General features: G+C 44.9%; 2 protein-coding genes across 2 annotated transcripts; one reads left to right on the top strand and one right to left on the bottom strand.

The window, feature by feature from the left end:
* Nucleotides 1-100,003: 100,003 nt before the first annotated feature.
* CFAP299 (cilia and flagella associated protein 299) lies at nucleotides 100,004-546,037 on the bottom strand. Its single transcript, XM_066574916.1, has 6 exons — nucleotides 545,904-546,037; nucleotides 503,584-503,714; nucleotides 426,601-426,691; nucleotides 202,000-202,142; nucleotides 112,070-112,199; nucleotides 100,004-100,148 (listed from the first exon to the last, which is right to left on the bottom strand). The coding sequence occupies exons 1-6, from the start codon at nucleotides 546,015-546,017 to the stop codon at nucleotides 100,053-100,055; spliced, it is 705 nt and encodes a 234-aa protein (XP_066431013.1). The 5' UTR covers nucleotides 546,018-546,037; the 3' UTR covers nucleotides 100,004-100,052.
* Nucleotides 226,485-227,804, top strand: LOC136573257 (F-box only protein 24-like). The gene has a single exon (XM_066574555.1). The coding sequence runs from the start codon at nucleotides 226,485-226,487 to the stop codon at nucleotides 227,802-227,804; it is 1,320 nt and encodes a 439-aa protein (XP_066430652.1).
* Nucleotides 546,038-555,559: the final 9,522 nt, after the last annotated feature.

Here is a 555,559-nt window from a genome sequence, read left to right as displayed (position 1 = left end):
TATTTGCAGTTGGTGTCTTCTAAGCGGATGGAAACTTATGTCATTGTTTATAAGGCTAATTGCTAATGGGCTAGTGCGACGTCAGGCCGTGAAACTCAACTAGATATCGCGCTCGCCAACGTGTGATGTCCCTGCGGATGCGAGGCGTTAAAAAAATCTCGCATCACTTTAAGGAAGTAGCGATCCTCCGGCGCAGATTGGCAAGTGTTTCCCATTGAAAAGATAGAACATGCAGCAATTTTTGTGATGCGATGCGGGTAATACATAAATGAAAAATCAGTCCTGTATATGACCCCATTCAAAAGAATAGGGTTCATATTCGTGCGTCTCGCAACACACAAATCTCGCACAATTTTTTCAGGCCGCGTGAAAGCTGTCTCACACGGGCAATCCATATTCTGCATGCCGCAGCCTGCAGCGGAATCAGGCTCTGACTCCTGACCTTGCATGACCGTGGATGCTCGCCATCCGTTATGCGCATTACAGATTTTAAAAAAATATATATTTTCCTGCGTCGTCACTAGGCAATAACACGGGTACCCGTGGCCTATCCGCAGTGCCAATTGCGGATGGGCTGTGGGTCAGACGGCTTCCATTGAAGACAATTTCAGGATTCCACACAAAAATCGAACATGTTGCAAATTAAAATCTGCTCGCGGAAAATGCTATCCGCTTATTTAGTTTATATTTCCCGTGCCGTCGCTTAGCGATGATGCAGGTACCTGCAACGTCTGTGGGTATATCTGCGACCACAGAGAATAATGGGCTCTATGCCGTGGATTCGTGTAAAATAGAACCTGCTGCGTTCTATTTTCCTGAGAGCGGATTGCGCAATTCCAACCGGCTAATGTGAGCGGAACTGCGTAATCCAATGCATTTGTTTGATCTGCGTATTCAATCGTGAGATCTATCGCTCATGGAATTCGCAATTACTATCCACTGGTGTGAGACCAGCCTAACAGGGTTTGCCAATCAGTAGCTATATTGTGGCAGCAGGGGGCATGAAATACATTTAAGGGCTTATTCATGCATTAGTATTTTTTGAGCCAAAACCAGGAGTGGCTCCAAAATACAGAAGAAATGCAAATCTTTCCAGTATACTTTTACTCTGTATGTTACATTTACATAAACTCTGTTTGCTGTCTCTGCATCGGTCACATTGTTCTTTAGCCACATGATCGCTGCAGCCAATAGGAGGTCCCAACACTGGATGTTATCGGTACTGAAAGGCTCGCTGGCGCCTCATTAAGGGTATTGATTGAATACAGTTTTGTGCAAGGGGGCTCAAAGCTTTAAAGGGGCATGAATAATGTTTTTATGCTTTAACAGCCATTGTTCCCTGGTCTGCCTAATGGACACGGGGAACCCACGGTTTAATGGCTGCTAAAACATAAAAACTAATACTTACCTTGTCTTCAGTAGTTGTTGTCATCGGGGGGGGGTCATCTCCCAGCAGGCGCTGCTCTTCCTCTTCTTTCTCGACGAGCCGCCCCGCTCCGGGATTGTGCGCATGCGCAGTGGTGAGGTGCCCTCTGACAGGAGTTAGGACAGGCCGCGTCTCCACTGCGCACGCGCAGAATCTCGGAGTTCAGCCAGGACGGACGGGCTGCCCACAGCAAGCATTGCTTGTGACGTGCTTGCTGTGAGCGGCCCGTCCGTTCACCTCGGAAGTGGCTGACGGACGGAGCAGAACAGGAAGCGGTCATTTTGACCGTTCCTGCTCTGCTTCTACAAGCCACAGAAAAAGATGCCAGCTGGAGGGGACATGCCTGGCGATCGGACCTGGCCAGGCAAGGAGAGTAAATTTTTTTTTTTTAATGTCAGGACCCCTTTAACCCGATAAGGACTGGGCGCCGTAAATTTATAGTACTTGGTCCTCGACTTTAATACTGTAGTAAAAATATGGCATAAGATTAAAGCTTCTATGACGTAGCAGGTCGAGTCCTCAGCTATTAGTCACTACTGAGGACCCAGAGGAGAAGGCACATCTGCCTTCTCTCTTGCAGGCTACGTAGCGCTCAATGAGTGTTGTGTAGTGAATAAAAAAAGCATAAAAGCTGCTTCCGCTATTTAACCCCTTAGTGACCAAGCCTGTTTGTGCCTTAATGACCAGGCCAAATTTTGCAAATCTGACATGTGTCACTTTAACATGGAAAAACACCAGAAAGGTTTTGTATATCCAAGCGATTTGACATTGTTTTTTTCGCCACATGTTGTACTTCATTTAGGCGGAAAAAATAGACCGATAGAATTTGTGTTTATTTATTAAAGGCGCCAAAATTGGGAAAATTTTGAAAAAATCGTCATTTTTTTCACATTTCCAACTGCAATATCTTAAATATATGCAAACATAATATAGAAATTTTTGCTAAGATTTATATTTCCACCTGTTTACTTTATTTTGGGCGCACATTGGAAAAACTTTCGTTTTTTTTTTAACCATTTAGGAGACGTACAAATTTAACATTACTTTTTAGCATTTTGAGGAACACTTTGTTTTCCTACAAAAAGGCAAGATTGGAAAGGCTCATGAGTGTCAGAATAATAGATACCCCCACAAATGACCCCACTTTAAAAACTACACCCCTTAATGTATTCACTGAGGGGTGTCATGAGTATTTTCACCCCACAGTTTTTTTTCAAGAATTAATTCAATTTAGAGGAGAAAAAGTAAAATTTCCTATTTTTGCAAATCTATCATTTTAAAGACATATTTTTTTCCTATAGTTTACATGAAAATGAGGATTTACACCCCAAAATAGATACCCCTGTTTCTCCCGTGTTCAGAAATATACCCATTGTGGCCCTAATGTTATATCTGAGTCCACAACGGGGCCCAAAATGAAAGGAGTAGTCAGTGTCTTTCAGAACAGAAATTTTGCTTGAAGTCCTTTTAGACCCCATAGCACACATGTAGAGTTCTTGAGCGCCCAAAACCATAGAAAACCCCCACAAATTACCCCATTTTGAAAACTAGACCCCCTAACAAATTCATCTAGGGGTGTACTGCGTATTTTGACCCCACAGTATTTGAATGAATCTAAGCAAAGCAGAAGGAAAAAGTTACGATTTTCAATTTTTTTGGCAATTTTTAAAATTTAAAAACAGTTTTTTTTGTACAGCGTACATAGGAATGAAGACATTCACCCCAAAATGGATCCCCCCGTTTGTCCCGTGTTCAGAGACATACCCATTGTGGCCCTAATTTACTTACAAGGCCCATGGCAAAGCCTATAAAGGAGGGGACACCCGTTGGATTTCAACTGAATAAATTCCAGGCCCCATTGCTTATTTGTACGGAATAAAAATTGACTCCCTAAAAATCCCCCCCCCCCCCCCGCCCACACACACTGCGCCCTTTTTGGCGTTCGCAAATCTTAGATAAAAGTAATAATGTGAAGTGTGTGGTATTTCCGAAGACAGGGGTAATTACAGAGGCTGGTTGGAATGGGCATATGGGGCAATAAAACCAGTATTCCCCCTCCTCTCATGCTTTTTGGGGGTCATTTCTTGACCTCAGTGGCGGGTATGGGGTGTAAAAAGTGGCGTTCTATGAGTCTCCGTAAGCTTGATGAGGTGCTGCGGTCTCACATAGAAGGCGCTCAACAAGCTGCTCCTGGAACTGCATGAAGGCGAGCGTTCCCGGGGCTTCTTGTAAAATACGTATCACAGGTAGCGGTCTGAATAACGCCGGGCTTACGCAGCCGTAGGTGGAATCCGCTTGCGGAGGCCCACAGCGGATCCCATCTGTGAGCCCGGCTGTGACCCTGCGTACGGCCGCGTAATGTACTGCGCATAACTGCGTACTCACACAGGCGGTCATGCGCAGTACCTTTTTTTTGTTTGTATTTCCCGCACCGTCGCTAAGCGATGACACGAGTACCCGCAGCCCGTATACAACGGGCTGCGGGTATATCTGCGACCACGGAGCACAATGGGCTCTATGCTGCGGATATTCGCGGTAAAATAGAACCGGCTGCGTTCTCTTTTCTGCGAGTGGATTACATAATTCCAACCCACTAATGTGAGCGGAATTGTGTAATCCAATGCGATTGATCTGCGTATTACCGCGGATCAGACGCATGCGGAATCCGTAATTCCTATCCGGTCATGTGAGACCGGCCTAAGGTAGATCTCTACCTTTTTATCACGTGATCAAGGACCACTCAACGAGGCCACCCGTCACTGCTCCAGGCTCTGGGCGACCGTTGGTCGCTGGAAGCAAGGAGATTTTAATTTTCCTGGGCTCCCCGACTCCTGCGCATGTGTCCGGTGTTTTGCCGGCGGTTGCATGTGCAGAATCCGGGTAAGTTCACGGATGAGGATCGCGTTGGGGGGCAAATATGGAGGCCTCCGGTAAAAAGTTTCATCTCCTCTCACCGATCGCATTGGTGAGGGGAGATGAACCTTCAATTTTTTTTTACTTTTACGTGATCGCCATTATCCATTGTATAACGGCGAACATGTGATCAGGAACCGCTCACCGCGGCCCCCCATGAAATCTCCAGGCTCTCGGCTCAGTTTTGTAGCCAGGAGCAGGGAGATTTTCAATTATCCTGGCAATCCACAGCTTTTGCGCATGCGTCCGCCATTTTGGTGACGGGTGTGTGTGCAGAAGCTGGGGTAAGGTCCGCGGATAAATCTGGGGGCCTTATGTGCGTACTTTCATCCTCCCTCATGGATATGATCCATGAGGGGAGATGAAACGTACGCTTTTTAAACTTTTTAAAAACTTTTTCAAACTTTTTTTAACTTTTTTTTTTTTAACTTTTTCACACTTTTTTTTACTTTACATGATCACTGTCATCCATTGGATGACAGTGATCATGTCCCTGGTGACATCCCTCTGCTCCGGGCTACACATGGCTGCCAGGAGCAGAGGGATTTTGAATTTCCCAGGGATCGAGCCCCTCTGTGCTATGATCCATGAGGGGAGGTGAAACTAGCACTTTTTTTTTTACTTTATAAACTTTTTCGCAATTGCCGCTATCCAATGGATAGTGGCGATCGCGGTCCCGGGGACTGCTCACCACGGTCCCCGGTAACCCCTCCTGGTTCCCGACTACCTTCAGGAGCCGGGAGCCAGGAGGTTTTGAATTTGCCGGGGGCTCCCAGGCTTCTGCGCATGCGCGTGACGTAATCGTCTGGCGCTTTTGCAGAAGGCCGCTGGCGGATCTTCAGCCGGCAGCGTGGAGAAGGCGGGTGAGTATTTTCAGCTGCCCTGATGGATCCGATCCATCAGGGCAGCTGAATATCTACCTTTTTTCACAGGTTTGTTTACTTTTTTGCGATCGGTGCTATCCATTGGATAGCGCCGATCGCAATGCCAGGGGGGGGGGGGGGGGGGTCCCCGCAGCCCGGGATGACAGCTTCATGCTGTCAGCTACATGCGGGCACCGACAGCATGGACCTGTCACGTCCAGAGCCCACATTATTCTCTGCAGGAGACGTGTTTTTACGTCCTCAGAGAATAAAGCCCACTTGGGCAGGATGTAAAAACACTATGGCCTGGTCGTTAAGGGGTTAATCCGGCAATCACGTGATCACCGGGTGCCCACTGCTATGGCAAAGCTGCAGGATCTTAGCAGACCCACATCAGCTCTGCCATTGGCAACTATCATTACAGGGGGATGTTTTCCCCTAAAACTAGGGCTTCTATGAATGCTGCTCATATGGCTGCCCCAGCCATAGTGGAAATAAAAAAAAGACAATGTGAACGACCCCCAGAGATCTTATATCACATCATGGGGGACATAGATGTTAAAAAAAGACAATTATGGAATAAAATAAAAATATATAGAAAGGAAAACAACCCACCACCGCCGCCAACTAAAACAGTCGCCATACGTGCCCAGTATACAAATTATATCTGAAAATGTCCAAAACAAAATGCGGAACCCATTCCTGTACTTTATTTAGCGTAAGTATACAAATTTTAAAAATAATTATACTTTTTTTTTTTTTAAATCCTTTTTTTTAGATTTTCCCCCCAATAAAACAAAAAAATGGGAAAAAAATGGTGTGAAAAAAAAAAATAGTCCTTTATGTCCCCACCAACACCCAGCTAAACCATTGCCATATGCGCCCTGTAATCCGAGGTTACACAATTTATATATCAGAATATCCGAAGCAAAATGAGGAACCCATTCCCGTACTTTATTTTAGTATATATGTACTAATTTTAAAAATAAACAACTAGAAATAAAAATATATATATTTTGTTTGTTTTTTACCTTAAAGGGGTTGTCCCGCGCCGAAACGGGTTTTTTTTTTTTTTCAATAGCCCCCCCGTTCGGCGCGAGACAAACCCGATGCAGGGGTTAAAAAAAAAAAAACGGACAGTGCTTACCTGAATCCCCGCGCTCCGGTGACTTCTTACTTACCTGGTGAAGATGGCCGCCGGGATCTTCTCCCTCAGTGGACCGCAGGTCTTCTGTGCGGTCCATTGCCGATTCCAGCCTCCTGATTGGCTGGAATCGGCACGTGACGGGGCGGAGCTACGAGGAGCCGCTCTCCGGCACGAGCGGCCCCATTCAGAAAAGAAGAAGACCGGACTGCGCAAGCGCGTCTAATCGGGCGATTAGACGCTGAAAATTAGACGGCACCATGGAGACGGGGACGCCAGCAACGGAACAGGTAAGTGAATAACTTCTGTATGGCTCATAATTAATGCACGATGTACATTACAAAGTGCATTAATATGGCCATACAGAAGTGTATAACCCCACTTGCTGCCGCGAGACAACCCCTTTAATAAAACTAAAAAAGAAATCTGTGAAGAAAATAGCGTTATATGTCACAAAAGAAAAGTTTACAGCAGAACCATCTTATGTAACGGGGCACTATTCTGCTCACTCTTTCTGCTGTCACCAGGCGCAGAGTAACGTGCTGCCATTAGTGACATTACTGAACATGTGATTTTCCCGTAGATGCATCAAAAACGCCTGGAATCACTTCAGGGAAGTAGCGATCCTCAGTCACAGCGTTCAGCTCCGCCGGAGGATCGGCAAGCGTTTCCCACTGTTTTCAAGGGGAAACCTCGCATCATGTGCAACTCCTACACCATGCAATGTTTTTGCTGGCCCCATTGAAAACAATGGGGGATTCATTCCGAGGGAACGCCCAAACATTCCTTTTTTTTTTACGCAATGCAATGCAAAGGGGGGAAAAAAGTTGCTTATGTATATGATCCTATTCGAAAGAATGGGGTTCATATTCATGCTTGACTTGTGTGTCTCAGAAGTCTCGCATGATCTTCTCAGCTGTGTAAAAGTGGTCTTAGTAATAGATATTCTGGATCTTTTTGGTGATCTGGATCATTTGGCTTGGCTCAATAAAAAGAGTTGGCTCTTTTGGCTCCCAAACAGCTCTTCTGGCTACTAATTTAATATTAATGCTGTCCTGCGCCCCCTCTCATCTCAGCTGCACGCACCCCTCTGCTGATGGCCGAAATGCACCATCCAGCCTGGAATCCTCCCCCTTGTCATGTACACGCTATCATCACTGCATACTGTGCCGAGAGATATTCACAGGACCTGTATCTGTACAGCTCTGCATGCTTCAGCTGGAGCCGTAGATCGAGATGCCACCAATAAGAACACATCATTCTGCATCTGGTGACAACAGAGAGAGCAAGCAGAATAATGCCAGGTTACATAGAATGGTTCTGAGGTGAACTAGATTTTGTATTCAATTAAGATGCTCAACCAAAAATAGAGTTGTCCAACTTTTTTTTAGGTTTTGAGCACCAAAATTCTATTCTGACTGCCGGGACCCAAATAATCGCCCTCATGGCAACTGTCCTATCCCAAATAACTACATGACACATTATGTCTCTATGTGTGGTGAGAGCTGGCCACAGCTTTATTGTAAAGGGGTAAGTAGGGACATATACAAATATCTCCTTATCTGTGTATTCTGCAACGTCATACTGGGACATGAACACTGCAGAGTCTTACCGGCCCGTAAACTGCAGAACTGCAAACTGGACACAAACTCCCGGACATGACTGAGAAACAGACAGAAACGTTATGTCAATCACACTCACAAACTGGCGAATCTAGACCGAACACTAGCCCTGCAAAACGGACTTTATACTTGTAGACAGACACAAACCAATGGCTGATAAATGCTCGAAACACGCACCAAGCATACCCGCATGTACAAACAGATGGAATAGATACAATCCGAGGTACTAGTTTGTATTTTGGCCAAGATACTTAAGCCCACAAGCCCACTTCATGGGTCCTTGTTGTCTCACGCGTCTCTACCCTAATGAGACAACTAACTCCAGGAAACCTGCCTACAATGGGGGGCAATTGTCCTGGTAGGGACAACCCCGTGCTGGAACCTAGGGACCTAACTTGTTCTAGATGATAAAGGACCCACAGCAAGACGCAGTTCACACTACATGTACCAATGGCTGCAGACATATACAAGTATGACACTGTTCACACTGAACACCCTGAACACTGCACAGACACCTCATGTCCAGCCACATGCACAGACACGTAGGAGCATGACACTATTCACACTGAACACATGGAGCAAGCAAAGTAAAGGCTTGCAGCCTCTAGCAGAGGCGCTAGTATGTATGAGCAACAGACCTTGGGGATTGGCTGGATGGAGCATCATAGTAGCAGTTGCCTTTTGACATAGAAGCCTAGCATATGGTGAAAGTCTGGGTGCACCAGCAATAATCTAAAAGCAGACTTATTGTTTGACTCACCAGCAACAGCTTGTCTCCTGAACCAACACTACCACCCTGATCGAGGGCACTGAGGAGCCCTTCTCTGCAATCCCATCATTGACAAATCACTTTTTGGGGTAGGACAGGTGATGAATCAAGCCAAACTTGCCAGGCTCTTTTTTAAATATGACCCCAAGGAGAGATACATGCAGGTTGGGAAATGGAGGTGAAGCAAAAAGGCCAACCATCCTGCCCAACTCATCACCCTTCTGAATATTCGCTCATAAAACCCTTGGATGCTCTATAGGTGACTCAATTTTCGCCACAAAATAGGATTCTTGGCTGAAATGAGAAGGGATGAAGAAACCACAGCAGAGCTGGTCAGCAGCTTCCTTGTTGGGGTAACTGTCTAGCAATGGCCCCATCACGGCTATGCTTATCGGGGTCCTTTTGTTCGGCTTGAGTGATAGGCTTGGATTGCAGCTTTGAAGGAGCTCAGGAGCATCTGGATGCTGAATAGGAGGCCAACAGATGTGGAACACTCCTGTTTATACTGCCAGGTCCCGAAAAAATGACAGTGTCCCTCATTGAATAGCCAGCACGTCCCACACCGTCCAATGGCCACTAGTTCCTGAAGCAGAGGACTGAAAGGGTGACTTTTGAGATGCCATTAAACGTAAGCAGTCATCCATATCCTTCAGCCCCTGACCCATCTCAGGGTGGATGGCCAAACATCTCTGGAATTCCTCCATCAAACTTCCACCAACCTGATCTACAATGGAGTTTATATGAGTTGTAGATCAAATCCATATACAGTAACAACTCTGAACATCTTTCCGGGATCGGAAATGCGTGATTTTTTTTTTGCAACGTCGCATGAGTGAGAACATTGCAAATGGTAAGGAAACCATTAAAAAGCATGGGTTTCATAATTCTGCATTTTCACTCACTCTCACATTGCATGAAAATCGCGTGATTTTATTGCCCACGTGAAACCGGCCTTATTCACACAAACGCATTTATGCTGCATATTACACTGCAAAATCTGCGCGCGCAATACGCTATTGCTTTAACCCCTTCCCGCTCCAGGACGTACCGGTACGTCCTGGGAGCCTGGTACTTCCCGCAACAGGACGTACCGGTACGTCCTGGGGATAGCGCGGGATCACATATGATCCCGCGATATCCCGCAGCGGGAGCCGGCTGTCAGTCACAGCCGGCGTCCCGCTGTTAACCCCTTCCCTGCCGCGATCTAAGTAGATTGCGGCAGGGAAAGAGTTCACAGAGGGATCGCGCTCCCTCAGTGTCTCCGGCCGGCTATCGCGATGTCATCGCGAGAGCCCGGCCTGTCACCATGGCAAAAGGATGCCAGACACTGGCGTCCTGTATTGCCTGTGCCTATAATCGCTGTACAAGCGATAAGGCATGGCAGAGCAGTAGCTCTGCCATGCCTTATGACAGCGATCATAGGCATAGTGCTGCAAGTCCCTCAGAGGGACTCGAATAGTGTAAAAAAAAGAAAAGAAAAACGTAAAAAAAAAGAAAAATGTAAAAAAAAATATAAAAACAACCCTTTTTTATGCTTTTTCTAATATTAGCATAAAAAAAAGGAAAAAAAATGAAAACCCCACATATTGGGTATTGACGCGTCCGTAACAACGTGTACAAAAAGTTGAACATGCTTTTTATTTTGTACGACAAAAAGCGTTAAAAAAAACGCTAAAAAACAGAGGCAAAATGCTAATTTTTAGCATTTTGCCTCACAAAAAATGCAATAAAAGTGATCAAAAAAGCCGTACATTCCCCAAAATAGTACCAATAAAAACTACAGCTCGTCTCACAAAAAATAAGCCCTTAAAGAGCTCCGTACATAGAAAAATAAAAAAGTTACAGGACTTTGAATGCAGCTATAGAGAAAAAAAAAAGATTTCCAAAAAAGGGGGGTTTTATTGCAAGAAATTGTAAAAACCTAAAAAAATTATAACAATTTTGGTATCGTTGTTACCGTACCGACCCGCAGAAAAAATTTAGTGTGTCATTTATGCTGCATGAATAACGCTGTAAAAAAAAAGAAAAAGAAATCTATGGCAGAATTGATGCGTTTTCTCTCCCTGTTATCATAAAAAAAAAAATAAAATTTTTTACGATATTGTCTATGTACCCAAAAGTGGCACCGATAAAAACTACAGATCGCCACGCAAAAAACAAGCCCTTATATGGCCACGTCCACGGAAAAATAAAAAAGTTATGGCTTTTGAAAAATGGAGATGGAAAAATACCAAAAAATCGCTTGGTCCTCAACGCCAAAATAGGCCGTGTCATTAAGGGGTTAAATAGGTTCCTTCAAATGTGTGCTTTTTGCATGTGCATTTTGCTAATGCAAAAGAAAGAATGAGCATGTTCTATTTTTGTGCATATTACTCATGAAAATAGCACATATTAAACTAATTAGTCTTAATTGCCCATTGATATCAATGGGAGGGTGTCTGCATGGTTTTTGTATGTGTGCTAGTATACAGGGCATACTCAAACAACAACAACAGTAAAATACGCACAAATCATGCAAAAACGCAAATGCACGAATAAGTAAACTTACACCCATGTGAAATGGACCTTAGGCTTCTTTCCCACGAGCGTATATCAGTCGGCCATTTTCACATGGCCGTATTCCTGAGACGTGGTTAGCCTTAGTCCATGTTTACAGGGCAAGTTTGCAGCAGATTTTCCGCATATAGCCTCTGCATGGGAAATCTGCAGCATTTACAATAGCAGCAAAGTGGATGAGATTTACAAAATGTTGTTCACACGGTGCATAAAAGATCCACACATAATCCATGCGGAAACAGACCTGCAGAGCGGATTTTAGATCCGCAGCATGTGAATTTTAGGAGTGATCTGTGATTTCCAGCCAGAGGTTTAGACGTAGATGTGAAACCGGTCTTACACCAGCATGGTCAATATAACTGCATATACTTCTCCCTGTATATAGTGATATGGAGCATGGTGATATTACCCAGGTATCTCCTGTATATAATTATATATGTACAGCTGGTATACGTTATATAGCTCCTGTATATAGTGATACTAGTAATTATTAAGAAATCATAGTAGCAGTGTTTCTGGGGGCGCAATGTGCCATACAGCTCTGCTGCATTCACATCACACACAAACAGCTCTGCTACATGCATGTCATACACACACAGCTCTGCTACACGTATATCACACACACATAGTTCTGATACAAGCACATCACACACAAACAGCTCTGCTACATGTACATCACACACACACAGCTCTGCTATATGCACATCACACACTTACAGCTCTGCTACATCGGTGTCATACACACACAGCTCTGCTACATGCACGTCACACACACAGCTCTACTACATGCACATCATACACAAAAGCTCTTCTACATGCATGTCGCGCACACAAACAGCTCTGCTACATGCACGTCACACACAAAGAGCTCTACTATATGCACACCATACACACACAGCTCTGCTACATGCACATCACACACTTACAGCTCTGCTACATGCATGTCATACACACACAGCTCTACTATATGCACATCACACACTTACAGCTCTGCTACATGTGTGTCATACACACACAGCTCTGCTACATGCACATCACACACACAGCTCTACTACATGCACATCATACACACACAGCTCTTCTACATACATGTCGTGCACACAAACAGCTCTGCTACATGCATATCACACACACAGCTCTGCTACATGCACACCATACACACACAGCTCTGCTACATGTACATCATACTCTTACAGCTCTGCTACATGCAAGTCATACACACACAGCTCTGCTATATGCACATCACACACTTACAGCTCTGCTACATGCGTGTCATACACACACAGCTTTGCTACATGCACATCACACACACAGCTCTGCTACATGCACGTCACACACACAGCTCTACTACATGCACATCATACACACACAGCTCTTCTACATACATGTCGTGCACACAAACAGCTCTGCTACATGCACATCACACACACAGATCTGCTACATGCACACCATACACACACAGCTCTGCTACATGTACATCACACACTTACAGCTCTGCTACATGCATGTCATACACACACAGCTCTGCTATATGCACATCACACACTTACAGCTCTGCTACATGCGTGTCATACACACACAGCTCTGCTACATGCACGTCACACACACAGCTCTGCTACATGCATGTCACACACACAGCTCTACTACATGCACATCATACACACACAGCTCTTCTACATGCATATCGCGCACACAAACAGCTCTGCTACATGCATGTCATACACACACAGCTCTGCTACATGCACGTCACACACATAGCTCTACTACATGCACATCATACACACACAGCTCTTCTACAAGCATGTCACGCACACAAACAGCTCTGCCACATGCAAGTCACACACACAGCTCTGCTACATGCACATCATACACACACACAGCTCTTCTACATCTACATCACATACAGCTCAGCCACATACATTCTTCATCCCATTCAACAGGGATCACAAGCAGTACAACACCCGGGATGAAGGACGTGTGATGCTGTCACCGTCATGCTTCAGCCCTGATCACATGACAGTGATGTCACCACAGATCCTTCATCCCTGTGCAGATTATGGGCAGACTACATCCCCTACAATTCCCAGCGGCCTCAGTTGCTATGTAATACTAATCAACATATAGCTGGACAGCAGCCGTGTGCTTACAGGACCTGTGATGACATCACTGTCTTGCGATCAGGGGCGGAACACATAACTCACTCACTTGGGATGAAGGACCTGTGATGATGTCACCATCATGTGATCGGGGCAGAGCATGTATCTCACTCACTCAGGGACGGGCTGGTGGTCGTTAGTATTTTAAATAGTAATTAGTAGGACATTATAGTAGCAGTGTTTCTGGTGGCACATCACACTCACAGTAGCTTGATTACCACACAAGACAAACACAGCTTGGATCCTCCCACAGCAGTGACATCACCACAGATCCTTCAGCCCACCGAATCTCTGTGGTGATGGTAGGTCAGTGTATTTTGCCAAGACTGCTGAGTTGTGTAGGAGATTATAGTTCCAGTGTTTCTGGTGATGCAATGTGCCACACAGCTCTGCTACATGATACATGCACACACACAGCTCTACTACACCCCACACATCACACACACAGCAGCTTGATTCCCACACATTACACATCACATGATAAAACCAATGATTTTCAATGGTTTCATTCTCATTAGCGATGTGTTCACTCAAGCCTCACAACGCTAAGAAAAATTTGCGATATTGCCATTTGTTTTCAACGAGGCCAGCGACAGCAGCACTGCTTCTTTAATGGGGCATCCCTCTCACTTGGGTAGAAAGCGATCACTATGATAACCCCTCTAGCCCCACCCCCTCTCAAGCCCCACCCCTGCTCCCAGGGAAAACCACTAGCCCCGCCCCCTATATCTCCAAATATGGGGAGATATGTCAGAGATCCCCTGTAGCTCCGCCCCCTTCTTCTCTCTATGGGGGATTCCTAGGCTGCTTTGCTATCTTCTCCTGTTGATTTCAATAGGACCAGCACTGCTGCTTCCAGCCCCATTGAGAACAATGGGTGATATTGCAGATTTTTCTCGGCGAGGCTAGAGCGAAGACATCGCTAATGAGAATTAAGCCATTGAAAACCATTGGTTTCATTATCATGCGTTTTCACTCACTCGCATTGCAGGGAAGTCTTATCGCCAGTGGGTGAGAGCCCTAATGTATGCAAATACAGGAAGGTAATTAGTACATCTGCATATTGCAAATGCAGCAAGGCTGAGTTTGTCATCTACGCAGTCGCCATGTAAATGGACAGAGTTATGGAAGGGGTTCTCTAACGGAGGCAACCTATTTCTAAAATGAAGCCATGGGCATGTCGTTGTCCGCAGTGGTAGCCGCTGGGTAAGCGTACTTTACTCCTGACATATAGAGGGCAGTCTAGAATGGGACTCGCTCTGTGACATCCATATGCCCTAACAGGGAACATGAATAAGGATTGTGAATAAGGCCGGCTTCACATAGGTGAAAAAATTGCGCTGCACGAATATGAACCCTATTCTTTTGAATGCGGTCATACACATAAGTGATGCTTTCCTGCATAGAACCACGATGCTGCAAACATATCGGGGCATGCTCTATCTATGTGCATGCTCTCATTGCAACCCAATGGGTCCAACGGCAGCTTTGCGCCACAGGCTAGGTGCACGCTGTGCGATGCAAGGTTTTCCTATTGAAAACAATGGGAGGAACTCTGTGATCCTCCGCTGCAGCTGACAGTAGAGGATCGCTGCTTCTCCGAAGTGATACAAGGCAGCTGTGTTACAAAAACACCCCGCATCCGCAGCAGGTTCGCGAGCGTGATATCAGGTCGTGATCAACAGCCCAATATCACGCTTGCCTGTGTGACGTTAGCCTCAAGGTTGTCATCTGGAGACAACCTAATTGGGGTCTGTCACCCGAATATTGGCAGCATACTCTGAGGGCAGGTCCACTCTACTGCTTGTGCGACTGTCACAAAATTGTGCTGTTTGGCTCAGGCCGCTTTTACAAAATCGCCCGGGTTTCTGGCAATGCGACAGCACTACAAAATGCGTGTTTGTGAAAGCCATGCTTTTTTTTTTTCGTAGCCCATGTTTCCCCATAAAGCCTCCTTGCTTATTCCATCAGTTTTCCTGTTCCGTTATAGGAGTAGGAAAAGGGAATTCCCTGGCTGAACACATGTCTTATGGCGGAACCAAGCAACACCGAACTGACCCCATTGACTGTAATGGCGTCCGTTTGGTTTCTGCTCAACCGCCTGGCATTCTACTGGAAGAAAAAGCGCTGCATGCTGGAACTGTGATGGAACCTCCGAACAGAGGTTCCAGTGCAGATGTTAACCCAGCCTAATATAGTGGGCTTGTCGTTATGTATCTGCTGTGTTCCTTTTCAATTACATACATGACAGCTTTGAAGCTGCACACCAAGCTGCATCCCAACTGCAGACTATTTCTTCATTCCCAGGTATTGGAAAGATGGTTGGCATGGGTTCCCCCTGTAACTTGCATCAGTAATCCTTCAATAGGTGGACCACTCAGTGAGTAACCCAGGGGTGGGGGGTATATTCTTTCATTCAGTCAGTGGCTGCTGCAAAGGGGATTTTATAATATACCGCAATACCACATGTCTTGAATAAATGCCATAATACATAACCTGAGCAGCTCCAGCACCCACTCAAAGCGCCAATCATGTAATAAATTCAGGATCAGTGTACACCAGGCGCAACCTATGGTCTGTGAGCCGTATGCAGCCTGGGATGCCACGTTGTGTGGCCCCCAACAATCTGGTCACATACTTGTCTGTTTCTGGTAGCTGCTTACATGTATTTTCCATCATGGGAGCAAGGATGGGTGAGTACTAATGGTCCGCTATGTGGCCATCCCTGTGTCTCCCAGTTTGGCAGACTGGGGGTCTTCTGAAATCCATGTGGCACACCAGAAAGCAGTTTGGTTAAAAAAATGTCTGGAAATCAGCATTCACTTCTCTACATTAAGAACATAGTAATTATTAGGAAATTATAGTACCAGTGTTTCTGGTGGCACAATGCACCACACAGCTGTGCTACATGGTACATCCATTATGATCCCCACACATCACACACACATCTCTACTACATTCATTCTGATTCATACACATCACACACACAGCTCTACTACATGGTATATTCATACTGATTTCCAGACATCACCAGCTCAGCAGACTCCTGGATACAGTGATTAACCCCTGGTCTTGTGATCCTTTACTCCACCCACACATGTGATCACATGACGGTGACATCGTCATAGGTCTTGGTGGCTGCTGTCGGCTTATGCAGTCTACAGTACTTCCTACCAAACTGCACAATGGCTCCTCCCACAGCAGTAACATAATCGCAGGTCCTGCAGCCCACAATATCTCTGTGGTGGCGGTAGGTTGGTGTATTCTGTCAGGACTGCTGAGTTATGTCAGAGATAATAACGGCTTAATTGTATTCTCATTCAGTTATTTTTGTCCTCCCCTTCCAAGAGCCCTAACTGTGTTGTTCTTCTGGCGGTCACGCTGTGTGTTTTATATATGTTGTAGGACATGCAATGATGTCACCACCAGGGGTGGAGTGATGGAATCACCAGGGGCGGAGCATGAGAAACACCCACACACAAACATACATACTCTCGGTCAAGTGGTCGTCGTTAGTAGTTTGATTGAAATATAGTCTTCTGATTATTAAAAACAGATTTGGATTGAAGTATTGGCATTTAGGCAAAACAAGAAAAATGAGGGATACACTGACTGTTGGGTAGTATAGCCCAACAAACTATATACTAAGTGGGGGGGAAGGGAACCATAATTGGCAGAACTGAGTTTCAAATAAGAGCTACATTAGTTTTATCTGCAGCTAGTTAAAGGTTAAATATCTGGAGAGTTGGTGTTGGCCAAGAGAAATAAGAAGACCTTAGGATTGATTGTGAAATCTAAATGTCTTCCTAATATTGGGAAATAAGGACGCACACTACCTCAAAGGCTCTGCGTACATCAACTCATCTTTTTTATTGCTCGGATGCTACAAAAAATTAAAAATGAAACAATATAGCAAAGCGTTGTAATTAAAAGTAGCAGATCACAACCAAACTCTTTCTATTCCCTTCCATCTGTCCACTGCTTACTAACAACCGTGTGCTGGTATAACAAGATGGGGACTGAAGCAGGAGACTGACTGCGTGATCAGACTACAAAGGGTATGTTTGTAGTCTGTAACCATGGAAACATGCTGCAACTTTTGGCTCCTCTTTTCTCCTTGCTTGACACCCTTTTCTAAAGCAGTCTATGAAGCAGTCAGTGTCATAGTGAGTTTGGTGCAGGTCATGTACTCCTTTGTTGTGCAATCTGTGATGGCATTTGTCACGGTTTACTTACCAAATCTCTTCATTTGTGATTTAATTCTTGATTATTGTAAGATCTCTGCTGTCGGTGAATGAAACATTCTTGTATATATTAACAATCCTCAACTCAACTCATAAAACTTTTACAAGCATAAGCATAAAAAGCCGCCACCTACCTAAAAAAGTGCGCACCCCTCCAATCCCGTCTACTGTATTTCTGTACATGGATGATATCATCCACAGAGAGAAACTGGGGCTAAAACTAAGGGAGGAAATATACAAACGAATTATCGCTCGCGGTTCAGTTGCTGCCGGCATTTACACCGAGCGATTATCGTTCAGATACTCACAAAACAGCAAAAATCTAGTAACTCCAAAATGGACCTAAGGCCAAATTCACAAGAGCGCATGTGTATCAGCGCAAGCATGAGCTTAAAGTTTTTGGCATAATGAACTATGCTTTTTTTATGTGCACATCGGTGTATTTTACTATACTTTTTGCATCCGCAAGACATGTTCAATCGAGTGTTGTAAACAAAGGCGCGCTGATTTGCTGCGCAAATATGCAGAAAAGTAGAGCATGCTGCATTTCATGCATTGTCACTGGTGATATGTGATAAATAGAGATGAGCGAGCGTACTCGGAAAAGCACTACTCGCTCGAGTAATTTGCTTTATCCGAGTATCGCTGTGCTCGTCCCTGAAGATTCGGGTGCCGGCACGGAGCGGGGAGTTGCAGGGGAGAGCGGGGAGGAACGGAGGTAAGATCTTTCTCTCCTTCTCTCCCGCCCGCTCTCCCCTGCTCCCCGCTGCGACTCACCTGTCAGCCGCAGCGGCACCCGAATCTTCAGGGATGAGCACAGCGATACTCGGATAAAGCAAATTACTCGAGCGAGTAGTGCTTTTCCGAGTACGCTCGCTCATCTCTAGTGATAAAGTTTCAAAAAATTGAATATTATCGGCAGTTAATTAGCGGCCATACTTACCACTATACTGATACAAAATACAAGGGCGGGTGTACACACCACACAGATAGTCAAATTGCTATATGAAGAAGCATTACACAGGTGCAATGTACTAATGAGCAACCACTCACACACCTACCACATAGGAGGGGAATGGCTGCTTAGGGCTTAGTCACATGGGCGCATCAGCGCCTGTTCATGGGCGCCCGTGTGACTGAGCCCTTACTGCAGGAAGAAGACGGCCGTACTTCAGGTTGGACGACTCCCCGCAGCGCCGAAGAAAGAACACGTGACCAACAATGAAGCCGGTCACATGTTCTTTCTTCCAGCGCTGCAGAGAGACGTCCATCCTGAAGTGCGGCTGTCTTCTTCCTGCAGTAACACGGGCGCCGATGCGACTTAAGCCTTTAGTGTTATAGTTGCACGAACATAAGGCATACAAAGAGTGGCAGGCCAACTGATGTGTGTGGTGCACCATACAGGCTTACAACCAGAGGCGTAACTTGAAGCTTCTGGGCCCTAATGCAAAATTTGAAACAGGGCCCCCAACTAAAATGCTTTATTTGACATACTGGGCTCAGTATATGGAGAAGAGAGGCCTTATAGGCCCCCTAAAGCTCCAGGGCTCGGGTGCAACCGCATCCCCTGCATCCCCTGTAGTTACGCCCCTGCTTACAACCTATTAATGACACCTGCACTTGAAAAGTGAACCCCACTGGTATTGATCCCTCCGGCTCCCCTAGCACTTAAAGCTGTACTGCTTGCTGCAAAAATAATCATAAACTATGATAAATATGAGGTATTGGTTAATATTTTGGCCAAACATTTGGGCTTCACACGAGCCTCTCTGCACATGCAAAATTTACTGGCTCAATACACAGAGAAGAGAATCCATTCATTTCAATGGGTTCATTCACATTTACTTTTTTTGTGAGTGCATTTTGCACATGAAAAATAATGCAGCATGCTCTACTTTTGTGCACCGAAGGTCTTCATAGACAGGGGTGCACAAGGGCAACACGCAAGAAGTACAATGCACTGCGCAATTCCACAGAAAAAGGAACACAAACTGGAGCAAGTTCAGAGGAGAGCTACCAGTACAGCGTCCGAGGAGCGGGCCCACGGCCAAGGAGATAGCCGGGTAGAGAAAGAACTTGTTACGGGGCTCTACTATCTCCTCCTTTGGAGGTAGCTCGGGATCCGATCAAGTTACTGCTGGGAGGGGGTCACAAGGGAAGTAAGCAGGGGTTACCTTCAGTCCATTTGTCACACGTGACGCCATGTGACACCGTCCTCTGCAGTGAAACTTGACAATAAAATAAAGTAGTCCACACACAGGGAAAACTTTCTGAACAAAACCGGGAACGTTCGGTAATGTCCGTTTACTGTAACTTGAAGTCCAAACCACATCACCTGTTCTGTCAACAACTCAAAGTGGTGTACCAGGGAGGATTATCGGGGTATCTCAGATGATCCACAGTCCAAGTTATCTTTGTGATACCGCTCCTGGCGACTTTCTCTCTCTCACTTACACTCATGTTAGTTGTGTCCTCCTCGCTCTAAAGCGCCTTGTCTCACTCTCAGCATTCAGCAGCACCAAGGTTCCCTGGGCAGGATGAGCAACAGACCATCACTCAGCCTCCTCCATGTTCCACACATGGATGCACCAGTGTCGGTGTGGCTCACTCACTTGCTTCTCCAACTACTACTACAACCTCCACTCCTACTTCCTCAACTCTCCTCTTTCCTTTTCTTACTTTCTCTCCCATGCATTCTTGCAAATACATACTTATATAAAACATAGTCACATGATTCACAAACGATACATTTTCCAGTCATAACCCAGACACTAACCCATTCAGTACTGCAGAAGTGCAATGCACATAAATCTAATGCGTACTACACATAAGACACTGACATGAGACAGACACAAAACATTATGGAGGGACCGCACTAACTCTGTGCCTCTGCACCAGGATGGTGAGCGGTCTGCAAATCATGTCCTATGAGGAATAGTTAAAGGATCTGGGAATGTGAAGCTTGCAAAGATGAATTCTGAGAGGAGACTTAAAGGGGTTGTCCCGCGCCGAAACAGTTTTTTTTTTTTTTTCAACCCCCCCCCCCGTTCGGCGCGAGACAACCCCGATGCAGGGGTTAAAAAAGAACACCGGAGAGTGCTTACCTGAATCCCCGCGCTCCGGTGACTTCTTACTTACCTGCTGAAGATGGCCGCCGGGATCTTCTCTCTCCGTGGACCGCAGGGCTTCTGTGCGGTCCATTGCCGATTCCAGCCTCCTGATTGGCTGGAATCGGCACGTGACGGGGCGGAGCTACACGGAGCTACACGGAGCCCCATTGAGAACAGAAGAAGACCCGGACTGCGCAAGCGCGGCTAATTTGGCCATTAGACGGCGAAAATTAGTCGGCTCCATGGGAACGAGGACGCTAGCAACGGAACAGGTAAGTGAAAAACTTCTTATAACTTCTGTATGGCTCATAATTAATGCACAATGTACATTACAAAGTGCATTAATATGGCCATACAGAAGTGTATAGACCCACTTGCTGCCGCGGGACAACCCCTTTAATAGCTGTCTACAAATATCTGAAGGGCTGTCACAGTGCAGAGGAATCAGCCCCATTCTCATCTGCACAAGGAAAGACCAGAAGCAATGGGATGAAACTGAAAGGGAGGAGACACAGATTAGATATTAGACAGTGAGGGGGATCAATGAGTGGAACAGGTTACCACAGGAGGTGGGGAGTTCTCCTTCAATGGAAGTCTTCAAACAGAGGCTGGACAGACATCTGTCTGGGATGATTTAGTGATCCTGCACTGAGCAGGGGGTTGGACCCGATGACCCTGGAGGTCCTTCCAACTCTACCATTCTATGACATCTGGAACTCATTAGGCTAAATATCTATTTAAATCATGGCATGGTTGTGTCCCATTTGCGAAAACCATGCCCTGCGGGTGCATAGAGTGCAGTTGGATACGCCAATATGTGCACAAAAAACTTGTTCATAGCGCAGATACGATACACTGAATCGCATGCAAATGCACATGCGCTCGTGTGAAGGAGCCTTAGACATGAGCGAATCCTTGACAGTCAATAGCCTGGTATACACGTTCAGCTCTCAATCTATTACCTATTCACGCTTGATCATTCTTTTTTCTTATTTGGAAGGCACATGTATGTTATCGCTTAGCAGCGGTCACTAGATGTTGTTATGACACCTACCGTGTGCCAGACTGTTACACCACACGAATGGCGCTATGTCATTTCTTTACATGCCACATTGGAGTGAACTGCAGCTTGACTCCTAATTCACTTTTCACGTTCTGAGTTTACATCATTCAGAATTTTATAAAGTTTTATATACAGCGCGCCACTTATTAAACTTCAGATACTCCAGTCCTCTACGCAAATGCTTTTCTTACAGTATTTCTTTTACCCACAGAGACTTATGATTTCAAAAGGAATGAAGTCCAAAGCGCAGCGTGGTGTGTGTGGTAATCAGAAACAGGTGGGCACCCTTGGGGCATGCAGTAAATTAAAGGAAAAGCTGGCACAGTCATCGCTGTTTCAAGGCTGAGCTTGGTGATAGATAAAATTAGGTTACATCCAGAAACGATTGCAAATTAATGATTCATTTATTTCGTGTCGTTTACTCTCTGTAATTAAACACCTGCTTTTTATGGCAGCGAAATTACAGGTTTGTTACGCCTCACTTCATAACAAGAATTGCATAACATTAGAATGCAGAGATTTATGCCTGTAAGGGTGGTTTCACACCTGCGCTCATGGCTTACGCTTCGCTTTCCCTCTCCGTTCAGGGAGCAAGAAAGGGGAATCCTCTAGCTGAATGGGTCTGTTGTAGATGGGACAGAACAGCGCTGAATGGACCCCGTTGACTATAATGGGGGTCCGTTTGGTTTCCATTCAGCATGCAGCGCTTTACTTCTGGTATTTTCTGCAAGGTCTGCGGCGGAGGTTCAACGCAAAAGTGAAACAACCCTAAGGCTGGGTTCACACAGGGCGGTTTTGCCGCTGCATATCCGCACTGCGGCAAAACCTCTGCATTTGCAGTGCAATGCAGCACAAATGAGATTTGCCAAAAAGCTGTTCTCACAGGACGGATTTTTTCCGCACAGCCGCAGTGCAGAAATGCAACTGCGGAGCGGTTTTAAGGCTGGGTTCACACAGGGCAGATTTGCTGCGGTTTTGCCGCGGTTTCTCAGTTGCGGTTTTGCCGCTGAAGAACTGCTTCTGCGCAAAACCGCTTCAAATGTTAATTTTGGCTTGCAGATTTTGCTGCAGATTTTCGTGCGAAAAAATCCGCAAGCTGTTTTTTCCGCAGCGCTTTTTACTTTTTGCCGTGCATTTGTCGCGGTTTTGGTGCGGTTTTGGCTGCGTCCATAGAGGTCTATGGACAAAAAAGCGCTGCGGAAAAGACCAAAGAATGAACATGCTGCATTTTTTAAAAGCGCGCCGCAGTTGCATTTCCGCACTGCGGCTGTGCGGAAAAAATCCGTCCTATGGGAACAGCTCTTTGGCAAATCTCATTTGTGCTGCATTGCACTGCAAACGCAGCGGTTTTGCCGCAGTGCGGATATGCAACGGCCCTGTGTGAACCCAGCCTAAAAGATGCAGCATGTTCATTCTTTGGTCTTTTCCGCAGCGCTTTTTTGTCCATAGACCTCTATGGTTGCAGCCAAAACCGCGACAAATACGCGGCAAAAAGTAAAAAGCGCTGTGAAAAAACAGCTTGCGGATTTTTCCGCACGAAAATCCGCAGCAAAATACGCAAGCCAGAATTAACCTTTGAAGCGGTTTTGCCGCAGAAGCAGTTCTTCTGCGGCAAAACTGCAACTGAAAAACCGCGGCAAATCCACCCTGTGTGAACCCAGCCTAAGTTTCATATTCCTGCAAATAATCCGGATAGCCGGACGACCCCACCTCCAGCTCTCTTAGCGTGCCGTAAAATGCATAATGAAACGGCAAATGACTGGGGACTGGTAGGAAGATAGGAGGTAGAGGGTTAACAGTGAGAGCAGATTTGGGGGGTGGAGTTAAGACAGGAAGTGAAGCAGGGAGGAAGTAGGGAAAGAAGCAGGCAGAAGAGAGAGACCGCACACGTGTGGACGGACGGAGCGGGACAAGACGCCAGTAGGACCAGAGGAAAGAAGAAAGCGAATTTAAGAGAAAAATAAAGAAGAGACAGAAAGGAGAAGTCCAAGAATGAAGCGGAACAAGCAGCGGTAAAGCTGCAGTGAGCCGTGGTGAAGAGGAGATCGGGAAGATGGACGCACTGTGGGAGAAAAGGAAGCGGCTACCCCCAGCCGGGGGTCCGGAAGAACGAGGAGGACGCCCGGCAGCCCCTGGGGGCTGCAGTACAGCAGAGCGGCGCGCGAGCGGGCGCAGGACCTCACCTCATGGCAGCAGGGAGAACCGGCACCACGAGCAGGAGGTACGGGGAAACTCGTGGGCGAGCTGCTTGATTACAAAAGATGGCGGCTGCTCGCTGCCACAAGATGGCAGCTGCGCATGCCTGCGAGGCACAGCAGCAGGCAGCACAGAAGGAAGGAGGGGGGAGAGAGAACAGCGAGAGGTGATTAGCAGGGCAGCTAGAAGGAGCGGGGCCTCAGATAGAGGAGAGCAACACAGCACGGAGCATAGCAGGGCCAGCAGTATCAGCAGTAGGGCAGATAGCATAGCGGGTAGCCCAATAGAAAGGCAGAGCAGAATAGAGGAATCAGATAGTTCGCAAGGGGAAGCTAGTTAGGGTGGCAGGCCAGTGGTAGAAGGTCAAAAAGTCAGTTATAGAGCCGCAACCGAGAGGCCCTGCCGGGGCTCCATCTCACCCCTGCATTCTGCCCTTTTTTCCACTACGGGAGTGGCTGGAACACAGAGTTTTGCAGGTAGCACCTCCCCACGCCACCGAACCCATGCGGGATCGAGCTCGCAGCGTACCTGCTTTATTAACCCCCGTCACCTCGGAGTCCCAGCAGGGCCCGAGCGCTCTCACCCCCAAACATCTGCTTTCCGTGGCTCCAGCAAGCGACAAGGTCAGGGTGCCAGGCGCAGGCAGCGGGAGAGAGCCAGGCGCGAACAGTGCGGGAGCAAGCAGTTTGCAGGTCTACAGCAACAGCAGGCAGGGTACAGCAGCAGCAGTAGTATCAGGGAGCGCGTGTCAGTTAGAGATAGCAGGAGCAGTAGTCCGGAGGAGTTACAACGGTCGGTCAGCCACCAAGTAAGGTCGGCTCCGCAACTATCCCGCCATGACAGAGAGATAATACGCCGTAGGAGGCAAATTTATTCGCAGGAGAGGTCAGATCGGGACCACCCTGGAATGTCACAAGCAGGATGGGCGCAGGAGGCTCCGCGCGAGGTTGGACGGCAGCCCTCACCCAGACAAGATTGGCGACGACGCAAGGGAATAACAGCTAGGACCACACCCTTGGCAACGCCGGAGGTCGGTCGAGCTGGTGAGTCGGTTTTTATAGATGCTTGGAAAAATGTAATGGATCCCGCCAAAGCAGTTGATACGGGAGATTTGGTCAGTCTTGAAATCGCTGTTGAACAAAGTTGACCCCAAAGAAGGGCTTTTAGTGTCCTGCTTGCCAGGGGGATCCGGTGATCCGGCGGAAGGCTTAAAATATTCTGACTCGCTTTTCTGTGGTGTTGCCCCCTTAGGGGTAGGGTTGTCAGAGGATATGGTGGATAAACTTAAAAAAGGCATTTATGTGGATATTTGGTCCCTGCTGTCTGTGGACCACGTAATGGTTGATAAGGAACGCGTCTCTGAACGCGGACCTGATAAAAAAGCTAAGATTGCCAAGACATTTGGCAGTTGGTTACAAGCGTATTTGGTTTTGTCTCACGTTGTGTGTCAACATCAGCCCGCTAAGGGACCGTGATGGTATATTTAACCACCATTTTCAGTGCGTACAGGCTGCACGGAGGGTCAGCCTGGTGGAGATATGATGAAGACTTCAGGCGTCGGGTGTCGGGAATGGAGCACATAAGCTGAGCTTCTAAGGCCACAGATGTGTGGATCCAGCTGATATTAGCACAGCGCCCAGAAAGGCAGTCCTTTCCAGGGGGCGCCGCAGGCGGCAGCCAGCAGCCGCCGCCGGCCTCCCAGCGACTGAACGGATCTTGTTGGCTCTACAGTGAAGGGCATTGTAGATTCTACGCCACCTGCAAATTCAGGCACGAGTGCTCGATTTGCGGAAGGCAGCATGCAGCGATACGCTGCTTCCGAAAACAAAAATCGTCTGCCGCGGTGGGTGGTGCCAGTGGAGCAACAAACCCCAGTGAGAAGTCATTACCTTGATCGGTGGCTCGCAATGTACCACAAGAAACAGGAAGCAAAAATTCTTAGTGGTGGTTTTTCCGAAGGCTTTCTAATTCCGTTTGCGTATCAGCCTGCATCCATGTTTTGCCCTAATTTAAAATCAGCGACTGATAACATTGAATTGATGTGGGAAAAGCTACTCAAAGAAGTCGAGCTGGGCCGCATGGCAGGCCCATTAGAGGAGCCCCCCCTTTTCGAATTTACGGGTTTCCCCACTGGGGCTTGTACCCAAGAAAGAACCCGGCAAGTTCCATTTGATTCACCACCTATCTATCCCGTAGGGCGCGTCGGTTAATGATGGAATATCAAAGGAGTAAGCAACGGTAGCCTATACTTCATTTGACTGGGTGGTCCGGTTAGTTAGAAAGGCGGGCAGATACGCGCAGTTGGCGAAGGCGGACATTGAGTCGGCTTTTCGGCTACTGCCAGTTCATCCAGACTGTTTCCACTTGCTGGGATGCAGAGTGGATGACCGTTTTTTTGTCGACATGTGTCTACCAATGGGATGTTCCGTATCCTGCTATTTCTTCGGGCTATTCAGCTCGTTTCTGGAATGGATGCTCAAATTCGAGATGGGCATCCTATCGGTCATACACTATTTGGATGACTTTTTGTTTATCGGTTCACAAGAGTCGGGAGATTGCGTTTTGTTATTGAACACTTTTCGTAAGCTCATGCATCGCGCAGGGATACCGCTATCAGAGGAAAAAACTATGGGCCTGGTCACCTGCCTCGGCATAGAAATAGATTCAGCTGCAATGGTTTTTCGGCTTCCGGAAGAAAAAGTTGACAGGTTGCGCCGGGCGGTAGATGATGTGTCAGATTGCAAGAAGGCCACGTTGCATCAGTTTCAAGTTTTATCGGGTTTATTGAATTTCGCTTGTAAAGTTATTCCAATGGGACGAGCCTTTTCCAGATGGCTATCACTGGCAATGGTGGGGGTACGGGAACCCCATCACTTCGTTCGTGTAACGAGAGGCATTAAAGCAGATTTACATATATGGAAAATATTCTTGCAATCTTTCAACGGGCAGGTGATGTGCCTGAAGGAGGAGTTTGCAGGCTCGGACATTAGTGTATTCGCGGATGCGGCGGGCTCTGGCGGTTTCCGGGTCATTTTTAATAATCACTGGTGCAGAGAGCAATGGCCAATGGAGTGGCATAAAAATCGGTGGACAAAGAACATTACGTTATTGGAGTTTTTCCCAGTAGTGGTGGCTTTGGAGCTATGGAGTTCCGAAATGCAAGATTGCAAGTTATGTTTCTAGTCGGATAACGTGGCGGTGGTGCAAACGATTAATAAGCAGTCTTCGGGTTCTCTGCCGGTATTGGCTCTGTTGAGACATGTAGTGCTTAGTTGTCTGCAGAAGAATATTCACTTGAAAGCTAGACATGTCCCAGGTCATTGCAATGGCGCGGCTGACGCACTCTCTCGTTTACAGATGGAGTTGTTCAGGGAGCGGCACCCGAAAGCGGACCCTGAAGGGGTACGCTGCCCGCCTTTCTTATGGAGGCTCATAGAAGAGAGTTGCTGAAGCTGGTGCAATCATCAGTGGCGGTCGCTACTTGGAAATGCTACAATGCGATCTGGTCGACGTGGTTAACTTTTTCGGGAAATCGGGTGATAGGAGGCGAGGGAGCATGGTCAGCTACGCTGGATATGCTAGCGGTCCTACACTCTAAGCGGTCATCAGATGGGGTAGCAAAAAAGCACCTGTCAGAGTAGCATTTTTATTGAAGCTACACGGCATGATGGACATTACTAAAGAGTTTCTTTTGGCAGATCATCCGCGGATGGAAGATGGATAAAGCGAGAGTAGATACAAGGCGTCCCATTACTTTTGCGCTATTGATCAAGTTATTTGAAGAGTTAGCATTTATATGTACAGATAGTGCGGAAACATTACTGTTCCAAACCTCATTTGCGCTGGCGTTTTTCGCAGCATTGCGCATTGGCGAACTAGTCTCAGCCAGCAGGACAAAACCTGGTGGGTTACTAGCCAATGACGTGGTTTTCACTGGTGACGGTTTGCGAGTGCGCGTTAGACAATCCAAAACCAATATTTACGGTCGAGAAGAATGGATCGCTATCAGCAAGCTGGGCACGAGATGGTGCCCAGTGGACATTGTGCGTCAATATGTTGAGACCCGGGCCCCCTTGGGCCAGTTTCTGTCCCATGTGTCGGGACTCCCATTAACACATTTTCAATTTACAACGGTTTTGCGGTCGGTTTTGCGTAAAGTAGGCTTGGACCCAGTCGAATTCGGCACGCATTCTTTTAAAATAGGAGCAACGACCATGGCAGAAGCACATGGCATTAATGAAAACGAGTTAAAACGTTTAGGCAGATGGAGGTCGCAAGCATACAAATCTTATGTTAGACCTTATTTAATAACAGTTTAGGCTACAAGGACAAATTATCGTTTTTTTTTAGTTTGGTTATATGTCAGGAGGTGACAGGCAGAGTTCTCGTTATTTGTCTCATTACAGCCTTTGAGCCTTGGACAGTATGGATTATTGGCCACTCGTTCGTGTATTGGGCAGAAAAAAGAGCAGCTGTATGGCCTATGGGAAAGAATCTAGGTTTGGCCGGAACAGAAGTGAATTGGCTCAGAATACGAGGGCTGCAATGGCCCAGGATGCTACAAATAGTACTGCAAGTCAGCAGGTGGACCCCCCGAATGGTTATTTTGGTCATACATGCCGGGGGGAACGACTTAGGTAACATAAAAATGGGCGACTTGCTCGTACTGATGAAACAGGACATGTTAAGATTCCGGGACTGTTTTCAGGACGCCATATTGGTATGGTCGGACATTGTTACGAGACGCTGTTGGAGAGGGGCAAGAGACCCAGAAGCGATCGAAAGAGTTTGGAAGATGGTGAACCTCAAGATGTCCAAGTTTGTGAGGGCAATGGGGGGCATCGCCGTTCGTCATTGGGGGTTAGAAGATAGAAGAATAGGTGCGTTGACGGAAGATGGTGTCCATCTCAATGATGTTGGAATGGATACGTTTCTTTCAGGGCTGCAGGACGGGGTAGAAGCGGCGTTAGTGAAGGTTGGTGGGTTAGGGGTGTAAGGCGCCATAGACAGTATGGCACCTACCGCGTGGCCTGGAGCTTCCCATGCTGGCTACGGAAAAGGAAGGTTTGCAAGCCTAAAGATATTTGGGCTTACGAATTTCCTTGGGATTGTCACAGTTGAGGAACATCGGATTAAGGCATGGGAAGAAAGGTTGTTGTTGGTTAAATAAAGCTATTCAAATATCATATGTTAAAGTTTAATAAAGCTGTGGCCTACCCCACGTTTACAGCAAGAAGTTGTGGTGGGTTGTTATTTTAGTATAAGTGAGCACTCGGTTCAGGTATGTCCACAGTCTGCTTTGTCTTACTGCTGCCATAATAATTCTGCTTTATTACGGGTGGGCACTTATATAAAGGAATTGTTATGTAAGGGTCATGTTACGCTACGGTTACATTGTGACTTTTTTTTTTTTAATAGTGCTAGAAGAAGAATGGCTGAGTTGAGGTCTGCATCAGTTTGAGGGCTTATTTACACGAGAGTATATTGGCCGCCGTTTTCACAGCCGGCCGTTATACGCTACTATCTGAGCTGTCTTCCCCTTTACCTCTCCCTAGCCGGCTCTCTGCCACTCTCCTCACCTCCAGCTGCTTGCAATGGGAGGAGTGGAACTGGGATGGAGCTAAGCTCCACCCCCTCCCATTGCTGGTTGCAGGGAGGGTGCAAGAGCTTAGCTCCGCCCCATCACTTGCCCTCCCATTGCAAACAGAGAGGAGAGAGTCAGCAAGGCGGAGGGTGAAGACGGCTCAGATGGTATTGTATATTGGCCAGAGAGAGACTCTGGGCGGGTCAAATACAAAAATGCTCGGGTCTCCCATTGACTTTAATGTGGTTCGTTACTTGAATAGAGCTTTCGAATACTACGAAAAGCTCGACTCGAATAACGAGCACCCGAGCATTTTGTAACAACTATTTCAATTCTTGCCCTTTGAATACAACCTAAAAATGTCAGCACCCCCTATGAGAGCGGCGTTTTTTTACATTATTTACTTTCCTTTTCATGTTGAAAACTCCTTAGGAGTTTATTGGATTCCTCTATGGCTCTCTTGTTTTGGATGCCTTTGGTGGCATAGGAGGACTGGTTATTCGTAAAGCTAGGACTACAGGTGCGGAGGTCTGGTCCCTACCAATTGAGGTGCGAGCCAGGTAAGTCCCTTTTTTTTTTTTTTTTAATTCAGCTATATACTTTTGATTATTGGTTTTTTTGTCTCTGTGGCGCTACCCCATTTTCACAACATACATTGTAGAAGTTGTATTACGTAAAAGTTAAAGGGGTTGTCCAGTTGAAAACTATTGAGAGATCAGATTTAGGATAGGTCATTAAGATACAAGAGGTCTACCTGGAATCTCTGCTGATCAGCTGTTCGTGTGCCCAAGCACAAAACTGATTTCAGCAGAAAGCAGACAGTTCTGTTCTTACTGCAGTGGTCAGACTTGGTATTACAAGCAAAGTTCCCATTCACTTCAATGGAAACTTTGTCTAAAATACCAAACCTGGCCAATGCAGTGAGAACGGAGCTGTTTGCTTTCTGCAAAAATAAGCGCAGTTTACAAGCACAATGACCCAGCAAAGAGCGGATTGGTGGAGGTTTCAGGTCAGTAGATACCTGCTGATCTTAGAGGTTTTTCCCTAAGATCGTGGCATGCCTTATATTGCCCAATTTGTAATTTTTTTCCTTTTTTTTTGGAGACCATGTTCTCCAATTTTGTCTTTGTTTTTGTTACATCGCAACGCATAAAATCGCATTTTTCGTGCGATGTGATGTGACTTTACCATTAGAAAATAAGCCCTAGCTGCACCCCCCCCCCTAAAGAAAAAAAAGGAATACTTACCTAAAAGGCGACCGGTACTCACTAGGGGCTGGAGAATATTACCAGAACAGTTAATTTACTGAGAAACATCATAACTTTTCATATTTACAATACATTACATTAAACCTGATCCAACACTGATCAGTGCAGCAGTAATGGAGTACCCAACTCTGGGGTACTGCATGAAGGTACTGCGTATCTCCTTCTGTGTTGCAGTAGTCATTTCTTTTTTCTTTTGTCAATCTAGCTGTACAACACTTTTATTTGGTTTAACGAGTTCTAGTTTTTTAAAGGAACACATTTTGGGTACATATAATGTATTGAAAAACTTGTAATTTTTATTTTTTTTGCTGGGGGCATTGGGTATGGTATTTCACCAGTTTTTTGCAATTTATTTTTATGGCATTCACGGTATGATATAAATATTATGCCACCTTTATTCTACGAGTCATTATAATTATGACCAATTTATAGAGGTTTTATTATGTTTTACCACTTTTGCACAATATAAACACTGCTTTTTAAAAAAATTTTTTTTACAAAAATACTTTTAGTGTGGCGCCACATTCCAGGATCGACCAGAACATTTTTATTTTTCAGTGGACAGAGCTGTATCAGGTCTGTTTTATTTATGGGACAACTTCAAGTTTTTATAGGCACCATTTTGAGGTGTATTCAGTTTTGTAAATTACATTTTATTCCTGTTTAGGGAAAGGGAGATCATCAGAAAACTAGTATTTTGGATTTTTTAAATGGAATTTTCTTTGCTTGATAAATTACATACTATTTCATAGTACAGGTTGTTATACTTGTCGTGATACCAATTATGTGCAGGTTTTTTTTGTAATTTTTATTTTTTCAATATTTAAAGCCTTGTGTAAGGGGGGAAAAAGTTAACTTTTTTTTCTGTAAAAATCTAAAGATCCCATGGTGAGCAATGAGTGCAACATCTGCAGGATTAAACAGTAAAGAGGAGTGAATATATGAGCAAGTCATTTCACTCCTTTTCTGGGAAAACCCCCATATGTGACAATCAGATAGCAAATAAGCTCTCTGATGGGTAGGTGATAACATGAACAAAAATTCATGTCACTCTTCACCTGAAACCGGGAGATTTACCAAGTAATCATTCATCTTCTGCTTTGCTGATGGTATACCCTCTCTCTCTTCTCTGCTGTCTACATGGATCAGTCTGAGGAGCTATTTGATCGTTCTGTGTCAAGGATGTCAACGGAGCAGTCCAAACAACTGAAGGAAGAAGACCAAGACCAAGAGGTCATGTGTAAGATCTGCGGTAAGCATTTAAAACACATCAAGAATGTAAAAAAATCTCAACGCAACATGTTTATGAACAGTCACATGAACTCCCACCACCCACTACCTTGGAGAGCCCACCTGGACCAGAAGGCAAAGAGTCAGCCTCATCCTGCTCCCCCTTCTGCTGCTGTAGCTGCCTCTTCCTCCATCTTCCTCCCTTTTCACACAGTAGCATCTGAGCGGAGAGGCAGTTTTGTGTAGGGGCAGTAGCATGCCAACTTCAAGCTTCTCCGCAATTGATGCTCAGGCTTCAGAGCCAGGAGTGGGAAATAGAGAGCAAAAGTAGAACCGCCACCATTAACACCACCTTTACCGACATTGAGATACCAACTACTGAGATTTGTCGTTTTATTTCAGGGCCTGGTCTCCATTGGGATATGTATGCATTTTTTCATTCCTTTTAGCCTCCTAGAGGGACTCGGATATGTGATCTGTCAATCGCTTCTACTGTACTGTATCATCTTGCTCCCTGGGTGTCACTTCAGGTAGTGTCTGCCACAGGTAGGGTGCAACAGAAGTAATAGAATGGCAGGGCTGGGTTCTTCACTGGGTCTCCAACTGCCATGACATTTGAATAGCACCCTGCGGTGGGTGGGGGTAATTGGGAGGTTGAGGACACACCCACCACATATAGAGCAGATTCGGCTCACAAGCTCAGCCTACACAAATGCTGTGCAAAACTTCCCTGTACACTTTATAAAAAGTATGTAGCAAACGGAATAACGGAAGAAAATGGGGCTTACTTTGAGAGAAAAAAAACGGTGCTCTTTTGGGCCGAGAGTGTTCAACTATTTTATGCATTCATTTGCAGACCATCTTTATGATGCACATATATGTGTAAAAGAATGTGGAGGAAATTGTGTACTGAATGTCATCTCTGAAACTACTTCTACATACCAGAGCATGAGGAGTTAATGGAACAGTAGTAAGAACCAGCCCACTCCTTAGAGCTGTCAATGGGTAGCACCTAAAGACTCTTTTAAGGAGAAGGACACTAAGATTAATTACTTAGTTCCTACCCTGTTTCCCTAAAAATAAGACATACCCCGAAAATAAGACCTAGCTTGATTTTTCAAGATTTTTGAGGATGCAGAGGTAGGATGCAGACAGTCCTAAATGGAGTCTCTCTTTTAACACTAATTGCCACACAATGAGAAAGGAACAGAGAGAGCAGACACAATATTTGAAAAACCTGAAGGGCCACGCCGATTACACAAAGTTGCTGCCAAATGAATGATTATCAAAAGTTATTAAAGTTTGCAATGTGGTTCTTCTTTGAATTTTGCATCTGTAGCTCTATAAACCATCACCGACACTTCCGATGTGTTTATTCACAAGTTGGCTTGGATTTAACCTATAATAACAATCTTTATTTATGTAGCGCCAACATTAGGGGGGCCCTTAGCTATAGTTCATTTTCCAAAAGTTAAGCTTTTGCTGCTCCCACGCCGTAATCCTGTTCCAATAAAAAAAACGGGCCGTGCAAAATTTTAGCTCAATTGGACAACTGCTAGCCGACCCTCAAACGCCTTAAAGTTGGTACATAGTATACGCATTACACAACGATTAATTCCATTCAAAAGCGCTATACTCTTCCCTATCTCAACCATTTTCTTTTTCTTATGTGGACACATCTGGGCGACCCAGCAATTGTTTACAAACATATTGTATCAAATTTCCCAAAGGGTAATTCCAAAAAGTTCCTGAATAGAGATGAGCGAGCACCAAAACGCTCGGGTGCTCGTTACTCGAGTCAAACTTTTCGTAATGCTCGAGAGCTCGTTTTGAGTAACAAACCCCATTGAAGTCAATGGGAGACTAGAGCATTTTTCAAGGTGACCCATGCTCTGCATAGGGGAGGTTGTGTGAATCACCTGAAAACATCAGAAAGTGATGGAAACACCACAGAAACGGATAGGGAAGGGCAGGGGCAGCATGCATGGCTGCATCTGAGGCTCCCAGGTCGCACTATTAAGCCAAATTGTGGGCAGGAGCCTGGTGGTTACCCCCTCAACAATTTAGCTGGGACAGACCATAATCAGCAAGGCACACTCGCTGGCACTTCTTAGCTAAGCACCACACTAGGTGCAACCAAGGCTAATCACCACCTGCGGGTGACACCACTGCCTCTTCTCCTGTGTTACATGCTGGCATTGCAGTCCAATCCTCCTCACGAGCCTGCGTCCACAGCGTACTGAAAATTGTTCCCAGCATAGCGTCCAGATGTCCCCATCCCACACGGGGTAAGGCATACTCCTTCGCCGACGGGAACTCCGTGACACCGTAGGCCGGTCCTTCCGGCTCCTGACATCCGATGGACCAACAACACCCCCTCGTGGAGTGGCACTCGAAAGAGAAGCGGCCCACTCCTCTCGCCCCGGGGGTTCGGGTCAATACGCCTTTGTCCGGGAGTCCTGGACGGGGAGCTAGCGGTCTTTGACCTATTTTCTCAAAGCGCTGAGAAGGAGTGGGGACACGCACACTGGAGTCAACGCACCGCAGCCGCCCCTCTGCCGCCTCACTTTGGGACAGAGCCACGGAGTCCCTGAGTGCCCACTTTGCCTGTCCGCCCGCAGTAGCTGGCTGGTGGTTGTCCGACCCGGACACCCCCTCTGAGCGGCTGGGCACACAACGACACCTCTTCTGGCTGAGAAAGCGTGCAAAGAGAAAAGAAAAAAAAATCTCTCCCCTAGGGGCCTGCTAACCGTTTCCGTGCGCTGTGTAATCCTTTTAAAATTGTGCTTCATAACTGACAAATCGCAAATGTATGATTGTAAGTGCCATCCCATGCCACCTCTGTCGCAGCATTTCATTAGCCACAAATGCCAGCATAGGGGGGACTCATAGACTAACCCCTGAAACATTTGTGTACCAAGAGTATAGGCGAACCCCTGTAACATTTGTGTACCAAGAGTATAGGCAAACACCTGAAAGTCTTTTTTTTTTTTTTTTTTAACATAGAGCTCATACTGGATTCACCGACAGACAAGATACCGCCTGTCCCAGTCCCTGCCTCTCCTCAGGGGGCTTATTAACCAGTGTCCCAGGGAAAGACAGCATGTACTATGAAGAAATTTGAGTGGCCAAACCAGGCACAGTTTCACCCCGCCCAGGAACTCGGCCTCTGCCCACACCCTCATTCGGGTGCCCACGTCCATGTCCTTGTCCTCGACCCTTACCCCTAGTCTTCATCATGTTGTATAATGCACTGCGTCAAAATGCTATCACTCTCCCTGATTAGCTGCAGCTCTGTCCCTCAACTAATCTATCCTGCCTGTGAGGCGAGTATCAGGTGACCTGAGTTTTTATGCTCGTAGGTCACCTGATCCAGCCAGCCAGTCACTGCTATAGACATGCACAGGGTTGCATGTCACAGCAGGAGCTGCCAAAGCCTTCCCTGCATGTTTATTGGCTAAAAATGGCACTAAACATGTGGAGAGGAGAGGATGACATTTTCTCCAGCACCGCATGGTGCTTGATTAACGAGCACCTTCGAGTATGCTACTGCTCGAACGTGCATCGATGAAAAATTTTAAAAATATTAGGGTTTTTTTAATAACGCACACAACAATAATTTCTAGAGTCAAATCATAATGTGAAGGAACATTTTCTCTTAACCCCTTAACGACCAGCCCATAGCCTTTTTACGTCCTGCCCAAGTGGGCTTTATTCTCTGAGGACCTAAAAACATGTCCTGCAGAGAATAAAGCCCCATGGGCTCTGGACGTGGCAGCTCCATGCTGTCGGTGCCTGCAGGTAGCCAACAGCATGGAGCTGTCATCCCGGGCTGCGGGCAGTGTGTCCCCCCCCCCCCGGCATTGCGATCGGTGCTGATCGCAATAAAGTGAAAAAAAGTTAAAGTTAAAGATTCAGCTGCCCTGATGGATTGGATCCATCAGGGCAGCTGAAAGTGCTAACCCGGCTTCCTCGACGTCTGCCGCAGTGAAAAGGTCCTCCGGGACCCGGCGCGGCTCTTCTGCGCATGCGCGCCAGACAAATGACGTCACGCGCATGCGCAGAAGAAGACTGGGAACCCCGGTGAGCTTAAAATCTCCTGGTTCCCAGCTCCTGAAGGTAGCCGGGAACCAGGAGATGCCCCGGGGACCGCGGCGAGCGTTCCCCAGGCCCGCGATCGACGCTATCCAGTGGTACCCTGGATTCCTCTATTCAGTTGTACCCTGAAATCCAATGGGTGTTCCTTTCATTATAGGCCTAGCCATGTGTCCTGTAAGTAGATTAGTGCCACAATGGGTAGGTTTCTGAACTCGGGACAAACGGGGGTTTCCATTTTGGGGTGAACGTCTTCATTCCTATATACGCTGTACTAAAAAACTGTTTTTAAATTGAAAAAATTCTCAAAAGAATTGAAAATCGTAATTTTTTTCCTTCTGCTTTGATAAGATTCAGTCAAATACTGTTGGGTCAAAATACACAGTACACCCCTAGATGAATTTGTTAAGGGGTCTAGTTTTCAAAATGGGGTCATTTGAGGGGGTTCCTTATCGTTTTGGCTGCCCAATTACTCTATAAGTGGGCGATGGGACCTGGAATTTATTCAGTTGTATCCTGAAATCCAACGTGTGTTCCTTTCATTATAGGCCTAACACATGCGCAGGAGACGGGGGGGCCCAGGAAACTTAAAATCTCCTGGCTCTCGGCGACCAATGGTCGCCGAGAGCCTGAAGCAGTGACGGGTGGCCTCGTTGAGCGGTCCCCGGTCACGTGATAGAAAGGTAGCGATCTACCTTTGGCCGGACTCACATGACCGGATAGGAATTACGGATTCCGCATGCGTCTGATCCGCGGTATTACGCAGATCAATCGCATTGGATTACACAATTCCGTTCACATTAGTGGGTTGGAATTGTGTAATCCACTCGCAGAAAAGAGAACGCAGCAGGTTCTATTTTACCGCGGCTATCCGCAGCATAGAGCCCATTGTGTTCCATTGTCGTGGATATACCCGCTGCCCATATGCAATGACGTTGTGTATGGGCTGCGGGTACCCACGTCATTGCTAAGCGACGGTGCGGGAAATACAAACAAAAAAAAAATTGTATTGCGAATGACCACCTGTGTGAGTAGGCAGTTATGCGCAGTACATTACGCGGCTGTACGCAGGGTCATAGCCGGGCTCACAGATGGGATCTGCGTGAGCCTGGCGTTATTCAGACCGCTCCCTGTAATATGTATTTTACAAGAAGCCCCGGGAACGCTTGCCTTCCTGCAGTTCCAGGAACAGCTTGTTGAGCGTCTTCTGTGTGAGACCGCCGCACCTCCGCAAGCTTACGAAGACTCACGAAGCGCTACTTTTTACACCCCATAGCCGCCACTGAGGTCAAGAAATGACCCCCAAAAAGCATGAGAGGAGGGGGGATACACGGTTTTATTGCCCCATGTGCCCATTTCAACCAGCCTCCGTAATTACCCGTCTTTGGAAATACCACACAGTTCACATTATTACTTTTATCTAAGATTTGGGGAACGATAAAAAGGGCACGGAGGGGGGGGGGGGGATATTTTTAGGGAGTCAATTTTTATTCCGTACAAATGAGCAATGGGGCCTGGAATTTATTCCGTTGTACCCTGAAATCCAACTGGTGTTCCCTCCATTATAGGCCTTGCCATGGGCCCTGTAAGTAGGTTAGGGCCACAATGGGTATGTTTCTGAACTCGGGACAAACGGGGGTATCCATTTGGGGTGTACGCTGTACAAAAAAAACTGTTTTTAAATTTAAAAAATTGCCAAAAAAATCGCAATTTTTTTCCTTCTGCTTTACTTAGATTCATTTAAATACTGAGTTGTCAAAATACACAGTACACCCCTAGATGAATTCGTTAAGGGGTTTAGTTTTCAAAATTGGGTCATTTGAGAGGGTTCCTTATCGTTTTAGCCGCTCAAGGGCTCTATAAGTGGACGCTGGGATCTGGAATTTATTCAGTTGTACCCTGAAATCCAACGTGTGTTCCTTTCATTATAGGCCTAGCCATGTGTCCTGTAAGTAGATTAGGGCCACAATGGGTATGTTTCTAAACACGGGACAAACAGGGGTATCCATTTTGGGGTGAAAGTCTTCATTTATATGTGTGTTGTGCAAAAAAACCCTGTTTTTAAATTGACACAATTGCCCAAAAAATGAAAATCGTAATTTTTTCCTACTGCTTTGCTTAGATCTATTCAAAAATTGTACGATTAAAATACACAGTACACCCCTAGATGAACGCGTTAAGGGGTGTAGTTTTCAAAATGAGGTCATTTGTGGGGGTTCTCTATTGTTTTGGGCACTCAAGAACTCTACAAGTGTGCTATAGGGCATAAAAGGCCTTCAAGCAAAATTTATGTTCTAAAAGCCACCGATAACTCCTTTCATTTTGGGCCCCATTGTGCATCCAGACAAGATTAGGAACACAATGGGTATATTTCTGAAAACAGCACAAACAGGGGTATCCATTTTGGGGTGCAAGTGTTCATTCACATGTGTGCTGTACAAAAAAAGCTGTTTTTAAAGTGACAGAATTGCCAAAAAAATGAAAATCACAATTTTTTCCTTTTGCTTTGCTTGAATTCATTCAAAAACTGTGGGGTCAAAATATGCAGTACACCCCTAGATAAATTCGTTAAGGGGTCTAGTTTTTAAAATGGGGTCATTTGTGGGGGTTTTCTATGGTTTTGGGTGCTCAGGAACTCTACATGTGTGCTATGGGGCCTAAAAGGACTTCAAGCAAAATCTATGTTCTGAAAGCCACCGATTACTCCTATCATTTTGGGCCCCGTTGCGCATCCAGACAAAAGATTAGGGCCACAATGGGTATGTCTCTGAACACGGGACACACAGGGGGATCCATTTTGGGGTGCAAGTCTTCATTTATCTGTGTGCTGTACAAAAGAAGCTGTTTTTAAAATGACAGAATTGCCAAAAAAAAACGAAAATCACAATTTTTTTTCTTTTGCTTTGCTTAAATTCATTTAAGAAAAAGTGGGGTCAAAATACGCAGTACACACCTAGATAAATTTGTTAAGGGGTCTAGTTTTCAAAATGGGGTCATTTGTGGTAGTTTTCTATGGTTTTGGGCACTTAAATGGGTTGTCCCGCGCCGAAATGTTTTTTTTTTTTTTTCCAACCCCCCCCCCCCGTTCGGCGCGAGACAACCCCGATGCAGGGGTTAAAAAAGAACACCGGACAGCGCTTACCTTAATCCCCACGCTCCAGTGACTTCTTACTTACCCGGTGAAGATGGCCGCCGGGATCTTCTACCTCCGTGGACCGCAGCTCTTCTGTGCGGTCCATTGCCGATTCCAGCCTCCTGATTGGCTGGAATCGGCACGTGACGGGGCGGAGCTACACGGAGCTACACCGAGCCCCATTGAGAAGAGAAGAAGACCCGGACTGCGCAAGAGCGGCTAATTTGGCCATTAGACGGCGAAAATTAGTCGGCTCCATGGGAACGAGGACGCTAGCAACAGATCAGGTAAGTGAAAAACTTCTTATAACTTCTGTATGGCTCATAATTAATGCACAATGTACATTACAAAGTGCATTAATATGGCCATACAGAAGTGTATAGACCCACTTGCTGCCGCGGGACAACCCCTTTAAGAACTCTACATGTGTGTTATGGGGCCTAAAACGCCTTCAAGCAAAATTTCTGTTCTGAAAGACACTGACTACTCCTTTCATTTTGGGCCCCGTTGTGCACTCAGATATAACATTAGGGCCACAATGGGTATATTTCTGAACACGGGAGAAACAGGGGTATCCATTTTGGGGTGTAAATCCTCATTTTCATGTAAACTATAGAAAAAAAAATATGTCTTTAAAATGACATATTTGCAAAAATAAATTTTGTATTTTTCTCCTCTAAATTGAATTAATTCCTGAAAAAAAACTGTGGGGTTAAAATCCTCCTGACCCCCTCAGTGGATACATTATGGAGTGTTGCTTTTAAAATAGGGTCATTTGTGGGGGTATCTATTATTCTGACACCTATGAGCCTTTGCTATCTTGGCTTGGTGCAGGAAAATAAAGTGTTCCTCAAAAAGCTGAAAAGTAATGTTAAATTTGTACGTCTCCTAAATGGTTAAAAAACATAAAAGTTTTTCAAATGTGCATCCAGAATAAAGTAAATAGATGGAAATATATATCTTAGCAAAAGTTTGTACATTATGTTTGCACATATTTGAGATATTACAATTGAAAATGTGAAAAAACTATATTGTTTTCAAAATGTTCCCAATATTGGCACTTTTAATAAATATACACAAATTATATTGGACTATTTTCACCACCTAAATGAAGTACAACATGTGGAGAAAAAAACAATGTCAGAATCACTTGGATATGCAAAACCTTTACGGAGTTATTCTATGTTAAAATACACATGTCAGATTTCCAAAATTTGGCCTGGCCATAAGGCGCAAACAGGCTTGGTCACTAAGGGGTTAAGAGAGGATTTAGTAGCAGATGTGTATTTTTTCTTGTCTCCGGCAACAATCTGTAAAACAAATTGTTTCTCAGCTTCATCTACTGTGAGAATGTTCTTGTGATCCTGAATGGGTTTGCCGCCTTTTTCTGTGCCATCATTCACAACAATCATCTTCTCAAGTTTTTCAATTCCACTTTTGTAACCAGGATCATCCTTCCATTAAGTGCAGTGATGAAGCCTGATAACATTCCCTATGTATACTGCAGACCAAAGGTGCACAGCGTTGTACATAGGGGACCATGTAAATAGTGCCGCCACCGTTAATAGCGCCGTAACTTCTAACGCAGGAGCAGTGCTGCATGCAGCATTATTGTGCAAGTCACATAACATAACTGTATGTTAAATCAATTGTAACGCCGGCTTAATATAGCAATAGCAATGCTAATTAAATTAATGAAAACTCACATTAATTCCCATGACCAGGGCTTGTAAGTGATTATAAATAAAAGAACTAACTAAATTTTAGCTGAAAAACTGAATTTCTGGGTGAAAATTTCAAAACCTTTATGGTCGATTAGAGTCAACTCGCAGTTGTCTGATTAAGCTAAAATTTTGCACAGATCGTTTTTTATGGACTGGAACGAGATGGGGGAGCGGGGGGGGGGGGGACTTTTAGGAAAATAAGGGCCACCCTACCCAACATATTCCGCAGCACTTACAGAACAGGGAGAACAGATACAAAAACCCCAGCATGTAGTAATCAAATTGATTAAATTGATTGAGACAGTAGGGGTGCGGGTCCTGCTCCAACGAGCTTACATACTACAAGTAATGGGGTGATACAGAAGGTAAAGGGGCTGGAGATGTGCACGGTATGGCGAGGTGGAGGCCATATACATAGACAATGGTCAGGCTGTGTGGTGGTTGAATCGGTATGACTGCAGGAGGCGGCTGATTCCGGCTAGCAGGGATTTCAGTCAGTAGGACAGGGAGCATGTTATCAGGTGGAGTAAGGAGAGGTTTGGTCCCAGCATGCTCTATTTTGCTGCGGAATCCATTCGGATGCCCTCCATTGTTGTCAATGGAGGCTGTCCGATCTGCAGCTCATACTTTATTACCATTGCGAATAGCCTGCAGGTACTCGTGTCATCGCTAAGCAATGGCGGGGGATATACAAATAAACAAAAAAAAAACTGTACTGCGCATAACCGCCTTAGCCAATCACAGCCAGTAATAGCAGGTACGCAGGGTCACCGGCTGAACTCACAGCCGAATTCCGCTGTGGGCCTCCCGCATGCAGAATCCAGTCTGCCCGTGTGAGCCCGGCCTTACTGAAATGGACTGTAACAGTATTGCAATTAGGGCTTGCAGGGTCAGCATGATCTGCAAGAAACTCCTCAATGATAGTAAAATCTGGACAGGTACAAACAGACCTACTATAGGTACGAGCATCGGTAGACTCGTCCCATTTTTTATTCTACACATTTTTGAATGGGTAACTCTTAAACCGCCCATACACCTATAAAACATGTATAAGGAAAGTATCTATTCGTTATCTAATACCTCCTTCTATGTATGCAATAACTTGGTATGTCAGTTGCTCTTGCCTAGAAGCCAGTTGCCATTTCTGACAGCCTTAGTCACGGGTGATTTATGAGGGACAAATGATAAAAGAGCCTTAAGTAGGTATTTGGAGAGTGGCATGCACAATCCTGTTGGAAACCTATCCTCCTGTCCACAAGGTGTATTTAAGGACAGCAGGAGTGCAGCCTTCTCATGTGATCGACCTCTTGAGGTGTAAATAGCCTCTTGACCTCTTGTTATAGTTCACAGACACTTGGAAATTTAATAAGATGCCAGCATTGTCTTAGTCAAGCATGAAAACCCTTGGAAGAACAAGCCATCAACAAAAGGGAAAATGTCCAGAGGCTTCTCCATGGAGAGCAATGCTGCTTGTTGCACTTTGAGCTCGTAGTAAGGGAATGATAAGAAGTAAATCAGAGGGAAGAAAATCGGACCCATAATGTTTCCATGCGTGAAGCCTTTTGGATTCCCACGTTGGATACTTGTTAACCTAGTTGAAGGGATGAATTGCAGATGAGATCGATCCTGTTTATATTGAAATATCATATAGTTACATAAACACATAGCCGGTTCGTAGACCTACTTGTCTTGAGTGCGTATTGGAATTGAAAAAGTTATTAAAAAAACTCAATTTTGGGGGGATTTTTTTTTTTTTTAAGTGTGTGGGGGGGGGGGGGGGGGGAGGATAGAATAAACAACCAAATGTGCCATTGTTTTTAAAACCTCCTGCTTTGTGTCGCCATATTCTGAGATCCAATAACATTTTTATTTTTCCATTTGTTTTGTGGGGGCGACTTGTAGTTTTTATTGGTACCATTTTGGGGTGCATATAATGTTAGATTACTCCTTATTCACTTTGTTTTAGGAGACAGGCCATCCGAATAAACTATTATGGCATTATGTGTCTTTTGATTACAACATAAGGCCTTAGTCAGACGGGCGTTTTTAGCCGCGATTTGCGCATGCGCATGCGTCCGGCGATTTTATAAAACCATTGCTTTGCAATGGTATTGGACACATGAGCGCTTTTTATGCGCTCGTCCGATAAATTATAGAACAGAAATCGCAGATCGCACTTATCTGCGATCTGCGATTCCTGTTCTCTTCTCTATATGCGCTCAATGGGGCCGGCGGCAGCAGCGCCGACCCCATTGAGAACATATAGAATACAAATCATTCTTCTCTACCACAGCTGTAACAGCTATGGCAGAGAAGAACAATGTTTGCCCATTGAATTCAATGGAGCCGGCAATACAGCATGTTCCACTGAAAACAATGGGCTGGCGGCGTGCGCGGGGTGAATTGTCGGGAAGGGCTTAAATATATAAACCCTTCCCTGCAATTCATCCTAAAATGTGTAAAAATAAAAAAAATATATATACTCACCTTTCTGCTGCAGCCGGAGTCCAGCCGCGGCCGCTGTCAGTTCTCCTGAACTGCTTCTCGGCACTATTTAGCCGGCGGGGCTTCAAAATCCCCGCCTGCTGAATGATCTGCCTCTGATTGGTCACAGCCCTGACCAATCAGAGGCAGGTTTCACTCACACACCCATTCATGAATTCATGAATGGGTGAGTGACTGCTGCCTTTCAGCCCTGAGCCAATCAGGGGCAGGTCTGACTCACATCCATTCATGAATGGGTGTGAGTGAGACATGCCTCTGATTGGCTCAGCGCTGAGCCAATCAGGGGGCAGGTCTGACTCACACCCCCTTCACACCCACTGCAGGACGGCCGCGCGGAGCTCCGGCTGCCGGGAGAAGGTGAGTATATATATATCTTTTATTTTTACACATTTTAGGATGAATTGCAGGGAAGGGCTTATATATTTAAGCCCTTCCCGACAATTCATCCCGGGCTCGCCCGCAGCGCATTGCTTTAAATGGAGCCGGCTCTATTGCCGTCTCCATTGAATGCAATGCGCTGGACAGCTCCGGCCCGTTTCTAATGAAACGCGGCTAGGAGCAGATTTTCGGGCGATTTGCGGATGCGCATCCATCATGCGATCCGCAAATCGCGCGAAAAAATGCCCGTCTGACTAAGGCTTTAGAGGAAAAATAATTCTATATTAATAGTTCAGCCTTTTACAGACACGGCAATACCAATTATGTTTATTTTTTTTTATATAACAAATGGAAATTTCTTTTTTGAATTTTTTTAAAATATTTTTAAAATATTATTTAACTTACGATTTACATTTTTTTTTTAGTATTCGTAGAGGACTTGAACTTGCAATAGTTTGATTGCTTCTACAATATACTGCAATACTGAAGTATTGCAGTAAATTGTTTTTCTAATGATAACTTATTAAGCTATGCCACAGACAGAGCTTGGTACAAGGCAGCCATAGGAGCCTTCATTATGCTCTGGGGGGTTACTATATAAGTAAAATCTAATATGAAACAGCCAGTGGAGTGCAGGGTTGTCCTCAGCTTCTTCAGCTGGCTGTTAGATGTGCTGTCAACTTTGGCAGTGGCAACTATACAATTAACTGCAGCTATCAGAGCTAGATCCAATCACTGCCATCGCTGACACCATGTAGGGGGCAGACTCGTTTCCCAAGCCAACTCCATATATTATCTGTATCTGCCTATTGTTTATTTACTACCTCCATTCTACAGCCATGGGAGGAGCACCATACTTATTGCAATTATATCTGTAGATGAACTCTAGAACTGTCCCCAGTGGTAACCTTCCTATACCGTTAATATGTAAGTTTGTCTGTTTTAATAGATACATTCCATATATAATATCACTTCTGGTGCATCTTTTCTTAGAACTCAGTGCTCTTACTGCTACAAATGTAGGAATAAATTAGTAACTAGTTGTTTACATTACCTTTGGGACATGTCCCTATATACCCGTGTTTCCCCGAAAATAAAATCCTGTCTTTTTTTTAATTAATTTTTGTCCCAAAAGAAGCACTAGGTCTTATTTTCCGGGGAGGTCTTATTATACTTTCCTAGCAAGGTCTGTCTAGGTCCCTCCAGGTGCTCTCCACAGCTCTGATGTGCTTCCCGCAGTCCTCGGCCACTCCTACAACATCACTTCCTGGTTACGGGGTTCATAAATCCTGCCTCTAGGAAGCACTGCATTGATTGGCTAAGCAGCAGACAAAAAAAAACGATCAATGCAGCGCTGGATGAACCAATGCATTGGCTGTGATTGGTTTATCTAGCGCTGTATTGATTGGCTGAGCAGCGGTTGAAGAACCGATCACAGCCATCATTTCCTGGAGACGGGATTTATAACCAGGAAGTGATGTTGTACAGGTGGCTGAGGACTGCGCCGAACCCCAAGACAGCAGTGGGAGGGACCCTGATGGCGCCTGCTAGGTAATGTATCTTTTTTTAATATAGTGTAACTAGGGCGTATATTTGGGCTAGGGCTTATATTCTAAGCCTCCCCAAAAATTAGGCTAGGGCTTATTTTGGGGGAAACAGGGTATTTAATACTGTCAAATCAGAGTTGACATTGCAACACTGTGTATGGACACAAAATACTGACAATGGTGTTTCTTAAAGGGGTAAAATCAGCTTAGACAGTCTGATAGATGTGAGTCCCTGGACTTAGCTCCAGAATGGGGAACTTTAACCCCTATCCCATCTGGAAGTGAATGGAGAGAATAGTGCACATGTGCAGCGAACTCTATTAGTCTTCTGCCCAGATGTGGAGGCCGGTGGCCACTTCTCCACACTAGATGGAAGTTGTGGGACCTCTGTTCTGGAGACCGCTGCGAGTCCCAGAGGTGAGACCCACATGTGTATCTGGTGGATATGCCATAACTGTCTAGAGCGAGAATACCCATTCATAGAAATATCTTCATAGAGTGAACCTGTCAGGTATTTAATGTGGCCCACATTCCATAACTGCATAGTGCTTATTAATTTTCTATAGAAATTACAAGAACATAGTCAAGATATTCTAATCTTACTGATAAACTTGTTCTGATTTATATATCTACAATCTGATTGCACAACATACTTGATTGGGGTTAATCAATATGGTTTTGGGGAACCGCCAAGTGGTATCGGTCTGCAGGAGCTGCACACCCTTTTTCATCATTGTAACTTTAGGTTATCTCATTTCTACCGATGATAATAAAACCACTGAGATAGTCCTGGGTAAGCTGAGGTTACAAAAGCTGTATTAGCACAGAGGCTTGACTTTGTCTTATTACTCTCATTAAAATGCATTAATGCCTTCAGTAGAGTTGACAGAGAAATCCCTCAATCGGCAGAAATCCTCGGAATGACTATTAATGCTTAAATCGAGCCAGCTGTCTTCTTTTCCCAGCATTGGATGTAACTAATCCCCCTCCCCCTCCCTTTTTTTCAACTCCCATAGGAGTCTATGGGAGCTTCCAGTGTATCTTAGCCAAAGATAGGGCAAGACCTATCTTTGGATGGAGCGTATAAAATCAATGACCAAAAAGTCACAGTTGCCGATGTGCTATTTCTGCTGACGTGTTTTTTTTTTTTACACGCAGCTAGAAATCGCTCATCTGAATGAATACATTGGAATCTAATGCTTCAGATAGTCATGATTTTTGCCCAATTTTTGGACACAGCTAAATAGGTGTGTATGTACGGTCATGTGAATAACGCTTAAGGGTGGTATCACATCTGCATTGGAACCTCCAGCTGGAGGTTGTTGCAGATCCAGCTGGAAATACCAGAAGAGCAAGCGCTGCATATAGCACTATCTCTTCCGTCCAGAAGCCGGGCAGCTGGACAGAAAGCAGGCAGACCCCATTTTTTCAATGTAGTCCACCCGGCGCTGTTCAGTTCCATCCACAGACAGAGCCATTCGGCCCAGGGATTCCCCTTTCCTGCTCCACGAGTGGCCTTGTGTGGTGCAGAGTGTTAAGGCAGCAGAAATGCAGTCCTAAGCTCTTGCTCACGACCTTAAGGCTTCTTTCCCACAAGCTGTTTCCATGGTCGGCCGATATAGACTACCATCTGTGGTGCTAAAGCTCCTGAACTGGCAATCTAATATTTGTGCTCCTGTTCACAAGGCATGGGCCTCGACACCCCTTTCCCCTCCCTCCCCCATGCAGGCTCACCTGTTCTCCTCCCTGCTCGCTCTTTGCAATGGGATGGGGCAAAATGGGGGCGGAGCTAAGCACCGCCCCATCCTGCCTCCTCTCATTGCTAGCTGTCGACAAGGGGCAGGTTGGAGCCTAGCTCCGCCCCCATTCCACCCCTTATCCACAGCCAGCAATGGGAGGAGACAGGACGGGGCAGCACTTAGCTCCACCCCCATCCCGCCTTACCTATTGCAAAGAGCAAGCAAGAAGGAGAGGAGAGGGAGGGAGTTTAGCAGCCATCCTGCTAAACTCCCTCACACCCCCGGCTGCTGTCATAAGCTCCCATAGGAGCTCATGCAGCAGCCGACGTATTCTGGGCCAAAAGATAGTTCCAGGACTATCTTTTGGGCTGACGTAAAAAAACGCCCGCAACTATATTGGCCGGCCGAGCTCTTTTACATGACGTGAATACGACCATGTAATCTGAGGCCTTGGAATCCAATGCATCAGATCACAGCGTATATCGGTTGGCCATGAAAACGGCGGGCCGATATACACTTAGGAAGCCTAAGGTTGTGAGTTTAATCCCTCTGTTCAGGTAGCCGTCTCAAGGTTGACTCAACCTTTCATTCCTCCGGGTTCGGTAAAATTAGTACCCAGCTTGCTGGGGGTAATAAATAAATTACCTGAAAACTCTGCAGAATAAGTTGGTGCTATACAAATAACAAGATGTATCCATTTATTTAATATCCAGCACAAGTGTGAAAGCACCTTGAGGGCTTAGTCACATGGGTTCATCGGCGCCCGTGTGACTGCAGGAAGAGGACGGCCGCACTTCAGGATGGACGTCTCTCTGCAGCGCTGGGAGAAAGAACATGTGACCGGCTTCATTCCCGGTCATGTGTTCTTTCTTCAGCGCTGCGGGAAGTTGTCCGTCTTGAAGTACAGCTGTCTTCTTCCTGCAGTCACACTAAGCCCTGAGGATTGGATATTACAGCACTAATAACTGCGATACATGGACTTTACCAATAGATAAGACTCCAACTGCCGTGTTCCATGTAGCTAGGAGGCATACAGGCGCACCCAAAATCCAACTGTGTTCATACCACACAACCCAATAATGCGAATATTCATACGTATTCCGGGTTTGCAGGTTCGGGGACTTTATATTAGCTATGGTTCATCTATTTAACTTGTGAGCATTCTTTTCCATAAATGGGTCTCCAAATTTTAGTTCCTTTTTACTCTACAGCACAATATGATGGAAACTCTTTCACTTTCTCAAGGTCATAATATTAATCATTAACCATCTTAACTATTTTAATGGAAATTTCCATCCCTTGCAAGTCCCAGTAACCTCTGCTGAATTTTATCATGCATGTCAAATTTTCCAATAAGGCCTATTTATTATGTTTTGAAAAATGTATATTTTCTATTTAGGCAGCTTAACATAGTGTTTTTTTTCTTCTTGAACCTATGCTAACGACCTTTTACTGAATTACTTTATCCTCCGTCTGAATGTCATTTTTATATGTTATTACACAAATAAGGCCATAATTTCACAGGTTACACTAAATATGTAAAAAAAAGTTAATATACTCACCTTTAAAATTCTGCACTAGTCCCCTACTACTCCCTGTCCACCATGAACATTTTCCCCCCATCAGCTTAAAGGGGTTGTCTCGAGGCAAAACATCAAAATTTTAAATTTGCCAATTCCCCCTGTCACCCCCCTGGCATAAAATAGCACTTTAAAGCGGTTTTTAAACCGCTTGCTACTCACCGATGTGATGAAATATGAACTTATAAAAATCTTCTCCCTAAGATGGCCACTGGTCCTTTCCCAGGGATGCACCGCGGTTTTCTCCCATGGTGCACCGCGGGTCTTCTCCCATGGTGCACCATGGGCTCTGTGCGGTCCATTACTGATTCCAGCCTCCTGATTGGCTGGAATCGGCACACGTGATGGGGCGGAGCTACGCGATGACGTGTAGAAGGGGGCGGAGCCAGAACGCTGCTCGTGCCTGGACCGACCAGAAGGGAGAAGACCCTTCTGCGCAAGCGCGTCTAATCGAGCGATTAGACACTGAAATTAGACGGAGCCATGGAGACGGGGACGCTAGCAACGGAACAGGTAAGTGAATAACTTCTGTATGGCTCATAATTAATGCACAATGTACATTACAAAGTGCATTAACATGGCCATACAGAAGTGTATAGACCCACTTGCTGCCGCGAGACAACCCCTTTAAGTTACAAGACACCAGTGTTAAAATATCAAAATATGTGAGAAAATGAAGAGCTGACATGAGAATAATGCCCCATTTATAAGTATAGTATTTTTCTTAACATTTTGAGTTTTATGGGTCATTAATAGAGATGAGCGAGCCTACTCGGCCACGCCCCTTTTTCGCCTGAGTACCGCGATTTTCGAGTACTTCCGTACTCGGGCGAAAAGATTCGGGGGGCACCGTGGGTGAGTGGGGGGTTGCAGCGGGGAGTGGGGGGGAAGAGGGAGAGAGGGCTCCCCCCTGTTCCCCGCTGCTACCCCCCACTCTGCCACACCTCCCCCCGCCCCCCGAATCTTTTCACCAGAGTACGGAAGTACTCGAAAATCGCGGTGCTTGATCGAGTAATTACTCGAAACGAGTACGTTCGCTCATCTCTGGTCAATAAACTTCTTTAATATGTTGTTCCCGGAGCAAAGTAGGTGGCTTCACAGACCCAAAGCAAAAATTTACTATTGACATCTTGACCCTACAAGCCAATGAAAGCATATGAATTTTGGCCACAATGTTCTTTTCATGGGCATAGCCTAAGTCAGTGTAGTCAAACCTGGGCTTGGGTGTCTAAAGACCCCTCTACCATATAAAAGACCAGTAGTATGATGGCACTTGCTGAGATGGTAGGCCTGTTATAGATTTTGCAGTTCAGGTACTTTGAGTTACAATTCTAGTTCCTCCCATCCTGCAGACGGCTGTAGAAGCTCTCCAATGGGAGTAACTTTAAGACAAGGGCTACATAGTGATTTTCACCTTGATGGGGGTTGCATGACCAAACATTGCTCTATAGCACTGCAACATCGCAGTACCATTGAACTCAAAGAAGTCACACTGCAAGACACAGATCGCTGCACCTGGAATGATGGTTGCCGAAATTGTCTTGTAGCTCTGGTCTTAAGAGTGGGAAAGAATGGGGTAGGGATATTGAGGCTAAATGTTTAGTTCAAACTGAATGTGCCCCATTATAGTCATTGGGTTCCGTTCGGCGCGGTTCTGTTCTGTCATAATACAAACCTGTTCAACCAGGGGATTCCCCTTTCCTGCTCCCCCAAAATGCAAGAAAATGGAACCCCCAATGCAGATGTGAAAGCAGCCTAAGCTGCTCAGTTTTCTCATATTTTTCCAGTATACTATATCTGCAATGACAGACGCTTGTTACTGATGAGTCTTTTATGCTATCTACAATTACTCCAATATCTTCCAGATTGGATATAGATAGCTACGTCCTCTAATTATCATACCCCACACCCAACTATGTCAATCACCCCAAGTCCAATTAGGCAACACTGCAGTTCTTGTACTGTGAAAAGATGTTCACCCAGGCAATAGAGCTCTTTCAAGACACAATGGCAATGAGAGAAGGACCATCCCACCAGACAAAAGGTTACCCAAGCTGGCCATAAATGGTACAATTTGGTTGCAATTTGATTGATGTGCTGATATTTCTCGCCATTATACACTGGCTATTAGTAAGATTTTCCTGAACTGTAATGTAGATAGGCTATCCTTATGGTAGATTATCAATACCTGATTGATTGGGTTTATCTCACCTCGAATGATCGGACCCGTTCATTGTTTGCCCATGTATACTGCCCATGTATACTGCATTTAGTTCCTTATTCACTTAAAGAGGACATGTCATGCCATCATGTCAGCAGAGCCGCTGCGTAGGTACACTTTCACTGGACCAGGGACTAAATTTAAGAAGAGCCTCTACTGGGGAATGAGAGATTTTAAACAAAAGAGGACCTGTTTGAGTTAGGGCAGCCATGCCTATAAAGCTATGAGCTATAGTACCAGGCAGAGCCACAGGAACTGGTGTAGATCATGATAAAATCTACTCTGGCTCCCAGCAGGGAGCAGGAAAGAGAAATCCATTGACCAAATTGGTTCGTCTTTTGACGGAACTGAACAGTGCTGAATGGACCCATTGACTATAATAGGGTCCGTTCAGTTTCCGCTCAGCTGCCCGGTATTTTAAAGAAAGAAAAAGCACTGGATGCAGCGCCATTTCTTCTGGTATTTTGTGCCGTATCTGCGACAGAACCTCCAGACAGAGGTCCCAGCGCAAATGTGAAACCGGACTGAATATGCCTTATAGTTCCCACAGCTCTAAAAAAAACCCTTTAACCACTTAACGCTGCTGGGCATACATTTATGTCCTGAAGCATTGGGGTATGTATGAAGAGAGACGGCGGGTGATCTCTCTTCATACAACACAGGTACAGGCTCTTTCTTACAGCTGCCAGGTGGTGGCAATAGCTCCTTCTGAAAGGCCCCAGGGCTGTCTTGGTAGAATGTCTATCAAGCCATGCCCGTTGGATGGCTTGATAGACTGCCTGCCCGATCACAGTATGATGTAATGTTGTGGTATTACATCCTACTGCAGGAGCGATCAAAGCATGGTTTGATGTTGTCCCCTGTGGGGACTAAAAAAAAAAAGTTAAGGAAAGTAAAGGTTAAAAAAAAACAAAAAAACCTGTTGCCATATTTATAATAAAATCTAAATAATGAAACAAAAATACATGTTTGGTATTGCTGCATCCGTAAAATTCCAATCTATCAAAGTAATGCATTGTTTACTCCGCATTATGAACGTCGTCAGAAAAAAATGAACGCAAGAAATGCGCTTTTTTTGGTCACCCCATCTCAAGGCAAAAATACAATAAAAAGGAATCAAACTGTCGTATGTATTCCGAAATGGTACCAAAGTAAACTACAGGATGGTTCACAAAAATGAGCCCTCGCACAACTATGTCAGTGGAAAAATTAAAAAAGCTATTGTGCGAAGAAGATGGCGGCTTAAAATACATTAAAAGAATTAAACATCTTTGAAAAAAAAATACAAATAGTACAGCAAAACAACCTATATAGGTTTGGCATCGTAGTAATCGGGCTGACCCGTAGAATAAAGTTATCATGTCATTTTTTGTTATAATTTGTGCGCCGGAGAAACAAGACGCAGCGAAAGATGGCAAATTTCAGGGTTTTTTCATTTTACTCCACTTAGAATTTTTTTTTCGTTTTTCAGTACATTATATGGTACATTAAATAGCACCATTAAAAATACAACTTGTCCCACAAAAAACAAGCCCTCATACAGCGACGTCGATGGATAAATAAAGGAGATACGATTTTTTAGAAAAAGGGGGAAAAAGAGGCCATAACTAGAGATGAGCGAGTATACTTGCTAAGGCACTTTACTCGAGCGAGTAGTGCCTTAGCCGATTATCTCCCCGCTCGTCCCTAAAGATTCAGGGGCCGGCGCCGGTGACAGGTGAGTTGCGGCGGGGAGCGGGGGGGGGGGGGGGGTAGAGAGGGGGAGAGAGAGATCTCCCCTCCGTTCCTCCTCGCTCTCCCCTCCGTTCCTCCTCGCTCTCCCCTGCTGCTCCCCGCCAGCCCCCGAAGCTTTAGAGACGAGCGGGGAGATTCTCAGCTAAGGCACTACTCGCTCGGGTAAAGTGCCTTAGCGAGTATATTCGCTCATCTCTAACCGTAACCTTAAAGGGGTTGTCCCGCGAAAGCAAGTGGGGTTATACACTTCTGTATGGCCATATTAATGCACTTTGTAATATACATTGTGCATTAATTATGAGCCATACAGAAGTTATTCACTTACCTGCTCCGTTGCTAGCATCCCCTTCGCAATGGATCCGTCTAAATTCGCTGTCTTCTGGCGTTTTTAGACGCGCTTGCGTAGTCCGGTCTTCTGCCTGGTGAATGGGGCCGCTCCTGCCGGTGAGCTGGTCCCGCGTCGTCATCATAGCTCCGCCCCGTCACGTGTGCCGATTCCAGCCAATCAGGAGGCTGGAATCGGCAATGGACCGCACAGAGCCCACGGTGCACCATGGGAGAAGACCCGCGGTGCATCGTGGGTGAAGATCCTGGCGGCCATCTTGGAGAAGGAAGAAAGAAGTCGTCGCAGAGCGGGGATTCGGGTAAGTAATATTTTTTTTTTTTTTTTTTAACCCATCCCTTGGGTTTGTCACCAAACGGGGGGACCTATTGAAAAAAAAAAAACCCGTTTCGGCGCGAGACAACCCCTTTAAAGGGTTAAAGAGGGTAATTTCTCATGTGAAAAATCATACTCCTGTATTATGATTTAAAGTAGCAGTTCAAAAGCTGTGAAAAAAGTGTTTATTTAGTATTTCATTAAAAACTCAATCAATTTCAACAATCACAAATCTGAGAACTTCTTAGGATGTTCTAAAGTTAGGAAAGCCCTCTGTATGGTGGTGAAATATCCTTTCCTTTAGAAGTAATGGATGCCCCCTCGTTATAAGCACAAGCCAGGGGCGTAACTACAGTGGGTGCAGGGGATGCGGTTGCACCCGGGCCCAGGAGCCTTAGGGGGCCCATAAGGCCTCTCTTCTCCATATAGGGAGCCCAGTACTATGAATAAAGCATTATAGTTGGGGGCCCTGTTACAGGTTTTGCATTGGGGCCCAGAAGCTTCAAGTTATGCCTCTGTCCAGCATGGTTTAGGTATGGGTACGGGTACAGATACAGATAGAGGGGGTCCCCAGCTGACCTTTTGCATCAGGGACCCTGAGCCTTTAGTTACGCCCCTGGCACAAGCCTTACATGACTCTGGATTGACCAATGATCTATTGGTATGAAGCGATTAGACTGCCCCGATTCCCTATATCACCTTGGTTTCCTGCCCCAGCACCCATTCCAACGGCATGCTGTATGTTCAATCTGAGCTCCGTACCGGAACTAAATACTAATTTCCATATACACATAGGCCTATATACAATGTTTTCATCTTGATCCCAAATTATATTTAACTTGTCCTAAACGTAGGCCTTCCTTGCAGTTTCCTATAAGTGGGATTAGCTGTAATGACTAGAATGTGGTTATTCCTTTTTTTGCTCCCACAAGTACGGCTTTTGTGACAACACTCTCTGGACGGAGATCTAAAAGTATTTGTTAAAATTCCTGTTTGCATTTCTAGAATAGAACTATGGGACCACCATGTCAAGCGATCCTAAAGATTCCGAGCCAAAGAGGAGTCAACGAGCGGGGGCAACAGCTTTTGCAAGCTGGAGTTATTCATGTCGCTGACTTTAAAGACGAGTGGAAAACAGAGCTTGAAGATGTGTTCTCCTTTTTGTAAACACTCTAGATGGTGTATTCTGCACCTGCAGCACTTCAATAAATTCTGCACCTGCGCCTTTGTTTTGCTTTCAGTGAGCGGAGTTCCCTGGTCTGCATCACTTCTCCCCACCTCCCTCATTCAGACACCCTGCAGACAGATGCAACAATGACTTCCATTCATCCCTCTGCTCTTCTGTACTCCTAAGGGGCGAGATTTTCTTCCTGATATACTTTGCCTCACTATAAACCTGTCAAACAAAGGCGCATCAGTAGGACTTCAGGGCACACAGACTCGGGCAAAAGGGTCAGCTTTTCCTCTAATACCCAAGAGGCATTCCCAGAGTTAGCAGTGAAGACATGGGCAATAAAAGTGAATTAGGGATTGACATCACATTTGCTGTGTGGCTCCTATGTGAAGTATCTCCGATGGATCTTGGCATAACTAGGTGTATTATTTTTGCGCAATCATTTCATTTATTGCTACTTGCTATTCAGTGACTTCGTGCATGTAGCAAACTGCATGAATTGAGTACAATGTTGCAACCTACATTAAAGGGGTTGTCCCGAGAAAGCAAGTGGGGTTCAGCACTTCTGTATGGCCATATTAATGCACTTTGTAATATACATCGTGCATTAAATATGAGCCATACAGAAGTTATTCACTTACCTGCTCCGTTGCTGGCGTCCCCGTTTCCATGGTACCGTCTAATTTCAGCGTCTAATCTCCCGATTAGACGCGCTTGCGCAGAAGGGTCTTCTCCCTTCTCTTGGGTCTCGGCACGAGCGGCGTTCTGGCTCCGCCCCCTTCTACGCATCATCACGTAGCTCTGCCCCGTCACGTGTGCCGATTCCAGCCAATCAGGAGGCTGGAATCGGCAATGGACCGCACAGAGCCCACGGTGCACCATGGGAGAAGACCCGCGGTGCATCGTGGGTGAAGATCCCGGCGGCCATCTTGGTAAAGTAAGTAAGAAGTCGCCGCAGAGCGGGGATTCGGGTAAGTACTAAACTTTTTTTTTTTTTTAACCCATCCCTTGTGTTTGTCTCGCGCCGAACGGGGGGCCTATTGAAAAAAAAAAAAGCCGTTTCGGCGCGGGACAACCCCTTTAAGTATCCATTCTTCAACATTCATTCGATTGTGATCCCGTTGTGTTCAGTTCTTGCGTCACCGTTTTTGAAATTTCTAGTTTATCCCAATGACTGCATTTGAGTTCCTGACATTGCTATATCCATTAACCCTTTCTAATTCACTGTCTGACCTCTGAAGACATTATGATTTAAGGCTGTACAGCTCCGATGTCCATTGGGGTTCTCTTACTGTATATTACCAGCCTCTCTGCTGTCAGAGCCTATCCAGCATGTCACCTCATGCAGTACTGGCTTTAGCCAGCAAATAGCGCCATTGTATAACGGCAGAAAAAGAATAAGCCCCCCCTAGGAAAACCAGGACACAAATTGGATTGGAAAGGGTTAATAGAACTTGTAAATTCTTAGGCTACCTTGAAACGAGTCTAAACTCTGGAAATTCTCTGCAGGATTTCTGCAGCTTTTCTGCAGATGGTCAGAGTTAAAGGGGTTGTCCCGCGCCGAAATGTTTTTTTTTTTTTTTCAACAGCCCCCCCCCCGTTCGGCGCGAGACAAACCCGATGCAGGGGTTAAACAAGAACACCGGACAGCGCTTACCTGAATCCCCGCGCTCCGGTGACTTCTTACTTACCTGCTGAAGATGGCCGCCGGGATCTTCTCCCTCGGTGGACCGCAGGGCTTCTGTGCGGTCCATTGCCGATTCCAGCCTCCTGATTGGCTGCAATCGGCACGTGATGGGGCGGAGCTACACGGAGCTACACGGAGCCCCATTGAGAAAAGAAGAAGACCCGGACTGCGCAAGCGCGTCTAATCTGGCGATTAGACGCTGAAAATTAGACGGCTCCATGGAGACGAGGACGCTAGCAACAGAACAGGTAAGTGAAAAATTTCTTATAACTTCTGTATGGCTCATAATTAATGCACAATGTACATTACAAAGTGCATTAATATGGCCATACAGAAGTGTATAGACCCACTTTGTTTCGCGGGACAACCCCTTTAACGAGCGTTCTGGAATTTGCTGCGGTTTTTGTTGTGGATTTTGTATATGTATTTGCGGTTTTATGTCTGGACTTTCTGCTGCGCAATGTGTTGTGTTTTCTGGGATCTGGTAGTTCCTGCACTGAGCTCACACTGGCAAACTCTATTTACAAGCAGACTAGAGGCGTTTCCACGCTTCAAAATCCACAACACAAGCATATTTGCAGCTTTTGGTTTTCATGTTCTCCATTGATCTCTATGGTGAAAATCCGCTGCATTTGTGCGCAGTTTCCTCAACATAGAGAGTTGCTGCGGATTCATAATCTGCAGCGGTTTTCACATTTCTGGTATTTTCACAGCAGAAAAATTCTGCCACGTGTGAAGGAGATTTGTAAAATCTAATTGACTTGCCTTATACTGTAAGCACGGCGGGATGTCCACAGCAACTTCACAAGAGGAAACTCTGCAGCGGATCCTGCACGTGTGAAGGCAGCCTATTGGTTTAACTGTGCATTCAGATGACCGTATATCGGCTCGGTTTTCACGCCCAGCCGATATACGGCGTCTCTCTCTGCAGGGGGAGGAGGCTGGAAGAGCTGGGAGCAGTGCTCTGAGCTCCCGCCCCCTCTCCGCCCCCTCTTCGCCCCTCTGCACTATTTGCAATGAGAGGACGTGGAACGGGGGTGGGGCTAAGTTCCGGTAATTAGCTCCGCCCCATCCCACCTCCTCTTCTTGCGACTAGTGCAAAGGGGTGGAGAGGAGGCAGAGAGGGGGCGGGAGCTCAGAGCACTGCTCCTGGCTCTTCCAGCCTCCTCCCCCTGCAGAGAGAGATGCCGTATATCAGCCGGGCGTGAGAACCCTGCCAATATACGGTCGTCTGAATGGACCCTAAGGGTGAAGTCACACGAACGTATATCGGCTCGGTTTTCACGCCGAGCCGATATACGTTGTCCTCGGGTGCAGGGGGGGGATAGAAGAGCCAGGGCCAGGAACTGAGGCTCCCGCCCCCTCTCCGCTATTTGCAATGAGAGGAGGCGGGACAGGGGCGGGGCTAAAGTCCGTGAATTAGCCCCGCCCCGTCCCGCCTCTCTCCATTGCAAATAGTGCAGAGGGGGCGAGAGCCTCAGCTCCTGGCCCTGGCTCTTCTATCCTCCCCCTGCACCCGAGGACAACGTATATCGGCTCGGCGTGAAAACCGAGCCGATATACGTTCGTGTGAACGCACCCTAAGGGTGCGGGCAGACGAGCGTAGGCGTATTTACGTTCGCACGAGCGCAACGTATAATCGCCCGAGTGATCGTTTTTCACCGATTACGACCAGAGCTAGAAAGCGTATTTTCGTTTGTTCCTACTTTGCAAACGGTCTTTTCGGCGATCGAATATGCGTTGGCGCGTATTTCGGTCGCATATGTTCCGTTTTTTTTCGAATTGCCGTTTTTACGCGCCGTAAAATCGCCCATGTGAACAAATACATTCGAAACCATTGCCTCAGATGGTCACGTATATACGTTTGGTCGCAAAAACGCGCCGTTTATGCGCTCGTCTGCCCGCACCCTAAGGGTAGCAAAGCTTGCTTTGAAAGCCATTATAAGGCTCTGTTCATTTATATTGCAAATGCAAAGTGATAATACACTGCAGTACAGAAGTACTGTGTTTTATCAACTAATCCAGTTCAGGCCCCAACAGTAAATGGAAAAAAATAAATAAATAAAATTGGGTACATATATTTTTAAAAGTGGTGTTATATTTTTTAAATTTTTTTTGGTCCTACTAGGAGACTTTAGAATGTGATTCTTCTGTATTGCAGTGTATTTTGCCTTTCAGTGATTAGGGTGGTTTCACACCTGCGTCCAGTGTTCCGCTTTCCTGCTCTGTCTGACTATATAATGGGGTCCACTTTGTGCTCAGCTGCACTTTTTCTTCCAGTATCTTGTGCCGGATCTACGACAGAACCTCGACGGAGGTTCCAACTCAGGTGTGAAACCAACCTTATTGTAATAAGGCTTGCCTTCAGTAGTTCCTAATAGATGTACTAAGACAGGGTCTTGGGGGCCTTTATTAGGTCAATGGATACCATAATAGCCTAGTATCACCCCATGGTCACAACAAGGTGGGGGTTAATGGTATGAAAGTGGGAGTCCTTCCTGTCTAATTGCTGAGATGCCACGTTGGCTCTTGACTATGACATCTAAGACGTTAAAAGCTGACCTCCCACTGCATATATAGAGGGCTCACCTCCTAAGCCTTCACCATACACTGTCCTGCAACATCTGCCATAAATATATGGCACAGGTTGGGAAGGGGTTAAGGATTTGCTTGTGACAAAATAGAAGTGCTATTCCCAAGACATAGAAATAGTTAGTCTAAGCCTTACAACTAATTCTGGCAAAATTTGCTAGCAGATACAAATGGCTGCTGAATATACAAAACACCTTATTTAAGATAAACCATCTTTAAGAAACGTGCGATGGGACAAACTATTTCCCAGCAACATCGCTTTGATCCCTGAACAAATGAGCGCATAATAATATTTGCATATAATATTTCTTATTTCTAAATCTGTAACTAAAGAGATACTTGTAACGATGGGATGAAAACGGGCCTGCAGTTCCTCAAACTGAGCTGTTTACTGACGAGCATTGCAGAACGAATGCCCTTTTCTCACTCTTTCTAGAAGAACACCAATAGCAACCCTCATGCCATTTAGCTGTTTCTTAGCCTTTGGAGTGGCTCAAAATGTTTTTTAACCTCTTCTCCAATAGTGTTGGTAGGGATAAACTGCTAAGACATTAACACTTGGGGCAGAGGCGTAACTTGAAGCTTCTGGGCCCCCATGCAAAACCTGTAACAGGGCCCTCAAATGTAATGCTTTATTCATAGTACTGGGCCCAATATGGAGAAGAGAAGCCTTATGGGCCCCCTAAGGCTCCTGGGCCCGGGTGCAACCGCACCCCCTGCATCCCCTATAGTTATGCCCTTGACTTGGGGCATATTTTTAACAATCTCACTTTCACACATGGAGGATCTAGACTTGGAATAACTCAAGTCCATATCAAGCGTGATTAATTCTTATTTAAAATCTCAGAACTGAGCAACAGAGTTAGCGACCCTGGGGTATAGCAGTCTACCCTGGGGTATAGCAGTCTACACTGGGGTATAGCAGTCTACACTGGGGTATAGCAGTCTACACTGGAGTATAGCAGTCTACACTGGGGTGTAGCAGTCTACACTGGGGTATAGCAGTCTACACTGGGGTGTAGCAGTCTACCCTGGGGTATAGCAGTCTATACTGGGGTGTAGCAGTCTACCCTGGGGTATAGCAGTCTACACTGGGGTATAGCAGTCTACACTGGGGTGTAGCAGTCTACACTGGGGTATAGCAGTCTATACTGGGGTATAGCAGTCTACACTGGGGTATAGCAGTCTACACTGGGGTATAGCAGTCTACACTGGGGTGTAGCCGTCTACACTGGGGTATAGCAGGCTACACTGGGGTATAGCAGTCTACACTGGGGTATAGCAGTCTACACTGGGGTGTAGCCGTCTACACTGGGGTATAGCAGTCTACACTGGGATGTAGCAGTCTACCCTGGGCTATAGCAGTCTACCCTGGGGTGTAGCAGTCTACACTGGGGTGTAGCAGTCTACACTGGGGTGTAGCAGTCTACACTGGGGTGTAGCAGTCCACACTGGGGTATAGCAGTCTACACTGGGGTGTAGCCGTCTACACTGGGGTATAGCAGTCTACACTGGGGTGTAGCAGTCTACACTGGGGTGTAGCAGTCTACCCTGGGGTGTAGCAGTCTACACTGGGGTGTAGCAGTCTACACTGGGGTGTAGCAGTCTACCCTGGGGTGTAGCAGTCTACACTGAGGTGTAGCAGTCTACACTGGGGTGTAGCAGTCTACACTGGGGTGTAGCAGTCTACACTGGGGTATAGCAGTCTACACTGGGGTGTAGCAGTCTACACTAGGGTGTAGCAGTCTACACTGGGTTATAGCAGTCTACACTGGGGTATAGCAGTCTACACGATCTACCATTACAGCAACACACACATAAAAATAGTCAGATCTTTAAAATTGGTTTCTTTGTCACTAATATCCCAAATATTTCAGTCATCCTTATTGACATCTTTACTGCCTTTTTTCATAGGAAAAGGCAATCATCTATATACCTCCAACAAATAATTAGCTCCTTCAGCCTCATCTTATAAATGTATATTTATTTCCACAGTCATAAAAATATTTGTAAAAGGAAAAGTTTGGTCCGGTGTTAGCCAGTAGAGCAAAATGTGATTGTTCTCAGTAAGAGAAACCAAGTAATCTTGTAGATATGATACCTTTTACTGGGTAACAAAAATACATGGTGTTATAGCGAGCTTCCAGACCTCACAGGGTCCTTCAACAAGGCATAATGAAATGGATCCGAAGAGGCATGCATATGTATACACACATATGACAAGGCACAGACATGGATGTGATTGATTTGCACTTAAAAGAATACCACAACAGAAACACAAACATTTTTAAATAGACATTGATAAAGGAGTGAAAGTTTTATGGTCCCTGAATAACTGTTGAGGGGAGGATGGGGGGTGGGAGGGTATAGGGGGTCACCAGGCCAGCAGTGTTATCTGTGCTATAGATTTCTCAGACCTCCCACTCGCGCATAAATCCTCATAAAGAATTTAACCGCTATTGAAAGTTATTATAAATTTATATTCCCAAATTCTTTTATGGCTTTGTGACTTAAAACTTCCCTTCAGTATCATAACTTTCATATCTTCTACCAAACTGCACAATGGCTCCTCCAATGGCAGTGACATCACTGCAGGTCCTTCAGCCCACCGGATCTCTGTGGTGCAGGTAGATCGGTGTCTTCAGTCAGGGCTGCTAAGTTGTGTCGGGCATAATAACTGCTTAGTTGTATTCTCATTGTGTTGTTTTTGTCCTCCCCTTCCAAGAGCCCTAACTGTGTTGTTCTTTTATCAGTCAGGCTCTGTGTTTTATATATGTTGTAGGACCTTCGATGATGTCACCAGGGGTGGCACTGACAGATTTTGGAAGAAAATTAGTCCTCCAGCTTGCAATGTAGATGATTACTCTGCAAGCACAATAGCAAAATGTTGCAACATTTTTAATTACACCCAATTCCAGAAATTATTTTTTTAAGGATAATACATTGATTTAAAAAGTGCACGGAGGTCTGTAGTCTTTTAGTTCTCTTAGGCTCCAGGTCGGAGCTTAACAGAATAAAGCCTTTAGGGACATGCTAGTAAAAAACCATCGCAGTATATTCCATCAGTTTACATTTATTTTTGTGCTTATGGGTCCAATGTGGGCATCATATCCATGTACCGTATATACTTTTGAACCCCGAAAAATCTGCTCTGAAGTCGGCAGTCGTCTTATACGCCGGTAATCCAAAAAAAAGAAAGTGTCAAAAAAAAAAATCATTACTCACCTCCCCCGGCGTTCTGCGGCGCTGCTGCAGGCTTTCGCTCCCTCCTGGTCCCTGGCAGAGCATTGCTTTCTGGACGCAGGGCTTGAAATCCCCGCCTCCAGAAAGCTAATACTGTGATTACCTAACACACGCCGTCAGCCAATCACAGCCATTCAATGACATAATTGAATGGCTGTGATTGGCTGAAGGCACGTGTGTTTTCTGGAGGCGGGGATTTCAAGCCCTGCGTCCAGAAAGCAATGCTCTGCCGGGGACCAGGAGGGAGCGACATCCTGCAGCAGTGCCGCAGAACTCCAGGGGAGGTGAGCAATGATTTTTTTTTTGCTCCGCTGTATTCCCGGCGTATAAGGTGACAGTCGGGGGGCCGTCTTATACGCCCCGTCGCCTTATACGCCGGTATATACGGTAGTTATGTTTCCATTTGTGACTTGATAACCAATACATATTCATTCACTGATTTGAAAGTTAAGTTGTGCCTAATTACAAAAAAAGCAGACAACATCCAGTGATATTTAAAATAAAGGGGCAAATGGTGGCGATGAGATGTGACCAGCAGTCATCAGGTAGTATCATGTGTGTAAATGTGCATATACACACTAAAACATAGGCCTGGATGGCCAAGTTCCAAAATCCAATGTGGAAATTACTAAAACTATTCCTAGGGCAATATATTCCTGATTGCTTAATTATAAATCCATATATTTTATCAATGGCCACTTATTCATGTGGGTTAATTTATATAGGACTGCCTACTCATACTGAAGACTGGGAGTAAGGCACGACCCTTTAATGGAGATGCACATGCACAAGTGTTATCATTAGAGTATTTCCAGTTGTATTGATAATCCCACTAAAAATACACTGTGAAGAAACTAAGTGCTTCTTCTTTGTATTGCTGTGGACACACGCTATCAGTAGTGAGGTTGGATGTTGGTGTCTTAACCCTTTCCCATCCACTGTCTGACGTCTGAAGACATTATGATTTAAGGCTGTACAGTTCCGATGTTGGAAGACGTCCGTCGGGGTTCTCTTCCTGTATATTGCCAGCCTCACTGCTGTCTGAGCCTATCTAACGTGTCACCTCATGCAGTACTGGCTTTAGCCAGCAGATAGCGCTGTTGTATAACGGCAGAAAAAGAGTAAGCCCCCTAGGAAAACCAGGGTACAAATTGGATTGGAAAGGGTTAAGACATGCATATCTATTAAAGGGTCGTGCCTTACGTCAAGCCTTTTGGTTAAGACCATTTTGTATATTCATGTTTACCTACCTCTCCATACACATACCTTTCTTGTCATTTCAACACTAAGATACCCAAATAGGACAAAGAACAACTCATCCTCACTGCACCTGGCCTCCACTGAGATAGCTCCACTCCTCTTTTTGCACCATATTCTGTACCTGTACTGAAAGTAAGAATACAGGAACATGCCAAAGACATTAGGACAGCCAAAATAAAATATATGAGAAGGTGGCAGGAACTGAGGAAGGAAATGAAAAATCAAGCCTACGCTTGAATATCAAGAAAACTAAGATCATGACAACAGCCGGTAACGGTACATGAAAAATCAAAACCAACACTTAATTGTTGTAGTTCAAGACTTCATCTGTCTCGGATCAAAAATCGATCGCAATGAAGGATCAGGACGCAAATTAAAAATGATGAACCATGCAAGGTCGCAGCACAATGTTAAGTATGGATAAGATCTTGAAGAAGAAAGACATAAGCCTTACAACAAAATATAGGATAGTCAACACAATCATCTTCCTAATCACAACTTATGGCAGCAAAAGTTGGACAGTAAAGAAAACCGACCGGAGGAACATTGATGCCTTCAAGCTTTGGTGCTGGTGGAAACTCCTTCAAATTCCTTTGACCGCCAAGATCATGAACAAAACAGTCCTGGACCGGATCAAACCAAAGTTTTCATTGGAGGGCAAAATTGTGAGACAGGGACTCTGATACTTCGGCCACAGAATATAAGCCAATTCATTAGAAGCATTGATAATGCTTGGAGTGGTCAGCAGTTAAAGAAGATCCGGACGCCAAAGAACGCGCTGCTTGATACTATCACAGCCGACACCAACATGCAAATGATCGAATTGAAAGAACATGTGCAAAACAGAACTGCATAGAGGGCCGATCCATAAAGTGTCTGAGAGTCGGCCCGACTAAACGGATAAAGATGGTGGGTTTAGGGGTCATAATATGCACATTACGGTATTGTATCTTCCTTATCACTCATTAGTGTAGTGAGTGGTCTTGTAATCTGTTTAACATTTTTTTAACAGTTTTATCATACATTTTGTGACAACTCGGGGATTACTCGCCTCTGGATCGCTGTCCACATGGTCAGGAAGTGGAGCACCTTGCACAAAAATATGCTCCAGCAACAGAAGATTTCTTTAAACTCTGGCTCCTGCCAGCCTTTATTCACAGCATATAACACAAATCATACACAGTCCAGTATAGCTTGGGGTTTCCAACCCCCAGGGTCCTGTCACTAAGCCCTCGTGGGGTGTCTTCCTCCGTCAGACAGGGTGACAGACCCAATTGATTCACATGGCACCTCAGACTACAAGTCCCTGATGCGGTTCCCTTAACCGCCTCTCTCAGCCAGTGTCTCTCTGGCTCTCTCAGGCAGTGTCTCTCCTACTCAGGTGTGAGTCCAGGGTTGTCGTCCCTGTTGGACTCGGGCCTTTGCTGGTCCTCACTGGACCCCAGTTTGCAGCCTGTCCTGCACTGCCAAGCTGTAACTTTCCCCTGGTTCTGGCAGGAACTGGCTCTTTTGTAGCCATTTCCTGCTACACCCATCAGGTGTTAACCCTTACTTCTCCTTTTGAAAGTGTTAGAATGCCTATCTAGCACCCTCTGCAGGCTAGTCTGACACTGCCCTGCTACAAATTATACATGTAGTTGAAATAGTATAATGTTAACATAGGCCCATGCTATTTGGGTTTATTTTCAGTTATTTCTTCGTGTGCATTGCTAACCATGGAGCACCTTATTTATTGCTTTCTGGAAAATCAGAAAGCCAACCCTTCAGTAATTGTAAGATAGGGATGGACGTGTGCATTAATCGTGACCGGACAGTAGGGAGCACTGTTATTTTCAGTTAGCAATGGGTCTCATTACCTTGGGGGCCCCAGTACAGCTGCACAGCTTGCACATATAGTACTGTATGTTGGCCACTGGCATACAATATGTAACTAACACATCCTTCCAGTGGAGACTATTTGACATCTAGCACTAATTTACTCCAATTGCAAATGAATAGGATTTGCATTGGCAAGGCTCATACATCATGATTGCAGGATCAAGAATACAGATCCATTTACAAAACAAAGGGGAAATAAACAGTTGGCTGGTTCCCTTCCATTCCATGGAATACGCCCACACATCATATAAACTAAAGGGATGGAGTAGAAATGAAGTCATGTAAGATGAAGTATGAGCGATCTCAGGACTTGTTCACTGGCTGTATGGATGCCAAGACGTCATTTAGATTAATAGAATTAAAATGTATTTTGCAATCACATTACATAAGGCATCGGATTCAGTTATGACAACGAGAACACGGACACTTTAATTGTATCCCATAAATCTGGGACTGTGGAAGTAACAAAAGGTCTTGTGAATTAGTAATCTAATTTTATTGGAAATAATAGATAAAAACCAAAGATCTTCTTGTAGCTCATTTTTGGAATTATTCATGAAATTACAGCAAATTGTATTTGATAGACCTGCACTGGGAATTCTATAGAACATTAGCGCTTTCCTAATTTATGGAAGTGTATATTAGGGAAGGTCACACTTGGTTGCAGCTAATAATATAAAATAACTACTTTTAGCCCCATGAGCTAAACTTATGGGATGAAAGTAGGTGACCCGTTGATAAGCATTAGGCTTATCCCCCATGTTGTTCCCCCACTGTGAGTGCTGAAAGCCGCCTCTCAGTGCATTGAGCGGCGCCAAAGGCGTAACTATAGAGGGTACAGGGGATGTGGTTGCCCCCGGGCCCAGGATCCTTAGGGGGCCTACAAGGCCTCTCTTCTCCATATAGGGAGCCCAGTACTATGAATAAAGCATCATAGTTGGGGGCCCTGTTACAGGTTTTGCATTAGGGCCCAGAAGCTTCAAGTTATGCCTCTGAGCGGCCGCTAAGTAGTCCGCCCATTCTAATTTTATAATGGACGGACTACTTAGCAGCGCTGCGCAATGTGGTGAGTGGCGGCTTCCAGCACTGGCTTTGGGTGAACGACGGGGAAGGTAAGTATAACACTTACATTCCGGACTCAACGGGCCACCTACTTTCAGCCCATAAGCTTAGCTCAGAGGGCTAGATGTAGGTGACTGAGTCTCTATAAGGAAGCTATCATGCTTCAGTGTTTATATTAACCTCTTCCCGCTGCAGGGCGTAAGTTTACGTCCTGGCAGCCTGGTACTTCCCGCAACAGGGTGTAAACTTACGTCCTGGAGATAGCGCGGGATCACATATGATCTAGCGCTATCCCGCAGCGGGAGCCGGCTGTCAGTCACAGCCGGCGTCTCGCTGCAACAGCGGGGGGACATCGGAGATGCGCCCGCCACTGTTAACCCCTTCCCTGCCGCGATCTAAGTAGATTGCGGCAGGGAAAGAGTTCACAGAGGGAGCGCGGCTCCCTCTGTGTCTCCGGCCGGAACTCGCGATGTCATCGCGAGAGCCCGCCCTGTCACCATGGCAACAGGACGCCAGACACTGGCGTCCTGTATTGCCTATGCCTGAGATTGCTGTATGAGCGATAAAGCATGGGAGAGCAGTAGCTCTGCCATGCCTTATGACAGCGATCATCAGGGCAGTGGTTAAAGTCCCTCAGAGGGACACAAACAGTGTAAAAAAAAGAAAGATTTAAAAAATGAATTAAAAAAATGTAAAAAAAAAGAGTAAAAAAACAATTTTTTATGCTTTTTCTCAGATTAGCATAAAAAAAGGTAAAAAAAACCGAAAACACCACATATTTGGTATTGTCGCGTCCATAACAATGCGTACAATAAGTTGCACATGCTTTTGACTGTGCACGGAAAAAAACGCTAAAAAAAAGCTAAAAAACTGAGGCAAAATGCTCATTTTTAGCATTTTGCCTCACTAAAAACGCAATAAAAGTGATAAAAAAAGCCGTATGTACACCAAAATGGTACCAATAAAAACAACAGCTCGTCTCGCAAAAAAATAAGCCCTCATAGAGCTCTGTACATCAAAAAATAAAAAAGTTACAGGACTTTGAATGCAGCAATTTAGAATAGAAAAAAGATTTCCAAAAAAAAGGGTTTTTATTGCAGCCTGTCCTGCACTGCCAAGCTGTAAGTGGGAAAACCTAAAAAAAATGTTAGAATTTTGGTATCGTTGTAACCGTACTGGTCTGCAGAAAAAATGGAAAGTCTCATTTATGCTGCATGATTAACGGTGTAAAAAAAAAAATAAATAAATAAAAATCTATGGCAGAATTGATGCGTTCTCTCTCTGCTATCATTAAAAAAAAAATAAAAAAATTTTACAATATAGTCTATGTACCCAAAATTGGCATCAATAAAAACTACAGTTCGCCATGCAAAAAACAAGCCCTCATACGGCCGCGTCGACGGAAAAATAAAAAAGTTATGGCTTTTGATAAACGCAGAAGAAAATCCGCCAAAAATTGTTGCGTCCTTAAGCCCAAAATAGGCCGTGTCATGAAGGGGTTAATATGTATTCTACAGACTCATCTGATTGACAAGGATAAATGAGAAAGGTAGAGCAATAACTTCTTTTGTCAAGACTTTGTCGTCTCTAATAACAGCAGTATTGGTGGGACGGACATTGTTTGCCCCACAGCAGTACAAAGGTTACAGGTCAATACTGCAGCCACTTGACCCCCACTATGTAAATATGGTACCTAGGGATAGATTACCACCAGGGAAGGTGATCCTTGTGCAATCTGACACCACACTCAGGGGCGTAATATTGTAATAATGTATCTACAACCGTTTTACTGAAGTCAAAGGTAAGTCAAGTCATCTTAGAAATGTGTGTGCTGCTGAATTCCTGTCTACCGGCCATGCATATGGGGGCTCAAAATTTGTAACTTCATCATACCTCATATAATAACTGTTGTTCTTCTGCTTCTCCTATTTCCCCCGGCGTGTTTTATTACGCTCTGGAATCCCATTCCACAGTTCAGTCACAAAATAGCAAAACTGTTATTGAGATGGAATCCCAAAACAGAGCCATTACCTTGCATTAGTCAAGCGGAAACCACTTTGGTGGTTTTTCTTTTTTACAAGGATTCTACTCTCTTCTGTTATAACATAGTCAATAGAGATGAGCGAACGTACTCGGTTCGGGTGTTTTTGGACCCGAGCACCGCTTTTTCCGACTAACTGACTACTCAGACGAAATGATTCGGGGGGCGCCGGGGGGCAGGGGGCGGCGTGGTAGAGCGGGGGTAGCCGAGGGGAACAGGGGGGAGCTCTCTCCCCCCCCCCACTCCCCTCTGCAACCCCCCGCGCACCCCCAGCGCCCCCCGCGGTGCTCGGGTCCAAAAACACCCGAACCGAGTACGCTCGCTCATCTCTAATAGTCAACTATTCTGTACTCCAAGCAACAGAAACAAGAGTCATCCTTGTCCAACAACCACCAAAGTTGTGTCCTTTTGACTATTACAAGCGAATGGTTTCAATCGGGTAAATTATCTCAATGCCATTTTCGGGATTTGGTGATAGAACTCCAAGAAAGAATCCCGCAGTTTATTGAAAACGCTGGGGAATGATCCCTTATTGAGATATGTAATATTTTACTCTTTTTTTTATTCTGCACGCCCAAGAAGACATGTTTACAAAAATTTGGAAAATCCAATCATTGGAACTGCATACAACACAAAAAAACAACTAACCAACCAACATTCCAAGCTAAATACTCTTAGTTATTGCATGGGTTAAAAAGAAGCCATGAAATGGAAAACATTAATCTCGCCCCTTTCATGTATTCTAGTAGATAGTTAAAGCATTATTAGTAATATTCTTTTAAAAGTAGCAGTGGGCCTCTTACGATCTATTAAATGCACATCATAAAGACTGTGTGAGCGCCCCCTATAGACAGGACATTATAGGAAAAATACTGTAAATGTAAATAGAGGAGGAGCATTACAGATACGACCTATATAAAGCAATCATAAGTGAGTGTCTGAGTATGACTGTGCTTGCTCATTCTAAATGGGCTGTTTCTTAAGTGTTCGTTCAGCTAATCAGAGCTGGTGCTCGATGAACCAGTCACAGCCATTCAATGAGATGGCTGTGATAGGTTCATCGAGCGCTGGCTTTGATTGGCTGAGGCGGCGCTGGTGATCCAGTCAGAGCAATCACTTGCTGAAGGCGGTGTATGCAAGTCCCGTTACCAGCAAGAGATGCTCCGTCCACATGGAGGATTGCACGGAAGCCTGCTGAAGGGATCCAGACGGGGCCTGCTAGGTGAGTATAAGACACCCCCTGAAAATAAGACCCTGTGCCTCTTTTGGGGCAAAAAATAATATAACTGTTTTCAGGGAAACATGGTACTATGTAACCGTAGGTTGAGAGCCTGGATTCTAGAGTATCTTATACCTTCTTAAAGGGGTTTACCCACTACTTTAAATTACTTCACAGCCACTCTGTACTTCCTGGTTGCTTCTGACCAGGACATGTGACCATTTCAGCCAATCACTGGTTACAGAAGCTCACTGCTGTGGCCAATAATTGGCGGTAGCAGTCACATGATCTGGTCAGAATCAACCAGGAAGTACAACATGGCTGTGAAGCAATTTTAGGTAGTGGGAAAACCCCTTTAATTGAATGCTAAGCAACAGGATCAGCTTTTAAGGAGACGCTAGAAATGATGATCTAATCAGTTTCCTCGGCTCTTTTCATATTGTACATTAAATAAGTTACTATATCTAGTATTCAAGGGCAGGAAGTCGTGGATTACCTAGGGATATATTTTGTGATATCTGCCGTATATACATACATCACTTTTTCCTTGTGTTTCTATATTTTTTTGTCTTTTTCTAACATTTTACCAAGGAAAGTACAATAAGGCCGCCTGCACACAGGCAGGTTGGACTTCGCAGTGGAGTTTGACCCAATGCCCAGTCGGTGACCCCAGTGTACCTCTCCGCAGTCTTCTCCTCTGCTGCAAATGTGTTGGCCGGCGCACATGCACAGTACAGAGGATGCTGCACCGTCGCTATGGCGATGACGCGGCTCCCATGACCATTCTGCAATGATGATTGCAGAATGGCCACGGGATGGACGGCTTCCAGTGACTTCAATGGAAGCCGGCCTTGCGTAGCTCGCACAAAATCGCCTCATGCTGCGATTTCTCCCCCGCGAGAGGAAAATTGTGATCAATTTCTGCTCATGGGCAGGAAATCGCGTATTCTCATAGCATGCCATGGGCTGGATTTGCTGCAGAATCCAGAGGCGGAATTCCACTCCGGATTCTGCAATGTATATCCGCCCGTGTGCAGCAGGCCTAAGTGTTTGAACGCTGGGTTTGTAAATGACATCAAGCTCTTAACTACTAGCGTAGTTAATTAGTTTGATTTGTGGACCTTTTGGTCGGGAAAAAAAAATCGCAGCATGCTCAATTTTACTGCGGATTCTGCATGGGCGGCTTCTATTGAATTCAATGAAAGCCGTCTGAACCGCGGCCCGTGTGGATGGGCTGTGGATACCGCGGGAAAGCAAGGGTTTAAAAAAATACCCCTTCAGAGTAAGGGCTCAGTCACACGAGTGATGATCCGCCCGTGTTTCTGCCCAATTCTGCCTGAACGGACGATTCTCCACACCACCGGCAGAAAGAACACATGGCCGGCTATGGAGCGGGTCATGCAGAGAGCCGTCCACACGCAGTGCGGCCGTCTTATCGGGCAGAAACACTGGCGGATCATCGCCCGTGTGACTGAGCCCTAACAGTACTGCAAGGACCTAACTTTGCTTACATCAATCAGTGTGCTGGGCGAGGTACTTGAATTGCCCATCTCTTGGTCTCAGGGCCAGTCATTGAGTCATGATGATGTTTTGTTGAGTGCAAAAACTAGTGGTTTACGACACTAATTGAGGTGTAAGACGCAATCCTCAAAAAGTGCACAAACTGCATGGCCGTATTGCCTAACTTCTCTTAACTTTTAACTAGCATATGTAGTCGCACTTTGAGACTAAATTAGCTCTTCCTCAGTATTTGCTGGAAGCTGATAGTCCGGGCTGATGTTAAGGGTTTGGATATATGTCCAGAAAAGCAGAGAAATCAGGCTGTACGCACCCTTAGTAGTGGTAAGAAGAGCAATGAGCGGTACGTTCAGGACATCCTGCAGCAACAAGTGTTGTCTTCCAGCAGAATAATGTATGTCCACACACACGGGGACGATGCATCTTGTACCCAAGCTAGGGGTGGAACAACAGGGTACTAGAGCCTCCATGCCCGCCAGTATCACATCTTGTACCCAAGCTAGGGGTGGAACAACAGGGTACTAGAGCCTCCATGCCCGCCCGTATCACATCTTGTATCTAAGCTAGAGGCATACAACAGGGTACTAGAGCCTCCATGCCCGCCAGTATCACATCTTATATCCAAGCTAGAGGCGGTACAGCACGGTACTAGAGCCTCCATGCCCATCCGTATCACATCTTGTACCCAAGCTACAGGTGGTACAACAGGATACTAGAGCCTCCATGCCGACCCGTATCACATTTTGTACCCAAGCTACAGGCAGTACAACAGGGTACTAGAGCCTTCATGCCCACCCATATCACATCTTGTATCCAAGCTAGAGCGGTACAACAGGGTAATGGAGCCTCAGTGCCCGCCCGTATCACATCCTGTATCCAAGCTACAGGCGGTAGAACAGGGTAATGGAGCCTCAGTGCCCGCCCGTATCACATCTTGTATCCAAGCTAGAGGCGCTACAACAGGGTACTAGAGCCTTCATGCCCACCTGTATAACATCTTGTATCCAAGCTAGAGGTGGTACAGCAGGGTACTAGAGCCTCCATGCTTCCCGTATCACATCTTGTATCCAAGCTAGAGGCGGTACAACAGGGTACTAGAGCCTCCATGCCTACGCATATCACATCTTGTATCCAAGCTAGAGGCGGTACAACAGGGTACTAGAGCCTCCATGCTTCCTGTATCACATCTTGTATCCAAGCTAGAGGCGGTACAACAGGGCACTAGAGCCTCCCTTGAAGGGGTCAGTTTTCCCTAATAAATGCTCCTTTTCGTTCTGATATTCTAATCACTTACTTACATCAACGTTACGATCACACAGAGAAAGTCTCCTTCCATTCCCACAACTCCTTCTAGGGAATATTTTTTTTTTACAATGAGTGTTTTTTATTCAGCCCCCACAGCCACTCGGTTCACTGTTCGATTGGTTTTCTAATGGTTACTAGAGTTTCCCCTTCATAAGAAATGTATATGAAAATGGGAAAATGCTCTTCCTGCAGCTCATATGAGACTTTGTTATAGTTTACTTTTGCTACGCACCTCTTATGAATTGCTCACGATTGTTCTTGTATTTCTTTGCCCCCGTGTGGGAATTTTAGCAAGTGAAGTATTCATTTTGCAATATTTTGAATTATGTTCCCACTAAGTTCATCCAAGTCCTACTTCAGTAGCATACTGTACTGTATGTGGCCAGAATATCCCCATCGTTGAAAAGTGTAAATGACGGTGCCCTGTAATGTTATAGTTTGAATGGGCTTTTTTCAGTTCATCCCTTTTCTACGCATCCTTATTGGTCCGCGCCAAGTCGTCAAGAACACCAGTAACTTCATTGTTTTCCTTAACTAATAAAAAGTGCTCTCAAGTAAAACTCAAGTGCAAATAAAAAGTCACAGCCAGGACAGAAGAACGATGAAACGCTGCAAAGAAAGGAAACTATAAAACACCTCTCACTGAAGGAACCAACTGGCCAGCATTCCTATAGCATTTATGAGTGCGTTTTGATTATGGTGTCAGCTTCTTTGTATGTGTTAAGTCCAACCTGCTATGACAAAATATTCTGCCTGTTTACACTACTGGGAACATTGAGAAACAGAAAAAGTACAAACATTAAACACTGGAGACGAGCAATTCTTGAACAATGTCTTCCTCATTGATTCTCCGGAGATAGTCTCCTGTGACGTGGTAGATCAATTTTTTTTTTAAATTTTATACAACTGACCAAATGCTTCAAAATTCTCTTCTCATTTCCAGGACTGGAACATATGGCCCTCATAAGAAGTTTCATTCATGATATACTTTATGACTGTATGTTCAGACTTGTTACCATACTTCATATCCTTCTTAATTCCATCAGAGTATCTGAGGCACACATTGGTCAGATCATCTCTAAGCACCTAGGCTATGAAGTCATCCATAAAAAAATCCAAATATGTGATAGGATGTCTGAAGTTCAAGGGGACTTTCTAACTGATACTGTTATTGTTTGAGAACTTGCACACACTGGATGATTTTCTGGGGGAGCAGTACAACCTTGTCTCCAATGGTGGCCCAGTAGTTAGCACTGTTGTCTTGCAACACAGGGGTTCTGGGTTTAAATCTGACTAAGGCCTCGGTCACACAGGCGCTTTTTTTCCGCGATTTGCGGATCGCATAACGGATGCGCATCCACAAATCGCGTGACCGGGGCCGACGATTCGCTGAAAAAGCTGCACCTAGCAGCGTTTTCAGTGAAACTGCCCCACACTGCCCGCTATCCTCTGCCACAGCTGTGGCAGAGGAGAACGATGTTCGCCTATTGTATTCAATGGAGCCGGCAATACAGCTGTCATTCAATAGCTGAGAGCTGCCTCTGATTGGTCCCTGCGCTCAGCCAATCAGAGGCAGCACTCACTCACCCATTCATGAATGGGTGAGTGAGAGCTGCCTCTGATTGGTGAGGGCTGTGACCAATCAGAGGCAGCTCATTCAGCAGGCGGGGATTTTAAATCCCCGGCTGCTGAATACTACACAGAGCAGTTCAGGAGAACTGCCCGCCGGACGCGGCTGAACTCTGGCTGCTGGGAAAAGGTGAGTATACATTTTTTTTTATTTTTACACATTTTAGGATAATTTTCAGGGAAGGGCTTATATTTTTAAGCCCTTCCCGAAAATGCATCCCGTGCTCGCCGGCAGCCAATTGCTTTCAATGGAGCCGGCTGTATTGCCGGCTCAATTGAATTCAATGGGCAAAGATCGTTCTTCTCTGCCACAGCTGTTACAGCTGTGCAGAGGAGAATGATTTGTCTACTATATGTTCTTAATGGGGTCGGCGCTGCTGCCGCCGGCCCCATTGAGCGCATATATAGAACACTGCGATGCGCAGAACGCAGATAGGCGCGTTCTGTGAATCGTTGTGACCTATAATTGATCGCACATCCGCATAAAAAGCGGACATGTGACCGATCCCATTGGGATGCATTTGGTCTATAGATCTGCAGATCACAAAACGGTCATGTGACCGAGGCCTAAGATAACCTCTGCATGGAGTTTGTATGTTCTCCCCATGTTTGTATGGGTTTCCTCTGGGATCTCCAGTTTCCTCCAGACTCCAAAAACATCCTGATGTGAAGGTGAATTTAAAAATTGTGAGCCCCAATAGAGACCGAAGCCAATATTAAGTGCTGTGGAATATATATGCACTATATCAGTAAAGGTGACTATTGTTATAAATAAGGTATTGTATAGAACAATACTCACCACAATAACTACTACATTGTTTTATACACTTTTCCTTTCATACTTTTAATTAATATAATTGTATTAAATGCCATTGCTTTGAGTTTATTTTCCTTAGAATCTACAGAACTATGGATTGTGTTTGTACAATTTTGGTCCTTTCCTTGTCTATCTCCTTAAAAGGTAGAGGAGCTGTTAACCTTCTCGTAGGGCTTCTCTCTGAAGGGGTTCCAAGAGACTTGAAGGCAAACTTTAAGCAAAACTCTTTGAGCTGTGAAGCATCAACAGTGTTAGCACAAATATTTGCTAGTTGGTATGTTTTCAGGTGGCCAAATTTACTAGAGTTGATGCTCGAGGAATCTTACAAATCACACAGCATTCAATGTGATAGGGGGAGTCTGAATTATTAGTTAATCTGCAGAGGTATTTATACAAAGACATTTGAAATGAGGCAAGAAAACACCTCAATTGTAAAAATATTATACCTTATTAGAATTCATTTATTACCATTGGTTATTAAAAACTCAACAAGTGCAGTGACGTCTCTCTAAAGAGAAGACTTTTCTCAGGCCGATAGAAGCTGTTTCTCATGAGAGGAACATGACCTTGGTTTACTTTGATAGAATTAATCATAATATCTAAATATGTGCTAAGAAAAGACAGAGAAATAGAGTAGGTTACAAGACAAGATGGAGGATAGAAAGTATTATGGCTTCTCTCACAATAGCTCCTTTAAAATTCCAGGTCTTCTCTTCAAGACAATATACCTTCCAGTCAACTAGATTAGAGTTTCTTGTGAACCTTCTTATGATCCAGGATTTGCTTAATGTCAAAATCTAATGAGTCACAGAAGGGGAAATATAAAAACAATCACAGAAAATGGCCATATACTTGCTGACTCAGGAGGGCAGATAGCTGCATCCCCTCAACATGCAGGTAGCAAACTACCAAATGAGGGAGCTAATTACACCTCTGAAGGACACCAATGAAACAGCCACTCACACCGCCTCTTAATATAGAGGGGGGTAGCTGCTTGGTGTATATTCCTGCACAGAGTAGATACAAAGTAGCAGACCTTCTGATACATGTAGTGCAACATGCAGACCAGCAACCTATTAATGACGCCATAATAATCCGGCGGGTTGCCCTGCACCTCAAAAAGTGAACCACATTGATACTACCACCCTGGGCTCCCTCTGGCGTTTTAAAGCCGCACTGCATGTGAATAATAGATAAGAAATGCAAGAGAGAGAGCGGAGCTATGGGGGGTTTCCACATAGCAGGGAGAGACAGAGTGGGGCTATGGGTTAATCTCCCATTGCCCCACTCTTTCTCTCTGCTATGGGGAAATTCCCCATAGCTCCGCTCTCTCTCCCTGCTATGGGGAACCCCGAAGGATATCCCCATAGCACAGAGAGAGTGGCTGGGGCAAGAGATTCTCCATAGCAAACCATGGAGGGGTGGGCTAGAGGTAGATCCCTCTAGCCCCTGTACGTTCTCGGGGGAAGCCCTGTAATCCCACCCACCTCTCTCCCGCTATAGAGAAATCCCTTGGAGGAAGTTCCCTACTGCCCCCTCTGCTGGGGAATTGCCCAGTAGGGGGGCAGGAGGAATAACCCGCAGTTTATAGCAGGGCATTTAAAAGGTGCTGCCCAAAAGCACATTTTAAATGTCCCATTATAAATTCCTGTTAGTCCCTGCGGGGATTAAGGGAACCCTCGTGGAGTCTCCTCATTCCCACAGGGACTAACAGGAGTTTATAGCGGGACATTTTAAATGTGCTTTGGGGCAGCAGGTGTAAAAGTGTCCTGCTGTAAGCTGCCGGGAATCTATTCTGAGCGCAGGAATTTCCATAAACTCCTGCTCCCATAGGCGTCAATGAAAACTCCTGCACAGTGCGCACCGAAGATAGCCGATGTTCTAGCTTTGTTATCTGCGCTCCGTGAGCGCTTCCATAGGAACCCATTGGTTCTTTTCTAAGCCCTCCTTTTGCACACCCAAAAACTATGCTCGTCTAACCGAGCCCTTAAATGGTATTCTATTATAAAAAACTCAGCTTTTACATGGTACAAAGCAATGATCCTCAATATATAATATTTTTTTGCACTCTCCCACATGTTTCACCATTAACTGGCTCAAAATGTGATGTCTATAGATTGTCTCCAGTGCTTATCAGCCCTTAGTTCAACTTCAGCTTGCTAATCAAGCATGCCAAGTTCTGACACAAGTAGTTATAGGAAGGAGGGTAAGCTATATGTCTATGAAAAAGCAGGGAACTAATGTGAGAGTCTGAGCACCGCATGAGGAACACATGTGAAATGTAGAAAAGGGTGAAGACTTGCTCTTCAGCTTCGAGGAAAATACAGGGGAAGGGCAACAGCCTGAAATAGGTGTCAGCAATGTAAAATGGGATCTGTCTGTAGTCTGTCACCTACTTTTGCTGTGCCAAGGAAGAGCGAAAAGGGAGCAATGGTGTGATAGAAGAGGTAATTAGAACGGTTTATGATGTGGTATTAGTTTTGTATTGTTGCACTTTGTTTAATGACCCTGCAACCTTCAAGTATCTTATCAGAATGTCACATTCCTTTCTCCTCCTCCTGCCTTGTCTTCCTGGTACCTGTAATTCTTTTCCTGAATCCTGACCTTGGCCTGCACCTGACTACATTTCAGGTTATCCTAGTCATATTTGTCTGATCTCCGGTTTAATAATCATAAAGCACCACTACTGCAGATCTGTGACTGTTCTGAGGGTTACAACCTGGGAATCCTTGTGCAGCAAAGTCCTCATCTCCTTAGGGTGGTTAAGGGTGAAGATCATGGAATTTCTCTGACTCTGCACCTTACTATCAAAGGTCCACATTCCAGTACGTGATTGTTACAGTTTGATTCTCTTTGGGAAAAGCCAAACTTCATCACTAGGAATAATTTTGGGACCCAAGAGCGAGAACATAGCAACATGCCTTTTCAACTTAACAGCCGCAGTGGACCTTCATCAGGTGTCTTAAAGATTATGGCAAACTGCAACAACATTGAGGTCTCTGAGGCTGTGGCATAAACACAAGAGGAGTATTTGGGCTTCGACCATAGACCATCTCAAGTGAAGGTTTACTGGATGACTCAGAGACGAGGTTGTTGTGGGCAAATTTAAGGTAGAAGCTCAGATTAATCCTTTTTTTTTTTTTTAATCAAGATTTATTGGTATTTTCAAAAATTTTTTTACATACATGACTTAAAAGCCAAAGATCAAATTTTTCCTGGTCCAGACGGGACCCAGCTCAGACTAATTCATCCATTACGCCTAGCTGTTACTCTGAGGATGGTTACTAGAAGGGAGATTTTTAAGGTTTTACACAGTACGATTCAAAGTTTAGAAACCAACTGCATTGCCTGATCAGAGAAAATGAGAGCAGGAAGACCATGGAGGCAAAATATTTTCTTGAAAAATATCTGAGCCAGCTGAGGAGCTGTGTGCTAAAAAAAACTGTGGCAAAAAATGGCTATTTTAGGGAGGTGAACTACTGCTGACCAAAGATGAGCGATTAGTGGAATACTTGGTTTGTGTCTGTAATGGGTCAATTTCACGAAGATCACTCTGAATCAAAATAGTTAATTCCAACTCCCATTAAAGTCAATGAGAGTAAAAATCGGGCTCACTAATTTGCTCTCCATAAGGTCCCTAGTACAGCCAAAGCTCCCAAATTGCATGGGAATAAAAATTCCCTTCTGGGGAATAATGCGCTCTTCCCAAAAATGTTAACTAATCAGTGGAAACAGCCATGGACATGGTGCATAAGTCAGGTGAAATCCATGCCGGGTTCATTTTTTTTAAATGTTAGATGGTCCATATCGTCTGTAGACAGGCAAATATGTCTGTTAGTTATGACCCCCCCCCCCCCCCCCCCGCTGTGCTGAACACCCTTTCTTATAGAGCACTGGCAGCGGGGTGGGCAAGCATCTATGAACATGTTGTGCAAGTTCCGGACACTTGTCCGGCTTATACACCCAGGTGTCAAAAGGGCCAACTCCATGTGGTGCCTGTGATGGTCATTCCTACCCTGTGCTTTTGTTGTAGACTGCGACGGACTGCAAAAACTATGCCACATCTATGTTAGACTTCCCCTGCAATCGGTGGTGGTGCTGCGGCGGTGGCTCCATGCTAGTCCGCCATGAGAGAAGAGCTGCAATCCTTTGCTGATGCATATCCTTGGCCATAGGGAAATGCTCTGCTCAAGCTGCTTAACAGTCTGTCCAGATAGTGCTTCATTTTGAAGTCTCTCTCTCCACTGCCAGAATAAGATTTGTTATTTTAGCCTTGTAGCGGGGATCAAGAAGGGTGGCCACCCAGTAATGATTTAAAGTTTTGATGTGGCCTATGTCTTTCTGCAAGCACTGCAGCATAAAAGCACTCATTTGTCTCATTTTTTGAAGGTGATGGCCTACATTGCTTGGGGTCAGGCCTTAGAGTGTCCACCAGCTGGTCCCATCATCCAAGTAGAAAAGCTGTGGTTAGCGATAGATGGAAAAAATGTTGTGTAGCCCCCTCTCCTGCTTCTGGTCCTATATTATCCCTCTTCTTTTCTTCTTGCTTTATACTTCTCCCATGGTTGAAGAAATGTGTTGGAGAAGATGTCCCCCTTTCTTTCCAAAGCGGTGCTGAGTAATGTTGGACTGGCCAGACAGTTTGGAGATTGGTATCCCTTTCTCCTGCTCCTACTCCTGTGACAATAACACATCACTGTCCCTGAGACCCTGTAGCATCTGTTCTGGCAGGTAGACAACAGGAAGGATCATATTGATATGTGTCTGACATCGCGACAGACCATTTTCGTTGCTTCCACAAAGCAGGCTAAAACGGCACACACATCTTTGATCTGCAGCCACGCTACACGTGTCAAGTGACCAACCTACATACAGCATCTGATACTCCATGATCTCTCTTTGCTGCTGGCTTACCCTCTGCAACATATGTAACGTGAAATTCCACCAAATAGGCATGTCACAAATGAGACAGTTGGGTGGTAGCCCAAACTGCTGCTTTACCTCTGCCAGATGAGAGATGGTTGGGTGTGAATGCCAAAGGTGTGAGCACAGTTTCCTGTTCTTTTCCAGCACTGAGTGCAAAGCTGGATAGTTGTTTAGAAAGTGCTGCACTACCAGGTTCATTACATGGGCTAGACAAGGTACGTGTGTGAGATTGCCAAGCTGAAGGGCTGCCAGCAGGTTGGTCCCATTGTCACATATGAACTTGCCTGGCTTCAGTTTGTGCTGGGTCAGCCACATGTCAGCCTGGGAGTGCAGAGCCATCAACAGTTCTCCGGCTGTGTGGCTGTGTGCTTATAGACATGAGTTTTAGGACAGCATTTTGGCGTTTGCGATGTGCATCGCTGTATGAAGGTCATATTTGGTCACATGCAGATATCTGGGTCAATGTGGAGGGTGTTGAAAGGTAGTAGGAAGAGAAGCAGTAGGAACGGGGATAGACAAGGATGAATGTCCCACAACTCTTGGGGTTACCATGAAACGTAGATCACCACTTTCAGCCTCATGCACCACTTGCAGGACATTGACCTAGTGTGCTGTAAGGGTGTAATGTCCTTAGTCATGCTTGCTGGACCATGTGTCCGTGGTCAGGTGCTCCCTGCCATTGATAGCATTCTTCAATGCCAAGGACACGTTATCACTCACATGAGGGTGCAGGACAGGGATGGCTTTTTGGGCAAAGAAATGGTTGCTGGGCATCTGGTACTGTGGGTTAGCATGGACCATCATGTTGTGGAAGGTGTCTGTGTCCACTGGACTGAGAGGCAACACTTCCATTGCATGCAGCTGTGCAATGTTTGCTTTCAGGCACTGTGCTCGTGCATGGTTTGGGTGGTATTCTTTTTTACTTTCCCATATCTGGGGTATGGACAGATTCAGCTGACCTGGCTCATACGGGCTCTCCAAGGCAGCGGATGGTGGGAATTCATGTGACTGTTCATACACGTTGTGTTGAGGTTGATTGCAGTCTTGCCATGTTTAAAATTCTTGCTGCAGATTTTACAGAAAAATGCACAAGTCCTGTGTGCAGATCTAGCTGTGGGCCTGATGTTGCTGCTGTGAATAGTAGTACCTGAAGGTGGTGGAACCAATTCTAAGAAATGGCAGTAGGTTTGGCTCACCTGCAAAATGTGGAGCTGTTGCTTCAGTGGAAGCCACTTGAAGTGCCATCTTAGCCCATCCTCTACCACCACCAGCAGCACATCTTCTACCCCTTGCTTTTTTCATGTTTTCTTTTGTTTTGTTTTTTTTTCTTTAATTTTGTGTAGTTTTATGCAACTTATCAGCTAACATTCTGGTTTGTAGAAAACCACTGCTAGCGGTGTATGGCCTGCAAATAATTCATAGTTGCTTGACTGACAACTTTGAACGACTTCTGAGGCTGCTGACATGCACTCTGTGTATTTGTTGTTTCCCTCTTTGATTTTCTTTTTGTTTTATATTAACAAAAAAAGAACCACCAACACAATAAGCTCCAAGATTTCATCTTCCTTCGATTCAAAATTGCAACGGGCAATCTGGACCTGAGATCAATAGTCGGATTGCACTTGGTAGGAATGCAATGGAAGGAATGGAAAAGATCTGGAAAACAAAGGACATTACTATTGCAACAAAAAACAGACTGGTCAATGCAATCGTCTTTCCCATAACTATGTATGGCTGCGAAAGTTGGACGCTCAGGAAAACAGACAGAAGGAGAATGGATGTGCTTGAACTCTGGAGCTGGAGGAGAATGCTGCAAATACCTTGGACCGCCATGACTACAAATAAGGTAGTGTTAGATCGCGTCAAACCGAAAATATCACTAGAGAGCAAAATCACCAAACAGCGGCTCACTTTTTTTGGCTTGTGATGCGCGAACTCACTGGTAACAATGCTGATGCTTGGCATGGTCAATGGAAAGAGAAGATCAGGACGACAAAGAACAAGATGGCTAGAGACAATCAAGGCCTCCACAAACATGTCAATCGCCGAACTGAAAGAAGCCGTGAAAGACAGGAATGTGTGGAGAATAGAGATGAGCGAACACCAAAATGTTCGGGTGTTCGTTATTCGAAACGAACTTCACGCGATGTTCGAGGGTTCGTTTCGAATAACGAACCCTATTGAAGTCAATGGGCGACCAGAGCATTTTTGTATTTCGCCGATGCTCGCTAAGGTTTTCATGTGTGAAAATCTGGGCAATTCAACAAAGTGATGGGAACGACACAGCAACGGATAGGGCAGGCGAGGGGCTACGTGTTGGGCTGCATCTCAAGTTCACAGGTCCCACTATTAAGCCACAATAGCGGCAAGAGTGGGCCCCCCCCCTCCCAAAAACTTTTACTTCTGAAAAGCCCTCATTAGCATGGCATACCTTTGCTAAGCACCACACTAGCTACAACAAAGCACAATCACTGCCTGGATGACACTCCGCTGCCACTTCTCCTGGGTTACATGCTGACCAACCCCCCCCCTCCCCCCACAGCGCACACCAAAGTGTCCCTGCGCAGCCTTCAGCTGCCCTCATGCCACGCCACGCTCATGTCTATTTAGAAGTGCGTCTGCCATGAGGAGGAACCGCAGGCACACACTGCAGAGGGTTGGCACGGCTAGGCAGCGACCCTCTTTAAAAGGGGCGGGGCGATAGCCCACAATGCTGTACAGAAGCAATGAGAAATAGAATCCTGTGCCACCGCCATCAGGAGCTGCACACGTGGGCATAGCAATGGGGAACCTATGTGCCACACACTATTCATTCTGTCAAGGTGTCTGCATGCCCCAGTCAGACTGGTAATATGTACCTTAACAGTAACCGCGTTGGTGGTAATGTGGTGGTGACTGCGGACCTAGTAGCGCGGTTTTATTTTGTTGGTTTTCGGAATGTGGCCAGGATTAAGTGGGCCGTGGCGGGGGGATGGTGGGGGGGTTCTCTTGTAGTGTCGGTAAAGGTGAAATTCTTGGACTGCCACCAGACGAACCAATGCAAAGGCATTTGCCAAGAATGTTTTCCCTGTTGGAGGAGGAGGGGGATGTTTTTGAGGCACTACGTGTCCTCTCCACGTGTCCGTGGTTATATGCACCTTAACAGTAACCGCGTTGGTGGTAATGTGGTGGTGACTGCGGACCTAGTAGCGCGGTTTTATTTTGTTGGTTTTCGGAATGTGGCCAGGATTAAGTGGGCCGTTGCGGGGGGATGGTGGGGGGGCTCTCTTGTAGTGTCGGTAAAGGTGAAATTCTTGGACTGCCACCAGACGAACCAATGCAAAGGCATTTGCCAAGAATGTTTTCCCTGTTGGAGGAGGAGGGGGATGTTTTTGAGGCACTACGTGTCCTCTCCACGCGTCCGTGGTTATATGCACCTTAACAGTAACCACGTTGGTGGGAAATGGCCTCGCCGCCATCATGTCTTTGGGAAGCCTCTGTTTCCACACCCCAGAGACATACCATTAACAGCGGTATAGGCAGAGCCCAGAATTCGTAACATTTCAGCCGTAGCATTAGGACAGGCCCCACTAACATATCACTAGCAGCATTATAGGAGGAGCGCAGTCTTCGTTCCATGTCAGCAATAGTAGCACTCAAGACAGGCCCCAGTAACAATTCCGAAGCAGCAGTATAGCGGGAGCGCAGTCTTCGTTCCATGTCAGCAATAGTAGCACTCAAGACAGGCCCCAGTAACAATTCCGAAGCAGCAGTATAGCGGGAGCGCAGTCTTCGTTCCATATCAGCAATAGTAGCACTCAAGACCGGCCCCAGTAACAATTCCGAAGCAGCAGTATAGCGGGAGCATAGTCTTCGTTCCATGTCAGCAATAGTAGCACTCAAGACAGGCCCATTAATCGCTTTGGTTAATGTGGCTTAAGTGGTAACTAGGCCTGGAGGCAGCCCAGTGTAACGAAAAATTGGTTCAAGTTAAAGTTTCATCGCTTTTAAGAGCATTGAAACATATAAAAATTGTTTAGAAAAATTAGATGAGTGAGCCTTGTGGCCCTAAGAAAAATTGCCCGTTCAGCGTGATTACGTGAGGTTTCAGGAGGAGGAGCAGGAGGAGGAGGAGGAATATTAGACACAGATTGATGAAGCAGAAATGTCCCCGTTTTGGATGGTGAGAGAGAACGTAGCTTCCATCCGCGGGTGCAGCCTACGTATTGCTTACGTATCGCTGCTGTCCGCTGGTGGAGAAGAGAAGTCTGGGGAAATCCAGGCTTTGTTCATCTTGATGAGTGTTAGCCTGTCGGCACTGTCGGTTGACAGGCGGGTACGCTTATCTGTGATGATTCCCCCAGCCGCGCTAAACACCCTTTTTGACAAGACGCTAGCCGCAGGACAAGCAAGCACCTCCAGGGCATACAGCGCTAGTTCAGGCCACGTGTCCAGCTTCGACACCCAGTAGTTGTAGGGGGCAGAGGCGTCACGGAGGACGGTCGTGCGATCCGCTACGTACTCCCTCACCATCCTTTTACAGTGCTCCCGCCGACTCAGCCTTGACTGGGGAGCGGTGACACAGTCTTGGTGGGGAGCCATAAAGCTGTCCAGGCCCTTAAAGACTGTTGCACTGCCTGGGATGTACATGCTGCTCGATCTCCGCACCTCCCCTGCTACCTTGCCCTCGGTACTGCGCCTTCTGCCACTAGCGCTGTCGGATGGGAATTTTACCATCAGCTTGTCCGCAAGGGTCCTGTGGTATAGCAACACTCTCGAACCCCTTTCCTCTTCGGGAATGAGAGTGGGCAGGTTCTCCTTATAGCGTGGGTCGAGCAGTGTGTACACCCAGTAATCCGTTGTGGCCAGAATGCGTGCAACGCGAGGGTCACGAGAAAGGCATCCTAACATGAAGTCAGCCATGTGTGCCAGGGTACCTGTACGCAACACATGGCTGTCTTCACTAGGAAGATCACTTTCAGGATCCTCCTCCTCCTCCTCCTCCTCAGGCCATACACGCTGAAAGGATGACAGGCAATCAGCCGGTGTACCGTCAGCAGTGGGCCAAGCTGTCTCTTCCCCCCCCCCTCCTCATCCTCCTCATGCTCCTCCTCCTGTACGCGCTGAGAAATAGACAGGAGGGTGCCCTGACTATCCAGCGGCATACTGTCTTCCACCGCCCCCGTTTCAGAGCGCAAAGCAGCTGCCTTTATGCTTTGCAGGGAATTTCTCAAGATGCATAGCAGAGGAATGGTGACACTAATGATTGTAGCATCGCCGCTAACCACCTGGGTAGACTCCTCAAAATTACCAAGGACATGGCAGATGTCTGCCAACCAGGCCCACTCTTCTGAAAGGAATTGAGGAGGCTGACTCCCACTGCGCCGCCCATGTTGGAGTTGGTATTCGACTATAGCTCTACGCTGTTCATAGAGCCTGGCCAACATGTGGAGCGTAGAGTTCCACCGTGTGGGCACGTCGCACAGCAGTCGGTGCACTGGCAGCTTAAAGTGATGTTGCAGGGTGCGCAGGGTGGCAGCGTCCGTGTGGGACTTGCGGAAATGTGCGCAGAGCCGGCGCGCCTTTACGGGCAGGTCTGACAAGCGTGGGTAGCTTTTCAGAAAGCGCTGAACCACCAAATTAAAGACGTGGGCCAGGCATGGCACGTGCGTGAGGCTGCCGAGCTGCAGAGCCGCCACCAGGTTACGGCCGTTGTCACACACGACCATGCCCGGTTGGAGGCTCAGCGGCGCAAGCCAGCGGTCGGTCTGCTGTGTCAGACCCTGCAGCAGTTCGTGGGCCGTGTGCCTCTTATCGCCTAAGCTGAGTAGTTTCAGCACGGCCTGCTGACGCTTGCCCACCGCTGTGCTGCCACACCGCGCGACACCGACTGCTGGCGACATGCTGCTGCTAACACATCTTGATTGCGAGACAGAGAAGGAGGAGGAGGGTGCTTTAGTGGAGGAAGCATACACCTCCGCAGATACCACCACCGAGCTGGGGCCCGCAATTCTGGGGGTGGGTAGGACGTGAGCGGTCCCAGGCTCTGACTCTGTCCCAGCCTCCACTAAATTCACCCAATGTGCCGTCAGGGAGATGTAGTGGCCCTGCCCGCCTGTGCTTGTCCACGTGTCCGTTGTTAAGTGGACCGTGGCAGTAACCGCGTTGGTGAGGGCGCGTACAATGTTGCGGGAGACGTGGTCGTGCAGGGCTTGGACGGCACATCGGGAAAAGTAGTGTCGACTGGGAACTGAGTAGCGCGGGTCGCCGCCTCCCTGATACTTTTGAAGGACTCAGTTTCCACAACCCTATACGGCAGCATATCAAGGCTGATGAATTTTGCTATGCGGACGGTTAACGTTTGAGCGTGCGGGTGCGTGGCGGCGTACTTGCGCTCCAACAGTTGCGCAAGCGACGGCTAGACGGTGCGCTGAACTACACTGCTGGATGGGGCCGAGGACAGCGGAGATGAGGGTGTGGGTGCAGGCCATGAGGCGGTAGTGCCTGTGTCCTGAGAGGGGGGTTGCATCTCAGTGGCAGGTTGGGGCACAGGGGGAGAGGCAGGGGTGCAAACCGGAGGCGCTGAACGGCCTTCGTCCCACCTTGTGGGGTGCTTGGCCTTCATATGTCTGCGCATGGTGGTGGTGGCGAGGCTGTTGGTGTTGGCTCCCCGGCTGAGCTTTGCGCGACAAAGGTTGCACACCACTGTTCGTCGGTCGTCAGGCGTCTCTGTGAAAAACTGCCAGACCTTAGAGCACCTTGGCCTCTGCAGGGTGGCATGGCGCGAGGGGGCGCTTTGGGAAACAGTTGGTGGATTATTCGGTCTGGCCCTGCCTCTACCCCTGGCCACCGCACTGCCTCTTGCCACCTGCCCTGCTGCTGCCCGTGCCTCCCCCTCTGAAGACCTGTCCTGTGTAGGCGTTGCACACCAGGTGGGGTCAGTCACCTCATCGTCCTGCTGCTCTTCCTCCGAATCCTCTGTGCGCTGCTCCCTCGGACTTACTGCCCTTACTACTACCTCACTGCAAGACAACTGTGTCTCATCGTCATCGTCCTCCTCACCCACAGAAAGTTGTTGAGACAGTTGGCGGAAGTCCCCAGCCTCTTCCCCCGGACCCCGGGAACTTTCGAATGGTTGGGCATCAGTGACGATAAACTCCTCTGGTGGGAGAGGAACCGCTGCTGCCCAATCTAAGCAGGGGCCCGAGAACAGTTCCTGGGAGTGTTCCCGCTCCTGAGCAGGTGTCATTGTAGTGGAGTGAGGAGGCTGGGAGGAAGGAGGAGCAGCAGACAGAGGATTCGGATTTGCAGCAGTGGACGGCGCAGAACTGCGTGTTGACGATAGGTTGCTCGAAGCACTTTCTGCCATCCAGGACAGGACCTGCTCACACTGCTCATTTTCTAATAACCGTCTCCCGCGTGGACCCATTAATTGGGCGATGAATGTGGGGACGCCAGAAACGTGCCTCTCTCCTAATCGCGCAGCAGTCGGCTGCGACACAACTGGATCAGGAGCTCGGCCTGTGCCCACACCCTGACTTGGCCCTCCGCGTCCTCGGCCGCGTCCACGTCCTCTAGGCCTACCCCTACCCCTCAGCATGCTGTATTACCAGTGATTTGATTTCACAGGCAGGAAATAAATTGGCGCAAGACTGCAGGCCAAATATAATTTTTTACCTTTTTTGAAAACGAAAGGCCCCACTGCCTCTAGTGAATGAATAATCTAAGTTTAATAACTGTGCTGTGGCCCTGCTAATGTGTCACAGAACGTGAGGGTAGCAGAGTTATTATAACTCTGGCAGAGCAGGTATTTTTTTTCCAAATTAAGGAAAGCAAATGGCGAAGCCAGGAGTAAAACGTAGCTGGGTGCGTCTGATTTTTAAACGTTGCACACGCAGCCGACACGTGTCCACCGCCCTTAGGACGGACAGAGGCAGGACAAATAGAATTTTTTTCAGTTTTTTTCCACCAAAAGGCAGCACTGCGTATATTCAATGAACATGAGAAGTTTAATAACTGTGCTGTGGCCCTGCTAATGTGGCACAGAACTTGAGGGTAGCAGAGTTATTAACTCTGGCAGAGCAGGTATTTTTTTTCCCAATTAAGGAAAGCAAATGGCGAAGCCAGCAGTAAACCGTAGCTGGGTGCGTCTGATTTTTAAACGTTGCACACGCAGCCGACACGTGTCCACCGCCCTTAGGACGGACAGAGGCAGGTCAAATAGAATTTTTTTCACTTGTTTTACAAGCAAAAGGCCGCACTGCGTATATTCAATGAATAATAACTGTGTTGTGGCCCTGCCTACACAATTCTTTCCCTGTAGTATCAATGGAGGGTGCAATGCTCTGCAGAGGCGATTTTGAGAAGAAAAAAAATATGCAGCACAGCTAACAGCAGCCAGCACAGTACTGCACACGGTTAAATATGGCCCTAGAAAGGACCGTTGAGGTTCTTGAAGGCTACACTCACTCCTAACACTCTCCCTGCCCATGCAGCACTTCTGTCCCTAATGCCGGGTGCAACGCTCTGCAGAGGCGATTTTGAGAAGAAAAAAAAATTGCCACTGCTAACAGCAGCCAACACACAGCTATCAGTGGCCCTAATAAGGACCTTTGGGGGTCTTGAAGCCTACACTAACTACCAATTCTTTCCCTACAGCAGCTCCGGTACAAACAGCACTGTCCCTCATCTAACTCACACCGCATCTGAGGCGAACCGCGGGAGGGGCCGACTTTTATGTTCGGGTGACACCTGATCTCCCCAGCCACTCACAGCAGGGGGGTGGTATAGGGCTTGAACGTCACAGGGGGAAGTTGTAATGCCTTCCCTGTCTTTCAATTGGCCAGAAAAGCGCGCTAACGTCTCAGGGAAGGAAGTGAAAGTAACCCGAACACCGCATGGTGTTCGTTACGAATAACGAACATCCCGAACACTCTAATATCCGCACGGATATCAAGCTCGGACGAACACGTTCGCTCATCTCTAGTGGAGAACATTGATCCATAGAGTAACCGAAGGTCGGATGTGACTGAACGGATCATCATCATCATCAACATTAGGTAAATGCAGATGAACTACAACACATGACAAATTACACCGTGTCATTATTTATTAAACAAAAACCAAAACCAAAATGGAGAATAAGTGCGTGAAAAACTAGATACACCCCATGAATCTATAGCTTGGAGAACCACCTTCAGCAGCAATAATTCGAATTAACAGTTTTCTGTTTCCTCAGTCTCTGGAGGAATTTCGGCCGACTCTTCTTTTCTTTTTTTGAACATTATGTTTTTATTACATTTTTGAGAGCTGATACAATATATTTGATAGCAGAATGTCCACAAGTACAGGCAAAGATACAATGTATAAATGGCACAAAGAAATGACTCTCCATTCAGATGTATGAATTCTCTTTAAAAGGATTTAGAAAAAAATGTAAAAACAATAAAATAAGATAAAAACAAAATACAATAAGAATTTAAAAAATAACCACATGAGTGACAAAAAGGTTGAGACGGCGAATTTAGAAAATAACTTTATTTCAAGTGGAAATGAACCATATATTGCACATTTTGTAGAATTTAGAAACTTATTAAAGCTAGAAGTTATAGTTTTCTTCTGATAAGCAACTATCATTAATACTGCTTATACTTTCTGCAAGAGAGGAAGGACCAGGACTAGAGATGAGCGAACCTACTTGACCACGCCCCTTTTTCGCCCGAGTACCGCGACTTTCGAGTACTTCCGTACTCGGGCGAAAAGATTCGGGGGGCGCAGTGGGTGAGTGGGGGGGAGAGGGAGAGAGAGAGGGATGCCCCCTGTTCCCCGCTGCTACCCCCCCCCCCCCCGTACTGCCACGCCTCCCCCCGCCCCCTGGTGCCCCCCGAATCTTTTCACCCGAGTACTGAAGTACTCAAAAATCACGGTGCTCGATCGAGTAATTACTCGAAACGAGTACGTTCGCTCATCTCTAACCAGGACCTTTCCAATATTTAGCTATTTTACACCTGGTAGCAGTAATTGCATGTATAATTAGTTTTATGCTCATAAGAGAATATTTCCAGATCTATTGATAATAAACATTAGGAACGAGTAAGAACAATTTCATAGCCACACAATTTGGATAAATACATTTCAAATGGGTTGAAATCATTTTGCTGTTCCACCAGATATGCTTCATATCTGCATTTATAACATTACATTGCCAACATGTAGATAGTACGCTTGGGTACATTTTTGTAATTCCATGGGGGTGAAATAGCATCTATAGAGAATGTTACCTCTAAATGATTTACAGATTTAGATAATTTGGGGATTAGGGAAAAATATTCTAACCATGGGGTAGAAAACATTGATTTTCTCCAAATTATTTTCCCATTTCTGAAGGAACAAAAGTAAATCTCCTATATGTATCGGTCCTAAAACCAACCAGGAATTAAATCTTAATTCAGAAATGCATAATTCCAAAGTTTCCATGGGGAAATGGGATAGAGAGAAATTCAACGCAGGTTTTTAATAGACTTCATTTTTAACCCCTTCCCGCTGCAGGGCGTAAGTTTACGTCCTGGCAGCCTGGTACTTCCCGCAACAGGACGTAAACGTACGTCCTGGAGATAGCGCGGGATCACATAAGATCCCGCGCTATCCCGCAGCGGGAGGCGGCTGTCAGTCACAGCCGGCATCCCGCTGCAACAGCGGGGGGGGGGGGGGGGGGCATCGGAGATGCCCCCCCCCCCCCGCTGTTAACCCCTTCCCTGCCACGATCTAAGTAGATCGCGGCAGGGAAAGAGTTCACAGAGGGAGCGGACTCCCTCTGTGTCTCCGGCCGGAACTCGCGATATCATCGCGAGAGCCCGGTCTGTCACCATGGCAACAGGATGCCAGACACTGGCGTCCTGTATTGCCTATGCCTATGATCGCTGTATAAGCGATAAGGCATGGCAGAGCAGTAGCTCTGCCATGCCTTATGACAGCGATCATCAGGGCAGTGGTTAAAGTCCCTCAGAGGGACACAAACAGTGTAAAGAAAACAAAGATTAAAAAATGAATTAAAAAAATGTAAAAAAAAGAGTAAAAAAACATTTTTTATGCTTTTTCTCAGATTAGCATAAAAAAAAAATTAAACCCCACATATTTGGTATTGTTGCGTCCGTAACGACGCTTACAATAAGTTGCACATGCTTTTGACTGTGCACAGAAAAAAACGCTTAAAAAAACGCTAAAAAACTGAGGCAAAATGCTAATTTTTAGCATTTTGCCTCACTAAAAACGCAATAAAAGTGATCAAAAAAGCCGTATGTACCCCAAAATGGTACCAATAAAAACTACAGCTCGTCTAGCAAAAAATAAGCCCTCATAGAGCGCCGTACATCGAAAAATAAAAAAGTTACAGGACTTCGAATGCAGCAATTTAGAATAGAAAAAAGATTTCCAAAAAAAAGGGTTTTTATTGCAGAAAAGTGGGAAAACCTAAAAAAAATGTAAGAATTTTGGTATCGTTGTAACTGTACTGGTCTGCAGAAAAAATGGAATGTCTCATTTATGCTGCATGATTAAAGGGGTTGTCCCGAGGCAGCAAGTGGGTCTATACACTTCTGTATGGCCATAATAATGCACTTTGTAATGTACATTGTGCATTAATTATGAGCCATACAGAAGTTATAAAAAGTTTTATACTTACCTGCTCCATTGCTGGCGTCCTCGTCTCCATGGTGCCGACTAATTTTTGCCCTCCGATGGCCAAATTAGCCGCGCTTGCGCAGTCCGGGTCTTCTTCTTTTCTGAATGGGGCTCCGTGTAGCTCCGTGTAGCTCCGCCCCGTCACGTGCCGATTCCAGCCAATCAGGAGGCTGGAATCGGCAATGGACCGCACAGAAGCCCTGCGGTCCATGAAGACAGAGGATCCCGGCGGCCATCTTCAGCAGGTGAGTATGAAGACGCCGGACCGCCGGGATTCAGGTAAGCGCTGTGCGGGTGGTTTTTTTAACCCCTGCATCGGGGTTGTCTCGCGCCGAACGGGGGGGGGGTTTAAAAAAAAACAAAACCCGTTTCGGCGCGGGACAACCCCTTTAACGCTGTAAAAAAAAAATAAAAAATCTATGGCAGAATTGATGCGTTTTATATATCGCGAGAGCCCGGCAACTTCACAGAGGGAGCGCGCTCGCTCTGTGAACCCTTACCATGCCGCGATCTATATAGATCGCGGCAGGGAAGTGGTTAACAGTAGGGGGGGGGGGGGCGCATCTCCGATGCACCCCTGCTGTTGCAGCGGGAGGCCGGCTATCACTGACAGCCAGTTCCCGCAGCGGGATAGCGCAAGATCAGTGATGATCTAGCGCTATTCCTATGACGTAAGGTTACGTAATTTTGCGGGAAGTACCACCCTGCCATGACGTACCCTTACGTCATGGGGAGGGAAGGGGTTAATAGGAGATATTAAATCAAAAAGGTCCTTTATGAATGAATATTGATGCACATTATAAGCATAGAGTCACACTATTGTGTAGGTAATATGGTTAATGAGGCAAATAAATACCACATATCTGCCCTCGTTATCTTTTCTAGAGTCACGTAGTTGGAAGTCCAACAATTTTTTAATTGCTGTAAAAAACACTTTTTTTCCCCCCTAACAACTGCAAAAGCTAAGATATAGGGGAAAGTTTGGGTTTTTAGTCGAAAGACATCTTCTTGGCTCAAACGTGTCTCCTGTACACAGCAAATAAGGAAGATGGAACAATAAATCTAATCTTCTTAAAGGGCTGTTTAAGCCCTTGGCGTTAATGGTAGGAATAGTGAAAACCATTTTTAGTGTAGATATGTATAGTATATTGTCCTATAGGTAGTTCCCCTTTAGAAAGCACCAGTACGAGAAATGGTTATTGTTCAAGACTACATCACAGAGTACATGGTATAACATTAAACTTAAATAAACAGAATGCAACACTGTATTTAAAGGGGTTGTCCCGCGCCGAAATGTTTTTTTTTTTTTTCAATAGCCCCCCCCCCGTTCGGCGCGAGACAAACCCGATGCAGGCATAAAAAAAACAAACTGTCCAGTACTTACCCGAATCCCCGCGCTCCGGCGACTTCTGACTTACCCTGTGAAGATGGCCGCCGGGATCTTCACCCACGGTGGACCGCAGCTCTTCTGTGCTGTCCATTGCCAATTCCAGCCTCCTGATTGGCTGGAATCGGCACAAGTGACGGGGCGGAGCTACAAGGAGCCGCTCTCTGGCACGAGTGGCCCCATTCAGAAGACAGAAGACAGGACTGCGCAAGCGCGTCTAATCGGGCGATTAGACGCTGAAGATTAGACGGCACCATGGAGACGGGGACGCTAGCAACGGAACAGGTAAGTGAATAACTTCTGTATGGCTCATAATTAATGCACAATGTACATTACAAAGTGCATTAATATGGCCATACAGAAGTGTATACCCCCACTTGCTTTCGCGGGACAACCCCTTTAAAGGGAAACACACAAGGTAGATAAAGTCCAATTCTAAGTGAACCTACTGGATGCCGCAAGTTATCCAAGTGTACCGAGGAGGAGGTTAAGAGCGAAATTCGTCAGTCACTAAATATGGCCTTTTGAAAAGAATGGGCATCAGTGTCTCTCTGGAGATTTCTTCACTATGGATTTTTGGGAGAACCCACCAAAGACCCCTCCTTATACAAGAAGGCTGGTTTCCATTTTAAAGAAGATCTTATATCTTCACCCAGTGGGCCTAGTGACCATTTTTGGAGTAGATCAATGGCATCTTTAGGGGAAAGCAGGATATGGTTTATACCATTTTTAGTAATAATTAGCTTGACCGATTAGCCCCATAATTTGTATGGAATATTTTGCTCTCTAAGATTTTTGTAGCAGGAGTGAACGTCATGTGTCTGTTGAGGGTAGTCACAGATAAATGAGTGAAGACTATGATATTACGTACATTTTTTGGAAATTTTTAGCTGTAGCTACAGATTTAGCTATCATTTTTTTCAAATGATAAAAATGAAGCTTCACTATAACATCTAAGACACTTGGTGGTTTAGGTATACGATGTGCTCAATCTATGAGAAGGTCTCTTTGGGCAGAGTTTGGTAGAAGGGACACAAATAAGTCAAAACTGTTTTAAGTCTCCTGAGTCAATACTTTCAGGAATTCCTCTGAATCTAAGATTGTTACACCTAGAATGGTCCTCAAGTCTGCAACTTTTAATCTTAGAGCAGTTATGTCATCTTCAGCCTCGTTGTGAGCATCTACTAGTTCCTCCAATTTGTGTAATTTCCTTTTGTAAAACATTTAGAGCACTCGAAATGTACTTCTGTATAGAATGCATTATGGCTAGAGATGAGCGAGCATACTCGCTAAGGACAATAACTCGAGCGAGCATTACCCTTAGCGAGTACCTGCCCGCTCGGAAGAAAAGATTCGGCTGCCGGCGGCAGGCATGGAGCAGCGGGGGAGAGCAGGGAGGAACGGAGGGGAGATCTCTCTCTCCCTCTCTCTCCCTCTCTCCCCCCTGCTGACTCCCGCAACTCACCGCTCCCCCGCGCCGGCAGCCTAATCTTTTCTTCCCAGCGGGCAGGTACTCGCTAAGGGCAATGCTCGCTCGAGTAATTGCCCTTAGCGAGTATGCTCGCTCATCTCTAATTATGGCCCATTTACACGCAATGATTGTTGTTTGAATGAATGAACAAGTCTCTTGCTTTCCAACAATGAGTTTTTACATGTAAAGACAATCAGTTAAAATTCTTGCCATTTTGCTTGCTGGGTGGTTGGTAGTGGATGATTGTTTGCTCAGGTGGGTGTATGCGAAGAAAAAAAACTTTTGGTTTTGTGCAACTATGTGGCTTGGCTTTTAAAAGAATCTCTGCTTAGATGGGCGTGCAAAACTAATGGGAAGAAAAAGCTTAACAAAAGTTTAGAGAGTATACCTGGCCTTCAGTAGATGCCTCCCTACTGTGATCCTCTCATGGGATCACCTATATGGAGCTGTTCAGAGAGCTGGGCAGGGTTATCGGCTGGCAGATAAGGAGATCTTAATGTTTTCCCAGACTGTTTGGCTTTCTGTTCTGGAGTAGAAGGTGAGGAGGCCAGTGAAATGTCGCCATCTTGATAGTTCCCTGCGGCAGGGAGAAAGGCTTTCAGCTTGTTTGGAGCTGCTTTTCTCCATCTTGATTGCCCCATTCTGGACTGCCAAGGTGACAGCTCGATCAGGAGGAGATATATGGCATTCTGGAAGTAGTGCCCGCTGAGAGCTGCTTTTGAAAAATGGCCCGTGTGAGAGTTAGCAGTCCATGCCTCTGCGCATCTTGGCATCTAGCCACAGCCTCTGGCCCACTCTTCTTTACAGTGTTGCTTCAGTTCATATAGCTTTGTGGACATTCATTTATGCACAGCTCTGTTAAAGACCTTAGAATATTTCCACAATATGCACCTAAAGACACAAAAAATTCTGCACCTAAATCTGCATCCTTGGGTTATGGAGTGGAAAACTGCAGCTGCGGATTAATTTGCATATTTTGGTAAATGTAGCAGAAATCTTCCAACCGTGTGAAAGATCTTTTCAACTGGGTTGGGGTCTGGACTTTGACTGAGCTATTAGAACAACTTGATTCTATTCTTTTTCACCCATTCTAATGCAGATTTGCTGGTGTGCTTGTGATCATTGTCCTGTTGTATGACCCAGTTTTGGCCAAACTTTAGCTTTTGGATAGATTGCCTCATATTTAACTCTACAATACTTTGGTATACAGAGGTATTTATGGTTTATTTCCTGTGACTAGAAAACAAGCCCAAATCACCTACCCATCACCATTGAGCTTGATGTTTGGTATGAGGTGCTTGTGCCAATATGTTGTGTTTGGTTTTCACCAAGCATGGTGCTGGCCATTATGGTCAAACATCACCGCCTTGGCTCAACTGTCCAAAAGACATGGTTTCAGAAGTCTTGTGGTTGGCTGAGATGCAACTTCGCAAACTTTATCCATACTGCCATGTTCTTTTTAGAACGAAGAGACTTTCTCCTGGCAACTCTTCCAAACAAGCCTACTTTTTTAGTCTTTTTCTTATTGTATGGTCATTAACTTTAACAATTAACATGATAACTGAGGCCTTTAGAGTCTGAGATATAGCTCCTGGGGAGTTTGTAATTTCTTCGGGGATTGCAAGGTCTGACCCAAGGGTGAATTTGCCGGGACGTCCACTCCTGGGAAGATTGTCAACTGTCTTGAATTTTTTTCAAACCAAAAAAACTGCCCGAACATCTGCTTTTTAAATTCAGGACAGTTTTATTAAACTAAACAAGCAAAATATAGCAATAAACACACCAAGTCACTGTAAGGGCTTAAAGGGGTTGTCTCGCGGCAAGCATCAAAATTTTAAATTACCCCATTCCCCCTGTCACCCCCCTGGCATGAAAAAGCAAATTAAAGCGGTTTTTAAACCGCTTGCTACTCACCGATCCGACGAAATAAGGAGTTTAAAAAATCTTCTCCCTAAGATGGCCGCCGGTCCTTTCCCAGGGATGCACTGCGGTCTTCTCCCATGGTACACCGTGGGCTCTGTGCGTTCCATTGCCGATTCCAGCCTCCTGATTGGCTGGAATCGGCACACATGACGGGGCGGAGCTACGATGACGACACGGTGACCATCTCTCTGGCAGGAGCGGCCCCATTCACCAGGCAGAAGACCGCACAGCGCAAGCGCGTCTAAAAAAGCAAGAAGCCAGCGAAATTAGACGGAGCCATGGAGACGGGGACGCCAGCAACGGAGTAGGTAAGTGAATAACTTCTGTATGGCTCATATTTAATGCACGATGTATATTACAAAGTGCATTAATATGGCCATACAGAAGTGTATAACCCCACTTGGTTTCGCGAGACAACCCCTTTAATCACACGGGCATTTTTTTTGCACGATTTTTTGTGCACAAAAATGATGCGCACAAAAAAAATCACGTGACCGAAGCCAGCGTCACGGCTGAAAAAAATGCTGCTAGCAGTGGGCTGCTGGCAATCTCTGTATTAATTTTTGGGGAAGGGCTTCAAATATAAGCCCTTCCCTGAAAACCATCCATAAAAAGTGTAAAAATATATATATATATATATATATATTACACTCACCTTTTTGCAGCTGCCAGGGCTCAGCTGCGTCCAGCCGACTCTTCTCCTAAACTGCTTTCAGTAGTATTCAGCAAGCGGGGATTTAAAATCCCCGCCTGCTGAATGGGCTGCCTCTAATTGGCTGAGCATTGTGACCAATTAGAGGCAGCTCTCACCTATTGACTGACAGCTGAGAGCTGCCTCTGATTGGTTCCAGCACTCAGCCAATCAGAGGCAGCACTCACTTACCCATTCATGAATTCGGGAAAGGACCGGCGGCCATCTTAGGGAGTTGATAAACCCCAGGAGTCGTCAATGTCTTCAGGCAGCATAATGAAAATACATCTGGCCTTGAAGAGTTATTAAATGTATCAGCATTATGAGAGGAAAGGAATATCCCCATTAAATGTATATGTATGTTTACTGTGAGATACGGAACTCTGTGTCTCTGTTGGGCCCCTTACTAGCCACAACACGCAAGGCCCCCTATACTTTAGGACCACTCACCCCACTCTTCTGCAGGCACAGATGCAGTCTCTGTGCCACAGTTGGCAATGTCCAGATGGTAGCTGTGACTGGCACTGCCCGTCTGTAACTGCTGGTCTGGCGAAGCAGGTCACAGTGCTGGGGCTTATATCCAGGTAGCAGGGCAGTGGAAGATGAGGGCTCGGTTGAGGAGCCATAGGTGGAGAGGGTCAAAGAGTGTTAGTGAGCAGCAGAGACTGCACAGTGGCCATAGATGAGTGGCTGGGTACATGGGCCAAGGAGAGGACTCATCTGAGGCAGCAGGTGGCAGATGTAGGACAAACTACAAGCCTCCAATTCAGCTCTGCAGTACAGGTGGCTGGAAAGATCTGCACAAGTTACTTGGCCCCCAGCACCCAGGGTGGACAGGGAAACCAGGAAGACCATAGGCCTCACTGGTAAGAAGTCTGCAATAGGCTAATGCATCGGGGCCCGGCAATAAGGTGGTCCCCTTCGTTTGTGAAGGGCAAGGTAGCAGGTAGAAAACCCCTAGCTGCAGTCTAATAGAAAGATTACACCAGGATTTGAGGTTTTCCAAAGGAGCTTCCCAGCCATGCATCTGTCCAGAACAGAGGTCCGTTGGATAACAGCGATCACATGACCGGGGACCGCTCACCGCGGCCTTCGGTCACTGCTCCAGGCTCTTGGCTACCTTTAGTAGCGAAGATCAAGGAAATTTTAAATTTCCCGAACCCTTCCCAGCTTCTGCGCTTGCGTCCGCCATTTGGCCGACGTGTGCATGCGCCAAAGTTGGGTAAAAGGTCAATTGATAAAGATCCCATCTGAGGAAATTGCCGGAGGCCTTAGGACTCCAGCACACGGGTGGGTTGGACCCCACATGCGGGATTACCATAGCAGAGTTCGACCCAGAGCCCCCAGAGTACCTGTCTAGTGTCTTATGCACATGCTGTGGATATTCTAGCCATGGGGGAAAAGGTGACACGTATCCCGCGATACCGCCGCAGTGCTCACTGCGGTAGTGCTGTAGGATGGACGGCTTACATAGACTTTAATGGAAGCCAGCTGTGCGTATCCCGCACAAAATCGCAGTAGACAGCAATTTTGCAGCTCATAGAGAATAAATTGCAATCGATTTCTGGTCATGGAGATGGAATGGCGTTTGGCCATCGAATACTATAGCCTGGATTTGTTGCGGAGCCTGGAGGTGGACGACCACTGCACACTGCGCAATGCAAAAATGCAGGCTGTCTTAGGCAAGTAATTTCACCTCCCCTCATGGTAGCCGGGAGCAGAGGGATTTTTAAATTTTCTAAGGCGCGAGCCCTTCTGTGCATGCGCAGAAGGCGACGTGAGGTCCTAGAAGGACTATATCGCCAGGGGACATTGTGAAGGATGGGGGTAAGTATTTCCCATCCATGAGGGGAGGTGAAACTTTAACTTTTTAAAGTTTAATGGCAATCATGGGCCTGAGGACCAGTCACCACGGTCCCCGGTGACATCTCCTGTCTCCCGGCTATCTACAGGAAGTTTTAAACCTTCTGGGTGATCTGGGCTTCTGCGCATGAGCCACAATTTTCCCTTGGTGCACATGCACAGAAGATGGCAAAGGGCCCGTTCCAGCACAGAACATCGCCAGGCATCATGGAGGACCTGGGTGAGAAGTTTCAGCCCTCCCCTTGTGGATGCGATCCGTGAGGGGAGCTGAAACTCTATCTTTTTTGCAATCTTTATTTACTTTAATGCGATCGGTGCTATCCACTGGATAGCGCCAATTGCATTGCGGGGTGGCAGGGGTAGCATGGAGCTGTCACATCCAGAGCCTGCAGGGCTTTAATCCTCAGGGGATGCATATTTTTACATCCTCTAGGATTAAAGCCCATTTAGGCAGGATGTAAAAAGGCAATGGGGTCGTCACTAAGGGGTTAAGATATGGTTCTATGGTGAATAAATCACATGTGTTCGAAACCACCTGCAATGGCCAATAGCTGGAAGATTTTGCTGGTAAAAAGGCAAGATTATTGGCAAAATCTAAGAGCTTTGGCCATGGCAGGTTGGTGGCGAGTCGGCTGTATGTGGTTTATACAGAGTTGGACTCTACTCTCTTGCATATTGTGAGTCTCGTCTTAGATTTCTTCTACACTGTGAGGGTTAAGTGTATAACTATGTAAGATATAGAAGGCTCCCACTTGCTGTAGAGTTGGCATTTGGAATAAATCTGCCTCATTGCCCGGAGTAAGATAATGTTCTCCCCTTCATATATCCAGATCAGTACTCTTCTCTACAATGTCAGAGAGTCCGAGAGATTCATATTCCATAATCTGTGTTCACTAGAACAGTGTTCCCCAACTCCAGTCCTCAGGCACCACTAACAGGTCATGTTTTCAGGATTTCCTGAGTATAGAACAGGTGATGTAATTATTGTCAGTCCTCAGACATTGCTACAGGTGTTCTTACCATAGGATATCCTGAAAACATGACCTGTTGGTGGTCCCCGAGGACTGGAGTTGGGGACCCCTGCACTAGAGAAGAAAACCCTGTGTGGGAAGATATGGCTAATATATGAGACAGTGTATTAAAATGTATGTTTAGAGCAGATCCCCCCTTTACATTACATACAATGAAGCAAGAACACTCCTTAGGTGAATGCATTTATTTCATAGGTAATGGCGGTTTGTTTCTTCAGTTTAGGTTTTCCGTCGGGTGATGTGATCATAGATAACAGCCTGGGTGTAGACATCAGTCTGGATAGGATTACGAGTTGAGTTATCTCCTGGGGAGGCCTAAAATATAGAATTAAATGTATTCAATGACCACTGTATTTGTATCATTAGGCTGTATTCTGATAGTTGTGTTCGTGGACTAATACAGTCTGAATGCAGTTTTACAGAAACTATGGCAAATGTTTTCTCTTTACTGCCAACATATAGTCAAATGAATAAGGCCGGCTGCACACGGGCGGGTTAGCATTGCGGGATCCGGAGCGGGCGTCCACCTCTGGATTCCACAGCAAATACCGGCCAAAGACATGCTATGTCCACGAGCAGAAATCAATCCTATTCCAACTTGGATTCCACATGGACGTCTTCCATTGAAATCAATGGAAGTCGTCCAATCCGTGGCCCTTCCACAATTACATTGTGGAAGTGTTGCCTATTCTGCATCATCGCATTGTGACGACATGTCATTTTCTGTACTGCGCATGTGCGATGGCGCACCAGCCAGCACATCTGCAATACAGAAAAGACAACTGCGAGCAGGTACAAAGCGTCACCAGCTGGGCACAGGGTCGGACGGATTCTGCTGCGGAATCCCGCATGCAATATTCAGCCCGGCCATGCGCATTCGGCCTAACAAATACAAATATACAAATTAAGTACAAAAATTTCTTCAAGAGTCTAAATCTGGCAATCAGAATGAATCCCTGCACCAATACCCCATCTTCAGTACTCTCGTGATTATAACTTGTAATATTGTTACACTGAAGTAAAGCATCCAGGACCCCTTTGAATTGTTTTCATAATTGCACTGCTCTTACAGTAAAGAACCCATCTATGTTGGTGTAGCAACCATCTAGACATTGAGGATGCCCCTTTGTAATGGATATTTCCAGGTATAGATTGATCATAAAAGAGATCTGTATATTGACGTCTGATATAAGAAGCAATGTTACTGTGTTGGGGCACAAAGAGGGCACTATGACTGTGTGGAGGAACAAAGGATGGTACTATTACTCCGTGGAGACCTCAGATGAGCAATATTACTGTGTGTGGCCTAAAGAGGGCACTATCACTGTTTGTAGGGCACTATTACTTTGTGGGGCACAAAAGGGAGAATCATTACTGTGTTAGACACCAAGATAAAGATTATAAATGTCTGGGGCTCTATTACATCTGTAGCACCATGGAAGTGCTATAGCAAGTTTTTGGTGGGATTGGAAGCGGTGCAGTTTTGCTGGAAAAGTAAGAAAACAGAAATGTCTGTGCATTATATTGTGCACAGATGAGATATGGCTAAAAGAAGTCTTCATGATGGCATGGGCTGGATTGAGAAGAAAAGTCAAGGTGAAAGACTCTTTGACTATGCTGGGGTCCATGGGACTACATTGAGGCTTACAGGACTCTAGTTATGCCCCTGGAGACCACATGTTTGCTGATCTTGGGGTTTATAGCAAGTATGCCTTTTTGTATCATTTTCTTCTGGAGACATAGTAACATAGTAACATAGTTCGTAAGGCTGAATGAAGACAATGTCCATCTAGTCCAGCCTGTCTAGCCTCCTGTGTTGATCCAGAGGAAGGCAAAAAAAACCAAGAGCAGAAGCCAATTAGCCCTTTTTGGGGAAAAAAATCCTTTCCAACTCCCTAATGGCAATCAGACTGTTCCCTGGATCAACCCCTAATAATTCCTACCTGCCTGTATACCCGGATTAACAATTAACCTAAGATTTATATCCTGTAATATCCTTCCCCTCCAGAAAGACATGAAGTCCCCTTTTAAACTCCTCTATGGATTTTGCCATCACCACTTCCTCAGGCAGAGAGTTCCACAGTCTAACTGCTCTTACAGTAAAGAACCCCTTTCTATGTTGGTGATGAAACCTGCTTTCTTCTAGACGTAGCGGATGCCTTCTTGTTACCGTCACAGTCCTGGATATAAACAGATCATGGGAGAGATCCCTGTATTATCCCCTCATGTATTTATACATAGTTATTTGATCACCCCATAGCCATCTTTTTTCTAGAGTAAATAATACCAATTTTGATGCCTCTCTGGGTATTCCAGTCCCATCATTCCATGTATTAGTTTAGTTGCCCTTCTTTGAACCCCCTCCAGCACTGTAACATCTTTCCTGAGCACCGGTGACCAGAACTGTACGCAGTATTCCATATGAGGCCTGACAAGTGCCTTATATAATGGGAGGATAATGTTCTCGTCCCTCGCCCCTACACCTCTTTTAATGCACCCCAAGACTTTATTAGCTTTTGTAGCAGCTGACTGGCATTGGTTGCTCCAGTTAAATCTACAATCCACTAGTACCCCCAGGTCTTTTTCCATATCACTTTTCCCTAGCAGTACCCCATTTAGTGTATATTGGTGACATCCGTTTCTCCTGCCCATGTGTGTAACCTTACATTTATCAACATTGAACTTCATTTGCCATTTTTCTGCCCAAGCCCCCAGCTTATCTCGGTCCGTTTGTAGCCGCACATTGTCCTCCGTTGTATTAATTACCTTGTGTAATTTTGTGTCATCTGCAAATATTGATATTTTGCTGTGCAGCCCCTCTATCAGGTCATTGATAAATATATTGAACAGAATGGGGCCCAATACTGAACCTTGTGGCACTGGGCTAGCGACTATGGTCCAATCAGAGTACGAACCATTTATTACCACCCTCTGCTTTCTATCTCTGAGCCAGTTCTTTACCCAATTACACACGTTTTCACCCAATCCGAGCTGTCTCATTTTGTATATTAGCCTATTATGAGGCACGGTGGAATCTAAAATGTGGTTGACCAATTTCTAATTCCCACTAATGTAACCTATAGCTGAAAAGTCCTTTTAGTGATGATTGTGATTGGTGGTGATTGTACAGAGGTAGGAAGTGTTAATTTGACATTTGATGCACTATGATAACGTAACTCCAATGTCAATGATTGCTACATCTGCAGACACTACACATTTGAAAGTCAATTATGGAAATAATACTGTCCTAACTAGCTAACCCCCCAAAATAGTGAAACCCAGAGAAAACCAAGGATCCTTCCAGCCTGCCCGCCTCCATTCACAGTAAGAGGCCGTCATTCATAAGTGATAGCTGCCTGTTTACACGGACCAATACATTGCATCGTTTTCTGCATGCAACAAGAAGTGAAAGACTTCCGTCGGTGCGTGCCATTACACAGAACAATCACTTGGATTCTCGCTGGATCATGGGAATCTGAACGATATCGTTCCGTGTAGAAGCCCTTCAGAATGTAATGAACGTCACATTAGATGTCCTTCAATGAAATGATTGGAAGTATTAAATCATTCAGCTGCACTAATGATGTCCCTCATACACTTACAGCCTGTGTGTAAACTATCTGTATATACAAAGACTATTAGAGACTCTCAGCTGGAAAGTGAAGCAAAGCCCAGATGTGACGGACAGAATTAATGGCACTTGCTTTGTTAACATATCTGCCTCCATTATTTTCATTTGCCCATGTTTGCAGCTGGGAAATCGGAATAAACAGATCTGGGAGTATAGATCCTCGGTCATGAAGGCAATGCTGGTTGCGCCCTGTCACATAGTAGCTAAATGTACAGCAAGGAAACTGTTACAATTACTGAAGAATAAGAGAATATTGTATCGGATTTCTGGGTTTAATATGAAAACAAGTAAGATCTTGTAACAATTTTAATATCCAGTGTTTGCACTAGTACAAAGCTTCCTCATATAAATATTGACACTGGGATAGTAAATAAGACATCTGAATGTATCCTTGTAGAACGATGCAATCCAGCTCAGCACAGGAAGCAGCTGCAGTTTAGTAAACATGATTAATAATATTAATAATGTCTGCACATCTAAACCCACCAGGATATATGTACGTAATAACTGCTTATTATATCCTAATAGCGTACAGCTCCTCTCCCTCTTCACACTAATATACAATGCTTAACATGTACCCATACTTCGAGGTGACTTTTCACAACAAGTGGCCATAAGGAAATAAGGAAGATGGTACTATACCTCTTCAGCGCCACCCATTGGATGGCAGCATTCCTGCAAATCAATGTTGGACATCTTCCCTAGGCTTCTTTCACAAGAGTGCATATTGACCGTCCGTTTTTACGGCCGGACGAAATACGCTACGTTGTTAGTGAAAATTTTGGTAAACGGGTGCACAAATTAAACGTTTGTGCGCCCCTTCATATGGCCTGGTTAGGCCATCGCCCACTTCCCCTCCCTCCCCATCGCAGCCTCACCTCTCTTCCTCCCCAGCTCGTTCTGTGCAATTGGAGGGGTTGCCAGTCTGCCTCACTTCCTCCGATTGATGGCTTTAGAAAAGGAACGGGGAGAGGCCAGACGCTTAGCTCCGCCCGACCCTTGTCCATAGAATCAATAGGAGGAGGCGAGGCAGACCGACACTTAGCTCCGCCCCTGCCCTGCCCCCTCCCATTGCACAGAACGAGTGGGGAGGAAGAGAGGTGAGGCTGCACAGGGGTGGTGATGGGGGGGGGGGTAGGGGGAGAACAGAGGGAGGGAGTTTAGCAGCCAGCTGCTAAACTCCCTCCCACCTACGGCTGCTGCCATGGGCTGTGTGTTCCAGGACTATGTTTTGTGCTCGACGTAAAAACGCCTGGTGCTATATTGGCTTGGCCGGGCGTTTTTACGTCTTACAAATATGCCCATGTGATCTGATGCATTGGAATCCAATGCATTAGATTGCAGTGCATATCGTCCGGCCATGAAAACGGCCGGCCGATATACGCTCATGTGAAAGAAGCCTTATTTGCATATATTTCCCAGAGGAGCATGCATGGCCTTATAAGTCTCCTCACTCACCTCCTAGGTGTCTCCTAAAACACCTTCTATATGCTCTCCTTAAGGAGAGATGATACGCCTCCCGACCTCTGTACATAAGGAATTGCACTATTTCTGGCCATTATGTGGCATGCTCTTGTATTTTTCATCAGTTTTCCCCTCTGCAGGCTCTATCTCTAATCTTCATTCTTCCCTGAACTGGTCGACGGAGACTGCTGCCATAAAGTCGGAGAAAACAGCAGATTTTGCTCCCTAACTCTCAGGAGCACAGACAGAGGAATAATATTATTGGAGAGGACAGTATACAGCAGTACCGCTCAGTGTAGATGTGATTTCAGTAGCTGTAACACAGTGAATCACTTTCTATTCACTGCAGCACATCTGTGTGAATCTCTCTCATTTCTCATTTCTCTCTCTCATCCTTCCACTTCTTCTCTCTGTAGATTTCTATGGGCAGCCTAAGTCCCCACCCTCCTTCACGTTCTGTGTTCCATCTTGTTATCTCTGTTACTAGAGATGAACGCCACATGTCAAAAGGCAGTAAACAGCAAATTTGAAAGAAGGGAGACGCCTTGTAGCTAGCACTTCAGATGGATTATTCAGCAAACAAATGCCATTTTAGACAAATAGTGATTTGCACTTTGGCCAGTTATCCCATTAATTATACTAACCCCTTAGTGATGGCCAATACACCTTTTTACTTACCTTACTAATGGACTTTAAACCTTTTTAAGTTGGTGACTGGGCGGACTACTGACAGCCAGGTTCCTGCTCTAAGGGTGACTTCAGACGAACACGTGTCTATTACAAGCAATGCATGGTGTGTTCACATGTCCATGTTTTACAGGTGCGTGCCTGCAAAGATAGGACATGCGTGCACAATAGGGAATGCACGCATTGTCTTCAATGGAGCCATGGCTGCTGCCGGCGGCTCCATTGAAGACAATGGTCTGCCGGCACCCGGTAATTGTTTTTCAGTGAAGGGATTTAAATATAAGCCCTTCCCTGAAAAACAAGAATTTTAGTGTAAAAAAAATAAATAAAAACTTACCTGTCCGCCGCTGCCGTGTCCCCGTGGGGATGAAGAACACACCTGCCGCATGCGGCAGATGTTTTCTTCACCCCTACGGGGAATAAAGAATTCCCTGCTGCAACTGTCACATCTGTGACAGATGCAGCAAAGGAATTCTTCATCCCTGCAGGGAATAAAGAATTCCCTACCACAGCTGTCACAGATGTCACAGAAAAAATGGTGACAAAAATAAAAAAAATCTATACTCTCCTTTCTTCAATCCAGCCAATCAGAGGCAGCCCATTCAGCAGGCGGGGATTTTAAATCCCCGTCTGCTAAATACTCCTCACAGCAGTGCAGGAGAAGAGTCGGCTGGACGTGGCTGAGCCCCCATAGCTGAAGAAAGGTGAGTATAGATTTTTATTTTTTTTTTATCACGATTTTTTTCTTGTTTTTCAGGGACGGGCTTATATTTAAAGCCCTTCCCTGAAAAACAATTACTGGCAGCTGGATCCAGTACCGCAGCTGTCATCTGTGACAGCTATGGTAGGGAATTCTTTATTCCCCGCAGGGATAAATTCCTCTGCTGCATCTGTCACAGATGTGGCAGGTGCAGCAGCAGGGAATTCTTTTTCCATGCGGGGATGAAAGAAACATCTGCCGCATGTGGCAGATGTGTTCTTCATCCCCATGGGGACACGGCAGCGGTGGACAGGTACGTTTTTTTTTTTTTACACTAAAATTGTTGTCTTTCAGGGAAGGGCTTATAAGTAAAGCTCTTCCCTGAAAAACAATTCAGGGGTGCCGGCAGAGCATTGTCTTCAATGGCACCACTGGCAGCAGCTGCAGCTCCATTGAAAACAATGCACAGACCTGCATTCACGCGTGTTTTTGCATCTACATGGGTGCGCACTTATGTATGCACAAAAACGCAATCGTGTGAAGCTACTCTAACAGCCAGGAATGAAAAAAAATCCTGGCAGTTTAACCCCTTACATGGCACAATGCATAGCAACTGCAACATTTAAGCAGATGACAAGGAGAGGGGGATCTTTCTGTCACCCATCAGTACACTGCAGTGCAATTATAAGATACCAATGGTTACTATGGCAGCTGAAAACCTGACAAAGGCCTCCATGTCTACCATGTAACTCAGCCTATTAGGCCCCGCCTCCCACAGAGTCTAATATACTGCTGTCATAGGAATAGTAGACTGCACTATATGAGTAGTGCAGTGTATTATCCTAAAAATCTCAGTCAGATACTAAAAAATAGCATAATTAAAAGTTCAATAAAGTTTAATTCAAATATAAAAAACCAACACATAATAGGTATTACCGCGTTCATAACGACCCAATCAACAAGATGATTTCATTATTTATCTCACATAGTGAATGCTATAAAAATGTTTTAAAAAATGGCAAAATTGCTATTTTTCTTTTGTTTGCCTCCCAAATTTTTAGTTATAAGTTATATAACACATTATTTATATACCTCAGAGTGGTGCCATTAAAATATACAACTCATCCGAAAGAAGACAAGCCTTCATTTGGCTATGTCAATAAGTTATGGCTCTTGCAATGTGACAATGAAAATTGTTTTAGTCCTTAAGGCCGGGGTCAGACAAGCATGGTTTACACGCTGCTAAGCAATGTGTAAACCACGCTGCTGTCATCCTGAAAAACATTGCCTGACTGAGCTGTCTCTAGCTCCATTGAGCAGTCCAGTCACACATCCATGGTGCCGACTGCATGCTTACATGGCTTCCATAGGAGCCTATGGAAAGCACCCTACACCGCTGAGCATCACGGAGCTGACAGGCAAGTCGGCACTCTCTGTCCGCTCTTTTTAGAAGCGCAGATCCTGCACTTCTAAAAATGGTCTGTGTGAGCACTTCCATAACAACCTATTGGTTGTGATATCATGGTGCTTGGTCCTGGGCTTAAATCCTGGCCAATGGTAAAAATATGGCGTGGGATTAAAATTTTGCAATCAAATTTGGATTCAAGGTTTTCTAGAGGGCTTTCTCTTTCTGCCATTATACAGTGGTGCCATCTGCTGGCTAGAGCCAGTACTGCGGTATGGGGCCTGCTGGAGAGGCCCCTGACAGCAGAGCAGCCAGTAATATACAGTAAGAATACCCTGCCGGACAGAAGCTGTACAGCCTTCAATCAGAATGTCTTCAGACATCAGACAGTGGATTGGAAAGGGTTAAAGCTCACAGACAAGGACACAGATGAGAAGGCAGAAGCTGTTTTTAACCACTTCTCCCTTCTTTCTTGCAGGCTACATACTGCTCAATGAGCTATGTAGTGATTAGAGAAAGCGGAAATGTCCCTTCTGCTATTAGACCTGGTGATCATGTGACCACTGGGTGCCCCCCTGCCGTGACAAAGCTGCAGGGTCCTAGCAGGCACAGATCAGCTACTACTGTCACTACGGATGCCTCAGTATGGAAAAGTATGAAATAAAACAAAGACAATGTGGGGGACACAGATATTAGAAAAATAGTTATAAAAATTAATAAAAAAAACTGAATAAAATAAAATAATGAATGAAAAATATTTATATATGTATCTATGTAAGAAAATGACCCTCCGCCGACGCCAACCTAAACCGTCCCTGCTGAGAACGGATGCTCCATAACAAGAAGAAGAGAATCTGTCCGTCTGGAGGTGAGGTGACCCAGGGGAGTGGAGAAGATGCGGTAAGAAGGCTGCCTGGGGAGGAATAGGTAAGTAGTAGGGATGAGAGAGTATACTCGCTAAGGCACTACTCGCTCGAGTAATGTGCCTTAGCCGAGTATCTCCCCGCTCGTCCCTAAAGATTCGGGGGCCGGCGCGGGGCGGGGAGCTGCGGGGGAGAGCGGGGGGGGAACGGAGGTAAGATCTCTCTCTGCCTCTCTCCCGCCCGCTCTCCCCTGCTCCCCACCGCAACTCACCTGTCAGCTGCGGCGGTCCCCGAATCTTCAGGGACGAGCAGGGAGATACTCGGCTAAGGCACATTACTCGAGCGAGTAGTGCCTTAGCGAGTATACTCGCTCATCCCTAGTGAGTAGTGATTTTTTTTTTATGACTAAACCCCATTTAAGGAGTTCATTTATCAGTATCATTAGACAAAAGAACATCAGGCAGCCCATAACGAGGTCAGACCCCCTGCATATGTTAGAAGAGACATGTTATTCATGCTGTGACTTTTGAATGCATTCACTAAACTAGAGCGACTGCACCAAATCTATATATATTGCCCTGCCAATTGTTTGGCCAGCGGTAGACCCCTCGTAGACCTCCACTGGTTGGATGTCAAGTTGGGCTCTGCTACATCTGCATGATTACAGTGTATCTGCAGAACGTCCAGATACCCGCTGTAAACTCATTTTGCTTCCATGTATGACCTTGGCTTAATAAGAAGTGGCATCCCCTCCACTATCTTATTAAGTTTTCATATCCTTTGATGTAGCGAGACGCTTTTATTAGGTAACTGTTGAACAAACTTTGCTACAATTTAATAAAGAATGGAATTCATTATATGAACATTTATCAACCCGCCAGTCAGAAGAATAAATAAACAGAAGATTAATCATCCTTCCAGGAGGAAGAAAACAAGTGAATGGGTTTACCTACAGATAGTTCATGGATGGAGCCTCCAGGAGATCCTCTGTTCTTCCATCTGACATTGGAGAAAACTGCTAAGCCAGCGGTGCCTGCCCCCCCGCACTGCGCTCTGAGGCAACAGTCTCCGTGTTTGTGCGACAGATGGCGTATATACTTATCGTTAGTAAGGGCGCCTTCACACCAGTGTAAGCACGTTTGTGCGCACCTCAGTGTTGGGAATGAACAATGCTTTTTTTACGTACCAGCGTACCTTACTGCACTTTTTCAGGCGGCGGCAAACAAGGGGCAACTGCACCACATGGGCAAAAGTATGTGGACTTCCCAAAACCATGGATGTTAATATGGAGTTGGTTCCCTTTTTGTAATTATAAAGGGGGTCTCACTCACACAAACGGATTTTAATTGCGGATTCCGTGATCGCTGCGTAGAAGGCATGGATTTTCGAATTTTTCATCACACTTGCGGGTAATAATTGCGCATTCCATGAGCAGAAGAAAAATCGTAGCATGCTCTATTTTAATGAGGATTCAGCGCGGACAGCCTCAATAGACGTCTATGGATGGGAGCCATCCGCAGCCCATGCACAATTAACATTGCGTATTAGCAGCGGAAAAGCCAGCAACTTCATAGGAAATTAGATAGAAAAGCCGGAATGCCGGCTGGAGGGGAGAGAGATCATTCTTCTGCAAGGACCGTATGATGTGCGTATGTGACCTTCCACAATCATTCGCAATCATTTTTCACGGATCATCGCATTCAGAATCCGGCCCATCCGGACTAACAACTTCCACTCTTCTGGAAAGGCTTTACACAAGACTTTGAATTGTGTTTATCCGAATTTGTGCCCATTTAGCCAATGGGGCATTTGTGAGCTAAGGCATTAATACTGGAAGAAAACGACTGACTCTCAATCAGCGTCCCAGTACATCTGCAAGGCGTTCGATGGGATTGACATCTGGCAGGCACAAGCCTCTTCTCGTCATTCTGGGTAAATCCATAAGGGCTCATATTTTGGACCCTCTGCTGTCCATGGAATTTAAGACTAGTCTGCAAGTCCTATTCCAGTCTGTCTTCATGAGCCAGAATAGGAGATGCAATGTGCAGTGTCCATGGATATAGAACATAGACAAGTGTGTAGTGGGATCCGATGCCAGCTGTACCCAGGTTTCTGGGGTGTGATACGCATACGGCTATGTGAATCCAATTTTAGTCTACAGAAGAGGTTTGAAATTTTAAAAAAAGTCTGACTTTTTAATTTTCGTAAACCGCGTCCTTCTTGTCCGTTGTCTGGTATTGACAATCACTAGCTGCAATGCTAGATAGCGCCCATAGTCAAGAATGGCGCTTTCTATTGATAATCATCATCTTTTGTGCCGTGCCCAAATGAAACAATGTTGCGATGGTCAGAGCGGAAGTCACGGCGCCGACCCCCGTGTAGTGGCTGGCGCATTGAAATCAACGCGAGCCGTGCCTGCAGGTACAAGCGCCAGACACCTACACAGAGGTTGGTACAGAGGCTTCTGCTCCAACCTGTTTTTACGGAGCTGACAACATGCGTGCAACACATTAGTGCCATGAATGATGCGCTTTGGCGCATATTACTGTACTTTTTGTGCTCGCAGATGTAGTTCACATGGGTGAAGAATTTTAAAGGCTATTTAGCGCACTAAGTGCCAGATATGTTCTTTTACCTGCAAAATTGCGTGGTGTATTGCGCATTTGTGTGCGTATTGAGTGCACATTTGCACCCCTCCCATAGACTTCTACGGGAAATGCACACAATAATGGATCACACTGCTTTTTTTTTGGCACACGCAGAAAAAAGTAATTAGAGTGAACCCATTGAAATCAATGGGTTCTGTTTTCTGCATAGTGCGTGCACAAATACGCTCGTGCGAAGGGGACCTTGGAGTATAATAATTCAGACTACTGCAGCTGTAATATAAGATGAGTGACAAAATGGGAACGGGTCACATATGCCTGGCAGAATGGGGGATTTGGGAAAAAGTCTGGAAAAAGTTTGTAGAAAAGTTCGGTCTTGTTTTAACATGCAGTCCGATAGACACATCATTAGGAAGGTTTAAAGGAACCCAAACTATTTTATTTGGGATAATGTCTTCAGTGGAAGGAAGGAGAAGGGACAGATCTAAGTTCCTTAAGGACATTTATCACTAGAACTATTGTATAGTGTTAGAAAAAGTCTGCACCTGCCATTTATTTGCTTTTATAGCGAACCACTTGATACTTCTGTCCATTTAAAGGGAACACAAAAGGGAAATCCTATGATGGATTCTCCTTAACGCAACCTAAGATACCAGCGGATGCCGATTATATGTGACTGCGCCATGAAGAGTGAAGACCCACAGATCCTTAAATGTATAAACACACAAAGGAGGGACAATATTAGTCCTCTCTTTCCTAAGTGATACCACTTGTGAAGCCATGAAACACAGGCAGTAAAAACAGTCCGGGATCCGTAAAACATATGGTAATGCGAGGAGAGAAGTGAAAATTGCCGCTTTGCTCGGTGTAAAATATTTACCTTAGGATCCACGTTCAGGATTTTCCTGTCCCGCTTATTTTTAAATAGTAATCCAGATGAATTTTCTGCAATCACTTGGTAATTTGGACTCGCATTTGAAGTTGAAACATGGGTCTCCCAGTTGTAGAAACTACAAAAATGACAAAAAACAGAAAGGTAAAGTGAGACCCTGTAGAAGTGTGACTGGGTACTCATTTTACTGACCTTGGAAGTATGGAACGCTGAGTCAACATTGAGCCGGCTACCTGAACCATGAGGGGATTGAATTCGCAACCTTCAGGTCGTGAGCGAGAGCTTAGGACTGCATTTCTGCTGCTTTACCATTCTGTGCCACATGAGGCTTCGTTAGCATAGATACCAATATGATTTATTACCAGTTACATTTTGGATTCCCCTTTCTGGCACCCTCTAATGCACTTTAGGGCCTCTTTCACATGGGCAACTCAATATCGCCATGGAAAATCACAGCCATTCAATGAATGGCTATGATTGGTTCATCGAGCGCTGGCTCTGATTGGCTGAGTCGCAGCACTGAAGAACCAATCAGAGGTAGTGCTTCCTGGAGGGGGTGATTTTCAAATCCCTGACTAAGAGATGCCTGAAGATTACTGCCGGGGACCTGCCGAGAAGATGCGGCGGAGCTGACAGTGCTTCTTAGGTGATGTATTTCTTTTTTTCTGCAGCTAGGGCTTTTTTTATGGCTTTTACAGTAGGATTTCCCACTGTAAAAGTTGCATCACACGAAAACCGCATTTTTTGCGCTGACCAATCACAGTTCAGGGTAAACACTGCCAACAATGGCATGATGAGCGATCATTTATTCTCTCATTGTTCCCTTTATGAGGGCATAAAAGTCTGCCAATATAATGGGTCCATACCAGTTCAATCTTAATGGAAGCAGGTGGCCAGAATATCTCCGCACGCTCCACCTCCATTCACCGAGTGATCGTCGCTCCTGTGTGAATGCACAGGAATAATAGTCCTTTGAATGACCGTCGGGCGCTTAAGCACTGGCCAGTCATATGTAAAGGCATCCTGAGCCTAATAATAGGCGACACTTCCTGTTCTGTAGAGGAAACTTTTCATCAGACTCCTCATCATCATCACAGGAAGGACCACAATGAACGATGACACCCATATATAGATAAGACAGGATCCACCATTCACAATAGGTGATGATCAGAGATTCTCTCCTTCCATCTGTGCACAATGACCTCGGCACAGGTCACAGAATGTATATGAAACATCCTCTCATATAAGTCAATGGTTCCCCTTCTGTCCATTAGGGGTCATTCCCTGCCAAATCATGACAAAAAAATGAACTTTTACAACCCAACCGTCTAAGATTTTCCTAAAATTTGGGAGGACGGTAGAGGGCCTGAATTGACTTGCAGATGTGAAATTTTAGCTCTCAGTGATACACGGTATTCATACAGCAGAATTTCAAACACAGGGGAAAAAATGGGAAATTTATGCTTACCGGGTCAACAAAAAAAATTATAACTCTGCTTCTAATTACAGTAGGGCTTTCATCTTGGGCTTGTTTTAAAGCTTATGGAGCACACTTTTCATAAAAATGTTTTGTAATAAAATGTTATATTCTTCATGATATAAACTTTGACACTGAATATCTAAAAAAGTGTGTGTTCATTTTTTGGGTGGAATCAAGTATGTAATACGGGTAAACACAAACTCTCCTTGGTGTAAGTTTCATTTTGGGAAGGCTTTGGGAATAAGAGTTTAAAAAATATTAAAGTGGTTGTCCTAACACTTAAAATTGCTTCACAACTTCTGTGTCCTTCCCAATTCTTGCTGACCAGGACATGTGACTGCTGCAGCCAATCACTGGATGTAGAGGGTCACTGCCATGGCCAGTCATTCTGATTTTAGTCATTCACTGGCATAATGCCCAAGCCATAATTCATCAATTTGCCATTTACTATAGAGATAAACTCAAGGAAAGCGTCATGTACAAACCTTGTAATTATTTTAGGATGTTGCACCCAATCCAATGCCTGTATATACAAAAGCATTCCATTTCTAAAATAAATGCTTAAACATGTATGTAAGATCTATTATTTCTCAGATAGGTGTGCAGATCAATACAAAAGCAGGGAAAAAAATTCAAACTTAGAACTCCACAAAGCTGACTTTGGGATTCCAGCTGAGTAGCACTTCTTTGCCACATCCCATGGTGAGAATTCATGTGGTGGACTTGGTGGAACTGCGAAGAGTCGAGCAACTAGGGTTTAAATTGTATTTATACTTAACTAATTATGACTCCAGAAGAAATAATTGAAAATGAGAATTTGTTAAACCAACAGCATGAAGAAGCCAGACAAGTACTTGGATCTCAACCATTTCACGCTTTCATACCTGGAACAAGGAATGGCTTCATAATGAAGAGGTTTTCTATGAGACAACCAGTGAAGTGCAGCAAACAAGTATTCCATATGAAGCATTATCTTTGGAAGTTATAAAAAGTTTTGACTTGCGTGTATGATGATGCTTGACGGTTAGGTTATGTCATGAATGTGATCTGTTTTCTACATCCCAATGGTCCATCCGTATCATATGTGACCCTTATTAGCAAGACATATCAAACATTCGAAGAGAACAAGTTGATCTAAGGTTGATCCATGTACTACAGATGGGGTAAGGTATTACAGATTGGGTAAGGGATGTACTACAGATGGGGTAAGGGATCAAAGGTTGTTCCCTCACTAAGGTTGGTCCATGTACTACAGATGTACTACAGATGGGGTAAGGTATTACAGATGGGGTAAGGGATCTAAGGTTGATCATTCACGAAGGTTGGTCAATGTACTACAGATGGGGTAAGGTATCAAAGGTTGATCCCTCACTAAGGTTGGTCAATGTACTACAGATGGGGTAAGGTATTCCAAATGGGGTAAGGGATCTAAGGTTGATCCCTCACTAGAGTTGATCCATGTACTACAGATGGGGTAAAGTATTACAGATGGGGTAAGGGATCTAAGGTTGATCCCTCACTAAGGTTGGTCCATGTACTACAGATGGGGCAAGGAATCTAAGGTTGATCCCTCACTAATGTTGGTCCATGTAGTACAGATGGAGTAAGGGATCAAAGGTTGATCCCTCACTAAGGTCGGTCAATGTACTACAGATCGGGTAAGGTATTACAGATGGGGTAAGGGATCTAAGGTTGATCCCTCACTAAGGTTGATCCATGTACTACAGATGGGGTAAGGTATTACAGATGGGGTAAGGGATCTAAGGTTGATCTATGTACTACAGATGGGGTAAGGGATCTAAGGTTGATCCCTCACTAAGGTTGATCCATGTACTACAGATGGGGTAAAGTACTACAGATGGGGTAAGGGATCTAAGGTTGATCCCTCACTAAGGTTGATCCATGTACTACAGATGGGGTAAAGTATTACAGATGAGGTAAGGGATCTAAGGTTGATCCCTCACTAATGTTGGTCCATGTAGTACAGATGGAGTAAGGGATCAAAGGTTGATCCCTCACTAAGGTCGGTCAATGTACTACAGATCGGGTAAGGTATTACATATGGGGTAAGGGATCTAAGGTTGATCCCTCACTAAGGTTGATCCATGTACTACAGATGGGGTAAAGTATTACAGATGGGGTAAGGGATCTAAGGTTGATCTATGTACTACAGATGGGGTAAGGGATCTAAGGTTGATCCCTCACTAAGGTTGATCCATGTACTACAGATGGGGTAACAGATGTACTAGAGATGGGGTAAGGGATCTAAGGTTGATCCCTCACTAAGGTTGATCCATGTACTACAGATGGGGTAAGGTATTACAGATGGGGTAAGGGATCTAAGGTTGATCTATGTACTACAGATGGGGTAAGGGATCTAAGGTTGATCCCTCACTAAGGTTGATCCATGTACTACAGATCGGGTAAGGTATTTCATTCAATGTGACATACTTTAAGGTATTTTTACTCCTGTTCCCAAAGCCATCCCAAAATCCAAACTTATACCAAGGAGAGATAGCATTTACCTATATTACATACTTTGTTCTGAAAAAATTGCACTTACACTTTTCTAAGGCCCATCTACACGCAACGATTGTAATTTGAACAAACAAACGACTCAACGACTTTTTTTACTTACAAACGATGAGAGTTTACCAGTAAAGACAATCGCATGCAATCCTCGCCATTCCCTTCGTTAGCTGGGTCGTTTGGTAGTGTTTATATGTGAAGATCAGTGGATGATTGTTTGCTCAGGTGGATGCGTGTATATGTGAAGAATCTCTGGGCTGGAGGTTTTTAATTAGTGCAAAGTAAAAGCCATTGTCTACTGCGGCAGTATGTGGATGGGCTCTTCAATAAATCATTGTGTTTAGCTGGGCAAACAATCACCTCTCCCCTCGAGTTGTTTGAACACCTGCTGTTTAAACCTCAGGACAAGCGAACGAACTAGCGACTATTTTTATGCAGGCTGAACCTCAGCGACCAACAACAAGTGACAGAATAGTGCACAATGGCTTTGCGTTTACACGCAACAATTAAAGTGGGAAACACAATTTTCGTTGACTTTACACTTGTTTTTTTTACTAATTTTTGGCTTCTGAATCCAAAAATGTTTTTCTCTATCGTATCAACTTTTTTAAGATTCAGGACATCCTCCATTTTTCAATAGTCGGCCATCATATGTGCATCCCATCTACCCTGATACCGTCCCTCCATGACCGTCAGATATTGGTGGAATCGTTCACCTTGCTCATCACTGACCGCACCAAGGTTTTCTTGGAAGCTATCAAGATGGCAGAAAATGCACCTTGATGCTCATGTTGCAACCAAGCATTTTGTGGCTCTCCAAGAGTTTTTTGCACAATTTCGGTGTATTTCCAAGAAAGTCCCTGACAATGTCTTGGAATGATAACCATGAACCATGAAATGTTCATTTTTGATGTTGGACACTACAGCTGTCAATCAGAGCTGTGGAGCAACTCAATGGACAGAGCAGAGAGCACTTAAGTGAGAGGGCCACTTTCAGAGCACTTGTGGCAGCATGCAGAGGGTTAAAACGTTAGTTTTCTTGGTCTAACAGATATTACCATTCTGGACACAGATATTTATAATCCACTCATCCCTGCCCATACAGTACCGTGTTTCCCTGAAAATAAGACACTGTCTCATATTTTTTGCCCCAAAAAGGGCACAGTGTCTTATTTTCAGGGGGGGCTTTTACTTACCTGGTCCGCGGCGTCCCGATCCCTCCCAATGGTGTCCGGCAGCAGCGTGGCGTCCTCCTCGTCTTACAGATGCCTTCTGCTGGCAACGGGGCATTGAATATCCTGCATCCAGCAAAGCGAGCGCTGTGATTGGCTAATCAAGCGCTGGTAGCCAATTACAGCCTGCTCTCGATGAGCGAATCACAGCCATTCAGTGTTGTCATTCACTGAATGGCTGTGATTGGCTCATCGGGCGCCGGCTGTGATTGGCTGCCTGCACTCGATCAGCCAATTACAGCGCTCGCTTTGCTGGAGGTGGGGTATTCAAAGCCTGGTCACCAGCAGAAGACAGCTGTGAGATAAAGGAGGACACCGACGCCGCGGTCCATGTGAGGTTTTTTTTTTTAGTGTGGCATCTGAGATAGGTCCTATTTTCAGGGGAGGCCTTATATTTCAAGCGTTTCCCGAAAATGCAATAGGTCTTACTATAGGGGTAGGACCTATTTTAGGGGAAACACGGCAATGCAAAACTGCTGTCAGACTCCCTTTAAGGAAAAAATATATTTTTCTTAACTTCAAAACATCACAAAAAATGCAGGGAAAAAAATATTGAAAAAAACATTGTTTAATAAATTAGTTGCTGCATTATGAAACGGCAAACTAAAAGCCATCCAGTCTGGGTCTAGGCAGGATGTGTGCATATGCTGGAAGTAGAGCCTGTTCATTGCTTCATGGGAATTTCTACAGTCTGCAATGTCGTTCGCTGTGTAGTAATTACCATACTTTATAACATCTCTGCTTGCAGTCATTGAACAGGAACCGTCATTGTTTATGTGTTCTGGTCACGTTATGAAATATATGCATGAAACAGTACTGTTAGGCTAGTTCCACACGGGCGAGAAAATCGTGTCTTTGTTAACGTGATTTCTGAGCATTAGCGATGCTTTTTTTAAAGAATGATCTCGCGTCCCATCGCTGCTGTTTGCAATAAAAACGTGTGATTTTTTAAAAAGTCAATAGGACTTTCTAAGTTTAAAAACGTATCGCAAAAAACAAGTTTGTTCATTACGATGCGATAAAAAGGAGGCTCCACAGGGAAACATGGGGGGTAAAAAATGTTTAAAAAAATATCGCACACCGCTGAAAGATAGAGCAAAACGCGATTTTTTTGATTTCACATCGCATCAGTGAAAACATAGCTAATGGGAAGGATAGCATTGAAAATCATTGGTTTCATAATGTGCTCTTTTACTCAATCGCGCAATTTTATCGCAATTTTGAAACCCCCCTCGGAGCCCTCTTACACAAGCATATGCTACCATTCAGAGATTCCGCCGCAGATTCGGCACAAAATTCCGGAAGAAATAGCGCTGCGTGCAGCACTGCCTCTTCAGGTAAAAATGCCGGGCAGCTGAGCAGAAACTGAACGGCCCCCATTATAGACAATGAGGTCCATTTGGGGCTGTTTGGTTTTGTCTTAAAGGGGTTGTCCCGCGCCGAAACGTTTTTTTTTTTTTTTTCAATAGCCCCCCCGTTCGGCGCGAGACAAACCCGATGCAGGGGTTTAAACAAAAAACCGGATAGTGCTTACCCGAATCCCCGCGCTCCGGTGACTTCTTACTTACCTTGCGAAGATGGCCGCCGGGATCTTCACCCTCGGTGGACCGCAGGTCTTCTGTGCGGTCCATTGCCGATTCCAGCCTCCTGATTGGCTGGAATCGGCACACGTGACGGGGCGGAGCTACGAGGAGCCGCTCTCCGGCACGAGTGGCCCCATTCACCAGGGAGAAGACCGGACTGCGCAAGCGCGTCTAATCGGGCGATTAGACGCTGAAATTAGACGGCACCATGGAGACGAGGACGCCAGCAACGGAACAGGTAAGTGAATAACTTCTGTATGGCTCATAATTAATGCACGATGTACATTACAAAGTGCATTAATATGGCCATACAGAAGTGTATACCCCCACTTGCTTTCGCGGGACAACCCCTTTAGGATGGACCTGTTGAGCCAGGGGATTCCCCTTTCCTGCTCCCTAATTGGTGCAGGAAAACGGAACCCCCGATGCAGATGTGAAAGCAGCATGATCATATCCTTCTCTTGCAACAACTTGTATACCAGATCATCACATGACCAGGACAGATGGTCTCTGGATTTAAACAATAAAGGCTCCAATTCAGAGACTACTAGTAGAGATCTTGTAAACTATGAGGAATTGCTACACACAGCATGTTACAAAGTTCCACAAGTTTTCATCATACCAGGCTTTATGCATTGAAAATAGAATCCCTTTAAATATAATACTTAGACTTCCTTGAGAAGTAGGATCGGTATTAATAGCTTATATTATGTCATAAGGCAAGAATGAGTTACAACTATTCGCAGGCAGGGTCCATAGTCTTCCACTATAATCCTGTCTGTGACTGAGCTGTAAATGTCATTAATTTGGATTGTAGTAATAATATGCAGCGCTGTACAAGTAATACAGTAATCAGCATTACACATCATTACCTAATGAGGTCCGGATTCACATAACACTCTTAAATGACTCATGATTGGTTTTGTGGTCTGGCAAATGATGACTGACTTTTGTAGCCTCCATGGGAATGAACTACGCATCGGTGGACTTCATCCAAGGTCACTTTACAATCACTATCCAACCTTCGCTATGTCAATACCACATGAGGATACACAGGGGAAGTCAATGTGTGAGATACATGCTTGATCCATAGCCTGTGTAGGTGCCGCTGATTGGACGAAGGAAGGCCATTTATCAGAATAAGAGATAAGTTGAGGGGGACTAGAAGTCTTTTTGAGAATGCACATCATCCCAAGGAAGACATCAAATAAGGAACAAAGCAACGACTGCATATCTTCCCTGGAGATTTACACATGATTGCTTGTATAAAGCTGAACAAACATCTTCTGAGATCGCTAATGCCTCTGACATTACAATAATGTTAACCAGAAACATGATAGACTGTAAATGTTCATCTAGTGGGAGGCATGTAACAATGGCTGCCAAGTGCACTTGTCTCATGAAGCTGAGAGCTGTGCTATACGGATAACAAATGCTTGACCCTTAATGCTTTTAGTCAACGCAAGTCACATTTTCATCAGGGTTTCCCGGGACCTCAAGAGAGACTCGAAAGCAGGACTGTTTAAGATACAATAATGCTGTGTATGGTATGTATAATAGAAAACTCAGTCATTGACTAGCATTACTTGTATATAGGGGCGTAACTAAAGGCTCAGGGGCCCTGATGCAAAATGTGAGCTGGGCCCCCCCTCTATCTGTATCTGTACCCGTACCCATACCTAAACCATGCTGCACAGAGACATAACTTGAAGCTCCTGGGCCCAAATGCAAAACCTGTAACAGGGCCCCCAAATATAATGCTTTATTCATAGTACTGGGCTACCTATATGGAGAAGAGAGGCCTTATGGGCCCCCTAAGGCTCCTGGGTCCAGGTGCAACCGTATCCCCTGCATCCCCTATAGTTACGCCCCTGCTTGTATATGATACGTGTATAGCAAGGACAGGGAAGCATCTGAAGACGCTGATCCTGAAGCTAAAAAAACCAAGTGAGAAGATGGGACTTTTGAACATCAAGAAGACAAAGATCATGAGCGCTGCCAACAAGGAAGTCCACAAAAAGGTCAACAATGAGGTAATTGAAGTAGTTAATAGTTTTGTACTCCTTGGGTCCATGTTGATCATAGTGGCAGGTCGCCAGATGAGATAAAGCGTCAATTAGCACTGGGGCGTACGGCCATGGTGAGCATGGACCCAATATGGAAGTATAAGGATGTCTCAGTCACCATCAAATGAAGGTTAATCACAGCCCTCGTCTTTCCAGTTGCACCAGACGGCTGTGAGATGTTGACATTGATGATAGCAGGCAAAAGAAAAATTGATGCTTTTGAGCTGTGGTGCTGGAAAAAACTTCTACGAATCCCCTGGACAGCTAGGGTCACCAAAAGAAAAAAGTGAGAAGATGGGACTTCATCTGAACATCAAGAGGAGAAGGATCATGAGCGCTGCCAACAAGGAAGTCCACATAAAGGTCAACAACGAGGACATCGAAGTGGTTAATAGTTTTGTACTCCCTGCATCGATCATAGTGGCAGCTCGACAGGTTAATTAAAGTGTCGATTAGCACTGGAGCGTACGGCCATGGTGAGCATGGACCCAATATGGAAGTGCAAGTATGTCTCAGTCACCATCAAGCGAAGGTTAATCACAGCCATTGTCTTCCTGATTACAACATATAGCTGTGAGATGTGGACATTGACGATAGCAAACAGAAGAAAAATTGAGGCTTTCTACCTGTGGGGTTGGAGAAAACTTCTGTAAATCCCCTGGAAAGCGAGGGTCATCAAGAAAATTATCCTGGACCGTATCAACCCAGAGGTGTAAGGCAAGATCACGAGACCGAGGCTGACTGACTGTGGACACGTAATGAGGGCGAATTCGCTGGAAGAAGAGATGCCATTTGGAATGCTCAGTGGTAAAAGGCAAAGGGGGAAGACAAAGGACAGGTTGGATGGACACCCTCAAGAAGGACATGAGAGTGGGCATCAGGCAAATGAAAGCAGCCGTAGTGAATAAAGAAGCATGGAGCGGACCGGCCAACAGAGTATTCAAGAGTCCGACAAGACTGAACGGATAGATTTGGAAATTGGAATTGGAATATCGTCATTACTCTTTAATATTCCACATTCAGTATCTTTCAGTTCACTATGGGAAATGTAGAAATCAAAAATCCTACCTGAATGGAGTCAACAAGCAGAATACCTGATGATGATGGACACTGATATTAGTTGTACTGCTGCACTATACAGTAAATGGTCTATAACAACCTAATACCCCAGACAACTCAACTTACAGATGTGTCTTCCTCTAACTCGGCTTTTAATTCAGTGTGCCGCAAGATGGGTGATGGGTGATGGATAATGAAAAAAAAAGTTCAGTTTAAGGGTAACTACCCACTACAGTTTTTTTTTAACTGCGAAATTCGCAGCGTTTCTTCTTCTGTAGGGTCTATGGGACTTGTAATGTTAAAATCGCGATCGCGCCAAATTGGCATCTCAAAAGGCTAATTAGCCTTTTAAATCAGGTGATGCCCCACCCGTGTGAACGAGCGGTGTCTGCACAAATGGCACGGGTGCAAAAAACACTCCACTGTGCAAATCAGTTGCACAGGACTGAGCGTTTTTGCGCTTACGCTCTTTTGCCACTGCCCTTAATATAAGTATTTGACTTCCTCAGCGCGCCAGCAAGGGGTAAATTAAGAATAGGGCTTCTTCACACAAGCGTGTTAAGGCCTCATGTCCACGGGGAAAATCAGGCCCGCTACGGATTCTCCATGTAGAATCCGTAGCGGGTCCCTCCTGCCCCGCGGACATGAGGGCTGAAAATAAGAATAAATCAAAATAAACTCACCTCCCATCCGCTCCGTTTCTTCTCTTCGCTGCGGCGTCATCTTCTCTCGTCGCGGCCGGATCTTCTTTCTTCGGCTCGGCGGATGTGCATGATGACGTCGGTGACGTGCCCCGCGCATGCGCCGTCCCGAAGAAAAAAGATCCGGCCGCGACGGATAGAAGATGGCGCCGCCGCGAAGAGAAGAAACGGAGCGTGTGAGTAAATTCCGAATTTTGTCTCCCGCGGATCCGGACGGCTTCCATAGGCTTCAATAGAAGCCCGCGGGAGCCGTCCCCGCGGGAGACCCGCATGAAAATGGAGCATGGTCCAGATTTTTTCATGCTCCATTTTTTTTAAAATCACTTTTATTGACGATCCGCGGGTATTTATCTACCCGCGGGTGGTCAATGCATCCCTGTTGGGTGCGGATCCGCGGGCGGGAGATGAGTTAAAATCCGCTGCGGATTTTAATTCTTATTTTCCCCGTGGACATGAGGCCTAAGAAACAGAATGTGCAGAGAATAGGCGCCATTGTTTTCAATGGGTTCATTCTCACTTTCGGTTTGGCACGTGCAATAAGAGAATGCCACATGCTCTATATTGGTGGCACGTCCTCCTGTGGGGGAGGCACTGGTAGGGTATATGTAAATGGGTTTTAGAAGCTCGTCAAACCTTTTAATAATGGCAACATCTGGAAGAATAATGACTCCTCCAATACACAACGCACACGATAAGACCACAGCGAGGGGTAAGACAAGACGGCATGTGACCTTGAGGTCTGGTCATGTCCTAGAGTCGTATGAAAGTAGAAGGGCTGAAAGTAAACTGTGTTTGACTGAGCCAAGCAGTGTGCAGCGCGGCCGGGCCCTGTTAGGTGTGGTTCCATACTCTGATACTGAAACATAAATTAGAGTAAATTCAGACCTGCTCTGGAAGGAATGATACAAAGGAAACAGAAGGTTATGGGAAATGCCTCTGGATAGAAGATCGATGAACTGGTTGGGAAAAAGAAGCAGCCAACTTAAACACGGGCCGTTTAAATCACCGCGTCTGAATGAAGCACTTCCAAGGTTATTTCCACAGAACATTTGATAAAGATGTTATTAACAAAAAAATGTGCTTTCATAACATAATCTTTCATTTCTAATATATCCAAAGAATAATTGCTGCAGACGAAAACAGACGTTTCAGGCCCAGTGCGAGCCGTGCGGCCGCGTCTTCATCCTACTACAAGAAGATGATTTTAGGTTCATTTGAGTCATGTAGGTCAGCTTCACGTAAGCGGATTCTTGCTGCGGAATCCGCAGGGAGGATCCGCAGCAAATAGCTCTGAGGGGTAGGTGAAATCCCTTTTCCCTTTACACTCACGGAAACGAAATGCGTATTCCGCTAGCGCAGGAAAAATTGCAGCATGCTCTATTTTGCTACGGACTCCACACAGGTGGCCACTAGAGATGAGCGAGTATACTCGCTAAGGCAAACTACTCGAGCAAGTAGTGCCTTATTCGAGTACCTGCCCGCTCGTCTCTAAAGATTTGGGTGCCGGCGGGGAGCGGCAGGGGAGAGCGGGGAGGAACGGAGGGGAGATCTCTATCTCACTCCCCCCCCCCCACTACCCCCCGCTCACTGCCGCAACTCACCGGTCTCCCCCGCCGGCACCCGAATCTTTAGAGACGAGCGGGCAGGTACTCGCATAAGGCACTACTCGCTCGAGTAGTTTGCCTTAGCGAGTACGCTCGCTCATCTCTGGTGGCCACCATTGAAGTCAATGGAAGCTGTCCAACATGCAGCCCACCCGCAATTCACATTGTGGATAGGCTGTGGATACTCACGTCATCGCCTAGCAACAGTGCGGGAGTAACAGATAATTTTTTAAAATCTGTACTACGCATGACCAACGGCGAGCGTCTGCCGTTATCTGCAGGACAGAAAAAGCAGGTACGTGGGGTGGCCGCCGGGGTCATAGCCAGATTCCACGGTGGGAACCAGCAAGCAAAATGTGCAGCCGGCCTCATACAAACTGAGACGAGTTCTTCGTGTATATTAGGTCTAAAAATGGCAACAAAAGGTAACATTTACAGGTTTTATTTTGCATTTTGGTGCCCTGAGGTTCACTCTTTGCACAACCAATGAGTGAATGGCTTTTCTAAAACCTTATCCAGCTCTTTTGCTGGGACTTTTGGGAGAGCTTGAAATATAAGATCTACCTTGAAAATGAGCCCTGGTTGCATTTTAAAAAAATGGTGCACGTCTGCTTCTGAAGTCCCGGGACACTTGTCTGTAGTTTTCAGCCAGTGCTTTCTGGTTTGGAGGTTCAAAATCCCCACCTCTAGGAAGTGCTGGCTCTGATTGGTTCTCAAGCACCGCGGCTCAGCCAATTACTGCAGCACTCGATGAACCAATGACAGGCATTCAGTGAAATGGCTCTGATTGGTTCATCAAGCGCTGCAGTGATTGGCTGAGCCCCGGTGCTCAAGAACCTATTCTATTGGCTTCTACGCCGCCTCGGTACACAATGCTTATATGCAGAACTCGTGTGGGTCAGATTTCTTTCTTGAAAAGTCTGTTGTATATATAGTAAAGATGCATCTAGTTTCTCTCTGAAATGACATACTCAGGGATCCTTCACACTGGCGATCGCGAGAAAATAGTGGCAAAAAAAAAATCACCTTTTTGTACATGCGACTTTTGAGCGTCAGCGAGGCTTTTTCCTGAGAATAGTCTCACATCGCTGCCGCACGCAAACTTCTTGCATGAAAGACAAGGAGTTTCTAATGTTAAAAACTCATTGCATGAACATCACAAGTTGGTGTGTTGCGATAAATTGGAGGCTCCATAGGGAAACATGGGTTCGAAAAGAAAAAACGAAAAAAATTCACAAAATGCAGGAAGATGGGACATGCCGCAATTTTTTTTTCACTGCACATTGCATGAGTGAAAACATTGCAAATGGGAATGAAACCATTGAAAATCATTGGTTTCATAATTCTTCGTTTTCATTCGCTTTTGTTTCGCTCAAAAATCTTGTGATTTTCTCTGAAGTGTGAATGCACCCTCATAGTAGGAAAACCATATATAGTCTCGGTTGATGTAAGGCTGGGTTTAGAGATGAACGAGCGTACTCACTAAGGCAAACTACTCGAGCGAGTAGTGCCTTATGCGAGTACCTGCCTGCTCGTCTCTAAAGATTCGACTGCCGGCGGGGGGCGGGGAGCGGCGGGGGAGAGCCGGGGGGGGGGATCTCTCTCTCACTCTCTCCCCCCTGCCCACTCCCGCAACTCACCGATCTCCCCCTCCGGCACCCTAATGTTTTGAGACGAGCGGGCAGGTACTCACATAAGGCACTACTCGCTTAAAGGGGTTGTCCCGCGAAAGCAAGTGGGGTTATACACTTCTGTATGGCCATATTAATGCACTTTGTAATGTACATTGTGCATTAATTATGAGCCAAACAGAAGTTATTCACTTACCTGTTCCGTTGCTGGCGTCCTCGTCTCCATGGTGCCGTCTAATTGCGCAGTCCGGTCTTCTTCTTTTCTGAATGGGGCCGCTCGTGCCGGAGAGCGGCTCCTTGTAGCTCCGTCCCGTCACGTGCCGATTCCAGCCAATCAGGAGGCTGGAATCGGCAATGGACCGCACAGAAGACCTGCGGTCCACCGAGGGAGAAGATCCCGGCGGCCATCTTCACCAGGTAAGTAAGAAGTCACCGGAGCGCGGGGATTCAGGTAAGCACTGTCCGTTTTCTTTTTTAACCCCTGCATCGGGTTTGTCTCGCGCCGAACTGGGGGGCTATTGAAAAAAAAAACCCCGTTTCGGCGCGGGACAACCCTTTTAAGTAGTTTGCCTTAGCGAGTACGCTCACTCATTTCTAGCCAAGTTCACATCTGTTTAGAGGCTCTGTTGGAGATTCGGCACAAAACACTGGAAGAAAAAAAGCATGCAGCGGTTTTTCTCCTGGAAAATACCGGGCAGCTGAGCGGAAACTCAACAGACGCCATTATAGTCAGTGGGGGTCCGTTTGGTGCTATTCAGTTCCATCATTCCCCTTTCCTGCATCTTCTGTTATGATGATGCTGGCCTCTCACTAGTGCAGCCAGAAACTTACTGCACACTGATGAGAGGTAAACACCCTGAAACAGCTGTCTGTGTATGGATTGTAACTTGGCTTTCAATTCCCAGTGATTGTTACGAGGCTTGTATAAAGAGTCTAACAATGATTTGCAGGAATGCTGCTTTCCAATAGGTGGTGCTGCAGAGGTATTGTTCCATCTTCCTTATTTGCATATTACCCAGAGGAGCATGAACTGCCTTATAAGTCTTCTCCTGCTCTCCCTAAGGAGAAAAGATAGCATTTCTGATCAACCATGTATAAAGGCTACTGCTGAGAAATAATGAGATAGATTTGGTTGCCAGGGAAAAGCTACTGCCGTATGAATAGGAGCAATTACAAACTAGTCATAAGAAGTACTATACCCACTTTGCAACTGAAAAGTTATGAGTTTGTTAGTAGTTAGTAAAATGAATTTTAACGTTAGATTACACTTTTGCATAGCGTGCTGTATTATGTCTGATCATACAGTATGAACTCACGTTATTTTAACCCTTTCCAATCCAATGTGTATTCATATTTTCCTAGGGGGCTTACTCTTTTTCTGCTGTTATACAGGGGCGCTATCTGCTGGCTAAAGCCAGTACTGCATGAGAAGACACATTGGATAGGCTCCAACAGCAGAGAGGCTGGCAATATACAGTAAGAGAACTCAGACGGACATTTTGCAACATCGAAGCTGTACAGCCCTAAATCATAATGTCTTCAGAGGTCAGACAGTGGACTGGAAAGGGTTAATCTTTTCAGTCCAGTTTGACTTTATGGTCTGAGAAGCCAAGTAAAGTATAGCCCTTGTCGTGCGCTGATAGAAGCATATAGTCATGGAACCGAACGAGAGTCACCAAAGTGTCAATGACAAGAAGTTCAGAAGTTTATAAACTGTCCAGTAAAATGTTTACAAACAACAAGAGGAATGGAGAAGTAATATATAGCAGTGCTCTGCTGTACACGCGGCTATACTAGCGATTTGTTCTGTACTTAACCCCTTCGGGACCACTGACCCTCTGTGCAGCAGCGAGTCAATTTATGTCAGCCACTCCACCAGTGATTGCCCCCCCCCCCCCAAGAAAGTTGGTATAGTAGAAACTTTCCCATCATGTCAGCGCTGCATCAGCATCTCTCCCCTTCTCTCTCCTCCACTCTCCTGTCTGTGAGTGTCTATAAGAGGAGAGAGTAAAGGATCATACTGTGTACAAACACCAGACATTAACCCCTTACACACAGTAGTTAGTAGAGGTATAGTGTAGAGTCATGTTTTAATAATCTTTCTAGTAGTAAATGACATTTCTAAGGGTACAGTCACATGTAGTGGATTGTGTGGATCTGCACCAAAAACTGCATCAGGATCCACCAGATTTTGACACGGATCCACAGTTGGTTTCACCCTTTCAAATATTGGGGTGAAGTCTGTTGTGGACCCACATAAAAATCTGCATAAAAATACACACAGGGGGGTAATGTCGAATTTCCACACCAATTCCGATTCATACGACGGAAACCCTTATAATAATTTATAACATCAGTGAAATATTACAGCAATTCATTTGACAAACGACTATTGAAAAATGAAAAAAACAATAACAAATTAAAGCATTTTTTGTTAATTTTGTCGGCTTTAATAAATCGACACAATTATATCGGTCTACTATTACCACCTAAATAAGGTGCCATATGTAACGGAAAACTACAGAGTTACTCTCTGCTGAAGTCACACATACCAGATTTCTAAAATTTGTCTTGATCATTAAAGGGGTTGTCCCGCGGCAGCAAGTGGGGTTATACACTTCTGTATGGCCATATTAATGCACTTTGTAATGTACATCGTGCATTAATTATGAGCCATACAGAAGGTATTCACTTACCTGTTCCGTTGCTGGCGTCCCCGTCGCCATGGTGCCGTCTAATTTCAGCGTCTAATCTCCCGATTAGACGCGCTTGCGCAGTCCGGTCTTCTCCCTTCTGAATGGGGCCGCTCGTGCCGGAGAGCTGCTCCTTGTAGCTCCGCCCTGTCACGTGTGCCGATTCCAGCCAATCAGGAGGCTGGAATCGGCAATGGAGCGCACAGAGCCCACGGTGCACCATGGAAGAAGACCCGCGGTGCATCGTGGGTGAAGATCCCGGCGGCCATCTTCGCAAGGTAAGTAAGAAGTCACCGGAGCGCGGGGATTCGGGTAAGCACTATCCGTTTTTTTTTTTTCAACACATGCATCGGGTTTGTCTCGCGCCGAACGGGGGGCCTATTGGAAAAAAAAAAAAAACCCGTTTCGGCGCGGGACAACCCCTTTAAGGCCCAAACAGGCTCGGTCTTGACGGGGTTAAAATATTAGTTCCTCATCCTACCAACTGACTTCATTGCTCACGGGCATCTAGATTGATCTTTCCAATATTGTTTACTTGATTGTTTTCATTTCCTCCAGGAGAACAAAGAGGAAAATTTACTAAACTCGGCGTTGGAAATGCCCCCCAGCACACAGGGCACTTAATACATGAAGAGGTGCATCACTGGCAACTCCGTACGCCTTGGCAGAAATGTGCATGTGGTCCCGACCAGGCGTTCATTTCTGGCATATTTTATGCCAGTTTCTGGTGTAAATTTTACAGATGTTGACAAGCACCGCCCACTTTTCCCAAAAGTGGTGAGTCTGGTGCAGAAGGCTGAAAAGTCGCAACATTTTTACCTAAGTGGCCATTGTGCCAAGCTGGTTATCAATGAATTTGCTATTACCATTAGAGATGAGCGAACGTATTCGTCCGAGCTTGATATTCGTGCGAATATTAGGGTGTTCGGGATGCTCGTTACTCGTAACGAGTACCACGCGGTGTTCTGGTTACTTTCAGTTTCCTCTCTGAGACGTTAGCGCGCTTTTCTGGCCAATTGAAAGACAGGGAAGGCATTACAACTTCCCCCTGTGACGTTCAAGCCCTATACCACCCCCCTGCTGTGAGTGGCTGGGAAGATCAGATGTCACCCGAATATAAAAGTCGGCCCCTCCCGCGGCTCGCCTCAGATGCCTTGTGAGTTAGATGAGGGACAGTGCTGCTGGTACCGGAACTGCTGTAGGGAGAGAAATAGCAGTTAGTGTAGGCTTCAAGAACCCCAAAGGTCCTTATTAGGGCCAGTAATACCTGTGTGTTGGCTGCTGTTAGCAGTGCCTTTTTTTTTTTTTCTCAAAATCGCCTCTGCAGAGCGATGCACCCGGCATTAGGGACAGAAGTGTTGGATAGGCAGGGAGAGTGTTAGGAGTGAGTGTAGCCTTCAAGAACCTCAACGGTCCTTTCTAGGGCCATATTTAACCGTGTGCAGTACTGTGCTGGCTGCTGTTAGCTGTGCTGCATATTTTTTTTTTTCTCAAAATCGCCTCTGCAGAGCATTGCACCCTCCATTGATACTACAGGGAAAGAATTGTGTAGGCAGGGCCACAACACAGTTATTATTCATTGAATATACGCAGTGGGTCCTTTTGGTGTAAAAAAAGGGAAAAGAAATCTATTTGTCCTGCCTCTGTCCGTCCTAAGGGCTGTGGACACGTGTGAGCTGCGTGTACAACGTTAAAAAATCAGACGCACAGAGCTACGGTTTACTGCTGGCTTCGCCATTTGCTTTCCTTAAAGGGGTTGTCCCGCGCCGAAACGGGTTTTTTTTTTTTTTAACCCCCCCCCGTTCGGCGCGAGACAACCCCGATGCAGGGGTTAAAAAAACAAACCGCTCAGCGCTTACCTGAATCCCGGCGGTCCGGCGTCTTCATACTTACCTGCTGAAGATGGCCGCCGGGGTCTGCTTCCTCCGTGGACCGCAGCTCTTCTGTGCGGTCCATTGCCGATTCCAGCCTCCTGATTGGCTGGAATCGGCACGTGACGGGGCGGAGCTACACGGAGCCGGCATTCTGCACGAGCGGCTCCATTGACTACAGCAGAAGACCCGGACTGCGCAAGCGCGGCTAATTTGGCCATCGGAGGGCGAAAATTAGTCGGCTCCATGGGAACGAGGACGCTAGCAACGGAGCAGGTAAGTAAAAAACTTTTTATAACTTCTGTATGGCTCATAATTAATGCACAATGTACATTACAAAGTGCATTAATATGGCCATACAGAAGTGTATAGACCCACTTGCTGCCGCGGGACAACCCCTTTAATTGGGAAAAAAATACCTGCTCTGCCAGAGTTAATAACTCTGCTACCCTCAAGTTCTGTGACACATTAGCAGGGACACAGCACAGTTATTAAACTTCTCATGTTCATTGAATATACGCAGTGGGTCCTTTTGGTGTAAAAAAAGGGAAACGAAATCTATTTGTCCTGCCTCTGTCCGTCCTAAGGGCTGTGGACACGTGTGAGCTGCGTGTACAACGTTAAAAAATCAGACGCACCCAGCTACGGTTTACTGCTGGCTTCGCCATTTGCTTTCCTTAATTGGGAAAAAAATACCTGCTCTGCCAGAGTTAATAACTCTGCTACCCTCAAGTTCTGTGACACATTAGCAGGGACACAGCACAGTTACTAAACTTAGATTATTCATTCACTAGAGGCAGTGGGGCCTTTCGTTTTCAAAAAAGGGAAAAAATTATATTTGGCCTGCAGTCTTGCGCCAATTTATTTCCTGCCTGTGAAATCAAATCACTGGTAATACAGCATGCTGAGGGGTAGGGGTAGGCCTAGAGGACGTGGACGCGGCCGAGGACGCGGAGGGCCAAGTCAGGGTGTGGGCACAGGCCGAGCTCCTGATCCAGGTGTGTCGCAGCCGACTGCTGCGCGATTAGGAGAGAGGCACGTTTCTGGCGTCCCCACATTCATCGCCCAATTAATGGGTCCACGCGGGAGACGGTTATTAGAAAATGAGCAGTGTGAGCAGGTCCTGTCCTGGATGGCAGAAAGTGCTTCGAGCAACCTATCGTCCACCCGCAGTTCTGCGCTGTCCACTGCTGCAAATCAGAATCCTCTGTCTGCTGCTCCTCCTTCCTCCCAGCCTCCTCACTCCACTCCAATGACACCTGCTCAGCTGCGTGAAGACTCCCAGGAACTGTTCTCTGGCCCCTGCTCAGATTGGGCAGCAGTGGTTCCTCTCCCACCAGAGGAGTTTATCGTCACTGATGCCCAACCATTGCAAAGTTCCCGGGGTCCGGGGGATGAGGCTGGGGAATTCCGCAAACTGTCACAAGAACTTTCTGTGGGTGAGGAGGACGATGACGATGAGACACAGTTGTCTTGCAGTCAGGTAGTAGTGAGGGCAGTAAGTGCGAGGGAGGAGCGCACAGAGGATTCTGAGGAAGAGCAGCAGGACGATGAGGTGACTAACCCCACCTGGTTTGCAACGCCTACTCAGGACAGTTCTTCAGAGGGGGAGGCAGGGGCAGCAGCAGGGCAGGTTGCAAGAGGCAGTGCGGTGTCCAGGGGTAGAGGCAGGGCCAGACCGAATAATCCACCAACTGTTTCCCAAAGCGCACCCTCGCGCCATGCCACCCTGCAGAGGCCGAGGTGCTCTAAGGTCTGGCAGTTTTTCACCGAGACGCCTGACGACCGACGAACAGTGGTGTGCAACCTTTGTCGCGCAAAGCTCAGCCGGGGAGCCAACACCAACAGCCTCACCACCACCAGCATGCGCAGACATATGATGGCCAAGCACCCCACAAGGTGGGACGAAGGCCGTTCACCGCCTCCGGTTTGCACCCCTGCCTCTCCCCCTGTGCCCCAACCTGCCACTGAGATGCAACCCCCCTCTCAGGACACGGGCACTACCGCCTCATGGCCTGCACCCACACCCTCACCTCCGCTGTCCTCGGCCCCATCCACCAGTGTAGTTCAGCGCACCGTCCAGCCGTCGCTTGCGCAACTGTTGGAGCGCAAGCGCAAGTACGCCGCCACGCACCCGCACGCTCAAACGTTAACCGTCCACATAGCAAAATTCATCAGCCTTGAGATGCTGCCGTATAGGGTTGTGGAAACGGAGTCCTTCAAAAGTATCATGGAGGCGGCGGCCCCGCGCTACTCAGTTCCCAGTCGCCACTACTTTTCCCGATGTGCCGTCCTAGCCCTGCACGACCACGTCTCCCGCAACATTGTACGCGCCCTCACCAACGCGGTTACTGCCACGGTCCACTTAACAACGGACACGTGGACAAGCACAGGCGGGCAGGGCCACTACATCTCCCTGACGGCACATTGGGTGAATTTAGTGGAGGCTGGGACAGAGTCAGAGCCTGGGACCGCTCACGTCCTACCCACCCCCAGAATTGCGGGCCCCAGCTCGGTAGTGGTATCTGCGGAGGTGTATGCTTCCTCCACTAAAGCACCCTCCTCCTCCTCCTCCTCCGCAACCTCTGTCTCGCAATCAAGATGTGTTAGCAGCAGCATGTCGCCAGCAGTCGGTGTCGCGCGGTGTGGCAGCACAGCGGTGGGCAAGCGTCAGCAGGCCGTGCTGAAACTACTCAGCTTAGGAGATAAGAGGCACACGGCCCACGAACTGCTGCAGGGTCTGACACAGCAGACTGACCGCTGGCTTGCGCCGCTGAGCCTCCAACCGGGCATGGTCGTGTGTGACAACGGCCGTAACCTGGTGGCGGCTCTGCAGCTCGGCAGCCTCACGCACGTGCCATGCCTGGCCCACGTCTTTAATTTGGTGGTTCAGCGCTTTCTGAAAAGCTACCCACGCTTGTCAGACCTGCTCGTAAAGGCGCGCCGGCTCTGCGCACATTTCCGCAAGTCCCACACGGACGCTGCCACCCTGCGCACCCTGCAACATCGCTTTAAGCTGCCAGTGCACCGACTGCTGTGCGACGTGCCCACACGGTGGAACTCTACGCTCCACATGTTGGCCAGGCTCTATGAACAGCGTAGAGCTATAGTCGAATTCCAACTCCAACATGGGCGGCGCAGTGGGAGTCAGCCTCCTCAATTCTTTTCAGAAGAGTGGGCCTGGTTGGCAGACATCTGCCATGTCCTTGGTAATTTTGAGGAGTCTACCCAGGTGGTGAGCGGCGATGCTGCAATCATTAGCGTCACCATTCCTCTGCTATGCATCTTGAGAAATTCCCTGCAAAGCATAAAGGCAGCTGCTTTGCGCTCGAAAACGGGGGCGGTGGAAGACAGTATGCCGCTGGATAGTCAGGGCACCCTCATGTCTATATCTCAGCGCGTACAGGAGGAGGAGGAGGAGCATGAGGAGGATGAGGAGGAGGGGGAAGAGACAGCTTGGCCCGCTGCTGACGGTACACCGGCTGATTGCCTGTCATCCTTTCAGCGTGTATGGCCTGAGGAGGAGGAGGAGGAGGAGGAGGAGGATCCTGAAAGTGATCTTCCTAGTGAAGACAGCCATGTGTTGCGTACAGGTACCCTGGCACACATGGCTGACTTCATGTTAGGATGCCTTTCTCGTGACCCTCGCGTTGCACGCATTCTGGCCACAACGGATTACTGGGTGTACACACTGCTCGACCCACGCTATAAGGAGAACCTGCCCACTCTCATTCCCGAAGAGGAAAGGGGTTCGAGAGTGTTGCTATACCACAGGACCCTTGCGGACAAGCTGATGGTAAAATTCCCAGCCGACAGCGCTAGTGGCAGAAGGCGCAGTACCGAGGGCAAGGTAGCAGGGGAGGTGCGGAGATCGAGCAGCATGTACATCCCAGGCAGTGCAACAGTCTTTAAGGGCCTGGACAGCTTTATGGCTCCCCACCAAGACTGTGTCACCGCTCCCCAGTCAAGGCTGAGTCGGCGGGAGCACTGTAAAAGGATGGTGAGGGAGTACGTAGCCGATCGCACGACCGTCCTCCGTGACGCCTCTGCCACCTACAACTACTGGGTGTCGAAGCTGGACACGTGGCCTGAACTAGCGCTGTATGCACTGGAGGTGCTTGCTTGTCCTGCGGCTAGCGTCTTGTCGGAGAGGGTGTTTAGTGCGGCTGGGGGAATCATCACAGATAAGCGTACCCGCTTGTCAACCGACAGTGCCGACAGGCTAACACTCATCAAGATGAACAAAGGCTGGATTTCCCCAGACTTCTTTTCTCCACCAGCGGACAGCAAGGATACGTAAGCAATACGTAGGCTGCACCCGCGGATGGAAGCATCGTTCTCTATCACCATCCAAAACGGGGACATTTCTGCTTCATCAATCTGTGTCTAATATTCCTCCTCCTCCTCCTCCTGCTCCTCCTCCTGAAACCTCACGTAATCACGCTGAACGGGCAATTTTTCTTAGGGCCACAAGGCTCACTCAAATAATTTTTCTGAACAATTTTTAAAAGTTTCAATGCGCTTAAAAGCGTTGGAACTTTAACTTGAACCAATTTTTCGTTAAACTGGGCTGCCTCCAGGCCTAGTTACCACTTAAGCCACATTAACCAAAGCGATTAATGGGTTTCACCTGCCCTCTTGGCTGGCCATGGCCAATTTTTTGGATGTACATTAGTACTGTTGATACAGCAATTTTTGTGGGCCCTCGCCTACAGTGTAATCAAATGAATTTTTAGCCCACCTGCATTACAGCTGACGTTACATCCGCTGTGTTGGGCAATGCAATGGGATATTTCTATGTACCGCCGGTGGCTTCCTGGCACCCACCCATGCTGTGGGTCCACAGGGAATTATAAATGCATCTGTTTCCACTTGTAAAGAACCCCAGTCTGACAGGGGCATGCAGTGTGGGCCGAAGCCCACCTGCATTAAGCACGACATTACTACCTCAGCTGTGTTGGGCAATGCAATGGGATATTTTTGTGTACCGCCGGTGGGTTCCAGGGAGCCACCCATGCTGTAGGTGCACACGGAGTGTAACCTACATGTGTCCACTTGTAAAGAACCCCAGTCTGACTGGGGCATGCAGTGTGGGCCGAAGCCCACCTGCATTACACATGACATTACTACCTCAGCTGTGTTGGGCAATGCAATGGGATATTTTTATGTACCGCCGGTGGGTTCCAGGGAGCCACCCATGCTGTGGGTCCACAGGGACTTCACAATAGGGAGTTGTACCTGCCTGTGTCTATGAATTAAAAACCGCGGTCTGACTGGGGCATGCAGACACCTTGACAGAATGAATAGTGTGTGGCACATAGGTTCCCCATTGCTATGCCCACGTGTGCAGCTCCTGATGGCGGTGGCACAGGATTCTATTTCTCATTGCTTCTGTACAGCATTGTGGGCTATCGCCCCGCCCCTTTTAAAGAGGGTCGCTGCCTAGCCGTGCCAACCTCTGCAGTGTGTGCCTGCGGTCCCTCGTCATGGCAGACGCACTTCTAAATAGACATGAGGGTGGTGTGGCATGAGGGCAGCTGAAGGCTGCGCAGGGACACTTTGGTGTGCGCTGTGGGGGGGAGGGGGGGGCGGTTGGTCAGCATGTAACCCAGGAGAAGTGGCAGCGGAGTGTCATGCAGACAGTGATTGTGCTTTGTTGGAGGTAGTGTGGTGCTTAGCTAAGGTATGCCATGCTAATGAGGGCTTTTCAGAAGTAAAAGTTGTTGGGAGGGGGGGGGGGCACTCTTGCCGGTATTGTGGCTTAATAGTGGGACCTGTGAACTTGAGATGCAGCCCAACATGTAGCCCCTCGCCTGCCCTATCCGTTGCTGGGTCGTTCCCATCACTTTCTTGAATTGCCCAGATTTTCACACATGAAAACCTTAGCGAGCATCGGCGAAATACAAAAATGCTCCGGTCGCCCATTGACTTCAATGGGGTTCGTTATTCGAAACGAACCCTCGAACATCGCGGGAAGTTCGTTTCGAATAACGAACACCCGAGCATTTTGGTGTTCGCTCATCTCTAATTACCATCTCTATCACTCCAATGCCTTAGGACTCCTGCAGGCGAGCGTAGGCGTAGATACGCTTACGGTAGCCTGACATAATTGCACTTTGTAGGGAGCGCCATTGCGCACATATCGTCCACATTGGCGCGGGACACACCCGCACTGCGATTTAACAGGCTGTGCAGCCTCATTAGTCCCCAGTGTTATCGGTTATCCTGTGAAATCAAGTAGTTCAGTGCGCAATTTTCATGCAGATCGGACTCCTATGGGGCCTGAGGGGCGGAGAGAGTCTGGCCATAACAGCAATGATGTCAGGAGGGATTTGCTTACAATTTGCTTCCAACTTCATGCAGATATTCCCTGATCGCGAGATCCGATGGCTGCAAGGCAACAGTATGAGCCCCCAAGCTGCCACACTTGGGGCCCTTGTACACGGGGCGATAAGTCGGTCAGATTCTCGCATCCAGTAGGAATCTGAATGATTATCGCTCGGTGTAAATGCCCCGACTGAACGACCGAGAATCTTTCGCTTTTCACCCGTTGTTCAGTTTCTGCATGCCGACACTGAGCGCCGGATCGGCCGTGTAAACAGCAGTCTTATCCTTTATGAAGCCTGCTTACTGCGAATGAGGTGAGTGGGCTGGAACGATCCCCGACCCGCTCCGCTTCCATTCAGTAGCAACATTCATTCCTGACAGATCTTTTGTGTTAAAGGGCCCTTACCAAATATCTTGGAGTACCGAAGAGTCGAAAAAGAAGGGTCTTGAAGGACATGAGAACTATGAAGTGGTTAACTGTGACACGGCTAAGGGCATCTTCTTTTTCCTTCTTCTCCGAGGGAAAACCCTGCGGTCAATATAATGTCAGGAGTAAACCATTATCACAAATGACTACGTTATGTATACTTCGTTATTAGAGATCAGCGAACCTACTCGGCCACGCCCCTTTTTCGATCGAGCACTGCGATTTTCGAGTACTTCCGTACTCGGGCGAAAAGATTCGCGGAGCGCCGTGGGTGAGTGGGGGGGGGGGGGGAGAGGGAAAGAGGGCTCCCCCCTGTTCCCCGCTGCTACCCCTGCTCCGCCACGCCTCCCCCCGCCCCCCCGCCGCCCCCCGAATCTTTTCACCTGAGTACGGAAGTACTCAAAAATCGCGGTGCTCGAGTATATTCGCTCATCTCTATTCATTATGAATCATGAAGGCCAAGAGCACACACGTCAAACACAAGGCCGCTGCCTCATTTTATGTGGCCCGCCAGCGGAATTCTATTCACCCCGCTGACATACCCAGTCTATCAACGGCAGCTGCTGCAGAATCTGTGACCATCGTTGACCTCTCACCTCGGTGCATACAGTGAATACATAGGTTTCCCGTGTATTCACTCTGCATTTGTGCCCGCCCATACTCTTCAATGACCTATTGACCTACAAGCACCAAAATAGGGCATGCCACGTATTTTTCTCGTGACTGCAGCTACGCTCATGCGAACGAGAATTACTATACAATTACGATCGGCCCTTGGAAGGCAACCATAAGGCTGATGTGGCCCTTAGTGAAAATTAAATTGACACCCCTGGCCTAGAGGAACGGGCACAATGGAAAATTATCCCTAAATGTGCCAAAACACCTTGTCATTCTAACGCAGAATGTTGTGTTTTGGGGCTCTGCAGACTACATGGCCGTTCTTTGGGATATACATTCTACTAGTTACAGATACTCTGCCAAGATAGAACAATGAAGCGGAGCTCTGCTGGCACAAGTAACCGCCAGCTTGGGTTCTCTATATCCTTTTATATTCAAATCTTGTTAATAGATCAGACTGAAAAGTCATTTAAATTTTTTATTTACCAAAGTGTAACTTTAGAAAGTGAAGAAAACTCTTTGCAAAGCAAGAGAATGTGGAGGTAGCTCGGTAATAACATTATATGAAAAACAGTTTAAAGACGTTTGATGCATTATATGGCTTGTAGGAAGGAACCAATCCACAGTATAGTCCTATTATATATCTGCTACATGAATGGCACTAAGCATGCAGTACCATTCCAGGCCACTGCACTAACTATGGAGCTGTACCAATTCCAGCGCACAGCATTCTCAGTAGTTGCACAGTGGTTCCAGCAAACAGCTGGTCAACGGGGAGCCAAGCGTTGGATCCTCCCCAATCTGATATTGATGACCTATTCGGAGGATAACTTCATAAATATTATAATCATCCCCCAAAAACTCTTTATTGCTTTACCTGAGCTTCAACACCAACAGACATTATTGAATCTTGTATTTTTTATACTGAGGCTCAGTATGGAGGAAATCCCGAGAATTCTCATAATAAATATGTCTATTATCATTTATATATACAGTGCAGTAAGGCTGCTCTCACATCTGGGGCCGGGTTCCAATGGGGGAGAAGGAAAGGGGAATGTCCTGGCTGAACGGATGTGTCTTATGATGGAACACAAACAGCGCCAAACTGACCCCACTGACTACAATAGGGTTTGGCTCCCTTTCCGCTCATCCTGTTCTGAGGCCATATATAAGCCGCAGTAATCATGTAAGCTTGTCTACATAAAAAGGGGCACTAAAACTGACTGGGGCTATAAGGGGCATTATTACTGACTGAAAGCAAAAAGGGGCATTACTTTTGAATGGGGCAAAAGGTGATAGTATTACTGAGTGGGGCAAAAGGGGATATTATTACTGAGTATGGGCATAAAGAAGGCATTATTACTGAATGGGTAAGGGAGAGCAATTTTACTATATGGGGATCATTATAAGTGGAACTGTCTGGGGCCTACCATGGGCACAAAAAGAGGGATACCATTAATGTTTGGAGTACCAGGTGTGGCATTGTTACTATCTGGAGCACTATAGATGGGAAGAATATGTAGAGTTTGGAGAAGGGTAAGGATTGTGCTGTAAAAGTGAGAAGCCAAAGATGAGTGGTAGTCGGGAGAGTAGTCAGGGAAATCCGGGAGTTGGTATCCATAGGTCTTGGTTCGCAGTACATTGGAGAAGGTGGGTCACGTTTGTTAGGTCAGCTACCCATGTCTGCCACCTTCCAGTCAAAAATACGAGCGTCTGTATGTATGGACTCTTTGCTTCTACTTTCTATTGGCACTACAGGAGTTAACCCTCCCTAGTGCTCTCAACCTAGCTGCAGGCTAAATGGCTATTATCTGCCTATTTAACTGAGATGGGGTTCCCTCCCTCTTTGCCCGAGTATTGTTGTGTGTTTTTCTCAGACACCCAGCATACATAGGTCTCCTGTCTCTGACTTTATTGTCTGATTTATCCTGCATGTTTACTGCCTTCCTGACTTTGCATAAGATCCTGTTTGTGTGTTTGTCTCTGTTATCCAGCATAGCTTTCCTATCTCTGACTTCACTGTCTGCTCTTTATCCTGTACTTGTATTTGTATACTTTCTGTCACCCAGAATAGCTTTCCCATCTTTAACTTTGCAGTATGCTCTTTATCCTGATTGCAGTCCGGCCTGTTTCATGGTGCCTTGCACCAGTGCTTCTGACTCTCGGGGGTCAGCTGTCAACCACACCGGGACTATTCCAAGAGGTAGTGGTCTGCTCGGTTTTCTGCAGCGAAAGCCCAGATTCCTGTACAGGGGTTAAAGGGTGAAGACCTGGGAACTGGCAGGATAACGCCCTTAGGTTTAGCCCAAAGTCAAACTGGTTGGTTGCCACATTGGGTCCACAATCGCTCTCTGTAACTGCGTTGTCAGGAAGGGAAGCCAGAGGTTATGTTGGAAGATGTCAAGTCATGGTACAAAGGAAGAGGCGGGTGTTGTTGTGTGGAGGAAAGCCAGAGGTCATTATCAGAAGATCTCATGCAGCACAATAATTACTCGCTGGAGGTAAGACCAGGCCAGGTTTGTATAATGCCTCTAATTAGGAACAAGGCGTAGCCAAGACAAGGAAACAGATCAGGAACCACAGGAACATTGCTAGTTGTCTGGCAGGGGAACTGTCCAAGTCCTGGATGACTCAGCAGAGAGGGCTGCCGACTGGCGTGCAGGAGGTCCTGGGTTCGATCCTTTACACTCTTCGTCAAATTCTACAAAGACAAATTATGACCAGGAGAAGTCACCATGGTGGTCTGGGCCAGATGGATAAGAAAAAGTAAAGCCAACAATTCCATTGACTACAAGAGTTAACTGCAATGTAATTACTTATACGGTCTACAGAATGCCAGTTTTTTTTTTTAGTAACAGTATGATGGTGTTATTCTGTTATAATATGGTTGTTATATGTAGTCATGGTGCAGCGTTATTATTTAACCTTTATATAGTGTTAGTATTGATAATGTTGGTTCTGGTATAGTGGAAAAGTGATAAGAATGGTCATAATATTTGCACCATATATACACAGTATGCAACACTATCTTGCAGTCTGTTGTGGGATAACATGGGTTAGCTTTTTTTTTTACAATACCTTTAAGCCTGTAAGGGTAGGGGCACACTTTTTTTGCCTTATTTTTAAATAGCGACTTGGTAATAAGGTTTTCTGAAAAAAAATGTAAGCAGTAATATGTGTGCTAAATGCAAAGTAACCCAGACCTGCAATCCTCAGTTGGAAAATTAGCTAGAAAAAAAACATTATGAAAACATCTTGGGTGCAATGTGTCAACTGCAGGGGTCCATATGAGATATGCCTGATAAAGATCATCATAGTTTAAATGCAGCATAATGAAGGAATAAAGGGAAGATTTTTTTTACAGTACTCTAAAATGCTATCTCAGGCCTCAGTCACACGGGCAATTTTTCGCACGATTTGTGGATCGCATAACGGATGCGCTCCAAAAAATCGCGTGACCGAGGCCAGCGTCACGGCTGAAAAAAACGCTGGTAGCAGCGTTTATCAGCCGAAAGGGCTCGGTCACACAAGCGCTGCCCGCTATCCTCTGCCACAGCTGTGCCACAGCTGTGGCAGAGAAGAACAATGTTCGCCCATTGAATTCAATGGAGCTGGCAATACAGCCGGCTCCATTGAAAGCCATGGGCTGCCGGCAAGCGCTGTATTAACTTTTGGGGAAGGGCTTAAAATATAAGCCCTTCCCTGAAAACCATGCAAAAAAGTGTAAAAAATAAAAAAAAGTATATACTCACCTTTTTGCAGCTGCCGGAGTTCAGCCACGTCCAGCCGGCAGTTCTCCTGAACTGCTTTCTGTAGTATTCAGCAGGCAGGGATTTAAAATCCCGGCCTGCTGAATGGGCTGCCTCTGATTGGTCACAGCCCTCAGCCAATCAGAGGCACGTCTCACTCACCCATTCATGAATTCATGAATGGGTGAGGGAGTGCTGCCTCTGATTGGCTGAGCACTGTGACCAATCAGAGGCAGCTCTCAGCTGTCATTCAATAGCTGAGAGCTGCCTCTGATTGGTCACAGTGCTCAGCCAATCAGAGGCAGCACTCACTCACCTGTTCTATCCTTATGCGTGCTCCCGCATCACATCTCCCATTGTTCTCAACGGAGCTAGCGGCAGCATCTCACCGCCTGCTAGGTGCTTACAGCGCAATGCGATGCAAGGTCTCCCCCATTGAAAACAGTGAATAACGGTGTAAATTGGACAGCGACTTGTAATTACAACGATAATGTATGGTGAATAGAAGGAAAGGGGAACTCACCTGGTGCCAGTGGGGGTTCTGACTTAAGAAGTCCCTGCTGGCACCTGAGATCCTGGCAGGTCCAGAAGAAAGTTCTTTACTCCTATAGGAGTCATAGGGAGATTACTCCCCAAATATGGGGAAAGTAGATCAAAATTATATATATAAACTATATGGACAAAAGTATGTGGACGCTGCATGTTTTTCAGAAAAAGTGCTTTATTATTCTATTTAGCAATGAGTAGGCCCTCCTTTTGCTTGTATTACGTACTTTCCGCAAGTTCTCTGTAAGTCTGGGCAGGAGTAGCTCGCTATTCTTTGTGTGAGGCGAAATTATTGTGAAGATGGGCGTGGGTGGCGGTGTCGTACCCGTCGCTCCTGTTCGTCCCACAAGCGCTCGATCGGATGAATAAATAGTTATTACAAAATGAGCAGCTTTTTATTTTACCCATGCCCTTCCCAGCATGCCGTGCAGCAAACTGTGTATTTGCATACCATTCTGCAGTGTCCAAATACATTTGTCCATAGAGGAGTGTATGTATGTGTATATATATATATATATATATATATATATATATAGGCATTATATTTTTAGGTGTGGTGGACACGGCACATTCTGTATACAGAGGCCCTTTCCAGCCCTATCTGGATTGTTTCACTAACTCCCATTCACTGTAAAGTTAGTAACGCAGCTGGTGAGTCTAGAAGCCAGTGTATGTCTGGACAATAAACAGCGGAAGTGGCAGAGCGAGAGGAACACCAGGAGCCTTTACTGACTGTCGCTGATGGTGTGTGTGCTCATCAACATACGTGTTTCTGCTGCTCTTTGGGTGGTGTGAGTGGGACACAGGACATACAGGGCCTTGATGGGAAAAAAAGGGGGTGGAGGGACAGCGTGTAAAAGAGGAATTTCGCACAATAATCGTCCTGTGTAAATGTCGCTTAACGCTTGAGCCAACATTCACAACCGCTGATGGTCACAGCTCCTCCCTCTTTGCACAATGACCTCTGCACAGGTCACAGAGCAAGTCTAGAACAGTCTGCCATAGAAGTCAATGAGTCAGTCTGCTCATTGTGTGAATGCCTGTGAGATTCATATAACGCCCTGATCTCACATCATTCAGTCTGTCTGGGATTACATAAAGAGACAGAAGGATTTGAGCGAGCCGACATCCACAGAAAATCTGTAGCTAGTCCTCCAATATGTCTGGAACAACCTCCCTGCCGAGTTCTTTCAAAAACTGCATGCAAGTGTACCAAGAAAAAGTGATGCTGTTTTGAAGGTAAAGGGCCGCCACAGCAAATATTGATATGATTTACATTTCTTTTTTCTTCATTTACTTTGCACTTTGTTAATTGCCAAAAATAACACCCCCCCCCCCCCCCGCCCCCACACACACCTCCCGTTGGTGTTTTTCCTGTTTGGCTGCATGGATTTTAATTGCCATTTTATGTAATAGATCTGACAAAATAGTTTAAATAGTTACATTGGAATGAGAAAAAACGTGTTGAACTAAACGAAGGAATGTGAAGTTGTGTGTATGTATTCACCCCCTTTGCAATGAGACCCTTAAATAAGATCTGGTCCACTAAAGTAAGCGCAGAAGTTTTTATTAGTTGAACAAGGCCCCCATGTGCTCCATTAAAGTGTCACATGACATGAGTAAAACTACAGCTGTTCTGAAAGACCCCTGAGACTGTGACACCACTAACCGAAGAACATGACCATACAGGTCAGAGACAAAGTTATATAAGAATATCCCAAACTTTGGACATCCCTCAGAGCACCATTAAATCCATTATAGCAATATAGTATGAATATGGGACAACTACAAACCTGACAAAAGAAGGCCACCACCAAAACCTCCAAAGAACGACAGGAGAAATGTAGTCATCTGTCCATAGGACTACTGTAAGCAAAGAGTGGGACTTCATGGAAGAGCAGCCCGAAAGAAGCCAATGTTTAATGAAAGGCATAAGAAAACATGTTTGGACTTTGCCAAGCAGCATGTGGCAGATACATGGAAGAAGCTTCTCTGGTCAGATAAGAGAAAGGGGGAAGGGACTTGTTATTTGTATAGCACCAACTTATTTCGCAGCGCTTTTAAGTAATTTATTTATTATCCCCCACGAAGCTGGATACTCATTTACCGACCTCAGAAGGATGGAAGGCCGAGTCAACCTTGAGCCGGCTACCTGAACCAGCGGGGATTGAACTTGCAACCTTCAGCTCGTGAGCGAGAGCTTACGATTGCATACTGCCTCACATGACAAGAATAAAACTGAATTTTTGGGTCATCATAAGAAATGTTATGTGTGGTTCAAACCCAACTCTTACCATCACCCCAAGAACACTGTTCCTACAGGAAAACACGGTGATGGTAGCATAATGCTGTGGAGAAGCTTTTCATTTGCAGGGACTGGAAAACTGGTTATGATTGAAGGAAAGATGGATGACAGTAAGTTTAGGGATATCTTTTAGGAAAACCTGTATCAGTCTGCCAGAGAGTTAAGACTGGGACGGAGGTTCACCTCCAGCAGGAAAATGACCCTAAATATATTGCTAAGGCTACACTAGAGGGGCCTAAGTGATCAAAGTTTTGAAATGGCCTAGTCAAAGTCCAGACCTCAATCCAATTGAGACCTGAAGACTGCTGTACACCAACACAGCCCATCTAACTTGAAGGAGTTGGAGCAGTCTTGTCTGGAAGAATAAGCAAAAATCTCAGTGTCCAGATATGCTAAGCGATTAGAGACATATCCCAAGAGACTTGTGTCTGTAATTGCACCAAAGCTAGTTCCACAAGGCACTGACTATCATGGGGTGAATACATATGGACATTCTTCTTGAATCTTCTTTCCAATCCACTGTCTAACGTCTTCCTACATTCTGATTGAAGCTCGTACAGCTTCAATGTCAGAAGATGTCAAACAGGGTATTCTTACCATCTGTTGCCAGCCACTCCACTGTCGGAGGCTCTCTGGCGCACACACTGCCTATAGCCAGCAGATAGCACCATGGTACAACAGCAAAAAGAGAAAGCCTTTTAGGCACAGAGGTCATCATTACCACCATATAATGGCAGATACCAGCTCTACACAGATGCTCTGTAGACAGCGTAGTGATTACAGTCCCATTATAACTTGTGATCACAGGTGATGTCTACTCTGCCTGAGCTTGTTCATTTTCTCATCTTTTCCTTCCGGCCCAGATCGATATGATGACTTCTTCCACTCTTGACTTGTCTCAATAAAGTTTGCAACACACACATCTTTGACTCCTCACTTTTTCAGCACCCCATCAACAATATCCCAACTCTACATCCTGTTGCTACCCCCAATTCTGTGCCTGTTGCTGCCCCATCTGCCCTAATTACTGAATCTATTTGTGGCACAGGGGCCCTCCATTAGTGTACTTCAGAATTAATTTTGTCATATTTATGATTAACCACTTCCCAAAAAAATTGTGTCACACAGAAAGCACCTTGAAAATAATAATGCGCCTCTTGTGTCCTCCTAAAAAGTAATAATGATCTATGTGTGCACCCTAGAAAGTTATAGTCCCCTCAATTTATAGTCTAGACAGTATTAATGCCCCTTGAAAGTGTCCCTTTAATGATAATAATGCCATCTCTGTGCCCCCTGAGTGTAATAATGCTTTCCTATTGCCCCGCTCAGCAATGGTGACCCTTTAGTTCTCTCAATTCAGTAATGGCACCCATTAGTGCCTCCAGTTAATTACAGTACTCCCACACTTATTATCTGTTCCCCAGTTATTGCTCTTACTTAGTAACAGTACCCCTTAGTGCCATTATCTAGTAAGGGTGTGTTAACATGTCACGGATTTGCTGCAGATTTTGGTGCAATTGTGTAGCAAATTTAACCCTTTCAATTAAATTCAAATCAAAAGGATGAAACCTGCTGCAAGTCGCACCAAAATCTGCTACAAAATCCAAAGCAAATCAACCACGTGTGACTGCACCCTAATAGTGTCTCCCAATCGAAATTGATGCCTCTTAGTGCTTTTATTAATAACGCCCTTAGTAATAGTGCCCCTTAGGGCGCCTCCACTCATTATAGTGCTCCCACTAAGTAGAGATGTCCCTTTATTAATAATGCCCCTTAGTGCTTCCCACTCAGTCTAGTGCACCTTAGTGCCCCCCACTAAGTATAGATGCCCCCTTAGCAATAGTGCCAAATCACTCAGTATAGTGCCTCACTAAGTACACATGCCCCCCCTAGTAACAGTGGTCCCTAATCTACATAGTGCCCCTTAGTAACAGTGCTCCCCAATTGGTATAGCACCCTTTAGCAGTAGTACCTATATAAAAATAAATATACTACTGACCTAGTCCCACTCCCACGCTGAAAGAAGCTCAGCCTCTGCAGTACTGTAGCCTGTGAGAACACCGGATGGAGATCTCTGCTCTGGCCAATGATTGGCTGCAGTAGTCACATGACCTGGTCAGAGGCAGCCAGGAAGTTCAGAGTGGCTGTGAAGCAATTTTAAGTAGTGGGAAAGCCCCTTTAAATAATCTCAAGGGGATAGCATTGATTGTTAAATCTGAGGAGCTGCTTTTTATATTCCACGGGTCCCCTGTTCAAGCGCTGCTCTCCCAAGAAGTCTGCGCATGCACACCGCGTGACTCTTCGAAAGGCCATGTGCATAGGCTCCCATAGAGATGAATGGAAGAGCGCAAGCAGATTCTGAAAAGAGTCATGCATCATACATGCGTTGATTTCTCGGAGAGACAGACCGTTCTTCTCAGGATTGGTGGAGGTCAGAGCAACATCGACCATAAAGTGACAGCATGCTCTACTTATATGCCAGCTTTATAAAAGATAGTGATACCATTTATGGGGTCTCTTGTGAAAATAGATTTCCATTAAAGCAACTTTCTTGGCCTGGAGTAACAAATATGGCCACACCAGCTTCTCTAACTGCCTGATGGGCACAAGACTCTACACCTGCTTTGATTGACTGGTCTACCCATGTCAGCAGCGCTGACCAGTCAGAGCAGCATGTAGTGTCTTAGACATATTGTGCATCAGGTAGTCAGAGAAACGGTTCGGCCATCTTTGTTGATCCAGATCTAGAAGCTTGCTTTAATGGATATAGAATGCTGATGTTGCCAAAACTGAAAAGTTAGCAATTAGGTTTGTGATGCCAACTAAATAAATGTCATAAGGTGCTTGTAGAGTTCTCTGCTTGGCTAGAACTGTATGGAGTGGCTGCACAATTGGTAGTCTAGTTGCTGTGCCATCCATAACATGTTATGTTTACTCTTGCAGTCATAGAGCTAGAGATCTCCAATGTGGGCATGAAGCATTCCTTGTCAAATAAAATCCCACCCCTAGAAGTCGTCATTTAATGCAAGACTCAGCATGTAGTTACATCTCAGGCAGATATGCAAATAATTAGAGTTGTGGTGGGATTAGATGAACCGTCTTATCACCTAAAGCCCTAAAAGCTCTCAGAGGCTACTTGTGTGTAGTGGACCTGTTTTTTCCTCTTGTGTAGAGCTTGTTGACCACTATGCATGCATCTATGATGCAATCAAAGATATGTTGCTCTCATAACAGAGTTTGAGAGTAAGCACAGAGTCTAAGAGGGGCGCATTATTGGAATGTGAGAATGTGAGAAGCTGGATGGTCGTATCGACGAATTGCCTGCCACTTGGGCAATTTTGACTAGTTAACACTGGAGATGTTGGCACCACTGGATGCTTGAGGGCACACAAGGCATCAAGACTCAGAACCCCCTTGAAACCACCAGTAGAGAGGATTGTCTGATCATCTAACAAGCATGAGCAGCTCCAACAGGTTCTATGTCCCCCATCCAGAAAGAGGTGTTTGTCGGAACCATTCCCAGGTGCTCGGCTGAAAAACATTTGGTCTCACAGCACCCATTACATGTACTGCCTTTGACACCTGTTTGCAGTAGGTTCATGAATAACAAAACTAGACTGCTATAGAGTGGAACCGGGTTGTCTTCAGAAACAAGCCCAGGTTTAGTTTGGGCACGGATGACGGTCATGTTTGTGTCTGAAGATCTCGAGATAAATGCCTCAATCCTGCCTTTGCTATGGAGAGGCACACTGCCCCTCTTCTGGGAGACCATTGCATATGACATTGGTCACTCCAAGTAGTGCTACAAGAGACAATGACAGCTCAGCGATATGTTCAGGACATCCTGCAGCCACATGTGTTCATCTCATGGCGGCTTCCAAGAGGCATTTACCAGCAGGATAATGCTCGGCCGCACACACAAGAGGGTCACAGGAATGTCTCCACAACATTTCTACACTACTTTGGCCTGCCAGGCAGCTAGATTTATTGCCAATGTAACATGGATGGGACCATCTGGGCCTCTAACCTCGATAGCCTACAAGTTTGTATGATCTAGAAGCTCAGTTCAAGCAAATGTGGAGCAATATACAGCAGGATACCATACGGAACCTGTATGCCCAGTATCACATCTTGCATTCAAACAAGCAGTGGCCCAATTGGGTATTAGAGCCTGCATGCCTGCCATATCACATCTTGTATCCAAGCTAGAGGCAGTACAACAGGGTACTAGAGCCTCCATGTTCTTCATATAACATCTTGTATCCAAGCTAGAGGCGGTGCAACAGGGTACTAGAGCCTCCATGCCCCCCGTATCACATCTTGTATCCAAGCTAGAGGCAGTACAACAGGGTACTAAAGCCTCCATGCCGCCTGTATCACATCTTATATCCAAGCTAGAGGCAGTACAACAGGGTACTAGAGCCTCCATGTCCTCCATATAACATCTTGTATCCAAGCTAGAGGCGGTACAACAGGATACTAGAGCCTCCATGCCCCCCGTATCACATCTTGTATCCAAGCTAGAGGGAGTACAACAGGGTACTAGAGCCTGCATGCCTGCCATATCACATCTTGTATCCAAGCTAGAGGCAGTACAACAGGGTACTAGAGCCTCCATGTCCTCCATATAACATCTTGTATCCAAGCTAGAGGCGGTACAACAGGGTACTAGAGCCTCCATGTCCTCCATATAACATCTTATATCCAAGCTAGAGGCGGTACAACAGGGTACTAGAGCCTCCATGCCCACTTGTATCATATCTTGTATCCAAGCTAGAGGTGGTACAACAGAGTACGACAGTCTCCCTTCAAGGTAATCCTTGAAGGTAATCCACAAATAATCCTTTTGCTCTGATACTGTAATCACTTTACAATCACACAGAAGAAGTTTCAATTCCTGCAACTCCTTCTAGGGGAGGGATTTTTTTGACCACGAGTATACCTAGAAATAGTCTTTTGCGTTTGTTATATATTATAACATGTCAAAACATAGCAAAGCAGCCAATCCTTACCTTTCTTGGCTCCTTGCAAGTCCCCCGTGCTGTTCTGTTTATAGGCTGCAGCATCCCATGTATGAGATGTCCCAGACTGCTGCAGCCAATCAGAGAGCTCAGTTATCAAGCACTTGGGTCTGTGATTGGTCGCAGAAGCCTGCGTCATTCAATGCACAGACTGCTGTAGCCTAAAGACTATATGTCACAAGGGAAACTGGCAGCCGTTGCATAGGAGACACAAGGAACCCGGAGAGGTGAGTATTAGCTGTTGTATTATGTTTGGATATGGGGAACATAATTTTTTTTTTTTAATGAACCTTAACACCCCTCTAACTGTTCTGCACCTTTAAAGGCCCCCACTCAGAATTTCGACCTGGCCAGTATCATGCAAGTTCTTAACCCAAAAGTGTACTCTGTTCACAGTACCAGTTTTAGATGAATGTCAGTGCTTCTAGTATTTTTGATGGCAAGAATAGTGTGTTGTGGATATTCAAGTCTTTCCATATACCAAAATATCCAACATTAGAAGTCAAACTTTCCGTTGTGATTGAAAGCAGATCAGACATAACTGTCATGGCTCTGAGATGAACAAAAGCCATGACACTGGTGTGAACAGAGCCTTGTTGGGCAGATGTATCCCGTCTCCTTATCAGGAGTTTGGGAGAGCTGAGTGACTACTTCACACGAGCTGCAATGAGGTCCATATTGTTTTTTCACAGCTCAGCTTTCTTAATAACAGATCTAGAGTTGTTGCTGCTCATCACACTGAAAAAGGTTAGAAAATCATCTCTAAAGAGTTTGGACTTCACCAATCCACAGTCAGACAGATTGTATACAAATGAACGAAATTCAAGACCATTATTACCCCCCCCCCCCCCCCCCAGGAGTGGTTGACCAACAAAGATCATGCCATGAACAAGGTGTATGATAGTCTGTAACGTCATAAAGGAACCCAAGGTAACCTCCAAGCAACTAAAGGCTTTTCTAAAAAATTTGCTAATGTTAATGTGCGCCAGACCATCATCAGGAGGCACTGAACAACAATGGTGCGCATAGGAGTGCAAGAAGAATACCGCTGCTCTCCAAAAAGAACATATATATACACACACATACACTTTTAGGACTTGTGTGAATCTGAGGTAGTTTTAGGATGAATCTAAGCAAAAACATGACAAATTCTGAAGGGTTCACAAATTTTCAAGCACTACTGTATGTGTGAAACAGCCTTAGCATGGCTTCACAGACAGGTGTCTTTTGGGGAAAAAAAGCAAATTTTCTGGCTGATTTTTGTGCATAAGTGAATTCAAGAGGGGTGAGAAAGATAAAGCAAAAAATTTGACTTCTCCTTCCTGCTGGATGTATTTACGACTTCGGTTCCAACAACTGCATAAAAACTACAGCAGCGTTTTTCCAAAAAACACTGTATACAGAACAACCCAAACCTTTTAAATCGCCCTCCATTCCAGAGAAGATGGTTTTCTGGTTCCCTGCCAGCCTCTGTTCACAGTCCTGTACCAATGATACTTTGTCCTCACATATGATCATGACAGCCAATTACCAGTATAGCGGTGATGTGCCAAACTTACTGTTTCTGCTATAGTCAGTAATTGGCTGCCGCTGTCATGTGTTGGGATGACACAATTTAGGTTCTCTATTGTAAATATAGCCTGGGCGGTATGACGGAAGTGGGGTGAGGATTAAAAAGGTGAGTACATTTTGGGATTTTTTTTCTATTTCATCTCATATCCAGTAATTTGGAAATCTCCTACTTAGTGGTGGGTTATCAGTAGCGGGGTTGTGCACAAATAGTTTGAAATGAGAGTGTGTTCATATCATTCATCTTATGCTTGGACCTCAAAGTCACTTGTTTTCATTGAGTAGGGTTAGAGTTGGCTAGAGCTAACTTACCTCTTTCTGCTGCCAAAAATGTTCACGATCCACAGAGCAGCTCAACAGTTTTTTCTTCCTAAGTCTACTTGATGAGACTTGTGAGTGATGATGAAATGAGGTGAAGGTAAAGTCCTCATGACTAACCCCTAGGGTGATATCACATCATAGACTGTTTTTCTGGGGTGGTGTGCCATTGCCTTTCCCAGTCATCTTTTACCCCCACCAAGCTGGGTACTCATTCTACCGACCTCGGAAGGCTGAGTCGACCTTGAGCCAGCTACCTGAACCAAGCAGGGATTGAACCTGCAACCTTAAGGTCATGAGCCAGCGCTTGGGACTGCATTTCAGCTGTTTTAATACTCTGGGCCACACAGGCAGTGAAGTAGCTACTTATTTTCCCTGTAGAGTAATGGCAAAATCGCTTGCTCATTCGGACTTTGATGACTGTAGAAAAAGTTGGTACCGCACAAAGGTCTACCTATGCGTAGCTTCAGCCTGAAAATATAACGTGGCATCGGTTGACCTGGCTAGATTGATTTTTTAAGAGATTTCAAGCAACTTTTTATTCCTTTGGCCAATTATTTCTGTGGCTTTGTCGTAGGCTCGTGTGACATCACCGCATCCTGTATTAGCTGGAGCACCTATATTCTCACAAATCTGCTTTTATGAATCGATGATGGATTTCTTCCCATAATAAGAACCAACAAACCACGTCAGATATTCATTGCATTGTGTCATTTAGAAAACCTAAAAGTTTCCCCCGTTAACTTACTCTCCACACATCGTTCTCCGGAGACAAGTAACACCTCCATCTGCATTGTATCAAACACGACAGACCAAAAATCTGTGTGTTCCCAGATTATAAATTGCAATGTTAATTGACATTTGTTAAAAATTACACATCGTTTTCTTCTAAGATTTAGCCCTTAGATTTCTGATTGCAATTATTTCACTATGGCTTCTGCCAGGTAAAACAAGGACGAACTTAACGCCTTAATTAGTGTGGGAAAGAAGTCCGGAATGTCACTTCACTATTCGTAGTTTAAGCTAAGATTAAGTAGTCATTTGGTTCAAAATGGCTTTTAATTAGGTATATTTAGTAAAGGATACAGTAAATGGTTTACATATTAACTTTATATAATACTCTATGCTGGAACTAAAAGTCAAATAAGGCAAATAGACTAATAATCAATACATTATTCATGCCTGTGTCATGGGAAAAACTAGGAAGAAAATTGCCAAAATTGCCCATTGCTTCTGTATTACAAGAACAGGGGCACAAATCCTAAGACATACTCTATGCCACCTCCCACCCCCACAAAACAAACATATATATACACTGGAAATAGTTATCAAATAATACCGCCATACCAGTGATGACGTATTAGCTCCATCATGTCATTGTACAAAACACGCAATATAAAGATCAGCATTATCAATGCTGATCATTATCAACAGATGATGACCTCTCCAACTGAAGTTGTTCAGTTTCCCTTTTCTTCTTCATCCAACCCAGACCACCATAATGACTTCTCCAAACTACAACTTGTCTCTGGAGAAATTGACACACAGATATCTTTGGTTCATCGGTTTTCCATCAACCTCCTTATGTTATCCAAACCTCTTCACAATCTCTCCATACATACAGATAGTAATAGTGTCCTCTGTAGGCCCCACACAGTAAGTGCTGTTTTTAGTGCCTTACCACACAGTGTATTTGCCCCTTTTATGCCTGCACGCAGTAATAATGCCCTGACTTAGTAATATGGCCCCCTTTATGCCACCATTAAGTAGTAATGACATGTTATGGCACCATTGAGTAATCATGCCCCCTTTAGGCTTTCACAGAGAAATAGTGAACCGTGCATAGTCCCACTGAATTATAATGTCCTCTGTATGGCCCCACTGAGTAATAATGCTCCCTGGACGGCCCACTCACTTTTAATGCCATTTATTATTTTGCAAGATAAAAAACAGACTATATTCACCTCTCACCAGACACTTTTCACTCTCTCCATGTGAATGCTGTCCTTCTAGACTGTTCATGAAAACCTTGGTCACAGTAACCGCAATATAATGTATTTTACCTAAACTGTAAAAAACTAACACAAGCTGGGCATACATATAATTTTAAAATGCCAATCTACTTTGGGTAATTACACGGCAAAATTTATCCCTATAAGTAACAAGTATAAACTGCTAAAATGAAACCCCACATTGGTTCTACCTTCTGTTAAAAGGGCAGTAAAAGACAAAAAAAAGCATTGCAAAATCTGTATCTGATAGGTCAGCTTTAGCCTTGGACAATTACAAAGAGTGTAACGAAATCCCTAAAAAGGGAATAAACGAGGAAGTAATTGGCCGGTGGCCACATAAAGCATCAGACATCCCCAAAAATATTTAAGTATAACAATGCAAAAAGAAAAAAAAAGCAGTCGGAGCAAATAATGGTAATCAGGGGTTCATCACTGGGGATCAAGAGAAGGCACAGCAAGTAAAAGGAGTTGTTTTGCGGTTTATACAAAAGATAAGGTAACTGAAGTAGGTGGTGCCAGCGCTGCCAATGCATCAACTAATACAGAGTACTAAATAACTGGCTGAATGTAGATGTGACCCAAACTAAGTTAAATAAAGCAAATGCGAATAAGGCTCCGGGTCTAGATGGATTACACCCAATAGTTCTTAAATCACTCAGCTTAGTTATTGCTGTACCCGGGCTCATAAAATGTAGAGACTCTCTAGTAATTGGTATAGTGCCCATGAACTGGCACAATGCAAATATGGTGTCCATTTTCAAAAAGATCTAGATCTTCTCCAGATAATTATACTGTAAGCTTAACATCTATTGTGGGAAAAATGTTTGAGGGGGCTCTTAATGGGAATGGGTCATCTCCAATGAGCCCCATAAACTAAACTTAGGAGCTCATAGGGGAGGGGGCACTGAGTCCGGAGGTGTGATTTTTTTTCATACTCACCTGCCTTCCTATTCCTTCACTATCCATCTGTAAAGCCTCTTGGTATAGGTAGCAATATTTTTTAATGTGCCCACATACTGTCTTACAACATCAAGCTGAAGAGACTCCACTACACATACCATACTTTACAAAAGTGCTTGACAACGACCAATATAGACACATAGTTGGTACATTAATATCTATTGCTTAGGAATGAGCGTGCGTGCTTAGAGATGAGCGTGCGTACTCGTCCGAGCTTGATACTCGTTCGAGTATTAGGGTGGTCGAGATGCTCGTTACTCGAGACGAGTACCACGCGATGTTCGAGTTACTTTCACTTTCATCTCTGAGACATTAGCGTGCTTTTCTGGCCAATAGAAAGACAGGGAAGGCATTACAACTTCCTCCTGTGACGTTCCAGCCCTATACCACCCCCCCGCAGTGAGTGGCTGGGGAGATCAGGTGACACCCGAGTATTAAAATCTGCCCAGCCCGCGGCTCGCCACAGATGCATTCTGACAGAGATCAGGGACAGTGCTGCTGGTGCTGCTGCTATAAGGAGAGCGTTAGGAGTTATATTAGGCTTCAAGAACCCCAACGGTCCTTCTTAGGGCCACATCTGACCGTGTGCAGTACTGTTGAGGCTGCTTTAAAGGGGTTGTCCCGAGGCAGCAAGTGGGTCTATACACTTCTGTATGGCCATAATAATGCACTTTGTAATGTACATTGTGCATTAATTATGAGCCATACAGAAGTTATAAAAAGTTTTATACTTACCTGCTCCGTTGCTGGCGTCCTCGTCTCCATGGTGCCGACTAATTTTCGCCCTCCGATGGCCAAATTAGCCGCGCTTGCGCAGTCCGGGTCTTCTTCTTTTCTGAATGGGGCTCCGTGTAGCTCCGTGTAGCTCCGCCCCGTCACGTGCCGATTCCAGCCAATCAGGAGGCTGGAATCGGCAATGGACCGCACAGAAGCCCTGCGGTCCATGAAGACAGAGGATCCCGGCGGCCATCTTCAGCAGGTGAGTATGAAGACGCCGGACCGCCGGGATTCAGGTAAGCGCTGTGCGGGTGGTTTTTTTAACCCCTGCATCGGGGTTGTCTCGTGCCGAACGGGGGGGGGGGGGTTTAAAAAAAAAAAAAACCCGTTTCGGCGCGGGACATCTCCTTTAAGCAGTGTTGCACATTTTTTTTTTTTTTTTTTGTATATCGGCCGTGCAGAGCATTGCCTCCTCAGTCTGCAGTCATTGTACATAGTATAGGGCCAGTACTGGGGAGGCAGGGACAGTGGGAAAGGTGAAAGAGATATACTGTCTATATAGGCAGTGGGCTTTTTCAAACAAATTTGGAAAAAATACTATCTTTGGGCTGCCTGTGACCGTCTTGAGTGTACTGCGTGTCTGCTGGGGGTAGTAGTCCTAATTAATACGCAGCTAAGTGTTACAGCAGGCTTTTTTGTATATCGGGCATGCAGACCATAGCGTCCTCAGTCTGCAGTCATTTTTCAGAGTATAGGGGCAGTACTGGTGAGGCAGGGAAAGAATGAAAGGTGAAAGAGAAATACTGTCTATATAGGCAGTGGGCTTTTTCAAAAAAATTGGGGAAAAATACTATATTTGGGCTGCCTGTGACAGTCTTCAGTGTTCTGTGTGTCTGCTGGGGATAGTAGTCCTAATAAATACGCAGCTAAGCGTTACAGCAGGCTTGCGCAAAATTGTTTCCTGGCTCTGCTGTGCCCGTTACATCACCGCCGTGATAGCGCCAGAGGGAAACAGTAAATATAATATACGCTGCATACAGTATCTGTCTGCTGTTTCAGCTCACCATTTAAAAAAAGGGAAGCCAAATACTTAAGGCGTACCACTGCCCTTTGGCGACTTGACTGCTTCTGCGCTGTGAATTCCACTAGCTCAGTCCTACGCACCTACGTCTCACTACAGGCGTGCGTAAAATTCTTTCCTGGCTCTGCTGTGCGTTCCATAAGCAAAGTCAGCCTCCAACCACAGGCCAATAAGCGGCACATTTAATTACAGCGTTCTGTTTCTGCTCTACTCGTAATACACCATGCTGAGGGGTAGGGGTAGGCCTAGAGGACGTGGACGCGGGCGAGGACGCGGAGGCCCAAGTCAGGGTGTGGGCACAGGCCGAGCTCCTGATCCAGGTGTAATACAGCCGACTGCTGCGGGATTAGGAGAGAGGCAAGTTTCAGGGGTCCCCAGATTCATCTCACAATTAATGGGTCCACGCGGTAGACCTTTATTAGAAAATGAGCAGTGTGAGCAGGTCCTGTCGTGGATGGCAGAAAGTGCATCCAGCAATCTATCGACCACCCAGACTTCTACACCGTCCACTGCTGCAACTCTGAATCCTCTGGCTGTTGCTCCTCCTTCCTCCCAGCCTCCTCACTCCATTACAATGACACATTCTGAGGAGCAGGCAGACTCCCAGGAACTGTTCCCGGGCCCCTGCCCAGAATGGGCAGCAATGGTTCCTCTCCCACCGGAGGAGTTTGTCGTGACCGATGCCCAACCTTTGGAAAGTTCCCGGGGTCCAGGGGATGAGGCTGGGGACTTCCGGCAACTATCTCAAGAGCTTTCAGTGGGTGAGGAGGACGATGACGATGAGACACAGTTGTCTATCACTCAGGTAGTAGTAAGGGCAGTAAGTCCGAGGGAGGAGCGCACAGAGGATTCGGAGGAAGAGCAGCTGGACGATGAGGTGACTGACCCCACCTGGTTTGCTAAGCCTACTGAGGACAGGTCTTCAGAGGAGGAGGCAAGTGCAGCAGCAGGGCAGGTTGGAAGAGGCATTGCGGTGTCCAGGGGTAGAGGCAGGGCCAGACCGAATAATCCACCAACTGTTTCCCAAAGCGCCCCCTCGCGCCATGCCACCCTGCAGAGGCTGAGGTGCTCAAAGGTCTGGCAGTTTTTCACTGAGAGTGCAGATGACCGACGAACAGTGGTGTGCAAGGTTTGTCGCGCCAAGATCAGCCGGGGAGCCACCACCACCAGCATACGCAGGCATATGATGGCCAAGCACCCCACAAGGTGGGATGAAGACCGTTCATCACCTCCAGTTTGCACCACTGCCTCTCCCCCTGTGCCCCAACCTGCCACTGAGATCCAACCCCCCTTTCAGGACACAGGCACGACCGTCTCCTGGCCTGCACCCACACCCTCACCTCCGCTGTCCTCGGCCCCATCCAGCAATGTCTCTCAGTGCAGCGTCCAGCCGTCGCTAGCGCAACTGTTTGAGCGCAAGCGCAAGTACGCCGCCACGCACCCGCACGCTCAAGCGTTAAACGTGCACATAGCCAAATTGATCAGCCTGGAGATGCTGCCGTATAGGCTTGTGGAAACGGAGGCTTTCAAAAACATGATGGCGGCGGCGGCCCCGCGCTACTCGGTTCCCAGTCGCCACTACTTTTTCCGATGTACCGCCCCAGCCCTGCACGACCACGTCTCCCGCAACATTGTACGCGCCCTCACCAACGCGGTTACTGCCAAGGTCCACTTATCAACGGACACGTGGACAAGCACAGGCGGGCAGGGCCACTATATCTCCCTGACGGCACATTGGGTGAATTTAGTGGAGGCTGGGACCGAGTCAGAGGCTGGGACCACTCACGTCCTACCCACCCCCAGAGTTGCGGGCCCCAGGTCCGTGCTGGTATCTGCGGCGGTGTATGCTTCCTCCACTAAACCACCCTCTTCCTCCTCCTCCTACGCAACCTCTGTATCGCAATCAAGATGTGTCAGCAGCAGCACGTCGCCACCAGTCGGTGTCGCGCGGGGTGGCAGCACAGCGGTGGACAAGCGTCAGCAGGCCGTGCTGAAGCAACTCAGCTTAGGAGAGAAGAGGCACATGGCCCACGAACTGCTGCAGGGTCTGACAGAGCAGACCGACCGCTGGCTTTCGCCGCTCAGCCTCCAACCGGGCATGGTCGTAACCTGGTGGCGGCTCTGCAGCTCGGCAGCCTCACGCACGTGCCATGCCTGGCCCACGTCTTTAATTTGGTGGTTCAGCACTTTCTGTAAAGCTACCTACGCTTGTCAGACCTGCTCGGAAAGGTGCGCCGGCTCAGCGCACATTTCCGCAAGTCCAAGACGGACGCTGCCACCCTGCGGACCCTGCAACATCGGTTTAATCTGCCAGTGCACCGACTGCTGTGCGACGTGCCCACACGGTGGAACTCTAAGCTCCACATGTTGGCCAGGCTCTATGAGCAGCGTAGAGCTATAGTGCAATAGCAACTCCAACATGGGTGGCGTAGTAGGAGTCTGCCTCCTCAATTCTTTACAGAAGAGTGGGCCTGGTTGGCAGACATCTGCCAGGTCCTTGGAAACTTTGAGGATTCTACCCAGATGGTGAGCGGCGATGCTGCAATCATTAGCATCACCATTCCTCTGCTATGCCTCTTGAAAAGTTCCCTGCAAAGCATAAAGGCAGACGCTTTGCGCTCGGAAACGGAGGCAGGGGAAGACAGTATGTCGCTGGATAGTCAGAGCACCCTCATGTCTACATCTCAGCGCGTTGAGCAGGAGGAGGAGGAGGAGGGGGAGGAGCATGAGGAGGAGGGGGAAGAGACAGCTTGGCCCACTGCTGAACGTACCCATGCTGCTTGCCTGTCATCTTTTCAGCGTGTATGGCCTGAGGAGGAGGATCCTGAAAGTGATCTTCCTAGTGAGGACAGCCATGTGTTGCGTACAGGTACCCTGGCACACATGGCGGACTTCATGTTAGGATGCCTTTCTCGTGACCCTCGCGTTACACGCATTCTGGCCACTACGGATTACTGGGTGTACACACTGCTCGACCCACGGTATAAGGAGAACCTTTCCACTCTCATACCCGAAGAGGAAAGGGGTTCGAGGGTGATGCTATACCACGGGACCCTGGCGGACAAACTGATGGTAAAATTCCCATCCGACAGCGCTAGTGGCAGAAGGCGCAGTTCCGAGGGCCAGGTAGCAGGGGAGGCGCGGAGATCAGGCAGCATATAGAGCGCAGGCAGGGGAACACTCTCCAAGGCCTTTGCCAGCTTTATGGCTCCCCAGCAAGACTGTGTCACCGCTCCCCAGTCAAGGCTGAGTAGGCGGGAGCACTGTAAAAGGATAGTGATGGAGTACGTAGCCGATCGCACGACCGTCCTCCGTGACGCCTCTGCCCCCTACAACTACTGGGTGTCGAAGCTGGACACGTGGCCTGAACTTGCGCTGTATGCCCTGGAGGTGCTTGCTTGTCCTGCGGCTAGCGTCTTGTCAGAGAGGGTGTTTAGTGCGGCTGGGGGAATCATCACAGATAAGCGTACCCGCCTGTCAACCGACAGTGCCGACAGGCTTACACTCATCAAGATGAACAAAGCCTGGATTTCCCCAGACTTCTCTTCTCCACCAGCGGACAGCAGCGGTACCTAAACAATACGTAGGCTGCACCCGCGGATGGAAGCATCGTTCTCTATCACCATCAAAAGCGGGGACCTTTTAGCTTCATCAATCTGTGTATTATATGCATCTTCCTCCTGAAACCTCACGTAATCACGCCGAACGGGCAATTTTTCTTAGGCCCACAAGGCTCACTCATATTACTTTAGTAAACAATGTTTATACGTTTCAATTCTCATTAAACCGTTGAAACTTGCACCTGAACCAATTTTTATTTTAACTGGGCTGCCTACAGGCCTAGTTACAAATTAAGCCACATTAACCAAAGTGATTAATGGGTTTCACCTGCCCTCTTGGTTGGGCATGGGCAGTTTTTCTGAGGTACATTAGTACTGTTGGTACACCAATTTTTTGGGGCCCTCGCCTACAGTGTAATCCTAGTAATTTTTATGGGCTTCGCCTGCACTCATGCTACAGCAAGGTGTGTGGGGTTGGCCCACACTTTTGCTACATAAATGTAACTGGGGCCTTGTCTATACTGCAACTACTGAAATGTGAAAGAGACTGCTATCTCCCTAAACTGCTGCAACAGGAATGTTACTGTGGCCTGTCTTGACTGCTACTACTATTGAAATGGAACTAATACTGTGCTCTCCCTATACTGCTGCTTCAGAATTGTTACTGGGGCCTGTCTGGACAGCTACTACTACTGACATGGAACTAATACTGTGCTCCCCCTATAATGCTGCTAGTGATATGTTACTGGGGCCTGTCCCTAATGCTACCGCTGAAATGTTACTAATTCTGGGCTCTGCCTATACCGCTGCTAATGCTATGTCACTGGGGTGTGGAAACGGAGGCTTCCCAAAGACATGATGGTGGCGAGGCCATTTCCCACCAACGTGGTTACTGTTAAGGTGTATATAACCACGGACACGTGGAGAGGACACGTAGTGCCTCAAAAACATCCCCCTCCTCCTCCAACAATGAAAACATTCTTGGCAAATACCTTTGCATTGGTCCGTCTGGTGGCAGTCCAAGAATTTCACCTTTACCGACACAACAAGAGAGCCCCCCCACCATCAACCCGCCACGGTCCACTTAATCCTGGCCACATTCAGAAAACCAACTAAATAAAACCGCGCTACTAGGTCCGCAGTCGCCACCACATTCCCACCAACGCGGTTACTGTTAAAGTACATATTACCACTCTGACTGGGGCATGCACTGTGGGCTGAAGCACACCAATATTGTATGTGACGTTAGCTCTGCTGAGCAGGGCACTGCAATGGGATACATTTATGTACTGCCGATGGGTTCCAGGGAGCCACCCATGCTGTGGGTCCACAGGGACTTCACATTAGGGATTTGTACCTGCCAGTGTCTATGTATTAAAAACCCTGGTCAGGTTGGGGCATGCAGTGTGGGCCGAAGACTACCTGCATTTAATCGGACGTTACCTCAGCTGTGATGGGCAATGCAATGGGATATATTTATGTACCGCCGCTGGCTTCCTGGGACCCACCCATGCTGTTGGTCCACACGGAGTTGTAACTGCATGTGTCTACTTATAAAGAACCCCAGTCTGACTGGGGCATGCAGTGTGGGCCGAAGCCCACCTGCATTAAACCTGATGTTACCTCAGCTGTGATGGGCAATGCAATGGGATTTATTTATGTACCGCCGGTGGGTTCCAGGGAGCCACCCATGCTGTGGGTCCACAGGGACTTCACAACAGGGAGTTGTACCTGCCTGTGTCTACTTATAAAAAACCCCAGTGTGACTGGGGCATGCAGTGTGGGCCGAAGCCCACCTGCATTTAATCTGACGTTAGCTCTGCTGTCCAGGGCACTGCAATGGGATACATTTATGTACAGCCAGTGGGTTCCAGGGAGCCACCCATGCTGTGGGTGCACACAGAATTCCCATTGCGGAGTTGTACCTGCCTGTGACTATTTATAAAAAACCCCGGTCTGACTGGGGCATGCAGACACCTTGACAGAATGAATAGTGTGTGGCACATGGGTTTCCCATTGCTATGCCCACGTGTGCAGCTCCTGATGGAGGTGGCACAGGATTGGATTTCTCATTGCTTCTGTACAGCATTGTGGGCTATCGCCCCGCCCCTTTTAAAGAGGGTCGCTGCCTTGCCGTGCCAACCCTCTGCAGTGTGTGCCTGCGGTTCCTCCTCATGGCAGACGCACTTATAAATAGACATGAGGGTGGTGTGGCTATGAGGCCAGCTGAAGGCTGCGCAGGGACACTTTGGTGTGTGCTGTGGACACTGGGTGGTGCGGGGGGGTTGGGCAGCATGTTACCCAGGAGAAGTGGCAGCGGAATGTCATGCAGGCAGTGATTGTGCTTTGTTGGAGGTAGTGTGGTGCTTAGTTAAGGTATGCCTTGCTAATGAGGGCTTTTCAGAAGCAAAAGTTGTTGGGAGGGGGGGCACTCTTGCCGCTATTGTGGCTTAATAGTGGGACCTGGGAACTTGAGATGCAGCCCAACATGTAGCCCCTCGCCTGCCCTATCCGTTTCTGTGTCGTTCCCATCACTTTCTTGAATTGCCCAGATTTTCACAAATAAAAACCTTAGCGATCATCGGCGATATACAAAAATGCTCGAGTCACCCATTGACTTCAATGAGGTTCGTTACTCGAAACGAACCCTCGAGCATCACGAAAAGTTCGACTCGAGTAACGAGCACCCGAGCATTTTGGTGCTCGCTCATCTCTACTTAGGAAGTATATGGCTCAAAGGCCATATCCAGAGAGTTGTGGTCAATCATTCCTACTCTGAATAGTCCCCGGTTAGAAGTGGTTCACCCCAAGGTTTAGTGCTAAGTCCACTATTATTTAACTTATTTATTAATGTAGACAAAGAAAATGCTTGATAAAGGCTCCAGCAAGGGGCTGAAATATCTTTCACCGCTCCTTTATTCCAGTTTTGAATACTGGGTCTTCTTTCCTCATCAACAATAAATTTGGATTTCTAACCCCAGCGGACGTTGGATTTTTATCCTACCAGACGATCCAGGAATATGAGGGTGGAGTTTTCTCCTAGCATAACATATACTGGGTGCCTTTCCCCCTTCTGAGTGAGTACCTTCACTTTTTCTGGACTTTCTAAGTCTGAGCGCATTGTGCTACGTTCTAACTTACTTTTTAATGGTATAGAAAATGGGGGTAAATAGTAATATTTATACTTTTGCAGATGACAACAAGCTGTGTAGCACTGTCCAATTTATGAAAGAAGTTCATAAATTACAAACTGAATTGGATCCACTGAGTGTTTTGACATCTGTGGTAAATGAGGTCCATGGTGGATAAATGTAAGGTCATGTGTCTTCCTATTTTGTGTCCTCTGCAGGCCCCACACAGTAAGTGCTGTTTTCAGTGCCTTACCACACAGTGTATTTGCCCCTTTTATGCCTGCACGCAGTAATAATGCCCTGACTTAGAAATATGGCCCCCTTTATGCCACCATTAAGTAGTAATGACATTTTATGGCACCAATGAGTAATCATGCCCCCTTTATGCTTTCACAGAGAAATAGTGAACCGTGCATAGTCCCACTGAATTATAATGTCCTCTGCATGGCCCCACTGAGTAATAATGCTCCCTGGACGGCCCACTCACTTTTAACCCTTTCTAATCTACTGTCTGACGTCTAAAGACATTCTGATTGAAGGCTGTACAGCTCCAATGTTAGAAGACGTCCAGCAGGGTATTCTTGCTGTATATTACTGGCCGCTCTGTTGTCGGGGGCCTCTCCAGCATGTCCAATACCGCAGTACTGGCTCTAGCCAGCAGATGGCGCTATTGTATAATGGCAGAAAGAGAAAGCCCCCTAGGAAACTCTGAATCCAAAATTGGATTGTAAAGGGTTAACACCAGGAAAGGGACATAATGTCACCACTTTATAAAGCATTGGTCTACTCATCTGGAATGTACAGTTCAGTTCTGGGGACCAGTTGATAGAACGGATACCCTGGTGTTAGAAAGGGTACAAGAAAGAGCAACAGAACTGATAAGGGGCCAGAGAGCTCCTAGTTATCATTTCATGTGCATCTAAGGACATTTCCTATCACTATTGGGTAGCGCATCGCACACCACTATTCGACATTCGTTGGGCTAATCTATTAGCCAAAGCATATAGCAATCTACAAAGAGTATAATTTGCTCTAGATGACCAAGCATATACATGTACAGTACAGTTAGTCCCCGACTTGCGAACAGGTTCCGTTCCGGGAGCCCGTTCGCAAGTCCGTTTTGTTCGCAAGTCGAACAAATGGTTGTATGGAGGGGATCGCGGGTGGATCCCACTCCATACAACGTCGGGTGCAGGCTGTTCTTACAGCGGGCACCCGGCGGCAGCAGTTCCGACGAGCCGTGGCGCTTGTCGGAACTGTTAACACTTTAAATACCGCTCTGACAGCGGTATTTAAAGTGTTAACAGTTCTGACGAGCTGCGGAACTGCTGCCGCCGGGTGCCCGCTGTAAGAAACAGCCGGCACCTGACGTTCAGGGGGCCCGTACAGCGTCCCATGATGAGATCGCGGGACGCTGTGTGGTTGCTAGGCAGCCGGGGACCTCCTGAAAGGCCCCAGGGCTGCCTATGCAGAGTGCCCATCAAGCGCACGGCTTGATAGGCGCTCTGCATAGACAGCCCTAGGGCCTTTCAGAAGGCCCCCGGCTGCCCAGCAACCACGATCTGACCGGACAGGCTTCTATCAGGCTTGATAGAAGCCTGCCCGGTCCCTGCACAGTATGATGTAATGCCATAGCATTACACCATATTGTGCAGGACAGATAGTTCGTATCTAGCGAAATTCATAAGTCGAATGTTCGCAAGTCGGGGACTATCTGTATTAGAGAGGTGGGCCATTGATTTCAATCTTCTCTGTGGTGGTCAGTAGGAGCCTGAACTTCATGTGTAGCTGAGGACTCTTCCTATCAATTTTGGGCAGCACATCCCGCACTACTGTTCTTGGTTTCTACTTCCAGTGGACTCTGATCTCTTAGCCAGAGCATATAACAAATGACTGAGATGGGCCATTGATTTCTATCTCCCCTTTGGTTGCCCTGCAGAAGAAGTGAACACTTCCTCCTGGGTTCCAACACAGATTATAGTGAGTCCCAAAAACAGGACACTCTGCATTCAGCTTATCATCTATTATGCTTCTATGAAAAAGGGACTGCCCAAAGAGGTAAATTCATTTCACTTGTCATCCAATTAGGATTGGTGTTCCAGCCTTGGTTACCCTTGGGTGTACCAGCCGTGGTTACCCATGCAGAAGTTCTTTGCCTGCTATTTCCCCCCCCTTTCTTGACTCAGTTTCAGTACTTATGTTGTATTATAGTAATATAATTAATATTATACTAATCCTACATATCCTTTACTCCTTGACACTTCTCCTCCATAAACTGTTATTGTCTCTACTAGTTCATCTTGTGCATTTTTGATATTCTTTATCTAAGGGCTTCTTCACAGGGGCATATTTGTTAAACACAGAGAATAGAACCCATTGATTTCAATATCAGGAGCCCATTTTGCATGCATGGTACAAAGTAGGACTGCTCTATCTTTCTGCATTTTGCACAGCAAAAGTCCCATAGAAATCTATAGAAGGTGCGCAAATACATGAGGGGACAGGTATGACGCCAAAATCGGGGGAAAGAACACATCTGGACCTCAATAGACATTAAATCTACGGAAAGTTTGGGTCATGTGCATATGTGAACTATCCCTGCACGCTGAAAAAGGCCAGTAACATGGGCAGACATGCACGCAAATCTACCTCAACAGCCTCGTCCATGCGCATAGACTCGTTCTTGCGTATGGGCGAGTGTTTTTGAGCATAGGCTTGTGTGAAGCCTCACAGAATTGCTTCTTTCACAGGAAAGATTGCCCTGATAATAATGGAGTTTTCCAATATTAAAATCATTGATAGCAGAAAGAAGACAATATATATATATATATATATATATATATATATATATATATATATATATATATATATATATATATATATATATATCTATATATATATATATATATATATGCCGCGTTTCCCCGAAAATAAGACAGTGTCTTATATTAATTTTTGTTCAAAAAGGTTTAACTTGTTTACATGTGTAGCTGCCTGGACACTATTTAAATTGACTTTTTTAATTAAGTGTTAGCAGGGCTTAATTTTGGTATTTCAAGCATCCTCAAAAAGCCTGAAAAATCAATTTGCATCCTTAAAAATTCTGGAAAATCATGCTATGTCTTATTTTCATGGAACCAGGTTATATATATATATATATATATATATATATATATATATATATATATATATATATACATACATACACACACACATACACAGCAATATTCACCTCTCCAGGGCCGCACTGCTTCCTTGCTGCCTCTCTAGTCTACTGTTACCTTCAACTGCAGTGGTCACATGATTCTTTACCCACATTACTGCAGCAGCCAATAGGAGGCCCAACAGAGACATCATCAGTGATGTCCCCTAAACCTGCTGGCGGCTTCCACATTAAAAGCCCACGCAACATGTTTATGGGACGTCAGTAGGCCAGCAGACCTAGTGATGTTACCTGTCTGATGTCAAGGCAGTAGAGGCTAAAATATCCCCCCGGCGCCACAGTGAGTATATTGCTGTTATATCATTTTGGGTAAAGGGATAAACTATATAAAATAATTAAGTTGGACAACTCACATTTCATGCTTTTTCTATTTTTATACATATCTATTTGACGGAGGTCTGTATTCTGCCCATGGGGTAACAAAAGTGCAGGCTGTCATAAAACAGCACCTGCCCCCATGATGGATCCCTGCTACATAATAGGATTGCATCCTGTAAAGTGACCTTGGCCATTTCTGTAAACCAGTAAATCTATAAACACCACTGTCTTATCTACTCCGAATACTGGGTCTCTGCATATATCAATGCCTGATTTTCTTACGTTTTTTTTAATTAACCCTTTCCAATCCAATTTGTATCCTGGTTTTCCTAGGGGGCTTACTCTTTTTCTGCTGTTATACAATGGCGCTATCTGCTGGCTAAAGCCAGTACTGCATGAGGTGACACGTTGGATAGGCTCCGACAGCAGAGAGGCTGGCAATATACAGTAAGAGAACCCCGCCGGATGTCTTCCAACATCGGAGCTGTACAGCCTTAAATCATAATGTCTTCACAGTGGATTGGAAAGGGTTAAATAGTCATGTTTAAGCCATCGATCAAGTAGTGTACGTGAGTCTGGGACTTCAAGAAGGGGCTACACAAGAGTACGCAATACAAATCACAAGTTTGTGAACACTTTCTTACCTTCCTTGCCGGAATGTTTACCAAGAACCGTCCAAATGTTTAACAATGATATTTGTAAAAAAGTTGCATTGTTTACCTATTGATTAAGAAGTTATTTGAGGTCATTTTGAAAGCTTGTAGCCACACTTCAACCTGTCAACAGTACAAATACCACAGCGAGAAACAAACCCAAAGAGCGGACGAGTGGAAATGGATACATATGGTATAAAACACTTCAGAGGATGAAACAATGCAGTCATAGGATGCCAACTGCTTTGGCAGATCTACCTGTAACTCTGCACTAACATCCATTGATAGGGCACCTGAGCAACCTGTTACCTGCACCTCTCAGGCTTTCCACTGTAGTCATCTTGTTTTCCTTCATAGATTGAAATTTGCATTGAAAAAAAAAAAAATGAAATTGAAAGAAGTAATATTTACAGTGTATAACACAAGCCAGATGTGGAAGTAAAGTCCTCCAAGCTAAACATTTACTGAGTTGGCAGGAGCGCACTTCTTTCCTACTCCATCCAAATATGTTAAGTTGAAATGGACTGTAATTTCTTCTTCTTCCCTTAACCTCCCTGGCAGAGTCCTGTTGCCTTGTTTACTGAGTAGTGGCTTTTAGTTACTGTTACCTATCCCTCTCCGGCACAGCTGCGTTTCAGCTTTGCATAACAACTCATTTTCGATCTCGAACTATATTTCATGGTTAAGCTGAGCACATTAGTAACATTTAGGAGCTGTCATCAGGGTGTCAGGCCACATTTCTCTTAATTCGGGACGATTAATTGTCAGAATATATGACCGATCAAATATTCTCTTCGAATGTTAAACACAGATAGGTAGATATTAGTGATGAGCGAGTATACTCGCTAAGACACATTACTCGAGTGAGTAGTGCCTTAGCCGAGTATCTACCCGCTCGTCTCTAAAGATTCGGGGGCCGGCTGGGAGAGCGGGGAGGAACGGAGGGGAGATCTCTCTCTCTCCCTCCCTCCGCTCCCCACCGAAACTCACCTGTCACCGGCGCCAGCCCCCGAATCTTTAGAGACGAGCGGGGAGATACTCGGCTAAGGCACTACTCGCTCATCTCTGGTAGATATGATATGGATCACCGTGTCATCTATTTAAAGGGGTTGTCCCGCGAAACAAAGTTGGGGTAAGCACTTCTGTATGGCCATATTAATGCACTTTGTAATGTACATTGTGCATTAATTATGAGCCAAACAGAAGTTATTCACTTACCTGCTCCGTTGCTAGCGCCCCCGTCGCCATGGTGCCGTCTAATTTTCAGCGTCTAATCGCCGGATTAGACGCGCTTGCGCAGTCCGGTCTTCTTCTTTTCTGAATGGGGCCGCTCGTGCCGGAGAGCGGCTCCTTGTAGCTCCGCCCCGTCACGTGCCGATTCCAGCCAATCAGGAGGCTGGAATCGGCAATGGACCGCACAGAAGCCCTGCGGTCCACCGAGGGAGAAGATCCCGGCGGCCATCTTCACCAGGTAAGTAAGAAGTCACCGGAGCGCGGGGATTCAGGTAAGCACTGTGAGGTTTTCTTTTTTAACCCCTGCATCGGGTTTGTCTCGCGCCGAACGGGGGGGCTATTGAAAAAAAAAAAAAAAAAACGTTTTGGCGCGGGACAACCCCTTTAAGAGCAATTACAGTTAAAAGGGATCTGTCAGCTACTTTTAGACCTTTGAGCTAAGCTTATAGGCTGAGAGTAAGTGACCTGCTGAGTCCAGGGATGGAAGTTTTATACTTACCTTTCCGCCAATGGACTGAGAGACGTGCTATGTAGACCCCCCATTCAACGGATAGAATGGAAGGACTACTTAGTGCACCACACAATGCATTCAGTGGCGTTTTTAAGTTGTGACACCAGAGAAATAAATAATAAATAAATCTTGTTATTTGTATAGCGCCAACGTATTCCGCAGCGCTTTTAGGTAATTTATTTATTACCCCTCCACCAAGCTGGGTACTCATTTTACCGATCTCAGAAGACTGAGTCAACCTTGAGTCGGCTACCTGAACCATGAGGAGATTGAACTCGCAACCTTCAGGTCGTGAGCAAGAGTTTAGCTTATAGGGTTCAAAGTAGCTGACAGATTCCCTTTGACTATATTATTACCACAGACTGGGAGATTCACGGGGCTGCAGTGCTGGATCACTGCAGCTATGGACAAGTATGTTGTATTGTTTGAACTCATTTGGATCCAGTTTTGAAATTTTAATTTGCAGTCCGACAGCTATTTTGAAAAACCCTTTACCATTGCTAACATATATCCTTAGGCCCTCTTCACATGGGCGTATTTGCGAGTGCTATATGCATAGAATAGACCCCTTGATTTCAATGGGTCAGTTAACAAGCGCATATTTTGCCTGTGCATTTGTGCACCCCAAGTCCCCATAGAAGTCAATTGGGATGCGCAAATGCTAGGAAATGCATGCAACACTGCGAAATTGTGCAGCAAAAAGAACACATCTGAAACTCATTAGACTAATTGGTTATTTCAATCAGTGCTTCTTTGTTTGCTGCGTACAAATCAAAAAGCCTTGTGGGTGTTAAGAGTACAGTAAAATATGCTGATATGCACGCAAAAAAGAATAGTTTATTCCGTAAATACGTAGCACTCAGGCGCGTGTAAATATAAATACGCCCGTGTGAAGAAGGCATTAGGAGTATCAATACTTTTCAAAAAAAATGTTGGCGAGTTCCTTAGGTTAAAGGGGTTGTCCCGCGCCGAAACGGGTTTTTTTTTTATTCAATAGCCCCCCGTTCGGCGCGAGACAAACCCAATGCATGTGTTAAAAAAAAAAACGTTTAGCACTTACCCGAATCCCCGCGCTGCGGCGACTTCTTCCTTACCTTACCAAGATGGCCGCCGGGATCTTCACCCACGATGCACCGCGGGTCTTCTCCCATGGTGCACCGTGGGCTCTGTGCGGTCCATTGCCGATTCCAGCCTCCTGATTGTCTGGAATCGGCACACGTGACGGGGCGGAGCTACGAGGAGCCGCTCTCCAGCACGAGCGGCCCCATTCACCAGGGAGAAGACTGGACTGCGCAAGCGCGTCTAATCGGGCGATTAGACGCTGAAATTAGACGGCACCATGGCGACGGGGACACTAGCAACGGAGCAGGTAAGTGAATAACTTCTGTATGGCTCATAATTAATGCACGATGTACATTACAAAGTGCATTAATATGGCCATACAGAAGTGTATAACCCCACTTGCTTTCGCGGGACAACCCCTTTAAAGAAACCCAGAAATATATGTCTTAAGGGGCAAATTTTAGTACAGGGCTGTGGAGAAAGAATGTTGAAGATTTATGGAACAGAGCCATGGTTCAGACAAAGTGGAAGGTGGGTGTGAGGGTCCACAAAACAATCCGAATGTTCCTACCAGGATGTTTAAGACTTGTCTGTAAAAGAAACAAAGGATTGATTGACAGAAACAGGAAAATCTGTTAACTGTACAATTCTTTCCCATGCACTTGGAAGTGCGCACGGGTCCAGGAGAAGTCAGGAGCTCGTCATAGCTATCTGCTTATTAGCATTCAGCTCAGCAAATTAGAGCAGGAGTGTAATTCCCATACTCTGATTGGTTAAGTATGTTCTATATATTAATTAGAAGGAACATGGAATTATCATGTCTATCAAAATAAGGTTTCTTTCAGAGGAGCGCATATTGGCCGGCCATTTTCACAGCCGGCCAATATATGCTATGTTGGGAGTGAAAAATCTGGTGAACGGGTGCACAAATCAAACATTTGTGTGCCCGTTCATATGCCTAATGAGGCCGGCGCAAATGCAGCGAGCTCACCAGTCCATCGCACATTTCCCCTCCCTCCCCATCACAGGCTCACCTCTTGTTCCTTCCCGCTCGTTCTGTGCAATGGGAGGGATGGGGGGTGGAGCTAAGCACCAGTCAGCCCCGCCCCACCTCTTCTCATTAATGGCTATGGACAAGGGGAGGGGGCGGGCACTTAGCTCCGTCCACGCCCCACCTCTTGTCCATAGCCATCAATTGGAGGAGGCAGGGTGGTCTGGTGCTTAGCTCCCCCTCCATTGCCCAGAACGAGCGGGGAAGAATGAGAGGTGAGCCTGCACCAGGTAGGGGGGGGAGGAGAACAGACGGAGGGAGTTTAGCAACACGCTGCTAAACTCCCTCCCACCTACGGCCGCTGCCATGGGCTCCCATAAGAGTCCATACAGCAGCTGACGTATTCCGGCCCAAAAGATAGTTCCAGGACTATCTTTTGGGCCCAACATAAAAATGCCTGGCGCTATATTGGTCGGCCGGGCGTTTTTACGTCTCAGAAATACGTCCATGTGATCTGATGCATTGGAATCCAATGCATCAGATCACAGCGCATATCGGACGGCCAGTTTCATGTCCGGCTGATATTCGCTCGTGGGAAAGAAGCTTAAGTTCTGTAGTGTAATAAAATTAATTCAAGATGATTACGCGGCAGATGATGACCTAGATGCTCGAGCTTCGAGTTATAATTAGCCAACGGTGTGTAGAAGTTTTTGGATTTGCAGTCAATGACTGGCCACAGCAGTGACCTTCTATTGCCAGTGATTGGCTGCAGCAGTCACATGTCCTGGTCGGCAGCAACCAGGAAGTACAGAGTGGCTGTGAAGAAATGTTATGTAATGGGAAAACCCCGTTAAGTGAAGCTGAATAGTAGGAGATCTTCATCTAGTAAAAAAAAGTTGATGGTTGTACACTGACTAGAATTTATAGCCTCCACATTTACCCCCTACCAGTCACATTAAAATAGGAAAAATTTCCTGGAAAATGCAGCATATTTCATTGCAGATACTTAATTTATTTCTCAAGTAAATATAATTGGCGCACAAGTCACCCGCCTGGATGCATTTTTACCCCTTTGTGAGTCATTTATATAATGTAGCTGTATGAGACCTTCTACTTTCTGGGACGAGTTTTAGTTTTTATACAATTCATTTTAGGGTACATACCATGTACTGAATAACTCTTATTAATTTTTTTTGCGGGGAGGGGAGATGCAAAAACATCCAGCAATTTTATGACATTCATGTTTTTGGGAAACAAGATGAACAGAAAATTGTTATTCTGAAGATTTACTGTTTATCGCATAATTTTCATGGATGCAGAGATATGGTGTCTCACCAAAAATTGGACCTACCCCTAAAATAAACCCTACCTTGGTTTTCGGGGTGGGGTAGGCTTGAAATATGCCCTACCCTGCAAACAAGCTAGCCAATCACTGCAGCACTTGAACGAATCACAGACATTGCATTGAATGGCTGTGATTGGTTCATCGAACACCGCGGCTCTGTTGACACTGAAAACTGCAAGGCAACCTGTCAAAACTGTGGAGACCAGTGGGAGGGACCTGGACAGTACCTGCTAGGTAAGTATGATAAGACATCCCCAAAAAATAAGACCCTGTGCTTCTCTAGGGCCAAAAATTAATGTAAAACATGGTCTTATTTTCGGAGAAAAAAATGTAAAAATTGTATAGTCCTTTAATTTTTTTCACTAATAAAGCATTGTGTAATAGAATTTTTTTTTCATATAACCACTTGAGTTCCACAGTCAGAATTACCTGCAGCAGCTGAGGGGTTAAACAACTAGGTTGTAGAATAAAAAAAATAACAAGGTCCCCGCAGGGATGATGGAATCCCCTGCCATATCTGTCACAGAAGTCCACAATGTACTCCCTATGGGCTGGCCCCATTGAAAACAATGAGTGATAAGGCAGATTTTTCTTATTGCTGTGAGGCTTGAGTAAAAAATCGCAAATGAGTATGAAACAATTGAAAATCATTGGTTTTATAATCAGGCGTTTTCACTTGCTCTCGCATCGCAAGAAAACATATCGCTAGTGGGTTGGCGACTTTACAGGGTGGAGAGAATACTGACAGCTCCTTCTTCTCTCCATGCCCCCCCCTCCCCTCTGCCCTGCATAGGCAGAAAAGACAGCTGTAAATTCAGTAGATGCAGTCCCCACTTCAATCTGCTCTGTCTCCAACTAGAACAGGGATAACACTGCCATTTTAGACTTATTTTAAAGCCAAAACCCTTGGCTTATAAATGTGATCAAAACTGTAGCAAGAGAAGCTAGAATCGCACTTCACCTGCTTAAACTGTGCTTGCTCTAAACTGTAAGGTCCTCTTCTACTAGCCCGAGCACTGTTGGGGCAAAACTGGGTTCAAGGTGAATAGAGTCAATGTAGTTCTAAGTTTGTAAAAGGATTGTACATGAACACTCTGACAGAACTTTACTGGTACTCTAGAACCCACAAACTACTAAGGCTAAGCTCACAATGCTAATAATCTATGCTTCATCAGGCTTGCTTTTCATTTTGATTAGGCTCTGTTTCACTGAAGATTTCATGCTTTGAATTGCAAAGCTGAAAACCTCAAATTTGCAGCAGAAAAATCTGGTACTTCTTAAATGAGTTTTGTAAAATCCATTTCACTAGCACAGTACTGTCTATTTGTTGCAGACATTCATGTAGAAGCTGCACTGAAAATCTGCAACAAATGGACCACATTCTTGAATGTACTCTAGTCAAAGTACTAACAAATACTTGTCCGTTAGTGAGTGAGTGAGTTACATGCTCCACTCCTGATCACATAACGGTGTTGTCATCACAAGTCCTTCATCGAGTGAGTGAATTACATGCTCCGCCCCTGATTGCTCGATGGTGATGTCATGATAGGTCCTTCAATATTTTGACCAACTCCAACTGTCATCACAGGTCCTTCAGTGAGTTACATATGATGATGTCACTTACTATATTATATTATAAGTCACGCTTTGTGCCACCAGAAACTCTGGTACTATAATGAATAGTACTAATAACTAGTCATACAGAACCATTAGGTTGAAACAACATACAGCTTAGTAAACTGTAGAGGAATATCTTGAAGGTAATCCACATCTTTGGAAGGGTATAAATCTCTGTGCTTATGTTATCATTAGTTTCTGGTTCTCACTTAAAGGAGATGTCTCGAGGAAGCAGTGATTTTTTTTTTTTGCCCAGTCCCCCTAATTAAACATACATTACTAATTACCCCTGTAAATTACTTTCCTAGCTGGTTTCTACTTACCGTTCCAGCGTTTCAGCAACTTATAAAAGTTTCCCCAAGATGGCCGCCGGCTCTTTCCCCGTCGCTCGCTGCAGCCCGACGTGCGCGCTCCCGAGACGCTGCCAGCTGTGTCTCCATGGCAACCGGACGCCAAGCAGCCGCCGACCGGACGCCCCGCAGCCGCCGACCAGTCACCCACCGCCAGGCAGAAGGTAACCGGCGCAGCCCCCCCCCCCAGCGACAGCCCCCCCGGCCTAGCGCTAGTTCCCCCATCACAGCGGCAGCCCCCCCGGCGCAGCGACAGCCCCCCCCATCACAGCGGCAGCCCCCCCGGCGCAGCGACAGCCCCCCCGGCCTAGCGCTAGTTCCCCCATCACATCGGCAGCCCCCCCGGCGCAGCGACAGCCCCCCCCAGCCTAGCGCTAGTTCCCCCATCACAGCGGCAGCCCCCCCGGCGCAGCGACAGCCCCCCCCCCCAGGCGCAGCGACAGCCCCCCCCCGACCCATCACTTACCTAGGACGCTTCTCGGGGCTGCTGGGCTGGGCTGGGCTTCTCCGCTGGGCAGCTCCAGTTTCTGCACCTTCCTCTAACAGAGGAAGGTACAGAATGGCCGCTCCAGCGCGCTCCCGAGCAGTGACAGCTCGTCTGCGCATGCGCAGAAGAGCTGTAGCGGGGAGCACACTGAAGCGGCTCGTGCTGAATGGAGAAGACCGGACTGCGCAAGCGCGTCTAAAAAAGCAAGCTGCCAGCGAATTTAGACGGAACCATGGAGACGAGGACGCTAGCAACGGAGCAGGTAAGTGAATAACTTCTGTATGGCTCATATTTAATGCACGATGTATATTACAAAGTGCATTAATATGGCCATACAGAAGTGTATACCCCCACTTGGTTTCGCGAGACCACCCCTTTAACACATGTTCGGTAAATATTTATGTGTAATATTCTTTTTGTGATGACAGAAGAGTGATGAGACGGTGCCGTACGGTACTGAGCAGAACTTTATGTGCTTTCTTTATCAAATCTGGAATAGTGATAAGGCGAGGAAGATAAATTGGCGCTTGGGTTTTATATTATTGAGATATAAAGTGCAACTGTGTTATCCAAAAATTTGGTGTGTCAAAGTTTTGATCGGTGGGGTCCAGGCGCTGAACCCCCACTGCTCGCTAGCTGAACACGGGCTCAACAGAAAAGGCGGCTTTAGACGGACGGAACGACAAACGCTAATTGTTCGCCTTTCGTTCGTCTTCATTTTATACTGGAATTATCTCTTTTTTTTCTTGCCCCACCTAGTGGGGGAAACGCGTAGGGATGAATTAATGGCTCAGGTTTTCTCTTTTGGTCATCCAAATCTATCAGGATGACACCTGTGCCGTAACCTCTGAAATATTCAGGACATTTGTCATTTCAAGACTAATGAAACAAGTCGGATAAACTGGCTTGTCTAAATGGATCCAAAGTCTATTGGCCCACCTGAGAGGCGTAACTTGAAGCTTCTGGGCCCCAATGCAAAACTTGTAACAGGGCCTCCAACTATAATGCTTTATTCATAGTACTGGGCCCCTATATGGAGAGGAGAGGGCTTATGGGCCCCCTAAGGCTTCTGGCGACCGCATCCCCTGCATCCTCTATAGTTACACCAGTGGCCCACCTTTATCTAGCGAGCAGTGAGGGTTTTCAGATGAGTGCTTCAGCTGCTTTGTCCCAGCGATCGATCAGGGTCTCAGCAGGGTCTATCAAAACTTTTGACATGTCCCTATGAAATGTCAAACGTTTTTGGAAAACAGATACATTTTAATGTCTAGAAATCTGAAACTGTGCAAAAACTAGATGCACCAAATATTTCAATGAAGTAAGAGTTAGGCCGCTTTCACACGAGCGCCCAAATCGCGTTTCTTTCTCGCGTTGCGACAGTGCTACAAATCTCATGTATGTGAAGCCCGTGCTTTCCGATGGGTTCCTTCACATTAGCGATGTTTTGTAGGCTGCTGCATTGCGAGTAAAAAAAAATCATGCCATGCTGAATGTGTCTGCGATTTGCGATGTTTTGTAGCCCGCGTTTCCCTATGAAGCCTTCCTTTGTGTTGCATCGCCTCACATGGAATCGCATTTTTTGTGCGGTGCGATGCAACTTTTCCTGTAGGAAGTCCTACTGTTTGTCCCAAAAATAGGTGCTAGCAACATAATAAAAAAAAATACATCACCTAACAGGCGCAGTTCGCTCCGCCGCACACTTCTTTGTAGTCTTCAGCCACTGCTTCCTGGTCAGTGGGCTCAAAAATTCTGTCGCCAGTAAATGCTGGCTCTGATTTGTTCATCAAGCGCTGCAGTGATTGGCTGAGCCGTGGCATTCCAGAACCAATCACAGCCATTCAATGCGAACTGCCGACGGAGAAGTGTAGCAGAGCAGACAGCGCCTGTTAGGTAATGTATTGTTGTTTTTTAATGCAGCCAGGGCTTATAGTTCAAGCCCCCACCCCAAAAATCCTGGCAAAAGAGCGCCACAAAATCGCGATATCGCTACAAGAAAACACAGCGACATCACACAGAACACAGCTCCTCCAAGATAATCTCTAATATACAGTTAGTTGTTGGGTCTCTTTTACAAAAAGGGTGAGGCATGATAAATGTAAGCATAGCACGAGGCCCTTCGCATGGTGGGACCTCCATGGAGCAAATGTTTTTGCTAGAACAATCTACAGATGCTAAATCAGGATGAGCTTTGAGGAATTTGAAGGCCACGCCATCACATTACATCGTTGGTCATGTTCTTCCAACCATTACTGAACGATGTGTGCAGTACGGCAGGGTGGATTATCATTCTGAAATGATCACTGCGATTAGTGAATACCACTGCCAGGAAGGGGTGTGCTCGGTCTGCAATAACAGATAGGTGGTAGATGTGAAAGTAACTTTCACATGAATGTCAGGACCCAAGATTTCCCGGCAGAACAATGCCCAGAGCAACCCACTATCTCTGCTGGCTTGCCTTCTTACCGTGATGAATCTTCATGCCACCTCTCCTCCAGAAACGGTGCACATCTTATCAAAGAAAATCTTATTCCCCGCTCTGTTGGGCTCCATTACTTAAATATTCTGGTTATGTCCCTTCTTGGCCGTGTTTTTGCCCCAGGTTTCCTAGCAGCTCTCTAGATTTCGTCTACCTAACTCAAAGATTGTCCTAGAACTTGAACTTCTGTTACTTGGTATCAAAAAGGTCCTGATCAGCCACTGAGTGATAGTTTTGCCATTATAGAGTTTGTATGTGGCTTCATCAATGCCAACTATGAACGCATGATCGTGGCTCAGAGGGAAGGTGGGGCTAAGCCAATTTAGGAAAAAATTGGGACCCATTGCTTAGGCTCTTCTCTTACCTTCAATCAGGAAATTAGCACCCCATTCCCTCACAACAGCACCATACATATACACACTACAGATTACCAACAATTGTCTCAATCAATTAACAGGTGCTTCCGTGGATTAATGGGATGGGGGGTGGACTGGACAGGGGTGGTTGCATACAGTGTCCTATGGCATACTTTGATATCCTATAGTATCCTGCGGCATTCCTTCATTTTATCTCAGACCTTAATACTAGTTGGTGTTTTTTTTTCTTTTTACTCCGATCACAGAGGGGACCTGTTCCCTTTCCCTTCCCATTTCACTTTACCTCCCACCTCCCCTCCCCTTTCCCACCTTGCCTATTTCTGATAGGTGTTCCTCCTGTTGGGGTGCACTAATTGCTGTTATACTTTTATTTGAATCATGTTTTTATACTCAGCTTTCACTGTCTTGTGGCTAAAGAAAAATCAATGAAAACTCAATGTTTAAAAAAAAAAAAGAGAAAAATCTGATTTATCAAAACAGGCCTCCATCCTTCATTGCTACATGGTCCATTTCTAGTGGTCACATGCCACTGTAGGTCATTTTGGTGGTGTACAGCATGGAGATTTTCATTAGTATCTGCCTATGCAACCCCATCCGGAGTAAGCCGTAATGCACTGCATGTTCTGAAGTTTTCTATCATTGCCAGCCGTCACATTTTCCAAAATTTCTGGTACAGTAACCAGTCATTAAGTCTGCAGGTCAGTGTTTTTTAGGTTTTGGCTGATGTTTTTTCGGAAGATTACAACAAATAGGTCATTAGACAAACCACCTGCACATGTTTATCTGTGTGAAATGCTGTAGTTGGTCTAATTTCCCTAAGTATTTCAAAACAAAAAATGATCTAACCATATACATTGTATCAGAGGGCTATTATGGACTTATCATAGAGTGTATGGCCAATTTAAGACAGGGGAGTACGAATACATATTCTTTAAAATGAGTTCAGTGTAATATACTGCTACTTCTCCTTCTCAACGCCAACATTTTAGAAGGCAATCTGTTGATTTCCACTTTTATTTGCTATTACTGTAAGTAGCAACTTTTTAGCAGATAGTAAAACTAGAAACACATCCAGTTCAAAGACCCGGGACAAAATGTCTCTGGGATGGAAAGAATCATATTTAAATATATATATATATATAGTACCACCTTTCAAATTTGTCATTACCCCATTTGAAGGAGTGACTCACAGATTTCAGTAGCTCAAGTCAGAACAAATCTCTACAGAAGTCCAGTCAAAAGATTTTTCTTAAATATGGAAATGTGTACTTCCTGGTGACTCACAGAGTTTCCTTCTTTATAAATTCCCTCTTTTGGTGACAAGTTGATTGGAAATGTTGTAAGCTTTACAGTATCCACTTAAATGGATTTCAAAAGGGATATTCATTTTCAATATAAAAAACGGTAAAAGTTAGAAGGATGATGTGGAATAATGATACATACTTATACATACGGTCAGCATGAGTTATTACTCTATATTCTGTACCAAGTATACCTTTTATTTAAGGATATGTCCAATTTTACAACCATTTGCTATTGCTTTAATGCAATTCTTATAGAAAAATTCAAATAGTCTTAAAGCGACCGTCTGGTTTAAGGACAACATTCTGTCCCGGGATTGGAGGGGAGGGGCGTATATTACCTGCAGTTGTTCTTCTCTGTCTTCCTTCTGATCCACTAGCTCTGTGTCATGTGTCCAAGATAGCTGATACAATCTTCAGACTATCTAATCCCCCACAGTGGATTGGTAGTGTTAGACCACTAATACACTATACTTGCTCTATGAGTGGCCAGAGTTGCTCATGTGATTAGCACTGGTAAATCAGAGAACAGTGCCTAGTGTGCAATAGGTAGTTAGACATAGTCTGCAGCCATCTTGGAGGGCTGAAAGCGGCGTAAAAATAGTGGATCAGAGGGGCATCAGAAAAGAACAACTGCAGGTAACATAGCCCGCTTCAACTCTGGGGCTGGGGCAGAATTTTGTCCCCAAAATGTAGGGTCACTTTTAGAGATGAGCGAGCATACTCGCTAAGGGTAATTATTCGATCAAGCATTGCCCTTAGGGAGTACCTGCCCGCTCGGAAGAAAAGTTTCGGCTGCTGGCGGCGGGTGGGGGCGGCGGGGGAGAGCGGAGAGGAACGGAGGGGAGATCTCTCTCTCCCCCCCGCTCTCCCCTGCTCACTGCCGCAACTCACCGCTCGCCCGCGCCAGCAGCCGAACCTTTTCTTCCGAGCGGGTAGGTACTCGCTAAGGACAATGCTCGATCGAGTAATTGTCCTTAGCGAGTATGCTCACTCATCTCTAGTCACTTTAACTTGAAATATCGAACAGGTTATGGTCTCCAGCTCTTGTACAGAATTATGTGTCCCAATTAGAGATGAGCGAGCGTACTCACTAAGGCAAACTACTCGAGCGAGTAGTGCCTTATGCGAGTACCTACCCACTCATCTCAAAAGATTCTGGTGCGGGCGGGGGAGAGCGGTGAGCTGCGGGAGTGAGCAGGGTGGAGCGAGGGGGGGGGGGGAGAGAGTAAGAGAGAGATCTCCCCCCCTCATTCCTCCCCGCTCTCCCCCGCCAGCACCCATATCTTTTGAGACGAGCGGGCAAGTACTCGCATAAGGCACTACTCGCTCGAGTAATTTGCCTTAGCGAGTATACTCGCTCATCTCTAGTCCCAATAGGTACAACTACATGCAAAGCCTATACATTCTGATCCAGCCAACATACTCTCTTCAAATCTGTCTCTCACTTAGCATTTGACTGTATGTTATACTGAACTATGGGGAAGATGGAAGATCTGTAAAGGAGGTGTAGATACAAAACAGGAAAAATTCAATTAACATTATATGAAAAGTTGTTGCAATTTTTAATTTTATTTTAGACTAGCTGATATACCCGGCTTTGCCCGAGTTAATTTGGTACTGGTATTTATCTGGTGTTCACACGGAAAATCTTATAAAGTTGTGGTTACTTTCCCGTTTCTATGACACCGGAAAGTGAAAAAATTACATTCCGTACGTAAAATTTGGACGCTAATTCTTTTGCGCATAGAATTGAATAATCGAGTTGGGACCCATTAGCTTTTCCTATTTATGACATAATCAATGCTCGTGCCAAATTTCCCGTTTCTATGACACCGGAAAGTGAAAAATTACATTCTGCACGTAAAATTTCGACGCCAATTCTTTTGCGCTAGAATTGAATAATCGAGTTGGGAACTATTAACTTTTCCTATTTATGACATAATCAATGCCCGTGCCAAATTTCATGTTTCTATCACATTGGGAAGTGAGAGATTTAGATTATGTACGTAAAATTTGGACGCTAATTCTTTTGCGCATGGAATTGAATAATGGAGTTGGGACCCATTAGCTTTTCCTATTTATGACATAATCAATGCTCGGGGCAAATTTCACGTTTCTATGACACCGGAAAGTGAGAAAATTAGATTCCGTACGTAAAATTTGGACGTTGATTCTTTTGCGCATAGAATTGAACAATGGAGTTGGGACCCATTAGCTTTTAATATGTATGACATAATCAATGCTCATGCCAAATTTCCCGTTTCTATGACACCGGAAAGTGAAGAAATTACATTCCGCACGTAAAATTTCGACGCTAATTCTTTTGCGCATAGAATTAAATAATCGAGTTGGGACCTATTTACTTTTCCTATTTATGACATAATCAATGCTCGTGCCAAATTTCCTGTTTCTATGACACCGGAAAGTGAAAAAATTACATTCCGCACGTACAATTTCTACGCCAATTCTTTTGTGCTAGTATTGAATAATCGAGTTGGGACCGATTATCTTTTCCTATTTATGACATAATCAATGCTCGTGCCAAATTTCACGTTTCTATGACACCGGAAAGTGAGAAAATTAGATTCCGCACGTAAAATATCGACGCCAATTGTTTTGCGCTAGAATTGAATAATCGAGTTGGGACCTACAAACTTTTCCTACTTATGACATAATCAATGCTTGTGCCAAATTTCACGTTTCTATGACACCGGAAAGTGAGAAAATTAGATTCCGTATGTAAAATTTGGACGCTAATTCTTTTGCGCATAGAATTGAATAATCGAGTTGGGACCTATGAACTTTTCCTATTTATGACATAATCAATGCTCCTGCCAAATTTCGAATTTCTATAACACCGGGAAGTGAGAGAATTAGATTCCGTACGTAAAATTTGGACGCTAATTCTTTTGCGTATAGAATTGAATAATCGTGTTGGGACCCATTAACTTTTCCCATTTATGACATAATCAATGCTCGGACCAAATTTTAAGTTTCTATGACATTGGAAAGTGACAGATTTAGATTACGTACGTAAAATTTCGACGCCAATTCTCTTGCGCTAGAATTGAATAATCGAGTTGGGACCCAATTAATTTTCCTATTTTGGAGATAATCTATGCGTGTGCCAAATTTCATGTTTCTACGACATCGGGAAATTGGAGAACTTTTGGCGAGTCAGTCAGACAGAGTGAGTGAGTGAGTGAGTGAGTGAGTGAGTGAGTCACTGAGGGCTTTCGTCTTTATATATATAGATCATTGGAGAAATAACCAAGAATTGGCTGCCAATTCTTTTAAAGTTATGGAGAAGGAAAGGACAACATTCAGAAGTCACCAGATGACTTTTACAGGTCTAAAATGAGACAACATATGTTTGTTACATCCTCTAAACCAGTGGTGCACCTCCATTAGACATAAGTCTAGAACAGGTAAAAGGGTTGGACTAGGAAAGTAGGACTGCCAGCACAGCAGTATACTTGGCACTGCTGCCAGGGACCCATCCTCAGCATGAAATCGAGGCCTTACTGCCACTAGGCATATATCAATTTATGGTAGCTGGGGTCCCTGGAGTTTCAGAGAGCCAAGTCCACAATGCTAGTAAAAACTTATGTACATAAACTTTGGTTATAGGATACCAAGATGTGCAAGGGTGGCTTCGTTGGAACGACACCGTATGTAGTGTTTATTCTCAACATCAAAATCAGACTTGAGGTAGAGAGAGTAGAAAGGGACACCATAATGGCTCTACAAGATCTACAGTGCAGTGGAGGCTGTGTAACACTTATCATACAGTCATGCACTGGCTCCGTGAGCAGCTGATGTGTAATTTAGCTGCCCAAACACTATAAAGGATATCTGAGATACTACATAGTAGAATCTGCATAGGAGTACATGAAAAGTTACAAGGTGACATAGGAGGACGCTTTTACACAATTATTCTTGAGCAGGTCCTATGAACCCTTTTGTGTATTAACTGCATTGTTCCAGGATTGGTTGCTGTCCCATCAGATGACCTGCCTCTGCTTATATAGTGATGAGATATCCTAGTGATATTCAATCATTCATTGTGTGGGGGTCACAAGGACTATGTGGTAAGATGTGGACCCACTGGATTGCTAGCAGATTTAACACACGCTAGGCAGAATCTAAAGGATTGTTCTTCAATAGAGATGAGCGGGCATACTCGTCCGAGCTTGATGCCGTTCGAGTATTAGGGTGCTTGAGATGCTCGTTTCTCGAGACGAGCACCACGCGGTACTCGTCTCGATTAAACGAGCACTGACCATTGAATTCAATGGAGCCGGCAATACAGCCGGCTCCATTGAAAGCAATGGGCTGCCGGAGATCTCAGGATGAATTTTTCGGGAAGGGCTCAAAAATATAAGCCCTTACCTGAAAATCATCCTAAAATGTGTAAAAATAAAAAATATGTCAGCATAAAGATCGTTCTCCTCTGCCACAGCTGTAACAGCTGTGGCAGAGAAGAACGATGTTAGCCCATTGAATTCAATGGAGCCGGCAATACAGCCGGCTCCATTGAAAGCAATGGGCTGCCGGCGAGCGCGGGATGAATTTTCGGGAAGGGGTTACATATATAAGCCCTTCCCTGCAATTCATCCAGAAATGTGTAAAAATAAAAAATATATATACTCACATGGTCCCGGCAGACTGCTCTGAACAGCTGTGAGTAGTATTCAGCAGCCGGGGATTTAAAATCCCCGCCTGCTGAATGAGCTGCCTCTAATTGGTCACAGCCTGACCAATCAGAGGCAGATCTCACTCACCCACCCATTCATGAATTCATGAATGGGTGAGTGCTGCCTCTGATTGGCTCAGTGCAGGGACCAATCAGGGGCAGCTCTCAGCTGTCAATCAGAGGCAGCACTCACTCACCCATTCATGAATTCATGAATGGGTGTGAGTGAGAGCTGCCTCTGATTGGTGAGGCTGTGACCAATCAGAGGCAGCTCATTCAGCAGGCGGGGATTTTAAATCCCCGGCTGCTGAATACTACTCAGAGCAGTTCAGGAGAACTGCCGGCCAGACGCGGCTGAACTCCGGCTTCAGCAGAAAGGTGAGTATATATATATATTTTTATTTTTACACATTTTAGGATGATTTTCAGGTAAGGGCTTATATATTTAAGCCCTTCCCGAAAATTCATCCCGCGCTCGCCGGCAGCCCATTGCTTTCAATAGAGCCGGCTGTATTGCCGGCTCCATTGAATTCAATGGGCTAACATCGTCCTTCTCTGCAACAGCTGTTACAGCTGTGGCAGAGGAGAACGATCTTTATGCTGACAGTGCGGGGGGGGGGGGCACTCTTGCCGCTATTGTGGCTTTGTAGCTTAATAGGGGGGCCCTGGGAACTTGAGATGCAGCCCAACATGTAGCCCCTCGCCTGCCCTATCCGTTTCTGTGTCGTTCCCATCACTTTCTTGAATTTCCCAGATTTTCACAAATGAAAACCTTAGCGAGCATCGGCGATATACAAAAATGCTTGAGTCGCCCATTGACTTTAATAGGGTTCATTACTCGAAACGAACCCTCGAGCATCACGGGAAGTTCGACTCAAGTAACGAGCACTTGAGCATTTTGGTGCTCGCTCATCTCTATTCTTCAACCTTACCCCCTCAAGAAGGTTTGGACTTTCTCACTGGGAATCTCCAGGCTGTTGTTCCCAGAGCAGTCTCAGCTAGCAATGCCTGGTATGTAGATGATGCCCTGTTTAACATTCATATCCTTTGGAATATGGGTTTGCAATAGAAAGATCCTGAATCCCTCTCGAATTAAAAGCTTACATTTGTAATCTCCTCCCCTGAGGGATTTGGTTACCATCTCAACAGCTTGAAATCAAAAAGAATCACAGTTGCCATTAGGGCATTTCTAAAAATTGCTGAAACACTGCAGATATATTTGATACATTATGATTGCTAATAGAGATGAGCGAGCATACTCGTCTGAGCTTGATGCTCGTTCGAGTATTAGGGTGCTCGAGATGCTCGTTACACTGACCATTGAATTCAATGGAGCCCGCAATACAGCCGGCTCCATTGAAAGCAGCTGAATGACAGCTGAGCTGAGCCAATCAGTGGCAGCACTCACTCACCCATTCATGAATTCATGAATGGGTGTGAGTGAGAGCTGCCTCTGATTGGTCAGGCTGTGACCAATCAGAGGCAGCTCATTCAGCAGGCGGGGATTTTAAATCCCCGGCTGCTGAATACTACAGAGAGCAGTTCAGGAGAAATGCCAGCTGGCCGCAGCTGAACTCCGTCTGCCGGGACCAGGTGAGTATATATATTTTTTTTATTTTTACACATTTCTGGATGAATTGCAGGGAAGGGCTTATATATTTAAGCCCTTCCCAAAAATTCATTGTGCGATCGCCGGCAGCTCATTGCTTTCAATGGAGCCCGCTGTATTGCCGGCTCCATTGACTTCAATGGGCTAACATCGTTCTGCCGGGACAAGGTGAGTATATATTTTTTTTACTTTTTACACATTTTAGGATGATTTTCAGGTAAGGGCTTATATTTTGAGCCCTTCCCGAAAATTCATCCCGCGCTCGCCGGCAGCCCATTGCTTTCAATGGAGCCCATTGCTTTCAAGTATTGCCGGCTCCATTGAATTCAATGGGCTAACATCGTTCTTCTCTGCCACAGCTCTTACAGCTGTGGCAGAGGAGAATGATCGTTATGCTGACAGTGCGGGGGGAGGGGGGTCTCCATTGAAGAGAATGCCTGCATTTTTATTCTTTTTTACACTAAAATCTTTCTTTTTCAGGTAAGGGCTTATATTTTTAAGCCCTTCCCGAAAATTCATCCCGCGCTTGCCGGCAGCCCATTGCTTTCAATGGAGCTGGCTGTATTGCCGGCTCCATTGAATTCAATGGGCTAACATCATTCTTCTCTGCCACAGCTGTTACTGGATGTGATACAAATGGTGATTGGAAACCAGAAAGGAGGAATTCAAAGCTTCGGCAGTGGAATCAGATTACTTCTGGAGTTGATAGAAGTGAACCAGATATGACAAATCTTCAAACATAATGTAAGTAAGGTTGATTAGCGTTTTTTCACTATGTCCCACATTAAAGTTACTCTCACCGTGAAAATCATCATGAAAAATTGAAATGTCATTTTGATCTTTTTCAGTTCTGTCCACAAGTTCTGGATACATTTCAAGAGCTTGTGGAAGAAGATCTTGTAGCTTTAAAAGAACTTAATAGCAGCAGTCCATTTTGTTCTAATTTATCTAAAGCAGAATTTTCTGCAAAGGAGCGATTGAGGAAAAATGGCGATCTATTAAATGTGCTTTGTGGATAAAGGAGGATGAGTTATTGTGATGACTGCAGGTGTTAGAGCCACTGTTTAGACTAACTCCTCTTTCCCTGGTTCTGGCAGACACGGGAGCTGTCCTGCTTTCCCTGTAACCTGAGCTTATTCTTACCTGCTTGCAGCACTTCCATGGTTAATTGCTTCGGGGCTTCTCTGCTCAGCTGTAGGCTCTCTTTATTAAGGTCTTTCCTATATAGCTGAGCTGGGACTTCCCCTCAGTGCTGCTGAGTTGTTGTTTTGAATTCTGCTCTCTGGCTCCCAGCTTAGCTTCTGCGTGCACATTTATCCAGTTTTCACTCTGTGTCCTGCGCTTTGTTGTTCTGTCCATTCTGGCATTCCTCGGTTTATAGTCTTCACCTGTTCCTCTGTGTTTCTGTACAAACTTGTCTCTCCCCCTGCCTCTTTATTTCTCCCAGTCCCGTTCTGTCTTTTGTTGTATTGGTGTTCTGTCCTGTCAGGGTCAGCTAGTGCCTAGAGGAAGACTGCTGGGTTGTCCTCATCAGGATGTCAGCCCTGTTTATAGGCAGTGTCTTCCTTCCACTTCATATCAGCTCAGGGCTCGATACCTTCCTTAGTTCTCACCCCCAGACTGGATTACAGCCATCTGGGATTTAACCCCTGCACACTAGAGGATCAGCCATCGGCTTTGCTGGATTGCGTCGTTCCATATCCAGTAGGTTGACGCAGTGGATCCACGTCCACGTCTCTAACAACAGGTCTTTAGTAGAGATGAGCGAACACCAAAATGTTCGGGTGTTCGTTATTCGGAACGAACTTCCCGTGATGTTCGAGGGTTCGTTTCGAACAACGAACCCCATTGAAGTCAATGGGCGACCAGAGCATTTTTGTATTTCGCCGATGCTCGCTAAGGTTTTCATGTGTGAAAATCTATGCAATTCAAGAAAGTGATGGGAATGACACAGAAACGGATAGGGCAGGCGAGGGGCTACATGTTGGGCTGCATCTCAAGTTCACAGGTCCCACTATTAAGCCACAATACCGGCAAGAGTGGGCCCCCCCCCCCCCTCCCAACAACTTTTACTTCTGAAAAGCCCTCATTAGCATGGCATACCTTTGCTAAGCACCACACTAGCTACAACAAAGCACAATCACTGCCTGGATGAAACTCCGCTGCCACTTCTCCTGGGTTACATGCTGACCAACCGCCCCCCCTCCCCCCCACAGCACACACCAAAGTGTCCCTGCGCAGCCTTCAGCTGCCCTCATGCCACGCCACACTCATGTCTATTTAGAAGTGCGTCTGCCATGAGGAGGAACCGCAGGCACACACTGCAGAGGGTTGGCATGGCTAGGCAGCGACCCTCTTTAAAAGGGGCGGGGCGATAGCCCACAATGCTGTACAGAAGCAATGAGAAATAGAATCCTGTGCCACCGCCATCAGGAGCTGCACACGTAGGCATAGCAATGGGGAACCTATGTGCCACACACTATTCATTCTGTCAAGGTGTCTGCATGCCCCAGTCAGACTGGTAATATGCACCTTAACAGTAACCGCGTTGGTGGTAATGTGGTGGTGACTGCGGACCTAGTAGCACGGTTGTATTTTGTTGGTTTTCGGAATGCGGCCAGGATTAAGTGGGCCGTGGCGGGGGGATGGTGTGGGGGCTCTCTTGTTGTGTCGGTAATGGTGAAATTCTTGGACTGCCACCAGACGAACCAATGCAAAGGCATTTGCCAAGAATGTTTTCCCTGTTGGAGGAGGAGGGGGATGTTTTTGAGGCACTACGTGTCCTCTCCACGTGTCCGTGGTTATATGTACCTTTACAGTAACCGCGTTGGTGGGAAATGGCCTCGCCGCCATCATGTCTTTGGGAAGCCTCTGTTTCCACACCCCAGAGACATACCATTAGCAGCGGTATAGGCAGAGCCCAGAATTCGTAACATTTCAGCCGTAGCATTAGGACAGGCCCCACTAACATATCACTAGCAGCATTATAGGAGGAGCGCACTCTTCGTTCCATGTCAGCAATAGTAGCACTCAAGACAGGCCCCAGTAACAATTCCGAAGCAGCAGTATAGCGGGAGCGCAGTCTTCGTTCCATGTCAGCAATAGTAGCACTCAAGACAGACCCCAGTAACAATTCCGAAGCAGCAGTATAGCGGGAGCGCAGTCTTCGTTCCATGTCAGCAATAGTAGCACTCAAGACAGGCCCCAGTAACAATTCCGAAGCAGCAGTATAGCGGGAGCGCAGTCTTAGTTCCATTTCAGTAGCCTTAGTATAGCCAAGGCCCAAGTTACATTTATGTAGCTAAAGTGTACGCCAACCCCACACACCTTTCTGTACCATGAGTGCAGGCGAAGAACATACAAATTGCTATGATTACACTGTAGGTGAGGGCCCCAAAAATTTGGTGTACCAACAGTACTAATGTACCTCAGTAAAAATTGGCCATGCCCAACCAAGATGGCAGGTGAATCGCTTTGGTTAATGTGGCTTAAGTGGTAACTAGGCCTGGAGGCAGCCCAGTGTAACGAAAAATTGGTTCAAGTTAAAGTTCCAACGCTTTTAAGCGCATTGAAACTTATAAAAATTGTTCAGAAAAATTATTTGAGTGAGCCTTGTGGCCCTAAGAAAAATTGCCCGTTCAGCGTGATTACGTGAGGTTTCAGGAGGAGGAGCAGGAGGAGTAGGAGGAATATTAGACACAGATTGATGAAGCAGAAATGTCCCCGTTTTGGATGGTGAGAGAGAACGTAGCTTCCATCCGCGGGTGCAGCCTACGTATTGCTTACGTATCGCTGCTGTCCGCTGGTGGAGAACAGAAGTCTGGGGAAATCCAGCCTTTGTTCATCTTGATGAGTGTTAGCCTGTCGGCACTGTCGGTTGACAAGCGGCTACGCTTATCTGTGATGATTCCCCCAGCCGCACTAAACACCCTCTCCGACAAGACGCTAGCCGCAGGACAAGCAAGCACCTCCAGGGCATACAGCGCTAGTTCAGGCCACGTGTCCAGCTTCGACACCCAGTAGTTGTAGGGGGCAGAGGCATCACCAAGGATGGTCGTGCGATCCGCTACGTACTCCCTCACCATCCTTTTACAGTCCTCCCGCCGACTCAGCCGTGACTGGGGAGCGGTGACACAGTCTTGGTGGGGAGCCATAAAGCTGGCCAGGCCCTTAAAGACTGTTGCACTGCCTGGGATGTACATGCTGCTCGATCTCCGCACCTCCCCTGCTACCTTGCCCTCGGTACTGCGCCTTCTGCCACTAGCGCTGTCGGCTGGGAATTTTACCATCAGCTTGTCCGCAAGGGTCCTGTGGTATATCAACACTCTCGAACCCCTTTCCTCTTCGGGAATGAGAGTGGGCAGGTTCTCCTTATACCGTGGATCGAGCAGTGTGTACACCCAGTAATCCGTCGTGGCCAGAATGCGTGCAACGCGAGGGTCACGAGAAAGGCATCCTAACATGAAGTCAGCCATGTGTGCCAGGGTACCTGTACGCAACACATGGCTGTCTTCACTAGGAAGATCACTTTCAGGATCCTCCTCCTCCTCCTCCTCCTCCTCCTCCTCCTCAGGCCATACACGCTGAAAGGATGACAGGCAATCAGCCGGTGTACCGTCAGCAGCGGGCCAAGCTGTCTCTTCCCCCTCCTCCTCATCCTCCTCATGCTCCTCCTCCTCCTCCTGTACGCGCTGAGAAATAGACAGGAGGGTGCCCTGACTATCCAGCGGCATACTGTCTTCCCCCGCCCCCGTTTCCGAGCGCAAAGCAGCTGCCTTTATGGTTTGCAGGGAATTTCTCAAGATGCATAGCAGAGGAATGGTGACGCTAATGATTGTAGCATCGCCGCTCACCACCTGGGTAGACTCCTCAAAATTACCAAGGACATGGCAGATGTCTGCCAACCAGGCCCACTCTTCTGAAAGGAATTGAGGAGGCTGACTCCCACTGCGCCGCCCATGTTGGAGTTGGTATTCGACTATAGCTATACGCTGTTCATAGAGCCTGGCCAACATGTGGAGCGTAGAGTTCCACCGTGTGGGCACGTCGCACAGCAGTCGGTGCACTGGCAGCTTAAAGTGATGTTGCAGGGTGGCAGCGTCCGTGTGGGACTTGCGAAAATGTGCGCAGAGCCGGCGCGCCTTTACGAGCAGGTCTGACAAGCGTGGGTAGCTTTTCAGAAAGCGCTGAACCACCAAATTAAAGACGTGGGCCAGGCATGGCACGTGCGTGAGGCTGCCGAGCTGCAGAGCCGCCACCAGGTTACGGCCGTTGTCACACACGACCATGCCCGGTTGGAGGCTCAGCGGCGCAAGCCAGCGGTCGGTCTGCTCTGTCAGACCCTGCAGCAGTTCGTGGGCCGTGTGCCTCTTATCGCCTAAGCTGAGTAGTTTCAGCACGGCCTGCTGACGCTTGCCCACCGCTGTGCTGCCACACCGCGCGACACCGACTGCTGGCGACATGCTGCTGCTAACACATCTTGATTGCGAGACAGAGGAGGAGGAGGAGGAGGAGGAGGGTGCTTTAGTGGAGGAAGCATACACCTCCGCAGATACCACCACCGAGCTGGGGCCCGCAATTCTGGGGGTGGGTAGGACGTGAGCGGTCCCGGGCTCTGACTCTGTCCCAGCCTCCACTAAATTCACCCAATGTGCCGTCAGGGAGATGTAGTGGCCCTGCCCGCCTGTGCTTGTCCACGTGTCCGAAGTTAAGTGGACCGTGGCAGTAACCGCGTTGGTGAGGGCGCGTACAATGTTGCGGGAGACGTGGTCGTGCAGGGCTGGGACGGCACATCGGGAAAAGTAGTGGCGACTGGGAACTGAGTAGCGCGGGGCCGCCGCCTCCATGATACTTTTGAAGGACTCCGTTTCCACAACCCTATACGGCAGCATCTCAAGGCTGATGAATTTTGCTATGCGGACGGTTAACGTTTGAGCGTGCGGGTGCGTGGCGGCGTACTTGCGCTTGCGCTCCAACAGTTGCGCAAGCGACGGCTGGACGGTGCGCTGAACTACACTGCTGGATGGGGCCGAGGACAGCGGAGGTGAGGGTGTGGGTGCAGGCCAGGAGACGGTAGTGCCTGTGTCCTGAGAGGGGGGTTGCATCTCAGTGGCAGGTTGGGGCACAGGGGGAGAGGCAGGGGTGCAAACCGGAGGCGCTGAACGGCCTTCGTTCCACCTTGTGGGGTGCTTGGCCATCATATGTCTGCGCATGGTGGTGGTGGTGAGGCTGTTGGTGTTGGCTCCCCGGCTGAGCTTTGCGCGACAAAGGTTGCACACCACTGTTCGTCGGTCGTCAGGCGTCTCTGTGAAAAACTGCCAGACCTTAGAGCACCTCGGCCTCTGCAGGGTGGCATGGCGCGAGGGGGCGCTTTGGGAAACAGTTGGTGGATTATTCGGTCTGGCCCTGCCTCTACCCCTGGCCACCGCACTGCCTCTTGCAACCTGCCCTGCTGATGCCCTTGACTCCCCCTCTGAAGACCTGTCCTCCTGAGTAAGCGTTGCACACCAGGTGGGGTCAGTCACCTCATCGTCCTGCTGCTCTTCCTCCGAATCCTCTGTGCGCTGCTCCCTCGGACTTACTGCCCTTACTACTACCTCACTGCAAGACAACTGTGTCTGATCGTCATCGTCCTCCTCACCCACAGAAAGTTGTTGAGACAGTTGGCGGAAGTCCCCAGCCTCTTCCCCCGGACCCCGGGAACTTTCGAATGGTTGGGCATCAGTGACGATAAACTCCTCTGGTGGGAGAGGAACCGCTGCTGCCCAATCTAAGCAGGGGCCCGAGAACAGTTCCTGGGAGTGTTCCCGCTCCTGAGCAGGTGTCATTGTAGTGGAGTGAGGAGGCTGGGAGGAAGGAGGAGCAGCAGACAGAGGATTCGGATTTGCAGCAGTGGACGGCGCAGAACTGCGGGTTGACGATAGGTTGCTCGAAGCACTTTCTGCCATCCAGGACAGGACCTGCTCACACTGCTCATTTTCTAATAACCGTCTCCCGCGTGGACCCATTAATTGGGCGATGAATGTGGGGACGCCAGAAACGTGCCTCTCTCCTAATCGCGCAGCAGTCGGCTGCGACACACCTGGATCAGGAGCTCGGCCTGTGCCCACACCCTGACTTGGCCCTCCGCGTCCTCGGCCGCGTCCACGTCCTCTAGGCCTACCCCTACCCCTCAGCATGCTGTATTACCAGTGATTTGATTTCACAGGCAGGAAATAAATTGGCGCAAGACTGCAGGCCAAATATAATTTTTTCCCTTTTTTGAAAACGAAAGGCCCCACTGCCTCTAGTGAATGTATAATCTAAGTTTTATAACTGTGCTGTTTTCCTGCTAATGTGTCACAGAACGTGAGGGTAGCAGAGTTATTAACTGTGGCAGAGCAGGTATTTTTTTTCCCAATTAAGGAAAGCAAATGGCGAAGCCAGGAGTAAAACGTAGCTGGGTGCGTCTGATTTTTAAAGGTTGCACACGCAGCCAACATGTGTCCACCGCCCTTAGGACGGACAGAGGCAGGACAAATAGAATTATTTTCCGCTTTTTTGCACCAAAAGGCAGCACTGCGTATATTCTATGAACATGAGAAGTTTAATAACTGTGCTGTTTTCCTGCTAATGTGTCACAGAACGTGAGGGTAGCAGAGTTATTAACTGTGGCAGAGCAGGTATTTTTTTTCCCAATTAAGGAAAGCAAATGGCGAAGCCAGGAGTAAAACGTAGCTGGGTGCGTCTGATTTTTAAAGGTGTCACACGCAGCCGACACGTGTCCACCGCCCTTAGGACGGACAGAGGCAGGACAAATAGAATTATTTTCCGTTTTTTTGCACCAAAAGGCAGCACTGCGTATATTCAATGAATAATAACTGTGTTGTGGCCCTGCCTATACAATTCTTTCCCTGCAGTATCAATGGAGGGTGCAATGCTCTGCAGAGGCGATTTTGAGAAGTAAAAAAAAATGCAGCACAGCTAACAGCAGCCAGCACAGTACTGCACACGGTTAAATATGGCCCTAGAAAGGACCGTTGAAGTTCTTGAAGGCTACACTCACTCCTGACACTCTCCCTGCCTATGCAGCACTTCTGTCCCTAATGCCGGGTGCAACGCTCTGCAGAGGCGATTTTGAGAAAAAAAAAATTGCCACTGCTAACAGCAGCCAACACACAGCTATCAGTGGCCCTAATAAGGACCTTTGGGGGGTCTTGAAGCCTACACTAACTACCAATTCTTTCCCTACAGCAGCTCCGGTACAAACAGCACTGTCCCTCATCTAACTCACCAGGCATCTGAGGCGAGCCGCGGGAGGGGCCGACTTTTATATTAGGCGGACACCTGATCTTCCCAGCCACTCACTGCAGGGGGGTGGTATAGGGCTTGAACGTCACAGGGGGAAGTTGTAATGCCTTCCCTGTCTTTCAATTGGCCAGAAAAGCGCGCTAACGTCTCAGGGAAGGAAGTGAAAGTAACCAGAACAGCGCATGGTGTTCGTTACGAATAACGAACATCCCGAACACCCTAATATTCGCACGAATATCAAGCTCGGAAGAACACGTTCGCTCATCTCTAGTCTTTAGTAAAGACTCTTTACAATAAATTAAATTCAGAGATAATCATCCTTCCAGTTTCTATTATGCTATTTAGATACTTACACTAACTACACATTGGGTGTTAAAGCATTTTTAATGGAGTCTGTTTTTCTCCAAGTTCAAGGAGCGCCTATGGATGCTGATTTCTCTCGATCACTCACAAATATTTTTATGTCTAGGTGGGAAGAACTTTTTTTATATCGTGCAGATTCTCCCTTTTTTCCCTAGATCAGGTGGTATGGTTGTTATATAGATGACATTCCTCTGATATGGGGGGCCCTTTTTGACACTATCCAATCATTTCTACAGTATATTAATAATAACAATATCAATTTAAAATTCAGAGCTGTATATAATAAATTTAATTTAAATATTTTGGATGTGTCTTTGTGGGCCAGTGGACAGAAAAAAAAATCACGATTTCCCCTTTCGCTAAAACTATGACTACAAATTCCATTTTGTTAGCTTCATCATGCCATCCAAGTCAGGTTATAAAAAACATCCAAACATCCAGTTAGAGAGTTCATAAGAATAAAGATAAATTGTACACAGAATGCGGTTTATTCACAGGAAATTAAAAAAGCACATAATAATATTATATATATGGAGTTCTACTAAATGGATGTTAGATAAAGCAGAAATTATTGTAGCTTAGAAAAATAGAGCTGAGATGCTTCTGGATAAAAAGCTCCTTATACGTCACAATAATACCTAGTCTTTGGTTGTACCAATGAGAATATGGCTCATCCCGCTGCACTGTGACAGCCCTTCAGGTATTTGTAGACAGCTATTAAGTCTCCTCTCAGCCTTCTTTTTTGCAAGCTAAACATTCCCAGATCCTTTAACCGTTTCTCATAGGACAAGGTTTGTAGATGGCTCACCATCATGGTAGCTCTTCTCTAAACTTGCTCCAGTTTGTCAAACTTTTTAAAATTGGGGTGCCCAGAACTGGACACAGTATTCCAGATGAGGTCTGACCAAGGAAGAGTAGAGGGGGATAACTACTTCATGTGATTTAGATTCTATGCATTTCTTAATACATCCCAGAATTGTGTTTGCCTTTTTCCTGCTGCATCACACTGTTGACTCATGTTCAGTCTGTGATCTATTAGTATACCGAACCTTTAACATCACATGTGCTGCTTAACCCAATTCCTCTGAATGAGTATAGGATTTTTTCATTTCCCCATCCTTTCCCCAGATATAGGACTTCACTAATTTTTTTGTTTTGTTAAATACCATTCTGCTAGTTGCTCCCACTGTTCAAGCTTGTATACATCTTTTTGAATCCATCTATCTCTTCTCTAGTGTTATCAGTCCTTCCCACCTTTGGGTTGTTGGCAAATTTATTCAGCTTCCTCTCAATTCCCTCATCTACAGTTAGGGCCAGAAATATTTGGACAGTAACACAATTTTCGCGAGTTGGGCTCTGCATGCCACCGCATTGGATTTGAAATGAAGCCTCTACAACAGAATTCAAGTGCAGATTGTAACGTTTAATTTAAAGGGTTGAACAAAAATATCTGATGTAGGAATTGTACACATTTCTTTACAAACACTCCACATTTTAGGAGCTCAAAAGTAATTGGACAAATAAACATAACCCAAACAAAATATTTTTTTTTCAATATTTTGTTGCGAATCCTTTGGAGGCAATCACTGCCTTAAGTCTGGAACCCATGGACATCACCAAACGCTGGGTTTCCTCCTTCTTAATGCTTTGCCAGGCCTTTACAGCCGCAGCCTTCAGGTCTTGCTTGTTTGTGGGTCTTTCCGTCTGAAGTCTGGATTTCAGCAAGTGAAATGCATGCTCAATTGGGTTAAGATCTGGTGATTGACTTGGCCATTGCAGAATGTTCCACTTTTTTGCACTCATGAGCTCCTGGGTAGCTTTGGCTGTATGCTTGGGGTCATTGTCCATCTGTACTGTGAAGCGCCGTCCGATCAACTTTGCAGCATTTGGCTGAATCTGGGCTGAAAGTATATCCCGGTACACTTCAGAATTCATCCGGCTACTCTTGTCTGCTGTTATGTCATCAATAAACACAAGTGACCCAGTGCCATTGAAAGCTATGCATGCCCATGCCATCACATTGCTTCCACCATGTTTTACAGAGGATGTGGTGTGCCTTGGATCATGTGCCGTTCCCTTTCTTCTCCAAACTTTTTTCTTCCCATCATTCTGGTACAGGTTGATCTTTGTCTCATCTGTCCATAGAATACTTTTCCAGAACTGGGCTGGCTTCTTGAGGTGTTTTTTGGCAAATTTAACTCTGGCCTGTCTATTTTTGGAATTGATGAATGGTTTGCATCTAGATGTGAACCCTTTGTATTTACTTTCATGGAGTCTTCTCTTTACTGTTGACTTAGAGACAGATACACCTACTTCCCTGAGAGTGTTCTGGACTTCAGTTGATGTTGTGAACGGGTTCTTCTTCACCAAAGAAAGTATGCGGCGATCATCCACCACCGTTGTCTTCCGTGGACGCCCAGGCCTTTTTGAGTTCCCAAGCTCACCAGTGAATTCCTTTTTTCTCAGAATGTACCCGACTGTTGATTTTGCTACTCCAAGCATGTCTGCTATCTCTCTGATGGATTTTTTCTTTTTTTTCAGCCTCAGGATGTTCTGCTTCACCTCAATTGAGAGTTCCTTTGACCGCATGTTGTCTGGTTACAGCAACAGCTTCCAAATCCAAAACCACACACCTGGAATCAACCCCAGACCTTTTAACTACTTAATTGATTACAGGTTAACGAGGGAGACGCCTTCTGAGTTAATTGCAGTCCTTAGAGTCCATTGTCCAATTACTTTTGGTCCCTTGAAAAAGAGGAGGCTATGCATTACAGAGCTATGATTCCTAAACCCTTTCTCCGATTTGGATGTGGAAACTCTCATATTGCAGCTGGGAGTGTGCACTTTCAGCCCATATTATATATATAATTGTATTTCTGAACATGTTTTTGTAAACAGCTAAAATAACAAAACTTGTGTCACTGTCCAAATATTTCTGGCCCTAACTGTAAATCATTTATAAAAGTGTTGAAGAACACTAGGCCTAGGACAGAGCCATGTAGTAACCCACGTAAAATATTCTTCCAATCAGATGTGTAACCATTTGTGATCACTTTTTGAGTATGATCACTTAAACGGTTGTGAATTCAACTAACAGTTGCCTTGTCGTTTCCATATTTTGTCATTTTTTCAACAAGGATGGTATGAGGTACTTTGTCAAATGCTTTACTAAAGTCAGGATATACTATATCTACTGCATTTTCCTGATCAACCCAGTCCATGATTATGTCATAGAAGGAAATTAGATCAGTCTGGCATGATTTGTTTGTTACAAACCCATGCTTGCTCTGGTTAATTACTAGAGATGAGCGAACGTACTCGTTTCGAGTAATTATTCGATCGAGCACCGCGATTTTCGAGTACTTCAGTACTTGGGTGAAAAGATTCGGGGGGTGCCGGGGGGCGGGGGGAGGCGTGGCGGCACGGGGGGTAGCAGAGGGGAACAGGGGGGAGCCGTCTCTCTCTCCCTCTCCCCCTCACTCCCCGCTGCAACCCCCCACTCACCAACGGCGCCCCCCGAATCTTTTCGGCCGAGTACGGAAGTACTCGAAAATCGCGGTATTCGGGCGAAAAAGGGGCGGGCCGAGTACGTTCGCTCATCTCTGTTAATTACTCAATTTTCATCCAAGTACTTGGATACATGCTGCTTAATAATTTGTTCAAAGATCTTTCCCAGTATAAAAGTCAAGCTCACAGGCCTGTAGTTTCCTGGGTCCACTTTCTTCCCTTTTTTTTAAAGATAGGGAAATTTCCCTTTTTCTATCTTCCGGGACTTAGTGGTTTAGCAATTATCTTTGCTACTTTCTTCAATATACTAGGATGCAATTTATCTGGACCTGGAGTTGAAGTAATTTAAGTTAGCTAAGAGTTCCCTCACAATCTTTCTGCTTATAGATAGCCTGCATTCTTTTATTTCTTCAATAGCACAGAGAAGATCAGTTGGTTTTACATCTACTTTCTGAGAGAAAACAAATATAAAATAGAAATTGAAAGGTTGGTCTTCTCAACATTTTTAACCAATTCACCATTTTCATCCTGTAAACAACCTGTAGCATCTTTGACTTTTATTTGGCTTTTGACATACCCCACATACCAGTTTCTGCAAACTGCATTACATTCTTCATTCAAATCTGCTATTCTGAAATCCAACCTTGAAGTCCGAGTCCTCTCAAGTCTTCATCTCCTTGTTATCCAAAATTTAAGGATAGCATGATCACTGCCTCCTAACGTCCCAGCCACCCTTATGTCCTCAATCATTTCCTCACTATTGGTTGGAATTAGGTCCAAGTGAGCAGATCTCCTTGTTTTCTTTTCTACTTTTTGGAAGATAAAGTTGTCGGCAAGAGCAAATTAGAATTTGTTGGACCCATTGCTTTTACCTGAGAGAGATTCCCAACAAATGTCTGGATAGGTAAAATCTCCCATGATCACTATGTTGTGCTTTTTTGAGAACTTGGCCATCTGATGTGAAAAGAGTTCCTCCATATCTTCTACTCGTCCAGGGGGTCGATAGCAAATGCCTACAATGATGTTATTTCTGTTGTTCTCTTCTTGTATTCTTACCCAAACAGTTTCCACAGAACTCCCATGATCTGAAGCTTGAATCTCTGTGGAGATTTATGTTTTCCTAACCTACAACGCAACATCTCCTCCCTTTAGGTCTGTTGCTGAAAAATAAGTTGCATCCTCTAAGCCTTGTATTCCAATCATGTTTATCAGGCCACCAGGTTTCTGCAATGCCTATGACATCATATTTCTCTTGCTGTGCTAGCAGCCCTAATTCTCTTTCATTGTTTCCCAAGCGCTGTGTAAGTAACCGCTGTGATTGGATCAAGCGCCAGCCAATCACAGACGGCGCTCGATAAACCAATTACAGCCATTCAGTGATGTCAACCACTGAATGGCTGTGAATGATCGAGCGCAGGCTGTGATTGGCTGGCGATCAATCCAATCACAGCGCTTACCTACACACCACTGACGGCAGGGGAAATTCAAAGCTGAGCAGGGAGATGACAGTGGTGAGAATTTTCAAGCAGTTTGCCACACCGCTGGGGAGACCATTGTGCCAGGGACACAGACACCCACTGGGAGGTGAGTATTGCAGGTTTTTTGTTGTTGTTGTTGTTTTTTTTAACCTCACTTGAGTATATACGGTACTCGGGGGGCTTTTTTCAGCATAAAAAAATGTGCAGAAAAACTAGGCTTATACTCGAGTATATACGGTATTTTGTGCCTGCTTACGTTATACATGCTAAACATGTTAATTGCTTTGGATGGCATATCTGAACATGCAGCAAACCGTGGTCCACGTGCTGCCGTTTTAGTACTCATACCTTATTTCTTTAAAACATAATACATCTGGAATGCGATCTAAATCTAGTTAAAATCTCTTGTCCGTAATAAAACAGCTCAAGATAGCTGAAAATACTGTGGGTTGCATAGCTGAGGTTCAGCAAGCGCAGCCAATACTGTATTTAAATCCTTTAAAACCACAACCACAATTAAAGACCACCTTAACTTTGGCTAAAGCCTCTGGTCACTGCATATCTTGGCAATGCAAATAAGTAAGGGTTTCAATAACTACAAAGGATTTCATTTGCTGCAATATAGATTCATCTAAGTTAACATTGCAGAGACATAACATCTGCGATGGCTACAGTTACATATAGCTAAAAGAAAGAAGAATTAGTAGAATAATAAGGAACGGCTGACCATAAAAAGGAAAATATTCATACGGGACAATAAAGTCCAACTATTGTTAGAGGGATTTTTCCCAAATACGTACAGCGCGATAATAACAAAAGGAATTCTAAAGATCTGTTATAAGGCGAATGTACTGCAGAATTGGTTTTGTGGATTATGATAGTGGGGGATACATATTTGCTTGCGGAGGACGAGATGTAAATAACCCCCCCCCCCCCCTCCCAACCCCTTAAATGCAAGCTAATGACGGAATGACGAACGAGAATTGTTCGCTTTTCGTTGATCATTCATTTCGTGCAGGCATAAAAACTATCGTTGACTCACGCTCATTCAGTCCATCTCATTCGCTTATGCAGGGACTAAACGATTCTGAATGATTGTTGTTTGAACGAGCCAACAATGTATCTGCCTAAAAACAGGCGGCACGAGATCGGATGAGTTAGCAGTGACGTCACTCACTCAAACAAGAATCGGATCGTCTAAAAGGACCCTAAGGCTGGGTTCTCACAGGGTGGATTCTCGGTTTGGCCGTAGCGGAAAACCGTGGGATTTCCACCCGGAGAAACATCGCTGCAAAGCCCACAGCGGCTTTGAAGCAGCCCGGCCGCTCGCTCTTCTGCTGCAGCCGGCGCTCCCATAGAGGAGAGCCTGGCCGCAGTGGAAAAAAAAATAAATGAACATGCTGCGGCTGGCAAATCCGCGCCGCAGCAGCGGCTTCTGCCGGCTTAGCCGCAGCGGATTTGCCATCCTGTGTGAACGAGACATGGCTGGTTAATCCCTGGATTAGCGGCCGCATGCGGATTTGCCGCGGTGAAATTCTGCACGGAATTTCCGCGGCAAATCCGCCCCATGTGAACCCAGCCTTAAACTGACCATGAACAACAGATTTGATGACAAAAGGAGGTCTCGACTGAGGGTGCCAAGAACCCGACCAATGTAGAGAGGCTGTTAGTTCATAAAAAGTTCTGGCTTCCTCTCACTACTCGGTAACATTCTGTCAAAAGTAAATAATATTACAAAATGTCCTTATTTAATGATTATTCAAAGTCATTGCTATTTGATGATAAGCACCACGGAAGAAAAGCCGCATTCATAACCCCTCTTCATTGGGTCCGCCATTTCTGCTGTTTAGAATAATCACACAAATTCATCTCAATAATGTACAGTATATATAAGGTTTAAAAGAAGAAGAGTGTTTTTACCCAGCTGGCCAACAGCTGCAGTGTATCCGCCCAATGCCCATGAGGCCTCATTCACGCGGGTGTGGTTCTAGCGCAGAATAGGTGCGTGAAAAAATTGCGTCCAATAGAACCAATGGCTTCTTATAGAAACGTTCAGATGAAGGAATTTTAGACGGGCAAAAAACTCACACCTTCGAAAGATAGGACATGGATGGCTACAATGCCGCATCTAAGGTCCGTGCTGCGAGAAAAGCTAGGACCTGACCTATCTTTGGAGCGTGATGCGCAGGAGTCTCCACTGGCAGCAGCAGTTTAGCTGTGTCCGACGCTTGGAAAAGAAGATTAGAAGTCATTAGGAGGATTTCTGCCAAGCAGCAGCGACGCCACTACACCCAGAAGCATATTTTAAATGTCCTGTTGTAAACTCATGTTAGTCCCCGTGGGCATATAGGGAAGCCCTAAGGGTTCAGTTCATCTCCCTGGGGGTTACCTTAATTTCCCAGCCTTGGGGGGCAGTAGGAGATTCCCTCCACCTTTCTCCCCACTATTGGGTTCCCTAAGGGAGAGGGGCAGGGTTAGAGGGCCTCCCCAAGAGCAGGAGCGTGGCTAGAGGGATCCTATGCTATGGGGGGAATCCCTGCGAGAAACTCTCAAGCACCACCCTCTCTTTAGCCCCTCCTTCCTCTATGCACTATGGGGATATCCCTCAGGGATCCCTTGTAGCCCTGCCCCCTCTCTCTCTGCACTATGGGGATATTCCTCTGGGATCCCCAGAGCAGGGAGAGAGAGAGCGGGGCTATGGGGGATTAACCCTCCTATGGATTATTCCCCCAGACTCTCTCTTCCTGCTATGGGGAAATCCCGAAGCCCTGCGGGCCTTCATCTCTCTTTTTTTCTGGAGTGGCTGTGCTTTTTTTAAGCAAGAAGCTGCTCCAGTGAATGCATGATTATTATGTACATGAGGCTCGGGTCTTCTGCTCGTGAAAAATTGCCCATTCACGCGACATTTAGTGCAGTATAGCCGCAATTTTTTGGTGCGCCTATACTGCGCTGAAACCACACCCACATGAAAGAGCCCTGAGGCGGAGCAAGGGAACACCGCTTTATCCTGGGTTTAATAGTGGTATCCGGCACACAATTATTATAGAAAATTACAAATTCTTTATTCTCTGCGTAATAAAATCAAAGGTATAGTAATATAGAGTGCTAATGCCCAGCATTCTGTTCCACTAAGTTCTCCTGTACCTTTCATTTTATAATGCACAGAATTAAGGATTTGTAATTTTATACAGGTATTGGGGGCTGGAGACCTCTACTAAATGGCCTATTATAATAAGTACCTTAAATCCGTGGGTCGTGGGAGTAACTTTTTCTTGCCACTAAAGTACACTTCAAAGTCTTCTGTCTTTAGCCGATGGGAATAGTCAATGTATCCAGACAACTCCTGTCCTTGTGTGTTCTTATCTCGGATAAAGATGATCGACTAAAAGAGAAAATGCAAAAATGATGTACAAAAAAGATTGAAAACTGCGTCTGGAGTAAGTGTAAAATATGCAGTAAGTTACATTGTGCCCAATGTAGTCACTAGTTTACTCACAAATGAGAAGAAAGGTCAATTCCGCATTGTCCCATCAGGGAGAACCCGTCGGCTCAGATTTGATTTCAGCACTCACATGATTGCTGCGGGTTACCTTAATGAGACAACCTCTTTAACAAGTAACTACACTTTCAGCTATCTTTTGTCATGTCATAGAGATATGTCAAAACTATTGATCATTGGGGGTTCCACTGCTGAGACAACCACTGGTCGCTAGGATGAGAGGACTAGAGGCCTCGCCCGAGCACTTTGCCCCTTCGGCTGTCTTCACTGTTTTTTTTGGTTCGCTTCTGGCAGCTGAAGATGGCCCACCTAGAGCCACAGCTGACACCCGCGGGCAATAGCTGCAATCAGCCGCATGGCCGATCGCAGCTATTAACTCTTTAAATACCGCTGTCAATTCTGTACAGCCCCCTGTGGTGAGATCGCAGTCAGCCATCCGGGTATCATGGCAGCCAGGGGCCTCCTGAAAGGCCCCAGGTTTGTCTCGGCAGACTGCCTATCAAGCCATCCCCGTGGGGTGGCTTGATAGACTGCCTGTCAGATTGAAGTATGATGTAATGCTATAGCGGGAGCGATCAAAGCATCGCTGGTTGTGGTCTCCTAGGGGGGCTAAAAAGGAAAGTAAAAATCAGATCAATAAAGTTTTACTAAGCGTAAAAAAAAGTGTTATAAAAGTTTAAATCACCCCTCTTTTGCCATATCTATATTAAAAAAATCTAAATAATATAACAAAAATACATATTTGGTATCAGCGTGTCCGTAAAAGTCCATCAAATCTATCAAAGTAGTGCATTATTTACCCCGCACGGCGAATGTCATCTGAAAAAAAAATAAAAATCACCAGAAATGCACTTTTTCAGTCACCTTGTCTCCCAGAAAAAAATGCTATAAAAAGCGATCAAAAAGTCGTATGTATTCCAAAATGGTACCAACGTAAACTACAGGCTGTCTTGCAAAAAATGTCCTCACACAACTAAGTTGATGGAAAAATAAAAAAAAAGCCATTGTGCGCAGAAGATGGCGGCAGAAAATAATTTTAAAAAATCAAATGTCTTTTGAAAAAAAATAAAAGTAGTGCAGTTAAAAAAAACTACATGTTTGGTATCGTAGTAATCATACCAACCCATTGAATAGAGTTATTATTTCATTTTTGTTGCAGTTTGTGCGCCGTAGAAAAAAGACGCACTGAAAGATGATGGAATGTCGTTTTTTGTTTTTTTCAGTACATTATATAATACCACTGAAAAACACAACTCATCTCGAAAAAAAAAGCCCTCATAAAGCTATGTCGATGGATAAATAAGGAAGGGAAGGGAAAACGAAAAAAAAAAGGGCCATTTCATTAAGGGGTTAAAAACAGCCAACCCCTTTAATATGTAGAATAGTAAAGCAGAGCAATATTCTGCTCCTGAAAAGCAAAATGACAGAAGGGGATCTATTGATGTGAACTTATGGCGTAAAAATCTCCTAAAAATTAAAAAAAGACATCAATTTGAAGCATTTCTTCTCTTAACCCCTTGAGTGGCACGCCTGGAAAAGTTCCGTGACGAGCTCCACTGCTCATAGCAACATAGCCCGGAAGATTTCCGGGCTATGTATCACTATGGGAGCTGCAGAGCACAATGCCACAAGCTGTGACAGTGTGCTCTGCCTGCACAGACCCACAGAGAACAAAGCAAGGGCTTTGAAAAACCAGCAGAAGATATTGCCGGCATATCGGCAATGTCCTGCTTTGTTTACAGGTTGCCATAGAGACCATCGACTTGTCAGAAGCAAGCCGATGGTCTCTGTGGCAGGGAGAGCTGGTTGTTAGCTGTCAGAGGACAGCTAGGTACCTGCTCTTACAGCAGGGATCAGAGAAAACCTCCGATCTCTGCTGTGTTAACCCATTACATGCTGCAGTCTATGTGACTGCAGCATGTAAAGGGCTGTCACTGCAGCATGTAAAGGGCTGTCACCATCGGACCCCTGGAATGTGATCAGGGGTCCTGATGGGTCCCTGTGGAAGTCCCCTAAAGGGACAAAAAAAAATAATTTTTTTTTTAAATTAAAAAAAAAAAAAGTTAAAAAATTATTAAAAAAATAAAAAAAACACTTGTCTCCCTTTACTTTGTAAAAAATCAAAAATACAATCACACATGTGGTATCCATGTGCGTCGTAATGACCCAGAGAAGGAAGTTAATACATTATTTAACCCCTTAATGACATGGCCCCTTTTTTCTTTTTTCCCCATTTCTTTTTTTCCTCCCCCCTGTTTAAAAAATCACAACTTGTCCCGCAAAAAACAAGCCCTTATATGGCCATGTCAATGGAAAAATGAAAAAGTTATGGCTCTTGAGACGCAACTGCAAAACTAGTTGAAATTCAATGATTAGACCATTTTAAAAAACCTGCCCTGGTGGGCACGACAGGGTGGTAGGAAACCTGCCACTCAAGGGGTTAAAGGGGTTGTCCCGCGCCGAAACGTTTTTGTTTTTTTTCAATAGCCCCCCCGTTCGGCGCGAGACAAACCCGATGCATGTGTTGAAAAAAAAAACGGATAGTACTTACCCGAATCCCCGCGCTCCGGTGACTTCTTACTTACCTTGCGAAGATGGCCGCCGGGATCTTCACCCTCGGTGGACCGCAGGTCTTCTGTGCGGTCCATTGACGATTCCAGCCTCCTGATTGGCTGGAATCGGCACACGTGACGGGGCGGAGCTACGAGGAGCAGCTCTCCAGCACGAGCAGCCCCATTCAACACGGAGAAGACCGGACTGCGCAAGCGCGTCTAATCGGGCGATTAGACGCTGAAAATTAGACGGCACCATGGAGACGGGGACGCTAGCAACGGAGCAGGTAAGTGAATAACTTCTGTATGGCTCATAATTAATGCACAATGTACATTACAAAGTGCATTAATGTGGCCATACAGAAGTGTATAACCCAACTTTGTTTCGCGGGACAACCCCTTTAATCAAAGACTAGAAAATCACAGGTTAAAGGTCAGTGTGAGCAGCCGGGTTCTTACTATATTATGGCCCTTTTTTTTTAGTTAATTTCTATCAAAGTTAGCTACGTTCCAGATGTATTATGTTGTAAAGATACAACTATGATTTCCAGGCTGGTCCAACAGCCATAGGAGTGAAGGCGCTGGCACGGCTGGCTACCCCTTCCTGTATACCCCCTACCAATTGTCTCCATCCTACTCTGTACACCATAATGCTCACCGTGGAGATATTTTCTGCTTATTAAACATATAAGAACTTACTCGTCTTTAGCGTGTACGAATATTTCAAAAAGTGATGACATGAACAAAATAATTTGCTACTATCATAGTCAAAACCACACTAAAAATACATTGTTTGATGTTAACATATTTAACTACCATTCAGCACCAACACATCAGCACTCAGAACACCCACAGTATACCTGGCTGAAATTCTCCAGACACTATACTAGTCTTTGTATCTGTGCCACATTATTCCAGACTCCAATACCACAAATATTTTGTCAGCCTATATTACAATATTATGCCAGTTTCCTACCTACCAATGCAATGTCATAGCAAAAATTATGAGTTTCAGAGCATAGAATGGTAGAGTTGGAAGGGACCTCCAGGGTCATCGGGTCCAACCCCCTGCTCAATGCCGAATCACTAAATCATCCCAGACATATGTCTGTCCAGCCTCTGTCTACAACCCCTGCCTACTAGTGGATGACCCGCCCTGATAAGGACGCATCCACCCTCATGCCTGTGCCACTCACTAACCCTGATAAATGACAAAGGAAAAACCACAATAAGAGTAAACCAAAACCTCAAAGAATAAATCTCTGAAGTTATATGATGAGCTGCTGAGAGAACCACAGAAACCAGATCCAGAGATGTCCTCACTCCACAGCAGAAGGAGACTGTACTGGAATTGACCGGCACAGAACCCGGGCCAGGAGGGAACTAACCACCCCCCCCCCCCCACCCCACTAATTGCCTCTAGGTGTACACCAACAGCTGACACAACCATCAGAGTCAAAGAAGACCAAAGAAGGCTCAAACTGAAATAACACTTCCCTTGAAGGAGACTTCACCACCGCCTGTGGCAACAATAGTACATTTTTGGAAAATAGACGTAAAAGAAATCTGAGTGTTTAGGAGCAACATATAAGACAGCGCCCACTGAGGCTGTACAGTAGGACCTTCAAAGTATTCTCCTTGGTGGTATAATTGGATTCCAATTTTTAACAGAAAGCAAACTAATGTTCCTAAGGCTTTGCCATCAATAGTAGATTTGGGGTGGGGGGGGGTCCTCTGCTTGAGTTTTCACTGATGAGATGTTTGCTGGGCTAGCGTGCTTGTGCACAGAGCTGATTTATACCAGAAGCTTTGTATCTTATTCAACTGCAATTTGCCTGCTTGTGTGCTGCGTGTTGATCAGAATTGATCCATGGTAGAACCTGCTCACTTGATTTTATGCCACACTTTGGGGTCTAATGTCCATTCAAGGAAACTACCATTGTGAACAGCCAGTTGTCTAATAAAGTACATTGCTGTGCTGTGAAACTGCCCTCTCCTTAGTGCTCACATAGTTATTTCTATGCAACCAGCAACAGGACCTGCCATAGAGAAAAAGTGTTCACATGGAAGATTTCCCACACAAGATTTTAGGATTGCTTAACTCTGACAGAAATTCGTCTAATGTAACAATAGAATCTGAATCCAGCATTAGATCTGGTTTATATTCACAGCCCGATGCTCAGCTGCACAAGGAAAGACTAGAAGCAATGGAATGAACCTGGAAGGGAGGAGAGACAAATTAGATATTAGACGTGAGGGTGATCAATGAGTGGAACAGGTTGCCACGGAAGGTGGTGAGTTCTCCTTTAACGGATGTCTTCAAACAAAGGCTGGACAGACATCTACCTGGGATGATTTAGTGAATCCCTGCACTGAGCAGGGGGTCGGATCCAATGACCCTGGAGGTCCCTTCCATCTCTACCATTATATGATTAGCAGTAGAGGGTGAAGAAGGTCTAAAGGTGTAAACATAAGTTAAAGAGACTCTGTCACTATCTTTTTGCACCCCTCTTTGAAAGCACCAAAGATAGTGACAATCACACTGATTACAGTGATATGTCTGCTGTATGTATCTGTTTTGAAAAACTTGCCTTTTATCAGTAGCAGCACATGCATAGAGGACTACTTAAAGTAGTCCTGGATATTCGTGAGCTGCTGTCTGCTTATTAACTGTGCATAGTCAGAGAGCCGCCAGTCATTGGCTGGAGGGTGGGTGTGGCTAGGCTGCAGCTCATGCATATGCAGGACTACTTCTGTGTCTGTGTGCTACTAATAAAATGCAAGTTTCTCCAAAACTACTGCACTGATCTACACAGTATTGCTGTAATCAGTGTGATAGTCACTACCTTACGCTGCCTTCAGAGAGAACTGCAATAAGATGGTGACACAGTCTCCTAAAAACGTGACATAGCCCGACAATTTTAGCAGGATTGATTAACTATCTAATGTCTATGGGGGTGGGGCACTAGACTCTTCCCACTAACAGCAAATGTCTGGTCAGATCTAGAAGGAAAGGAATCTAACATGCCAGATCCTTTCATCCTGTGGGAGATAAGCAGCTGCTAGAGGTGTCTCTTTACATTGAAACGCTATCTTTTCTCCTTAAGGAGAGCACCTAGATGGTGAATGGGGAGACTGAAATGGCCATGCACGCTCCTCTGGGTAATATGCAAATAAGGGAGATGGAATAATACCTCCACAGTGCCACCTATTGGAAGGCAGCATTCCTTTAAGCCAAAGTTAGACTCTCTATACAAGCCTTGTATCAATGACCGGAAATTAAAAGCAAAGCCAGACTCCATATACAGACAGCTGTTTCAGGGTATTTGCCCTTCATCAATGTACAGTGGGAGTCTGGCTTTGCTAGTGAGAGGCCTGGGATGGGGGGTCAGAAACACTATCTTTTTCCTTAAAGAGAGCACCTAGACAGTGAGTGAGGAGACTCAAGTGGCCATGCACGCTCCTCTGGGTAATATGCAAATAAGGGAGGTGGAATAAAACTTCCACAGTGCCACCTATTGAAAAGCAGCATTCCTACAAGAATGCTGCCTTCCAGTAGGTGGCACTGTGAAGGTTTTATTTCATCTCCCTTATTTTCACATTGAAATGAACATCTCCATTCGGTTGAGTTCATTTTTATGCGGGTCAGATGATATTTATTTCAGATATATATAGGGTTACCTTTACTTACAAAATTAGATTATAATTTCTAAATGTATCTATAAAGAATGAAGATGAAGCTATTTCTTCTTTTTGCTCCAGAACTATATAAACAGTTTTCCGCATATATTATTGCATCTACTTCAATCCCTCCCAGTTTCCTTACTGCTCAGTAAGGCCAAAACTTTTCCATTGAGCCAAAACTTTTTCTCCTTCCGCCTGAGCTTATAGTCCTTTAATGTGTTCCACAACATGCCATCTTCTCCCCTGCTGAGAGGCAGTTTAAGAGGTGCTGTTTATCTAGTCACACTAGTTCATCAGAACAAAAGGAGGATCAACAATACTTCGCATTCCCTTTCCCTCTCCCACCTGTGATAGCACCGAGCTCTGCAATATAACTTGCTGCAAAGAGTCAATAAACGACAGCTGCGAACCGTCAGCTATGACACATGACCAAAAAGGGACATTTGATATTAGCTTAGCTGAAGTCCATTTTCTTTGTGGATACTTTAAAGTGACCCTCCAGGTCTGGACAAACAAAGATGGCCGCATCGGGTCTCTGGCTACCTGATGCACACGGTCTACTAGTATGTATTAGTAGTCTAAGACATGCTGCTTCGATGGGCCAACACTGCCCATATGAGCTGCAATGGCCAATCAAAGCAGGTGTAGTGTCTTAAGAGTCCGTCTAAACTCATTTCACTAGCGAAGGATGTCTGAGCCGCTCATGCAACATGTTTTTTTTTTTGCATGACCGAATTGCGCACGCAGAAAACGGAAATATGAACGAATCCACTGAAATCAATGCATATTTCGTGTATAAATTTTACACGCACTAATACACCCGTGTTAGACTGATAGTGCATATACAGTGCGCAACAGATAGGAAGTGAAGCCATCATTGTCCAGGACCGGAGGGTCACCAGAACAGAATTTCAAGCAAAACCAACAGACGATGTTAAATTCTTAGTGCTTACTCACATGGGCGCGTTTGTACAGACAATAGAGCATATTGTTTCTAGAGATGAGCGAACACCAAAATGCTCGGGTGCTCGTTACTCGGCACGAAATTTTCGCAATGCTCGAGGGTTCGTTTCGAGTAACGAACCCCATTGAAGTCAATGGGCGACCCGAGCATTTTTGTATATCGCCGATGCTCGCTAAGGTTTTCATGTGTGAAAATCTGGGCAATTCAAGAAAGTGATGGAAACGACACAGCAACGGATAGGGCAGGCGAGGGGCTACATGTTGGGCTGCATCTCAAGTTCCCAGGTCCCACTATTAAGCCACAACAGCGGCAAGAGTGCCCCCCCCCCCCCCCCCCGCACTGTCAGCGTAAAGATCGTTCTCCTCTGGCACAGCTGTAACAGCTGTGGCAGAGAAGAACGATGTTTGCCCATTGAATTCAATGGAACCAGCAATACAGCAGGTTCCACTGAATGCAGTGGGCTGCCGGCGATCGCAGGATGAATGGTCGGGAAGGGGTTACATATATAACCCCTTCCCTGCAATTCATCCAGAAATGTGATACACTAAAAATATATACCGGCGTATAAGGCGACGGGGCGTATAAGACGACCCCCCAACTGTCACCTTATACGCCGGCAATACAGTGGAGCAAAGAATAAAAAGCATTACTTACTTCTTCAGACGATCTGCGCCGCTCCTGCAGGCTGTCACTCCTTCCTGGTCCATGGACTAAAGCTTTCTCTATGAAAGGCTTGAAATCCCCGCCTCCAGAAACACAGCCAATCACAGCAATTCAATGACATCACTGTCATTGGCTGTGATTGGCTGAAGACACGTGTGTTTCTGGAGGCTGGGATTTAAAGCCTTTCATAGAGAAAGCAATGCTCTGCCGGGAACCAGGAGGGAGCGACAGCCTGCAGCAGCACCGCAGAACGCCAGGAAGGAGTGACAGCCTGCAGGAGCGGCGCAGATCGTCTGAAGAAGTGAGTAATGCTTTTTATTCTTTGCTCCACTGTATTGCCGGCGTATAAGGTGACAGTTGGGGGGTCGTCTTATACGCCCCGTCGCCTTATACGCCGGTATATATTTTTAGTGTAACACATTTCTGGATGAATTGCAGGGAAGGGGTTATATATTTAACCCCTTCCCGACCATTCATCCTGCGAACGCCGGCAGCCCATTGCATTCAGTGGAACCTGCTGTATTGCCGGCTCCATTGAATTCAATGGGCAAACATCGTTCTTCTCTGCTACAGCTGTTACAGCTGTGGCAGAAAAGAAGGATTTGTCTTCTACATGTTCTCAATGGGGTCGGCGCTGCTGCCGCCGGCCCCACTGAGCGCATATAGAGACGATTTATGGCCTTTAGAAGGACCGTTGGGGTTCTTGAAGCCTACAATACACCTAACACTCTCCCTATAGCAGCTCCAACACGATACCACTTTCCCTGAACTAATGTCAGAATACATCCGTAGCGAGCCGTGGGAGGGGCAGATTTCAATACTCAGGTGACACCTTATCTCCCCAGCCACTCACAGCAGGGGGGTGGTATAGGGCTTAAACGTTGCAGGGGGAAGTTGTAATGCCTTCCCTGTCTTTCAATTGGCCAGAAAAGCGCGCTAACGTCTCAGAGATGAAAGTGAAAGTAACCCGAACACCGCGTGGTGCTCGTTAAGAGTAACGAGCATCCCGAACACCCTAATATTCGCACGAATATCAAGCTCGGACGAGTACGTTCGCTCATCTCTAATTGTTTCCAATGGGTTCATTTTCACTTTCACTTACGCGCACAAAAAAAAAAAAAAAAAATGCAACATGCTCTACTTTAGGCCACATTTGCACGCCAAAGGCACCATAGGTGTCTACAGGGGTGCGCAAATCTTAAAGGGGTGGTCTCGCGAAACCAAGTGGGGTTATACACTTCTGTATGGCCATATTAATGCACTTTGTAATGTACATCGTGCATTAATTATGACCCATACAGAAGTTATTCACTTACCTGCTCCGTTGCTAGCGTCCTCGTCTCCATGGTTCCGTCTAAATTCGCCGGCAGCTTGCTTTTTTAGACGCGCTTGCGCAGTCCGGTCTTCTCCATTCAGCACGAGCCGCTTCAGTGTGCTCCCCGCTACAGCTCTTCTGCGCATGCGCAGACGAGCTGTCACTGCTCGGGAGCGCGCTGAAGCGGCCATTCTGCACCATCCTCTGTTAGAGGAAGGTGCAGAAACTGGAGCTGCCCAGCGGAGAAGACCAGCCCAGCCCAGCAGCCCCGAGAAGCCTCCCAGGTAAGTGATGGGTCGGGGGGGGCTGCCGCTGCGCCGGGCTGCGCCGGGCTGCGCCGGGGGGGGGGGGGGGGGGGCTGCCGCTGCGCCGGGGGAGCTAGCGCTAGGCCGGGGGGGCTGTCGCTGCGATGGGGGGGGGGGGCTGTCGCTGCGCCGGGGGAGCTAGCGCTAGGCCGGGGGGGCTGTCGCTAGGCCGGGGGGGCTGTCGCTGCGCCGGGGGAGCTAGCGCTAGGCCGGGGGGGCTGTCGCTAGGCCGGGGGGGCTGTCGCTAGGCCGGGGGGGCTGTCGCTAGGCCGGGGGGGCTGTCGCTAGGCCGGGGGAGCTAGCGCTAGGCCGGGGGAGCTAGCGCTAGGCCGGGGGGGCTGTCGCTGCGCCAGGGGGGCTGTCGCTGCGCCGGGGGAGCTAGCGCTAGGCCGGGGGGGCTGTCGCTGCGCCGGGGGAGCTAGCGCTGGGGAGCCGGGGGCTAGCGCCGGTTACCTGCTGTCTGGTCGGCGGCTGCGGGGCGTCTGGTCGGCGGCTGCGATGCGTCCAGTTGCCATGGAGACACAGCTGGCGGCGTCTCGGGAGCGCGCACGTCGGGCTGCAGCGAGCGACTGGGAAAGAGCCGGCGGCCATCTTGAGGAAACTTTTATAACTTGCTGAAACGCTGGAACGGTAAGTACGAACCAGCTAGAAATGTCATTTACAGGGGGGCTTAGTAATGTGTGTTTAATGGGGGGGACTGGGCAAAAAAAAAAATTAAATGCTTCCTCGAGACATCTCCTTTAACCCAATCACTGCTCATTGAACTATGCAGAGTGGTGGGAAAATCGAAAACAGTTGGGTCTAATTAGGCTGCACAGCCTTTTTAAATTACCCGCGCCGATGTGAATGGACCAGTGATAGCGCGACCTTCACATGTGATAGCGCGACCTTCACATGTGATAGTGCAACTTTTTGAACTGTGAAGGTCGCACTATCGTGAGCGTTTCTGTGCTCATGCTCATCTGAAGGAGCTCTTAATGTCATTATAATGAAATGTTTATATATGTTATGTAAAAACGGACTATTTATAAACATCTCAAAGAAAAATCTACCTGCCTTAATAATATTTTGAATATATTTTGCATTTTTAAGATCATAATCATTTTTTGCTATAAAAATATTTTTTATAAAAAACAGACAATAAAACAATATAATAATAATAGAGTTTATATCATCAGGACACCCACTGGCCTGATAGAGCCACAATGACCTGTCTGCTATGTTTAGGGAAAGCCTCTGTCAAAACAATGAACATTCAATACACTGCAATATGTGTATTACATTGTATGGCAGGAAGTAAACACTGGCAGCGGTGTGCAGCAAATGAATAATGAAAAGCTTGTACTCTGGATAATTACCAGCATTATAACAGTTACTACTGTGCGCCATTCCGGGAGGATAATCCCCTTTTATTCAACTGCATTCAATTAAATGGTCGGCAGTAAAACATGTCTTACTAGTCTTTTTGGATTGTTTGCACACGTGCGGCTTCAGGACATTGGACCTTTATTTGGCTACTTGATTCATGCACAGGGGGGTCATATTAAGGTGTCTTCTCATGGAACACAATATTCAGCAGGATACTGTGGATTGTTCCTCTATCATAATCTGTAGGTCTAAATGCAGATTTTAACATGGAAAAGCTGGTAGAATTCTGCCATTTTCAATTCTGCATTAAATCCGTACAAATAACAAGGATTTTGGTGCAAATCATTCTGTGCGGTGGAGCATTGAGCAGCGTTCTGCAAAATATTTATGTGACAGACTCATTAGAGTTGCATGAGCCTTCTCCTATACCCCCATATGCCTTCAGTGTAAAGCTTTATTCACGCAAGCATATATCGGCCGGGCTTTCACAGTCAGCTGATATACGCTGCCCATCTGATGCATTGGTTTATAATGCATCAGTTCAGATAGGCGTATTCGTGCAGCGTAAAAGTGCCCAGTCAAGATAGTGTATACAGTTCACATTTCGGCCGGGTGCTTTTACGTTGGCCAGGAAAGATAGTTCAGGAACTGTCTTCTGGCCAGAATACGGCAGTGGCTCCCATAGACTCCTATGGGAGCTGCCGGAGAAGGGAGGTGGGAGGGAGTTTAGTGGTGTGTTTGCTAAACTCCAACCCCCTTCCCTCCTCCTCTCTGCCCCTTGCCAGGTGTTTGGAATGGGAGACGATGGGGCGGGAGCTAGTTGCTAAGCCCCTCCCATTGCTGGCAGCCGACAAGGGGCGGAGAGCTGGTGAGCATGCGGAAAGGGGGAGGCAGTTTAGCAGAGGGGCCCCACGCTGTAACCTCAGCCCTGGCTCTCTCAGAATAGGTGGTACACGGACCCAGGACAAGGACAGACAAACCCAATGCACAAACTCACTTACTACACAACCTCGCACACTACAGCAGATGGTAAAGCTGAATATTAAGACAAGCTATTAGTTCGTACATTGGCCAATGAACTTAAGCTGCAAGGCCGCTATCAAGGCTCCTCGTGTCTTGCAGTCCCTACTCTAACAAGACACAAAACAGGCAGTACAGGACACCAAACACCCAGCAAGCTGCAAGCTGACATTTCACTACATACACAGAAAGCTGCAAGCTGACATTTCACTACACACAGAAAGCTGCAAGCTGACCTGACACAAACAAAGGCAGACAAGATTGTGGAGAAACAGCTTCCTCCTGCAGTGGGGCTGGGGTATATATCAACACCAAGACCCAGGGGATTGGCTGACCAGAACCACCACACCCACCAGCTCAATTAACCCTCACCTGTGCAGGTGTGCTCCTGGAACCCTGTAGAATAACAAACTCCAGCAGCACAACCTAACAGCAGGTTTCCTGCTTATTCGGTGGGTATTTGCACTGGCCCAGTCACTTCTATGGCCTATTTCAGGGCATAATGTGCAGCAAAATAGGACATACTGTGTATTTTTTCACGCAACCAAAAATCACTTGACAAATACGCAGATACAAATGAACCCATTGAAATCAATGGGATCTATTTACTGTGTATTACACAGGGGATACACCTCTGCCAAAGAAAGGCGACTCCCAGAATGGCTCCAACTACCGAGCAATAGCCCTCCTACCGCATGCAAGCAAGATCCTTCTGAAAATTATACAGGAAAGATCAGTAGTCGAAGTAGCGCTTCTTGATGCACAGGCAGGATTTTGGCGAAGACGTGGCACCCGCGACCATATTGCAAACCTGTGATGAACCATAGAAAAGCTAGAGAATACCAAAAGAATATTTACATCTGCATCATCAACTACATCAAGGCTTTTGATTGCGTCAATCATAAAAAGCTATGGCGCCCCCTACAAGAGCTGGGCGTATCGGCACATCAAGTCAAGGTGAAAATAGGTGGAAGAAACATCAACAATCACCCTTCTGCTGATGACACAACTCTGCTTGCAGAAACAGAAGCCGGTCTGAAGCAGCTGAAAAGTAAGAATAAAACTGAAAGTTAAAAAATGGGCCTCTACTACGGATGAGCGAGTATACTCGCTAAAGCACTACTCGTTTGAGTAATGGGCCTTAGACGAGTATCTCCCTGCTCGTCCATAAAGATCTGGGGACCGCCGCGGCTGACAGGTGAGTCGCGGCGGGGAGCGGAGCAGAGCGGGCGGGAGAGAGAGATCTCACCTCCGTTCCTCCCCGCTCTCCCCCGCAGCTCCCCGCCCCGCGGCGGTCCCGAATCTTTAAGGACGAGCAGGGAGATGCTCGTCTAAGGCACACTACTCGAGCGAGTAGTGCCTTAGCGAGTATACTCACTCATCCTTAGCCTCTACCTGAATTTAAAGACAACTAAATTTATGACAACTGCGACCAAATCGACAATGACTCGGCTCAAATATTGACCAGGATGTAGAATCTGTGCCAGAGATAAAATGTAGGCCAGCATTGGGGCGAAGCACGGTGCTAAACATGGACAAAATCTGGAAAAGAAGGGATATCGGCATAGCAACTAAATGCAGGATAGTGTAAACCACCGCTGTCCCCAGAGCCATGTATGGATGTGAAAGCTGGACTGCAAGGGAAGCGGATAGAAGGAGGATTGATGCGTTGGAGCTGTAGTGTTGGCAAAAGCTGCTGTGTATGCCCTGGACGGCAAGAGTAACAAGCAGAGAAGTCCTGAATCATCTAAAACCCGAAATATCACTGGAGGACAAGATGGCTGGATTCAGACTCACGGATTTTGGCCATAAAATGCAAAGTGAATGAACAAAAGTGGATTCTAGATCAAATTAATATTTGGTGTGAGCGCCTTTTACCTTCAGAACAGTTTTTCAAACTCTTAACCAGGAAGCTCTGCCGTAGGACTTCAAACTAGTGCCGGAGATGCAGAGGAGACGTGCGGCGGAGCCGGACAGCGCCTCTTAGGTGATGGTTTTTTTTCATGCAGCTAGGGCTTATTTTCTGGGTAGGGCTTACATTTCAAGCCTCCCTCCAAAAATCAAGGCAAAAGAGCATACAAAGTCATATTGACTTTGTAGCGACACAAAAATCGCGATATCACTGCGAGAAAATGCAGTGATATCGCACAGAACACTGATGCGATATCACTGAGATTTTCTTGAAGGCTATATTGCTGTTGACCATGTGAAAGAGGCCTAAATGATCCACCAAAATCTGAATGGGTGCATTTAATGAAAATATTTAGCCCAGTGAAATATAATTTGCTGAAATCTCTTCCTAAATTAGGTGCCCTTTTTGTTCCCAGTGTGGAACTATTAGTTCCAGATGTCTCATGTCACAAATGTTTAGAACATATCCATCCGTAGCTTAAAACTTTGATGCAGCATATTACTGTATGTATCACACCGAATCGCAACAGATTGCAAATAAACGTGCCATCGTTCCTACTTCTGCTTGTTTTTGTAAGTCTGGAGCTGCCTGGAAATCCAAAGTATACTTCCTGTTATTTGCAAGAGACAATCATACAAAGAATTACCGCATAACTTTTTCTACACGGGCGATACAGCATCGCCGTGAGACAACCGAGGCAATATCGCTGGTTCGTGCGATATCGCTGCATCTTCTCCCGGCAATATCGTGATTTTGTAGCGCTACAAAGTCTTATGTGACGCTACAAAGTCGCGCGAATTTGTAGCATCACATGCAAGGATTTTAGGGGGAGGCTTGAAATATAAGCCCTACCCCGAAATAAAAGCTGTAGCTGAAGAAGAGAAAAAAAATACACATACATCACCTTAGACGCGCTATCAGTCTAGCCGAATCTTCTCCCTGGGTCCCGGCACTGATCTTCTTCTGTTCTGGCCGGAGATAGAAAGATTCCTGGGTTCTGAAAACGCTGGCTGTGATTGGCTGAAGCTTAGCCAATCACAGCCAGCACTCGATGAATGACTGTGATTGGTTCAATCACAGTCATTCATCGAGTGTTGGCTGTGATTGGCTAAGCTTCAGCCTATCACAGCCAGCGCTTCCAGAAGGCGGGGATTTTTTAATCCCTGGCCGGAACAGAAGAAGGCAATGAGTGTCGGTACCCAGGGAGTAGATGCGGCCGGGCTGACAGCGCGTCTAAGGTGATGTATGTGTATTTTTTTAAATTTTTTTCTGCTGTTAGGTCTTAGTTTAGGCTTTGACAGTAGGATTTCCTACTGCCAAATTGCATCGCACTGCAGTAAAACCGCGTTTTCGTGCGATGCAACAGAGAGGAAGGCTTCCTAGGGAAACATGGGCTACAAAATCTCATGAGACACGTGCATATCACCGGACCCACGAGGTTTTTGTGTCAGGTTGTCGCATGCTACAGAACATCGCATGTGTGAAGTAACGCATAGGAAAGCATGGGCTTCACATACATGCGATTTCTAGCATTGCAGCAACGCTACAACATAGTGCGACTTTGTTGCCCGTGTGAACGAGGCCTAAGAGGCCTTGAGAGGGTGCAAGTATACTTTCAACCTCTCGAGGCCATTCGAAAACCAGTGCAGCTACTTCCTTTGTCTGTCTCCTGCAAACAACAGAAAGTTTACTACAGATTTCCAGGCAACTCCAGACTTGCAAAAGCAAAACAATGCATGCACCTAGTGCAATGACATGCTTGTTTGCAATCTGTCACAATTGGGTGTGACGCATGCAGTGATAGGCTGCATAGGACATAGAGCCAGCTAACATACCATCTCAACTGGTACAAAGCCAAAGTCATAACTCAATAAAAGCACATTGCCAATTACATGTGATCCAGGCAACACAAAACTAGCATTAAATTCCCAGGAACAACCCCAAAAAATTGTTATTATTTGTTGATGGTACGGCTACTCATGTACGCAGGCATCTACTAGTCATTTGTACTGGAAACAGCAGAAAAGAAGGAAAACAGATGATTGCTCTTATGAAAAGACATTCGCCTATTGTACAATATAAATGCATGCTTTCCAATCAGTAAAGATCTGTATCGCCAATCTGCATCCATTTTTCCACATCTTACTGTGTAAAAGGACCCTTAGATATCCTTAAACTACACAAGTCGAGAAAATGCTCCTGTAGGTTTAGTCATTAGTAAGATAAGATGGTAAAGGAGATTTTTTTCCCAAAGGCTCTCTGCTGTGTTAACTCAGACAGCTTTACTGTGTGTTGATGACTTATCTTTTCTGGGAAGGAGAATTGAAGCTTGTTCTTTCAAACAAAGCACAAGTAAACTTGAGACGCTGAAGAATGACAAATTGCAAAGAGGAGCTGAGGAAAACAAAGGCAGACAATCCCACCATTAAGCCCCACCGCAGACCCTTGTTGCACCAACAATGTAACAGGTGCTCTTTTTAGGCCCATCTGTAGGTTTATACAGAGGAAGACCTTTTAAAAATGACAAGGACCACTTTTATTACCCTTCCAAAGAGGAGCAGTTCAATCAAAAGACAACATTTTCTCTGCTGATCACCGACGATGATGTCGCATTCTAAAAGCTACATAAAGGCAAAAAAAAAAAAGTGATGCTGTTGTAGCGAAATCCATGTAATCAAGCCAATATATTATGCATTGCTGAACTGCTGCTGCTTTACACACCATGTATTAACCCTTTCCAATCCAATTTGTATCCTGCTTTTCCTAGGGGGCTTATTCTTTTTCTGCCATTATACAACGGTGCTATCTGCTGGCTAAAGCCAGTACTGCATGAGGTGACATGTTGGATAGGCTCCGACAGCAGAGAGCTTGGTAATATACAGTAAGAGAACCCCGGCGGATGTCCTCCAACATCGGAGCTGTTCAGCCTTAAATCATAATGTCTTTAGATGTCAGACAGTGGGTTGGAAAGGGTTAAAGAAACACGGAGAAGGAATTTATTAAGACCGTCATCGGTCTTGATCCACTTTTCATTTGAGTACAATGTAGGCATAGATTTAGGCTCTATTTTACACCAGCTTCTAGCATAAATTTCTAGCCATTCTATTAGCCCATAGGAGGCCCACCCCTCCTACTAAACTCCACCCACTTTTCTCACCACTTTTGAAAAGTTACAAGACAAGCACAAAATGGCCAAAAAGTTACAAATTAGCGTGCAAATGTGGCATCAACATAATTCGCAACTTTTTTGGAAAACTGGCGTAGACTGTTTAATAGAGATGAGCGTGCATACTCATTGAGGACACATACTCGAGCGATTATCGTCCTTTTCGAGTATCTGCCTGCTTGTCCGCAAAGATTCGGGTGCCGGCGGGGGGCATCAGGGAAGGGCGGGGGGGAAACGGGGGGAGTTCTCTCTCTTTTCCCACCCCCCTCCCCCGTTAACCCCTGCTCACTCCCGCAACCCACGGCTCACCCCCGCCGAATCTTTGCGGACGAGCAGGCAGATACTCGGAAAGGACGATACTCGTATTTGTCCTTAACGAGTATGCTCGCTCATCTCTACTGCTTAACAAATCCCCCCTGTGTGTGGGATTTACAACCTGGTTACAATAAAATAATCTCTGTAGCCTCTCCCTGTTTTTGGTGCAGGAACCAGAATCCCGAATGCTTGGCATATAGCCAACCATTGTTATTAAAGGGGTTGTCCCGCGCCGAAACGTTTTTTTTTTTTTTCAACAGCCCCCCTGTTCGGCGCGAGACAAACCCGATGCAGGGGTTAAAAAAGAAAACCGGACAGTGCTTACCTGAATCCCCGCGCTCCGGTGACTTCTTACTTACCTGGTGAAGATGGCCGCCGGGATCTTCTCTCTCGGTGGACCGCAGGGCTTCTGTGCGGTCCATTGCCGATTCCAGCCTCCTGATTGGCTGGAATCGGCACGTGATGGGGCGGAGCTACCAGGAGCCGCTCTCCGGCACGAGCGGCCCCATTCAGAAAAGAAGAAGACCGGACTGCGCAAGCGCGTCTAATCCGGCGATTAGAAGCTGAAAATTAGACGGCACCATGGAGACGAGGACGCTAGCAACGGAACAGGTAAGTGAATAACTTCTGATAACTTCTGTATGGCTCATAATTAATGCACAATGTACATTACAAAGTGCATTAATATGGCCATACAGAAGTGTATAACCCCACTTGCTTTCGCGGGACAACCCCTTTAAAGCATTGAACACATAGTGGATATCTTCAAAGTATGGCACTGCATCTGTGATAGGACTACACAGCGGAGGACGTCTTGATTGCGGTGGGAAAAACCCGTTCATACCTCAGTGTTTTCCTTTTCATGTTGACCATAGAATGTCTATGCACTAGAGATGAGCAAGTACGCTCATTGAAGGCTGATACTCAAGAGAGCATCGGTCCTTTCGAGTAACTGATTACACGTCCAAGGACCATGCGCGCGGGGGGGGGGGGGGGAGCAGTGGGGGAGATCTCTCTCCACGCATGGTGATCGGACAAGTAATCGGTTACTCGAAAAGACCGATGCTCTCTCAAGCATCATTCTTAAACGAACGTGTTCACTCGTCTCTACTATGTACCTATTTCTTACACTTACCAAGAAAGTGGAGCCTTTCAAATTTACAAATCATATATATGGCTCTTTTTGTTATCAGGCCAAAATGTCCATAAATGGGGAATATTCATTGAAATGTTAGAATTATAATGGTCATCTATGGTAAGAGATGGATCTTGCTTTAGAAATGAAACCTGAATTAGCCTGAGAAATTGAGTCTATGCCACAGTCCTGTAGTGTTTGGACCACTGCCTGAAGCGTGCTGTTCCTTCGCAGTGAATCAGTCCATGAGTTAAGGTCACCTTGGGTGTGGGTTGCCTTTGGTTTCTAATTCTAGGTCAAGGAAAAGCCTCTGTTTTGCAGAATTAGAGAGTGCATGCTCTTTTTAAGAGTTCATCGAGTGCTAAAATTCCATTTTTCTCTATTCTTCAAAGCAGACATAAGACCAGCCTGTTTCTTTTAAAAAAGGAACTAATGTTGTATATAATATCTCCTTTTTACCTCCTGACAATAGTAAATCTCACATCAATCAAATCTTAACCCATACTTAATCCGTGCTTTCTCTACTATACTCCCACCATATCCTCATGGGCTGATCAGGATTGTGTATTCTTGGTATTTCATCTGATTTCCCCACCAACCAGTCTATTTTGATGGCCTATAAATGAAGCCACTGATGTGTTAATTAAATCATGCATCGAATCTGAGCTAAAACTATTTTTTTCAAACCAACTGCACTCCATCTTCTAGTTTAAGTAGCATTTGGTTGGCCCTGAAAGGGACTGTCCAGGAATTTACAAAATTGGAACCAAATTTTCCCATAGAAGTCTATGGGGGTGCATAAATGATCGTGTAATACGTAAGGGGATGTGTGAAACAAGGCGCTATTCAGGTTAAGAAAAAACACATTTGAAACTCATTTTAGCTAAATAGTCATATAAATCAGCGTGTGTTTGTGCAAATAAACGTGTCCTGCGTGCACAAAAAGTTCAGTAAAATGCGCTGATATTAAAAAAGCCTTGTATATAGCAGAAATACGTTGCGCTGAGGCGTGTGTGTAAAAATGCATACGCCTATGGGAATCCGCCCTAAGTCTAAAACTTGATGTCATGTAACATGTAGCCCTGGTTTAACAATTAAGCTTCTTTAAAGTGTAACTGTATGTTCAGAATTTTTGTTGGCCGTTTAGTCATTCATGACCCTCAGCGACCCTAAAGGTGAGCTCTCTCCATGTTTTCGGTTTTACACTGCTTCTTTCAGTTGTGTGATATCCATACCAGTATTAGCTCTGATGGTATCAGCCATCATGTTCTTTGGCGGTCAGGTTTTCTTCTGCCACTGATCTGTCCAAGCATTATAGATTTTTCTAGCGACTTTGCTCGCATTAAATGGCCAAAATATGTGAGTCTGAGCCCGGTCATCTTGTCCTCAGTCAGCCTCAGCCTGGTCATCTTGTCCTCCGTGAGCCTGAGCCCGGCCATCTTGACCTCCATGAGCCTGAGCCTGGTCATCTTGGCCTCCGTAAGCTTGGTCATCTTGGCCTCTGTGAGCCTGGTCATCTTGTCCTCAGTCAGCCTCAGCCTGGTCATCTTGTCCTCCGTGAGCCTGAGCCCGGCCATCTTGACCTCCGTGAGCCTGAGCCTGGTCATCTTGGCCTCCGTGAGCTTGGTCATCTTGGCCTCTGTGAGCCCGGTCATCTTGTCCTCAGTCAGCCTCAGCCTGGTCATCTTGTCCTCCGTGAGCCTGAGCCCGGCCATCTTGACCTCCGTGAGCCTGAGTCTGGTCATCTTGGCCTCCGTGAGCTTGGTCATCTTGGCCTCTGTGAGCCTGGTCATCTTGTCCTCAGTGAGCCTGACTGAGCCCGGTCATCTTGTCCTCCGTGAGCCTGAGCCCGGTCATATTGGCCTCCGTGAGCCTGAGCCTGGTCATCTTGGCCTCCGTGAGCTTGGTCATCTTGGCCTCCAGTGATATATTGGGTCTTTTATGATTCAGTACTTCTCTGTTTGTTACTCTAGCTGTCCAGGGTATACACAGCAGCTTTCACCAGCACTACAGCTCCAACGCATCAATCCTTCTTCTATCAGCTTTTTTCGAAGTTTAGCTTTCATCCTGGCTATGGCAAGAACAGTGGTTTTCACTTTCAGTTTTAATCTTCCATATCCGCTGCTTCAGACCGGCTTCTGTTTCTTCAAACAGAGTTGTGTCATCTGCGTAGCGGAGATTGTTGATGTTTCTGCCACCTATTTTCACTCCAATTTCCACTTCATCTAGGCCCATTTTCTGCATGATCACTTGCGCATATAGGTTAAACAAGAATGGTGAGAGGACACAGCCCTGTCGGACACCTTTGCCGATCCCAAACCAATCTGTGTCCCCATACTGTGTTCTCACAGTGGTTATTTGTGTATAAAGTGATTTTATCAGCTTGATTAGATGTGCCGATATGCCCAGCTCTTGTAAGGTCTTCCATAGCTTGTCATGGTCAACGCAGTCAAAAGCCTTGATGTAGTCGATGAAGTGCATGTAGATATTCTTTTGGTATTCTTAAGCTTTTTCCATGATCCATCTCAGGTTTGCCATGTCGTCTCCGAAATCCTGCCTGCGCCTCAGGGAGCTCCACATCAACTACTGATATCAGTCTTTCCTGTATGATTTTGAGAAGGATCTTGCTTGCATACTGAATGAGGGCTATTGTTTGGTAGTTGAAGCAATTCTGGGAGTCGCCTTTCTTTGGTAGAGGGATAAAGACAGATCTTTTCCAGTCCTGTGGCCATTGTGTGGATGCCCATACTGCCTGGCACAGTGTTGTGATGGTTTTCACTGGTACTGGCAGCAGTAGCTCTGCCAGTATGTTATCTATGCCTGGTGCTTTATTTTTGGCTAGTTGTTAGAGATGAGCGAGCATACTCGCTAAGGGTAATTGTGTGAGCGAGCATTGGTTTGGGTGCCGGCAGCGAGCAGGGAGCTGCGGGGGAGAGCGGGAAGGAACGGAAGGGAGATCTCTCTCTTCCTCTTCCCCCCCACCCCCGCTCCCCCCTGCTGACAGACGCTACTCACCGCTCCCCCGCGCCGACACCCGAACCTTGTCTCTCGAGCGGGCAGGTACTCGCTAAGGGCAATGCTCGCTCGAGCAATTGCCCTTAGCGAGTATACTCGCTCATCTCTACTAGTTGTATCATTACCATAACCTCTTCTGACTCCATAATGGAGGGCTCCAAGTCCACAGGCTCCACCTCATGCAGTGGTCCAAGTTGCTGGCATATAGTTCCTCTGGGTATTCTCTCCACCTATACTTGATACTGTATGTTCAAAATTTTGCCATATCATATGCAAATGTCAAAAGTTTTGATCGCTGGGGGTCTGGGTGCTGAGATAGCCAATGATCACTAGAACAAAGCAGCAGAAGCACTCCTTAAAGGGGTTGTCCCGCGATAGCAAGTGGGGTTATACACTTCTGTATGGCCATATTAATGCACTTTGTAATATACATCGTGCATTAAATATGAGCCATACAGAAGTTATTCACTTACCTTCCCTGCGCTGGCGTCCCCGTCGCCATGGTGCCATCTAATTTCAGCGTCTAATCGCCCGATTAGACGCGCTTGCGCAGATGGGTCTTTTCCCTTTGGCTCGGCAGCAGCGGCGTTCTGGCTCTGCCCCCTTGTACGCGTCATCACGTAGCTCCGCCCCATGATGTGTGCCAATTCCTGCCTCCTGATTGGCTGGAATCGGCATATGTGACGGGGCGGAGCTACGCGATGACGCATAGAAGGGGGCGGAGCCAGAACGCCGCTGCTGCCGGACAGACCCGAAGGGAAAAGACCCATCTGCGCAAGCGCGTCTAATCGGGCGATTTAAGCGCTGTCTCTGCTCACTAGCGCTTCTGCTGCTTTGTTCTAGAAATCGGTGGACGTCTCAGCACCTGGACCCTGTTGATCAAAACATTTGACACGTTCCCACGATATGCGAAGTGTTGTTTCAAACTACAGTTACACTTTAACCCAATGCTCCTTACTAAACTGGGAAGTATCTTTTTCCTTATAGCCTTGTTCAATATCTAAAGCCTACACAGGATGCTAATAGCCAATAATGTAGTCTATGCACTCGGTGAATGAGCAAGAAGTGCAGGGAAACTTCAGCACAACAGTCTGCAGGATCCAATGTCAGTAATGCAAAAAGATCATAAACATTAAAATGGCAGTAAATGTTTTAAATGCTAATTATCGCTCTGCTAATTTGTTTCTTTTAGACACTCTATCCTCTTGTGATTCTTTACACACTCCGAATAACCTCACAATCTTGACGTGTAGATGATAATTTGCCAAATGCACATATATCGTACGAGTGATTTTCTAAAAACTGTAGCTTTTTTATGACCAACACCACAGTGAACTGGAACATGTGCAGCAGCCACACAGACCGTTCATACCTCACCCTCTGCAATCAGTGCTTCACCTGCTCATATGGTGTGCACCTGTGATTTGTTGGCACAAGATACAAGAAATGCACAAAGTACAACGCCAAGTAACCCTCTAGTGACTCTGGAGACAATATATTCTTAGAGTTCATGTTCCATATTGCATTCCATTTTGGTAACACTATCACACCTTCCAGGTGAAAAGGTGAGCTCCACGGCCACTGCATGCTGCTCATATGTCTCAGGTATCAAAAACACCTGTACTAAACTATTTGCTTCTAGTCTAACATTAAAAATCAAATCTACTCACATTTGTTTTCCCTGCAATGCCTTTGGGCATAGAGCCTATTGATTAATCATGGCTGCAGACTTAAAGCTATTCCCAAAAGATGTTACAGGTTCATGGACTCTTCAAATATTTGCAAGCTAACAGTGAAAAAGTCCACATGTAACATTCTCATTCCATTTTTTTTTCCCTTCCAGAGGCAAGAAGAAGAGCAGAATGTAGTTTCTACTATTTCATCTTGTATGCAATCCATGTTCTGTTGTAAAAAGTCATCATAAAATGTAATCTTTGGGCCAAAAGGTGTGTGAAAGAACCCTGAAGCAGAAATGTAACAGTGTGAAGCTACAGGAATATATTTGTAAATAACTATTGGTTAATGTAAACATATTATCACAATGTATCATTACTGTCAACAATCATTACTGTCTTCCATAAACAGCATTTGACACATGTGTCCACCCACTCTGGCTTGAACTTCGTTAAGGACTCCAATTTCTCATGATCCGAAGACGATGCTTTCTCATGTCTTCCAGTAAAAAGAAACTTATATACTACATGAATAGTTTTCTTTTTAACATGGGAGCGTATGGTTGGCTAATGGCCGATGGATGGCCTCTGTTACTGGCCTCAGTCACAGCTATCTGTGATAACTGCATCAGAAAAATGTGGCAGGGTCCTGGCATACAATGTGCAGAGCAGCGGGCTGTTATGATGTCATAATGCCACAGAGCTGCAGCCGGAGTGAGAACCCCACTAGCCTCTGCTCCCCGCCAGCCTCAACAGGACAATCAAGAGGAGGGCCGACCGCCACCAGGACAATGAAGCCAAATCTGTGGTCGGCGCATCGGCAGACGGTCACTTACCGGTCAAAAGACGATGCCTGGACCGCCCGCTAACCTGCAGCATTGTCCTCCAGGATCTTCCTCTAGAGTTGGTGGAGTGTGTTCTGCGGTACCTCGCAGTTCGGGATGTGGTGTCGCTGGGGGGGACGTGCCGCTACCTGCGTGACGTGTGTAACAGCCCACGGATCTGGAGGAGCCTGTGCTGGAGGATCAGCCCTGACGTAAGGGAGGCTGCCGACTGGAGGAGACTAACCATCCTGAACTACACGAAAGGGATGAGCTTCCACCATTTTGCCGGCCGCTGGCGTACGTCTAGTAGCATCATGCCGCCCGCTGCCCCCAATGGCTTCCAGCGCTTCCTGGTGACGGCAGACAACCTGTGCATCCTAGACCACTGCAGGGCGCTCTTCCACATCAGCGGCAACATCCGGGTTCCCAACTTCATCTTCCGCAATGGAGAGTGGGAAACCGACTTGAATTGCGCGGCGCTGCGCCTGGACGTCAAGGATTTCACCGGTGACCCGAGGAGCAGGTATTTCTACGTACTCGCCTCACGAGAGGTCAGAGACGCCAAGCAAGAAGCAAGAGAATGCGACTGCCTCGAAATCTACCATCAGTCCACTGCAAAGAAAATCTTCAAGATGACCTTCCACCCGTCCATGAAGATGAAGAAGATGGTCCTACTTGGCATGGAGGCAGATAGACAACTGCTGCTGCTTTCAGAGTCGGGGAAGGTCTACAGCGTCACCATCAACGAACTGTCCTTCAACCGTCCGAGATTGTACATCACCCACCTGAGGCTACGGAAGATCTCCGAGAGCCTCCCGGACGCGTCCGTCACCCAGATGTGCAGCCATCACAGCAGCGTCCTCTATGTCACCAGTGATGGTGCCGCCCACCTCGAGGCACACTCCGCTGCCATCTACCAGGATTTATTTGGGACCCTTGAAGGCTTCAACCCTCTGAACACGCAGACGCCCGTGCCAATATCCATCGCCAGCAAGGTGGTGCTCTGCTCTCTTGGGCGCAATCACCTGGCATTGGTAGACGAATTTGGCAGAATACTCATGCAAGGAAACAACCGTTTTGGACAACTGGGCACCGGGGACAAGATTGAGCGAGGCGACCCCTGCCAGATTCCATACTTAAGGAACCCAACTGATATATTTTGTGGTCTTAACCACACATTAGTCCTCGTGCCCTCCAGGGATTCGGTGATGGAAATCCACGGCTGTGGGTGCGGGGCTCAGGGGCGCCTCCCTGGATGGCCTAAAGGAAGCCCCTCTTTTGTAAAGCTGCTTTTGAAGGTTCCTGTGTTTGCCCGCCATATCTCCTCGACCCGCGACTGCCTTTATATCATGTCCAGTTACGACCCAGAGGAGGACAATCGATACCGCGCCATGCCCACCATCGCCTCTGATGGTGCGGGCACCGGGAAGGCGGCACAAGCCTGTGAGGAATTTCTGCACCAGCTACTCTGCTACACCAGTATCCAGGAGAGGGTGGCCAAGACCAGGGACTTCATCACCCACCTATCCCTTCAGGGGTATCAGAAGGACTGCCTGTGGCAGGCCTTGGGCATAGTTCAGCAGGCAGCTGAGACCAGTAGGACAGACGGGCACCAACATCACTGCAAAAAATAAAGTTACCTGAGAAAATGGAAAAAAAAATAAAATGTGTCAAATCACTTCAAAACGGCCCCATCTGAATACAGCCAAAGGGCTTTTTCACATGACCGTGTTAGCGTGGCATTTGTGTATGCAAAGACTGTGTGCCCAATACACAGAAAATAGAACTCATTGATTTTGATGGGTTCGTTCTCATGAAAGTGTTTTGCATGTGCATTTTGCGCCCGCGGATAAAGTAGGACCTGCTCTATCTTCTGGTGTTTTGCACAGCGAAGGCCCCCATAGAAGCATGTTGAAAGCAATGGGAGAACTCTGCGATCAGAGGATCCCTTGACCCCCGAAGTGATGCAAGGCTATTTTCATATGAAAACTCCTCGCATCCTTGGGGCTTTCACATGGATGGCGAGCACAATATGTGACAGGATTCACGGCCCCATATCACGCTCGCCTGCGTGAAGTTAGCCTTAGGAGAAAACCTAGAAGGTGAGTGAGAAGACTTATAAGGCCATGCATGCTTCTCTGGGTAATATATGCAAATAAGGAAGATGGAACAAGACCTCTGCAGTGCCACCTATTGGATGGCAGAGTCTAACATTGACTTGCAGGGATTCTGCCCTCCAATAGGTGGCGCTGCAGAGGTATTCCATCTTTCTTTTTTGCATATATTTTCCAGAGGAGCATACATGGCCTTATAAATCTCTTCACTTACCTTCTAGGTGTCTCCACACACCTTTTAGGTGCTCTCTTTAAGAGAGATGATACCCTTGCTAACCCACGTCACAGCCCTCTCACTAGCCAAGACAGGATCCTACTGCACACTGATGAGGGGCAATGACCCCGAAACAGCTGTCTGTGTATGGATTTTGGCTGGTTTTCAATTCCCAATCATTGTTATAAAGACCTGTATAAAAAGCTTGATATTGATTTGCAGGAATGCTGCCTTCCAATAGGTGGCGCTGTAGATGCATTGTTCCATTTTTTTATTTTAATTTTTTTTAAAATGCAACATGTGCTATTTTTGTCTGTTTCTGCCTCTTAATTTGTATTCATTGGTATTATTTCCTATTGGACAAATATGGATTAGCGTTTGCCCAGTAGAAAATACAAGCAATGAATGCAAATACGGAGGCGAATACAGATCAAAAAATCGTGAACTACTGACAACAGGCGGCTGAAATGTCATCTGTAACATGTCTGTATTTCGGATGTCTTACAATATACTCGGGCAGTATGAATGCAGTAAGGTTCTCATCAAAAATCTCGTGGGCAAAACCACATGTAGTTTTGCTGCACTTTTGCCATGTTTGCGATAAGAGAAATGCAAAATAGCACGTGGTTTTGCCGCTGAGGTTTCTGGTTTTTACCGCATCCAAAGGGACCATGTGAGTAAATGCACCTGAACAAGATGTGATCAAAACCTGCATGTGTGACAGCAGTCTGAGGCTTCATTCACACCAGCGTATATCAGCAGCGCTTTCACGGCCGACCAATATACACTGCCCATCTGATGCGTTGGTTCACAATGCATCAGTTCAGATGGGCGTAAAAATGGCCAGCTGGCAAAGATAGCTCACACGATGCACATTCCGGCTGGGCGTTTTTACGCCAGCCAGAAAAGATAGTTCAGAAACAATCTTTTGGCCGGAGTACGGTGGCGGCTCCAATAGACTCCTATGGGAACCTATGGTAGCTGCCGAAGAAGGGAGGTACTTTAGCACTGTGACTGTTAAACTCCCTCTCCCTTCTCTCCTCCTCTCCGCCCTTGCTGGCTGTTTGCAGTGGCAGGGGTCGGGATGGGGCGAGAGCTAGTTGATAAGCTCCCACCTCTCACGCCTCCTCTCCGCCCATTGTCGGCGGCTAGCAATGGAGGGGGCAGGACGAGGTGGGAGCTTAGCAACTAGCTTCCACTCCATCGCACCCCCTCACCTTGCCAAGAGTCGGCGAGAAGGTGGAAAGGGGGAGGCAGTTTAGCAGAGCTTAGCTGCCTCCCCCCATCCGATAGTAACCCGGGCTGACGTATTCTTGCTGGACCGGGGCCGTTTAAATGGCCAAACAAACGGGAGATGCAGCCATGAGTTGGTCGGGCTGTGGCCAAGACACGGCCAACTGAAAATTGCCTATGCTCAGGTGAAAGAGCGGCTTCACATGAGCATAAGTAAATTTGTGTGTGCCTAAGGGTGAAGTCACACGAACGTATATCGGCTCGGTTTTTACGCCGAGCCGATATACGTTGTCCTCATGTGCAGGGGGGGGGGGGGGGAGGCTGGAAGAGCCCAGGAGCAGGAGCTGAGCTCCCGCCCCCTCTCTGCCTCCTCCCCACCCCCTCTCCGCCCCTCTGCACTATTTGCAATGAGAGGCGGCGAGACGGGGGCGGGGCTAAGTGGTGTGAATTAGCCCCGCCCTGTCCTGCCTCTCCCCATTGCAAATAGTGCACAGGGGCGGAGAGGAGGCAGAGAGGGGGCGGGAGCTCAGTTCCTGCTCCTGGCTCTTCCAGTCTCCCCCCCCCCTGCACACGAGGACGACGTATATCGGCTCGGCGTGAAAACCGAGCCGATATACGTTCGTGTGAATGCACCCTAAGTGCTGCGTTTTTTTGTGGAATTAACTGTGCTTTTTTGCACGCGCATCGGCATATTTTACTGCAGTTTCTGCGCTCACAAGACATGTTCATTTTCGCTGGACAAAGGCGCACCAAATGAAATGGCTAATTAGTCTTAATGAGTTCCAGATTGAGTACTGTACGCGTATTTGTGCATCACCCATTAGCTTCTATGGGGATCTTTAGTCCACAAATCTGCAGAAAAATATGTTCTAATTTTTTTTTTTTTGAGTGGCCAAAATGCGTGCAAAATGCAGTAATGTGAAGAAACGGAGTGAAATTAATGGGCTCTATTTATTCCGTGTGCAAATTTAATGCGTGCAAATACTAATCTTAGGCTGCATTCACACAGGCGAGCCTTATCTTGGTCCGAGTGTCGATTTTCATGGCGATGCAATGTGTTTAATGATTTTTAAAAATCGCATCGCTTCTGTGACATTGTGATCCTCATGCGTGCGATCGGATCGCAAGTGTTTCCCATTGACGTCAATGGTCAACATTGCATAGTGCTCAAATGAAAATTGCATGGCAAGTGAGTGCCATGTGATGTGTTTTAAGCTCCCATTGAAAACAATGAGTGAGGCGTGGTAAGGCCTCATTCACACGGGCGATGTGTATTTACACCGGCCGCATCACGGGCGAAAATTGCATTAATGAACAATAGCCGAGATTGAGTCTTGAGTTAGCAGGATTAGCATTTTCTCGTCCATTCACACTGGATTATCATGTGTAAAATACGCCGGAGCGCGGAATTTCATCGGTCGGCAGAAATCCTCGGAATAACTTCTAATGATTAAATAGCGGCAGCTGTCTTTTTTTCCGAGCGCGGGGTGCAGGTAAACTTCCTCCCACTTCCTTTTCATTTCAGCCCCTATGGGAGTCTCCAGCGTTTTACGTTAAAAGATAGGTCAAGGCCTATTTTTGACACAGTGTGAAAAGTCAGTGACCATAAACGGTTGGCGAGTTTATGCAATTTTTTCACGCGCCCAGAAATTCCCAAGTGACTGAATGCATTGTAAATCAATGCTTCACATGGGCGCGATTTTCAGGCGGCTAAATAGCCACATAAGAACGCTCGTGTGAATCAGGCATAACGAAGATAAAATGTGTAAAAAAAAACAAAAAACATTTCTCATGAAACCATTGAAAAGGATGGACTTCATATCTGTGCGAGTTTTCTGCGCATCGCACACAACTCGTGCGAGAATCTCGTCCGTTTGAATAAGCCCTTATGAATGACCTAAACACACCTGGTAGAAGCTGCCGACCAGCTGGACATTCATGACCTAGGTAATAAAAACAGTCCTTGCTCACCATGCAGGGGAGAAGTTCACTTCAGTGACTCATTGAATAGAATCAAGCCGCTTGACAACAACAACAAGCCAACTTTAAAAGCTAGTTGCTGCTCATGCTGATTAAGTATTTCATGCCGTGCCTCTGTCTTCCCAGCTGGGATGTGACCCGCAGCAGGATCTAATTGGAGAGGGATGCAGAAAAACATCTCCATAGATTGAGAATGTTGCAGGTCAAAACACAGCTGACGAGCTGCAGCAATAAAACACATCCAAGGAATCAAACAGCTAAAATCAAATAAAAACGTGTTGGAGTAAACGGCTTCAATATCATATTCATACGCAGAGAATTGAGTCTTTCCAGATGCCGAAACCTCAGCTACATTGGAGGATCAAAAAAAATGGACAACGGTTAAAGAAAGAAGATCCCAGGCTGCAAATCACTCACGGTTAACTAGTTACAGGTGCGAGCCATAGCCGCAGATGAAAAATATTAAAGTGCAATAGCTCTGGAGTGATGACATGTGTGTTCATAATACAATCATCACAAAGTGCGGCCAGGCACCTGCTTAATATTTGTTTTTCTATTTTCAGGAAATATTGAAAGGCCAGCGAAAGAGAAGAGCCCACCAACAGCTACTAATAAACACCATTAGGTTCTATTCGCATTCGGCACCTGCCATGTGGCCCTAACCATGCCAAATGCAATATGGCGCCGTAATCTTATGGAGGGTAGTTTGGAAATAGAAAATGCATTAGAGGGTCTGGTAAAGTCAGACCCCCCTGACCTAAACCTTCCCCCGAAAACCCATTCTGAATAAATAAAGACGTAATACAAGAGTCTAGATTTCATTGGCCACAGCACAAATAACCACAAGGAACTACAAGGACTTATGTGCAACGGCTGTATGCGTAAAATGCTGCGTGTAACTAGCTGTGTATCCTTGCTTATTATCTCATATGCATTTTTTCTCACACCTATGGCTGCGTATGGACCGCGTTTCAATATGGGTGCAACAACTTTTTACTGCCACTCTGTGAAAGCCCCTTGGATGTGAGATGTGAAAACAGCCTCACATCACTGTGGGGATGAAGGGAATCCCCGCCGTGGCTGTGATAGTCGCAGCAAGGGATCACAGAGTTCTCCCATTGCTTTCAATGGGGCCGGTCTGGCACCCCTAAATTGTATTTTAACAAGAACCAATATTTACCCCCAGCTGACACCCGCCCTGGCTCAGTAGCACCAATCACAGAAGATCCCTAAAATCAATTTTTATTAATATAAGTTAAAAAAACAATACTGGGCCTTTGGACAGACAAACGAAACAGAAAATGAATGAAAAAAAGACGAAACAACAAAAATACTCGTAGTTAGAATATTCTGAATGGGATTCTAACAACTGGTCTTAGATGTCCAACACAGTTACTGTTTCTATAAATTAAGATGAGAAAATCCCATAGAGAAAGAAGACTGCTGAATACTACTGAGAGCAGTGCAGGGAGAAGAGCCGGTGGACGCGGCTGAGCCCCGGCAGCTGAAGAAGGTGAGTATTCTTTCTTTTTAAATTTTATTCACAATTTTTTTCTTGTTATGTTTAAAGCCCTTCCCTGAAAAACAATTACAGGATGCCAGCAGCTGGATCCCCTATCGCAGCTGTCATCTGTGACAGCTGTGGTAGGGAATTCTTTATTCCCCACAGGGATGAAGAATTCCTTTGCTGCATCTGTCACAGATGTGGCAGGTGCAGCAGGGAATTCTTTTTCCTCGCGGGGATGAAGGAAACATCTGCTGCATGCGGCAGATGTGTTCTTCCTCCCCGCGGGAACACGGCAGCGGCAGACTGGTAAGAATTTTTTACACGAAAATTCTTGTTTTTCAGGGAAGGGCTTATATGTAAAGCCCTTCCCTGAAAAACAATGCAGGGATCCCAGAAGACCAATGCCTTCAATCGAGCCGTCGGCAGCAGCCGCGGCTCCATTGAAGACAATACATGGACCTTCATACACGCATGTTTTTGCACCTATGTACGCACATATGTACACACAAAAACCCGCTCGTGTGAAGCCACCCTTAGGATACTGTTGGTCATTAAAGCTTTATTCACACCAGCATATGTCGGCCGTGATTTCACAGCCAGACAATATGCACTGCAGATGTGATGCCTTGGTTTACAATGCATCAGTTCTGATGGCCGTATTCCTGCAGCATAAAGGGCTTTTATGCCAGCAAGGAAAGATAGTTCAGGAACTATCTTCTGGCAGCAATACAGCAGTGGCTCCCATGGGCTCCTATGGAAGCCTATGGTAGCTGCCAGAGAGGGGAGGTGGGAGAGAGTTTAGCAGCATGTCTGCTAAACTCACACCCCCTTCCCTCCTCCGCTTGCCGGCTGTTTGCAATGGAGCTAGTGTGCTATGCTCCAGCCCTCTCCCCTTGCCCAGAGCCGGCGAGGGGGCGGAAAGGGGGAGGCAGTTTAGCAGAGCTGGACCCAGGCCATCTGAGCGGGCGCACAAACGGCAGATTTGTGTGCTTGTTCATGCGATTTTTGGTCGTGCTGTGGTCGTGACAAGGCCAACCAAAAATCGCTACGCTCGTATGAAAGAGCCCTAAGGGAAATGTTACGCTAATATTGACTCAGGTAAGTGATGTAAATGCTGACATATTTTAGGAGAAATGCCATAATGAGTAATGTTTACGGTGCAGATGCTGTGGTTTGCAGGAGTGAGACTGCAGTGATAGATGATTGTTGCAGAACTGCTAGGGGTATTGTGTTTTACTGATGGGTATCGTATACAAGCAGATACATCGTTGGCTTGTTGAATCGAGAAATCATTCAGTCATTCATTCCCATTCAAGTGAGAATGACTGAATGATTCCATGTAAAAGAGCTTTAACTGTGTAGTTTGACAGTCTTATGTAACAGTCTTTGTTGTGGCCTTCGTGGATGTTGTATGAGTGGTTTCATTCCTAGACCTGGTGGCCATTGAAAGGTGTAGATCACCAGGTCACTGAGCTTGTGGCGCAGGCACATCTGATGAATGAAGGAGGTACTGTACCTCGTGGAGCGGTACCTGTTTGGTCTAAAAGGGGGGTATTGTGTTGCTGAGATAGTAAAATGCACATGCAAACATGAGATCAAGGTCAAGTGAGGTGTGGTTGAGCTGTGAGCCAATAAGGAAAACCGTGGCAGATTGCTAAGAGGTTGGCAGCCGAATGATTGTGTGCATTAAGACAATCCCTGGAGCCTCCTGATCAGAATCAAAGTAGTGGTTAGTATGGAGCATGGAGCTCCAGCTGCTGACTTACTGAATTCCCGAGTTACAGAGAGAAAGCCCTCCACCAGAGAGACTGCGAGTGTATAGCATTGAGAGACATGTTAAATGTCCATAGAGCTACGCCAGGCCTGTTTAATTAATGTAAGGACTGCGAGTATCCAGAGAACCTGTGAATGTAAGAAGAGACCGTGATAATATCAAGAGCTGATGAGTATATAAAGAGACTGAGACTTGATACAACAAGGGCTGGCAAGCCGAGACATTATGGCTGAGTAGTAGAGCCAACACTGCCAAAGTACTCAAAACTATGTTATTTACTGCCACATGTGCTAAGCCTTGTAATCAACTCCCATATGGGGCCCCTCACATGTCATCACTGAAGACCAGGAAAGACCACTGAGGATGCTCTTATACCCTGTTGTACCACCTCTACCTTGGATACAAGATGTGATTTCGGCGGTCATGGAGGCTCTTATTCCCTGTTGTACCACTTCTAGCTTAGATACAAAATGTGATATGGATGGGCATGGAGGCTCTACTACCCTGTTGTACCGGCTCTAGCTTGGATACAAGATGTGATATCGGCGGTCATAGAGGCTCTTATTCCCTGTTGTACCACCTCTAGCTTAGATACAAAATGTGATATGGGTGGGCATGGCGGTTCTAGTACCCTGTTGTACCGGCTCTAGCTTGGATGCAAGATGTGATACAGGTGGGCATGGAGGCTCTAGTATCCTGTTGTACCGGCTCTAACTTGGATACAAGATGTGATACAGGTGGCATGGAGGCTCTAGTATCCTGTTGTACCACCTCTAGCTTGGATACAAGATGTGATACAGGTGGCATGGAAGCTCTAGGAACACATGTGGCTGCAGGATGTCCTGAACATATCGCTGAGTTGTCATTTACCTTGTACCACTACTAGGGGTAACTGACTGTTATAAGTGATGGCCGCCAGACCATCACACTAGCAGTGGGGCAATGTGCCATTCTAAAGGCCAGATTGAAGAGCTCACTCCTAGGTCTCCAGACATGAACATGGCTGTCATCAGTGCCCAAACTAAACCTGGATTCCTCGCTGAAGACAACCCATGCCACTTCTGTAGTAGTCCAGTTTTGTTGTTCCTGACACCACTACAAATGTAGGCGATGATGGGTGGGTAATAAACGCAGTTGACATAATGGGCACCGTGAGATCAAATGCTCCTCACTCAAGCACCTAGAAATGGTTCCGAAAGACACAGGGGTGTAACGATGGTATCATCTGTCTCTGGATGGTGGACAATGAAACAATTAAAACTGCTCATGCTTGTCAGACAATTAGATGATTCTCTCTACTGTTGGTCTGTCAAGAGCGCGTCCTAAGCCCAGTCACCTTCTGCACAAGCCCTCACACATCCACTGGTCCCAACACCTCCTAACATTCTGGTCTGAATGTCCCAAGTTGTGGGTAATTCGTCAATACAACCATCCAGCATCTCACATTTTAATAATGCCCCCCTCTCAGATTTTGGTAACGGGGCGAAATCTCTTTTGATTGCGTCGTAGAGCCGTCCAGTGGTCAACAAGCTCCACACAAGCGGAAGAAGAGGTCACTGCACACAAGGAGCCTCCGAGAGCCTCTTAACGACCAAGGGGGGAACCACTTTTAGGGCCTCCGGTGACAAGACCATCCATCTAATCACCACAACTCTCATCATCTGTATATCTGACTGAGATGGAACGGCTTGCTGACTTTTGTAGGAAAATGACAACTTCTCGGGGTGGGATTTATTTATTTTTTCGATAAAGTGTAGAATATCATTAAGACAAATGTATTATATCAGGCTAACACCATAAACCACAGGTACAGTACCCACCAATATTAGGCTATTTCATACTTCATCTTTTGTCTACAAACTATAGACCCCACTCACCCGGCGTTTGGGAGGTTTCCATACGGTATAAATTCTTTTAGAATTGTAGACTCTGGGTGACGGATGTTACTAAACATTTGGCTGATTGATAAACAACGTATGAACAATCCTCATTGGTTTCTTTGATGTGAGAGCGATAGTGCACTTAGAATTGGTAGTACAGGGTCAAACCAGCAACCAAGTTTTTATTTGACAGTTTTGAAAAAGTTGCATCACAATGTACGGAAAAAATGTCCCAATTTCTGGCAAACAGGTGGCTGATTCTTCCATCAGGACAACACACCTGCCGACACAGCCCCCGGTGTTAAGCAAATGTTGATGAAAAATGGCATGACACCCTGGCCTCACCCCCGTAATCCCCCAATCTCACTCCGGGGAACTTTTCTTATTTCCTTTGGTTAAAAGAGAACTCATAGGAAACTGTTTTCTTGATCTAGAGCCGAAACAAAAAATAGCACATGTACTAAAAGGCATCAATAACGAGGAGTTTTTACAAAAAAAACTTTGAGCAGTGGAAAAAACGTATGTTCTTCAAATGGAAAGTACTTTAACCCCTTCCCGCCCATGACGTAAGGGTACGTCATGGGAGAGTGGCACTTCCCGCAAAATGACGTACCCTTAGGGATAGCGCGAGATCATAGCAGATCTCGCACTATCCTGCAGCGGGAGCCAGCTGTCACTAGCAGTCGGCGTCCCGCTGCGACAGCGGGGGGCATCGGAGATGCGCCCCCCCCACTGTTAACCCCTTCCCTGCCGCGATCTAAGTAGATTACATCGCGAGAGCCCGGCTGGTTGCTATGCCAACAGGATGCCAGATACCAACGTCCTGTTTTGCCATAGTCTGTGATCGCTATAGTAAGCGATAAGGCATGGCAGGAGAGAAGTCCTGCCATGCCTTATCGTAGCGATCTGCAGTGCTGCAGTAAAAGTCCCTCAGAGGAACACAAACAGTGTAAAAAAAAAGAGCAACATAAAGTACAAAAAGTAAAAATGTAAAAAAAAAAGTTAAAAAACACTGTTTTATGCTTTTTCTCATATTAGCATAAAAAAAATTTAAAATCCCACATATTTGGTATCGATGCGTCTGTAACGACACGTAAAATACACTAAACATGCTTATTATCCTGCATGGCAAAAAGCGTTTTAAAAAGATGCATTTTGCCTCCCAAAAAACGCAATAAAAGTGATAAAAAAACATGTGTACCCCAAAATGGTACCAATAAAAACTACAGCTCGTCTCACAAAAAATAAGCCCTCAGAGAGCTCCGTTCATAGAAAAATAAAAAAGTTATAGGTAGAGATGAGCGAGCATACTCGCTAAGGACAATTACTCGATCGAGCATTGTCCTTAACGAGTATCTACCCACTCGGAAGAAAAGGTTCGGCTGCCGGCGGTGGTGACAGGGGAGTTGCGGCAGTGAGCAGGGGGCGAGCGGGGGGGAGGGAGAGATCTCCCCTCCGTTCCTTCCCGCTCTCCACCGCCGCTCCCCGCCCGCACCGGCAGCCGAACCTTTTCTTCCTAGCGGGCAGGTACTCGCTAAGGGCAATGCTCGATCGAGTAATTGCCCTTAGTGAGTATGCTCGCTCATCTCTAGTTATAGGATTTTGAATGCAGTGAGTTTAGAAAAAAATAATAATTTCCAAAAAAGGGTTTGTATTGTAGAAAAGCAGAAAAACATAAAAAAAATATATAAGAATTTTGGTATTGTTGTAACCGTACCGGCCTGCAGAAAAAAATGTAGTGTGTTATTTATGCTGCATAATTAACGCTTTAAAAAAAAAATACCAAAATCTACGGCAGAATTGATGCGTTTTCTCTCCCGACGATCATAAAAAAATAATAAAAGTTTTACGATATAGTCTATGTACCCAAAAATGGTACCAATAAAAACTACAGTTCGCCACGCAAAAAACAAGCTCTTATGCGGCCGCATCGATGGAAAAATAAAAAAGTTATGGCTTTTGAAAAAGGGAGATGAGAAAATACCAAAAATCGTTTGATCCTCAACGCCAAAATAGGCCGTGTCATTCAGGGGTTAAAGGAAACTGAAGTTTCAAGATGTACCAATAAATAGTTTTAATCAATAAATTCCTGCTTTTTGGGGTAACCCCTTGTATTCCTTTGAGCAGCAAAGAGATTATTATCATCCCCTTTAGTATCTAAACTAACGGCACAATCTGATTTCTCAATGTCAAACACATATACCTTAGTAGGGTTAATGGAAGCCAATTCATCTACCGCTACATTTTTTGGAGGGAACAAGGATATTTGTGGAAACTAGAGATGAGCGAACCTACTCGGCCACGCCCCTTTTTCGCCCGGGCGCCGCGATTTTCGAGTACTTCCGTACTCGGGTGAAAAGATTCGGGGGGCGCCGTGGGTGAGTGGGGGGTTGCAGCGGGGAGTGGGGGGTAGAGGGAGAGAGAGAGGGCTCCCCCCTGTTCCCCGCTGCTACCCCCGCTCTGCCACGCCTCCCCCCACCCCCGGAATCTTTTCACCCGAGTACGGACGTACTCGAAAATCGCCGTGCTCGATTGAGTAATTACTCGAAACGAGTATGTTCGCTCATCTCTAGTGGAAACCCATGCAAACACATGAAGAAAACACAAACTTCTTGTCCTTCATCATATCTACTCCTATGACCCTCTGTGTCGGACAGCAACCTTACTAACCCCTGAGCCATTCAGTGGTCTTCAGTGCTTTACAACTGGGGTATTTGTAATCACATGACAAGTCCTCTTGCATGCAGCAGAACTGTGTGCAAGAAGCTGTTCAGTGCATGCGGAGTTCCTGAAGCCATTGGGACATGATGTGCTATTGTTAGGTGCACCATTGTGGCCGATCGTCAAAGTCGATCCTCTGCAATACTGGAAAACCTAATGGAGCATCCGGTAGCGCATGCTGCAATTTATTTTCTCTTCATATTAAATACAACTGAAAGAAAACCTCTGTATGTCTCTGAAACACAGTAAGGTGCCATGTACTCCTGTGGGGGTGACCCCTTTACAACTCCTTTCTGCACTGAGCCATTATAAGTCTGTGTGTAGAAGGACTAATGCTCCCTATCAAACAGTACGGTCCAATTAACAAAGTGTATTGAGGCACAGAGATCAATATACTATATATTGGAGAGAAGGGAGGACCCACTATACCTCAATAATAACCAAATCAACACCTTTTTCAACTTCATGCAACTTATACCCTCTTCCAAAAATGTTACATTTGGGGCCACAAGCTTCAAACTACAGCTCCGATGACAATATTACTCTCTACGTTAGTAAAGTGCAAGAAGGAATTCACGTATGACATTTTTTCTTTCAATTATTTCGATACAATCAAAAAACAAGATGACATGTCCCTGTAGCCTCTAAATAAGGGAGATGGAATAAATCCTCCACAGTGCCACCTATTGAAAGGCAGCATTCCTTCAAGTCAAAGTGGGACTTTTTATACAAGTCTTCTTACAATGACTGGGAATCAAAAGCAAAGCCAGACTCCATGTACATACAGCTGTTTCCGGGTTATTGCCCATCATCAGTGTACAGTAGGAGTCTGGCTTTTGCTAGTGAGAGGCCAGGGACAGGGGTCAGAAACGCTCTTTTCTCCTTAGGGAGAGCAACTATATACTATAAACTAAGTGAGGAGACTCAAATGGCCATGCACGCTCCTCTGGGTAATATGCAAATAGGTGGCACTGTGGAGGATTTATTCCATCTCCCTTATTTGCATATTACCCAGAGGAGCGTGCGTGGCCATTTGAATCTCCTCACTTAGTTTATAGTATATAGTTGCTCTCCCTAAGGAGAAAAGAGCGTTTCTGACCCCTGTAGCCTCTCGAACGCTATATGCAGAGAAGACCAGGGTGCTATAGATGGTACTTGTCAGGGGTGTAACTATAAAGGATGGAGATGTAGCAGTCACTACCGGGCTCTGGAGCCTTAGGCCTCATGTCCATGGGGAATATCAGGCCCGCTACGGATTCTCCATGGAAAATCCATAGTGGGTCCCTCCTGCCCCATGGACAATAGGGCTGAAAATAAGAATTACTCACCTCTCCGCACGCTCCGGATCTTCCCTTCTTCGCGGCCTGATATTTTTTTCTTCGGCCAGCAGTTGTTCTCGGCACGCCGGCTGCGTGCCGCGCGCATGCACCGGGCCAAAGAAAGAAGATCCGTCCCGTCTAGAACAGGTGACTTAAATTCTGGTGTGGGTTCCTAAATGGAACATGGTCCGAATTTTTTCTTGCACGCGGGACCCGAGCCTGCAGGGAAAAATGACATCCGCAGGTATTTAACTACCTGCGGGTGTCTAATGCATCCCTATGGGGCGCGGATCCGCGTGCAGGAAAAACGCTCCGGATTTTAATTCATAATTTTCCCGTGGACATGAGGCCTTAGGGTCCCAAAGGTTCCTCTATGATATTAAAAACAGCAGTATTATAAAAAGCATATGGATAGTTGAGGGGCCATGTTACAGATTTTGCATTGGGGACCCCCTATATCTAGTTTTTGTCTAATCTTCTAACATTCTAGCAAGATTCCTTTACGATTTCCGCCTGCTAGTGTTGCATCAATAAGCTTCTTAACTTTCCATCAAGCGCAATGCCCAAGCCCACCAGTTCGGGCGCAATGTGTTGTAATAAAGGTAATTAAAATCTAAATTGTTAATCCAAGCAATCTGCAACTAATCAACAACACTTTGAGGGATTGTTAAAGAGGAAAAATCCAAATTAAAAAACTAATATAATTAACTCATCTTAATTGTTAGTAAATACTCAATGCCAAATACCATTCTCATGTAAAAACACCAATTAAAGTCTAGAAAATGGTAAAAAAAAAAAATCTCAAATCCTGGGCTATAGTTCCTTGGGAAGGCAAGTCACTCAAAGAATCTCCCGACATTTAAATGTTCTTCCTTGAAGTATAGATCACACACCATACTTGTATGGGATAGGCAGATTGTGGCCTGACATTTCTTGCATTCATGGTTTGTCAGCCTTCTAAGTCCGATCTCGGTGGTGCAGACTGAGCATTGACGTCTTTTTGAAGGTGACGTTCCTTTCATTGGTTAGGAGGAGGAAATCTCTTCAGCTTGTTAAATAGAGATGAGCGAGTATACTCGCTAAGACACATTACTTGAGCGAGTAGTGCCTTAGCCGAGTATCTCCCCGCTCGTCCCTAAAGATTCGGGGGCCGGTGGGGGGCGGGAGCGGCGGGGAAGAGCGGGGAGGAACGGAGGGGAGATCGCCCTCTCCCTTTCTCCCACCCTCTCCCCCCCTCCGCTCCCCGCCGCAACTCACCTGTCACCGGCGCCGGCCCCCGAATCTTTAGAGACGAGCGGGGAGATACTGGGCTAAGGCACTACTCGCTCGAGTAATGTGCCTTAGCGAGTATACTCGCTCATCTCTATTCTTAAATAAATAAAATAACTTATTTTTATATAAATATTTTAAAAATACACATGTTCAAAAATATGACGAGTTCAGGCTCAATGTGCTTGGCAGATCAAAACTGGGAAAGACCGAGAGCAAACTGGTGAACATGGTTATAAATAGAGATGAGCGAGCATACTCGATAAGGCCAACTACTGAAGCGAGTAGTGCCTAATTCGAGGACCTGCCCGCTCGTCTCTAAAGATTCAGGGGCCTGCGGGGGGCGGGGAGCGGCAGGGGAGAGCGGGGAGGAACAGAGGGGAGATCTCCCTCTTCTCTCCCCCCTGCTCCTCCCTGCTCACCGCCACAATTCACCTGTCACCCGCGCCGGCAGCCGAATCTTTAGAGACGAGCGGGCAGGTACTTGAATAAGGCACTACTCGCTCGAGTAGTTGGCCTTATTGAGTATGCTCGCTCATATCTAGTTGTAAACATCAAGTAAAAAGGGACAGCTGCTAGACAGAACAGTCATCAACGCTGCCTAGCGCTGGAAGACGCAACTAAAACGGGCACGCTGTGCCTGACAGATCAGTCGCGCCTGACGGAAGGTTAAACAATCCAGTAATGTGGATGAAATTTGTGGCAGGGCCCTCATGCTGAAGTATTGCCTCCGGGCCACCGGGCCTTTAGCCACGCCTCTGATCCTTGTCCTATGCACAAAAGAAAAATTTAAAAATCCAAACTCCTAAAACTCTAGTGAAGCAAAGTAGAAATTCGTACTGCCGACCTGCTTTTCATATAAACCCCATCATTTTGTGCTACCAAGTACCATTTCTACAGTATATACCAGGATTTCCTATGACTTAAATAACATGCCGTGACTCTACTAAGACTGTTATCTGTGCCCCAAAGAGTTCCTCTTATCTTGCTTCCCTCTAGAATGTGCCTGGCAGCTGTCTGCAGTCTCCAGACTGTTCCTGTTAGTATGTGAGTTTGTACCAACCCCGTGGAAGTCTACCCATCAGCTCTCAGTTAAGCAGCTTCCTCCAAGATGAACAATCATGCACTTGTAAATTTTTGCTGCAGGTGTCTAGGGGTGTCAGCTGGCCTCTGTTTATTATTGGTGCGCTGTGTACAGGGAGACGGGCCAGGCCATCAGAAACAACTCTATGCAAACGGGTCAGGGAAATGAAAATAAAGCTTGTGCTGCTGGAACTTTAGGGTCTGAGGTTTTTCTGGCAAGACCTTCCCGAGTTCCTCTTAGGTGCTACTTAAAAATTGCTACTTGTTTGACTTGGATGGAACTTCACATAACAAGGCCTATGTGAGATATGTGGAGCGAGGAAACCAGATGTGTGCAGGTGTGCTGCTTTTTTATTTTAAGTTCTACCGGAGGAACACTTCCTTTGCCTATTTCTAAGGGGTTTCTCTTTTTTCACAAGTCTGTTTATATAATTTGTTTTCGAGGGGGAAAAAAAAGGGCTGTAAAAATAGCCAAGGCCTCATTTGCATGATTTTGAACTTTATTTAAAGTGCTCTTATTTTATGTAAATGAGTGAAGTGTGCCAACACCTGTCTAAATGCTGCAGCTTCTCGTATTTATTCCCCGGGACACCATTAAGACACATATTTAATCTCTTCATCACATGAAATAGTGAATATGAACTTGTTTTATGCCATATAAAAAAACAATGATGGGATTAACCCCTTAGTGACAAAGCCTGTTTGTGCTTTAAAAAAACAACCAATTTTTCAGTTTCTTTCATCGTTGCATTATTAGAATCCTAACTTTTTAGTTTTTGCACCAACTCAGCCACAGGAGGGTTTGTTTTTTTTGTATTTTTCATGACATCATTTCGGGTACTTATAATATATTGTATAACTTATTATTATTTTCTTACGGGGATTCGGAATTCGTATTTTGGATTTTCGCGCCACAGTGTCGGCTTCCTCCAGCTTTGCCGAGACGGATTGGCCGTCCCACATGGACGAGATTTTTCACAAACCTCATCTACATAGCTGGCTAATCCGGGGATTAGTGGCTGCAGGCGGATTTGCCGCAGCGAAATTCCGTACAAAATTTCCGCGGCAAATCTGCCCTGTGTGAACCCAGCCTATGAGGCATTTCTGTGTCAAAAACGTCTAGTACTACTTCAGGGATTGGTAAGTGTTTTCCATTGTTTTCAGTGTGTGCGCCTCATTACTACGAACATGGCAATATTAAATTTGTGAGTTCCTTTTTTTACATTGTAAAGGGGAAAAGGTGGGGTTTTTTTTTTTTTTTTTTTTCTTTTTTACTTTTTTTGACTCTTCAGTTTTGTCCCACTAGAGGACTTGAATGTCACAATCTTTTATCAGTTTTATAATACACGGCTATACTTCACCATGGCAGTGTATTATAAAGCCTGTGACGCTCAGCCTCATAGACCACTGTATCTGGTAGACCCGGAGACCATATAAAAGGCTTTGAGTGCCATAGCATCCCATTGGGCACCGTAATGTCCAAAGGGTAATAAAGGGAGCCCTCTCCCTCTGTTAGCCCTTTACATGCTGCCATCATATTGACTGCAGCATGTAAAGGGTTAAACAGCAAGGATGGGTGGTTTCTTCAGCCCCCACTGTTAGAGCAAGTGCCAGGCTGTCATCCGACAGCCGAACACCTGCTGCCTCTGGCACAGGTCTCCAGGTGCAGCTCCCATTGATTTAAATGAGACCCCAGCCTGAAATTACAAGCGCCGGCCACTACACGAGGTTATAGCTTCCACTATGAGTGTAGCGGTGCTGACAATGGGCGCCTGCTCAGCTGATGGGCTGAAGATAGGTCATCAATACTATTTTTGCCCGGAAAACCCCATTAAGTTATCTTTGAGGTCACATTGTAACAATTTGTTGCAGTCTTCAAGTGTGTTTCCTCAGAGTATCCCCAACAAACTGCAGCATGATTGATGTTAGACCCCATACAGCCTCCTAGTGCTGCCCCCCAATGTTACATCAGATGCTGCATGTATGGAGTCATTCTTACCTAGAAGCAATGCGTTTATGGGGAATACCACAGTACATGGTATATGCAACAAGCAAGATCTGCATGCATAAGAAATGTGCTTGTAACCACATATGCATATACATATGGATTGTGCTGCGTTATGTATTTGCTCCAGGAATTAAATGGTCATTGATTTTTTTCAAACAATTTGAGCTTATGTGATTTCCAGAAAAAGTGCCGAAAAATCACTGCAAAGTGTGGATCACCATGGTCTCCCTTCCTTCAAATTTTCTGTCCACTGCCTGTTGTCAAATGAAGTCAGTTACAAGTAACAGAGATATGAAATCAGAACACAAGAAGTGGAGGTGGGTGTTATCTTATGCTGCCCATAGAACACCATGGAGAGAAGTGAGGTAAGGAGGAGTGAGAGATACTTACACACACTGGTGTAACTATAGGGGATGCAGGGGATGCCGTTGCACCTGGGCCCAGGGGAGCCCATAAGGCCTCTCTCCATATAGGGAGCCTAGTACTATGAATAAAGCATTATAGTTGGGGGCCCCGTTCCAGGCTTTGCATTGGGGCTCAGGAGCTTCAAGTTACGTCTCTGCGTTAAGGAGATAAGAGAAGTTGGGGGGCCCCAAGAAAAACTTTTGCACCCGCCCCATGAGCCTTGAGCTGGCTACAGCAGCTGATTGGTGCTAGTTGTCTTTAATAATTACTGAAAACACATCTACACTGTTCAGTACTGCTATATAGTGTCCTGCATGATGCTTTTTATTATAAGGGTATGTTCTTCTGAGTCTGCCGTCTCCAGCCACCAACTCAGGGACAACTGAGAATTAGATAATTAGCCTGCTAAGGGGAGAACCTCGTGAAAAAGGCAGGATACAAGGATACAATTCATTTAATGACTAGAAATAGTAGTATTACTTATGTAAACATGATAGCTCATTCTAGAAAATTATCTGAGAAGTCAGGCACGCTTTAAGGAAATATATATATCTATATATATAAAATTGAATGTATGTCTGTCTGCGTGCGTGTCTGCGTGCGTGCGTGCGTGTCTGTTTGTCCTTTATGCGCTACTACACCATTCATCCGATCGCCATGAAACTTTGGGAAGTTGTTAAGTACACTCCTGGGAAGATTATAGGCATAGTACAAATATCCTACGATAAATGGCGCGCGAGCGTCGTCGAAAGTTACGCCCCCCCCCCACGTAGATCAAATAAGTAAGCCACCTGCTATTGTGATGTCATCACTGATGTCATCAACATCGGACGCCCTTGAACATGCCCCAACATGTTCTATAAAGCTGCATTGTGATGTCATTAAGGCTGTATTATGACACGTACAGCTTGGAACCACTAGAGCACGCCAGCCAATTACCATTGGAGTTGGAAGTGGGTAAACAAGTACTAGGATATCTTCCTAAGAAGCCACAGCAGCCGGATAAATTGGATGTTCCACCCAACGGCTATTTTATTCAGCCCGCAAGGGGGAAGCAGCGGCCTACAAAATCTAATTCTCTCATTTCCTGATGTCATAGATAGATAGATAGATAGATAGATAGATAGATAGACTGTATGCAATAACCCTGATTGATAGATAGATAGATAGATAGATAGATAGATAGACTGTATGCAATAACCCTGATAGATAGATAGATAGATAGATAGATAGACTGTATGCAATGACACGTACAGCTTGAAACCATAAATACTAGAGCACGCCAGCCATTTACAGTCAGTCTCCATTGAAGTTGGAAGTGGGCAAACATGTACTAGGCCAGTGATGGCGAACCTTTTAGGGACCGAGTGCCCAAACTACAACCCAAAACCCACTTATGTATCGCAAAGTGCCAACACGTCAGGGGGCGGGGCTTATCACAACGTATGATTTTACCCCCGTCGTTCTAAAAAGGACAAGGCTGTTTCAGAATAGACCGGGTGCAGATTCTGACTGCTTTTTGGACGCGGAAATACTGCAGAATGTGCTCAGCGGAGATTTCTGTGGAAAATTCTGCAGCATTTCCGCATCTAAAAAGCAGTCAAAATCTGCACCCGGTCTATTCTGAAAGAGCCCTGCCCATTTCTGCCACATGTACACATACCCCAGCGGTAATAGTGACACCTTCACCCCAGCGATAATAGTGACATCCCACAGCAGTAATAATAGTGACACTCCCCCCATTAGTAATAAGAGTGACATACCCCAGCGGTAAACCTCAGTGGTCGCTGCTGCCGTCATCTAGATATATAAAAACGTAGTATGTATGTATGTCTGTCTTCGCAGCAACGCGCGAACATGCCCCAACATGTTCTCATAAACTGCATTGTGATGTCATTAAGGCTCTATTATGACACGTACAGCTTGGAACCACTAGAGCACGCCAGCCAATTACCATTGGAGTTGGAAGTGGGTAAACAAGTACTAGGATATCTTCCTAAGAAGCCACAGCAGCCAAATTTTATGTACGGAATTTAATTCTCTCATTTCCCAATGTCATAGAAACTTGAAATTTGGCTCGAGCATTGATTATGTAATAAATAGGAAAAGTTAATGGGTCCCAACTCGATTATTCAATTCAAAGCGCCAAAGAATTAGCGTTCAAATTTTACGTACGGAATCTAATTCTCTCATTTCCTGATGTCATAGATAGATAGATAGATAGATAGATAGATAGATAGACAGACTGTATGCAATGACACGTACAGCTTGGAACCATAAATACTAGAGCACGCCAGCCATTTACAGTCAGTCTCCATTGGAGTTGGAAGTGGGCAAACATGTACTAGGCTATCTTCCCAAGAAGCCACAGCAGCCGGATAAATTGGATGTTCCACACAACGGCTATTTTATTCAGCCTGCAAGGGGGAAGCAGCGGCCTACAAAACCTCAGTGGTCGCTGCTGCCGTCATCTAGATATATAAAAACGTAGTATGTATGTATGTCTGTCTTCGCAGCAACGCGCGAACATGCCCCAACATGTTCTCATAAGCTGCATTGTGATGTCATTAAGGCTCTATTATGACACGTACAGCTTGGAACCACTAGAGCACGCCAGCCAATTACCATTGGAGTTGGAAGTGGGTAAACAAGTACTAGGATATCTTCCTAAGAAGCCACAGCAGCCGGATAAATTGTATGTTCCACCCAACGGCTATTTTATTCAGCCCGCAAGGGGGAAGCAGCGGCCTACAAAATCTCATTCAGGTAGGTAGGTTCAGTTCTTGGAGGTTGGGGAATGCTTATGGGCAAGGCCTTATGTCTCATCCCAACTCGATTATTCAATTCTAAGCGCAAAAGAATTAGCGTCCAAATTTTATGTACGGAATTTAATTCTCTCATTTCCCAATGTCATAGAAACTTGAAATTTGCACGAGCATTGATTATGTCATAAATAGGAAAAGCTAATGGGTCCCAACTCGATTATTCAATTCAAAGCGCCAAAGAATTAGCGTTCAAATTTTACGTACGGAATCTAATTCTCTCATTTCCTGATGTCATAGATAGATAGATAGACTGTATGCAATAACCCTGATAAATAGATAGATAGATAGATAGATAGATAGATAGATAGATAGATAGATAGATAGATAGATAGATAGATAGATAGACTGTATGCAATGACACGTACAGCTTGGAACCATAAATACTAGAGCACGCCAGCCATTTACAGTCAGTCTCCATTGGAGTTGGAAGTGGGTAAACAAGTACTAGGCTATCTTCCCAAGAAGCCACAGCAGCCGGATAAATTGGATGTTCCACACAACGGCTATTTTATTCAGCCTGCAAGGGGGAAGCAGCGGCCTACAAAACCTCAGTGGTCGCTGCTGCCGTCATCTAGATATATAAAAACGAATGTATGTATGTCTGTCTGTCTTCGCAGCAACGCGCGACGGGTACGCTAGTCTATATATATAAAATTGAATGTATGTCTGTCTGCGTGCGTGTCTGCGTGCGTGTCTGTTTGTCCTTTATGCGCTACTACACCATTCATCCGATCGCCATGAAACTTTGGGAAGTTGTTAAGTACACTCCTGGGAAGATTATAGGCATAGTACAAATATCCTACGATAAATGGCGCGCGAGCGTCGTCGAAAGTTACGCCCCCCCCCCCCCACGTAGATCGAATAAGTAAGCCACCTGCTATTGTGATGTCATCACTGATGTCATCAACATCGGACGCCCTTGAACATGCCCCAACATCTATATATATAAAATTGAATGTATGTCTGTCTGCGTGCGTGTCTGCGTGCGTGCGTGTCTGTTTGTCCTTTATGCGCTACTACACCATTCATCCGATCGCCATGAAACTTTGGGAAGTTGTTAAGTACACTCCTGGGAAGATTATAGGCATAGTACAAATATCCTACGATAAATGGCGCGCGAGCGTCGTCGAAAGTTACGCCCCCCCCCCCACGTAGATCAAATAAGTAAGCCACCTGCTATTGTGATGTCATCACTGATGTCATCAACATCGGACGCCCTTGAACATGCCCCAACATGTTCTATAAAGCTGCATTGTGATGTCATTAAGGCTGTATTATGACACGTACAGCTTGGAACCACTAGAGCACGCCAGCCAATTACCATTGGAGTTGGAAGTGGGTAAACAAGTACTAGGATATCTTCCTAAGAAGCCACAGCAGCCGGATAAATTGGATGTTCCACCCAACGGCTATTTTATTCAGCCCGCAAGGGGGAAGCAGCGGCCTACAAAATCTAATTCTCTCATTTCCTGATGTCATAGATAGATAGATAGATAGATAGATAGATAGATAGATAGATAGATAGATAGATAGATAGATAGATAGATAGACTGTATGCAATAACCCTGATTGATAGATAGATAGATAGATAGATAGATAGATAGATAGATAGATAGATAGATAGACTGTATGCAATAACCCTGATAGATAGATAGATAGATAGATAGATAGATAGATAGATAGACTGTATGCAATGACACGTACAGCTTGAAACCATAAATACTAGAGCACGCCAGCTATTTACAGTCAGTCTCCATTGAAGTTGGAAGTGGGCAAACATGTACTAGGCCAGTGATGGCGAACCTTTTAGGGACCGAGTGCCCAAACTACAACCCAAAACCCACTTATGTATCGCAAAGTGCCAACACGTCAGGGGGCGGGGCTTATCACAACGTGTGATTTTACCCCCGTCGTTCTAAAAAGGACAAGGCTGTTTCAGAATAGACCGGGTGCAGATTCTGACTGCTTTTTGGACGCGGAAATACTGCAGAATGTGCTCAGCGGAGATTTCTGTGGAAAATTCTGCAGCATTTCCGCATCTAAAAAGCAGTCAAAATCTGCACCCGGTCTATTCTGAAAGAGCCCTGCCCATTTCTGCCACATGTACACATACCCCAGCGGTAATAGTGACACCTTCACCCCAGCGATAATAGTGACATCCCACAGCAGTAATAATAGTGACACTCCCCCCATTAGTAATAAGAGTGACATACCCCAGCGGTAAACCTCAGTGGTCGCTGCTGCCGTCATCTAGATATATAAAAACGTAGTATGTATGTATGTCTGTCTTCGCAGCAACGCGCGAACATGCCCCAACATGTTCTCATAAGCTGCATTGTGATGTCATTAAGGCTCTATTATGACACGTACAGCTTGGAACCACTAGAGCACGCCAGCCAATTACCATTGGAGTTGGAAGTGGGTAAACAAGTACTAGGATATCTTCCTAAGAAGCCACAGCAGCCGGATAAATTGGATGTTCCACCCAACGGCTATTTTATTCAGCCCGCAAGGGGGAAGCAGCGGCCTACAAAATCTCATTCAGGTAGGTAGGTTCAGTTCTTGGAGGTTGGGGAATGCTTATGGGCAAGGCCTTATGTCTCATCCCAACTCGATTATTCAATTCTAAGCGCAAAAGAATTAGCGTCCAAATTTTATGTACGGAATTTAATTCTCTCATTTCCCAATGTCATAGAAACTTGAAATTTGCACGAGCATTGATTATGTCATAAATAGGAAAAGCTAATGGGTCCCAACTCGATTATTCAATTCAAAGCGCCAAAGAATTAGCGTTCAAATTTTACGTACGGAATCTAATTCTCTCATTTCCTGATGTCATAGATAGATAGATAGACTGTATGCAATAACCCTGATAAATAGATAGATAGATAGATAGATAGATAGATAGATAGATAGATAGATAGATAGATAGACTGTATGCAATGACACGTACAGCTTGGAACCATAAATACTAGAGCACGCCAGCCATTTACAGTCAGTCTCCATTGGAGTTGGAAGTGGGTAAACAAGTACTAGGCTATCTTCCCAAGAAGCCACAGCAGCCGGATAAATTGGATGTTCCACACAACGGCTATTTTATTCAGCCTGCAAGGGGGAAGCAGCGGCCTACAAAACCTCAGTGGTCGCTGCTGCCGTCATCTAGATATATAAAAACGAATGTATGTATGTCTGTCTGTCTTCGCAGCAACGCGCGACGGGTACGCTAGTATATATATATATATATATATAGTGAGACGGTGACTGGCAAGGTGCTGGAGGGAAGGTATATCTCGCCTAGGATGCTCTCCTATGCTGCCTTGGGGAGCGCTTGGGCAGATGCGTGCCACCGAGCAGCCTGGGCTCGGTGGAGGAAGCCGGCAGTTTAGTGTTAGTGGCATTAAGCCACTAACACGTTGTAGTGAGTAAGTGGCTCCAAGCCGCATAATCCGGGCCGGCTTTTCCTGGAGTGACCAAAGTGAAGGGTGGGATGGTCACTCCCACGTACCAGGTGGGGCTGGTACCAGGCCATATAAAGCCTGGGCCTACAGGGCCAGAAGGAGAGCTGAGACCTTTGCAGGTCTAAGAGTCCTGGCTGGCTGTGTGCAGGAGCTATTTGTTACCAGTGTGTAGACAGGGACGCTACCTGTATAGTAAGTGCTCAGATCTATATATATAAAATTGAATGTATGTCTGTCTGCGTGCGTGTCTGCGTGCGTGCGTGTCTGTTTGTCCTTTATGCGCTACTACACCATTCATCCGATCGCCATGAAACTTTGGGAAGTTGTTAAGTACACTCCTGGGAAGATTATAGGCATAGTACAAATATCCTACGATAAATGGCGCGCGAGCGTCGTCGAAAGTTACGCCCCCCCCCCCCCACGTAGATCAAATAAGTAAGCCACCTGCTATTGTGATGTCATCACTGATGTCATCAACATCGGACGCCCTTGAACATGCCCCAACATGTTCTATAAAGCTGCATTGTGATGTCATTAAGGCTCTATTATGACACGTACAGCTTGGAACCACTAGAGCACGCCAGCCAATTACCATTGGAGTTGGAAGTGGGTAAACAAGTACTAGGATATCTTCCTAAGAAGCCACAGCAGCCGGATAAATTGTATGTTCCACCCAACGGCTATTTTATTCAGCCCGCAAGGGGGAAGCAGCGGCCTACAAAATCTCATTCAGGTAGGTAGGTTCAGTTCTTGGAGGTTGGGGAATGCTTATGGGCAAGGCCTTATGTCTCATCCCAACTCGATTATTCAATTCTAAGCGCAAAAGAATTAGCGTCCAAATTTTATGTACGGAATTTAATTCTCTCATTTCCCAATGTCATAGAAACTTGAAATTTGCACGAGCATTGATTATGTCATAAATAGGAAAAGCTAATGGGTCCCAACTCGATTATTCAATTCAAAGCGCCAAAGAATTAGCGTTCAAATTTTACGTACGGAATCTAATTCTCTCATTTCCTGATGTCATAGATAGATAGATAGACCTTATGCAATAACCCTGATAAATAGATAGATAGATAGATAGATAGATAGATAGATAGATAGATAGATAGATAGATAGACTGTATGCAATGACACGTACAGCTTGGAACCATAAATACTAGAGCACGCCAGCCATTTACAGTCAGTCTCCATTGGAGTTGGAAGTGGGTAAACAAGTACTAGGCTATCTTCCCAAGAAGCCACAGCAGCCGGATAAATTGGATGTTCCACACAACGGCTATTTTATTCAGCCTGCAAGGGGGAAGCAGCGGCCTACAAAACCTCAGTGGTCGCTGCTGCCGTCATCTAGATATATAAAAACGAATGTATGTATGTCTGTCTGTCTTCGCAGCAACGCGCGACGGGTACGCTAGTATATATATATATATATATATAGTGAGACGGTGACTGGCAAGGTGCTGGAGGGAAGGTATATCTCGCCTAGGATGCTCTCCTATGCTGCCTTGGGGAGCGCTTGGGCAGATGCGTGCCACCGAGCAGCCTGGGCTCGGTGGAGGAAGCCGGCAGTTTAGTGTTAGTGGCATTAAGCCACTAACACGTTGTAGTGAGTAAGTGGCTCCAAGCCGCATAATCCGGGCCGGCTTTTCCTGGAGTGACCAAAGTGAAGGGTGGGATGGTCACTCCCACGTACCAGGTGGGGCTGGTACCAGGCCATATAAAGCCTGGGCCTACAGGGCCAGAAGGAGAGCTGAGACCTTTGCAGGTCTAAGAGTCCTGGCTGGCTGTGTGCAGGAGCTATTTGTTACCAGTGTGTAGACAGGGACGCTACCTGTATAGTAAGTGCTCAGACGAGCAGGATTTATGTTATGTTTGCCTGATGTTAAGGCCTGTATTTTGCTTTTGTTTGCTTGGAAATAAACCCAGGAAAAGCCTGGACTAAAGACTTTATCGCAAGTGTCACTGTCTCTGACTGCTTATGCCCAGGTTGCTACCGATCCTAAACGCTAATCCCTCACAATATATATATATATATATATATATATATATATATATATATATATATCTATATATATAAAATTGAATGTATGTCTGTCTGCGTGCGTGTCTGCGTGCGTGCGTGCGTGTCTGTTTGTCCTTTATGCGCTACTACACCATTCATCCGATCGCCATGAAACTTTGGGAAGTTGTTAAGTACACTCCTGGGAAGATTATAGGCATAGTACAAATATCCTACGATAAATGGCGCGGGAGCGTCGTCGAAAGTTACGCCCCCCCCCCCCACGTAGATCAAATAAGTAAGCCACCTGCTATTGTGATGTCATCACTGATGTCATCAACATCGGACGCCCTTGAACATGCCCCAACATCTATATATATAAAACTAGCGTACCCGTCGCGCGTTGCTGCGAAGACAGACAGACATACATACATTCGTTTTTATATATCTAGATGACGGCAGCAGCGACCACTGAGGTTTTGTAGGCCGCTGCTTCCCCCTTGCAGGCTGAATAAAATAGCCGTTGTGTGGAATATCCAATTTATCCGGCTGCTGTGGCTTCTTGGGAAGATAGCCTAGTACTTGTTTACCCACTTCCAACTCCAATGGAGACTGACTGTAAATGGCTGGCGTGCTCTAGTATTTATGGTTCCAAGCTGTACGTGTCATTGCATACAGTCTATCTATCTATCTATCTATCTATCTATCTATCTATCTATCTATCTATCTATCTATCTATCTATCTATCTATCTATTTATCAGGGTTATTGCATACAGTCTATCTATCTATCTATGACATCAGGAAATGAGAGAATTAGATTCCGTACGTAAAATTTGAACGCTAATTCTTTGGCGCTTTGAATTGAATAATCGAGTTGGGACCCATTAGCTTTTCCTATTTATGACATAATCAATGCTCGTGCAAATTTCAAGTTTCTATGACATTGGGAAATGAGAGAATTAAATTCCGTACATAAAATTTGGACGCTAATTCTTTTGCGCTTAGAATTGAATAATCGAGTTGGGATGAGACATAAGGCCTTGCCCATAAGCATTCCCCAACCTCCAAGAACTGAACCTACCTACCTGAATGAGATTTTGTAGGCCGCTGCTTCCCCCTTGCGGGCTGAATAAAATAGCCGTTGGGTGGAACATACAATTTATCCGGCTGCTGTGGCTTCTTAGGAAGATATCCTAGTACTTGTTTACCCACTTCCAACTCCAATGGTAATTGGCTGGCGTGCTCTAGTGGTTCCAAGCTGTACGTGTCATAATACAGCCTTAATGACATCACAATGCAGCTTTATAGAACATGTTGGGGCATGTTCAAGGGCGTCCGATGTTGATGACATCAGTGATGACATCACAATAGCAGGTGGCTTACTTATTTGATCTACGTGGGGGGGGGGGCGTAACTTTCGACGACGCTCGCGCGCCATTTATCGTAGGATATTTGTACTATGCCTATAATCTTCCCAGGAGTGTACTTAACAACTTCCCAAAGTTTCATGGCGATCGGATGAATGGTGTAGTAGCGCATAAAGGACAAACAGACACGCACGCACGCAGACACGCACGCAGACAGACATACATTCAATTTTATATATATAGATGTTGGGGCATGTTCAAGGGCGTCCGATGTTGATGACATCAGTGATGACATCACAATAGCAGGTGGCTTACTTATTTGATCTACGTGGGGGGGGGGGGGCGTAACTTTCGACGACGCTCGCGCGCCATTTATCGTAGGATATTTGTACTATGCCTATAATCTTCCCAGGAGTGTACTTAACAACTTCCCAAAGTTTCATGGCGATCGGATGAATGGTGTAGTAGCGCATAAAGGACAAACAGACACGCACGCACGCAGACACGCACGCAGACAGACATACATTCAATTTTATATATATAGATGTTGGGGCATGTTCAAGGGCGTCCGATGTTGATGACATCAGTGATGACATCACAATAGCAGGTGGCTTACTTATTTGATCTACGTGGGGGGGGGGGGGCGTAACTTTCGACGACGCACGCGCGCCATTTATCGTAGGATATTTGTACTATGCCTATAATCTTCCCAGGAGTGTACTTAACAACTTCCCAAAGTTTCATGGCGATCGGATGAATGGTGTAGTAGCGCATAAAGGACAAACAGACACGCACGCACGCACGCAGACACGCACGCAGACAGACATACATTCAATTTTATATATATAGATATATATATATATATATATATATATATATATATATATATATATATATATATATATATATATATATATATATATATTGTGAGGGATTAGCGTTTAGGATCGGTAGCAACCTGGGCATAAGCAGTCAGAGACAGTGACACTTGCGATAAAGTCTTTAGTCCAGGCTTTTCCTGGGTTTATTTCCAAGCAAACAAAAGCAAAATACAGGCCTTAACATCAGGCAAACATAACATAAATCCTGCTCGTCTGAGCACTTACTATACAGGTAGCGTCCCTGTCTACACACTGGTAACAAATAGCTCCTGCACACAGCCAGCCAGGACTCTTAGACCTGCAAAGGTCTCAGCTCTCCTTCTGGCCCTGTAGGCCCAGGCTTTATATGGCCTGGTACCAGCCCCACCTGGTACGTGGGAGTGACCATCCCACCCTTCACTTTGGTCACTCCAGGAAAAGCCGGCCCGGATTATGCGGCTTGGAGCCACTTACTCACTACAACGTGTTAGTGGCTTAATGCCACTAACACTAAACTGCCGGCTTCCTCCACCGAGCCCAGGCTGCTCGGTGGCACGCATCTGCCCAAGCGCTCCCCAAGGCAGCATAGGAGAGCATCCTAGGCGAGATATACCTTCCCTCCAGCACCTTGCCAGTCACCGTCTCACTATATATATATATATATATATACTAGCGTACCCGTCGCGCGTTGCTGCGAAGACAGACAGACATACATACATTCGTTTTTATATATCTAGATGACGGCAGCAGCGACCACTGAGGTTTTGTAGGCCGCTGCTTCCCCCTTGCAGGCTGAATAAAATAGCCGTTGTGTGGAACATCCAATTTATCCGGCTGCTGTGGCTTCTTGGGAAGATAGCCTAGTACTTGTTTACCCACTTCCAACTCCAATGGAGACTGACTGTAAATGGCTGGCGTGCTCTAGTATTTATGGTTCCAAGCTGTACGTGTCATTGCATACAGTCTATCTATCTATCTATCTATCTATCTATTTATCAGGGTTATTGCATACAGTCTATCTATCTATCTATGACATCAGGAAATGAGAGAATTAGATTCCGTACGTAAAATTTGAACGCTAATTCTTTGGCGCTTTGAATTGAATAATCGAGTTGGGACCCATTAGCTTTTCCTATTTATGACATAATCAATGCTCGTGCAAATTTCAAGTTTCTATGACATTGGGAAATGAGAGAATTAAATTCCGTACATAAAATTTGGACGCTAATTCTTTTGCGCTTAGAATTGAATAATCGAGTTGGGATGAGACATAAGGCCTTGCCCATAAGCATTCCCCAACCTCCAAGAACTGAACCTACCTACCTGAATGAGATTTTGTAGGCCGCTGCTTCCCCCTTGCGGGCTGAATAAAATAGCCGTTGGGTGGAACATCCAATTTATCCGGCTGCTGTGGCTTCTTAGGAAGATATCCTAGTACTTGTTTACCCACTTCCAACTCCAATGGTAATTGGCTGGCGTGCTCTAGTGGTTCCAAGCTGTACGTGTCATAATAGAGCCTTAATGACATCACAATGCAGCTTATGAGAACATGTTGGGGCATGTTCGCGCGTTGCTGCGAAGACAGACATACATACATACTACGTTTTTATATATCTAGATGACGGCAGCAGCGACCACTGAGGTTTACCGCTGGGGTATGTCACTCTTATTACTAATGGGGGGAGTGTCACTATTATTACTGCTGTGGGATGTCACTATTATCGCTGGGGTGAAGGTGTCACTATTACCGCTGGGGTATGTGTACATGTGGCAGAAATGGGCAGGGCTCTTTCAGAATAGACCGGGTGCAGATTTTGACTGCTTTTTAGATGCGGAAATGCTGCAGAATTTTCCACAGAAATCTCCGCTGAGCACATTCTGCAGTATTTCCGCGTCCAAAAAGCAGTCAGAATCTGCACCCGGTCTATTCTGAAACAGCCTTGTCCTTTTTAGAACGACGGGGGTAAAATCATACGTTGTGATAAGCCCCGCCCCCTGACGTGTTGGCACTTTGCGATACATAAGTGGGTTTTGGGTTGTAGTTTGGGCACTCGGTCCCTAAAAGGTTCGCCATCACTGGCCTAGTACATGTTTGCCCACTTCCAACTTCAATGGAGACTGACTGTAAATAGCTGGCGTGCTCTAGTATTTATGGTTTCAAGCTGTACGTGTCATTGCATACAGTCTATCTATCTATCTATCTATCTATCTATCTATCTATCTATCTATCTATCTATCTATCTATCTATCAGGGTTATTGCATACAGTCTATCTATCTATCTATCTATCTATCTATCTATCTATCTATCTATCAATCAGGGTTATTGCATACAGTCTATCTATCTATCTATCTATCTATCTATCTATCTATCTATCTATGACATCAGGAAATGAGAGAATTAGATTTTGTAGGCCGCTGCTTCCCCCTTGCGGGCTGAATAAAATAGCCGTTGGGTGGAACATCCAATTTATCCGGCTGCTGTGGCTTCTTAGGAAGATATCCTAGTACTTGTTTACCCACTTCCAACTCCAATGGTAATTGGCTGGCGTGCTCTAGTGGTTCCAAGCTGTACGTGTCATAATACAGCCTTAATGACATCACAATGCAGCTTTATAGAACATGTTGGGGCATGTTCAAGGGCGTCCGATGTTGATGACATCAGTGATGACATCACAATAGCAGGTGGCTTACTTATTTGATCTACGTGGGGGGGGGGGGGGGCGTAACTTTCGACGACGCTCGCGCGCCATTTATCGTAGGATATTTGTACTATGCCTATAATCTTCCCAGGAGTGTACTTAACAACTTCCCAAAGTTTCATGGCGATCGGATGAATGGTGTAGTAGCGCATAAAGGACAAACAGACACGCACGCACGCACGCAGACACGCACGCAGACAGACATACATTCAATTTTATATATATAGAGTACAGCTTGGAACCACTAGAGCACGCCAGCCAATTACCATTGGAGTTGGAAGTGGGTAAACAAGTACTAGGATATCTTCCTAAGAAGCCACAGCAGCCGGATAAATTGGATGTTCCACCCAACGGCTATTTTATTCAGCCCGCAAGGGGGAAGCAGCGGCCTACAAAATCTAATTCTCTCATTTCCTGATGTCATAGATAGATAGATAGATAGATAGATAGATAGATAGATAGATAGATAGACTGTATGCAATAACCCTGATTGATAGATAGATAGATAGATAGATAGATAGATAGATAGATAGATAGATAGATAGATAGATAGACTGTATGCAATAACCCTGATAGATAGATAGATAGATAGATAGATAGATAGACTGTATGCAATGACACGTACAGCTTGAAACCATAAATACTAGAGCACGCCAGCCATTTACAGTCAGTCTCCATTGAAGTTGGAAGTGGGCAAACATGTACTAGGCCAGTGATGGCGAACCTTTTAGGGACCGAGTGCCCAAACTACAACCCAAAACCCACTTATGTATCGCAAAGTGCCAACACGTCAGGGGGCGGGGCTTATCACAACGTATGATTTTACCCCCGTCGTTCTAAAAAGGACAAGGCTGTTTCAGAATAGACCGGGTGCAGATTCTGACTGCTTTTTGGACGCGGAAATACTGCAGAATGTGCTCAGCGGAGATTTCTGTGGAAAATTCTGCAGCATTTCCGCATCTAAAAAGCAGTCAAAATCTGCACCCGGTCTATTCTGAAAGAGCCCTGCCCATTTCTGCCACATGTACACATACCCCAGCGGTAATAGTGACACCTTCACCCCAGCGATAATAGTGACATCCCACAGCAGTAATAATAGTGACACTCCCCCCATTAGTAATAAGAGTGACATACCCCAGCGGTAAACCTCAGTGGTCGCTGCTGCCGTCATCTAGATATATAAAAACGTAGTATGTATGTATGTCTGTCTTCGCAGCAACGCGCGAACATGCCCCAACATGTTCTCATAAGCTGCATTGTGATGTCATTAAGGCTCTATTATGACACGTACAGCTTGGAACCACTAGAGCACGCCAGCCAATTACCATTGGAGTTGGAAGTGGGTAAACAAGTACTAGGATATCTTCCTAAGAAGCCACAGCAGCCGGATAAATTGTATGTTCCACCCAACGGCTATTTTATTCAGCCCGCAAGGGGGAAGCAGCGGCCTACAAAATCTCATTCAGGTAGGTAGGTTCAGTTCTTGGAGGTTGGGGAATGCTTATGGGCAAGGCCTTATGTCTCATCCCAACTCGATTATTCAATTCTAAGCGCAAAAGAATTAGCGTCCAAATTTTATGTACGGAATTTAATTCTCTCATTTCCCAATGTCATAGAAACTTGAAATTTGCACGAGCATTGATTATGTCATAAATAGGAAAAGCTAATGGGTCCCAACTCGATTATTCAATTCAAAGCGCCAAAGAATTAGCGTTCAAATTTTACGTACGGAATCTAATTCTCTCATTTCCTGATGTCATAGATAGATAGATAGACTGTATGCAATAACCCTGATAAATAGATAGATAGATAGATAGATAGATAGATAGATAGATAGATAGATAGATAGATAGATAGATAGATAGACTGTATGCAATGACACGTACAGCTTGAAACCATAAATACTAGAGCACGCCAGCCATTTACAGTCAGTCTCCATTGGAGTTGGAAGTGGGTAAACAAGTACTAGGCTATCTTCCCAAGAAGCCACAGCAGCCGGATAAATTGGATGTTCCACACAACGGCTATTTTATTCAGCCTGCAAGGGGGAAGCAGCGGCCTACAAAACCTCAGTGGTCGCTGCTGCCGTCATCTAGATATATAAAAACGAATGTATGTATGTCTGTCTGTCTTCGCAGCAACGCGCGACGGGTACGCTAGTATATATATATTTTCTCTAAGCCTGGTGCCTGTGCGTTGTGCGTTTCTGCTTTAAATACTGTATGACTGCTATAATATCATTCTACCCTCAAATATAGTATTTCTCAGAGCTCATCTCTATGCAGCACAGTAAACACAAATGATCTTGTTGTAAGCACAGTGGGTGTTCCTATTTACATTTTCTGACTCAGCATGTAAAAGGCATTGACCTATTTTCAAGGAGATACAGTATGTTCTCATTTCATCTTGACTGTACTCGACATAGAAATATTATTTGAATTATGATTACACTCTAATCTTGCTTTTTTTTATTCACTGTCGCTAAATATGATGGCGCCATATGAATAATTATGGCCAATTAAAAATCAAAAAAAGAAACTTGTCAGAACAAAAGATAGGACTTTAGTTTAATATGAAGAAAATTATTAAAGGGGTTGTCCCACCAAATTAAGTTATACATAGGGCATAACTGTCTGATCAGTCGGGGTCTAAATATTGTGATCCCTACTGATACTGAGACCAAAGATCTGGGAATGAATGGAGGTGTGGGGGAGCATGTGCACTGCTGCTTCATTAATTTCAATAGGACTGCCGGAGACAGCCGAGTGCTTGAAATTGGCTATCTCCAGCAGTCCTTCTGAAATGGGTAGTATCGGTGATATTTTCTGAAATACTACCTGTAGCATGTGCCACACCAGAAAGGCAGTGGGAGATTAGAGAATTAATCAAGGGGGCCAAGAGCTAGTTTAGGAATGAGGGGTTTAGGTTCCTAGAGAACAGGGCCAACTTTGCTGTTAGGTACAGGTTCTACTATAGGGATGAGCTACATTTCAATGGGGAGGATGCAATTGGGGAGAAGATGGCTAGAAGGTTGGAGGAGTTGATGAACTGGAAGTAGTAATGTCTGAGGAAAACCATGACATAGTGGGAATACCGTAGACCTGGTTGGATGAAAGCTGTGCCTAGGCCTTTAACTTACAGGGTTACAGTTTGTTTAGAAGGGATCATAAAATGGGTAAGTAGAAGGGATTTGATTTTTAGGCCTACAGAAACTGAACGACAAATGAATTAGTGTTCGTTGTCCAGTTGCTGCCAGTATTTACACTGAACATTATTGTTCAGATTCCCGTAATCAAGCAATTATCATTTAGTGTAAAAGGGCCCTTACCTCTTGCTCTCACTACATTAACAATTTATAGAAAAACATAAGTTTCCGCTATGGCAAGAATAGATTATGAAAGCACCGCCATAAATGATGCCGTGAGACCCCATCCCTTTTTTTCCAGAGTCGCACTGCACCTACTTTTATAAAAATGGCAAAGAAAACACAAAAGTTACAACATTTTTGTGTAACAGGGAGTTGAGGACGAGAGTTGATATATTTTACCCAATTTTATTTTCTTGCGGCTTTCTTTTAGCTTGTAAAAAACGTCATGAAATTCATGTGTTTTTTTTCAAAGAACTTTTATTTGTGGCATTTTTTTTAATCGCGTTTCTTTTTGGCAGAGAAGGTTATGGGAAAAGGCCATAAAAATCACCAAACCTGGCACATGCTGCAATTTTCAAAAAATTGCATAGAGCACGAACAAAAAAAAAAGTTAGAAAAAACCAACAAAACAGTATTATTTGTAGTGCATCTCATAGTTCCACCTTGACCTACACCCAACATCTGGACATGTTGCTTTTTGCCCCCAAAATGCCAGTATCAAACTGCACTAAAAAAACATAGCACTTTTAATAAACAGATAATGTGTGGAAGTACAAGCAGCCTTAAAGGGAACCTGTCAATGTCTATAAGCACCGTTATCAAAGTTATCGTGCTCATAGGGCAGGTTCCCAGGAGACCAGGGAGGTATCTTTTATACTTACCTGTTTCCCACTGCTTGCATTGGCATCGGACTCAGACCTGCAGACTGTGCGTGCACACTCTTATAGGAATTAATGAGAATGCCCGCGCACAGCCTGGTGCTTTGATTCCGATGGCATGGTCCACTGTTGAGCGCCCAGGGCTGACAGTACAGGCATCGGGAGGCGAGTAAGTATAAAAGTACTTCCCCAGGCTGGTGCGAACCTGCCCTATGAGCATCATAACTTAGTTTATGGTGCTCATAGCTGGTGACAGGTTCCCTTTAAAGTCTACAAATGTAATGTAATTCGTCGGATCTAAAAGTAATATGACAAATAATGTACAATTTAAATGTCTAAATAATTTATCCAACAACGGTACTAAGGGCCTTTTTACAGAGATAATCGTTCTTGCAGCCAGGAACGAGCATTGCTAGTGAATGGAGGCGGAGTGGGCGGAGCATCATACCAGCCAGCCCACCTCCATTCACGGTAAGCAGACAGTCATTCATAAGGGAACCACTGCCTGGATAGGGGAACCTGAACGACCTATCGACCCATGTAAAAGGGCCCTTAATGAATGGATATAGTTAACCTGCCTGGTATTTCAGTAAAGTAGCTGCAACCAGTTTGTCATTTTGATTGTCACTGAAAAGTTAATTAAAATGAAAATTAAATTAGGAACCGAACAAAACCGCGACTTTCCTGAGTCAATTAAAAAAGTCCACAAATCAATTTAAAGATAAACAAAAGCTACATTATGCAGCAGACAATCTGTCTAGGCCAGCGGTGTGTTGAGCAAAGCATGATGTAATTACAAAGCAATTAAGTGCACTGTGTGTATTTACTCATACAATTATAGCCTGCGTGCCTTGTGAAATAAGCACTAGAATATCTGCAGTAGTGACCGTGAAAGCAACCAGTAATCTGACTCTAAAACACGTGCAACTAGAGTCTAGAAAATGACTGAAAATAGCTTTCAAATGAAACATCTTCGAGATGACCACATAAAGCTGCATTGAAAAGTGGTCTTCTAAGGGAGGTGGTCTTTTCAAAGAGGATGGGATTGAAACTCTGTCAAAGAAAAACTGGTCTGGATAAGGGGGTGCTCTTGTCAAAGAGGTGGTTTTTTCGGGAGGTGTACTCTTACATATTATGATCCCTAGTTTCCCTGATTAGCCACTGGACGTGTGTATGGCCACAATCATTGTTGGTGAAGTCTGACGCTGACCTGTGGTTTTCCACCGCACATTTGTACATACTCTTACTACTGATCCTCAAGCAGCTTAGTCCCTTTCACTGGTGCTAATCGCCTACAGATTGCGACGTGGAATCAAGTTAAGTGACATGTATTTTTGAATGTGGATTTCACCATGGATTTGATGTGGATTCTGTAGTGAAGTCCACTATGTGAAACCACTTGCCTAATGTTGAGTAAGTCTCCGAAACAGATCTGAACCATCAAGGCTTGAACTACACCAGATCTCTGAAGATGTCCTGTGGTCTCTGGCACCAAGATATTAGCAGAATATTAAGGGCCACTCCAGTGATTTCCTTTCTTCATTCATTACATTGCTAGCCCTTCAGTATATATAAGTGGGCTAGTGTTATCTTGGCTAGTTCTTTCTATCTGAAACTCTCTCCCCAGATGGTCATGCAAACTCAGTTCTGAACATCTCAGATCTACTTGAGTTAATATGCTCAATTTCTAGTCGATTACTCAATCTGTGCTATGTTGTTACATGAATTCTACCACAGAAATAATAGAGCAGGTAACAGCTCATAATAATAGAGGAGATCACAGCTCGTCAGTCTGTAGCTTATTTAGAAGAATATAGAGGGTGATGATAATTAAACTGTCCCACGAGCAGTCAGAATGCTATAGCCCCTTAGCTAATGCTGTGCTGATGCATCGGTGGGTTTATTGAAAGTAAAAGTAAAAAATCTCATAATGTGGGATTGCTTGTCACATTACTCCAGAATGTGACAAGCAATCAGGTGAGAGGGATGGAAACATGTCTTTTTACTGGAGTGGCCCTTTAAGTCCTGTAGGTTGTAAGGTGGGGGCTCTGCGGATCACACCTGATTTTTCAGCACATCCCATAGATGCTCAATTGGATTGAGATCTGAGGAATTTGGAGGCCAAGTCATCGCCTTGAACTTTTTTCTATGTTCTTCAAACCAGGAATAATTTTTCAGTGTGACAGCTACATTGTACTGTTGAAAGAAGCCCCTGCCATTAGGAAATACCATGGCCATGAAGGGCTGTATGTCATTTGCAACAATGTTTAAGTAGGTAGTACATACCAAAATGACATCTGCATGACTGCCATATTATCAGGTTTTCCCAGCGGAACCTGCGCAGATCACACTGCTTCTTCCGGCTTCCCTTCTTCCTATAGTACACCCTAGTGCCATCTCTTCTAGAGTTAAAGAGCACACATTCATCCAATTACACATGTGATGTAAAAGATCTATCTCTGATCTCTCCTTTACCCCCTACATCCAATCTCTGGCCCGAACATCTCAGCTGCACCTCAAGAACATTGCAAGAATCATCTCTTTTCTCACTGTAGACACGCTAAAAACGCTTACTGTTGCCCTCATCCACTCCCGGCTCGATTATTACAACTCGTTGCTGATCGGCCTCCCCTGCACCAGACTCCACCCTCTCCAATCCATCCTGAATGCGGCAACCAGGCTCATCTTCCTGGCCAGCCGCTACTCGGATGCCTCTGCCCTGTGCCGGTCACTGCACTGGCTGCCCGTCAAATACAGAATTCAATTTAAACTCGCTACCTTCATCCACAAAGCCCTCCACAGCGCAGCACCCCCCCCATATCGCCTTCCTCACCTCAATCCATCACCCAGCCCGGGCTCTCCGCTCTGCTAACGAAACCAGACTGAGCGCCCCTTTAATTCGAACTTCTCATTCCCGCCTCCAAGACTTCTCCAGAGCAGCACCGGTCCTCTGGAACGCACTACCAAAGGCTACCCGGGCAATCCAGGACTCGCAGAACTTCAGGCGTGCTCTAAAAACGCACCTCTTCAGGGAGGCATACCGCGTTCCCTAAATAAAGCCCTCTGTACTCCGCCTGATAACATGCTCCCTGACCTACTGACTGCAATCCCTGCTAGCCATTATAAACCGCTCCTGCAGTCATACTGTTTCTGCCGTCACACGGCTAAATGTCTGACCATTGTCTATGTGTATAGCATCCCTCACTCTCCACCTCGCCATACCGTGCACATCTCCAGCCCCTTTACCTTCTGTATCACCCCATTACTTGTAGTATGTAAGCTCGTTGGAGCAGGACCCTCACCCCTATTGTTTCCATCAGCTGATTACGATTGTAACCGCGGTTCTGTAATTTTTGTACTTTTGTCTTTCTGTATTCCCCCTGTCTATGTAAGCGCTGCGGAATATGTTGGCGCTATACAAATAAAGATTATTATTATTAAAAGAAAACATTGTTTATCGGACTAATCCACCTTCTTTCTTTGTTTCAAAGTCCAGCATGGGCGCTCTACCTAGTCTGCAGCTATGCAGTCCAATACGCATCAAACAGTGATGCATGTTCTGATATTAAAGTATACCTAACTTTTCAGGTGACTTTTCAGAATAAGTTGTCAGGTGTGTACATGAGATTCAACACTATTTCTGGCCATTGAGTGATTTGTATTTAGCTTTAATTACCAATTATCCCCTCTGAAGACTGTATCTATGATTTTCAGTTCTCTCTGAACTGGTGTGAAGAGTCTTAGCGGTTATTCTGTCTTCTATATACTGTGCGTAGAGAAAACTAAAGCTTCTACTTACTAACTGTCTGTAAAACACACAGAGACATCACATCGATATGGAGAAGTGTAGAGAAATACTGAGCAGTGCAGATGTCATTGCAGTAGCTAGTGTGAAGAGCTGTAGCGAGAAAAGACTGGTGGATAGGCGCAACTGTCCAAACAAGATGGTGGGACAATAGGATGTATTATCCAACTTCTCTTTTATTAAGTATATATATATATATATATATATATAAAGCATCGGGTATGCGTTTTGGGGAGAATCCCTTCTTCAGTCAAGCTGGGTGGGACATCACTTCTGGGACTAGGGGGTAGGGGATGCAAAAGTGCTGGTGGTACCAGTGATGTAGATGGAGACAGCAGGAGAAGTGGAGAAGGGGTTCTCCCTGAAACGTGTATCCCATGCTAGTTTCTTAATATACTTAATAAAAGAGAAGTTCAACAATACATCCTATCGTCCCACCATCTTTTTTGAAGAGTTGCACCTATCCACCATTCTTTTCTTTATATAGCTCTTCACACATCTGCCTTGGTGGGTTTTCTTGGTTGGCAGCACCTCCAAAGTACATTCACTCTTCACAGCCCTTCCTAAGACTTTCTTGGTCTCTAGACATTCATCTGGTACCAAAGTCTCTGATGCCATCAGGTTTGCTCCACCCCTCTCCCTTTCTATTCCAGTAGCTAGGACACAGTAAACTATCACTTCTGCAGAATGTATCTGTGTGCGTTTCTGCTTTTTTTCTCCTCCCCTCCCTCTACATAAACTTCTATTGGCAGAATGAGTCATCACCCTCCTTTACTTCCAATTCTCCCTCTTTTTATCTCTGTTACTAGAGATATGCATCGCTTGACAACAGGCAGTGGACAGTAAGTTACAAGGGAAGGAGACCCCTAGTGGCCAGTACTTCAGTGTCATTTTTCAGCACAAACTGTTGTTCTAGAAAAATAAAAATTTGCTATTTTATTAGTTATCGCGTTGGCTTTCATACATAAATTGTTTAATGACTATTAAACCTTTTCAGCAATTTGTGCTACAGATCGTAGCTCTTCTGTGAGATGGGACAAGATGGGCTACTCTTTCCTCTCCATGTGAGCCTTCGTACTAACCACTGCATATTGGTTAAAAACCGCTTCTGCTTTCTTCTCTAGGTTCCCATTTGTAGCCAACAGCCGAGGGGCCGACATGCTCCTGCTAGATTGCAGGGGCAGGAGCTTTAATTCTGCGCCATATTATTCCTAACAGCTTGGACTAAAGCCAAGGACCAAGCACCATAAATTTACGGTGCCTGCTCCTTATGTTAATAGTTGAGCACAAGCAGGAACCATCTTAGCTAGATTTAACCATTTCCAATCCATTTATTTTTTCTCCACCCAATGGATGAGAAAAAATACATTTTCCCTGCACCCTCCTGAACTGACAGAGTTCAGGAGGGTGCAGGGAGGGACCTGCTTACCTGTCCAGCGTCTTCCGCATTCTCCTTCTGCCTCCCGGCTCGGTGATCATGTGACCGCTGGGGTCAGGTGGCACCTGGTGGTCACATGATCGCCGGGCCGGGAGGCAGAAGGAGAATGCGCAAGAAACCGGACAGGTAAGCAGGTCCTCCCACGGTGCAGGCTCCCGGCTCGGCGTTCATGTGACTGCTGGGGGTCAGGTAACACCGGCGGTCACATGATCGCCGGCCGGAATCTCTATGCATTACATAGCGCTAATTGAGCGCTATGTAATGTGTAAAGGAGAAGGCAGAAGGGTTAAAAACCCTTTCTGCTTTCTCCTCGGGGGTCCTCGATGAGGACCAGTGCAGGAATGCATCTGCACCCGATGTGTCTGATGATCGGGTACAGATGCACTCCTGCACTGCAGTGTCAGGCCTGCCCTGACATCGGAGCTGTGGAGGGAAATGATGATGTCGGGGCAGGCCCGACATTGGATTGGAAAGGGTTAAAAAGAATACACACACATTGATACACTTACAGAATAGTCCAGATGGCTGTGCGCTCTGCCTAAACACCATCCATAAAGTTTCCTAGTGTCATTGCCAGGTCCAACCCCAAGGACTACTGGCGTAACTATAGGGGATGCAGGGGGTGGGGTTACACCCCGGCCCAGGAGCCTTAGGGGGCCCATAAGGCCTCTCTTCTCAATATAGAGAGCCCAGTACTATGAATAAAGCATTATAGTTGGGGGCCCTGTTACAGGTTTTGCATTGGGGCCCAGAAGCTTCCAGTTACGCCTCTGCGTTAAGGGGTTAAGAGAAGGTGGGGGCCCCAAGATAAACTTTTGCACCCGGGCCCATGAGCCTTTAGCTACGCCCCTGCTAAGGACCATCACATCAGCAGAAAACCATTAGGTTCTCTACAGTTGTGTTTGGTATTGATGCTCTACTCCATTGAAATGAGTTGGGCTGAATTGCAATACTACAATCTGTGGACAGATATGGTTCTGTTTTAGAAGCAAAGACCAGGTTTTTCTAGTCCTCTACAACCGCTTTAACCGCCTAAGTTTCAAGCCAGTTTAGTTTTTTCCTCTGGGCTTTCAAGCAATCATAATTTGTCAGGGCATTCATCATTTGATTACTTATATACAGCAACACTTCAGGACAGCAGTAGATTATAGTTCTGCAATTTCTACAAGCATTCTATTAAGCCCTGCCACAGACATGGCTTAATAGACAGAAATAGATAGCAGCCCTTGGGCAGAGGCATGTAAATAGTTAAAGGGGTAGTACCATAATTACAAGTTATCCGCTGTTCACAGAATAGAGGATAACTTCCTGATCAGTGGGGGTATCAGCAGACCCCCACCAATCTCAAAAATGGGGGTTCCATGTCCCTCATCATCATCCCTGTGGTTTTAACTGCTGCAGTGAGGAGACTGAATAAAGCATTGGTCATGCAAGTGCACCAATGCTCCATTCACTTTCAGTAAGACTGCCAAGATACATGAGCGGCACTCGGTCTGGTATTTTCATCAGTCTTATTGAAATTAATGGAGTGCTGACCATGCATGTGCAGCCAGATTGATGTCACAGCGGGGAGAGAAATGACTACCCCAGTTACGGGAAGGCTGAACACCAAAGTCCCGTTCTATAGATGGGCAGCCATAAGACCCTCACTGATCAGCAAGGATTGCAGCTGCTGTGGCTGTGTTTCACATATAAAAGACAGCCAATGCCCGCCACATATGGAGCGGGCATGGCTCCTGAGGCTGTTTTATATACCTCAACCACCAGGGGGGGTACATGCATGCCCTTTTGCATGAAAGCGTTAACTTTATATAAACTATGGTATCTCCTTCTTCAGTTTCTGTGAAGAAATCTACTAGATTTAATCCCAGCCAGAGCGCAGAGTTCATCTTGGGTTTGACCACTTCATGGATTCCCCCTTCAATCAGTTCATTTCCTTTTCATCGAAGCAGCAGATGCAAATCAGGTGAAAAATATTTCCATAAGAGTGATGTGCAAAATGATTTTGTCACACAACTGATGGCGTTTTCTGTGTTTTTTCTAAGGCACTGTGTCTGGAGAGAAGCCATTGTATCTTTCAAGTCAGACTCTCAGCTGGGAGTTGTATTAACATTGGTTGCATTCTGGGCACCAGGAGGTACGTTAAACAATAGCAGCTGTATTGCATCTGGCAAAGCCATACAGTTCAGTGAGGTTACATGACCAATAACACTTACATTACAGTGAAAGTCCTACTGGGAAAGAATAGTATTCAAAACCAATAAATTAAACATACTGTAAGCATTCCAGTATATTGAGCAGTTTTTTAGTAGATTCCCATACCCCTCCACTAAGCATATCGAAGGCGTAATAGGACTTGTTGTTAAACATCATGGAGCATGATCTAAACCAGAAAGTGGTTACAAATAACAAGGCTAAAGAATGACAATAATGTCTCAAAATATGGCTCACCACATGACACTGAGGGGTATAAAAGTTTGAATTGACACCCTGTAACGATGCATTGGGGCAATAGAGTTAATGACATTAAGGTTTTGTAGCTATCAATAGTAAATGTTCTGGTATTAAATCTAGCAATGTACTCGGTGAGCAAAATCTGCTTCCATCAGGTGTAAAATGATGTTCCTGGCCAGCACTGTTTTCGGTACCTTTCCTACTTGCAGGCTTTCCCGATTGCTAAGAGAAATCCATACACTATTTCCCATTATTAGGTGTATGAACTGCTAACAAGCTATGAGAACGGGTGGGCGGCTGTTAGTATTGGTGGACGAGGCGCATCACCAGGTTATTTGCTTCCGTAAAGACTGTAACTGCCAAGTTATTTGTCTCTGTAAAGACTGTAACTGCCAAGTTATTTGTCTCTGTGAAGACTGTAACTGCCAAGTTATTTGTCTCTGTAAAGACTGTAACTGCCAAGTTATTTGTCTCTGTAAAGACTGTAACTGCCAAGTTATTTGTCTCTGTAAAGACTGTAACTGCCAAGTTATTTGTCTCTATGAAGACTGTAACTGACAAGTTATTTGTCTTTGTAAAGACTGTAACTGCCAAGTTATTTGTCTCTGTAAAGACTGTAACTGCCAAGTTATTTGTCTCTGTAAAGACTGTAACTGCCAAGTTATTTGTCTCTGTAAAGACTGTAACTGCCAAGTTATTTGTCTCTGTGAAGACTGTAACTGCCAAGTTATTTGTCTTTGTAAAGACTGTAACTGCCAAGTTATTTGTCTCTGTAAAGACTGTAACTGCCAAGTTATTTGTCTTTGTAAAGACTGTAACTGCCAAGTTATTTGTCTCTCTCTGTGAAGACTGTAACTGCCAAGTTATTTGTCTCTGTAAAGACTGTAACTGACAAGTTATTTGTCTCTGAATAGACATGTAAGCACCATGCCCTTACAGATTGTCATTGTTTGCACAATCCTAGAGGAGGGGGGGCCGGATTTGATATTCTGGCCTAAACCCCTTAACAACTGAGGACCTTACAAGCACAGTAAGATTGAAAAAATACATAATTCCATCCAGTTTAACCTATTCTCCTAAAAAGTCAATGCAAAGGACGGCAGAAACCTCCATGAGGCTGAAGCCTGTAGTTAACAGCTGCAAACTTCAGTAACACTCCTGTGGGCTAACCTTATGTCTTCACTGGGTTAAGGCAACATACACCTTTTTAAAAAGCAACTACAGCTATTAATACTTACTGTAAATCTGGCAAAGAGTTGTGGTAGAGAACGCACCAAACAGTAATGCATGGTCTCGAAAATTTGAGACCATGGAACCATAGTGTGACCATATAGTTGGCCACAGCCTCTCTTGGAATACAGGTTGATATCAAAGCTTGCCAAGGGTGTCAGATGCTGAGTCCATGGCAAAAAGTCTCTGGGCTAGCTTGAATATGGACCGGAGGGATTGCCTTCATAAAGCTTTGCAGTGAGGATGAAGAATTAATAGTCCCAATTACCAATCCCTGGTTGCACAAGGGAGCGATTTCATGTCCGGCATCAGATCCGATTTACATTTTTTCAGTATTCTGTAGACATGCACTATTCATTTTTTAAAATGTTGTTGGATAAATATGGAGGTTTCTAAAAGTCAAGTCCTCGTCTCCATGTGTTTGCAGCATGTGTTAGGTAATGACCCTGGAGGAATAGAAAAATCTAACAGCAGATAAAACAAAACAGAGAAATGTAAAGATAAAGAGCACCTGGAAGATTATTCTATCCCCAGTGGGCGTAAAATTTATGTATGTGTTATTAATGCAGATGAACACTGCAACTGCTTCTAATTTAACACTTTAGGTCATATGTATAAAATGTTCTGTATGCTGAGTGAGATGGATGGAAAGTTGTTACATGTAGATAAAGAAAGCGTAACAAAATTGTGGACCTCAAGGTATTTGATGAGGAACCGCTTTGCGTGATTTTAATAGCCCCCACATGGTATCTCACAGTTGTCTCCATTGAAATTAATCAAAGAGGAAGGATGTGCATTCTGAGAGCTGTTGGGGGAGTTTTTCTACCTCAGGGGGGAGAAAGAGAGTGAACAGAATATGAGGACGCGGAAGTTTCAAGAACATATATGTCACGTCCACCCAGGATGTGCTGGATCCGTAACCCGCAGGTCTCGCACAAATGCACACAAACTGTGTCAAAACAATAATAAACCAAAACATGGGAACTCTTTCCCTATCTAAGTAAACTCAGGGATGGGACCTGCCTAAACGCAGGCAATTCGCCCTGACAAGGACGTACCTGACCTTGTACCTCGGCCTTTAGTTTACCCTACGTGGGACAGTGGAATAACATAAGAAAAACTATAGAAAAGAAGCACAAACTTAGCTTTAAGATGCAGCAGGCAAATGAGAGATCCAGGAAAAAGCTCTGACTGAAGATTCAACAGCAATTCAGTTCAGCGTTAGGGCAAGCTAAAGAGCCATGACAATTACGCTAAAACTACTCCCACCAGATCCAGAAGATGGAAAACCACCTACAAAACCTGCACCAGACTATCAGCATGGCAGCAATCCCAGAACCGCTGGAACAATATGTATGTTTTTTTGGGTTGGAAATCCATTTTAAGAGGCTATCCTGTGGTTCATATGTATTTATACACTGGCCATGCTTAACAGGATACTACATTTATCTTCTTGACTGACATAATCTGCTAGGATGTATTGTCACACTGCATATGGATTGCAAGAATGTTTTATAAGCATCAACTTTTACTCAAAATAAAAATCATCAAGTTGGCATTTTGGATTTTCCATTTTTGTCGGTCTTAACACAAGTCACAAGGAAATACTATGAGTGAGGAATAGTAATGGTGTGCGCCAATGCTCTAAAACAATGCTTCCCAAACTGACCTATGTATTGGCACTTTTTTCTTCCCACCTTTTTATTTTAAGCTGATGCAGCATTACATAAATTCACAAATAGGAAGATGGAACAATACCTCTGCGGCGCCATCTATTGGAATGCAGCATTTCTGCAAGTCAATGTCTGACTTTTTAAACAAGCTTTATAACAATGACTAGGAATTGTGAGACAAAGCTGGAATAACCAGAAAGCCCCTCATCAGTGTGCAGAAGGTTTCTGGCTTACCTAGTCAGAGGCCTATAGATGTGGGTCAAGAGGGGTATGGGTTCTCCTAGAAGGTATGTGAGGAGACTTATAAGATCATCTATGGTCCTCTGGGAAATATGCAAATAGCAAGATGGAAAAATAACTCTGCAATAGGTGGCACTGCAGAGGTATTATTCGACCTTCCATTTGCATTTTTCCCAGAGGACCATAGATGACCTTATAGGTCCTCTCACACACCTTCTAGGTGCTCTCCCTAATGAGAAACAATACCCTTCCGGCCACATAAATCCACAAAGCCTGGTTCTCTTACACTGAGCATGTTTGATTACATATACTATATGGACAAAAGTATTTGGACACTGCATGTTTTTCAGAAAAAGTGCTTTATTATTTTATTTAGTAACGTGTCGGCCCTCATTTTGCTTGTATTACGTACTTTCCACAAGTTCTTTGTAAGTCTGGGCAGTAATAGCTCGCCGTTCGTCGTGCGAGACTGTGAGAAGAGATTGTTGTGAAGATGGGCGTGGGTGGCAGGGTCGTACCCATCGCTCCAGTTCGTCCCACAAGTGCTCGATCGGATGAATGAATAGTTATTACAAAATGAGCAGCTTTTTATTTTACCCATGCCCTTCCCAGCATGCCGTGCGGCAAACTCAGTATTTGCATATTTGCTGATTTTCTCCAGCGTCCAAATACATTTGTCCATATAGTGTAATGTAGTGTTAGAATATAATATTCAGTTCAGGTTCCCTGATGCCCACAAGTGCCCTAATTGAGGAGATGCTACCTTTGAGCATGGAGGTACACCCCGGGGGCACTGTGCTATTGGACTTGCCTTAAACATATTTCTAAGACGCACCTAAATATTAGTGATGAGATTCCATGCTGTATATATTGCATATCCCACACACAGATGCACAGGATGCTTCCAGGAAGGAACATCCAGCAGTACGTGTAATAAAACCAATGACTTTCTTCCTGAGGTAATATCCCTATCATTACATTGTCTTTTATGTTGGCCGTTCTGGCTTTCAAGCTTCCTATGGAACACAATTTAAATGGGTTTATTTCTGTCTTGGATATCACAGTTATACTTAGAAGGGAGTATGTTTGAAAACAGAGAACATCTGGGGAAATTGTGACCATCTCGTTTGTTAAGATATGTCAGGAAAAACAAGAATATTGTGGTTGGTCCTGACCATCTGCTGGGAGAAGGCAGATACAGTGTATCGCTTGTATCTTCCATCTCTTAGATTTTAGGACTGTTTGGCTTTTCTTTTTGTGGCCTGATATGCAGAAAACAATTTTAGCCTTTGAATTGCAGTATTTTAATGGTGTATTTGTTAATGTCATATTATTTCAGCTCCTTCTCTACTAATTGCTCTCTCTTTTTTAGGGGGGTCAAAATCACTATCTTTTCTCCTTAGGGAGAGCAACTATACTATAAACTAAGTGAGGAGACTCAAATGGCCATGCACGCTCCTCTGGGTAATATGCAAATAAGGGAGATGGAATAAATCCTCCACAGTGCCACCTATTGGAAGGCAGCATTCCTTCAAGCCAAAGTCAGACTTTTTATACAAGCCTTGTTACAATGACTGGGAATTAAAAACAAAGCCAGACCCCATGTACATACAGCTGTTTCAGGGTTTTTGCCCTTCATCAGTGTACAGTAGGAGTCTGGCTTTGGCTTGAAGGAATGCTGCCTTTCAATAGGTGGCAATGTGGAGGATTTATTCTATCTCCCTTATTTGCATATTACCCAGAGGAGCGTGCGTGGCCATTTGAGGCTCCTAACTTAATTTATAGTATAGTTGCTCTCCCTAAGGAGGAAAGATAGTGTTTCTGACCCCCATCTCAAGCCTCTCACTAGCAAAGCCAGACTCCTACTGTACACTGATGAAGGGCAAGAACCCCGAAACAGCTGTATGTACATGGAGTCTGGCTTTGCTTTTAATTCCCGGTCATTGTAACAAGGCTTGTATAAAAAGTCTGACTTTCAATAGGTGGCACTGTGGAGGATTTATTCCATCTCCCTTAGGCCGGCTGCACATGGCCGTGACAGGCTCTGCTGCGAAATTCCGCGGTGCAGCCCAGGAGACCCCATACTTACCTGCAGTTCCGGTGTCCTTGCTCCCGCATGACGCTTCCCCGCCCACCGCGTCATATGTCGCGTGGGCGGGGAAGTGTTTTCACGCTATCTTCCGCTGTGCTACAGCGGAAGATAGCGTGAACGGACGGCTTCCATTGACTGCAATGGAAGCCGTCCGCGTGTACACCTGCGGCAAATAGAGCATGCCGTGGGTGAGGTCACGTGATTTCATGGTGCGGAATTCCGTGGTGGAATTCCGCACCATGAGCACTGAACTATAAGGTTCAATAGAACCTAATAGCTGCGGGCAACGCAGCGGATTTCCGCCGCGAATTACGCGGCGGAAATCCGTTCGTGGGAAGGAGGCCTTATTCTCTCTTTTTTATTCTGCACTACACACAGGACTCTCTTATTGTTCCATATTGGAATTGCAAAATTTTTATAGTTTTAGGTAAGATAAATAGGGAAAAATGGGCATTCATAGTTTTCACGTGCTGCTCTTAAGCATATTGTTCAGTCAAAAATAGTCATTTTATTCTCTACATGTCACATAGATGGTAAAGCCAAAGAATGTATTAATTATAGGGGCCCTTCACACAGGTGTATGTGCGCTCAAATGCAGAGAATAGAACCCTTGATGTCAATGGGTTTTTTCACATGAACGATTTTCTTGAACCCTTTTTTATACAAGTCCAAAAAAATAGGACTTGGTCTATCTTTCTGTGTATTTGCGCCGCAAAGGTCCCATAGAAGTCTATGGGAGGGGCACACAATGCACCGTGCAGTACCATGAAAAATAGAACATCTGGACCTCATTTAACTAACTAGCCTTTTAAATCAGGACCAGGAAGAGGGGTGGGGGTGCACGCACCTATCACCAGGCCCTGTGTGCGCAAAAAAATATGCGTCGGTACGTGTGCAAATCAACCTAGTTCACTGAGCATAAACATTGCGCTGAGGCGAGCGTATTTGCACATACACTCATCTGAAGCTGCCCTTAAATATATATCCCCCCCCCAGGGGCGTACCTAAAGGCTCAGGGGCCCGGGTGCAAAAGTTCAGCTCGGGGCCCCCCCACCCCGGGCCTCCACCCCACACGCCCCCGTACCCATACCTAGATCGTGCTGCATACATGATCTGTCCCTGCCGTAATCTTTCCAAACATGATGCATTTCCTGCACTACATGAAGATTTGTTTGTAGCCCCGCAGGCCACTCTCACACACACCTCTTTTTACCGCTATTATCACAGCGCCCAGAGTGCCGCACTAACCGCGGTACAACACTCCCATAGATTTTAATGAGGTTACTCAAATTTGTGCTCGAACATGGTGTTTCTAACACTGTGATTTTCGAGAGCTGTCTGTTCTGTTCCTGCATTTTTGTGGTTTTTAACACATCTCATCACCCATCACAATGATGGGGTGCATTGAAGAGTGCTGTCAGACGCTGTAACCTGTGTTCAAAAACGCTGCTCGAAATTCCGGTAAAAATGCCACGATTTTGAGCTGCGTTTTCTGAACACATATGTGAGAGCGCCCTCAGGGGGGTCATGTATTTGTTGCACTTTAGAACCACAATTAAGACACATAAAAACCTGCATGCAGTATTTAAAGACCGCGTACGGTATTAGGGTGACCGCCCACTACAGGTTTTTTTCACGACGAAATTTGCAGCGTTTTTTTTTTCTGCAGGGGTCTATGGGACTTGTAATGTTAAAAATCACGATCGCGCAAAAACGCGATTTCACGGTAAATTGCGATTTTGCGCGATCGTTATTTTAGCATTACAAGTCCCCTAGACCCCTGCAGAAAAAAAAATGCTGCAAATTTCGCCGTGAAAAAAAAATGTAGTGGGTAGTTACCCTAAAGGAGCTGCAGACACTATTAATAACCGCATGAGGTTTTGATGCAGTTTTTAATTGCGTGTAAAGGGTGCAAATAAATACAGTAAATCCAGGGAGAAGGAGAGGGAGAGAGAGAGATACACACACAGATACACACACACACACAGATATACACACACACACACACACAGATATACACACACACACACACAGATATACACACACACACACACACAGATATACACACACACACACAGATATACACACACACACACACACACACAGATGTATACACACACACACACAGATGTATACACACACACACACACACAGACAGATGTATACACACACAGATGTATACACACACACACACAGACAGATGTATACACACACACACAGACAGATGTATACACACACACACAGACAGATGTATACACACACACACAGACAGATGTATACACACAGACACACAGATGTATATACACACACACACACAGATGTATATATACACACACACACACACACACACACAGATGTATACACACACACACACAGATGTATACACACACACACAGATGTATACACACAGATGTATACACACACACAGATGTATACACACACACAGACAGATGTATACACACAGACACACAGATGTATATACACACACACACAGATGTATACACACACACACAGATGTATACACACACAGATGTATACACACACACACAGATGTATACACACAGATGTATACACACACACACAGATGTATACACACACAGATGTATACACACACACACAGATGTATACACACAGATGTATACACACACACAGATGTATACACACACAGATGTATACACACACACACAGATGTATACACACACACACAGATGTATACACACACACACACAGATGTATACACACACAGATGTATACACACACACACACACAGATGTATACACACACACACACACACACACACAGATGTATACACACACACACAGATGTATACACACACACACAGATGTATACACACACACACACAGATGTATACACACACACACACAGATGTATACACACACACACAGATGTATACACACACACACAGATGTATACACACACACACACACACAGATGTATACACACACACACACACACAGATGTATACACACACACAGATGTATACACACACACACAGATATACACACACACAGATATACACTTACCCCAGGGCTCGGTCCACTTCTCCTCCATGTGACAGCAGCAGCAGGAGAGGTAAACTCAGAAGCTTCTCCGTTCAGCAGGAAGCAGGGGGGGGGGCAGCACATGATCCCTGTGCCCTGCCGTCTCATATGACTTCCTCCCCTGCCGGCCCATGTGACCTCCTCCCTCCTCCCCTGCCGGCCCATGTAAGTACCTCCCTGCTTTTCCTCTCAGGCTGGCTGTTCTGACTGCCGCATCATGCGGGGGAAAGAACGGTCAGCCATTAATGCACTGAATGTGCATGGGGGTATGTCGGAGGGCGGCTCCGGGGCCCCCGGAGCTCATGGGCCGGGTCGCCATGGCGACCCCAGCACCCCCTGACGCTACGCCTATGCCCCCCCCCCCTGCACATGGGTGATAATTACCCCCATTTATAGAAAAAGTTTTGTGACTGTAAATATTCAGATTCAACATCGAATAGAAAAAAATGTTCACCAGTCACAAAAACGAGAATAAATGAATATTCACATTTCTTTGCAGGGGGGTCCTCCCCGGAAAGCCATTAACCCATTCCTCACAGCAGAAAAATGGCTTAAGGTGCTGAAAAATTATCATTCAAAAAAACCGCTTGACTGTTCGAATTTGAACGACCTTTCGTTAAGTGTAAATACGACCAATGACTGAACGATGAATGGTATTTGGTCGCTTATGGCTCTTTTCATGCAGGCAGAAGAATCATCGCCGGCTCGTTCAGTCGTTCTCATTCACTAATACAGAGAACGGAATTTAAACTGAACGCCTGAACGAACAAGCAAACTGTGACTTCATTTGCGCGTTCGTTCGGGTGAATGATATCTCGCTCCGTGTAAAAGCCCTAGAAGATACAGTATATGATTATGTTAATCAAGCTTCCAGCTGGTCTGATCTTGCTGATGTCCTCCGCAGCTTGAAAACCACAGGACTGTAAAAAGAGAATGTTCTCACCTAAAGCTCTGGACTGTATGTACAGGAGGCCATGCTGTCTGTAGACAAGTGCAGAAGACACAGCGGTTCTACATGTTAGCAGCACTCCGATGACAATGCTACATCTGCATGGCCTGCTCTGCTGGGCGCTCCTTGCAAACTCTCAACTTGCTGAACTTATTTATTCATTAACCCCTTCCCTCCCCATGACGTAAGGGTACGTCATGGGAGCGGGGTACTACCCGCAAAATGACGTACCCTTACGTCATAGGGATAGCGCGAGATCATAGCAGATCTCACGCTATCCCGCAGCGGGAGCCGGCTAGCACTAGTAGCCGGCGTCCCGCTGCGACAGCGGGGGGCATCGGAGATGCGCCCACCCGCTGTTATCCCCTTCCCTGCCGCGATCTAAGCCGGCTCTCGCGATGCTAATTGTTAGCATTTTGCCTCCCAAAAAACGCAATAAAAGGGATTAAAAAAAATGTATGTACGCCAAAATGGTACCGATAAAAACTACAGTTCATCTCGCAAAAAATAAGCCCTCCCAGAGCTCCGTCCATGGAAAAATAAAAAAGTTATAGGACTTTAAATGCAGCGATTTAGAAAAAAATAATTTCCAAAAAAAGGGTTTTTATTGTGGAAAAGTGGAAAAACCCAAAAAATATAAGAATTTTGGTATCCTTGTAACCAGACTGACCCACAGAAAAAAAAAAGTATTGTGTAATTTATGCTGCATAATTAACGCTTAAAAAGAAAAATCTATGGCAGAATTGATGCGTTTTCTCTCCCCACAATCATTAAAAAAAAATAAAAGTTTTACAATATAGGCTATGTATGCAAAAATGGTACCAATAAAAACTACAGTTCGCCACGCAAAAAACAAGCCCTTATAAGGCCAACGGAAAAATAAAAAAGTTATGGCTGTTGAAAAATGGAGATGAAAAAATACCAAAAATCGTTTGGTCCTCAACGCCAAAATAGGCCGTGTCCTTAAGGGGTTAAAGTTCCGAGTGCAGGAATTCATAGAAGAGAAATACCAGTATCTACCAACCACTAAGAATAATATGATGCCACTGATTAGCTGATCTTATGAACCTACATAATCCATCATTGTATAAGGAATCAAGCATTGCGCTAATTCACACAGCAGCTTTATTTAACAAGAATTATAAATGAATACACAGAGAGCTGACGCGTTTCGAGCCAAACTTGCTCTTAAAATGGGGTTATTCCACTAAAATCATTTATCTTCTAGCCACAAGAGAGTTTGTCTACTGGGAATCTGACATTTGGGACTTTATGGATCATAGGAATGGTTCACCCCAAGACTCTGGATGAATGGTGCAGTGGTGCGGAAGTGTGGCCACCACTCCATTTACTGCCTCTAGTGATAGTCAAGCAATGCAGTCTAATTGATGCAGTCTTTCAATTGGATGTCCTATTGTGGAATATCCAGGTGGTCTTGAGACGGGCCAAAAAGTTTTTTTTTGACCAGAGGTAGTTTTCTTTATGATGCCCATGAACAGCATTCTTGTTCAGTGTTTTTCAAAATGAAGCTTTTTGCAGTTTGCAGAGTCTTCTGTAGGACTTTTTCTGTTACCCTTGGTTTTTTTCCCCATCACTTTTAGAATTGCCCATAGTGCAAAGTGATCTTAAGTCATGAAAAGCTCAGTCAAACAGGCGCTTTTTACATGCGAATACTAGTGCGTGAAAAAAATTGCATGACCACGCCCATTTACACATATATGTTCTATCTTTTGTAGGTGCGGATTTTATGCGTATGTAAAAATTGGACATGTGACCGCTGCCATTGAAAAGCATTGGTTCTATATAGATGGGAATCGCAAACGCAAAAACATGTGCAGCAAAAAATGCCAGTCTGAGCCCTAAGGACTAAGCGCTGTAAATTTATGGTGCTTGGTCCTGGGCTTTAATCCGACGGGGGATTAAGGCCCCTGCTTCTGCAATCAATCAGATGAAGGCCGGTTATCGCCTGCCAGACACAGCTGATAACCTGGAGGAGAAGGGAGAAGTTGTTTTTAACTCTTTATGCCTTCTCCTTTCCCTAGAACACAATGCTCAATGTGTGCTATATACTAAGAAGTGAAAGTGAACTTATAACTTCCACTACATGAGCCAGCAGTCACTTGACCCCTGGGATCCCCTGGCACAGCAGAGCTACAGGGTCCTAGCAGACCCTGATCAGCTCTGCCAGTGACTATTGTCACTACAGGGGATGTTTTCCCTGTAATTAGGGCTCTTATGGATGCTCCAGCTACAGTGGAAAAGTGTCAAATAAAAAAAAAATAAAACATGTGAATGTCCCTCAGAGGTCTTGTATGACGTCATGGGGGACATAGATAGTGAAAAATATAATTACATAAATATGTAAAAAAAATTACAAAATAAAATAAAAATATATACATAAAAAAAGAAACTAATGCCAAAACCGACGTCAACGAAAACAGTCGCCGTTTGCGCCCTGTAATCCGAAACCATGCATATTATATGCCAAAACATCCAAAACAAAATGAAGAATCCGTTCCCATACTTTATTTTAGCATAAATGCACTAATTTAAAAAACAATAACTATAAATGTTTAAAAAAATAATTTTTTTAGCTTTTTTCTGCCAATAAAATTAAAAAAATAGAAAAAAAAGTCAATGTAAAAGATATATATAAAAAATAGCCCTATATGTCACGGAAAACAACAAAAAAAATAATTCTTGTAGCCGAGGAAAAAAAAATAGGGCAGTAAAACCACCACATGAGTAAAATCCCTAAAAAGTGTCTGTTCCTTAAGGTACAAAACAGCCCGGTCCTTAAGGGGTTAAAAGGATGTTGATTCCCATAAGAGTAGCAACAGTTCAGAAAGTTCTTTACATGTAGATAGGTTGTCTAACTGTAGATTGATGTTCTCTCAGGTTCAGCAATGCTTTATTTCCAGCATCTTTATAACATGTTTTCTGAGTTCTTCAGCAGGTTATCTGCATGGGGGTGTGGGTCACACTGGACCAATCCTTCTTGAGGAGAACAGATTTGGGAGTCATCAGGCTTTGTGTGCCTTTATTTAATGGGCAAAACCACACTTCCTTTCTCATCTCCTAAATGAAAACATCTTTGCCAAATAGTTATTATTTTCTCCCTGCTCTGTAGATGTTTACTAGAGATGAGCGAGCGTACTCGGATAAGCACTACTCGCTCGAGTAATTTGCTTTATCCGAGTATCGCTGTGCTCGTCCCTGAAGATTCGGGTGCCGGCACGGAGCGGGGAGCTGCAGGGGAGAGCGGGGAGGAACGGAGGGGAGATCTCTCTCTCCCTCTCTCCCGCCCGCTCTCCCCTGCTCCCCGCTGCGACTCACCTGTCAGCCGCAGCGGCACCCGAATCTTTAGCCCCGAGCACAGCGATACTCGGATAAAGCACATTACTCGAGCGAGTAGTGCTTATCCGAGTACGCTCGCTCATCTCTAATGTTTACTCAATATGCTCAATAAAAGACACAAATGGTGCAATTTTTTGTGATATTAGTTTAGTTAGTTTGTATTTGTCTAGAATTGCAATTTAAAGGGGTTTCTGACTTTTTTTTTAAACCATCAGATAACATAGTAACATAGTATGTTAGAAACATGTCCATCTAGTTCAGCCTGTTACCCCCTAACCTTAATCTAGTGGAAGGCAACAAAAAGCTCATTGAAGTAGAAACCAATTTTCCTCATTTAAAGGGGAAAAAAAATCCTTCCAGACTCCAAGTCTGACAATCAGAATAATCCCCGGATCACCGACCCTTCTGAAGTAATCAGTAATATAACATGTAATATTGAAATGCTCAAGAAAGGCATCCAGGCCCCTCTTATACTCTTTTATAACTTTGCCATCACCACATCCTCTGGCAGAGATCTCCATAGTTTCACTGCTCTTACAGTAAAGAACTCCCTTCCATGTTGTATAGAAAGCTTCTTTCCTTTAGATTTAGAGGGAGTCCCCTTGTTACAGTCCTGGGTATAAATAGATGATGGGAGAGATCTCTGTATTGTCCCTAATATATTATACATAGTTATTAGAGCGCCCCCTTGTTACAGTCCTGGGTATAAATAGATGATGGGAGAGATCTCTGTACTGACCTCATATATTATACCTAGTTATTAGAGCGCCCCCTTGTTACAGTCCTGGGTATAAATAGATGATGGGAGAGATCTCTGTACTGACCCCTGATATATCTATACATAGTTATTAGAGCGCCCCTTGTTACAGTCCTCGGTATAACAGATGATGGCAGAGATCTCTGTATTGTCCCCTGATATATTTATACATAGTTATTAGAGCGCCCCCTTGTTACAGTCCTGGGTATAAATAGATGATGGCAGAGATCTCTGTATTGTTCCTAATATATTATACATAGTTATTAGAGCGCCCCCTTGTTACAGGCCTGGGTATAAATAGTTGATGGGAGAGATCTCTGTATTGTTCCTAATATATTATACATAGTTATTAGAGCACCCCTTTGTTACAGTCCTGGGTATGAATAGATGATGGGAGAGATTTCTGTATTGTCCCTAATATATTATACATAGTTATTAGAGCGCCCCCTTGTTACAGTCCTGGGTATAAATAGATGATGGGAGAGATCTCTGTACTGACCCTCTGATATATTATACATAATTATTAGAGCGCCAGCTTGTTACAGTCCTGGGTATAATAGATGATGGGAGAGATCTCTGTACTGACCCCTGATATAGCTATACATAGTTATTAGAGTGCCCCCTTGTTACAGTCCTTCGTATAATAGATGATGGGAGAGATCTCTGTACTGACCCGTGATATATTTATGCATAATTATAAAGTCGCCCATTAACTGTCTTTTTTCTAAACTAACAAAAACAATTTTAATAACCTCTCTGGGTATTGTAGAACGTATGCTCAACTGTCCTGCACCATAGCACCAAATTTCCCAAACACCTCTCCATGTCTGCTTATAGATCTACTTATCTATAAGCATTATAGATTTTTCTAGTGACTCTGCTCGCATTACATGGCCAAAATCCATGAGTCTGAGTCCGGTCATCTTGTCCTCCATGAGTCTGAGCCGGGCCATCTTGCGCCCTCCAGTGATATATCAGGTCTTATACGTTTCAGGACTTCTCTGTTTGGTAATTTCGTCATCGAGTGTATGCGCAGCAGCTTTCACCAGCACCACAGCTCAAACACATCAATCCTCCTCCTATCAGCTTCTCTCGCAGTCCAGCTCTCACATCCATACACGGCTATGGTGAAAACGGTGGTTTGCACTATCCTCGTTTACTTGCTATGCCGATATCCCTTCTTTTCCAGATTTTGTCCATGTTTAGCATTGCGCTTCCCCCCTAATGCTATCCTAAATTTTATCTCTGGCATAGATTCTCCATCCTTGTCAATTTCCGAAACAAGGAAGATGAAGCCTCACACGCATTCTAGGGCCTCGTTGCATGATTTGAATTTGGCCATTTTTTGCAGTTGTCATAATTTTTGTCTTCAGGTAGAGGCCCATTTTTTCGCTTCCAGTTTTAATCTTCAATCTCAACGGCTCCCGACCGGCTTCTGTTTCTGCAAGCAGAGTTGTGTCATCTGCATACGCATCTTTAATTAATGTCCAATAAAGCTGTGTTCTATGTGGACCGATGCAGCGCTGGACTCCTGATACATTATGTACAACAATGATCTGATATCTCCAAGCATTCAATCTGTCTGAAACCAACGGAGGTGAAGATGCTCGTTAGTTGGAATTGGTGTTCTACATCCATAATCTTCACCTCCATTACACATGAAACTGATATTTAAATCCTCTGTAGAAATGAAATGTTAAACTAGATAAAGTCTGGTTTAAACCAAAGTACAAAGAAAATCTGAACGAAATTAGAATTTATAGCAATGGACTTATTAATTGTGCAATAAGGCCATATTTAGGGAAAAGTAGAAGATGGCTTGACGTTGAAGAGAGAACTGAAAGTGTCAGTGTTCCGTGCTGTGCTTTTCCAGGTGCGCTTCACTCAATGGATCCGCTGAATGAGCTGCCTGGGATTCTGCTGTCGTTCCAGAGAACAACTTAAAACTCACTTGATATTAGACACCCTGCGCAGTTTGGAAACATATTAATTATCATCTATAACAGGACAGGACTTTCATACTCAAATTTACGACTCCCTGAATGCTAGGTATTTTGCCACCAGCTTTCATGTCTCTGCCAAGGAAGGTGTTGATATCTAACAGCTGTATTGGTCCGCTTGAAGTGCATATTATTATTTGCAGCCTGCAAGTTCTGGTCAGGGACAGTGCCTATGAAGAAGAGACTTGTAAATCTAATGGACAACTATTAAAAAGCCATACCTTATATGAAGAGTTTGCTAACACGATTCCTGGAAGTGTATTTTCACTACAAACATTTTATTTAGGTTTAAAGAAATGGAATTACACAGAGGCTCCTTTAATAGTGTTCAATTACAGCACAATGTGTTCTTGTCTCACAGTTCCAAAAGGCTAATGAAGTTCTGCCTTCCAGAGTGCAAGTCCTTATGTGAAACTCTTTTTCTTCTCTTCTTCTCCATCCTTAGGATCCCCAATCGCCCCCATTCACACTTTAGCACACCTTTCTCTATCCTTTCCAACATTACATATTCTCAGCAAATCTATTGTTAACTTTGAAAAGCTCTACGACTGGGATGTACATTACTTCTTTTTTAACACTTCTACTCTTGTTTTCTCTCTCTCTCAGCTTTTTTTGTGGCTCTTTAACCCTTTGAAATCCAATTTTGGATTCAGGGTTTCCTAGGGGTTTTTCTCTTTCTGCCATTATACAATGGCACCATCTGCTGGCTAGAGCCTGTACTGCGGTACGGGGCATGCTGGAGAGGCCCCCCGACAACAGAGCAGCCAGTAATATACAGTAAGAATACCCTACAGACGTCTTCCGACATCGGAGCTGTACAGCCTTCAATCAGAATGTCTTTAGACGTCAGACAGTGGATTGGAAAGGGTTAAAGACTGCTTCCACAGACCTTCTTCTTCTCCCCCTGGAAAAAGAAGCATGGTGGTTCAGTGGTTAGCATTAAGGTCCTAGGTTCAAATCTGACTAAGGACAATATCTACATAGAGTTTGTAGAAACCCACAGAAACATCCATGCAGATGTTGTTCTTGGTCAGAGTTGAACCCTGGAGCTGAGCAGAGGAGGAGGACCTTTAGTGAGTACACAAGACAAACCACCCAAGGTTTGAGCTGAACTGAACCTTTTTACCAAATTTGACCTTAACCCTTTCTAATCCAATTTCTCTGCTACCAGCATGCTCCCCAGCTCTTATTTTGGATGGGAAAGCGCACTGTGGATTCTTTGGAATTACTTAAAGGGGTTCTGTCACTAAAAAAGAAAAATGCTATACTTATCTATTCCTCCCCCATCAGTCTACTTACCAGATCTTCACCTCCCCCATGTTCTCCTGTCTCCTGCATTCCAGGGGGTCACTTCACCTCCAGCTAGCTGATTCTTCTCTTTCCTGTGAGGTTGCGTACATTTGGTTGGCAGTCTTCCAATGTACCTTACGTCACAGCTCACAGGCCAGCAGGAGGACTGCCTATCTTCTTGTCTATTGCTCATGCGAGCTGTCTCTGAAATAGATTACAATTCCTTCCTAGGCAGTGAAACTACAGCACAGGGATGTGACCTTCACTGACCCAGCCGGAAGGAATTTGTGATAAGCAGCCCTCATAACAAGCTGGGCCCAGCCTGCAGTGAGCTGACCTGGGGCACTGGAGAAGCTCAACCAGGAGAAGATGTGATAAGGAGACAGACAGGGAAGGAATAGGTACGTTTAGATAATTTTTTTAAATGACAAAACCCCTTTAACAAAAATATATAAAAATGAATTGTCAAGATGATTTTATTAGCAGGTTTTTGAAAATTAACAATTTCTAGTCCAGTGTTGGCCGTCATCTGTCATTAGGATAGCTCCGATATTGGACGAGGGCTGACACATGTTTCTAACAGTATGCAGGACAGCGCTCTGATGTATGCTACTGTATGCTACAGCATACATATGCAGAACAGCCTCAGACATCGGAGCACTGTCCTGCATACTGTTAGAAACATGTGTCGGACTTCATCCGACATCGGAGCTGTGCAGGGAAATCCTAATGTCAGATGAGGACCGACACTGAATTGGAACTCAACACTACTTGCAGCCATAAATTTGCTGATTGCCTTTAAGAAATTATAAGAATGTCTATATACTCTAAACAGCTTTTTCAGTTTTTGCTGTCGAAGTAGTGTTTTCTTGGTGAGCGGTGTTAGAAAAAAGCTATACCTTAAGGCCTCCTTCCCACGAGCGTGACGGGGTCCGCCGCGTAATATTACGCAGTGAAGCCCGTCACGGCGCCCCCCAGAGCCCCTATACTTACCTGCGGGAGATAGCGTGAAATCGCTTCCCCGCCCACCACCGCCGCGTCACCGCCCGTCACCGCCCACCACCGCCGCGTCACCGAGCGTGTCACGTGACGCGGCCGGCCGCGTCATTTGGCGTCAGATGACGCGCGGCGGTGGGCGGGAAAGCGTTTTTTCACGCTATCTCCCGCTGGTTACAGCGGGAGATAGCGTGAACGGACGGCTTCCATTGACTGCAATGGAAGCCGTCAGTGCGTACAGCCCGTCCTCACCCGCAGAAAATAGAGCATGCTGCGGGTGAGGACGGGAGAAATCGCGGTGCGTAATTCCGCGCTGGAATTACGCATCGTGAGCATTGTACTATTAGGTTCAATAGAACCTAATAGCTGCGGGCAACGCAGCGGATTTTCGCCGCGAATTACGCGGCGGAAATCCGTTCGTGGGAAGGAGGCCTTAGTATTTTGTTTTATTGGTACAAACATGTTTTCCTCTAAGATTTTCAATGTTTCATAAATGTCAAAAGGATACAGCTTAAAAAAACACACATATGAATAGCAGCATAAAAATATTGAACATGCAGACGTCTTATATGTGTCTTAGAATGCCGCAAGGGAGGGGGGTCTAAATGCTCCTCATTGAGAAAGTTCAAGAACTCGTCACATAGCAAAGCCCTAAGTTGAAAGTAGGACTCTTGCCACTGACGTAACTATAGAGGGTGCAGGGGATGCGGTTGCACCCGGGCCCAAGAGCCTTAGGGGGCCCATAAGGCCTCTCTTCTCCATATAGGGAGCCCAGTACTATGAATAAAGCATTATAGGTTTTGCATTGGGGCCCAGGATCCTCAAGTTATGCCTCTTCTCTTGCTTTCTCCTTACACTATATTTCTTTGGATTTGCGTCCTTTGGTCTCCATTAACCTCTTAGCTTTCTTAATTTCTCACGTTGTTGCAGCCTTTCCGAGGTCAGCCACCACTCCCATATCTCACATCTGGATGCTTACTTTCCCCATTACTCTTCACTTGTGAATACTATTTATCATCATATCAAAGATAAACATTGTTTTGGTCATAAATCACTTTAGAAGAGACGAGAAAGAGAAGCCACAGACTGAGATGTTGGACCGGCATTCTCTCTCTTTTCTCTCTGATTATCTTTAAATTCAATAGTTATTGAATTTTTATGAAGAAACAAGTAAATCAGAGAGTTTACAATCAAATAGATCATTTGTTACATTAGATTATCTACAAATAAGGTGTGTGTATAAGGCTGCTTTCACACCTGCGTTAGGGCTCAGTTCAGGGTTTCCATCTCTCTGGATCCTTAAAGGGGTTGTCCCACGCCGAAACAGGTTTTTTTTTTTTTCAATAGCCCCCCCGTTCGGCGCGAGACAAACCCGATGCAGGGATTAAAAAAAAACAACGGATAGTACTTACCCGAATCCCCGCGCTCCGGTTACTTCTTACTTACCTTGTGAAGATGGCCGCCGGGATCTTCACCCTCGGTGGACCGCAGGTCTTCTGTGCGGTCCATTGCCGATTCCAGCCTCCTGATTGGCTGGAATCGGCACACGTGACGGGGCGGAGCTACGAGGAGCCGCTCTCTGGCACGAGCGGCCCCATTCAGAAGACAGAAGACAGGACTGCGCAAGCGCGTCTAATCGGGCGATTAGACGCTGAAGATTAGACGGCACCATGGAGACGAGGACGCTAGCAACGGAGCAGGTAAGTGAATGACTTCTGTATGGCTCATAATTAATGCACAATGTACATTACAAAGTGCATTAATATGGCCATACAGAAGTGTATAACTCCACTTTGTTTCGCGGGACAACCCCTTTAAATCAAAAGGCATCCGTTTGCTTCCATCCGTCATGTTTCCGTTTTTTTTTTTTAATGGAACAGAACACTGCAGACTGCGTTATTCTCCTGTCCACAAAAACCCAGAAACCTAAAGCAATATAAGAAAAATGAAGCCTTTCCGTTTTTTTGAAACCCCATTATAATCAATGAGAAAAAACGGAATCATTTTTTTCTGGTTTATTTCAGTTTCTCTCCTCCAAAAATGGAGAAGAGAGACATAAACCCTGGAATTACCCTAACGCAGGTGTGAATCAGCCTAAGGGCAGGGTCACATGACCATATCGTAAAACGCTACGTAAAAATCGCAGTGATTTACTTGTATAGGAAATCGCGTATTGTCATGTTTGTGCCTGCACATGTACAGCGTATTTCACGCACACTGTCATGCACTGGCTTTCTGGTGTCATCTTTTTTTTTACTTCTCATGTCTCCCAGTAACGTGTAGAACACGCAGTATATATGTACTTTCTATTTGCATTTCATGTTTTGTGTTCAGAGCACCTAGAACAGTGATGGCGAACCTTTTAGAGACTGAGTGCCCAAACTGCAACCCAAAATCCACCTATTTATCGCAAAGTGCCAACATGTCAGGGGGCGGGGCCTATCACAACGCATGATTTTACCCCCGACATTCTAAAAAGGACAGGGTTGTTTCAAAATAGACAGCATGCAGATTTGATTGATTTTTGGATGCGGAAATGCTGCAGAATGTTCTCAGCGGAAATTTCTATGGAAGTGACACCCCACAGTGGCCCCCCATCTACTCCCCGAGATCCACATACTTACTCCCTCCTCATGGAAGTGCCACTGCTTCTCTGCTCAGCACTGCTGCTGGCGCTGATCCTAGGTGTACACTGTGACGTCAGTGTGCTGCTGGACGCCTCCTTCCCTGCTCTTGGGGAACCAAGTAGGAGACGTCAGGAGAGGGGAGAGGACGATCCTGGTTGCACATTGATGACACAGTGTGCGCCAGGATCAGCACCGCTAGCAGTGCAGCTGAGTGTATACTGGCAGGGAAGCTGCGGCCCCTGACTGTATTCACTAACGTGGTGAGCAGCCTATGGCGTTTCCTGCCAGCAGGGAAGGATATGCATGCCACCTCTGGCACATGTGCCATAGGTTCACCACCACTGACTTAGAAGATGTGAGGAGACTTATGAGGCCATTCATGCTCCTCTGGGTAATATGCAAATAAGGGAGACAGAGCATTACCTCTGCAGTGCCACCTATTGGAAGGCAGCATTCCTGCAAGTCAATGTTAGCCTCTTTACAAGGCTTGTACAAAGCTTGAGGAAGGCCACCACGGCCGAAACGTCGCTTTCATTGTGATGGGGCAATAAAAAGCTTTTGCACTATTTACATCCATATATGCTGCCAGTCACTTCTTTTGCTGGATTACTGTTCGGAGTCTTTCTGGTTTAGACTGTCTGGCGTCGCATTTACCAGCCTGACCCTAAAGTGGGATTATCTTTATATTTTCATGCTCACCTGATAGGTCATTGCCTCTCTTGGGGAAGCAGTCAAGGTGCGAGTGCATAAAATGGACTTGGGGGACACACTGCTTCCCAAATTTTGTATGACTTTAATATGTCGGTCCTAATCTGTTCAAAGTCATTTGATCTTGTTTTCCCCAGAAATGTGTCTAGTCACATTCTTGTATCAATAGGGAGTGTAATAATGCAGCTATTGAAGTGGCCACTAATGGGCCAAATTATAAACATTCAGGTGGAATGTAATAGAGTCAAAGATGTAATCCAGGAAGAAATGCCTGGATTGCCAGAGCTGGGAAAGAGAAGTGAACTCCACATCATTCGAGTAGACAGTCCAAGTGTTGGGTTGTCTAATAAGCCTATTTATAAGGCACTTGAAAGAGCTTAATAATGAGAAAGAGTGCCTCTTAGAAAGGGCTGCAGGTAGAAGAACACTAGCCTCAGGGAGCCAGGCACCAGGAAGGCAGTACCAAACCCATGTGGTGCTTTGAGTGGCCAGGAGGTAGACCTTGATTTAAAGGGTTTGTGACAAACAGTTGATACTGCCGGGGCAAGCAATGACCACTGCAGGGGAAATGTAGTATTACATGTGAATGACTGGACTGTGATAATGGAATATCAGAAGGTCCGCCAGGATGAGAGATGCTGTTATTGAGATGCACTCCATTCTTGGATGTAGAAGGGAGGTCCTGAATGAAAGACCCTCTCTATGATGTTCATATGTCCTAGTAGTGCATATGAGCAGGGGAAGCCATCTTGGTATCACCCGTTTAACAAAATAGTCAAAACATAAATACTGAAGAAGTTAAGTTTTGAAGTAACCTACATTATCCATGATAGTGACTAACTACATGACCTACCGTGCAACCAATATTGAGTATCCAAAGTGTTTATTTCTGCTACTGTCTTAAGAAGCAAGAAAAATTGTAATGGAAAAAAAGGACAAAGAAGTTTTCTGGTTTAGAAAACCTGTTTTCAATGAGGCTGAAGTAAATGTTATCTTTATTTCAGGACCTTCATCTATCAGCCAAAGAGAAGCTAGCATGGCTACAAAGAGTGTTTCTCACTGTGGAGGACCATGGAGGACCATGTATATCCAATAAAAGATGTGCAGCCGATTTTTTTTTTTTACTATGGATAGTGCTGTTTTTTTTTAATTTGGTGCTTCAAGTTACTTGGTCCCCCCAGGGATTACAGTTGATTCCTGGGAATCTCAGCTGGTGACTGTCTTGTGATCATCTCTTATAATTGGGTACCCTTAAAACAAAAAAAAATTATGCAAAATACTGTAGATATCCCATTTAAAAGAAATGTGTCCTATATTTTGATACTGTACTGTGATAATGATATGGCAGAGGGTCCACCAAGATGAGAGCTGCTGGGATTCTGGGATGTAGTGGATGACCCCTCTATGATGTTCACATGGCCTAATAGGACACATTACTGTAGGTAACCCATTTAAAGAAATGTGTAATTAAGAACAGATACTGATACATATTCATTTTTTTCTAATTTTTTTTTCCATTTTCTGATTGTAATTTTATTCTATTGTCTGTACATGACTATGGGGGCTACCAGCTTGTCCAAGCTGCAGTTAACAGCATTTAAAGATATGCTTTACGGCAGCCATATGGACTTCAAGGATCTGAAGTATGGATGCTCATTGACTTCTATTAGAGAATTTTCTAGGCATAATGTGTGACCTCTACAGAGGTCACGAAGAAAAGGAGGTGAGCTGCGGCCATCACCTACTGTGAATAATGAATACTTTGTTATCTAGATACAGGAGTTTACCCTCCATTGTAGTTCTGCCCGTAATGATAATGAGATAACTGTTGAAAAGTTTTCTCTCCAGAAAAGAAAGTTTCACCTATTTTCAGGCTCAGTAATCAGAGTGAAAACTGCAGGATTTCAGGATCTTTCTAAAAAGATAGATCCTAGTATCAAAAGCACCACAATTTTTTAAATAGCTATGCTTAACATAATACTTGATGTAAACATTAAATCATATTCTGATAGAAGATTCCCTTTAAGGCAATCCCAATTGAACTAGTACTCAATTAATATAACCACTGGTCTACTGACCAGCCGAAAAAAAGAACACTAAAGACTGAAGAGTTTGGACTACAACATTGCCAGAAGGAAGTAGTTAAGGAGTATATATTTAAGTGATATTGTGTTTAGCACTTCTTGCTTTGAACGTCCCAGCCACAACATACTGTATGCTTCTGGACAGTGTCGAGCAAACAGAAAAAATGTTGGCCAGGCTTCTAGTACTTAACCATCAGAAAATCAGTGGGAGTGTCAAACAATAATCAAACTGGATTTACACCCGTAATGTGTTACTGAAAAGTACGATAAACAGACAAGCTCTCATGGACCAGTCAACGTTGCATCAGAAAGTGGCCCTCCCACCATAATTATCTAAGTTTTCGCTGGACAAACAATCGACTTGACATGTTTTGCTTTCGACTTTTCTCAATTAGCCCTCTTCTTGTCTGCTGCCAACATATCCAGGTGGCAGATCATTCTACAAAAGCAAAACATGGAAGTGTTTGAGTATCGAGAAAGCCTGGTTACTTTTCCCATGTGTGACAGAATCCCAATGTTTTAGATGTTTTAGTAGCTATCATATTGAAAGCCTGCAGGCTAGCATTATATGTTTACAAACCTCAATTTCTGCTTTAGATTGCTTGCTATAATAACAAATGCAAGAAATGGAAATTTTCGGATGACATACATATTGGATATAGTACATACACTAATTGTTACATAAACTAATTCCAAGACCCCAGAACTTTCCAATAAACCAGAATTTTAAAAGGGTTCTGCCAACATATACAACTCTTTTCAGAATGCGGGGTCCAAGTCAAATAACTGATTGCCACTACCGGCACAGATGGCAGCTAGGCATTTTCTCTGCAGCGGCCACTGCTGGAGAAATGTATATTACAGGATGGTCATTCAGATGAATAGCTGTCCTATGACATCAAGGACAACTCAAAGTCCGCCAGAATGGGAGCCACTGTTACAGAGCCATAGAGGAGAATCTTGAGCAGGGGAACCCACTCTATGACATGCATATACCATAAAAGGGCAGGGCTGCCCTGTTGGTGCAACCCTTTTAAAGGCTGGAAGCAGAAGACTAATCCATAATACTTATGATAATAATTGTCAGTATAATCAAATATTGATTACAGTAAGAAGGGGCCATATAAATAACATGTGTATAGTATACTGACCAAGTCTGGGTAATTATTCTTTTTATATGAATGGTTTTTAGACTTGCATTCGGGGAGCAGGAAAGGGGAATCACTGCAGCCAAATGGCTCCGTCTCTGGATGGAACCAAACAGTACCAAAAGGACCCCATTAACTATAATAGGGTCTGTCTGCTTTCCGCCCAGCTGCCCGGGTTTTGGATGGAAGAAAAAGTGCTTTGAGCTGGATCTATGACGGAACCTCCATCCGGAGGATCCGATGCAGATGTGAAAGATGCCGATGTCACACTTTATAAGGAACTTGTATTATTTTTGCTTCGGAGCTATAAAACCCATTGTTTATCCAATTTCTGAGGATTATTATTAGAAGATGCAAACATAACCTCAGTAATACATATATGGCATCATACCAGCAATTTTCATTTAGTTTATTTATTTTCTCTGAAAGAGATGGCACTGAATCACTTTTCACTAATATAGGTCTGGTTACTATAAGAACATCGATGAGAATTCTTCCTATATGAAATAACAAAGGAGAGAGTATTTGTATTCAGGAGCACAACTATAGGGGATGCAGGGGATGCGGTTGCACCCGGGCCCAGGAGCCTTAGAGGGCCCATAAGGCCACTTTTCCCCATATAGGGAGCCCAGTACTATGAATAAAGCATTATATTTGGGGCCCTGTTTCAGATTTTGCATGGAGGCCCAGAGGTTTCAAGTTGCACCTCTGGTTGTAGCCATTGCTTGAAGAAATAATTTTAACTCAAAATGCTTTGAAAACTGGAAAATCCCACTATATGTGCAACAAAGAACTACCAATATTACCACATCTAGGATCTCTGCTATTGGATACTTCCCAATGTCCCTCCAAGAATCCAGAAAAGTTTTTCCATTGGAATATCAAAAACCTATACTATATATGATACTTGATAATTCAAAATGAATGGTGGAAAAGAAAAAAAAAGCCAATTTATTCATACATGAGTTGCCATAAAGCAGCCAGAATGGCATTGAATGAATCTTCACATTACTAAAGAAGTTTTCCTATTTACTATTGATGCCCTACAGATGAAGCAAATGATAACTGTATATTTAATGTGTTATTATTACATTAACTATGTTTTAATGCAATACTGTAAATTGAGTTATCACGATGTGCCCGTTGTTTTAACAATTGCTACATTTGTATCTACAGGATAGGTCATCAACAGGTGATCGGTGGGGATCTGCCATGTGGCATCCCCACTGGTCTGCTGCTCCTCTGGTCTTCTGTCAGTGCAGAGGGCACAAACATTGTCCTCAGAGTCGGAGTCAGAAACCGTAATAGAAGGCTTCATTTCCATTGGAATCCCTTTAATGCACCTTACAGACGTTTGATATGCACTGTTCATGACACTAGAATACCTAAAGCAAAGCATCTCTGCTGCAGTGGAATTGATAACATAGTATATACCAGGACACGTCTAGGCAGAACTAGACTACCAACTTGACATCTGCTATGATGTCACCAATGGTGCCCATATCAAATGAGTACCCCTACTACCTGCATTAATGACCCTATTCCTTTTCACATCCTTTAGGCTCTCTCCCCAGCTGTCATCAGTCACCTCACTACAATATTCAACCTACCTCTTTCTTCTGGTATTTTTCCCTCCATCTTCAAACATGCTGTTATATCCCCATTTCTAAAGAAACCATCCCTTGACTCATCCTGTGCTGCCAAATACTGACCCATCTCTAATCTCCCCTGTATCTCTAAACTCCTGGAACTTCTGGTCTACTCTCATCTTATAAGCTATCTTCCAGATAACTCTCTTCTTGACTTCTTACAGTCTGGTTTCCACTATCTACATTCTATAGAAACTGCTCTTACTAACGTGTCAAACGATCTCCAGATGCCTAAATCAAATGACAACCACTCTCTACTGATTCTACTGGATTTCTTTGTAGATCACCAACTCCTTCTCAATATGCTCCATACTATTGGTCTTAAGGATCCTGCGCTTTCCTGGTTTTCCTCCTACCTCTCTAACCGCTCATTTAGTATCTCATTCGCCACCTCCTCCTTTTCCTCTTACCGTTGCTGTTGAGGTTCCTCAGGGTTCAGTCCTTGGCCCTCTCCTCTTTTATATCTACACATCCCCCATTGGACAAACCATCAGTAGATTTGTGTTTGGATTCCATCTCTACATGGATAACACCCAACTATATTGCTGAGACATCACATCCTTATTAGAGATGAGCGAACGTACTAGGTAAGGGCGATTTCGCAATCGAGCACCGCGATTTTCGAGTACTTCACTACTCGGGTGAAAAGTACTCGGGTGCGCTGTGGGTGAGCGGGGGGTTGCAGAGGGGAGTGGGGGGGAGAGGGAGAGAGGGCTCCCCCTTGTTCCCCGCTGCTACCCCCCGCTCCGCCGCGCCACCCCCTGCCCCCCGGCGCACCCGAGTACTTTTCACCCGAGTAGTGAAGTACTCGAAAATCGCGGTGCTCGAATGCGAAATCGCCCTTACTGAGTACGTTCGCTCATCTCTAATCCTTATTACTACAAAACGGCAATAACTGTCTGTCTGCTATCACTAACACTATGTCATCTCTCTATCTAAGACTTAACTTCTCAAAAAATTAACTTTTGTGTTTCAGAGAACTACTGAACAACCTAAACCTGATATCTCCATCTCAGCTTGTGGCACCCCCATAATTCCTCCGCAGCACGCTCGCTGTCTTGGGGTCATATTTGATTCTGAGTTTTCCCTCACTCCCATTTTTTAGTCGCTTGCTTGCTCATGTCACCTGCACCTCAAAAACATCTACTAAATTGGACCTTTCCTCAATATGGAGAAATGAAAAACTCTTACTGACATCCTTATCCACTGTTGACTGCAACCATCTACTGATCGGGCTTCCCCTCTCTAAACCCTCCCCTCTCCAATCCATCCTGAATGCAGCAGCTGGGCTTATCTTCTTGTCAAGTCGCTACACTGATGCCTCCACCCTGTGCCAGTCACTGCATTCGTTGCCCGTCAAATATACAATTTAAACTCACCAGTCTTATCCATAAGGCCCTCCACGGTGGTGCACTGCCCTATTTCTCCTCCTTCATCTCTGTCTACCTCTCTACCCATGCTCTCCTCTCCCCTACCTCCCCTATTAATCTCTAATTTGGACCTTTCACTCCCTACTCTAAAATGTTTAACGAGGTGCACCAGTTAATTCAAATGCACTACCTTACACAATCACTTTAATTCCACAGCTTTAAAAACACATCTTTTTACAGAGTCCTATTACCTAATCTAAAACATTCTCCATCTACTCTATTTCTACATTCCTTCTTGGAAGCCTAATCCCCTTCTTCCCACTGCACCGTCCACAGACCCCACTGAACCTCTTATTTGCTTATTTACAAACATGACCAGTAATCGACTCACATGGTTTTATTTATGTCCATACTTTCTTATCGTCTATGAGCTCATGCATTTTTGAAATGCGAGAATCTGGATGACCAGACTGTTAGAGGATGTGGGTAAAAAAAAAGGATGCATGAGGGCACATACACAAGGCAACTGGGCTCAGAATACCCTTGCCAGACCACCAGTACAGAGGATCATCTGATAGTCCGACAAGCACATGCAGCTTCAACTGCTTTGTTGCCCACCATCCAGAGACAGGTGGTACCATCATCACAGGCCCCCCTGTGTCTGTCTGAACCATTTTCCTGCAATGTGTTCTGTATGTCTGAGCTGGTTGCCAGGCATGTGGTGTGAACATTCCTGTTCCATTTTGTATGCATTCCATGCTGTGTTGGTGTGAACTGTGTCCTGTGCTGCTTGGATTGTTAACCATCTAGGACGAGTTAGGTCCATAGGTTCCAGTGTGGGGTCGTCCTTATCGGAACAATCACCCTGCATGCAGGCCGGTTTCCTGGGGTTAGTTGTCTCATTGGAGTAGGGACCTGCGAGACAACACGGACTCTTGAAGTGGGCTTAAGTATCTTGGCCAAAATACAAACTAATACCTTGTGTACGTTTTATAGTTATTCCATCTGGCTATGTGTGTGGGTATGTTTGGTTTTGGGTGTTTGTCAGTCATTGTTTTGTGTCTGTCCGTGAGTTCCACTCATTGTTTCTGAGTTCCGCTGGAGTTCGCTAGTTCAAGTGTGAAGTGGACGCAATAGAATGCACGTCTCAGGTAGGAGGAATGCATGGCAGATGGAACGGCCGTGTTGTATGCACCAGTGTGTTGTGCCTATGTTCTGTTCCCTCTCTTATCTGTCATATGTGTATCTATATTAGGCACTTATGGATAAGTCTTGTGTGTCATTTTGTCAGTCTGGCTTTGGTCTGTTTTCCGTTCTATGTCTGATCCACCTGTCCATTTGTTGATGGACGCCCGCTTCTTGTTTGTTTGTTCTACCTATGTGTTGGTGGGTGGACTCCCGACCCGCATCCTAACCCCTTCATTCATTGGTAGGCGGGCGCTAGGGCCTTGTTCGTCCTATGTCAGTTTTCCATTCTATGTGTTATAGTTACCTTGCAGAATTTCTCCTTGTAAAATATATGACATTGCTTTTAAGACAAGCATCACACCTGCTGTCTTGTAGCCTAATTTTTGGTAGCACTATAGCTGTTTCTTGGAGAAGGGCCATGCTTGAGCGTTGCATCAAGTTTCAAATTGACAGTATCAAGCATATAGCTCTAAGTAATGTTAAAGGGTCACTCCCATGAAATGTATTACTCATTTATTATGTGGCTAGTTCCCCAGTATGTATAAGTGGTCTGGCGATGTCCTTCGAGCAGCTAGACCCGGGCAAACCCAGCAATCTTCCCGCTCACAGCAACTCTTCCCAAAATGCACAGGGAAAATGTAAATGATCCTTCTGGAGCTCCAATCTCTGGTCTCATTGATTTCAATGAGAGCTGTGTCTGCCATGATGACACTATACAGGAGTCAGAGCAGTGCTTCCACTCTGACCCCAATGCATCTTGGTGGGCGCTGCCCGGAAAACCCCTTGAATGTTATTTTTTTATGGTAATACAATTAAACATTAATAAACTCTCTATCTGGTTCTGCTACCTATAATAACAAATAAGTCGTGTTATTACAGCTGTATATGTTTTTGCAACATTTCCTACTTTCTTACGCTGCCAGTCACCAAAGTAAAAGTTACAATAGATGCCATCAAATCTTTTCAATATTGTTTCAGATTTATAGCAATGTTTACAGTTGGCGCACGTTAGGATAAGTTGGTAACGGTGCCCAGACTTTTAACAAGAAAGATTCAAATTCAGCCAGAATCATCATCAACCATCATCAGTTCTTGGACACATATTCTCTTTTATTGATTGCCAGCACCACTAAATGGCAGGAGTTGCTGAGTGGATTCTGTTGACTCAGTAAGTTTCTCGAAGGCTGTCTATACTCACTTACTGAAATGGACAGCAGCACAGTTACCGGAAAGATATCAAGCAATGTAGTACATAAAGCAGCAGATTATCAATTCTGCACAATATTCCAAAGCAAATGTATCATCATTATGTTAGTGGCAAATGAAGCACTTTTCACTTATATACAAGCACATAGTTCAGAAAATTGCTACTTTTACTGTAAAGAAGCATTCTGCAGCCTTAACTAAAAATGTAATAGGGCTAAATAAAGCAGCACATTTAGGAACTACATATACTGTACGTACCGTATAGATCATTTCATCAGTATACTGGCTGAGTTTTGTAACAAACATATTGCTTGACTATTGCTTCATTTTTTGTTCTTTTTGTTTCCAAGGGCAGGATCAAAATATGTAGAAAACTCTAGGCAAAACATCTCTGGGAAGTAGAGATGAGCGAGCATGCTCGTTTAAGCATGCTGCTCGATGGAGTATCAGTATAGCCGAGTAAATGCTTACTCGACCAAGCAGCATGCGGGGCAGCAGGGGGGGGGGGAGGAGAGAGAGAGTGAGAGAGTTCTCTCACTCTCTCTCACTCTCTCCTCCCCGCCCCACCCCCACCCCCGCATGCTGCTCAGTCGAGTTACTTGGCTATACCAATACTCTATTTCTGGCTATTATCTGACATGGCAATTATCACCATTCTCCCCTACTTGGGCTGTATCTCTAGTTATCAGTTTTCCCTAGGCTGTTTGGTTGAGACTGTTACTATGATGTCTTCTAGATACTGTAGCACATGCAGGGGAATACTATTATCATGGAGAACACTATAGAGGTACTGAGCAGTGTAGATGTGATTCCACTTACTGTAAATCACTCACCATTAGCTCCAGTACACACATCTGTGTGGCCTCCCTCCCTCCTTCTCCCTTTCCCCTCTCAGTAGATTTCCATCAACAGTGTCACCCTCCTCCACCTCCTGTGTCCCTCTTGTTTTTTCTGTTACTACAGATGGACTTCAGTTAACAACAGGCAGTGGACAACGAATTAGAAGGCAAACAGTCCAACAATGGCAGCACTTTAGATGGATTCTTAATTTTGTAAAATTTTAGGTAAAAAAAAGTGATTAGCACTTTTAGTAGTTATCACATTAATGTGACCCTCTGAGCCTGGAGAAACAAAGATGGCCACAGCAGCTTCTCTGACTGCCTGATGCACACTGTGCATTATTAGTCTAAGACACTACACCTACCTTGATTAACCAGTGTTGTCCACATGACCAGCACTGACCAGTCAGAGCAGCATATAGTGTCTTAGACTACTGATACATGCAATGCACAATTTTTCATCAGGTAGTTAGAGAAGCTCTTCAGCCATCTTTGTCTCTATAGGCCCGAGGGGTTGCTTTCACTATCACGTAAGCACAAGTTGTCTGAAAGCACAGTAATACTTTAAAGAATAGCACAAGACAAAGTCAGAAAAGCACTAGATTTAGAAACGAGAGCCATAGTCGTAGTTTGAGCCTTATGTTACAGTTACACCTAGACTATAGGGGTTGAACAGTGTAAGAGGGGTTTGAATGAAAGTCCCTTAAATTGTCAGTAAAAGAGATAAAAAAGTAGGGTAGAGCAAGACCCAGTGAGGGTGGTGGAATATTTATGGAGTACAAAGTGTTTCCAATGATGGAGGTGCTGCCAACCAGATGACGCTCCACCAGGGTGGGCGTGAGTATAGCGAAAAGAATGTGGAAAAAAAACTGGTGTGGGGGCGCAACCCTCTAAGCTACTAGAAGATAAAAGATCCAATATGTGATAGTGAAGGCACTTCTTTCTCCTCTGTCCCCTTACCACTTACAGGACCTCTGGCACACCCAAAACACCTTTGGGATTGTGTCACCCCCAGGAATTCTGTGGTGCCCAATCCAGCCGAACTGACGAAGGGGCTCGCCCCAAAACGCGTTTTCAATTGCTGTTTTTTATCTTGTGAAATAATAAAAAAGAAGTGCCTTCACCATCACATATGGGATCTTTTATCTTCTAGTAGCTTAGAGGGTTGCGCCCCCACACCAGTTTTGTTCCACATTCTTTACGCTTTTCCTTAAATTGTCAATCTACTTTCAGCTGCAAATATTCGAGAGTTGTCAAATGTGCCTAAACCTACTTACACACCATGTTTGGGGTATACTGTATATGCCAGGGAAATCTTCTGACATGTGAATGGGTATATGCACATGGGCTTTTTGAACTGATCGCAGGATATCCTATTGTTGTCTGATTTTGTGGACAGCATACAAATGGGATGCTGAAAAAGAGTAGCCAGCCACAGATTAGATATTAGACAGTGAGAGTGATAAATGAGTGGAACAGGTTACCACAGGAGGTGGTGAGTTATACTTCAATAGGAGTCTTCAAGCAGAGGCTGGACAGACATCTGTCTGGGATGATTTAGTGATCCTGTATTAAGCAGGGGGTTGGACCCGATGACCCTGGAGGACCCTTCAAACTCTACCATTCTAAGATTCTATACGCAAGGCAGTAAGTTCTACTTCAATAGAAGTCTTCAAACAGAGACTGGACAGACATCTCTCTGGGATGATTTAGTGACCCTGCATTGAGCAGTAGGTTGGACCCAATTACCCCAGAGGTCCTTTTCAACTCTACCATTCTATTATTTGTTCAGTTCACAGCTTTATCGGTATTGCACTGTCAGCAAGGACTTGCAAATCCTTCTTTGCAGCCTGGGCCATTAATGCCATTTTTTAGAATAACTATATAGTGCCAGCTTGTAAATGTCCATTCAACTAAATGAAGGATTTTGTTTTGTATGGAAGAATAAATTGCATTCCACCTTTGAGAAGCAGATAGTACTGACACTATCTATATTCTATAAATCAGTAATAATTGGCCAAAGTGCCTATAATTATCGCCTGCGCCTCTGTAGAAAAGAATAATATCCACATAACAAGAATAACATCCATAAAACAGGACTAATTAACCTGTTACTTTGCTGGAAGAGCCCTCTAACTACGGGTGGCATTTAGCTTTGACAGAGGAATCACCATTGCTACTCGGATTCTACTGACTTGGCTGCATTCCATCCCTGGATGGAGAACATTCACCAGCTGTGTAAAGCTTCAAATTCCTAGTTTCCATTCCGGCTAAAGAACTGGCAAGTACTGACTTGTCTCTCCTGATCTTTAAGCCTCTACCAGTCTAATTTTGTATTTGCTGTAGCCCACTAAGCAAGGTTAAGTTTAGCTGTTATGTATCTGGATTCATGGATGCTCTATGACTGCGAGTTAATATTTTAAAAAAGCTGCTTTTCAAAGGCTCAGTTTTATATGGAATATGGCAGCTTTCCTGGGTTCTCAGTTCCAACACCTGTTTTTAGAACATTCCCGTCTTTTACACAGCAATAGATCTGTATGACATTTCTGTTGGGGAAACCCTTTAAAATACAAATATCTAAAATTTCACCTTTCATTACTGAATAAACGTAAGAAAAAAAGACAAACTTTTAGTTCTGCTAAGACTTAAAGGGGTTTTCCCAATATTTGAAATTGCAATCAAACTGTCAAGAAAGTGGTGCTGTGCTTCATCTATAAACCAGAAGTCCCCAACAGATGGTAATAGGTTATATGTAATATCCAGGTCAGCGTAACAATATGGTGCGGGCTCAGAGTCTCTTGTTGTAATCCGAGCAGACAAAAAGCGTTGTCAGAGGAAAGCCAGAGGTCGGTAACGGGAAGGATCGGTGTACGGTACAAAAGGAGCAGGCATGTAGCATAGTCAGAGGGAAGCCAGAGGTCGGTAACGGGAAGGATCGGTGTACGGTACAAAAGGAGCAGGCATGTAGCATAGTCAGAGGGAAGCCAGAGGTCGGTAACGGGAAGGATCGGTGTGCGGTACAAAAGGAGCAGGCGTGTAGCATAGTCAGAGGGAAGCCAGAGGTCAGTAACAAGCAGTAACGGTTTGCAGTATGGCGGGTCAGGCATGTGGTGAAGCTAGACTATTGGCGCGGAGCACAATAATCACGCAATGGTGCAATGGAAGGGCCAGGCTTATATAGGAAGTCCAATCAGGAGCAGGGCAGAGCCAAGACAGGCAGGCAAAAATTGGATTGATCTAGGCTATGATTCAGCAGGGAAGCTGTCCAGCAGGCTGAACAGCTCAGCAGGTAGAGCTGCTGCCTGGAGTATTGAAATTCCCAGGTTCGAGTCCTGAGAGCCAGTGGCTGGTGATACAATGTGTGCCCCTATGGGTGGATGCAGAAAATAATCCCAATAAAGGTACCAGTATTCTCCATGTGTTGCCATACAGGACCTTATCACAAGACACTGCAGTATTTCCAAGCTCTTTAGGTGAATTCACACTTCAACATCCTTCTTGGCAATTCTTTCAATCTTTTACACTAAAAAGTTGTCAAGAAACTGACATCAAAAGAGGTCCCAATGATTGTGACCATTAATTTCAATTTTGGACAAGATGGAGCAATCTGGGTCCGTCCTTCCCATCAGAAGAGTAACTAGAAGAGGCGGGGCCTCATAGCAGAATTTTGAAAGGCACACTCCTTGAGCACGGACATTTATGAGCACCATGTAAAGGTTCAGGTGGGGGTACACTATCCTGCTGAGTTGCATTTCAAAAAAACATGCCACTAAATGTGCCCTTATTTTGAGGGCAAAAACACACGGCCGTATGCGCAACTACGCTTGCTGCTATAAAGTGTAATTGCGCATAAATGTTTCTTTTTTTCCTTCTCGAACTTTTCAAACTCTGTGTTAGTGCGTGTGAGTTTGAATAAAACAACGGGAAGATAGGTCCTGCCTTCAGCATTACTTAGGTGTGGGAACGATAGGGGAAGTCCTATATTTTCTCGCACTAAGGGCTCCCACCCGCTAGCATTTTTTTCTCCACTGTGCTGCGAGAGTAAGTGAAAACTCTCGCAGAGCAGTGCGAGAAAATCGCAGCGATATCGCAGCGACAGTCTATTCAATGGGGCCAGCGGCAGCTGCGCTAGCCCCATTGAAAAGATATGAAGAATGCCGCGGACTTCTGACACAACTGTGGCAGGAATTTCCTTCATCCCCGCGGGGACCGCGGGGATGAAGGAACCCTCTGTGACAGCTGTGGCAGAAGTCCGCGGCATGCCATCCCATTGCTTTCAATGGGATCTGCTGCCGTTCCCATTGAAAGCAGTGGTTTCTGACAAGCCCTGCAGAATGATTATTGGAGAAAGGCTTGAAATATAAGCTCTTCCCCGATAATCATAAAAAAGTGGTTTAAAAAATAAGAAAAAAGTTACTCACCTCTCCTGCTGTCAGCCGCGTCCTCCGGCTGGCTCCCCGGCACTGCTACTGAGCTCTTTCAGCAGACCGGGATTTAAAAATCCCCGCCTCCTGAAAGGGCTGTACAGATTGTCTGAGGGCTCAGCCAATAGCAGCTACTGCTTAGCTATTGGCTGAGCGCTCAGCCAATGGCAGATAGCTCTTAGCTATTCATTCATGGAATGTGGCAGAAGTCCGCAGCATTCTCCATATCTTTTCAATGGGGCTAGCGCTGCTGCTGCTGGCCCCATTGAAAGGACTGGCGATGTCGCAGCGATATTCCAGCGATTTTGGGATATCTGCCTGCGTTTTTCTCGCACTGCGATGCGAGACTTTAACTTTAGAATCGCATCGCAGTGGAGAAAAAAACGCCAGTGGGTGGGAGCCCTAACTATTAACCCTTTCCTATCCAATTTCTATCCTGGTTTTCCTAGGGGGTTTACTCTTTTTCTGCCGTCATATAACAGTGCTATCTGCTGGCTAAAGCCAGTACTGCATGAGGTGACACCTTGGATAGGCTCCGACAGCAAATAGGCTGGCAGTACACAGTGAGAGAACCCCGACGAACGTCTTCCAACATCGCAGATCTACAGCCTTAAATCATAATGTCTTTAGATGTCAGACAGTGGATTGGAAAGGGTTAACATTGAAGTCGATGGGTTCTATTCTTTGCATATTGCGTGTTTAGATTTTGCACGTGAATATGCATGCAAACGTGGTCCTAAAGGCACCTGCAGACGAGTGTAAGCACAGAATATTCGCTCCTGCGCAATGTATTGGCACAGTGAAGGCGTCTTTTTTGCGCTCGTGCCTGTGTTTGCAGTTATGCGTATGCCTAGTGTATATATGGAGACCTTTGGTGCACAAAGAGTGAAATGCGCACGCAAAAAAGAATAGTGAGAGTGAACTCATTAAAAACAATGGGTTCTATCGTCTGTGTATGCACACTAAACTGTCCATGGGCATTCTTTCACTGCATTTTACACGGCAATTACACGGCCACGGGATACAAGGTGAATGGAGTCAATGAAAGTCAATGGATTTTTGCTGATCCATGCACATGTGTGTTAATGCGTGAGATAAAAAATCACAGCATGCTCTATTTTACCACCTATTACGTGTGTAGAGCCCTATTGATCTCTATGGGTGTGTCTAATGCACTGCATACACAGTACATATGCCCAAAAAACATGTGAGATCATACGCAGGGAGAAAGAGATTCAATACGCAGTTATACTCATCTAAATAAGCAGCATTTTAGGCATATGCCCATAGACATGATGAGGCCTAAAGCCTCATTCCCATGACTGTGTCAGTAAAACGCCATGCGTCTTCTCCTCTTGTGTGGATTTCCATAGTAGCAAATTCTTCTACATGTTACGGAACTATTTTGCCCTGTGTGAAAGGTCCCTTAGGGCTCATTCACCTGGGCATGAAAACCTCGCAGATGATAGCCGCGGGAAAAAAATTGCACTCAAATCGCATGAATGAACAATTTTCCGCAATCACGTCTCGAGCCTCATTAGCGTGAAAGTCGTCCATTCACATGATCGGGAGCGGCGTGTTGCAGAAAGAATGCGCTGCTGAGAGAGAGACATTTTTTTTTTGTCCTTCAACTCACTACATGACTAAACAAGCAATCCTACCCTTCTATGATTACCTGTAGTCAAGATGTAACTCTATCAATACAAACCTATTCAAATAAATAATATAATCATCTTTATTTGTATAGCGCCAACTTATTCCGCAGCGCTTTCAGGCATGGATAAATGCAAAACAATACAACAGTTACAATGTGAGGTACATTGGGTTTGACACAAATGGGTTGGAGGTGGTACAGGAGGTGCAGGGGGTGGGGAACACAGGCAATAGGAAATTTAATGTGCAGATCAGTTATTAGAAGGCAAACGGGGTGGGGCACCATAGGGAGGGGCGAGGGACTAGGTCAGGAGATTTGGTATGCTTCCCTGAAGAGGTGCGTTTTTAAGGCACATCTGAAATTTTGTGCATCGGGAATTGTCCGGATGCCTTGGGGTAAAGCGTTCCAGAGGATGGCTGCTGCTCTGCTGAAGTCCTGTAGGCGAGCATGTGAGGTTCGTATTACAGGGGTGTTTAGTCTGAGTGTGTTAGCCGATCGGAGTGAGCGGGCTGGGTGGTGTACTGACAGTAGGGAGGCGATGTATGGTGGCGCAGCGCCATGCAGAGCTTTCTGAGTGAGGTAGAGGAGTTTAAATTTAGTTCTGCAGTGGATGGGCAGCCAATGCAGCGACTGGCATAATGCAGAGGCGTCTGAGTAACGACTGGATAGAAAAATGAGCCTAGCTGCTGCATTTAGTATGGATTGGAGTGGAGCGAGTCTAGTGCTGGGGAGGCCGATGAGTAGCAAATTGCAGTAGTCAAGCCGGGAGTGGATGAGGGCAACCACGAGCGTCTTTAGCGTGTCCGTGGTTAGGAACGGACGTATTTTAGCAATATTTCTGAGATGCATGTGGCATGTTTGGGCCAGAGATTGGATATGGGGGGTAAAGGAGAGATCAGAGCCCCGTGTGACCCCAAGGCATCGGGCATGCCGTCTGGGGGTTATGATGGTACCAGACACCGGAATGGAGATGTTGAGGGGAGGTCGGTTAGAAGGCGGAAAGACAAGGAGGTCGGTTTTAGAGAGGTTTAGTTTGAGAAAAAGGGAGGACATAGTGTTAGAGACAGCGGACAGACAGTCGGTGATATTTTGGAGGAATGGTTCAGAGATTTCACCAGAGGAAGTGTATAGTTGGGTGTCGTCAGCGTAGAGATGGTATTGGAGGCCAAATTTGTGGATGGTTTGTCCAATTGGGGCAGTATAGATAGAGAAGAGAAGCGGACAAAGGACTGAGCCCTGGGGTACCCCAACAGCGAGAGGAAGTGGAGCGGAGATAGAACCAGCAAAGGAAACACTAAAAGAGTAGTCAGAGAGGTAGGAAGAGAACCAGGAGAGAGCAGTGTCCTTTAGACCAATAGAGCGGAGCATAGTGAGAAGGAGGTTATGGTCGACAGTGTCAAATGCAGAAGACAGGTCAAGGAGGATTAGTAGGGAGTAATCACCTCTCGACTTTGCAGTCATCAGGTCATTTGTTACTTTTGTAAGGGCAGTTTTGGTCGAGTGTAGAGAGCGGAAACCAGACTGGAGGGGGTCGAGGAGTGAGTTGTCAGAGAGAAAGCTTGTAAGGCGGGAGTAGACCAGGCGTTCTAGTAATTTGGAGATTAAGGGGAGGTTTGAGATGGGTCGGTAGTTGGCAGCATCATTTGGGTCCAGGGTTGGTTTTTTAAGCAGAGGGGATATGATGGAGTGTTTAAATGAGGAGGGAAAAGTGCCAGAGGTTAGGGAGAGGTTGCAGATTGTGGTGAGGTGAGTAATGAGAGCTGGGGAAAGGGACCAGAGGAGGTGAGAGGGGAGAGGGTCGCTAGCGCAGGTGGTGGGGCGGGCAGCAGAAAGGAGCCTGGAAACTTCTTCCTCTGTCCTTGGTTCTAACGTAGATAGTGAGTAGGTGCTGGATGCAGTGCTGCTGAAACTGGAATCGGGGCTAACCATGCAGTTTTCAGAGATTTTTTTTCGAATGTTGTCGATTTTTTTCTTTGAAATAGGCAGCTAGTTCTCCAGCAGTCAGGTCTATCGCAGGGGCTGGTTCTTTGGGGCTGAGGAGGGAGTGAAATGTCTCAAAGAGTTGTTTGGGGTTGTGGGATAGTGAGGAGACAAGGGAGGTGAAATAACAATAAAGATAGAGAGGATCTGCAGCACTCAAATACCAGCATAAGCTGTGGGAAAACAAGAGATAATTACTGTGTGCACGCCAACCAAGGTGCCGGACTCCAGGCATCAGCAGAAGAATGTGGTCAATACAAGGTGGGAAGGCAGCACATGAGAATGAATCTTCTTACTAGATGTTATTTATCAAGAGAATCTTTAATCGTAGTCCACAAAAAACACGACGTTTCGACCAATGTTACTATGGTCTTTATTGATAAAGACAATAGTAACATTGGTCGAAACGTCGTGTTTTTTGTGGACTACGATTAAAGATTCTCTTGATAAATAACATCTGGTAAGAAGATTCATTCTCATGTGCTGCCTTCCCTCCTTGTAAGGGAGGTGAAATAAACTTGTTTAGCATGGTGAAGGGCTAGGTTATAAGTTTTAAGCATGAATTTGAAGTGGAGGAAGTCTGCTGGCGGCTTTGACTTTCTCCACAGCCGTTCGGCGCACCTAGAGCACCGCCGGATGAAGCGTGTTTGGGATGTGAGCCAAGGTTGCCGTGGTCTGCGTTTGATGGCTCGAGTCACGGGTGGTGCCGCTTCATCCAGGGTGTGACTGAGGGTGGTGTGGTAGTATTCAGCTGCCAGGTTAGGGCAGGAGATGAGAGAGATAAGGGATAGGGAGGACTGAATAGTTTTGGCAAACTGTTTGGTGCGGAAAGACTGGAGGTTCCTAGGGGTGCGATAGATAGGAGGGTCAGGGGAGATGCTAGGGTGCCTGATGGAGAAAGAGAGAAGGTAGGGATCTGAGAGTGGAAAGGGGGAGTTAGTAAAGTGAGAGGCAGAGCAGAGATGGAGGAAAACTAAATCGAGAGTGTTGCCATCTCTGTGAGTGGGGGAGTCAGAGATTAGAGATAAGCCAAGGGAGGAGGTAAGCATTGAAAGCCAGGAGGCAGATGAGGAGCTGGCGTCATTACTAGGGATGTTAAAATCAACAAGGATGAGGGTTGGGATTTCACAGGATAGGAAGTGGGGGAGCCAGGCAGCGAAGTGGTCTAGGAACAGGTGGGTGGGACCTGGGGGGGCGGTAAATAACTGCGACACGCAGGGACAGTGGGCGGAAGAGTCGCAGGGTGTGGACTTCGAAGGAGTGGAAAGTAAGTGAGGGAGCTGAGGGAATGACCTGGAATGTACAATTTGGCGAGAGAATGATGCCTACTCCTCCACTGCATCTGTCGTCCGATCTGGGGGTGTGGGAGAACTGCAGGCCATCATAGGACAATGCAGCGGGGGGAGGTAGAATCGGACTGCTGTATCCAGGTTTCAGTGAGGGCGAGCAGGTTCAAGTGTTTACTGGTGAAGAGGTCATGGATAGTTGGGAGTTTGTTACATGCAGATTGAGAGTTCCATAGGAATGGGGCAGGGGGGCATTTTGAGCGATCATTTTGCATAAACTATTAAGTAGCTACTCAATTACTTAATAGCTTATTAGCATGCAAATTAGGCTTTTAGCTGAAAGCAGTTAATAGCCCGAGGGCTCTTATCTGCTTTCAGTTCTTTTGTTCTCCACGGGGAAACAATGCTATCTGCACTACCCGGGGAGAACTGCTGATAAGACCGCACAACGATTTTTAGGCTGGCTTGAATTTAACGATCAACTAGCAGTGCACGAAAAGTTCACGATGGCCGGGCGTTTAGACACATTGATGATCGCTCAAACAATCGCTTTTGAGCGAATTTTGAGCGATCATCACTCAGTGTAAATGGGCCTTAAGTTGCGATGACAATACAAAATGACATCAAGAAATAACTTTCAACTCTTTATGAGACTATTTGGAAAAACAGATCATTCACAGATCAGGCCGCATGCAGTTCTAGTAATGAACGAGTTCCTCGACCTAACTTGTCTGATTAAAGAGTCTTTCCCAGCCTACCTCATGGTCATTAATTGTGGTCTTGTTGCTAAATATTCTTTACAGTACAACTGCAACTTTGTTTACCCCGAGGAATGGGATGGTGCGCTCTTACCAAGGATTTAGGAAAGCTCTATATTGACCACCCAGAAGTGAATAGTTGTGCTGCAGGAGGCAAGACAATCGTTAAGGGAGTAGATTGTAGAGTCAAACACATGTTCGTATTTATTCCCATCTACAGATAAAATATACATATTTTATTCTGTATTTTTTCCATAGATGTCACTTACAGCATTTTGAAACATCTGGTCGGAGAAATATAATATCAGCAATTAGCGCACAAATTCATGATAATAATAAAACTTTTTCAAACTCTTTTCATTCTCCTTTTTTATTTAAGTGATAGAACAAGAGAAGAGCCGGTAATAAAAAGAACACTGTTGCAAAAAGAAAAAGCAATTCAACACTCAAGTATGAACTACGGGCGCTTGTAGGCTTAATTGTGTTCAGAAGAACAGGAGGAAATGAGGGATGTGATCTGAAGACTTTGGACAATTCCTGCAGGTAAATTAGTATCAGCTTTCTTAGGGCTTCTTCAGACAACCGTATGCGCAATTGCATTGCAACTAGTGATGAGCGAGCATACTCGCTAAGGGCAATTGCACGAGCGAGCATTGCCCTTAGCGAGTACCTGCCCGCTCGAGAGAAAAGGTTCAGCTGCCGGCGGCGGGCAGGGAGCAGCGGGGGAGAGCAGGGAGGAACGGAGGGGAGATCTCTCTCTCTTCCTCTCCCCCCTCCCGCTCCCCCTGCTCACTGCCGCAACTCACCTGTCACCCGCGCCGGCAGCTGAACCTCTTCTCTCGAACGGGCAGGTACTCGCTAAGGGCAATGCTCGCTCATCTCTAATTGCAACTTATTTACGCAGTGAACAAATCTCTTTTGCTTGCGCAGGGCATGTACACAACATGCATGTGCAAAGCATCCCCGTCCTGATTTAAAAGGCTATTTAGCCTAATGAGGTCCAGATGTGTTCGACTTTTAACGGAATTACACAGTGTATTATGCATTTGCATACCACCCATGAAATGCATGCGCAAAACACGAACTAACCAGTTGACATCAATGGCTTCTATTCTCAGGAGACCTCTATACACATGCAAGAGTTATCTGGTCCCACCAAATTGTCAGGTTCAGACAACTGTTGACTAATGTGTATGGGGGTCTTATGGGATCCTACATACAACCATATTGTAGACTCATTCCATGTGGACATGGTTTTAATGGATTTTAGTAGAGGCAAGCAACAGTGATATACAGCGGTGTAACTTTTCAATGCTGGAGTTCTAGGTTCAAAGGCAACATCTTGATGGAGTTTTGTAAAGCCTGTGTCGATTCAGTGGCATACAAAGAAAATGGGGTCCCATTGCAAAGAAAAAAATGGACTCCTTATTAAAGTGATTCTGCATGCGATAGCCCGCAGTGGAATCCGGCCCTGTCCCTGGCTTTGAATTCCTGTATTGCAGATCGCCGCAGTGAGCCGCCATCGGACATGTGCAGAAGAGATTTTTTTTTTAATATATTTTTCGGCGTCGTTGCTAGGTGATGACGTGGGTATCTACGACCTATCCGCAATGCCAATTGCAGATGGACAATGCGTTGGACGGCTTCCATTGAGTTCATTAGTTGACATCACTTTCTCCACGAGCCCCATAGTAGCCGCACGCCCTTGCCAACAATACACTCACACTCAGTGAATTCAGAATACAGTGGGAAGAGAGCTGTAGTGCTGGTCTCTAGCACTTTCAGGGCATTAGTGATTACTTGTAGTACTATGCAAGGAGAATAATGAAGAGGTTGTGGCCCATTCGTATGAGGAATTAGACTCAACGGTCAAACAGCATGTTGGTGCAATATTTCACTGCTTTGCCTGACCTTCCTCAAAGCACAAGATCTAAAGGTCCCATATTTTCTTCATGTTAGAATGTTTGTCTTGTAATAGTAAGTGCTGAGGGGTGACCTTGGTTTGGGCTTCCTTCACCAAGGAGGATTGGGCTGAAGACTCAGGCCAGGCAGTCACCGAATGAGGACCTGAGATGTCGGTCTGCACCGTGGTCAGCACTATAGTAGGGGTCATAGTAGCTTTATTTGCATACATTGGGATTCCCACCACCACCTTAAAGGGGTTGATTGGTTTGGACCCCGACCGATCAGCTGAGCGGGCGCATGCTGTCAGTGCCACAAATACACAGAGGTCGGAGCAGAAGCAGCGAAAGTCTCTGTGCCAACCTCTGTATAGTTGCCGGCATTTGTAACTGCAGGCACAGCTTGCCTTGTTTTCAATGAGAGCCATGCCTGCAGTTACAAGTGCCGACCACTACACAGAGGTTGGCATGGAGACCTATAGTATATAGTATGCGTTCGCTCAGCTGATCGGTCGGGGTCCCAGCCAATCAACTATTAATGACCTATCATGAGGATAGGTCATCAATAATATTTTCTAAGAAAAACCCTTTCAAGGAAACAGCTCTCTCTACATTTTTACCATGCAAGTACTTCCTCAAACATCCAAACATCCAGAATGGAATGCCACCCCCCAGCCCACCCACCCCCACTCCCCCACTCCCCCACACACACTCTACAGTATTATAGCTAGCTTTTTATTTATCACAATTCACATTATAAGGCTAAGTACTTATCCAAACAGCCATGATTATGAGCTATGGGGTCACTATTACTACTTGGACCACAATGGAGGTCATTATTACCACTAGGGCCACTGCATGAGGGACCTTATTACTATTGGGGCCACTACATGGGGGACTTTATTACTACTGGGGTTCACCATTGTTACTTGGGCCACTAAAGGGGTCACTATTACAACTGCAGCCACTGTGTGGGTCACTATTACTATACAGCATTAAAATTACAATTGGCCCTTTGAAGTCAACCAGAAGGCTGATGTGGCCCTTGGTAAGAGTGAGTTTGACACCTCTGGTCTAACGTATATATTGGAAAAAAAATCACAGAGGTGAGAGAAAAAATGTACAAAGACATAACTCACAGAAAAAGAAGCCAAATATGTATCACCTGATAAACTACAGGGCAGGCCCAATCACCATAGTCCCTAGTAGCATGCAGAAAGCCAGATTGGTTTTTTTTGCATGCAGTGTGGTATAGATGCTAGGGGAGCCCAGGATGCACTGCCAGTGCAGCACACTGTGGTAATACAGGGCAATCCACTGGTGTGCCAGTAGGGGTTGTATCCTGCATGGTGTGGCACACTTATATATGGCTGGCATCCTTGATATCAGTTCATATGTGCGGACTATGTTGTCTGCAGTCACCCCTTCCCCAATCTTGGGTGGAATTGAGTGGCTGCACATTGGTCTGCACTGAACATTTAGCTCCCCCCATATTGCAATCTGGCTTTCTGCATGCTATTAGGGAATATGTTGATAAAGTATATACTAGAGTATATTTTGTTTTATGGGTATGCAGCTTTTGTATGGAATTATTTGACATTTAGGGCTAGTTGTATGTGTGTTATTGTGCACTTTTGCATTTATGTACATTTAGTGCAGAGATATATAATGGCCTTTACTATTGTGCTTATTTGACACTACTGTTGCCCCACAGTATGTACTGTTAGTTGGGATCCTCCTGTTTTTGTGCCCTCATATTCCATGTTTTTTTTATTTTTCCTAATAAGAGTAATATATTTTTAGATAGTTTTGTCCTCCTAGTTTTTGGTTTAACTGTTTAAACTAGCTATGTGGGGTCAATATAACTATGTGACCCCGGCCTAACATAAATGCTTCTCTTTGAGAGCCTAGCTAGCAACTCATACAACTAGGTATATGAGGGAGATAGCTACTAATGATCAAGGTCTGGGCTGTGTTACAAGAGACATAGAGGGTACAAAGTCTTGATGCCTTATCTCTATACTGAGAACTGGAGTGCTAATGTAGAAAGTTTGTTTCTGGAAATAAGTTCTTGTCATATAGATGCATACGGAGCGTGCTTAAAATACTAATAAGTATTTCATGTGGATTGCATTAATATTTGCATCTGTATTTACACTTACAGGTATTAGTTTCTATTGTACAAACATGGATTTGTTTTACCCAATGAATGTATTAGAGTATACGTTCAATTGAGGTGATACCCAACAGGTATCATAGCGTTATCATTCAAGTATGCCTAATTGTTTTTCGATGCATCAGAGAAGAACACAGTAAGAAACACCCAAGTCATGTTCCCGAGCTCTTCTCAAGCATTTTATTATTTACATAGTTTATACAGAGAAGTGCAAAGTAGTGATAATATTCATCCAACTATCGTAAGTAACATAAGTGCAGCTTTTACGGTATACTACCCTTGATACGCCAGCCCGGGTGCCCTAGATCTCACGCACAACCCCTGTCCCTGCCTGCTTGCCTCCACTCCTGGCTAACCCAAGGCGGCCAACTGGGCGGCGGTCCCTACTCTCACTAGGGACCGAAAAAGGGACGCTGGCGTACCTGGATGGAAAGGGTAGAATACCGACAGAAAAGGCAGATGTAAATAACCACCATGAACAATACTAAGCAGAACTGAGGCAGATGGAAAAACCTGGCGGATAATAGCAAAGAATAGCAGACAAGCAGACAGAAGCAGGAGACCAACAGAGGCAGACAAGCTAGCACACTAAGGGAAACCAATAACTGGCAGTGATTTTCAGTCTTTGCCTGACCTTTAAACAGAGGCCTCCGCCCAGGGGCAGAGAGAGGGAGACAGCCAACTCCCAGCAGAACATAATAAAAGGGAGCTCGTGCACGGCAGCTGCACTCACAGGTGCACGTGCGCACGGCGCCGCGTGCCACCAGCACCATGCCAGCCAGGCACCCGCGCCCCCGGCAGCCGGACAACAAGCCGAGGAGAAGCGCCCCGACCATGGGACCCCACACACCGCCTCCCTGGGAGAACCAGCATCCACCGTATGGTAACAGCAGCATTTTCCGCCAGCATTTTGTTGCTACTTACAAACAAGGTCTTCTATGACGTTTGCATATATTAGTTCATTTTACATCCCCTCCACAAACTGGTTCAAGCAGCCTGTTCTGCTTTTGCCCATTTTCAAGAGTCTTTTAAGTAAACTCTATTGACCTTGGGCGATAGAGTCCAGAAGTCAATTTTATTAACCCTGGGGAATAATGTGCAGAAACAACTGCTAGATTACTCTCACAAATGCAAATAAGTAGGCAGTGCTGCTAGAATAAGGAGTCATCCTGTATGATCATGCATCCATGTTGACGATCTGTATTACACAACTTTACAAATGCGCTCATGTGAAACCGTCATTTGGGTGATGGCCCATATTGGAGACAACCAACATGGTCTCTATTACAGCCTTCAGATCAGAGATGTAACTTGACGCTCCTGGGGCCCAATGCAAAACCTGTAACAGGGCCCCCAACTATAATGCTTTATTCATAGTATTAGGCTCTCTATTTGGAGAAGAGCGGCTTTATGGGCCCCCTAAGGCTCCTGGGCCTGAGTGCAACCATATCCCCTGCATCCCCTATAGTTACACCAGTGCTCCACATGTCACCAAGCATCCCAAGGTTACCTATTTGCAAAGGCATACATCTTCCTCTTTTGATTTGCTTCATTCAGAATTTTAGAAAAGCTTCTTAAGTCCCCCTGTATGATCTGCAATAGTAAACCCATGTGACCATAGCGGGAAAAACTCTGACATATAACCAAACGAATTAGATAATTAATATAGGCTTCTATTACTAAGTAAGGTAGCCTGAGCAAAATGTGTCTTTAACCCTTTCCAATCCAATCTGTATCCTGGTTTTCCTAGGGGGCTTACTCTTTTTCTGCTGTTATACGATGGCGCTATCTGCTGGCTACAGCCAGTACTGCATGAGGTGACACGTTGGATAGGTTCCGACAGCAGAGAGGCTGGCAATATACAGTAAGAGAACCCTGACGGACGTCTTCCAACATCGGAGCTATACAGCCTTAAATCATAATGTCTTCAGAGGTCAGACAGTGGATTGGAAATGGTTAATGGCAAAATCTGGCATTGAGTAACGGGTATGGAGATGCAATAAGCGGATGATTTGTAGAAGTGCAAATATCCACCCAGCTACATACACAACATGCATGCCTCCACTTCTATGATATTATTAGAATGTCATTGTATTCCTTGACACTTTCTCAAATGGTCTTCACCGAAGTGTGGTGCTTCCACAGGCCAATATCATATAGTGTAATTCAGTGGAAGATTTATAGTTAATTTTATATAGTCCCTGTATAATGTCAAGATCTGAAGGATTTTTCTGCCCCTTCCAGCCTTGGTAGTTTATATTTATTGGTTCAGAAGTGTAAAAGTATTTGGTGGTAAAATGAACCCAGCGGATGTTTTTGCTGGCAGCAGTCAGCTAATGGCAACTGTACAGCTTATTGTGAAAGAATTAACAGCTGAGCATGTGAGTATTTGACTTTCTTCAACAGTGACAAAGAGGCAGCCAGTACTTTGCGATTAATTGGATTATGTTGGCTTTCCACTTCCCACCCAGATCAATTGGCACCTTCGTTATTCACTTATCACCCGAAAGGGTAAAGAGATCAAAGTCAAGCAATTCATAGTTTTCTTCAATGATATAACTCCACACAAGTAGGATATGAACTGGTTATTTCAAGAAAAAAGAAGCTATTTATTCCTTATTGCTTAAACAGAAGCCACAGGTAGGAAGATTTACAGAACTTGCATTAGGGTCTTCTTAGACGAGCCGATTCTTGCTTCAACGAGCGAATGACTCCATCACTAACCCGTTGGCTCTCGTGCAGCCTGTTTAGACAGATAGGTGCATTGTTGGCGTGCTCAAATGAGAAGCATTCAGTATTGTTCAATCTTTCACATTCGCTGAATAAGGGTGCATTCAGACGACCGTATATCGGCTGGGTATTCATGCCGACCGATATATGGCATCTCTCTCTGCAGGGGGAGGAGGCTGGAAGAGCCGGGAGCAGTGCTCTGAGCTCCTGCCCCCTCTCTGCCTCCTCTCCACCCCCTCTCCACACCTCTTTACTATTTGCAATGAGAGAAGACAGAAAGGGGGCGGGGCTAAGTTTCAGAAATTAGGTCCGCCTCCGTCCCGCCTCTCCTCATTGAAAATAGTGCCAGGGGGCAGAGAGGGGGCGGGAGCTCAGAGCACTGCTCCCGGTTCTTCCAGCCTCCTCCGCCTGCAGAGAGAGACGCCGTATATTGGCTGGGCATGAAAACCCAGCTGATATACGGTCGTCTGAATGCACCCTAAGCAAGTGAGAACGACTGAACGAGCGCAGTTTAAACCGAACGATAAGTGAACGAGCTAACGATGGTTTTTATGCCTGCATATAAGGAACAAAACGATGAAAAATTAACTTTCGTTCGTTTGAACAATTTATTGACTCGTTCCATCTAAAAGCACCATTACGCCTCTTTCACATGAGCGTCATTTCACCGCTCCAATAGCTGTACTAAAAAAAACATAGCGAACGGAACACATAATCGCGATTTTCCATGGCTGGCTACGGCGTCTTGCGGTGAACTGACACCGATGCCTCAAAACTAGAGATGAGCGAACGTATTCGTCCGAGCTTGATATTCGTGCGAATATTAGGGTGTTCGGGATGTTCGTTATTCGTAACGAACACCATGCGGTGTTCTGGTTACTTTCACTTTCCTCTCTGAGACGTTAGCGCGCTTTTCTGGCCAATTGAAAGACAGGGAAGGCATTACAACTTCCCCCTGTGACGTTCAAGCCCTATACCACCCCCCTGCTGTGAGTGGCTGGGGAGATCAGATGTCACCCGAATATAAAAGTCGGCCCCTCCCGCGGCTCGCCTCAGATGCCTTGTGAGTTAGATGAGGGACAGTGCTGCTGGTACCGGAGCTGCTGTAGGGAGAGAAATCGCAGTTAGTGTAGGCTTCAAGAACCCCAAAGGTCCTTATTAGGGCCACTGATAGCTGTGTGTTGGCTGCTGTTAGCAGTGACTTTTTTTTTTTCTTTCTCAAAATCGCCTCTGCAGAGCGTTGCACCCGGCATTAGGGACAGAAGTGTTGGATAGGCAGGGAGAGTGTTAGGAGTGAGTGTAGCCTTCAAGAACCTCAACGGTCCTTTCTAGGGCCATATTTAACCGTGTGCAGTACTGTGCTGGCTGCCGTTAGCTGTGCTGCATATTTTTTTTTTCTCAAAATCGCCTCTGCAGAGCATTGCACCCTCCATTGATACTGCAGGGAAAGAATTGTGTAGGCAGGGCCACAACACAGTTATTATTCATTGAATATACGCAGTGGGTCCTTTTGGTGTAAAAAAAGGGAAACGAAATCTATTTGTCCTGCCTCTGTCCGTCCTAAGGGCTGTGGACATGTGTGAGCTGCGTGTACAACGTTAAAAAATCAGACGCACCCAGCTACGCTTTACTGCTGGCTTCGCCATTTGCTTTCCTTAATTGGGAAAAAAATACCTGCTCTGCCAGAGTTAATAACTCTGCTACCCTCAAGTTCTGTGACACATTAGCAGGGACACAGCACAGTTATTAAACTTCTCATGTTCATTGAATATACGCAGTGGGTCCTTTTGGTGTAAAAAAAAGGGAAACGAAATCTATTTGTCCTGCCTCTGTCCGTCCTAAGGGCTGTGGACACGTGTGAGCTGCGTGTACAACGTTAAAAAATCAGACGCACCCAGCTACGCTTTACTGCTGGCTTCGCCATTTGCTTTCCTTAATTGGGAAAAAAATACCTGCTCTGCCAGAGTTAATAACTCTGCTACCCTCAAGTTCTGTGACACATTAGCAGGGACACAGCACAGTTATTAAACTTAGATTATTCATTCACTAGAGGCAGTGGGGCCTTTCGTTTTCAAAAAAGGGAAAAAATTATATTTGGCCTGCAGTCTTGCACCAATTTATTTCCTGCCTGTGAAATCAAATCACTGGTAATACAGCATGCTGAGGTGTAGGGGTAGGCCTAGAGGACGTGGACGCGGCCGAGGACGCGGAGGGCCAAGTCAGGGTGTGGGCACAGGCCGAGCTCCTGATCCAGGTGTGTCGCAGCCGACTGCTGCGCGATTAGGAGAGAGGCACGTTTCTGGCGTCCCCACATTCATCGCCCAATTAATGGGTCCACGCGGGAGACGGTTATTAGAAAATGAGCAGTGTGAGCAGGTCCTGTCCTGGATGGCAGAAAGTGCTTCGAGCAACCTATCGTCCACCCGCAGTTCTGCGCCGTCCACTGCTGCAAATCAGAATCCTCTGTCTGCTGCTCCTCCTTCCTCCCAGCCTCCTCACTCCACTCCAATGACACATGCTCAGCTGCGTGAAGACTCCCAGGAACTGTTCTCTGGCCCCTGCTCAGATTGGGCAGCAGTGGTTCCTCTCCCACCAGAGGAGTTTATCGTCACTGATGCCCAACCATTGCAAAGTTCCCGGGGTCCGGGGGATGAGGCTGGGGAATTCCGCCAACTGTCTCAAGAACTTTCTGTGGGTGAGGAGGACGATGACGATGAGACACAGTTGTCTTGCAGTCAGGTAGTAGTGAGGGCAGTAAGTGCGAGGGAGGAGTGCACAGAGGATTCTGAGGAAGAGCAGCAGGACGATGAGGTGACTGACCCCACCTGGTTTGCAACGGGTACTCAGGACAGGTCTTCAGAGGGGGAGGCAGGGGCAGCAGCAGGGCAGGTTGCAAGAGGCAGTGCGGTGGCCAGGGGTAGAGGCAGGGCCAGACCGAATAATCCACCAACTGTTTCCCAAAGCGCACCCTCGCGCCATGCCACCCTGCAGAGGCCGAGGTGCTCTAAGGTCTGGCAGTTTTTCACAGAGACGCCTGACGACCGACGAACAGTGGTGTGCAACCTTTGTCGCGCAAAGCTCAGCCGGGGAGCCACCACCACCAGCCTCACCACCACCAGCATGCGCAGGCATATGATGGCCAAGCACCCCACAAGGTGGGACGAAGGCCGTTCACCGCCTCCGCTTTGCACCCCTGCCTCTCCCCCTGTGCCCCAACCTGCCACTGAAATGCCACCCCTCTCTCAGGACACGGGCACTACCGCCTCATGGCCTGCACCCACACCCTCACCTCCGCTGTCCTCGGCCCCATCCACCAGTGTAGTTCAGCGCACCGTCCAGCCGTCGCTTGCGCAACTGTTGGAGCGCAAGCGCAAGTACGCCGCCACGCACCCGCACGCTCAAACGTTAACCGTCCGCATAGCAAAATTCATCAGCCTTGAGATGCTGCCGTATAGGGTTGTGGAAACGGAGTCCTTCAAAAGTATCATGGAGGCGGCGGCCCCGCGCTACTCAGTTCCCAGTCGCCACTACTTTTCCCGATGTGCCGTCCCAGCCCTGCACGACCACGTCTCCCGCAACATTGTACGCGCCCTCACCAACGCGGTTACTGCCACGGTCCACTTAACAATGGACACGTGGACAAGCACAGGCGGGCAGGGCCACTACATCTCCCTGGCGGCACATTGGGTGAATTTAGTGGAGGCTGGGACAGAGTCAGAGCCTGGGACCGCTCACGTCCTACCCACCCCCAGAATTGCGGGCCCCAGCTCAGTGGTGGTATCTGCGGAGGTGTATGCTTCCTCCACTAAAGCACACTCCTCCTCCTCCTCTGCAACCTCTGTCTCGCAATCAAGATGTGTTAGCAGCAGCACGTCGCCAGCAGTCGGTGTCGCGCGGTGTGGCAGCACAGCGGTGGGCAAGCGTCAGCAGGCCGTGCTGAAACTACTCAGCTTAGGAGATAAGAGGCACACGGCCCACGAACTGCTGCAGGGTCTGACAGAGCAGACCGACCGCTGGCTTGCGCCGCTGAGCCTCCAACCGGGCATGGTCGTGTGTGACAACGGCCGTAACCTGGTGGCGGCTCTGCAGCTCGGCAGCCTCACGCACGTGCCATGCCTGGCCCACGTCTTTAATTTGGTGGTTCAGCGCTTTCTGAAAAGCTACCCACGCTTGTCAGACCTGCTCGTAAAGGCGCGCCGGCTCTGCGCACATTTCCGCAAGTCCCACACGGACGCTGCCACCCTGCGCACCCTGCAACATCGCTTTAAGCTGCCAGTGCACCGACTGCTGTGCGACGTGCCCACACGGTGGAACTCTACGCTCCACATGTTGGCCAGGCTCTATGAACAGCGTAGAGCTATAGTCGACTTCCAACTCCAACATGGGCGGCGCAGTGGGAGTCAGCCTCCTCAATTCTTTTCAGAAGAGTGGGCCTGGTTGGCAGACATCTGCCAGGTCCTTGGTAATTTTGAGGAGTCTACCCAGGTGGTGAGCGGCGATGCTGCAATCATTAGCGTCACCATTCCTCTGCTATGCATCTTGAGAAATTCCCTGCAAAGCATAAAGGCAGCTGCTTTGCGCTCGGAAACGGGGGCGGTGGAAGACAGTATGCCGCTGGATAGTCAGGGCACCCTCCTGTCTATTTCTCAGCGCGTACAGGAGGAGGAGGAGGAGCATGAGGAGGATGAGGAGGAGGGGGAAGAGACAGCTTGGCCCGCTGCTGACGGTACACCGGCTGATTGCCTGTCATCCTTTCAGTGTGTATGGCCTGAGGAGGAGGAGGAGGAGGAGTGGGAGGAGGAGGAGGATCCTGAAAGTGATCTTCCTAGTGAAGACAGCCATGTGTTGCGTACAGGTACCCTGGCACACATGGCTGACTTCATGTTAGGATGCCTTTCTCGTGACCCTCGCGTTGCACGCATTCTGGCCACAACGGATTACTGGGTGTACACACTGCTCGACCCACGCTATAAGGAGAACCTGCCCACTCTCATTCCCGAAGAGGAAAGGGGTTGCTATACCACAGGACCCTTGCGGACAAGCTGATGGTAAAATTCCCAGCCGACAGCGCTAGTGGCAGAAGGCGCAGTACCGAGGGCAAGGTAGCAGGGGAGGTGCGGAGATCGAGCAGCATGTACATCCCAGGCAGTGCAACAGTCTTTAAGAACCTGGACAGCTTTATGGCTCCCCACCAAGACTGTGTCACCGCTCCCCAGTCACGGCTGAGTCGGCGGGAGCACTGTAAAAGGATGGTGAGGGAGTACGTAGCGGATCGCACGACCATCCTTGGTGACGCCTCTGCCCCCTACAACTACTGGGTGTCGAAGCTGGACACGTGGCCTGAACTAGCGCTGTATGCCCTGGAGGTGCTTGCTTGTCCTGCGGCTAGCGTCTTGTCGGAGAGGGTGTTTAGTGCGGCTGGGGGAATCATCACAGATAAGCGTACCCGCTTGTCAACCGACAGTGCCGACAGGCTAACACTCAGCAAGATGAACAAAGCCTGGATTTCGCCAGACTTCTCTTCTCCACCAGCGGACAGCAGCGATAGGTAAGCAATACGTAGGCTGCACCCGCGGATGGAAGCTACGTTCTCTCTCACCATCCAAAACGGGGACATTTCTGCTTCATCAATCTGTGTCTAATATTCCTCCTCCTCCTCCTGCTCCTCCTCCTGAAACCTCACGTAATCACGCTGAACGGGCAATTTTTCTTAGGGCCACAAGGCTCACTCAAATAATTTTTCTGAACAATTTTTAAAAGTTTCAATGGGCTTAAAAGCGTTGGAACTTTAACTTGAACCAATTTTTCGTTACACTGGGCTGCCTCCAGGCCTAGTTACCACTTAAGCCACATTAACCAAAGCGATTAATGGGTTTCACCTGCCCTCTTGGCTGGCCATGGCCAATTTTTCTGATGTACATTAGTACTGTTGATACAGCAATTTTTGTGGGCCCTCGCCTACAGTGTAATCAAATGAATTTTTAGCACACCTGCATTACAGCTGACGTTACATCCGCTGTGTTGGGCAATGCAATGGGATATATTTATGTACCGCCGGTGGGTTCCAGGGAGCCACCCATGCTGTGGGTCCACAGGGAATTATAAATGCATGTGTTTCCACTTGTAAAGAACCCCAGTCAGACTGGGGCATGCAGTGTGGGCCGAAGCCCACCTGTATTACGCACGACATTACTACCTCAGCTGTCTTGGGCAATGCAATGGGATATTTCTATGTACCGCCGGTGGCTTCCTGGCACCCACCCATGCTGTGGGTCCACAGGGAATTATAAATGCATCTGTTTCCACTTGTAAAGAACCCCAGTCTGACTGGGGCATGCAGTGTGGGCCGAAGCCCACCTGTATTACGCACAACATTACTACCTCAGCTGTGTTGGGCAATGCAATGGGATATTTTTGTGTACCGCCGGTGGGTTCCAGGGAGCCACCCATTCTGTCGGTCCACAGGGACTTCACAATAGGGAGTTGTACCTGCCTGTGTCTATGAATTAAGAACCGCGGTCTGACTGGGGCATGCAGACACCTTGACAGAATGAATAATGTGTGTGGCACATAGGTTCCCCATTGCTATGCCCACGTGTGCAGCTCCTGATGGCGGTGGCACAGGATTCTATTTCTCATTGCTTCTGTACAGCATTGTGGGCTATCGCCCCGCCCCTTTTAAAGAGGGTCGCTGCCTAGCCGTGCCAACCCTGTGCAGTGTGTGCCTGCGGTCCCTCGTCATGGCAGACGCACTTCTAAATAGACATGACGGTGGTGTGGCATGAGGGCAGCTGAAGGCTGCGCAGGGACAGTTTGGTGTGCGCTGTGGGGGGGAGGGGGGGCGGTTGGGCAGCATGTAACCCAGGAGAAGTGGCAGTGGAGTGTCATGCAGGCAGTGATTGTGCTTTGTTGGAGGTAGTGTGGTGCTTAGCTAAGGTATGCCTTGCTAATGAGGGCTTTTCAGAAGTAAAAGTTGTTGGGAGGGGGGGGGGGGGGCCCACTCTTGCCGGTATTGTGGCTTAATAGTGGGACCTGTGAACTTGAGATGCAGCCCAACACGTAGCCCCTCGCCTGCCCTATCCGTTGCTGTGTCGTTCCCATCACTTTCTTGAATTGCCCAGATTTTCACACATGAAAACCTTAGCGAGCATCGGCGAAATACAAAAATGCTCCGGTCGCCCATTGACTTCAATGGGGTTCGTTATTCGAAACGAACCCTCGAACATCGCGGGAAGTTCGTTTCGAATAACGAACACCCGAGCATTTTGGTGTTCGCTCATCTCTACTCAAAACCCCTCGGTCGGCAGAACTACTGGAATCACTTTTAATGCCTCATTAGAGGCACCTGGCATTAACAGTGCTAGCCATTAAACTCCTTCCCCCTCCCTTTTTTGGACGGCTCGCATAGACTCCCATAAGGGTCTCTAGGGTTCTGCCGCCAAAATATAGGACAAGACCTATCCTTGGACGCCATAGAAATATAGGCGTTAACATAACACGCCTATATGCTATCTTTTGATGCACAATGTTTTAGGCATGTCAAAAAATCGTTCATCTAAAGGAACCCATGGGAACGCATTGGTTCCAATAGGCGCAATTTTTTGAAGCACCTACATGGTGTCAGAATGACACCTATGTGGACTAGCCCTTAGTCTGTCACAGTAATGTTCAAGTGTATATATAAATGTGGATGTACGTGAATAACTGTGAAGGAAATGTTCAGCATTGATTGAAGTGCTCAATGATCCCCCAACTCAAGGCCGTTGGATAATGGTGCTTTCACATGTGATGGAATATTTCGTTGTGCGGAAATATCTGCACTGCAAACTGCATGTCTAAATTTTGCCGCAGATACGAGGGCATAATCTACATGTTAGATGTGTGGATTTTGTTGCCTATTTCCATAGTGGAATATTCCTCTGCAGGGACTGGCTGACAAATATTAGCCCAAGGGGCAAACACACAAGAAAAGGCCACAAATAGAGGCCCAACTTGAGGGTATGTTCCCATTTGGAGGATTTGTTGCAGATTTTCTGCTGCAAATCTGCACAATTTGGTGTGATCTGCAGCAGATTTCAATTGAAGAGATGGAATCTGCAGCTCATAACATAAATATAGCACCAGAACCAAGCTTAGGACATAAATAAGGTGCCAAGACCAAGCTCAGGACATATATACAGCACCAAGACCAAGCTCAGGACATAAATACAGCACCAAAACCAAGCTCAGGACATAAATACAGTGCCAAGACCAAGCTCAGGACATAAATACAGCACCAAGACCAAGCTCAGGACATAAATACAGCACCAAGACCAAGCTCAGGACATACGTACAGTGGCAAGACCAAGCTCAGGACATAAATACAGCACCAAGACCAAGCTCAGGACATAAATACAGCACCAAGACCAATCTCAGGACATAAATACAGCACCAAGAACAAGCTCAGAACATAAATACAGCACCAAGACCAAGCTTAGGACATAAATACAGCACCAAGACCAAGCTCCGGACATGAATACAGTGTCAAAACCAAGCTCAGGACATAAATAGAGCACCAAGAACAAGCTCAGAACATAAATACAGCACCAAGACCAAGCTTAGGACATAAATACAGCACCAAGACCAAGCTCAGAACATAAATACAGCACCAAGACCAAGCTCAGGACATAAATACAGCACCAAGACCAAGCTCAGGACATGAATAGAGCACCAGTTTCGGACAAATGTATTATAGGTGCATTTTACAAACAAGTGTCCTAGAATAACTGCAGATCTACTGGGCTGAAATTACAGTATCATAGGGATCTATGAAGTGGGTTGAGTAGAAGCATACAAATAACTGATGGGGCCCCATAGCAAAAATCTGAATTTGGTCTCTGCTCACCAAAAATAAAATGATGCACATTCTATAAGACAAGCTGTATAATACACCAGGCTTACATACAGCATACCTCTAAACAGTACAGTAATCATATGCCATACTCAAATATTAGCACTACACACTGATAGTGATAATAGGGCAGTTGCCTCCAGTGATAACAGTGATTTGAGCCCAAGCCGCCATTGAGACTTCTTACAGCCATGATTTGCCTCTGCACACTCTCCCTATTCTGTTATCCCTAATCAACTTGTCTGTGCCCCTCCATAGTAATACTGACCCTGCTGTGATCCTCAATTAGCAATGGAGCCCCCACTGTGGTCCCCAATTAGTGCCCCTGCTGTGGTCCCCACTTAGTAATGGTGCCCCCACTGTGGTCCCCAATTAGTGCCCCTGCTGTGGTCCCCACCAAGTAATAGGGACCCCTTTGTGTGGTCCTTACCTAGTAATAGGGATTCCCCTGATGTGGCCCCATTGACTAAAAGGGAATGGTTGTGTGTGTCCCTGTGTGGTCCCAGAACTCCAGTCCGTGGCTAGATTACCTTCCAGAATGTACATACGCCCCCTGCCCTTTGATGCTGGGTGCGGCGATGTTACAAGCAAGCACTTATGAATGGATTGCAAATTCTTATTAAATGGAAGGGACAAAGCTATAAAACTATCAATTCCTTTAAATAAATAAAGCAGAAGTTACATTGTGCCAAGTGATGTATCACCTGAACAAATGACTAGAAGTACAACTAGGACAACAATTTTGTTCAATTTCTTAGATTTTTTTTAACACAGCACCTATGTTACCACGGCGGTGCCGAAAGCCATTTTTAAGAGTCACTGAGTCTTTGTGTCCATCAGGTAAATGTGTCCAGTTTTATAGAAAATGGGACTCTTGGCAACAAGTCAAGTAGACCCTCATCCACTGACGTTATTAGAAAGAGGTTCTCCTGATTTCAAAAGCTACATAAATAAACTAATGTAACTGCCATACAATGCCTTAATAATACCTTCATATAGTGAACACATTATACTACTATAATATAGTGTCCTCTATCGCACACCTAATATCACCAGGCAATGAGCAACTAGAACTGTCACACAGGATCCAAATAATATTCCCATATAGTAGACTCATCATACCACCTTATATATGGAGAAGTAAATTAATGCTCTGTGACTATCAAAGACCTTTCACAGAATAAGCCCATATTCTGCACCCAAATCCGTACCTTAACCCCAAAGTGACCAAGCTTTGTTTTTTTTAGCATTTTCGTTTTTTCCTTACCCCTTCCAAAAAAACGTAACTCTTTTATTTATCCATTGACGTAGCTGTATGAGGGCTTGTTTTTTGCAGGACAGCTTGTACTGAAAAACGTTAAAAAAATTCTAAGTGGAGAAAAGGGAAAAAAAAAAAGAAATTCCGCCATCTTTTAGTGCGTCTTCTTTCTACGGCGCACAAACTGCAACAACAATGTCATAAGAACTTTATTCTATGTGTCAGTACGATTACTATGATAGCAAACTTATATGGTGTTTTCTTTGCTGTACTTGTTTCTTTACTTGTTTTTTTTTTCCAAAAGACATTTAATTTTTTTTGTTATTATTTTTTGCCGCCATTTTCTGAGCGCAATGGCTTTTTTATTTTTCTGTCAACATAGTTGTGTCAGAGCTAATTGTTTTACGGGACGTCCTGTAGTTTGCCTTGGTTCCATTTTGGAATTCATATGATTGCATTTTTTCTTGGAGACGGGGTGTTACTTTGATAGATCAGACTTCTATGTACGCAGTGATACCAAATATGGATTTTTATTTTATGATTTAGATTATTTTATTATAAAATATGGCAAAAAGTTTTTTTCAACTTTTATTACTTTTTTTTAATAATTAGTAAAACTCTATTGATCTTATTTTTACTTTTTTTTTTACACTGTCAGGATTGACAGCCGCATCTAAAGGGTTAACAGCTCCTATAAGCTGTGCGGCTTATCAGAGCTGTTGCTGACAGGTGTCAGCTGTAAGAAACAGCTGGCAGCTGTGATGTACGGAGGGAGATCGCCGCACGATCTCTTTTCATACATAGCCCGGCAAAACAGGACGTAAAAACACTATAGGGTAGTCACTAAGGGGTTAATCCGCTGCTATGAATTCAATACCAAAACCTGTTTGTCTCATTGCGGATTTTGATGTGGAATTGCTGGCAGAATTAAGTAACTTTCAATTCGGCATCAAAACCGGCACAGAGCTGTGCGGATTCTGATGTGGAAGTCACCATGGCTTGCGATGCGTCCTGCGGGCTAATTCTATCCGTGTGAAAGGTTCCTTAAAAAAATGATAGTGGTGAGGGATGTTTTCTTGCTCTACTCTCAGGTCGCTAGTGGAAGTCCAGTCTTCTGGGCCCCCAAGAAAACAAGGACCCTGAGCATTTGGTCCGTTTGCCGCAACCTAAAAATCGTCTTGATAAAAGCAAAAATGTTGTCAACTGGAGTAGAATCTTCTGATTGCACAAAAAATACAATACCGATATATGGATTCTGTTTTTGTTCTGGCGGTTCAACTATACCAAATTCAACCACAATTCAAATGTCTAACACCAGGAAAAAAATTGCATTTCTGGTTGCCTTAATGACTGATACATCTCAATTGGTACTTGCAAATGTCATTCAAAAATTAGCCTCAGCCATTCAACATGACCATGCGAATCCAGTCCGCTGGACTTTCCCTAGTGGTCCGACCCTACTGAATGGTACACATACCGCAGATAATTACTGTTTACTGGCTTTCATGTCCCTCCTAGCAGGTGCTCAAGTCCCGGAGCCCTTACACAGCAGATACATTCCAACGTACAGAGCCACAGGTGGAAGCTAAAGAATCCAAGGTTTATGGACTCGGCGAAGAGCCGATGTGTAGATAATCTGAATGGAGTGACAAGACCAGTAATTATTTAGTGATGTGATTGCCCTAAGTGAAAAGGCAAAAGCCGAAAATGAAAAGCTATTTTGTTGTTTCTCTCGTCTCTTTATTTAATCTTCTCCTACGGGCCTCTTCCCCTGCCCCTTCCTGTCTCCTATTACAAGATCTTATTCATAGCTTCCAGCATTTTTTGTTTTCTTTTCCACATGTAAACTAAATTTGTTAGTGGAAGGTGCTGATCCCCTCTCTTCTCCCAAAGCTGTCTTTTGCCTGCCACCTGACGTCAGTGGAATTACGGTTAAACACAGTGCTTTCCAAACCTATCAAGCTTATCATCAACCAAGATGTAACAACGCCTGTGACAAATTAATAGGTTCCATTTATTTATTTTTGAAATACATTTTCACTGAGCAAAGACAGGACTGTTACAATGTAAGAATTTTAAATAATGATACAAAAGATGACGGGAGCTGAAAAACAATTTTACAAAAAGATCTCAATTTTTCTTTAAAACTACATAAAAACCCATAAACATAACAAGATGGCAGGTGGATTGCAAATATGGAATACCTCCAATAGGGTCCTATCTATAAACTCAATGAGCTTATGTAATGTTAACACAAGGTAAAAGAATAAAGTGGTGAATGTATCTACTTCCCCCAATCAGCAGTATATTTTGCATAGTTCCCATACATACTTGCTAATGTAGCCTCCAACCTGCAAGTGTTGCCAACATAGGCGGTAAGCTTAGACATTACAGGAACACTAGAGGTTTTCCAAAATTTCGCAATCAAAGCCTTTGCTGCTACTTGGATATGGAAGACTATGGTCTTATTAGCAGGGGCTAAACTTGTAACATACATGCTGCAGTGTTAAGGAGCAGCTCCAGATTATTGGAATACTTAACCGTTTCCAATCCACTGTCGGACGTCTAAAGACATTATGATTTAAGGCTGTAGAGCTCTGATGTTGGAAGATGCCCGTCGGGGTTCTCTTACTGTATATTGCCAGCCTTTCTCCTCTCGGAGCCTATCCAACGTGTCACCTCATGCAGTACTGGCTTTAGCCAGCATATAGCGCCGTTGTATAACAGCAGAAACAGAGTAAGCCCTGTAGGAAAGCCAGGATACAAATTGGATTGGGAAGGGTTAAAGTACTTTCAAGAAGGAATTTAGCTTGGTTCCAAAAACAGTTAATACTTGGGCAATCCCAAAAATGTCTTTCCTGGTTGCTTTACCACTAGAGTATCTTCATCATCTGAACTGATAAATAGCAGCAAGGCATATAGGAGCGAAAAACCAACGATAGAGAGAAGCTTCCCTGTCAATGAGATGGACGTTCTGTAAGCGAGCTTGCTCATGTAAATGTTCTATTCCAGTCTTATGTGTCTATAGAGATACCTAGATCTCTTTCCCAATGTAGTAAGTAAGGGGGCTTCTCCCCCAGAGATCTATCCAAAATAACCGTATAAAGTCGTGAGATGCTTTTGGTAACCTTATTTAAACCAGAGATTGCTAATTCAAAAGTAATTTCAGGAGAAGAACACAAATTAGGGAGTCTGAGTAATAAAATGGCGCATTCAGAGGAACTTTTAAAAGTCTTTGTTAGGAATATGAAATTTAGCAGAAATGTCATTAAAGGACATTAGACAAATGAAATGATCCCTGCAGTGACCCAGTGACTAATGAGATATCTGGGATAATAAAGGGTATCACCTGTAAAGGTAATTCAGACAGTCTGAAGGGGATAATAGATTTGGAAGTGATTTTAGGTTTCCATGCTGTGATCCAAGCTTCAATAGTAATACAGTCAAACCTCTAGTTTCATTGGTAATCCATCCGAAAGCAATTGGCTAAACTTGAAGCCAATGAAACTCGAGGCAATTATTTTCATAGGAATCAATGTAAATCCAATGAATTCATTCTAGACATTCCAAAAAAACACTCCAAACCACAGCGTTAACCACTGTACAATGCTCCCATTCATTTCCATGGGGGTGTTCACACAAGTGTTTTCGGTCCTGTGTCGCCCATTGAAATGAATGAGCAGCGTGTTTTGGTAGCGCTAAACACCCTAGCTACACTACCATGGGGGGGAAAAAAAATCAATACTCAACTTTCAGCTGTCCGGGTCCCCACCGCTGCTTTCAAAGCTTCTGGATGGCTGCCAGGCACTTGTCAAGCCGGCAAAGCATCTGTTGCTAGTGACGGGTATTGAATTTCCCACCTCCCAGCAAGAGATTGTTCTGCCAATCACAGCCAGCGCTGGATGCTCCAATCACAGCCATTCATCCATGAATGGCTATGATTGGACAGCGAGGTTACGTGGGCTGGCAGATGCCAGCAAAACTAGAAGCAGGCAACATAAGTAGAGGCATAATTCTGCGCTGAAGAATCAGCTAAACTGGAAACCGGTGAAAGAAGAAGGCGACAAAAGTAGAGGTATGACTGTGCAAGGATATTTAGGTACAGAAACTCCCAAAGGTATTAGCCATAATAAAACATTGGCAGGTATAGTGTTTGGAAACGATTTTTCCATATTCATCCAATGCCTTGTGACGGTATTGGCTTTCCAATGACTGGCTTGATCAGTTATGGAGTCGTGGTAATAATAAGAAACTTGTTGCCTTCGTGTGGGCAAATAAACACCGGGCCCACATGAACGTGACCCGACGTCACGGGTTGGGGGAAACTGACCCTGTGCTGCAGGGAAGATGACTTGGCCCTACCTACAAGCAGAGTGATCACCTCAATAAAAGCGGCCCCACGCTTGATCCTCGGCCCCGCTCTCCCTAAAAAGGGTGATACTCGCAACCAAGTGGAACTGACACATTAAATGCACAAACTCACTTACCACACAACCTCGCACACTACAGCAGAGGGTAAAGCTGAAGATAAAAGCGAAGGATTAGTTGGTACATTGGACAATGAATTTACGCTACAAGGCCCCGACAAGGCTCCTTGTGTCTTGCAGTCCCTACTCTAGCAAGACACTAAGCAGGCAGCACAGTGTCTTGCACACACAGCAAGCTGCAATCTGACCAGACACTGCTCACACAGCAAGCTGCAAGCTGACCAGACACTACTTACACAGCAAACTGCAAGCTGACCAGACGCTAATCACGCAGCAAGCTGACCAGACACTACTCACACAGCAAGCTGCAAGCTGACGAGACACTACTCACACACCAGATAAGACTGAGAAAATACAGCTACCTCATTGCAGAGGGGCTGGGGTGTATATCTACACCCAGACCCAGGGGATTGTCTGACTTGAGCAACCACACCCAGCCAGCTCAATTAACCCTCACCTGTGCAGGTGTGCTCCTGGAACCCTCTAGAACAACAAACTCCAGCAGCACAACCTAATGCTTGTGGTAAGCCTAATCTGCCTTTATGGATGGGAAGATATGAAGTGTGAGCTGACACACAGGGCATTGCCCTTTCCAAACATGTTTATTAAGAATTTCTTATAGTTTATGGAGGTAAGACACTGGAACAGGGATAGGACGATTTCTAAATATGTATAGGATTTTTGGAATAATTAGTATTTTCATAGTTGCTATTCTGCTGACCAACGATGCTTCATATTTAAGAAAATCCTGCTCAACATCTTGGAGTAATTGTTCTCAGTAAGAGAAACCAAGTTATCTTGTAGATATGATACATTTTAATGGCTAACAAAAATACATGATGTTAATGCGAGCTTCTGGACCTCACAGGGTCCTTCATCAAGGCATAATGAAATGTATCCGAAGAGGCATGCATTATACTGTATATGCATACAAGGCACAGACATGGTGGGGTTAATTTGCACTTAAAAGAATACTACAACAGAATACAAACACAGATGTGAAGGTATTATGGTCACTGAATTAGTGTTAAGAGATCATCAGGTCAGCAGTGTTATCTGTGTTGTAGATGTCATATACTTCCCAGTCACACATGAATCCTCTTGAAGAATTAAACCCTTTGTTGAAAGTGTCAAACGTTGTTATGGCTTCTGTGGCTTTGTGATTTGAAATTGCCTTTCAATATAATAACTTTCATGTCTTCCAAGTTGTGTCTATAACTAGAAAAGTGCTCCACCACAGGTAATTCTGTCTTTCTCTGTTTAATTGTATGTCAATGAGACCTCATCCTTGCTTTTAGTTTCTGTCCTGTTTCTCCAATGTAGATTGTCTCAACAGGACATTTACTGCACAGGATTAGGTACACATCATCTGGTGTGGAACATCTGAATGTCCCCAGGATCTTATACTCCTGCTGTGTGTTGGGGATTTGCATCCTATCCTTGGTCCGTACATGTGAGCAGGTCTTACAGCTCCTTACCTTACAGGGATAAGTTCCTTTTTGTGTGTCAGAGGGCAAAACACTCCTGATTATAAAGTTCCTCAAATTTGGAGGTTGGCTGTAACACAGAAGGGGAGGTTCCAGGAATATGGTTTTCAGACGGTCATCCTTGTGTTGGGTATGGTGGAGTTTCTTTACATTCTTCGTTAGTACCACTATCTGTGAACTGTAGGTCACTACTAGAGGCAGACGTCCATTTTTTCTTTTTCTGTGTATTGGAGCAGTTGATTCCTGGGTATCCTGGTGGCTCTGGTGATTTGGTCATCAATTGAGGTGGGATGGTAACCCTGATTTAAAAATGTCTTTTTAAGATTGTGTAAATGTTCCTCTCTGTCTGTTGGGTTGGAGCAGATCCAGTTATATCTGATGGCTTGGTGTAGACGATGGACTTTTTGATGTGCTTAGAATGGGAACTGTCCTATCTGAGGTATGGGGGGTCAATCATTTGGTTTTTGGTATAAGGATGTCTGTATTGAGTTTTTGAAATTTTTATGGCGGTGTTCAAAAAGTTGATTTCTGTATACGAGTAGCTTAATGTCAGGTTTATGGTAGGGTGAAATGCATTGAATCTCTCATGGAATTTTATTAATTCCTTTTTAGTATTGGTCCAGATGATTATAATGTCATCAGTGTAGCGGAAGTAGGCCAATGGCTTGCTGCAGCAAGAGGCCAGAAAGTCACTCTTCAGTTTTGCCATGGAAAGGTTGGAATATTGCGGTGCCATTTTACTGCTCATGGTGGTTCCGGTGAGTTGCAAGAATACATATCTCTTAGCCAAAGGAGAAATAATTGTGTGTGAGAATGAATTTTGCGAGTTGTAACACTGGTTCAGAGGCAACCCCATAGGCCTCTAGATGTTTGGAATGATAGAATATAAGGACTCCACATCTATGGTAGCCAGGATGGTTCCACTGGGGATGGGAACTATGGTTGACAGTTTGTTCAGTAGGTCCAAGGTGTCCTGCAAGTAGCTGGTTGTATTCTTTACCAGTGATTTGAGAACACCTTCTACCCATCTTGAGATTTTTTCTGTGAGGGTTCCCACATCTGAGATAATTGGCCCCCCTGGGTTGCCAGCTTTGTGTAGTTTGGGAAGCATATAGAATACTCCAACCCTGTGGTTATTTGGTATCAAGTCTAAGAGTTTTGTGGAGCCCACAGACAGGCTTCTGATGACCCTTCTCAATTCCCTCACATATCTTGGAGTAATGGAATATAATAATTCACAAATAGTGTCCTGGATGGAAAGGATAGTTTAAGAGCCCAATACCGAAGGAAATGAGAATTTGCTTTTTAAACTGGAAATAAGAAATATTTATATACCTGAGATTTAGTGATGTTAAGCTTGTAATAGAGATGCTGCTAAATGTATTTAGTATTTCTAACACTGCAGATAATGAAGATTCTGGGTTCGTAAGGGCTATAATTACATTGCCTGCAAGCAGACCGATTTTGTGTTCTTTTCCCCCATAGTAATTCCAGATTCATCTTTTGTGTTCCTTACCCATTCTGCTAAGAGCTCCATGACCACAGTAGATATTAAAGGTGATAACAGACATTCTTGCCAAATGTCGTTGAAGAAATTAAATGTTTTAGCGGTGTATCCTGAAGTTACAGCAGCAGATGGGAGGAAGTAGAGTGCCATATTTGAGTCATATGCTACTGCAGATATCCCTAATTTGAGCAGAATTTCACGAATGGATTAGTCAAACTCCTCTGTATCGAGAGAAAGAAGCAGTGGAGGCATCTAAGTTTTTTTGATAAAGTTAATAATAATTACAAATATACAGATACCATCAACAAAGTGCCTACGCTTAACAAATCCTCACTGATCTTGATAAACCAAAGTGAAGTAAAATTTCTGCCAACTTGGTGGCTAAAATCTTTCCATATATTTTTAAGTCCATGTAAAGTAATGATATAGGGCAGAAATTTCCAGGTCTATCTGGGATGCTCCCTAGTTTAGGGAGAGCAATAATCACACCATGTAACAATCTTTGGGAAATCTACACATTTCTTGTATATTGTTAAAAAGAGAAAGAGTATAAAGGGATAAGGCAGACTAAAAATCTGTAATCATTTGTTAAACCATCAGGCCCAGGAGTTGTATGCGGTTTAAATGACTTGCTAGCACTATTGATTTCTGTTAGAGATGTAGGGGCAGATAATGTGTTTAACTGCTGTGCTGACACCCTAGAGGTGAAACGGAATTTTAAAAAGTTAGATATCTCCACAGTAGTAGGTTGGGAAGTTGATGGGTTGTCTCAAAGATTATAAAGTGAAGCATAATAATCAGCTAGAGTAATTTCTATAGTTTGAGGATTGAAAATTTTCTTAATTTTATGCAGTAAAAAATGTAAGATATTTTAGAGTTAGCAGCAGTATATTTGAGACATGGTGATAATAATGAACTAGCTTTATTATTTTGACTGTAATACTTGGCTTTAATTTTCCACAAAGCTTGTTCATATTTATATTAATCTAGTTAATGTAACTGATCTTGGAGGTTAGGTATCATGTCTGACCTTGGTGGGCAGTATTTTGCTTTGTTTAATTAACTCAAGTGAATAATATAATTTGAGAGATGTAATCTTAAGTCATTCTCCTCTCTTGTATCTGCAGCTGCTAAGCTTATAAAGTGTCCTAAATATAAGCTTAATAAGCACACCATATTGTGGATGGCTGTATTTTGGGTATACAGTTGTTATTTAAAAAATCAAGGAATATTGAGGATGGCTTGGTCAAATAATTAGAAGAATGTAAAAAGTAATTGTTCAGTTTCCAATGAACTGTTGAATGTTTCAGAAATGATTAGAGAGATTGGCAGATGATCTGATCAAAAAAATTATACCAATTTAAAAAATACGTTAAAACAACAGATTACTAGTGAAGAACATGTCTATGAAAGTGTAGGTCTTCTATATGTGTGAAAAAAGGTGTAATCTTTTTCTGTAAGGTGTTTTCACATCCATACATCAAGAAAATTTTCTTTTTGTGTCAATTGATGTAAATCAGTAGGTTTATATGTCAAACTAGATGTACATGAGTCTAGAGATGGCCATATAACTCTGTTGAAATCTTCTAAAATCAGAAATGACCCATTCTTACAATGGTTAATTTTAAACACAATAAAATTTAGTTTGTTTTTTTGTTTGGGGCATAAATAACTCCTATAGTATAATTTATATTATTTATTGTACAAACTAGGATAATATATCTTTCTATCTTCTCCCAATAACTACTCATCCTTTCTTGTTAACTGCTATAGTAGCAAGAATATATGGGAAATGTTTGCATTAATTGGAAAATGTCCACCTGATGAAGGTGCAATTCTTGTATGCACAAGAAAGCTGCATTCACGCTTTTAGCTTTTTTTCCAAAGTAGAGACTTTTTAAAAGGACTTTTAAGTCCTTTTTTCATTGAGCGAGATTATGTTGAAGACCATTTCTAGAGTTTATATAAAAGTAATGAAACAACTTGTGATTAGCTAACACTATATGGTTATAGAATCTTCTGTAGAAGCCTAGCAAATTGCAATCACAATTCGATAACTGATAGTAACATCAATTAACATTAACCAACATAAATATATGCTTCAATATACAGTGACTCTTTAGTGTTAAGAACTTCTAACCAAAATGTGTGTGCATGCATGCAGTATGTAAGGCATCCAGGTAAGGATACTCAAAAGAAATATCTAAAAAGCTGAATAAAAGATAGCTACAATAAATGATATTGTAAGGTAAGAAACAGTAATGCATGCCCTTCTACCCACGCAAATAGGGGAAGGTGTACTAAATGATATAATTTACATTTTTAAGGAGCAGATTTTGTCACCCATTTATCTTCCAGTCTTGTAGTTTGCTTTTCTCTTGGTGAATCTGGAACTGTAGTGAGTCCACAGTCCTGGAGAAGCTCTGTCAGCTTGGCAGGACAGTCAGTCAAAAATTAATTACTTTCCCAATTGTAGGGAATATGGTTGGCACACAGAATTTTTGTGGCAGTAGTAAATTTGCAACGTCTCACCAGAGTGGCTGCAGATCGATCAGTAAACATGGAAATGTCTTTAAGGGTGCATTCCCACGAACGTATATCGGCTCGGTTTTCACGCCGAGCCGATATACGTTGTCCTCGTGTGCAGGGGGGGGGATGGAAGAGCCAGGAGCAGGAACTGAGCTCCTGCCCAGTCTCTGCCTCCTCTCCGCCCCTCTGAACTATTTGCAATGGGGAGAGGCGGGCTGGGGGCTCGGAACTTAGCCCCGCCCCCGGATTGATTAGGCTATGATACTCTTTGAATATCGAAATTAAGTGATTACTCCAACAAACCTCTCTTCTGCAATGAAGTATGAAGTGAAGGCTGATTGGTGAAGCAGCAGTCAGCAGGACCCTCTATTTGCTGCTCCATTAATCAGCATAGCCCAATCTGCAAACGAATGCAGCTTCTGCACCAAAAGAACCACAGAGGGTAGGCTGTCTGTCAGTGTGAATACTCTCCTCATTCATGCATCACAATTCCTCACAGGGACAGTGAAAAAGGGAATTACACAGGCCAGATATTGCAGTTCTCGTGGGTGGTGGGAGCAATGATCAGGTAGCAGGGAGGGAGGGCTGCAATGCATGACCAGCTACAAATCCAAGGGGGTGAGGACTGAATACTGTATGCTATATACAGACTCTCGGCCAAAGCTGATGTTTGTGTGTCATAGGGTGGAAATGGGTAGAATGGGCTAAGATGTGAGTGAAACTAAAGCAAGCACAGATTTGGGGTGTCAGGCTGGAGATTTAGAATAGGGTAAATTAGGGGTTGGCAGGAAGATGGCTAAAATTGTGTGGGGCCATGTTGGAGGCTAAGACTAGGATGCCTGTTAAGGAGCTACGATTTTAGGTTAAAAGGGTGCAAGCTTAGACTAGGTTTGACAAATTAAGTGTTGAGAGTTAGGGTGATGGTTTAGTGGCTGTGATGTGGTGATGGAAGGCGCTGAGAGTTAGGACAACAAAAAAATGGACTGATACTTGCACTCCTTTGTACCTTACATGGGTGTGACCAATGCTAAAAGGGATAAGATAGGGTCAGTTTCAAGATGGGATCACCGTTTTACGCATCTGTACTTCACAATTACAGTCAGTATAGTTTCCTATGCCATCATACGGAATTTGGAAACTCTGACAGAAAGAGGTTTGGCAGACCAAAGGCCACTACAAAGTCAGATAACAAGTTTTTGAGAGTCAACAGTTTGTGTGATTGGTGCCTCACAGCACAAAAACTTCAAGAACAGCCTACTGCAGAAAAAAATATACAAGTTTTCATTTCAACTGGGAAAAGAAGACTTCTATTTTGTTAGACATCACTCTACTCTCCCTGTATATTCCAGCCTATACCTGCACTATCTTTCAGCACTATGGGAGTTAATCCTTTCCAGTGTCCCTAGCCCAGCTGCAAGCTAATGAGCCATTACCACGCTATTTAACTGGGCCAGAGATGTTTCTCCCTGCCTGAGCTTTAGAGTTCATTTGTTTCTTGCTCCCAGCAAAGGTATACTGCCTCTGATTCCCGTGCACTGACCCTTGGACTTGTTGTTTGAATTTGCTTGAACTCTGCCTGCCATGACCATTGGAATTCTTACCTAGATTTGCTTGAATTCTGCCTGCTTGGACCCTCAGCCTTGTGACCTTGATCTCATTTGTATGGCGCGAGCTCCGACATTGGACCGTAACCTTTTTACATGCTTTGGCCTGTCTTGCGGTGCATTGCACCAGTATCACCGACCTTGTGGATCAGCCGCCAACTACATCGGGACTATTCCAGGAGCTAGCGGCCTGTTAGGTTCTCCACAGCAAAGGTCAAACTTGGAGGAAGAAGTGTGATGTCTTGGGCTCTTTTGCTGGATCCAACATTGGCAGCTTGCACAGGATGATTGGCACACTCGACAAAAATGGCTACCACAGCATATTGAAACGCCATGCAGTACCCTCTGGTGTACACCTAGTTGGTCAGCGGTTGATATTACAGCAAGACAATGATCCAAAACGTACTTCTAGGTTATGCCAGAACTAATTAAGTAGGCAAGAAGAATCTGGCAGGCATCAAAGAATGGGATGGCCTGCACAGTCTCCAGACTTAAACTCCATTGAGCTTGTTTGGGATGAACTGGACAGAATGGTGAAAGCAAAGCAACCTATAAGTGCAGCATATTTGTGGGAACTTCTGCAACAATGTTGAGAAGAAATTTGTGAACAATATCAGAAGGCAATTGTAGAAACAATGCCTGAATTGTGTGAAGCTGTTATATCAGCTTTACACAATTGAGGCATTCTTTCCACAATTGTCAGGATATGTCATCAACAGTTAACCTGCCGTCCAAGATCCCTGGTGATCAACTGATCACCCAGCCCACTGCACTAACAATTATGCCAGTCCTCTGTATCAGAGGAGGAAGTGCCAAAAATGTAATAGCTGCTTTAACTCCCATTGATTTCAATGGGAGTGAAGCCAGATAGGCCACTTCTACTCTCAGCTTCTATGACACATTGACAGCGGGCAGGGCGATCAGGTGATCACTAGCAATCCAAAGTGGTGTGCCCTTGGCCATTAACTATGGATAGGCCTGAGGATAGGCCATCAATAGGTTTTGCCCGGAAAACCCTTTTAGGGACAAAATGCATTAAAGGACTAAAAAAGCACATTTCTTTTTATGTATGAAAGTTAATCAAGGCTTCACACTAGAAAATAAATTTTAGGATGGCGTATTATTTTCCCATATGACAAATTACTCTACAGTGACAACCAAAAATAAGTAAATGGAAATGTCCAATAATTCTTTATAAAGATCAATGTTACATGAAGGTTTGAAGCCTCTGCAAAACTGAGCCTTGTCAATGACCCTTGGAGATGTTTAATGGCTGTTCATGTCAGATGTATGCAGACTGTTTTGCTAGCTTTATCTGTGTTATCATAGTCTGCCATTGATCCTCATATGTGTGTTTTACCCCTTACATTTAATAATTTATGACTCCACTGATAAATTCAATTTGTCAGTTCAAACACAGACATCCTCTACAGTGATTAATGCCAGATAAGACCATTTTCCCTGCTTTAAATCAGAGCTGTCAAATTCCTTGCACTTCCAAGTTGTCATGTAGCATTTAAACAAAAATGGCCCTGCTAAGGACCTTGAGATTCCACATTTATCATTAACCTATTGCTAATCCTCTGTGTCACTTACAGGAATTATGTGCTTTGGTTTTCCCTCTCACTTGCTTAAAGTGCATAGGAGGTGATGCATAAAGATGTCTCTTAGTTGGCGCAGATCTGTCTCTACCATTTAATTTCTCAAGAATGTACTGCATAGGAAATCATGTACAATTATATTTTCTTTTGTGTTGATTCAGAGGATGTAAAAAAAGAACAAAAATACAAGCAAATCAAAAACTCTATTGCATTTACAGGCTACTTCGGTTGTTGAGATGTGAACACAACTCTTGCTTAGAACTCCACCATTCTGAGCGGTAAAGCCAGCAACAGTTACAGTTTCTTAAGGTTCTGTTCACATCTGCATTGTGCCTACCATTCATGGTGGATGCTATGATGCTGTGCCAGTTCCAACCTAGAGTTGATGCAACAGAAATTCTACATAGCCTACTGATTTATTATGGGATCGGTCACTGTTCATTCAAGTAAGAGATATAGCGAAATTCCTCACGCTCCTGGTGATTTGGATGGATAATGTGAAATAATGATAGAACTTACTTCATAGAGAAGTCCTGTTACAGGTAGGACTCCTCTGGATCCAGGTTAGTTCTTAAAGAGCCAGAAAACGTCTTAGGTGGTGACAGTCACAGGTTTTTGAAGTCTTCCGCCATCGCTACAGGTCTTAGTGTCTGTTGAAACTACTTCCAGGTGCTTGGCTGAAGGACATTTGGTTCCACAGCATCTTGTATCCAAGCTAGAGGTGGTCCAACAGGCTACTAGAGCCTCCATGCCACCCCATATCACATCTTGCATCCAAGCTAGAGACGGCCCAACAGGGTATTAGAGCCTCCATGCCTGCCTGTATCACATCTTGTATCCAAGCTAGAGGCAGTACAATAGAGTACTAGAGCCTCCATGCCCACCTGTATCACATCTTGTATCCAAGCTAGAGACGGCCCAACAGGGTACTAGAGCCTCCATGCCTGCCTGTATCACATCTTGTATCCAAGCTAGAGGCAGTACAATAGAGTACTAGAGCCTCCATGCCCACCTGTATCACATCTTGTATCCAAGCTAGAGGTGGCCCACAGGGTACTAGACCCTCCATGCCCCAGTATGACATCTTGTATCCAAGCTAGAGGTGGCCCAACAGGGTACTAGAGCCTCCATGCCCCCCGTATCCCATCTTCATCTAAGGTAGAGACGGCCCAACAGGGTACTAGAGCCTCCATGCCTGCCTGTATCACATCTTGTATCCAAGCTAGAGGCAGTACAGCAGGGTACTAAAGCCTCCATGCCCATCTGTATCACATCTTGTATCCAAGCTAGCGGTGGCCCAACAGGGTACTAGAGCCTCCATGCCCCAGTATCACATCTTGTATCCAAGCTAGAGGTGGTACAACAGGGAATAAGAGCCTCCATGACTGTTGATATCACATCTTGTATCCAAGCTAGAGGCGGTACAACAGGGCACTAGAGTTTCTCTTTTAGGGTTCAGTTTTCTGCACTAAATTCTCCTCTTACAATCACTTTTGGAAAGTTTCATTCCATTCCCACAACTCTTTCTAGAGGACGATTTTTTTCCCGACTCTGCTATCCCAAGCTGTATATTTTTTTGCTTATACTACCTGATTGGCTCATTAACTTTACACTTACACTTTAAACCCATCTAAGATATGATAAAATCTTAACAAAATATTCATGAGTGGAATAATCTTGTGGCATATAAGATTGTGTTTCTGTGAAAACACATTGGACATAATAAAACAGCTGGCTGCCTTGTAGCAATTTGCAGATAGCCTACCATTAAATTGTCTTCAAATGCTTAGGGAAAGGTTAGGAGAGTTAAGAATGCAGTAAATATTCAGTGTGTAGTATATATGCTGTAGATTTCTGCTATTGATACGTTGGGGATCTAAACAGGATACTTCAAGATCTCCTATGCTCCCAACTTTCCAGAGTATTCACAGAGTCATGAGCTAGGTGCGGCCAGACACGGCCATGATAAAGCGGTATATCCTCTTGCATTTGTGCACTGGCATACCACCCAGAACTTCAATTGGCAGAGTATCTTTCACACATAACAATTACGGATTAGACCTCTTCATTTTTTCCACTGGATGTACCTACAGCGAGTGCCTTGAGTATTAAAGGAATATTTGTCTACATTTATGTTATACTTATATATGTCATATCTGTCTGATAGGTGGTTGTCACACCATGGTTCCTTCACAGTGTCAGACTGGGGTGCCAGTAAACTTATTCCCATATTAAGCTACATGTAAATATTACATGACTCCAGTGCATAAATTGCTCGCTGTTGATTCCCCATATACTTTGATACAAAGGTGATTGCACTGGCACATGGGCAGCTATTGGTAGACTGCCATTTACCCAATATGTGCAGATCCTGTGCTCAAAGTCAGGCTGGGGGTTCCCCCTGACTCAGAGCCCACCGGGGATTCACCTGTTCCCTTTGGGCCAATTCTTGCCTATTCCTTTACGTCTCACTTGGCTGTTTCTATATATTCACATTGGATAGAACGGAGAGTGCCCTATGTACTTGAGTGGAAGAAATTACTCACCTTTCCTTTCCTTTCAGCTACCTTCACACGGGCGAGCACGGTATCAGGCCTGAGAAACCCAGCCCGATATCACGCTTGTCAATGTGCGTTTTAACCACTGGTAGCAGGCATTTTTCATGCAAAACCGCCTCACATAACTTCAATGAAATTCTGAACCCCTGGAGCTTGTTTCATGCATGTCAGAGGATCGGCAAGTGTTTCCCACTGATTTCAGTAGGAAACATCACATTGTACTGGTGTGCAATGTGTTTGACTGTCCCATTGAAAACAATGGACAATGCATTCCAAGGATCGCTGCAAGGGAGAAAAAAAAAGATCTCATGTGTATGACTCCATTCAAAAGACTTGAGTTCATATTTGCAATGCACAAAACTCAGGTGAGAATTACGCTTATCTGAATGTAGCCTTAAGGTGTATTTAGACGGGACAAATGTCAGGCAAACGATGCCCGACACTAGGACACTAATCCCTGTGTGTCCTCGCTCTCGTGCTTCTGCATGGGAGCTAGTAGTGCTGGCTTGCTCACAGAGCAGCCAGTAGGGGGGCAGGGCGGCTGCAGGAGATTTCTCTCCTCGTACTCCCCCACCCCTCTCCATTGACTTAACATAGCGGCCGTTCATTACTGAATGGCCGTTATTTACACTGAATGATGAGCGATCAGCTCATCATCCATCATTTATGCTGCATAAATGATGAACGATGAACTGATTGCTCATCGTTCAGTGTGAATAGCAGCCGTTCAATATTGAATGGCCGCTATGTTATGTCAATGGAGAGGGGCGGGGGAGTGCGAGGAGAGAAATCTCCTGCAGCCTCCCTGCTGAGAGCTAACAATACTAGCTCCCACGTAGGTGCATGGGAGCTAGTATGTGCGGGGACAAGTGTCGGGCATCGTTTTGCCCGACAATTGTCCTGAATAAAAGGGCCTTTACTGTCATGTTTTACTGACACAATAGGGTATATAGGATAATCACTCTTCAGATATTTATGTCCCACTAGTAGAAAGCCGGTCCCAGGTTGATGACTGCTCTGTGATTGGTTGCTTTGGGCAACAGAGATAGATTTTCCTTTAGACAGCTTTCACAAAAATGTGGTGCCGCGCTACTTTCCAATGGCCAAGCCTGTAGATGCTATGGTGATGATGAGTAAGTGTTAGGCGTAGCATGTGGTTACATAATGCATCTACAGGAGAGCACAGTCGTTTTAATAACAAATTGCACCATCAAGCTGTATATATTTTAGATTATAAAAACTTTACATACATTTCTAGCATTGGAATTCCTTTCTCTTTAAGGGCCGTTTTACACAGGACAACTGTTGGGTGCTTCTGTACCCCACAGCCATCGCAGGGATGATTGCTGCTGTGTAAATGCACAGGAGCAATCATCACTCAGTGAATAGAGGTGGAACGGGCCAGCAATCGTCCGGCCCTCCTTCCTCCATTTGCATTAAATAGGCCGTCATCTAAAGATAAATGATGGTCTGTTCACACAGACCAATCTTCATTTGATTTTTGTGTCCACATAATCTGAATAATGAATGAACTATCCGCTAATTAATACATTTGAGAACCTCGCTATTAGAAGTGGAAGGAAAGAACAAAGACAAAAAATTCAGAAGGAAAGTAGAGGAGCAAGAGACACCGATCACAAACTAAAATGTTTCTACACAAATGCACAGAGCATGGGAAACAAACAAGAAGAATTGGAGCTCCTAACACAGGAAGAGAAATATGATGTCACAGGCATCACGGAAACTTGGTGGGATGATACACATGATTGAAATACAAGGCTTGAAGGATACAACTTATTTATAAGAAACAGACCTAAAATAAGGGGGGAGGTGTTATATTATATATTAGGAAAGCATTAATCTCCAATATTCAAGCTTCAAAGCATGGTAGTTCCTTAGAAACTGTTTGGGTAAGACTACAAAGAGAACAACAAAAAGGGAAACCATTGTAGGTATTTACTATAGGCTACCTGGACAAGCAGAAGATATTGATCAACTCTTTCTACATCAGATGACCAAGCTCTCAAAAAAGGATGACATAGTGATCATGGGAAATTTTACATATCCAGACATTTGTTAGGAATCTCTCAGGGCTCAGTCACACGGGTGCCGATTCGCCCGTGTTTCTGCACGATAAGACGGCCACACCAATTGCGGACGACTCTCTGCATGACTGGCTCCATTGTTGGCCATGTGTTCTTTCTTCCGGCCGGTGCGGAGAGTCGTCCGCACCTGCAGTGCAGTGGTCTTATCGTGCAGAAACACTGGCGGATCGGTGCCCGTGTGACTGAGCCCTCAGGTAAAAGTAATGGATCCAACAAATTCTTATCCGCTCTTGCTGACAACTTTATCTTCCAAAAGGTAGAAGAGAAAACAAGGGGATCTGCTATCTTGGACCTAATTCTTACCAACAGGGAGGAAATGTTTGAGGAAGTAAGGTTGGCTGGGACCTTAGGAGACAGTGATCATGCTATCCTTGGATGTTGGATAAAAAGGGGAGGAAGACCTGAGTAAACTCAGACCTCAAGGTTTGATTTCAGAAAGGCAGATTTTAATGAATCAGAAGGAGGATAGGAAGAATCCAATGGCTGGATGTTCTTAAGGACAGAAATGTCCAAGAAGGTTGGGCAGTATAGCAAAATGAGATTCTCAAAGCACAATTGTTAACAATCCCTAAAAGAAGAAAGAATGGGAAGCATTTAAAGTGACCAGGATGGATGAACACAGAATTTGCATCCATGTTAAAAAGGAAGAAAAATATGTTTAACAAATGGAAAGAGGGGGAAATATCTAAAGAAGAATATAATGCCGTCTGAACCTGTAGGGCAAGTGTCAGAAAAGCTAAAGCTAATAATGAATTGAGGCTTGCAACAGAGGCTTTTGGATGCTAACAGAATGAAAATGGTATACTAAAGGAAGCAGCAGAGGTAATTGCTGAACCACTCACCATAATCTTTGAAAATGCCTGGAGAACAGAAGTCCCAGAAGATTGGAAAAGGGCAAATGTCCCTATCTTCAAAAAAGGGATGAAGGTGGGTCCAGGAAACTACAGACATGTGAGCCTGACTTCTATAACAGGAAAGATCTTTGAAGAAATTATTAAACAGCTTGTATGCAAGTACTTGGATAAAAATGGAGTAATTAACCAGAGCCAGCATGGGTTTGTAACAAACAAGTCATGGCAGACTAATTTGATTCCCTTCTATGACAGAATCACTGACTGGGATGATTAGGGATTGACAAGGCAACTGATTCACAAGGCAACTGTTAGGTGGATTCACAACTGGCTGAGTGATCGTACTCAAAGAGTGATCATAAAGGGCTGAACATCCAAGTGGAAGAATGTATCAAGTGGGGTACCACAAGGCTCTGTCCTAGGCCCAATGCTGTTCAACATTTTTATAAATGATCTGAAGAAGGGAATTGATGGGAATCTGATCAAATTTGCCAATGACACACAGCTGGGAGGGATAGCTAACACTACGGTAGAGAGGGAGAGTATTCAAAAAGATCTAGCAGCAGAACATGTGAAAAAGACTTGGGTATACTAATAGATCATAGACTGAACATGAGTCAACAGTGTGATGCAGCAGCCAAAAAGGCAAACACAATTCTGGGATGTATTAAGAGAAGCATAGACTCTAGATCATGTGAGGTAATTATCCCCCTCTACTCTTCCTTAGTCAGACCTTATCTAGAATACTGTGTCTAGTTCTGGGCATCCGACTTTAAAAAAGACATAGACAAACTGGAGCAAGTTCAGAGAAGAGTTACCCAGATGGTGAGCAGTCTGCAAATCAAGTCCTAGGAGGAACGGTTAAAGGATCTGGGAATGTTTAGCTTGCAGAAGAGAAGGCTGAGAGGAGACTTAATAGCTGTCTACAAATATCTGAAGTGATGTCACAGTGCAGAGGGATCTGCCCTATTCTCAATTGCACAAGGAAAGACTTGAAGCAATGAGATGAAACTGAATGGGAGGAGACAGATTAGATATTAGATAAAACTTAATGACAATGAGGGGTATCAATGAGTGGAACAGGTTGCCACGGGAGGTGGTGAGTTCTCCTTCAATGGAAGTGTTCAAACAAAGGCAGGACAAATATCTGTCTGGGAAGATTTAGTGATCCTGCACTGAGCAGGGGGTTGGACCCGATGACCCGAGATGTCCCATCCAACTCTACCATTCTATGATTCTATGATCATTTGGATAGTGCCGGCAGTTAGACTGAATGACTATCGTTCAGATTCCCACAATCCAGCAAAAATCTGAAAAATCATTCTGTGTAAAAGGGCCCTTAGATTCTACCAGGAACAGGTTAATTTACAGACTTAAATCACATTATGGGGGGAATTCGAACACTTGCAAAATCCAACATCATCTCCTTACTCAAATTATGAGTCAACTGGGAAATCTGGTCGTTGGTGAAATAACTCCTATATCATCTGTAAATAAATAAAAATACACAAAATAAACCAGGTCCTCTTTATTTTGAGCCCGTGAGAACCGCATGTAAAAAAAGGAAAGAAATGAGAAGGAACCTATGAAATCAATCTCACGTTAAAAAAAAACCCTGAAAAATGCTCTCAGATGACGTCACCTTCAGGGTTCCTTCACAAGGCAATGTATGAGCACGTTTTTTGTACACACAATTAAAAGCCAAGCCAAGCCAGAAACCTACTACACACTGATGAGGGACAAAACCCCTGAAACAGCTGTCTGTGTATGGATTCTGGCTTGGTTCTTAACTCCCAAGCATTGTTCTAAAGACCTGTATAAAGGGTCAGACATTGATTTGCAGGTATGCTGCCATCCAATAGGTGGCACTGCAGAGGTATTGTTCCATCTTCCCTATTTGCATGTATATCCCAGAGGAGGATGCTTGGCCTTATAAGTCTCCTCACTCACCTCCTAGTTGTCTCCTCATACAGCTTCTAGGTGCTCTCCTTAAGGTAACCCTCAGTAACTTCTAGCATGTACAACTAAAGAGCAGAATGCATCATAGTTGGCAAGGCAGTAGTGTTATTAGATCAGTGAAAATGGCATATCTGATAGACAAAGCTATTGAATCATCACATTTCTTCAGCCCTATGCACGTTTCATCTTTTCATCTTATCGAAGACACATTAATGTAAACTCATAGAAGCTTCATATCAAGTTAAAAGAATAGACATGGGAATTGAAACCATAATAGCGAAAGCTATTTTCAGATAAACTATTCAAAATCTGGTAATTTGGAGGTGTTAGCTACCTCTGACCCCTCCTACAATATAACTTCATGTCCAGAAGCCCTGTAGGGTCAAGGAGTGACATGCCCTCTTACTCTAACAGATGCCAGTTGCTGCCTACCTGTGCTGCCAATGTCCCTCTGCTTATCTTACTGTCACTGGGTTTTCTACAGCAGCTGAAGCAATGCAATATCTTAATAGAACAGGTCCATATCAGTTGGTTGGTGCTCAGACTATGGTGGAGTACCTCTTATTATTTAACCCCTTAATGACGCGGCCATTTTTTTTTTTTCATTTTTGTTTTCTCCTCCCAAAAAGGGATGAAGTTAACACAGTGTGGCCCCTTCTCTCCAAGGGCCCTATAGCAGTCGCATGATCTACCTCTATGAGAGCGAGGTCGTACAACCTATTCTGATCAGAGGGACACATCAGACTGAACTAATCTCAAGGGCTAGAAGAAAACCTTAAGGGATATTTTCTTCTCAGACATTTATGGCATATCAAAAGTATAAGCCATACAGGTCTGATAGGAGCAAATTCTACTTCCATGACTGCCAACTATTTGGAGAATGGTCCTCTTATCTCGCCTGTTAATACTATGGGTGTGAAAAGTTTGACTTGCCCTATCTCTCTTACACGTAGGATAGATAGGGCAGGATGTATCCTCCCACTTTTTTTTTTTTCAAACTCGAATGGCCAATAAAAAAGAAAAACCCTAGTCCATGTGCGCGTAGCGGCAAGCATAGTTGCGCATATGCCCGTGTGTTTTTGCCCTTATGCATTTCTGGAGTGCAAAAAAGGGATTCATAAACTTCCATTCTGCCAATATATGGGAGACCCAGAGATGGTCACTCAGCTACTGTGATATGCGTCACTCCAATTCTCTCTGTTATAGAAAATAAATGTGAGCAGTCATCAAGTATAGACAAGTACGACTGTGAGCAGATGGATGGTGTCCGCATAGAATGGCATTGTGGGCTACATATGGTCCCCAAGCGGCAGGTTGTGCACCACTGCTGCAGAAGATCTACTGTCACAGTCTGGCGCAGAACCGCGTCTGCCCTCCACCTTGATGCAGCTATTACCATATACAGATTGAGATTTTGATTGGAATTATGAAGTATGAGCCTCCGCCCCTGATGCTAAATCTTGAGGACCTCTGTGCACACATGGGGAGAGGAGGGGTGTTTAATTGTCTATTTGTGATTGGATGTCTTGTTTTATATATTGTCCATATGTGTATTGGTCTTAACTCTTATGATCTTGATAAAGACCACAGCTGGTGGTCGAAATGTCGCGTTTGTGAGGAGCTATTATGATTAGAGATGAGCGAGCACCAAAATGCTCGGGTGCTCGTTACTCGAGTCGAACTTTCAGTGATGCTTGAGAGTTCGTTTCGAGTAACGAACCCCATTGAAGTCAATGGGCGACTCGAACATTTTTGTATATCGCCGATGCTCGCTAAGGTTTTCATTTGTGAAAACCTGGGAAATTCAAGAAAGTGATGGGAACGACACAGAAACGGATAGGGCAGGCGAGGGGCTACATGTTGGGCTGCATCTCAAGTTCCCAGGTCCCACTGTTAAGCCACAATAGTGGCAAGAGTGAGCCCCCCCCCCCCCCCCCACTGTCAGCATAAAGATCGTTCTCCTCTGCCACAGCTGTAACAGCTGTGGCAGAGAAGAACGATGTTAACCCATTGAATTCAATGGAGCCGGCAATACAGCTGGCTCCGTTGAAAGCAATGGGCTGCCGGTGAGTGACTGCTGCCTCTCATCTGATTGGTCCCGCTGAGCCAATCAGAGGCAGCAGTCACACACCCATTCATAAATTCATGAATGGGTGTGTGAGTGGAATCTGCCTCTGATTGGTCAGGCTGTGACCAATTAGAGGCAGCTCATTCAGCAGGCGGGGATTTTAAATCCCCGGCTGCTGAATACTACTCACAGCTGTTCAGAGCAGTTCAGGAGGACTGCCCCTGGCCACGCTGAACTCCGTCTGCCAGGACCAGGTGAGTATATATATATATTTTTTTTTTTACACATTTCTGGATGAATTGCAGGGAAGGGCTTATATATTTAACCCCTTCCCGACAATTCATCCCGCGATCGCCGGCAGCCCATTGCTTTTAATGGAGGCGGCTGTATTGCCGGCTCCATTGAATTCAATGGGCTAACATTGTTCTGCCAGGACAAGGTGAGTATTTATATATATATTTTTTACACATTTCTGGATGAATTGCAGGGAAGGGCTTATATATTTAAGCCCTTCCCGACAATTCATCCCGCGCTCGCCGGCAGGCCATTGCTTTCAATGGAGCCGGCAGTATTGCCGGCTCCATTGAATTAAATGGTCAGTGCTCGTTTAATCGAGACGAGTACCGCGTGGTGCTCGTCTCGAGTAACGAGCATCTCGAGCACCCTAATACTCGAACGAGCATCAAGCTCGGACGAGTATGCTCGCTCATCTCTAATTATGATGTAACTACAACTACCTCTTTTTTGTATTACTGCAGAGGATTTTCAAGTCTGAATCCTTTAATTAAGCGAGCATTTTTCACTCTTTCCCCACTATTGGTTTGTGGTTGTGCTGCTATCTCTACTTGTACTTTGTGGATACCTATACATGCAGTTACAAGAAGGTTTGCAGTGTCTCCCAGCACAGTCTCAAGAGCATTGAGTAGATACCAGGGCATTGCCCGCTACATGAGGAGAGCTGGACAGGACCATAGAAGGGCATCAACCCAGCATCAGGACCAGCATCTGCTCCTTTGTGCAAGGAGGAAGATGACCTCCAGTGGGCTAGTGGTCTGCATACTTCTGACCAAACTGTCAGGAACAGACTCCATGGGGATAACATGCAGGTCCAATGTCCTGCAGTGGAATGTATGCTCATAGCCCAGCACTGTGCAGCTTAATTAGCATTCACCAAAGAGCACAAAAATAGGCAGATCCAACACTGGCACCCCGTTCTCCACACAGATAAGAATAGGTTCACACTGAGCACATGTGATAGATGTGAAAGATTCTGGAGATGCCATAATGAACGGTTTGCCGCCTGCAACATCATCCGGCATGACTGGTTTGGCGGTGGGTCAGTGATGGTCTAGGAAGGCATATACTTGGAGGGTCACACATTTACATAACAGGATGAAATCCTCAGAGCCATTGACTGATCTTTCACTATTGCAGTAGACTCTGGGTTCATCCTGGTGCAGGACAATGTCTGGCATGTGGCCAGAGGGTGTAGGCATTTCTTGGATGATGAAGGCATTGATGTCAATGACTGGTTCCCACATTCTCCAGACCTGAATCCAACTAAGAATCTCTGGAACATTCTGTTTCAGTGCATCCGATGCCGCCAATCATGTCTTAAACTGTTCAAAAGCTTATTAATAGAGGGATCCATGTCTTGGACGATATCTCCTAAGACATCATCAGTCATCTCATCAGGGTCATGCTCAGATGTTGTATAGTGTCAGCAGTGAATACAGGCATGTGGAGGCCATTATGAGTTGCTGTGATGAAATTCACCCAAATTGATTTTCTGGGTGATTTAGAATCCAGCTCTCAACTGGTTGACTATTTGGGTTTTCCATTGACTAATCATTCTGTTCTCAACAAATTACACAATTTATATCAGTAAAGATTTTCAATTTTTCTTTATTGAAATTCAATGTGTGACCTAAGTGTTCCCTTAATTTTTTGAGCAGTACATAAATATATATATAAGAAAAAAAAGTATATATACAGGGGGTGGACAAAAATATGGAAACACCGTACAAAATGCATGACATTTTAACCATTAGCACTGAGCTGCCCTTTTGACCCTTGCTTGCCTAAGAGCTTTCTCACTAAATTTGTGTTTTACTTCACCTCTTGCCCTGCTCTGAGTGGTTTTGGGAACCAGCTGGTAACTGCAGCTGAGTGGCTTAAACCCCTGACCAAAGGAACCTTGTTGCTTGGGCTGATCTTCCCTTCTGCCTGACACCATCTGTGTCATATTACCTCCACTTAATCTACATGGGATTCTAAATCATATTTTAATAAGACATGTAAAGACCGATTTTAAGGCATGCATTTTGAACAGTGTTTCCATATTTTTGTCCACCCCCAATATACACACACAAAATGACCTTGAATTGTCTTTGACATCTAATGTACTAGTGCCAGAATCCATGAAATAGTAAAATGACTTCATTCTCATTTGCCATAATTATCACTTAGTTGCTGAACTGGCATTTCCTTTGTTGTTATTTTTTTTTTGCAACCTTAAATGGAAAATTAAAGCATGCAATCCTGATCATGTTCAAAGTCAGTTTCGGCCTAGTAATTTCCCTTAAAATGGTGCAGCTTTTAAGGAGAAACACCTTTGATCCTATCTTACCCACACATCTATTAAAACATTTATGTGGGTGATGGAAAATACAGTCCGTTTGGTGCATACAACTTTTCATAAGAAGCTCATTACCCCCATATTAAAAACCCTAAATGATCTCAAGACAGTCATTAGAGTTAGACTCTAGCTAAGTTGTCTCAGTTGTCATTTTAGCAGCCCGGAGGAGCTCAAAGCCAAACACTGTCATCCGAACTGAAATAAGAAATTACTCTTATAATGCTACTGTATTGTCATAAGTCACTAACACTGTACTCCGCAGTAGAAGTAATGGAACATTATCCTACTACTGTGAGCAGGGATATATCAAGATGGTAAACATACAGATGAAGAAGCGCCAACAATGAATTTTGGCATGCAATGCTATTTCCATCAGGGTAGCATGCTGGCATGACCACAGTAACATAGTATGTAAGACGGAAAAGAACAAGTCTATCCAGATCACCCGATTACCCCTAATGTTGATCCAGAGGAAGGCGAAAAACCCCCAATGAGGTAGAAGCCAATTTTCTCCATTTAAGGAAAAAAAATTCCTTCCCGACTCCAATCTGGCAATCGGAATAATCCCCTTGTGAAGTAATCAGTAATTATAACATATAATATTGTTACGCTCCAGAAAGGCATCCTCTTGAACTCTTATCGAATTTGCCACATTTGAAATCCAGTGAAAGCTCTGTGAGACGACCACCCATAATGGCATAGACGAGTGGTCTTCTAGGATGGTACTCTTCTCAAAGGAAGCCAGTATACATAATACATGGTGCCATAGGAAATATTGTCAGGGTAGGGGGGGGGGGCTTCTCAAAGAGGTGGTCTTTAGGAGATGTTTCACTATAGTGAGTCCATAATGTCCAGAGTTCTTCTATTGACTAACACCATGACAGCAAAAGTATTAAGCAGTGGGAATGAATGACTGCCTGTTTACTGTGAATGGAGTCAGGTGAGCGGAAGCCTTTTCTGCCCTGCTCTGCCTCCATTCCCTGAAAGCACACTGGGTCACTGGGAAGATTGTCAGGCATTTAAAATCTTGGTTCAGTATTTATAAAATGAGCTTGGTTCTGGTACTGTATTAACTTACTGAGCTTGGTTGTGGTGCTGTATGTATGAGTGTGGTTATAGTTCTGCAGTGGTGCACAGAGGCTGGCATGTGTCAATGTATTACTTTGACATGTCTAAAATTAATAGAGCAATCAATAAAAACCTTAAATCAGACACAATAAAGCGCTTCTTGCTAGGACTATAGTAAAGTTGTTACCCGAGGACCACATTCCTAGATTTACCTACTTCAATAAAACGTAAGGGTATGTTACCATAACATTCTGATAGAAAAGGATTCTACTAACTCCCCCCTGTCAGGAGACTGAAGGGCCATGCATAGGATATGGGAGCTGCTGGAACAGCTCAGCATTTCACAATGTTCATTATCATTAAAGGGGTTGTCCCGAGAAAGCAAGTGGGGTTCAGCACTTCTGTATGGCCATATTAATGCACTTTGTAATATACATCGTGCATTAAATATGAGCCATACAGAAGTTATTCACTTACCTGCTCCGTTGCTGGCATCCCCGTCTCCATGGTGCCGTCTAATTTCAGTGTCTAATCTCCCGATTAGACGCACTTGCGCAGAAGGGTCTTCTCCTTTCTCTTGGGTCTCGGCACGAGCAGCGTTCTGGCTCCGCCCCTTCTACGCATCATCGCGTAGCTCCGCCCCGTCACGTGTGACGATTCCAGCCAATCAGGAGGCTGGAATCGGCAATGGACCGGGGAGAAGACCCGCGGTGCATCGTGGGTGAAGATCCCGGCGGCCATCTTGGTAAGGTAAGTAAGAAGTCGCCGCAGAGCGGGGATTCGGGTAAGTACTAAACTTTTTTTTTTTAACCCATCCCTTGTGTTTGTCTTGCGCCGAACGGGGGGCCTATTGAAAAAAAAAAAAGCCGTTTCGGCGCGGGACAACCCCTTTAACATGCAGAAGCAGACAGCTTTCCACCTTTTCTACTCCTTGCTGCAGTGCTGAATAGGAGTCCACATAGTGGATCATTAGTGCAACCATAATTCCATATAATTTGGGACGCTTTGAAAAATGTAAATAACGGTAAAGGAAAAAAAAGAATGCAATGATTTGGAAATCTCACCTATTCATATTTTATCTACAATAGAACACAGAACACATCAGAAGGGGAAGGGAGACATTTTTCCATTTAATTTAAAACAGTTAACTCTAGAAATTGATGGCAGCAACACATCTGAAGCAAGTTGGGGCGGGGCCGTGTCTACCATTGTGTACCACCCCCTCTTCTTTTTACAACAGTCTGTAAATGCCTGGGAAGCAAGGAGACCAATTACTGAAGTTCAGGGAGAGGAATGTCATATTCTTGATTAATGGATTCCAGCTGCTCAATAGTCCTGGATCGTCTTTGTCAAAATTTTTTATTTCGTAATGCACCAAATGTTTTCTAGATGGGATTGATGTGTAATCGTCCATGCCAAAGGCACTACTACAACCCCGTACGATCACCTGTTCCCTCTCTTCTTGAGTCCACAGGACATAGTTCCCATAGTTTCTATAAAGAATTCAAAATTTTAATTCATCTGGCCACATAACAGTTTTCCATTTTGCCTCAGTCCATTCTAAATGAGCTTTGGCCCAAAGAAGATGCTGGCATTTCTGGATAGTGATGGTGGCTTCTTCTTTACATGATGCAGCTTTAACTTGCATTTGTGGATTACACAGCAAACTGTGTTCACAGACAATGGTTTCTAGAAGTATCTCTGAGTTCATGCAGTGGCTTGCATTAGAGAATTATACCTGTGCATAATGCAGTGACACCTGAGGGCCCGTAAATCTTGAGCATCTAATACTGACCGTCGGCCTTGTCCCTTGTGTTCATGACTTTTTCCAGATTCTATGAATCATTTGATAATATTTTCTACTGTAGTCTTCATAATTTTGTGTTGAGGAACATTTTTCTGAAATTGTTCTTACATTTTTGATGCAGTTTGTCACAGATTGGTGAAATTCTGACCATTTTTGTTTCTGAGAGACTCGGCCTCTCTAACATGCTCTTTTTAATACACAATGATTTAGAAGAAAATGGACCCTCCAGCTGTTTTTTATTAGTACCTCTTACCTTTTCAGTCTTTTGTTATCCGTGTCCCAACTTTTGTGAGATGTGCTGCTGCCATTAATTTCTAAATGAATTACTTATTTTAAAGGGGTTGTCCCGAGGCAGCAAGTGGGTCTATACACTTCTGCATGGCCATAATAATGCACTTTGTAATGTACATTGTGCATTAATTATGAGCCATACAGAAGTTATAAAAAGTTTTATACTTACCTGCTCCGTTGCTGGCGTCCTCGTCTCCATGGTGCCGACTAATTTTCGCCCTCCGATGGCCAAATTAGCCGCGCTTGCGCAGTCCGGGTCTTCTCCTCTTCTCTATGGGGCTCCGTGTAGCTCCGTGTAGCTCCGCCCCGTCACGTGCCGATTCCAGCCAATCAGGAGGCTGGAATCGGCAATGGACCGCACAGAAGCCCTGCGGTCCATGAAGACAGAGGATCCCGGCGGCCATCTTCAGCAGGTGAGTATGAAGACGCCGGACCGCCGGGATTCAGGTAAGCGCTGTGCGGGTGGGTTTTTTAACCCCTGCATCGGGGTTGTCTCGCGCCGAACGGGGGGGGGGGTTTAAAAAAAAAAAAAACCCGTTTCGGCGCGGGACATCTCCTTTAAATGAAATGGAAAGTGTCTGCCTTCCTCTTTTGATATGTTCTAAGTTCTATTGTGAATTTAATATGGTTAGAAGAGATTTCCAATCATGGCATTCTTTTTTCTTTACACTTCTTTACATTTTACACAGTAGCTCAACGTTTTATGAATTAAGGTTGCACATTCATCTCCCTGCTTCCAAAATTTGTGCCACTCACATTCTCTTTGACATGGAAGCTACACGTGAGCAGCCACAGACAAGTATTTGTGTCCAGATGGTTGGGAGCCACACCAATGGCATTGTGGCTCTCATGTGGTTGCTGGGTGCAAGTTGGTCACCTTTCCTCTAGAGCTTTTACACAGTGCAAAACGTAATATAAAAGAGCTGCAAGCACAGAAAATTCATAATGTAAAATAAAAATCAAGATACCATTTTGACTGTATCTACAGCTTACATCTCTTTGTGCAGAGCTGCGAAGGTTATGGATGCATTACTTTGTTTTGGTAACCAGCAATTACCTTTGTTCCATGGTAATTAAAGGCTGGAGAAGAGGCATGTTGCTTTTGCAATTTCAAGAATGTTTGATGTTCCGCCAACTTCAGCAGTACATTATTATCATACTCATTAGTGGGTAAATCAATCATGAAAGTTACTATCTGGAATCAACTTTAGTAGAAAAGAAACATTTTGTAAAATGTTTCATTATACTCAAAAGAGGTCCTAAATGAGTACTAATAGTGTATGTACTGTATAGACTGTAGGGACAATCCCGCCACCATAAATTTATTAGGACTAGAGATGAGCGAGCACCAAAATGCTCGAGTGCTCATTACTCGAGACGAACTTTTCGCGATGCTCGAGGGTTCGTTTCGAGTAACGAACCCCATTGAAGTCAATGGGTGACCCGAGCATTTCTGTATATCGCCGATGCTCACTAAGGTTTTCATTTGTGAAAATCTGGGCAATTCAAGAAAGTGATGGGAACGACACAGCAACGGATAGGGCAGACGAGGGGCTACATGTTGAGCTGCATCTCAAGTTTCCAGGTCCCACTATTAAGCCACAATAGCGGCAAGAGTGCCCCCCCTCCCAACAATTTTTACTTCTGAAAAACCCTCATTAGCAAGGCATACCTTAGCTAAGCACCACACTACCTCCAACAAAGCACAATCACTGCCTGCATGACACTCCGCTGCCACTTCTCCTAGGTAACATGCTGCCCAACCCCCCCCCCCCCCCGCACGACCCAGTGTCCACAGCGCACACCAAAGTGTCCCTGCGCAGCCTTCAGCTGCACTCATGCCACACCACCCTCATGTCTATTTATAAGTGCGTCTACCATGAGGAGGAACTGCAGGCACACAATGCAGAGGGTTGGCATGGCCAGGCAGCGACCCTCTTTAAAAGGGGCGGGGCGATAGACCACAATGCTGTACAGAAGCAATGAGAAATCCAATCCTGTGCCACCTCCATCAGGAGCTGCAAACGTGGGCATAGCAATGGGGAACCCATGTGCCACACACTATTCATTCTGTCAAGGTATCTGCATGCTCCAGTCAGACCGAGGTTTTTTATAAATAGTCACAGGCAGGTACAACTCTGCAATGGGAATTCCGTGTGCACCCACAGCATGGGTGGCTCCCTGGAACCCACCGGCGGTACATTAATATATCCCATTGCATTGCCCATCACAGCTGAGGTAACGTCAGGTTTAATGCAGGTGGGCTTCGGCCCACACTGCATGCCGCAGTCAGACTGGGGTTCTTCAGAAGTAGACACATGCAGTTACAACTCCGTGTGGACCGACAGCATGGGTGGGTTCCAGGAAGCCACCGGTGGTACATAAATATATCCCATTTCATTGCCCATCACAGCTGAGGTAACGTCCGATTAAATACAGGTGGTCTCTGGGCCACACTGCATGCCCCAGTCTGACTGGGGTTTTTAATACATAGACACTGGCAGGTACGACTCCCTAATGTGAAGTCCCTGTGGACCCACGGCATGGGTGGCTGCCTGGAACCCACCGGCAGTACATAAATATTTCCCATTGCATTGCCCATCACAGCTGAAGTAACGTCAGGTTTAATGCATGTGGGCTTCGGCCCACACTGCATGCCCCAGTCAGACTGGGGTTCTTTAGAAGTGGACACATGCAGTTACAACTCCGTGTGGACCGACAGCATGGGTGGGTTCCAGGAAGCCACCGGCGGTACATAAATATATCCCATTGCATTGCCCATCACAGCTGAGGTAACGTCCGATTAAATGCAGGTGGTCTTTGGCCCACACTGCATGCCCCAGTCTGACCGGGGTTTTTAATACATAGACACTGGCAGGTACAACTCCCTAATGTGAAGTCCCTGTGGACCCACGGCATGGGTGGCTGCCTGGAACCCACCGGTGGTACATAAATATATCCCATTGCATTGCCCATCACAGCTGAAGTAACGTCAGGTTTAATGCAGGTGGACTTCGGCCCACACTGCATGCCCCAGTCAGACTGGGGTTCTTTAGAAGTGGACACATGCAGTTACAACTCCGTGTGGACCGACAGCATGGGTGGGTTCCAGGAAGCCACCGGCGGTACATAAATATATCCCATTGCATTGCCCATCACAGCTGAGGTAACGTCCGATTAAATGCAGGTGGTCTTCGGCCCACACTGCATGCCCCAGTCTGACCGGGGTTTTTAATACATAGACACTGGCAGGTACAACTCCCTAATGTGAAGTCCCTGTGGACCCACAGCATGGGTGGCTCCCTGGAACCCACCGGTGGTACATAAATATATCCCATTGCATTGCCCATCACAGCTGAAGTAACGTCAGGTTTAATGCAGGTGGGCTTCGGCCCACACTGCATGCCCCAGTCAGACTGGGGTTCTTTAGAAGTGGACACATGCAGTTACAACTCCGTGTGGACCGACAGCATGGGTGGGTCCCAGGAAGCCACCGGCGGTACATAAATATATCCCATTGCAGTGCCCTGGACAGCAAAGCTAACGTCAGATTAAATGCAGGTGGGCTTCGGCGGTACATTAATGTATCCCATTGCAGTGCCCTGCTCAGCAGAGCTAACGTCACATACAATACAGGTGTGCTTCGGCCCACAGTGCATGCCTCAGTCAGAGTGGTAATATGTACCTTAACAGTAACCACGTTGGTGGGAATGTGGTGGCGACTGCGGACCTAGTAGCGCGGTTTTATTTAGTTGGTTTTCGGAATGCGGCCAGGATTAAGTGGGCCGTGGCGGGGGGATGGTGGGGGGCTCTCTTGTTGTGTCGGTAAAGGTGAAATTCTTGGACTGCCACCAGACGGACCAATGCAAAGGTATTTGCCAAGAATGTTTTCATTGTTGGAGGAGGAGGGGGATGTTTTTGAGGCACTACGTGAACTCTCCACGTGTCCGTGGTTATATGCACCTTAACAGTAACCGCGTTGGTGGGAAATGGCCTCGCCGCCATCATGTCTTTGGGAAGCCTCCGTTTCCACACCCCAGTGAAATAGCATTAGCAGCGGTATAGGTAGAGCCCAGAATTAGTAACATTTCAGTGGTAGCATTAGGGACAGGCCCCAGTAACATATCACTAGCAGAAGTATAGGGAGAGCACAGTATTAGTTCCATTTCAGTAGTAGTAGCAGTCCAGACAGGCCCCAGTAACAATTCTGAAGCAGCAGTATAGGGGGAGCACAGTATTAGTTCCATTTCAGTAGTAGTAGCAGTCTAAACAGGCCCCAGTAACATATCACTAGCAGCAGTATAGGGGGAGCACAGTATTAGTTCCATTTCAGTAGTAGTAGCAGTCAAGACAGGCCCCAGTAACAATTCCGAAGCAGCAGTATAGGGGGAGCACAGTATTAGGTCCATTTCAGTAGTAGTAGCAGTCAAGACAGGCCACAGTAACATTCCCGTTGCAGCAGTTTGGGGAGATAACAGTCTCTTGCACATTTCAGTAGTTGCAGTATAGCCAAGGCCCCAGTTACATTTATGTAGCAAAAGTGTAGGCAACCCCACACACCTTGCTGTACCATGAGTGCAGGTGAAGCCCATAAAAATTAATTGGATTACACTGTAGGCGAGGGCCCAAAAAAATTGGTGTACCAACAGTACTAATGTACCTCAGAAAAATTGCCCATGCCCAACCAAGAGGGCAGGTGAAACCCATTAATCGCTTTGGTTAATGTGGCTTAATTTGTACCTAGGCCTGGAGGCAGCCTGGAGAAGAGAAGTCTGGGGAAATCCAGGCTTTGTTCATCTTTATGAGTGTAAGCCTGTCGGCACTGTCGGTTGACAGGCGGCTATGCTTATCCGTGATGATTCCCCCAGCCACAATAAACACCCTCTCTGACAAGACGCTAGCCGCAGGACAAGCAAGCACCTCCAGGGCATACAGCGCGACTTCAGGCCACGTGTCCAGCTTCGACACCTAGTAGTTGTAGGGGGCAGAGGCGTCACGGAGGATGGTCGTGCGATCGGCTACGTACTCCCTCACTATCCTTTTACAGTGCTTCCGCCGACTCAGCCTTGACTGGGGAGTGGTGACACAGTCTTGCTGGGGAGCCATAAAGCTGGCAAAGGCCTTGGAGAGTGTTCCCCGGCTGTGCTGTACATGCTGCCTGATCTCCGCGCCTCCCCTGCTACCTGGCCCTCGGAACTGCGCCTTCTGCCACTAGCGCTGTCGGATGGGAATTTTACCATCAGTTTGTCCGCCAGGGTCCTGTGGTATAGCATCACTCTCGAACCCCTTTCCTCTTCGGGTATGAGAGTGGAAAGGTTCTCCTTATACCGTGGGTCGAGCAGTGTGTACACCCAGTAATCCGTAGTGGCCAGAATGCGTGTAACGCGAGGGTCACGAGAAAGGCATCCTAACATGAAGTCCACCATGTGTGCCAGGGTAACTGTATGCAACTCATGGCTGTCCTCACTAGGAAGATCACTTTCAGGATCCTCCTCCTCCTCCTCCTCAGGCCATACATGCTGAAAGGATGACAGGCAAGCAGCATGGGTACCCTCAGCAGTGGACCAAGCTGTCTCTTCCCCCTCCTCCTCATGCTCCTCCCCCTCCTCCTCCTCAACGCGCTGAGATATAGACATGAGGGTGCTCTGACTATCCAGCGACATACTGTCTTCTGCCGCCTCCGTTTCCGAGCGCAAAGCGGCTGCCTTTATGCTTTGCAGGGAACTTCTCAAGAGGCATAGCAGAGGAATGGTGATGCTAATGATTGCAGCATCGCCGCTCACCATCTGGGTAGACTCCTCAAAGTTTCCAAGGACCTGGCAGATGTCTGCCAACCAGGCCCACTCTTCTGTAAAGAATTGAGGAGGCTGACTCCCACAACGCCACCCATGTTGGAGTTGGTATTCCACTATAGCTCTACACTGCTCATAGAGCCTGGCCAACATGTGGAGCGTAGAGTTCCACCGAGTGGGCACGTCGCTCAGCAGTCGGTACACTGGCAGATGAAACCGATGTTGCAGGGTCCGCAGGGTGGCAGCGTCCGTCTTGGACTTGCGGAAATGTGCGCTGAGCCGGCGCACCTTTCCGAGCAGGTCTGACAAGCGTGGTTAGCTTTTCAGAAAGCGCTGAACCACCAAATTAAAGACGTGGGCCAGGCATGGCACGTGCGTGAGGCTGCCGAGCTGCAGAGCCGCCACCAGGTTACGGCCGTTGTCACACACGATCATGCCCGGTTGGAAGCTCAGCGGCGAAAGCCAGCGTTCGGTCTGCTCTGTCAGACCCTGCAGCAGTTCGTGGGCCGTGTGCCTCTTCTCTCCTAAGCTGAGTAGTTTCAGCACGGCCCGCTGGCGCTTGCCCACCACTGTGCTGCCACCCCGCGCAACACCGACTGGTGGCGAAGTGCTGCTGCTGACACATCTTGATTGCGAGACAGAGGTTGCGTAGGAGGAGGAGGAAGAGGAGGGTGGTTTAGTGGAGGAAGCATACACCGTCGCAGATACCAGCACCGAGCTGGGGTCCGCAATTCTGGGGGGTGGGTAGGACGTGAGCGTTCCCAGGCTCTGACTCGGTCCCAGCCTCCACTAAATTCACCCAATGTGCCGTCAGGGAGATATAGTGGCCCTGCCCGCCTGTGCTTGTCCACGTCTCCGTTGTTAAGTGGACCTTGGCAGTAACAGCGTTGGTGAGGGTGCGTACAATGTTGCGGGAGACGTGGCCGTGCAGGGCTGGGACGGCACATCGGGAAAAGTAGTGGCGACTGGGAACCGAGTAGCGCGGGGCCGCTGCTATCATGTTTTTGAAAGCCTCCGTTTCACAAGCCTATGAGGTAGCATCTCTAGGCTGATCAATTTGGCTATGTGCACGTTTAACACTTGAGCGTGCGGGTGCGTAGCGGCGTACTTGCGCTTGCGCTCAAACAGTTGCGCTAGCGATGGCTGGACGCTGCGCTGAGAGACATTGCTGGATGGGGCCGAGGACAGCGGAGGTGAGGGTGTGGGTGCAGGCCGGGAGACGGTAGTGCCTGTGTCCTGAGGGGGGGGTTGGATCTCAGTGGCAGGTTGGGGCAAAGGGGGAGAGGAAGTGGTGCAAACCGGAGGCGGTGAACGGCCTTCGTCCCACCTTGTGGGGTGCTTGGCCATCATATGCCTGCGCATGCTAGTGGTGGTGAGGCTGGTGGTGGTGGCTCCCCGGCTGAGCTTGGCGCGACAAACCTTGCACACCACAGTTCATCGGTCGTCTGCATTCTCAGTGAAAAACTGCCACACCTTTGAGCACCTCGGCCTCTGCAGGGTGGCATGGCACGAGGGGGCGCTTTGGGAAACAGTTGGTGGATTATTTGGTCTGGCCCTGCCTCTACCCCTGGCCACCGCACTGCCTCTTCCAACCTGCCCTGCTGCTGCACTTGCCCCCCCCCCCTCTGAAGACCTGTCCTCAGTAGGCTTAGCAAACCAGGTGGGGTCAGTCACCTCATCGTCCAACTGCTCTTCCTCCGAATCCTCTGTGCGCTCCTCCCTTGGACTTACTGCAATTACTACTACCTGAGTGATAGACAACTGTGTCTCATCGTCATCGTCCTCCTCACCCACTGAAAGCTCTTGAGACAGTTGCCAGAAGTCCCCAGCCTCATCCCCCGGACCCCGGGAACTTTCCAAAGGTTGGGTATCAGTCACGACAAACTCCTGCGGTGGGAGAGGAACCATTACTGCCCATTCTGGGCAGGGGCCCGAGAACAGTTCCTGGGAGTCTGCCTGCTCCTCAGAATGTGTCATTGTAATGGAGTGAGGAGGCTGGGAGGAAGGAGGAGCAGTAGCCAGAGGATTCAGAGTTACAGCAGTGGACGGCGTAGAAGTCTGTGTGGTCGATAGATTGCTGGATGCACTTTCTGCCATCCACGACAGGACCTGCTCACACTGCTCATTTTCTAATAAAGGTCTACCGCGTGGACCCATTAATTGTGAGATGAATCTGGGGACCCCTGAAATTTGCCTCTCTCCTAATCCCGCAGCAGTCGGCTGCGATCACCTGGATCAGGAGCTCGGCCTGTGCCCACACCCTGACTTGGGCCTCCGGCTCCTCGCCCGCGTCCACGTCCTCTAAGCCTACCCCTATCCCTCAGCATGGTGTATTACCAGTAGTGCAGAAACAGAACGCTGTAATTAAATGTGCCGCTTATTGGCCTGTGGTTGGAGGCTGACTTCACTTACGGAATGCACAGAAGAGCCAGCAAACAATTTTGCACATGCCTGCACTGTGACATAGGTGCGTATGACTCAGATAGTGCAATTCACAGCGCAGAAGCAGTCAAGTGGCCAAAGGCCACTAGTAGGCCCTAAGTATTTTGCTTCTATTTTTTTAAATGCAGAGCTGGTACAGCAGACAGTTACTGTAGGCAGCGTATATTATGTATACTGTTTCCCCCTGGCGGGATGACGGCGGTGATGTAACGGAGACAGCAGAGCCAGCAAACAATTTTGCGCGCGCCTGCACTGTGACGTAGGTGCGTATGACTCAGCTAGTGGAATTCACAGCGCAGAAGCAGTCAAGCCTGCTGTAAGGCTTAGCTGCGTATTAATTAGGACTACCACCCCAGCAGACACGCAGTACACTGAAGACGGTCACAGGCAGCCCAAATATACTATTTTTCCCCAATTTTTTTGAAAAAGCCCACTGCCTATATAGCCAGTATACCTCTTTCCCTGTACCACTGTCCCTGCCTCACCAGTACTGGCCCTATACTCTGTACAATGACTGCAGACTGAGGACGCAATGCTCTGCACGCCCGATATACAAAAAAAAAACAAAAAAAGTGCAACACTGCTCACAGCAGCCTCAACAGTACTGCACACGGTCAGATGTGGCCCTAAGAAGGACCGTTGGGGTTCTTGAAACCTAATATAACTCCTAACGCTCTCTCTATAGCAGCAGCAGCATCAGCAACACTGTCCCTGATCTCTGTCAGAATGGATCTGTGGCGAGCCGTGGGCGGGGCAGATTTTAATACTCGGGTGTCACCTGATCTCCCCTACTCACTGCAGGGGGGTGGGATAGGGCTGGAACATCACAGGAGGAAGTTGTAATGCCTTCCATGTCTTTCTATTGGCCAGAAAAGCGTGCTAATGTCTCAGAGATGAAAGTGAAAGTAACTCGAACATCGCGTGGTGCTCGTCTCGAGTAACGAGCATCTCAAACACGCTAATACTCGAACGAGCATAAAGCTCGGACGAGTACGCTCGCTCATCTCTAATTAGGACCTTTCCACGCTAGCGTTTTGCTTTCCATTTTGCTGATCCATTACGGGATTAGAAAAACAGAGAAGAAATTTTCCTATTTTCAAGCCCATAAAAATGTATTAAACTGAAAGGTCTTTAGTTTCAATCCGTTTCTGTATTTTCTGCCTCCATAGAAGAGCAAGAAGAATAAACACAAAGAGAACATAAAAGCTGATTCGGCCATCACCCTTGGTCAGATTTGAACCTCAAGTTCAGCACTGCAAGGCAACCCTGCTAATGACTGAGTTACGGTGCTTGAGAAAAATGAACACATTGAGAACATACAGCCACCACGCAGATGTTGTCCATAGTCAAATGTGAACCTAGAACCCCTGTCTAACTGGTGGCTCAGTTGTTAGAACTGCTGGAATTCTAGGTTTAATTCTGACCAAGGGTGATGATGACTGTATGCAGTTTTTCAAAGTTTATGTTGCCCTTGATGAGAGTTGAACCCCCAGAACTTAGCTTTGCAAAACAACAGTGCTAACCACTGAGCCACCACCAAAATGCTGAAAAACTAACAGAAGTGGAATGCTTACAGATGCTTTCCTTTTCACTTTGGATTTTCATTTTTAATAAAACTGTTCATAAAATGCTAATGTGAATGTAACCTTTACTTGTCATTGCTTTCAGTTATTTACATATTTAACCCATTAAGGACCAAGCACTGTAAAAATATAATAGTAAAAATATGGTGGGGGATTAAAGCCCCTGCTTCTGCAATACATCAGAAGCAGGTCGGGTTGTCAGCTCTTAGTCACAGGTGAAAACTCGAAGGAGAAGGCAGGAGTGTTTTTTAACCCGTTCTGCCTTCTCCTTTACCTAGTACACAGCACTCAATGAGCGCTATGTACTAAGAAGTTAAAGTGGAAGTGGAACTTCCACTACAGAAGCCGGCGGTTACGTGACTGCCAAGATCCCTGGCACAGCAGAGCTACAAGGTCCCAGCAGGCCCTGATCAGCTCTGCCAGTGACTATTGTCACTACAAGGGATGTTTTCCTCTGTAATTGGGGCTCCTGTGGATGCCACAGCTACAGTGGAAAAGTGTCAAATTAAAAAAAAAAAAAAAAAAGCATGTGAATGTCCCCCAGAGGTCTTATGATGTCATTGGGGACATAGATAGTAAAAAAAAATTACATAAATAAGTAAAACAAAATTAAAAAATAAAATAAAAATATATACATAAAAAAGAAAATAACCCAAAACTGTCGCTATATGCGCCCTGTTATCGAAAACCATACATATTATATATCAAAATGTCCGAAACAAAATTCAGAACCCATTCCCATACTTTATTTAGCATAGATGCACTAATTTAAAAAAATAACTATAAATCTTTAAAAAAAAAAATCAGTTTTTTAGCTTTTTACCTCCAATAAAACTAAAAAAATGGGGGAAAAAAAGTCAGTGAAAAAGATCTAAAGAAATAGCCCTATATGTCATGGGGAAAAAAAAGAGCAAAAATAATTTTGGTGTCTGAAGGAAAAAAATAGGGCAGTTAAACCACCAAATGGGTAAAAGCCCTAAAACGTGTCTGGTCCTTAAGGTACAAAACAGCCCGGTCCTTAGGGTGGCTTCTCATGAGCGTGTTTATGTATATGCATACGCCCGCACAGAAACACGCGTCTATTACAACCAATGCATTCCCTATGGTGTGTTCACATGTCCATGTTTTACAGGCGTGCGCCTGTAAAGATAGGACATGCGTGCACCATAGGGAATGCATACATTGCCTTCAATAGAGCCGCGGCTCATGCTGGCAGCTCTATTGAAGGCAATGGACTGCCGGCACCCCTGAAGTGATTTTTCACGGATGAGCTTTAAGTATAAGGGTTTCCCTGAAAATCATCCCTTTTAGTGTAAAAAAAAATAAATTTATATATATATATATATATATATATACTTACCTGTCCACCGCTGCCGTGTCCCCCATGGGGAATAAAGAATTCCCTGCTCCACCTGTCACAGTTGTGACAGATGCAGCAAAGGAGGTCTTCATTAAGAATTCCTTATCACAGCTGTCACAGATGATAGCTGCGGTAGAGGATTCAGCTGCCAGTAGCCATTAATTGTTTTTCAGGGAAGGGCTTTAAATATAAACCCTTCCTTGAAAAACAAGCCAAAGTAGTGTAAAACCCCAAAAAAAACACATACTCACCTTTCTTCAGCTGCTGGGGCTCAGCCACCTCCTGTCTGTGCTGTCCCCGACTCTGCAATTAAGTTCTTTGAGCAGACGGGGAGTTAAATTCCCTGCCTGCTGAAAGAGCTGCTTCTGATTGGCTGAACACCTCAGCCAATCACAGGCAGCTCTCGCTGAATGAATGACAGGCCATGGAATTGTGTAAAATAGATAAAACAGCCAAACGCATTGCCTTCAATGGCTGCATGTCCAATGTTAGATCCTTAAACCCGCCAATCAGAATCCTGAAGAAGCTGGCTGCAGTCACATGCCATTTATTGTTCTTGTCACCACCCAGTCAATCACAGTCTTCAGCAGTGAATCTGTCATGAAAGACACATAACTGCGGAAGCCTGCGATTGGCCGAGCAGTCATGTGTGCGATGACCAAGGATAAGAGGATGTTTTTTTTTTCTTTGTTTAACACTATTCAATGGCTGTAGATTTTTTTTTTTTTTCCTTTTTACAGCTGAGGGTTCTTGAAACTTCATTTTTAACTGTGGACACACAGGATACTTTGGAGCACATTTAGGATCATTTAAACCACCTCAACTTGAAGACTATTGAGAATGACAGTAACCTGCAAAACTGGGTTGTTCCTATACTTACTGCCAGTCTACCATCAGGGCTGGGCAGTTGTTTTTTTTGTTTTGGCATGATTTGTTATACAATTTAAGGGTCTTTAATATTGCTGTCTATACGTTTATATTTCTATTTGCTCCTGCTGAGCTAGCCTATAACAAGGGACTAGAGAAATGCTAGCACCTAGGAGAGCTAGGCCTGGCTTCCTTTTAAAGGGGTATCTGATGTGATTGCTAGGTTTAGCTTCCTTTTATCTTGTTAGCCATTACTGTCTGATCGTTATTAGAAAGCTTCATAGTAATTGGGCGCAGCTTCCTTTTTACTATTAAAGGGGTTGTCTCGCGAAATCAAGTGGGGTTATACACTTCTGTATGGCCATATTAATGCACTTTGTAATGTACATCGTGCATTAAATATGAGCAATACAGGTTATTCACTTACCTGCTCCGTTGCTAGCGTCCTCGTCTCCATGGTTCCGTCTAAATTCGCTGGCAGCTTGCTTTTTTAGACGCGCTTGCGCAGTCCGGTCTTCTGCTCTCAGCACGAGCCGCTTCAACCTGCTAGCCGCTACAGCTCTTCTGCGCATGCGCAGACGAGCTGTCACTGCTAGGGAGCGCGCTGGAGCGGCCATTCTGTACCATCCTCTCTTAGAGAGGGGTGCAGTAACTTGAGCCGCCCAGCTGTCCCGAGAAGCCGCCCAGCCGTCCAGCTGTCCCGAGAAGCCGCCCAGGTAAGTGATGGGTCGGGGGTGATGTGTCGCTAACAGGTGAAGGTCCCGGGCCACAGCGGTAGGCCCCGGAGCCCAGCGCTAGGTTCCGGAGCCTAGCGGTAGGTTCCAGAGCCTAGCGCTGGGCTCCGGAACCTACCGCTGGGCCGAGGGGACTGCCGCTGGGCCGAGGGGCCTTCGTCTGTTGTCAGGGTCTAGCGCGGGGGAGCCGGGGTCTAGCGCAGGGGGGCCGGGTCTAGCGCGGGGGAGCCGGGTCTAGCGCGGGGGAGCCGGGTCTAGCGCGGGGGAGCCGGGGTCTAGCGCGGGGGGCCCGAGGCCTAGCGCCGGTTACCTGCTGCCTGGCGGTGGGTGACTGTGTGCCGTGGTCGGCCGCGTTCAATCCAGGGGTCTGGTCGGCGGCTGCGGGGCGTCTGGTTGTCAGGGAGACACAGCTGGTAGCGTCTCGGGAGCGCGCACGTCGGGCTACAGCAAGCGACGGGAAAAGAGCCGGCGGCCATCTTGGGGAAATTTTTATAAGTTGCTGAAACGCTGGAACTGTAAGTACAAACCAGCTAGAAAAGTCATTTACAGGGGGGCTTAGTAATGTATGCTTAATTAGGGGGACTGGGCAAAAAAAAAATTCACTGCTTCCTCGAGACAACCCCTTTAAGCTCTTATTTTGGAGGTCTATGTGATTAGTCTCTATGGTTCCTCCTGGAAGTAAAGCAGAGGTTATTTATCAGTACCTCTGTTTCACTGATTGTTTGGTGTTGATTCTGCCCCAACGCTATTTACTGACTAGAACTTTTCGACACAGACATTTTTTTGGTTTTGGTGTAGGGAGAAGCAATGTATCTTGTGGAGAAGCAATGCATCTTGTGGAGAAGCAATGTATTTTGTACAGAAGCAATGTATCTTGTGGAGAAGCAATGTATCTTGTGGAGAAGCAATGTATCTTGTAAAGAAGCAATGTATCTTGTGGAGAAGCAATGCATCTTGTAGAGAAGCAATGTATCTTGTGGAGAAGTAATGTATCTTGTAGAGAAGCAATGTATCTTGTGGAGAAGCAATGTATCTTGTAGAGAAGCAATGTATCTTGTGGAGAAGCAATGTATCTTGTGGAGAAGCAATGTATCTTATAGAGAAGCAATGTGTCTTGTAGAGAAGCAATGCATCTTGTGGAGAAGCAATGTATCTTGTAGAGAAGCAATGTATCTTGTAGAGAAGCAATGTATCTTGTAGAGAAGCAATGTATCTTGTAGAGAAGCAATGTATCTTGTAGAGAAGCAATGTATCTTGTGGAGAAGCAATGCATCTTGCAGAGAAGCAATGTATCTTGTGGAGAAGCAATGTACCTTGTGGAGAAGCAATGTATCTTGTGGAGAAGTAATGTATCTTGTGGAGAAGTAATGTATCTTGTAGAGAAGCAATGCATCTTGTAGAGAAGCAATGCGTCTTGTAGAGAAGCAATGCATCTTGTGGAGAAGCAATGCATCTTGTGGAGAAGCAATGCATCTTGTGGAGAAGCAATACATCTTGTAGAGAAGCAATGTATCTTGTGGAGAAGCAATGTATCTTGTGGAGAAGCCATGCATCTTGTAGAGAAGCAATGTATATTGTGGAGAAGCCATGCATCTTGTGGAGAAGCAATGTATCTTGTGGAGAAGCCATGCATCTTGTAGAGAAGCAATGTATCTGGTAGAGAAGCAATGTAGCTGGTAGAGAAGCAATGTATCTTGCTTTCCTCTATTGGGGGGTTCTCTTCAGGTATTGTGTAGGCAATCCTTATATAGGAGTGGATGTTTTTGTTAGCTTGGTCCCGCCAATTTCAAGGATACGCCAACAAGGCCAGTAAGAATCTCTTTCTGCACTGTATGTACCCAACTGTCCTGGATTAGGATATAAGAGTGATGAAGAACAGGATTGGGAAGCTTACGTATTTATGTTTATATGTCTTATCTGCTTGAGATTGTTTTAGTTAATACTTCTTAAAAGTTCTTTTTGAGCGCTTACCCCAGTGATTTGAGTGTCTATTTAGGTTTCCCGGTGGTTCTCAAGCCTGCAAAATTGTCAGCAAGATACTTTATAAATATGGAGAAAGTTTTCAGCAGCAGATTTACTTGACGTTACTCTCTGTGCCCCGTCATGTCTTCTTTCAACTACTGACAGATATATCTCTCATACAGACCAATAATGTTTAAAGCCGCGAATTTCCTCTTTTTACACTCTGAACCTAATCATTTCAGTCAAAAATAATTCATGCAGCTTCTTCCAGACCTGGCAGCGACATTGTACACCTGCTATTATGCATTACAATGAAATTAAAATATTTGAAGAATTTGGCACATGTAACCTTTGTAAACTATGCTGGTAGCTTCATCTGTGACCTGAATGGAAGACTGTGATTCCTGTTTATAAGAAAAATATTGATACTTATGAACGGAGGGAGCAGCAGCTGGACGCGCAAGATAAATATTAAATAACTGCGTCCGGTAAGATGGCACTAGACTTCAGCAGAAATTCCAGTCTTTGGTAGAGTGAAACAAAATGCTGAAGAATGCCTCTACTTCCTCAAACATATGCATTGACCTCAATGGGCGAGAGATTATTTATACAGGTGCAATAATACAGCTTTGCGAGCTGCTCTGCAATGATAATATGTAGAGCGTGCCAAAGAATTTAATCACTCTATTATCTTCAAAGATCCATTGTAAGCAAATTGTATTACGTGGCTATTGTCATTAGAATTGAATTATTTTGGAGCTGTAAAGTATGATTTAATGCAATATGTCATGTAGTGTAATTGTTTATTTCAGAGTCCAATCAAAGAGAAAATATGTCATGAGTTAAAAATAGCCATATTTTGCTCAAGGCCGTGTTTAACTCGGTAATGATATAAAGATATACAGATATAGAGGGTGAGGCAAAAGTCTGGACACACCTGCTTAACTGGTGTAATAATGAGACAATTCACTTCCAATGTGTGAAAGTATTAATTGGGAGGAAGGCTGTGTTTTTTGCTGGAGGAGACTTTTTGACAGCCATGTTAAAATTTGCCGTATCGAATACAGCCTTAAGTTTTTCAAATGGGAAGTGGGTCATGTAATCAATCTTTGATAGAATTGACTCAGAAATGCACTAAAGTGTCAGATTTGCCCTACCTTCACCTATATAGGAGTTAAGTAAAGGTAGGGCAAAACTAATCACCTGAACCTCTTCCTATTTGAAAAACCTGAGCTGAGTTTAAAATGGTGATTTCAAAATGCAGCCTCTCTCCCAATTGGGACTTTCACGTATTTTCTAATTATTGCCCTAGTTAAATGGGTGGTGTGTCCAAACTTTTGCCTCACCCTGTGTGTATATAGTTTTTTATTTTTTTATTACTGCATTCAAAAAGCTATCAAATTTTTTTTTCCATTGATATAGACATATAAAGGGCTTATTTTTTGCAGCATAAAATATACACCATTTTCGGGTACATATAATGAATAACATTTAGTAATCTTTTGGGGGCTGGAAATGGAAAAAAAATGTGAATTCTGCCATAGGTTTTGTGATGCTTTTTGACATTTATCATGCTATAAAGATGATTTGCCAATTTTAATCTGTAGGTTGTTTTTGTTTTTTTTGTTTTTCCATGGATGGCTTGTATTTTCTGAGAGGAGTCATAACTTTCAATGGCACCATTTTAGGATACAAACAACTTATTGAGTAACTTTTCCTCCTTTTTTGATAAAGGAAATTTACAAAACATAGCAATTCTGGCATGTTTTACGTGGTGTTTTTGTTTTTTTCTATGGTGCTCAACGTGAGGGCTAACTAACAAGTTCAATTCATCGTATAGGTTCTTACAGAAGCAGTGATACTAATTATGTATGGGTTCTTTTGACATTTTCAATATACAGAACTTTGGAAAGGACAACATTTTTTGCTGGTGATTCTTATAAAAACAGTACTGAACTTTTTAAAAACTTTTTAGTCTCAGTAGGGGATTTGAATAAACAATACTCTGATCACATTTATAATACACTGCAATAACTTTAGATTGCAATCTATTATGGGGGTGTCACCTGCATGAAACTCATACTAAACCAGTGACAGTAAAGTCTCCAGCTAATATCACCACGATAACCCGGAGATATCTGCAAGCTCCATATGGCAAAGCCGGATTGCTCAAAAGTCCGTCTGGATATCGTCTACTTTTAAAGACACCTCTTTGAACGTGATTGAATTAACTTACCCAGAACGTACGAATACAATGTCATTGTACACAATTTCGCAAACCCTAAGAGGGGATACATATTAGTTGACTTCTACATATTTAATCATCCTGTATTATAGCTATTTCTCTTTTCTGACCCTAGGACCATGTGTCTCACATTAGCACCTGCATACCTTAGCTATTAAATAGATAAATACAATAAAAATCCTTTTTTGACCTGTTGCGCAGTGTTCTGGTACATAACCAAGAATTTATTCAGTAAGATTTGAAACTCCCCTTATCAGATGTGTGTGTGGTATGAGATAATGAATATAATGTGCAGTTCCCTTGGCAACAGTTCAGTTTCCAGACGTCGGGTCACATTCTTCATCACATTGTTTCTCAAAGCAGACAGTACACGTTTAGTGATTAAATGGAAGACGCCCCGTGTTTGTACCTCAGAGACTCGCTGCATTCAGGCCGCAACCTAGCTGCTATGATCTCATTCAGTCCTCAGTTAACAGAGCGATGTAAGCCATTTCAAGCCAAATCATAAACAAGAGAAATGTAAACTACATATAAGATGGATAGAATAAATCTGAGGGCTTTTCAACTAAACTTTGCAAACTTTTTTCATGTAATCAACTATAATAAAATTTATAAAATTGACTGTAAACTTTAGATTATGAGGAACCCTTTTATTTTCTTAGATTCTGGGGAACCCCTACTTCTAGTCTTATGTCAAAGAAACTTTTTGTAGAATAGGCAAAGTATTCCATATCCTTAGGCCATGTGGACTTCTTTGCTTGGAGCCTCTGGTGTAGAGCCAGCATAAAATCACGGATTAAAAAACTAAAGGAAAAAAATAAATAAATAGCATAGCGTCAAGGAATCACAGGCAAGAAATAAAGGGGGAGGATCCAGCTGTATGGGTTGTGCTGATGGCACAACCTGCTTGAGGACGATATATGCAGCTGCAGCCCCTCCGGGGAAACAGAGGATCCAACCTCAAGCACACCAGAGAAGGAAGAGGAAAAGAGGAGGACCATAGCGGTGCTGAACAGGGAAGACCAAATGGGATGAAGAAGAGTTCTTTATTAGGATGATGCATTTCACTGCTTGAATGGTGCTTTCCTTAGTTATGATCTGATGAAAGCGCCTTTCTGGCATCGAAACATGTCATCCTAATAAAGGACTCTTCTTTTCCCATTTGGTCTTCCCTGTGCAGCACCGCTATGGTCCTCCACTTTTTCTCTTCCTTCTCTCGGAGTTAAAAACGCACATTGCCAGACCAGCATGGCATTGGGCAGACACCATTGACTAGCGCATTATGATAACATTGTCATCTATGCATCTATCACATTATAATGGCAAGTTAACATTTGCTACATCTGTATACATATTGGACACATATGTGTATTGGAAGAAGAAAGCTTCCCCCTAAGGCCTTAGTCAGACGGGCGTTTTTAGCTGCGATTTGCGCATGCGCATGCGTCCGGCGATTTTTTAAAACCATTGCTTTGCAATGGTATCGGACACATGAGCGCTTTTTATGCGCTCGTCCGATAAATTATAGAACAAAAAATCGCAGATCGCACCTATCTGCGATCTGCGATTCCTGTTCTCTTCTGTATATGCGCTCAATGGGGCCGGCGGCAGCAGCGCCGACCCCATTGAGAACATATAGAAGACAAATCATTCTTCTCTGCCACAGCTGTAACAGCTGTTGCAGAGAAGAACGATGTTTGCCCATTGAATTCAATGGAGCGGCAATACAGCCGCTCCATTGAAAGCAATGGGCTGCCGGCGTGCGCGGGGTGAATTGTCGGGAAGGGGTTAAATATATAAGCCCTTCCCTGCAATTCATCCTAAAATGTGTTAAAATAAAAAAAAATTGTATACTCACCTTTCCGCTGCAGTCGGAGTCCAGCCGCGGCCGCTGTCAGTTCTCCTGAACTGCTTCTTGGCACTATTCAGCCGGCGGGGCTTTAAAATCCCCGCCTGCTGAATGATCTGCCTCTGATTGGTCACAGCCCTGACCAATCAGAGGCTGAAAACACTCACACACCCATTCATGAATTCATGAATGGGTGAGTGACTGCTGCCTCTCAGCGCTGAGCCAATCAGGGGCAGGTCTGACTCACATCCATTCATGAATTCATGAATAGGTGTGAGTGAGGCATGCCTCTGATTGGCTCAGCGCTGAGCCAATCAGGGGGCAGGTCTGACTCACACCCCCTTCACACCCACTGCAGGACGGCCGCGCGGAGCTCCGGCTGCTGGCAGAAGGTGAGTATACAATTTTTTTTTATTTTTACACATTTTAGGATGAATTGCAGGTAAGGGCTTATATATTTAAGCCCTTACCGACAATTCATCCCGGGCTCACCCGCAGCGCATTGCTTTCAATGGAGACGGCTGTATTGACAGCTCCGGCCCGTTTCTAATGAAACGCGGCTAGGAGCAGATTTTCGGGCGATTTGCGGGCAACTTGCGCGCAACGGTCACGCGATTTGCGGATGCGCATCCGTCATGCGATCCGCAAATCGCGCGAAAAAACGCCCGTCTGACTAAGGCCTAAGCATGCTTCCACACATACTAGAACTGTCCACTCGGATGAATTCACAGCACCATGCAGTCCTATAGGGCTTGAAATCCGCAGGTTCCTTAGTAACTTTATCATGTTCATACGGCAAATAGTTCCAAAGTATAGTTGCTTCTACAATCAGTAGAGCTGATATACAATGATGAACAATACATCAAATTTGCCACAGCCTTAAAATTAATAAACACTCCCCTCCACGGATGTTCAATGGATATTTCCATCCCAGGAGTCTTCATTGACTTGTGATCAAGTATCTCTTGTCCAACATCTGAAGGAAACACATGGAGTATATTGAGGAGACATAAAAAAGGTATAGGGAATCATGTATCAGCTGCTCTTGATGATTAGAATAATCTCAATAGAAAGAAGACATTACAACTTTAGGGCTTGGCAGCTGAGCAGTTTTTTAGCACAATAGCAGCGCAAAAAAAAAAAAAAAAATCTCACACCGCATGTAGAAAAATTGCGTGAACGCGTGTATTTGCACTCGCAGGAACTATCTTTTGCAGATGCGATTTTTTTTTAGCGGTTTTAAAAAACTTGCATATGAACGCTTTCATTGGAAAGCATTGCTTCTAATAGAGTGGCTTTTTAAGCCCGGCTAAAAAAAAAAATTGCTCATCTGACCGAGCCTTTAAAGGGGTTGTCCCGAGGCAGCAAGTGGGTCTATACACTTCTGTATGGCCATATTAATGCACTTTGTAATATACATTGTGCATTAATTATGAGCCATACAGAAGTTATAAAAAGTTTTTCACTTACCTGCTCCGTTGCTAGCGTCCTCGTTCCCATGGAGCCGACTAATTTTCGCCGTCTGATGGCCAAATTAGCCGCGCTTGCGCAGTCCGGGTCTTCTGCTTTCTTCAATGGGGCTCCGTGTAGCTCCGTGTAGCTCCGCCCCGTCACGTGCCGATTCCAGCCAATCAGGAGGCTGGAATCGGCAATGGACCGCACAGAAGCCCTGCGGTCCACCGAGGGGAGAAGATGCCGGCGGCCATCTTCAGCCGGTAAGTAAGAAGTCACCGGAGCGCGGGGATTCAGGTAAGCGCTGTCCGGTTTTTTCTTTAGGTCCCTGCATCGGGGTTGTCTCGCGCCGAACGAGGGGGGGGGGGTGAAAAAAAAAAAAACCTGTTTCGGCGCGGGACAACCCCTTTAAGCCACATTATCTAATATATTTTCAAGTGTTCAGGTTCCTGCTGTATGGCTTAATAAATACCACTGAGTATATTTTAAAAGGGATATCAATTCCTTTATTTCTTGTGCAGGAAGAAAATTGGATATAAGGGACTTCCATTTTTTTTAAAAAGGATTAAGTTTGAGACTCCTTTACCCTTTCCACCTCCAGCCAATGGCATGTGTATATAATGACTAGTTTGTTTTTGTATTTAGTGTTGGGGCTTTTGGTTGGATCCATAGCGACAATAAACAGCATTTTGCAACCAGTGGTGTGATATGAGCTCTGGGAGGCACCCTAAGTGGCGTCGCACAAAAATGCAACAGTTGGGGATTCATGCTTAAAGACATTTGTCAGGTTCTGTTGATCATGCTTACAACTTCAGTCGAAAGGCTCTGAGAATCCCTACAGAGCCAGATTTCATGAGTTAAATCAGACTTTGGCATATGACATTTAGAGCATGCAAACAATGTCTTTGGGGCATTGGGGTGCAATGGAATGTTGAACCCATAAATGGCTTTGTGAAAAATAGGTTTCTGTTCATCTTTCATTCATTACACATTTCCTCCCCATTCCACACCCTTCAAGATCTTTTGTGGTATTCAGGGGTCTTGGAATTCCCTCACCCAGGCATGAAATAGTCTACTGCTCTCCATTTCAATGGGTCCTTTCTCTAATTTTGCAATGCAGGTGAGACAGTGATATTTCTGTACTGGCCTGGTAATCAAGAGATCATAAACATTGAGCCTACATTCCTCCATTGAAGTTGATATTTTTGAGTTTATGAAATCAGCTAGCTGTCAATAAGGCAAGTAGTGGCCAGATTGTAGTCCTTACTAGTATCTCAGCTGCAGAAAGGTGGAAAGGATTCCCCCATGGTTGGAGAACATGTTCCGCAAAGTACATTTATTTTTTCTGCCATTGCTTAAAGGGGTTGTCCTGCACCGAAACGGGTTTTTTTTTTTCAATAGCCCCCCCCGTTCGGCGCGAGACAAACCCGATGCAGGGGTTTACAAAAAAAACAGGATAGTGCTTACCTGAATCCCCGCGCTCCGGTGACTTCTTACTTACCTTGTGAAGATGGCCGCCGGGATCTTCACCCTCGGTGGACCGCAGGGCTTCTGTGCGGTCCATTGCCGATTCCAGCCTCCTGATTGGCTGGAATCGGCACACGTGACGGGGCGGAGCTACGAGGAGCTGCTCTCTGGCACGAGCGGCCCCATTCAGAAGACAGAAGACCGGACTGCGCAAGCGCGTCTAATCGGGCGATTAGACGCTGAAGATTAGACGGCACCATGGAGACGGGGACGCTAGCAACGGAACAGGTAAGTGAATAACTTCTGTATGGCTCATAATTAATGCACAATGTACATTACAAAGTGCATTAATATGGCCATACAGAAGTGCTTACCCCCACTTGCTTTCGCGGGACAACCCCTTTAACTGGATCATTTTCCTGTTCCTGCTGGAAACTATGTTTAATCGGAGAGTAAAGTTTAGAACAGCTGGTATGAAGCAGTGCCAAGGAGCTGTGAAGGTCAACTACTGATACGTAGATATGATAAAGAGTTAGGAGGTAAGGGGAAATCTGCTCCTTCAAGACCTTATAATATTCCCCAGAATACCCATTCGGGCCTGGCGATAGGTGTCTTGAGGGCTGAGAGAGCTTCTGTAAATTCTTCTAAACTAATTGGGGCGTTAAGGAGAACCTGTTCTCTTTTGATTAATGTTGGGAGAGCAATGCTATCAAATTCGAATGTATGGGGCAATGCCACCAAATTTGGGGAGGAAAATACTTAGCTAAAAAATATTTCAATATGGAATTTATTTTTGGCTGCTTGGCATGAATAATGCCTTGTGAATCCCATAACTGGGCTGTATGTGTTCAGTTTAGTGGTCCCCTTGCCAAATTACCAACAGCGCCTTCTTTCTCGCCAAAGCAAAATAGCTTAGCACCCTGATATGTCCTCTACTTTGTGTGTCTTTTTTTTCTGTAACAGAAAAGGCAACCACAGCGGAATTCACAATGTCTTGTGGAATTCTTGTTGACAATTTCTAACATATAAAAGGGATGTAATTCCGCATTTTAATTTTGCTGCAAAAAGCAAGAAATTTTGCCAAATGTTCTGCAAAATGCATTCTGCAGAAAAACACTACAAAATCTGCATCATTTGATGGAATCTACGACTCCACTGAGTCTGAAAATGTTCTGTGTGAAAGCACCCTAAGAAGGTATCTCTCAATGGTTGCCCATATTGTGGGCCTAGAAGCGTAGTAGAACTTGTAATAGAGTGTCCAGCTGCTGACCAGGCCATTAGTGATCATTAATTAAGTTTAGAAAAAAAGATGGCTGAGGGGCGACCTAATGACTATGTATAAATACATCAGGGAACAATACAAGATCTTTCCCATGATCTATTTGTACCAAGGACTCTAACAAGGGGGCGCCCTCTATGTCTAGAGGAAAGAAGGTTTCTACACCAACGTAGAAGGGGGTTCTTTACTGTAAGAACAGTGAGGCTATGGAGCTCTCTGCCAGAGGACATGGTGATGGCGAATTTGATAAAAGAGTTTAAAAAGGGACTCAACGCCTTTCTTGATTGTTACATTATTACTAGAGATGAGAGAACGTACTCGGTTTAGGTGTTTTTGGACTCGAGCACCGCTTTTTCCGAGTAACTGACTACTCGGACGAAAAGATTCGGGGGGGCGGGGAGCGGCATGGTGGAGCAGGGGGTAGCAGTGGGGAACAGGGGGGAGCGCTCTCTCTCTCCACCCCCCCCCCACTCCCCTCTGCAACCCCCGCGCACCCCTGGCGCCCCCCGAATCTTTTCGTCCGAGTAGTCAGTTACTCGGAAAAAGCGGTGCTCGAGTCCATAAACACACGAACTGAGTACGTTCGCTCATCTCTAATTATTACGTGTTATAACTAACAACTTCAGAAGGGTCGGTGATCCAGGGAGTCTTCAGACTGTCAGATTGCAGTCAGGAAGAGATTTTTTTCCTCTTAAATGGGGAAAATTGGCTTTTACTTCATTGAGGTCTTTTTTTGCTTCCCTCTGGATCAACCTTGCGGGGCAGGCTGAACTGGATGGACATGTGTCTGTATTTGGCCTTACATTCTATGTTAGTATTCAAAATACAAGATGACAACTGCCACCTTGTATTGTATCTCCCTGGTATCTGGTTAAAACTGTAGAATGTGCAAAGTGTATCTTTAGTACAAAACTATATACATTTGGAAATGATTTTCTATATATGTCAATGTCCCGGTATCACCTCCTTATCACCTAATGCGAAGCTGCCTTGTAGGTACCACACCCAGTGTAATGTGTTAGCTTGTTTAACATGTTCCAAAATGTTCAAAGTTCATTGGCTTGGTAAAAAAACTGCATTACTTTTTCTTAAAACTACTTGGCCAAAGTAAAGTGTCCCATGATATTTTGTCCACATTGCATGTATTATGTTGTTAGTTCATAATTAAAACCATTTAACACAGCTTCACAGAAAGATGCCTGAAGTCGTTCCCCCTGGATAAGATCATATCATTTACTAATTTGTTTCATATTCCACTATGCACACAAATATTACAGGGTTACTACAGAAAATATTTGGTTTTGTATCAGTCAACGATCGCTATATAACAGGTGCCTACATGAAATTAATAGTGGAGTTTGCGGCTTATACTTCCAGCTAAAGCGCAAGGGTGGTGCAACAACACAGTCATTGGAGATAGATCTTTCACCTGACTTGTGGTGCACAGGATGCTGGACGGAACCATAGAGGAGGATCCTGGTCCCCGGTGATGTCAAAAAGGATGTTTTTAGAGCTGCAGCACTGATGGAAGCAGTGGCAGTGGGGGGCATTAGGTCGAGAAGCGCTGCTGAATGCCAACAGAGGGGCCATATGTACTGCAGAGGGAGACAGATGGACTGTATGGATCCCAGAGTTCCGCAGTGGAGCCACAACTGTAGCATCAAGAGAAGGCTGCATTGTGTTGTGCAAGTGATGAACCAGGACTCGGAAAGCCCATTAGGAATCTTTTGTCTAGCGTTCATAAGTGACAATGGTCCTCAATAAAAAACAAACCTATGCACATGACTAAATAGTGACAGACAGTAAGCAGGCCTGCTAGACAGAGATATTACACTATCCATTGCATACAAAGTTGCCAGACTGATTTTTTTTTAATTTAAGGTATTTAGCCAACATCTTTCCGCGGAATGTTTTATTAGCCACGAAGAGAACAATCCAATCTGCCGGCAGCCGCGAGGAGAGCAATGGAATGTGCCAGTAGCTGTTTGTACTGCTGGGCATATGTTTAAACATAAGCTGGACTCTGCAAACAACTGCTGGAGGTCCTTTTACATGCAAATGAAGATAATAAAGTGGCCATTAATGGACATTAACACTTAATGCAAATAAATCACTAAATCTTTCAGTCGCTTGAAAGATTATCTTTGCATGTAAAAGGGCATTTAGTGACAAAGAAGATAAAGTTGAAGGCATAATTCTGAATCTGAAGAATTTGTGTGAACCAACACCTCCATTGTTTCCACCCCGGCACATAGGATTGAGGCACATTCAAGCCTAATACAGGCTTTATGCTTTACAAATGATTGTCCAGCACAATTCAAATACATCCCTGGAAATAATAAACCATCAGGTGTATATATGTGAGGGACATGTAAAAGTATTCTACTTTATTTTGCAATGTACATTCTAAGATCCACCTTGGTTAATGGGTAGGCAATATCCCATAAAGCTAATGAATCAGAGCAGACAACAGATTTGCACCTGGAAATTATATTATCCTCTCCTTTGTCTGATTTTCACTTTGAGTTTCTTGAATGTATGAATAATTGGTTTCTAGGTAATGGGTTACAAATCGAGATGAGCGAGTATACTCGCTAAGGCACATTACTTGAGTGAGTAGTGCCTTAGCCGAGTATCTCCCCACTTGTCTCTATAGATTCGGGGGCCGGCGGGGGGCGGGGAGCAGGGGGGAAGAGCGGGGAGGAACGGAGGGGAGGTCTCTCTCTCCCTCTCTTCCCCCACTCCCCCCTGCTCCCCGCCGCAACTCACCTGTTACCGGCGCTGGCCCCCGAATATTTAGAGACGAGCGGGAAGATACTCGGCTAAGGCACTACTCACTCGAGTAATGTGCCTTAGCGAGTATACTCGCTCATCTCTAGTTACAAATACTCCAAAATAGGCAATAGAGTCTACATTTGCAGTCAGGAAGAGATTTTTTCCCCTTAAATGGGGAAAATTGGCTTTTACTTCATTGAGGTCTTTTTTTGTTCCCTCTGGATCAACATTGAGGGGCAGGCTGAACTGGATGGACATGTGTCTGTATTTGGCCTTACATTCTATGTTAGTATTCAGTTAGTGTACAAACTTGATTCTACTAAATTCACCATAGAGGTTGCTAAGCTTATATGCAGAGCCTCTTTGAGAGAAAGTTTAAGCCCGACAATTTCCCAAAGTGACCCCTTATTGTAGTCCCATAGTCTTTCTAGATATTTCCATTTCATGACCAGAAAAAGATCCCACTGACCAACACATTCAGTGCTTACCACCAGTTCAATAGCCGAGTACATGATTTATCATCATGCATATGTACGGGAAGATAAAACTGACTTCCCCATAAGGTATCATTTTGCTTGGGCCTGGCTCGAAGTTTTTATATAGAAGTTTCCCCCAAACTCTCCTCCTCCAGATTTTCCCCCTAATTGTGTTGTGGAAGTTAACACATCTGTTCATTAGAAGGTGAAATAGGAAATCATTAAAGATTTTACAGCCACTTGACTTCAACACCAAAATGAAAGGAACAGGTGGTACAGATCACGGAGGCGACTTTTGTGCCAGCGGAGATTCTGCCAAAATCCAGCACTCTTTGCAATGCAGGGGACCATTTAGCTGGAACGCAATTGACAGCTCTCCAGATATCCTCTCCTGGGTCTCTGTGTTTAGAATTCCAGTAGCTAGCATTTACATAATTACAATCTCACTTTGAGAAAACGGTAAAATTCTTTGACTTTCTTCTTAAATAGCCACTTGTATTCCAATCCTCTGCTAATAATTAAAAACATTAGGGGAAACACTGTAATTATTTCTGATGGGCTATAATTAGGATGGGAAAGCATTCTTATTTTTCTGGATCTTACTATTTAGAATATGAACCACACATGGATAATATTTTATGAAGCCAACACAGCTGTGTGGTTCGTTGGATTTGTTTGTAGCTGGAAACAAAAATAGTCCAAATATAATGATAACGATAAAAATATTATCGTGAAGAACACAAAACAGTTTGAGCCATTTAATTAAAAAAAGAAATACTGCAGCAACTCAGCAGGAGAGTGAGAACAAGTCACATGTAAAAATGGGCCCACCACAATGTGGTCCCTGCTATCTGAAACTGAGCTGATATTCCTGACTACACATACCGTATATACCGGCGTATAAGGCGACGGGGCGTATAAGACGACCCCCCAACTGTCACCTTATACGCCGGTATTCAGTGGAGAAAAAAAAAAAAAAATTTATTACTCACCTCCCACGGCGTTCTGTTGCGCTCCGGCAGGATGTCGCTCGCTCCGGCAGGCTGTCGCTCGCTCCTCGTCCCCGGCGCAGCATAGCTTTCTGAATGTGGGGCTTGAAATCCCCGCTTCCAGAAAGCTAATACACACGCCGGCAGCCATGACATCATTGAATGGCTGTGATTGGCTAAAGCACACGTGGCTTCAGCCAATCACACTATTCAATGACATCATTGAATGGGTGTGATTGCTAACACGTGCGCCTTCAGCCAATCACAGCCATTCAATGATGTCATTGAATAGTGTGATTGGCTGAAGCCACGTGTGCTTTAGCCAATCACAGCCATTCAATGATGTCATGGCTGCCGGCGTGTGTATTAGCTTTCTGGAAGCGGGGATTTCAAGCCCCACATTCAGAAAGCTATGCTGCGGCGGGGACGAGGAGCGAGCGACAGCCTGCCGGAGCGAGCGACATCCTGCCGGAGCGCGACAGAACGCCGTGGGAGGTGAGTAATAAAATTTTTTTTTTTTACACTTTTTTTTTTTTGTTTTATCGGCGCATAAGACGACCCCCGACTGCAGAGCAGATTTTTCGGGGTTCAAAAGTCGTCTTATACGCCGGTATATACGGTAGTTAATAAACTCATGTTATATGAATGTACTACCAGCCCCAGTGAAATCTATTTCTTCTATGGACCAGTATGATTATGGTGATACAAATTTTATATTGTTTTTTTTTATGTTCTACTACTTCTAAAAAAAATGTAAAAAGTATACTAGGAAATTTTATTTAACTTTTAATATTTTTTAATACTTAAAAAACTTTATTAATCTTATTTTGTAGTCTGTAGCAGGGCTAAATAGACTGAAATACATAGCAGACTTGTCAGCCTTCAAAATGCCCAAGGCTGTCATGGCATCCTATTGGCGCCTGATCATGTCACATAGGTGCCTATTATAGATGAGCGAGTATACTCGCTAAAGGCAGTTGCTCGAGCGAGCAATGCCTTTAGTGAGTATCTCCCCTGCTCGAGACTGCAGGTTCGGGTGCCGGCAGCGGGCACGGAGCTGCGAGGGAGAATGGGGCGGGGCGGAACGGAGGGGAGATCTCTCTCTCTCCCTCCCCCCCCCCCGCTCCCTCCTGCTGACAGCCGCTACTCACAGCTCCCCCGTGCCGGCACCCGAACCTTCTGTCTCGAGCGGGGGAGATACTCACTTAAGGCAATGCTCGCTCGACCAATTGCCTTTAGCGAGTATACTCGCTCATCTCTAGTGCCTATTGTGGCAGTCATGGTCAGCTGTCAACTGGTATGACATAGCTGACAGCTACTAGGTATGTGGCAGACTAGGTTCTCAAGCCCCTCCAATCCTCCCTACATGACCCACAACATATATTTACATCATAAGTTATCAAAAAGTAAGGCATCATTCTTAGGTATAGTGGGCCAGGAAAGTCTTCAGACTCTTTCACTTTTTTTCGCACCTTGTCATGTTGTTGCCTTGTGCAAATTTTAAAAATTCTAGTTTTCCCCATCATCCTGCACCCAGTACCCCATAATGTTAAAGTGAAAACAGAATGTTTGAAATCTTTGTAAATTTAAGAAAAATTAAAAACTAACAATTTGCATTGACATAAGTATTCATGTCCTGTACTTAGTTGTGCAGCAACCGAAAACCAGGCTTTCAGCCTGAGGAGACCATGGGGTACAAAATTAGCAGTTGTACCTAAGCTGTGTTGTCTTAGCTATGTGCCTAGCGTAACTGCCTTGTGGAAGGTGAAGCATCTACCGAGTCTGAGGTCCCTTACGTTCTAGAACAGGTTTACATTAAGAATTTCTCTGTACTTTGCTCTATTCAGCTCTCCATCAACCTTGACCAGTGTCATTCTCCCAACTGCTAAAAAAAACCCACCCCAATAGCATGATGCTGCCACCTCCATGCTTCACGGTAGAGATGGTAATAGGTGATGAGCAGACATAATGCTTAGAATGAAGGCCCAAAAGTTTGATCTTGGTTTCATCAGAATCTTGTTTCTCACAGTCGAAGAGTCCTTTAGGTGCTTTTCGGCAAACACCAGGTGGGCTTTCATGTGTCTGTTACTGAGGAGGCTTCTTTCTCACCAATTGCTGGAGGGCTGCAGTGATCATTGAACTTCTGTAACTTAAAGGGGTTGTCCGGCCATAAACATTAGGTCTCATTACTTCTGTTTGCCCAATACAATGCACTTTGTAATATACATTGTGCATTGTAAATTAGGCAAACAGAAGTTATTCACTTACCTTTTGGTATGCCCCCCCTGTGTTGCTCCTCGGTTGCCATGGGTTCCGACAAGTCTCTTGTCCTCTTCTTGTCGGGACGATGGGGACACGCTTCTCCAGCACAGCTCTGCGCATGTGCAGAAGAACTTCAGCCGCTGGGAAGCTCAGTTCTGCCTGCAGGGGAGGCGTGGCTGCTGGCTCTTCATCTCCAAGGTAAGAATGAGTGGAGGGGCGGGCTCTCGCAGGGGGGGGGGGGGGTGGAGAGGGAGAGATGGATGGATGGATGTGTGCAAGGGGGAGGGGGTGCAGTAATGTGTGTGTGTTCGTGGTGTCTGGAGACCCAGCTGTCAGAAGTCCCGGGGTGTGTGCAGGGACCCGGCTGACAGAAGTCGGGGGGGGGGTCATTGTGAGGGAGTGGGGTCACTGTGGGAGGGGCACTATGAGGGCATGTGTGTGTGGGGAAATGTTTTGTTTTACTTTACTTTAGCAGGGTGGGGGGGCAGTAGGTAGCCTTGCAGTGGGGGGCTGCAGGAGAGTGTTCTCTCGGCTCTCCCCAGCCCCTCTCCATTCACTATACACTCATGCCAGGATTTTATCCTGAACCATGAGTGTATAAGTGTCCCCTGGCTACAACCCCTCTGAGTATAGTATGCAGCAGGGGGCGGGGCCTGGGCGGGGAGTGACTGTAGAGCAGTTCAATAGAGGTGGGCGTGTCGTGGGCGGGGCTAGGACGTGAGCTGAGGGAGGCCATGAAATCCTGCCTTTTCATGTCTCTTACTACCATCGGGAGCGCGCACACAGAAGAGGGAGAGCGCAGAGCATTGTGGGAAGGCAGCACAGAGGCGCCATCTTTGAAAGCTGTAGTGAACATCAGATTCTAAGGTAAGAAACTGACATTCCAACTGATCTGCCTGCCGGTTTGAGCCCCTGTATGCTGTGTGTTACTATCCTTACTGAAAGGGAAGCAGCAGCATTATAACATTTTTTACCCTGTGTGGCCGGACAACCCCTTTAATGTTATTTGCACACAAGATCTTTGGAGCTCAGCCAGAGTGACCATTGGGTTCTTGGTCACCTCTCTTACCAAGGCCCTTCTCCTCCGATTACTTAGTTTGATGTGTTGGCAGCTCTAGGAAGAGTCCTGGTTGTTCCAAACGTCTTCCTATTAAAAGTTGTGGAGGCCTCTGTGCTCTTGGCAACTTTTAATGCAGCAGAATTTATTTTGTAGCCTTCTCTAGATCTGTGCCTCTACACAATCCTCTCTCTGAGCTCTACAGTAATACTTTGCTCCTCATGGCTTGGTTTTGCCTCTGATATGCATTGTGAGCTGTGAGGCTATATATATATATATATATATATATATATAGACAGGGGTGTGTCTTTTAAAATTATGTCCAATCAACTGAATTTACCACAGTGGGACCCCAACAAAAAGTAGAAACATCTCAAAGATGATCAAGTGAAATGAGAGGCCTCCCAAGCTATTTTTTTTATTTGCACACGGCCACAACATAGCAAAATGTAAAAAAGAGTGAAAGGATCTGAAGACTTTCTCAACCCACCGTACATTTATGGTAAAGTTAATAATGTTTAAAAATAATGCTTTGCATAAAAAGCTATTCATTGTTATTTTTTTTTTAGTTTACCAACAATATTAATAGATGACACAACATTACTGTATTGGTCAAGACGAGTGTAGGGATGGGTACATGTTTATGGCTACTTCCTGTTATGCGCAAGCTGGTATTGACCATAACATTTATTTACATTGACCACACAAATTCAATATAAAAAAAGAGGACAAATACTTGTATTACTGAAGAGCATGTTCTGATTGGCCGTCTAGTAGCGCTTTTCTCTATAGTAAAGTGCGATACTGCATGTCCTATATGCCAGGATGAGCTGCCCCTATGGAAACCGGAATGCATGGTAAGCGTTCCATTCATTTCAATGGGGCTGACGGAAATACCCGAGTGTTTGCCGTGAATGGAGCATCTACATGCTTGGATGACCAGCGCTCCATTCAGTTTCCTCCTCACTGCACGAGGTGCAGTAACCTCACAGTGAGGAGGAAGGGACAAATGCGACCCCTATTCTTGAGATTGGCGATCACCAATCAGCAAGTTATCCCTTATCCTGTGAACAACTTGAAATCTTGGTACAATCCTTTAATCGAGTGCATGCTATATTAACCTACCACTTCCTCTATTCAGGTTTGGTCTATCTAGGTAATATGACCATGCTGTGCATTAGTGGCGAAGGCCGACTCAGTGTGTCTATAGAAACATTAGTGGAAAGAGATAGAGGATTGCTGGCCAGCAGGTAAAGGAAAGTCGATAGACTAATACACTAGTCATACCATAACATACACACCGGGTATGGATTTGGCTTGGGAGCCAAGTCTGATCCATGTCCACTCCATACAAGCCGCACACACACCTGCCTTATACATATGGCACAAGTCGCGAAAGTTTTAAGGAGATGTTTGAGGACTCGTTGTCATAAGTGTCACCATTTGGTAAGTAAGTGTCTTCAACAAAGGTTAAATGCAGTTCCTGCGAGATAGCAAATGTGATAAGTTCTTCTCAAAAGTATTTTCTTAACCCAAATCAAGTGTATCATAGCTATAGTGGTTGGTAAAGGGCCCATGTAAAGGGCCATGTTGGTAAAGGGCCCATGTAAAGGGCCATGTTGGTAAAGGGCCCATAACCCTTCATGCTGGGGGGTCCAGTTCAGATTTACTACTCTTCTGCTACATTATTCTGCGCTGTTCCACTAAATACAAAAACAATATCCCCAGGTATAAATCTCAGTACCCAACAACTGCAAGCAATATTAGCTTGACTTCCCAATTCAATATCAACTGATTTTTATAGGAAAGTCTAAATTTCCGGGTTATGTTCAATTCCAACAATGAAAATGTTTCACTGGTGAGCAGGGAAATACAAATAAACCAATATCATGCATTCCTGCTTCTAAATTGTGCATCTAATCTGCGGTAAATAAAGCCCCTAAGATCAATAGGCACAGCTTTGCTTCGTAAGGGATGATTGGCTGAAGGTTAAAGTTCAACCCATGTATTTTTTCCTGCTGCACAATCCACTTACATTGTCAGACATTTTGACAGCTTATTTGCAAGGTTGTTGCACAGCATGAATACCACATAAACATCTCAGCATGCAAACAAAAAAGTTTGGAACATCTCTTCTGAGGCCAGCCGGTACTGATTTAACAGAATTCTATAATTGATTAACACAAGAAATATGTGTTCTCTGTAGTTCTGGCCAAACATCTAAAAAATATGAAAACTGGCTGCAATGATACAAATATTGCTGGAAAATGGGCATTTGTGGATCCAGCTTCTGATAGAAAAACACAGTTTCTTAATAAATGTATGGAAGGTATTTTTGATATTGTAGACTTTAATTTATCACAAAGATATTCCTAAAAGTGGCAACTCATAGCAGAATGCAAGTTTAGATCTGGCCATCAGAGAGGGGCAACGATTCAACCACTCAATAGGGACTTTCTACATGGGATGGAATACTCTACAACAACATAGCGGAATTCCTCACCAAGATCTACACTGCTAATTATGGTCCTTGATGCAGGATTGTGCTATTTTCAATTCTCCACCAAATACTAACATTAACAGTGTGGGCTTTTGGGTTGAATATTCCGCAGGAGAGCATATTCTGCAATGCTCTTGCGGAATCTTCCATCCTGTGTGAAAGGTCCCATACAAGTAGAATATCACGGACCACTTGAACTGGATGCCATAGATACCACTGACCGCAAGAGAATGGATGCTTATATAAACATCTGGAAGAAGAAGGAGCTCAACTATCTGGTGTTGGGAATGTCATGTGCTTATACTCCTCTCACTATTTTGGTCAAGAGATCATTTTATTGGGGGATGAATTAATGGTGGTGTCAGATGACTTCGGATGAATCTTCATGAAATATTGTTTTAAGGCAACTTCACATCATAGAGGGTGCTCAGCACTACAAAACTGTATAAAACCATATAAATGCTAGTGCAATTTTATCACAATCAGTAAATTTAGTTTAAAGTATGTATATTAAGTAGTTAAGTGTTGAGGGGGCATGGCCTAATTATATAAAATGCAAAGGACACGGCTCTCTGAAACTCCAGAGGATTCCATAGAATCATCTGCCATTCTGTGACTCTGTAGGAACTTCAGCTCTACTAGCTGACTCCTAGAAACATGCCCATAGTGGGCCGTCACCCAAACACCGTACGTACCCAGTTATTCACGAAGATCCCCCATGGATCTAACAGGAGGAACTATACTGGCCTGTGCAGATGTGACACCAACACATGGCCATGGCCTTGCGTCCCTCGCCAAGCCTGACTGCTTCATCTAATTCTGTGTCCCCTCTATTTGCCTTTTGAGGCTTTACTTGCTTCTGGGCACATAGAAGTGAGTACATGATGTGCTGGAATACCATCCAGGCATCACTTATGAAGCTAGGCTCCTTAGTAATGAGGCATGGGACCCAAATTAAGTCCCAAAGTTTAACCACATATCTTGTTAAAAAGTAAAAATCTCCTCCACAACTCCTAGGGTACTCCTTCCACTTTCACAATCCTTCCCCTGTGTTTTTCTGTGCAGTGAGAGTAAGGTTCTCCAGCAGAGCTAAATACCTGGATAATAAGTCTTGGAGGTGGTGTGGTAAGCCCAGGTGTCTGAATGAGCCAGGCATACAGTGGTGATTAAAACTTTGTGAACCCTTCAGATATTTTTGCTTATATTTGACCTAAAACTATATTATATATTCTCACAAGACCTAAAAGTAGATAGGACTAGGATAGATAAGATAGTTTTTATGGGACACTCTACTTGCTGTCTTAGCATAGTGCTGCCCTCCTATGTCTGCTGCTTCTTCTTTCCGCTCCGAGCTGCTATGCTGACATTCCCTGCCATCACACCATGTTGGGTTAAGTACCTTTTCATCTTCCACCTCCTCTTTCCCTTCGTCATCCTCCTTCTGAGCGAGTTCTATGCTACAACAACCATCGGTAACTGGCACCATATTTCTTATGGAGGGCTTACTGCACGAACTAAACCAGAGAGATATTTTGGCCCCCTCCCAGAGTTATGCTTTTGACGGAAGCTGTACTTTTGCCCTTTCTAATAAACTAAAAAATCCTAATAAATCCTTTACATTTTAATTGTATTATATTAAAATTTGTAACATTCATTTTTAGCTGTTTTTGAAGTCCTATAGAGAAGCCTATAGGAAACGCATTTTATAAAAGCTATACCTAGAGCATACTGCATTTTAAAAAAGGCATAGACCCTCCAAAAAGTAAAAACTCATACCACCAAAATACCCCCCAAATTTTTCTTTGCAGTTCATGTCCTATTTTCTGATAAACTTTAATAAAACATACCCTGTTTCCCTGAAAAGAAAGACATACCCTGAAAATAAGACATAGCATGATTTTCCAGAATTTTTGAGGATGCAAAATTATTTTTCAGGCTTTTTGAGGATGCTTGAAATATAAGCCCTACTCCAAAATTAAGCCCTGCTAACAGTTAATTTAAAAATCCAATTTAAATAGTGTCCAGGCAGCTATACATGTAAAAAAGTTAAACCTTTTTGAACAAAAATTAATATAAGACACTGTCTTATTTTCGGGGAAACACGGTAGTAACATAGTATGTAAGGCCAAAGAAAGACATGTGTCCATCCCGTTCATGGAACATACGCAACCGAAATGCACGCTGGTGATTATACGGTGGGGAAAAACATAGTTCTGGTACTAGTTTTTGACCGATATACATTGGTGGCTCCCAAAGACTCCCATGGGAGCTGGAAAAAAAAGAGAGGGGGAAGTACTTTAGCAGCGTCTAATGATGTGAAAAACTTACAGGTGCATCCAATTAGGTTTTTTGAAGTCATTCCGAGGATTTATTCCAAGCAAGGGATTTTCAGGTTGCGATGCATTTTTGCGCTAAAAACGTCGCACCCAGTCATGTGAATGGATGAGAAAACGCTAATTAAGCTCAGGACTTGATCGCAAAAAAACATCCATTTATGCGAATTTACGGCGCAGACATGCGAACGTAAAAACGCATACGCTTGTGTGAAAGAGACCTTTATCTGGGAACATTTCCAGGGAGGAGATAGAGTGGTTGTCAACAAATGTTGGAAAAAATGAGCCCAAAGAAGAAGTTGAAATCTATTGATTCAGCTTAAAAAAACTTTCTGTGAAAAACTGTCAATGAGAACCAACGCTCGTGACACATTGAGATGTTTTTGATCAGCATTACTTTATCAGTATTGCATCTGACATTAGCAATCAGTTTATATGATACACATACTGTATATATGAAGCAAATAACAATGAATTACCTTGTTGCATTGGCCCAGTCAAGGGGTGGAATATGTTACAAGTGAACAATCAGTTCTTGAAGTTGATGTGTCGAAAACAAGAAAAATTAACTAGTATAGAGATTTGGGCAACTTTGACAATTGTGAAATCGTAATGCTTACATGTCTGGGTCAGAACATCTATAAAATAACAGGTCTTGTGTTCCACTGAGGTATGCAATGGTTAGTATCTACCAAAACCGTTCCAACGAATGACAACCAGGGAACAAGTATCGGGGTCATGGCTTCCCAAGGTACACTGATGCATATGTTTAGCAAAGACTAGCCCGCCTGGTCTGATATTCCAGAAGAAGCTACTATAGCACAAATTACCAAAAAAAGATAATTCTAGTTATAATAGAAAGGTGTCAGAACACACAGAGCTGTGTATGCGGATACGTAGCCATATGTTGGTCAGAGTGCCCATCATGACCTCTGAAAGAGCATACAATGGACATGTGAGCATCAGAAGTGGACCATGAAGAAATGGAAGAAGGTGGCCTGGCTTGATGATTCATGTTTTATTTTACATCAAGTGAAAAACTGGGTGCATGTTTATCATCTAATTGGGGAAAAAAGGCATCAGGATGCACTATGGGAATGGACAATGTTCTGCTGGGAAACCTTGGGTCCTAACATTCACATGTATGCAGGGGCGTACATAAAAGGCTCATGGGGGCGGATGCAAACGTTTAGCTCCCCCCCAACTTTTCTTAAACACTTAACTTAGAGTCGTAACTTGAAGCTCCTGGGCCCCAATGCAAAACCCATAACAGGGCCCCCAACTATAATGCTTTACTCATACTCGTACTGGGCCCCCTCTATATAAAGAAGAGATGCCTTATGGGCCCCCTAAGGCTCCTGGGCCCGGGTTTAACCGCATCCCCTATAGTTACACCAGTGCATGTATGTTACTCTAAACATGATTGCAGAGCAAGTACACCCCATTATTACAGCGATACTCCCTATTGGCAGTGCCCCCTTCCAGCAGGATAATGTGCCCAAGAGGGATTTACACAACATTAGAATATTTGGTCTTAATATTATGGCTGATGTATATATAGCAATGTAAATACTAATCACATTGCTTAAACATATAAAACTTGGGTGGTCTTAAATAAATTACGTTTTAAAAATATTTTATAGAAGTTTTACAGAAATTGAAAAATTCCCTTACTCCTTAAACCCCGGTGGAGTTTAGTTTGGACTGAAAACTACCCTTAACGCTCTTCAAAATGATCTCAAAATCTTTAGTTATGTAAGACTAGTCTAGACTGCTACAAAAAAAGCCCAACTAACTTCAGTGGTATTTTCATTATTTTATATTTCTTCCATGGAAACAGTCATAGAGTTCCCATCAGCATCCTATCTGTCTCCCATAACCAAGTATAGTACTATTGCCTAGGCGACTCCACAAGCATATATTTATCTAGAGCAATTAAAACATTTGCACATTCTTCCTAATAAGTAACAGATTGGATTTTTACATTGATACAATATGATGTGCCAGAGAGGATAAGAGAGAGGAAAAAGTTTTTAAAAATCCATGTGGAACTCACATGCACTGGAAAATGCTGGTGCTTTGTAAATAATTGATCATAACATAATAATGCTTTCTTCATGGCAGGATTGTGCATTTTATAGGCAGTTAAATGTTGAAATGTGAATAATAAAGGACAATAATGTAAGTGTTACTAATTGCAGAACTGTGGCAATTTAGACTGGTCAAAGAGTTGGAAAAAAGTTTATTTAATAACTTTTAAAGATCCTATTTAAGTATTTTAGAGGCATAAGTCCTTATTTCTGACCAGAAATAGCACCACTCTTGCCTATGGGCTGTGTTTTGGATATTGGCACTTGGCCCCATCTAAATGAATGACACTATGCTGCAAAACTCGACTCCTGCCATAAGGAGTGGCACTGTTTGCAGAAAAATAGGCAGACTCTTTTCTGCTAATGCTATGATTCTCTATAACAGTAGAGTTATATGTATTTCAGGGTGACTTCACACACTGAAGATTTGCTGCAGAATTTCTTATGTGAATTGTATGCCAAAATTCTGCAGCAATGTACAGTATAATGTAAGTGAATGGGGTTTTGACTCACCCCATTCACTTACAGGAGAAAAAAATACACTACATATTTTAACTAAGGGAGGCTTCACGCGAGCGTGTTTTTGTGCGTGCGTACGCACGCACAAAAACACGCTGGTGTTTGCGACATTGCATTCCCTATGGTGCATGCACATGTCTGGGTTTTACAGGCGTGTGCCTGCAAAGATAGAACATGCGTGGACCATGCCGTGCGGCTCCGTTGAAAACAATGGTCTTCCGGCACCCCAGCATTCTTTTTCAGGGAAGGGCTTTACATATAAGTCCTTCCCTGAAAAAGAATAATTTTAGTGTAAAAAAAAAAAAAATATATATATATATACATATATATATATATATATATATATATATATATATATATATATATATATACTTACCTGTCCACCGCTGCCGTGACCCCCGCGGGGATGAAGAAAACATCTGCCACATGCAGCAGATTTTTCCTTCATCCCCGCTAGTTAAAAGAATTCTCTGCTGCTGCATCTGCCACATCTGTGACAGATACAGCAGAGGAATTCTTCAATGCTCTACCGCAGTCACACATGTCAGCTACGGTAGAGGATTCTGCTGCCGGCAATTGATTTCAGGGAAGGGCTTTAAATATAAGCCCTTCCCTGAAAATCCAGTAAAAGTGGTTTAAAAAAAACTAAAAAAATAGATACCTTGCTTCAGCTGCCCAGGGCACAGCCGCATCTTCTCCTGCTGTCCCCTGCACTGTAGTGCTGATCTATCAGCAGGCGGGGATTTAAAATCCCCGCCTGCTGAAAGAGCTGAATGGGATTGGCTGAGCTGCTCAGCCAATCACTGGCAGCTCTCACCCGTCATTCATTTAGGGAGAGCTGCCCGTGATTGGCTGAGCTCCTCAGCCAATCACATTCTTCTCTTTCAGCAGGGGAGATTTTAAATCCCCCTGCTGATAGATCAGCACCACAGTGAAGAGGACAGCAGGAGAAGACGCGGCTGAGGCCCGGCTGCTGAAGCAAGGTGAGTATATATTTTTTTTGTTTTTTTAAACTACTTTTACTGAATTTTCAGGGAAGGGCTTATATTTAAAGCCCTTCCCTGAAATCAATTACCAGCAGCAGAATCCTCTACCGCAGCTGACATGTGTGACAGCTGCAGTAGAGAATTGAAGAATTCCTCTGTTGCATCTGTCACAGATGTGTCAGATGCAGCAGCAGAGAATTCTTTTAACTAGCGGGGATAAAGGAAGCATCTGCCGCATGTGGCAGATGAGTTCTTCAACCCCGCAGGGGTCATGGCAGCGGCGGACAGGTAAGTATATATATTTTTTTTTTTACACTAAAATCTTTCTTTTTCAGGGAAGGGCTTTACATGTAAAGCCCTTCCCTAAAATAGAATGCAGGAGTGCCGGCAGACCATTGTTTTCAATGGAGCCGCCGGCAGCAGCCGCGGCTCTATTGACATCAAGCACGCAGCTGTGTTCACGCGTGTTTTTGCTCGTACCTAGGTGCACACGTATGTACGCACCTAAGTATGCACAAAAACACGCTCGTGTGAACCCACCCTAATGATGCAGATTTTGAAATCTGCAGCATGCTTTATTTGGCATGCTCTAACATTAAATTATGAAAATCCCATTTTTCTCATCTTGCCTTGACTATAAATAATAGAAAAAATGTTACCTATAAATATATAATAAAGAAAACCCTACCTGTCCCGAAAAAAAATAATAATATGATATTCACAAAGACACATGGAATATATTGAAAGCTATATTGCATTAAGTTTTAAAATGCCTGAGATATTAAGGGGTTAATTAGCAAAAGATTGGTTCTTCAAGGCTGCTATTAAGGAAAATCAAGTCATTGGTGACCACCAGGTAGGCATTGACGTAGCTAAAGCAGCTCTCCAGTTGGAGGATCCAAGCAAACAACTTATAACTCAGTTTCCTGAACCCCTGTAGATATGATAATGGGGGGTTACTGGGGTCAACAGCTGATTTATCATTATATTCTGAGCAGTGAATTACTGATTAAAACAGTAAGCAAGGAAAATACATCAAAAGGACTCATCACCAAAGACTGAGCACAATTGCTTTGAACAGCTAGGAAACTGCAGTCTTGGTGGACACATCACATCTGCCTCCAGAACACATCTGTACAAAGCATGTTTGATCCTATTCATTGCTGTACTATTTGACAAATATTGCATGAGATGAAGGAATGTCAAGAGTAAACCCGCCAATACAGATGTAGAACATATGCATTTTCATTACCTTAAGGCAAAATTACAAGCCCTGGAAATTACTGCAGTGGTTTGGCAATCTTATACTTCCATTGCAATTAGTAGACAGGCCAGAAACATTATTAGATATATCCTATCAGTTTCTGAATGTTGCAGTCTGTTAGAGCATAAGTTCATCAGTGGACTATTACCCCAACTTATCAGCAATGCCATAACAAGTATTCTTTTCTTTAGCAGGTTTGTAATTACTTTATTAGTAAGTCAGTTCACCAGTTAGTCACCTAGTTGCTTCAGAATCTTATATTTCTGGGAGAATACACAGTGAAATGTTAGGATATTGGAGCTCCCTGGGGACCACAACCAACATAGGAAACTTTGTAATATATGTTATCACAGAAAGTACATATCGGGCAGCTTTCTTTTCCCCCTTTTTCCTAAATTGTTCAGTCTGAAAAACTACTACAATCCACCTTGCTACTATAAAATAGCAGCTCACAGAGGGATCAGATTACATGCTGCCCATAGAAATCCATATATATGGAAGAGGGAGAAAAGGAATAGGAGCCAGTTAGAGACGTAGAGAGACACAGTGTTGCAGCTAACAGTAAAGCTAACTTCACACTAGCAAGTGCGATATGGGGCTGTGAATCCCACCCCCATATTGTGCTCCCCAATGTCTCGATTCCCAAGGGATTTGAGGCGTTCCTATGGAAAAACAGCTTCAGGGAAGAAGCAATCCTCTGTCGTAGCTGTCACAGTCGTGGCAGAGGATTGCAGAACTTCTCCCGTTGCTTTCAATGTGGCCAGCACTGCTGCCACTGGTCCCATAGAAAACAATGGGGGCTGCAATGCGAGACCATGCGGCCAGATAGAACATGTCACGATTCGTTTCCCACAGAGCATCGCATTGTATTGCCATGCAGGAAAATATCACTGATGTGTATGACCCTCAAGAATCTCAAAATGCACAAATCTTGTGTGAGTATAGTGCCCGTGTGAAGCCAGCCTCAGGACTTATTCATACAAGTGTATTTTGGGTCCGTATTATGTCCGAATTTGTATCGATGTGATACAGGCAGCATAGAAATTCATTGGTTTCCAACTGTGTATTCTGACATGTGTTTTTCATGCGCATGAAACGAATTACAGACCAAAATTGCCCATTCAAGTTTTTGGGAATGTTAAAAAAATGCAGTGTATGCTGTTATATAAATATATTTACAGCAATTTTGCGCATGAAGCCAAGAGACAGTGTAAAAAAATTTAAATCAATTGGTCCTTCTTGCATTTTTTTTACACACATGAAAAACACAGCTGAAAAAAAAGGATACATACCAAATACACACACATATACATGCAGGGTTAATAGTGTGATTTTCACGCATATGCCTGTGTGACTAAACCTTAAGTGGTTACTCACAACTACTGGAATCACATCTACACTGCTCAGTACTCCTCCATAATGTCTTCCATGCTGATGTTTCTTCTCTGTATAAAAGAAATAGTAATAGGAGAACAACATTTCCTCCACTTTGTGTGTGCTGAGTATGGGAGGCATTCTAGCAGTTAGTCTCCACCCTCTAGCTCAGGGAAAAACTGAGAATTAGAGATAGAGCCTGCAGAGGGGAAAATTAGGGAAAAATACAGCATACATAGAACTGCAGTCACAATTCTGCTAGTTGTCTCTTGAAACAGTCAGCAAGTTTCCAAACAGCCCACGTCTATTCACAATGAACATGCAGCCGTTCATAAGTCAATGAGTTCCTATTTACATGGGCCCCTCTATTGTTCAGTTTTCTGGAAGCAACAGCTGAACGATAACGAGAATCAAAAAATTTCTGTTTGTTGTTCAGACGGGACGTGCATTTACACCGAACAAATCATTCAGATTGCCATTTAACGACCCGTGTAAAAGAGCCCTTACTCTTCCTCGTTAGGCTGCCTGTCCAAGGGCGTTTTTGCATTGCGTTCCCGCGGCGATAATTCGGCTGTGGGAAATGCAGTGAACGCTTTCCATAGCATTGCTAGGGAAAGCGTAGCCCCCCTGTCCACAAGTGGAGAATCATAGCGATTCTCCGCCCGCGGGTGGCAAATCGCAGCATGCTGCGAATTGCCGCACTTCTACGCGGTGAGCCTATTTGTCAGATAGGCTCACTGTGGAGACTGTCAGCTGGCTCCTGCTCCCTGACGGCAGCTCCCGCAGCGGAGATCCACCGTGGGATATCACAACGCCTATAGACAGGCAGCCTTATGGACCCAGATGTCAAACCATCACCGATCCTGTATTTAGCACCTATCCAGTGGATAGATGATAAGCCTCTAACTCTAATACCCCTGAAAACCTGTAGCTCTAGACTATAACAGAGGCTGTAGTTAAAGGGGTTGTCCCGCGAAACAAAGTTGGGGTATACACTTCTGTATGGCCATATTAATGCACTTTGTAATGTACATTGTGCATTAATTATGAGCCATACAGAAGTTATTCACTTACCTGTTCCGTTGCTAGCGTCCTTGTCTCCATGGTGCCGTCTAATTTTCAGCGTCTAATCGCCCGATTAGACGCGCTTGCGCAGTCCGGTCTTCTTTTCTGAATGGGGCCGCTCGTGCCGGAGAGCAGCTCCTTGTAGCTCCGCCCCGTCACGTGCCGATTCCAGCCAATCAGGAGGCTGGAATTGGCAATGGACCGCACAGAAGCCCTGCGGTCCACCGAGGCTGAAGATCCCGGCGGCCATCTTCACCAGGTAAGTAAGAAGTCACCGGAGCGCGGGGATTCAGGTAAGCACTCTCCGGTTTTCTTTTTTAACCCCTGCATCGGGTTTGTCTCGCGCCGAACGGGGGGGGGGGGGGGGGGGGCTATTGAAAAAAAAAAAAAAGGTTTCGGCGGGACAACCCCTTTAAGGATTTGTATAAGACAAGTAATGTGATATACTTTGAACATTACTTAGCACTAAAGTGCATTCATTCTATGTGTAAACTGTATGATGCTGTTCAATGACAAAGTATGGGATCTCTTTAGTCAAAGATACATACATGTTATGAAATTATAAACACAAAGTTCCCTAAACATCTCTATTATAACTATTTCTTCTTGTAACATCGTAACATAATATGTTAAGCAAAAAAGACATCCAGTTCAGCATATTTTGTTGATCCAGAAGAAGGCAAAAAACCCCAGTGAGGTAGAAGCTAATTTTCCTCATATAAGGAAAAAATTATTTCCTAACTCCAATCTGGAAATCACAATAACCCCCGGATCACCGACCCTTCTGAAGTAATCAGTGATATAACATGTAATATTGTAGCACTCAAGAAAGGCATCCAGGCCCCTCTTATACTCTTTAATCGAATTTGCCAGCACTGCGTCTTCAGGCAGAGAGATCCATAATCTCACTGCTCTTACATTTACTAGCAATTATTAGGAAATTATTGTACCAGTGTTTCTGGTGGCGCCACACAGCTCTGCTACATGCACATCACACACACACAGCACTGCTACATACATTGATCATCCCATACAACAGGGATCAGATGCAGCAAAGCAGTGACGATGAAGGACCTATGATGATGTCACCATCATGCCCCGCCCCTGATCACATGACAGTGATGCTCATTCCGAGTGAATGAGTTAAATGCTCTGTGCCCTGATCACATGATGGTGATGTCATCAAAAGTCCTTCATTCCCAGTGAGGAGTTACATGCTGCGCCACTTATCATATGACGGTCATGTCATCACAGGTCCTGCATCCTTGCGCAGATTATGGGCAGACTACAAACCCACAGCAGCCTCAGTTGCTATGGAATACTAAATCACACCTAGCCGGACAGCAGCCTCACAGTCATCTGATCAGGGGCAGAGCATGTAACTCCCTCACTGGGGATAAAGAACCTTTGATTATATCACCATCATGTGATCAGGGGTGGAGCATATAAGTCACTCACAAAGCCACTCACGCACGGACGGACAGTATTTTGATTAGTGTTAAACCTCATTTGCCACTTTTCTGCCCCCATCTCATTCAGATGCTTTGCAACTGCATTCTGTTCTCTCTTGTGCTAATTTCTTTACCTAGTTTTGCATCATCTGCTATTTTATTGTGGAATTTTTCTACCAGGTCATTAATAAAGATATGAGTAGGAACATCATAATAATAGATTGGGAAAGCTGCAGGGAGAGAGATATCACTGCTTAGCTGCAACTTGTCAGCAGACATATGTTTTATGGAAGCCTATGGCTCTTGCTTCATACAGTATGTATAACTCGGGTTGCTTTAAATGTCAGTTTGTATTCTGATAATGGAATTGTTCAGTAATGGTGGGGAATTAATTTCTGGATTATACCTTCTGAAAAAGGGATGCATTTCAATAAAAGGAACATATTGGATTATTGTAATATAAGCAATCTGACTACAGTGTGGATTCGGCAGAGAATGAAGAGGTTGTCCAGATACGATTTTTTAAACGTACGGTACTTACCTGGCCTAAGCTCCAGTGGTCCAGCACTGCAGACCCACAGTCCTTCTGCTGGTGTCCTGGCTTCCAGCACCTGAGCAGTGATGCCAGGAGAACAGCACCTGACTGCTGTGTCCTCTGATTGGCTGCAATGGTCAGGTGGTTTTGGTTACAAAACCAAACCGGGGAGACTGTTGGGCTGCAGGCTGGATCGCCAGAGCTGAGGACTAGTAAGTACTGCTAATTTTATTGCTTTCACAGATTTACATAAAATAGTAACATAGTATGTTAGGCTGAATGAAGACAATGTCCATCTAGTTCATCCTGTTTCCACCCCCCTTGTTGGTCCAGAGGAAGGCAAGGAAAAAAAAGGCAACAAGGCAGAAGCCAATTTAGCTCATTTGGAGGAAAAAATTCCTTCCCAACTCCATAATGGCAATCAGAATAATCGCTGGATCAACGTTTCAGTTCCTACCTGACTCCAAGACTTGCATCTGTAGCTATTGTGGCAAGTTGGGTTCACTTGCCTGTGGATTGTTGACCTCTCAGAAAGGAAACTGATGCACTCATGCATGTGTAGAAATGCTTCATGAGAGGTGGATTCTCTTTACGACTGGCGCCTGCCAGCATTTATTTAATAGCAAACAGCATAAACAAACACAGTCAATGTGCAATCCTGGGTTCATCACCCACTGGGTCACCGCAACTACCTCGCCCGGGGTGTCTAGCGGGCATCTTCCTCTATCAGACGTGTGACGGTCCCAAACTGGTCTGCACAGATCAGGCTCTTAGTTCCTGATGCGGCGTCTCGACTGCTTCCACTGGTCCACATTGGACCTCAGGCTTTCAGCCCTTCCAGCTTACCTGAGCTGCAACTTTCCTCCTGAGTGTGCCAGGAACAGACTTTTATTGCTTCCTGCCACACCAGCAGGTGTTAGCCCTTTGTTTTAGTGCTAAGTGTCCTGTCTGCAGCCCTCTACAGGCCCTTCTATGTACTGCACTGCCACACTATTCATACCGGTATTATTTTTTCATAGGGCTGCAGGTCAATCCAACCGAATTATCACAGCACATGAAATGAAAAAATGTCAAATTTTGCCGTGTACGTCTGTATGTCAGCAAGTAGCACGAATTTCGAAAATAACTTTGAAATGTATTATAAATCAATGCTGTTTTTGTTCCTTTTATTGTTTTTAGAAGTATTTTTTCGAAGTTTTACTAATGAAAAACGGAAGAGAACCACCGAAAAGCCATGGTGAAAGCTACCTATGTGTTTACCATAGAAAGTTAAGGGCTCCTTCTACAGGGAATGCAATGAACTACAAGTATTTTGCTACAAGGTTCTTGACATAAAGGTCTCTCCAAGATCTTACTGCGCCATATACGTAAAAACCACGCTGGAAACTATATATTAAAACTAGAGATGAGCGAGTATACTCGCTAAGGCCCATTACTTGAGTGAGTAGTGCCTTAGCCGAGTATCTCCCCGCTCGTCTCTAAAGATTTGGGGCCCAGCGCGGGTGACAGGTGAGTTGCGGCGGGAAGCGGGGAGGGGGGGGGGAGAGAGGGAGATCTCCCCTCCTCCCTGCTCTCCCCCGCCGCTCCCCGCCCCCTGCCGCTCCCCCGAATCTTTAGAGACGAGCGGGGAGATACTGGGCTAAGGCACTACTCGATCGAGTAACGTGCCTTAGCGAGTATATTCGCTCATCTCTAATTAAAACATAGAAATACATATGATACATACTGTAGATGCAAAGAGATTCTGCATTTGAAACCCAGCTGAGAATCCGGCTTTTGAATATCATTCCTTATCATTCTACAAAGATTGCAATGACTAAAGGGGTTTTCTAGACAAATTCTGTTGATGACCTATCCCTAGGATAGGTCATCAATAGTTGATTAGCTGGAGTCTACCACTTAGGTCCCCGGCTGATCAGCTGATTGGGCACCTGCTGTCAGTACCACAACACACAGAGTGGAAGCAGTTAGCTCTGATCCTTGTGTAGTAGTTGGTGCTGCTAATTGGAGGTGCAGCTGTAAGGGGCTCCCCTAAAGGATGTTCTGCGTTTCACAATGGATCACCAAGCTAGCTCCTCCAAATAAGACCAAGCATGTTCAACACTGTAAGAAGTTTGGAACTGCATCACAAGAGAGAGAAGTTAAGGGACTGTGTAAGTGAGCTGAGGTGCTGCTGGAGGCAGCTGGAAGTGTTCAATGATCTGCAGAGGAGCTGCTGCAAAGTTAGAGACAGCGAAAGCATGAATCCTTGGATGAGAGAGGGGCTGTTTGGTGAAGACAGAGAGGACCGTGTAGAAGAAATTGAGACTGCCTGCTGTCAGCAAAAGAGTGGTATTGTGCTATAGAGTCATGAAATCGAGGAGTAAGCTGGCAACAAGTTGTAAGTGAGGCCGGACCCAATAAAACCACGAGGGATAATACATTAGCATGTCTGTTACAGGAAGGGCCAAATATATGGATACTGACATTGTATAAATCAACTTTTCTTAAAACCTGAGTGGGGTATTGACCAATGCACGTGACGTTTTGACCTTTTCATGGATGAACTGTGCATTACATTGGGAGATTTATATTTCTGTTCTACAAGGACTGATTGGGTTATAGCATTACTGATACTGTCTGGCTGGTGCTATTATCATTTTCTACAAAATACAAAGTGCTATTGTTCTATATTCTACATAAGGTATTATTCCTAGGTTTTCCTTAGCCAGAGGTAGCGGTAGGCGAATATATGGTAAAAGTTTACCTGTTTTGTTGTTATTATATAAATAAAGTTCTTTTTAAATCCTTCTGTTGCGTCATATCTTGAATCGGCATCACAACACAGCTGTCATTGATTTCAATGACAGCTGCACGTCTACACAGGGGTTGGAGCTAACTGCTTTCAGTCTGTACCCCTCTGTGTTGTGGTGCTGACATCAGGCACCCGATCAGCTCATTCGCCGGAGTCCCAAGAGGTGGAGCAAAGCCAATCAACTCTTGATGACTTAGTATTTGCTTGGAAACCCCCTTTAAGGTTGAACTGCACTGTGTATGCTTATATCATGGAAATCCAAGAATAGATACCTAGTAAGAAAAGGTGGTTAGTACTGGTTACTGTGTTCAGGCGTGGATGTAATATCGCTGTTTTCTACAATTGACCTAGCTAGCTGGCTTCAAATGATGTGATATTAACTCATACAAAATAACATAGTAACATAGTTCGTAAGGCTGAATGAAGACAATGTCCATCTAGTCCAGCCTGGCTAGCCTCCTGTTTTGTTGATCCAGAGGAAGGCAAAAAACCCCAAGAGCAGAAGCCAATTAGCCCTTTTTGGGAAAAAATTCCTTCCCGACTCCCTAATGGCAATCAGACTGTTCCCTGGATCAACTCCTAATAGTTCCTACCTGCCTGTATACCCGGGTTAACAAATAATCTTAGATTTATAGCTTATAATATCCTTTCTCTTCAGAAAGACATCAAGTCCCCTTTTAAACTCCTCTAAGGATTTTGCCATCACTACGTCCTCAGGCAGAGAGTTCCACAGTCTCACTGCTCTTACAGTAAAGAACCCCTTTCTATGTTGGTGATGAAACCTGCTTTCCTCTAGACGTAGTGGATGCCCTCTTGTTACCGTCGCCGTCCTGGGTATAAACAGATCCTGGGAGAGATCCTTGTATCGTCCCCTCATGTATTTATACATGGTTATTTGGTCGCCTCTTAACCTTCTTTTTTCTAGAGTAAATAGTCCCAATTTGGATAGCCTCTCTGGGTATTCCAGTCCCGTCATTCCATGTATTAGTTTGGTTGCCCTTCTTTGAACCCCCTCCAATACCGTAACATCTTTCCTGAGTATCCACTTTTGAAACAAAGAGCATATAAGTAAATTGCAGAGCTTTCAAGTTTATTAAGTATACTAAGCTATATGTATCGAGGCCTGGTCAGAAAAATCCCTTATACACAATGGCTCTCTTGTATAACACATGTTCTAACAAGTATTGTCAGTTGATAGCAGTGATGTCATCTTCTACTATGAGAAACACTTTTGTTAGAACAACTTTTATGCATGAGACCCAGTTTGTCAACCATGAGCTTTCCCAGGCCTAATCAACAAAAGTATGGCATCGAATTAATATTAAACAATCAACTATTATATGAAGTCAGTTGTATAGTTAGAAGTCCTATTTGCTTGATTTATTAATCTTGCTTAGCCCCTTTAAGGCCAGGCATTTTTTTGTTTTTCATTTTCGTTTTTCCTTCCAAAAACCATCGCCATAGCAGTGTGAAAACCAATTTTTTAGAGGAAGAGTTGGACTTTGAAAGCAACTGGTTTTTTAGGGTTCATGGTGCGGTAAAAACTACATGTTTATTTTATTGTGTAAGTCAAAGTAATTATGTTGATACCAATTTATAGATTTTTTTATATTTTACTACTTCTAAAAATGAGAATCTTTTTATTTTTGCATCGATGGCTTCTATGTGAGGTGTGAGGGATTGTTTTCTGAAGGGCAGGCTGAAGTTTTTTTGGTACCATTTTGGAGTACCTACAATTTTTTGATCACTTTTTCTTTAATTTTTTTGTGGAGACAGGATGACCAAAGGAAAAAAAAAATCACAATTTTAGCATTGTGTATTATTTTCTATGTTGATGGGACAAATAGTCTCATAATAATAATAATAATAATAATAATAATAATAATAATAATAATAATAATGTAATAATAATAAATTTAAAAGTTTAAACTTTTATGAACGTAGTAATACAATTTTTTTTATTATTCAAATTTTTATGGAACATAATGAATGGATGGGGCGAGAACTTTTATTTTTCTTCATATTTTTAAAAATTTTATTAAGCTTTAGGGTGCCTTCACATGAACGTATATCGGCTCGGTTTTCACGCCGAGCCGATATACGTTGTCCTCGTGTGCAGGGGGTGGGGGGGGGAGGATAGAAGAGCCAGGAGCAGGAACTGAGCTCCCGGCCCCCTCTCCGCCCCTCTGCACTATTTGCAATGGAGAGAGGCGGGATGGGGGTGGGGCTAATTCATGGACTTTAGCCCCGCCCCTGTCCCACCTCCTCTCATTGCAAATAGTGCAGAGGGGCGGAGAGGAGGCAGAGAGGGGGCGGGAGCCTCAGTTCCTGGCCCTGGCTCTTCTATCCTCCCCCCCTGCACCTGAGGACAACGTATATCGGCTCGGCATGAAAACCGAGCCGATATACGTTCGTGTGAACGCACCCTTAATGTTATTTTTACATGCCCTAGGGGACTTGAAATTGCAATTGTTTGATTGCTTGTACAATATATGGACAACCCCCCACAATAAGATTAGGTGCCTATGTCAGCACTTGCCAGTGAGTAACAGCTGTTGAACAAGGCTGACAGTGACTGAGTATGGAGCAGACCCAACTGTCGAGCATGCACCATACCTCCTGCGGCCACATAATGTATATCTATATTATGTAGTCATGAAGGGTTTAAGGAATCCTGATCCAGTATCAATGTTTACAAGACTAAAGTGCTGTATATCCATGAACTCATACCAAACGCTTCTCTGTACATTGTCCTGGTAATATGGTGCTCAACGGAATAAGTGCTCTAGTCATCATACTTTAATCTCAACCTTGATATTTCCTATCGGCATAATACATTTAAGACTCCACACAAACTAATAAATGTAATAAAAGAGAGGGGGAAAAAAAATTATAGGGTGATTCAAAAGTCTGGGCCACCCAGAATATCTTATGAGCGAAAAGAGGTATAAATAGGAAACTTTGTAGGATGAAACATGATAAATAAAATATGCACTGATTAATCATCAAATTAAAGCCACCTTCCTAATTTTACCTAGGTCCCCCATGCCGTCAAAACACTTCTGATCCATCGAGTGATGGACTCTATAAGACCTCTGAAGGTGTCCAGTGGTTTCTGGAACGAAGACATCAGTGGGAGATCCTTCGAAGGAGACCTGTCATGGATCAAAATCAGTGGGGGTAGCTGCATGGGTCGGCAGTAGCGGCCTCGCTGACACTATCCTGAATTTTTCTTTCCTTACTTCCCTTCATCCGTACGGACTCTTCTTAGGACTGTCAACACCAAATTTTATTGGGTTCTGCCCCATAGATTTTTGCTAGAGACATCAGAGCACCTCTATTTAAATTAGTTTAATTATGATCAATATATATATATATATATATATATATATATATATATATATATATAGACTCATTGGGAAAAAAAATCAAACACCTAGGATCGGGTTGTCGGAATTGAATTAAACTTCCTCTGTGATTGTAACGTTGATATAAGTAAGTAATTACAATATCAGAGCAAAAGGATCATTTATTGTGGAAAACTTGTGTTATTTTGAAGCCAAGAATCTTGTTGGTTTTAACAATTGTATTTTTTTTTATTATCTGCCCATTATATCAATAAGTAGAAGCAGGGTTTCAACAGTGACAGAAGCCTTAAAAAAGTAACATACTTCAGGAGGTTTGATATAAACCTTTGTCATATTATACTGAATCTCCATTGTGTTGGTGACATGATAACTGATGGCTCTCTAATACATTCTTCTGGGAAGATCCAAAGTGGAAACATGTAAGGGATATCATGACCACAATGAGAGGAACAAGCTGGCTCAAGCCAATAACTTACTCTCAACGTTTTCATCCCACGCAACCCTTCCATTTTCCTACTAAATATATTGAATTTCTCCCTTGTGCTGGGTGTTGGGTGGACCATAGAGATGTCTGACCTGTGTAATTACACGCAGTACATCACTATTGCACTGTACTGTCACTATTACAAGCACAACGCTGGCCTGGATGGCCTCCGGGCAACAAGAGCTTGTACTTGATGCCTGATCCTATGGAAAGGCCCATGCTTGTATATTGTTAAGTTTATTGATTGGACAATTTAGTTATTTAGTTAAAGGGGGTTTCCAGTTAAATACCATCGATGACCTATTATTAGGATAGGTCATCAAAGTTGATTGTCTGGGGTCTGTCGTTCGGGGCCCCAACTGATCAGCACCCCAAAAATCTATAGGTCGGAGAGGAAGTCTTCACGCCGACCTCTGAGTTGTCTCATTGAAATCAATGGGAGCCATGCCTGCAATTGTAAGGGCTGTCCACTACATGGGAGGTCGGCACAGAGGCTTCCACTCCAAACTCTGTGTTATTGCAGCACTGACAACATGCACCCACACAGCTGATCCGTCGGGGTTCCGAGCGATGGACCCCAGACGATCAATTATTGATGAGCTATCCTAATAATAGGTCATCAATAGTATTTAATTGTTAACCCCCTTTGGGGGCTCTTTCATACCGCTGTAGGCATTTTTACGTGCGCCCACCGGCGCCATAAAAATGCGTGAATGGGCGCATAGATCTAACATTTGTGTGCCTGTTCAGACAGCAAGGGCCTGGCGCATATACGCCGAGGCTGCAATGCCGTTGCATGGGGAGAGACAGCTTAGCAGAGCTAAGCTGTCTCCCCCTCCCCCCCCCCCCCCTTGCCGGCTCACCTCCTCTCTCCTCCTCTTCGGCTGCTTGCAAAGGAAGTGGACGGGGAGGGCCAGAACAAAGCTCCCACTCTCTCCCCACCTCTTGTCCGTAGCCAGCAATGGGAGGGGACAGAGCTTAGCTCCGCCTCCAGCTCACCCCATCCCATTGCAAACTGCCAGAGAGGAGGAGAGAGAAAATGGAGGAAATGTAGCAGTCACGCTGCTAAACCCCCTCCCACCTCCCTTCTCCAACTGCTGTCATTGGCTCTCATAGGAGTCTATACAGCAGCTGATGTATTCAAGGCAGAAAGATAGTTCCAGGACTATCTTTGCTGCCTGGTGTAAAAGCGCCCGACACTATATTGGCCGGCCAGGCACTTTTACGCTGTGGGAATACGCCTGTGTGATCTGATGCATCGGAATCCATTGTTTTGCTTTTAAACTTAAATGTTTTCAGGGAAGGGCTTTAAATATAAGCTCTTCCCTGAAAAACAAGGCAAGCTAGTGTGAAAATTAAAAAAAAAATACATACTCACCTTCCTTCAGCTGCCGGGGCTCAGCCGTGTCCTCTCTGCGCTGTCCCCGACTCTGCAATGCAGTTTTTTGAGCAGCCGGGGAATTAAAATCCCCGCCTGCTGAAAGAGCTGCTTCTGATTGGCCGAGGAGCTTAGCCAATCACAGGCAGCTCTCGCTGAATGAATGATAGGCGAGAGCTGCTTGTGATTGGCCAAGCTCCTCAGCCAATCAGAAACAGCTCTTTCAGCAGGCAGGGATTTTAATTCCCAGTCTGCTCAAAGAACTGCATTGCAGAGTCGGGGACAGCAATAAGAGGATGCAGCTGAGCCCTGGCAGCTGAAGAAAGGTGAGTATGTGTTTTTTTTTATTTTTTACACTAGTTTGCCTTGTTTTTCAGGGAAGGGCTTATATTTAAAGCCCTTCCCTGAAAACATTTAAAATTTAAATTTAAAAGCAAAACAAATTACAAATACCGACGCCTTCTACACACTCAAGATACTTCATATTGAGCCTCAGTCTTCCAAGCAACTGTAATTAACATCAGGCTCTCCTGCGTCAGAAGCCAAATATCCTACCAATCCTTCTGTGGGAACAAACTAGCCCTCAGAGGAGTATAACAAAGCAAACAAGGGGAAATCAAGCTCTATGTTCACAACATGAAATATTACAATTATCCTGAGTCTTCCATTGAGAGGACGTTGGAAGAACCACGCAGCTTGGATCTGACATATAGCGGCTTATTGGAGGCTTAAATTTCCTTGCGTGTTTTCCTAGTTATATTTCATTGTTTGATATTTTGTAGAGCGTTCTGTTGAGGAATGTGTGAAAAACAAGATACTCAAGAGAGAGTAACACCCTAGAATTTAGAGATTTTTTTAAACTTGCATAAGAATCAGATTTGGCTTTGCTTTCTATTTATGTATGACGCTGGTTAACTATATAAATCAGCTCCTTAGTAAGAATATATAAACAAGCGTGCCTTGGGGATTGGAGGCATTTAGATATTATCTATAGCTGAAGACAAGTTCCAGGCAGACCGTGCAGTAATACAACTGGATACATTGTATAGTACACAATCACATACTAAAGCAGTGGAGAGAATTTACATTGCAGGACAGAGACTTTCTCTTGCAACCTTCTGTAAAAGTATACAATAAATATATCCTAATGCAACAGAAAAAACTTTCCCCCTAAAGTTAAAGAGGAGAAAACAACCACTCACATTAAAGACAGAATGCAGATATATTTGTTACAGGAAAAAATGACAAAAATGATTGGAGTTAGGGCACAAAACACTTGAGCGTATGCGCAACTATCGCTACGGAGCGTAGTTGCGCATGAATCGTGTTTTTCTGTTTTTTTTTTTTCGAGCCATTCAAACTCCACTCTATAGCACGCGAAGCCCTTAAATAAACTCTGCCAGCTGCTATGAACCCCATAGGCATATCGTCAGGGGTCGCAGGGAGCGCAATGGCAACCTGGCCCCTGTAATAAGGAGGCCCAGAGGCCATCATCCACCATATACAAATGCACATTCAGTGCATTACGGGATGATCGCACTGTCAGCTGCACTGCACCAATCACGCGGCCAGTAGTGATTAATAGATAGATAGGCAGATATAAGAGAGTAAGATAGATAGATAGATAGATAGATCTGAGATAGATTGATAGTATATAGATAGCAGATAGATAGATAGATATAAAATATATCTATCTATCTCATATCTATCTATCTATCTATCTCACTCTCATATCTATGTATCCATCTATCTCACTCTCTTCTACCTTTCTATCTGTCTATCTGTTATCTGTCTCCTATCTATCTTATATCTTTTTATCTATCTATGGCCGCCTGCACACGAGCGTTCCGGATTCCACTAGCGGATTTTCACGCGCGTATGGTACCTAAATGTGCTTGCGGATAGGTGCGGATGCGTGAAAAATCACGCGCGGATATACGCGGATGTGTTGTGGAAAAAACGCGCAGAAAAATCCGGAAGACACCCTTATTGTAAACCCAACCCCTAGAGAACTGCCCATTCCCTGGAAAACAGCTTAAAAACCAACACCCAGACTCCGTTTTGTCCCTCTTGCTTGTGCGAGCACCGTTAAATTATTCTGGCAACATGCTTTCACCCGGTGAGCAGATGTCTTTGTGGGCATGGTTGATCCATGTCACTTTTTTCGGACGTACTGTAAAAATACTATATAAGTGTGGTAACGTAGTAATCGTACTGACCCATAGAATAAAAATATCGGGTCGTTTTTGTTGCACTTTGCGCGCTGCAGAAACAGGACGCACCGAAAGATGGTGGAAAGTCTTTTTTTTTCTCTCCGATTACAATTTTTAAAGGTTTTTCAGTAAATTATATGGTACAATAAATAGTGCCATTGCAAAATACAACTCGTCCTGCAAAAAAATAACAAGCCCTTATACAGCGACGTCGATGGATAAATAAAGGAACTACGATTTTTTAGGGAGTAGGGGGAAAAAAAGGAAAAAAGCAAAAAAGCTCCGTCACTAAGGGGTTAAAAGTGGGGATGGAAAAAAGCACAATAAAAAAAAGTAAAACTGCTTGGCCACTAAGGGGTTAAAATGAAAAAAAAAGTACATTTGACGCAATAGCGAATAATACTCACGCAAGTTCTTCTGTTCTGCTTCTACTGCTTTCGTCCAGGCATCCCCATAAACCTGAGCGGAGAGTTGAAGCCAGGATTGTTCCTTTCTGTTCTTGTCGAGGTATTCTGGGGAGTTGCTGTCCCATAGGCTGGGGAAGTCCTGCATGATTGCCACAAGTTTTCCCATGTCCATCATTATGGCTTGTGGCAGGCTGGTGTCTGCTGGCTGCTCTCTGGTAGATGAGGGGACTGAAAGGACAGATCTGCAGTTGAAATGTGCCTGTGAAGCTCTGTGCTGTGTGTTGGGACGCCTCCTACCATGCCTACTTCCTGTAGTCATAGCAACCAGTGACTCCATCCGCAGCTGCACTGCGGATGTACTGCGTGAAAAAACGCACCCATTCACTTGTATTGGAGGCTTCACGCGCATGATCCGACCAAAATTAGAACAGGTCGCAGATTTTTTCACGCGCGTGAAAAAACGCGATACATATCCGTCCGTCTGGGGACAACTGCGGATCCTCATAGGAGTATATTGGCTGCAGTCTGGGGAGGATTATGTGCCTAAAATCACGCGCTTGAAATTCTGCTCGTGTGCAGGCACCCTATCTCATATCTTTCTGTGTCTCCCAGTATACAGTATATAATTGTACAATTTACACACAATTGAAAAACACATGCAGTTTTTTATAGTGTATGCAGTTTCTTTAAAACGTATGTGGCCTTTGAACACCGCAAGCAGTTTTTTATTGTGTTTTTCCTAATTGTGGTTCAAAAGTACAACAAAAAACATAAACACACCATGAGGCCACTCTCACACATGCGTTCAGAAAACGCAGACCGAATTTGTGGCATTATTATTGCAATTTTGAGCTGCGTTTTTGAGCATATGGTTCAGAGCTTTTTAATGCACCCCATCATTGTGATGGGTGAGGGGCATTAAGAAACACAAAAAATGCAAAAGTAGAATAGACAGCTTTCAAAAGTTGTGGCGTTAGAAAGTCTGTGTTTGAGTTCACATCTCAGTAAGCCCATTAAAATCAATGGAAGCATTTCACCGCAGTTAGCACGGCACTCGGGATGCCATGCTAAGAGCAGTATAAAGTGGTGTGTGTGTGAGACTGGCTACAAACAAATTTTCATGTAGTGCACGAAATGAGTCATGTTTGGAAAGATTACGCCAAGGGGCTAGTTCATGTATGCAAATTCATTTTGCAACATGATTTAGGTATGGGTACGGGAAGGGAGGGGGGCCAAGCTGAACTTTTGCACCTGGGCCCTTTAGTTACACCTACGATGAACCCCATAAGCTAAATTTATCTTAGGAGAATAGCAGCACCTCTAGACTCTTATTCCATCATAAAGGGCAAGGAAACAGTACAGGATTACACAGCTCTCATTAAGATCAATAGGCCTTTAATAGTGGATTTTAGGGCTTCTTCACACGACTGTGTTATTGCAGGTTTTTACACTTGAACAATGTGCACACTAAACACAGAATAGAATCCATTGATTTCAATGGTTTTGTTCTCAAAAGCGCATTGCACGCCCAGAAAAAGTGAGACCTGCTCTGTTTTCCTGGATTTTGCACAACAAACGTCCATAGAAGTCTTTGGGAGGTGTGAAAATACGCAAGGGGTAGCGTGTGACACCGCGCAAAACGCAGGGAATAGAACACTTCTTTTCAGCTCATTAGGCTTAAAATAGCTATAAAATCCACGGAAAGGATGTGTCTAGCCATTAAGTCCATGGAAAGCCTGTGCCAAGTGCGTGTGAACTTTCCTTGCATGCGCAAAAAGTACAGTACCATGCGCAGACATGCTCATAACTCACGGATTATGTACCTTTTCAAACCTCGTTCATGGGCACATATGCTGCAGTGAGCGTTTTTGCGCGTAGGCTCATGTGAAGCTGCCTTTAAAGTGGGCCTTTTGACTCAAAAAAGTCAGTATATGGGTTTCCTGTTGTTACTACAGATATCCACCAAACTCAAAAACAACCATACTTGTATATTAATTGGCTTCATATAACACTGCCGCCAGTGTGTGCAATTTAGAAGACATGTACAAGACTGAGGAATATGTTGGTGCCCTTAGTTGTTTGTAGATTGAAGGTCTTATTCTAAAGCTTCCATGTTCTATAATACCAAAAGTCTATATTACATAGTTATCGGTTTAGCCTCCACTAGAAGAAACACTGACCTTGACTGCACTTCTCTTATCCGCTGACTACGGGACAACATTACTATTTTCCATAAGCCACCTCTGTCTTCCATGTTATGTCCCTATAACAAAGATAAACTACCGGACAGTGAGTGGCTCTACAAGAGATGAAATACAATAGCGCTGGGAATTCCTCCTTAATTTTAACTTTAAACTTGATCTTTTGGCTGCATGACTGACCAGCTTATTACCTGTACTGAACAAGGTTCTATCAATGCAGAACGTCCCGGGTCCACAGACCAAAGACAAACCCTGCTATTGTATAGACCAGTGCCTCATGTCAAGTTAATATAAAGGTACCTGACAGCCATTATTTTCCAGCGTAAAGGATTACACTAGAAAGAGAATAATGGTTTATTAATAATTCAGATATACCCTCGAAATTAGGGAATGAATTTTTGCTGAAACATCCTGCCAAAGGTAATTAAACCGAATTCTATATTTTGTGGAGCTATTAATAAGGCTTCTTATCTCTTCTGCAGATCCTCTGATACAGCAACGGCAAAGTATAGAGTATGAGACGCCTTAGAAGCCTAACAGAGCCCTGGACTCTTATCTAACTGTATCAACACATGGAAAATGATCTTTTATTCTACGGTTGCTGTAGGATTCCATGTCCAGTTCAAAACAAGTCATCTGTGCCCTGCTAGAACACAACTCTAGACCATGTGGAATGCTTTTTTTCCCTCCACTGTAGGGCATAGGAACAAAAGTACAAAGGGGGCTTATTGTTTATCATGTCAGCCCCAGCTGCCGCTGAGTCGTTTCTGTTACAGGACTGAAATATGTTAAATGAAATAGTGCATGCATATCACGTTTAATGGCTACAAAGAGAGTGCATGTATTCGTGACTCGGACCCTATTTACATTCCTTCTATCTCTTTTATGAAACTAATGGCTAGTAGTAGACCACAATAGAGGAAAATGCTATATATATCGGACTTCAGATCTGTCTTAATGTGTGCACTCACTCGTGTCTAATGCACATGGAGGGCCACAACTCTCAAAACTTACAACTTTAAATATGAAGTTCTCCAGTTTCCTACTACTGTTTCCTTGGTTGGCCATACAATAACCACTTTTGCTAAACTTGTTTCCCCATGACCTCTTCTGCATAGGTTGTAGTGCTGAAGCTGAAAAGCAGGATTTGGCTGTGCTGATCTATAGAGTGGGAGTCATAATATTTCTTGAGTAGAGGCCATAATATAATAAAGATAGCAAATAAGTATAATATTAAAAGAAAGACATGCAGACAGTCAAAAATATATAAGGCTGCTTTCGCATCTGCGTCAGGGGTTGCGCTTTCCTGGTCCATTCGGAGACCAGGAAACAAGAATTCCCTCGCCGAACGGGTCCGTCTTATGTTTGATCTGAACAGCACCAAACAGACTCCATTGACTATAATGAGGTCCATTTGGTTTCCGCTCAGTTGCCCTAGTTTCTTCTAGTATTTTGTGCTGGATCTGCGATGGAACCTCCAAACTGAGGTCCCAACGCAGATCGGAAAGTGGCCTTACACCAATTTCACTCTACATTCGAGAATGAGTAACTTTGTATATTCAATATGATAAAATATTTGTATAATGTTTTTTATCATGTTTATAGGACTCACAAAAGGTATCAATGTATTAAATCGGGTCTACAATGCCCTGACACAACATATATGCATACCTTTGGACTTGACATTCATCAATAATTTTGATAGATTGCAATCTAAGCCTATTAGGCTTTAGCTCCAATATCTCTTGCAGGACTAGCTATTTGGTGAAGGCAAAGAAAAACACCCCTTCTCCTTTTTCCACAGGAAATTCAAGTCAATTTTCCCTCATGGGGTAAAAAAAATATGAAAAATAGCCAAAAGGTAATTTGCTAAACTCTCTGGATTAATTTATTTCCATACTTTCATTTTAGTCATTGTGTTCTATGTCTTCATACCATAGGTATTGTTACTATTTTATTGTATTTAGCCCTTTTTTCAATTCTACTATTGGTTTGGCTATATTTCATTACAACATTTCACTGTTCCACATTATATATTAACCATTTCCATTCCACTGTCTGACCTCTGAAGTCATTATGATTTAAGCCTGTACAGCTCCGATGTTGGAAGACGTCCGTCGGGCTTCTCTTACTGTATATTGCTAGCCTCTCTGCCATTGGAGCCAATCCAACATGTCACCTCATGCAGTGCTGGCTTCAGCCAGCAGATAGCGCCGTTGTATAATGACAGAAAAAGAGTAAGCCCCCTAGGAAAACCAGGATACAAATTGGATTGGAAAGGGTTAAAGGAAATGTTATATATTATATATTAACCATTTCCATTCCACTGTCTGACCTCTGAAGACATTATGATTTAAGGCTGTACAGCTCCGATGTTGGATGACGTCCATCGGGCTTCTCTTACTGTTTATTGCCAGCCTCTCTGCCATTGGAGCCAATCCAACATGTTACCTCATGCAGTACTGGCTTCAGCCAGCAGATAGCGCCGTTGTATAATGACAGAAAAAGAGTAAGCCCCCTAGGAAAATCAGGATACAAATTGGATTGGAAAGGGTTAAAGGAAATGTCTAATTTAGACCGCCCATCTTGATATATAAGTACCCAATCATAGAAGTCTTTAGGCCCTGAATAACTATTACTCAAATTATTCCTGGATCATGTGAATCTGAATGACCATCATTCACTGTAAACGCTATCAGCAATTCAACAACGAATCGTCCACTTCTCAATTGTCATTCAGTTGAGGCAGTCATAAAAATTAAGCAATGATCTTCCTATGTAAAAAGGCAATCATTCATCTATGAACAACTGCCTGTTTTTCTGTGAACGGAGTAATCTGTGGCATACTCCGCCTCCATTCACTGAGCAGTCATTGCTTCTGTGCCAAAGCGATATTGCTGGGATGACTATTGGGTGCTTAAGCGCTCGACAATCATCCCATGTAAAAGGACCCTTAGTTAATAGATGAGGTTCACTGATGAAGATCCTAATCTCTTGGCCAAAGTATAGAGCAATTGCAAAGTGCATTTGTCCTGAATTTCACAGTCAAGCTATTGATTTGAGTGGGCACCTTGTAATACTTAATTTCCCCTGTGATGGCGCTGCAATAATTTAAAATGCTACATTCAGATTGCTAGAAGCCCCAACACTTGAACACTTTGTTATAACCCTATTGTCAAGGGACTTAATAAATAGGGATTCTCCTAAGCAGAGAACTCCTTTTAGGAAATGAAACTTTTTTTTTGCACACAGTAAACCTGATCTTTGCAACTCTTCTTAATTATAAACACTGTATCCCTTTTATTAGTATAAAGGTTATTCCCATCTGATAAAGTGATGACATGCTGCTAAGATATGTTTTCAGTTTTTGATCTTGGGGAAATCCAACCTTTGTAACCTTGTGATTCTGAAATGAAGGGTTAAGGTCTGCACTCCCAGACAGGCCCTGTACAGGGAATAACTGAAGATCCCTTCATTCTCATGATGGATCCATAGGGGGTCTCGGAAGTTGGATTCCCATTCATCATAAAGTGATGGCATATCATAGTAGATAACCCTTTACTTGCCCACTTTTAAAATCTCTCCAACCCTGTAAGAGTATTATTCTGTGGTTCCTAAAACTGTACTATGAATTTAAGATGAGCCCTACATGTAATTAAAGCTTTGCTCAGACTAGAGCCATAACTTCCATCATATCAGAGTCATGAGATCCATATATAGCTTTTCCAATAACTCCCACTTCCACTTATTTAAAATATGGGGGGCATTTCATATTTAAAATAATTATGTTTACATTTACAAATGATTACTTTGCTTGTCATTGTAGTTTCTGCTTTATATATTTACATATGTTTTAATGCTGCTTGACATTGTGTTCATGCTCACATTACATTGAGAATTGTACAGAATGTTGGCTGTTTCAAAAAACACAGTCAATATTTATATCTCAAGATAACACCGGGAATTAGTGGTCAAGTAGAGTCATTAGAAGAATTATGTTCAACTCTAGAAAGATACACACATCACTACAACAAAGTCAATCTTAGAAACAATGCAAGTTTTTCATGAATCATTGTCTAATGAAATCAGCTAAACATCCAAAGATACAAGTTAAATGGATTTTCCAAGCCAAGGTTTTGTACATTTCCACTGATCAGCTGGTCTCTCTCATGAATATGCATATGTTCCGCTCCTCCTCTTTTCTCCTCTTTCAGAGGCTGTGTAGGATAACCACACCCACTCAATATTACACAGCTGTCTCTTCAGCCTCTCTTTAAATAGCTGCTGGTCCTGTTCCCCCTTACTGCTGATAACAGAAGAAAATTCACCTGGAGTGAATTATAGCCCTGTGTAGCTGTCTCTAATTTCTGTCCACCTAATCTCTTCCACCATCCCCCACACTGTCATACAGCCCTATGTAATAGCTCACTGGAAAGGCAATAAACTTACCGTATTTTTTGCTTTATAAGACACACTTTTCCCCCCTCCAAAGCGGGGGGGGGGGGGGAGTTGCTGCGTCTTATAGAGTGAATGCGCCAAAAATTTGTTCCGATCGCCATTTTCAGTGCGATCGAGAATTTAACGTGCAAACACGATTTAGTTAGCGCAATTGTGCGTTAAACTCGCGACGCACGAACAAATGTGCGATCAGTCAGAAGATTTCTCTCCTCCCCACTGCCCCCCATACATACCTCTGATTGGTCGTGAGCGCCGGCGGGTACTACTGCTGCTCCCCGCCTCCACCAAATGGCTTCCTTCCTTCCTCCTGCTGCACACAAGCTCCACTGTGATATGGAGCACCGGTTTTTCAGACCTCTGCTGCTTCTTCTGCTCCGTCGCCCGGCACTAACCCTGCGCTGTCCCTGGGTGAGTTTAAATTTTTTTCCCCTATTTTCCCGCTCTAAAACGGGGGTGCGTACTATATACCGGTGCGTCCTATAGAACGAAAAATACGGTACATTCACAACAGTGGAGCAGGATAGGGGAGGAGCCAGTCTGTTCTGGCTGACAACATTTATGAAGATTTCAGTCCTCCAGTCTTGGAAAACAATATAAGCATAGAAATTAAATAATCAGAATTTTCTTAAGGAAAACCAATAACAAAAAGGTTTCATTTCCAAAAACACATTAATTAAAAAAAAGGGGACATAGCCTTTAACTTTTGTTAAGAAAAACATCTGTAATCAAATAAAGAGTTGAGTAAAATGTCTTAATGCACGTTTCTAAGGCCAGCTAAATATGTTTCAGCCAATAATTATAACCATATAAGTCACAAGAAAACCTGGAAAACCATCTGAAGGGGACTTATCTGACAATCATATAGTGTACATTTACACTGAAATAAGCTTTCAAATTGCACACATCTGGAAAATAGCATAAAATGTCATAAATTAAATCTTAGTGTCTACTGTACTTTGTTTGCAGGCAGCCTACAGAGCAGAAAACATTCTAAAGCTCACAAGTACCATGAATTAATAAGTGTGCAATACATCAAAAAGTTTGCTATTTTCAGGGAGAGTGGTAAAGTTTTAAAGGTGAAAGGTGACAAAAAGCACAAATCGGGGGTACAGCGCTCGAATAGGGGACCTGGTGAGTATGAGACATTGCTCCCTAAACTCCTGCTTTCTCTCACCTTTAACCCCATAACATAGTTTATGGGCTCAAACATCCTGACAGATACCCTTTAATATGAATTGTCAAACACAAATAGAAATTGGTTTTGTTAGGTTTCTTATGTCATGACATTACATGCAGCAAAGCAAGTGTTCAACATTACGGTCACGTCTGCTTCATGTGTGCGATAACTGCAAACCCAAACATAAACACTCTGGCAATGTTCACACCATAATACCACGAACCCCCTGCAGGTCAAGGAAAAATAAACAAAGGAGGGAAACTTTCCCTAAGGGGAAATAGAAGATGACAACTCCTGCTTACTCTTGGATGGCTCGCCCTGATAAGGACGCATCCACCCTCTTACCTGTGCCACTCACTATCCCTGGTAAATGACAAAGGAAAATCCACCCTAAGAGTAAACCAAAACCTCAAAGAATAGATCTTAGTACTAAATCTCTGAACTTATCTGAAGAGCCACCAAAAGAACCCCAGAAACCAAATCCAGAGATGTCCTCACTCCACAACAGAAGGAGACTGCAGGGAAATTGACCAGCACAGAAACCGGGCCAGGATGGAACTAAAAACCCTTCCTAACAGCTAACAAAGCCACAAACACAAAAAAGACCAAATGCACAGTCAAGCTCAAACTGACACAACAATTACCTTCTTGGATAATATATATAATATGATATAATATAATGGAAAAGGAAGGGGGGGGGGGGCTTACGAATATGCATAAAACATGAATTCAAGTTGCTTAAAAAAAAAATCTATAGCATTTACCTAAATTACATGTGGGATAGGGAAGGGAAAACTAAAACAAATGCAGCTTCTTGCATAAAAGTCTACATAGGCAACTCTACCATTAAAGTATGACAACCAAACTCATAAATGATTTTGTAGTATACTTGATAAAGCTGCAGTGCTCCTTTTCTTTACTAAAGAGCATCATTCCACCATTACCCCGACAGTGGTGGATTAAGGGGACCATGGGCCCGCGACTGTTCACACAACTGTAGCGTATTGGTTGGCCTTTGTAGCCAACGTTCACCTCTCACATTAATGCCATGTGGTGCCCAACAGTTTTCACATCGCTTATTTCCAATGGTGCCATTTGCCCACTCACAACACACTTTTATCACAGTAGCATGTGGAAAGTTTACAAACTGCTCTGATTGAGAATTACCGCCACCCTTGGCCAAAAACCATCCCTTTTTGCAACTCTGATAAATTGCTCCTTTTACCCATGACAACAATGAGTAATATGAGAGCAGACAGCTTATCACACACATGTATACTAGAGATGAGCGAGTATACTCGCTAAGGCACATTACTCGAGATTCGGGTTTCGGCGGCGGGCGGGGAGAGCAGGGAGGAACAGAGGGGAGATCTCTCTCTCCCTCTCTCCCCCCCGCCCCCCCCTGCTCCCCACCACAACTCACCTTTCACCCGCGCCGGTCCCCGAATCTTTAGAGACGAGCGGGGAGATACTCTGCTAAGGCACTACTCGCTCGAGTAATGTGCCTTAGCAACTATACTCGCTCATCTCTAATGTATACCCATTAAGCCTGCCCACCACACTTCACTTCCTTCATGGTCTACACGCTGCCAACATCAAGAGTAGAAGGTGGTTATAATAAGGTGGCCTCACTGTGTAATAGTTATTCTTCCAGTTCTGGTAAGTCGCTCGGCCATTACTCTTCTCACAAATCTATCATCGACTATGGTTTGTTGCTTTTCCTGCAGCCCATTTGTGCCAGTCAGTAACACCACCATCTGACATGGAAAACCCTCCAGTTCGTCTCTCTTTGAAGGGCTGATATTTGTTGATGTTTTCCAGATTATATACTATAAATCTTGATTGCAACTTTTCCACCTTTTTCTTCAGATACTTTGATGATATCACGGTTATAATTATTGCTAAATACAAGTAAGCCAGGGAAGCGTTTCACTGCTGTAATACAGAAGCAGTCTGTCGAGTGGAACAAACAAATGTTTGGTGAGACTGAATTCAAGATTTTATGTGAATATTTGCTTGGTGTTCCGAAGTGTAACACTTCTAAAGGCCACTCTTTTGTTTTTTCTGGATATGGGCCTGACTTGACCAAAATACAAAGTGATGAGATTAAAGAGCGGTGCTGAGGATTATCATGAGTTCCTTATAGACTAAAATAAGCTATTAATATGCTTCATGTAATCAATTTGTATTAAAGGTTTATGTCATAAAGACAACCTATAGCTATCCTGTAGGCTCTATAAGGGGACATGGGTGTCATTGACACTCAATGAGCCAAAGTATAGAGATCCTAAGTAAGGCTCCTTTCAGATCTGCGCTAGAACCTCCATTCATAGGTCCCGTCGCAGATCCGGCACGAAATACCGGAAGAAAAAACTCTGCATGCAGCATTTTCTCATCCGGTAAAATGCTGGACAGTTGAGCGAAAACCAAACAGACCCATTATAGCCAATGGGGTCCGTTCGGCACTGTTTGATCCCGTCATAAGACGGATACATTCAGTCAGGGGATTCCCTTTTTCTGCTCCCCAAATAGAGCAGGAAAATGGAACCCCCTATGCACGTGGAAAGCAGCCTAAGGCCGGGTTCCCACAGGATGGAAAGGTCGTGGAATGTCCGCAGCAGGACCCCAAGAAAATTCAGTGAGATTTCCACAGCGGAAAGGCAGCTTCAAGGGTTTGAAGCGGCTAGTCTGCCTGTATTCCACTGCGGGAATCTCTCCCCCTAGACAAGAGAGAACCCGCAGCGGAAACAGGGATACGGGGGGGGGGGGGGGGGACTGAGAGAGAGATCTCCCCTCCGTTCCTCCCTGCTCTCCCCGCAGCTCCCCACCGGCACTCGAATCTTTAGAGACGAGCGGGCAGGTATTCGCTAAGGGCAATGCTCGCTCGAGTAGTTTGCCTTAGCGAGTATGCTCGCTCATCTCTACCTGTGAGACATTGAGTCAGCTGATTTTTCCCATGTGATTAGCATATTCCTCCCCTTTTCCTTTTGTCCTTCCTTGTATCTAAGGTTGGATGGGCGCAACCATTTCCTAGTATCTTGGGGTGGTTTAGAGCCTTGCTTGTGATGACTCCAACATATTTTCATATGGCATAACCTCTTCTACTATTCGAGCTGCTCTGGGGATGGAGCACCTATGATGTCACTTGTACTTGATTGTTCGGTAGATAAATACCCACCTATGTTTAATGTTCATTGACCCCTTGAGAAAGCAGGTGGTGAAACATGTGTCGGGGTGCAGGAACGCTCTACTCGTATACTTGTAGTCTTCCTTATTTTCTTTCTATATATTGGGATTGAATTATAATTTATTACATTTATCAGGCTGACTACGTCTATATTTTTTATGCCAATGTATTGGCTTGTCTCAATGTAACGGTTACCATCTTGTGTGACCTGCTTATATGGACACGGCGTACCATGTTTTCTAAAAATTTAGCAATCTTGAGTTCTAATAAAATTTTATTTCCCATGCTCCTGTGTCTTGCGTGTTGGACTTGGTGGTTTGGTGTAGCTTATATTTATACACACAGACTTCATTTATGATTCGGGTTGTTTCCCTTTATTGTGTTTAATATATCTCTCCCAACAGATGCCATGTCCCCTTGTCTTCTGGGGGAACTTTAAATGAAACAACGTTTCACTATATTTTTTGTACGGGCCATTTACATACAAATGAATCCTAACCCCCTTAGATGTCTTTTCACAGGACTAATTCAATTTACTGTGATAAAATACTTGGGATTCCGAGAATATAGGTACTAAGCGAAACCTGATGTAACTCCATCGCCACCTTAGAAGAGAGACAAATGATTGACTTATGCAATAGGGCAGACATATGCTTCATGAAAAGAAATGCAGAATGGGTGTGTGTGCCAATATCAATGTAGTGATCCCTCCATGATGTATGGATGAATCGGCCTACAAGACATATCACTTTCCCATAATGTTATATCCGCTTCACTTTGGAGCTTTCCTTGAACGTTCTTTTATTACATCTATCCATTTAACATATATCGGTGGTCTTGAGTTCACTTCACTGCTATCAGTCATGTCTTCACTTACACCCTTCGGTAGGGTCTTAGGGTCACAGGCAATAGTCAGCACATTATGTCAAAGGAGAATGGCTTCACGGATCCAGCTTCCATTTGAGCCGTCTGGGCTGATCAGAGTGTTTCATGTCACACAAGCCTTACATGATGGGCGTCTGACGTTGACGGCATAAAATAACATCAACGCATTTCATTAACAAGGGCTCTTGTATTAGCGGGTCAAAACCAGATGTTCATTTACAAGCAGACATTACTAGACAGAGTTCAGTTATTACTTTTTACCTTCTAAGCATGGAGCTTCCAGTGCTGAAATACCGCACATGGTTCATTAAAAAAACTACTAACCGTTCACTCCAAATGCTAAAGTAATTACTATGTGGTATTTCAGCAGTTGTTAGTAATTAAAAAAAGTCCAACATTTATTACACTTATTTGTTCAATTATTGTATTTTTTCTTTTTTTGCCTAGTTTTTTTTAAGTAGATTTGAAAAGTGGTTAAAGGGGTTTTTCTGGAAATCATTGCCAGCATTCTGCTTCCTGCAGGTCAGTGTACCCAGTCACTAGTGACGTAGCGTTCGCTGACTAGCAGGGAATGCAAAGCTATTACTGAGACTGCGCATGCGCGCTGCCTCTCTGCAATAGTATATGAACACTTCCAGCAAGACAGCATGCATACGCAGTCTATGCAATAGCTCGACATTCTCTTCTAGGCAGTGACCGGGTACACTGACCTGAAGGAAGGAGAATGCCGAGAATGGACGCTTCGTCACTGGAAGAAGAGGATCCGGCCGGCTAGAGGTGACGTGACCTGGGAGACTGGAGGAGCTAAGAGAAGATCGACGAGGAGAAGATGCACTAAGAAGAGTGCCTGGGGAGGAACAGGTAAGTATTAATTTTTTTTCCAATGATAGAACCCCTTTAATGGCCACTTTAAGAGAGTCACCCATCTGGTAGTGCATTGGACCTCCTTTAGGCCTTCAGAGCTGCAGCAATTGTCCTCTACATGGTACAATCAGCAGAGATCTCAAATTGCCTGAACCTTTCTTCTACTTTGGTCATATTTGCAGAACCCAAGCTCCTGGAAATTTACAAGTACGTTTGGCATTCATGGTCTCAAGGACACATTTTTGAAAACTTTTTCCCAAAAGTAGTATTTTTGAACATTCTGTGACATTCCCTTTAAGGAGCTGTAAAAAAAACAAAGTTAATCTGTATAGAAGCTATTTGTTTAAAATGAAAACATTTTTTTTCAAAATTACAAATCCTCATCACGCCTCTCTGTAGACTATTCTTAATGTATGGAAGCAACCGCTGAGAACATTACACTACAAGACTTCCTTTTCTCATTTTAGTATTTATTTTCCCATAACAAATGGCTTGTCCAAGTTAAAGCGACCCTCCACTCAGGAGCTCAAAATTGATATGTAAGTCAGTACATAGAGAGGATGATGACCTGCTCTTTATCTTCTTCAGATCTAGCTCCTTGACTGCTTTATAGCTTATGTCCATTAAGACAGAGCTGTGTTCTGTGACTATAGTTTACCTGTAATCTAATTTGAAGTAGTCTGGGACACACCCCTGTCTCATCATTGGTTCAGGCTACCTCAAGGGGTGTATCCCAGACTACCTCAGATTAGGCACTGTAGCTAAATAGAGCTGAGAAAAAGCTGCCAAGGAGCAAGATCTGAGGAACAATAAATAGCATTTTCATCTCCCATAGGCACTAACTTACACGTCAATGTAATGACTAGAGGATCACTTAAAGCCCAATTACAATACATGTTATACTTATTATTACCAAAAAGTGACATGATATATGTTTGTCTCCTCTTAAGTATATTAGGCCCAATTTATTAAAGTTGCAATTGAAAAACAAGTTAATATAGCGAGTAAAAGGGGTTGTCTAGTTGTAAACTATAGATGGTCTATCCCTAGGATAGGTCATAAATACTAGAACTGCAGAAGCCTGCCATCCGGGACTCCTGCCAATCAGCTGTCAGTCCAGCTCATGCAATTGTGCATTGAGCTGATTTATACTGGAAGCAGACAGCTCCATTCTAAATACAGTGGCCAAGCTTGGTATTACAGGCAAAGTTACAATTCAACTGAATGGGAGATTTGCCTGCAATATCAAGCCTGCCCAAGGCATTTAGATCGAAGCTGTCTGCTTCGTGCAGAAATCAGCAGACGAGCCAGCAAAGCGATGATCAGTGGGGGACCCTGGGAACAGACCCCCACAGATCTACTATTGATGGTCTATCCTAAGATAGTTCACAATTGGACAACCCCTTTAAGGAATACTATATATATATATATATATATACACATACATTAAACATTTTTTTTTTTTTATGAGAGCGGAAAAAAAAATCAGCTTGCACTCACACGCTAATTTCATTTTTTTATGAGGGTATGATGTGAATTTTTATTTTTCCAATAAAAACAACATGCAGTTTTCACAAACATGAAAAACCTCATGTACAGCGATGTGATCCACCCATCTATTAATAAGCTTAATAATATGCCAAGTTTCTGATATTGCGCTCGCTTGTGTAAATACGGCCTAAATCTCAGAAGAGCATTCTGCAATTAATCTCCATATCAATGAAGCATGAATGCAGACAATAACTACTACACAGAGCAGCATGGATCCGATGTACTGTACTCACTGTCATCTTCCCACTGCGATTTGCCTCTTCCCTTACGGCTAATGCTTTCAGGAAATTATCTTTCAGTTCTTTTCCTGCACTTGACAATATCCTGAAAAATAGGAAAGTGACTGTAATGATGAACAAGTTTACAAAAAATGGATGGATATAGCCAGAGATAAAAGTGCCTCTTATTGCAATATTCTTCTGCCTAAGGTCCCCATAAGGTCTCATACCTGTACAGTGGCACATATAGTCCACATTGGCCCTGTGTGTAAAGAGGTTATCAGAGATTTTTACTATGATGACCTATCCTGTGGATATGTGGATCTGCTACTCAGGATCCCTGCCGATCAGCTGATCCCTGGGCCTGCTATCAGAGCTGGAAGCAGATGAGGCTGTTCGTATTCTAGTGGCCCAGTTTGGTACTGCAGGCATAGGTCAATGGGAGTACCAGTATTGACAGCGCCCATGGATCGGCAGGGATCTCAAATGGCGGCCCCTAATCAACCAATTATTGATGACCCATCCTGAGGATAGGTCATCAATAGTAAAAATCCGCAAAAACTCTATAAAGTTCATTAATGAGTCATGATGAAATTACACCCCTCCTGATTTTTCAATTTAGGTATTTCAGCCACACCAGACTCATTGCATATAAATGCATAAAACCAAGCGCATGGTCATGCCATCTACATAGACAAACACAAGAACTCAGTGACTTCAGGTGAGACACTCTTGTAGAATGCCAGTAATAAGTTTTTGATCTGCCAGATCTGCACCGGTCAACTATGATTGCTGCTATTGTGAAGCAGAAGCACTTGGGTGTAACAGCAGCTCAATCATAAAGTTGAAGACCACGCAAATTAACAGAGCAGGGCCACCGGGCGCTGCTGTGTGCGAATAGCATGTGTTCTCTATTGTATAACTTACTGCAGAGCTCCAAATTGCATCGCAAAGGGACATCTGTGGGCCCTGTTTCAGCTTTTGTTCACAATGGAGACCATCACCATGAGCAGATCCGCCTTTTGATGCGTGCATTGATTCACGTCAAATCTGATGGACCTCCACCGGCAGTGTGAACATGGCCTAATATACAGAAACTGCATGGTTTAGGCACAACATGCTAAGATCTTGTATCCAATTTCTGTTCACTTTTACTCGTTGAGATCAAGGCTGCTGGAGGTTTGGTCATGGTCCTGTTGTACTTTTGCATTCATAGATCATTTCAAAACTCTTTGTAGCAGACTTATTAATTTGTGTTATAAAGCCTTTAAACCATAGCTTATCAAGATGAAAAGGTCATCTCAATTAAAAGCTGCCTGAAAAGCAATGTCCAAGCTAGAGCAAGTCGTCAGAGATATGATCAAAAGGCATAAGTAATAAAAAGGCAACTAGAGATGAGCGAGCATACTCGTCCGAGCTTGATGCTCGTTCGAGTATTAGGGTGCTCGAGATGCTCGTTACTCGAGACGAGCACCACGCGGTACTCGTCTCGATTAAACGAGCACTGACCATTGAATTCAATGGAGGCGGCAATACAGCCAGCTCCATTGAAAGCAATGGCCTGCCGGCGAGCGCGGGATGAATTGTCGGGAAGGGCTTAAATATATAAGCCCTTCCCTGCAATTCATCCAGAAATGTGTAAAAAAAAAAATATATATACTCACCTTGTCCCGGCAGAACGATGTTAGCCCATTGAATTCAATGGAGCCGGCAATACAGCCGGCTCCATTAAAAGCAATGGGCTGCCGGCGATCGCAGGATGAATTGTCGGGAAGGGGTTAAATATATAAGCCCTTCCCTGAAATTCATCCAGAAATGTGTAAAAATAAAAAATATATATGTACTCACCTGGTCCCGGCAGACGGAGTTCAGCGCGGCCAGCGGCAGTCCTCCTGAACTGCTCTGAACAGCTGTGAGTAGTATTCAGCAGCCGGGGATTTAAAATCCCCGCCTGCTGAATGAGCTGCCTCTAATTGGTCACAGCCTGACCAATCAGAGGCAGATTCCACTCACACACCCATTCATGAATTTATGAATGGGTGTGTGACTGCTGCCTCTGATTGGCTCAGCGGGACCAATCAGATGAGAGGCAGCAGTCACTCACCCAGTCCTAGGCAGCATGGTAGGACAGTTGCGCAGCTTCCAAGCTCTCCCTGCTCAGTCATTATAAGCTTCGGCTCAGTTGCATATTGTCCAGTGGAGGAGAAACATCACTCCTCAGTTTTCTGCTGCAGTAGCATAGTAAGCAAAGGAGACATTTACATGCTGCAGCAGCAGGCAACAAAGGACAGACTCCTTCGTCCCAGCGCCACCAGACTTGGAGTAAATCAAGAAGAAGGCCTTCTATCAAAAGACCTCAATCCTGGATACTCCTTGTCACGTCTTCTTCGAACATTCTGTTGTCACTTTGTCATTACGGTGTATTGAGTGTAGAATGATGGGGAAAAACTTGATTTTTTAATTTAATTTGCACAAGGCCAAAACTTAAAAAATGTAAAAAAAAGGGAGAGGGTCTAAAAACTTTCCAGACCCTACTGTAAGTTCTTTGCACCTTCACAAACGAAGGCTGTATTTCTATGCTGCACTAACCACAACCACATTGAGAATCCCACCTAGCCAGCTGGCTAATAATTAAGTGATCTTGCAAGATTGTGTGGTCATTGGCTACCGTAGTGTGGAACGGTGCTGGTGCATCTTGTCTCCACCGGAAGTATGGGTGTGGAACCCCAGTCTAATACAAGGGAATTGCCTCCTTTAGTACTACATTTGATGTTTTAAATATTGAACAATTTTGTTCTATATTTGAGACTGCTGAGCTGAATCTCTGCCATGGTTATCATAGAATTTGGCTTCCAGTGCAAATAACACACCTGACTAAACATTAGCACTAATGTTTAAACCAGTTAACTGAGAACTACCATCTACATGAGTCTGTCACTCCTCCAACAGTCACAACACTACATAAAGTTCTCACTATCAGTTCCTTGCTGACTTTCAAGTCATTGCTGAATAAATTGAATATGGAAAATATCAAGTGAAATGTTATCTGATGCTCAAACCAGGGCTGACATGTTTAGTATAGCAGAAACGTGCTGCACTACTTCCGTATATGTACTCTATGCACTGTCACTGACTTCAACGCAGAAGAATAGTATTACTTAGTAATTAATAAATAATCAACATTTTAACTACAAGGAAACCTTTTTGAGATGATGATTACCCAACTGGCATAAATAGCATTGGCCCCTCAAAGAAGAATTCAATATAGATAAGACATAGAGGAATTAAACATTTCTCACTGACAATCTGATCTCAGCTGTGGGGTCTTCTCAAGGGGGTCTTCTAGAAAGGTTTTACTGCATCCTATTGTAATTTGCTAAAAAGGGGAAGATCTTATGACTTTAATTGTTTTTCTCTTAACCCTTTGCAATCCAATTTTAGATTTAGGGTTTCCTAGGGGGCTTTATCTTTCTGCCATTATACAACAGCACCATCTGATGGTTAGAGCCAGTACTGCAGTATGTGACAAGAGTCCTTATATAGCTGATATTCTGCTGCATGGCTAGGACTGGAGGTTGTCTTCAATCCCAGGTGTTTAAGAACCTAGGTACTATAGTGGCTATTGACCATGGCATTTAACTAGTTAGACAGAAGGAGGGGGGCTCCCTCTGTCACCTAATCAGCCCCTAGGCCCCGTGACTTTATCGCAAGTTGTTAGTAGGTTGCCGTGGCAAGCAGCAGCCACAAGAATAGCCTAATGGATTGTCAATCCACTACTCCCATTCCATAATGCTTTAGAATACCAAGTATAACAAAGCATCCTATCAGGAGATTGCTTTGTCATGTCCTCCAGTGGGACTAAACATGTATTTAGATAGAGTTTAACTTTAAAAATTGTGCACAGCATCAAAAATGGTTCTATTTAAAATTTAACGCACCCCTAATATGATTACAACAAAAAATGAATAAAAACAGTTATGACTCCTGGAATGTGGTGACAAAAAATAATTTTTATTGTGCAGGAATGCTGTCTTCCACTAGGTGGCACTGCAGAGGTGTTGTTCCATCTTCCTATTTGCATATTTTTCAGAGGAGCATGGAAGGTCTTTTCAGTCTCCTCACTCACCTTCCAGGCTCTCTCCCTAAGAAGAAATGATACCCTTCCTGACCCACGTCTACAGGCCTTTCACTATTCAAGCCAGAAACTTACCACACACTGATGAGCAACAATCACCCTGAAACAGCTGTCTGTGCATGGTTATGCTAGCTTTGACTCATTATTCCCAGTCATTGTTATCAGGCTTGTTTAAAAAGTCTGACACAGACTTACAGAAATGCTGCCTTCCTATAGGTGGTGCTGCAGAGGTATTGTTCTATCTTCCCATTTGCATATTTCCCAGAGGAGAATGCATGGCCTAATAAGTCCGCGATCGACGTCCGCATGGAGGATCGCTGGCAAAATGTGGGCATTGGAAGGCATGTAAAAATCACTTTTTCACTCACATTTGCAGATGCAGAAAATCGGGAGAAAAATCACATTATGCTCTATTTTGCCGTGAACGCCACACAGACCACCTGCATTAAAGTCAATGGAGGCTGTGCAACCCGCAGCCCATACGCAATTAACATAGCGTATGGGCTGCTGTTACCCACTTCATCGCTAGGCGACAATGCGGGAAATACAAACAGTAGAAAAAACTGTACTGAGCATGACTGACGGTGAGCCGCCCGCGGTCATACACAACGCCGAAAATTCAGGTACATGGCATCGCCGGCCGAGCTCACATCCGCATGTGGAATCCAGTCCGTCCATACTGATATCTTATAAGAAACAAAATCATGAATGTATAATTGTGTATGACTATATTACACTGCATATACTATTTGCATATTAATCACTGGCAATATCTGGGAGTTTCACATGGTAGTATTATATCAGTCCCCAAAATTAGCAGACACCAGACCCTAAAATTCATTCAGACCCCTGATCAGATGCCCAAATTAGAAGACAGCAGACCCCCAAACTAATTTACACACCAGATCAGAACCCTGAACTCATTCAGACCCCAGACCAAACCCTTAAATTTAAAAGTTCCCAAAATACATTCAGACCCAACAATAATCCCCCAAATTCATTCAGACTCTTGAGTAAATTGGTAAATTGTAAGCCCCGCAAATTCATTCACACCAGACTACTAAATGTTCAGATCCCAGACCAGACTCCTAAATCCTGGCACACCAGACCAGACCCCAATACATTGCACTTACAGGTATCAGGTCTTGCCTTGGTGAAACCCCTTGCATTGGTGGTCATCGGAGTATTGAACGGGCTAGCGTGAGAACTTTGTGTACCAGGTGAGGTTCCACTGAGAATCCCTGTCCAGTATTAGGACCATGGCTGCAAACAATGTTCTGACACTGACCAGTATGTGCCAGGCTGGATAGTCAGGGCACCCTTTTAGGCAGCCACTATGACTGGCATGGGGGTCATTACTCCACGGCTTTTGTGTTATTAACAACTGCTGTTGTGATGTAATTACAGTAAAACTAATTATAAAAAAAGAGTAGAGATGAGCGAACGTACTCTTTTCGGGCGTTTTTGCACTTGAGCACCGCTTTTTCCGAGTAACTGACTACTCGGACGAAAAGATACGGGGGCGCCAGGGGCGGCGTGGTGGAGCGGGGGGTAGCAGTGGGGAACAGGGGGGAAGCTCTCTCTCTCCCCCCCCCCCACTCCCCTCTGCAACCCCCCACTCACCCCTGGCGCCCCCCGAATCTTTTCGTCCGAGTAGTCAGTTACTCGGAAAAAGTGCTGCTCGAGTGCAAAAACACCCGAACCGAGTACGCTCGCTCATCTCTAAAAAAGAGATAAGTAAGGATTCAAATACGGTACGTGCAGAGCAACGTAATATTTATGATTTGGAATTGACTCTTGTGTGAGGTTAAAGTTAGGAGTTGATAATCCCAGCACTAATAATAGCGGTGGATTTCGCACATATGATAAAGTGAGCTCTTCCGCTGAGTTGGAAACTTACCAAAGAATACAGTATTTAAAAATAAATAAGACTTAAGAAAACAAACTGGAAAACAGAAGAGACTATAGTTGTATGTCAACATAAAAGCCTCCGTGAATAGACGAGAAAACGTAAGAGTAACTACGGGTCAAAGTACTGATGTATTATTAACCCCAGGCAATAAATCCTGCTTTATCTGGATTAATGCAAACACTTGGTTCCAAGAATAACAGTCTAAGGAGTGTGAAGAAGAATGTTGGTTTTCAAGATAGTAACAAAACAGAATCTGGTTATTGGTTATTGTGGGGTCAATGATGAGTTATGCCAAAGATAACAAAAATATAAGTATACTTTAAATGGAAATATCAGGAAGCGAAAACCTATGCAAGTCACCGCAAGCCATACTGTAAGGGATAAGATTCTCAATGTATTCTTCTAGAACTCACTGTTTTGCTAAATAAATATGCAATAGGAATAGGAAGGTGAAAGGGCATAAGGGAACTAAAAAGCCCCCTTACTCAAGCAACCATCAGTCCTTCTTAAGGACTCATTCACATGGGAAATTTGCACAACTAAGACACACAAGAAAATGGCGACCATTAGAACCAATGGTTTCCTATGGAAACGTTCAGACAAAGGAATTCTAGCCGTGCAAAAAACATTTCACGTAAAAAGATAGGACATCAGTGACTGAAATCCCCTGTTGCGTGAAAAGATAGGACCTGACCTATCTTTGGTGCGTGATGGGCAGGAGTTTCCATAGATTCCTGTGGGAGCTGGAAAAAAAAGGGAGGGGGAGTGAATATTGCCGTGCTGCTAGACCCCGAAGCACTGTGACCCCATGGGTATGAAGGTAAGTCTCGTGGTGGGGGAAGCTCTTCATCTCGGGGATGAGGGGACTCCCCGGGGGAAATGAAGGGAAGCCCCAGCAGGGATGAGGGGAGTCCCCAGCAGGAGTTCCTTTTATCACTGCCAGGGATTTCCTTCATCCCTGCCGGGTATTAACAGCTGCTTACAGAGGGATATTTAAAAAGTAAAAACATGCCGTTCCGAGGGACTTTGGGGCTGCTGCGCGATCTTTCTTTCTCGTCCCTGAACTACTGGACAGCTGCGCATTTTTCCCGTTGCTCATCAGCATTGTTTCAACACTGATATAGCTCGGGACTGCAGTGCAGAAAAATCCTCTATTCACACGTTTTTTGCACAGTTAGCCACGATTATTTTTGTGCGCCGAATTTATGCATGATTGGGTCCCTAGTATGAATGAGCCCTAAAACACTAGCTATTTACATACTAATTTCCAGCGTGCAATTGCAAAATAAGAAAATGAATGGTCATTTTTTTGGGATAACAATGTTAATAAGGAAGATGGAACAATACCTCTGCAGTGCCACCTACTGGAAGGCAGCATTCCTGCAAGTCAATGTTAGCATCTTTATACAAGTCTTATAAAAATGATCAGGAACTGAAAACTAAGCCTGAATAACCATACACAGACAGCTGTTTCGTTTTTTTTTTGCAGCAGGAATACTGCCTTCCAATAGGTGGCGCTACAGAGATATTGTTCCATCTTCCTTATGTGCAGAGGAGCATGCATGGCCTTATAAGTTCCTCACTCCCCTCCTAGGTGTCTCCTCACTCACCTTCTAGGTGCTCTCCTTAACGAGAGATGATAACCTTCCCAAATAACATTGAAGGCACATGTAAACAAAATCATCACCTAACTCATGACGTTAAAACTAGAGATGAGCGAGCACCAAAATGCTCGGGTGCTCGTTGCTTGAGTCGAACTTTCCGCGATGCTCGAGGGTTCGTTTCGAGTAACGAACCCCATTGAAGTCAATGGGCGACCCGAGCATTTTTGTATATCGCCGATGCTCGCTAAGGTTTTCATTTGTGAAAATCTGGGAAATTCAAGAAAGTGATGGGAACGACACAGAAACGGATAGGGCAGGCGAGGGGCTACATGTTGGGCTGCATCTCAAGTTCACAGGTCCCACTATTAAGCCACAATAGCAGCAAGAGTGCCCCCCCCTCCCAACAATTTTTACTTCTGAAAAACCCTCATTAGCAAGGCATACCTTAGCTAAGCACCAGACTACCTCCAACAAAGCACAATCACTGCCTGCATGAGAATCCGCTGCCACTTCTCCTGGGTTACATGCTGCCCAACCCCCCCGCACGACCCAGTGTCCACAGCGCACACCAAAGTGTCCCTGCGCAGCCTTCAGCTGCCCTCATGCCACACGCTGGCCTCATAGCCACACCACCCTCATGCTTATTTATAAGTGTGTCCGCGATCAGGAGGAACCGGAGGCACACACTGCAGAGGGTTGGCAGGGCCAGGCAGCGACCCTCTTCAAAAGGGGTGGGGCGATAGCCCACAATGCTGTACAGAAGCAATGAGAACTCCAATCCTGTGCCACCTCCGTCAGGAGCTGCAAACGTGGGCATAGCAATGGGGAATCCATGTGCTACATAGTATTCATTCTGTCAAGGTGTCGCATAGCTCAATCCACACTGCAAGGGGAAAGCCGTCAGCGCTCTGCCCCCTACCCAAGTCAGTCAGTGTCTTTATGCCAGACAGGTCAAACACCGCAATGGGAAGTTTGCACCAACAGCATAGGTGGGTCCTAGGAAACCTAAGACATGAACACAAAAATTGATCTGAGCGGCCAAACATGGCAGACTTGCACCGCGCCCACGGCAAAGGCCTCGGCCCACAGCTTCAGCAATCCTAGGCAAGAAGCAGACTTTCACTGCACCCAGGACATAGGCCTCTGCACAAACCCTCAGCAATCGCGTGCCTACAGTGGACTCCAATGCTAGCGTAGCTGTGCACGTCTCATTAGCGCTGTATTGATCCTGTAGTTTGTCCCAATGCAGTGCCCCGGATAGTAGAGCTAATGTCAGATTAAATACAGGTGGGCTTCGGCCCACACTGCATGCCCCAGTCAGACTGGGGTTCTTTATAAGTAGACACAGGCAGGTACAACTCCGTGTGTACTGACAGCATGGGTGGGTCCCAGGAAGCCACCGGTGTTACATAAATAAATCCCATTGCATTGCCCAGTACAGCTGAGGTAACGTCAGATTAAATGCAGGTGGTCTTCGGCCCACACTGCATGCCCCAGTCTGACCGGGGTTTTTAATTCATAGACACAGGCAGGTACAACTCCCTATTGTGAAGTCCCTGTGGACCAGCAGCATGGGTGGCTCCCTGGAACCCATCGGCGGTACATAAATGTATCCCATTGCAGTGTCCTGCTCAGCAGAGCTAACGTCACATACAATACAGGTGGGCTTCGGCCCACACTGCATGCCCCAGTCAGACTGGTAATATGTACCTTAACAGTAACCGCGTTGGTGGGAATGTGGTGGCGACTACGGACCTAGTAGCGCGGTTTTATTTAGTTGGTTTTCGGAATGTGGCCCGGATTAAGTGGGCCGTGGCGGGGGGATGGTGGTGGTGGGGGGGGGGGCTCTCTTGTTGTGTCGTTAAAGGGGTTCTGACACGAATAACATTTTTATGTTTTAACATCCATTGTTCCCTGGTCTGCCCAATGGACACAGGGAACCAACAATTTATGGCTTGCTTTAGCTTAAAAACCTAATGTTTACCTTTGTTATCAGCATCTGCTGTTGTTGTTGTGCAGTTGGGGGTCATCTCCCAGCAGGCTTGCCCATAAATAGTCATGTGATGCTGGTGGGCGGAGCTAACAATGTGAAGCTGGGGACAGTTCTATTGCTCTTAGCAGACACAGTGTAACTGCAGGAATAGCAGTGCTGTCCCCCCCCCCCCCCCCCGCATCTATCTCTAATATCTCTCTCTATCTCTCTCTCTCTGTAATCTCTCTCTCTCTCTCTCTCTCTCTCTCTCTATATATATATATATACAGTATATATACTCTGTTATCTCTCTCTCTACCTCTCTATGTCTAATAATGCCTAATAATTACTTCTGTGGCCGTTCACCTGAGCATCTGTGAATACAAATGTACTTTAACCTTTTAAAATCCACAGCCCGTGGCCCTCTGCTTGGTTTAGAGAGCTGTAGAGAAAGATAGAGGGGGGAGGGGAGGATGGAAGAGCCAGGAGCAGGAACTGAGCTCCTGCCCCTCGCCACTATTTGCAATGGGAGAGGCGGGGCGGGGGCGGAGCTAAGCTCGGTATTTAGCTCCGCCCCCATCTCACCCCTCCCATTGTAAATAATAGGCAAGGGGTGGAGAGGGGGCGGGAGCTCAGTTCCTGCTCCTGGCTCTTCCATCCTCCTCCCCCTGCAGACGAGGGCACCGTATATCGGCTCGGCATGAAAACCCAGCCGATATACGGTCATCTGAATAAGCCCTTGAGACCATCAGCATTGTGCAGCTGCCTCTGAGTCTAAATCAGCCCCATGATCTGTATATAAGCAGCTGCAGACTGACGGCAGTGCCTCTCCTCAGCGGATTCCTGCTGAGCTGTTGGGATTCCCCTGACGACAGTCAGAACGGGCCGCCCTTCCCTCCAGCATAGCACGCAGGCGCAGAGGAAAGGAGCCCTCTGACGTCAGTCAGGACGGGCTGCCCCCCCCCCCCCTTTTACGGGATCGTGCGCATGCGCAGAAGAAAGAAGCCCTTGACACTGAGCCAGGACGGACGGGCCGCCCACAGCAAGCACTGCTTGTGACTTGGGGCCCGTCCGCTGACCTAGGAAGTGGCTCATGGACGGAGCAGAGCCGGAAGTGGTCATTTTTAACGCTCCAGCTCTACTTTAAGAAGCTACAAAAAAAGATAAAAGATGGAGAGGACATCACTGATGATCGGCCCTGCCAGGCAAGGTGAGTAATTAGTTTTTCTTCTTCATGTCAGAACCCCTTTAAAGGCGAAATTCTTGGACTGACACCAGACGGACAAATGCTAAGGTATTTGCCAAGAATGTTTTCATTGTTGGAGGAGGAGGGGGATGTTTTGGAGGCACTACGTGTCCTCTCCACGAGTCCGTGGTTATATGCACCTTAACGGTAACCGCGTTGGTGGGAAATGGCCTCGCTGCCATCATGTCTTTGGGAAGCCTCCGTTTCCACACCCCAGTGACATAGCATTAGCAGCGGTATAGGCAGAGCCCAGAATTAGTAACATTTCAGCGGTAGCATTAGGAACAGGCCCAAGTAACATATCACTAGCAGCATTATAGGGGGAGCACAGTAATAGTTCCATTTCAGTAGTAGTAGCAGTCCAGACAGGCCCCAGTAACATATCACTAGCAGCAGTATAGGGGAAGCACAGTCTTAGTTCCATTTCAGTAATAGTAGCACTCAAGACAGGCCCCAGTAACAATTCCAAAGCAACAGTATAGGGGGAGCACAGTATTAGTTCCATTTCAGTAATAGTAGCAGTCTAGACAGGCCCCAGTAACAATCCGAAGCAGCAGTATAGGGGGAGCACAGTATTAGTTCCATTTCAGTAGTAGTAGCACTCAAGACAGGCCCCAGTAACAATTCCGAAGCAGCAGTATAGGGGGAGCACAGTATTAGTTCCATTTCAGTAGTAGTAGTAGTCAAGACAGGCCACAGTAACATTCCCGTTGCAGCAGTTTAGGGAGATAACAGTCTCTTTCACATTTCAGTAGTTGCAGTATAGACAAGGCCCCAGTTACATTTATGTAGCAAAAGTGTAGGCCAACCCCACACACCTTGCTGTACCATGAGGCGAAGCAGGCGAAGCCCATAAAAATTACTAAGATTACACTGTAGGCGAGGGCCCCAAAAAATTGGTGTACCAACAGTACTAATGTACCTCAGAAAAATTGCCCATGCCCAACCAAGAGGGCAGGTGAAACCCATTAATCGCTTTGGTTAATGTGGCTTAAGTGGTAACTAGGCCTGGAGGCAGCCCAGTTAAAATAAAAATTGGTTCAGGTGCAAGTTTCAACGCTTTAATGAGCATTGAAACGTATAAAAATTGTTTACAAAAATTATATGACTGAGCCTTGTGGGCCTAAGAAAAATTGCCCGTTCGGCGTGATTACTTGAGGCTTCAGGAGGAGGAGCAGGAGGAGGAGGATGAATACAATACACAGATTGATGAAGCTAAAAGGTCCCCGTTTTTTATGGTGATAGAGAACGATGCTTCCATCCGCGGGTGCAGCCTACGTATTGTTTAGGTACCGCTGCTGTCCGCTGGTGGAGAAGAGAAGTCTGGGGAAATCCAGGCTTTGTTCATCTTTATGAGTGTAAGCCTGTCGGCACTGTCAGTTGACAGGCGGGTACGCTTATCTGTGATGATTCCCCCAGCCACACTAAACACCCTCTCTGACAAGACGCTAGCCGCATGGCAAGCAAGCACCTCCAGGGCATACAGAGCGAGTTCAGGCCACGTGTCCAGCTTCGACACCCAGTAGTTGTAGGGAGCAGAGGCGTCACGGAGGATGGTCGTGCGATCGGCTATGTACTCCCTCACCATCCTTTTACAGTGCTCCCGCCGACTCAGCCTTGACTGGGGAGCGGTGACACAGTCTTGCTGGGGAGCCATAAAGCTGGCAAAGGCCTTGGAGAGTGTTCCCCTGCCTGCACTGTACATGCTTCCTGATCTCCGCGCCTCCCCTGCTACCTGGCCCTCAGAACTGCGCCTTCTGCCACTAGCGCTGCCGGATGGGAATTTTACCATCAATTTGTCCACCAGGGTCCTGTGGTATAGCATCACTCTCGAACCCCTTTCCTCTTCGGGTATGAGAGTGGAAAGGTTCTCCTTATACCGTGGGTCGAGCAGTGTGTACACCCAGTAATCCGTAGTGGCCAGAATGCGTGTAGCGCGAGGGTCACGAGAAAGGCATCCTAACATGAAGTCCGCCATGTGTGCCAGGGTACCTGTACGCAACACATGGCTGTCCTCACTAGGAAGATCACTTTCAGGATCCTCCTCCTCCTCCTCCTCCTCAGGCCATACACGCTGAAAGGATGACAGGCAAGCAGCAAGACAGCAGTGGGCCAAGCTGTCTCTTCCCCCTTCTCCTCATGCTCCTCCCCCTCCTCCAAAACGCACTGAGATATAGACATGAGGATGCTCTGACTATCCAGCGACATATTGTCTTCCCCGCCTCCGTTTTCGAGCGCAAAGCGTCTGCCTTTATGCTTTGCAGGGAACTTCTCAAGAGGCATAGCAGAGGAATGGTGATTCTAATGATTGCAGCATCGCCGCTCACCATCTGTGTAGACTGCTTAAAGTTTCCAAGGACCTGGCAGATGTCTGCCAACCAGGCCCACTCTTCTGTAAAGAATTGAGGAGGCTGACTCCCACTACACCGCCCATGTTGGAGTTGGTATTCCACTATAGCTCTACGCTGCTCATAGAGCCTGGCCAACATGTGGAGCGTAGAGTTCCACCATGTGGGCACGTCACACAGCAGTCGGTGCACTGGCAGATTAAACCAATGTTGCAGGGTCCGCGGGGTGACCCGGCGCACCTTGACGAGCAGGTCTGACAAGCGTGGGTAGCTTTTAAGAAACCGCTGAACCACCAAATTAAAGATGTGGGCCCGGCATGGCACGTGCGTGAGGCTGCCGGGCTGCAGAACCGCCACCAGGTTACGGCCGTTGTCACACACGACCATGCCCGGTTGGAGGCTCAGCAACGAAATGCAGCGGTCGGTCTGCTCTGTCAGACCCTGCAGCAGTTCGTGGGCCGTGTGCCTCTTCTCTCCTAAGCTGAGTAGTTTCAGCATGGCCTGCTGACGCTTGCCCACCGCTGTGTTGCCACGCCGCGCGACACCAACTGCTGGCGACGTGCTGCTGCTGACACATCTTGATGGCGAGACAGAGGTTGCGTAGGAGGAGGAGGAGGGTGGTTTAGTGGAGGAAGCATACACCGCCGCAGATACCACCACCAAGCTGGGGCCCGCAATTCTGGGGGTGGGTAGGACGTTAGCGGTCCCAGGCTCTGACTCTGTCCCAGCCTCCACTAAATTCACCCAATGTGCCGTCAGGGAGATATAGTGGCCCTGCCCGCCTGTGCTTGTCCACGTGTCCATTGTTAAGTGGACTTTGCCAGTAACCGCGTTGGTGAGGGCGCGTACAATGTTGCGGGAGACGTGGTCATGCAGGGCTGGGACGGCACATTGGGGAAAGTAGTGGCGACTGGGAACCGAGTAGCGCGGGGCCGCCGCTGCCATCATGTTTTTGAAAGCCTCCGTTTCCACAAGCCTATACGGCAGCATCTCCAGGCTGATCAATTTGGCTATGTGCACGTTTAATGCTTGAGCGTGCGGGTGCGTGGCGGCGTACTTGCGCTTGCGCTCAAACAGTTGCGCTAGCGAAGGCTGGATGCTGCGCTGAGAGACATTGCTGGATGGGGCCGAGGACAGCGGAGGTGAGGGTGTGGGTGCAGGCCGGGAGACGGTCGTGCCTGTGTCCTGAGAGGGGGTTGGATCTCAGTGGCAGGTTGGGGCACAGGGGGAGAGGCAGTGGTGCAAACTGGAGGCGGTGAACGGCCTTCGTCCCACCTTGTGGGGTGCTTGGCCATCATATGCCTGCGCATGCTGGTGGTGGTGCCTCCCCAGCTGATCTTGGCGCAACAAACCTTGCACACCACTGTTCGTCGGTCGTCTGCACTCTCAGTGAAAAACTGCCAGACCTTTGAGCACCTCGGCCTCTGCAAGGTGGCATGGCGCGAGGGGGCGCTTTGGGAAACAGTTGGTGGATTATTCGGTCTGGCCCTGCCTCTTCCCCTGGCCACCGCACTGCATCTTCCAACCTGCCCTGCTGCTGCACTTGCCTCCCCCTCTGAAGACCTGTCCTCAGTAGGCTTAGCAAACCAGGTGGGGTCATTCACCTCATCGTCCAGCTGCTCTTCCTCCAAATCCTCTGTGCGCTCCTCCCTCGGACTTACTGCCCTTACTACTACCTCACTGATAGACAACTGTGTCTCATCGTCATCGTCCTCCTCACCCACTAAAAGCTCTTGAGACAGTTGCCGGAAGTCCCCAGCCTCATCCCCCGGACCCCGGGAACTTTCCAAAGGTTGGGCATCAGTCACGACAAACTCCTCCGGTGGGAGAGGAACCATTGCTGCCCAATCTGGGCAGGGGCCCGAGAACAGTTCCTTGGAGTCTGCCTGCTCCTCAGAATGTGTCATTTTCATGGAGTGAGGAGGCTGTGAGGAAGGAGGAGCAGCAGCCAGAAGATTCAGAGTTGCAGCTGTGGACGGCGTAGAAGACTGGGTGGTCGATAGATTGCTGGATGCACTTTCTGCATCCACGACAGGACCTGCTCACACTGCTCAGTTTCTAATAAAGATCTACCGCGTGGACCCATTAATTGTGAGATGAATCTAGGGACCCCAGAAACTTGCCTCTCTCCTAATCCCGCAGCAGTCGGCTGCGATACACCTGGACCAGGAGCTCGGCCTGTGCCCACACCCTGACTTGGGCCTCCGCGTCCTCGCCCCCATCCACGTCCTCTAGGCCTACCCATACCCCTCAGCATGGTGTATTACAAGTAGAGCAGAAACAGAACACTGTAATTAAATGTGCCGCTTATTGGCCTGTGGTTGGAGGCTGACTTCGCTTACGGAAAGCACAGCAGAGCCAGGAAATAATTATGCGCAAGCCTGTAGTGAGACCTAGGTGCGTATGACTGAGCTACTGGAATTCACAGCGCAGAACCAGTCAAGTGGCCAAAGAGCAGTGGTAGGCCTTAAGTATTTGGCTTCCCTTTTTTTAAATGGTGAGCTGAAACAGCAGACAGATACTGTATGCAGCGTATATTATGTATACTGTTTCCCTGTGGCGGGATGATGGCGATCATGTAACGGGCACAGCAGAGCCAGTAAACAATTATGCGCAAGCCTGCTGTAATGCTTAGCTGGGTATTAATTAGCGACTACTACCTCCAGCAGACACGCAGTAAACTGAAGACAGTCACAGGCAGCCCAAATATAGTATTTTTCCCCAATTTTTTTGAAAAAGCCCACTGCCTATATAGTCATTATACCTCTTTCCCTGTACCACTGTCCCTGCCTCACCAGTACTGCCCCTATACTCTATAAAATCACTGCAGACTGAGGACGCTATGGTCTGCACGCCCGATATACAAAAAAAAAAAAATTGTGCAACACTGCTAAAAGCAGCCTCAACAGTACTGCACACGGTCAGATGTGGCCCTAAGAAGGACCGTTGGGGTTCTTGAAGACTGAAATAACACCTAACACTCTCCCTATAGCAGCTACAGCAAGACAGCACTTTCCCTGATCTCTCTCAGCGTGCATCTGTGGCGAGCCACGGGCGGGGCAGATTTAAATACTCGGGTGTCATCTGATCTCCCCAGCCACTCACTGCAGGGGGGTGGTATAGGGCTGGAACGTCACAGGAGGAAGTTGTAATGCCTTCCCTGTGCTTCTATTGGCCAGAAAAGAGCGCACATTTCTTAGGGAAGGAAATGTAATGGAGTCGAGCACCGCGTGGTACTCGTCTCGAGTAACGAGCATCTCGAACACCCTAATACTCGAACGAGCATCAAGCTTGGACAAGTACGCTCGCTCATCTCTAGTTAAAACCTTTTGGGCTAAAGGACTAGCTGATTTTTTGGAGATTTTTATCTCCACTTTTTAAAAGTCGTAGCTTTATTTTTCCAACGCCATGGCCATATTAGAGCTTGTTTTGTTTGAGTGGCGAACTATAATTTTAATTGCTACCATTTATGGTTACAGATAATGTATTGTAAAACGTTAATTAATTGTTTTTGGGGGGCAGGGAGAGGAAACGCATCAATTCTGCCGTTGCTTTAGTTTTTTACAGTGTTAATCAGGCAGCATAAATGACAGGATACATTTTTCTCAGCGGGCCGGTAAGATACGAAGATATCAATATTATTCATCGGTTATTCCTCTTTTCCACAATCAAACCCCTTTTTTGGAAATTATTCTTTTGCTTACATCGTTGCACTCAGAGTCCTATAAATTGTATATTTTTCCATGGACGCTGCCCCTCGAGCATGCTCGGACAAGAATGCAGTTACCCGAGAAGAGCGAGGCTCGCTCGAGTAACTGGCTTATCTGAATGTGCTCGCCTATCTCTAGGCATTACAATTTCAATAATAACAAATATAAGGTTTTTTTTTTGGTTTTTTTTAAATTACTTACTTTTTATACAAACAGGGAAGAGTGAGCAAAAGATGAGTTTTTTTAACCTTTTTTTATGTCCCTGTAGAGGGTTTCTCCATAAAAATGATGATCGCTATGGTATTGCATTGCAGTACTTCAAATTATTGCTCACAATAAGTGATCGCAGGCCATGGCAGCCTAGGACACTAAACGATTACATCACAGAGTGCCGATGACATCACAGAGGGAGCCGGCTGAAGTAAAGAAAACCTATAAATATCCAACTGATGGTTTAGGTAAATTGTATATTTACATTAATTTTATATTTTTTACATTTGTTTTTATCTTTATTTATGTGCATTTAGAATACTGAGTAGTTTATCAGGATTCCAGTTGCAATGCTTTTTATTACATGTTACGAGCACTCACAATGTTATTACAGAACATTCCATTGTATTGGATATTCCCATCACTTGCTGAGTGCACTAAATTGTTTTTAAACACAAATGAGGAGATTTATCAAGATTGACGTTTCATACAAGAGCCTTAACCCCTTAGTGACCAAGCCTGTTTGCGCCTTAGTGACGGAGCCAAATTTTGGAAATCTGACTTTAACATAGAATAACTCTGTAAAAGTTTTGCATATCCAAGTGATTCTATTTTTTCGGGACATATTGTACTTCATTTAGGTTGTAAAAATAGACCAGTAGAATTTGTGCATATTTATTAAAAGCGCCAAAATTGGGAACATTTTGACAAAAATATATTTTTTTTACATTTTCAACTGCAATATCTCAAATATGTGCAAACATACGGTACAAATTTTTGATAAGATATATATTTCCATGTGTTTACTTTATTCTGGAAGCACGTTGAAAAAACTTTAATTATTGACATTTCCAGGCTCTCAGCTATCTTTGGTAGCCACGGACAAGGAGATTTTGCATTTCTTGGCAAATCCTCGACTTTTGCGCATGCATCCGACCATGTTGCTGAGGGGCACATACGCAGAAGCTGGAAAAGATCCGCGGATGAAGATTCCATTGGGTAACAAATTTGTGGACCTCAGGTATGTAATTTCATCTCCCCTCATGGATACGATCCATAAGGAGAGATAAAACTTTAACTTTTTAAACTTTTTTTTAATACTTATTTTTAACTTTCCATGATTGTCATTATCCAATGGATAATGGTGATCACGTGACCGTGGACCGCATATAACAGCCCCAAGTGACATCTCCTTGCACTTGGCTACCTTTGACAGCTGGGAGCAGGGAGATTTTAAGTTTGCCAGGCTCTCCGGCCTTCTGCGCATGAGCTCTACATTGGCACATGCGCAGAAACCAGCAGCAGGTCCTGGCAGGACCAGAACACTGCAGCACATCACAGAGGATGGAGGTGAGTAGTTTCATCTCACCTCACGGATCCAATCCTTTAAAATTTCCCCAGCCCTCCGGCTTTCTGCGTATGTGCCCGATATTTTTATGTCTGGCGCACATTCGCAGAAAGTGGCCTCAGGTCCTAGCAGGAACAGAACGCTGCGGGACATCGTGGAGGATGGAGGGGAGTAGTGTCAGCTCCCCTCATGGATCCAATCCATGAGTGGAGCTGAAACTTTAACTTTATTTAACTTTATTTTACTTTTATGCAATCCATTGGATAACGGTGATCGCGTGACCGGGGGTCGCATTTTGCGGCCTCTCATGACAGGTCCAGGCTGTTGGCTACCTTCAGTATCCGACATAAGGAAGCGGTCACGTACACAGACCCTGGGGCTTTAGTCTGCAGGGCTGGCATGTTTTTACAGCTCTGTGGATTAAAGCCCAGAAACCCATGACGTAAAAACACATATGGGCAGTCACTAAGGGTTTAAAGAATACTTTGTTAGCGTAAAATGTGCTAACTTTCATAAGAGGTGCATGCCTCTGGATAAACTTGGCCCATTCTGGCCTGTACTACAAACAGAAAATGAAATCTACTGCTTCTATAAGCGGACATAGATTTGTTCTACAATTTGCGCCATATTCTCACTTTACTAATTAGAAATCTGTCAGAAATGTGTTAGTCCCATCCCCTTCCAATTAACCTGACCCACTTTTCTTGGCACTTTTTTAAAGTAGCAAAAGACGAGAAAAGTTTACACATTTTAGTGCAAGTATGGTGTTTGCAAAGATTTCTAACTAAGAATAAAGAAGGTTAATTTTCTTCCTACAGGTCATAAAAAACTTTATTAAAATCTGCATGGATAGAGGAGTTTTTGTTAACAATATCATAAAGAATTTTAATCAAAAACTCAAAATAATAATTTGGGTATCACTCAGTCAATAAAGAAATCCCTTACCCTTAGGCCGCCTGCATGCAAACTTAGTTTCAGTGTATGCCCAGTATTTCCATCCTGAGGTTTCGGTTGAGTCATCAGAAGTGGCATTCAGATAGAAATGCTAGCAGAACCGTCGGCTTTCAATGAAAGAATAATTCTGGACCATTAGGCCTTATGCACACGGCCGTGACGGGCTCCGCAACTGGAATACCGCAGTCCATCACGGCGCCCCCCCCCCCCCCAAAGACCCCTACTTACCTCCGGATCCGCTGCGCGAAATCCCGCATGATGCTTCGATGCGCATGCGCAGTACAGTGCATGACATGCCGGCAGTGTCATATGATGCGTCGGCGATGTCACATGACCCACCAACAGCATCATATGATGGGGTGCTTATTCATGCTATACTTCCGTTGTGCTACTGTGGAAGTATAGTGTGACGGGCGGCTTTCATTGACTACTACGGAAGCCATCGGCGTGTATGCCCGCGGCAAATAGGATATGCCGCGGGTAATTTCACACTGTGGAATTCTGCGGTGGAATTCCGCAGTGTGCACATTGAGCCATTAGGTTCAAAAGAACCTAATAGCTGTGGCGAAACGCCGCCGATTTCCACCATGTTTTACGCGGCAGAAATCTAGCCGTGGGCATCAGGCCTAAGGACCCCTGACCACGGGCGTTGCTGCGAATTGCCGGCTGCGAGCGGAGAATCGCAATGATTCTCTGCTCGTGGAAACAGGCCCAGCGCTTTCCATAGCCATGCTATGGAAAGCTTCAGCCAGCATGATTCGCCGGCGATTTACCTTCGGCGAAATCACTGCTATGGACAGGGGGCCTAAGGCTGCCTGTCCACGGGTGGGTTTTCATTGCGTTCCCCGATAATTCCCTTCTCCTCTTTGTGACAGTGCAAGATGTCTTTTGTCCAACAATAATGAAGTTACCAACCAGCAGGAGATGCCATTGTTCCCCGCTGTTCATGCAAAACACCCTCCCTAGACTGACTGTCTTGGACATTCAGTTACTGGAATTAGAAAAATTAATAACTTGGATTATAAATCAACTGAAAGCTTTAGCCCAAAACCAATTATATTTTCAGGATCGGGATTCAACCGTGAGTTTAATGCATTCACTCCCACTGTCATTTCATGAATAGGCAGAATCACATACCTTCTGCATTAATAATCTCCCATATATGATGTTTGGTATCTATCTATAGATAACTATATGTTATGGAATATGGCATCCATAGTTTCCTTCTTGGAGCACCTTCTGGGGAAATGTGTTTTCATCTGGATGAGTTGTGTGTCTATTCCGTTGGCCTCTCTCTAATGTCATGGCGGAAGGTTGTGGGAGGCTGTTTGGAAAAACTTTAAAACAGTGGGCACATTCACCACAATTTGTCAGCCCAAGGAGCTATATCTACACACAGGACTGTCCATATTTCCATGTGCTCCTCGCAAGCAGAACAGTTTAACTAGGTCCAATGTTTTGGCAAACGATGCCCGACACTCGTCCCTGTGTCTCCACGCTCCCGTGCTCCTGCACCGGAGCTAGCAGAGCTGGCTGCTTATGGAGTGGCCAGCAGGGGGGCAGGGCAGGGCAGGAGATTTCTCTCCTCTCGCTCCTCCGCCCCTCTCCATTGAGATACACAGCGGCCGTTTGCTATTGAACGGCGGCTGTTTAAACTACACGATGAGCGATGGGCTTCATCGCTAATCTTTTATGTAGCATAAAAGGTAGGGGTCCTGGAGTTGGAACACCAGGATACCTCTCCCCTGCTTCCATTCTTCACCACATGAGAGTTGAAGGTACCTCCATGTGCCGGCACTCTCCCTCCACACCTAACCGTTGAAGAAGTAGATCTCCAAATCAGACAGCCAGAACGGACCACACATTTCGACCACTCATATTTGTATCTTACATACCCACGTGACATGACAGTTGGTTACAATTTCCAGACATATCCCAGATATTTATAGACATTAACCTTTTACATGCTGCAGCCGTGCAATACACATAACTAGAGAAAAGACAATTTGCACAGTGCATCCATACTGAAGACATGACATGTATGACAGTTATGGAGGGGCCATACATATATATACTTTGGGCCACTACAGTGGCAGAAAAGTGTTTTGAGGTGTGCAAGACCGGTTCTGTGTGCCACTCAGCCTCCATCTTGCATGGGAAGCTGGGAATAAATGGACCCTGTGATCCACCCCAGGACCGTGCGTCGCAGTGCCATGTTTGAAAGTTATGTACTATCCACATGATAGAGATAATTTCCAGATCAGTAGAGGTCTGACCATTGAGACTCTCACCAATCCCAAGAACAAGGCTCCACCATGTCCTGAAGTGAGGGTAGTGGTGGTCACACATGCATAACACCATTACATTCATTTCAGTGGGGCACCGGAGACAGCCGAGTACATGAACTTGGCATTCTCCAGCACTCCCACTGAAATAAATGCCCTGACACCAGGACTTTCTGGCTCTTGGGATTGCTGGGGGTCCCAGTGGTTGGACTGCTTCCAATCTGAAAGTTATTCCCTATGCTGTGGGTAGGAGATAGCTCTCAAACATGGCAAAACGGCTTTAAACACACCTGGAAAATTAACCTTTTACAGGCCAATTTTTGTTTTTAAAAAAAGTGGCCGAATTTTTTTAACAACAGTGGTAAAATTTAGGCCGCTCAAAAAAAAAATTCCTTTTCGGAACATTGGCATGTAAACGGTTAATTCATATTTTTATAACGAGCGCTAATATTGTAGTGTACACAGGGGCACAATATATCATCAATGTAGAGCTGTAGAATACGCCAGTGCTCTAAATAAAGGCTAATTATAATGAAGCATGTAACAAAGTGGAAGGGTAAAGTCAAAATACAATTATGTATGATATGAATAACCTTTTTGCACCGGACAAACCGCATTTGTGCTTCTTGAAACCTAAGTAAACCTAACATAACACTGTGAGTCCGTTAGCCAGCGAGCTGCTTGGAGCGGCCCGCCACAGCTGCCTCCTATTTGTATGGCTCTATACCATTAGAAACAGATTGGTACAATCATCTGCTACTCATTTGAAAGTAACAAAAATTCTAAACGAGTATCATTTGTATTCTGGCTTGTTAGACCTTTCAATGAATCATCAAAACACAGATGATTTAGTAACCCCTTAAGAACCAGCTGCTGCTCCTTACTGTAGTGTAGCTGGGGACACAATGCTAATAAGTCATCAATGGGCCATAGTGGAAGTGTTACTGCACTAATTAAGGCCTTATTCACACATTGCGTTTTTACGCAGCCATTAAGCCGTGATAAAACATCACCCAGAAATCGCGACCATGTGAGGCACTGGATTCCAAAGCATTCATTCACATGTGTAATTTTTGGGCGCGTTAAAATGTCAAATTGCCGACCATTTTTGGTCGCCAATTTTTAACTCTGCATCAAAAGAAAGGTCTTGACATATCCTTTGACAAAAATGGCTGGAGGCTCCAATAGACTCCTATGGGAGCTGAAAAAAGAGGAGGGAGAGGGAGTTTACCTGCGTCCGGCGCTCATAAACGAAGACAGCTGGCTCTATTGTGATGGTGAAATTTTGCAGTAGAAAGGCTTTATTTATTCCAGATTTTAAAAAGCTACATTTCGGACTGTCATGGCCTCTTTCAAGCCAGTAATGCTTGACAGTTGAGCATTGCCTCTGATTGGTCACAGCACTCAGCCAATCAGAGGCAGCACTTTCTGGAGGCGGGGATTTTTCAATACCTGGAAACCAGAATACTGAAGAAAACTGCCGGGGGCCAGGGAGAAGAGCTGGACAGCACTTCTAAGTGAGTTAATTTTTTTTTTCTACAGCTAAGGGTTGATTTTCAGGGAAGGGCTTATGTTTCAAGCCCTTTCCCGAAAATCATCGGTGCATGGGCTGCCTTCATCCCAGTGCCGGCCTCATTGAAAGCAACGGGATAGCATTGGGATCCTCTGCCACAGCTATGTCAGCTATGGCAGGTGATTCTTTCATCCCCGCTGCAGTTCCCTCATCTGAACACTGCGACAGTGCTGTCACAGTGTTCAGTGATGAGGGGATTCCCCTTGTGGAGTATGTGAACCCTCCGGGAGTCATCTCATCCCCGCGGGAACGAAGGAGCTACCGTGGGACATTTAAAAGATGCTTCTGGTCAGAAGTACCTTTTAAATGTCCTGCTGTAAGCAGCGTGGAAGTTTTTATGTGCGCAGGAGTGTCCAATACCTTCTGCTTCTGTAGGAGTCAATGGAATTCCTGCAAAATGCGCACTATGTCCTATCTTTTCTACGGGCGCGCTGTTTTGCGCTTCAAATTCCGTGCATATGAACGCTTCTATAGGAACCCATTGGTTCCTTTAGAAGTGTGCATTATGCGCGCGCAAAACACATGATCATGTGAATGAGGCCTTAGAGGGCAGTAGTTGCATGCGTAAAACACACAATTTTCATTCCGAAAAGGGTGTGCAAGTACGCATATGCTCCTGTGAAGGGACCCTCATCCACAGGCTATATCTGGTATTGCAGCTCAGTGCATTTACTTCAATGGGAATCAGCTGTAATAAAAGATGCAACCAATGCATATGAGGATGGTTATGGTGAAACAACTCGGGCAGTACAGCATAAGTATTTTTATTACACGTCCTTAAAGGGACTATCCCACCAAAAGCATTGCTGTGAACTCACTAGGATGTGAAAAATGGTGTATTTTTACAATATACATAAATTACATTTTATAAAAAACCAACATTTTGAAGCTTTGTAGCACCCCTGCTGTGTGGCCTTCCCCTGGTCCACCTTCTAGGGGGAACCCACATGCGTTGGTGACCATGGGCATGCAAGGCATTAACTACGGTGCACAGTGATCTGTCAGCGACCTTTCACATGGGACAGAATAGGCCACATGATGCACCGCAAGCCGCAGTCAGTCCCACACCAAAAACTACAGCTGCCTATGGATTTTAATGCAGAATTGAAAATGGCTCAAAAGCTGCACAATTCCACATCAAAATCCACAGTTAGATGTGCAGATTTTGGTGTGGAATTCCCTAGCTGGGGATTTGGCAGCAACCTGCGGTTTTATTCCATCCCGTGTGAAAGTCCCCCAGTGAGGCAGTCTTACTCGTTTGTCAGTGGACAGATGGAGCATACCCTGTAGCCCCATTCTCCTAATGGGATAAGCGGGTAAAATTTGACAGCAGAATTATTATCATCTCTGACAACGCTGCAGGTGTAGCATGGATGCTTCCTCAGCAAGATCACTAGGGGTGGTTGTGTGGAGGCACCGTTGCAGAGAGTTGTAATTTTCTTCTGGCTTTGTAGAATAACTTTTTTAACATTCCAGTGTACTGCCAGGAAATGGACACTGACTGTGCTCACGAAACATAGCCAGTGCTGGCATCTAAGACTAGGTAGCGTTGTGAAAAGCTACATTACTGTGAGCAACACAACTTTAAGGCTCTGTTCACATTTTTCCATTCTTCTGTTCTTCCATGGAACAGAAGAGCGAAAAAAAAGACCACAAGCCGGATCCATTTAATGCCAAGAACCAGCGGCGCTGGATGGAACCCATTGACTATAATGGGTTCCATCTGGTTCCGTCATGGTTTCAGACATTTTAACACTGCAGCATACTGCGCTATGTTTTCCAGCATTTATGATGGAATCCCCCAGAAGAAAGGCACCAGTGGAAATCTGGACAGAGATTAAGATAATCTTTGCAGTTAGAGATGAGTGAGCACGCTCGGCTAAGTCAGTTACTTGAGCAAGCCTTGCTCTTCTCGAGTAACTGCATTCTTGTCTGAGCGTGCTCGGGGGGGGGGGGCGGCGGGGGATAGCGGGCGGTAGCGGGGGAGAGAGTGAGAGATATCTCTCTCTCTCCCAATCGCTAACCCCCACCACCCCCCTGCTCACCCCCGCCGCCCTCCCCGTGCACGCTCGGACAAGAATGCAGTTACTCGAGAAGAGCAGAGCTCGCTCAAGTAACTGACTTATCCGAGCGTGCTCGTTCATCACTATTTGCAGTCCTTTTTGATACTACAAAACTAGTGGCTGGTTGAGGATTTAACAGCGAATGTCAATTATGAAGACAATTCATGTTTATATGCGTTTACTAAAGGGAGTGCCCCACTCTGAACCCCCTCTAGGAGCCAGAGCGAGGAATTGGTAACAAGATGTGACTCTAGTGGACTAGGGGGTTCCATGTATTGCATGGAAGGTCATCTGAATGGCCATCCTATAAGGGTTCTTTCACACTGAACGGTTTGAGGGAGTAAAATCTGCACCAAAAAACACATTAGAAAAATTGCATGTATTTTAGCCATGTTAATAGCAAAATGCAAATAGTGACAAAACTATGGCAAAAACGCACAGTCTTTCTGATGCAGTTTTTGGTGTATCTTTTTTTTTGTTGCATCAAAACTGCCTCATGTGAATGCCCCCTAATATGATCTCACCACTGCAGAAAACGTGTCTGGTTGGCTTGGGCTAAATCCGTTAGTGGCTGTAGTTTCCACATTAAAGAACTTCTGATTATATTTCGGTGCATTACTGCTGTAGATTATATTGGGTTAATTCTGTTAAGTCAGATAAGCAATTTGATGATGATGATTATTCGTTCAGTCGCATCCGACCTTCAGTCTCTCTATGGATCAATATTCTTCACACATTCCTGTCTTTCACGGCTTCTTTCAGTTCGGTGATTGACATGTTGGTGGTGGCCTTGGTTGTATCTAGCCATCTTGTTCTTTGTTGTCCTGATCTTCTCTTCCCACTGACCTTGCCAAGCATCAATACTGTTTCCAGTGAGTTAGCACACATCACATGGCCAAAAAAAGAGAGCCGCTGTTTGGTGATTTTGCCCTCTAGTGATGTTTTCCGTTTGACGCGATCTAACACTACCTTGTTCGTTGTCATGGCGGTCCAGGGTATCCATAGCATTCTCTTCCAGCTCCAAAGTTCAAACGCATCAATTCTCCTTCTGTCTGTTTTCCTGAGCGTCCAACTTTTGCAGCCATACGTCGTTATGGGAAAGCCGACTGCATTGACCAGACTGGTTTTTCTTACAATGCTAATATCCTTGGTTCTCCAGATCTTTTCCATTCATTGCATTGCATTCCTACCAAGTGTAATCCGCCTCCTGATCTCAGGTCTAGATTGCCCGTTGCAATTGATCTTGGATCGAAGCAAGATGAAGTCTAGGACTGTCTCCACTTCTCGTTCTTAATTTTTATGTTCACTGTACCGTTGCCTACCGCGGTCCTGACTTTCATTTTCTTGCTGTTGAGGTACAGTCCCATGCGTTTGCTTTCCTTTTGCACCCCTTGGATAAGGTATTCCAGGTCCCTTTCACTTTCCACAAGCAGGGTGGTGTCATCTGCATATCGGAGGTTGTTGATATTTCTGCCACCGATTTTGACCCCAATTTCTAATTCATCCAGATCGCATCACCTTATGATGTTTCTGCATACAGATTGAAAGGACTGGTGATAGAACACAGTCTTGCCGCACGCCTTTCTCAATTCCGAACCAATCCGTGTTTCCTTAAGCTGTCTCGACCATTGCTCCTGGGCGTTCTAAAGCAACCTTAGGCTGTAGCCTAAATTGATGTGTAATTTACAAGAATTATCCATTTGACGTCATGTCTTTAGTCCTGACAGGATATATGGGATCATTATTTCATCTGTACTTACCAACTACAGTATATATGTGTATTAGACTGCATTTACTTAATCTCTACTGAAATAAGACTGGTCAACAATGTTATGAATCTAATTTTAGGACTCTAGAGCTTTTATATGAAACATCTTATACCTCCTAAAATGTTACAACTAATGAGCATTTTTATTGTTTTCTTTATGTTTTTTCTTTATTTTCTTTTTAGCATTTTACATAGTGAAGTGTTTTTCTTAATATGACGTGATTGTACAAAGGCCAATGCATAAAAAACAACTTCAGGGTTCTCTCTAATGGAAAAGAACAAAAACTATTTCCTCCCCTCTCCTCATTTTCAGGTGCCTCATTGAACCAATGAGGCCAATGTTCAAGTTCCCAATAACACTGGTCAAGAAATTAAAAAAAATATTTCTATATCTGGTTTGGAAACAGGTTGATTTATTTAATTTTGCGTTGCTGAATTCAGTGGAAGAATCAGACAATAATGCAGTATTGCCAAACATTGTCTGGTTTTAAGTCCCCCAGCCAAAAAATAACACTCAAAAATGTTTTATTGGTAATATATTCGTGAATGTGAGGCCAACAAAAGCACTAGGATTCTCATATTGCAACATTCAAACTGATTTGGTTTGCCAAAATGGGATGATGGAGCTTTTCACTTGTATGGTGTCTCATTAGGGCTCGTGTCCACGGGTGTAATTCCTCCGGCAGTAAATCGCCGGTGAATCACGCTGTCTGAGGCTTTCCATAGTGTTACTATGGAAAGCGCTGGCTCCCTGTTCACGAGCGGAGAATCATTGCGATTCTCCACTCGTGGCTGGCAATTCTCCATGGTCAGCCTATCTGTCAGATAGGCTGACAGCGGAGATCCGTCTGCCGTCTCCTGCTGTGGGATACCGCAACGCCCCTGGGCAGGCAGCCTTAGACTCCCTAACCAGGATCTAACAGTAATCCACATCATCGAAGGTCCAGGGTTCTTGATAACGAGGCTCCATACTAAGTATCTCATGGTGGAAGCATTCAACCTGTTCATCACTGAAGGCACCCAATCATTGGAACAGGAAACGGCACGGCTCGGCGCTTTCCTTTCATCCATTCTGTTAGAGTTGTTGGGCAAGTTATGCAAGCAATACGAGGCACAAAGGTTTTATCCTGATCTCCGAGAGCCCAAAATACAGTTTATAAAACTTCTTCACTAAATCAGTGATTGGCTTTCTTTGTTTTTTTGGAGTGAATTTTCCATACACATAACAAAAGTTGTTGGGGTGGTTTACACATCAACGTTTACTAGTTGCCATAGTACTAACTATAACTCAATTTCAGAATGTTTCACATCACTACCTCACACAGGAAATGCAAAACACACAGATAAACAGAAACTGAGGTAAGAGAAACTCAAAAAATACCGATATGCTGAGTGAAGAATGAAGAGAAGTGCTTCATGTAGGTTACAACAAACACTAAACAGCAGTACAGATAGGCTCATGTCGGTAACCTTCCAGCTCTTCTTCTCTATCTGGCCCAGACTACCAGGACCACTTCTCCAGGTCACAACTTGTCTCTGAGGAATTTGATACAGGCATCTTTGAGTTGTCAATTTTCCAGTCAACTGGCTTTGTTTTCCAAAACTCTACATAATCTTTCCACCCATAATGCCCCAGAAAGTAATAATACCACCAGTTGTGGCCTACACTGTAACAAAGTATCCCCCATTTTTGTTGCCTTTAGGCCCCACATGAGTGTGAATGTTAGCGCTAGCGCTTGGGCATTGCATGTGATTGGGTTTGTGCCCCCCTCACTGGCACCAACCCCAAGACTGATCGGCCCACCAGGTTTTTTCCCAGTGAAGTCAATTACCAGTCTGCCATTGAATGTACCCATGGGTCAAGAAATTCCTGTGCACCCATGATATATACAAGGATGGGGAAAATTGACTTCTACCTCATTGTTTTTTTGTTTTTTTTTGCCTTCCTCAGGATCAATATTGGGGGGTAATGGGATGGACATATATCTTTTTTCGGTCTAACATACCATGTCACTATAATGATGAAGGCTATGCTTACCTTTTTATCATCTAGAATTCAGAAGAGAAGTGCAAAGGAGTTTGATGCAATAAGCAATGTCATTCCAAGCTTAGCCAGCACGGCTTGACTCCTGGTCTCCCACTCTTAGATGTCTACCTAGTACCAGGTAAGAGATAAAAACTGCAGATCTGCTCATGTAAGATATGGGGAAAGCTATCAATTTTGCAAAATATGAAAGTCAAATGAATTGCTGATTGTCCTGGATCCGAGCCACTTTTAGAAATAAAACCTGAGACATCTGGCTGGAAATATGGAATTCTGCTCATGAACTTGATATATTTGATTCCTGACTCATAATAAATTTCAAATATTTATATGAGCAATGTGAAGTACATTTTCATATCAATATTCAAGATTTTTGGCTCTGGAGTTGCATACAGTGGATGCTTAAGATAGTATTGTGAAACAGTACATGCGATACACCAATAGCCATGGAAGAGAAACGTCAGATTTGATGGACAGAAGACACCGATATGTGAGACGGCTGGATGGACAGATTAGGCCGCACAATGTCCCGCCTATATCAAATATTCAATTACCAATGATTAATCCGCGATCTAGGGTTCATGAAATACAGGGTTCTTCAAAAAGAAGGAGCAAATTTGTGGAGTCCACAATCCACACATCACTGAAAAGAAGAAGATTCAAAGTTTTTTATGACATACCAGTAAGTTCCATTTTCTGCCACGCTGCAGCGCTGTTTATTGTTATTTAGAGTTTATAGGAAAATGGCGAGAAAAATTCATTTTGTGTGCTTGAGTTTAAGTGGGAATTCATTGTTCAAGTGCAGGAATTCCGTCATCGATTCCAAAAACAGCCGCCTCGTCCCAAACAAATTTGCAAGTGGCACAGAACATTTGTTGAACTTGGTTGCATACGTAAACAGAAAAGCAAGGGTCACCATTCCGAACTCCTGGCATCATGGCGCCCAGGATGCTGGGACCTCTGCTAGGCAGCAGCGGTTACCTGGCATCCGCTCTGCACTGACAGCACAGTCTTTGCTAGAGCTGCTCTCCTGTTTCCCAGGAGGGAGGTAAATATTGTAAGAGCTGGTGCGGGCAGAGTCCTCCTCACCAGGAGCATGGTGTAGTCTTTGGGGGGACAGAGACCTATGTGTAGCTTTGTCACCTGGTTCCTCTAGCAGAAAGTCAAGTTGGACTTCCGCTGCCCAACTCAGTTCTCTTGGCACCGGGGAAACACTCACCATCCTGCTGCCCGGTACTACTGACTGGTACACATTACGTTTTTTTAGTACCGTCATCAGCCACAAAGGAACAAGTAGACCCACAGTTCATGGTTGCAGTAAAATGGGAACCAACTTTATTAATTACCGAGGGCTTCTTTCTCCTGGAGTCCTGGGAAGCAGCCTGTGTACTTCCCAAGATGCCTCCTCATCTGTGTCTCAGACTGAGTTCTTCCTCACCAGAAGGCAGAGACCATCTTATTATATCACAACCTGGATACCAGGGCAATGGGGAAAATTGATGCATTGCGCCAAGCACGGGTTGCTCTTACGACCATTCAAGGGGCACAAAACGAAAATTTACAGTAACAGGAAATTTTATGTAAAAGAAACAGCAAAAGTCATAATCAACCATATGGCACCCCCTTGCATTGTCACATGTCCAGCTATCTAAAAAATGTTTTTAACCCCTTTCCATTTGAAGACGTAAATGTACATCCTAGCTGAGACGCTAATCTCATGAATGGATGTACACTTACGTCATATGGATGGTGTGTGAGCCTGCGCCATCCTCAGTGGGAGCCAGCTGTGACTGACAGCTAGCCTCCTGGGAGAAGTGAGACCAGCAATCCCCACCGGTAACTCCTTACATGCCACAAATTAATGTTGATTGCGGGATGTAAAGGTCTCACAGAGAGAGAGGGCGCTCCCTCTATGATATCATCAGCTCTCCATTATATTATCGTGAAGGGCTATGGCAACCAGATAATGGTGTCCGGGTCAGCCATGGCCTGTGATCGCTATTAGCGATAATGTATTGCAGTACAGAAGTACTGCAACGTAATATCCAGGCAATCATAGCATCAAAGGTTGAAGTTCCCTACAGGGACATAAAAATGTAAAACAAAAAACACAGTTAAAGGCTTGGTCAGACGAGCGATTTTTTTTAGCGCATGAATAGCACGCTAAGAAAAAAAAAATCACACACTGCGTATCGAAAAATCCCGTGAACGGGTGTATTTGCACTTGCGTGCCCTATCTATTGCAGGTGCGATTTTTTTAGCGCTTCTAAAAAACGTACATGTGAACGCTTTCATTAGAAAGCATTGGTTCTAATAGAGCCACTTCTTAAGCGCAGCTATTGATGTGTTAAAAAAAAATGCTCATCTGACCGAGCCCTAAAGAATATAAAACAAAAACATGTGCATACGTTACGCCCTTGTTTAAAAAAAAAAAAATTGAAAACCCACATTTGGTATCATTGCGTCCATTACGACCTGTAAAACTGAACACACTTTTTGTCTCGCACAGCAAACGTTATAGAAAAGGGGAACAAATGGAGCAAATATGCTTTTTTTGTTAATTTCAACTCCCAAAATGGTACAAATAAAAACCACAGCTCATCACTCAAATAAACGAGTCCTCACAAAGCTTCACTGATGGAAAAACTAAAAAAAATCACGAGACATTGAATGCAGGCATACAAATTTATTTTTTCCAAAAAAAGGGTTTTTATTGTGCAAAAGGTGAAAAAACCTAAAATAATATATAATCTTGGTAATGTTGTAATCATAGCAACCCGTAGAAATATGTATCATGTCATTTATGCTGCATGATGAACACCGGAAAAAAACAAGCAAGCAAAAAAAAAAAACAATGGCAAAATTGATTTTTTTTTCTTGCTGTCATCCCCCAAAAATTGATAAAATTTATGTAATTAATTATATGTACCCCAAAAAATTATACCAATAAACTCTACAACTTGACATGCAAAAAACAAGCCCTCATCTGGCCGTGACGCTGGAAAAATTAAACAGTTATGGCTTTTGAAAAGTAGAGATGAAAATCCTCCAAAAATCGTTGTGTCCTTATGGTCAAAATAGGCCGTGTCACTAAGGGGTTAACCCTTTGCAATCCAATTTTAGATTCAGAGTTTCCTAGGGGGGTTTCTCTTTCTGCCATTATACAATGGCGCCATCTGCTGGTTAGAGCCAGTACTGCAGTATGGGACATGCTGGAGAGGCCCCCCGACAACAGAGGGGCGAGTAATATACAGTAAGAATACCCTGCCGGATGTCTTCAGACATCGGAGCTGTGCAGGCTTCAAACAGAATGTCTTCAGACGTCAGACAGTGGATTGGAAAGGGTTACTACTTTGACAACCCCTTTCAAGGTAATGTGTAACTTGACACAACGTCTTTCAATATAATTAGCATTGGATGCATTTTGCTTTATCCGATACATATACAAGCGGCGTCCTTAATATGTTTGCCGTTTTCTGAATTCTAGTATTTCCCACTGACAGAAGGAAGAATCTAAGTTTATTCGGAAAGAATGAGTTCATTCCAGTATGGTTGACGCTGACATCTGATGTATCAATCCAAGACAATCCTCCGGTTTTAGCATAGCACCATGCACTTGTCTTTGAAGCAATGTGTTGACAGTCAATACTTGAACGCTGACATCAGACGCTCAAGAGAGTCATCCGCTGAGGCTGTCATGCTCTAGGCAGATTAATAAAAAATGCTCAAGGCCACAAACCCTCCCTGCCTGGGGACATCATTTAGCACCTGCTCCTCGCTGGATGACTATGAGCTCAACCTTCTAAACTCTGAATCATTGTTATGAGAAGTACGAACTTATTATATCACAAAACATCACAAAATAATGAGTCTCCGAAAACACTTAGCAGCTAAAATAACTAAGTGATAAGAATAAGTGATTCAGAGAGATTCGTTTCACTCTATAAACTAGAGCCAAGGCTAGCGAAAATAGAAATCTAGTTCAAAATGGCTACCTAACCGTAGAACCTTACCGGAAAAGAAATGTTTAGGCCTTACGGAGATTAAATGGTGATGACAGAGAAGACACCATCAAATAGCTCCAACTTTTTATGCACTTTTTAGACCACATCTATGTTCTTCCGAAACTCTCTTGTAGATAGCAGAAGAAGCGTTATACAGTTCTGATTGGTCCTTATATACGTTACGTCCCAGTGTGTTTAGATGGTGATGTTCTTGTCTTTACATCTTATCTAGTGGTAGAACATTTCGGCATAAATTAGTAGTACATGAGAACACTCAATCGGGAGGGGTATTGCCTATCCTTGAGGAGAGCATCTAGAAGGGGGGGGGGGGGGAGACTTATAGGGCCATGCATGCTCCTCTGGGAAGTATGCACATAAGAAAGATGGAACAAGACCTTTGCAGCGCCACCTATCGGTTGGCAACATTCCTGCAAATCAATGTCCGACCCTTTTTATATAGGTCTTTATAACAATGATTGGGAATTGAAAACCAAGCCAGATTCCAGACACAGACAGCTGTTTCGGAGCTTTTTTCCCTGATCAGTGTGTAGTAGGATTCTGGAGAACACTCATGCACATGAAACTTCCACCCCCTTTTTCTACTCGCAACCTAAAAGTTCAGAAACTTCCCCAGTCACAGAAAAATTAAAAAATCCAACACAACGGAGGAAAATTACAGCTACAAAGGGACCTAGATAAACTCGGGGTTTGGGGAGAAAAATGGCAAATGAAGTTCAGCATCGATAAATATAAGGTTCTGCACATGAGTAGAAGAAACGGATGTCACCAATGCACACTTAATGGAGTACAGCTAGGGAAAAGTGAGATGGAAAAGATCGGGGGGTACTAGTGGATTATAGACTAAACTGGAGTAACCAATGCCAGTCAGCTGCTGCAAAAGCTAATTAAGTCTTGGGGTGCATTAAAACAGGTATAGGGGCGAGGGATGGGAACATTATTCTCCCACTATATGAGGTACTTGTCAGGCCTCACATGGAATACTGTGTACAGTTCTGGACACCGGTGCTCAGGAAGGATGTTACAGTGCTTGAGGGGGTTTAAAGAAGGGCAACTAAACTAATACATGGAATGGGAGGACTGGAATACCCAGAGAGGCATCAAAACTGGGATTATTCACCCTGGAAAAAAGATGGCTAAGGGGCAACCAAATAACTATGTGTAAATACATGAGGGGACAATACAAGGATCTCTCCCAGGATCTGTTTATACCCAGGGCTGCAACGGTAACAAGAGGGCATCCGCTACGTCTAGAAGGAAGCAGGTTTCATCACCAACACAGAAAAGGGTTCTTTACTGTAAGAGCAGTGAGACTGTGCAACTCTCTGCCTGAGGATGTGGTGATGGCAAAATCCATAGAGGAGTTTAAGAGGGACTAGATGTCTTTTTAGAGCGGAAGGATATTACAGGATATAGACATTAAATACCAGAAGAGTAGTTGATCAGGGTATCTTCCGACTGCTGGTCTTGGAGTCAAGTTGAAACTTTCAAATGTTGATCCAGAGATTATTCTGATTCATTATGGAGTTGGGAAGGAATTTTCCCCACAAAATGGGGTAAATTGGCGTCTGCCTCACTGGGGTTTTTTTTTGCAACAAGGGGGGTGGAAACAGACTGAACTAGATGGACATTGTCTTTTTTCAGCCTAACATACTATGTTATTATGTTGCTTTCTTAAGTTTTTCTAGTAAAATGAAAGCTGCGCTGAGCTTGTTTATAAAGCTATAAGCAACAAACAGTAGAACCCACCTTCCCCCTGTATTTTAAGTCGAATCATGAAGACTATGTGTACGAAGTTCAGTTGAAATCCATCAAGGTATGTGGGAGCCTACGAAGAACAAGTAAACAAATATGCAAACACTTTTTCACACACACACACACACAGTTACTAGTAATTCTTAGGAAATTATAGTATCAGTGTTTCTGGTGGTGCAATGCGAGACACAGCTGTGCTACATGGTACATGCATTATGATCCCCACACATCACACACAGCTGTACTACATCCATATTGATTCCCACAGAAGACAAACACAGCTCTGCTATATGGTACATCCATTATGATTAGAGATGAGCGAACGCGTTCGTCCGAGCTTGATATTCGTGCGAATATTAGGGTGTTCGGGATGTTCGTTATTCGTAACGAACACCATGCGGTGTTCTGGTTACTTTCACTTCCTTCCCTGAGACGTTAGCGCGCTTTTCTGGCCAATTGAAAGACAGGGAAGGCATTACAACTTCCCCCTGCAACGTTTAAGCCCTATACCACCCCCCTGCTGTGAGTGGCTGGCGAGATCAGATGTTCGCCTAATATAAAAGTCGGCCCCTCCCGCGGCTCGCCTCAGATGCGGTGTGAGTTAGATGAGGGACAGTGCTGTTTATACCGGAGCTGCTGTAGGGAAAGAATTGGTAGTTAGTGTAGGCTTCAAGACCCCCCAAAGGTCCTTATTAGGGCCACTGATAGCTGTGTGTTGGCTGCTGTTAGCAGTGGGATTTTTTTTTTTCTCAAAATCGCCTCTGCAGACCGTTGCACCTGGCATTAGGGACAGAAGTGCTGCATAGGCAGGGAGAGTGTTAGGAGTGAGTGTAGCCTTCAAGAACCTCAACGGTCCTTTCTAGGGCCATATTTATCCGTGTGCAGTACTGTCCAGGCTGCTGTTAGCTGTGCTGCATTTTTTTTGGGCTTCTCAAAATCGCCTCTGCAGAGCATTCCACCCTCCATTGATACTGCAGGGAAAGAATTGTATAGGCAGGGCCACAACACAGTTATTATTCATAGAATATACGCAGTGCTGCCTTTTGGTGGGAAAAAACTGAAAACAAATCTATTTGTCCAGCCTCTGTCCGTCCTTACGGGCGGTGGAGACGTGTGAGCTGCGTGAAGAACAGTGCTAAATCATACGCACCCAGCTACGCTTTACTGCTGGCTTCGCCATTTGCTTTCCTTAATTGGGAAAAAAAATACCTGCTCTGCCAGAGTTATAATAACTCTGCTACCCTCACGTTCTGTGACACATAAGCAGGGACACAGCACAGTTATTAAACTTCTCATGTTCATAGAATATACGCAGTGCTGCCTTTTGGTGGGAAAAAACTGAAAACAAATCTATTTGTCCAGCCTCTGTCCGTCCTTACGGGCGGTGGAGACGTGTGAGCTGCGTGAAGAACAGTGCTAAATCATACGCACCCAGCTACGCTTTACTGCTGGCTTCGCCATTTGCTTTCCTTAATTGGGAAAAAAAATACCTGCTCTGCCAGAGTTATAATAACTCTGCTACCCTCACGTTCTGTGACACATAAGCAGGGACACAGCACAGTTATTAAACTTCTCATGTTCATAGAATATACGCAGTGCTGCCTTTTGGTGGGAAAAAACTGAAAACAAATCTATTTGTCCAGCCTCTGTCCGTCCTTACGGGCGGTGGAGACGTGTGAGCTGCGTGAAGAACAGTGCTAAATCATACGCACCCAGCTACGCTTTACTGCTGGCTTCGCCATTTGCTTTCCTTAATTGGGAAAAAAAATACCTGCTCTGCCAGAGTTATAATAACTCTGCTACCCTCACGTTCTGTGACACATAAGCAGGGACACAGCACAGTTATTAAACTTCTCATGTTCATAGAATATACGCAGTGCTGCCTTTTGGTGGGAAAAAACTGAAAACAAATCTATTTGTCCAGCCTCTGTCCGTCCTTACGGGCGGTGGAGACATGTGAGCTGCGTGAAGAACAGTGCTAAATCATACGCACCCAGCTACGCTTTACTGCTGGCTTCGCCATTTGCTTTCCTTAATTGGGAAAAAAAATACCTGCTCTGCCAGAGTTATAATAACTCTGCTACCCTCACGTTCTGTGACACATAAGCAGGGACACAGCACAGTTATTAAACTTCTCATGTTCATAGAATATACGCAGTGCTGCCTTTTGGTGGGAAAAAACTGAAAACAAATCTATTTGTCCAGCCTCTGTCCGTCCTTACGGGCGGTGGAGACGTGTGAGCTGCGTGAAGAACAGTGCTAAATCATACGCACCCAGCTACGCTTTACTGCTGGCTTCGCCATTTGCTTTCCTTAATTGGGAAAAAAAATACCTGCTCTGCCAGAGTTATAATAACTCTGCTACCCTCACGTTCTGTGACACATAAGCAGGGACACAGCACAGTTATTAAACTTAGATAATTCATTCACTAGAGGCAGTGGGGCCTTTCGTTTTCCAAAAAGGGCAAAAATTATATTTGGCCTGCAGTCTTGCGCCAATTTATTTCCTGCCTGTGAAATCAAATCACTGGTAATACAGCATGCTGAGGGGTAGGGGTAGGCCTAGAGGACGTGGACGCGGCCGAGGACGCGGAGGGCCAAGTCAGGGTGTGGGCACAGGCCAAGCTCCTGATCCAGGTGTGTCGCAGCCGACTGCTGCGCGATTAGGAGAGAGGCACGTTTCTGGCGTCCCCACATTCATCGCCCAATTAATGGGTCCACGCGGGAGACGGTTATTAGAAAATGAGCAGTGTGAGCAGGTCCTGTCCTGGATGGCAGAAAGTGCTTCGAGCAACCTATCGTCTACCCGCAGTTCTGCGCCGTCCACTGCTGCCAATCCGAATCCTCTGTCTGCTGCTCCTCCTTCCTCCCAGCCTCCTCACTCCACTACAATAACACCTGCTCAGGAGCGGGAGCACTCCCAGGAACTGTTCTCGGGCCCCTGCTTAGATTGGGCAGCAGCGGTTCCTCTCCCACCAGAGGAGTTTATCGTCACTGATGCCCAACCATTCGAAAGTTCCCGGGGTCCGGGGGAAGAGGCTGGGGACTTCCGCCAACTGTCTCAACAACTTTCTGTGGGTGAGGAGGACGATGACGATCAGACACAGTTGTCTTGCAGTGAGGTAGTAGTAAGGGCAGTAAGTCCCAGGGAGCAGCGCACAGAGGATTCGGAGGAAGAGCAGCAGGACGATGAGGTGACTGACCCCACCTGGTGTGCAACGCTTACTCAGGAGGACAGGTCTTCAGAGGGGGAGTCAAGGGCATCAGCAGGGCAGGTTGCAAGAGGCAGTGCAGTGGCCAGGGGTAGAGGCAGGGCCAGACCGAATAATCCACCAAGTGTTTCCCAAAGCGCCCCCTCGCGCCATGCCACCCTGCGGAGGCCGAGGTGCTCTAAGGTCTGGCAGTTTTTCACAGAGACGCCTGACGACCGACGAACAGTGGTGTGCAACCTTTGTCGCGCAAAGCTCAGCCGGGGAGCCAACACCAACAGCCTCACCACCACCACCATGCGCAGACATATGATGGCCAAGCACCCCGCAAGGTGGGACAAAGGCCGTTCACCGCCTCCGGTTTGCACCCCTGCCTCTCCCCCTGTGCCCCAACCTGCCACTGAGATGCAACCCCCCTCTCAGGACACAGGCACTACCGCCTCATGGCCTGCACCCACACCCTCATCTCCGCTGTCCTCGGCCCCATCCAGCAGTGTAGTTCAGCGCACCGTTCAGCCGTCGCTTGCGCAAGTGTTCGAGCGCAAGCGCAAGTACGCCGCCACGCACCCGCACGCTCAAACGTTAACCGTCCGCATCGCAAAATTCATCAGCCTTGAGATGCTGCCGTATAGGGTTGTGGAAACGGAGTCCTTCAAAAGTATCATGGAGGCGGCGGCCCCGCGCTACTCAGTTCCCAGTCGCCACTACTTTTCCCGATGTGCCGTCCCAGCCCTGCACGACCACGTCTCCCGCAACATTGTGCGCGCCCTCACCAACGCGGTTACTGCCACGGTCCACTTAACTACGGACACGTGGACAAGCACAGGCGGGCAGGGCCACTACATCTCCCTGACGGCACATTGGGTGAATTTAGTGGAGGCTGGGACAGAGTCAGAGCCTGGGACCGCTCACGTCCTACCCACCCCCAGAATTGCGGGCCCCAGCTCGGTGCTGGTATCTGCGGAGGTGTATGCTTCCTCCACTAAAGCACCCTCCTCCTCCTCCTCTGTCTCACAATCAAGATGTGTTAGCAGCAGCATGTCGCCAGCAGTCGGTGTCGCGCGGTGTGGCAGCACAGCGGTGGGCAAGCGTCAGCAGGCCGTGCTGAAACTACTCAGCTTAGGCGATAAGAGGCACACGGCCCACGAACTGCTGCAGGGTCTGACACAGCAGACCGACCGCTGGCTTGCGCCGCTGAGCCTCCAACCGGGCATGGTCGTGTGTGACAACGGCCGTAACCTGGTGGCGGCTCTGCAGCTCGGCAGCCTCACGCACGTGCCATGCCTGGCCCACGTCTTTAATTTGGTGGTTCAGCGCTTTCTGAAAAGCTACCCACGCTTGTCAGACCTGCTCGTAAAGGCGCGCCGGCTCTGCGCACATTTCCGCAAGTCCCACACGGACGCTGCCACCCTGCGCACCCTGCAACATCACTTTAAGCTGCCAGTGCACCGACTGCTGTGCGACGTGCCCACACGGTGGAACTCTACGCTCCACATGTTGGCCAGGCTCTATGAACAACGGAGAGCTATAGTCGAATACCAACTCCAACATGGGCGGCGCAGTGGGAGTCAGCCTCCTCAATTCCTTTCAGAAGAGTGGGCCTGGTTGGCAGACATCTGCCATGTCCTTGGTAATTTTGAGGAGTCTACCCAGGTGGTGAGCGGCGATGCTACAATCATTAGCGTCACCATTCCTCTGCTATGCATCTTGAGAAATTCCCTGCAAACCATAAAGGCAGCTGCTTTGCGCTCGGAAACGGGGGCGGGGGAAGACAGTATGCCGCTGGATAGTCAGGGCACCCTCCTGTCTATTTCTCAGCGCGTACAGGAGGAGGAGGAGGAGCATGAGGAGGATGAGGAGGAGGGGGAAGAGACAGCTTGGGCCGCTGCTGACGGTACACCGGCTGATTGCCTGTCATCCTTTCAGCGTGTATGGCCTGAGGAGGAGGAGGAGGAGGAGGAGGATCCTGAAAGTGATCTTCCTAGTGAGGACAGCCATGTGTTGCGTACTGGTACCCTGGCACACATGGCTGACTTCATGTTAGGATGCCTTTCTCGTGACCCTCGCGTTGCACGCATTCTGGCCACGACGGATTACTGGGTGTACACACTGCTCGATCCACGGTATAAGGAGAACCTGCCCACTCTGATTCCCGAAGAGGAAAGGGGTTCGAGAGTGTTGCTATACCACAGGACCCTTGCGGACAAGCTGATGGTAAAATTCCCAGCCGACAGCGCTAGTGGCAGAAGGCGCAGTACCGAGGGCAAGGTAGCAGGGGATGTGCGTAGATCGAGCAGCATGTACATCCCAGGCAGTGCAACAGTCTTTAAGGGCCTGGCCAGCTTTATGGCTCCCCACCAAGACTGTGTCACCGCTCCCCAGTCACGGCTGAGTCGGCGGGAGCACTGTAAAAGGATGGTGAGGGAGTACGTAGCGGATCGCACGACCATCCTTGGTGACGCCTCTGCCCCCTACAACTACTGGGTGTCGAAGCTGGACACGTGGCCTGAACTAGCGCTGTATGCCCTGGAGGTGCTTGCTTGTCCTGCGGCTAGCGTCTTGTCGGAAAGGGTGTTTAGTGCGGCTGGGGGAATCATCACAGATAAGCGTAGCCGCTTGTCAACCGACAGTGCCGACAGGCTAACACTCATCAAGATGAACAAAGGCTGGATTTCCCCAGACTTCTGTTCTCCACCAGCGGACAGCAGCGATACGTAAGCAATACGTAGGCTGCACCCGCGGATGGAAGCTACGTTCTCTCTCACCATCCAAAACGGGGACATTTCTGCTTCATCAATCTGTGTCTAATATTCCTCCTCCTCCTCCTCCTCCTGCTCCTCCTCCTGAAACCTCACGTAATCACGCTGAACGGGCAATTTTTCTTAGGGCCACAAGGCTCAGTCAAATAATTTTTCAGAACAATTTTTAAAAGTTTCAATGCGCTTAAAAGCATTGGAACTTTAACTTGAACCAATTTTTCGTTACACTGGGCTGCCTCCAGGCCTAGTTACCACTTAAGCCACATTAACCAAAGCGATTAATGTGTTTCACCTGCCCTCTTGGCTGGCCATGGCCAATTTTTGGGATGTACATTAGTACTGTTGATACAGCAATTTTTGTGGGCCCTCGCCTACAGTGTAATCAAATTAATTTTTAGCCCACCTGCATTACAGCTGACGTAACCTCAGCTGTGTTGGGCAATGCAATGGGATATTTTTGTGTACCGCCGGTGGGTTCCAGGGAGCCACCCATGCTGTAGGTGCACACGGAGTTTTTAATACATCTGTACACTTCTAAAGAACCCCAGTCTGACTGGGGCATGCAGTGTGGGCCGAAGCCCACCTGTATTACGCACAACATTACTACCTCAGCTGTGTTGGGCAATGCAATGGGATATTTCTATGTACCGCCGGTGGCTTCCTGGCACCCACCCAGGCAGTGGGTCCACAGGGAGTTTAACCTACATGTGTCCACTTGTAAAGAACCCCAGTCTGACTGGGGCATGCAGTGTGGGCCGAAGCCCACCTGCATTAAGCACGACATTACTACCTCAGCTGTGTTGGGCAATGCAATGGGATATTTCTGTGTACCACCGGTGGGTTCCAGGGAGCCACCCATGCTGTGGGTCGACAGGGACTTCACAATAGGGAGTTGTACCTGCCTGTGTCTATGAATTAAAAAGCCCGGTCTGACTGGGGCATGCAGACACCTTGACAGAATGAATAGTGTGTGGCACATAGGTTCCCCATTGCTATGCCCACGTGTGCAGCTCCTGATGGCGGTGGCACAGGATTCTATTTCTCATTGCTTCTGTACAGCATTGTGGGCTATCGCTCCGCCACTTTTAAAGAGGGTCGCTGCCTAGCCGTGCCAACCTCTGCAGTGTGTGCCTGCGGTCCCTCGTCATGGCAGATGCAATTCTAAATAGACATGAGCGTGGTGTGGCATGAGGGCAGCTGAAGGCTGCGCAGGGACACTTTGGTGTGCGCTGTGGACACTGGGTAGTGCGGGGGGGGGGGGGGGTTGGGCAGCATGTAACCCAGGAGAAGTGGCAGCAGAGTGTCATGCAGGCAGTGATTGTGCTTTGTTGGAGGTAGTGTGGTGCTTAGCAAAGGTATGCCATGCTAATGAGCGCTTTTCAGAAGTAAAAGTTGTTGGGAGGGGGGGGGGGCCACTCTTGCCGCTATTGTGGCTTAATAGTGGGACCTGTGAACTTAGGATGCAGCCCAACATGTAGCCCCTCGCCTGCCCTATCCGTCACTGTGTCATTCCCATCACTTTCCTGAATTGCCCAGATTTTCACACATGAAAACCTTAGCGAGCATCGGCGAAATACAAAAATGTTCTGGTCGCCCATTGACTTCAATGGGGTTCGTTGTTCGAAACGAACCCTCGAGCATCACGGGAAGTTCGTTACGAATAACGAACACCCGAACATTTTGGTGTTCGCTCATCTCTAATTATGATCCTCACTCACACAGCTCTACTACATCCATCTTGATTCCCAAACATCACACCCACAGCACATTACACACAGCTCTGCCACATGGTACATCCATCATGATCCATACATATCACACACAACTCTACTACATCCATTTTGAGTTCCACACATTATATATACAGCACATAATACATACAGCTCTACCACATGCATCTTGATTCCCATACAAGACAAACACAGCTTGGCTCCTCCCACAGCAATGATGTCACAACAGGTCCTCCAGCCCACCAGATCTCTGTGGTGACGGTAAGTCGGTGTCTTCTGTCAGGACTGCTGAGTTGTGTCTGAAATAATAGTGGCTTAGTTGTATTCTCATTGTGTTATTTTTATCCTCTCCTTCCAAGAGCCCTAACTGTGCTGTTCTTCTGTCAGTCAGGCTCTGTATTTTATATATGTTGTAGGACCTGTGATAACGTCACCAGGGGGCGGAGTGATGACATCACCAGGGGGCGGAGCATGAGAAGCACATACATACATACATTAGTAGTTTGAGATGATTCATTTTGCTGGTAATTTTTCTCTGAACTATTATCCATATTAGTATTGTTACTGCGTTGTATTATTATTATTACAATACATAATAAATACTGTTTGACTGATTTTGACTCTATGCTATTTTAAATCTTCCTATTACTATATGTCCTTACATTAGAACTTATATAATAGCCGCAAAGAAAACAACCTTGTCAAATCTAAAGCTATTTAGTGAGATAGGTGGAGTGAAGTAACTATATATATGCTGTTTTTATTTTCTGACAGATACTTGTACATTGCGATATACTGTATCCTCCATAGTAAAATATTCAATGTATGTTATAAAGCCTGCATGGAACTATTTGTATATAAGTAGGCTACAAACAGCTTACATAAAGGCACATGCTCAATCTTGAGCAAAATAGGGAACACGTATATAATATAGTAGCACATAAAAAGATACAAATCACTGGAAACAAGTCTATATGACCACAGATGTTTAGGCACTGTTGCAGAATCATAGGTCTGGAATGAATCTGTCTTACACATCTGTCTTTCCAAATGTTAAATCAAAGTTATGACTCAAACCAGCCCAGCTATATACACTCCTTGTCAAGAAGAAAAGTCAAGCACCTAGAGGAAATTTTGGTTTTGCTGCAAAACTCGGCATGCAGTGACATCTCAGGCAGATATGCAAATTATTAGAGCCGTGGCGTGATTAGATGAACGGTCTTAGAAGATAGAGGTGCGTGGCAGCATATGTGGTGCAATGAAATCCTCCATATAAAATACAAGTGAAGTTTCGACCCTATCCGATCTTTTTCAAACTTAAAATATATGAAGAATCAAACACATGTATATTACAAGGTGTATTTAATGAACCATCAATCCCATTTCGATAGGGTCAAAGCGCCGCTGCATGGATACAAGATGTGATACACGTGGGCATGGAGGCTCTAGGACCCTGTTGGGCTGCATCTAGCTTGGATACAAGATGTGATACATGCAGGCATGGAGGCTCTAGGACCCTGTTGGGCTGCCTATAGCTTGGATATGAGATGTGATATGGGGGGCATGGAGGCTCTAATACCCTGTTGTACCGCCTCTAGCTTGGATACAAGATGCAAAACAGGCAGGCATAGAGGCTCTAGTACCCTGTTGTCTCACCTCTAGCTTGGATACAAGATGTGATACGGCGGGCATGAAGGCTCTAGTACCCTGTTGTATCGCCTCTAGCTTGGATACAATATGTAATACATGCGGGCATGATGGCTCTAGTACCCTGTTGTATGACCTCTGCTTCGATACAAGATGTGATACAGGCAGGCATGGAGGCTTTAGTACCCTGTTGGACCACCTCTAGCTTGGATGCAAGATGTGATACGGGCAGGCATGGAGGCTTTAGTACCCTGTTGGACCACCTCTAGCTTGGATGCAAGATGCGATATGGGCACGAATGGAGGCATACAAGTTTCATTTGATATCCTGCTGCACATTGCTCCACCTAACTCAACCTCTTAATAGTGTAAACTCATAGGCTGTTCAAATTGGCGTCGCAGATGGTATCATACATGTTCTATTGTAGATATATCCGGTGACCAGGGAGGCCACAGAAGTGTGGAAATCTTAAAAAGGCATTCCTGTACCACTTTTGTGTGTGCGGCTGAGCATTACCCTGCAAGAAAATGCCTCTTGGAAGCCGCCATGAGATGAACACATGTGGCTGCAGGATGTCCTGAACCTATCACTGAGCTGTCATTGTCACTACTGGGAGTGACTGACTGTCTTAGGCGATGGGAGGACCCGGGAGGCCCCGGGAGGACCCGCAGCTGCCGCACGGTAACAGATATATGTATTAATGAACTTTTGACAAACATTGAAAAAGTACATCATTGAACGAGATATATTGATAATGTCTTTCTTATATGGGGGAATATTAAAAATGATCTAGATGTAATAATGAAACAGCAGAATAAAGATGACCTTAACCCCTTGAGTGGCACGCCCGGAAATTTTCCGGGATGAGCTCCACTGCTCATAGTGACATAGCCCGGAAGATTTCCCGGCTATGTATCACTATGGGAGCTGCAGAGCACAATGCCACAAGCTGTGACAGTGTGCTCTGCCTGCACAGACCCACAGAGAACAAAGCAAGGGCTTTGAAAAACCAGCAGAAGATATTGCCGATATGCCGGCAATCTCCTGGTTTGTTTACAGGTTGCCATAGAGACCATCGGCTTGTCAGAAGCAAGCCGATGGTCTCTGTGGCAGGGAGAGCTTGGTGCTTGTCTGTCAGAGGACAGCTAGGTACCAGCTCTTACGGCAGAGATCAGAGAAAACCTCCGATCTCTGCTGTATTAACCCTTTACATGCTGCAGTCTATGTGACTGCAGCATGTAAATGGCTGTCACTGCAGCATGTAAAGGGCTGTCACCATCGGACCCCCGGAATGTGATCAGGGGGTCCTGATGGGTCCCTGTGGAAGTCCCCTAAAGGGACAAAAAATTCAAATTAAAAAAAAAATTAAAAAAAAAAAAAAGTTAAAAAATTATAAAAAAAATAATAAAAACACTTGTCTCCCTTTACTTTGTAAAAAATCAAAAATACAATCACACATGTGGTATCTGTGTGCGTCGTAATGACCCAGAGAAGAAAGTTAATACATTATTTAACCCCTTAATGACATGGCCCCTTTTTTTCTTTTTTCCCCATTTCTTTTTTTCCTCCCCCGTTTAAAAAATCACAACTTGTCCCGCAAAAAACAAGCCCTTATATGGCCATGTCAATGGAAAAATGAAAAAGTTATGGCTCTTGAGACGCAACTGCAAAATTAGTTGAAATTCAATAATTAGACCATTTTAAAAAACCTGCCCTGGTGGGCACGACAGGGTGGTAGGAAACCCGCCACTCAAGGGGTTAATAGAAGGTTGACTTATACAGGACATGTGGCAAAAAGTTGAACTTTTTGAAATAAAGATTAAGAAAGTGTTGGATGTAAAACTGGAAACTGATGTAAAGAAAAAATAAACAGCTGTTAATTCCCTCCTCTGTGCAGATTCATCACATCCATCCTTACAATTACAGAAATTACATTTTATTTCTGTATGATTTATCTGCTCCTCTAGTTAGTCTTTTAAAAAACTTTAGAAATTTGTTAAACATTTCATGGGGAGAAGTTACAATAAAAGACAGATTATGAAGGTCTATGGAAGGATTAAAAGGACACCTGGAGTAACCCTTCTGTGCCCCATCAAAGGACGACAGGTTGACTTTAATGAAAAAGAGAGGGATAACTTATGCTTAATTACAATATATAATGCATCATGGGAAGAAATTCTGGATATCTTGATTGAACATTGGAATGTTATTTGACAGACCCTGGGTGGAGAAGAAGCTTCACCCCCTACAAAAATCTGAGAAGTCATTTAACCCCATTCAGTGGCAGGTTTATTATTACCATATCAGCACAGCAAACCCCGGAAGATTTCAGATGGCAGCTCAGTACTCTGCTCATTTCAGCACTAGAGCTGTCCACGGAAATCATCTAGGGCTTAACTGCATGGTCAGTGCAGCAAGCCCAGAGATTTTCCGGGCGTGCCACTAAAGGGGTTAATGGACATTCTTGTAATAAGTAATAAGTAATAGCTGTGTAAATAAGGTCCAAAATGCGGATTTTTCCCCTACGGGAACTGCAAGACCTGTAAGAACCCTGAAAGAACTGTACAGTTTCAAGATGCAGATGATTAGGGAAACTTTCAAAATTGCACATTATATTCCATGTAGTTCAGCAGGTTCTGTGTATTAGGCCACTTGCACACTGAGTTATTATGATCTGATGTAAGCGGCGATGACTATGTCAAACAGATCCATTTCCTCTTATATGCCACCATCCCCTCATTGACTGGATGGGAGTCATTTTAAGCTCCATTTAGCTGGTATCTGTCAGGGATAATGTTTTTGATTTTAGGATGCAAAAAGTGCAGCACACTGGGTTACATATAGATAGTACCAGTCTTATATAGCCTTGATATGTAGTCACTTTTTTCAACTGTAGTTTCTAGTTTTTGAAGGTAGCTTGTTAAAGACATTGGGGAATTACACTACAGGTGGTTTGGTTGGGTACCTAGGACCTGAGAATCTCAGGGTAGGGGGCCCATGGCCACGCAAATGATCTACAGGTCTAGCTTTGCAAGAGGACTTGTTACTCATCAGCAGAGCCAGCTACTTTTATTCCTACTTTCCCTTCTCTCACACCAGCTCCAATTCGATTTGGAGCCTAACACTAGTGCAATATTCAGACAAGTGGGCGGTCTCCAGTGAATGATGTCAGGTTTTAATTGACAGTGGTGGAGACTGCCCACTTGTTTTGTTATCATATCTATACAGTAAGCTTGGTTTCTATTACCATTCCTAGATCTGCAGACTTCTAAACTTGAAGATCGCTGCACACTAGATAGCTATCATATTGAACCTATACTATTTGCATAACCCATCAGTCAACAGAATACAGTGGGCTACGCAAATTCCATAAGGCGCTGAACAAACACTTGGTGCCTTATACAAACAGATGTAGCATGCCGAACACTCGTTTGGCGTCTGCTACATCTATATGTAGTAACCGATGTTCTGCTATTCCATCTATGCCATAAGCTTGGTTCTGGTACCATATCTATCTGTGTGTGAGTGCGTGTGTATATATTTTAAAACCTTGGTCTGGTGGGGGAACTACAATCTTCATACAGCCCATGGTTTTCAAGCCAATACATGTACAGATAGTCCCTGGGTCAAAGCCAAAGGTCAGGGCATCAGGGCAGGCAGCAAACAATAGTAGAGTCCAAAATACAAAGCCAAGGTCAGGGAGTACACAAGTCGAAATGGTCAAAAAACAGGCAATGGTCAAAACCAGAAATACAGACTAATTGGGGCTTTGTGGCTAATGAGGCCACTTGCTTGGGCACCCTCCATGGGGGGTGAGTGGAGAGGGGGGGTGAAGACCTAATCTAACGGATGATGGCTAATAATTGGTGATGGATGGGATAAGGGAGCATGCCCTGGCTCTTTAAGATGAGGGGCGGGAGCTTGGGCAAGCTTTATGGGCAGTGACCTGTGAGCAAGCAGAGGCAGATGAGTGTTGTGCACCATGTGGCAGATAGTGTCATCTGATTGCAGGTGAGCAGCGGTGACGCGCCGTGGCAGTTTCCACTAGGTTGTGAGTGCATATATTGCTGATGGACCTGGCTAAACACAATGGCAGGTCGAACCTGGCATGGCTTCTAAGTAGACTCTAAAGCCCGACCCACTTTCCCACAAGCCTTTTAGTAATTACTGAAAGCAATTGACCTAATATATTTTCTCATGCAAACAATTCACACTTTCTAGAAAGGACTGAAAACATGAATGATAAAATACGGAAACCATATTCTAACAGTCCCTAAATCCCTCTTATCATCTGTTTACACAGCGTAATATACAGTATGTCACAAAGTGCAAAATTGGCATCTAGAAATCTGAATGAACAGATGACAGCCCAGAGTCCATAAACTTCACGCCCCAATAACATAAACAAGGAATTGATCCCTGCCTCCCTTTGGAGAAGGGAACAGTATGATAGATTTTACAATTAGGACACACAGCTTGTTCTCACTACATGAGATCCTGGAGTACCTGTTCACTAATTGCAGACCATGTGCTTGGATTTCGCATCTGGAAATACTGCATTTGGAATGGTCCCAAATGTGAAATCTGAACTGTTCACCACTCTTTGCTGATGTATCATATAAGGAGAAAAGCCAAAGATACATATGGAATGCTAAGCCCTCTGCAGCCATGAAAAACACACAATATCAGCTTATATAGCTGTGAGTAATCTTCTGTGGCTTTCTATGGAAACAGATTTTTAGAATTTGTGAAGCTAATTAACTAGTTTGGCAAAGACCAGAATTTGTAGAACAAACATGTCACATATATACGGATGGTAAAGAAAATACGGAAGTATGAGAAAGTTCCATGCATGGGAAGTTTTATGCTGACATGGTTATTTCTTTCCCCTACACGCTAACAAGTAAAAAGAGAGGAAAAATAGTTCTAATGTTATAATCCAAAATGTTTAATTCTTCATGAGAATATTTTTTATTTCTATTTTAGTCAAATGAAGATTAAAGTAGAGAAAAAGCTTCATCCAAATATGTTCACCCTTTCCAATCCACTGTCTGACATCTAAAGACATTCTGATTTAAGGCTGTACAACTCTGATAATCGGAAGACGTCCGTCAGGGTATTCTTACTGTAGAATCCTGGCCGCTCTGTTGTCTGCAGCATATCCTATACCACAGTACTGGCTCTAGCCAGCAGACGGCGCCATTGTATAATGGCAGAAAGATAAAGCCCCCTAGGAAACCCTGAATCCAAAATTGGATTGCAAAGGGTTAGTAAGCAAATTCGAACTTGGGCCCATTGGTTTGGTCTCTTTCCACTATTCGGCTCCACCTCTTGAACTAAACAACAATAATAACAGAAATGCTGGATCTAGCGCCATTAATCACAATGGGTCCATCTGTCCTCCAATATTCTGATCAGCATTTTCCTGCATGCTGAGCTACTTTGTCGAGGATTTTATACTGTATCTGTGCTGGAGGTTCTGAACAGAGCCCGTGGTGTAGATCTAACCTCTTAAGGGCAAGGACATTTTTCGTTTTTGTTTTTTTTTCATTTTTGCTTCCACCTCCCTACTTTCAAAAAAATAACTTTTTTTATTCTTCCATTGACAAAGCAGTCCAAGGAGTACTTTTTTGCAGTACAAGTTGCGTTTTTTAATGGTAACGTTTATAGTGCCATACATACTTTTTTTTTTTCATTTCCTTTCTGTTGGCATCATTTGACTTTATTTTTCCATTGATGGGGTTATATGCAGGCTTGTTTTTTTGCAGGACATCCTGTATTCTCTCTTGGTACCTTTTATGGGTGTTTAGAAGTTTTTGATCGCTTTTTATTGACCACAAAGTAGTGTTCACAAAGTGGCAGTATATTGACCCCAAAGTAGCCTATACAAGTGACAGGGAATTAACCACAAAGTAGTGTCTACAAAGTGGTGGCCTTTTGACCACAAAGTAGTGTATACAAAGCAGCAGAATACTGAACACAAAGTAATGGCTAGTGATTAGAGATGAGCGAGCATACTCGTCCGAGCTTGATGCTCGTTCGAGTATTAGGGTGCTCGAGATGCTCGTTACTCGAGACGAGCACCACACGGTACTCGTCTCGATTAAACGAGCACTGACCATTGAATTCAATGGAGCCGGCAATACAGCCTGCTCCATAGAAAGCAATGGGCTGCCGGCGATCGCGGGATGAATTGTCGGGAAGGGCTTAAATATATAAGCCCTTACCTGAAAATCATCCTAAGATGTGTAAAAATAAAATATATATATATATATATATATATATATATATACTCACCTGGTCCTGGCAGAACGATGTTAGCCCATTGAATTCAATGGAGCCGGCAATCTAGCCGGCTCCATTGAAAGCAATGGGCTGCCGGCGATCACGGGATGAATTGTCGGGAAGGGCTTAAATATATAAGCCCTTACCTGAAAATCATCCTAAGATGTGTAAAAATAAAAAATATATATATACTCACCTGGTCCTGGCAGACGGAGTTCAGCACGGCCGGCCTGCAGTGGGTGTGAAGGGGGTGTGAGTCAGACCTGCCCCTGATTGGCTCAGCGCTGAGCCAATTAGAGGCAGGTCTCACTCACACCCATTCATGAATTCATGAATGGATGAGTGAGTGCTGCCTCTGATGCTCAGGGGCAGCTCTCAGCTGAATGACATTCAGCTGAATGACATTCAGCTGAGAGCTGCCCCTGAGCCAATCAGAGGCAGCACTCACTCACCCATTAATGAATTTATGAATGGGTGTGAGTGAGATCTGCCTCTGATTGGTCAGGCTGTGACCAATCAGAGGCAGCTCATTCAGCAGGTGGGGATTTTAAATCCCCGGCTGCTGAATACTACTCACAGCTGTTCAGAGCAGTTCAGGAGGACTGCAGCCGGCCGCGCTGAACTCCATCTGCCGGGACCAGGTGAGTATATATATATTTTTTATTTTTACACATTTCTGGATGAATTGCAGGGAAGGGCTTATATATTTAAGCCCTTCCCGACAATTCATCCCGCGATCGCCGGCAGCCCATTGCTTTCAATGGAGCCGGCTGTATTGCCAGCTCCATTGAATTCAATGGGCTAACATCGTTCTGCCGGGACAAGGTGAGTATATATATTTTTTATTTTTACACATTTCTGGATGAATTGCAGGGAAGGGCTTATATATTTAAGCCCTTCCCGACAATTCATCCCGCGATCGCCGGCATTGAATTCAATGGGCTAACATCGCTCTTCTCTGCCACAGCTGTTACAGCTGTGGCAGAGGAGAACGATCTTTATTCTGACAGTGCGGGGGGGGGGGGGGGGGTCTCACTCTTGCCACTATTGTGGCTTAATAGTGGGACCTGGGAACTTGAGATGCAGCCTAACATGTAGCCCCTCGCCTCCCTATCCGTTTTTGTGTCGTTCCCATCACTTTCTTGAATTTCCCAGGTTTTCACAAATGAAAACCTTAGCGAGCATCGGCGATATACAAAAATGCTCGAGTTGCCCATTGACTTTAATGGGGTTCGTTACTCGAAACGAACTCTCGAGCATCACTGAAAGTTCGACTCGAGTAACAAGCAGTCGAGCATTTTGGTGCTTGCTCATCTCTACTAGTGATGAGTAACTTTTCAAAAGTTTATGCTCAGTCACAGCACCCTTTATGTTTGATGTTCATTCCATTCCATTACCATGCAATGGAAATACAGGTAAACACAAATTTAACACAAAATAATTGTGTATAGCTATATACGTAGCAGATCTAGATCTATGTAAATGTTTCACAAGCCCGTGTCTGGCAACTAAGGCTATAATATTATGTACAATATGATAAGAATGTAAAAAAACCCACAAAAACAGCTGTGGCAGTGCAGTATACAGAGTGGCCAGCAGAGGGCTAGAGCAAGGCATTCTCGTACTGCATAGAAAGGGTTATCACTTTCCAATCAACTGTCTGACCTCTAAAGACATTATGATTTAAGGCTGTACAGCTCCGATGTTGGAAGACGTCCGTCCGGGTTCTCTTACTGTATATTGCCAGCCTCTCTGCTGTCGGAGCCTATTCAGCATGTTACCTCATGCAGTACTGGCTTTAGCCAGCATATAACGCCATTGTATAACAGCAGAAAAAGAGTAAGCCCCCTAGGAAAACCAGAATACAAATTGGATTGGAAAGGGTTAAGACTTATAGGTGGAACAGGAACTAACATAAAAGGAGCAGATCCTGTCACACTCAGGGGACGTTATAGCTCAGTGGAGCTGAGAAAGCTGGCTGCTGGCCAGAGAGGTGGTGAAGGAGCCACATCAGGGACTTGGAGCCTGAGGTCTGGTGCGGACCAGTTGGGCCTGTCACCTGTCTGATGGAGGAGGATGCCCTCCAGATACCCCGGGCGAGGTTAGTGATGGCACCCAGTGGGTTGTAAACCCTGGGCATTACATATGGACTGTATTTGCATGTTATGCATACATTTTGCTGTGGAATAAATGCTGGGAGGCACCAGATTCAAAAAGAATGCAAGTCTCCTGTTGAAGCGTTTGTAACACGTATGGTGCCCATTTCAGGACCAAGAAGTCGGCAGTCCGCAGGCGAGTAAACCCCACTTGCCACACGGCATTACATTGAGCAAATTATACATTTAATAAAAGGGTACAATTTGTATGAGGGTTGGGCTCCAGGTTAGGCTGCCCAACCTCTTTTCAACTATCCCAATTAAGTGAATTGAATGTAGACTTCAGTATGCATAAGCACAGAAGAGGTAGCAAGGGATAAGAAGAAAGAACTAGAAAGATAATCACCCCATGCTTCTATTCTACAAGCCCCTGTCAGAGGGGTATAAAACCCCGAGGACCATCTACAAAAAAGGTGGTACGATTTTCATCCTTGCTAAGGAATCCACTTTCTTCTCCATAATCTCCTACTAAGCATCTCGATGCACTCCCCAAAATCTTTTTCTTGTATCAAATGCCTCTGGAAAGGCAACAAATCCAAAAAAGTAAATGTATTATGTACAAATAGTTCTTACTATACTCAAACAGTAAGCGTCAATAGACAATGAACAGATAGACAGCTACATGTGTAAGGAGTTAAAACCAGAAAAGATAATTGTCTTCAACTTTCCTCATTCATGAAGGTTCTGTCTATAATGTGCTCATAGCCAATACTGAAAAAAACATTTTCAATATTGAAGAAAATTATGTGGTTTGGGTTTCATGTTATATTTTGGAGAAAGAATACCAAAGATCTAAACCGCAAACCTGGGCATCACACAACTGTCAAGTCATTAATTCACCCACACGGACTTGTTATAGAACAGAGCACTAATTTGTATCAGCTGAACAAATGTAGAGGGAGCTCAGAGGTTTGGACTTGTGGTAACATTTCAGTTCTACAAGGCAGGTTGACAGACGTCATATTCAAAGTTATAACTGCAACTCCATATTACGCACCATGAAGACCTAATCTAATAAAATCCATACAACCTACCTTAATACAATAACATGAAGCATGACGACCCTGTAAAATCTGCAGTCACAATGTTGTAAAGACAGATCTCTTTTTGAGCTTGGCTAAAACATGGAAAAGTTTGTTGATAAATATGGAGCTTGTTTAGGGATTTTTCATAACAATTAATGTTATAGATATTTAAACAGAGTCTCCCGAGTAACGTATGGCCAATAACGAACATGGCCCCTTTAAGGCCTCATGTCCACGGGCAAATTATGTATTAAAATCCGAAGCGCTTTTCCTGCACGCGGATCCGCGCCCCATAGGGATGCATTAGACACCCGCAGGTAGTTAAATACCTGCGGATGTCATTTTTCCCTGTAGGCGCGGGTCCCGCGTGCAGGAAAAAATCCAGACATGCTCCATTTAGGTGCAGGTCTCTATTGAAGCCTATGGAAGCCGTCCGGATCCACGGGAGACCCGCACCAGAATTTAACTCATCTGCTCCGGACGGTACGGGTCTTTCCTTCTTTGCGGCCGGAGCTTCTTTCTTCGGCCCGGTGGATGTTCCCGGCGCATGCGCACGGCACACAGCCGGCAAGCCGAGCACATCCGCCGGGCCAAAGAAAGAAGATCTGGCCGCGACGGAGAGAAGATCAGGCCGCGAAGAAGGGAAGATCCGGAGCGTCCGGAGAGGTGAGTAATTCTTATTTTCAGCCCTCATGTCCGCGGGGCAGGAGGGACCCGCTACGGATTCTCCATGGAGAATCCGTAGCGGGCCTGATTTTTCCCGTGGACATGAGGCCTAAGTGTAGTATTTGGTGAGAGTGTCAAGCATTTTAGGCATACCTTATTGATCTTCTATAAATGTACCTGGTGGGAAAAGAATAAAACTAAAGGCCAGCTGAACACGGGCAGATTTTCGCTGCGGAATCCAGAGTGGGCATCCGCCTTCGGGTTCCACAGCAAATACCTTCCATAGCATGTTATGGAAAAATGATTCTTCCTGCTCACAAGCGGTAACCAATTGCAGCTTCTGCTCGCGGAGGAAAAATCACAGCATGCTCTTTTTACATGTGGTGTCCACAGTGATGGCTTCCATTGAAGTCAATGGAAGCCATTTGACCCACCGCCCGGATTCTGCCAGAAAAGCAGGAGTTTAAAAAAAACAAACTGTACTGCGCATGTCTGATCGCGGCGCACCGCAACCATATGCAGTACAGAAGAAAAGAATTACACGTGCGCAGGGTCACCAGCCACAATCAGAGCTGCAATCTGCTGCGGGAATCTGCATGCGGAATCTGGCTCTGCCATGAGCAGGCGGCCTATCACAGCCATTAAGAGATTGATTATAGTAATGGCTAATCAAAAATAAATAAATTAAGGGCTTTGTTCATAAACGGAAGGCATAGGATGGAAAACTTGTGCCTACTTTAGGTGTATTAACCCTATCCATTTCACTGTCTGATGGAAAACTTGTGCCTACTTCAGGTGTATTAACCCTATCCAATTCACTGTCTGATGTCTTTCTGATTGAAATTAGTACAGCTCCAATGTCAGAAGATGTCCGAAAGGGTATTCTTACTGTCTATTGCCAGCCACTCCGCTGTCGGAGCTCTCTGGCGCACACACACTGGCTTTAGCCAGCAGATGGCCCTGTTGTATAACAGCAAAAATGGAAAGCCTTTTAGGAAACCCTGAATCCAAAATTGGATTGGAAACGGTTAATTCATAAAAATCTACAAGCCTGAACACTGTCTGATGAAGACAGATGAATGGAATCAGATTAGGGCCAGGTCAGCATCAATGTTTGTTAAACTACTGCAGCTTCCTATGCAGACTTGGATTGACTCATCGGGGAGCCTGAGAATCCTTTCGTTTGGGTACAATAAAAGGCGCTACCGTGTATGAAGCACAAAAAAAGAGTACCATTATTATGTGGGGATCAAAAATTGGTTACTATTACTATGTGAGACATGGAGTGGGCAATATTACTTTCTGGGGCACCGGGGATTGGAAGTTTCTGTAGATGGGGAGCGTGCTGGAGAAGCGTAAAGTCAACAATGCCTGTGCACAAATTCTGCAGAGATGAGTCATGGCTGGAATAAATCTTGGAGAAGAAAAAGAGAACAATTCAAATGGAAGATATTGATGAAAAGAGGAATATTCAAGTTGGACCACTCTGGTGAAATTATTTTTCATTCATTACACTGGGGAACACAATTTTTGGTGAATGAGATGTTAGAATGTTTTTGAGGTATTGTGGGGTCAAAGATTCAGAAAATGACATTAATTTTTCTCCATGAGGTCTGCTTATCAAGATATAACATATGTTATATAAATGTATCCATGTACACATATTGTATTATACATGTAATGACGGCCAATCAAAAGCTGAAGGTACAAAGATAAATCCCAAGAAGCTGAGACACAAATAAAACAAGAGTTTCTTCATTAAGATGTCGATGAAAGTACATTTTTGTGATTTCCTGTGATGAGATACTCCCGAACGTTCTCGCTGGATGTTTCACCAGTAGTCCGCCATCATATGTGTATCCCATCGTCCGCAGTCCTGTTCTTCCACGGTCACCAGTAGTCCACCATCATATTTGTATCCCATCGTCCGCAGTCCTGTTCTTCCATGGTCACCAGTAGTCGGCCATCATATGTGTATCCCATCGTCCGCAGTCCTGTTCTTCCATGGTCACCAGTAGTCCGCCATCATATGTGTATCCCATCGTCTGCAGTCCTGTTCTTCTATGGTCACCAGTAGTCGACCATCATATGTGTATCCCATCGTCCGCAGTACTGTTCTTCCACGGTCACCAGTAGTCGGCCATCATATGTGTATCCCATCGTCCGCAGTCCTGTTCTTCCACGGTCACCAGTAGTCCGCCATCATATGTGTATCCCATCGTTCGCAGTCCTGTTCTTCCACGGTCACCAGTAGTCGGCCATCATATGTGTATCCCATCGTCCGCAGTACTGTTCTTCCACGGTCACCAGTAGTCGGCCATCATACGTGTATCCCATCATCCGTAGTCCTGTTCTTCCACTGTCACCAATAGTCTGCCATCATATGTGTATCCCATTGTCCGCAGTCCTGTTCTTCCACAGTAACCAGTAGTCGGCTATCATATGTGTATCTCATCATGCACAACCCTGTTCTTCCACGGTCACCAGTAGTCGGCCATCATATGTGTATCCCATCGTCCGCTGTCCTGTTCTTCCACGGTCACCAGTAGTCCACCATCATATGTGTATCCCATCGTCTGCAGTCCTGTTCTTCCACGGTCACCAGTAGTCGGCCATCATATGTGTATCCCATCATCCGTAGTCCTGTTCTTCCACTGTCACCAGTAGTCCGCCATCATATGTGTATCACATTGTCCACAGTCCTGTTCTTCCACAGTAACCAGTAGTCGGCCATCATATGTGTATCTCATCATGCACAACCCTGTTCTTGCACGGTCACCAGTAGTCCGCCATCATATGTGTATCCCATCGTCCGCAGTCCTGTTCTTCCACGGTCACCAGTAGTCGGCCATCATATGTGTATCCCATTGTCCGCAGTCCTGTTCTTCTACTGTCCTTATTTCCTGGTGAAATCGCTTTCCCTGTTCATCACTTACATCACCAAGACAATCTGGAAATCCATCCAAAATGACTGCAGGTCCTGCAATCTGATGCTCATGTTACACCCAAGTGTTCAGAAACAGAAGTGAGCATATGCTCTACAAGGTCACCGGAGTTTACAGCCTTATAGTTCCAAAGGAAATGCTTTACAACCCTACAAAACAACGACCGTGCATGCGCCTCAAAGTTGTCCACTGAATCTTGGAGACACCGGTCTTTCATAAGTTCCTGGATTTCTGCTCCATCAAATTTACCTGCTTTTAGCTTCTCTGTGCTCATCGCAGGAAATATTCTACATTTGTAGCCAAAACACGTTCCATTTCTCTACAATGTCTTTACACATTGATTTATCAAACCATGCTTGATGTGCAGGCGTGGCAATATGTACCATATGTACTAATTGTAGGCAAATGCTGGCAGGAAAATAAAGTATGTATAAAATAAATAGATAATGACATCAGGAATATCTCAAAAACTAGAGATCCGAGAACAAAATGGATGGGATTTTCAGAATCAGCGGTCCAAAAATACCCAGATTAAGGTCTACAATTCCAGGCATCATGAAAAAAAGTTTTTTTGTTCCCCGATGTTGTGTAACTCTACCCCCGGTATATATAAATCAGCTAGTATTACCTCGTTTAGTTATTACTTTCTGTCTGAAACTGCTGGTCCATTTACCCTCAGGCGGTCATGTATTCTCAATTCTGACCAACTCAGATTTACTTGGGTTTATGTATTCTCAAGCTAGTCAGTTTCTCAGTCAGAAAAGGCTCTTCATAGGGATACAGACACTCCTATCACAGTTACTCTGATAGCATTGCATGGCATAGTATTTCAGGCTGAAAATAGACGTGTCCATACAGTTCAGCTTATTTTCCTGCAAAGTTGACCAGAGTAAGGCAAAAAAAATCTGTATTGTCCCCTTATATAGCTATACATAGTTATTAGGTCGCCCCTCAGCCATCTTTTTTCCAAACTAAATAACCTCAATTTTCATAACCTCTCTGGGTGTTGTAGTCCGTCCATTCCATTTATTACTTTAGCTACCCATCTTTGAATCCACTGAAGCTCTGATATGTCAGAGTACCAGTGCCTCAAATTGTCCACAATCTTCCATGTGTGGTCTGACTGTTGAATTCTAAAGAGGAAAAACAATGTTCTCGTCATGCGCCCGAAGACTTCTTTTAATGCACTGCATTATCCTTTTTGCCTTGGCGGCAGCTGCCTGACACTGGTTGCTCCAAATAAGTTTACAGTTAAATAAAATCCCCAAGTCATTTTCCACGTCAGTGTTTCCAGTGGTTTCCCATTGTCCCTGCCCATGTGCAGAACCTTACATTTATCAGTGTTACACCTTAATTGCCACCTGCCCAAATTCCCAACTCATCTAGATCCATCTGCAACCATATACTGTCTTGTGTTAATTACTTTTAAATTAGTTTTGAATCATCTGCAAATATTGATATTTTACTGTACAAAGTCATTAATAAATATATTAAATAGAATAGGGCCCAATACTGCCCCCTGTGGTACCCCACTAGTAATGGTGACTCAATCAGAGTATGTATTATTAATAACCACCCACTGAGCCAGTTACTCACCCACTTTAACAAATTCTTGCCCAGATCAAACATACCCATTTTACATACCAACCTTTTTGTTTGGCACAGTATCAAACACTTTGGGAGAATCAAGATATACAAGATCTAGTGACTCTCCCTGGTACAGTCTAGAACTTACCTCCCTATAGAAGCTGGTTGAGCAGGAGCAATTTCTCATAAACCCCTGCTGATATGGAGTTATACAGCTAATTTCATTGTGGTGCACCAGGATAGGATATCTTAGAAACCCCTCAAACATTTTACCCACAAAAGAAGTAAAACTTACTGGCCTGTAGTTTGCAGGTTTGCTTTTTGACCCCTTTATGAATATTGTCACCACATCTGCTATTTTCCAATCCAGTAGAACAGATCCCGTCACTATAGAATCCTTAAATATAAGAAGCAATGGTCTTCCTATCACATTACTTAATTCCCTTAGAATCCGAGGGAGTAGGACCCGGGCATTTGTCTATGTTAATCTTTTTAAGGCAGCTCTGCACTACGTCTTGGGTTAGGCCGCGTTTATATGAGCGTGGATTTGCACATACATATGCGCATACAAAATCATGCGTCCACGCATGTATCAAAACGTGTGAACAAGGCTGCTGTCGGTGATCCCATTGAAGGCAACGGGATGCTGACAACCCCTGCAATCATTTTTGGGGAAGAGCTTGAATTCAGTTAATGGCAGAACGCTGCCTTTGATTGGCTGAGCGCTGTGACCAATCACAGGCAGCGCTCAGTTCTCATTCAATGTACGTGCAAATACGTATGTACATGCAAATACATGCTCATGTGAATGAGGCCTTAGATTGGTAACATTTAATGGAGAGTTTACTTTATGAAATTTCATTTTTCTGAGTGAACACACTGGCAAAAAACTATTTAATAGATTTGCTTTCACCCTCACAACTTATCCTGCATTATTTTTTAAAGGGCCAACACTTTCAATATTAATCTTTTTTACTATTTATTTAGTTGAAGAATAGTTTAGGGTTAGTTTTATTCTCCTTGGCAATAAGTCTCTCTGCCGCCATCTTTTCTTCTTTTATCTGCTTTTTTAGATAATTTATTTTGTCTTTATAGGTTTTCAGTATTTCTTCACTGCCTGCTTGTTTTATTGGTTTAAATGCTTCTTTTTGTTGTTTATTGCCCTCTTAACATCTTTATTGTGCCACATTGGTTTTCTCCTATTCCTAACCCTTTTACTCCTGTAAGGTATGAAATGCTCATAGTGAATATTTAAGATGGTCTCAAAAATTTCCCATTTCTTGTCTGTACTCTTATTTCTGAAGACCCTGTTCCAGTCTATAAGTGTAAGTGCATCTCTAAGCTTTTTGAACTTCCTAACATTTAGCATTTTTGTAGCTCCCCGATAAAACTCCCTATCGAAAAACAAGGTGCATTTTTTATATATATTATAGTCACTATTTCCCCTTTTGTTATTTTGTCAGGTCTGTTGGTTAATATTAAGACCAGAATAGCCATCCTTCTAGTTGGGTCCTGAACAAGTTGAGTAAGGTACTAATTATCTTTAGTTATTAACAGAAACTTGTTACCTTTATGAGATCCGCAGGTTTCAGCTTCCTAGTTTATATCAAGATAGTTAAAGTCTCCAATAATAATTACCTCATTGCAAACTTCCGCTTCAACTATTTGCCTTAGTATTAGATTTTCAGTAGCTTCTGTTATGTTTGGTAACCTATAGAAGACCCCTATGAGGATTTTATTGTTTTTTCCTCCATGTATACCTACCCATAGATACCTCACATGTTCATCTCCCTTATATATCTCCCGGTAGATATAAAACAGAATTTTACATAAAAACAAACTCCGCTTTCCGGTTTCTATGACCCATTCTGACCAAACCGTCACCCTGTAAATTAACCTCCCAGTCACAGCTTTCATCCAACCAGGTCTCAGTTTTTATCACTATGTCATAGTTTTCCTCAGACATTATTACTTCCAGTTGATCAACCTTATAGGTAAGATTTCTCCTTACAGTTTTGAGGTTTTTGGTTATTATTTATATTAAGTGTATCCCTATTAACTGTTCTGCCAGTTCTAACTGTACTAGCCCCTCCCACTGCTCCACCCTCATTTACATTACTTAGTCTCAGATTACTGTCTACATTATCTTTCCCTCTATCTCTCTAGTTTCTCTTCCTCCAGTCCCCAGTTTAAACACTCCTCCAACCTTCTATCCATCTTCTTCCCTAGTACAATTGCAGCCTCCCCATTGAGATGCAGCACATCCCTACAATAGAACCTGTAGTTAACAGCAAAGTTGACCCAGTTCTCCAGGAACCAAACACCTCCTTCCTACATGAACTCTCATGGCACGTGGTACGGGTAGTATCCCTATAGTATGGTGGTATAGGGATGCCTGTATTGAGTTGTATGACATTTTTTTAGTGGTGTCCAAAAAGTTGATTTCTATATATGAGTAGCTTAATGTCAGGTTTATGGTGGGGCGGAATGTATTGAATCTCCCATGTCATTTTACATATTCCTGGACCCTCCCCTCTAATGTTACAGGCAACTTCCTAATTTGAGGAACTTTATAATCCAAGTGCATTGCGCTCGGAAACACAAAAATAAACTTATTCCGTAATGTAAGGAGCTGCAAAACCTGCTCACATGTACTGAAAAAAATGTAATAAAAAGCGATCAAAAAGTTGTATGTTCCCCCAGAATGGTACCAATAGAAATTACAGGACGTCCTGCAAAAAATCAGCCTTCGCATAGTTATGTCGACGAAAAAATTAAAAAGTTATGCTGTCAGAAGATGGCGGTAGAAAATAATTTTAAAAAATTAAATTGCTTTGAAAAAAATAAAAGTAGTACAGCAAAAAAAAAAAAAACGATATAAATTTGGTATCATAATAATTGTACTGACCCTTAGAATAAAGTTATCAGGTCATTTTGTTGCAGTTTGTGCGCCGTAGAAACAAGATGCAGCAAAAGATGGCGAAATGTCGTTTTTCCATTTTACTCCACTTTAAATTTTTTTTTTAAGTTTTTCAGTACATTACATGGTAGATTAAACAGTGCAATTGAAACATGCAACTGGTCCCACAAAAAACAAGTCCTCAGACAGATATGTCGATGTATGAATAAAAGAGTAATGATTTTTTTAAAAGGGGGGAGGAAAATCTGAAAATGGGATAAAAGGGCCATGTCCCTAAGGGGTTAAGAATCATAGCAGTGGGGTCTGAATCACTAACCCTGTAGCAATCCACATCCTCCAGCATCTTAAGGCACATTCTCAAGTCCCACCGGGGCTTGTTTTTTGGCTGATGATAAAATAGACCTACAATCCCCTTCAACATTTTAAAATTCTTCAATTTCTTTGGTCCTAAGGGCACCTACCCACTGGCGATTTTTTTTCCTGCGATATTTTGCGTTTTTTCTCAAGAGCAATTAGTATAGAATGTGTTCTTGTCCATCTGGGTTTTTTTTTTTCCGTTTCGTGGGGTTTTTTCACATAGGAACTGTCAGTTGCATATGTGTCCTTATTTTTCTCTTAATGCACCCATGATTGTCAATGGAGGGCTGCAAAAAACGCCGTGAAAAACGCGCAAAAAAAACGACACGAAAAACGCGCGGAAAACGCTCAAATGCCGCGTTTTTCACGTGCGAAAATCGGCAACTCAAGTGGGTAGGCGCCCTTATATTTAAAAAAATATCAATGCTGGTGAGATCCAAATAAAGCCTCATTCACACAAGTGTGTATTTGCACGTACATACGCGCATGCAAAAACCACGCATCTATTAAAACAATTGGTTTCCTATGGTGTGTTCACATGTCTATGTTTTACAGAGATGCAAACGCGCGCACCTGCAAAAGATAGGACACACCTGCACCAGGAATGTCCGTGCTGCGCATAAATATTCCCCATGGGAGTCCCCTCATCACTGAACACTGTGACAGCACTGTCACAGTGTTCAGTGACAAGGGGACTACCTGCGGGAAGTAAAGAATCCCCTGCCACAGCTGTCACGGGGGACAGCTCTCCTATTAATTTCAATGGGGCCGCTGCTGGTGGCCCCATTGAAAGCAATGGGATACCAGCATCCCCTACAGTGAGTTTTCGGGGAAGAGCTTTAAATATAAGCCCTTCCCTTAAAAATCAACCCTAGCTTGTGTAAAAAAAAAAAAAATATGTATACTCACCTCTCTGCAGCTGTTGGGGCTCATGCGCGTCTTCCCTGCTTTGTCCCTGGCACTGTAGTGAAGCTCTTTCAGCAGGCGGGGATTTAAAATCCCCGCCTCCTTAAAAGGGCTGTGCCTTATTGGCTAAACACTCAGCCAATCACAGGCAGCGCTCAGCCATTCATTGAATGACAGCTGAGCGTGATTGGCCCCTGCACTCCGCCAATCACAGGCAACGGTCTGCCATTCATTGAATTCAATAAATGGCAGAGCACGGCCTGTGATTGGCTGAGCGCTGTGACCAATTACAGGCAGCGCTCAGCTGTCATTCAATGAATGGGAGAATGCTGCCTATCTTTGGCTGCGCTCTGTGACCAATCACAGGCAGCGCTCAGCTATCATTCAATAAATGGCAGAGCACTGCCTGTGATTGGCTGAGTGCAGGGACCAGTCATAGGCTGTCATTCAATGAATGGTTGAGCTCTGCCTGTGATTGGCTGAGCAGTCAGCCAATCAGATGCAGCCCTTTAAGGAGACAGGGATTTTTGCACGCATGTATGTATGTGCATGGCTTTGCAAATCCACACTAGTGTGAATGAGGCCTAAGAAGGCAAACGGTACTTGGGGGCCTTAAATGGGTAAATGAACCCTGCCCTTATGGATGTTCATTCCTTTCTAGCAAAGCCATAGGTGTCTCATAGTCTCAATATTGAATTCTACCGATTTTTTTTCAATCTAATGACTTTAAAAATGTATGTGATTTGAGACATCAACAAAACAGGGGCAAATCCATAATCCGTGAAGATGTCAAATCTAGTGATATGTACAAAGGAGAATAGGGTTTTGTCATGAAAAAAAAAAGTCAATACTTACCTATTTCTCCCCAGGTGGACTCCTTACTGCATCTTCTCCCTGCTGATCTTCTCCAATCCCCCGGGTCACCTCACCTCCAGCTGTCCAGATTCTCTTCTTGTTATAATGAGTCCATTCCGCACATTCTTTTTCCTGCCTGGCAGGAAGTGCCGAGTTATTGCAGAGACTGTGCATGAATGTTCACTGCCTTGGAAGGAATGCTGATCTATTGCCGAAACTGTGCACATGCACAGTCTTTGCAATAGCTCGGCACTCCCTACTAGGCTGTGACGTAACGTACATTGCCAGGCAGGAAGAAGAATACGAGGAATTGACGCTTCGTCACTGGAAGAAGAGGATCCAGACGGCTGGAGATGAAGTGACCCAGGGAACTGCAGGAGATAGGAGAAGATCATTGGGGAGAAAATGCGGTAAGTAGACTACCTGGGGAGGAATAGGTAAGTATAGAATTTTTTTTTTTTTTTAAATGACAGAACTCCTTTAAGTGACCTAGATAATAAATTAATAACCTTGAATTCCAGAACATGCCAGATGTTATTTGACATCCGATCTTGGAAGCTAAGGTGGTGCCAACTGTTTCCATAGGATTCAATGAAGGGAATGTACAACTCCCTTTCAATTGGGCCTGCTTCTGGATATGGCTACTTCCAGTCAACATGGCTTACAGATCAGGTGTCATGGGCCACTAATTTCCCAATAAGTAGAATCTCCCTATCATTATATTTATGCCATAACCTGTGGATCTGCCACAAATATCTAAAGTATGCAAACCCTTAGCATGAGTCTGAAGGAACTTAGCAGATGGAGTAAGCTGGCAGGGCCAGGAAAATCATCAGTAAACTACCCCTACTTACAGTTTAGTATCTAGTGCAGAGATACCCTAGAGGGAACAACTCACTGAATAACAGTGCCCAATGGGGCTAGCAATCTAATGTTTATCTGACACACTGGAGCTGAATTTAGAAGGAAGTCATTTAATCTAAGCCGATTTTGAGTATGAGGAGAACCTGGAGTTTTCTAAAGATTTTTTGCAATAGATCGAAGATTCTTAAGATTAACTGTCAACTACTCAATTTTCTACTTAATTTTATTTCACAAAGCTTCAACTTTTTTTGTTTTATGTTTTTGACTACAAGAATATATGAAATGCTTGATGCACAAAACAGACAAACTCGAGCCATGAAGAGTTTGCCAATTTGCAAACAGTAATCTAGGAGTGGACACCTAAAAATGATTTATTTTTTTTGGCAGGATTTCGCCTGGAATGTGTTTCCATGTTGGTTGTAAATTCCTCTTAAGTGCCTTGGGTTGTTGACTAGGGATTAAGAGGAATTTAAGGTCCATGACCTGAAGCAGAAGCAACAGCTTGTCTGTAGAACAGACTATATCATGTCAACTCCCAACTTGAGGATTTCAGACAAATAGCAGGTGTGGAGCGGGTGTCTTATACACTTGCTGGCCTCAGTGATCTCTCAGAGCAACTGAAAATCCGGGATGATTTGCGACATGGACTTTATTTAACACTGCGATGCAATACTTGATCCTTTTATATTGTTGATTATTTAAGAAATGTTTTAGATACTCATTACTATTCTTTACTTAACCAAGATAACTATCTTAAAGGCAATTTATTAGCATATATATGCTGCCGTGAGGCTCTGAGGTCGGTAGTAACCCTTTCCAATCCACTGTCTGATGTCTGAAGACATCCTGATTCAAGCCTGTATAGCTCTGATGTTGGAAGACGTCCGGCAGGGTATTCTTACTGTATATTACTGGCCGTTCTGTTGTCGGAGGCCTCTCTAGCATGACCTATACCGCAGTACTGGCTCTAGCCAGCAGATGGTGCCATTGTATAATGGCAGAAAGAGAAAAAACCCATAGGAAACCCTGAATCCAAAATTTGATTGCAAAGGGTTAACCAGCAACAGAGCCCATGAGAGCAGTGCCAGGTCATTTACTTTTTAACTGCAGTACTTTTCATAAAATCAGTGTTTAATTGCTGCAGTCTGGGATCATGAGTCCCCACCCCATTGTGACTGATTGACAGCCTTCTCCCTATACTGTGTACAGGAAGAAGACTGTCAATCAGTGGAGGCAACAGTAGCTCATGAATACCTCTAACAACACAGCATGAGCACAGCATTGAGAGGACTACTAGCTGTGTTCATGGTGCAGCAGATTCATGCTAACTTTATGAAAAGTGCAGTACCTAAAAAAATATGCCTCGTGTGGCGCAGAGTGTTAAGGCAGCAGAAATGCAGTTCTAAGCTCCAGAAACTCTCGCTCACGACTTAAAGATGGCAAGTTCAATCCCAACTTGGTTCAGGTAGCCGACTCAAGGTTGACTCAGCATCCTTCCGAGGTCGGTAACATGAGTACCCGGCTTGGTGGGGGGTAATAAATAAATTACCTGAAGGAGCTGTGGAATAGGTTGGTGCTATGCACATAACAAAATTTATTTTATTTAACCCTTTCCAATCCACTGTCTGACTTTTGAAGACATTATGATTTAAAGCTGTACAGCTCTGATGTTGGTAGACGTCCGTCGGGGTTCTCTTACTGTATACTGCCAGCCTCTCTGCCGTCAGAGCCTATCCAACGTCTCACCTCATGCAGTAATGGCTTTAGCCAGCATATAGCGCCGTAGTATAATGGCAGAAAAGGAGTAAGCCCCTTAGGAAAACCAGGATACAAATTGGATTCAAAAGGGTTAAGGGATCTGGCGCTGCACTCAGGGACTCGGTCACTAGTGGCCTCAGATAGGGCAGTAGTAATATGGTATGGTCACAGATTCCCTTTAAATTTCCAAAAAGTTTTGCATTTATTATGCTTATGTAAAAAAGACCTTTGACTGCTTTCTAAGAAAGGGATGACATATTCTTTAGTATGATTCATCCTGTATGATTCCACAGTAATCGTTCAGTTCAGGCACAGTAATGTTTCTATTTACAACTCTTGCTTTCACCAATTCGTATGCACTCTATCATGGAACACATATGCAAGTGGGTGGACTGTGGAAGTATGAATCTGGCAGTCGCAGCTGGCGATCATTTAGCAATGAGCAATTCTCAAATTACTTTTCTTGCCAAAATAGTTGATCCGTATTTGGTGGCCTTTGTCAAAGTCTATGACAAACTCTCTTACTGTCCAAAAACTGTATGTGATTAACCCTTTGCAATTCAATTTTGGATTCAGGGTTTCCTAGTTGGTTTTCACTTTCTGTCATTATACAGTGGCGTCATCTGCTGGCTAGAGCCAGTACTGTGGTATGTGACATGTTGGAGAGGCCCCTGACAACAGAGCGGCCAGTAATCTACAGTAAGAATACCCTGCCGGACGTCTTCTGACATCAGAGCTGTACAGCCTTCAATGGAATGTCTTCAGACATCAGACAGTGGATTAGAAAGGGTTAATACTGTAGACATTATTGATACTAATTGTGACATCTTGTCTTGCTCACATGTACATTGACATTCCCGTCAACAGCTTACAGTTTCTAATCCTATTTTATGGACTCCCATCATAGTACCCTGTTTCCCTGAAAATAAGACATACTCTGAAAATAAGACATAGCATGATTTTCCAGAATTTTTGAGGATGCAAAATGATTTTTCAGGCTTTTTGAGGATGCTTGAAATATAAGCCCTACTCCAAAATTAAACCCTGCTAAAAGTTAATTAAAAAAGTCAATTTAAATAGTGTCCAGGCAGCTATACATGTAAAAAAGTTAAACCTTTTTGAACAAAAATTAATGTAAGACACTGTCTTATTTTTGGGGAAACACGGTATTTAACATGTCATGGAAGTCGTATAAATCCCCCTATGGAGCTTTCAGATAAATAACCCCAGCTATAAAATATTATCATTAAGGCTGGCTTCGTATGGGCAGATTCCAATTGCGGAATCCATTATTGGAATCTGTGCAGAGGATCCACAGCAAAACGCGGCCATTGCAAAGCAAGTAAATTCACTTTTTCGCTAGCGGATACAAATTGCGTATTCTGCGAGCAGAGGTGCTCTATTTTGCTGCAGATGGCCTCCACTGAAGTCAATGGAGGCCAGCCGACCCATAGCCCATACGCAATTAATATTGCGTATGGGCCATGAGTAATCATGTCATCGCTTAGCGACGCTGCGGGAAATACAAACAATAAAAAAAAAATGGTACTGGCGTGCCACAGCAGTCGTCCGCAATATAAGAAACCACAGGTATGCAGGGTCATCAGAATTCGGTCCACCTGTGTGAAGCTTAGCTGACCTAACTGTTTTTCAAAAATTACAAAGTGTCCCTAAAATGTGAGACCATTTACCTTTATTGTATATAATTTTAATTCATATTATTTATTTAAATAATTTATTGACAGAAAAAACATAAAACATAGAAGAAAGCAGGTTCTTCACAGAAGGGAGTTCTTTACTGTAAGAGCAGTGAGAATGTGGAACGCTCTGCCTGAGGACGTGGTGATGGCAAAATCCTTAGAGGAGTTTAAGAGGAGACTAGATGTCTTTCTAGAGTGGAAGGATATTACAGGATATAGACATTAGGTGACCAGCGGGTTTGTAGTTCCGGGTCTTACAGTCCGGTAGGAACTATGAGAGGTTGATCCAGGGATTATTCTGACTGCCATTATGGAGTCAGGAAGAAATGTTACCCCCCGAAAGGGCTAATTGGCTTCTGCCTCTTGGGGTTTTTACCTTCCTCTAGATCAACTAGGGGTTGAACCAAGCTGAACTAGATGGACATTGTCTTCATTCAGCCTAAGTTACTATGTAAGTTACAAGCCGACAGATCCTACTGATTGACCGCTGTAAACTGCTAGAGATGGCAGCCCCTCTCCTGTAATCACTGTAAATGTTCGCAGACTTGCTCGCTGCCAGGAATCCGAGTTTTCCTGACAACAGACAAGTTCATGGAAGTTACTGATTCTTCTTAGGGGGGTCCTGCTGGTAGGGGCTCTTTAGGGCAATGCTTTCTGGGAAGAGTACAAAAACACTGATCGATAAGCATTAACTGCTCTTTAGAGTTGAGCAAGCATACTCTGCCGAGCTTGATGCTCGTTCGAGTATTAGCATACTCGATGGTGCTCGTTACTTGAACGAGCATCATGCCGTGTTCGACCCCGCCCCAGTTTTTGGCTCCTCCCCACTGTGACGTGCCTGTTTTGGCCCCTGCCCACCACGACGCAGCGCGTGTGTCAATGGCAAATTTTTTGGCTGGATCGCAGGAGAGAGAGAGAGAGAGAGAGAGAGAACACACATGAACCAAAAAGATAAAAATAAAAAAAGCTCAGCACCCGGCGTCCCACATACAAAAATGCTCGAGTCTCCCATTGTAGTCAATGGGGTTCGTTACTCGAGTAGAGCTCTTGAATTTTACGAAAAGCTCGTCTTGAATAACGAGGACCCGAGCATTTGGGTGCTCGCTCATCTCTACTGCTCTTCTATTCAAAGCTCAAAATCTTGTCTTTTGAGACTGGTGCTGCAGGGGATGCTGGGAGGACACTTTAGAGAAGTATGGAACATAACACTACAACCTGGCACCCGGCACGGCTCCGAGAAGTAGTAATTGAAGTGTAAATAATATTCTTTATTGTATAAAGTTTTGTGGTTTTTGTGCTTTAGGATCTATCAGTAATCCCAATGCATTTTATGTTTCAGATTTATATGTATTATTTTATCAGATTTTGATTTTAACCCTTGATCTTCCATTTTATTATTTCCCGTAATATTCGCTTTGTATCCCTCTTTTTTACTATATAGTCTATTACAGTGCTCTATCCCAGCTTAACTAAAGAAGAGGCTGCACCTTGAAGAGCGTTTCATCTGTCCGACCAAAAACACCACTACAGGGTCGCTCCACTTTTCTCTTTTCTTAGCATTCACACACATTTTGTTGAAGTGGCTGGCCAACTCCCTTGAAAGAGTCCACCGAGTCACACAGGGGTAAGGAGTAGTTTTCATTTTTTCTTTACAAACAGTCCCAACAGGTTAAACTTTTATTTTGGGGGCTATTCAGTTTTAAAATACAAATGTACATTAGTGTTGAGTGATAAGCACGCTTTTACGAAATTCACGGAAACTTAGGCCAGTGGTGGCGAATCTATGGCACGCCTGCCAGAGGTGGCACGCAGAGCCCTCCCTGCTGGCACCTGCCGCCAGCGGCTGCTCACCACATTAGTGAATACCTGTGGGGGCCCGCTAGCAGGGCGGATCTCAGCGATGGGAGGTCACTATTACTGCTGGTGCCACTGTAGATGGTCACTTACCACTGGGGCCACTGTGGGAGGTCACTATTACCGCTGGGGCTGCTGTGTGAGGTCACTCTTACCGCTGGGGCCGCTGTGGGAGGTCACTATTACCGCTGGAGCTGCTGTAGGAGGTCACTATTACCGCTGGAGCTGCTGTAGGAGGTCACTATTACCGCTGGAGCCGCTGTGGGAGGTCACTATTACCGCTGGGGCCACTGTGGGAGGTCACTATTACCGCTGGAGCTGCTGTGGGAGGTCACTATTACAGCTGGAGCCGCTGTGGGAGGTCACTATTACCGCTGGGGTATGTTTACACGTGGCGGAAATGCTGCAGAATGTTCTCGTAGGAAATTTCTCTGGCAAATTCTGCAGCATTTCCGCATCCAAAAAGCAGTCAAAATCTGCATTCTGTCTATTTTAAAGCGGCCCTGTCCTTCTTTGGACGACAGAGGTAAAATCATACATTGTGATAAGCTCCACCGCCTGATGTGTTGGCACTTTGCGATAAAGAAATGGGTTTTGGGTTGCAGTTTGGGCACTCGGTTTCTAAAAGGTTCGCCATCACTGCTCTAGGCTGAATGCATCAGTCATGCTTTTTTTTGCTGTATAGGACTATTATAGTCTTGCTTTAAGGGATTATCTCACCACAGACATTCCCTGTACTTTGCCTCCATACTCCATACATACAAGTTATTTGCCAATGCAGTCATTAAGGCAAACACTGTTTGGTCTCTGTAAGTTCTATCCATCATCCAGGCAGTTGTAAGGTGGACGGCGCATGCTGAGATCACTCTGCCCTATCCTCAGTGTTGGGGCTGCTCGGCTCCCTTCCTGCATTTCGTACATTGACAGGAGGAGCTGCAATGTAATCTCAGCCATGAACTGTAGGATTTCTTCTGTCCTGTCCCATCTAATAAGATAAGAATCACTTTGTTGTCCTGCACTCAGGGCTGGTTTTACCCTTGGCAAAATTAAAAGTGGTGCCCAGATACTAAAACATTCTACCAACCCTCTAGTCACATTCAGTCAGTTCAGGAGGCGGCATGAGGAATGCTGCAGTGCTGATCTCAAGGCCATTGATAATGTATTTGAAGATTAGGGGGACAAGTCCCAAGGCATATAGTATGGCCCTCCCTCATCCTATACACATACAAAAACTAGTATTCATATACATTCATAGTTATTAAATAATACCACTGTGCCACCATACAATCGTTAATTACCAGTCACATAATGTTACAAAAAAAAGGACTAAGCAAAGGGTAATATTATCAATAATAGCGCCACACCATGACCACTACCATTAGCACTATATTGTGACCAAGAAATATTATCAGAACATAAGGAGGGATAGGCATGTAGAAGAGGGGGGAAAGCAGCCCGATTGATTAAAGGAAAACTTCTTTAAAGGGGTTGTCCCGCGCCGAAACGGGTTTTTTTTTTCAATAGCCCCCCCGTTCGGCGCGAGACAAACCCGATGCATGTGTTGAAAAAAAAAAACGGATAGTACTTACCCGAATCCCCGCGCTCCGGTGACTTCTTACTTACCTTGCGAAGATGGCCACCGGGATCTTCACCCTCGGTGGACCGCAGGTCTTCTGTGCGGTCCATTGCCGATTCCAGCCTCCTGATTGGCTGGAATCGGCACACGTGACGGGGCGGAGCTACGAGGAGCAGCTCTCCAGCACGAACAGCCCCATTCAACACGGAGAAGACCGGACTGCGCAAGCGCGTCTAATCGGGCGATTAGACGCTGAAAATTAGACGGCTCCATGGAGACGGGGACGCTAGCAACGGAACAGGTAAGTGAATAACTTCTGTTTGGCTCATAATTAATGCACAATGTACATTACAAAGTGCATTAATATGGCCATACAGAAGTGTATACCCCAACTTTGTTTCGCGGGACAACCCCTTTAAGCTTCATTAGAGTATAAATAAAAAATATATGATGGGTGATATACAACAGTGTTCCCTTTAAGCAGCCGCTTAGCTTCTACAGTGTTCCTGCTTTGCTGCTCTGACAGCCTGTTCATTGCTCCTGTGAACTCCTCTATTATACTTGTGTGACGGGAGCTGTGTGATCATCACCAGTAACTGTGACAGGAACATTTGTGTCCCCTTCTAGGCAGCTTCTGTGGTAGGAGTCATGCAAAAGCGTCCCCCAGACTGTGAAACGGACTATCAACTTTGCAAATAAACTGAAGTGGATCAGAACTGGTGAGAACTGAGGTCACAGAACAAGGCGGAGTCTGTATTGCCAGTTCTTACAGATTGTTGTATATAACGTATAGTGTTGTTGCACAGAACGTCAAATTTCATAGACCAACAATGATTGCAAGCGACCACCATTACTAGTGTATGGCCAGCTGAAACCAGTTATGAGACCTTTCTAATTAAAAAATGTCATAGAAGCATATTGTATTTTAGAGATGTATTCTGGGCTATTATCATTGAAGATCTCTATTCTTATCATACCCGTCTTTTCACAAAATATGAATGTCCAATAAGCAGTGCACAAGAAAAGACTAGAAGCAGTGGGATGAAACTGAAAGAGAGGAGACACAGATTAGATATTAGACAGTGATATCAATGAATGGAACAGGTTGCCACGGGAGGTGGTGAGTTCTCCTTCAATGGAAGTGTTCAAACAAAGGCTGGACAGACATCTGTCTGGGATGATTTAGTGATCATGCATTGAGCCTGGAGGTCCCTTCAACTCTACCATTCTATGACTCTAGTGATTGCCAGTGCAATACTCTAAATAAAAAGATCTAAACACTCTGCAGCCACAAGACCAAACCTACAGAAGTGAATTTGCTGAATAACTACAATAGAATTGCATATGGCATTTCAGTGTATATGTCAAGATAAAGCGAAAAAAACTAAATTGCCAATCTCTCTTAATAGCAATGTGGAAATCAAACACGGAACAAACCAACCATAAAATAGCTACTGCCCCATGTGGTGCGGAGTGTTTAGGCAGCAGAAATGTAGTCCTAAGCTCTCGCTCACAACCTGAAGGTTGCAAGTTCAATCCCTGCTTGGTTCAGGCAGCCAGCTCAAGGTTGACTCAGCCTCCCATCTTTCTGAGGTCGATAAAATGAGTACCCAGCTTGGTGGGGAGTGGGGTAATAAATAAATTACCTGAAAGTGCTGCAGAATAAGTTGGTGCTATACAAATAACACGATTTACTGCATCGTCCCTGTGATGTTGAACTTTTGCCACTGTATGATTTGTGAAGAAGCTGAATAGGATGGTACAGTAGCACTGATTGATGCCTGGCAGTCTGGAGACACTTTTGACATCTTATAAAGACACATGAAAATGTTGCATAGACGGGGGGGGGGTCTATCGATCGTAAGAAAGAAAAAGGCTTCTTTACCTTGTGGATCTCAATAGCGTCAAACTAAATAATGATGCTTCCATGGCGTGGCTGAAAGACCCATGTATGTATGTGAGTTATGGTTATCAATAGTGGAGGTCATGTTGAAAAACATAATATTAAAGGGGTTGTCCCGAGAAACCAAGTGGGGTTCAGCACTTCTGTATGGCCATATTAATGCACTTTGTAATATACATTGTGCATTAAATATGAGCCATACAGAAGTTATTCACTTACCTGTTCCGTTGCTGGCGTCCCCGTCGCCATGGTGCCGTCTAATTTCATCGTCTAATCTCCCAATTAGACGCGCTTGCGCAGAAGGGTCTTCTCCCTTCTCTTGGGTCTCGGCACGAGCAGCGTTCTGGCTCTACCCCCTTCTATGCGTCATCGCGTAGCTCCGCCCCGTCACGTGTGCCGATTCCAGCCAATCAGGAGGCTGGAATCGGCAATGGACCGCACAGAGCCCACGGTGCACCATGGGAGAAGACCCGCGGTGCATTGTGGGTGAAGATCCCGGTGGCCATCTTGGTAAGGTAAGTAAGAAGTCGCCGCAGAGCAGGGATTCGGGTAAGTACTAAACTTTTTTTTAACCCACCCCTTGTGTTTGTCTCACGCCGAACGGGGGGCCTATTGAAAAAAAAAAAAAAAAGCCGTTTCGGCGTGGGACAACCCCTTTAACTTCTTGTTACAAAGTGTTTTAACATGTTCATATGCCAAATACATATATCATTAATCCTTACATTTATCATGATTAAACTAACGGTGCTTTTAGACGTAACGATTCTGAATGAGAATCATTTGTACGAGTGAACGAGCTGGTGATGTCATCACCAGCCTATTGTCGCGCGTGCAGCCTGTTTAAACCTAATTGAGAATTGTTTACTTCTCATTCAGTGTTTCACATCCTACATGGGTCAGAAACGCTATCTTTTCTCCTTAGGGAGAGAACCTAGACGGTGAGTGAGGAGACTTAAAAGGCCATTTATGCTCCTCTGGGTAATATGCAAATAAGGCCACATCATAGGCCTCTCTCCAGCAAAGTCAGGGCAAAACGCCTGAAAAAGCTTTATGTGCATGGGCTCTGACTTTGCTTTCAATTCCTAGTTGCAAGGCTTGTATAAAGAGTCTAACATTGACTTTAGGAATTGCTGCCTTCCAACAGGAGGCGCTGTGGAGGTATTGTTTTATCTCCCTTATTCACAATCCTACATGAGACACTGAATGGGGAGTGTTTAAACACAAAGACAAGTGATAGAGAAACTATTTATGAAAACTATTTATGAAACTAGATGCCGAACGAGAATCGAATAATACTTGTACGTCAGTCAGTCGTTGCCTTGTGTTTAGACTGAACGATTATTGTTCCCTTTCACATGTTTTAATGATTTTTTAGAAGAGTAATCATCCAGTCTAAACATACCTTAAGGGCTCTTTCACACGACTATATGCATTTTTACGGATAGCTGCAATCAAGTTGCGATGGAGCCTTCTGCACTCTAGTCAGTAGCTCTCCCTACTCAGACATCCAGCCCTTGGACAGTTCCCCTACATGACTCTTTGCCTTGTTCCCAAATCCTGCAAACCCAGCCCCTGTCCTGACCCCGCCTCCGTTCCTAATTAGTCTCATTATAAAAGCCTGACCTGGCCACTGCACCAGTGCCTGATTATTGTGCTGCACAGCCTTAATCAAGCTCCTCTCCTGTCTCTCCTTTGCAAATCCAAACTAAGACCTACCAAAACTGACCTCTGGCTTTCCTCCTGACTTTGATACCTGCCTCCTCCTTTGTACCACAAAATGAGACCTACCAATACAGACCACTGGCTCTCCTCTGACAACTCTCTGGACCTCCATGGCTACTACACCCATGGCTCCAAACCCAGCGCCAGAAATGCTACATCCAATATTTAGCCATGTATTTTCTGCTATTCACACAGACGGCTGCTGCGAATTGGCCAAAAAATACACTGCAGCGCGGCAATCCCTTGATTGGCAGAATCCTCGGAATGACTGCTAATGCTTAAATAGAGCCAGCTGTCTTCTTTTCCCAGCGTTGGACGCAGATAAACTCCCTCTCTCTCCCTTTTTTAAAACTTCCATAGGATTCTATGGGAGCTTCCAGTGTATTTTGGCCAAAGATAGAGCAAGACCTATCTTTGGACGCAGCATAAAAAATCGGTGGCCAAAAACGGTCGCCGATGTGCTATTTATGCCAGCGCAAAAATCGTTCATCTGAATGAATACTTTGGAATCCAATGCTTCAGATGGTCGCCATTTTGGCCCGATTTTTGGACGCAGCTATATAGCTGCGCATATACGGTCATGTTAATTTGCCCTTAAATTTAGAAGCAGTCTTAAGTAATAATGATGAAATAAAGAGACAAATGAATTTGGTCAGAAATAGAGATGAGCGAACGTGCTCGGCCACGCCCCTTTTTCGCCCGAATACCGCGATTTGCGAGTACTTCCGTACTCGGGCGAAAAAATTCGGGGGGCGCCGTGGCGGCACGGGGGGTAGCAGTGGGGAGTGGGGGGGAGAGGGAGAGAGAGAGGGCTCCCCCTGTTCCCCGCTGCTACCCCCCGCACCGCCACGCCTCTCCCCGCCCCCCGGCGCCCCCCGAATCTTTTCACCCGTGTACTGAAGTACTCGAAAATGGCGGTACTCGGGTGCGTAAGTACTCGAAACGAGTACGTTCGCTCATCTCTAGTCAGAAACGATATTCTTTTCAGTACTGCATATTGTAATCAATGCTTCTTGGCATTCATGGTTTATCTATTCCAGTCTTTACTCGGTTTCCTGAGGCCTAAAGACACAGTAAAACGCATCTGACAAAGAACAAATGAGCCCCGCGGAAAGGAAGGGAACACGCTGCCACAGAAGACTAAATAATAACTATGTTGTTTCTGTCAAGATTGGTACTCGTGGTTCAATGATCAAACGGAAGAGAGGAAACTACTGGAGAAAACTTGATTTTACTGTCACTAACAGAACACTTGGGACATTCTGGGCAGTGATTATTCTTGATCTGTTCCAGTACTTCCCTTGTTTCGGCATGCATTTTTAGAAACTATGTACTGTCCCTGTGCTTTCATCATGGTCTGCTGGTTGTGCACACATATTTTTATGTTTATCCTCTTTTCATAAATTAGTAGCTTGCAGTCAAATGTGGTCGCACAGCAGATATCTTCCAGCTCGCTCACCCCAACTGATCTGCACAGCACATGTGTCTTGGTACAATATCAGACCTGTAACTAGTGTCCTTATTTGATGCTGAGGGGAAGCACATGCCAATAAAACTGTTTCTAATCATACAGAGGAGATGCAAAGAATGTGGTCCACTTGTTACCAGACACAGCTGGGACTTACTTTTGTTGAGTTCTCTGGGACAGTCTGGAAGCCTCGGCCGCAGCTTTTCTAGCCTCAAACTCTTCTCTTTTTAGTACCTCTCCACTTCCCCTGTAGCCCAGCTCCACCAGCTGACGAGCAAGTTCATCATCCTAGGAAACAATAGAAACTAGATCCTTTAATCTGTATTTAGCTTTGTTTTTAGTTAAGTACTTACAGATAAAGGGGATTCATATATATGTGATCTTATTGCCAGAAGTGTCCTGTAACTGGATACATCTCTTGCACATGAAAATGGGAAACAGTAAAAATATTAACAGCCCAAGATTGTAGTCTGCTTTAAAAGGGATTATTAGTACTATTAGTAGACTATTGGTAGAGAAATATTTAGCTTTATATATAAAAGGTTAGTGCTGGTTAGTCTAATGATTGTTGCAGGGTGCAGGCCACGAGATGGAAGAGGGTCTGGGCTGCCATTGTGATGCTATGCCAGCTCATGTGACCATGGCTTCGCACATGTATCCTGTAATTTGGCACAAATGTGTAAACATAGATCGGGGTGGGGTTCTGGAGGTGGATTCCCCAGCTGCCCAATCAACCATTATAGTAGTATGTATATTCCAGTCCTACTCTCAGAGGGAACTGGTTATTCTTCTTTATGGTGGAGTTCTGGTCCAGTCCACATCCTCTGGGTGCCACCTCAGATAAGTTCCTGATATTATTAGTTCTTATCTGGTATTGCACATCTGCTACCTAGTGGGGTTGGGACTATTGATACTTATATCTGTCATGGTAACCCCCTCTACCATCTAGGGATAGTCCTGGTAGTCTGCAGGATCCGGAAGTGAGGCCACCCTCGCTAGGGCAATCGCCCCGCTTTGAGGCACGGCTCTCCAAAATTATGACCGGATGAGTTTTCACTTTTCCCCATTGTTTAGTTTAGTTATTGGTCGCTTTGTTCTTCAAGTTATAAGATATGTATATATCCGTCATTTTGTACATGTTTGACTTGGACTAGCTGTTTTTGACATTTGGCTTGGATGTAACAATGATATTTCTTATACTCAAACCTGGAACACCAGGAATTCCACTATGTCTAGAATACTTAAAAATTGATACTCAGCACATGCTAGATTACTTAATATAAGAGCAGTAAAACCTCTGAATGCTACCATTGGATACTGTAACGGTTGACCTATTAGAATAAGTCTTTACACTTTTCTGGAAAACAGGAGAAGTTAACTAGGACTGTATCTTCAGTAAATCCAATAAGATCATATGCATATCAATGCCTAATCTGGTGAGTATACTCACAACCCATAGAACTCCAACACCAAAAAACTATGAGCATATTACTCTTAAAAATGTTATTAGTATATTAAAAAGCAACTATGCAAATACAAAAAATCTCACCACAAAAATGAAGAAAATAAGAACAAAAAAATTACCAACAACTATCATCCCTGCATAAGCCAAGTCATACATATATAAATCGACTATAAATCACAAAAAACTCCAACGTAAATACAACATTCATATAATAAATACAAAATCCATGATAATTATACCTATAAAAGTTCCGATTTAATAAATCAAAAATACAAAAACATTGCAAAAGAACGATTCACAACAGAATATTAAAGTATGAGAAAATAAATACCAAAGAAAATGACAAAAAAATAGTAATTCCTGTAATAGCACATTATTATTACTTTTAGTTTATTAATTACTACCCTGTTTCCCTGAAAATAAGACATACCTTGAAAATAAATTTTTGAGGATGCAAAATGATTTTTCAGGCTTTTTGAGGATGCTTGAAATATAAGCCCTACTCCAAAATTAAGCCCTGCTAACAGTTAATTAAAAAAGTCAATTTAAATAGTGTCCAGGCGGCTATACATGTAAAAAAGTTAAACCTTTTTGAACAAAAATTCTTATAAGACACTGTCTTATTTTCGGGGAAACACGGTAGCTTGTAGTTATTTTACATTAAGTATGGAGTTCTGACATTACACCTTTGTGTGGTTATTCATTTAGTGCTGCTTAAAAATTATAGTGTGCAATAACCTTTTTTTATATTTATTAGACTTTTTGTAATATAATTTGGTACTTATATTTGATTCAGATTCATTATTTTCGTGGCAGCACTTTTTACATTGTATTTTGCACTTTAGTATTCCTGCAGCAGCACTCTATGGTTATGCAATAACACTATTATTAATAACAATAATAATAATCATAGTAGTTTATCAATTATTGTCTTGGAGTTTTTTTTCATTAATTTGGGTTGTTTAATATTACACTTTTGTATGGTATTTTAATTAGTGCTGCTTAAAGGGGTTTTATCATTAAAAAAGAAAAATTCTATACTCATCTATTTCTCAGACTCATCTCTGTGCTGATTTTCTCCTGTCCCCCGACCTCGCCACAAGCCATCCGGATCATCTTCGCCTGGTTATGAAACGTGCATTACTCGCATTCTTCTTCCTGCAGGTCAGTGAAGGTCATGTCCCTGTGATGTAGCATTCATTGGCCACGAAGAAATGCTGATCTATTACAGAGACAGTGGGCATGAGCAGTCTCTGCAATAGCTCGGCACTCCTTACAAGGCTGTGAACTAGTGATGTAGCGTACATTGCCGGGCAGGAAGAAGAATGTCTGTGAATGTACGTAATGTCAGAGGAAGCAGAAGAATCAGCCAGCTGGAGGTGAGGTGAGTTTGCCCGGGACTGCAGGAGACAGGAGAAGACTGGGGAGGAGAAGATGAGGTAAGTAGACTGACGGGAAGGAATAGGTGAGTATAGATTTTTTTTTTTTTTTATGACAAAACCCTTTAAGGATTATAATGTGCAATACACAATACTTTTTGTAATATTTGTTATATTCTTCGGTATTTATTTTCTGATTCTTTAATATCAAATTGTGGATTGTTCCTTTGGTTGTTTTCACACTTTTGTTTATTAATTTAGGATTTTTTATAAATATTATTATAATGAATTTTGTATTTACTTTAGAACTTTTGTATTTATTGCGGAGTTATTTGTAATTTATAGTCAAACCACTAACGATAACCTGTCCGTCTGTGAGTTTGTGAGTGACTTACATGCTCCGCCCCTGATCACATGACGGTGACATAACCAAAGGTCCTTCATCCCCAGTGAGGGAATTACTTGCTTCGCCCCTGATCACATGACAGTTACATCATCACAGGTCCTGTACGCACACGGCTGCTGTCTGGCTTATTAGTATTCCTTAGCAACTGAAGCCACGTCCATCCATAATCTGCACAAGGATGCAGGACGTTTGATTATGTCACAGTCATGTGATCAGGGGTGGAGCATGTAAGTCATCCACTCGGGATGAGGGTCACCGTCATATGACATGGGGCGATGAACAATGTATGTAGCAGAGCTGTGTGTGTGAGTGACATGCATGTAGCAGAGCTGTGTGGCGCATTGCGTCACCAGAAACACTGGTGCTATCATTTCCTAATAATTACTAATAGATTATATATGAATGACTTGGTTTATGCATGGATGATAACTCATTGTAATTGTTTTGCTATTTTTTCTCATTTTATGTGGTCAGATTCTTTGTATTTAGGTTTTAATATACTAATAAAGTTTAATGTATTTAAGTGTAAGATGCTCGTGTTTTTTTTGGTGTTGAAGTTATAGGACCATATTTTAATTCGAGGGCCACAGCAGAGAAAATGTAGCATTCAAATGAAAGGTCCTGCCTGCATGTAATTCTTGGATGTGTTGGGTCTGCCAGAGAGGTAGTTGCTTTAGCAGAACGGCTCCCCATTTCGGCCCACAGTGGGAGTTCCTGAATAGAGGAGACCCCACAATGATGTCCATGTGCCCTAACATACCATCATGAGATTACACCTACAACTACATTACTATAGATCTTTCCTGAATTGTAACAGCAATTATGAAATTATAGAAAATTATTATTAACTTAAAGCCACAATACATTGCTACTATGAGTTAGTAGTAAATAGGCAAATCCCAATTTAAAGATAAAAATTACTAAATGCCATTATATTATGCAAACATTTAAACTGACAAGTGGTTTCATCTGGGAATAGACACCATTAAAAGGGTTTTCCAGGCAAATACTATTGATGACCTATCATCCGGATAGGCATCAATAATTGCTCGGCTGGGGTCTGCCGTTCGGGACCCTGATCGATCAGCTGAGCGGAAACATGTTGTCAATGCTGCAAATACACAGAGGTCGGCGCGGAAGCCTCCGAGCCAACCTCCGTGTAGTGGCCGTTGCTTGTAACTGCAGGCACGGCTCTTATTGAAATCAATGGAAGCCATGCCTGCAGTTACAAGCAACGGCCACTACACAGAGGGCAATGCAGAGACTTCTGCTCCAAATATACAGAGGTCAGTGCAAAGACTTCCGCTGCTTCTGCTCCACACTCTGTGTATTTGTGGCACTGACAGCATGTGCCTGCTCAGTTGATCGGTCGAGGTCCTGACTATTGATGACTATCCTATGGAAAGGTCATCAATATAAATCTCACCGGAAAACTCCTTTAAAAAAACCCACACATTGTGTCAACTAAATAAGGGGAAAGCATTCGCCTCTTTAGTTTAACACTTCTCAACTTTTTTTCTCTTGCGGTCTTGCATGATGGTGATGGTTCGCCATTAGTCGTTGACGTTGTGCCAAATTTATAAATGCAAACATTTTACTTAATGTGCCTTTCATTTGTCTCTGGAACCAATAAAAGCATGAAATAGGCAAAAAATTAGTTAAATGCTGCATGTTGCTAAACCAAGGTCTGCTAGAGCCATGAAAGGAGTGCTTGGTATATTCATGAAATCTGCCTCCTCAACTGTGGATCAGCAACAATTGTGGGCAGTTTATAGATGGGATGGGTTTAGCAGAATATAGCTGGTAGTAGTGCACAGATTGTTACAAAATCAGATACTGTTTAATGAACTTTTGGGACCTACTCTAAAGAAGCCTACACATTATTGTAGCTGAATCCAAAAATTGCAACCATCTGAAGCATTGGATTCCAATGTATTCAATCAGATGAGTGATTTTTGGGCATGTTAAAAAATCAAACCAGGAAAAATAGCACATCGGCGACCGAAAATGGTGACCAATTTCATACGCCATGTGAAAAGATAGGTCTTGCCCATAGACTGCTATAGAGGCTAAAAAAAAGAGAGGGGGAGAGAGTTTGACTGCGTCCAATGCTGGGAAAGGAAGACAGCTGGCTTTATTTAAGCATTAGCAGTCATTCCAAGTATTTCTGCCGACTGATGGATTTCCGTGCTGCGGCGTATTAGTCCGCTGATACGCTGCAGCCGCCCATGTGAATGAATGAGAAAAGGCTAATTAAGATTGGGTCTACATTGCAGCTATTCTTCATTCATACAATTTCTAGCTGGGATTGGCCCGGCGTAAAAACGCATATGGCCGTGTTATAGAGGCCTAAAGTGGAAAAAAAATGCTGAATTTCAACCAAATGGACAATTTCATTAAGTAAAATTAAACAATGATCGATTGTTTTAGCCGAACAATGATAGACAGTCATCATCACTCTCAGGGTGCATTCACACGAACGTATATCGGCTCGGTTTTCATGCCGAGCTGATATACGTTGTCCTCGCGTGCAGGGGGGGGGAGGATGGAAGAGCCAGAAGCAGGAACTGAGGCTCCCGCCCCCTCTCTGCCTCCTCTCCGCCCCTCTGCACTATTTGCAATGAAAGGAGGCGGGACGGGGGTGGGGCTAAGGCCCGGTAATTAGCCCTGCCGCTGTCCCGCCTCTCCCCATTGCAAATAGTGCAGAGGGGCGGAGAGGAGGCAGAGAGGGGGCGGGAGCACAGTTCCTGGCCCTGGCTCTTCCATCCTCCCCCCTCTGCACACGAGGACAACGTACATCGGCTCGGCGTGAAAACCGAGCCGATATACGTTCGTGTGAATGCACCCTTAGCCTCATGTGGTGCAGAGTGTAAGGTCTCGCCTACAACCAGAAGGTTGCAAGTTGCAAGTTCAATCCCTGCATGACTCAGGTAGCCAGCTCAAGGTTGACTCAGCCGTCCATCCTTCTGAGGTTGGTAAAATGGAAACCCAGCTTGGTGGGGGATAATAAATAATAATTACCTGGAAGCGCTGCGGAATAAGCTGATGCTATACAAATACCAAGATTTATTTATAAAGAAATTAGCCACATTTCAAATTTGCATCGAATAGATGGACAAAATATGTTTTGCTCACATAAAGAACTTTTATCCACAAACGATCTTTCTTGAAACCAATATTCCCAGAGAGATCGCCCATCGATCGCCCGTTGTCATTGAACATGTATTGCCAATCTGAACAATTGTAAAAGCTAAAATAGACTAAAATATGCATGGCTGCATCTATGAAAAGACCGTTCGCCAGGCAATTGTTGGCTCAACATGTGGTTCGACTATCAATCTATTTCTATCTAATGTGTGATGCAGCCAAAGATCGTAGTGCAGCCATGTGACATCGAAACTCAATGGACGAAAATGGAGGTTGGGTTGTAGCTCGTAAGTTGCCACAACCGCAACCCAATGCTCCCAATAAATCCAAACCTGCTGAAACTACTACTAATTTTAATATTGAATGCTTATTCCTTAGCTGTTGGATGGAATTATGAACATGGATTTGTGATTTCATTGGTAAAGCCTTTGATTCATTGGAGTGGTTCTACCTTTGGAAAGTTCTCAGTCGAATCAACATTGGTCTGACATTTCTTCAGGTTCAGCTTTTGCTACAACTTTGGCTAGAGGGCTAGAGTAGGAATGAATATGTAAATATGTGGCACCCTTCTTTTACAGAGGGGCACCTGTCAAAATATTCCCTGTCACCATTCCTGGTCATCTTGGAGATTGAATCTATAATGGCTTAAATCCAGCATTCCCCTGTTAGAACTGCTATCACATGAGGCACGATTTCTGAAAAGGTTTTATCTGCCGATTTACATATAATTTATATATAAATGTATCTATCAGACCTGGCATATATTTGTGTCTAGGTGTCTAGATGAAGAAGCATGCACCAGAAATGCCGGACTTAGTAAATTTCCACCTAATTTGGGGGGGGGGGGGTTCTATGTAAAAAGTGGGGAAAATGTTTTTTGAACTTTTAAATTCTTTTTTAGTTTTGAAGGATTTTGTTAATTTTCAGCATGAATAAAAGACTTTTAGGTAAGATATCACCATGCAGAGGTAAATTGTAAATTTAAAACAGTTACATTTAACATAAATGTAGATTACAAGTCTAGGTGTAAGCTGATCACCAAAAGATCTTGGAGAGGAAGGGTTAGGTAACAGAAAGTCACCAGTAAGCCACATAAATTTGCCGCTATGCTCAGCTATTTTCGTCAGCCCAATTGAAATAAATGGAGCGGCACTACCCATCGCAACCAATGGCCCGTCCACTGCTACATTAGGGAAATAGGGAGAAGCAACCAGGCATTGGAAAATAGGATGGACACAGCCCCCCTGTTTCAAAGTCGATGGATGTCCCAGCAGTCAGACCCCAGTGATCTATCAGTTTTCACTCATCCTCTGAATCAATGAGAACTTGAAATCCCAGCTGCTATCCAGAATACGCCTTTAATCCCTAAAATGTGGACTTTAGTCCACACTTACCAGCGGGCTACAGCAGAGACTCTGTTCATGATTTCTCCAGCCTCTCCTCCCACTCCCGAGTCCTGGCTGACTGCTCAAAGAAAGAAACTGCGGAAGCTACAGTGTATTAGCAGCAAACTTAGGTCGGGTAGAGAGTGCCGTTGGCTCACAGATGCAGCACAGGAAGGGACACTAGGGCCAGGCAAGTAGGAAGGGGTGGGCACACTATTGATATGCCACTCTTATCATAGAAGTACCATGTCAGCGCTGTACAACTCTTTCCAATACTTTATTCAAGCACTGCGAAGTGTTGTCCATAAACTGGGATAGTAAGGAAAGCAGCTGCTGGATACACCGCAGCTGTAGCGTGACCCACAGCGGCAAGTTAAAAGAACCTGGTCTAAAACATTTGCTGGGAGATCGGCACCGGGGAACTCATACCTCCCTGGCAGCTAGCCCCTGGTGTAGGAAATGGAATACTGGTTTAGCTCTCAAGTGTTCAGATCCAGGGGAACAAAATTTTGGAAGAAATTGCTTTTTAATATACATCATTTAATATATAATTGTCCCACTTCTAAACATAAATATTCCAGTTTATTGTACAAAAGGTCACATGTTCAAGTCCCACTGGGGAACGAAAAAAAAAGCTTAAAGGGGTTGTCCCGAGGCAAAACATCAAAATTTTACATTAGCCCATTCCCCCTGTCACCCCCCCCCCCCCCCGGCATAAAATAGCATTTTAAAGCGGTTTTTAAACCGCTTGCTACTCACCAATGTTATGAAAGATGAACTTATAAAATTCTTCTCCCAAGATGGCCGCCGGTCCTTTCCCAGGGATGCACTGCGGTTTTCTCCCATGGTGCACCACAGGTCTTCTCCCATGGTGCACCATGGGCTCTGTGCATTCCATTGCCGATTCCAGCCTCCTGATTGGCTGGAATCGGCACACGTGATGGGGCGGAGCTACGTGATGACGCGTAGAAGGGGGCGGAGCCAGAACACCGCTCGTGCCCGGACCGTCCAGAAGGGAGAAGACCCTTCTGCGCAAGCGCGTCTAAAAAAGCAAGAAGACCCCGAAATTAGACGGAGCCATGGAGACGGGGACGCCAGCAACGGAGCAGGTAAGTGAATAACTTCTGTATGGCTCATATTTAATGCACGATGTATATTACAAAGTGCATTAATATGACCATACAGAAGTGCTTAACCCCACTTGCTTTCGTGAGACAACCCCTTTAATAAAATTTTTCCCCAAAATGTATATATATATATATATATCATTTTTGTATTTTCATTTTACAGTTTTACTACTTAATTGTACAAATTACAATTTTCATTTAACAATTTTAAAAAATAAGCAATACCAATATATATATATATATATATATATATATATATATATATATATATATATATATGTGTGTGTGTGTGTGTGTATGTGTGTGTGTGTGTGTGTGTGTGTGTGTGTGTGTGTGTTAAATAAATAGTGTAATTTGTACAATTAGATTGCTAAATTAAAATATTAAATTCTAATATATTAAAATTCTCTATATATTTTTCTAATTGTATTAAACTTTTTACCTTTTTTATTCCCTAGTGGGACTTACACATGTGATCTTCTGTACAACAAACTGGACTATTTATGCTGGAGAAGTGAGACAACTGCAGTGGGTGGATATCATAAATCATGTTGGAGAGCAATTCACAGATATGAAGTATTTCTAAAGTTTTTGAACAGGAGTAATTATTAATTATATTGTTGCTTTATTGTGTAAGGAAATAATAAAACATTTAATAATAAAATTTAACTTATCTAAAACCAACATTCACATTTCTTGGAAGGCTATCACCTAGATATGTGCTGGAATACTTAAATATTTGATATGGTCTTAAAGTGGTAGTAAGTAAATAGTTAACTAATAGACTGGGTGGGGCTACTGTTTGCCTTAGATTAGGATGAGTTCATCTAAGTTTGCTATTGAGTACTTACTACATGTTTTAAACTAGTTTTAACAAGGCAGCGGAGTGCTGGAAAGATGATAATTATGCAGAGTGACTACATTTTTTTTAGAGCCCGTAATGTTTTTTTCTTGATGGCGGGATGCTTCGCAATGAATTATCAGTAATTATCTTCAATTATATGTTAAATGAGATTAATAGCACGTCTGTTATAGCAAAATATGTAGTAAAGTACAGATGATATCAAGCTATGTAGTATACTACAGTCTAAGTGTTAGGTTGTGTTGCTGGAACCTGTTGTTCTATGAGTTTCCAGGAGTACACCTTCACAGGTGGGGGATAATTGGACTGGCTGGGTGTGGGGTTTTCCAGCCAACCAATCCCCACTGGTCTGTTGTACATATATACGAAGCTCCTCTGGCTAGAGGATGCTGGTTTCCCAACACTTCTGGTGTTTGCTTCTATGCATGTTGTTCTCTAGGTGTGGACAGTGATGTGTTCTGTGGGTCTGGCAGGTGGCCGAACATGGTGTATGAACAGTCCTGTCCTATGTAGTGCGCATTCCCAGGTGTGTTGGTGTGAACTGTATCCTGTCTGCTTGTATTGTTTATTATCTAGAGCTAGGCAGGTCGTGAGGTTCCAGCATCGGGCTGTCCCTATTAGGACGATCGCCCCGCTTGCAGGCAGAATTCATGGAGTAAGTTGTCTCGTGAGAGTAGAGACTTAGGAGACAACAAGGATCCTTGTCGCAGACTCATGAGCCAAAATACATATCTATTCAATATGTTAATGCGTGCAAGTATGCTTGGTGTTTTGGGCGTTTGTCCATCATTGTGTATATCTGCCCATGAGCCCAGTTCGCAGTTCACTATTTGTTGGTGCTTAGCGTGTGTGGAGTTTCGAGAAGATTTCAGGTTCCAGAGCCACGGCGTCCATGTTGTAAGTGAAACTAAGGGAGATTTTATAAATTACAAGCTTATATAGAGTGTTTGGGAAACCCCTTGGCTAATGATCGTAATTTATATCGTGCCAACGTTTTCTACAGCGCTTAACAATTGAGGAAGGAAGAATTAAGTAAAATGGCAAGTAATCAAGAGAAAATAAGAATGAATGAGATGAAAGGAGAGGAACCTGCCCATAAGAGCTTACACTCCAAGTAGAGTAGGGACACAATAGGTGCATAGTGACAATTCTGACCAACCCCAGTGTGCTGAAATGGGGAATATAAATAAAGATGCACGAACCAGTCACCCATATATCAGCCAAAAAGGATATAAAGTGCAGAGTGATGTTATAAAGGAAGACAGCTAAGGACAGAGTTGGATGCAGTTCAAGTTGTGTGTGAGCTATGTACTATGGTTTTGTGCCACAGGCTTCCTTAAGGCCGCCTTCACGCGAGCGCATGCATATTTGCGCACACATGAGTGCTGCGTCTTTGTGCAACTAACATTGCTCTTTTGCATTCACAATTGTTTTTTACAGTTCTTCTTGCGAGCGCTAGTAGTATGCAATTGGGTACGCAGAAAAAAATTGCATTGATGCTCCCAGTCATTCAAATGGGTAATTAGTGCACCCCCATTCACTTTTATGGGGACTTTTGGTGCCCAAATCTGAAGGAAAAAAGAGCATGCTGCGTTTTTTTCTGGGTGACCCAAATGTGCAGGAAAAATAGATGCATGTGAACGAACTTGTTGAAATAGTTTTTTTTCACTGTGTACTGCATGTGTGCTGTCCGATCAGCTGAGCACAGCATATTGACATGTGCTTTTCTCATCTAAAAAATCTGAAAATAGGACATGCTGCATTGTTTTTAACTCAAGCTATTAGTCCGAGTAGGAAAAAGCCCGTGGTGTGGTGAGTGCTATTGCCATCTGGTTTTCAGGCCGATTCTTTGGTATGAAAATCGGACAGAAAAATCGTCCATGTGCAAGTATCCTTAAGGTAAAGGAGAAGTGTAGGCCATTGACTGAACAACGAGTGGGTTGGTAAATGGAGATGAGGGCAGAAATATACGACGGTTCAACATTGTGGAGAGCTTTATAGACTAGTATGAGAGTTGAAGAGATGGAGTGAGAGACAGAGAGGTTTAAGGCTGCTTTCACACAGCCGTGAAAATCGCGAGACGCACAAATCTTACACGACTATAAACACCATGTCCTATACTTTTGTCTTACTTTAGAACACATCGCCCATTGTTTTTATAGGACAGAAAAACATATGGTATGGCGTGCAATGTGCACCTGTAGACACTGACCCAGACATAGGAGGTATTGAGCAGCGAGGGGCAATAGGATGGTAGTCACGGTGGCTCTAGCACTCCTTCTGGTAGAGTTAAAGTATGCCTTAGGATCATACAACCGCAGTGGTAAAAACAATAAACAAAATACTAAAAATTAAATTAAAAAAGGCAGTTGTTGCAATCTGCTATCCACGGAGTCGGATAGGGTAAGGTGGTGATTTGTCGTGACACCAGTCCATATATGGGTGAGGACCCATTCCGGACAAAAATAATAAATATAAAAATTGGAGAATTAAACAAAAAATTTGGGTAGTAGTCCTGACTCTCCTGTAGTGTTGTGTGGTACCTCAGTGCAGTTGTTGTAGGTGGTGGAAAGTACTTTCAGGAAGCAGACTTTAGATGAAAACAATTCCAAACTTTATCAAGTGAAGAATCTTCGTCTCAGTTGCGCAGTTACATCAAGTACATCACAGTGACCCTGTTTAGATCACAGACTTTCCGTGCATCATCTGGACTTAGTTAGTGAGCGAGAACTAGAAAGAGTTAACTGGTGTTTCGCTACTGTTCCTTTCTCCTCCTAACATATTAGCACAATCTTAATTTTCTTTCTTTCTCTCCTCTCAATTAATGCTCTCTCTCCACTATATAGTCTTCTTCCATAGCAGTTCTTGATATCTGGGTACTCCCACTTAGATGTGCTAGCCTCTCACTGCACTGGCTATGGTAGATGTTCTCTGTAGAAGACTTTGTTAAATATGTTCTACTTGTAACTCCCGGTCTCTGGCTATCTTCTCTCCATGAACTCCAGAACTAGATATCCTCCACAGTTAGGCTCCAGGGCTAGACAGGCTAACCCCACCCACTCTCCATCTTTTATACCTTCCTGTCCAACCAATCCTGAGCTAAGGGGAAGCTAACTAGCCAATCCCTGGACTAGCTAAGGGTGATTGACAGGTGTGAGAGCAGGTTAGGGTGCATTCTGCAAAGTCATACAGCGCTAGGTGGTAGGAACACTAGACATTAACACATTATTATTAACCATATAAAATCATATACACATAATTATACACAAATATCACACATGAGGTAGTAATAACAATTCTGTGGGACCCCAACTCTGGGTTACTACACACGCGAGTGCAATGGAAGGTTTCCCATTGAAAACAATGGGAAATACTTGCAGATCCTCTGACACGGCTGTAAGGATCGCTACTTTACTGAAATGATGGGAGGTGTTTTTGACAGAAAACACCTCGCATCCGAGTGGAAAACCGCATGTTGCCAAGCGCAATATGGGGCTGAGTTTCACAGCCCGATATCGCGCTTGCCCATGTGTAGTAAGCCTTATAGTATAACTGCTATACAGAAAGATCAGCCTGAATGTAGTGTTCATGATGAAATCACAGAGGTGAGGGAAAAAACAAAGACATTATTCACAGAAAAAGCCAAAAATACAATACCTGAAGGTCTGCAAAGCAGACACGGTCGCCATAGGCACGATCACCATAAGGCAGGCACAATCGCCATCGGCACAATCGCCGTAGGGCAGGCGCAATGGCAGTAAGCCCTGGAAATATGCAGTCAGCCAGACAGTAAAGTGGAGGAGCAGCTTGTTCTTGGCAGGCTAATATGCAGTCACCTACTCAACCCAGCCCAGATTGGGGAGGAGTGACTGCATATACTAATAGCCTGCACATGTGAACGATACCAAAGATGCCAGTCATAGATGGATGGTGACCCACCATACAGGTTATCAACCCTGGCTGATATAACAGCAGGTTGCCCTGTATCTCTAAAGTGGGCCACACTGGCTGACATCTTGGGCTCCCCCACCAACTAGCAAACTACATACAAAAGTACTAATGCATACTAATAAAATGCGGGTGTTGGTACTGCATTTTGGCCAAAACGCATAGGCTGACGGGCCGGGCCGAGGCCACACCGCTTCCGTCAGTAACTACGCTAACTCACTATAAATTACATAAAATCACAGAGGTGAGGGAAAAAACAAAGACATTATTCACAGAAAAAGCCAAAAATACAATACCTGAAGGTCTGCAAAGCAGACACGGTCGCCATAGGCACGATCGCCATAAAGCAGGCACAATCGCCGTAGGGCAGGCGCAATGGCCGTAAGCCCTGGAAATATGCAGTCAGCCAGACAATAAAGTGGAGGAGCAGCTTGTTCTTGGCAGGCTAATATGCAGTCACCCACTCAACGCAGCCCAGATTGGGGAGGAGTGACTGCATATACTAATAGCCTGCACATGTGAACGATACCAAAGATGCCAGCCATAGATGGATGGTGACCCACCATACAGGATATCAACCCTGGCTGATATAACAGCGGGTTGCCCTGTATCTCTAAAGTGGGCCACACTGGCTGACATCTTGGGCTCCCCCACCAACTAGCAAATTACATACAAAAGTACTAATGCATACTAATAAAATGCGGGTGTTGGTACGGCCCGTCAGCCTATGCGTTTTAGCCAAAATGCAGTACCAACACCCGCATTTTATTAGTATGCATTAGTACTTTTGTATGTAATTTGCTAGTTGGTGGGGGAGCCCAAGATGTCAGCCAGTGTGGCCCACTTTAGAGATACAGGGCAACCCGCTGTTATATCAGCCAGGGTTGATATCCTGTATGGTGGGTCACCATCCATCTATGGCTGGCATCTTTGGTATCGTTCACATGTGCAGGCTATTAGTATATGCAGTCACTCCTCCCCAATCTGGGCTGGGTTGAGTGGGTGACTGCATATTAGCCTGCCAAGAACAAGCTGCTCCTCCACTTTATTGTCTGGCTGACTGCATATTTCCAGGGCTTACGGCCATTGCGCCTGCCCTACGGCGATTGTGCCGATGGCGATTGTGTCTGCCTTATGGTGATCGTGCCTATGGCGACCGTGTGTGCTTTGCAGACCTTCAGGTATTGTATTTTTGGCTTTTTCTGTGAATAATAGTGTTCATGATGGATTCAAGATGAGCTTGTTTGTTAAGTAGAATGCCAGTTGATAGTATGTTACAACAATCAACGTGGGAAATGGTAAGGGCCTGGACGAGGGTTTTAGCAATGTCCATGGTTAAGTAAGAATAGATATGAGATGTTTGGCCCCATTCTCTTCATTGGAGCATATCTGCAATACCACACAACCTGTGGACAGCTGTAGCACTGTGATTTTTTGAGAAAGGAGCAATGTTTTTCTAATCGTAGACAGACAAATTGAGTCATGTGTCTGGGTAAGAACTGAAAGAACTGCTCAATGATAGGTAAGCACGGAGAGCAATAATCCATAAAGTGACTGAAAGTTGCCTCGACCGAATAGAAAATCATCATTATCAATAATAATCTACACCATATGTTCTAGGAGGAGTAAAACTGGGTGGAAGGGGTTCACTTGTGGAGAAGGATCTAAATAATAGCATGTAATATCAATCCGCTGCTTCTGAGGCAAATTGGACACTGTTGGTGATAAAAAAAAGGGGCATGGAATAGACATAACTGGAATGCTTTTGTAGCAGCTACAGGCACTAGGGTGGAGCCTCAGATGTAGCAACCGCAGGTCTGGAAAGTAGTCATGTGGAAAGCCAGAGGTCAGCAATGGGAAGTCTCAGTATGCAGTACAATGGATAAAGGGGGTAAAGTAGTCAGGAGGGAAGCCAAAAGTCATTAACTGGTAATCACAGTATAAGGGTGAGGAGCAGGTATAGGAGATGATGCTTGATCAAGGCAATAGAGCACAATTATCTCATAAGGAAGGATGGATCAGGGCCAGATTTATATAGCAAGCCTAATCAGGGACAGGGCAGAACCAGAACAAATACTAGATAGCAGGTTCCGGGAACAAGGCTTAAGTATGCAGGGAACTATCCAAAGACTGAATATCTCAACAGGGAGAGCTGCTGGAGTACAGGAGGTCCCAGGTTCGATACCTGACAGCTTTACTTTTTGAGTACATAAAGTTATATAGATATTTTTACATGAACTTGGGAGTTTTTTTGACTTAAATGGGCTGTCCAAGTTCCTGCTGAGTAACATAAGTGATAAGTGAGTGATCGATCACTGAGCTCTATTATTGGCTGCAGCCCCTGTGACATCCTGTAAATCAGGCAGAACTGCAGTTGCAAGCAGAGACCGGAGTGGGGCACCAAGCACAATCATGGGACACAGTGGGAGCCGGGAGAGATAAATATATCCCAATCAGTTATGTTACTCAGTAGGGAAGGGGTTGTACTGAGATAGTACAACTCAGACAACCTCTTTAAAAAAGTTGACTGGTAACTCGCATACATTGTGTCACTTGCTACAGCTCACATGATACACTTGCTTGAGTCAGAGGTCGAAATGTTGCACATATTTGGGTGAATAAAGTTCATCTTCTTGAGGAATTTTCCCATGGGACGGAAAAGGTCACATGATGCACCACAAGCTGCGCTAAATTCTGCAGCAAAATCTAGGCTAGCTGCGGATATTGAATTAAAATTGAAAATGGCTTAGAACCTGGCTGCAATTCTGCATGAAAACCTGTAGTGAGACCTGTGGATGTTGTTGTGGAATTTCGTAGATGCAGATTTGGCTGCATCATGCGTCCTAATTCCATCCCGCGTGAAAGATTTAATCCCTTAAAGATTTTGCTGTCCTGTGTTAGACTTTTGGTTGGTAACTATACAAATCTGTTGATGCATGACATTCACGGCTGTGCACTTCCTATAAAACTTGGCCGTGCTCAGCAATTTACCGCTAACTTTGCTGTTAACTACTAGAGATGAGCGAGCGTACTCGTCCGAGCTTGATACTCGTTCGAGTATTAGGGTGTTCGAGATGCTCGTTACTCGAAACGAGTACCACGCGATGTTCGGGTTACTTTCACTTTCATCTCTGAGACGTTAGCGCGCTTTTCTGGCCAATAGAAAGACAGGGAAGGCATTACAACTACCCCCTGCGACGTTCAAGCCCTATACCACCCCCCTGCAGTGAATGGCTGGCGAGATCAGGTGTCACCCGAGTATAAAAATCGGCCCCTCCCGCGGCTCGCCACAGATGCACTCTGACATAGTTCAGGGAAAGTGCTGCTGGTGCCGGAGCTGCTATAGGGAGAGCGTTAGGAGTGATTTTAGGCTTCAAGAACCCCAACGGTCCTTCTTAAGCCATAGAAATCGCAGATCGCACCTATGTGCGATCTGCGATTCCTGTTCTCTTCTCTAAATGCGCTCAATGGGGCCGGCGGCAGCAGCGCTGACCCCATTGAGAACATATAGAAGACAAATCATTCTTCTCTGCCACAGCTGTAACAGCTGTGGCAGAGAAGAACGATGTTTGCCCATTGAATTCAATGGAGCGGCAATACAGCAGGTTCCACTGAAAGCAATGGGCTGCCGGCGTGCGCGGGATGAATTGTCGGGAAGGGCTTAAATATATAAGCCCTTCCCTGCAATTCATCCAGAAATGTGTTAAAATAAAAAAAAATTTTTTTTATATATATATATATATACTATTACTTACCTTGTCCCGGCAGACGGAGTTCAGTCGCGGCGGCCGGCAGTGGGTGTGAAGGGGGTGTGAGTCAGACTCAGCGCTGAGCCAATCAGGGGGCAGGTCTGACTCACACCCCCTTCACACCCACTGTAGGCCGGCCGCACGCTGAACTCCGTCTGCCGGGACAAGGTAAGTATATACTGTATATACTGGCGTATAGGACGACTTTTGAACCCCGAAAAATCTGCTCTGAAGTCGGGGGTCGTCTTATACGCCGGTAATACAAAAAAAAAGAAAGTGTCAAAAAAAAATTCATTACTCACCTCCCCCGGCGTTCTGCAGCGCTGCTGCAGGCTGTCGCTCCCTCCTGGTCCCTGGCAGAGCATTGCTTTCTGGACGCAGGGCTTGAAATCCCCGCCTCCAGAAAGCTACTATGATTAGCTAACACACGCCGTCAGCCAATCACAGCCATTCAATGACATCATTGTCATTGGCTGTGATTGGCTGAAGGCACGTGTGTTTTCTGGAGGCGGGGATTTCAAGCCCTGCGTCCAGAAAGCAATGCTCTGCCGGGGACCAGGAGGGAGCGACATCCTGCAGCAGCGCCGCAGAACGCCGGGGGAAGTGAGTAATGATTTCTATTTTTTGCTCCGCTGTATTCCCGGCGTATAAGGTGACAGTTGGGGGGTCGTCTTATACGCCCCGTCGTCTTATACGCCGGTATATACGGTAATTTTTTTTTATTTTTACACATTTCTGGATGAATTGCAGGGAAGGGCTTCTATATTTAAGCCCTTCCCGACAATTCATCCCGCGCACGCCGGCAGCCCATTGCTTTCAGTGGAACCTGCTGTATTGCCGGCTCCATTGAATTCAATGGGCTAACATCGTTCTTCTCTGCCACAGCTGTTACAGCTATGGCAGAGGAGAACGATCTTTATGCTGACCGTGGGGGGGGGGGGCACTCTTGCCGCTATTGTGGCTTAATAGTGGGACCTGGGAACTTGAGATGCAGCCCAACATGTAGCCCCTCGCCTGCCCTATCCGTTTGTGTGTCGTTCCCATCACTTTCTTGAATTGCCCCGATTTTCACAAATGAAAACCTTAGCGAGCATCGGCGATATACAAAAATGCTCGGGTCGCCCATTGACTTCAATGGGGTTCGTTACTCGAAACGAACCCTCGAGCATCGCGATAATTTCGTCCCGAGTAACGAGCACCCGAGCATTTTGGTGCTCGCTCATCTCTAGAGCCGATGTATCGCCGCATATGGCAGCGCTTTTTTGACCATGCATGGCAGCATATCTCATGCATGCTCTCATGCACAGTCTTCCTGGTTTAATTTCCCGCTCAGCGACGTTGCATATAAACACCACACATACGCAATGTTTAGCCCATAGAGAACATCAGGGCTCTAATATGCGGTAAAATAGAATATTCTGCGTTCTTTGTTACTCGCCTATTATACGCGTTTAAAAAATGCTAGTGTGAGTGTAACAGCGAAAATCAATGTGTCTGAATTGCCGCGACATACCGTGTATGAAACGCGTATACATCAAGCACATAAAACTCAATTCAAATATGCCTATGCGAGTCTGGCCTTACTTGAAACTCGTATGTGCTGCAATTTTCACTTGGTGAAATTACTTTTTCAATTCTGCATGGAGTAAAATCAGCAGGTTTGTCTCATGGTGCATCCTGCAGGCTAATGCCAACTTTGTGAAAAGAGGAGAGCGAATCTGTTGTCATATGAGATAGAGTATTCTTGAACAAAAACCTACTTGATGTTCAAAATAATACAATAAGATACAACAATGATAAAATGAATGAGATTTGAATTTCAAATTTGTATAAAATTGGGCATCTCCAGTAAAAAAAAAACACTTTTTTTTGCATGAAGTCTCACTTTGAGGGTGGACACCCACTGGCGTTTTTTTCTCCACTGCACTGCGAGACTAAAGTTAAAGTCTCGCATCGCAGTGCGAGAAAAAAGCCAGCATCACGCCGGGATATCGGCATGACGCCGGCATATCGCCAGTCTTTTCAATGGGGCCAGCGGCAACAGCGCTAGCCCCATTGAAAAGAGAAGCAGAATGCCGGGGACTTCTGTGACAGCTGTGACAGCTGTGGCTGGAGTTTCCTTCATCACCGCAGGGACCGCAGGGATGAAGGAATCCTCTGCCACAGCTGTCACAGCTGTGGCAGCAGTCTCCGGCATTCTATCCCATTCTATGCTGCCGATCCCATTGAAAGCAATGGTTTCTGCCAAGCCGCGTGGAATGATTATTGGGGAAGGGCTTGAAATATAAGCCCTTCCCCGATAATCTGCAAAAAGTCTGTAAAAATTTTTTTTTTAAAATTTACTCACCTCTCTGGCGCTCAGACACGTCCTCCTAGTGGCTCCCCTGCACTGCTATTAAGCTCTTTCAGCAGGATTTAAAAATCCCCGCCTCCTGAAAGGGCTGTGCAGATTGGCACAGTGAGTGTCCACCTGAAGTTGACGTTTTTCCTGAATACCTGTTAAAACAGATCTGTGCAGCCCCATGTAAGGCCAGCATACTGTAGTATGGGGATAGGTCTGCTCTCCTATCAGCAACATTGGCACTGTAAAATATTATTTGACTAATAGGAATTATCAGAGAATACGGTGGACATCTAGTTTATGAGTCCGGTGAATGGAACAATAGCGCAATCTGCAGGGCTATTTTTGTATTCAAAAAATGTAAACCTCATTGCACGGGAACAAACTGAAAACTTTCAGTTTTTCGAAAACCCGTTGAAATCAATGGGACACAAAGATGGAAATTTGTTTACTGTTTTAATTCCGTTTTTCTTTTCCAAAAATGGAACAAACAGACAGAAAGCTGTTACGGAGCCCTAACGCAGGTATGAATGGGCCATTAGGGCCATTACTCATTAGAAACACTGCCAGTCTGCCCTTAAGGCCTGTTACACATGGGCGATGAGATATCGCCGCGAGAAAATCACAGCAGTATCACATCGGTGGTCTATGCAGCATCACTGCGTTTTTTCGCGGCGATATCACGATTTCGTGGCGCTACAAAGTCGCAAGACTTTGTGGCAATTTTTTGCTGGGATTTTTTGTGGAGGCTTGAAATATAAGTCCTACCCCAAAAATAAGCCCTAGCTGCAGAAAAAAAACAAATACATGACCTTAGAAGCGCTGTCAGCTCCAACGCGTCTTCTCTCAGGTCCCTAGCATTTGTCTTCAGGCATGTCTTCCTGTCAGGGATTTGACAATCTCCGCCTCCAGAAAGCACTGCCTCTGATTGGCTCTTGAGCGAGGCGGCTCAGCCAATCAGAGGCAGCGCTCGATGAAGCAATCACAGCCATTCAATGAATTTTCTATGACTTTTCAAATCCCTGACCAGAAGACAAGTGCCGGGGGCTTGAGAGAAGACGCGGCAGACCTGACAGCGCTTCTTAGCTTATGGATTTGTGTTTTTTTTTTGCAGCTAGGGCTTATTTTAGGGCTTTTACAGTGGGATTTCCTACTGTAAAAATTGCATTGCACCACACAAAAACACCGCATTCATGTGATGCAATGCAATACATAGGAAGGGTCCATAGGGAAACATGAGCTACAATGTCGCAAGCTACAAAGTATCACTAATGTGAAGGAACGCATTGGAAAGCAAGGCCTTCACATACATGTGATTTGTAGCATTGTCACATCTCGAGAGAATCACTCGATTTTGTCGCCCATGTGAAATTGGCCAAAGGGATTGTCTCACCCCTCATTAATTGCAGCTGCGGCGATCAGCTGATCACCACAAGTCTAACTACTGTCTAGCCAGACATTTCCTCTTCAGAAGTGTACCGTATGTAGGAAAAAATACAGAATGCCAAAGAACAACATTTAACCCCTTGCAATCCAATTTTGGATTCAGGGTTTCCTAGACGGTTTTCTCTTTCTGCCATTATACAATGACGCCACCTGCTGGCTAGAGTCAGTATTGCAGTATTGGACATGCTGGAGAGGCCCCCAACAACAGAGCAGCTAGTAATATACAGTAAGAATACCCTGCCGGATGTTTTCAATCAGAATGTCTTTAGACGTCAGACAGTGGATTGGAAAGAGTTAAAAATTGTTTTGAAAACAGTGAAAGACCGCATTATGATATCAGATCCGAAACTACAACAAATTACAACTGCAGACTTTTTGACTGCATAATAACAATGAGGTTCAACGTCTTTCACTGCAACAGCCAATCAGCAATAGGCTAAGCAAACCAAGAAAATAAAGTTCCATATTACTGCGTTAACCTGTAAATACCCCTGTCGGTTATTGGGTTTGGGTTGGGTTGGGTCTACAATATCCTGAACAGTTGGGCTGCTTTCACATTGGCGCTGAAACCTCAGATCGAAGGTTCCATTGTAGATCCGGCTCAAAATACCGGAAGAAAAAGCGTTGCATGCAGCACTTTGTCTTCTGCCCAAAATGGGGTCAGTTTGGCGCTGTGCCGTTCCGTCTTGAGATGGAGCCATTCCCCTTTCCTGCTCCTCGAATGGAGCAGGGAATTGGTGAAACCACCTTAACTGTAGTAGCCCTATTTACCGGTGTTACAAGCGTATATATTTTCCTTCGTTCTTCTCTATATTCAGGGGGCTGAATGCGAATACAGCAACCGAAATTTTCTGTTAGGGCAAATAATGAAGTTATAGACGTTATAAGAAAGTAGGATATTCAATATTGCACCATTTTGTTACAGTATATTGACCGTGATCCTCATTTATTAACACTGTCTATCCTCGGGGATCTTTTAGATAAGCCAGTTATCGTTTGAATGAGCGGGTGAGATCATCGTTAGCTCGTTCGCTCTCTTGCAGCCTGTTTAGACAGGCAGATACATCGTTGGCTCGTTCAAACAAGAATCGTTCAGTCTTTCCCACTCGCTATATAAGTTACTGAAAGGTCTTGACCAAGCATTGTTTAAAGGGGTTGTCCCGCGCCGAAACGGGTATTTTTTTTTTTTAACCCCCCCCCCCCCCCCCGTTCGGCGCGAGACAACCCCGATGCAGGGGTTAAAAAAACAAACCGCTCAGCGCTTACCTGAATCCCGGCGGTCCGGCATCTTCATACTTACCTGCTGAAGATGGCCGCCGGGGTCTGCTTCCTCCGTGGACCGCAGCTCTTCTGTGCGGTCCATTGCCGATTCCAGCCTCCTGATTGGCTGGAATCGGCACGTGACGGGGCGGAGCTACACGGAGCCGGCATTCTGCACGAGCGGCTCCATTGAAGAGAGCAGAAGACCCGAACTGCGCAAGCGCGGCTAATTTGGCCATCGGAGGGCGAAAATTAGTCAGCTCCATGGGAACGAGGACGCTAGCAACAGAGCAGGTAAGTAAAAAACTTTTTATAACTTCTGTATGGCTCATAATTAATGCACAATGTACATTACAAAGTGCATTATTATGGCCATACAGAAGTGTATAGACCCACTTGCTGCCGCGGGACAACCCCTTTAACCCGAAAAAATAAGTGAACGAGCCAACAATAACTTTTACACCTGTATAACATGAACGAAAAGCAAACGATTATCATTGGTTGTTCGGTCGTTCGCTCATGTTTAGACTGAATGACTATCGTTCACTTTTGCTCATTTGAACTATTTTTTTATTGAATCGTTCCATGTAAAAGCGGCTTAACAGTACTTCCCCGAGAGAGGCAGTAACTTATCAGATGAGCAGGGTGAAAGATTTCACCAGGACATATGTGCAATTGAAAAACAGTATGAAGGGAAGCGGACGCCTGCGATGCCGGCTGATTACTGTGGGGATATTCCGAGGGAGAGCACCAGCGGGCAGAAGAGAAATGTGACTTCTGCAAACATTGCATCTAACTTCCCGTAATTCCATGCCACTTCCGGAAGTTCTTTGTTGTTCTACATCTTCCACCGGCTGAGCCTATGTCCTGCTTATAACTGTATGTTACCCTATTCAGGTTTTACTGTGTATAAGGACACTTATAAAACATATTTATTTGTAATTATATCTACATTTCTTTATTCTACAGTGAAGGTTATTATCTATAAATCTGTTCCTGACAGTCAAAATGTGAGCACAAATCTGGAATCACCACCCAAAACTCTAAGAAACACAAAAAGTTTGTCCACAAAAAACTCAAAAACATTTCTTTGTAACTGAACTACATAATAAAGAAAATTAGAGCTTTTTATGCACCGTTTCGTGTCGGGTGGGTCATTTTTGAATGAAACACTAAAAACTAAAAATAAATTACCAAATAGGCATTCATTACTGTCTTTTAGATGTTGAGCAATTGGTGCGGAGTTCAAAAAACTGCCATGAGTTCGAAATAAATAATTTGGTTGGACGGTGCAACTAAATGATTAAAAAGCAAAGAAGAACATTCGAGAATTGATCGAGGTCATCCTCTATAGACGTACTGTCATCAAGATAGGACAGTAAACTAACAGTAGATGGAACGTTTACCGAGGTCATCTGTTCCATTCGCCAATGGTGGTCATCAAGATAGGACAGTGAACTAACAGTAGATGGAACGTCTACCGAGGTCATCTTTTCCATTCGCCAATGGTGGTCATCAAGATAGGACAGTGAACTAACAGTGGATGGAACGTCTACCGAGGTCATCTGTTCCATTCGCCAATGGTGGTCATCAAGATAGGACAGTGAACTAACAGTAGATGGAACGTCTACCGAGGTCATCTGTTCCATTCGCCAATGGTGGTCATCAAGATAGGACAGTGAACTAACAGTAGATGGAACGTCTACCGAGGTCATCAGTTCCATTCGCCAATGGTGGTCATCAAGATAGGACAGTGAACTAACAGTAGATGGAACGTTTACCGAGGTCATCTGTTCCATTCGCCAATGGTGGTCATCAAGATAGGACAGTGAACTAACAGTAGATGGAACGTCTACCGAGGTCATCTGTTCCATTCGCCAATGGTGGTCATCAAGATAGGACAGTGAACTAACAGTGGATGGAACGTCTACCGAGGTCATCTGTTCCATTCGCCAATGGTGGTCATCAAGATAGGACAGTGAACTAACAGTAGATGGAACGTCTACCGAGGTCATCTGTTCCATTCGCCAATGGTGGTCATCAAGATAGGACAGTGAACTAACAGTAGATGGAACGTGTACCGAGGTAATCTGTTCCATTGGCCAATGGTGGTCATCAAGATAGGACAGTGAACTAACAGTAGATGGAACGTCTACCGAGGTCATCTGTTCCATTCGCCAATGGTGGTCATCAAGATAGGACCGTGAACTAACAGTAGATGGAACGTCTACCGAGGTCATCTGTTCCATTCGCCAATGGTGGTCTCAACACATTTGAATATGTATCCAGTGGAATGTAATTCTCTGCAATATCACGCTCATGCTGAACATATTAGAGCACTCCAGGAAAAAAAGCATGATTAAAATCTGTGAATATTCTACAGATGTCATACAGTAATTGAAATATTTTACTAAGGGCCAGCAATATTATAATTACATTTATCCAGCTTTACAATTCTCCACTTTCATTCGCTCAAAACTGGCAAAAACATTGTTTAGAAGATTTAGTGTTCTATAATAATTTAATAACTTTCCATCCAAGTACAAATTAACATCTTCAAAGCGAGCACAAAAGCTTTGGAAGTTTTGAAAACATTTTTGACATTTAGAGGTTTATAGAGGCTCAATATGTTGTGGCAAACAGGATCCAATGGAGGTCATATATTCATGGTCCTATATTCACAGTATATGCATTTAAAGCCTTTGTGCCAAATTTAAAGGGGTTTTCTGAGTACTGCTAACTTTGGTGATGGTGTGTTATGGGGTTTGGGGGGGAGACACATTGTATATCAAAAATAAAAGAAAATACTCACCTTCTACTGTGCGCTGCTCCCCGCAACTCTGCGCTGCTCCGGGATTCTGTTTACAAGCACTGCAGTGGTCATGTGGGTTGTTTACCAATAGGAGGCTGAACAGGGACGTCGCCAGTGATGGAAACCTGCCTCTACATTAGAAGCCCACATAACAGGTTTATGGGACATCACCAAGCTTTCTGCCCGGATGGGTGGCGTCACGTGTCAGATGCCACCGTGCTAGACCGCTGCGGTCCACTGTCATATATATTGATTTTCTACACGGTTGGGCAGGAGTAACCCAAAAGTAAATCAAAGCAATAACCTGGACGACTCCTTTGACATTTATCCTCACCCATATAGTATAGGGCACTGGTGCTGAACCTATGGCACGTGTGCCAGAGGTGACACGAAGAGCCCTTTTTGCTGGCACACACCGCCACTGGCCGCTCACCTTGTTAGCGAATACCGTCAGGGGCCGCGGCTCCCCTACCAGTATTCACTCAGCTGCGCTGATCCCGGTGAACACTGTTATGTCAGTGTGCAGCCGGGATCCTCCTCCTCCTTCCCCTGACGTCTCCTACTTGGTTCCCCGAGAGCAGGGCAGGAGCCGTCTGGCAGCACACTGACGTCACAGTGTGCACTGGGATCATTGCCGAGCTGCAACGCCGAGCAGAGGAGCAGTGGAGCTTCCACGAGGAGAAGGGAAAAAGTATGTGAGTCTTGGGGGGGGGGAGCACTGTGGGATGTCACTATTATATTTGAGGCCACTGTGGGGTGTCACTATTATACTGAGGGCTGGTTTGGGGAGTCACTATTATACTGGGGCCGCTGTAGGATGTCACTATTATACTGGGGGCCGCTGTGGGATGTCATCATTACTACTAGGGGCCACTGTGGGATGTCACCATTACTTATGAGGCCGCTGTGGAATGTCGATGCTGCAGAATTTACCACAGAAAGTTCCACTGAGGACATTCGGCAGCATCCAAAACGCAGTCAAAATCTGCAACCTGTCTATTTTGAAGCAGCCCTGTCCCTTTTAGAATGATGGGGGTAAAATCATACGTCGTGATAAGCCCCGTTCCCTGACACGTTGGCACTTTGCGATAAATAAGTGGGTTTAGGCCTCCTTCCCACGAACGGATTTCCGCCGCGTAATTCGCGGCGAAAATCCGCTGCGTTGCCCGCAGCTATTAGGTTCTATTGAACCTAATAGCACAATGCTCACGATGCGTAATTCCAGCGCGGAATTACGCACCGCGATTTCTCCCGTCCTCACCCGCAGCATGCTCTATTTTCTGCGGGTGAGGACGGGCTGTACGCACTGACGGCTTCCATTGCAGTCAATGGAAGCCGTCCATTCACGCTATCTCCCGCTGTAACCAGCGGGAGATAGCGTGAAAAAACGCTTTCCCGCCCACCGCCGAGCGTCATATGACGCCAAATGACACGGTCCGGCCGCGTCACGTGACACGGCCGGCCGTGCACGTGACACGGCTGGTGACGCGAGGGCGGTGGGCGGTGACGGGCGGTGACGCGCGGCGGTGGGCGGGGAAGCGATTTCACGCTATCTCCCGCAGGTAAGTATAGGGGCTCTGGGGGGCGCCGTGACGGGCTTCACAGCGGAATATTACGCTGCGGAGCCCGTCACGCTCGTGGGAAGGAGGCCTTAGGGTTGCAGTTTGGGCACTCGGTATCTAAAAGGTTCACCATCACTGGTATAGGGGATACGTTTCTGATCAGTGTGGTCCCAATTGCTGGGAACCACTAATCATGAGAGCAGGGGTCCTATGTACCCACGAAAAAATGGACAGGCAACTGAGCATGCCTACTGCTGCTGCATTCTTGTCAATGAGATGGCTGAAGATTGCTTTTATCCGGCTATCTTCAGCAGTCTCATAGAAGTGAATGCAGCAGTACAAATGGTCAACTACTGCTCTATGCATTCATGGGGTACACAGGATGCTTGTACTCATGATTAGTGGGTGCTATAATTCGGACCCCACCAATCATATGCTTATCCCCTATCCTGTGGATAGTAGTCAAATATAAAATTTGGCGCAACCACTTTATGTATTTGTTGGTTCCAGTGATGCCCCCTGGTGCACATAATAGCAGGTCTACTCAATCACAAACGTATTTTGTCATACAGCGATACTTTATGGCTCGTTTGTCTTTTTTAATTTCCTAACGTTTCGTGCGGCTAGTTTAGTCTCTGAATTTCAGACAAGCACATTTTAGCACGTTACAAATCGGTCAGGTTACATTATGTGAAGTCATTGCTCACTATTTCATTTGATTGTATTCAATTAAAATGGACAGGTATAGAAAATAAGGACTTACAAGAAGGTACAGAGACTAGGCTGGGCTCTATACAAATGGTAGCTCTGAAAAGATGTCACAGTGAAGTGTGAGCGAGAGGAAAGGGTCCTTGTCAGAGTGGGTAGAAAAGAAGACAGAGAAAAGAATTAGTGGAGAGAACTGCAATCAGCAGATGAAGAAAGAAAAGAATCAGTGACCGAACATAATGGGGCCAAAAATTGCTACAAAAGGCACCAATATTTCTACAATGATGCAAAGGTACATTATAATCTGGGCAGATGCAAGAGTCAGACACAGGGTTATTTATAGCCATAAAGGACCCTTTAGGCAGCTTTCACACCGGCGTTAGGGTCAGTTCTGTGTTAGGGTCAGTTCAGGGTTTCCATCTCTCTACTCCATTCTTGGAGAAGAGAAACTGAAATGAAACAGTAAAAAACTGGTCAATTTTGTTTCCTATCAATTTCAATTGGGTTTCAAAAAATGGAAAGGCATCAGTTTGCTTTCATTCCATTCCATTTCATGTTTTTTGGATAGGAAAATAGCACAGTCTGTTTTTTTTCTGTTTTAATTCAGCTTCTTCTCCAAAAACAAAGCAGAGAGCTGGAAACCCTAAACTGACCCTTACGCAGAACTGACCCTAACTTCGGTGTGAGAGCAGCCTTGCATTGGCCAATGAGCGTTTGTCAGAAGGTCTGTTAACCTAATGTGTGATTGAACCTTCTGAACGTGGGATGTACTGCCTACAGCAATAAAAAGTTATGGGGAATGAGCGATAAGTCATGCCCCATGCAGTCTGAATCAAATTAAAGGCCATTAAGGTGTTATGTCTATGGGTGGGTCTGATTCCACATGTGGGAGCCCACAGTGGAATCAGACCCTTCCTGCGGCTGAAGACCGCAGGTACCTGTGCGGGTCTTCTTGCAGATGTGTGCAGGCGCTCTGGCACACATGTGCAGTAGAAGTTTTTTTTCCCAAACTCCTGCTTTCCAGCAGAATCCGCGGATCGGACGGCTTCCATTGACTTCAATGGAAGCCGTCCGTGTGGGAACTGCAGCAAAATGGAGCATGCTGCGATTTGTTTTCCGGACCAAAAGGTCCGCAAAACAAATCTGCATGCTTTAATTCAGCTGCGGACACCCATGTTTCTCTATGGGAGGCTGGAACTGCAGCACCCACAATTCAATTCCGCCTGTGGACATTGGGCCTAAGATGAGCACCAAAATCGAGCCATGTAACACCAGTACTGAAAATCAAAGCTTTATGCATACACAACATATCAAAATTTGGGATATTCCCTAATAATCCTTAATAAACTTTAATTCTGCACATAAACTAAGCTTCTGTAACACATGTGATCGTTCCCATTACATTTCCATATCCCAATTCATCCATCAAATGGGCCTGTGCTTAGGGAAAAAGAGTTGGGCTTGTGGCTGGAAAATGAGTTAAATAGCGGGGTGTGGTTTGGGTCAATGTGTAAATGAAAACCTTGGGAGGTATGACAAAGTGAGATCATCTTCAGGCAGCAGTGGATGCACAAACCCTGCTCACACACCTACGGGAACCTAGGGAGCCGTTTCACACAGTATGGGGTCTGGCCAGAAATCAAAGTGCAACCTTCACATAAACTTCCATCCTGATGTCAGATTAGCTCTGCTCTCGTATTCCCATCAGTGCCGTTAGTTACCAGATTACAGAGTTACATATTCTTCTCCACGGTCCATCTGCTACATCTATTGTGTTAACAGTAGGAGCTGACAGTTATCTCCTTCTCGTCGCCTCGCTGAAGCAACCTTAATGATTACAATGGCTCCAATTCAAACAATGATGTTATCAGCTTTGTCCTTGTGCCGTTGCCATTTTACGGACACCTACTTTACCTTCGTGTTCCTCTGATTTTTAGCGACTCACCTAGAGGTTTTCTCTCACAGAGTTAAATCCCCCTAGTGTTTCAACTTCTCTGCATCTTCTACCTGAAGTTCGGAGTCATAGTGGTTGACAAGTCTAGTTTAAGGACTGGTACGGATGCCAAAGGTTTAGTGCAATGCCTGTACTCTGCAGAAGTGTCTTTGGACATCAAGTGGTTGACTTGTGGACTGTACTGCCCAGCGTGCCAGCCACTTCTCCCATTATCTTCTCATATATTTCTATGGCATATTAGAAAATTATTAGAACTAGATGTCCCGTTTAACCATTCCCAACCCACTGTCTGACGTCTTCCTACATTCTGATTGAAGCTTGTACAGCTCCAATGTCAGAAGACGTCCGACAGGGTATTCTTAGGCCTTAGTCAGACGGGCGTTTTTAGCCGTGATTTGCACATGCGTCCGGCGATTTCATAAAACCATTGCTTTGCAATGGTATCGGACACATGAGCGCTTTTTATGCGCTCGTCCGATAAATTATAGAACAGAAATCGCAGATTGCACCTATCTGCGATCTGCGATTCCTGTTCTCTTCTCTATATGCGCTCAATGGGGCCGGCGGCAGCAGCGCCGACCCCATTGAGAACATATAGAAGATAAATCATTCTTCTCTGCCACAGCTGTAACAGCTGTGACAGAGAAGAACGATGTTTGCCCATTGAATTCAATGGAGCCGGCAATACAGCCGCTCCATTGAAAGCAATGGGCTGCCGGTGTGCGCGGGGTGAATTGTCGGGAAGGGCTTAAATATATAAGCCCTTCCCTGCAATTCATCCTAAAATGTGTTAAAATAAAAAAAAATTGTATACTCACCTTTCTGCTGCAGCCGGAGTCTAGCCGCGGCCGCTGTCAGTTCTCCTGAACTGCTTCTCGGCACTATTCAGCCGGCGGGGCTTTAAAATCCCCGCCTGCTGAATGATCTGCCTCTGATTGGTCACAGCCCTGACCAATCAGAGGCAGGTTTCACTCACACACCCATTCATGAATTCATGAATGGGTGAGTGACTGCTGCCTCTCAGCGCTGAGCCAATCAGGGGGCAGGTCTGACTCACACCCCCTTCACACCCACTGCAGGACGGCCGCGCGGAGCTCCGGCTGCCGGGAGAAGGTGAGTATATATGTATTTTTTATTTTTACACATTTTAGGATGAATTGCAGGGAAGGGCTTATATATTTAAGCCCTTCCCGACAATTCATCCCGGGCTCGCCCGCAGCGCATTGCTTTAAATGGAGCCGGCTCTATTGCCAGCTCTATTGAATGCAATGCGCTGGACAGCTCCGGCCCGTTTCTAATGAAAAGCGGCTAGGAGCAGATTTTCGGGCGATTTGCGGGCGACTTGCGCGCACCGGTCACACGATTTGCGGATGCGCATCCGTCATGCGATCCGCAAATCGCGTGAAAAACGCACGTGTGACTAAGGCCTTACTGTCTATTGCCAGCGGCTTCACTCTCTGGCGCACACACACTAGCTTTAGCCAGAAGATGGCACCGTTGTATAACAGCAAAAAGAGAAAGCCTTTTAGGAAACCCTGAATCCAAAATTGGATTGGAAAGCGTTAAGAGCCAACTGAAGGAATTATAAGGGGTTTTCCGCTATTAAAAGTGACATCACATCATTATTTGTACATTAGTGAGGATTCGATTGCAAGGACCCCCATGATGCTCAGAATGGAGGGGCCACCTCCGTACTCCAGTAATGGATTATCACTGCAACCTCTGCAAAGCCATGCTCCTGCATAGTGGCATCCCCGCTCATTGATGATGATTCAGTCCCCGAAAAGACCAAGATTGAAGTATGTATATATATATATATATATATATATATATATATATATATATATATATATACGCACACATACAATTTTAGACAGATAAGATGGCTTTTATAACACTGTGGGCTCAGATGCAGCAGCTCTGCTCTAGTAAAGCTCTAGATAATGCAGTCACCATATAATAGTCAGATACCAGTTCTTTGCAGTGATAGTGATTATAGTGCAGTTACCTCCAGTGATCACAGATGAATTCTCCTCCACTTGGTGTTGCTAACTTTCCCGTCTTGACTATACGATTAGCACCGTCCTCATCCTGCCGCTACTCTCAATGCCCCTCTTAGTGCCTTCCTATAGTAATAACGCTTGCATTTGTATCCCTAACCGTACTAGTGTGCTCTGTAAGGACCTACAAAGTAACAATGTCTCAATACAGTAAGGATATGTTCAACCGTAGCAGAATTGTGGAAAATCACCACCAAAAACTGTGTCAATTTTTGTGCCAAAATCTGCATCAAAATCCGCTACACTTGAATGTACCCTTATATTTATTCTCTAGTACCCACCACAATAACTCATTCTCCTTCTAAGTCCCCCTCATGGACAGGGTGGCCCCTCTGGTGTCCTCTTCATTGTCATGGTGTCCTACCTTCCATGCCTCATCTTGCTAATGTGAACCCCCTACTGTACCCCCATGCTCAGGGTGGCCTCCCCTCTGTGCCGTTCCTCATTCTGAATGTGGACCCCCTTCTACAACTCCCATGCACAGGATGGCCTCTCTTCTGCACCTCCACCATGTTGCTTGTGGTCTCCCTTCTCTTCCTGTAGTCACATAGTCCCCTTAAAGCTCAGGCCAGGAAGATCACAGGTTGCTGCATTACTCACACTGCCATGCCGCAGCCTGTCACAGCATCTCTGGGTGTGAGCATAGCACTGATCGGCTCCTCCTCCCCTCCAGAGCGCATCCATTGCACTACGGGCAGGAGAGGGTCTTGTCTGTGCTATGCTCCGAGATGCTACAACATAGTGTGAGTAATGCAGAAACTTGTAATCTTCCTGGTCGGAGCTTCAGGGGGAACTGTGACTGTGGTGAGGGGGGCCCGAGGGCCCCCCAGACTTAAGGGCCTGGTTGCAAATAGGACCCTTGTGACCCCTATAGATATGACTGGTGATATGCTACAACATTATAACAGGAGAATTTCCGATGAAATAATGTGAAACTTATTCTGAAATTGAAAGGAAATCCATGGAAGTATTATTACAATAGCTTATATGTAAAACATTGGATGCATTGACAATGTCATATATGCCTTATGTGATAGGTAAATTGCATTTTATACATTGATCTTTGCTGTAACTAGCTAATAGAAAGAAAATCTAGATAAGTAACTGAATTGTGATAAACATAAAGTTTACCTAACGCCATGAAAATACAGATTTATTATCTAAAGACTTGGCATTAAAAACATGAAAACTTTCCAATTAGTACTTACCTCTTCATTATGGTCCTCATTGAGAGATGTGGAAGTAATATTTAGAACACTTTACAGACATCATGAAAAAGTGATTGAGTTCACAAAGCTACAGCCATCCAGAAATACACATCCAATATGCTGAGGAAAAACAACACATTAACATCTACTGCCATCTAGTGTTCCTTAAAGGTTTTGCAAAACTACTGGGGAAATAAAATACTTCTCAAAGACAGCAAAGCACTAGAGGAGGCAGCACAGCGAAACCACATAGACCATAAATAATCCCAAAGCTCATGCTGTCTGATGGATAACAGCGTCATTAATGGGTGTTGTCAAGAATTGATACATGTCTGCACTTTGGAGCTAGACTTCTATATTAGCAATGAGGAAGTCAGGGGCATTGCTGGGGACAGAGGTCCTAAAAGATCAATGGCAGAAGCCCCAAATCGTGACCCCCCCCCCCCCCCCACACACACACAAAAACTTACATACCTATATAGTTATCTTACTGTATAGCATTGTTGCCCCTAAACCGGGAGTGTTACTGAACACAACACCCTATAAAAGTCCACTATAGCCAAAGATATCACTATACAAGGTCCAGATCGTACCATCACAACATTAATACGACAAAGTGACTGATGTTTACTACCGTAGTGTTACTGAATGCAGAACTGAACTTTGCCTTATAGCTAGTGATCACAAGGGACGTCTTTTCGGATTGTAGTTGTCCAGTTTTCCTTTTCTTCTTTGTCTGCATCCAGATCACCATGATGATTTCTTCCAGTCATGTCTTGCCTCTTTACACAAACTTGACATTCTACTACAGGAATGCTCCTCTTAGTGTCCTGACACAACAACAGTGCTTCCTTTTATGTCCCTAAAGTCATAAGTTCCCTTTGTGCCCAGATAATAATGCCTCCTTTATGCCCCTAAGGTAATAAGCCTCATTTCTGCCCCCATAATAATGTCCCTTTTGTTCCTATAAGGTAATGAGACATCTGTACGCTAGCACAATAATGCTTTCTTTGTTCCCCGTAAAGTACTAAAACTCCTTTCTGTCCCCACAATAATGCCCTCTTTAAGCCCCTATGTATTAAATCTCCTTTAGAGTACGTTCACACATTGGTGTGGATTTAAATGTAGATTTTGGCACAGATCTATAGCAAAGTTCACAATCGAAGGGGTGAAATCAGCTGCGGATCCACATCGAAAACCATGTCAAAAGCCGTCCCAAATGGTGTATTGCAAAATAGGCTGCTGAATTGGATGTGGATCCACACCCAAAGCTGCCACATGTGAAAGAACCCTTATGACATGATTAGAATGTCCCTTTTGCCCCTCTGAAGTAGAGAGTCCACTTTATGCCCCCCCCCCCCCCCAGTAATGCCTACTTTATGCACCTACTATATTTTCCTCTTTGTAACCCCAAAGTAGTCAGACCCCTTTATGCCTCCACATTTGCTCCCCTTTATGCCTCCACAAATATCTTTATATTAGATCCCAGCTAATGCCCTCTCTGACTCCTTGCAGATTATGGCACACAGCAGCATGTGCATCTTCTAACTTCCTCCTTGTCTATAGCACTCTGGCGCCTCAGGATACGAGGAACCAGAGAGTGGGGTGCAAGGGAAGATGTTGGAAGAAGCATACGCTGCCGAGCACCGCGATCTGTAAGGAGTCACGGAACATCAGCTGAGAGCTGTGCAGTTGGACTCACTGCCCTGTGTGTACCAGTGGCTGCGGAGCTCACCAATAATGTCCCTGCACTCATCGATGGGACCTTCTAATTACAGTGAGGTCCGCAGCCGCTGATACACTCTATGCAGCTGCGCTGTCATGAAAGCCTCGGCTTGGATGTTCGGGGCAACAAGTTTTTGATATGGGGGACAATCCCCGGATCTAATGGCCTAATCATCCCCCCGAGGGGAATACTAAACATAGCCCATGCAACTGCGCCCTATTAGGCCTTGACCTCTTTTGGAACACAAGAACCTGTGTTCCAGCGGCTAGGCGCATGGTGTGGGCAAATGCCTATTTTTGCACCTGTTTCACACGCCAAAATGACCGCAGGATCGGGCAATCACAAACATACGCCCCCTGATGTCTGAACCTTATAAATACACCACTGGCTAGTTGTGCTGTTATGTGCTTGAGGAACGGGGTGAAGCTGTCCCCTGAAACGCGTCACACACCTCTATTGGATGATGTTTTTTATTTTTGTAATTTTTTTTGAAAAAATATTGGAAACTGTTTCTCCGCTGGATGCTTCCCTTCAAACCTTTGGAATCACCACTGTGGTATACTGTAAGCCAGGATTAGGGGGTGCTCTCATCTAAAGTAAATGATTGTCCCTTAGGCTGAATGCACATGGCCGGAAATTTAGCGACGAGATTGCACGAAGAATTTCTGCCGTTGCACGCTGCCACAGCGGTATGTCCTATTTCTCACTCACACAGAAACGTCACCGCTGATGCGCCAGCTCTGCTCTGCACATGTGCGGCTATGCATCAGCCGCCACATCGCAGAGCAGAGAGAAGACGCGGGAGGAGGTGAGCCGCGGGTCACTGCAGGGACACGGGTCGCATCCTGCTGCGAGAATTCTCACAGTCGGAATTGGACCTGGCGGTCTGCATTCACCCTTGCTCTCAATAATTTATTGTTTATGGGCAATCCCCTGGGGCGCTGGGCTCGTTCGCACATCGTTTACCTAATTTTGCCTAGAAACACCCTTTCTCTAAAATCGGCCCTGAATGTGGGTGTAGGTATGTGGACGACTGAACATTGTACTCACATATGTTCTTGTTGATCATCTCAATCCAAAACCATGGGGATTACCAATTGGTCCCATTTGCTACTCTAATAGCTCTTGTTAGCGTTTTTGCTGGGATCTTTGGTACTACCGTACATGTGTTTCCAGCTGGTCAGCCCCACAGGTGGGGGTTGATTGAGCAGGCTTGGTGTGGTTTTCTCCAGCCAGACAGTCCCCCGGGTCTTCACCCCCTGTATGTTAGGTGCCTTTATCTCCGGAGTCACATCTTTAAGAGGTAGGTAATGTTAGGGTTCGCTGCTCAGATCTGTTGTACTACGTGGGTTTTCAGCAGCATAGCCTCACAGGTGTGGTTGATTGAGCTGGCTGGGTGTGGATTGCAACCACCAAGGTCTGCTGCTAATATATACTAGCTCCTCTGCTAGAGGCTGCAGGCCTTTTCTCTGTTTGTTCAGTGTGAACAGTGTCATGCTCCTGCATGACAGTGCATGTGGCTAGACATAAGGGGTCTGTGCATGTGGCTAGACATGAGGTGTCTGGGCATGTGGCTGGACATGAGGTGTCTGGGCATGTGGCTGGACATGAGGTGTCTGTGCAGCATTCGGGATGTTTAGGATGAACAGTGTCATGCTCCTGCGTGTCTGCGGCCCTTGATACATGTAGTGTGAAATGTGTCTGGCTGTGAGTCTTTTATCATCTAGAATGAAGTGGGTCCCTAGGTTCCAGTGTGGGGTCATCCTTGTCAGGACGATTGCCCCTCATTGCAGGCAGGTTTCCTTGGGTTAGTTGTCTCGTTAGGATAGGGACCTGCGAGACAACAAGGACCCTTGAAGTGGGCTTGCAGGCTTAAGTATCTTGGCCAAAATACAAACTAATACCTCATATTGTATCTATTCTATCTGTTTATACTTGCGGGTATGCTTGGTGTGTGTTTTGAGCGCTTATCAGCCGTTGGTTTGTATCTATCCATGAGTATGAAGTCTGCTTCACAGTTTTGCTGTTCGGTCTGGTTTTGGCAGTTCGTGAGTGTGAGTGGCGTAACATTTATGTCTGTTTCTCAGTCATGCCTGCGAGTTTTGTGTTCAGTTCGCAGTTCTGCAGTACACGTGCTGGTAAGACTCTGCAGAGTGTTCATGCCCCATTTTGACGTTACAGCTCTGCTTTTCGGGGAAATCTCAGGAAAATTATTGCATCAGACTTTGCAGTGTAGCCTATTCTCCACTGAGCTAAAAGAACATTAGGGACACCAGGCAATGATTGTAGGCAAGACCTGGCTTACAGGCAGCGAATGATCCAAGTCAACTCATATATGTTCAGCTAGGTCAAGGTCGAGGATTTAGACAACTTGGTGAAGATCTTCCACGTCAAGCCAGAAAAACTACTCTAAAGTGTTGTTCCTGTAGTTTTACCACTTTTTACAAACTTTTCATTAGAAGGGTATTCTGCGCCTGCGAACTTCAGCAGTTCAATGTAATCTGTGGTGGAACCTGACAGCAAGTGCTCAATAAGTGCTCAAGTTCTTGCAGTGCCAAAACAGGGACAATGAAATTCTACAATAAAAATACTTGAAATCAATAGGCTGTCTGTGCAATACATAGACAAACCATGTCTTCTAGGGGAAGGGACACTCTTTATACTGTAGCTTCTCTTCACTCCAGGAAGACCACCATCAGAAGCCAATTTTTCCTAGGAGAGTATATGAAAATAGGTTTCCTAAACTATACAATACATTTAACATTTTTCTCAGCTAGGACCAGAGAACAGTAGTAGCCATGAAATAGACTAGTCCATTATTTCTCCAACCCCAAATTTTGTCTCTAGTCATTTACATGAAGCTAGACTAATATGTCTCCACTGAGGGGAAGTGTATAGTACCCATAGAAAACCTCACATTGGTTTATAACCCAGAGGTAAGACTGCCATACACATTAGAGCTAAGTTATGTGAACCCTTCAATGATATCAAGGAAAGAAGTATTGGGGATGTTGAATTTCAATGCTTCATCATTTTGTTCCCTGAGAGGTAAGCTGTTGTCAAAGCTGTCTAACAGTGGCTTAACTCACTAAACACATGAATGTTCAACCAAGCCAAATGTTGATGTATATGGGGGAGTTGGGGAAAACAGCTGTCAGACAAACGATCATTCATTGAAGAGTTGTTTAAGGTTTATGGGCACTTTTGGTATACGTTCCAGCCAATGCTTGGCATTTTACACATTGATCTCAAGCTTGTATACAGCTACTCGGCTAGTAACTGAAATCACCAGTGTCTAATCCACAAACTAAAGTTCCGTGTACATGCAATGATTATCGCTCAAAAGTAGCTCAAAAGCCATCGTTTTAGTGATAATTAGAGATGAGCGATCACCAAATTGCTCGGGTGCTCGTTACTCGAGTCGAACTTTCAGTGATGCTCGAGAGTTCGTTTCGAGTAACGAACCCCATTGAAGTCAATGGGCGACTCGAGCATTTTTGTATATCGCCGACGCTCGCTAAGGTTTTCATTTGTGAAAATCTGGTCAATTCAACAAAGTGATGGGAACGACACAGCAACGGATAGGGCAGGCGAGGGGCTACATGTTGGGCTGCATCTCAAGTTCACAGGTCCGACACAGTAGTGGCAAGAGTGAGGCCCCCCCCCCCCCCGCACTGTCAGCATAAAGATCGTTCTCCTCTGCCACAGCTATAAGAGCTGTGGCAGAGAAGAACGATGTTAGCCCATTGAATTCAATGGAGCCGGCAATACAGCTGGCTGCATTGAAAGCAATGGGCTGCCGGCGAGCGCGGGATGAATTGTCGGGAAGGGCTTAAATATATAAGCCCTTCCCTGCAATTCATCCAGAAATGTGTAAAAATAAAATATATATATATATATATATACTCACCTGGTCCCGGCAGACGGAGTTCAGCGTGGCCAGCGGCAGTCCTCCTGACCTGCTCTGAATAGCTGTGAGTAGTATTCAGCAGCCGGGGATTTAAAATCCCCGCCTGCTGAATGAGCTACCTCTAATTGGTCACAGCCTGACCAATCAGAGGCAGATTCCACTCACACACACATTCATGAATTTATGAATGGGTGAGTGACTGCTGCCTCTCATCTGATTGGTCCCGCTGAGCCAATCAGAGGCAGCAGTCACACACCCATTCATAAATTCATGAATGGGTGTGTGAGGGGAATTTGCCTCTGATTGGTCAGGCTGTGACCAATTAGAGGCAGCTCATTCAGCAGGCGGGGATTTTAAATCCCCGGCTGCTGAATACTACTCACAGCTGTTCAGAGCAGTTCAGGAGGACTGCCGCCGGCTGCGCTGAACTCCGTCTGCCGGGACCAGGTGAGTATATATATATTTTTTTTTTACACATTTCTGGATGAATTGCAGGGAAGGGCTTATATATTTAACCCCTTCCCGACAATTCATCCCGCGATCGCCAGCAGCCCATTGCTTTCTATAGAGCCGGCTGTATTGCCGGCTCCATTGAATTCAATGGTCAGTGCTTGTTTAATCGAGACGAGTACCGCGTGGTGCTCGTCTCGAGTAACGAGCATTTCGAGCACCCTAATACTCGAACGAACATCAAGCTCGAACGAGTATGCTCGCTCATCTCTAGTGATAATCATTGTGTGTAAATGCTCCCATCTTTAACTCTTCGGCTGAACAATGATTTTTAGGTGGGGATGAAATCCATCCTTCAGCCAGAGAGAAGATAACACAGACGGCATGCTGTGTTTGCTATCCAGGGTGCTGTATTATCCACGGGAGCTACTGATTACATTGCATTCAGCAGAAAGCCCATGGCAGAACAAAGGAGCTAAATGTAAAGAACAGACAACCTGCTGTTCTCTGTATACAGGTCCTGGAGGCTGATTTACATTAGTGTCCATTAGCAGTTTATGCAAAACAATCAGTCAAAACCATCCTTCGAATGCTTATCTTCTCGTGTAAATGGGCCTTAACTCTGGTAACAGCACCATGTGTCCCAAACCACCATATTAAATGAATAATATAGTTGATAAATACACTGACTAGAGCCAATTTTATGAGAATACACAAGCATCCTGACAATAGTACGCTGATGAGAAGGAAACACTAGGCTAATGCCACAGCTAACAGTGTTCAGCATACTACAAATGCCCTAATGCTTATGCCACAGCTAACAGTGTTCACCATACTACAAATGCCCTAATGCTTATGCCACAGCCAACAGTGTTCCACCATACAACACATGTCTCAAGGCTAATGCCACAGCCAACAGTGTTCCAGCATTCTACAAATGCCCTAATGCTTATGCCACAGCCAACAGTGTTCCACCATACAACAAATGTCTCAAGGCTTATGCCGCAGCCAACAGTGACCCACCATACTACAAATGTCTCAAGGCTTATGCCACAGCCAACAGTGTTTCACCATACTACAAATGTCCCAAGGCTTATGCCCCAGCCAACAGTGTCCCAGCATACTACAAATGGCCCAAGGCTCATGCCACAGCCAACAGTGTTCCACCATACTACAAATGGCCCAAGGCTTATGCCACAGCCAACAGTGTTCCAGCATACTACAAATGTCCTAAGGCTTATGCCACAGCCAACAGTATTCCGCCATTCTACAAATGCCCCAAGGCTTATGCCATAACTGACAGTGTTCCACTATACAAAAAAATTTCCCAAGGCTTATGCCACAACTAACAGTGTTCATACAACAAATATCCCAAGGCTTATGCCACAGCCAACAGTGTTCCACCATACTACGAATGTCCCAAAGCCTATTTTACAGCTAACAGTGTTCCAACATACAATAAATGTGGCTTGGTGCTTCACTTGGAGACAGGAATGGACTGGCTCATAAGACAATAGGTGGACCACCCAATGGGCTCAGGGTCTGATAATACAGGACCCATCAAGTTGAAAACAGACAACCCTAGCACAATTGTTGTTGCAGTCTCTATCTTGTTGGGGTTATTTCACAAATTATTAAATTGCAGGTTAAAGTGACCTGAACTGCGTTGCTCATACAGCACAAGCAATGTCGTTTACCCCATTACAGCCTCTTTTGATGAAAGCAAATTCGTAGTCCAATACTAATCCATATAAAAGCATGATCTTCAAATTACTACCTTATTCCTTACAAGTGCAGCCTATACTAAGTGTACATAGCCCATTTGGGATACCAAACATGTGAGGGTATGGCAAGGTATGGACTCAGGTAGGCAAAATATATATATATATATATATATATATATATATATATATATATATATATATATGTGTGTGTGTTTTTAAAGGGGGTATTCAAGCCACAAACAGCTCTTGGCTATTGAAGCAGCAGTACCCAACTCGACCATTGCTCCATTCTAAACCGCTTCTTGCCAAAGTAGTGCAATTGGAATGGGTCTGCTATCAGGGGATTGGGGTCCCCTGTTCTAGCGTTTGGTGGTATTGTTCTAGGGCAGAATACGGCTATACATGCAAAGTTCAATGCAGCATGCTACAGTTGACATCAATCAGCCGTGCCATTAACACTAACTGCATAACATTGTGAACTCTATGCCCCCCTTGTGCCATTAAAACATCTTTGATCTGTTGAGGCACAGAAGGTGTCCTGGGGTATCTGGCACTAACATATTGAAAGCAGATCCCTGAAGTCTTGTAAGTTGTGAGGTTGGGCTTCTATGGATTGAACTTGTTTTTCCCACATGACCCACAGAAGGTCGATCAGATTTAGATCTGGAAAATTTGGAGGTCAAGACATCATCTTGAACTCTTTTTCATGTTCCTCAAGCCATTGCTGAACCATCTTTGCAGTGTGGCAGGAGACAGCACCCTGCTGAAAGAGGCCACTGTCATTAGGGAATAGCATTGTCAGGAAGGGGTGCGCTTGGTGTGCAACAATGTTTAGGTAGGTGGAATAGTAACATCCACATAAATGGCAGACCCAAGGATTCCCAGAAGAAGATTGTCAAGACCATCATACTGCCTCCACCGGCTGATTTATTATGTATCTCATATCATTAGTAAACAATGTTACAGCAGTGCAGGTGCATGATACTGCGGAATGGGATGTACTTGGGTTGCAACAATGTTACAGTGTTTATGGTCACGTGTCACAGTACATCCAGATGAATACCAGGACCCAGCGGAACCATACCCAAGACATCACCCTGCCTCCTCCAGACAGGTTTCTTCTAATAGTGCATCCATGTTTTCTCCAGGTGAATGGGAAAATGAAACAATATGTCTACAGCGCCCCCTATACTGTGGATGACCACACACGCAGGCGGTCACACACTACACTTTTTTTTTGCTATATTTCCTGCGCCATCGCTTAGCCATGACTGCGACCATGCAGCACAATGGGCTCTGTGTGGCGGATATTCACCGAAAAATGGAACATGCTGCGTTTTATTTTCCACAAGCGGATTACGCAATTTCGACCAACTGATGTGAGCGGAAGTGTGCAATCCAATGCATTGATTAGCGTATTGTAAGTTAAGTATCATTGCCAGTGATACATAGTTATTTGGTTCACGGACGCACTATCTCTGGGGCATCTAGGCTCTAGGTTATTCCACACAACGAGGCACAGCCATGAGGCCAAATAGGGCTGCATTACAGTCCTGGGGGGCTCTAGTGCCCGGACCCCAATATCCATACATCAGTGTGGCAGATGCTGTTAACGAGGCACCATTAATGCTTATTGTCTGAAGACTGCTCTTAGTAAGAAGCGCACAAGGCTGTAGTTTATAAAGGGATTATATGCATATAGGACTGCTGTATATATATATATATATATATATATATATAGTGTTCTCCATGTGTTCTGATGTCTGTCAGCACTGTATACACGGATAGGATCTAGTATGTGACGTCACGGACATGACGACCTCGCCCTGTATACCGGTGACGTGTTACCTCCAGGTAGAAGAGGTCCAGTGAGGTGACCTGGGAGTCCAGGAAGTCCTCGTATGTGTCGTACTGAGTAATGATCGCGTCCATAGCGGCGCCGCTGCTCTCCTCTCCCTCCATCTCTCTGTCTCCAGGCTCACAGCGTCCTTAGCAACGTGGGCGGATCGGGGGCGGGTCACCAGGTGGGAGGGGCGGATGTGTGAGTGCCCAATCACGTGTTGGACAGGTGTAGCCCCTCCCACTCGTGATGAATGGAGCCGCAGAGCAATGTAGGTAGAGCTACAGTGTGCGGTACCGTAGAGGAGAGGAGGAGGCGCGGGGAGCCTGACTATAGTGAGAGCTGCTACCTGATAGTCAAGGGGAGGGACAGAAGAAATACAACCCCCTCCATGCAGCCATCCACCTATCGATACGTCCACCCACCCACGTATCCATCCATGCAGCCATCCACCTATCTATCTATCTATCTATCTATCTATCTATCTATCTATCTATCTATCTATCTATCTATCTATCTATCTATCTATCTATCTATCTATCTATCTCATATCTATCTATCTATCTATCTATCTATCTATCTATCTATCTATCTATCTATCTATCTATCTCCTATCTATCTCCTATCTATCTATCTATCTATCTATCTATCTATCTATCTATCTATCTATCTATCTATCTATCTATCTATCTATCTATCCCACATCTATCTATCCCATATCTATCTATCTACCCCATATCTATCTATCTATCTACCCCATATCTATCTATCTATCTATCTATCTATCTATCTATCTATCTATCTACCCCTATCTATCTATCTATCTATCTATCTATCTATCTATCTATCTATCTATCTATCTATCTATCTATCTGTCCATCCATTTACTCGGCTTCCCATGCATGCACCCATTTACACATCCATGCATCTATACACACACACAGCCACCTAGCCATCTATGCAACCATCCACACACCCATGCATGCATCCATACACCTATCCATCCACACACCCAGCCACCCAACCATCCACCAATCCATGCATGCATCTAACCATCCATCCACACACTCAGCCACCCATCCATCCACACATGCAGCCACCCATCTATGCATACATCCACCCAGCCAGCATCCAGGCATGCATCCATTCATCCATCCATTCACACACTCAGCCAAGCATCCATCCATCTATGCATTCATCCACACACCCATGCATGCACCCACCTATCCATCCACCAATGTATCCACCTATCAATGCATCCCCCCACTCATCCACACTCCCATGATTGGTTCAGACATAGAGGGAGGTTTATAAAGAGCGGAGTTTGAAAATAAAATGCCCTGTGATGCAGAATGGGCCTAATGTATAAAGATAGGCATCTTAGGAAGCCTCCGTGCCAACACAGAAATACATGGCAGCTAGGGGTTGGAGTAGGATTCTAGTATAATTTATGCCAGTTTCTGGCATAAATAAATCTGTTGGCATAGATGGCCTCGCCCCTTCCTCACAAGCCACGCCCCTTTCCCAGAAAAGTAGTATGGGTAGGTGTAAACTAAAATAAGAAAAAAAACCTGCAAAATTCAGTACAGGGCTTACACCAACTTTTATGCCTTTTTTACACCTGTTTTACCTTCATGAATGTTCCCCATAGACTCTACAAGACCTCTGAAAGTGATATTTTGTATCTGACACCAAAACATTAGCAGACGATCCTTTAAAGGGATTTTCCAGGCAGCTCCGGCTGTCAGTGACAGGCTACACCAGGTTCGGAGTGGAAACCCCTGCTCCAACCCCCGTATAGTGGCTAGCATTCATAATTGCAGGTGCAGCTTTCTGAAATCAATGGGAGCTTTGTTTGTACTGCAGCCTGGGGTCCCATTAATTTCAGTGAGAGCTGTGCCTGCAATTATGAGCGCCGGCCGCTACGCAGGGGTTGGAGCAGCGGCCTCCGCTCTGACTGCAGTGTAGCACATCAATGATAGGGGACACTGCCTGGAAAACCCCTTTAAGTGCTGTAAGTTGTGAGGTGGGTGTCTGCATGAATCAGACCTATTATCCCATCCCATCTGACAAATGCTTGATCATATTGAGATCTGGCAAATTTGGAGGCCAAGCCATCATCTTGAATTCTTTTTCATGTTCTTCCAACCATTTCGGAACACATTCTGCAGTTCTCCCCCAGACACATTATCCTTGTGAAAGAGGCCACTGCCATTAGGGAATACCGCTGTGTTGAAGGACTAGTTCTGCAACAATGTTCAGGTCTTAGTACATCATAACATCCATATGAATGACAGGACCAAATGTTTCCCATAAAGAGTTGGTATCACACTGCCTCCGCCAGCTTGTCTTCTTCCATAATGGATTTTGGTGCACGTTGAGTAGTCCTTATGATATAAAGATTCATCAGACCAGGCCATCTTCTTCCATTGTTCCATGGTCCAGTTCTGATACTTGTGCCCTTTATCGGACGGGTCGGCTTAGACATTCTTGACTGGGCTGCAACTCCAAGGCCGCCTGCATAGCACTGCGATGCGCTCTATGTTCTGACACCTTTCTATCATAGCCAGCATTACCTCTTTTTGGCTATTTTATATTGCAGAACCTCATCTGTGAGATTGGACTGGATGGGATAACATCAGTTCCCTGTCAGTATCCATAACCCTGTCACCATTTTACCAGTTGGTTTTTTTTTTGGACTGCCTTTGTAGGTACTAACCATACCAGGAACCATCTAACTATCACAATTTGGCCCATATCAATCTCTTAGATTTTTACTGTAATGAAAAAATGTGAATATATTTGGTGTTAACCTGTATACGCAGGGTTAATTTATTTTTAACATGTAAGCTCTTTCAACTAGCCTCCCTTGGAGACGAGTGTCACATTTGTCACCTAAAGTCTGGTTGAACAAGTTTCAAAATGAGAAGCAGATGAACAACTGTTCATTAAAATTGAGCCTCCTCCATTCCCTAATAGAGGGGGGGGAGGGGGGGGGGTTACATGAAGATAGAGCGTTGAATATGCATATTTGTCCCTTATTACCTCACTGACCAGCCCTAAACCAGGGATTTACCTATTGAAGTAATGTCTGCCACCTGAGTCAGGTGACAGGAACTATAAAACATGTTGGACAATAGAAATGGGTGCATTTTTGTGACAACGCTGAGATGTGTGACCTACTTGCTCGCCTTTGGGAAACAATAATTTTATGTAAATTTTAGGTCTTCTGCAATTTTCTTCCTTTATTTTAGAACTGTTTTGCTCATGTCATTTTATGTTGTGTTTTACCTTTTCTGTAAGCACTGCATCTGTATTAAAGCTTAAAACTATAATAAGCTTAGTCCTTGTTGTTTTGAACCTATAGTTTCAATAGTGTTAACCCATTGGCTATTGGAAAGCAGTGTGTGACAGTATTTGGGGACTTCTGGCTCTTACCAGAAAGGGTAGCAACGTGTATTCAGGGGTGAACGGACTGTGTTGGGGTGCAATTTATGCTTAATTTGCAACCTGACCGGAAGGAGAGCACAAGATTGTGTGAGTGAGCATAGATTATTCCCTTGCAATCACTCCCACGTCACATGCTGGAAGGTGCGTACATGCAGGGCCTTACAAAGGGTAGGTTAAGTAGATCCCATCTAGGGTACTACCTCACAACAGTTGATCAGGTATAATTTTATTAAGAAGAAAATAAATCTTGCACCACTTTTGTTGCTAAACAGTAATTGTTTCTGCAATAGGAGCCCCGAGGTCGGGTTATGACCCTCTCTAGGTTCTGGGATAGGTGTCTTACCTTTTGTCCCAGGCCTTGGTGAGTACCGCCAGTGTAACTAGAACTACATACTCATCCCAGGGTGTCGACTCCGGGGCTCGAACACACAGTTCCAATGTCAGGTCATAGACATGATAGTGAGCCCAGTTACAGCTCTCTAATAGAGCTGACAGTGGCGTGTACCAAAACATGACTACAGTTCACTGATGCTCCAAAATGTATTACATAACAAGTGAAGAAATAAACATCCAAAGTTTCAGAGGTACGATTATTGGATGCAAAGTTGCAGAACTGAACAATAATGCCCCGACTCCCCTTCAATTCAAAGGCAGTAATAGCAATGCGGAGAGAGGCCTTAGGACAGTCTGTTACCAACCCTCTTCCTCAAGGGTGTCAGCAGTATGCGTTTTCAATAATAATGCGAGCAAGCAAAAATGACCCCACCGAAGATGGTAATGCGGTAGTCCACATCGGCGGAAACACTCACTTCAATGAAAGTACCCAGGCTCAGTACTGGGAAGTTCATTCCCATGGTTGCAGGGAAACACCTGGGTGTCTTGGATAGATGGATGGGAGCCGACTCTCCTGACATTGGTGAGGATACCCCAAAAAGCACAGGAGCTCATAGTTTCTAATCTCTCTTTGGGCTTTAAAGCCTTGTCTAGTCATGGTTGAACCTGTGGGTCTGGTACAGTACCCGTCAGGACGCCAAAGTGCTCACTGTGCTTGCTAACATGAAACGACCCCGTCATCTGAACAGCAAGTCCTCAGTTCTAAAGACAAGACCGTAGGATAGACCTGATTTCTATATGGCCATGCCTGTAGGCCTGATTCAGCAGGTAGCCATTGCTTCTCATCTCTATTCTGGTATGAACTACACCACCCTAAGAGCCAGTTCACCTCTTTATGGTGCCTGGGTGCTCCTGACATCCTCACACCCCATGTGATGTCCTCAGCCAATAGGAAGCAGCTTTTATAACTTTATGAGAATAAACATAAAAATGACAAGCAGTAATACTTTATCCCCAGTAGAGGGTGCCCAATGATCACATATTAATACTTCACATAAGAAAAATGGAGCACTATATATATATATATATATATATATATATATATATATATATATATATATATATATATATATATATATATATATATATATATATATATATATAAATGTCCCCAAGACTGCAGAAACCCCAAACCGCCATTATGGCAGGTATCCCTCTCTACACGTCTATCAGCAGGAGGAGTCTGTGGTCAACAGTTCAAATGCTGCAGAGAGATCAACGAAGATCAGTAGGGATTAATCGCCCCTTGATTTGACCATCAGGAGGTCGTTTGACACTTTTGTGAATGTGGTTTCTGTCGAGTGTAGAGGGTGGAAGCTGGACTGTAGAGAGTCAAGAAGAGAGTTTTCTGAGAGATAGATTATAAGGCGAGAGTATACCAGGCGTTCTAGTAGTTTGGAGATGAAGAGGAGGTTGGAGATGGGTCAATAGTTGGCAGCATAGGTCGAGTCAAGAGTCGGTTTCTTTAGCAGCAGGGATATGATAGCATGTTTAAATGAGGAGGGGAAAATGCCAGAGGTCAGAGAAAGATTAAATATAGTGGTGAGGTGGGAGATGAACACCGGAGCGTTTGAGGCGTGACCCAGGTTGCCGCGGTCTATATCGGATGGCTTGGGTTACGGGGGGTGCCGCTTCATCCAGGGCACGTTTGAGAATGGTGTTGTAATGTGCAGCAGCCAGGTTGGGGCAGGAGAGGAGAGAGATAGGGAACAGAGAGGACCATAGGGACTCAGCAAAGTTATGGGTGTGAACGGCCTGAAGGTTCCTGTAAGTACGGTAGGTAGGAGGGGCTGGGGAGATAATAGGAAGCTTGACAGAGAAAGAGAGGAGGTTATGGTCTGAGAGGGGAGTTGGTGAAGTTGGAAGCAGAGCAGAGACGGAGGAAGACCAGGTCAAGAGTGTTGCCATCCTTGTGAGTGGGAGAGGCTTTGTGAGAGACCAAGGAAGGAGGTGAGCGACAGAAGCTGAGAGGCAGATGGAGAGATAGGGTCATTAGTGGGGATGTTAAAGTCCCCTAGGATGAAGGTTGAGACTTCGCAGAAGAGAAAGTGGGGGAGCCAGGCAGCAAAGTGGTCTAGAAACAGGCAAGGAGGACCTGGAGGGCGGTAGATAACTGCTAGTTGCATGGACAGCGGATGGAAAAGTTGTAGGGCATGTACCTCGAATGATGGAAAAGTGAGTGAGGGTACAGGGGGGATCACCTGGAAGGTGCATTGCGGGGAGAGAAGCGCACCTCATTCTCCCCCTCGCCTGTCATCTGGTCTCGGGTTATGGGATAACTGCAGACCATTGTAAGACAGTGCAGCAGGAGAGGCCATGTCAGACTGCTGTATCCACGTTTCTGTTAGAGCTAGCAGGTTTATGGATTTAGGAGTGAAAAAGTCATAGCTGGTGGGGAGTTTGTTGCATGCTGGCTGGAAATTCCAGAGCCCATATTGAAAGGGAAGGAGAATATGTATGGACTAGTGGTTGGGCTAGAAGGGTGTCTCAGTGGGGCCAACTGATGATGGGTTCCCTTTATCTTCAGGGGGATGGTGTGTATTATAACGAATTTTAGGGGCACAGTACCGCATATATATAAAATGCAAAATCTGTTTGTGTCGTATACAAATCCACAGTTCTGGTCTGATTGGAGTGAAATTTTGCATAAGTGTTCTTCAGCACCAGGCGACGAATACTGGAGGAATTAAAAATCGAAAACTCACTGACTTCCCTTGTAATTTTTGCTGCCAGTAGCAACCAATCACAGCTCAGCTTTCATTTCTTACTCAGCTGAGGTAAAATGAGAGCTGCGCTGTGATTGGTTACTATCTCTTATTCTGCTGAAGTAAAATGAAAGCTGCGTTGTGATTGATTGCTATGGGCAACACAGATTTTCTTTTGGACAGCTGTCATAAGAGTGTAATGCTGGGCTACTTTTTGTGGTCCAGTTTGTATATTCCAGGACTGCTATAAAATCTTTTACATAATATCCCCATCATATCCCTTCTGCTAAACAAACTGACCCTTGACCCAACTGATGCTGCCAACTACCGACTCATCTCCAGCCTCCCCTTCGTCTCCAAACTACTTGAACGCCTGGTCTATTCCCGCCTCACACACTTTCTCTCTGATAACTCTCTCCTCGACCCTCTCCAGTCCGGCTTCCGCTCCCTATATTCAACCGAAACCGCCCTCACAAAAGTATCAAACAACCTGATGATGGCCAAATCGAGGAATGACTACTCCCTACTGGCCCTCCTTAACCTCTCCACTACGTTTGACACTGTTGACCAGGACCTCCTCTTTGATATGCTTTGCTCCATTGGCCTAAAGGACACTGCTCTATCCTGGTTCTCCTGCTACCTCTCTAATTGCTCATTCAGCATCTCCTTCATTGGTAATATCTCCTCTCTGCTTCCCCTCGCTGTTGGGGTCCCCAGGGATCAATCTTTGACCCCCTTCTCTTCTCTGTCTAAACAGCCCCAATCGGACAAACCATCTGCAGATTTGGCCTCCAATATCACCTCTACACTGACAACACCCAGCTATACACTTCTTCCCACAATATCTCAACACCATTCCTCCAAAACATGACCAACTCTGTGTCTGTTGTATCTAACTGTATGTCCTCCCGTTTTCTCAAACTTAACCTCTGAAAAACTGACCTCCTTGTCTCAACCAGCCAACCTCCTCCCAATGTCTCCATATCAGTATCTGGCACCATCATAACCCCCAGACAGCATGCCCGCTGCCTTGGGGTCACACTGGATTCTGACTTCTCCTTTACCTCCCATATCCAATCTCTGGCCTGAACATGCCACCTGCACCTCAGATATATTGCTAAAATCTGTATGTTCCTCACCACAGACACGCTACACACACCCATTGTCGCCCTCATCCATTCCCGACTAGACTACTGTAAGTCACTGCTCATTGGCCTTCTCCGCGCCAGACTCTCCCCTCTCCAATCCATATTGAATGCAGCATCTAGACTCATTTTCCTATCCAGACGCTTTTCAGATGCCTCTGCACTCTGCCAGTCACTGCATTGGCTGCCCATGCACTACACAACTCAATTCAAACTTATCACCCTCATCCACAAAGCTCTTCATGGCGCCACGCCACCGTACATCGCCTCCCTCATGTCCATACATCACCCAGCCCGCACGCTTTGCTCTGCCAACACACTCTGACTAAACACCCCTCTCATACGAACCTCACATGCTCGCCTCCAGGACTTCTTTAGAGCATCATCGGTCCTCTGGAACACGCTACCCCAAAACATACGGAGAATCTCCGATCGCTAAGGGCAATTACTCAATCAAGCATTGCCCTTAGCGAGTACCTGCCCGCTCGGGAGCAAAGATTCGGCTGCCGGCGGGAAGTGGCAGGGGAGAGCGGGGAGGAACGGAGGGGAGATCTCTCTCTCTCTCTCTCCCCCCCGCTCCCCCCTGCTCACCGCCGCAACTCACCTCTCACTCGCGCCGGCAGCCAAACCTTTTCTTCTGAGCGGGGAGATACTCGCTACGGACAATGCTCAATTGAGTAATGGTACTTAGCGAGTATGCTCGCTCATCTCTACGCAGGATAATAAAGTATAACCTTTATGTTTATTTTTATACCTATGTACACATTTTATACATATTTTAGATGAAGATTTTACATAAATATAGATTTTATTTTAATTAGTCTCTGCTTATTAGTATTATTTTTAAATATTACACTATTTTCATATAACCTTTTTTTAATAGACATTTTAATATTCAAACGTCCACCAGGCATCCCGACTTCGCAGTGCGCATCCCGCTAAGTGTTTAACTTTATAATCCTGTGGGTGTCACCCCTCTCAGTTGCTTCTCCAGGGACACCACATCATTAATCCTGCAACAGACCCTGAGCGTAAAGGCCCATTTACACGGAGCGATGATTGCTCAAAAATCGCCCCAACGACAATCTGACTGACAGCTTTGAGCGATCATTTTGCATAAACTATTAAGTAGCTACTCAGCTACTTAAGAGCAATTAAGTGTGCAAATGAAGCCTTAGCTGAAAGCAGTTAATAGCCCAAGGGCTCTTATCTACATTCAGTTCTTTTGTTTTCCAGCGGGAAACAATTCTATCAGCACTCCCCGTGGAGAACTGCTGATAAGGCTGAACAACGATTTTAGGTTGGACTGAATTTAACGATCAGTTAGCAGTGCCCGAAAAGTGCACGAGGGCCGCTCGCTTAGACACAACGATGATCGCTCAAGTGATCGCTTTTTAGCGATTTTTGGGCAATCATCGCTCCGTGTAAATGGGCCTTAAAACAGACAGGCAGTGTCTATCTTCCTGCATTTTTTTCAAACTCCAGTGCTCTGGCGTGGAGTTTGAACAGACGGTGAAAGGGAAGAAATTTCCATTGTCCCGCTGCAACTACACTCTGTATCGGTGAACGTATTTGTGCCTACGGCAGTGTGTTTTCGTCAATAAGGCTATATACACACGTGTGAGCGCGATATCGGGCTGTAAAACTCAGCCCGATATCATACTTGCTAACGTGTGATTTTCACGGGGATCCAAGGCATTTTTCATTCAACGATGCTTTGCATCATTCCTGTGAAATTGCGCTCCTCAGGCTCGTGTTCCACGCGCAATGGGAAACATTTCATCGCACGGCATACAAGTGCCTGCGATGTCTTTAAAGGTCCCATTGAAAACAATAAGCGAGGCGTTCAGAGGGAACCCCAAGAGATAGAACATGCTGCGATTTTTATTCTTGTGGCATCGCTGCAAGGGAAAAAAAATTCACTCAAGTGAATAAATCGATTCAGAAGAAGGGAGTTCATATTTGTGCAAG

The sequence above is a fragment of the Eleutherodactylus coqui genome, chromosome 7 (genome assembly GCF_035609145.1).
Source record: "Eleutherodactylus coqui strain aEleCoq1 chromosome 7, aEleCoq1.hap1, whole genome shotgun sequence".
Taxonomy (NCBI): domain Eukaryota; kingdom Metazoa; phylum Chordata; class Amphibia; order Anura; family Eleutherodactylidae; genus Eleutherodactylus; species Eleutherodactylus coqui.
Note: the sequence above shows the minus strand (reverse complement) of the source record. Positions and strands in the feature narration are given on the sequence as shown.

Excerpts from the sequence above, each read along its gene's own strand:
- CFAP299 (XM_066574916.1), bottom strand. The coding sequence starts at position 546,017 with ATGGAGGGAGAGGAGAGCAGCGGCGCCGCTATGGACGCGATCATTACT. Across the intron at positions 503,715-545,903 it reads TGGACCTCTTCTACCTGGAG|GATGATGAACTTGCTCGTCA; the intron begins GTAACACGTCAC and ends ATTGTTTCCTAG. Across the intron at positions 426,692-503,583 it reads TCCCAGAGAACTCAACAAAA|GATATTGTCAAGTGCAGGAA; the intron begins GTAAGTCCCAGC and ends CCTATTTTTCAG.
- LOC136573257 (XM_066574555.1), top strand. The coding sequence starts at position 226,485 with ATGCCGCCCGCTGCCCCCAATGGCTTCCAGCGCTTCCTGGTGACGGCA.